This window comes from Schistocerca americana, chromosome 1, assembly GCF_021461395.2.
Source record: "Schistocerca americana isolate TAMUIC-IGC-003095 chromosome 1, iqSchAmer2.1, whole genome shotgun sequence".
In the NCBI taxonomy this organism is placed as follows: Eukaryota; Metazoa; Arthropoda; class Insecta; order Orthoptera; family Acrididae; genus Schistocerca; species Schistocerca americana.
In genome coordinates this window covers 597145003-597721718 of record NC_060119.1, presented here as the reverse complement: position 1 = coordinate 597721718, position 576716 = coordinate 597145003, and the positions used below count along the sequence as shown (strand labels likewise).

The window sequence follows — 576716 nt, the reverse complement described above, 5'->3', positions numbered from 1 at the left end:
ACCCGTGGCTCTACCCTTCATTCGATGCCTGCGAAACGCTACATGTTGCAGGTCCTGTACGGGCCTTTCTGGATAGAGAAAATGTTCGACTGCTGCCCTGGCCAGCACATTCTCCAGATCTCTCACCAATTGAAAACGTCTGGTCAATGGTGGCCGAGGAACTGGCTCGTCACAATACGCCAGTCACTACTCTTGATGAACTGTGGTATCGTGTTGAAGCTTCATGGGCAGCTGTACCTGTACACGCCATCCAAGCTATGTTTGACTCAATGCCCAGGCCTATCAAGGCCATTACTACTGCCAGAGGTGGTTGTTCTGGGTACTGATTTCTCAGAATCTATGCACCCAAATTGCGTGAAAATGTAATCACATGTCAGTTCTAGTATAATATATTTGTCCAATGAATACCCGTTTATCATCTGCATTTCTTCTTGGTGTTCAAATTGGTTCAACTGGCTCTGAACACTATGGGACTTAACTTCTAAGGTCATCAGGCCCCTAGAACTTAGAACTAATTAAACCTAACTAACCTAAGGACATCACACACATCCATATCCGAGGCAGGATTCGAACTTGTGACCGTAGCGGTCGCGTGGTTCCAGACTGTAGCGCCTAGAACCGCTCGGACACCCCGGCCGGCTCTTTTTGGTGTAGCAATTTTAATGGCCAGTAGTGTACAAGGTAAATGCAAAAGACAACGCACCATAAAACTGGTGTGGTCACATTGACATGGAGTTCAGGCGCATGTAGAGCACATTTTCAATGCAGAAATACATGTAGCAATCATTACAAAAGATACAGCCAGTCGACCAAAGTTGTCGAACTTTAATATAAAACTGAAATCTGTTGCTTACAAAACACTGTTTTATGATACACATATGCACTATGTGATCAAAAGTATCCTGACAGCTCCAAAAACATATGTTTTTCACATTAGGTGCATTGTGCTGCCACCTGCTACCAGGTACTCCATATCAGTGACCTCAGTAGTCGTTAGACATCGTGAGAGAACAGACTGGCGGGAGGGGGGGGGGGCCTCCGCAGAACTCACGGACTTCGACCGTCGTCAGGTAATTTGGATGTCACTTGTGTCATACGTCTCTACGCGAGATTTCCACACTCCTAAACATGCCTAGGTCCACTGTTTCCGATTGATAGTGAAGTGGAAACGTGAAGCGATACGTACAGTACAAAAACGCACAGGCCGATCTCCTTTGTTGACTGACAGAGACCGCCGAGGGTCGTCATGTGTAATAGGCAGACATCTATCCAGACCATCACACAGGAATTCCATACTGTCTCAGAATCCACTGCAAGCACTATGGCAGTTAGGCGGGAGGTGAGAAAATTTGGATTTCATGGTTGAGCGGCTGCTCATAAGCCACACATCACGCCGATAATGCCAAACGACGCCTCGCTTGGTGTAAGGAGCGTAAACATTGGACGACTGAACAGTGGAGAAACGTTGTGTGGAGTGATGAATTACGGTACACAATGTGGCGATCCGATGGCAGGGTGTGGGTATGGCGAGTGCCCGGTGAACGTCATGTATCAGCGTTTGTAGTGTCAACATTAAAATTCAGAGGCGGTGGTGTTATGGTGTGGTCGTGTTTTTCATGGAGGGGACTCGCAGCCCTCGTTGTTTTACGTGGCTCTATCACAGCACAGGCCTACATTGTTGTCTTAAGCACCTTCTTGCTTCCTACTGTTGAAAAGCAATTCGGGGTGGCGATTGCATCTTTCAATACGAAAGAGCACCTGCTCATAATGCACGGCCTGTGGTGGAGTGGTTACACGACAATAACATCCCTGTAATGGATTGGCCTGCACAGAATCCTGACCTGAATCCTATAGAACACCTCTGCGATGTTTTGGAACGCCGACTTCGTACCAGGCCTCACCGACCGACATCGATACCTCTCCTCAGTGCAGCACTCCGTGAAAAAAGGGCTGCCATTCCCCAAGAAAGCATCCAGCACCTGACTGAACGTATGCCTGCGAAAATGGAAGCTGTCATCAAGGCTAAGGCTGGGCGAATACCATACTGAATTCCAGCGTTACCAGTGGAGGGCCCCAAGACCTTGTAAGTCGTTTTCAGCCAGGTGTCCGAATACTTCTGCCGGAGTGTGTAGCGCCAACATAAAATTCAGTGGCGGTGGTGTTATGGTGTGGTCGTGTATTTCATGGAGGGGGCTCGCAGCCCTCGTTGTTTTACGTGGCACTATCACACAGTGTATATCTTGTGTGACGCTGGTTGTGAGTACTGTACCGATTTTTTGTCCTTTGTACTGTTTTTGTCAGCAATGATGACTCCCATCGTTGAAATTGATCTGAAGTAAAATTCAAATTGTTGGCGACTGATCACTTTTCTCCAACATAACTTACTCTTTTGTTCCGCCTTCAGTAACGGCATGTATCAGATTCTTCATTTTTTCGGGATGATGTTCACCGTTCTCCTTTAATCTCTGTGACTTTCTTACATTACTCCGTAACAAGATCCAACAGTCCGTTCGACTAGCCTGACTAGCATAAGTAGGCGGCAAAAAGGTTGTAAGAAAATTCTGAGCTCGGACTAAAGTGACTGGGTTCGATACAGTGCAGTTACGGGTGATCATTTAGAATTTTTATGGGACAAGGAGACACAAAAAGTGATGTCACTCAACCTACGTCTCTCGATCTGTCACATATTGAGAAAAATGCAGACTCGAGCCTAAGCACAAAGGTGCATAACTACATGCATGCCATGCAACTTACTCCCATGCAGGCTAAAAGGTTGGTAAGGAGTCCCTTTGGTGGGGCGTTCCATTCCTCCACCAACGCGGCTGACAGCTGCTGGATACTCGTTGGTGCACGTAGACGTGCGTAAATACGTCTCCCTAACACATCTCACACGTCGGAGGAACGGGCGATACTAGGGGCGCTAGAAAAGTCCATGCAAAGTTCGAGAGATGGCACCACCGGCACGTATTGAGGTCACGTTTAGTTAGTAGCATCTTTGGAAAGAACGCACACCAAGTTTCAGCCATATTAGTCTATTTCTTTGTGTTTGACTTTCTTGTGAATCAAGAAAGTCGAGTGATTGTTAAAAATGGACCAAGAAGAATTTCGTGATTAAACATTACTTTATGAAAGGCAAAACGCCTCACGAGACTAAAGAGAAGCTTGATAAACATTACGGTGGCTCTGCACCTTCGATTAGAACAGTTTATAAGTGGTTTCAAAATTGATGCTGAACATTCTGGATGCCCTGTGGAGGTTACGACTCCAGAATCATTGATAAAATCCATGATATCGTGTTGGATGACAGAAGAGTTAAGATATATGAGATTGTTAGTGGTGTGGGCATCTCGAATGAACGGGTACATAATATTTTGCATTAACATTTGGTCATGAGAAAGATATCCGCAAGATGGGTTCTGCGATTGCTCATGCTTTACCAAAAACGGAATCGTGTGAAGTGTTGCAAGGATGGTTTGCAGTTGTTCAGGAAGAATCCGCAGGACTTTAAGCGTCGTTTTGTCACTGTGGATGAAACATGGATACATTACTATACTCCTGAGACCAAACAACAATCTAAACAATAGGTTACCAAGGGAGAATCTGCACCAAAAAAGGCGAAGACCATTCCTTCGGCTGGAAAGGTTATGGTGACTGCCTCTTGGGATTCGCAAGAGATAATCCGCATCGACTATCTGGAAAACGGTAAAACTATTACAGGTGCATATTATTCATTGTTATTGGACCGCTTGAAAACCGAGCTGCCACAAAAACGCCGGCGATTGGACCGCAAAAAAGTCCTTTTCCATCACGACAATGCACCAGCATACACCTCAGCAGTTGTGGTCGCAAAATTAGTGGAAAATAGTATTCCAACTCGTTTCACATCCCCCCTATTCTACAGACTTGGCTCTCTCGGACTACTATTTGTTCCCCAATTTGAAGGAATGGCTGGCGGGACAAGATTTTATTCAAACGAGAGGGTGATTACAGCAACTAATAGCTACTTTGCAGACTTGGACAATTCCTACTATTCGGAAGGGATCAACAAATTGGAACAGCATTAGACGAAGTGTATAAGTCTAAAAGGAGACTAAGTCGAAAAATAAAAAGGTTTACCCCAAACATATAAGTAGTTTTTATTTTTGCATGGACTTTTCAAACGCCCCTCGTACATTCTCAGCATAAGCTCCCGTTTCAAGAGCTCCTCATCCTGCACTGTCGGATGCGGCCGCGCGTTGTCATCAGAAAAATGAAGTCAGGCCCGAGCGCAGCCGAGATAGACGCGCGTGGTGAAGCAGTATAGGCTCACAGTAATATTGACCGATGAGTTTATGGTGTTCAAAGGTGTGGAAATTAGTACGTCAATCCAGCATTACGAATAAAGTGTTATTTCTTTCGTTTCAATGTGTATTTCATTCAGCAACCTTTTGTATTACACTGCAGCAGCTCCTGCTATGAGTGGTCCAAGTTTCACGAAGCTATGTTACGTTGCATGACACACCACGTGAAAGTTACTTTCGTCCGTAAGTTTTGCACACTAGTGTACATCGTTTTAGATAAGACGGCTGATAACTGACACAAAAAACTAACTGCAATGGCTTTGGCTTCCAAAGAAACTAGATGAGACAGTTACTCTAAAACTGTTCATACCGCAACTCTAATCATTTATGGACGATTTGACATCACACAAAATTTCTTAATGTGTGTCACACTCGTTGCATCAACATCTTCAATGAAGGGTAGTTTTTCTGCTAATCGAAGTGCTGCTCTCGTGCCAACAAAGAAAACAGTTAATGGCTATGAGATGTACAGTCTTAGACATAAAAACTGGCCAGCCGCCACAGAGACTAAGTCTGAGTTGTCCACATTAGGTGGAGCCGGCCGGGGTGGCCGAGCGGTTCTAGGCGCTACAGTCTGGAACCGTGCGACCGCTACAGTCGCAGGTTCAAATCCTGCCTCGGGCATGGATGTGTGTGATGTCCTTAGGTTAGTTAGGTTTAAGTAGTTCTAAGTTCTAGGGGACTGATGACCTTAGAAGTTAAGTCCCATAGTGCTCAGACCCATTTGAATCATTTGAAGGTGGCCAATAAAACCGACCGCCCCTGACAACGCTAACTCCGGCCATCTGCACAATCTGGCAACACTGTAAAATGCGGAAGTGTCAGGAGGAAGTGTTCTCTACTTACGAAATGATCGCGGCCGGTGTAGGCCCGTGTGCTTGTGGTGATCGTCGTGTACTCTAAACTTATAATCGCGTGTTCGCGTCCAACCGTATTTTATTCTTTTTATGCACATTTCGGCCCTCGTCTAAAATTATGACTCTAATTCAACAAATTCTACCCACCAGTAATAACAAATACTCTTAGAAACAATTCCACAGGACAACTGGTGGCTGCGTAGCGATCAGAACAGCCGACACTCGAGCGTTTCCTCGCGCTCCAGCGGCCACCTACCGGCCACCGGACAGACGCCACCCGCCGTCTGAACGCGGGTTCTGCCCAGGTGAACGCGGCGCGACGCTATCAGTGCATGTACCAACTGTCATTTTCGAATTTGATGTTCTAGTTCATCTTACAGTTAAGCATTGGATTTTGCATGCTTGAAAATCACGAACTCTGTTCAAACGTATTAAAATTGGATCCAAGTGAAAAAAGGTGTAACATCTGCAACACAGTATTTACTTTTGGTGTAACAGCGGGGTGAATGCAGAGGAGGCAGCACGAAAGATTTGAACTATGTGTCGAACGCTTGCTTTTGGGGGAAATACTCCAGAAAACGATACTCTTGTTTCAACAAAGATCGTTCTGGCATGAATGATATTCCACATTAAGGAAGTCTGATATAAGTGATGGATTACCATTTAATCATCATGCGACATTTGCAATCAACAGGCAAGGTTCAGACGTCTGGTGTAGGAGTACTGCATGCTCTAATCCGAAACAACAAAAATCAACAGAGTGACTGTTATTGCAGTTTTGCTTGAACGTCATCATCTCGCTCACTGAGCATTCCGATGCAATACTGTTTCTGGTGGCGAGTTATGATGCCTTTATCGTTAACTTCCTAAGAAGAAATGTAAAGCTGAGCCCTAGCAATAGACGTAAACTCGAGCAAAGGGTAGTGTGAACATAATATTTTCCATCTGATGGCTCCAAAAGAGTGTTTTGCACTAAGAATTTTTCCCCAAGCGTGTGTCCATCACAGCTAGAATTTGTTGCCAAGAACTGAGGCAGCTTTCGGTAGCAGTGTAAGAAAATCGACCGACGAAACTACATCATGTGTGATATCTTGGATATTCGGGAATCCAGGCGGATGTTCGCGTCGTTCTCGCACGATATTTCAACAGCGTGCCTCGCTGAAGTCTCAGGTAGCGCCTGAAGAAGACAGCGAGGCACGCTGTTGAAATATCGTGCGAGAACGACGCGAACATCCGGCTGGATTCCCGAATATCCAAGATGTCAACAGATCGCCGGGAAAGCATGAAGAATTACATCATGTGTGCTATTGCATAATAACGCACCCTGTAGACTTGAGAAACAAAGCTATCCAGGAGCTTGATAGCGAAGGCGATAGGCAGTTGTATTGGTATGGAAGTCATCTCTGAAGTACTTGTCCCTCTGATCATATACTCGTAAAATTTTACCTTTCCCGGTCTTGATCGATCAATTGTTAAGGCAATTCATTTCTAGATGGAAATGCTCTTCGAACTACACTGGTTTAATGACATCGTCAGAACCAGTACGTTTCTACAGGCGTAGAATTTGTGAACTACTTTAGCATTATCAGATTGTTTTAGATATCGTGAAAGAATATACTGTTGCTGATTAATTCCTCTTTGATGATTACTGTTGTGTTCAATAAACTAATGGAAAACGCAACTAAAGCATTCATTGTATTAATACAAATTAAATTCAACTTAATACAGAAATATCACGACGGCAGTCTAGCTAAATATAGCGTTAAGTGTCTGTAAGACGATTGTGCCTATTTTAACACGAATTAGTATGATATTACCGACTTTCGACTCTCTGTATTTACGTTATGTCCTGTACCATACTCAAGTATTATGAAAATATGGCAGTTCACAGATAAAATTGTGTATTCACAAAAACAACAAATATGTCGGCAGAAAACAAAAGTGGCCTTATGAATTTTGCAGTACCATAATGTTTTCGCTCTGATACTAAAGGGTACTGAAAGTAGTAAAACGAATTTTGCTCGAGCGTTGTCTTACGATTCCTTTATTGAGTTTCTATCTGCCTGCTTATGGCTCGGCTACAAAAGTATTAAAAATCTGGCTTTCAGTGAGTCTCGAAGGGCGAACGAAAGCAGCTTGCACCTGGTAGACAAGCATGTTACCTCGGTGCTGCTTTTTTCCTAAAGTGGGTAGACATCATTTTGAGGTTTAATTGTTGGTAAATGTCAATCAGATGAGTGCCGTTGGTGTTAGTGGGGTTCAGTGTGCTGAATTTTTACCAATGGTTTTTCTATAAGTTTTTTCTGTCCCAAATTGAGCGTTGGAAGTATCCCATTAGGATTTTCACATCATCTTGGTGAATTTTGATCATGGTTTTTTCGAATGTGTTCTAGAATTTTTCGATATTTTCGTTTTTTTTAATTTTTGATGTTGGTCAGGGCATGTGCATTGATGAGTGTATATTTTTTATAGGGACCTTGAATGCGTATAGTCGTAAGTCGACTGTTAATGGGTGTGATTTCTTTGACAGAGTTGATGATGGATCTGTGTGCGAGAAATGTCATGCCGAAGATTGGTGTGCCTTCGCTACTTTTTGTTGTATTTTGCTCTTGAAGATGCGATGGTTTCCGTAATGCAAGGTTTCATTGTCAGTTAGTCATGTTTCTTGAAGAGGAAGGATGAGAATTTTTTGTTGGTTGATTTCTTATATCAGATTATTTAGTTTTCCTGTTTGGATCAATATATTTGTATTTAGTGTTCCAATGAACGCTTTCTGCTTGTAGAGAAGTTGACCAGAGATATCCGCTATTCTCTGCCGTGCTAGTCTGGACTCCCCAGAATCCGAAAGTCCAGTTGCCATCTGTCGACGGGCGGGTTGTGCACCACCTGGGGTAAAGTTGAATTTACTTGCACAGTTCATGTTTTCTTGTGTTTCATTCGTCTGTGCTACATGATACAAGGACCGGGTAGGACCAGAGGTTGTTGAAGCCTTTGGAACCAAATATCTTCAGCCGAGCTCATTGAGCTAACAGACGATGACCAGAGTAACGATGATTTTCACTCAGACGTCTGGGTTCAACAGGTTGAATAGCCGTTGAGGATTGTGATAGTATTTGGTCCACCCCAAGTATTTGATTTCCTTGGTACCACCCATATCTGGGAGGCTTCTTCCATCCGCCACCTGGGGAGACACCCGATGAAGGATCGAACCATCTCACACGGGAGTATTATTATTACGTCATAAGCATATCCGATATAGTGTATCTTCCCACCAGTGAAATAGATGTGTATTGCTCCATTCAATATTTGCATCACATAAATAAAAGTTATAGTTACGTTACATTGTTGCTAGTAGAAATGTTCCTCACTTTTTCTTTGACAGTTACCACCTCTTACTCCATCAAAGGAATTTATGTATGCAGCATTGTTTCAATACAGACGTTCAAATTATCCGATTTTTGTAATTTCAGTTCGATACCAGATCTTTCTATCGGATTCAGCCAGTCAGTCTTAATGTGGATTTCCGACTAAGACTCTCACCACATTATAGACTTGGTAAACCACATTCCTAACCGAACTGTTGAATCTAGATCACGTATATATGACAGGGCCTGAATTCGTAAACACTATGGAAAATACTAATACAATGTGCTTATTACAAATACGTTATTTAAATATAAATATATAGAGTAACGAGATAACAATCTATTTACAGGAGCACAGCCGCATCCATCAGAGCAGAGCGGTGAAAGATTGGTTTCATGGCCAAGAGAGTAAAAAACTGTTGCCGTTTGTTCCACGATCACCGGACCTCATTCCGATAGAGAATATCTAGGCAGAGGTAACGGGGCCATGTGGCCCTACAAATGTAAGTGACATTTGGACGAATTTAGAAAACGTATAGTGGGAAGTAAACCACACGCAGCAGTCGTCATTCTCACTAGAATCGATGACTGTGTGTGTGTGTATGGCGGGAGGGGGGCGGGGGGGGGGGGAGGAGGTTCGTGTTCACGCACAATCTGAATCAATACTATTAACATTAGAGAGACAAGTAGCAATAAATATTGCATCAAATATAACTGTAAGTTATTTTAATGCTATGGAAAGTTACAAACTGAATTTTTACCCAACCCATGTTCTGCGTGTTACGTTAACTAAGTAAAATGTATGAACTCCATAATATCGTTAGCAGAGACAGTGCGCTCTTGTTGTCGCGGCTCGCGACAGCGCAACGATTAGCTCTGCCCAATGCCGCCGCAAGTTGTTTACGCTGACTGAGTGTGGACACTGCAGCAGACGCTTCGCCATAAGCAGAAATCAATCATCTCGGCTCTGACTGCAGTGAATGGACAACACTGCTTGCATTTTCAGCGTGAGACTCTACTCACACGTGCCATGGAGCATTTGCAAAGGGTATCATGTCATTAGTCATCAGAATGATGAAATGTCCATTCTATTTGAATCCCAAGAAAATAAGAACCTTCTCACAAAGTAATGTGAGATGATATCAAAATCTATTCAACACACAAAAATTAACTGTAGAGCTTTCATGCACGCAGTAGTAGCACACATGGAAATATTATGTCTTGGAAGCGTATATTTCATTTCCTCCTCCCTTGTTTTAGTATGAAGTGAGAAAATAAACACAAAAAACTAAAGTTTCTGAGAAGCATATAAGTCATTCCCTCTTCTCATATCATAGTTTTTGTTTTAGTATGAAGTAAAGAAAAACAGTTTATGGTTCTGAAGCATGAAATGACACTATATGCTTATCGCAGGCCCTATCGGAAACGAAAAAAGCAAGGAGCTCTCCATTCTTTTGTCCAACAGTCTGTTTCCTTTCATGCATTACTACCGCTTGCAGATTCTTATTTAAGGGATTACGTTCTTCAGCAAAATGAGCCTTATGTTATTGTGCTAATTATGATATGGAAAAAATGCGACAAAGACGAGTTCCCCTTGAGCAGTGAAGATATTTGCACATTTCTGTATTCAGCAATGACTGCCAGCTGCCAGAACTTTTTAAAGAATTCAGGCGGCAGGCAACACAACTGTGAGTGCACTTCAGACTTCATTCAGTAAGTCAGGGCTTCCCAACGTGTGGTCCGCGGACCCCTTAGGGGTCCGCCGGCTCTTTCTAGGGGGTCTGCGGCCACCCTTCACCAAATCGTGTAAAATAATGAGTAAAATTATTGAATAAAAATGTAAAAATCAAATTCATCACTATTTTTTTTCGTGTGAAAAAAAAATGTGTACTTTTACTTCAGGTCGTATCCCCAAGCAGCCTTTGCGGTTCCTAAGTGAGAAAGCATACGCAGTTTAGTGCCGGAGAATGCAGCTTCTCTGATCGACTGCTTCGCTACAATACGGGGGTCGTTTGTGCACCGTCTCACGGCGGTAGATGCGCTGAAACCTTTTACGCATGCGCGGAGCGGGCTTTGTCGACCAATCACAGCGCTCGCTGGCACGTATGCGGCCCCAGGCATCACTAAATGTTAAACTTGCTTTGTCAGTGCACTACCTATTTCATAAGTCGATTTTTGACCTTCAAGTTGTTTTCATTCATCTCTAAACCAAAGACTATTGATACTTCGGAGGGGGGGGGGGGGGGGGGGGGTCATTGGGAACAAACTAGGGGTCCGCCATGGATTTTCGACTGAAGAAGGGGTCCACCAGCTGAAAAGGTTAGGAAGCCCTGCAATAAGTCGTCAGGAGACGGACGACAACGTCAAATTAACGTCGCTTTCCGTGTCATGTTCAATACAAAATGAGATGTTATTAAAATAGTTGGGCGTTCTAGCAATTAAACTTTGATAATTCCCGTATGAGTATTCCAATAGCCAAAACAACCCGTTGGTGCGAAACTATCGGGAATTACATTAATATGAAACTGCAAGAACTCGAGGCAATACGTGGATTCTCCCCTTTGCTGGTTAATCTCTTACTGTTACTTAGGATTCTCTCTGCCCTAAGGGTATTGCAAATGGAATTTCACATTCATGAGGCGCTTTCCGCTGTTCTTGACAAACATCAGCACTGCGAGTAACAACCGTTGCGGCGGGACGAGTCGTACCTTCTGTCGTTCTTCTTACTCTCTCTCTCTCTCTCTCTCTCTCTCTCTCTCTCTCTGTCACTTTCATCGAACGGTTCACCTTTCCTCCTTCACTCTGCAGTAGTAAATACACGCTAGGCAGTATAAAGCAGCAATTATGAAACCACTACGTAATACTTACCACACAAAGGCCGCGCAACTCAATTTGCAAATCAGTTCCTGTAAGTTCATTTTCACACATTTCGGGCGGTAGGAGAAGGCAGTTTAATTGCAGTAAGCATTTGAAAATTCTGTTAACTTCTTTTTATTCATAAAGAAGCACATGAAATGGCTACCAAGTCTGTATTTAATAAGGCTATCGCTCTATCATTCCGAGTTCACCGTCTATACAACATATTTCTCACGAAAACGCAGCCAGAATTTCTGCAAGTCCGACCCGATTAATTTTGCGATCTAACAGTCACTGACCCATCACTATTAGCGAGTTGAACACTCGGTCGTTTCAGTGGTCTTCTATGTCAGAAGAGTCCGCCAAAGTATTCGATAAAGAACACGGAATAAGCCTCCCGGAATTGTCTTTATGATCAAAAGATCCCACGCTTATAAAACTTCAACTAATTTATTCAGAACCATCAAACTTTCTTCAAAATGTTCGTAACATAAGCCGCCTTAGTCACGACACATTTTAAACGCAATAAACTCACTAGTTCTTCATTTTACATATTATTTTCGCGGGGACATCGAACATGGTGTTACTCGGAAGTAGGTTAGCGAGCGACTCTCTCAATGGTCCTCTCCCCTCTGCCTATCTGATTATCTGCGCGCGGGAACAGCTTAATTCTGATTGGCTGTTGATCTGAATGACCAATCAGAATGGTCCTTCCAGATCATTCTCGCGGAAAAACTTGCCTTAGCCAACCACTGATCAGATAGTCATTGACGTCATTACAGTTTCAATTTCTAATAAATTGTTTAATAAAATAAAACGAAATGCAAAATAATCTTTAAATTAATACTGAAACTTATTCCGCTTCAGACTTTTATTCTGGCTGCTCTCTTATAAGAGCAAGCACACATCGACACACGCCATCTACATCGTGGTTGCAAATTTTTCCACGGTTCAATTTTATAAGGTTTTACATAAAATGATATTAAATTTTAATGTATGTCCCACATACACCCTCTCATTCATTCCATTTAAGTGATTTTATATACTGTGAGCTCTGTTATGAATTCTCTTGATAATAAGACATTTGGTTATTGTTCCTAACTGAGTTTTAAATATGTCCCACATACACCCCCTCATTCCTTCCAGTTAAGTAATTTTATATACTGTGAGCTTTGGTATGACGTCAGATGATAATAAAAGACATTTGGCTATTGTTCCTAACTGAGTTTTAAAATATAAGTGTCGGTTGTAGGACATTTAGGTGATTTTCTCAATCTCCGTAACTATAATAGATAAAAATCTGAAATTTTAACAGGATCCTTTCCTTAATAACAAAATATTGTGTACCAAGTTTGAGCTAAATCGGATGATAATTACTATGGTTTATTTAGATTCGTAGGGGTATGAATTTACGTACCGACTGAATATTACTTGAGACCTTTCACACGGCCTGTAGCGTCAGCTGCGCTGTGAGTCAGAGCGAAGAAAAAACGTAGCCATCCTGAAGACACCGTGCTACACGGCTGCGTGCCTTACTGCAACGAATGTTATCTCGTAATAACTTGCTACGTTACACTGTGTGATGATAATGGTAGAGGTTGTCAGTGGATGTAGTGGTGTTATGTTGTCAGACTGCTTACAGTAAAGTTACATAATCCAGCGCTGACTACCTACGTAAGTAAACATAGTGTGGTGGTGTCGTTGCTTCTCTTTATTTTGCATCAGCTTGACTAATCTAATTTCATGAACATAGTTCTCCATTCACGAGCTGCAAATGATACGGTATGACTACAGAGATCATCGTGCGGGTATTACATTAATTCTGAAGTGAATTGCTTGACAAATATTACTCACTACACAGGTACTCTATGTTGCACTTGGTTAAGTGATCCGCTCGCTGCAATCCTGCTTCTACTGTTCGTAAATACTTGTTTACTGACCATCGTTATTTGACTAAATAGCCGGCACGGTAGCTCAGCGTGTTCGGTCAGAGGGTTACGTGCCCTCTGTAATAAAAAAACTGAGTCAATCGATCAACAACGAACATAAATGGATGTCTTACGACGTCCGCCCCGAGCAGATGCAACGAACAAAAGTGAACAAAAATGAGATTTAAAAAAAACTAAATATGCGCTACAATATGATTCGCATGTATATGACATGGGTTAGCGCAATCACAAAGCAATGACTACGGAATGGATGCCGCTGAAGTCACGTTGCATTGATGGCAAGACAAATGTACGCAAATCACCTGTATTGCCTCAAAAACAATTTCATCTTAAATATCGAAGGACAGACGTTCTTATTGTCACAGGGCTTTGAAATACGGCAACGACGGCAATTAAAAATTTGTGACCAACCGAAGCCCGAACCAGGACTTCCTTCTTATGAGGAATAAGCGCTAACCATTGCACTATCAGGACACAATAGCCGACTTGCCTATAGGACCTTTCTACACACGCTTTTCGTCAGACGCAAATTCCCATCTTTGCCGCATACCACATACCCCGTCCATTATTCCACTTGCTCGCAGCCACACTGTATTCCCGCGAGGGTTCGGACGATGACGTGCGTCTAGCACTGAAAACTTTCGATGGCCCGTCTAGACTTGAAGAAGTATACAGAATGTTTCAGGAGGAATAGTAAGTATTGTACGTAACCCAGGGTTTGGTGTGGTGGGGCGGCGGAAGGGTGAAGTGGACTGCGGTAGTCGTCGTGGGGTTGTGGACCACTGCGGCTACGGCGGCGACAGAGCCTCTCCGTCGTTTCTAGGTCTCCGGTTAACATACATGCAACAAATATTGTAGGAGCTGGTAGTACAGACAGATTGCAAAAAAAATGCCATATAACATGTGTCCAATTTTTATTGAGTACATGCCGCTGGGTTCAATGAATTTTCGTTTCGTTTGTTGGACCTTACAGGACCCCGTTATCTACACTTCCTTGTAAATGAGCTACCAGCATTATTGGAAGATGTTCCTTTGGCTACAAGAATACCTATGTTCTTCCAGCATGACTGGGCTCCTGCGCATCCTAGTCGTCAGGTGACACATCACCCAAACCTAACATTTCCCGGAAGATTGGTCATTAGATATGGGCACTTTTCTTGGTCACCAAGGTACGCAGACCTTATCTCTTTTGATTTTTGCCTTCGGGGATGGTTGTAATGCAAAATCTATAAAGATAAAGTAAACCCAAGAGCCGATTTGATCGTTCGGATTATGAATAGTGCAGCCCTCATAAAAGAACGCAAAGATGACCTCAGAAGAGATACACGTGGTGTTATCAATAGAAGTCAAAAGTGCATTGAAGTTGGTGGGGGAATTTTTGAAAATCAACTTTGAACGTCCTCATTTGCCTTTGCTTTGAGTTTGTTAGGGTTCCGTACTAACAGCTGTATCTCTGTGCCCGCATCTCGTGGTCGTGCGGTAGCGTTCTCGCTTCCCACGCCCGGGTTCCCGGGTTCGATTCCCGGCGGGGTCAGGGATTTTCTCTACCTCGTGATGGCTGGGTGTTGTGCGTTGTGTGCTGTCCGTAGGTTAGTTAGGTTTAAGTAGTTCTAAGTTCTAGGGGACTTATGACCACAGCAGTTGAGTCCCATAGGGCTCAGAGCCATTTGAACCATTTTTTTTGTATCTCTGTACTCAATAAAAAGTGGACACATTTATACGAATCTTTTTATGCAATTCGTCCATACTTCCACCTGCTAGAATATCTACTGTTCCTCCTGAAACAATCTGTATATGCGTATATGTATGGTGTATGTTCTTTCGGACATGTCCGAAAGAAAAGTCATCACGAATCCGGGTTCGAACCAGGTCGGGCACAAATTTTCATCTGCCGCCGTAGCTGTATTTTAACGCCCTGTGACATCCTGGACACACTTCGATATTTAATTTATTAACAAGTGTGTGTTCTTTCGGACATGTCTTAAAGAATACACACACACACACACTCACAACACACACACATACACATACACACATATATTTCTGTCTTACGTGCTATTTGGAATATGTTTGGCAACTCAGTGATAGTGACGAACTGGAGCTACATTGACCTACTAATTTCACTAGATATAGTTGTAATTTTCTGAACAATTCCTGTGTAATAAGTGACAGCAACAGTGTCTCTCATCGTTTACTTTGTGGGAAAGTCGTTTTTTTCTGCTCTAGCCTATACTACAGCAATGAGAGAATGCTCACATTCTTGATAACTCACTGGATGTGCTACTGTAACTGTAGCCATAGATTCAAATCCCGCTGGGAAAGCATATTTCAAATCAAAGTGTTTTGCTGCTCCTCTACTGTCACTGAAAACGATCACAAAGAAATTAATAAAGGGATCCTACGAAACCCTTGAGTTCATATTGCGGTGCTGTGCGGATGGAAAAAGTAGTTTTTCACAATTATCAGATGACAGATGGAGTTTATCAGATTCCAATAATTATGACTGCAGTATTGATTGTTGGTTGACAGGCGCTTTTTTGTCGCATATTGTATCTGTTTTTTGAATGTTAGAGCTGGAAGAATAGAAACATCAGATTTTCGCCTTATGGAATATTCGAATTCACCGTAAGTCTTCACATTACGAGCAATGGCAGAATATCAGTCAGAAAAGCTGACAACAAGAAGCCAGGTCATGCCTGTCTTTTGGCGGGTGTGCCAATGTCAATATTGATAGCAAAGATACGTTGCCAACTCAACCACTGGAGAAGCTTCAAAATTGTGAATCGCGTCTGCAGAATACACTTTCAAGGTTTCGCTCCGATTAAGACAGTAAAACACAAATAATTGTCGCAGTTATTAATTTATGACGTTTCGTTTGCACTCAGTGCTTCGACGTATTACAAGTAATAACACTCTAGCCCCTAAACCCAGTAACAGAAATGCGAAAGAACTCATTGACATATAATGAGGATATTCCGGCCCTTGCCACCTGCAACTTTGAGACGAAGCTATAGTCACTTTTGAGGTCACTCACAGAACACATCAGCTGGTATCCTTCCTGACAGTATAATTGAAACTTGGTAACAACGCAGAAGATGTTTGGCAACTCTGTGACCGACGAGTTACTTCCTTGATGGTACAGAACTATCCTGCTAAATTCACTTGATATTATCATGTCATTTCAATTGAATAATGTGAGTGATTTTCTCTTGATATGTGTTATAAGCATATCAGTTAATGCTTTTGAGTGCACGAAAGTTGTTTCACACCAGAAATACAACTAATTACCTCTCTTATGTTGTGATTTACCTGTCATAGCGGCTACTGATCAATAAGTTAAGTTACAGACGCCGCACCTCCTTGCTAGCTCCGATACCGAGCAAGGTGGTTCAGTGGCTAGCACACTGGACGGTTCAATCCCGCGTCGGACCATTCTGATTCGGGTTTTCCGTGATTTTCCTAAATCGCTCCAGGCAAATGCCGGGATGGTTCCTTTGAAAGTGCGCAGCCGACTTCCTTCCCTGTCCTTCCCTAATCCAATGAGACCGAGGACCTCGCTGGCTTGTCACCTCCCACAAACAACCCAACCCTATCCCAACTCCCACGACTGATACCTGCAACACATCGAACCAAGGGATATTCAGTTTCTGCCATTAGCGAGAGGCATTGCGCTCACCATCGGCGCAGTCCGCCTTGTGAATCTGTACGCCCTGTCTGGTACTGCGAAGCGTCGAGAGCGAACACTCTATTGCTCCACTGAGGTAGCCCCATTGCTTCAAGGCGCTACAGAGCACCTGGTGGTGGGTGGGGACTTTTAACAGCGTCTAACGCACTGAGGATCAGATCCATCACCATGTCCCATGTCCAGCCCTTCATGCTATGGTCAGAGATCTCGCTTTGCATGATACATGGACACTAATCCACGGTGACTGACGCGGATATACACACTTCACCAGCCACTCGGCCAGCAGATTGGACAGGATTTATGTCTCCTGGGGTCTTCGGGCAGCACCTGTCGATGCTAAGCTGTGGCCCACTGCATTCACCGACCATCAGGCCATCTACGCCGTGACTCTGCCACGACAACAGACGAGCCGTAGTAGAGGACCTTGGACTCTTAACGTTAACATTCTCTGGGAAGAGGCTTGCCGTGTACCCGTCACTGATACCTGGCACAAATGTCAGCGGTGGCGTCATACCTATAGCACCACGACACGATGGTGGACATACTGCGCCAAACCGGTTCTTCACCGCACGTTCATGGCGTATGGATGAAACAGGGCGCTTTGGCTCTGATCCATCTCTGAGTATTACTACACGGTCTTGCGGGAACTAGCGTCTCAACCACCTTCGCCAGAGCGCCAGAGTGCCTTCACAGATTATTACCGCACTCTCTATCTCGCAGATCAACGGCTTGACAATGAAATTGAGGATCTCCTGCACAACCTGCCACCTTCGGGTAGGGCGCGACGCCACATTCTTGGAGCCCGTCACGTGGGAAGAAATGCGCATGGCCCTGTCGCGGGGCTCGAGAAACAAATCACCTGGACCTGATGGTCTGTCTTCCTCCTGAATTTTATAGCGCCTTTTCTGACCTGATGGGGAAGTTTGGCGGCAGAAGTGCTTCAAACTCCTGTATCCGGACTTCCGCCCCCCCCCCCCCCCCTGAAGTTTTGGATGGCATGATCATCCCTGTGCCAAAACCAAACTGGGGGTGGAGACCGCAAGACTTCCAGCCGTTGACGTTATTGAATTCGGATTACAAGCTGTTCACCCGAATTCTTCATGCTCGCCTTCTCGCTATTGCCAAAGATGCCATTCATGCCGACCAAACATGTCTGTTAGGTGGTAGTAATATACACATGGCATTAAGCTCTTATAGATATGTGGCGGTGCTCATGTCGGCTTGCCGCTTAGAAGGCGGCCTCGTGGGAGTTGACCTAGACCACGCATTTGACCGAGCTGAGCACCATTTCTTGCAGGCTGTCTTAGAGAAGATGTGACTGTCCTCAATATCGGCAGGTGTGGTTCTCCGTCTCATCAATGGAGCCCCTTCCACAGCTCTGGTCAATGGTTACAACTCGCCACCGTTCACTATTGAGCGCTCAGTGCGACAAGAATGTCCCCTGTCGGCCTTTCTCTTCGCCGTCGCCCTCGAGTCTGCACTTCATGATGTGCATTTTAAATGCTGTGCCTATGCGGACGATGTAGTATTCTTGGCGATGTCGGCAGAAGATGTATGTACGGTGATCTCGTGGCTTCAGCGACACTAAGAGGTGGCCGGGAACCGTATCAACCTGCGAAAGTCGCACTACTTGGATACTACATGGATGTCAGCAGAGGATTTCATATGAGTACGCCAGTGTCCATTACCAAAGTCCCGGCGATGATATGTTTGGGAGTGACCTTCCATGGGAACGTGCAGGGTACATCACCAGATACGTATAGGAGACTACTTAATGCTATCTGCTCGCAAGTTCATCTCCGTAACTTTCGAACACTTGACTTAATCATGCCAGTACATTTTGTCAACGTCTACCTCACTCCGAAACTTAATCATTACACACACGTCCTCCCGATGGCCGCTACGGTAGCTGCCAAGTTCCAGGTGGCCTTCGGCCATTTCGTCAGCGAGGGTAGGGTGTTCAAGAACCGTTACGAGACGCTAACGTTGGCTCCACGTGGAGGCGGCATTGGAATGATCAAGGTCCACAACAGGGCGTGCGCTCTCTTCCTGCGGACGATGCATCGCCTACGTACTTCGGATAAGGAAACCTTCCCTGGTAAACTGATTCAGGAGGTAGTGTATCAATCCCTCCATCCTCCGATTCCGGTTGGACATATCACACCAGCACTGTGTCTCATTCGCACCTCTCTGGTCGACATGAGTTATCTGTTGGATGTCTTGCCGACCACGTGAGATCCTAGAACCAAGGACTTCTACCACTACTTTCAACGGTCGCTGTCTGCTAATGTGGTTGAACGCCGACATCCGGCAGTTGGCTGAAGGCGGGTGCGGAGTAACATACACTTGCCTTGTCTTCCCACCAAGGTCAGGGAGCTGTGGTGTGTGATAACGACTGAAACATTCCCCATCCGACAACGCTTACACATGATCCATCTTGCCGAGGATCCTCTCTGCCCCAGATGCGCCGCTGTTGACACCGACATGCACCGTTTCATTTGTGGTACGGCTGCTGACCGCTGGCTCCACACACGGCGCATGTTGACATTGTCGCTGTGACGGACGCCTCAGTCCGTGGAGCCCACCGATCTGATCCATCCCGACGTCACTTAACTTCCTGCTACTCGTCAGAAAGCCACAGTGTGGCATTGTCATATTTTTTAATGAGAGCGTTGCACGGTTGTTAGATTTCTGGCATTATTTAATGATTTTATGGCGCAAACCGTCCTATGGTACGCTCTTTGCGAATTATTTGGGGTCGTTGTTTACGCTCCCTGGGGCCATAGGAGTGTACCGGTTGTGAGAAGAGACTGAGATATTGCACATGATGGACTGATGAGAGACATCAACGGTAATTATAGGATGTTTCACCCTCACTGAACGAAAAGACGACCAGGACATCTCGCCGTTTGGCTGCTGTGGACACCCCCGAGAAAAAAAGGCGGAAGAAACAAGAATTACAAATAAAAACATAAGATCAAACTGAACAACAAATAAAATATAATAAAGTATTGTACCCTTTCCTCCATCCTTTACTTTTTTTAATAATATTTTCAGAGACATATTTAATTTTTGTTCGTGGGCGGAGACTGAAGTGGTGGCAAACGATCATCCTAATTAGCTTTAGGGTAAAAGTGGTGCTGGCGTTAGCTTTGTTTTTAAAAAAAGAAAAAAAGTTGGATGAAAAAAGGAAAAAGAGGAAACGTTTTTGCCTACCAGGAACAAGTTGCTTTCGTTCGTCTTTCGAGGCTCGCTGAAAGTCAGATTTTTAATTCATTTGTAGCTGAGCTACAAGCAGGCAGATAGAAACTCAATAATGGAATCGTAAGACAACACTCGAGCAAAATTCCTCTTGCTACTTTCAGTACTCCTTAATGTCAGAGCGAAACCATTATGGTCCTGCATAACATGACTCAACCTGTGACTTCTGAAATTTCAGTTAGGAAAGTACTTATCAAAAACAATTACAGACTCTAATATGAAAATCCGTTTAATCTAATACTTTACTTTCTTTACTTTTTCGTGTCCGGAGATTTGTTTCAAAGCCTTTCAGCCCAATGTCGGGTCAACTCCAATGTTTCTCTCTTCTCAAGCCATAGTTCGTCAAGGGTACGCCTTGTGGGGCAGATGGAACACTGTAGAAGGCGTTCCATATCCTGAACTTCACCACAGTCGCATTTGTTGTCTCCTTCGTCCTTGAAGCCCCATTTGACTAGGTTTGCTTTAACTGGTGCTACGCCTGTTCTGATGCGGTTCAGTGTTCTCCAAATCTTCCAGCTTGATGTACTGCCGCTGGGTATTTCTCGTGAGCAGGGTAGTCCTTCGGAGGCTCGTTCAATTCACTAGTGAGAAATCTCTTGCGGGATTTAAGTCTGCTACGTCCACATGAAGAACCATGCAGCGGGTGGCGCTCGTCGAAAATCTGTTTAAATTTTTCTGTATGTTCGTGCGCAATTCTTCGGGATTCAGGAAATGAGAATCCAGCTGCTTTGTATATTTTCCCAAGTAGAGTGGGTTTCATGCATCCTGTTCTTAGCCTGCATGTTTCATTAAGGATTGTAGTGACTTTTTTGGCATGTGTGGATCGGGACGATACAGGACATGCATATTCTGCCGTGGAGAAGCAAAGTGCTTGAGCAGTTGTTCGTAATACAGTCGGACTGGCTCCCCATTTACTATTCGTCAGTTTTCTTAAAATGTTCCTGGCAGCAACTTTTTGGCAGGTTTTTTCACAGTGATATCTGTACGTCAGTGATCTATCCAGCACGGCACCAAGGTATGTTGGTTTGTCCGTATGGTCCAGTTTGTTGCCATTCCAGGTGACGTTCAGCTTCCTGTTTGCCTGTTTTGTGCGGAGGTGGAAAGCGCTAACCTGTGTCTTAGATGGATTTGGTTTGAGGGAGTTCTCTTTATATTCTCTTTATAGTTCTCTTACGTGTAGCGAGCTTTCTAATTTCCCTTCTACTTCCTCGAAGGTATTTCCTTGCGCTGTAATGGCCAGATCATCGGCATACAAGAAATGGGTAGTACGTTCCGGTGTTGGTTGATCATTGGTACATAGGTTAAATAGTAGGTTCAAAAATGGTTCAAATGGCTCTGAGCACTATGGGACTCAACTGCTGCGGTCATTAGTCCCCTAGAACTTAGAACTAGTTAAACCTAACTAACCTAAGGACATCACAAACATCCATGCCCGAGGCAGGATTCGAACCTGCGACCGTAGCGGTCTTGCGGTTCCAGACTGCAGCGCCTTTAACCGCACGGCCACTTCGGCCGGCTAAATAGTAGGAGGGGCAGCACACTGCCCTGGGCGAGACCGTTCTTTTGTCGACGCCATCGGCTTTTTTTTCCATCCAGCATTACATAGAACTGTCTGTTTTGCAGGAGAGATACAATGATTTTTGTGAACTGATGATCCTTAAATGCACAGTACAGTTTTCCCATGAGCTTTCTGTGGTTGACGGTGTCGTATGCAGAAATTAAGTCCACCAATGCTACACCTGTTATTTGTTTGTTTTCAATCCCTTCCTCTATGTGTTCTGTGAGTGCTAGGATTTGACTGGTGCATGATTTCCCGGGTCTGAATCCAGCCTGTTGGGGAATGAGCTTTTGGTCTGTGATATTTGCTATGCGGTTTAGGATTATTCGTTCGTACAGTTTGTACAGATGGCACAGGAGTGCTATTGGGCGGTAGTTCTTCGGTTGATCTGCGTCTTACGCAGGTTTTAGTAGCGCCACTACCTTTGATTTCCTCCACATCTTTGGGATCTTACACGTTTTTAAGCAATGATTAAAGAGATGCAGAATCCATTGCTTGGCACTAGGTCCGAGCTGTTTGACCTGTTCCACGCATATATCTTCGACTCCCGCTGCTTTCCCGTTTTTCATTGAGTTCATTCCATGATTAAGGTCTTTCATGGTAAATGGTATTTCGAACATGCTTGACTCTTGACTCTGAATTCTGCTGTTTTTTATTTTCTGACATTTCTTGTTGGGTTTTCCATTTAGTAGGAGTTGATGGGCAATTTGATTGGGTGTTACTGAAGAGCATTGTTTAGCTGTCCCAAAGTCACGATTAAGTTTTTTTTATTAGGTTCCAAGCGACTTTGCTACTGTGGGCCATATCCATTCTTTCCAGAGTTTCGACCCATTTCCCTTGTCTTGATTCACTAATAATTTCCAGTAGTGTTTCTCCACATTGGACTACTTCTTCACTAAAGGGGTCCTGTTCGTAAAGCATTTCGTACTCCCTCAGGATGTTCTTTGATTCGTCAGAGAGACCTGGGATGAAATGCTCTCTGCAGCCTCGGGGTATGTGTCTTCGAGAATCTTTTGGAGGGTCTCTACGAAAGTTTGATAATTTTCTGGAATTGAGTGTAGATTTTTTATTTCTGCATCCAGTTCCACAGCATATTCTGTCCATTTAGCTTTTTTAAAGTTGAAGCGTCTGCGGAATGGTATTTTCGTTGTTCTCAAAGCAGCGTATATTTGGATTCCGATAGGTCGGTGTTGTGTTTTAGGAAGAGGTGCGTATGCAGTTTTTAAACATCGGTCTTCCACGCTGCTCAGGGTTGTATTCGGGCTTCCAGATTTTGCTGCTGAACGAGCATGGTAGCTTGGGATCATGGATCATGGATAAGTTATTTATTTCCACCCACTGCTCTAATTTATGTCCGTTGTCGTCTGTATGTTTGTAGCCCCATGATGTGCTGTGGCAGTTGAAGTCTCCTAAGATGAACTGTGTTTTCTGGTTGTTGAAGTTTGGCGGCAAAGTCAAGTTGAACTTCTCTCCGGGCGGCTTGTATACTGACGTTACGGTGAAGGTGCTACACTCGACAGTCAGTAATTCTATGTTATTGTGTGTAGTTCTGTTAGTTGATATTATGGCCATCTCAGGTTTTGTGAAGACAGCGCTGCCATGTTTAGGATGTGGATTTTCTATGGCTAATTTCATTCCTTCTATTTCTGGTCTTATTGCCCCTTCTTTCTTGTGTGTTTCTTGTATACACAGTACATCGCATTTGTGCGTGCGGCAAAGTTGTGATATGATTTGTTGTTTGTTTTTGGTGATACCCTCTACATTTAGGCTTGCAATCGTCAGAGTTGGCTCTGAGAAGGGCCCATTCTTTTTGCTTTTCTGGTGTTGGAAGGATTGGCCGTTGTCTTTTATTGCAACGTTTCCGGGGGACGCCGGCATTATCTGACAGATGATTCTCGGTCTCTTATCTCAGATAGCACACGCGTGGAGGCACCTTCTTTGTCCCCCTTAATCTAATAATTTCCACGGTACAGTAAATTAACTCAGAAGATCAGTCAATGGAAGAATGATCAAAAATTCGACTGGACGAGGGTATAGTAGACCAATAATACACATCTACAAAAAAAACACTTTATCTCATTAAATAATACCTCGTTCTTCATTTCAATGCCTTTTTTATATCCATATGCTATCTAACCATTGTTCTGTATCGTCAATCTTCCTCCTGACTCTCAAAGATTCTGCGACCCCACAGTGCTGCCAGAGCAGACGCAGATACTGTTGCCTAACAACTGTTTCTCTGACAACATTTCTTCAAATATATCTTTTTCCTATAAAAATATTAACACATTCAGTAACATCATCAAAAAATAGCCGTTTTACAGCTCTTTCTTCAAAAGACAGCGAAGAGGCATGGAGAATAAATAAGAAAGTCCGTAATTAAGGAAGTACTTCTTTGTCAACCCATATTTCCACCCAATGCTTAAAATCTTGTTTTCCATTCGTAAAAAAAACGTTTCGTCTCCAAATGAGAGAGGAAATATGCTTTAGTGGTCTCTGTACTCCTCTGAAATGGAGGGTTCACGTTAAAAAGTAAGTTGATAACTGGCTGCGTTCCTCCCCTACTTTGCGAAGAGGATCGCAAAAGTTGATTGCCTTGAGCACAAAGTTGCGGATACCCTCCTGGAATGCGTGGAAAACACAAAGATTCTGTCTTTTTTTAGTTATTTCCCATTCATTTGGAGCAGTGAGAGGAGTGGTTCGCATCGCGAATATTAATTTCGCATCTCTGGCCTGTGTGGAGTAGAGCAGCAACTGCGGCTGTGCGAAATGGCCGCAATTAAGGCAGCCGGAGAGGCCTCGCTCGCAGAGCGTCCGCAGCGGGCAGCCGCCCGCAGACTCCACCCATTCCTCACGGCGACGCAGTTTCACCGTGCGTTAACGTCTGCAAAGTCAGCAGTGTAACGCTCACGTCATTCGAAAGTATCCCTGTGTGGCCACAAGTTAGGACTACTTTCTTTAGTGCTAGGTTGAGTGCGAGATCACCAAGTCAATCTCTACTAAGTCTCATTTGAAAGTGTTGCATTAACAAGTATGACAGAAAAAATATTTGCTGCTGATGACTCACTATGTCCATCATGGCCACGACAGGAAATGAGGCTGGCTGCGGTGGCCGTGTGGTTCTAGGCGCTTCAGTCCGGAACCCCAGGACTGCTACGGTCGCAGGTTCGAATCCTGCCTCGGGCATGGATGTGTGTGATTTCCTTAGGTTAGTTAGGTTTAAGTAGTTATAAGTTCTAGGGGACTGATGACCTAAGATGTTAAGTCCCATAGTGCTCAGAGCCATTTGAACCAGGAAATGAGTGTCCGGGGGGTACAGAGATCGACCTTCTAAGGGTTGTACGTATTACCCTTCACAAGATAGAGGTCGCCGACATTCAGGAAATATTCAAAACAAACCCTTAACTTCCACCATAAACACCGAATGAAAAACGGCGCGCCACAGTGATTACAAAGTTTCGCACCATCAAGATCTAACGTTCAAATGGCTCTGAGCACTATGGGACTTAACATCTGAGGTCATCAGTCCCCTAGAACTTAGAACTACTTAAACCTAACTAACCTAAGGACATCACACACATCCATGCCCGAGGCAGGATTCGAACCTGCAACCGTAGCGGTCGCGCGGTTTCAGACTGAAGCGCCTAGAGCCGCTCGGTCACAGAGGCCGGCCAAAATCGAAGGCGAACACCTTGGAAGCTACAAACCAGGCACGACGTTCAGCTACGTATCCATTTTTAAAGAATGTAAAAAATTGTTCAAATGGCTCTGAGCACTATGGGACCAACTGCTGTGGTCATAAGTCCCCTAGAACTTAGAACTACTTAAACCTAACTAACCTAAAGACATCACACACATCCATGCCCGAGGCAGGATTGGAACCTGCGACCGTAGCGGTCGCGCGGTTTCTAGACTGTAGCGCCCAGAACCGCTCGGCCATAAAGAATGCATGTCGAATCATATTCGTGTAACGGGGTGATGATAAGTGATGAAGTGTGATTGGATGAAACCTAATGCAGAACAGTCTATCATTGATTTTATTGTGAAACTGGCTACCCTTTAAGACCTAACTGTAGATAGTGCGATAATGTGTTCCATAGGTACGAAGAAACCAGCATCCAGAGGCTGAATTTGCCCAGTGGTTCCAGGTGGTATGAAATGCAATGTCACACAACTTTCAGGAGGAATAGTTAGCTCTAAGGCAGTATGATTTTTATACGTAGTTATTTTGACGAGCTATAGGCCAGAAGCAAGGCTCATACCATAATTGTAGTTTACTCTCGTTTTCCCACTCTTGCTTGCTGTGACATAAATATTCCCTACCGCCCTTGCAAGATCGCGCACACGAGAAAGAATCATGGGGGCAGAGCACCTTCAACTTCTAGCAGCACAATAAATAAATTTTCAGCCAATTTACCATCCAGATTAACAGTCGGCATAACTGTATACGAATACGTTAAGGCATTAATATTAGCTGATCTTGATACAACTCTCTTGGTACCTCTTAATTTCCTCAGTTGCTTTCATGTGCATTTTCTATTCAAATCCCGACTTGTCGGACCTGAAAACAAATTCATTACTGGACGGCGGGATAATTTTGTTTATGTTATCTACAAATTTTCGGGCCGATTTCGCAGTTTCCTGTGCACAGTCAACTTGAAATTTCCAATTCTGTAGCACTGTTTGAAATTATGCAACCATCCACTGCTTACTCTGAAACAACTGTACTCTATGTCGCGCGCAATTTGATGCACGTAACGTAGCAGATCACTATCAAGTACATCCTGCAAATTGTATCAAGCATCCTTGAAATGCACAAGCACCAGTTTTTGTAACAAGTGCGCCTTGTCCTCCATTGAATATTCGTAGTTTTCCTTATTCACTATTGCTGCGGACTTATTCGGAAGCTGTTCAGAATAGATTTTTTACCACGCTGCGGATGATCTTACACGTACTAATTATATTTAGTACCTGTTCCTTGGACAGTGATTATCCTTCAGTACGTTTCGCTGGAGACGGGATTTGTGGCTTCCTTTCCGACAAGGATGATGAGCGACATCGCCCGACACCTGTTTCAATACCACTTTCGCTTATTAAACACGTATCGTCATCATTGTACTCCTCATGTAAGTCCTCTGTACACTCGAGCGTATACGACACCTCACATTCCACTGACTCATCTTGCAGAAACGCTAATATCTCATCTGTCACTTCTTTTTCACTTAGCGAAATCCTTGGGTTTCTTTCTGATGAAATGACAACATCGACATTTGTTGTTGGAGAAATAATCCAATGTGTGCTTTCTTTACCCTTGCCATTTCTCCACTTTGTATCAACACCACTAGCACTGTAGTGCTGTTGTGAGATACTCGTCGGCTAAGCAGCTCAACAACGCTCCGTAGTCTCGTGCTGCGTGCACCAGTGAATACCATCAAACCCACCCCCTGCTGCCATTAGCAGCCAATATTGTGGTTGCATGACAGACAATATGTGGGGCGTCGAATGCAATAAACATAACTGGCCTTTTGCGACCTCGCACTCAAGGGTTTTTTCGTGAGCGAGTGTTTCTAATCATAAAAAGGGTAAAAACTAGCAGATAAGAAGCATCAGCTGTGTCTACTAATCCCCTAAATGGTTTATACCTGGATAGATTTTTTTATCATAGTTTTTATTGGCTTAAAATGTTCCTTAGAGAGTCTGTTTTTAAAATTCATTCGTATAAAGTGTGCCATAAATGTTGAAATATGTGGAAAACTGCAATTTACTGCTTGGGAGTCTGGCACATCCGAGCGTTAGAATGCAATCGGTGTAATACTACAATAGTTACTGACGGAATAGGGATCGTGTTAGTTTCGTATAGTATTACAGAGGGCACTAGTAGCAACTAAAACACTGTTCTCAATAAGATTTGTCCTAGTAACATGAGTCGCTTACGGTAAACAGTCTGAAAGCACTTGCTTATCTCGCGCATGTTTAACTAGTCGCCTGCCGGAGTGGCCGTGCGGTTCTAGGCGCTACAGTCTGGAGCCGAGCAACCGCTACGGTCGCAGGTTCGAATCCTGCCTCGGGCATGGATGTGTGTGATGTCCTGAGTTTAGTTAGGTTTAATTAGTTCTAAGTTCTAGGCGACTGATGACCTCAGAAGTTAAGTCGCATAGTGCTCAGAGCCATTTGAACCATTTTTTAACTTGTCATTTCTCTTGTTTTTCATACGAAGCAAAACGTGAGAGCTTGAAAATGACAAACAAACGCATTCATACGGATAGAATAAGTACGAAAAGTAATCCCAATCGAACAAAAAAAATTCTTCGACTGGTGAGCGCAAGCTGGTTCATCTATAATGAGTGTGTTTCGACACTGACGAAAAATAATGCCAACTGTTCGGTGCTGACACTGTCGATTAAAGATTTGTTACCTTCAGTATTCAGGAAGGCAAGTTGAAACTTTAAACTCTTGTTTTGTCAAAACAACATTTTTGAGTTGGCGGGAGCTATAGCTCATGAAATACACACACAATCGCATTACACCTTTTTGTAACTTGCGAGTCGGCGTTCTTTCTAACGTAGTAAGTAGGATCTCGGCAACATATTTTAATTTCGATTTTTGGTCCACATTTTTATAACTTCTTTTTTCGAAAAAACATCCTTGTACTTCAGAATGCCAAAATTTTCTTAAAAACCATTTCTTTGAATATCCCTACTTGCTATGTTAGGTAATATCATCAGTTTCAAAGCAGTTTTAGGAATTTTCTTCGAGATTGAAAGTTGCCGCGAGGCCTTCCGTCGATGTCGTGTAGCGTCCTCTGGGTGCCAGTTTTTTGCTAAAATAAAATACATAACACAACCTAAAGAGCGTGCAATAAAGTTAGTTTTGCAACGTGTTTATTATTTTATTGGAAAAAATTATGAATACCAATATCAAAATCGATTGTCAACCTGGTCTACCCCCTTTAACCTGGTGTTTTCTTTCGTAACAATTTTCAACACAACTAGAGGCGCGGCAGAGCGCAAGATTCAAGATGATTCTAACTTCTGTGAATACATACTAAACACTGCGTATCTCGCAGGTTTCAAAAAGCCTGGGAGGTTGAGGATTTCTGGGGGTGTCGCACACCCCTATAACTGCGCCTGAAACTGGAACGCAAATCCAAGTAACGGCGTAACATAAACTTCACTCGAGTTGTACAGTGTGCACCCGAGCTCCACCAACATTACTGCGCAGGTTATTCAGGAATAATTCCTGAGTATTTTCATACAGGGCAGTTTCGTATAGGGCGTTGACTCGTGCCCAGTTGCTCATTACTGAGTAATGACTTAATTATGATTAATTCGGTTTTTTATAAAAATTACATTTCTTTCTGTAAAAATACCTTCACAGAAGGGGAAAAAGCCTGTAATATGCACTCTCCATAGCATGGGAGGCTCCTGTTTCTCGTAGACCCGTACGTACAAATGCAGAAGTACTCTGGTGTGGTCTGTCGTCGCTGCGGGACCATCTCCGCATAACGGTGTTGTGCCGCGCTTCCATTGCTTTCATCGAACCAATACACCACGTGCACATCATCAGTAAAACTATCCGTATCACTGAGTATCAATTTACTTACGACCAAGACTGCCAGAAAAAGAAATCATAGACAGAAACGAGCAGTACTGAATGTAAGTTCGAGGATTAAGTGGACATTACGACAAACGAGGATACGAAATACAATGAAATGTAGTTACCTAGTAGCAAGCGACTTGAGACTATAGGTGCCATATCCCAAAATACTCAGAAAATATCTCTGAAAAATCTCTGAAATTTTGTCAGTGGAATTATAAAAACAATACAGGACCCTAAACCATGGGTACTGAGATGAGTAATAAATAGTAGGAAATGAATATTTCAGGCGATACTACTGCCAGATTGGACAACAGGCACCATCCTAATTAATTAGAACAAACTTACCGTGGTGGATAGGAACTTATGAGAAACTGGTTTGTTCTAGCAACAGAGAGCAGAAAATGGGTCTTTCGTACTTGGCATACTAGTGTCTGAGAAAACTGTGTTGGATCGTGCGCGAGAAGATTTATCAACAAAAACCCGTCAACTTGCTCGTGAAATCAACAGTGCGGAGAGTATTGCTAAAGCAGTGATTGCGTTCCCGTCAGAAGCAATGTGAACAAGCAACGCAGCCAAATAATGTTTGAAGCTAAGCTCAGTTCTGTCGATGGATTATCTGCAGTAATGGTTCAAGTGGCTCTGAGCACTATGGGACTTAACATCTGAGGTCATCAGTCCACTAGACTTAGAACTACTTAAACCTAACTAACCTAAGGACATCACACACATCCATGCCCGAGGCAGGATTCGAACTTGCGACCGTAGCAGCAGCACGGTTCCAGACTGAAGTGCCTAGAACCGCTCGGTCACAGCGGACGGCTCTGCAGTAATATTGCAACGTCTAACTCCTTACAATTGTTACTGTTCGCAGATGACATCTGTTTCAACAATAATGGTGTTCCTAGTTGGCGCAGTAGCAATGCTTAGAGCAATAAAAATTCATGCCTGGCGCACGTTGCAGATCGACCTACTTTAGAGCTGGAATTGTCTCAGATGAACTAATAGTACCTTATCTAAGTCTGCACGCTTTCGTGGCCGTTGTCTTTAATGATAAAATATGCTAAGGCATTAGGCCGCTCTACATTCCTCTTCAAACTTCTTGAGGATTCTCGAGACACCAGTTGAGTTCTGAGATCTCAGCAGAGGGATCGAAACGTCGATCATTGAAGAAGTATCAAGAGGAAACGACGCGGTCTAAAAACTGAGACTGTTTTCTCACCAATTAATAGAACCTTATGCGCTTCCATGCTGATTAGTTGGTGTATGGTGTCTGGTGTTCATTCGAAACGTGCCGTCATAGCTGTACGAGACTGCAGCTACTCGTTGTCAGCGAGAGCTTGTAGTCTCAACACGACCGTGGAACATCCCACTTCGATGATGATGTCCACGAGCACCTGAAACACACTGCTTCATTCACGCTGTCAGTCGTCATTCTGCGTGTTGCGGTGAGTTTAAGTTGCTCCTGTAAAATATAAGCTGCTTACGTCATTTCCGATCACCAGTTTCTTATCGTGAAGAACCTAAAAGTTTTGGAACAGCCTGTGTAGTGTGTAGGTACATGGTGAAAAACACCCCGGATATGGTAAAGTTAAAATTTATTAAAAACAAGAAATGAAACAGCGATCGATCATAAGCGTCGGCAAAGACATTAATTATGAACGCACGGTAAGGGGCGGACAAATGAAAAAAAAATCATCATTCATTTTACTTTGTACATAATTGTGTTTCACCCTCTCTCGTATGTAGAAGGACGATAAAAGTGTACGGCTTAAATATGAAGTATTAGGAGTGACTAGCGATGTCAAAAATGGCGTTCCTGTCTAAGAGAAGTCTAATATTATCAAATATCGGCCTTAATTTTAGGAAGAAAATTCTGAGAATGTACGTCTGGAGACAGTATTGTACGGTAGTGAAACGTGGACTGTGGGAAAACCGGAACAGAAGAGAATCGAAGCATTTGAGATGTGGTGCTACAGACGTGTGTTGAAAATCAGGTGGAGTAATAAGGTAAGGAATGAGGAGGTTCTGCGCAGTATCGGAAAGCAAAGGAATATGTGGGAAACACTGATAAGAAGAAGGGACAGAATGATAGGACATCTGTTAAGAAATGAGGGAATGACTTTCATGGTACTAGAGGAAGCTGTAGAGGGCAAGAACTGTGGAGGAAGACAGAGATTGGAATATATCCAGCAAATAATTGAGGACGTAGGTTGCAAGTGCTACTCCGAGATGAAGAGGAATTCGTGACGGGCCGCATCATACCAGTCAGAGGACTGATGACCAGGGAAACAAAAAAATTCCATTTCTCCAGGTTTTGTAGAGTGACCTTCCCCGTTTCTCATCGATCATCGATGTTGTCTCCTCTAGGAGAGTTGGGTTCCCTTCGCCTAGGAGCCCCTGCTGCCCCTACCCCCTCCCCCTCTCTAAGTTTTTGACTGCTCTTCGTGTGACTCCTGCCCAAGAGACCTGTCTGGCTTGGATGGCCCTTCTTGGAGTTTAACCTACCGCCAGCATAGCTCTCTGGGCCATACCACAGTACACAAATCTCGTCGCCAACAGCAAAGCAGCAGACTCTGATGAGGTCTGGGAAGTGCAATATGGTTTAATTTTGAACTGTGAAGCATTTTCGCTAGAAACCGCGGTTTTCTAGTAATTCAAGAAAATCATGAAAAGGCGACATTTAAACGCAGCCCCCCCCCCCCCCCCCCCCCGTCCCTGCACCCACCACGCTCACAACCCACGGTCAGAATTTCTCGTATCCTGTTCATGGCCTTCCCTTTTTGCTACTACACAACTTTTTCCCCTAGTTTTTCTTCGTTGACTGGACTAAAGAATCATATACTCATTGTAAGCTAATCATTGTTATTATGGATCAGCTGAAGCAGTTATATAGGGCGCACTTTGCCGGCTGGGGTAGCCGAGCGGTTCTAGGCGCTTCAGTCTGGAACCGAGCTACCGCTAAGGTCGCAGGTTCGAATCCTGCCTCGGGCATGGAAGTGTGTGATGTCCTTAGGTTAGTTAGGTTTAAGTAGTTCTAAGTTCTAGGCACTGATGATCTCAGAAGTTAAGTCCCGTAGTGCTCAGAGCCATTTGAACCATGGGGGGCACTTTGGCATATGAGGTTGAAGCTGACATGAATGATGAAGTTAGCTCCATATTTCACGATGGATGACACATGCAAATAAAGTATCTCGTTCCAAGAAAAGAAACTGTTACCTATTGCAGAATACAGTTATACTACATTACTAAAATTATCATAAGTTACCAGAAAGTGGCCCAGACTGATGATCAGTACTCGAGAATCTCTCGAAGAAGTGTTTTGTAAGTAATTTCTTGCAGTGTTGAATTATACATTTCCTTGATTTTCTTCCATTAGCATAAGCAGCTACTAAAGAAAGAACAAATAAAGCCAGTGCAAGTGAAATGGAGTACCTAGATCATAGCCGTCGTAGGTATTATGACACAGTGGAGCTATTAGCCAATCATTCCAATGACTACTTCCTCACAGTGGCTGCATATTTTGCATCTGCTTGTAAATAATCACATAAAGACTCTTTAGACGTACTTCGGGAGGCACCACAAAGTGACATTTGTATCAAAAAACACGAACTCCAAGGAGACCATAAAAGTCGTTATGTTCCTAAGAAGTATAACTATTCTGGCTGTGAAAGAGGTTTTAGCAGAGTGTTCAAATCCTATGCTAACGGGATAGTACCACCCCTGACTGAATACCTTCGTAATCAGTTTATAAGTTAAATGATATTTCCTGACGGACTAAAAACGCAGAAGCGAAATTCATTGATAAAAACCAGTTTACGTAAATCAACTCTCATTGCAAACTCGTTTCACTCCTTGTACTCTTTTCAATATACACTGAGCAACGAAATTAAAAGATCACTTTTCGAAAATTCTTAATTGCCTCCTATTCCGACACATAAGTTTGAAATTTTGCTCAAAGACGCCTGCAGTCCTCCTCTGTAATGGTGCAAAAGCGTGGCGCCCTGCAGCTTCACCCTTTGGCTCGGCGACGTTTCCAACAGTAAGGTGTCGACAAATGCAAAAAAAAAAAAAAAAAAGACCGCAGATCGGAAGTTCATGTGAGCTGTAAGATGGGTTAACGATGTCACGTTGGCATCAAATTTAATCAAAATTATCCCCAACGCCACCATCCACGTATCACACGAACGGAGGGTCCTCAAGCCCCTCTTACATTTCACCCCTTCTTTTGACGCCTCAAGGAAGGAGTCAGAATCGCGACAACCAGCGTTGATACCACTCGATGTTCTTAAGGGTGGCCAAGAAAATCATTTCAAGCACACCGTCACTCAGAATCGCCGCAAAAAGGCCACAGGGGGTGGTATAGAGTGAGTCAATGAAGCCACATCTTCGTGTGGGGCGTTGATTAAAACACACTTCTCGGTCGCAAACGACAGTTCGCAGTGCGGCGAGCAACAGGAAGATATTCTTCAACAACGCTCGACACTGCTGCTATTTAGTGGGCATTTCAACCCTTCTTTCATGGCGTCGTGGGGCTGTAACCTCACTGAACGGTGGTCAAACGCCTCTGAAATGTAGCACAGCCGCAATTTTTGCTCTGCTGTAAAGCTTGGAATCACTAAGGAATGTTAAAAACCATTCGACGAAATCTGAAGGTGGTCCGAAGCAGTAACGGCCTCGTATGCGTTTTCATCCCTTCTTTCTCGCTCCCTGCTATGTTGTCCTGACCGGGGGGGGGGGGGGGGGGGGGGATGCAATTTTAAGATATGTGCGTGAATTAACTGAATGCAGACAAACACCGCCTGAGAGATGTCGAAGGGGTTGTCTACGCCTCAGGCGGTAGACCAGCCACAAGGCTGAATGTGTGCCGAAGTTCCTGTCAGGTACATTCGTAACGTACTCAACTAAGCTGCGTGGGTGGCACCGACGGTGTTGACGAACTGCAGAGTCCTATAGGGAACCTTCGCCGTTTTATTCACGCACATTTTGATGTACCAACCCTCTCTCACGGTGATTACGGCGTTGAAGGCGCGAAAAAGGAGGGATAAAAAAAGCATATGAACCCTTTGCTGCTTCGGATCACCTTCAGATTTCGTCGAATGGTTTTTAATAGTTCCTAGGGATTCCAAGCTGTACAGCAGAACAAACTTGCGGCGCACCACACTCCAAAGGGGTCGGATCATTTTCACTGAGGTTTCAGCCCCACATTGTCCTTGTAGAAGGGTAGTAAATGGAGAGTGGCAACAGTGTCGAACTAATCATCGCAGTGCGAACTGTGTGGGAAATGTGTGAGATCAACACCCCAAGCGAAGAGATGGTTTCATTGGCACCCTTTGTGCCGCTCCCTGAGCTCTTTTCACGTTTATCCTGAGTGGCGGAGTGTCTGAAAAGTTTTCCTCGGTCTCACGTAAGAAAATCGCGTGATCTAGATGCTGGTTGTCGCTGTTCTGACCTCCTTCGTTGAGGCGTCAAAAGAAGCGGTAATATGGGAATAAGAGGGACTGTAACGGCCTTCCCATCGTGTGACATGTGCTTTTTGGCGTTGGGCATAATTTTGGTGAAATTTGGTGCCAATGTGCCGTCATTAACCTACCTTTCACTCGCATGAACTTCTGAGTTGTGGTCTTTCTTTCCATTTTTTCTCCTGTGTCGACACCCTGCTGTTTGAAGTATCACCGAGCCCGAGGGTAACATTGCTGGGCGCCACACTTTTGCACCGTTACAGAGGAAGACTGCAGGCATCTTTGAGCAAAAGAAAGTCCTGGTAGATGTAATCAACATAAATAATCCTGCCAACATATTCTGTCGCCATTCCCAAGTGTTTGCGTGCACTGTGGTAGTGGTAAGATCCATTAGTTCTGATATGTAAACATAAATGTAGATAGCGTTGAGAGACTAAGCGGTGACTAATAGGAGAACATATCATATCATGACACCGGCAACAGTAACGGCGAAACATCCAGGATGAAGCGAAGCCGGAAGAAGATGACGGAGACAGTCGTGGCTGCATCTTTCACTGCCTTCAGAGCAGGAAGCTGTAGAACGTTGTTTTGCAGCCAAATGTGTTGTCGCTTGTTTTCTACCTGCCTGGCAAGGCTGCAAGCTGTTACCGCACAGACGTCTCGGAGCCCTCAACTACCTCCGCTTTCCGATGAGATGGCGATGCTTGATATCGTCATTTTCAATAATTCAAAAATTTTTACTCGTGTCTCTGCAGCTCGTAGACGTTACAGTCCACTCTACTGAAATACCCGACAGGCTACAAACGTAGGCTGTATAAGTTCATTCACGTTAAGTGCACTTGTACAAAGTTCGCAGTCGCCGATTTTATTATTCATCGCTGCAAGTTTAGGGATAAAAAAGCAACGCAGTCATGGATATAAGCCATTGCCCTCACATAGATATTCTACAGTGTGTTACAAATATTATCAACGTTTATTGACAGCAAATCGTACTCGGTAAGTGTAACCTTAAATTAACAGCTCAGCTCCACTGATTCACTTAGTCAGGGCCCATAGTATCACACAGCATTTAAACTTATTTATTTCTTGATACTTTCGTTCATAGCTTATGAACATTTTCTTCATTTACTTTCTATATCATGATTATTCAGCCACATATCGTTCAGGTCTGTAACATGTACTGTATATCTGTTCGACATAATGATACACAGTTCAACACTTTTCTCTCAGAAATAGACCCACCACGGGAAATAAAGAAAATCGTTATGACAATATCGAGAACGCAGTCTGGACGAGAAATAACATTTTGGATATCACAATGTAGTGTCGACCTTTTCCTCCAACTTAACGTTATGGGACTGATTATCAACCATGTAGACAATAACTGAAGAAATTAACCATAAAGGTACAGGTTGTTTCACCGACGGCCTACAAGAGGATGTAGATGGTGTCTAGAGGAACAACATGAGGACAGCAACCTGTGTCCGGAAACGTCATCCAACGGCGCTACAGTGCATCGAAGTTACAGGAGCCGCCGCCTGTGTATGCATGAATATGCTAGGCGATTACGTGATGATTTTACAAATTTTCAGGGACGATGGACAAGGATAAATGTATCAATAGGAGCTAAAGGATTGTGGTCCGGAAACCAACGATTCGAAAAAAGCGAAAACTGTTCTGATACCACTGACACTAGAATGCAAGTACCGGTAGTGTTGCTGGTAAGAATGTCGGGTAGGCAACATTCAGAAGTGGTAGTATGGACCAAAAAAGAGAAAAATGTCCAGCAAACACGGGATCTTAAATGACTATCTGAGGCGTTTTGAGCACTTGTTGAGTAGAAGAGATGTGTTTCACAGTGGTGAAGATAAACGAGTCCTCATAGTTCCTCAAGTACGAATTTTAGAGCCCCTGTTTACTGGACATTTTTTCCTTGTTTTGGTCCATACTATCACCTCTGAAAGTTGTCCCACGCCACGCGGGGTAACCGCGCTGTCTCAGGCGTATTGTCACTGTCCGGGTCCGGACGGCTCCCCCCCCCTCCCACCCCCCCCCCCCCACCCCCCCGTCGGAGTTTAGAGTCCTCCCTCGGGCATGGGTGCATGTGTTGTCCTTAGCGTAAGTTAGTTTAAGTTAGATTGAGTGGTGTGTAAGCTTAGGGACCGATGACCTCAGCAGTTTCGTCCCATAAGACCTTACCACAAATTTCCAGATTTGTCTACCCTCTTAATGTTCCCAACAACAGTACCAAAGCATGTATTACTGTCAAGGGTATCAGAATGGTTTTCGATTATCACTTTCGACTCGTTGGTTTCCTGGCCGGTGTCCCTTACCTCAAATTGATACACTAATCCTTCTGCGTCGTCTCTGAACGTTTGTAGCATCGTAACGTAAACAACCTGGGTATACATGCATGTACAAGCGCCGGCGCTTCTAACTTCGACGCCCTGTAGCGTCACTGGATGACATTCCCGGACGCAGATTCCCATCCTCATTTTTTTCCTGAAGCACGTTCTACGTTCCCTCGCAGTTTGTCTAATTTTGAAACACGCTGCATATACATTTAATTCCCGCAGGGCATTGTGATTATGGATACATTATTGGCCCAAAAATTGCAGTAACAGTCTGTACCCAAACATTTATGCTTGGGACATCAATGCGTGCTCCTGAGTCTGAGGCGCCATCTTCTTGTAATTATTGAGGAACAAATGCACAAAATATGTACACAATTTTCAAACCCCAGAAAAGAGCCATAAGAATAATAACCAAAAATAGGAGTAAAGATTTGTTCAAAACAACGGGGCTTTTAACTGCTCCGTGTGATTACAGTTACCAGTCAGTTGTACTCATCAGAAATAACATTAGTAATTACTGCACAAACAGCTCTGTCCATGACCATGGAACAAGAGCTAGACTACTCAACTTATATTTACCAAGAAAAAATAAACATAAAACTCAAAACAGCATTTCTTCCAAGGAATAAAACTGTACAAATAAATTACCAAAAGAGATCAAAGAAATTACAAAAATACACTTATTTAAAAAGGCAGCTAAAAATTACCTGCATGCAATACATTTGAAGGATTACTTAGATAAAACAGAGTAGGGGTTTGTTAAAAAATGTTATACAAATAAATAGTAATAATGATTATAAAACATCCAACATTCCGCATAACACCTTCACACTGTTTTTTTTTTCCTTCTTTTTTCCTTTTCTAGAAAAACTTACCCCAAGCTATGCATAGCACAGTACTAACACCTCTTCCTCTTTCTGAACTCAACATCTGACTCATTACAGAGGTATGCTGACTCAGTTTTTCAGGATAGCAAATGGGAAGTTGCGATACAGAAAATGGCCCAGAGATCAGCAGTGTGTGTGTGTTTGTGTGTGTAGTGAGTGAAGTGTTATGAAGCAATGCGTGTATAGTGTGTGCAGTGACTGATAGTGAGATATGAGCGAACAGTGTGGCATTACATTATTTAATAAGTTATGTCTAAAAAAAGTATTGTATACCAGGAATAAATCTAATGATTGTCTCTAACTAGAAGTCTGTAAATGTATGTTATACGAATTAACTTATTTCAGATTGGTCTAAACTTGTAAATACTTTGACATGCCCTGTATCCCTGTAAAAAGAAATCTATGGATGTATAAAGCTACTACTACTGCTACTACTACTACTACTACTACTACTACTACTACCGTTATCTTTTCCGGTCGCAACTCTCCCACCTGTTGCATCTAGCAGTCAGGTTTACTAGATGTGTGGCCTGCCAAGCGAGTGCTTTTAATGTTTGTGCATCGGAAATGTTGATATGACTTATCGAAGCCACTGCGACTGTACAATGGTAGCAAAGCCCTATCACCCAACTGTTTTGCTATAATTTTTTCTTTGTAATTATCTCAACGCAACGAAATTAAATGCATCTGACTAATAAATTTTAAATATGACACTGTCGGTAAACATTTCTGTTGGATTCACTCCACCTTGGCGAGACCACATTCCCATTCCATTGCATTCATTTTAATCACAGCTTGGCTATTCTAGTAATAGGGAGCTTACGTGAAAAATGTCTGAGCAAAATGGCTATCCTCTACTGAATGATCATGACCACCATTGTGTTTATACCTCCTCTTTTATTTTCTGATATTCTACTCCTACAATGATGCAAAATTTCCTCCAATACATTTAAACATAAAAGAAAACAAGAAATTCTGTGCCCAGTGGGTATGATATTACGTACACATTTCAATACCCTATGGCCCCTTAAGTTTTTCCTTATTACTATAGTGCACTTTCTGCATTGGTACGGATATCCACTACTTTTCTCTCTCTCTCTCTCTCTCTCTCTCTCTCTCTCTCACACACACACACACACACACACACACACACATACACACACTCATAAACTCATTCATTAATAACCTTGAGAACTTACTAGCGGTCAGGCTATTGAAAGAAAATTCTTGCTTTTTGGTACAGTACTTGTAACTAAGTCGCCACATTCAAATTACACAGATTAAACATGTAAAATAAAACAGAACAACCGACTTTAGCCAGTGCGTATCAAATCTTCTCCACAACAAAATTTCAACCCAGATTAACAATTCACAGACTTTCGGATTAAATTTCACACGTAACGTTTCCTACGGACCTACGACATATTCTGGAGGACTTAATCTCCTCTTCCACTGCAATGTAACTCTCATTGTGTTGCTGAGCAGATGGCTAACCCGCCTTTCTCTCTCTGAGTAACGAATCTTTTAACTTGCTTCACACGAATGTAATTAATAACGGTAATTTTGGTATCATGATTACTTAATTATCTCACACACGGATCCTCAACTGAAAGTTTGCACGAACAGATCTGTTTTCCATTGTCTCTTGGTCAGATTTTACATGGAAGTGCTTGTTCCTAATTCAAATCTGCACACGCAATTCTTAAATATTCTCAACTTAAATTTACACACGCAAGAATATCAGCTTAAAATTAGCACACGCAAGTATCTCAGCTTAAAATTACCACACAGTGTTTCGTTGTCACCGTTGGTCACTGCCAAAGAATCCTAAGTTCCCCTTGAGTTTTGCCTGCCTTCCTTTACATGAATCTCCCACCAAAAAGTTTTGTTCTCGTCGATATTCTGAAAAGGGAAATCATTACTTCTAGCTACTCTTAAATATTCCACATACATAACATTCACGTATTCTTTAGTTTTACGGAGCACACTGAAAATAGGTGTTTCAACTTCAGGAACCAGAGACAGAGTGTCGGGAACATGGCCGTTCACCAGGCCACCCCACGATTCGTCAGAAGTGGGGGAGGATCCTGTTACCGTATTGGTCAGCCACACTCCAGGCCCTCTAGTGCTCTGGAATGCTTCCTTTCTGTGATTCTGCCAAAGGTGACGAGAGGACTGTCTCAAAGATAATTACAGATTCTACATCCACTATCTGTGGTCATCAGACAACAAACCATTCACTCATTTCGCAAACATCACAAAAGTGGGTATGAGGATCTATTTTTGACTATTAATTATACAAACTGACCTTCTCTTCTACATCAGTATCCGGTTTCAGTGTATTGAATAAAATTGTGTCACCATAAAACCGCTGTTCTGACAAGAACAACTAAGTATGTTGTTATACATCAGGAATTACTGTACCCAAGGAGGCAAATCTTTTCTATGTCGGATAGCACTGTACCCTTTCATTATATCGTGCGATTTAATTCAAAAACAGTAGTTTCAGTAATATTAAATCAGAGAATTTGGCATCACATAAATATAATTAAGAAGGAATTTCTAACAAACAATTTACCAACAGTAGTACATACGTATTCAGCCTTTGGCTGGTCTAGTTCCTCCCAAAACTCGCCCTCTTTTGCACAAAACCGCGAATGCTGCAGTTAATATTCCGCGGCTTCAAAGAAACAGTCGTCCGATGAATGCTATCCATTCGCATGCAGCTTTATTGTGGGATATACATCTGTACTGATAGAAAGACGCATTTCCTCCAAAAAGGAGATTCAGGACGCGGAATTACACCCGCGGGCCGCGCTCACGTGCCGGAAATTATTCCTCGAGTTACACTGCAGATGAAACGAATTTCAGGAAGGAATATAATCAAATGACGAAACAGTATATTCGTATATAATTTGTAAGTTGAAATAAATAAAATTTAGAATTCATGATGGACGACTATCCTATTTGCTTGCAACGACAGGTGCTCACGCTAAACCTGTATAATGTTAAAATACAGTAATTTCGTATACTGAAACGAAACCACAAACTAATGTGACTGGTGCTCACAAACATGTTCACCGTGTAATGCCACAAATAACCAAAAACATTCAGTTAAGATTTTGGTATTATTAGTGTACAAATCAACCCTTTGGCTGGTTTGCCATAAAAATTCCTAAGAATTAAAAGCGCTTCAGGTATTTGTGCTTTTGGTGCTACTCCAACAGATGCAGCATGAAAAGACTTGTTGGAAAAGGCTGCGACAGCCTTCAAACTTACCTCAGATAGAGCTGAGCGAACGTCAAGACCTTCTTTGAGAGGTGAGCGAAAGCTGTGAATGGTCGCTGTTAACATTTGCTTCCCACCAAAAAGAACTAGGTACGTCATTTTTAACGGGGAAGCCCGCAGCTCGTGGTCGTGCGGTAGCGTTCTCGCTTCCCACGCCCGGGTTCCCGGGTTCAAAAAAATTGTTCAAATGGCTCTGAGCAACTATGGGACTTAACATCTTAGGTCATCAGTCCCCTAGAACTTAGAACTACTTAAACCTAACTAACCTAAGCACATCACACACATCCATGCCCGAGGCAGGATTCGAACCTGCGACCGTAGCAGTCACGCCGTTCCGGACTGAAGGGCCTAGAACCGCACGGCCACCACGGCCGGCGTACCCGGGTTCGATTCCCGGCGGGGTCAGGGATTTTCTCTGCCTCGTGATGACTGGGTGTTGTGTGATGTCCTTAGGTTAGTTAGGTTTAAGTAGTTCTAAGTTCTAGGGGACTGATGATCATAGATGTTAAGTCCCATAGTGCTCAGAGCCATTTGAACCATTTTTAACGGGGAAACATTGTACAAAGTGAAATCAGCGTCCGAAAAACACCGAGAAAGTACGGTATTGTATTGCACTGTATGTTAACCAGGGGCCTAGAAACGACGGAGAGACTCCGTCGCCACCGCAGGAGCAGTGGTCCACAACCCCACGACGGCTACCGCAGTCCACTTCACCCCTCCGCCGCCCCACACCGAACCCAGGGTTATTGTGCGGTTCGGCCCCCGATGTACCCCCCCCAGGGAACGTCTGACACCAGACGAGTGGAACCCCTATGTTTGCGTGGTAGAGTAATGGTGGTGTACGCGTACGTGGAGAACTTGTTTGCGCAGCAATCGCCGACATAGTGTAGCTGAGGCAGAATAAGGGGAACCAGCCCGCATTCGCCGTGGCAGATGGAAAACCGCCTAAAAACCATCCACAGACTGGCCCGCTCACCAGACCTTGACACAAGTCCGCCGGGCGGATTCGTGCCGGGGACCAGGCGCTACTTTCTGCCCGGAAATCCGTGCGTTGGACCGCACGACCTACCGGACGGGCTAAGTACGGTACCATTGTAACTGTTCTTTCCACGATTTATCCTGTTCGTTCCGTACAGCTGTATGCAGTCATGTTCCTCATCTATGTCTCCTGATAATGTCTACAGATAATGTCAAACGTCTTTTCGAGTTAAGAGTCCACACAACATGCGGTTGGTGCATGTGTAGTCGGCAGGACACACTTGATAGTGGTTGTGGTTGGGGGCAGACCCTGCAAAGGGCAATGTCGAGCGCTGGAGGGGGAGGGGGAAGCCTACGCTCACATTTTTTGTGAGTATTAAGTAGAGCCTCTCCAAGCCCACACTTGCATGGTAGCCATTCAAAAAGATCTACTGTCACCTCTGCTTTGATTAATTTCCAGAAATAATTCCGCTGAAAATGTAACATAAGCAGTAATTTATTTTCTCCTGGATTTTTAACCATTTTTAAGTTTTAGAGAAGTCTCATAAGCGGCGAATTTTGAGTAAAACCTTCATTTCTCTTGTTGCTTCTTTTGTCAGAACAAAACAGATTTTACACAATGTCACCTTCCTAAGATGTTGTGCAGACGCAATTGCGAGGACACTCTGAAACTGTGGTTTATTAAGTTTATGCAGCGAGGCACTGAAGAGTAGTAAGAGCAATAGCTTACGAAAAAGCACATCTTCGGTACAAAAATAAACGTGGGATGTCTTCACTTACGCTATTCTAAAACCTACAGCATTTCTCGTTTCACTGCTATCGATGGCCCTTTTTCTTCGAAAAAGTCTGTAGTTAGTGGAATAATACAAAAGATAACGAAGTTTTGCGTAATAACTATATGGCAAAATACTCTCCTCTTTGCGTGCTATTCTCATTTCGATATCTTAAACCTTTATGAAATACGAGGAACGTTGTGGATGTTTCAATCGGGCTTCATCACTGGCGCGCGTGATCGCCAATGAGTGTGCTACACCGAATCAATTTTTTCGAGATTGGTGACAGATGGACATCCACCCAAGTGTAAAGAGAAATTCAGTATCTTAGATAAATTTCACACACGCCAACATATTGCGTAATATACACTAAACGCAAAAACATTGGGACCTCTACTTTTCATTGCAAACTTTTTCAAATTTCATACAGTGTATTATTTAAATGTAGGTATCACAATAACTTACGACCATTTACAAAATGATGTGACCGTCGTCATGAAGCTCTAAGTCAATATAAAGCTGAAAGTTATTAAAAAATGATTTCTTTACCGAATAGTTTCTGTCAAGTTGTTCGAGAAAGATTGCACGGCGTCGCCGACTGGCTGAAAGGGGGCAGCAACAATGTCGTCCTTCGCTTCAAAACAAACGAATGAACTCGCCCAGCGCTTTGAACGACAAATGGTCTCAGCGCATCGGCCACCGCATCCTGCGCAGACTTTGCTTGGAATCTGGTGATGCACTTCCCTCAGTCTATGGAGACGGAAATTCGTATTTTTGTCTTAACCTGAGTAGTACCGACAAGCAGGGTAGAAAGAAGTATCGGCAGATATGTAGACACTCGAGATTAAGCAAGCAGAGATTCATGGACCTCTGTAGAAATAGACATACGTGAGCTTTAGCATTGATAGTGACGAATGTCAAAGCGTCTTATGACCTACCTTGGTACAGATAATTACTATTAATACTAAACATTATTTTTTAATTTGTATTTACGTTTTGTGCATGAGCATTAAGAAATTAATTTAAGTCCTGTTTGTGTAAAAAATACTGTAAATGTAATATTTGCTTACTGGTGCGGAACTCAAGGTAATTACTGATTTGTATTGTCTCAACATGGAATCAAACAGCCCACCGGTTGCACATAAAAGGGAGGTAGATTGACAGGTTTTGACACCTACTAAGGGTGTCTTCATCAGATACAAAGGCAATCAGGTATGACAAAAAACACATTAACCAAGACGACAATTTTTATGACACACAAAGGTTTCTTACGTAAGATTACACAGCTAAAAAGCAATAGTCAGAATTTGGAGCACTATGCTCAAGTCAAAAGTAAAATATAACGCTCTGGCATTTGCCATGTGTGCCCATCTGGAAGCAACATCACTCTGGGCACATGCGACAAATGCCAGAACGTTACATTTTACTTTTGACTTGAGCAAAGCTGATCCAAATTCTGACTATTGCTTTTTGGCAATGTAATTTTACGTAAGTAACCTTTGTGCGTCATGAAAATTGCCATTTGGGTTAATATGTTTTTTGCCATACCTGATTTTGTATGTGCTATTTTAGCCGGCCTAAGTGGCCGTGCGGTTCTAGGCGCTACAGTCTGGAGCCGGGCGACCGCTATGGTCGCAGATTCGAATCCTGCCTCGGGCATGGATGTGTGTGATGTCCTTAAGTTAGTTCGGTTTAATTAGTTCTAAGTTCTAGGCGACTGATGACCTCAGAAGTTAAGTCGCATAGTGCTCAGAGCCATTTGTATGTGCTATTTTATAGGATTTAGCAACATTTCATTCTGATGAAGACACCCCTGGCAGGTGTCGAAACCTAGGGTATTGTACCTACCATTTCTGTGCAAGCAGTACACTGTTTAACCCTATGCTGAAGCTAGTATACGGTTGCTGAATAACAGCCATGTTCAGAACTGTAAGATTTCTATTGTTGCTGTAGTAGTAGGAAAGCTAGAGCCTAGGATAGATGATGTAGTTGGCGATCTAAAGAGAATGATTGACGGTTGTGGTACGATTGAGTGATAACGACTATTCCAATGAGATGTTGACGACGCGGAGATGTTTTATTTGGAATATGGACGAAAGGGACTGTCGTATTTATGCAGGACTACGAATTGAAGGTTTCGTCTACTGTTTTTATGCCGCTCTCACAACTTCAGAATTGAGTCATAGGCTGTGATGGCAGTCAGTAACGGTACAAACAATGAAGTGGAAAGAACGTTTGTACCCACTTGCATTAAACTAATTCCAGTGTGCTAATTATCTTCATTGTTTATGAGACTGGACAACCGAAGAATACACTTTCATTATCTTGGTCGCAATACAAATGTGTGAAGTTTTATGTGAAAGACTATCCCCACAGGTGATTCATTTGGTAATTCAAAATAGACAGTTACAATTATTCTGGAATTCTCTGAACATTTGAGTGTATCGCCTGAATTTGCTTTCTGTCGCCAAAATCTATGACAACATCCATTTCCTATTTACGGCACATGGCATTCATTATCTCTGAGCAATCCATCAGCTGAAAATCAACTCGTAGGTACAGCAACAATTTTTTTTTACGTCCCAGTGACGTATAACCACGTTTACTTCGCCAACAAGTGATGTTTCTAGAAAACAGGGAAATGAAGAACCACGTTTCAATGTGTAGAGAGTAATGCAGCGGAAACTACATGCAGTTTTGTGGACACAACATACTTCTATGTCAGTTTTACATTTTTAATTATTTTGAGGAAATTTTATTTCACTTCCAACCTCTGATCGGTCCTGAAATTTAAACCACAGTGAAAATCTGTTGAAGCTTTGTGCACTGTCTCTATAGTATCCCTGCCCGTAGCGTCAAGTCGCACCTTTCGGCTCAGAGCACACACTGAGTGCGTAACGACGTCTAGAACAAGTGTGATCTACAGATGAGGTGTTTCTCCTGATTTCATGCAGCCCACTTAACCTAACTGTCATTCCTTTCCTTCTTCACGACAACTCTCGACCACATACTGCGGGTGCAACGAAGTCACTGCTGTAGCGTTTTCGGTGGGAAGTGTTTTACCATCCACCATACAGCGCGGAGTTTTCTCCCTCTGATTTTCGTCTCTTCGCTCACGTGAACCGCTGGCTATGAGGACAGCATTTTGGCACAGACAAAGAGCTGCAGACCAGCATAGAGAATTGATGGAAAGCACAGGCAGCCGCTTTCTATGATGGGGATACTGTAAAGTTGCTACCCTACTACGACAGACGTCTAAGTTGGAGCAGCGACAATGTCGAGTAGTAGCTGGATGGTGTAGTTAAAAGTTGCAAACATTTTTTTTATTTTCACCGTGGCTTCCATTTTACAATCAATTGGATGTATACCCCTCGTACATTGATATTTTTTATGCAGTGCTTCTTAACAGGCTGACAGTCGTTACACGAAGACGCCCTTCTATCATTTTTATGCTATTTTATAGTGACGTATTTCACTGTATTGATTATGAGGACGATTTTAGCTCTCATTTTCGTTACGTGACAAAGCTAACTATTAAAATCCTACAGTTATTCTTTAATGAATGACAACCAGAACATTTTCTTTGACTTCTAACTTAACTGGTCACGGTAACCGTAACTATTTATTACATGTAGTCGTACTACATCATTAAAACGCTAATCATGAATGAGGTGACAAATTCTCCAACACTTCTGTGGGAGAGATTTGTAACCCCGCAGCTGTTTTTGTGGTCTTCAGTCCAGAGACTGGTTTGATGCAGCTCTCCATGCTACTCTATCCTGCGCAAGCTTCTTCATCTCTCAGTACCTACTGCAACCCACATTCTTCTGAATCTGTTTAGTGTATTAATCTCTTGGTCGCCCTCTACAATTTTTACCCTCCACGCTGCCCTCCAATAGACTCTTGATGCCTCAGAATATGTCCTACCAACCGATCCCTTCTTCTAGTCAAGTTGTGCCACAAATTTCTCTTCTCCCCAATTCTACACCTCCTCGTTAGTTATTTGATCTACCCATCTAATCTTCAGCATTCTTCTGTAGCACTACATTTCGAAAGCTTCTATTATCTTCTTGTCTAAACTATTTATCGTCCACGTTTCACTTCCATACATGGCTACACTCCATACAAATACTTTCAGAAACGACTTCCTGACACTTAAATCTAAACTCGATGTTAAAAAATTTCTCTTCTTCAGAAACGCTTTCCTTGCCTTTGCCAACCCCCCAGGTGAGAAATAATTTGTAACCCCAATTGAGATTAGAGCTTTAATGAAACCCGCAGGAGAAGAAGTAGTAAAAACTCAACAGCACCTGCTACCCATTAGTCTGACTGCATCTCCGTTTCATTTCCGTTACGGTTATAATAAGATCTTCCGCTTTAGTCTGTTCCCTGACCCATTTATTTGCTGTCGTATCTGTGTTGATAATCCCCAACTGCCATCTACCCATAGCCTGCTGAACTACCCTGAGATGTTAACGGGCTTCGTATTAAAATTCCACGTCGCGCCGACGTGAGTGAAGCGTGCTAATACAAACTGTCTGCAGCCTCCAAAGGAGTGTGTTACACCCTCCTGCATTACATCATTATTCCAGTCCTTCTATCCTGGACGAATTGATGCCCGATGAATCCTATCTTTCTATCGTCTTGGCAACTGCATCATAGGCCCACTAAGTTCTTTGACGTGAGTCGTATTTTGGAATTGTGAAGTGTTAGCCGCTGCGCTTCCAGCCTTTAGAGATCTGGGTATTGAGGCGGGCGGGAATCCGTTCTGGAATGAGCAGCACTCATCATGCAGAGCCGGAAGTATCACACAGAAAGCTGCTTCCAGTCAGTCATACTGAAAATTATTTTTTTATTTTATCTCCTACTAAAATTCATTAAACCAAACAATCAGCCGTTACAAGTATATTGACTAGGGAAGGATCAGGGGGCCACATAGTCTAAGGTTGGTTTGCAAAGTATTCACATCCAGACGCGGTAATCTATAATTAGCGCGTTGCTGGTACACGAGAGAAGTTAGCTTTTACTGCAACTAATGACAGTTTGTGTTTTCTTAGACCTGTTGTTGGCGGGTACGTTAATCCAAATTCTGAACTTGAGAGAGTCTGAGAAGTCCCTGTGCAGGTGAAAACCAATACACTGTCGTAACGGCTAATGGAAACACTGCAGAAAAGAGTGAGGCCACGCCAATTTCTGTCATCAGATTGCTTCTAAAGGTGGCAGTTTCACTTGTCGGAAGACGCTTCTGCGACCGTCAGTCGTGGCCGAGTGGTTAAGGCGTCTGACTTGAAATCAGATTCCCTCTGGGAGCGTAGGTTCGTGTTTTCTTAGACCTGTTGTTGGCGGGTACGTTAATCCAAATTCTGGACTTCAGAGAGTCTGAGCAATCACCTCGCTAACGTTACGGGTACACAGCAACTCCCGCCGCATTTCAACTTTGGAGTGTGCATGGTACTGGTCTGAAGGTGTCTGTACAGCACTGTGTTCGAAAGACCGCCCATCTGTCTTCAAGCGGATACATGTCTGGTTCGCCCTCGAAGTCCGGGCTGTTGTCCTCCTCTGCGAGAGGCTTTCCAGCATACCTAGGATTGAAGAGCAGATTCTCTCGCGTGCCATATACCAGGGATACAGTGTTTTAACATATTTTAAATTCTTTAACATTAATCGTGCATCCTTTGTGGACTCTCATTTTAATGAGCGTAATGGAAGTTTTTTTCTAAGAATTCGTGTTGCTTTTGTTTAGCTTTGTTTTTTTATCTCAATCTTGTGGATGAATTTTGCAGATGCACCTGATGGGACATATGTCCTGAAATTTGGTAGTGCTTTCCTTTTTAGAAATAATAATTTTTATAAACGTAGTCGATTTCATCATGGACGATGAATAAGAATTACGGATGTCCTGTCAAAATAAGCGTGTGTCAAATGGCGACTACCAAGGACATGGGGACCTACTGTGTATATTTTAATTTTCATAGCAAATTAATGAATGCTTCTGCAGGTATTAACTTTGATAAAAGGTATGAAGTAATACCGAAGTACATTTCTGCTATGTTTAGACGAGGCAGTGAGCATCTGCCTGTGTATATGAATAACATTAAACAAATGTACATTCGTAAAAAGATTAGGAAATTGTGTAGAAAGAAGAATGACATAAATAGGAGATTATACGTAGCACATCTTGCATTAGCGGCTGCAGTAAGCGTAGAAATTTTTGATGTTATATATAGGCATATTGTTAGCAATATGATGCTGTTTCAGGAAGAACTAGAGGCTAAGAGTTAACCTAAATTTCGGGGACTGGTGGTTAGTACGGCTATACTCCATCAGGGTAGGACAATAAGGGTTCCACAAGTAGTAGTAATTGACGGAAAGTCATCGAGTAAAACGGAAGTGATGTCTGGCGTTCCCCAGGGTAGTGTTATAGGCCCTTTGCTTTTCCTTATCTATATAAACGATTTAGGAGACAATGTGAGCAGCCGCCTTGTTTGCAGATGATGCTGTCTGCTGTCATTTATTGACTAGTAAAGTCATCAGGAGATGAAAGCAAATTTCAAAACGATTTAAAAAAAGATATCTATATGGTGCGAAAATTGGCAGTTGACCCTAAATAACGAAAACTGAGAGGTCATCTACACGAGTACTAAAAGTAATCCGTTAAACTTCGGCTGCACGATAAATCAGTCAAATCTAAAGGCCGTAAATTCTCTTAAATACCTAGGAATTACAATTACGAACAACTTGAATTGGAAGGAACACACACAAAATGTTGTGGGAAGGCAAACCGAAGACTGCGCTTTATTGGCAGGACACTTAGAAAAAGTAACAGATTTACTAAAGAGACTGCCTACACTACGCTTGTCCGTCCTCTTTAACAATACTGCTGCGCGGTGTGGGATCCTTGCCAGATGGCATTGACGGAGTACATCAAGAAAGTTCAAAGAAGGGCAGCACGTGTTGTGTTATCGCGTAATAGGGGAGAGAGTGTCACTGAAATGAAACTGGAGTTGGGATGGACATCATTAAAACAAAGGCGTTTTTCGTTGCGGCGGAAACTCCTCAAGAAATTTCAATCACCAACTTTCTCCTACGAATGCGAAAATGTTTTGTTGACGCTGACCGACATAGGGAGAAACGATCATCGTAACAAAATAAGGGAAATCTGAGCTCGCACAGAAAGAAAAAGGTGTTCGTTTTTTCCCGCGCGCTGTATGAGATTAGAATAATAGAGAAGGTGAAAGTGGTTCGATGAACCCTCTTCCAGGCCCTTAAATGTGACTTGCAGAGTATCCACGTAGATGAAGATGTAGTTACGCTGATCAATGGATAACTGTAAATATAAATGCGACACTCGCTGAGAATGATGCCCTTGCTATTCGCGCAGATAAGAAAAGAGTTACGGCGATTTTGTCTCAGGCTCAGTATAAAAGAGTTTATTGTGGGTAATTACGTAGAACGGGCTGAATTTGATATTTCTTACAAGTAGACGGCAGAAATTAAGAAAATCTTAGAACATATCAAATTGATTTTAGACCTGTATCAGACCAAAGAGACTCTTTCCCATGAACTCAATATTCCCCATCTTAAAGGGCACTCTTAGGATATATATTTTGCTCTCGTAAGGCCGATTATTGATGCCTTTGGTAGTATGGGAAATCAGTTGGTTAGGTATCTTAACAACATCCTTACCCAGTATTACTTCTTTCCTGAATAGAAGATCGTTAAAAATTGGATGCAAGTTATTGAGCACTTGCAGGCATTGAATATTCCAGACGGAACGATATGTTATTTTTTTGACGTGGAAAATATTTATTCCAACATCCCCATTCATGACGTTCTGGGCATCATAGAGGGAAACCCTCGGACATTCAATAATGTTGAGTCTACATGCATTACTGAATTCATGAAACTTTTGTCGATGGTCCTGAAGTATAATTTGTTGAACATGTGTACAAACAAAATACTGGGCTGGCAATGGGCTCCAACATTGACATGGCGCATTCCGAAGAAAAATTCTGTAATGAACATCCGCAGTTTAGCGTCAGGGTCGTAGCTTATAGGCAGTATATCTACGATATCATTGTAATTTTTGCTGCCAGTAATGTCCGGCTAGATGAAATGTTTGAAGCGCTTAATAGCCAACATCCTGACATTGCATTTACCTTTGAATTCGCGCGGAGAAGTACGTTGCCTTATTTGGATTTGAACCTACCCCTTAAGCTGCTTTCGATATGTATCGCAAATTTACTACAACGGATAGGTTGATTCCTAATGCTTCTGCACATCCCAGTACACACACACAAGCTGCCTCCGCTGAGTAAGTAAATGGAAATGAGAGTATTTGGTTATCATTGGATATCTCACTCGTGTGAATGGTTATACAGTTAAGATGCTTAGCGACGAAAATAGAAGACACGCACAGGGTAGTACTAAAAATGGGGTAGAGGGTAGCACGGCTTTTCAAACAGAATGAGGGTGGTAAGAAGGGAATATTTTGTAGGTTACCCTATTACTGTTTAATCTTCGATAAGGTAAGCAGGTGGTTGAGAGCATTTTTTTCATTACCAAAAACAATGGACAACGGCAGGTTAGGCCCTACGATAGTAAAGGGATATACGAGATTAAGTTCCAGCTGTGTGAGGGCAGATACATGGGTCAAATCCCGTTAGTAAACAAACAATAACGACTATGATTCAAAATAGGATTTGATTGATAGAGTAAAATTGAATACCTTTAACATCAAAGTCAGCCCTGGCTTTTCATCTAGCGCTCAGCAACCTTAATTTACGTTATGTTAGGGAAGATCTAGATATTCTGCATCTACAGCCTAAAGGCCCGACAGTTAACGTCTTAGAAGAAATTGGGATTATGAACTGTAAAATTAATTATCCTGAGAAGGCACTTAATGAACAAGCCGCGTTAAAGAGCGTGGGCATAACAACTACATCCAATGCTTTAAGGGTATTACAGATCGGTAAAAATTAATCTCCGTGTTCCAACAAATATAGGGGGGGGGGATGCTTTTTACGACTTCTGTTTATAGTTATATCTTGTAATTTTTTTCGTCTTGTTTATGACAAACTTTTTCGTCCTTGAATCTTACATTGCGACTCTTTACGACGTGGCTCTCTGTTGGTGCGACACGGGTTTACTCTTGTCTAATGCTGACATGATGGTTACATTGTGTTCTACTGTTAATGGTTCTTATGAGGGGGGCTGGGGTTGCAGCCTTGGCACCGCAGCACGTATACGTTCTTCCTTACTGAAGGTTACTATGTGTTTTATGACTTTGATTGTTATTAGTGATTTATATTAGTTTGGTTTTATTTTGGATTTTAGGAACGCAGTCAGTACTGCTGTGATCAGTGTTCCTTAAAACATTTTTCATTCCGATTTTTATTGTATGGTTATTCTTAATGTGATCAATAGTGCTCTAACTTAGTTGCCTCTGCTGTAATTGCTGGTAGGCTATAACAGCTTTATACATTTCCTTCCATTTTTATTAGTTGTCCCAGAACATTTTACATGTACAAATTAGTGGCAGTTTGAGAGTATGTTCTCTAAGAGTGTTGTATGAATTCTTGAGTAACTTTGCAGGAATTACGTCAGTTTACTTTGGTGTGACCCTATCGGTTGAAATATACTCACGTGCAGAAGCGGTAATCTGCAATTAATGCCTTGCTGGTACTTGACATAAGTTAGCTTTCACTGCAGCGGATGACTGTTTGTGTTTTCTTAGCCCAGTTGTTGACGGGTACATTAAACTAAATTTTGATTGTCATAGGGCGTGAGCAGGCAGCTTGCTAACGTTACAGGTACACAGCCGTTCCCGCCGTATTTCAAATTTGGGATGTGCTTCGTATTGGTCTGATAGATGTCCATGTAGCACTGTGTTCAGAAGACCACCCATATGTCTTTAGGCCCATCCGTGTGTGGTGCGCCCCTCAAAGTATGGACTGTTGTCCTGCTCTGCTAGAGGCTTTCCAGCAGACCTAGGATTGGAAACGAGCTTCTCTTGCATGCCATGTACCAGGGATACTTTAATTTAACAAATATTAACCTATTTTAATCTTAGTCGTGCATCCTATGTGTATTCATTTTTTTTCTAAAAAATTATGTTGGTTTTGTTTAGCTTTGATTATCTTAATCTTGTGTGCATTTAAAATTTTGCAAAAGCACCTGAAGATGTGACACATGTCCTGAATCCGGGTAACACTTTCCTGTTTAGAAGTAAATAATTTTTACAATTGTAGCGGATTTTATCATTCACAATGAATAGCAGTTGTAGATGTCCCTTCAAGAGAAACCTTCTGCCTGTCTCTACAATTTTACAGAAAAAGATAGAGTGTATAATGCATAACAAAGATACAAAATATACTTGTCACGGATTGCGCTGCCCCTCCAGCTGTAGGTTCGAGTCCTCCCTTGGGCATGGGTGTGTGTGTGTGTGTGTGTCCTTAGCATAAGTTAGCGTAAGTTGATTTAAGTAGTGCGTAAGTCTATGGACCGATGACCTCAGCAGTTTGGTCCCTTATCAGTTCACATACACACGATATATACTGTCGAAGAGTGAATTGTAATGAATGACCTCGTTACATACAATCAGGTAACAAGGTTATTTTGTTAAAAGGATGCTCTTCCAACAAAAATGGCTAAAGGTGATCGAACAGATAGACGGAGACGAAATATTTTGGATGTGGTAGTGGAATATATTCGCTGCAAACGGGGAGAGAAAGCTATCACTCTGTTCTGGGTGCATTCCCACGCTGACATCCGCTATAATGAGGAAGCTGATGTCTTAGCGAAGCAAACTGCATCTACGAGAAGTTCTTGGTTTGACATTACCATCTGCAGACTGCCTTACGTGAAGTCAAGAGCCACGGAAAACAGCAATGGTAAAAGATGTGGAGTGAGTCCCAACAAACGAAAAGAGGATATTACGTGGCATTACAACCTCAGATTCCCACAAGGCAGTGGTTTACGAGAACGCATCTGGACCGATATACGATTTCCACGATCATTCGACTTCGCTTTAACCATGCCTCGTTTCCTGTAACTGTGTAGAGAATAAACATTTTCGATTCCCGGTGCACATGAGTGACATTAAGAGTCTGAAGATGACGTAAGCCACACCTCATGAACCAAATTTAACAAGGAACAATCGGAATTTTTGAAGACTTTGATGGGTATGGCTTACATCCTCCCTCAATTAGTGCCTTCGCTTTTGATTTTTAAGGACATTCGCCTGTATAAACTGATTGTCAATTTTCTTAAGAGTATAGGGAAAACTCTGTAGGAGACTGTAATATTAGTGGACTTTCCGTCGTATGAAAGCTTTGAATACCCTTGGAAAAGCATTCACCTAGCTATGTATTAAATGATCAACTTACGAGATGAGACCTATTCTTTGAAATACATTTGTTTTATGTAATTTATGTAACTATAAAGATGCGCAGTTCTAGACGCTACAGTCTGGAACCGCCTGACCGCTACGGTCGCAGGTTCGAATCCTGCCGCGGTCATGGATGTGTGTGATGTCCTTAGGTTAGTTAGGTTTAAGTAGTTCTAAGTTCTAGGGAACTGATGACCTCAGAAGTTAAGTCCCATAGTGCTCAGAGCCACTTGAACCATTTTTGAAAGATGCGCATCTTGCGCGAACGCTAATACATCGATTGCGCAGCCAAAGAAACATTTTAACGGAAGCTGAACTGAGCGTTCCGCTTCGATCTAAATAAAAAATATGATGGTAAAAACCTGTGTAGATTTTCAGATTATATTGTACTTCTTCTTGTAATGTGAAAGCGTAAAGAAGGTCGTCTTTAAACCATAAAAGTGAGCGGTCTTGCCAGCGAGCAGACAACAGTTATTAATTAATAAAATTCAAGTAATTTATGCTCGATACTGTAAATCGGCAAGTTATTGTTATGAAGGTGTTGAACGGCGAAAGTATTGTCTCGAAGGAAGGAGAAAAATAACAACTGTAATTTGTGACAAAAAGTGAATCAAGAAGAGGACAGGCTGAAATCTGATCGCACCATACAGTCAGAAAATTACTTATGTAAGTTATACTGTTTATAAATAAGCCCTATTTCAAGTGAGAATTATTTGAATGTATTTAGTGTTTACCAGATTTCTTATTCTATTCTTTTCTTTTGTTTTTTTACCTCCATGTCATACTATTTTTATAAATGCCGAACAGCCTTTACTTCAGCAGAGAATACTGCGGCATCCTGGTCGTAGATAGAAGGCCACTCCTTGTTTTCTATACAACTCATAGCCGCCCCATTTATTAATGATTTCATTTGCAAATGCACTTTTTTATTGTTCATTGTTAAAGATCACTTAGGTAATTATAAAATTACTGATTACGTAAAGGAATCGGGGTTGTTCTTTTCCAAATAATAGAAGCCTTTGTGTAATTAAAAACTAGCCTTGTAACCTCCCCACACGATATTTAATATGAAACCAAGAACCATGAACCAAGTGTAACCTCCACACAAAAAAAATATTAATTAAATGATGAACCATGAAAACTCCCACAAAACTAATAATTAAATGATTTTTTTTATGGTAACCTCTGAACAAATTTAATTTTTAATGTAACCTCTGAACAAAATTGGCTCCCATTTATGATCTCTATGCTGAAATGCATTCACATTTAATGTAACCACAAAATTCAATTCCTAAATCCGGAAATAATAAAAAAATTCAGTAACCTGGTAAATTTTATGACGACAGCAGCGCTGCGCCTCGGCCCTGTATTCTGAATATAAAAAAAAGGAAAAATTCTTACCTCAATAAAAACTGCGAATATATATCTGCTCTTACGTAGAAATTTTTTTGGCACAGCTTCGTGCAATGCTGGCGTATATTTTTTTTTTTTTTTTTTTGATTCTTGGAAGGAATGATCATGCATTGGAAATATTCTTTAAATTGAAATTAATGCTTTTCTTAAAAAAATTACTTTATATTATAAAAATTATTATTGGGGGCATTTTTTTAAAAGAAATTAATGACAGTTAATATACATTACTAGATATGCGCAAGGCTGCTTCTTTACCTTCTACAATAATACTCATCCTCCAGAGTCCCGATCAGAGCAGACTGCCGACACGCGCAGGCACGCACCGACTACCGCCGACTCACGCAGACAACTCAAGACTACTGCTTACTAGCACGGACTGAAGACTAATGCCGACTGACGCCGACTCGCGACAAGCAACAACTAACTACGTACCACTCTCTGGTCAGAGACTCTGCCATGGCTCGCCCATCGCCGGCAACACATACGTCTTACATAACCCTCCACTGGGGGGGGGGGGGCAAAAATTTGGCAGCGATGGTGAGCAATTGGACTTGCCATGAGCAACAAATTTTTCTTAATTAACTAAGTTTACAATCACAAAATATATACATATATATAAGTGCAGAACATGAAATAAAATATAGTGCACATGCACTGAGTACAGAACATATCAAGCAAAGACAGAATGTATACACAATGAGTACAAATCATATTAACAGATGACAAAAGTGCACACGCACTGTAGTACAGAACATATCATCAAATCACAAAATGTATACGGAATGAGTACAAATCATATAAACAAATGACATAAAGTGCACACGCACTGTAGTACTGAACATATCAGGAAATCACAAATGTATAGGCAATGAGTACAAATCATATTAACAAATGACAAAAGTGCACACGCACTGTAGTTCAGAACATATCAGCAAATCACAAAATGTATATGCAATGAATACAAATCATGTTAATAAAATGACAAAAGTGCACTCGCACTGTATATACATTTTTTTACTATTTTACAAGAACTAGGATAGGAAAGGAAGGATTGCATCATGGTTGTAGCACTTTAGGTTGCACGCGGCTGCACTGAAAGTCCATATCTTTCTACAGAAGCACAACACCAAGTGAGACAATCTGAAGTTCTTTTCCTTGAAGTATTAATCAGTGTAGCCAAGACACTGAAATGTCGTAGTAATATTGCATGTTATCATTTTGGTAGTACATTAGGTACACCAAACAGTGGGACCATAATAACATCTCCATCGCTCAAGGTGTTGGATAGCATGTCGTGTCAACACCAAGTTCTTGTAAGGTACACCAACGTGGAATTGGTGCAAAAACCAAATATAGTGCTCCATGATCATGAGGATAGACAGGACAAACGGATATTGCAGTAATTTCTGGTAATTAGATCAGAAGGTGAAGGACATTAAGTCACATACTAGTCTTCATTGAGAATTACACTAGTCTAACAACTGATTTGAGTAATTGGTGGCACTCATCGCCCAGTTACTGAACATTTCTGTGCCATGTATGAAGTATTACAGAATAATGTTCATAAATCATCTGATTACAGTGAACATTGGCACTCATTGGCCAGTTACAAACCATCAGAAGTCATCATTCAAAACAGGAGCTAATGAATGGCATAGTAATAATATAATTCACTTAGTTATAGTAATCATTGGCACTCATTGGCCAGTTACAAAACATATAGCAAGTATTGAATAGTACAAAACATTTTTCATCATTCAAGTGACATACAACATATTTTAAAAAATTATTGACACTCATTGGCCAGTTACTAAGTATTCTTATATTTTTATAAAACCTTATTCAGTATTATTCAGAAGTTATCATTCAAAATGAGAGTCAATTATCGGCATAGCATTTATAGAGTATAACAAAAATATTATTTACAGAAATTATTTGCATAGCATGTATGCATTATTACAAAATATCATTCACTATTACTCAGAACTCATCATTCAAGTGACATAGGACATATTGAAAACGTAACATACTGTAACTATTATTCAAGGTCTGTGACTAGAAAACATTATTCAGTATTACTCAGAACTCTCTTAAACTGGTAGCATTATTTGGGACTGGTAATACATTTTTTTATGCTAGCAATGCATTGCGTTGGGATCGATAATTAATTACTGTGGCATAACAATATTTGCTTTGAGTTATTGCTGCAAATGAAGATGTGTAACGTCATTCGTCATGAGTCAGCTGTAGCAAAGTTATGAAACAAATAGAGTATATGTGATCACATTCATGAATGACACAGGTTTAATGGCCAACTGCTTATAGCACATTAATTTCATGAATAATTTCACCTGCAAAAAATACAAAATGGATTATTAAACTGAAAGAAGAAACGCATATTATGCTGAAAAGTAGTGAACATCGAATTAACAGGTAGTCAAATGTGTATTAAATATATATGTTAGTATATTCTTGTTAATGCTTGTTAGTTCTGATCGATTTACTCTTCGTGACGAGGTATTGCATCTTCTTTCGCTCATTCCGAAGGTGAAATTCCCATTTCATAGTAATCCACTGTGGTTTGTTTCATTTATTTCTTTTATACGTTATTGCTTTCTGAAAATGATGAACAATGATTAATGTCTTGCATTTAAATCATATACCCATTAAATAAAAACTAGTTTCTAGTGATATAATTGAGCATACAGCATAGCATGACAGAAAACGTAATATGTGAAAAACATAGACAGTGTTCAGATGCAAAAATGTACACAAAGTATCACAATGTAGCAGAAAAAAAAGAGTAAAGTAGTCACGATGTTGAGATATCATAAGGCAAAATGTCAAAGTCAACTGGTGTTTGTTATATCTTAAATATTTCATAGTGCATACAAACAAAACAGTAAAACAATCATACATACATGAAAAATGAAAAATATGCACGGTCTGATATATAACGACAAGAAGAGCGACCTGCTAACCTTACCTTGCCGGGCACTTGCCAAGAAAAAATACGATAATCCACAGTAAGTAGTCACATAAATATAATTGCATAAGTGGTCATAAAATGTGTAAGTTCATCTGGAAAAATATGCACGGTCTGATGTGTAACGACAAGAAAAGCGACCTGCTAACCTTACCTTGCTGGGCACTTGCCAAGAAAAAATACAATAATCATCAGTAAGTGTTCATGTGAATATAATTGCATAAGTGGTCATAAAAAAATTAGGAAATAGCATTACAGTGTGATAAATCATAAAGTATGCTCATTCAATGAAGGGTTTGATGTTGGAGACATGGTGATTGCCCTTGCTTTTTCTGGTTCTCAAGGTTTCGACGTGTACTACATTGGGGTGAGGAATGCTGCGAATTCGACATGGACCTGCGTATAGAAGCTCAAATTTACTGCATCTACTCTTTCGTCTGTTGGATAAATAGTGTGTACGTACTAATATCTTCTGTCCAATGTGAAAGTCACGGCGTGTACAAACCTGTTTTTGCTGTCTTCTCCGGCGCTCTGCGGCACTTTTGATGTTGTTCAGCGCAATGCCAATTATTTCATGGTGTCGTAGTCGACGAGATGTAGGAAAGGTTACTAATTCTTTAATTTTGTTAGGTGGTTCAACATTTTTCAGTATAACAGACGGAGATAGCATATTAGATTCATTTGGTATGGAATTAATTGCATCCTGGAATGAGAGTATGTATGTGTCCCAATCAATATGTTTTTTATATCAGTATATTCTACACAGTTTACCAATTTCTTTCATTAATCGTTCACAAGGGTTCGAAGAAGCATGGTACCTGGATATATAGATCGGAGAAATGTTTCTAGCTCGTAACATACGTGTCCATATAGCAGATCGAAACTGTGGTCCATTGTCGGAAATTACTTTCAACACATGCCCTACATGAAATAGAAAATGTTTTACAAATGCTTTCGAAACAGTTTTAGCAGTAGCTTTGCGCAACGGGGTGAAGGTAACAAATTTTGAAGTGAGTTCAACAGCGACAAAGATGTAGCAAAAACCTCTATTAGTTCTGGGAATCGGACCAAAAATGTCTACAGCGGCCATGTGTCTCAATTTAACAGGTACAGTGGGACGTAATGTCTGATTTAGCTCTCTGGCAGATTTTACATGACGCTAAAACTCGTCGAATACGTTTCTCCATGTTGGTAAAATAACAGTTCTGTCTCAGTATAAGAAAACATTTTCTGGCTCCGTCATGTGCGTAACTTAAATGAGTATACCAGATTAATTTGTTAACAAGTTCGTCAGGAATGCATAATAACCAATTGTTGCTGTCAGGGTGAGAGCGGCGAAACAGAATATTATTGCGTACAGTGTAATGGTTTCTAATAGTAACATTATTCCTATCTTGCCAACGGTGTTTAATTTCTTTCCACACGTTGTCTTTACTCTGCTCTTGTGCTATGTCTTGTAATGACGACGAAATGAAATTTTCAAATGCAACTTGTTGAATGTACATGACGCTGAAATTTGCTTTGCAGAAGTTGGTTGCGATGTCTTGCTGATTGTTGCTAAGAGAACGGGATAGTGCGTCTGCTACAATGTTTTGTGTACCGGGAATGTGAACAATTCTAAAATTAAATTCTTGTAAATAAAGTTTCCATCTACTTAATCTGTCGTGTGTAAATTTAGCCGAAAGTAAAAACTGTATAGCTCTATGGTCCGTGTAAACGGTGGTATGTCTTCCATAAAGAAAATGCCGTAATCTCGCAAATGCCCATACAACACATAATGTTTCAAGTTCTGTAACAGAATAATTGCGTTCAGCAGGTGACAGAATGCGACTCGCAAAGGCTATGTTTTCAATTACTGTACAACCATCTTCTTCAATTTCCTGAAAAATATGTACGCCTAAAGCGGTGTTAGAACTGTCGGTGGCAATGGAAAAATTTCTATTAACATCTGCGTATGATAAAAGATGTGCATTCAACAAGGCATGTTTCAAGTAACATTTTCGTAAACAAGATTCTGTGTATCTGAAGTATTGCTTACGTTACTGGAAGATGCAACCTGTACTATATCTAGTCAAATTCTATCTGATGTGCCATTATTTTCAGGAGGATGCTGTAGCATTTCAACTATTTGCACTGTTCTGTTATTACTTCCTGACGTATTACGTTCGGGATGATATCTACTGTCTGGTTCATTCATGATAATATGTTGTAGCGGATGATTTTGCTGCTGGTAAGACCGACTGTTATTAAACGTACGCTGAAAATTGTGCCCATTACTTTTACGTCTGTCATGATAATCATTTCTATACGGCGCATTGCGATAGGAATTGAAATGGTGTGTTTTCTGTACATACTGATTCCCTTGTTGCTGTGCGTTACTATTTGGTGGAGCCGACGCTATACGTGTAGGCGGCGAAACATTAAAGCTTGGTTGACCGTGTAGACTGCATTGGTTCAAATGGTTCAAATGGCTCTGAGCACTATGGGACTTAACATCTGTAGACTGCATTGTTGGTTAGGTATGCTCACCGGTTGGTTTTGTTGCTATTGCGGCGAAAAACCTCTGTTGTTACCAAAATGTGGTCGCTGATAATTTTGACGATTGCTAAAAATGTTGTACATACTGATGATTACAATTTCATCCGTTATTAAAATTACGGCGGTAGTTGTCATTTCGGGAGTGTCTAAAGAGAACTGTCAGTTTCGGTAAAATTTGTCTTATCGGGTTTTCTTTACTCATTCTTAATTATAGATAGATCGATAGTTGAAGAGCTGTTTTAATAGATATAAAGGATAGTAGAAGAGAAGGCAGCAGTGCAGAAAACTAAAGATGAAGCAGCACTACTACGGCTCGGGGCCCTGTGCACGCTACGGCACATATTCGTTAAAGCGTAATGAATCCCCTGAGGTCAATTACGCGCTACAAATAAATTTTAGTTTATGCTTTACAGGTAATGCCGGTGAAAATTCAAAAGCAAGTTGTTGTATCAAATCCAATTCTAGTTTCTGCATTATAGGCAATGCTGATGAAAATACAAAAGCAAATTGTCATATCCAATCCAAAGCGTGACTCTGTGTTCTGTCATTATTAAATACCTTAGATTTTTTTACGGATAAAAATTGCTCGTAATCAACGATATCGTCTCTGAATGTGTGAACAGGTTCAGGATTGCATAAAAATCTGTTTGTCTGTGTCACTTCGTATTCTAAGTGACGTGGTCTCTGTAAATTACTTAAGTTATACTGGCTGTGTGAGTGTGACAAATGTTCGGAACGTGGCGTATCCTGTGACGTGTTAGTGACTGAAACATTTTTCATTTCTGTCACTTTAATACGTTCGTCAATGTGGCTAATCTGTTGTTCGAATTTCTTACCGACTCCCGCATCCAGAGTGTGTGAAACTTCTGCTTACATTAAATTAAACTCGTCGCGTAACTGTGTCGCATTTTCAGAACATTGTTCAGTGACTGCACTACTTTCATCTCTAACTGATTCTGTTGTCGCTGCATGTGTATTATTCAATTCTTGTCCAACAGATCTAATTTCTTCACTACTGTTACTAGCACTAGCCTTAATTTCGTCACGTAATTGTTCTTTAGTATCATGACGTTGCACGGTAACGGCTGTAATCTGTTCACTAAGTTGTTTCTTCTGTTCATTAAGGTTGTCGTGTTTTTCGTTCGGCTGTTTAAAACTTTCATTAAATTGTTTGCACGATTCGTTAAGTTGTTTGAAATGGTTGTCGAAACTTTCATTAAGTCGTTTGAAATGGTTGTCGAAACTTTCATTAAGTTGTTTGTAATAGTTATCTATCATTTCATCCGCTATAGCAATACTGCCATAATTTGATCCAAGGCAATATTACCTACTCTATTCTCTGTGCTGTTTGATGGCGTATCTGCTTTTGCCGCGTTTTCTGTAACCATTTGGTTATTCTGTGATTCTCGAAAAGGTTTGCCAATCGGATGTGCACTGTTAGTCACTACACCGGAATTTAATAAATTTAACGTATTCTGATTACACTGTTCATTTTCGTTAGAAAAATTCATCTGTTCACAATTCAAATTTTGCAAATCGGGCGTGTCGAACTGGGCACCGTTCATTGTAACAGAACGTCCCGCGTCATCTATTGTCGTTAAATTAACAGAGGACACAATTGAATTTGTTTGCTCATCATTAGCATTAAAATCATTACTAGTGATCAATACGCACTGATTATCTATAAATGGAGGACTATCATTATTACACAAACTGTCGCTAGTATGATCGGTCAAATTATTCGAATCGGCTGTTTCATTCATTACACATCGCGATGTACTGTCAACAGTTTTTCGCGGCATTTTTTACAAATCAAAAATTAAGCACAAATGAAACAAGGACAATGCAAAAATGCAACAAACACAATTACAACAAAGAGCAACAAATTGCCGATGATCTGTGAAAGAAAGAGTGACAAATTAGTAAATGCGTTGCGCCAGATGCAAACTACATTTAAGTAAATAAGAGCAGATATATGACTACTTAACAGAAGATTCACAAAGAAATACGATCCTGGCCGGATGTCGCCAAGTGTAACCTCCCCACACGATATTTAATATGAAACCAAGAACCATGAACCAAGTGTAACCTCCGCACAAAAAAAATATTAATTAAATGATGAACCATGAAAACTCCCACAAAACTAATAATTAAATGATTTTTTTTTATTGTAACCTCTGAACAAATTTAATTTTTAATGTAACCTCTGAACAAAATTGGCTCCCATTTATGATCTCTATGCAGAAATGCATTCACATTTAATGTAACCACAAAATTCAATTCCTAAATCCGGAAATAATAAAAAAAATTCAGTAACCTGGTAAATTTTATGACGACAGCAGCGCTGCGCCTCGGCCCTGTATTCTGAATTTAAAAAAAAAGGAAAAATTCTTACCTCAATAAAAACTGCGAATATATATCTGCTCTTTCGTAGAAATTTTTTTGGCACAGCTTCGTGCAATGCTGGCGTATATTTTTTTTTTTTTTTTTTTTTTTTATTCTTGGAAGGAATGATCATGCATTGGAAATATTCTTTAAATTGAAATGAATGCTTTTCTTAAATAAATTACTTTATTTTATAAAAATTATTATTGGGGGCATTTTTTAAAGAAAATAATGACAGTTAATATACATTACTAGATATGCGCAAGGCTGCTTCTTTACCTTCTACAATAATACTCATCCTCCAGAGTCCCGATCAGAGCAGACTGCCGACACGCGCAGGCACGCACCGACTACTGCCGACTCACGCAGACAACTCAAGACTACTGCTTACTAGCACGGACTGAAGACTAATGCCGACTGACGCCGACTCACGACAAGCAACAACTAACTACATACTACTCTCTGGTCAGAGACTCTTCCATGGCTCGCCCATCGCCGGCAACGCATGCGTCTTACAGCCTCCTTCTGACAACGATCAGGAGCCGATCAGAAGATGGACGTCTTCGACCTCTTTCGTGTTTCCTGTAGCAAAGCTGTGCCAACCTGGGAACACAACATTCTAGTATGAAACACAATACTTATATAATTGTCAGATTAAAATTGAAAAAATTGAAATACATTTAATTTAATTTTTTTTTTCTTTTATCTTACTAGAACTCGTATTTTCATTTATCTGTGTCACTTATTGTTTAATTTAAGAAGTAGAGTGAATAAATAACATAAATATGTCTATTTTACTTATCAGTCTATGAATTAAACATTTGTTGTGAAAAAAATAGAAGGCTTGAGCTTTCAGTTCTGTAAATGCGCACGCATCTCGTGGTCGTGCGGCAGCGTTCTCGCTTCCCACGCCCAGGTTCCCGGGTTCGATTCCCGGCGGGGTCAGGAATTTTCTCTGCCTCGTGATGGCTGGGTGTTGTGTGCTGTCCTTAGGTTAGTTAGGTTTAAGTAGTTCTAAGTTCTAAGGGGCTTATGACCACAGCAGTTGAGTCCCATAGTGCTCAGAGCCATTTGAACCAGCCATCTGTAAATGCACATTTATTTTCTCTGTACAATTATCTATTCTGTGTAAACATGTATTATCGATGGTTAAATAGAGTACAAACTGTGCTGCCATAAGCTGTCGCCAGCACACCTGTCGGCAAAGACGAAGCGAAGGTCGATGAGGAGGTGCTGGATCAAGTGTGCCTATCACGAGAGAGGCCAGAGACACACCGACAAGCAACACGCCACCAACGTCCTCCTGACAGCAAGTACTTACCCAGAGGCCGCCACCACTGACCGGAGGGCCACACTTATGCGCTCATGTACGCAAGCTTCCCGTCTGTCATTCACTCGCAGAGCGAATTAGTTCATAACAGGCTATGACAGCACATAGCGACCAGGTTAGTGACTATAACGAGACTTGTACTTTACCAGCAGCGAGACTAAAGTTAGTAATAGCAAGATTACCGATGGACTATACATCACTCTGCAAGAGGACTATTACTGAGGAGCATGCACCACGACACATGGACTCCATTCAAGTTAATGATTCAAATGGCTCTGAGCACTATGGGACTTAACATCTGAGGTCATCAGTCCCCTAGAACTTAGAACTACTTAAACCGAACTAACCTAAGGACATCACACACACATCCATGCGCGAGGCAGGATTCGAACCTGCGACCACAGCGGTTGCGCGGTCCCAGACTGAAGTGCCTAGAACCGCTCGGCCACAACGGACGGCATTCAAGTTAAGTTTCCAGTTCATGTAAATAAAGAACCATATCAATCCAAGTGTGCATTTTTGTTGTAGAAAGAGGATACTGGCCACACGTGCTTCCTTGCATCCTTGCGGTACAAGACTCTACGCAAACTCAGGACGCCAAGTAACGAAAACAAACAAGAGAAGAAAGCGAAATAATAAAAACGTGGTAAAAATAGTAACAGGGAGACCCATATGCTACAATGCCTTTAAGTAGAAAGTGGTGCTTCAATTGAAGAAGTCGAAACAATTATAATACGTAAAGTAGTTATATAATGTAGTTAAATAATGTTTCACGAAGTTGAGAGCACTTTAGAGTATTTCATTCAAAAATAGATACAAGGGTAAGCTCTCGGCCTGGCACAGACATGACGTTTCGTATCAACGATATTTATTGTTATTTTGATGCGTGTTGCAACCATAACGTAAAACAAGAGGTAATTTGATCTGCGAGGTAATGTTGTTTATACAGTTTTTTAAGTAGTCATTGCGTATACGTTCCATTAAAATGGACAGGCTCAATTCCTTCAGCGTCACGAAATTCACTGAATTGAGCGGTTTATTGTCAAATGTAATTCATCTAGTTTCCAACGATTAACGACATGGGAAGCGTAATTCAGTTTGATTGTATGTCTCTGAAAGATGGTCCACGCGAAGGACGTTTCAAAACTCCAGCCATACGTAGAAACATCCAGAAGTTGTACAGTGTGACTTTGACGATCGACGATTAAAAGTTGATGAAGCACCTGCCGGCACAAGCTTATCGGAAGAAAAAGTATCCTTTCTTTTACTTGAACGCTTAACTGTAGGAACCAAAGTAGTTGCTTGAAAGCATGCACCTGTACCAAATAAGGCGAAGTCGATTACATCTGCTGGAAAGGTAATGCACAGTGTTTTATGGCATGCAAAAGGAATTTTGCTTATTGATTACCCTGTGAAGGGTAAATTAACATGAGACTCAAACTATGTAAGTCTTCTAAAATAAATGGATATAAAAATAAGAGAGACAACGTCTGGTTTGAAAACAAGAAAATTATTTTGAATAAAATAATTTTGGTATTAGACAGCGTCATTATAAAACACTAAGACTTTAGTGTTTTACAGTGATGAGGCCTAATACCCAAAAGTATTTCATTCAATATGGCACTGGCCGTGGAAGACTACGAACTTATACGAAAAATATTTCTCCTCTGGGAAAACTCGTCAGTCTACAAAGGTATTTCTGTAGGGAGAATCTGAAGTACGAATAGTTGGAGTAAGAAGTACATTCATCACATTTGACCCTAGTTTCTTCCAAGTAGTCCCAACTGTTAAAGAAATTTGAAGCTGTTAACCGACCTGAGTTAAATACAGAGCTTGTGGTAACGGCATATCGATATTTGGCAGACCCTTTAAAGGATGGAGTCTATTCAGTGGAAAAAGTTGGACAAAATTCATTGGTCTTGTAAAGTTTAACAAAGCTCTCGCACTTTGGAGAATTAAAATCAAAGTTGGTAAAAACATTTTTTTTTAAATAGAAGTTGTGAGAAACGTTTTTACAATACTATGCTAGTCTCGGTAAAATGACTGCCACACGGTTTCGCTGAGCTGGTGTTCCCATGTTACTGCATAGTACGGGTACACTGCACAGCCGCCCCGGGCCAGACAGGAGACAGTGCGTGAAGCAGCCACAAAGGGAACATAATTACGCCGCCCGCGTTGCTTTCGCACACGGAATAGTTACGGCGATGTGTAATTTTCTCTGTTGGCCTTTGAGCCATTTCATCCGCCACTGCAGTAGCGTTTCCGCATGTATCTACTGCGCTTCCTTAACACACACAATTCAAACCTCTCTTGTGCACCTGTTGAAACAATGATGTTCACTCCCACGAAACGCATTTGTAATTGCCAGCTTCAACACAGCAAATGCGTAGATGCATGTGTGTGTGGAAAATGTACCGCCGTATAGCTTGACTGGACTCTGAAGAGCTGTAATACGTTTCACACTACATATTAATGTACGAGGGGCGTTCAGCAAGTAACTAACACTTTTGTTCTGAAAGCACGTTGCTTTTAGTCATGATTTCAATACGCCACGTTATTCCTCAATCTTTTGGCTACAAAACCCGATTTCCATACAATGCGACGGTCTTACGTCACCTTACTGGAAGGAGCTGTATACCTGATGGCACCAGTCTACTGGTCGAAATCGGAGCCAACGTCTTGCTGCTTCGGTAGGATTGTCACGATCAGCCTCGAAACGCGGCAGCAGTTCCGCACACACAGTCCTTCGTTGCTCTTTATAGTTTTCTACTACTCGGCGAGGAACGCAGGCAGCGGGCGCTCACCTTTCAGTGCCGCAACTGTCGAAGACTCTGTCAGCAGTCGCAACAGAAACGTCGAGTTATGCAGAGAGATGTTTGATTGAAATCCGTCGATCTCCTCTAATTAACGTGTCCACACGTTCCAATATTGCAGGACTCACAGCTACACTATGTGATCAAAATATCCCTACACCCCCTAAAACATACGTTTTTCATATTAGGTGCATTGTGCTGCCACACACTGCCAGGTACTCCATGACAGCGACCTAAGTAGCCATTAGACATCGTGAGAGAGCAGAATGGGGCGCACCGCGGAACTCACGGACTTCGAACGTGGTCAGGTGATTGGGTGTCACTTCTGTAACACATCTGTAAGCGAGATTTCCACACTCCGAAACATCCCTAGGTCCACTGTTTCCGATGTGATAGTCAAACGGAAACGTGAGGGTACACGTACAGGCGTACAGGCCGACCTCGTCTGTTGACTGACAGAGACCGCCGACAGTTGAAATTCAAATGGCTCTAAGCACTATGGAACTTAACAGCTGAGGTCATCAGTCTCCTAGACTTACAACTACTTAAACCTAACTAACCTAAGGACATCACACGCATTCATGCCCGAGGCAGGATTCGAACCTGTGACCGTAGCAGCGGTGCGGTTCCGGATTGAAGCCCCAACAGTTGAAGACGGTCGTAATGTGTGATAGGCAGACATCTATCCAGACCATCACACAGGAATTCCAAACTGCATCAGGATCCACTGCAAGTACTATGACAGGTAGGCGGGAGGTGAGAAAACAGTAAAATCCGGAGGCGGGGTATTACGGTGTGGTCGTGTTTTCATGGAGGGGGCTCTTACCCCTTGTTGTTTTGATTGGCACTACCACAGCACAGGCCTACATTTATGTTTTAAGCACCTCCTTGCTTCCCACTGTTGAAGAGCAATTCGGGGATGGCGATTGCATCTTTCAACACGATCGAGCATCTATTCACAATGCACGGCCTGTGGCGGAGTGGCTACACGACAATAACATCCTTGTAATGAACTGGTCTGCACAAAGTCCTACCTGAATCCTATAGAACACTTTGGGATGTTTTGGAACGTCAGCTTCCTCCCAGGCCTCACCGACCGACATCGATACCTCTCCTCGGTGCAGCATTCCGCGAAGAATGGGCTGCCATTCCCCAAGAAACCTTCCAGCACCTGGTTGAACGTATGCCTGCGAGAATGGAAGCTGTCGTCAAGGCTAAGGGTGCGCCAACGCCATATAGAATTCCATAATTACCGACGGAGGGCGACACGAACTTATAAGCCATTTTCAGCCAGGTGCCCCGATACTTTTGATCACATAGTGTATGTGCGGTCTGCCGGCATGCAGGAGATAGGACAGGTCTGCGCGACCTTGTTGCGATAATGACTGACCACTCATCCAATGACTCACCGTGCTTTTATTCACTGCCATGTCTCCGTAGACATTCTGCAAGGGCCTATGAATAACTGCGAAGCTCTAGTTTTCCGCCAAAAGTAACTCAAAGACAGCTCCCTGCTTGGAACGCACCTCAGTTTACAGACACCATATTGATGGTCATGTACAGCGCCGCCACCTATCAGAACATGTAATTATAGGAGCTGAAGCAGGAATATTCCACGATATCCCACAACAAATCCTGCATTTTTCAACCGAAACTGGTCGAGAAGAAAAAGTGTTGCCCCTTGCACTTATATGCAAGCCGCTCTACAGTGCCTGGAGGAGGACACATCATAGTAATATTATCGATTTTGTGTCCTAATCGATTTCCATACTGAAGGAAGAACTACTTTCTGATAGGGATAGTTATCTGTCAGAAAAAGGCTCTGAGCACTATGGGACTTAACATCTGAGGTCATCAGTCCCCTAGAACTTAGAACTACTTAAACCTAACTAACCTAAGAACATCACACACATACATGCCCGAGGCAGGATTCGAACCTGCGACCGTAGCAGTAGCGCGGTTCCGGACTGAAGCGCCTAGAACCGCTCGGCCACCGTGGCCGGCAGTCATCTGATCATGAAAGACAGTGCACGATACAAATATATTCCAAAAAGCATCGCACAAAAATATGATATTTCAGGAGGCCGTAACTCTTCTATTGATCACAGAGATAAGGGCTCAAGAGTTTTGAATAGGCCTTGGCCTAGCGACAATTTGTCTACCTGTCGGAAGAAAGAGCATACTATAGCTATCCTATACTACAGGGTCAAAACTTAAAACATCCACTCTTACTCCAGCCCAGGGAAATTGAGCAAGTCGGTCGGTTCTTTTACATTTGATGTGGTCTAGGATAGACATTAGGTGACTTACAAACGTACCATTCCTACATGGGTGCCTCATGAGAAAACCCTGGAAACCCATAATTTTTGGGTACAAAAAGTATCAATTGAGGGGATAGTCACTTCTGTAACTTCTATTCATGGCAGATAGTCGAAATTTTTACCACGTGTTCTCAAGATGATATTCTCCGGTAACTGCGAAACTTTTTTCGATAACAGTCCCCGTCACCATACTGACGAAGAAAACCGTCCAAACCGGTTTGTAGCCAGTTTTGCACAGTCTCTCACAACAATTTAAATAACAAAGCGAAGCAACCGGTTCCAATTTTAACTGTACATTCCGCAGACATTCATCTAGAAACGACATTTTCCCGATTTCGAGAAAACTGTATCCGTTACCAAGATACACTCAAAAATTGTGAGAATGGCTACTTTTATAATTTAGCAGCGTTTACCTATCTTGCATGCGCGTATCGAAACTCCAAAATGCGTCCACGCATAGTGAATATTTTTCTTTCAGTCTTCTGACGGATCTGATGTGGCCCGCCACGAATTCCTCTCCTGCGTCCAGCTTTTCATCTCACAGTAACAGTTGCAAACTACGTCCTCAATTATTTGCTGGATGTATTCCAATCTCTCCCTTCTTCTACAGTTTTTACTCTCCATAGCTCCCTCTAGAACGATGGAAGTTATTCCCTGATGCCTTAACAGATGTCCTATCATCCTGTGCCTTCGTCTTGTCAGTGTTTTCCATATTTCCTATCTTCGGCGATTCTGCGGAGAACCTCCTCACTCCTTGCCTTATCAGTCCATCTAATTTTCAAAATTCTTCTGTAGAACCACATCTCAAACGCTTCGATACTTCTGTGCCCCAGTTTTCCCACAGTCCATGTTTCATTTACCATGAATCCCCTATTTGCCAATGCTAGTCTGCTTCTGATGTCCTCCTTGCTTCGTCCGTTATTTTTGGGTTATTTTTGCTTCCAAGGTAGCAGAATTCCTTAACATCGTCTATTTCGTGATCCCCTTTCTCGTTGTACTCATTTCTGCTACTTATCATTAACTTTCACCTTCCCTCGATTTACTCTCAATCCATATTCTGTACACATTAGACTGATCATTACATTCAACAGATCATGTAATTCTTCTTCACTTTCACTCAGGATAGCATTGTCATCAGCGAATCTCATCATTCATATCCTTTGACCTTGAATTTTAATTAGGATTGAAACTTTCTTTTATTTCCGCCATTGCTTCTTCAATATATAGATTCGACAGTAAGGTCGAAAGACTACATCTCTATTTTACACCCTTTCTAATCTGAGCGCTTCGTTGCTGGTCTGCCACACTTAATTTCCATTCTTGGATCTTGAATATATTGTACGTTACCCGTCTTTCCCTACAGCTTACCCCTTTTTTGCCCAGAATTTTGAACATCTTTTGCCATTTTATATTGTCAAAAGCTTTTTCTAGGTCGACAAATCTTGTAAACGTGTCTAGATTTTTCTTCAGTCTAGCGTTGTCAACCGTAACTTCAGAACTGCCTCTGTAATGTTTTTACCTTACCTCTCTAAATCCAAAGTGATCGTCACCTAACAGACCCTCAGTTTTATTTTCCATTCCGTAAATTATTATTGTCAGCAGCTTGGGTGCATGAGCTGTTATGCTGACAACGCTATAATTGTCACACTCATCGGCTCTTGCTATTTTCGGAATTGCATGGATGATGATTTTCCAGAAGTCTGCTGGTGTATCGCCAGTCTCTCACATTCTACACTCCGACGTGAATAGTCGTTTGTTGCCATAGTCCCCAACGAATTTAGAAATTTCGATGGAATTTTTATATCCCTTCTGCCTTATTTGATCTTAATCTTCCAAAGTTTTTTTAAATACTGATTCTAAAAGTGGATTCCCTATCTGTTCCCTGTGGACTCCAATTCTTCTTCTGTCACGTCGTCAGACAAGGCGTCCCCCTCATAGAGGCCTTCAACGTACTCTTTTCACCTATTCGCTCTCTCTCTCTTTGTCAGTGGAATTCCTACTGCACTCTTAATGTTACGGCCCTTGATTTTAATTTCACCGAAGGTAGTTTTGACTTATTTGTATGCTGACTCAGTCCTTGGGACATTCATTTCTTCTTCGATTTCTTTTCATTTTTGATGTAGCCATTTCGCCTCAGTTTCTCTGCACTTCATATTTACTTCGTTCCTAAGTGACTCCTATTTCGATATTCCTGAATTTCCCTGAACATTTTTATACTTCCGTCTTTCGTTGATCAGCTGAAATATTGCTTCTGTTACCCGTAATTGCCTCACAATCACGTTCTTTGTACCTATGTTTTTCTTTCCAACTTCTGTGATTGCTCTTTTACGAGATGTCCATTCCTATTCAACTTAACTGCCTACTGAGCTATTCATAATCTCAGTAACTGTAGCTCAGACAGCTTCAATGTACCTCTTCATTCCTTATCTGCTCCTTGGTACGCCCTACAATCCAATATCTGATTTCGGAATCTCTGCCTGACCATGATGTAATCTAACTAAAACCTTTCCTTACCGTCCGGCCGTTTCCAAGTGTACCTCCTCCTCTTGTGATTCTTGAACAGAGTATTCGCTATTACTAGTTATAATTTATTGCAGAACTCAATTTTCTCCTCTTTTATTCTTACTACCAACCATATTCTTCCGCAACACTTCCTTCTACTTCTTCTCCTACAATAGCATTCCAGTCCCGCAAGAGTATTAGATTATTTTCGTCTCCCTTCACGTCCTGAATTACCCGTTAGTATGCTAATAAACTTTCCCTATCTCTTCATCTTCATCTCGTAGCGTCGGCTTGAGTACGTGAACTACTGTTATTGGTGTTGATTTGCTATCGATTCTAATGAGAACAACCCTATCACTGAACTGTCCACAGTAACTCACTCTCTGTCCTACCTCCCTATTCACAACGAATCCAACTCCCGCGATATCATTTTCTGCTGCTGTTAATATCACCGTATACTCGTCTGGCCAAAACCCTTGTCTGCCTTCCATTTCACTCCACTGACACCCACTATATCTGGACTGAGCCTTAGCATTTCCCTTTACAAATTTTCTAGCTTCTTTACCACATTCGAACTTCTGACATTCCACTGGCTCGTAGAACTTTATCCTCTCGTTGGTTACTCATTCTTTTTCTCATAGTCACCTCCCCATAGACAGTCCCCTCCAGGTTATCCGAATGAGGAACTAGCCCGGAATCTTTTGCCAGTGGAGAGATCATCATGACACTTTTCCAATACCAGATCACATGTCCTGTGGATACACATTATGTATCTTTAAGGCAGTGGTTTCCATTGCCTTCTGCATCCTCATGCCGTTGATGATTGGTGATCCTTTGGCATTTTAGGGGCAGTTTCCCTTCCCAAGGGCAAGAGAGTGCCCTGAACCTCTGTCCACTCCTCCGCCTTCCTTCACAAGGCCGTTGGCAGAATGAGGATGACTTCTTAAGCCATAAGTCTTCAGCGCCCATTGCTGATGATGGCCGAGCTCTAAAGTAGGGCCGAGGTTGTTTTAATTACTAATCAAAGATGCTATCTCTAGATCACGGTGCTACTATTCTATTCTATTTTATTCTATTCATGGTAAATCTTCGAAATTCTGACAATATGTTCTTAAGATGATGTTCTCGGCGAATATTGAAAATGTTTTCGGTATCATCACCCATCATTACCGAGATCGAGAGGTTCAAAGTTAACGTAAAATATACACGTAACATCCGGTCTGAAGCGTAGATGTTTTTCAAGTAACAAGTGAATACATGTAAAGGATTCTAGCACCATCGCGAGTTTCCTGAGGTCACAAAACTATGTTGCATTTCATAAAACATCATGACGTGCTGTCTCTGTATACTGGTCACTTCACACCTATACAAATATGCCCAAAGTGATACTGCACTGACAAACAATGGGTTAATAATGCTCTTAACGTGCATGTAAAGAACTAAATAACTCAAAAATATACTGTAGTTGTATACTATAAATACTGCAAATTCAGTAAAATATTTCTAATAATATTTTTACCTTTTTAAGATACAAATCATATGCCGTGAATTTGCGATGAATGAGCAAATCGTCCAGAAGAAATGTAAAGAAAATGTTTTTGTGATACTCGTACTTATCTGTTGTTTATGTCTCTAAGTGTGTAAATGTGACGAAGTATGTAAATAAACTGTCAAAACTTCACCGACCTATAGAATTAGTTTTACATAAGCAGCACACCCTACTGTATCGGAGAAAAGAAGGGAACCACCCAAAAAAATGCTCCTGCTGAAGCATAAAAAAGGCAAATATGTTCTTCAAAATACTCTGATAGAAAAGCGGAAAACCAGCTGCCTAAGTCCTCATTCCACCTTCCTTTCCAAAAATTTTGGCGTGTAAACATATTCCCTCTTTTTATTCTGAAAGACAATAACGGAGAGACAACGATGGTGGAAGAGAAAGGAGACAGTGCATCCCAGTGAGAGAGAAAGAGAGAGGAAACAGTGATGGCGGGAGAGAGAAAGTTACAGTGAAAGAGAAGGAAGATGTATGAAGACAACAGCAGGGGGAGCCAAGGAGAAAGGAGGTAGTGATGGTCAATGAAAGACAATGCCAGTAAAAGGAAAAGAGACATGGATGATGATAGAAGTAGTGGAAGCAAGAGGGAATGGAGACAGCGGAAATGAAAAAATACTCATGTATGGAGACCATAGACAAACTTTGGAGGTGGGGTGGGGGGGGGGGAGATGTAGATAGAGAGGAAAGCACATTTGAGCCAAAATATTAAACACATGGGTCTAGAGGAATAAACAAGTTGGATCCCCTAGAATTTTTGAGCTGCCGAGGTATGGTGGAGACAATGGCAGTGGGATCTACTGTAAATCAATAGTAGAAAAAGAAGGCAGTGTGAGAGAGACACGTATAGACAGTGGCAGTCGGAGAAGGTGCTTATGAAGGCTTAACCACAAAGAGCGACTGGCTAAAAAGGGTTTAGAGTGTTCTGTGTTCCAAGGATCATGAATATGTTTGCATACCAAAATTTTTGGTGAGGAAGGCATAATGAGAATTTAGGCAGCTGGTTCCCCACTTTTCTGTCAGAGTATTTTAAAGAAGAACATATTCGCCTTTTTTGTGCTCCGATAGTAGCATATTGCGCTGGTAAAGTTTTAATGATGAACTTGAAAAAATAAAATTATGTAATTAATTTTGTTTGTTTGCAGGTCCTGTACTACTGTTACAGATTGAAATCCCCCTGCCATAGTATCGTAATACGCCTCTAGAGCATCCAAAACAAAACAACACAACCCATTGATATACAAGGGGTGGACAAAAATGTGGAAGGTCCAAAAACACAACACAATACCCTGCCCAGTACAGTGTAGGAAAGCAGTTGGCATTCAAAACAACTTCGTCATTTTGGAACAGGTATATAGTTATTTATAAACAATGTCGCAAAACAATATTAGTGAATTATTTCAAAGACATGAATTTAAAGTTTTCAGAATAACGAATAGAGAGATATAACAATTATGATAATGATAATTTGTTTCGCTACTTATTTGTTTCCAGTAGTTATTTCTTCTTCTGCTAAGATCAACTATAAATGGTAAAATAGTGAACTATCTACTTTCCATATACTGTCAATGTCTGTTAAAAGTATGCCCAGAAACTCAAAGAATTACTCTTTTGCGTATAAAATTTATTGATTTATTATGTACACAATTTATGGTTAACTCTAAATGACGTTAAATGATGGTTCTGCTCTGATCACAAACCATATTTTAAACAAAGAAAAACATTGTATCCTCTTTCATCTAAAATTATTGTGGTTGTCTGATTCAGTGATTCAAATTACGACCCATTGCATATTATAATTACTCAAAAGACGTTATCGTGTGAACAGATTATCTCAACTCTAAAATCTCCAGAATATTAACCATAAATGCATCAGACAGGCAATCTCTGTTAGAGGAATTTTACTTCACCTGGTAGTTATATCTCAACAAAGTATTGCAGAATATAAGTACCTGGGTCCACTCATGCTAGTTAATTCTAATGACGGTAACATGAATACAGAAGAGATTGCTGAATTTAACTAGAACATTTATTTCAAATAATCTTCGCCAAAAAACAGGGAGATTCACATGTAATTCCTAACAATACAGACAACTGTACATGTCTGTAAATGGAGTTGGTTTATTCGAACTGCTCTATGATAAAATGGCCGACTATCACACAACCGTTATTTAATTGTTGTTTTGATTAGTGACTGAACATATTATATCAAAGATATACATTCTCTCTTAACATATCACGTTGGTGTGCAGGAACTTCCCATATTACTAAATTATAACAAAGCTGCATCACTTGCCGTGACGTTATGCCTGCAAGATGCTGAAACTGCTCCGTCTCCGCCACTTACGAGTGCTGTCAAAACCAGTGAGACGCTGCCGATTGTAATGTGCTCATTCGCACTACGGACTTGCGTGCCTGCTTTCGAGTAAGCGTTCACGATCGCACCCCAGACTCCACATTCCTACCTTGTGTGTGCATATTATGACACAACACCATTGGCTTTCACACTCACTATCAATTACACACACAATATGTAACTTCCCTCACTATATTTGTTTCGGTATGAAATTTAGCACAACTTTACCTCCCACTCTATAAAAATCTACTTCTTACCAAAACCACTGTATGTATACACAAATTGTTACGAAACTTACACTCGTACGCTAACTTTTGACTAAACATAAACTAATTTGAACTGAACTGTGACTGATCTAAATGTAACCTGTCTTTATATTAAATGTCTAACGAAAGTAAAACAATTATCTGGCCCTAATGAAAATTTCTACTCACCTCGCGTCTTGGCAGCTTTGTTGCAGATTTCAGGAATGCATAACAGCAAGCAAAAGCAGGCAGCGGTTATAAAATATTTCTATTTCTATACAAATATTCAAACTGTTACATACCACATGGTACAATGTGGTAACACGTAATGATAAACAGTGGGATGGGGAGATTAACTATTCCTATGAAATGTTATTTAGAGACAACGATTTTAGAATGATGTATGTATTCAAAAAGACTAAGTAAAACTTCGCGTGATCTTCACACTTAACAATGGTTGATCAATATTATACGGTACTTAACAAAATGAATAATGATTTAAAAAGGGTACAGCGTTAACAGAGAATTTCTACATAATCAAACATCTTAAGCAGTTGATATGTTAATGCGTGAGTCTTTCTTTCAGCTCCCGGGTTCGATTCCAGGCTGGGTTGGGGAATTTCTCTGCCCAGGGACTGGGTGTTTGTGTTGTCCTCATCATTTCACTATCATCATCATCATTCATGATAGTGGCGACATCAGACTGTGAAAAAATTGCACCGTGTAAAAATTGGGACTTTGTAGAGGCGCTGATGACCGCGCAGTCGAGCGCCCAACGACCTAAACATCATCAATCATCATCTGAGCAAGTGAACAAAGTTAACCAGCTGCCAATAATCATTTACTCAAATTAGACTCGCAGTGTTACAGCTTTACCTCAAACGTCTTCCCTTGAAAAAAAAACTACATTATTCAAAATTTATATTCTCTTCGCTTTCCAGTACACATCTTATCCGTCCTTGCTATCCTTTACAATAAATCTTTCTCCATCTTAGATACGATCACAAGTCAATACATCACTACTAAATATGTCCATCACCTACCACACTTCAACTATGAAATAAGAATGTATCAGAAGGCGCAAAGTAAAAAAGACTGTGTCAAGACAAGACCAAAGATTGTTAACAGTAACGTAGCTCGCTCTCTCTCTCTGACGTTCACATCGATAACATACAAAAATCTAAACATGTCCACCTTATATATCCTCCACCTTGCCTGAATAGAAATTTTTACGACGGTCATTTCAGATAGGAATGGTATAAGGACAAAATTCTAAACATAAAAAACATGTTGCAAATACATAGAGAAAAGTAGCTTGAGAAGAACATGAGTTCAAGAACTGTAATTAAAAAATATTTATAAAATTTGAGAATATGCATGGTGAAAGCCGCCCGATTCTTGTCAAAAGTTTCCTGCCGCGCGGCGGGAGTCGCTCAGGCATGGGGTGCAATAGCATTGTTTATCGCTAACTGTTGCTGTGCGCCATAATGCAAGAAACATTGTAGAAACAGATGACATGTAGTTCTATCATATGGCTACAACTTAAGTAAATAGAATTATTCTGTATATTATTTGATATGCGAAATGTGATGAAGTCTCTTGCTCTTGTGTGTCGGATAGTTTCAATTTCCACAACATTGTCATGTACAATTCTACGAATGCGTATAACGTCCTTACACACAAGCAAGAATTTGTGACTAAGATACTTATTTTTACAAGATAGAAAATGAGATTTAACCAGAATTTTCAGTACAACCTGTAGTTTTCTTTATGTTTAGCTGTCCTCATTGAGATTTCTTTCTGTAGGCTTTGTGATGTTGTTAGAGCTACATCTACTACTTTCTTTTGACGTAATTTTTTCGAAGCTGGATATGGTATTAACTCCCTGATACGATCTAGTAGTTGTTCATTTTTGAGTATTAGTAACGGAGAAAATGATGTAGAATCGAGTGGTAACTCATTCAGAAGCTCTTCGAATGTGTGAACGCGTTTGTTCCTAGTCTGGTGTTGACGATAGCCACACATTCTGCACAGCTTGTTAATGTCTTGCGCAATGTGTTCTGAGGATTGGATTGAGGCCAATAGAATGAAATAAAAACAGGTCTAATTCTGTGACGTTGTAAAGAGCATAACTAAATATTTGACCGAAATTGTGGACAGTTGTCCGAAATGACTTTATCAATTTGACCAACTTCTCGTAGAAAATTATTGACAAAACCTTTGGATACTGTTTTGACAGTAGCTTTACGTAAAGGATTGAATAAAACGAATTTTGAAGTCAATTCAACAGCAACAAAAATGTATGAGAATCCACTGAATGATCTGACAAGAGGTCCTAACAGGTCTACTGCAGCCAACTCCTTTAGTTTAGAAGGAATTACAAAGTGTAATGGTAGATGGTTTGACCAACGTCTCGTAGAAAATTATTGACAAATCCTTTGGATACTGTTTTGACAGTAGCTTTACGTAAAGGATTGAATAAAACGAATTTTGAAGTCAATTCAACAGCAACAAAAATGTATGAGAATCCACTGAATGATCTGACAAGAGGTCCTAACAGGTCTACTGTAGCCAACTCCTTTAGTTTAGAAGGAATTACAAAGTGTAATGGTAGATGGTTTGGCTTTCTGACAAATTTGCGTTTTTGCTACAGCTTTTCTAACATTCTGCGTGGTGTCTGTTTGTTCTAAGTCGTGTCTCCCTACCACTTCCGCGCAACGACGCTCTGAACGTGTTTTTTAGGGAATTGACTGGTTTGAACCTGGGACCTGTTGCTGGTAAGGAGACGCCAGACCACACATGACATGTAGAGTTCAGAAGTGTTCAGTGAGACTAGCGATGATATAATCAAATGCTTAATGATTTCAGCGTCAGCTCCACTGCACTCCCTGTAAAAGAATCTTAATACTAACTAAATTTAGTGGAAGGGGTTCAAGGCTTTCCTATTTTTAGTTAGCTGGTAAAATAACGTCGAAAAATCAGTTAAGTTTACCATTGGAAATTTTATTCTACTCACAAAACATTGTTTATAAATTGCACTGTTGATAGAAGGAAATATTTTAATACAGGATGATAAAAACCAACTGCGTTCAACAAAAATGTGAACGAACATTCCCTGAATGGGTTTCCAAGTTCTACAATGGATCGAAGGATGACCTATGCCATATCACATCTATAAATTAGATTTAAGTTAAGTTTCATAAAAGAGAAAACTATCAAAATGGTCTACAGTGACCCTCAATTATCTTTAATTACTTATCTAACTTGTCGTAAATTACAGTGGCTGATGTGGCTTCTCAATAATTATATAACAGAAAAATCTTTGCGTTTCAGATTTTTACTTCAAGTAGCAAATGTGAACACCATGAGATTTAATTGACGATAGACACTAGCATTACGTAAAAAGGGGATGTAACAGATGAGACTTCTGCAGTTCTGAGTGAAGCGTTATGCGCTGTTATGCGGCATCACGTGCGTTCATTACCTTGTCAGTGTTCGTCAGGGGGCGGCGGACAGTACAGCTCCACACAGCTCGCAGTCTCGGAAGCAACTCTCTCCTCACTTCTCCTTACTACAATTTACCGAAATTGGTTTAAAAAAACTATCTGGCTGTGTTTTCATCTGACCAATCAGGGTCTCAATGTTAACCTTAAGCTCCGCCTACAAAAATTCTGTCTATCCAATGAGAAACGTTATACTTTTCGTGGTGGAGCAATGTTTTTAATGTTTGCTACGTAACAGAGACGCGAAAAAGTCTCATGCTAAAACTTGCAGCTGCTGTTGCCCTTTTAGTGTTATCGTAAGATCTATACTGTTCTCCTGGAGGGCTCTACCTTTTAACATGGACTGGGGGTGGTCTTGGCGGTTGACTGGCGACGTGGATGTCCGTGTCCGCCTTCTAGCTTAACACGGTTCTGCTCTCGGCTTCTGTTCTCATTTCTCCCCTCGGAACTGCGTCTGTTTCACGGTGGGAAGGTATGACATGCATTTAGGCGTTCTTGTGTTGGTCTGTGGTATTCCATTTGCTCACTCGTTGATCGTATTACTTTGGTTAATTTAATGTCAGGATTTATTCGGAGCTATGTGACATACTGTCGGATTTGCTATCATGTCAGGGTTTTCATGGAAGGTGTTGGATTTGCCTGACACCTTACACTTTCTGTATTCTTTTCTGCATGTTATTAGAGTAAAAAGTTGTACAAAGTTTCTGAAAGCATTTTCTCGAGTCAAAGTGAGCTAGCTGAGATGTGTATACCAAATAAGCTTATTTACAAAATCATTGGCCATGCACACAACCCAAAGAAAGTCATTGACTGTACGTCTTTTGAACAGAATGTCTTATGTACCAACTAAAATTATCGTATTGCAGTGTTTGTTTTGTGATACCATTTACTTTTTACATCTTTCCAGATAGGATCCTTATCCTGCTCACGCCCTATGTCTTGTAAAGAAGAAGAGATAAATTTTTCAAAGGCTATCTTTCGTATATACAACAAACGAAGTTTTCTTCAATTCATTTTCAAAAGTGTTCTTGACAAACCAAGAGTAACTGGATACATTATCCACTACAACGTTCTGAGTACCAGGAATGTGAACGACAGTGAAGTTAAACTCTTGTAAATACAAAGCCCATCGTTTCAAACTATCATGGTTTAGTTTAGACGACATTAAATATTGGAGCGCTCGATGATTAGTATACCCCTTAGTATGTTTCCAACTAAGAAGAACCGGAGTTTAGAAAATGCCCAAATAATTGCCAAAGCTTCCAACTCGGTTAAGGAATAATTTCTTTCAGATTCAGACGAGACACCACTGGCAAAGGCTATACTTTTCCGCACAGTTACGCCATTCTCTTCAAATTCTTTGAAGAGATGAGCCCAAAGCCTAATTTTTGACGAGTCATTTGATAAGTAAAAGTCTCTTGATAAATGAGGACGAGCAAGTATTGAAGCATTAAGAAGCGCACCTTTCATATTTTGAAACTGTAATTCTGCTCGGCCATCCCAGAGCCATATGGTGTTTTGTTCAGTAAGTGAACACAATTTAGGAGTGGCAATAACTTTCATATTTAAAAAACAGTGGTAAAAATTTGTGACACCAAGGAAACTTCGAACCTGACATTTTGTGGAAAGAGGAAGGAGTACCACAATTGCTTCAAGTTTCTCTGGGTCTGCTTCAACGCCTCCTGGTGGAATTATACGAACAAGAAATTTTACTCTGTTTTCCCAATTCCTGAATTTTATAAGTTGACAGTGATTCTCGAATCCTCGAAAATGCGCAATAAGCTTTTCAAAATACAATTATGCTGTGACCAAGACTTTTCTGCTGAAAGTATATCGTCAATATAGGATATTATGTGCCTTTTCAAGCTGTCAGGTAAAATAACGTTCAAATCTCGAATAAAGGTAGCTGTCGAGATGTTGAGACGAAAAGATAATTTACGAAACTGGTATCACACACTAAAACATAAGAAAGCAGTATATTTTCTACAATCCAGGTTTTTAATCTACTTACCAAAGACATAAGCGTATCCACAGAGGATAAAATTTTTACACAATATTAATTTTGAAAAAGTTTGTAACCTATCTGCTTCTGTTGAAATAACGGTGTTAATCTGTCTAGAATATAACACAAGTCCAATCGAGCCACCTTTTTTCTTTACAATATGAGCTCTTATATAAACTCACTGCAGAGTCTGTGATTCCCTGTTCAAGCATGGACTGAATTTCTGCTTCACCTTTCCTCCTTTCTTCTTTACAATATGAGCTGTTATATAAACTGACTGCAGAGTCTGTGATTCCCTATTCAAGCATGGACTGAATTTCTGCTTCACCTTTCCTCTGTTGCAAGCAGGAACGATGTACTGTAACACAAAACTTACTGTGCCTTTTGACCTAGAATTTGTATCGAAAATCCTTAATAGTTCCTGCACGATGTGTAAAAACAATGGAATGTGTGCGCAAAATGCCAAGAAGGTCCTTCCTGTCAGTTTCTGTAGATTGCTCTACTCTATCTACATTTTCTTGAATGAGACTCTGTACATCGATTTCCTGATCCATTTCATCGTAAAAGTTATATGCACAACTTGTATCATTACGAAAGTACTCTGATGGAATTTGCGAATCATTATCAGTCAAAATACGTCAACAGTTTATTTTTTTTCTTTTTGTTTCGAGGTTCGGTCTTGAAATGTTAATGAAACTGACTTACCCTCCACTTCCATTCCTACTTCAGCGTCATTGAAAGCCCAACCAGTTTTATCTTTGTTTAGAAAATTTACTCCTAATATTATTTCAGTGAACAACATAGAAAGAGTCAAAGAATTCATCGAAAATTTATAGCCTTGACACAAAAAGTCTAAACAGGTTTGATGCTCCACGTCAACACTTCTTCCAGAAATCAGTCCTTGTATTTTAATCTTACCTAAAGGTAAAGTCAGACACACTGTTGTTGTCGCATATTTGTGGAATACAGTGTCCCTAACCACAGAAACAGGAGAGCGGAAAGAGTAGTGTTACCTACTATTTGTTGTTGGATGTACTATGTCTTTAATGTCTTCGAAACATACAAATTCAAAGTTTCTACGGTGCGTGATTTGTGTGATCCTCACTATCGTTTGGCCCCGGAGTCGCGAGTCATTGTCTTGTATTCTTTCCCCATCGGTGATTATATCTCGGATTTGGTGACCTGACTTCAATCATTTTTATCTGTCATGCTGGGCTTTCCCTTCCAGAATTTTGGCTCTATAAATTATGATGTTGGTTACTGTCACTGTGTAGGTTGTTATTTGCTTAATCATTGTTGTGTCATGTATTTTGCCAATTTGATCTACTTGAATTGTGCCCAGGAAACTTTGCATCTAAGTTAAAGAATTGTCTGTGATTACTTTGATTATTATGGTAATTGTGATTACGCCTATTTCTGTTAGCGTAATTCCTGAGATGTCTGTCATTTTGTTCATAGTCAAAGCTCTGAAAATTATTTGTATCACAATATACATTATTCAGTTGTGAGAACTGTGCGTCATACGGACGATGTCGGTTTTCCCAAATGTAATTTTTTCTGCGGTTCTGTTTGCGGTTTTTGTTGTCATGCGGTACAAAAGCATCTTGTGTTTCTCTTGTAACTGTTATTGCGTCTTTTCGTTAAACCGTTGTCACTGTCTAATTCCAAGTCCTGAAATAATGTTTGAAATGCTTCTAAACCATCTTTACATCTGCCAACCAAAATTACAGGTCTCAATGTGTAGGTAACTTTCTTAAACAAATGCGAATTAGCTCAGATCGACTGTATTGGTTTGATAACTACGTATTTCTACGTACCATGTCTTCAAAGTAGTTTGATAAAGAACTTCCTAGTTTTAAGTACAAATTTAATGAGGAAATTAATGAAAAATTATACAATGATATATATATCATGAAAGAGAATTTCTTCGAGTTTTGTTTAATGTTAGTAGATTTCAACGTGGGATCCACTTGTTGCCCTGCACACGTCGAGACGTTTCTCGCCACATATTCGCCAACATTTCAGGTGTAGCTGTCCCAACCGCAGCGACGATTCTTTTCCGTAAATGTTCGAGCTTCAATTTCGTCCTGCATGGAGCCCAGGCTGCCAGAATCTTCCGATTTGAAAGGTGTTGGACTCCAACCAACAAGATGCATATGAAAGCAATAAAGGCTGTATAAAAAGGTATCTTGTACGAAACAACCACTCGTTAGGCGAAGTCCAGACTAATCTTAAAAGTTCTGCTTAACGCCTATCAAATACGCTTGAGGAGTATTTTTCAGAGTAAAACAAAATTTTCCTCAGAAATAGTAAACGAACAAATAGATTTCACCAAGAATTGGTTTTTCAGTCAATTTACGGAGCACGTACAGTTCTGCCGCCATCCTGGGGCCTCAGTAGAGGACGACACCCTATAGTTCGCTGCAACACAGTATTCTTTTTGCGATAAATGGCGTGCCATTCTGTATTTTGCCCCCAAGACCATACACCCTTCTGTGGCTTCTTCTCGTGCTTTGTTTCGTGCACAAGATGAGTAAAAGTTTAACTATCTACTGAATATTTAGTGTCATACGCTCGGATTCGTCATAGGCGGACAGAGTATTCATAAGCGATTGCTCAGCTCTTCACGCTGCATGGCACTCGTTGAAAACCGCGGACGATAGCGCTTCTATAACGCATTTACGTTTTTTTTTTTTACTTAAAGTTGTCATTTTATAACCATTTGTAGTCGCAGTATTATTAACAGTTTTATAGGATTTTTTATATGCTAAGATTAATATTGTGTAGCCCTTCCCCAAGTTTTTAATTTGCGTCATGCCGTTCTACAATGCTTGTTACTCACAGAAAAATAGTTTTATGGTCATACAATTAGAGAAGACCATATACGTTATCGTAAGTCTGTCGCTAGGGTATTCATATGCGGCTGCATGGCACAAGCTGAAAATTACTGACAACAGCGCTGCTATAGTTGTTTCACAACGCTTTCGTGTCGTTTTATTTAAGTTGTCATTTTATAAACATTTGTAGTCACAGTATTAGAAACTCTTTTTTAGGATTCTTTAACAGGCTAACATTAATACTGTATACCCCTCAACCCGTCCCCCCTTCCCTTAATTGCGACTTAGCGATCTACAATGTTTGTTATTCACAGAAAATAATTTTATGGTGACACAACTACAAAAGATCTTATGTACAGTATCTTAAGTGTGCCAACTTTAATCAATGCCCTTACAACACACTAGTATTCTATATAATTAAGTTTTATTAAATATTTATGATCTTTTACTGATGGTAGTAATTTATGTGCCGTAAGTTGTAAATAAAACAAAAGACTTCTTTGTTAACAGACAGCTGGCCCCACCGGCAATCAGCGCGTTCTTCCAATGTATTAGAAAAAAATTGTAACACATTGTTTTGTAAAGTAATATCTTTTATAAAACATTGTAAGTCCCATATTGACTGATGAAATTATTTCATACGTTGTAACGAAGAAAATTGTGACTGTAAATAGAAACAAATTGCAGCATTTACCACGTGCCCAGCGCCGCCTGGTATTCTAGTCCACTTGGCTTCCAAGGTTTTCACTTGGTAGCAGTTTGCACTTGTCTCGTACTCGAGAATGTTGACGTCATACAATGTACCTAATGTTTCTATATGATTGACGTAGGTAGCAACGGTAAACTAGGAAGCCACGATCTAGTCGTTGTAATAGGTCTCTTATCAATGGTGAAATGTATCATATTTTCCTATCGTCTGCTATCAGTTTTATGTTGTATTTTTGTAGCCTTTGAATTTTTGTAGCCTTTGAAAATGACGGGAAGTTAATGAAAAATAAAAGCGTGTTTAAGACATAAGTAAAGTAATTAAAAGTATTTTAGATTAGTTTCCGCATATTTTGCACCGTGCAGAAAAAAAATTCAACCTGTTCAAGAAACCTCCCAGTGCATATTTTCTTCTGTAATACACAAATTTTGGACTAAAATTATTCAAATAATTTTTCTCTCTGTCGCAGTTCTAATAGTTTAACAACTCGTAATGCTTAACACATCATGGAACGTTAAGTAATTCCTCATTTATTATTAAGAACGAATGTTTTCAGATGGTAATTGAACCCCTTCCTGGTACAAGCTGTCACATTTCGCCTTTGATGAGAAAACATAAGACGTTTGGAAAATAGCTGTTTATTAACACTCTTGCGTATCATGTAGGTTGAACAGGTTGCATTTTTTCTGCAGCTAACCTAAAATACTGAATCACTGTGATAAAAGCCCTTATTTACTCTACCACCATTGACAGGTTTAATGCAACGAAGAGAGAAAGAACTTAATATAAACTGTATTCATTAAAATAGCGAGCTACTTTTAAGGAACTTACAAAATGTAATAAATAATTAAACAACACTTTAATTTCATTCTCAAAGGAAATACATCACGCCCCTAAGATCATCATTCTCAAACAATATCAGCCTGTTCTGACAGTTTTAAACTTCTCATTTTTTAGTTTTATATCCATGACTTAATTCCTAATTTCCGTATGCTCTTTTGACTCAATTAAAATATTGGGGTGAGGTGTTTCCTCATACCCACACCCATGCTCAGTAGAAATAAATTTATATATACCTTCGTAGGTGCCTCTGTGTATTTTATTTCCAATTCTGGTAATTCTTTCTCCTTTTCAGTCTTGTTGAGTGGTACTTAAGTAAATAAATTAGTGAAATCAAAGTGAAGTAGAAATTAGAATATAAATGAAAAACTTAGTTTAGTTTAGAAGAATTACACACTGGCAAACAGGGGCAGAACAGCAGAGCAGAAGATTCAATGACCATGAAGTCAGCAAGTTCCACATAAGCGGACGCTGTCGATTCAGCCGTCAGGGCATCGCACGACCGGCTCACGTGTTTCTCAGTTGTCACATGTGAGCAAAGGCCCTCGCTTACATTCCAAGAGCCAATGACCGACGTTAAGAAGACTCTTCGAGAAGCTTTTCAACGTGACAGAAGAGGCAATGACCGGCTCACGTGTTTCTCAGTCGTCACATGTGATCAAAGGCCCTCGCCTACATTCCAAGAGCCAATGACTGACGTTAAGAAGATTCTTCGAGAAGCTTTTCAACGTGACAGAAGAGGCAATGACCGTGAAGTCGTTCACCTCCAGTAAACTGAAGTGAATAAATACGCGAGATGCAGTGGGCCCGAAGACGAAGGAAGAAAGAGAGGAGAGTAGCAGTAGTTTTCAGTCAGTTTCGATGCTGAAGACCGTCATGCAAGAAGAGACTACATCATGCACAGACGCACCAAGTCCGCTGCTGTAATGGAATAGCAAGCAGCAGCCTCGGCGCCAGAAGACAGAAGTTAAAAGGTATTTGAAGTCTGATTTTTACGTACCCGGGTTACTCGTGAGGATGGGAAGGAGACGGCCTCACATCAGCAGTCACCTGTGAGCTGGGATGAAGATCTGACAGCCGAAGACTGGCAAGCGGGAGTCCGTTGTTCGAGTCCGGGACACTGGCCTTCTCCTGCCGTGCCGCTCCGCTGGCCGACGCACAACACAACACACGCGGCCGCTTAGAGAAGAGAAACACTGGGACGCCACATCCAAGGTATCACCATCCGATGCACGACTTCGCTCGCAATAATTAAACGGGCCACCTCGCGCTGCGCGTCTCCAGTCAACAGGGCGAGACGGCAACACGAGATACACACTGCCATGCGTAATCAGACGCCGCCGTTGCCACAGCAGAAGGCTTCGCAAACGACACAGCTGCCGCTCTCTGAGCCAGAACATCGAGTAAGGAAACAGTTGTACAAATCTTCAATAAAAGTTATCTTATGTAAGAATGCTGTTTCATTCTACCTCATACCCGAGCCAAGGAAGAACCCACCCTGCCCACATGTTGTTAAGAGAGAAAAGTTAATTTATTTAGTATTTTCACCCTGACTAGAATCAAATGCCCTTTGCAGTAATGCTCATCCTGACAACTGACTAGCATCAAAAGAGAGAACCCAGTTACATTTAGTATCACAACTGTTACAATCTGTCATTTCTTTCTTTTTCTTCCGAGCAGGAGATACATCTCGTCCTCAACGCTCATTCGCCTTCCTCTTACGTAAATTTGTGCCATTGGGATCAAGACCTTTTTATATCTGCATGGAAGTTGAATCTCCATCTGAAACAGTTAATGAAGCTTGTGTCTCTCTCTCATCTCAGGCTCTCCCACGTTAAATGGTGTGGATGCAACTTCTGTATAGCCTCTAGATTCAGTCACAATGTTTGAAACAACACTGCCAGTCTTTTCTTCCGACTGAAAGAGTCACATATTGGAGATAGATCTACACCAAAATATTTCCTGTTTTAGTTGGTCAAATATATCAATACACTGCTTGCTGAATGTTTAGGTACACATCTAAATTTCGTTGAATCTACCTATCTCACATAAGTTTCAATATTTGTGTCAATGTTTTATATGATGTTATTAGAGATCTGAATTATGTGTCTATAGCTACAATTTCAGTGCTCTAGTTCTAATACTTTTGGAGATTTAATGTGTTTCCCTTTTGTAAACACAGCTAAAAAACCTATTTTCCATTTAAAGTGATTTATTTCTCTAAAATTGCTAGTTCTACTAGCATTAAATTTTAAACGCAGCTTCATTACACCATAGCAATCACTAGAAAAATTTCCTACTGATTGGGTTACCTCTCCAACGAGATTATTTTTAAATTAGGCTATGGGAAATACTGTCACTAGCCACAAGTTTTCTTGAAATGATTTTATTATACCATTACAAGTCTTGGGCCTGATCTCATCGTCAGGTCCGAAACTGGTAATGGTATAATAAAATGTGACTTCGTAGGCTTTCCCGGCGTAATAAATCTTGAAAGTCTCTTCAGATTTGCTGCCAGGCCCTAAAATCAACTCGATTCAATATTTTGGCGTTCCAATTGTTCACCATCTTTAGGAGCACGCTGCTTCTGCTAATGAGTCCCACTGAGAAATGATGCCAGTTTTTTTTCCCTTTATTGTGATTTCATTCCCCTGCCCCATATGGGCCGTGGAGGGCTGGCAGTGGCACAATCCGCCGCTCTTCAGCCGAGTGATACATTTAGTAAAAAAATGAAAGCAATATATATAAAAGGAGATAAAAAGGACATAAGAACATAAGAGAGGGAGACAGTGTGGGTTAAAATATACACTTACATTGAGATGTTCATGTGGGACACTTAAAAAAAGTCCACATAAAGATAAAAAAATATAGTTGGCGATTTGTGGAGCTTGTAAAATACACTGAAGTCTCACGCACAGGTTAAAAGCTGGCCACAGTATTAAAACACACCAGCATGTCAACACTTTGAAATCACTGCACGAGACAGAGCACATAAGATGAAGAGTAAAAACTACCGGGAGGGACCTGCTGATGGGGGGGTGGGGGGGGGGGGGAGACCTGAGAGGAGAGAAAAAGAAGAGATAGGAGGGGGCAATGGAGGAGATGGGGCTGGAGAGGGGGGGGGGAGGAAAAGAAAGGAGGTCAGAGGCACACCAAGGGGCAGGAAACGGGTGGCGATGGAGAGGGAGAGGGGAGGTAAATCCGAAGGGAGTGCAGAGACATGGAAGAGGTGCACTAGAAAGGGAGGGGGTGTAGGAGGGAGGAAAAAACCGCTCAGGAGAAGGGAAAAGGAGGGGAGAGGGAGCCCTGAGGAGGGAGGGAAGGTCGGGTTAGAGTTGGTAGGAGGGATAGATAGGTGAAGCTCATCATGTGGGAATGTTAGGTACTGGAAGTTGTGTTGGGAGAGGAGGTGGAGGGTGTGGAGATGGAGAGGGGGCGGGATACAACAGTGAAGGCACAGCAGCAGGCTGGGGTAGAGAGGGTAGAATACCCAAGGGGGTTGAGGCGATCGAGTCTGTGAATGGTGTACAGGTTGCAGATGTGTTCAAGGAAAAGCAGAAAATGTGGAAAGGGGATGAGGTATTAGAGCACCCATGTGGGGATGGGAGGTGGGTATGGAAGGCGAGGTGGAGTGTATGGCGTTCAAGGATTTGGGTCTTTACAGAATCTGGGTGGGGCTGAAATCCAGGCAACACTATCACAACCAAGGATGGGGTGGATCAAGGATTTGTAGGTATGAAGGATGGTGGATCGGACAGGGGTTACAGTAGGTGGAGTCTATTGTGGGCTTTGTGTTGCATCATACGGAGATGAGGAGTCTAGGTGAGGTGACGATCGAGAGTGAGACCAAGGTATTTCATGGTAGGAGTGAGATGGATATGACGACCATAAATGGTGAGGCAAAAATCGTGAAGCTGGAAGGAGCATGTGGAACGACCTATGATGATTGCCTGGTTCTTGGAAGGTTTGATGTGAAAGGCCACTGGTTGCACCAGGTGGTGAACTGGTCGAGGTGGGTTTGAAGGGTACATTGGGACTATTGAAGGGTAGGATAAAGGGCTAGGAAGGCAGTGTCATCAGCAAATTGGAGGAGGTGAATTTCTCCACTCGTAGACTGGGTGTTGTGTTGTCCTCATCATCATTTCATCCTCATCACTGGCACGTAAGTCGCCCAATGTGGTGTCAACTGTAATAAGACTCGCGCATTCGGCAGCCGAACTTCCCAAGACGGGTATTCTGGCCAGCCATACCGTACGATCATTTATTTTATTTATTTTTTTAAGTAATTTGTGCCACATTGAATACACTTCTCCATCCTGCGAAACCAGTCCCCAAACCAGTTCTCCCAAGTTTCTGTAGGGAGTAAGGCACACTCGTTGTCCCAAGCTCTCAGGAGGTCCTCATCACTTGAAAACTGCACTCATTTCAGCTTCATTTTAACATGCAGGGACAGTACAAAGTCACAAGGAGCAAGGTCTAGACTGTAAGGAGGGCGCTCAAGAAGCTTCAGCCCTGTACCCCCAAATATTCGGTGCATGCTTTGGCGCAGTGAGCTGAAGTGTTGACGTGATGGAAGAACCAAGTGTCCGTTCTTGACTTTGGTCGCAAGTTGTTCGAATATTGGATGACTTCGGGCAGGCATCGCCCAGTGTACCACTTAGCTGTGACTGTCTTCTGTGTGTCCAAAGCAATATGCTACACAATTACATTGGATCTGAAAAAAATAGCCATCATTTTCTTCTTTACTGATCGGGATTTTCTGACAGCTTTGGGTGTATCGTCACCTTCAAAGACCTAAACTTTGTTTTGAGTCTTAGTCGGCAGTCATAACAGTACAGCCAAGTCTTGCCACCTGTCACACTGTTATTCACATACTGAGATTGCCCCTTAGAAAACTTTTCTAATATCTCCCAGCACCAAGTTACGCGTCCTGTCATCTGCTTTTCCGTCAGTCTATATGACACCCAGAGACAACAAAGACTCTTTACTTGCAAATTATCATGCAGAATCTAACGAATTGATGATTCGTTTAGCCCTAAGGTATCGTCTATCTGCTTATAGATCACTCGCCTCTCTTCGTCTAGCATTTTCCTCGCTGCATCAATGTTTTCCTCCTTAACTGATGATCGTGGCCTTCCCGTCCTCTCAGCGTCCTCCAGAATGCAATTTTATCTTTGAAATTCTCTGTACCATCTTATCGTGGTTGTACGATGTGGACACACATCACCGAGTGCAAGAGTCATTTCTTCAAAAGCACTAGTCTATGTTTAAACCACGTGCAAATTTGTACCGCAAAACTACCCGAATCTCACTTCCTGACCACGATGCCATAGCAAGTACTTCGAACTAACCGTGCTAGTGAACGACTGCGCTCACAGACTTAGCACAGCGGCTACAATGCAAGAATGAAATATTCTCAGAACACAGCAACAATAAGCCTCCTGCGACTTATTGTAGCGTCATATTGCAAAACTTTCCTAGTATCCTTGGTATATGGGAAACGAGCATATTTTAAATCAGGGGGCGAGAAATGCATTAGCACAAATGTTACAGGATGAAAGTTTATTAAAGTACAGACAATTCCGAGTCTTCATCCCTGAAAAGAGAACAGTCCATTCAATTGTTTTTCTCAAAGCTTTTGGAAACGCTTTTCCCTGTACGTGGACAGATGGGCAAAAGATATGTTATGTCATCGGATGTTATGTCATGGTTAAATGATGATGGCGTCCTCTTGGGTAAAATATTCCGGAGGTAAAATAGTCCCCCAATCGAATCTCCGGGCGGGGACTACTCAAGAGGATGTCGTTATCAGGAGAAAGAAAACTGGCGTTCTACGGATCGGAGCGTGGAATGTCAGATCCCTTAATCGGGCAGGTAGGCTAGAAAATTTAAAAAGGGAAATGGATAGGTGAAAGTTAGATATAGTGGGAATTAGTGAAGTTCGGTGGCAGGAGGAACAAGACTTCTGGTCAGGTGACTACAGGGTTATAAACACAAAATCAAATAGGGGTAATGCAGGAGTAGGTTTAATAATGAATAGAAAAATAGGAATGCGGGTAAGCTACTACAAACAGCATAGTGAACGCATTATTGTGGCCAAGATAGATTCGAACCCCACGCCTACTACAGTAGTACAAGTTTATATGCCAACTAGCTCTGCAGATGACGAAGAAATTGAAGAAATGTATGATGAAATAAAAGAAATTATTCAGGTAGTGAAGGGAGACGAAAATTTAATAGTCATGGGTGACTGGAATTCGACAGTAGGAAAAGGGAGAGAAGGAAACATAGTAGGTGAATATGGATTGCGGCTAAGAAATGAAAGAGGAAGCCGTCTGGTAGAATTTTGCACAGAGCATAACTTAATCATAGCTAAGACTTCGTTTAAGAATCATGAAAGAAGGTTGTATACATGGAAGAAGCCTGGAGATACTGATAGGTTTCAGATAGATTATGTAATTGTATGACAGAGATTTAGGAACCAGGTTTTAAATTGTAGGACATTTCCAGGGGCAGATGTGGATTCTGACCACAATCTATTGGTTATGACCTGTAGCATAAAATTGAAGAAACTGCAAAAAGGTGGGAATTTAAGGAGATGGGACCTGGATAAACTGACTAAACCAGAGGTTGTACAGATTTTCAGGGAGAGCATAAGGGAACAATTGACAGGAATGGGGGAAATAAATGCAGTAGAAGACGAATGGGTAGCTTTGAGGGATGAAGCAGTAAAGGCAGCAGAGGATCAAGTAGGTAAAAAGACGAGGGCTAGTAGAAATCCTTGGGTAACAGAAGAAATATTGAATTTAATTGATGAAAGAAGAAAATATAAAAATGCAGTAAATGAAGTTGGCAAGAAGGAATACAAACGTCTCAAAAATGACATCGACAGAAAGTGCAAAATGGCTAAGCAGGGATGGCTAGAGGACAAATGTAAGGATGTAGAGGCTTATCTCACTAGGGGTAAGATAGATACAGCCTACAGGAAAATTAAAGAGACCTTTCGAGAAAAGAGAACCACTTGTATGAATATCAAAAGCTCAGATGAAAACCCAGTTCTAAGCAAAGAAGGGAAATCAGAAAGGTGGAAGGAGTATATAGAGGGTCTATACAAGGGCGATGTACTTGAGGACAATATTATGGAAATGGAAGAGAATGTAGATGAAGATGAAATGGGAGATACGATACTGCTTGAAGAGTTTGACAGAGCACTGAAAGACCTGAGTCGAAAAAAGGCCCCGGGAGTAGACAACATTCCATTAAAACTACTGACAGCCTTGGGAGAGCCAGTCCTGACGAAACTCTACCATCTGGTGAGCAAGATGTATGAGACAGGCGAAATACCCTCAGACTTCAAGAAGAATATAATAATTCCAATCGCAAAGAAAGCAGGTGCTGACAAATGTGAAAATTACCGAATTATCAGTTTAATAAGTCACGGCTTCAAAATACTAACGCGAATTATTTACAGACCAATGGAAAAACTGGTAGAAGCCGACCTTAGGGAAGATCAGTTTGGATTCCGCAGAAATATTGGAACACGTGAGGCAATACTGACCTTACGACTTATCTTAGAAGGAAGATTAAGGAAAAGCAAACCTATGTTTCTAGCATTTGTAGACTTAGAGAAAGCTTTTGACAATGTTGACTGGAATACGCTCTTTCAAATTCTGAATGTGGCAGAGGTAAAATACAGGGAGCGAAAGGCTATTTACAATTTGTACAGAAACCAGATGGCAGTTATAAGAGTCGATGGACATGAAAGGGAAGCAGTGGTTGGGATGGGAGTGAGACAGGGTTGTAGTCTCTCCCCGATGTTATTCAATCTGTATATTGAGCAAGCAGTGAAGGAAACAAAAGAAAATTCGCAGTAGGTATTAAAATCCAGGGAGAAGAAATAAAAACTTGGAGGTTCGCCGATGACATTGTAATTCTGTCAGAGACAGCAAAGGACTTGGAAGAGCAGTTGAATGGAATGGATAGTGTCTTGAAAGGAGGGTATAAGATGAACATCAACAAAAGCAAAACGAGGATAATGGAATTAGTCGAATTAAGTCGGGTGATGCTGTGGGAATTAGATTAGGAAATGAGACACTTAAAGTAGTAAAGGAGTTTTGCTATTTGGGGAGCAAAATAACTGACGATGGTCGAAGTAGAGAGGATATAAAATGTAGACTGGCAATGGCAAGGAAAGCGTTTCTGAAGAAGAGAAGTTTGTTAACATCGAGTATAGATTTAAGTGTCAGGAAGTCATATCTGAATGTATTTGTATGGAGTGTAGCCATGCATGGAAGTGAAACATGGACGATAAATAGTTTGGACAAGAAGAGAATAGAAGCTTTTGAAATGTGGTGCTACAGAAGAATGCTGAAGATTAGATGGGTGGATCACGTAACTAATGAGGAAGTATTGAATAGGATTGGGGAGAAGTTTGTGGCACAACTTGACTAGAAGAAGGGATCGGTTGGTAGGACATGTGTTGAGGCATCATAGGATTTAGGAGAAGTTTGTGGCACAACTTGACTAGAAGAAGGGATCGGTTGGTAGGACATGTGTTGAGGCATCAAGGGATCACCAATTTAGTATTGGAGGGCAGTGTGGAGGGTAAAAATCGTAGAGGGAGACCAAGAGATGAATACACAAAGCAAATTCAGAAGGATGTAGGTTGCAGTAGGTACTGGGAGATGAAGAAGCTTGCACAGGACAGAGTAGCATGGAGAGCTGCATCAAACCAGTCTCAGGACTGAAGACCACAACAACAACAACATGTCATCGGATTCATACAAAGTGAAGTAACCATATGGGCATCTAATGTTTTCATGGTTGTACAAATTATGAACAGTTCGAGCGAACTTTTCTGAACAAATCCTGGTCACCCTCGTTTTAGGAGAGGCTTTGGAAAATGGTGTTCGAACCAGAACTGTTCAATTCACGGCAAGGTAATCTTCGTTGATACCTTGAAAAGTATATGAACATGACACACTACTGGGATGATCCCATGTCTTCGCGAGACGTAATCCGTGTATTTAAAACACGACTACCATTCCGTATAACGGAAATGTTAATACAGGTACCAAAAATAATGATGTAGAACAGTTTCTTTCAATCTTAGATTTGACTATTATCATTAATGAAGACATGCGGATTGCACCGAACTACAGTTACGGATGGCCTCAGTCAGAAATGCGCACAGCTCACGTTAGCCAACATAAACCACACGCACAAAATTATGTCAACAACATGGCACAACAAAACATGCAACCATATCTGAATACGTAAAATAATAACAATGGCACGCTTTCAAATGGAGGCAATCCAAACAAAAAACGAAAAGCCGGTATCTATAACAACACCTATCGACGTGGAAATAATCATAATTACAGTCAACAAAACACATAAAACTCACCGTGTCAAAATAATCCGCAACCACAACATTACAGGAACAATAAGGGACATGGTGGTTTTTCACACTTTAATAACCAGCAAAGTCACTGGCAACCGCCACTACGTGTTACGCAGCTAAACAGTAATTTAATGAATCGTGGTAAACCAAGCAACAATAGAATGACAAACCAAAATACGACACCACATACAACAATACAACAAAATAGTGGCTGGAGCAGACAATATCCGAGGGTAAATATTATGGAGGTGGCGAGTGAAGTCACTCCAACAACCACACATTCGACAAACTAAATTAGGTCACAACTCACCCACAGGTGGTGACCGAGGAATGCGTGGGCGACGATGATGCAATAACAGACATGTTTAACGCATCGAATGAAAAACAGTACACAAGCGGAAGAATAACTAGCGATGTAAACAAGCCACACGTACTTCTGTGGTACAATCACGATGTAAATTTAACAGACGAGAGCTACGTGAGGATCATACTCAGCACCGATCACCAGTAAAAGAGGTTGTTTTAGCAACTACTAAAGGTATTGCAGGTGGTATGCCGAAGGGTATTTATCACTGATAGTGGAGCTAGGGGAGCGGCAGTTAGCGCCGTATCTCACAATTATTATAAACAAATGGTTGAATTAGGATCTATACCTCAATTCCCGATTCAAAGATGCCGAATCTTGACTGCGATTGGATTCAAATCAAATAGGGTAAGTTAGCCAATATCTTTGACTATGGATGTAGGGAATGGTACAATAGAATCTCCGTTCCTTGTCGTAGAAAACCTGGTCATAAATTGCCTGATTGGTGCAGGTTTATTAAGGGAGAAGGACAGTGTGTCAGGTCTGTTGGTCGATTTTGGAATAACCGTGCTGAGAGGCAGCCAACAGCTAACGCAAAGAGCATGAATCGGCATGAAATTTACATAATGCGAGATGATTACTACTTGCAATATTAATTTATCTCTAATTTTCTGTGGTTGCCGATTATACAGTCCATCCACTAAATCTTGGTGATTAGCACACACACATTTTAAGAGGTCTTGCAGCTTGGAAGAAATTAGGCCTACTGTCTCTTCTTATGACTGCAGGCAAAAGTTATGTTTGTGAACGACTATTGGCGTAATAAGAATATTCTTGCATCTATGATAACTCTTAATACATATATAGCCGCGTGGGATTAGCCAGCGGTCTAAGGCGCTGCAGTCATGGACTGTGCGGCTGGTCCCGGCGGAGCTTCGAGTCCTCCCTCGGGCATGTGTGTGTGTGTGTGTTGTCCTTAGGATAATTTAGGTTAAGTAGTGTGTAAGCTTAAGGACTGATGACCTTAGCAGTTAAGTCCCATAAGATTTCACACACATTTGAATATATTTTTTTAACAATACATATATATATTTTCTTGCCTCACACATTGCATTTACTACACACATTGTTGACACACGAGTAAAAATTACATGTCCTTTTTGTGTGAGATCTAAAACATAAATACTCTCAAGCTAGACTGAAACGAAAGTTGTTAAAAAATTGAATATTCCCCGGCATTGCTTTTCGTTACAAAGATAATTTTAAAAGCCTATCCTTGACATCTTTTGTGACAATGTACAAATTTCTTATTATTAATGTGGAAAAGAAGACATTCACCGAAATCAATAACGAGAAAAAATAAAAGGTATGAGAGCTAGTTGTTTGGTATTACACAGTTGCCCCCACTGTACGCTGACATTGTATGGAGTTGTATAGTGTTATGCAGTATCATACGATTAATTGGTTGCTATCCATTGACGATGTGTTGGGGGGGGGGGGGGGGGGGCAAAGCCCTTTATTTCTCCGTCTTTTAGGTAGACTTACGTTAAGAGGAGATGTCAGCTTTACCCTATTATATCTGCAAATACTAATACAAATAATTAAGAGGAAATGAAGCTAAAAAAAAAGAGGTACAAATATCAAATACTGTGCATATTCAAAAAAGGTTAACGCGAGCGTTGCAAGTAATTGACGGCCTGGCACTGGGACTTTAACGGTTGTGTCCTCGCCGAATACCTTTAAGTCGTGTGTATCCATTTCACGCGGAGTGAAAAAGCGAAGTCGTCGTGTGTTGCACCGTGGATTCCTCCACAAATATTTGTTCATTTCTTGGAAACAGTGTGCTTGCTTGTGGTAATTTCGATGCTGTGACAGAAGACCTCCGTTTTTATGGCCCGGGTCCCATTGTTTACACGTCGTAACGCGCGTATGCAGCGGAGAGTGAATCCGTTGATCAGCACCCGCCGATAAAGTTAAGTTCCTTATGAAACAATTCTCCATTTACTCAGAATTAAGAGTAGTTTAGTAAAATTTTTGTGGCTTTACACACGCTTACTAAGCGTCAATACACTTCACTTTTGAAAAAAATAACTTTTATACAGGTTCGTTGCCTAATTGCCGTCCAACTCTATTAATCACTTATTTTGCATAAAGTGTCTGCTTTCTTATGCTGTTATTCTTTAAACAAACTGTTATTTACAAAGTTACAATGTTAATACATTCGTATGTTACGTATTATTGCTGACATTCTACTCACACTTACTTCATAAATAGTCATGTAAGTTTAGTTTGTAAATAAAAGATTCATTTACATTCTTATCATAGAAAAAATATTCATAACCTCAGTTACATCGATCACCCTTTTATTCATATATACACTCCTGGAAATTGAAATAAGAACACCGTGAATTCATTGTCCCAGGAAGGGGAAATTTTATTGACACATTCCTGGGGTCAGATACATCACATGATCACACTGACAGAACCACAGGCACATAGACACAGGCAACAGAGCATGCACAATGTCGGCACTAGTACAGTGTATATCCACATTTCGCAGCAATGCAGGCTGCTATTCTCCCATGGAGACGATCGTAGAGATGCTGGATGTAGTCCTGCGGAACGGCTTGCCATGCCATTTCCACCTGGCGCCTCAGTTGGACCAGCGTTCGTGCTGGACGTGCAGTCCCAAACATGCTCAACGGGGGACAGATCCGGAGATCTTGCTGGTCAGGGTAGTTGACTTACACCTTCTAGAGCACGTTGGGTGGCACGGGATACATGCGGACGTGCATTAGCCTGTTGGAACAGCAAGTTCCCTTGCCGGTCTAGGAATGGTAGAACGATGGGTTCGATGACGGTTTGGATGTACCGTGCACTATTCAGTGTCCCCTCGACGATCACCAGTGGTGTACGGCCAGTGTAGGAGATCGCTCCCCACACCATGATGCCGGGTGTTGGCCCTGTGTGCCTCGGTCGTATGCAGTCCTGATTGTGGCGCTCACCTGCACGGCGCCAAACACGCATACGACCATCATTGGCACCAAGGCAGAAGCGACTCTCATCGCTGAAGACGACACGTCTCCATTCGTCCCTCCATTCACGCCTGTCGCGACACCACTGGAGGCGGGCTGCACGATGTTGGGGCGTGAGCGGAAGACGGCCTAACGGTGTGCGGGACCGTAGCCCATCTTCATGGAGACGGTTGCGAATGGTCCTCGCCGATACCCCAGGAGCAACAGTGTCCCTAATTTGCTGGGAAGTGGCGGTGCGGTCCCCTACGGCACTGCGTAGGATCCTACGGTCTTGGCGTGCATCCGTGCGTCGCTGCGGTCCGGTCCCAGGTCGACAGGCACGTGCACCTTCCGCCGACCACTGGCGACAACATCGATGTACTGTGGAGACCTCACGCCCCACGTGTTGAGCAATTCGGCGGTACGTCCACCCGGCCTCCCGCATGCCCACTATACGCCCTCGCTCAAAGTCCGTCAACTGCACATACGGTTCACGTCCACGCTGTCGCGGCATGCTACTAGTGTTAAAGACTGCGATGGAGCTCCGTATGCCACGGCAAACTGGCTGACACTGACGTCGGCGGTGCACAAATGCTGCGCAGCTAGCGCCATTCGACGGCCAACACCGCGGTTCCTGGTGTGTCCGCTGTGCCGTGCGTGTGATCATTGCTTGTACAGCCCTCTCGCAGTGTCCGGAGCAAGTATGGTGGGTCTGACACACCGGTGTCAATGTGTTCTTTTTTCCATTTCCAGGAGTGTACATCCGTATGTTTGGATATCACAAATCTTTACATAAGAAACATTATACATAATTCCTTTCACATCATTCGTGGGAGCTTGTTCTTTACTTATGAAGCCGGTGGGAAAGCATCAACATTTATTTCAAATGCGCTATGCGCTGCCTGTCTAGCTACGCTTAGCATCGTCTCTAGGAATGAAGGAAGGAATCTGTTTGACTACAGGCCCATCGGATTACCAAGGGAAGGATGTATAACTCATATATTATATTACAAGGAGGCTCGTCAATCAACATTGTTTATGGTAGATTCTTGTTATGTTCCTACTACATGAAATATACATTGTTTACTTCAGACGAAGTGTAACTTAAGTATTCATGACATGTGTTTATCTGCCATAAATGTTGTTGTCATTCAACATGTAGAAATAATAATCCTGTTTATAGTGATCACATACATATTCATATACCAGATATTATAAAGAGAAAAATGTGTTTTGGGAATTTCTAAAGCAGTGACTGTACCCTTTGTGTAGGTCGGTCCCTTACATGTCCAGTAGCATCAGACCTATATCATTAAGAGGTCACTTACCGGACTGCTACTGAATATACTTTGAATCGTTCACATCACTTGTATATATAAAATTTCTTACAACTAAATTTTATGCGCTTGAGGTGCGGCCCGTTAAACATGTATAGTACCATACCACTCTTGAAGCTTTATCATCTCTTCTTTCACGCCGTGTCGACGCACTGGTCGCTGAAAAGAAAAACAAACTGAAAATTAACTTAAAACTAAATGTGTAGTATCTCAATGGTCACTGATTCAGTCATTCTTGTGCGTCAGTATGCAGCCGTTTTATTCGCTTGTTCTGCCCAGTGCATCACCAGTTTCACTTACCTTTACCCTGTAAGGAAAAGTATCTACAAATTTCTGTAAAGGGTGAGATACTTGTGCTCCTCATCTCTGTATTCTGCTTTCATCTTAGCTGTTATCGTTTCTGTAGTTTCTTATACATTTCCTTAGTTCCACATTGCATATATATATATATATATATATATATATATATATATATATATATAGTATACTTTAAGTGTCTAGTCATAATATAGTTATTCCTTCTTTCTTCCTATTTGTATATAATTCTTACAAATATGTGTGGGTGAGTTGCGTTTAATTGCGTTAGCTGGCGGTCGTTTATCAGGTCACCTGTCTAATATTTAAACCTCCTCCGACAGTGTTTACATACGCATGCGCAACCTCCTCCGGCAGTATTTACATACGCATGCGCGCGATTTGTTGCTTTCATCTCGTCTGCTGGCGTAGCTCACCGTTGCGATTACACCACAGTGTGCGTCGCAGGTTCTGCCCTCCTTCGCCGCCCTTTGCGTCAAGCGAAGCGCAGTATCGTTTAATATCCTTCGCAATTTCACTTACCTGCAACTTTATATGTCAAAATACAAGTAAAATCTCTTATACCTAAACATGTTTCCTTAAAAGCAGTATTCAAAAGAAAACAGAAATTAAATTACTGTTATGTACATATCTACAGTCATTTTCAGTAAAACAGTAAAAATACTTGTCCCAGAAATGTTTATACCACAAATGCCTTTAAATCCTTGTGAGGTTAGATACCTTTGTCTCGACCAGTCCTCTCGTAAATCAGTCTATAAGCTCCAGGATATTTTTGTTGACTTAGAATGGGCTCGTAACAGAACTCGTTGGCCTTCACTAAACTGTGTAAAATGCTTCAATTTCCAATCATAGATTTTCTTCCTGTATCCAGTCCTGTTTTCCAGTGTTATTACTGCCTGTTCCATTTTCTCCTCCAATGTCATTTCCACCTCTGGTATTTTTGGCAGGGGTGACTCCTACTCGTCCTTTTATCTGGTATAAAACATTAATTAATTTGGTGTAAAACCAGTGGAAGAATCTGTAAGTTTGTAATGACCTGCATGAAAGGTGTGACATGTTCTACCCATTTTGTGAGTGTGCAGTGTGTATGTTCTTATAAACCGATTAAATTCCTAGAGTACTCTTTCTACGATCGATGGCTTGGGGTGGAATCTTTATACTAAGATGTGTTTTATACCCTGTGATGTCATAAATTGCTTCCATTTCTGTCCTATAAAATATGAGGCATTATCAGTAAGTATTACTCGTGGATTTCCTATCCTCCTTAAGCTAATCTTCTTCGATCCTTTTCCTGATGGAGGTCGCTGTTGCACTACGTACAGTGTACATCTTAATATGCTTTGTAAAAATATCATACAGTGTACGTGTCTTGCTCCATCCTTGCCTCTGGGATAGGGGCCAGCCACATCCAGAGATACTAAATCTAGAGGTTTCTTAGTTAAAACCGGGTGAAGCTCGATATGTTTAGAAGAGTTAGAATTTTTTGCCTTCTGACATACTATACATTTTCGTATTACTTGAAGTACTCGTCGTCTCAAATTTGGAAAGTAGCAACGTTTACGTATCTTCTGCGTACATTTACATACCCCATGGTGTCCCTCAATGTACTTCTCAGGAAGACAAACGCACCATTGTTCTGAGTCAGGATGCTTGCGATGGAATAAAACACCTTTTTATTCCCTGTACCACGTTTTTACCTGTTCGTTGCCTTCCTGTGTTAGTTTTTGTTTGACCTTGCTCCACCTTAGGTCCTGCTGTTGCACGGTTTTCATTTATTTCCAGAAATTACTGTAGTCAGATTTCGGTATTTTACATTGCATAAGAAGAGTTCTTTTCTCAGAATTCTGTTACAAATTTCACTAAATTCATCTAGACCTTGAGTTGACCTTGATAGAGCGTCGGCAATGATGTTATGACTGCCCTTGATATAAATAATTTTGAAGTTAATTTCTTGCAGATATAGACACCACCTTGCCAATCTCCTGTACAGTAATCTGCATGTCAACAAAAATGAGAGGGACAGGTGATCACAATTTACTTTTGTACTCTTATCCCCATAAAAAGTAATCAGATTTTGTGAATGCCCAGACTACTGCTAAACTTTCTAATTCTGATACAGAGCATGATCTTTCTGCCTCAGTTAATGTGCAGCTAACAATACTAATTACCTTTGGCAATATCTTATCGTCTTCCTCTCTCATTTGGAACAGACATGCCCCCAGACCTGCGAGGAGGTGTCTATGTAGAGACAGAAGTCCTTCTCCATATCTGGGTAACCACGTATATTTGCATTCACTAAGGCCTATTTAATATTAATGAAATCCTCTTGGCACTTGTCACCCCACAGCCATGGTTTTTTGCATAATAAATTAAGCAGGGCGTCACTGTTCATCAGTTGTCTGGGTCTGAACTTACGGAAGAATGTTACTAATCCTAAATAAGCTTTAAGTTGTTTCTTGTTCCTAAGTGCAGAACAATTGCGTTTGGGATCGAGTTTCTTAGAATCAGGGAGGATACCTTGCTTGGAGATAATGTGACCAAGAAATTTTACCTTCTCCCTGCCAAAATCAAACTTTTTTAAATTTGCTGGCACCCCGTATTCTGAAAAACGTTGTAAAACTTTCTCAATCAGCTGAATGTGTTCTGACCAAGTGGGGGTGGTGATTAACAAGTCGTCAACATAGACCGTAACTTTGCTAAGTAGCTCTGGTCCTAATACTTTATCTAATGCAGTGATGAATACACCTGCACTTATATTCAGGCCAAATGGCAGGATGGAGAATTCAAAGCATACAAAAGCTGTGTACTTTCTACTTTCTGGGTGGAGTTTGATTTGCCAGTAGGACACTGAGAGGTCCAATATGGTATAAAACTGGGTATTATGGGACTTCAAGAGTTGTTTGTCCAGGTTGTCAGGCCTGACTCAAACTGGTACTATGATCTTATTAATACCTCGAGCATCCAGAACCAATCTTACAGACCCATCTGTTTTACTTACAGGCAATATGGGGCTACAATAAGGTAAAAGGAATGTTGAATGACCCCTCCATTTAACCATTTGATTTATTTCTTCTCGTACTGCCTCTCTTTCCATTCAAGGAATGGGATATGATGATACACAAAAAGTTTAATGTGGGTAAACATCCACTTTGTACTGATAATCCTTGTTAACTCCGGAATGTTTTCCAAATACATATGTATACTTAAATAACAGATCTGTAAGTTCCTGTTGCTCCTGTTCATTTAAGGTGCTGGACTCACTTACCTTTTGCTCTACCATTTCATAGTTTACATCTGATTCTAGCACTTGTTCATTATAGTGAGTGTTTACAAATAATACAGTAGAAAATGGAGATTGAAATGTCACACCAGACTACTCCTTCTACTTGACCTTCTTGTCTGGCCTCTTTATTAAACCGACAGAAAACACTCGTTCGTTTATACTGAAGTAGCATTTACCACTCCCTATGTCAATTTGCATCTTATAAGTTCTAAATGTGTCCTCACCAATCAAACAATTTATTATTAATTTGTCAATGATAAGAAAATTACATTTGACGATAAAGTGTCCTATTTGAAATGGAATAAGTGCTTGTAACTTCATTAATTTTTATTTGCTTCTAGTGGTCGTCTGTATTCTATAGTTCTTCACTGGGAACATGGTAATTTTACCTCTTTCCTTTAACTCTTAGAAAAATTAAGTTGACATTAAGTTAGACCTGTGTCTAGAACTAAGTGTACTTCCACGTCAAATATCATTGGCTTTATAACCGCCTGTACCTGCCCTTTGTACAAGTTTTCCTGATCTTCCTCGCCATTTCGGTATAAATCATCATTCGTGTCACCTTGTTCTTCGTTTCCCACAAAAGATGTGTCTATAAATCTATTGCCCCACTGCCTACCTGTTCAACAGTGTAGAACCTTACTGTGACCAGTTGGAGTTTTCCGCCGGTCCAGAAGCATTGACTTTGGTAACTGGAGTAATTTCAACAAGCTGTAGAGTGTGTGTTGTGTTACACCAATTCGCATCATTGGCTGTGCATGACCCATCTTCGCGCGAATTCATGCTGGTAGTTGCGAAATTATAGCTCACGCTATTATATTGTCCAAAGATAGGCTGCAGCATAGCACTCAGCATTTGATTGATGCCAACTGCTTGCAACTGCATCGACCGGCTGTTACCACTTAAGGGTGGCGAATAGCCTTGCACTGGCAGACCACAGTTCGGTTGTCTGTTGTAATTCTGAGAGACTGTAGGGCACTCTCACTACTGATACTGTGTCATGCTGCTTAATGTTCATAGGGAAGGTGACAATTATTACTTGGTTTCTACATTTCATACGATCTGTCTTCATTCATATGATGAAATGGTTGGCAGTAGTTAACACTCTTCTAGAGAGGGCATAGCGGTAGGCTTTACCTGTGTTTGAAGGAAGAGGGTGCTGAATTAATTGACAGCAGTAAAAGCGTACGGCGGCTGAGAGCCGACTGGAACTTTTTTCTGCGGAACGGACGAGCATACCTGGGTGAAAAAGTTTGCCGACAGCCAAATCTCTGAATCTCATTGTGCAGACACAGAGGGTGGCGCCGGTCAGTCGGTGGCCATGTCCAGGTAGGCTGACTAGGGCTGAGGAGTCGCTGCAGCTTTGACCTGCACATTGTATGATCCGATGGCCGGAAACAAAGCAGAGTATGGGCCCTTGTTAGGTAGAAAGCGGACGAGACGGCTGAGAGTCTTGCGAATTCCGTGGGACAGGGCAGTGGCGCCCAGGCATCCAGACTCTGCTACAAAACGTATTTTTGAAGGCACAAGACTTTTAGCGACTTTATGGCCGTTCTTTAAAAAGTTTGAAATGGACGCAACAGGGGAGATGGCGATCTTTTTATGGAGTGCTATGGTTCCATCCAAGTCATGCTTTTAGCAGAGACACACTGTAAATGCGTGGGAAAGAACTGGGTGTTGTGTGATGTCCTTAGGTTAGTTAGGTTTACGTAGTTCTAAGTTCTAGGGGACTGATGACCATAGATGTTAAGTCCCATAGTGCTCAGAGCCATTTGAACCTTTTTTTTTTTTTTTTTTTTTTTTTTTTTTTTTTTTTTTTTTGTGGAAAAGATGGCACAAAGCTGAATCTTTTTTCCTTTTTCTCCCAATTAATTTTTACAGTCGCTGGTTGGTCAAATCTGTGTATGTAGAGCAGGAGGACAGTCTCCCAGCTTCGAATGCCGAGCTCTAGCTCGTGATTGGCTTGATATAATGTGGGTGTGGTCTAAGCATGCAAATGTGCTATGCTACCGAGCTGCAGAGGAAAGCTGTAGAAAAGAGAGAAGAACTCTCTAGTATTGGCACTTCTCTAGTAGAGAAAGGCAGGTCTTTACCTAGACGGTGAGACTTATATCCCTTGTTGGTGTGTCTGTCACATATGAACTGCATAACGCACACAACGAGTTGTGAGTGGGTGAATTCATTTGTTTTGAGTCGGCCATCTAATCGTTTGACATATTCCATCACGCATAGTCGTGTCATGGATTGAAACTGGTTTGGCAGACCAGCAAATGAGTCCACCTACACACTTCAATCCACCGGTGTTTCAGGAGCTCTTAGGGAAGTATCTGCGCTCTGAATGAGCCGAATGCGAGACTGCGCACTTGCATATTTCCGGGTGCGTTTCGTTAATAACCGATTGCCGCTGTCAGCGACTGCTCTCGGCGAGCGCGTCGTGCTGTGCTGCCCTTATCTGCAGAAGAGTAAAATATTCACTGCTGTGGCGTAAGGCTCCAATATACGCTTCTCAGCAGCCTGTTCTTTCGAACCATAATTTTTCTCTGTGCAATAGGTGAGTATAGATCCTTGACAGTAGCGTAGTTTTTGGGCCATACCGCAGATTGACATTTATGAAGTCAGATAAAGCGATTAGTTCTGGTTAGTGTGGATGCATTGATACCCAGCTGATCATTTTCTTAACCATAGACCGCGTATTATTGAAAGCTATTGTCAGATAAAATGTTTGTGCGGCATTTCTTTAGCCCTCAGTTGTCACTTGGTATTAAGAAAGAATAAATCGGTTGTTATTTAGACCACAACTCCTCCCAGTGTTCTGATTTACATTACCTTTGCCATTTTATTAAAGTCATGGTTTTGTCAAAAATCAAGGTTCAATCACAATGAAATTGAATATACTCATTAACACTATTTTGATATTTCACTAATATGCAAGAGTATTATTTTTATTCAAGGTATTAATTTTCCGTGCAGCTGGCAACTGTTGACGAAAACAAGCACCATCTTACAATTGGCAACCACTGATTGAATCTTACAATTGGCAACCACTGCCAGAATCTTGCAAATGGTAAACTCCAGAATCTAGCAACTGTTCATGTTGTTCTGATAATCTCGTTTAAATCTTTTGCTTGTCCCATTTCCATTGCCATGTATGTACTGGTCCGGATATGGTTGCCATGCTTGTTGTGTAGTAAAATTATTATTTACATGTTGGTTTACAAAAGACAGGTTGAGGTGTTTGTCTACCTGCTGCTTTATGTTGCCATACTACCTCTTCATGAATCAAGTTAGTGGAATCCAAAACTGACAAAAAGTACCCCGTGTCATGTTCTGATGTGGGTACTAATTTTTCATTTATGTGTGGAAGAAGGCAGCTCTTTAATATCTTCAATAATTCACCTGTGATATGAAATTGGTCCAATATCTGGTCTTATTTAAATACTTTTCGAAATTACCCCGCAAGCTTCCTTGCTTGCTATTAATAATAATGAGCGTATGGCATTGGTGGCCGGGAGATCCCTCGCGGGGCGGTTCGGCCGCCGCTCCACAAGTTCTTTAACGCCACTACGGCGACTTGCGAGTGAATGAGGATGAAATGATGATGAAACACACGCAACACCCAGTCATCTCGAGGCAGAGAAAATCCCTTACCCCGCCAGGAATCGAATCCGGGACCCCGAGCGCGGGAAGCGAGAACGCTACCGTAAGACCACGAGATGCAGACCTTGCTATTAAACGGAGCCAGGTTAGACTTCACGTCTTAATCTCTTTTGAATGGCTTCCAACCATTACTTCTCTAAGAAAGCATGTTCAAATTGCTCGTAACTGTGACAACGTTCTACCATTTCGGTGGCCTACAAAAGAACGTCACCTTGGGTGTAACCAACAACAAATCTTGTCTTTTGAGTCCCTGTCCAATTACGCGGAAATACGTTGCAGAACGCACTGATAAAAACTAGCGGCTTCTTTCGCTTTCCATCTGTTGAATACATGGGGGCTTCTTCCGCTTTCCATCTGCTGGGTACATGGGAAGCTGCCTATGGTCAAGCAACCCTTCATCAGCGAAGATAAACGTTATACATGCGGCATTATCAGACATCTGTGTGTTGTTACAAGTGTGCAGGGCACTGTGTGGCAATTGCGAATGTGTTGTAGGTACTGCTGCAGGTAAATTACGAATTTTACAACCTTACTTAGGCTCGCTATCGGGCCTGTGACAAGATGTGGATAACTATTACACACATCCGCCTTGGGCATAGATAGTTGAATATTAGCAACCTGACATGCTTCATTTGATGATTCTGTTTCCCTTTTCTTCATGGCCTCTTCTTCCACATCTAAACATACTTTGCATTCAAATAATTCCTTCTTCACTAATGTTCTGCTTCTGTTCTTTTGATTATATCGTTCAATTTTTTTCTTATTTGAGTTCTTTCTCTTTTTGCACATTCAGACTCTAATTCCTAGCTTTCTACTCTTAATGTTAGCTCCTCTAAGACCAATGGTATACCGTTGTAGTCCTCGTGTAGCTTGTTGACAGTGGTGGTCACTTTCTTTGAAGTTCTTGTATTACACATTTGGTTTTGATTTGCTCTTGTACTATCCTCCGCGTCCGTGAATTTCTTTGATTTACTTTCTAGGTGTTCTTGATTGTCACTAATTGAACTTACCTTTTCGTTCAAAACATCAATACTTTCTTTAACATCAGAAATAACCTCCCGTTTTAATTGTTTTCTCATTTCTTTTGAATTTTCAGACATCTCTGAGTGTAGATTTTCTGTCAGATCATTGAATTTGTGTATGACACTGTTTTGGAAAACTTCGACACTTGTTTTTGTTCTGTTCTGAAATCTGAAAAACCTTGTGACAAATCGCTACATTTTGTATTCAGTTTACTAAGTTGTTGTGTAACTGCATTGAATTTCGCGGTCATAGTTGTCAGTAATTGCTGTAACAGCGCATTGGTGGTACTATTATTGTAGCTATCAGTTGTACTTTGCATGTCAGTATTCGGATTACCGATAATCGGTGTCTGTACTATGTTATAAAAATACATTGCTGTTTCACGTTCCTCTGTTTCGTTCAGCTACAATATATCGCTTCAGAAGATGCGTGAAACAGTCTCCTCGATAATCATCATGGAATTGCCATAGTTTGTCTGTGTATCTGTGATGTCATTTGTTATATCTGTGATATTTATCTCTGATTTATGTCGGCTTTCTCCTAGCTGCGCGATTGGCGCTTCGTTTTCATTTATCAGTTTGTGCGAATCACCGCCATATTGGCCGATTGCACCTTCTGTATTACGATCAACAATGGGTAATTTTTGGTCAGCCATTTTGACTGCGCTAGCAGTTACCAAAAAAATTAATAAAAATCAGTACAACAAATTATATACAAATAAATCGTGCACCTGAAATTTCCTGTGAAATCGCTTTTCGATAAATTCCTGTCAATTTGTGAAAAGTATTACGACGTAAATGATTGGAATTTTCGTAATAATTTACACTATACTGATGAGTCAAAGTTTGGTATGGCTTTTGAATCCTTTCGATTAATAAATTTTCTACTAGGGAAACGGTGAGGAAAAAGGAAAGTAAGCTAAATACGACAAGAGAGGTGCTACTAAGCAAAATCATGCAAGCTATTGCACAAATTTCCTACCTTCTCTGCGTAGTCAAGCAGCCTACTCACATCTGCTGTTAAAGTATAAATTGGTAATTTTAATTCTCTGCTACTTTTTTTTTATATAATATGGCTTTCGTTGCACTCATATCCATTCAATAAGAAAATAGACAAAAGTTAGTTTTTCTTTTACACAATAATGGCAAAATTTTTGCGTACGTATGTTCATTTAACATTTCGCTAGAAAAAGTTTGTTCATGTTTAGCTATACCTTCGTCCTGGAAAATCGGTCACCAATTACGTTAGGTCTGTTGGTCGATTTTGGAATGACCGTACTGGGAGGCAGCCCAACAGCTAACACAAAGAGTATGAATCGGCATGAAATTTACATAATGAGAGATAATTACTACTTGCAGTACTGGGATTAAAGCATGAATTCTTGTTGAAACTAAACTGGTGCCATGAACAGTTTTATTTTTTATTTTATTTACGCGTCAAGTTCTGTAGGACCAAATTGTGGAGCAAATCTCCAAGGTCATGGAATGTGTCAGTACAAGAAATTACAACATAAAAGTAATAACAGAAAAAATTAAATGTTTATGAACCCAAAAAAGTCAATCCATGAGTTTAAGTAAACGCAATCAACAATACAATAAGAATCAGTTTAATTTTTCAAGGAACTCATTGACAGAATAAGAAGAGTGACCCATGAGGAAACTCTTCAGTTTTGATTTGAAAGCGCTTGGATTACTGCTAAGATTTTTTAATTCGAGTGGTAGCTTATTGAAAATGGATGCAGCAGTATACTGCACACCTTTCTGCACAAGAGTTAAGGAGCTCCGATCCAAATGCTGGTCTGATTTCTGCTGAGTATTAACTGAGTGAAAGCTGCTTACTCTTGGGAATAATCTAATATTGTTAACAAGAAATGACAGTAAGGAATATATACAGGGTGTACATAAAGTCTGGGAACACTCAATTATTTATTGCACAAGCACCAAACATTGTCAGATGTCATACATATTGCATTTTGAAGAGAAACTTTGAAGGTTTTTTTTTGTTTTTTTTTTGTTTTTTTTTTTTTTTTACAAACATTCGATACGCAAACCATGAGTGACCTGGTAGACGTCCAATACGGTAATCGAATTCTTGCCATATCCGTCCCAGCATGGCATCGTCGACTGTAGCAGATCTTTAATGTGTTCCCACAGAAAAAAAGTCATACTGAGTGAGAGCTGGTGATTGGGGAGGCCATTTCATGAAACAGCTGTCCCCTTCCGTAGGACGGCCAATTCACCGATGCGGCACCTCCGTGTTCAGGTACCCATGAACTTCATGATGAAAATGGGGTCGAGCCCCATCCTGCTGAAAGATGAACGGAGAGTCCGATTGCATTTGAGGCATCAGCCATTGCTGCAACATGTCCAAGAAGGAATATCCAGTGACGTGTTCTCGGCAAATAAGAATGGCCCGCACAGTTTTCGAAGTGACAAGGCACAAAAAACATTTACCTTTGAGGAATCATGCTCAAATTCAGTGCATTTGTGGGTATGCTTTGTACCCTAGATTCGACAATTATGCCTGTTCACTTTCCCATTAGTGTGAAAAGTCGCTCCATCATTAAAAATTAAGCTATCAACAATGCCATCCCCATCCTCATTCAATTGTTGTAACCGCAAACAAAACTCTTGTCTTTGTTGTCGTCATTGAGCTTCTGCACTAGCTCCAATTTGAATGGTTTCATAAACAGCTTCTGTCATTGGAACCATTTCGAGTTCACAGGATGCACGACACACCGATTTCTTTGGACTCGTTTTGAAATTCTCTCGTACATGCTCCACATTCACTTCACTCACACTGGGACGTCCGCTTCTCTTTGCAGGGCACAAGCAACCCATCGTAACGAATTTGTTGTGGCAGTGGTAAATGGCCTTCCTTGTTAGTGGCATCTTGCCGTACTTGGTTCTAAACATCCGTTGAACAGCTGTAGCACACTTGTTTTTGTTGAACTCCAACACACAGAAAGCTCGCTCAGCACATGAACTCGCCATGTTTGCGCCTAGCGTTGACTATCGGAAAATTACTAAACTATGCTGTGGCGGTATACATGAAAAAAAAAAAAACTTTCAGGGTTTCTCTTCAAAATGCAATATGTGTATCTGTACAATATTTGGTTATTGTGCAATAAATAATTGAAAGTGTTCCTGGACATTATGTATACCCTGTATATTGATAGGCCGATGTCAAAATAACCAGACCCGTGAACAGGTGTCGACAAGAGGTTTGTGAACTTACACCACTTATTGCCCGAACCACCCATTTCTGAGCCAAAAATATCCTTTTAGAATGGGAAGAGTTACCCCAAAATATAATAACATACGACATAATCGAATGAAAATAAGCAAAGTAGACTAATTCTCGTGTCCCAACGTAAGAAAAATAGAATGCAATGTACAAATACTTAAATCACACAAACCGTATTTCGCAGCAAACTTAGTGCTTAACAAAAAGTCAATTGTTCGATTATAAGACATATACACATTTAATAGAAGTCACTATTAAGTTACGCTGACATCATTAATTTACCTCTAATTTTCTGTGGTTGCCGATCATACAGTCCATCCGCTATATCTTGATGATTAGCACATATATATTTTAAGATGTCTTGTAGGATGGAAGAAATTGTTACTGCCTCTTCTTATGATCGCAGGCAAAAGTCATGCTTGTGAACAAATATTGGCGTGATGAATAAAAATATTCTCACAACTGTATATATAAAGCGAGATTGAACGAAAGATGTTCAATCTCGCTTGAGAGTACTTTTATTTTAGATATCACACAAAAATAACGTGTAATTTTACACGTTATTTTTGTGTGAGATCTAAAACGTGTAATTTTACACGTTATTGAACAAAAGTTGTTAAAAAATTGAATATCCCCCAGTCATTGCTCCTTGCCATCTTACTACTAAGGTAGGAGTTTTAATCTGCCAGGAAGTTTCAACCTATATCATTTGTACTGCAGTCTCTTTCTACACAAGAGGTCCGAACTAACAAAACCAGAAAATCTCGAAGAACAGTTGCATTAATTTTTAGCGGTAAGGTCCTTATCGACTGTGGACTTAGAAAATTCGTTTTGGCAAGTACCTTTAAGCAACGAGTCAATAATGTATACTGCACTTATTTTCAGTGGTCGCAGTTACCAATTTTGCGTACTATCATTCGGAGTCGATGTAAGTTTGGATGTTTCATTACTGCTCTAGACACAGAATTACTGGAAACGGTAATAATGTAGGTTGACGATATCCTCGTAGCCACACAGACATGGAAAGATCACATATAAATTTTAGAAAAGATATTATGTAAATTCACACAAGCTCGTTTTACAGCAAATCTACAGAAATCAAAGTTTGCTCGAAATGAGATTAAGTACTTGGGACACATAATCAGTTGTCAAGGCATTAGGCCAGATTCAAGCAAATTGGATGCAGTGCAGAATTTTCCTTACCCACGTACTAGAAAACATTTAAAATCTTTCCTGGGTTTAGCGTCAATTTTAGCCATTTCGTGCCGAATCAATTACTCAACAACAAACACTTTCTGGCACTTTTAAACAAGAATTTTAACAGAAAAAAGGAAGCATCGGTAAACTCAAATATTTTGAGTCATCCTGATCTTAATTAAGATTACTGTATTTCAAGTGATGCTTCATGCACACAGCTTGGACCATGTCTTTTTCAGGTATTAGGAACTGGGGACATCCGGCAGGTAAAAATTATTTGTTTTGCTTGTCGAATTCTTAAGTGAGTGTGAATGAACTTATTTAACCATAGAGTTGGAAGCCCTGTGAATTATATGGACTTTTAATAAATTTAACTATTGTGTTTTTGGAAGACATGTGAGGGTATACACTCACCACCAGGCGTTAACCTTTTTAATGACATGCAAACTCGTACATCCACGATTATCGGGATAGGCAATGACCTTGCAGAACTACTCGTTCTAAATAGTATACATTAAGGGTAAAGACAACATAATTGCAGACACGTTGTCACGCCTATCTCAGGGATTATCTTATGACATAGATGATCTCGAACATATGAAGGATCATTACATCATGTTGATGCAGGACAAACACTACCATCAATATTATCTAGACTTGTGTAGAAATATTTCAACACTGCAGAAGGTTGACAGTAGACGGAGCAAAGTAAGATTGATAATAGAAACCAACCCTGACCATCCTATTAGAAAGCATTATAAACTATATTAGGATGTCTTATTCTACCATTGACATTCAGACAGTAATAAATGGTACATCTGTATTCCACAAGAATCAGAAGCAAATGTAATCTGGCATACCCATTTTACCTGGGGACACTACAGTACAAATAAATGTATGCAGAAACTAAACACTTACTGTTATTTCACACTCATGCAGAGCAAAAATTCACAAACTTATCAAAAGGCAATGCTTGAGAACCTGGGTTGTAAAGTAGAATTGCATCCGATTATTCCCAGTAAACATAAAGAAATTATAGCGAAAGACATAAGTGAACCGTATCCTAGAAGTAGATGTCAAGTATCTACTCGCTCTGTATGACTTTTTCTCAAAATATGTGAAACTATATGCCACAAAATGCGCGACAGCCAACACAATCATTAAACTGGTAAGTAGAGATTATACACTTTTTAGCGCTGGCAAACCTGTCGCTATCCTTTCAGACAACGCATCACATTTCACAGGTTATAAGTGGAGGAAGTTTTTGAAAGATAATATCATCAAAATTATTCTTATCACAACATTTAACCATCAGTCTAATCTGTGTGAAAGGGTATTCAAGGAACTAAACAGTTTTATGCGAATGTACATATCAGGGAATCATTCCAAGCAGGTGAACTATTTGTCTCTTTCGAGTACGTTTACAATAATATGCCAATATATGACTCTAATTATACATCAATAGAAATTATGTACGATGTAAAGGAAAGTAACGAACGGTGTGATCCCCTTTCGAAGATTTCTGGACAACCGGAATCCTACAACAAGAAGATAGGAGATGTATTCATTACCCTAACAAATAACACCAGAATCGGGTAACACGAATTTGACAAAACTATAAAACGAACTCAGAAATTTACAGTGGGCATGCAGTACTTCTGCGTACTCACCTAAAATCTTGTTCATTGAAGCCACGTAATCCTAAGTGGTCGCTTCTTTATGAAGGTCCATACATCACTGTCCACATTCCACGTGCTGGTTCGTGTTTGTCACAGAATCCTAGAGCAAACTGTATAGTTGGATTATACCATCATAGAGATTTAAGTAAGATTTATATAAAAGCATAAAGTCACTAAGAGACAAGCACATAAGTGAATCACAAGCCATGAATGTAAAGCACAATGCCATGTCTACAGCTTACAAATATACAAAATCGTCTAAGATATTTTATATCAGGTCAGCAGCTAAGAAGAAAGACGAGATGACGTGGAAGAAAACTTTATTATGATTTAAATGATCTCTATGTGATTAATGATTTATTTAATTCATTATGCTGCATAATGAAGGTTATGCCAGTCACTCAGGAATTTTCTTTGTAATAGTAATTACAGAAGACTAATTACATATTAACCTGACACAAACAGAAATCATTCCTAGAAACTAACTACGTTTCAAAACACAGAATGGAACCACATACTTTCAGAAGATAACGGAAAATGTCAAAGGAAGCAGACAAATGAAGTAAATGAACGAATCATTACACAACATAGGGAAACAGATTGGGGGTCACAAACACATCAAGTGCTGTATCTTGTAGCAAGATTTAGAGCAATTTTGAATCTTACTTCAACTGTAGTATTTGGTTCATAAATTTGCGCTCGACCTCATGTGTTGTTGCGCGGCTTGTGCTGGGCCTAATCTTTTCTTTCAGGTTTCAGTATTAATTAAAGAATTCCTATGGTGACATGAAAGAAACCTAGAATTGCCGCATAAATAACTGTAGAGTAGAATGTTTAGAATGATAGGAAAAGTTAGACAGGAAACTTTTAAAAGAACGAACGAGATGGTATAAATGATAACAGGAATGCTATAAGGCACCGTAAACTGTGCATAGTGTACAGTGAAACATCTGTTAGGGTACGGCAAGTAGCAAAAACAAATATAAACGAGTGAATACTACGGGTGTGAGAAGTAGTGTGGAATTTGATGGGCGAAATGTTTTCGGAAATGCGACGACAACCAACCTGCCAACTACAGTATCTGAAACAGGGGTCCACGCGTAAGTTCTATCACTCTACCGCGCGGTTCCGCAAAGAACGAGTGTGTCATGGCACATACATTGTGTGTCAAGCATGGAATCGACATGGATAGTGAGAAAAAGTTTGTTTTAAAAACGATGTCGGATAAACAGTTAACTTCAGAAAAACTAATCTTAGAGCTATTTTAAGTTTGTCTGTCCACTTAGCAAACACTGTCGATGATGGACAGTCTGTAAAGACATTAAAAATCATGAAGTTGATGATATCAGTATATATTTTGTAAATATAAGCAACATTTATTTTGTGTGTAAAAAGCGAATTGTATTTATTGTACTATGTATTATATATTTATCTTGTTATTTCTATTTTAAATTGTATGATTTCCTCTTCTATTTATGATCTTGATGTAAGAAGCCAAATATTTAACCAAATGTGACGAAGTATCAAACGGATGCACACGGTACTGTGGAAAGACTGGCATACGACGAGCTTCTGTGCATATCAGAGACTATTGAAATGTGATCGTCCCATGACATAATCTGTTCACACTGAGACTATAATAATGGGCGAAGAAGCGCGCCACGAGAATTTAAATTTGACTACTGTAAATAAACTTAAAAGAGAACTGATATAGGCATGTTTTTCAATAATATTGTAAACAAACCTTAGAAGTAAATAGTTCGACTGTAGTTTGACACTCAGCCTTACTATTTTAGGGGTAGTATAACTTTCCAAGTTCATATGCAGATCCTTCCACACTAATGAGACATAATTCAATTATACGTTTCTGTATGAAATAAATACGCCGAGTAGTGGCAAGGAATTGATTTATATACATGTGATAATTTTTCAATAATATTGTAAACAAACCTTAGAAGTAAATACTTCGACTGTAGTTTGACACTCAGCCTCACTATTTTAGGGGTAGTATAACTTTCAAGTTCATATGCAGATCCTTCCACACTAATGAGACATAATTCAATTATACGTTTCTGTATGAAATAAATACGCCGAGTAGTGGCAAGGAATTGATTTATATACATGTGATAGGCATAAGAGATAATACCTCAGGTTATTTTTATTTGTTGAACAAAAGACAAAAACTTTCAGTTATTGTTATTCTTTTGTTTTGTCTGTTAGGGTTTTGAGAGGAACACCTTAGCGTAATCTACCAGACGCTGTACAGTTATTTTGTTGATAAAGTAAACCTTCAAAAGTATGGGTGTTTTACTTAAAATGACAGTATACCGAACCTAATTGCTTCTATTATAAACAATTGATATTTGTATAGTAACATTTCGCAGGAATCAGTGTGAAGATAATTGATGAAGCACAGTGGCCATTAAGTATCATTTTAATAGTGGTCTCGTATCATAATATGTGTCCTTTCAGACCAGCAATCTCTGTCATGTCTGATGTTTCCTTGTCCGGCGACCGTAGAAATTATGTTTGAGAAACCGCAGCTGCAACCTGTAATAGTATTTATGTCATTTTGTGAATAAATCAACCTTTACTCTCTGCACAAGTCCTGGCAGTGTACTGTGTTATTGAGAATGACCTCCAGTGATCAAGTCACACCCATTTCCATTTAACTCATGCTTTCTACAGCACTTGAGCTGCTTCCTACTTCTGCAGTCGCTCACCTAATGCCCAACCTCACCACATTCAAAGCACTGTGGCTGACGACATTGCTTCTTCACGTGACCCGCTCATCCATATCTGTAACATTTGACGTCAGAGGAGAAGACACCATGATCACTTCGTTTCTGAGACGCAATTTCAATCTCCTCCAGCAGTGTGGCAATTCTGATAGCTAAGGACAAATCACTAGGATTTTCCAACCTCATCTGTTGTGACATATCCACAGAAATACCCTTTACACATACGTCTAAGGCCCTAGTCTCAGCTTCCTGCAAGAAGACTCTATCCACTTTTGCACTCTCCCTCATTTAGTAAGCCTGTGGGTTTAGATTACGAATTCTGTTGGAGAATGCCTCTACTGAGTCATTTCTGTGCAATCCCACGAACTTTTCTCTGCAAAATCTGGCGTACTTTTGCTTGGTATTTCCTTCTGCCAGATGATTAAATGTCTGTATTTTTACCAAGGGTTTCATGGTATGTGACACATTTTAGCATCACCTGCTAACTGTAATTTAGCCATACACAGATATGTCACGTTGGATCAATTCCTTCATTGACCTGCTTCCTTCTCATCACCCAAAAATACTGATACTTCCTCAGATCCTTTCCCTGGAAAAGGAATAATGAGTCTAGCTGCAATAGGATCAATGGATGGAGCAGATAAGTTTACTATGGCCTTGGTGTCCCCTCCCTGCAATTGCATCAACCCAGTCATGGCTCGTAATGTTTCTGTAGCTCTCTGCATTTCTGCAGCAGCCAAGCTTCGTTGTATTTTATCCTGGAGTAACGCGGCTACCAGACGTTTCGAAACTCCAACGGTTTCAGTCAAAGTTATTGCATGTATTCCTCATCTTTGTTTTACCTCCATTTCGACTTATAATAAACAACAAGTGGGAACCTAATATTCCGACACACTATCGATAATAAAAGAACTGTATTAACCTTTTCTACATATCAGATCCCAGTGACACTCCCTGCACTGCTGTGATTCATGATTCTACAACTTTCACACATTATTGATACTGCCTCAGCACACAGTAATTCATGCCCTGATAAATTATAATACTGGAACTAGTTGGCTTTAAGTCTTCAACACTACAGTTACCCCAGAACTGTGAAAGATCTATAGGTTCTTGTAGACTATACAAGACACTTTCAAGTTCATATGCAGATCCTTCCACACTAATGAGACATAATTCAATTACAGAAATTTATCAGTAAATGTTTTATATTCACTCTGTTTTCTCCTTTGCTACCTAAAAGCAGCCATTGCACGAAGGAATAGGGTAGCACACCAGCACCCAGCAAGAAATTCACAGGTGCAGGTCTTGTCAGAGGTCAGTACTGCAGTCCCCCTATAGGAGAGTCTGGTGGCCGGAGTGTCGCCACAGCCCAGTGTGACTGTGGACATCTGCCAGAGCCTCAGCACTTTCGTTTAGTGAAACTGAACTTAGACTAAGCCCCAGAAATCTGCATGCCCCTGTTGTCACTTGTCAATGTCCCATATAGGCAGAAAACACAGTAGCATCACAGAGGACAGCCTGAGAGGCAGTCCCAGCATACAACCGGTAAGGTGGTACTTGTACTGCAGCACAGATGCCCTGCTCCCAAGTTGAGCACCTCTCAGACAAGCAGATCCATTCTTCATTCACAGAAGACTGGCTTGGCTCTCATCTTAAGTCAGACACCCTTGTGACCGGAAGGAGTGCAGCTTGCAATGTTGAAGTTCCCTCCACAGCCAGATGGCTGCAGCCTTGTAGCAGTGACCTCCAAGGTGGCAGCGGCAATGAACACCTCACTGTATTCACAAGAGCATCCTGCAACTAGTGTAGCTGACCATCCATGGGGTCCATGAAGCAGATGGAATGGCCTAACTCTGATACTGAGTGGAAGGAAGGTGACGGTTTTATAGCAATCAGTTATGTGATTCCCCCTGTACAAGTGATTGAATGTTCTCCCATTTTCTGAGCGTGTCAGCGGTCTTGGCTGTCCTATTTGTAACTTCAGTGCTCCACAGCACTACTTTATCAAGTTCTGGTGTCATCCCTAGGTGGAGTTACTACATGTAGCCTCTTTACTGAAGAGAATCGTGTCTGCTTTGCACCATTGTCTAAGTGCTGAATCAGGGGTTCTGTCATCCTCTCTCTCCAAGTGTTGATGCCGGTAATGCCACCGTCGCATACCCAGAGGACTTTTATTTCTACATTTAATGGGTGGGCAAGAGACAGGTGCTATTCATTGGTGGCTCTTGGTGGTTAGTGGGTTTAGACCATAACTGCCAAGGTTCTAGGTTTGATAGCTGTTTGGTCCTGAGACAACTTACACACACTTAAAGTGAATTTCTGTTCAGGAAGCAACTTGTGTGTCTCACAAATGCCAAGCTGTTTTTATATTCCAAGTCTAACTATGCTGATAGCCATTACAACTGCAGCATGTAACAAATGTTGAACTGACATGAAGTGCACTACATGCTTGAACATGCAAATAGTTAGCATTTCAGAACAACTAAACGTAGCAGATAGGAACATCATTCTGGTATCCCAGCCTGATGGAAACCAAGCTCTGACTCAGGTATTGATATTGACACAGCATAATCACTGTCATGCATGTGGCCCAAGCTGGGAGGCAATCACTCTACACTGCAGCTTGTAGGAGGAGGTGTTTGCTACATGTCAAGTGTTGCCCTCAACTACAGCCAGTGTACGAGGACTGGTATCAACCGTGCAAGCAGACTTCAGATCATCAGATTATGTTGTTGTTGTTGTTGTGGTCTTCAGTCCAAAGACTGGTTTGATGCAGCTCTCCATGCTACTCTATCCTGTGCAAGCTTCTTCATCTCCCAGTACCTACTGCAACCTACATCCTTCTGGATCTGTTTAGAGTATTCATCTCTTGGTCTCCCTCTACGATTTTTACCCTCCATGCTGCCCTCCAATACTAAATTGGTGATCCCTTGATGCCTCAGCATATGCCCCACCAACCAATCCCTTCTTCTAGTCAAGTTGTGCCACAAATTTCTCTTCTCTCTAATTCTCATCAATACCTCCTCATTAGTTATGTGATCTACCCATCTAATCTTTAGCATTCTTCTGTAGCACCACATTTTGAAAGCTTCTATTCTCTTCTGGTCTAAACTATTTATCGTCCATGTTTCACTTCCATACATGGCTACACTCCATACAAATACTTCCAGAAACGACTTCCTGACACTTAAATCTATACTTGATGTTAACAAATTTCTCTTCTTCAAGAACACTTTCCTTGCCATTGCCAGTCTACATTTTATATCCTCTCTACTTCAACCATGATTAGTTATTTTGCTCCCCAAATAGCAAAACTCATTTACTACTTTAAGCGTCTCGTTTCCTAATCTAATTCCTGCAGCATCACCCGATTTAATTCGACTACATTCCAGTATCCTCATTTTGCTTTTGTTGATGTTCATCTTATATCCTCGTTTCAAGACACTGTCCATACCGTTCAGCTGCTCTTCCAGGTCCTTTGCTGTCACCATTATATCAACTGAACTGACTCCCTGGATGTTGTGGTTAAACTATATTGTTTTATTTTGGGCTCTAGTGGATTTTGACTTGGCATAGACAGGTTACAAACTGTTTCACTTGTTGCACTATGTCAAGTAAATCAGTATGCCCATCAGCTTCAGTGTCAAATATTTCAGTGACAGTGAGGACTCTTGGTTAGTGCATCAACTGCACTCAAATGTTGCAGTACACCTGCAGCAGTCAGTGCCACCATCAACACAGGATTCTTGGAACTGAGCAGCTGCAGCAGCAGGCTCAGCAACTGAAGCTATGGGCTGAACAACATGCACAGGAGCAAGACACATGACAAGCAGTCTTTGAGGATCTACCACAGTGGAATGTCCCTATGGTGCAACACCCACCTACCATTCCAGCCTTCAGACCTGAGGAAGAAACTAGGGCAGCTTCCACCACAGACTTCTCCTGTACTTTCAGGAATATGACATCACCAATGGTGTCACTAAATGCAGTTGTCTTTTAGCAAACAGTCCCAAGTTTCTGTCTATCCTTCATAAAATACGCCCTCTTGTTGAACCTGAAATGTTAGCTTTTGCAGACATTCACAACATTTTGTCTTCCTACTTTAAGCAAAAGCATATCATGGACACTACTAGACTCGAATTTTTTGTACATCACAAGAAATCCGTACAAACTTCTGTTGGCAAGTCTGGTGGCACAGTCTGGTGGCAAATTTAAAAGGCCTCTCTGGTTCACCACAAATGTGAAAACTCTGCCCTTAAAGCAGGAAATTTAATGTAAGATATCATAATTCATTACACTCCTGATCAGGAACTAGCCTTACAAGCCTTGAAATAATGAAACCCATGCTTGACAAAGTCCTTTTGCTAAAATTTATGAAGTCTCAGTGTCAGCTCACTGATTGTTCAATGAACACACTGTGTCCTCAGTGTCTAAACCTTACTATTCCTGTAAAACAGATCGGGATCAGATATCAACATATCAGGCTTCAAGTCTTCACATGGCAGGTACTCTAGATAATGGATACTGATGTAGCACAGTATTCTGTTAATACAAACTCCCATGCCCACAGAATGCATACTTTGTAAGGTGATTCAGTTTCCACACAATGAGCAGCATACATTGTTCTACACTGCTGTTACTGTTCCATTTAGCATTCTTAATGCCCAGTGTCCTTACTGGAATACGAAATGGGATCACTATGTCAAAATCAGACACACTGCTGATGTTTTTCATCACATGTCTCAGTAGTCAGTATACCCCAGTCACCACAGTTGCTGCCAGACCACACTCTGCAGGAACTGCTGTGAACACCACAGCAAAAACATGTCAACGAGTTGTTTGCACAGTTCCACTCATTCAGGAGAAGACCTATGCACATGCTCCTCCAGTTTGTCATTAATGGGACTCTTCTTCACTTTCAGCTCAATGCTCAGGATGCCACTGTTTCATTTATCAACACACTTACTTATGAGAAACTGGGTGCACCTGCCAGCACAGCTACTACTGCACAGTGGCACCACTGTTACAGAAGCAAAATATTCCAATGCAGAATGTTCATAGATTACATGCGATTCACAAAAAGTCATGCCATCTCTTCTTCTTGGTTGTTGCTTCTGCCCAAGCACACAACACTTTTGGTGTAGAAGCCTTTCAGGCTTTCAGCTTTAAGATCAATGCCAAAGTCCATAAAATGTCACTGTGCATTCCCTTTGACACTTAAATGGCACTATATGATGAATATTCCTCTCTCTGTTATGCTGGCCTGGATCGTGCAAAAGAGGGTATATGTCAGAACTCATGCTCAAATTCACAGTGACATCCCAGTTGTATTGTGATCATCCTACTCCTGTAAATCTCTGTGATTTCCTCCAATAAGCACCTATTGTCTCGAGTGGCAGCAAATCTTGACTTTGCCTCTTCAGATCATAGTCTGCACCCAGTCTGTGGTGGATTTATATGTTGTACCTCACCCACAACACCATCTGATCAAACTTGCATAAGGCAACATCTTCTATGATATTGCTCCACATGATGCGTATCCCCTTTGACAAATAGTCCCACTCGCTTAGGATCATAAGCGCACCATTTGGTTTGTATCACTACAGTCACTCATCTTTTGGTCCTGCTAGTGCTACAGCTATTTCTCAATGCTACATCGTACAACTTATCAATTATAACCCCAGTTGTGGCAGTTACTTCAATAATGTAATTCTCATGTGCTGTACAAAAGCTGAACACCTCCACAGTCTGCATCTGCTCTTTGCAAAACTCCAGCAAACTAATCTAAAGTGCAGTTTAGATCAATGTGAATTTTTCAAACCTCAAATGGAATACCTATGACATAGCCTTAGAAATAGATGCTTAGAACCAACATGAAAATAAGTGGATATCATTACTCATCTGCCTATCCCAAAGGAACTACAAGTGTCCAAAGAAAAAGTAAATTATTACTCCAAATACGTACCATATGCATGGGAGAGTGCTAACTCTTTCAGCAAAAATGCCACACAATTTGTTTGAACAGTGGCCTGTGGATCTCTTAAGTGCTTTATGAAGATTTAGGTGTTTCTGGCAGTTTGTAAAGTGACAGTATGATTAGCTTATTCATTTTCTCATCTATTATTGTGGCATAGCAATCGAAGAGCTTTCCAGCACAATATTAATCAGTCTGATGAGACTGCAGCTTAACTCCACCCTTTACATGTATAACCCTTATGCTTTCCTCTTATCAGTTCTATGGTAGCACAATATCAACTTTATCCTTCAAAATGACTCTGTTCAATTTCAGTGATATCTATACGATATTCTGATTGGCAGTGTACATCTGTTGATATTCTTTCCGCCCTTTCACTTTCCTGTATGGAGGTTAGACGTTCATCCTTTTCAGTAACAAGGCTTATGATGTTTTCATGGAAGATGCAAAATGTATGTTCTGTAACATCCATAGCTTTATCCAAGCAGCAGTATTTTGTTTTGTTAGTTGCTGTTTCAAGTGTAGCTACAGAGTGATTATAGTTAAAGTTAAACTTTCAAACCGCTGTAAAATAACACCACTGGTCAGAATGACGTCAAATTGCAGCAGAATGTTATCGGAGATGGGGGAAAATGTACGGCAGAAGAAAAATAAATAGTTGCAAAATGTAGCAATAGATGACGCTGTAAGCATCATAATTTTATAGTGGTCAACTACAAATGACAAATGAATCATACAACAATGCCTAAGGTGTATGTTTGACGTTAAAAAAACTGTACTACTCAGTGAGCATGGGTGTATAGGTGTGATACTGTTCGTTACATAAGCCCAACCACCATGGCAAGTTCATATCACATCGAATGGGAGAAATTGGTTTTTAATTGTCCTGAGGCCAAAAACCACATAAAAAGCATCAATCACAACAGTTTTAAATTGTCCTGAGGTGAAAAACTGCATAAAAAGAATCAATCAGAATCAAATTGGATTATTAATTTCCATGTGATTGGCGCAAAACATGTTCAATTTGCTGTCCACCATTTTCTGCAACAAGTTGAAATTGAGAAACAGCATGTTCCACAACTGACTGATGTGTTTCCAAGGTCACGTTCAAAATGTGTTGCGCATTGCGTGCCTTCAGTGCAGCTAAGTTTGCAATCAGGATACTGAACACAGCATCTTTCAGATTGCCCTACAGCCAGAAGTCACACGGATTAACATCAGGTGATCAGGACAGCCACGCTGTAGGGAAATGGTGACTGATAATTCTAAAATTTCTGAAATGGCGCTTCACCAGCTGCTTAACTGGATTTTCAATGTGTGGAGGTGCGCCATCTTGCATAAAAATAATCCCATCCACACATCCACGCTGTTGGAGAGCAAAAAACACTCATAGTGCTTACCAGTGACAATACAAGTAGCAGGACTGGAAGCACCTGTCTCTTTGAAAAAATATGGCCCTATGACAAATGATGGCATACAGTGACCTTCTGAGGATGAAGTGGTACTGGTTGATTTGTGTGTGGATTTTCCATTACCCATATTCGACAATTCTGTGTATTGACATATCCTTTCAGATGGAAGTGGGCTTCATCTGCCCACAAAATCTTCCACAGCTAGGTATCGTCCACTTCCATGCGAGCAAGAAATTCTAAAGCAAAGGTCTCTCTTGCTGGTAGGTCAACAGGAAGCAGTGTGTGCACATGGCTAATTTTGAATGTATATCTAAGAAGGATGTTTCCTATGATTTTACGCACCATGCTCACAGATACTACCAAAGTTTGGGCAATTCTCCGTGCACTACATGTTTGTACACCACTACTTGTCTCCTCCTGCACTGCTGTGGGCACTGCTTCCATTGACGTTGAATCAATTCGTTTCCTCTCTCTACCAGGTTGCACACCAAAAGAACCCTTCTTTTCAAATTTCTGAATCATTTTCTCCAGACCCATGGCATTTATCAGTCCAACGCCTTTTTTCAAACCATTCAGTGTCCAGAAGTACTGCAGAGTGATGTGTGCACAGTCATCGTTCTTGTAATAAAGCTTTACAAGCAGAGAGCGATCCTGCACTGAGACAGTCATGGAGAACATTGCAGACACGTATTTTTATTTATGTATTCTGACACATACATTGCCATCTATTGACCAATTTCCACACCATTTTTTTTCTTCTGCCATATGTTTTCCCCCTTCTCTGATAAAATTCTGTTGCAATATGACGTCATTCTGAGCAGTGGTGTTATTTCTACACTGTTTTTAAAGTTTAACTTTAATTATAATCACCTTGTATATCTGTTCTGCAGGTCTGCATTTACCATCTTTAGAAAAAAAAGAAGAAAAATCCTATGTAAGACACTACAAATCACTGGCATGGGTAGGATACTGCTTTTGTCAGACTGGGTACATCTGGTGATTATCCTTGCAAGTTCATCCTCATCTTTTCTATCAAAACATAAGAAGATTGTTCAATAAGAAAAAGAGCTCTAATTCTAATACAAGACCCTGAAAAGTCTAAAGGTATATCTACAGATGTGCTATGTGGAACAGAACATTATCTGAAACTCACAGAGATTGAACAGATACATCTAGCTGGATACAAGTTAACATCACATTATTGTAGACTTTTTATTTATTTATACATGTATGAACTACATCATAAAACATATAGCAACTGAAAAAAGCCAAGTACATAATTTAAAATGCAAAATGTGTATGTTTATATAAAAACAATCTAGTCAAATACAGAAATACATAACAAAAAAAAAGATATATCATGTTTCGCTCATCCAAAATTTTGTGTAAGCTGCAGCTGTCTTGGTATAATTCAGAATGTCCTCTTGAGTGCATTATCTGGGTGCATCCACTAATGGGCATTTTAGAAAATGATCCATAGTTTGTGTTTCATCACACTCACACTTCTCAGTATCTGTGTAGCTCCATATTTTCATAAGTTGTTTTAATCACCCTTAACTATGTGAAGTCAGTTCAGTGTTTTCCAGTGTTGCCAGTCTAGGTGGGAGCCCTAGGGTAGAGCTTCCTCTGTGAAAAGGGCTCCTAGATATTCTTCTTGCCATAATGATTTTATGGAAGTTTTGGTTGGCTGTACTGAACATATGAAGCTTCGTTTAAACTTACACCTTTTGGGCATGGATTGATAACTGTGTAGCAAGTGACCCTGATCATTCATCTGTTTGTACCTTACTTTCAAGCTCAGGAATGGTTTTTTGGGCATTTGGTGGGGTAATACCTTGTGGTGTTGACAAGTACGAACAACATATCTCTGCCATCACAAGATAAAAAATATATCGAGTCTTGTGTGTTTTCCTTGGGCTACAACCCAACCGAATTCCCACAACCCAATAATGAATATAAATGGTTTACTCTAGTAGGTCTCAGGCAGCCAGTTATCTTCTTGTAGGTATCATTTGTGACCACATCTACGCACATCAAAAAAAGTTTTACATCACCCCAGTTCCCAGAACTCCTGAAGATAGACGTTGACTGTGGATATTGTATCACAGACACAGTCCCTTTGACTGTTCAGAGATGTCACTAAACCTGCCCAAAGATGTAAGCAACCATGCATGAGCAGTGCCTATTAGATGGAGGGGGTCCGACAGCCGATCAGTTCCAGTCAATCCACCAAGAAGGAGGTACACAGCTCGTGTTGTTTGTAGTTCAACCATGCCTAGGCAGTCAATACCATGGTTTGATCATGTCCACATTGTTACTTTGTGCCAGGGAGAGCTCTCAACAAGTGTCCAGACGTCCCGGAGTGAACCATAGCGATGTTGTTCAGACATGGAGGAGATACAGGAAGACAGGAAATGTTGATGACATGCCTCGCCCAGGCCACCCAAGGGCTACTACTGTAGTAGATGACTGCTACCTACATATAATGGCGTGGAGGAACCGTGACAGAAATGCCACCATGTAAGATGATGCTTTTTGTGCAGCCACAGGCCGTCATGTCATGACTCAAACTGTGCGCAACTTCACTTCTGATGTCCATAGCAAGGTCCATCTTTGCAATCACAACACCATCCAGCATGGTACAGATTGGCCCGACAACATGATGAAAGGACCACTCAGGATTGGCACCATGTTCTCTTAATTGTCGGAGATGTGTTTGAAAGCAACCCGATCAGGCTGAATGCCTTAGACACACTGTCCAGTGAGTGCGGCAAGGTGCAGGCTCCCTGAAGTTTTGAGGTGGCATTATGTGGGGCCAACGTACGCCACTGGTGGTCGTGGAAGGCGCCGTAATGGCTATATGATACATGAATGCCATCTCTCTACTGACAGTGCAACCATATCGGCAGCATATTGGCAAGGCATTCATCTTCATGGACGACAATTCGTACCTCATCATGCACGTCTTGTGAATGATTTCCTTCAGGATAACGGCATCACTCGACTAGAGTGACCGGCATGTTCTCCAGACATGAACGCTATCGAACATGCCTGGGATAGATTGAAAAAGGCTGTTTAAGGATGGTGTGACCCACCAGCCACTCTGAGGGATCTATGCCGAATGGCTGTTGAGGAGTGGGACAATCTGGACCAACAGTGCCTTGATGAACTTGTGGATAGTATGCCATGATGAATATGGGCGTGCATCAATGCAAAAGGATGTGCTACTGGGTATTAGTGGTAGTGGTGTGTACAGCAATCTGGACCTTCACCTCTGAAGGTCTCGCTGTATGGTAGTACAACATGCAACGTGTGGTTTTCATAAGCAATAAAAAGGGCAGAAATGGTGTTTAGTTGATCTCTATTCCAGTATTCTGTACAGGTTTCAGAACTCTTGGAACCGAGGTGATGCAAAACTTTTTTTGATGTGTGTATTTTTCTAGTGTGATGAGATCTTTCGCAAACAGAGCCATATTCAGTAACCAAAAAGCATGTGGCGACTGCTGTGAAATGCAGTGTGTTCGCTTTATTGTGGGTGAAATAGGAGGAAAGAGGGAGTGGCTACACACACTTAAGTGGAATAAATTCACATGTCATAGATATCAGTGAATACTGCAGTAAACAGTGTGTTGAGTGCTGTACTTCAGTTATAGACTTGGAAACATACAAAATAGCATTTCTGACATTCTACAGGCCTCCAGCATGAAATGTTTAAAATTAATTAAGCAATTAGCAGGGCTATTATTAAAACTTAATAGAAATAACTGGCAAGTTATTTGTATGAGATTTCATTATAGATTTCACCTTGAATAGTTCTGTTTGAGGGCAGCTAGCATTGATCTCCATCATTGGTTTGACCCCCTCTCTACCACTGCCAACAAGAAGAGGACATAGTGCAACAGCAATTGATAATTTATTTCTAAAGCCATTTGTCTTCCATGAAATAGGTGGGAACTTCTTAATAAGTGGTTTATCTGTTCATGATGGTCAAATGGCACCAATAAAATGTCTCCAGCACTCAGGTTCAACTAAGAAAGGAAAAGCAAAATTTTGCAGGATCATAAATACTGACTCAGCTACACTTCTCAGGTGTCAGCAACATTTATAGTGGAAATCAAGAAAAAGGATAGCAAACTTTTGCACTCAAAGTATCGTGTTCTAGGAACAGAGAGCTTTATTTCATATAAAGACTTAAAAGCAGTGCTGCAAAATTCTTCAACATGTCAACAAAGAGGCAAAAGCCATGTACTACACACAAAAATTCAAAATTCTACAAATTCCACAAACAAGGCAGGACATTTGCAGCATTATTAGACATGGAACAAATAAACTCAGCATGGCAAGTAATGCTAAACTTCCAGATGGCAGTGCAAGTGAGAAAAGTCATTGGCTATGAAGTCAATGAATTCTTCTTAACAGTGGCTGAAAACAAGCAGATACAAAATTGTCAACTGAAAGCAGATCCAATAAACGTGCTTCGACAGTTAATGCATAATCCACTACCAGACACCAGTTTTGGAAGCTTATCTGTTAGAGATGTCACAAAAATCATTAGGTCAATAAAAAGTATTAACTTTATTGAACACCTGCATTTTGGTTTAAATGGACTTGTAATTACAGTGCAAAGAATGACATTCTGAGTAGCCTGGTCAGACTTTCCAGTCACATGAATGATTATTGGGGAACTCCTGAATATTGGTGTAAATGTGTTAAAGAATTCCAGTGAGGAACACTTAAAATAGAGCATTTAAGAGAATTAAGGTATTTCCAGTTCAGAATGTTGAAAGGGCATTGAACATGTTCTGGTATGCAGTTCAGAGTGGCCAGATGCTTAGCAGTTCAAGCAGGTACATGAACAGAGAAGCTAGGCCCAGTCCAAAGGGCTTAGCTTCAAGGCACTGATGCCTTTTCACTGGCGAAAAATGAAGCTCTTGTCACAAACAACTCAGGTCGATATTTCACCATAAACATTTAACGCACACATCACAGCATGCAGAAGTAGTTCACGTTCTTTCGAAACATGTACATTCTTACTTGATATTAAAAATGTGCAGATTCCATATGTCTTAGATTAACAGGGTTATCAACAGAATATACATGTAAAAGTAATGTTTATGAAAAGCAATCCACTTTAAAAATACAGTGTTCGATATCCTTTTGATCCAAATTGAGAGTGATTTATTGTGAAAGTTGTTTTATTTATGTTGGTTGACTGGTTCAAAATTTGTATTGTGGAACTGTAACATATAGTACACACCACTAGTATGAAGTGGCACTGTAGGGAAGAAGTAGCAAGAGCAACCTAAAAGACATAATGAGGGGAAAAGAACAGTAAGCTGGTTTTGGGTGTCACAACTCAGTGTATTTTTTATTTTTTTAAACTCAAAAGAGTGAGGAGCTCTGGCTTCAGGATGCAAGTTTGTAATTTGATTTCATTTTTTCCAGTTCACAAGGCAACTTACAATTTTCCCACCCATGCTTTGTTACGGGGCAGCCACCGACCCGCAAACTCTGGCAACCCCACTCATTGACACTGAAAATTTGCACTCAGTGGTCTCACCCCAGGTCCACCTGAAGTACTCGCTGGCATGCAGGGTTGGCTCTCAGTGCCCATTTAGGAAACAGGAGCCAGCAGCATCCGTGTCTGCCACAGGAGTGGGATGAGCAGATGATGGATAGTGTCCAGGTCATGCCAGCCTCCAGCAGACCTGCTGGGTGATCCCTCCACACCCAATCAGTGTGGCCTTGCAAGTTGGCAGTGCAGCCACCTCTCCCACTGGATAGCTGCAACTGATACAAGGGCTCTGACTACACACTGCCCCTTCGGCAATCAGCAGTCAACAATCAGTAATGAGATATGTTAAGAAGGGTGGGGTATTTAATGTTGGTACTTCCTATGCTCTCTGTGGTGGTAGGGATAGCTATGTAATCATGTGTCCTGGTTTTACCTCACTGTCAGCTCTCCTAGTAACTTCAGACTTTCACAACTTCACCTTTCAGAGGCTCTTTCTTGCGGGCTCAACACCTGAATCCTTAAAGTTGCAATGTACCCAGCATATCCTCTCAAACTCTGCTTTGTCACTAGTATGATGGTATCTGTCACCTTTCATGGTGTCATTATACTTCGCTCGCAGACTTTCCTTCGTGCCATGATAGCTTCCATATTCGCTGCAATTCGCTCAACATTTCCTCCATGCTGACAGTCTACTGGTCACTGAGACATGTGGTTTGTCTTCCAGTGACCTGCGAAGGCAGAATTTGGACAAATTTTAGTGTCCGCCAGAGATAGTATCCTGGAGCATAATATTAGAGACAATGATTTTTGTAAAATCTTAAACATGGCTGCAATTCAGCAACTGTATAAATCCGAAGAGGCTGAAAAAAATCAGCCAACCAGTTGTAAACTAAAAAGTTATTGATCCCTTTACCTAAGTTTTGATATTTATAAAATTATCTTCTTCGGAAGGAGGGGGATCTAAAAATGTGTATAAATGGTTACAAATATTTTTTACATATATAGCAAAATATTAATAATAGAAAAATATTTGTGATGCAAGTGTACTCTCTTGTTACATCGCGTGGTGGTAAATTACACTAGCTAAAGCTGAGTAGCTCTGGTTGTATATAAAAGTGACACAAAAACCAAAAACATCACATGCCATGGCTTAAGACAGCAGCCAGATTACACTCAATATACATCAGAATAAATGCACAATTGTATTTGCCCACTGGTAAAGGCTCATGTCTTTGTAAAATTATAACGGAAGTCCAAAGTACAAAATATTTGCATAAAACAAGTATTCAAATGGCTGAAGCAAAGGCCAACTGTACAAAGTTACAGGCTCAAGTAATAAGGAAGACTCAGGATGTAGAGAGTGCTAAACACATGCAAGTACGAATTACGCCTTGCTTGTGTTAAGTAACACATTTTACATTAAAGTAAGAATCAAAATTACTTCTACGAGGCTACTAATAATGCAATAAATTTACAGGTATACATTATGTTTAAAATCTCTAATACATTTGCTGACAGAATAATACTGTATGAATAATTCAGCATGCAGGTGCTAGAGTTCTATTTTGCAGGGACTGCTGTTACAACTACAGGGAGAAGGGAATGTAAATATGAGTTAAAACAATGTCACTAAAAAAAGAAAATTCAGCTTAACACTACAGAAGCTTAAGCGATAAGGAAAAATTGGAATGCAGTGGGCTCTATACACATGCATTTAAGCACTGCATCTTGCTGATGTTAAGTAATGTAATTTTACATTCATTAAAGCAAAATGACAATCTGTTATAGAAGATCAGTAATAAATGGAATGATTTTAGAGGTATACATTAACTGTAAAATTATCTGTAGAACATTTATGTGGCTGAATGATACTGCATATAAATTTAGCGTGCAGAAAATAACCATTCTATTACAAAAAATTACTTATATTACAAAAAGGTGAAAGGAAGAGTAAAATGGATAAAGTCACATCACAACCTAAAAAATAATAACTTTCTGCTTAACTCTACTGAGGCTTATGCAGGAAAAATGCAAACCATACTGCAAAATACCAGTTTTTGGAATACCAGCTGTAGGCCATGAAAAATGAACCCAGTGATATGAAATGTAAATTGCTCAACAATAAAGAGGAAGTTATAACATTCTTAGGGGTTGTTTTACTCATTGTATCAGGCAATCTGTCGCAGCGTAAGTTCTGGAGTCAGTTACTGTAAAAAAAATAACTATACAGTTATTTTTTAAATAATTAATCCTGTTTTTTGTTTCCACTGAACATTTATTATAATCTCAAATTAATTAAAAGCATCTTGACAAATCTGAAATAAGTTGTAACATACTTACAATAATAAAATAAATCAAGGTCAACAAGCTTCATGCTTTCTGTCTAAATACACTCAAAGTACTAACCTACACTGCCAACATGGCTGTAACTATTTATACTTTCTTAACAATCCCGAACAATCCTCGGCATTGTTTAAAATGAATATTTGATTAATTAACAATTAAAACTGATACAAAAAAATTGAACATGCATATCTGATTGTATATTTACTCCAGAACAGCTAGTACACTACGATATTAGTACATGTCTGTTATTTTATTCGAGAATAAATTCTCAAATAAGAAATTACAATAATACAATTACATTTTTTATTAATTACTAGAGGCTCCTTTCATGGAAATAGTTCCCTTCCCATCAAATTTTAAAATTCACAACAGTTCCCTTCATCTACAGGGCTTCTACACTTTGAAGTGAAAGAGATTAAACAGTTATTTTTTCAGTTATAATTTTTTCTAGATGAGTTACATATTTTCTTTACATGTGCGATCCTGAATTAGACTGGAAAATGTGCATTTTAAGTGGGTCTTAATGGGCTGTTACGATTCAAAGTATTTTGAGCAATCTAGCTTCTGAATGCTGAATTATACGTACAGTATTACTCTTTCAGCAAATGTATTGGAGATTTTATATGTAATTTTTACCTGTAAATTTTTTGCATTATTAGTAGCATTGTAGAAGAAATTTTCATTCTTACTTTTTTTTTACTTGATTGGCCACTTTGGACCACTTGAGTCATTCCATGTTCACTTGCTCTTTGAAGATTGGACTACTTGCTTCTTGCGCTCAGCCCAGTACTTTTCCATTCATTCCAAATGCAATTTTCTTAACTTGTCTGAAATCTCTACCAGTCTTCTCTGCGTCATTTCTGCTGAAAATTTATCATTCATAAGGACAGTGTTAATTTTGTTTTTGTTCTCTGCATCAGTAATTCTAAGTCCAACTGCATCAATATCTTGCTGAATTTCTTTGACCCACTGTCCTGTCTTCTTTCTGAGATTTCTCATCACCAGTTGTTTTAAAATCTTGTTGTCAGGCAGTTGTAAGTCATGAAAGAAATATGAGATTCTTTTCTTCTTCATTGTGCTGGTGATTGGGTCAATCTCACAATAGAAAGTCTTGAGGAGTTGATTGGTTCTTCTTTCATTTTTAATTTGGAACAGAGTTTCACAAGCATAAGTTGCTTCTGAGAGTTACAGTTTTGTAATGTTGAATCTTAATGTCTATTGACAGACATTTCTTATTATGTGTTGACCTGGTTAGAAATTGTGCTTTTTTTTCATTTTGTTGGTTCTATTTATCCACGTTGCTTTCTCACTCAAGTTGTGCAAAGTAATTTCTCCAAGTTATTTAAATTGTAGATCTATGTTAATTGCTTGATCATTTATGAATATTTTATCTATGCAAAGAGGTTGCATGGGCATGATTTCAGTTGTCTCAAAGGAAATTTGTAATCCTGTTTTTGAAGCAATTTTCTGGAGACTTGTGATCTGAGCATGAACGTCTTCCAAGTCGAGGGCTAAGAGAGCTAAATCATCAGAAACCCCAAGGCAGTTTGCTCTTATTGCTTGTCCCTCCAGTTTTGATTTTACATGGATTTTATTTTTGATAGATTCTCATGATGTAATCGAGGGCCACATTGAAAAGCAAAAGGGACAATCCATCATCTGAGTCCTGTTTTTATTGTGAAAGCTTTTGACATTTCTCCTCTAAACTTGACCTTTGAATTTGTGTTACTTAAAGTTAGCTGAATGAGTCTTACCAGTTTGGGATGGAGGCCATATGCTCTAAGGATTTTTAGAAGTGTGGGTCTATGAACACAATGATATGCTTTTTTTTTAATCTATGAATGAGATGAATAACTGTTTGTTTCTATACTTGTAATATTCCATTATTAGCTTCAGGCTAAGAACTGGGTCTGAGCAGCTTCTGTATGATTGGAATCCTCCTAGATATTCTCCTAGTTGTGGTCCCGGCATGTTTTTGATCCTATTGTAAATTATGTGGGAGAAAATTTTGTATGTGCAGTCCAGAAGGGTTATTCCTCTGTAATTATCTGGGTTGGATCAATCTCCTTTTTTAAATAATGGATGGATTATTCCTGAGGTCCAGTGCTCTAGAATTTTCTCTGTGATCCATATTTCAATTAGATGTTGGTGGAGATTTATAACCGCAGGTTTTCCAGCATTTTTCCAGATTTCTGCAAGTACATGGTCTTACCACATGCCTTGTAATTTTTTTAGTTCCTGAATTGCGACCTCTACCTCATTGATAGTTAGAGGATCTATTAGGTCTGGAGTGGTTAAAAGACGTGCTTCAGTGTCTACTTGAAATTTTTCCAGTGGGTCATCACAATTTAAAAGTTTGTTGAAAGTCTCTGTAAGGATCTCTGCATTTTCTTGATTACTATGCGCCAAATTTCCTGACTTATCTCTCAGCATCAATGTTGAGGACTCATACTTTTAAAGATATCGCCCAAAGATTTTGTAATAATCTCTTGATTGTTTCTTCTGGAAGGTCTCTTCTATCTTTTAGAGGGTATTTTTAAAGTGTTTGTGTTTTGTCTGTCTGATGATTTTATGGGTTGACTTTCTTTGCTTAACTAGTTCTAGATGTGATAGTTCTTGAGACTTTTGGGCTTGATGCTTTATCCAAGCTTGGTGTCTTCTTTCTAATGCCTGGTCACATTCTTCATTCCACCACTCATGTTTCTTCCTGGGATTTTTTGGAGCCAACTCTTCTGCTAAGGATTTTAATTTGGTGGTTAATTCTTCTAGTGTATTATAGTTGATAGATCCTTCACCTGATTTCCTAGTGTATTCCTCATTTTTTGTTAAGATGGTTGGGTCAAATTTTCTTCTAGTTTTTTTTTCTGAGATCTTTTCTGTACCATTGGTGTTAATTTTATTTTAATCTTCACCTGATTCTGAGTCTTCATCACTTAAAACTCTGAAGTTGCAGATTTCATGATGGTGAAATTTATCCATACATACATGGTCCTGTTGCCATTTGCCCTTTTGGAAATCAAGGTGTTTCCAGGTTTTTTAATTTGTGAGATTTCCTTTTAAAACACATTGATTTTGAGACCAAGTTATGGTTTCTACAAGTTTCAATTAACCTTTTACCAGTTTTGTTGGTCCATTTATGTGCTGTCCATTTTCCAATGATATCTTTGTATCTTCTTTCTTGCCCCAGTTGAGCACTGAAGTCGCCAAGGAGAATTTTTATGTTTGATGGAGGAATGCTGATTAAGACTTGATCCAGGAGATCCCAAAATTTCTGTGTTTCTTTTTTGCCCCTCAGAGTATTATTTTTCTGATTGGTGAGTACATGTGCATTGATAATTGTGTATGTCTTATTTGCAGATTTCAAAGTTAGAGTTGCAAGTCTGGGGACTGAGATTTGAATTCTATGATAGAGTCGATAACTTTGAGATCTATAAGAAATCCATTGCCAAATTGTGGACAGTTTTTCATGACTCTTTTTCCAGGAATTACTTTATGAAGTTGGTATCCCTGCAATTCCACAGAGTCTTGTTCACTGTTTCTGATTTCTTGAAGAGCCATGATTACAATTTTGTGTTTCTTCATGATTTCAGTGACAATTTTTAATTTTCCAGCTTGGCACAAGGAGTTAACATTGTGTGTTGAGAAGAATGAGGTTTGTTTAGGTTTAATCCTTTGATGTTTTTCGGTTTGTACCAACTGTTGAGTTTCTGCATGCTCCAATACATCATTATCTTCTGAATGACAGCCCACGGAATCCAAATGCTGTCTTTCCTGCAATTTATGGTTGCAGTCAGTGGAATTATTCTTCAAAAGACTGTTCATGGTCGACTGTCTAAGGTGTCACCCAGGTGTGAGGATGAATCCACGAATTACAATTCTGAATGTTATTCCGAAAGGTGATGATGAAGGATGAAAGATGACAACATGAAATTGTGAAGGCAGAAAAAATAGAATGGAATAAGATTTTCACTCTGCAGTGGAGTGTGCACTGATATGAAACTTCCTGGCAGATTAAAACTGTGTGCAGGACCGAGACTCGAACTCGGGACCTTTGCCTTTCACGGGAAATATCCCCAGGCTGTGGCTAAGCCATGTCTCTGCAATATCCTTTCTTCCAGGAGTGCTAGTTCTGCAAGGTTCACAGGAGAGCTTCTGTGAAGTTTAGAAGGTGAGAGACAAGGTACTGGCAGATGTAAAGCTGTGAGGACGGGGTGTGAGTCATGCTTGGGTAGTTTAGTTGATAGAGCACTTGCCCGTGAAAGGCAAAGGTCCTGAGTTCAAGTCTTGGTCCAGCACACAGTTTTAATCCGCCAGGAAGTTTCAAAATACAAGGGGTGCGACACTTCAATAATTGAAGAAATTGGCCAAAGAAATACAAGGACCATTAAAGGGCATTAAAATGAAAGACACCCTAGGCCTCCATATGTAATACAATCAGGGTCAGAAAAGAACAAGAATTGACCAAGAGAAGTCAGATAGCATAGATGAAAGTGAGGGGCATGGCACAAGTAAGTGGAAGCAATGCCAGACCCAACTTGGACACCCATGCTCACCATGCACATCACGCAAAATGCATACCTCTGAGCACGTACTTTAATGTAAAATGGTGTTACTTAACACAAGCAAGATATAGTCCTTACGTGCATGTATTTAGCACCCTCTACATCCTGATTCTTCCTTATTGCTTGAACCTGTACCTTTGAACAGTTGGCCTTTGCCTCAACCACGGTGAATACTTATGTAATGCAAATATTTTATTCTTTGGACTACTGTTATAATTTTACATAGACAATAGCCTTTACCACTGGGCAAATACAATTGTGCATTTACTCTGATGTATGTTGAGTGTAATCTGGCTGCTTCTTAAGTCATGGGATGTGATGTTTCTGGTTTTTGTATCACTTTTATATATGACAAGAGCTGCTCAGCTTCAGCTGGTGTAATTTACCACCATGTGATTTAACAAGTGAGTACACTTACCCCACAAATATTTTTCCTTTATTAATATTTTGTTATAATGACAAAAAATTGTTTGTAACTGTTTACACACATTATTTAGGGCCCACACCTGAAGAAGATATTTTTATAAATATCGTAACCTAGGTCAACTGCAGTTTCACCTGAGTACTAAGAACATTTGTAATTCAGCCACCTGCTGATTGTAGTTTTGTGAAGAAAGACTGCTGCCAGCAACTGTCTAATTCTCCATCATTGTACATCATGTGACTGTAAAGAAGATATTAAACGTATCTGTGGGACTGAGCTATGTGGTATGATGTGTGGCCCTGAAACTCGCTGGTAAAATTATTGGCTCCCAGCATGTCACCCCTTCTCTTCCTCACCCCAGTCCCTGATAGTAGTAGGGGTATCTTAATCCCACAGTATTTTTATAAATATAAGAAGTCATTTACATTCTAAGACAAAAAAACAATGCACCATGAAGGAATTACCGAAGTCAGACAGAAGTCGGTAGATGATATGTACATATACAGACAAGCAAACAATAACAATTTCAGAAAAAAATGATGATTTATTCAAGAGAAAGAGCTTCCCGAACTGAACAAGTAAATAATGCATTGTCCCACCTCTGGCCCTTATGCAAGCAGTTGACTGACAGAGTTTTTGGATGTCTTCCTGAGGGATATCATGCCAAATTCCAATTGGCGCATCAGATCTTCAAAACCCTAAGCTGATTGGAAAGTCCTGCCGATAATGCTCCAAATGTTCTTAATTGGGGAGAGATCAGTGACCTTGCAGGACAAGGTATGGTTTGGCAAGCATGAATACAAGCAGTAGAAACTAATGCTGTATGCGGGCAGGTACTGTCTTTCTGAAATGTAAGCCAAGGATGGCTTGCCATGAAGGGCAACAAAATGTGGCATAGAACATTGTTGACATCCCACTGTGCTGTAAGGGTGCTGCAGGTAACAAGCAAAGAGCAAAGAGGTCATACTATGAAATGAAATGATACCCCAGGCCATCACTCCTGACTGTCGAGCCATATGGTGGATGACAGTCAGGTTGGTATTCCACCACTGTCCAGGTCATCTCCTGACAAATCTTCACTGGTCACTTGGGAAAGCACTACTTGTCACTGAAGACAATTCTTCTCCAGTCAATGAGATTCCAGGCCAAATGTGCCTAACACCACTGCTAACAGGCTTGTTGGTGTAGAGAGGTCAGTGGTGCCACAAGTTGAACCCCTTTTCTGTGAGCCACCTATTAATGGTTCTTGTGGTCACTGAAGTACTAGTTGCATGTTGGATTGATGATAATGATTATACTGTGGCTCTAAGTGTGTCTCTGACAATTGCTCAGTCATCACCCTCTGTCATCTCTCTAGGTTGACCTTTTCCCGTGTGAGGCTGTGTTTGGCTATGGTTCATCCATTTCTGCTAACATCATTGAATAGTGACATTACTCCTGTTCAAATATTGAGCGATCCACTGATTATTCCAATCAGCTTCTTTGAGACCAATTACAGATCCTCCTTCAAATGCTAACACCTGTATATTTTTCGCACACCTCTCTGTGAGGCATAGTTACTGTCTATTTGAGTATGTGGAATGGAACTGGCAAAGACTTTATGGCCTGGTATCAGCATATCACCTTTTTATTGTCCTTGCCAGTTGTGCAGTTAAATTGCACTGCAGTGTCACACTTTCATCCATCGACAGCCGAAGTTTATAGTTTTGCATTTTCTGTCATACCCATATGAATATAAATTTGTAATAAATTTTCATAACTCCTTCTTAGAGTGTATATTCCACATTTGGTTCAACTTATTCCAGGCATTCCTAAGTTATGCTTTTATAACATCTGTTTTCATGCCAAAACCTCAGCCATACGGGTCCACCGCTTCTTGCCTGTTTCAGAACAAATAGACTGCAAGGGCTTTGTTATGAAGTTCTGAGTCATATTCAAAAGACTGTACCCAAACATACAGGTAAAATTCATATCAGACCTGTCACAGCATCTGAAATTAAAAGAACAATCATCTTTCTCAAGAATACATATTCCAGTGGGGTAGATAAAATCTCCAATAACTTACTAAAATAGGGCTGTGCTTCTATCAGTAGCATACTTAGCCACATTTTCAATGCATCCTTACAACAAGGAACTGTGCATGACAAACTCAGATATGCTGTTGTATTAGTCCTTTTCAAGAAAGGTGGCAAAACCAAAGTCACAAATTACAGGCCAGTTTCCCTTCTAACTGCTTTTTCAGAGATTCTGGAAAAGCTTAGGTATACAACAAATGTGTAACATCTAGATAAGTATAACATTCTCAGCAAAAGTCAGATTGGTTTCCGAAAAGGTCTGTCAACTGAACAAGCAATCTATGCTTTCACAAATAAAGTTTCAGACTAAATTAATGACAAAATGGTAACAACAGGCTTATTTTGTGACTTGTCAAAAGCCTTTGACACTGTGAACCACCAAATCCTGTTACAGAAAGCAGACCTATTAGGAATAAGTGGCGTAGCAAATAAGTGGTGTAGCAAATAAGTGGTTAGAATCATACCTCAAAGATAGAAAGCAGAAAGTAGAAGTAGATAGTACTGATGAGGTGCATAGTGGCCTGGTTTCATCTAATTGGAGAACCATTAAATGTGGAATGCCCCAAGGATCCATTCTTGGCCCCTTACTGCTCCTCATATTTATAAATGACCTATCTCAATGTACAAAGCTACAGTGATTTTTTACCATTTTTGGGGATGACACCAACATTATGATTGATGGTCATATATGTGGTGATTTTCAAGGATCTGTTAAGAATATTCTTATTGATTTAATGAAATGGTTTAGTATCATTGGACTAGTTCACTGCAACTGCTAAAACTGAGGATGAGACAACTGTGAAGTGTGGCACAAACACAATGGAAATAGTTGAAACAACAAAGTTTTTAGGTATTCTAATCGACTCCAGAGTAAACTGGGCTTGTCACACAATAAATCTTTGAAAGAGACTCAGCTCGTCACTTTTTGCCCTACATGTTGTCTCCAAGAGCAGAAATATAGACACAATGAATGTAGCGTACTGTGGATATTTCCGTTCTCTTATAACATATTGTATTACATTTTGGGGAAACCAAACACTTGCAAAGAAAATACTCTTGGCCTAAGAATGTGTTGTAAGAATAATGAGCAGCGTAGACTCTAGATGTAGTTGTGCAAACCTGTTTTGGAAACTAAAAATACTTATTGTTACTTCCCAAAACATGTTTTCTCTTATGAATTACGTCAGCAAAAATACTGAGTTTTATAAAAGGAATAGTGAATACCATGGATATGATAATAGGAGAAAGCACAATTTCCACAATGATTGCAGAAACCAGACTATTGTGCAAATGGGTGTGCAGTCCTCTGGTACAAAAGCTTTTAATGCCCTGTCTCCAAACATTAAAAGCAAAGTTGATAACCATTCCTCTTTTGGCGAGCATCTGAAGCAATTTCTCCTGGAAAGGATATTTTATAGTTTGGAAGAGTTTATTAGCCTCAATGAGAAAAACCTAACAGATCTGTGGATCACAAATTTTGAGTGCAATATACCATAGTGTAAGTTTGAGCAGTGATGTAGGTACCATACTCATGTAATATTGAACTGTGCAATTAAGTGAACTGAGGTGGCAGGATGAGAACAGGACATTTGGTCAGCTCAACACAGGGCTTTCAACACAAAATCAAAAAAGGGTAATATACAGGATGTTACAAAAAGGTATGGCCAAACTTTCAGAAAACATTCCTCACACACAAATAAAGAAAAGATGTTATGTGGACATGTGTCCGGAAATGCTTAATTTCCATGTTAGAGCTCATTTTAGTTTCGTCAGTATGTACGCTCAATGGAGCATGTTATCATGATTTCATATGGGATACTCTACCTCCGTTGCTGGAACATGTGCCTTTACAAGTACGATACAACATGTGGTTCACGCACGATGGAGCTCCTGCACATTTCAGTCGAAGTGGTTGTACGCTTCTCAGCAACAGATTCGGTGACTGATGGATTGGTAGAGGTGGACCAATACCATGGCCTCCACGCTCTCCTGACCTCAACCCTCTTGACTTTCATTTACGGGGGCATTTGAAAGCTCTTGTCTACGCAACCCCGGTACCAAATGTAGAGACTCTTCATGCTCGTATTGTGGACGGCTGTGATACAATACGCCATTCTCCAGGGCTGCATCAGCGCATCAGGGATTCCATGTGACGGAGGGTGGATGCATGTATCCTCGCTAACGGAGGACATTTTGAACATTTCCTGTAACAAAGTGTTTGAAGTCACGCTGGTATGTTCTGTTGCTGTGTGTTTCCATTCCATGATTAATGTGATTTGAAGAGAAGTAATAAAATGAGCTCTAACAGGGAAAGTAAGTGCTTCCAGACACATGTCCACATAACATATTTTCTTTCTTTGTGTGTGAGGAATGTTTCCTGAAAGTTTGGCCGTACCTTTTTGTAATATCCTGTATAATAAGAAAAAGGGTACACATGTTTGTCCCATGTCGTAGAGAATCATTATATTTCATCATATCAGAAATAGAAGAATTATGCATAAACATTTAAGGGGCAGTGATGTTTGGCATTTGAATATTTTAGAATATTTGTTGTAACTAGTCTTAACAATAGTGAATTTGGTTTGTACAATACGGCTGACATCGTGTCAAAAGAGCACAAAACAGCGTACTGTTTCTTTATTGTTTGAGCTAATTAATGTCATCCTTCCAGAATCTTCATGCTCAGCAATATTGTCATATGTGTCATAATATTAAATTCCCCCCCCCCCCCCCCCCCCCATCCATGAACCATGGACCTTGCCGTTGGTGGGGAGGCTTGCGTGCCTCAGTGATATAGATAGCCGTACTGCAGGTGCAACCACAACGGAGGGGTATCTGTTGAGAGGCCAGACAAACGTGTGGTTCCTGAAGAGGGGCAGCAGCCTTTTCAGTAGTTGTAGGGGCAACAGTCTGGATGATTGATTGGTCTGGCCTTGTAACACTAACCAAAACAGCCTTGCTGTTGTGGTACTGCGAACGGCTGAAAGCAAGGGGAAATTACAGCTGTAATTTTTCCCGAGGGCATGCAGCTTTACTGTATGGTTAAATGATTATGGCGTCCTCTTAGGTAAAATATTCTGGAGGTTAAATAGTCCCCCATTCGGATCTCCAGGCGGGGACTACTCAGGAGGACGTCGTTATCAGGAGAAAGAAAACTGGCATTCTACGGATTGGAATGTGGAATGTGAGATCCCTTAATCGGGCAGGTAGGTTAGAAATTTTTAAAAAGTAAATGGATAGGTTAAAGTTAGATATAGTGGGAATTAGTGAAGTTCGGTGGCAGGAGGAACAAGACTTCTGGTCAGGTGAATACAGGGTTATAAATACAAAATCAAATAGGGGTAATGCAGGAGTAGGTTTAATAATGAATAAAAAAATAGGAGTGCGGTTACGCTATTACAAACAGCATAGTGAATGCATTATTGTGTCCAAGATAGACACAAAGCCCATGCCTACTACAGTAGTACAAGTTTATATGCCAACTAGCTCTGCAGATGATGAAGAAATTGAAGAAATCTATGATGAAATAAAAGAAATTATTCAGGTAGTGAAGGGAGACGAAAATTTAATAGTCATGGGTGACTGGAATTCAGCAGTAGGAAAAGGGAGAGAAGGAAACATAGTAGGTGAAGATGTATTGGGGCTAAGAAATGAAAGAGGAAGCCGTCTGGTAGAGTTTTGCACAGAGCATAACTTAATCATAGCTAACACTTGGTTCAAGAATCTTAACTGAAGGTTGTATACATGGAAGAATCCTGGAGATACTAAAAGGTATCAGATAGATTATATAATGGTAAGACAGAGATTTAGGAACCAGGTTTTAAATTGTAGGACATTTCCAGGGGCAGATGTGGACTCTGACCACAATTTATTGATTATGAACTGTAGATTAAAACTGAAGAAATTGCAAAAAGGTGGGAATTTAAGGAGATGGGACCTGGATAAACTTACTAAACCAGAGTTTGTACGGAGTTTCAGGGAGAGCATAAGGGAACAATTGACAGGAATGGGGGAAAGAAATACAGTAGAAGACGAATGGGTAGCTCTGAGGGATGAAGTAGTGAAGGCAGCAGAGGATCAAGTAGGTAAAAAGACGAGGGCTAGTAGAAATCCTTGGGTAACAGAAGAAATATTGAATTTAATTGATGAAAGGAGAAAATATAAAAATGCAGTAAATGAAGCAGGCAAAAAGGAATACAAACGTCTCAAAAATGTTATCGACAGGAAGTGCAAAATGGCTAAGCAGCGATGGCTAGAGGACAAATGTAAGAATGTAGAGGCTTGTCTCACTAGGGGTAAGATAGATACAGCCTACAGGAAAATTAAAGAGACCTTTGGAGAAAAGAGAGCCATTTGTATGAATATCAAGAGCTCAGATGGAAACCCAGTTCTAAGCAAAGACGGGAAAGCAGAAAGGTGGAAGGAGTATATAGAGGGTCTATACAAGGGCGATGTACTTGAGGAGAATATTATGGAAATGGAAGAGAATGTAGATGAAGATGAAATGGGAGATACGATACTGCATGAAGAGTTTGACAGAGCACTGAAAGACTTGAGTTGAAACAAGGCCCCAGGATTAGACAACATTCCATTAGAACTACTGATGGCCTTGGGAGAGCCAGTCCTGACAAAACTCTACCATCTGGTGAGCAAGATGTACGAGACAGGCAAAATACCCTCAGACTTCAAGAAGAATATAATAATTCCAATCCCAAAGAAAGCAGGTGTTGACAGATGTGAAAATTACTGAACTATCAGTTTAATAAGTCACAGCTGCAAAATCCTAATGCGAATTATTTACAGACAAATGGAGAAACTGGTAGAAGCCAACCTCGGGGAAGATCAGTTTGGATTCCGTAGAAATGTTGGAACACGTGAGGCAATACTGACCTTACGACTTATCTTAGAAGGATGATTAAGGAAAGACAAACCTATGTTTCTAGCATTTGTAGACTTAGAGAAAGCTTTTGACAATGTTGACTGGAATACTCTCTTTCAAATTCTAAAGGTGGCAGGGGTAAAATACGGGGAGCGAAAGGCTATTTACAATTTGTACAGAAACCAGATGGCAGTTATAAGAGTCGAGGGGCATGAAAGGGAAGCAGTGATTGGGAAGGGAGTAAGACAGGGTTGTAGCCTCTCCCTGATGTTATTCGATCTGTATATTGAGCAAGCAGTAAAGGAAACAAAAGAAAAATTCGGAGTAGGTATTAAAATCCAGGGAGAAGAAATAAAAACTTTGAGGTTCGCCGATGACATTGTAATTCTGTCAGAGACAGCAAAGGACTTGGAAGAGCAGTTGAACGGAATGGACAGTATCTTGAAAGGAGGATATAAGATGAACATCAACAAAAGCAAAACGAGGATAATGGAATGTAGTCGAATTAAGTCCGGTGATGCTGAGGGAATTAGATTAGGAAATGAGACACTTAAAGTAGTAAAGGAGTTTTGCTATTTGGGGAGCAAAATAACTGATGATGGCTGAAGTAGAGAGGTTATAAAATGTAGACTGGCAATGGCAAGGAAAGCGTTTCTGAAGAAGAGAAATTTGTTAACATCGAGTATAGATTTAAGTGTCAGGAAGTCGTTTCTGAAAGTATTTTTATGGAGTGTAGCCATGTATGGAAGTGAAATATGGACAATAAGTAGTTTGGACAAGAAGAGAATAGAAGCTTTCGAAATGTGGTGGTACAGAAGAATGTTGAAGATTAGGTGGGTAGATCACGTAACTAATGAGGAGGTATTGAATAGGATTGGGGAGAAGAGAAGTTTGTGGCACAACTTGACTAGAAGAAGGGATCGGTTGGTAGGACATGCCCTGAGGCATCAAGGGATCACAAATTTAGCATTGGAGGGCAGTGTGGAGGGTAAAAATCGTAGAGGGAGACCAAGAGATGAATACACTAAGCATATTCAGAAGGATGTAGGTTGCAGTAGGTACTGGGAGATGAAGGAGCTTGCACAGGATAGATTAGCATGGAGAGCTGCATCAAACCAGTCTCAAGACTGAAGACCACAACAACAACAATATTAAATTCAGATACATAATTTTACACATATGAATTCAGCTACATTTTATGTTATGGTAAAAATAAGGAAGTCTTAAAAAAGAAAACTGGAAAATAGACCAAGAGAGTACTGAATGACAGTGATAACAAATTTGCTGATGCATCAATTGAAAACATGAAAGCTTCAGCTTATGAAATTGGATCATGTACAGAAAGCAAAGTACAGGGTGTTTGAAAAAGAACATTTCAGGTGTAACTGCCCTAAGTGCCGCAACAATTGTTTCCCATAAATGATTGATGTCTCTGATCTGTTCACTGTACACAAAATTTTTTGATGTGGCCCCAAAAGAAGAAATCCAGTGTGGTTAAGTCTAGGCTTCGTGGTGGCCAAGGTATTGGGTCAGCTCTGCCCATCCACTGTGGGGGACCATCTTGTTGGAAAAACACAAGCCCCTTTTTCACCTCAATATTGTCCATCTGGGGAAAGACGTACTCTGTCAACATATCCCAGTACACATCCCTGTTTGTTCAGTGTTTTTTCTACAAAAATGAAAGATCCAATCACACAATCTTCCATCAAACTGCACCTGACATTAGCTTTGGGAGAGTCACTTTCATGCTGAATAACTTAATGTGGATGACTTGCCCCCCCAACTTCTCCAGTTATGATAATTGACTGTCCACTGACATGAAATGTAGCCTCATTGCTCTGCACGGCACTGCATGCACGCCTGGACTGAACCGAGGGAACAGAGGAAAAACAGAGCACTCGTACCGTTTAAAGGTCAAGCAGACCTGCCAACTGCAGGGGAGCCCAACTTGGAGAGTTGATGAATCAAACACCACAAACTAGAATAGTGTATGTCACTTTGTACAGATTCTAGGATACATTAAAACTAGGGAGCTCTTTTTCAAACACCCTGCATTTATTCCACTGGTTACTACCATGCAAGATCGATTTACTGCATCATATAGCATGTTAAAGAATGAAAATACAGGATGGAATGTAACAATATTATGAAAACAACAGTTGCTGCTCATCATATAGTGGAGATGCTAAGTCACAGATAGGCACAACAAAAAGACCATCAGAAAGTGGGCTTTCAGACAACTAGGCCTTCATAGGAAATAGAGAACATACACACACTTCCTGCAAATGCAGCCCATATGCATATGACCACAGTCCCTGGCTACTGAAACCAGATAGCAAGTAGCAGTACTTGATGGAAGAAGCAACCAGGTGGTGGAGGTAAGGAGGAGGTATGGGCAGCAACGGGGAGGCTGGAGAGATGCCAGGGTAGAGGAGGGAGACAGAAAAATGCTGCTTGTGGGAATGTACAAGGACAAGGTGAAGAGAGAGTAGGGCAGCTAGATGCAGATGGGAGTTTAGATGGAAGCAGAGGTAGCAGAAAAGGACTGAAGTAAAAAGAATGTGGGCATGCTGATGAGATAGAGGGATGGGTACTGCTAGAACGGGAATGGGGGAGAGGCTACATGGGTAAGGACAATTGCTAACGATGGGAGTTTAGATGGAAGGCAGAGGTAGCAGAAAAGGACAGAAGTAAAAAGAATATGGACATGCTGATGAGATAGAGGGATGGGTACTGCTAGAATGGGAATGGGGTAGAGGCTACATGGGTAAGGACAATGACTAACAAAAGTTGAGGTTAGGAGGGTTACGCAAACATAGGATATATTGCAGGGAGAGTTACCACCTGTGCAATTCAGAAGAGCTAATGTTGATGGGAAGTATCTGAATGGCACAGTCTGTGAAGCAGCCATTGAAATAAAGCATGTCATGTTGGATGGCATGCTCAGCAATAGGGTGGTTCAGCTGTTTCTTGGGCACAGTTTGTCAGTGGCCATTCATGCCAACAGACAGTTAGTTGTTGGTCATGCCTATGTAGAATGAAGTGCAGTGGTTGCAGCTTAGCTCATAGATTCCATGACTGTTTTCACAGATAGCCCTGCCTCTGATGGGACAGGTGATGTTTGTGACCAGACTGGAGTAGATGATTGTGGGAGGATGTGTGGGACAGGCCTCACATCTAGGTCTATTACAGGTATATGAGCCATGAGGAAATAGGTTGTGAGCAGGAGTTGTTTATGGATGGATTAGAATATTATGCAGCTTCGGTGAGTGGAACATAGCAGTTGGTGGGGGGGGGGGGGGGGGGGGGCTTTATGACATTCCTCACTTCAGTGCACAATGAGATGTAGTCAAACCCTGGTGGAGAATGTGATTCGGGTGCTAAGGGTCTGGATGCCACTGAGTCATAGGGGAATGCTCCTCTGTGGCTGGACAGTGGTACTTTGGGACTTTTGGAGCTGGTGGATGACTGGAGAGATAAGCATGGGAAGTCTGTTTTTCTACAAGATTAGGAGGGTAATTAAGGTCTGTGAAGGCATCAGTGAGACCCGTGGTATATTTCAAGAGGGACCGCTCATCACTACAGGTGTGACAGCCACATGTGGTTAGGCTTTATGTAAGGGAGCTGTCAGGGTGGAGGTATTGTTGATGGTGGGTATGTTTGATATGGATGGAGGTACTGATGAAGTCATTTTTGTGGTGGATGTCAACATCAAGGAAGGTGGTTTGTTGGGTTGAGTAGCACCAAGTGAAGCCAATGGGAAAGAAGGTGTTGAGGTTCTGGAGGATTGTGGATAAGGTGTCCTCACCCTTGATCTAGGTCATGCAAATGTCATCAGGGAATCTGAACCAGGTAAGGGGTTTGGGATTCTGGGTGTTTAGTAAGGACTCCTCTAGATGGCCCTTCGATAAGTTGGCATAGTATGGTGACATACAGGTGCCCACAGGCATACCTCAGATTTATTTGTAGGTAATTCCTTCAAAGGAGAAGTAATTGTGGGTGAGGATATAGTTGATCATTCAACCACGATCCATCCCCACTGCCCCCCAAGTCACCACCAGTTAACTTTCCAGGATTTCTTAACCTTGAATCTTGCCTCACCATCATTCCCCAGTTGCTTCAAGATGCAAACTAACCTTACATCCACAGAAAGAATCCCAATCCACCACCTAAAAAAACATCACAGTCTTATAATCCTGCCTGCTGACAAAGGCTCCAGCACTGTTGTTTTTAACCACAAGAATTACCTGGCAGAAGGATTCTGCCAGCTGTTAGATTCTTTCACCTACAAACCCTGCCACAGTGACCCCATTCCAGAAATCCAGCAGGATCTCCAGTCTCTTCTCAAATCTTGACCTGTGCCAGAACCTCTTCCCAGAATCCATCTGTCTCCTCACATATATCACTCCCCACACTCCTACCTTTTATATGGTTTTTTTTTTTTGCCCCCCCCCCCCCCCCTACTGACAGAATCGCTGCTCTTGTAGACCAACACCTTCAGCCTATTACCCACAACCTACCTTCTCCCTATATCAATGGTACCAATGATTACCAATGATTCCCTCCACCAACTCTCCATAGTTCCTGCTCCTTTACCACATGGTACCCTGCTTGTCACTATTGATGCCATCTTCCTTGACACTAACATCCCTAATGCTCATGGTCTTACCACTATTGAGGACTATCTTTCCCAATGCCCAATGGGTTCTAGACCTACAACATCCATTGTACACACCATGACCAACTACATCCTCACCCACAATTACTTCTCCTTTCAAGGCTTTAGCTACAAACAAATCTGAGATATGCCTATAGGCACCTGTATGCCACCATGCTACGCCAACCTATTCATGGGCCATTTAAGGGAATCCTTACTAAACACCCAGAATCCCAAACACCTTACCTGGTTCAAATTCATTAATGACCTTTCTGTGACCTGGGTCAAGGGTGAGGACACCCTATCCACAATCCGCCAGAACCTCAACACCTTCTTCCCCATTGGCTTCACTTGGTGCTACTCAACCCAACAAACCACCTTCCTCAATGTTGGCATCCACCACAAAGATGGCTATATCAGTACCTCCGTCCATATCAAACCCACCAACCATCAACAATACATCCACTCTGACAGTCTCTACCTATTCCATACCAACAAGCCCCTTCCATAAAGCCTATGGCTCACACACCTATAGTGACAAGCAATCCCTCTTGAAATATACCACTGATGCCTTCACAGATCGTATTTACCCTCCTAATATTATACAAAAATACGTCTCCCATGCTTATCTCTTCAGTCACCCACCACCTCTCAAAGTACTACAGTCCAGCCACAGAGGAGCATTCCCCTATGACTCAGTGGCACCCAGATTAGCAACTGATTCACACTCTCCACCAGGGTTTTGACTACATCTCATTGTCATCTACTCCAGTCTGGTCACAAGCATCACCTGTCCCATCAGAGGCAGGGCTATCCGTGAAAACAGTCATGCGATCTATGAGCTAAGCTGCAACCACTGCACTTCATTCTATATAGGCATGACCACCAACTAGCTGTCTATTGGCATGAATGGCCACTGACAAACTGTGCCCAAGAAACAGCTGAACCACCCTATTGCTGAGCATGCCATCCAACATAACATGCTTTATTTCAATGACTGCTTCACATTTTGTTCCATTTGGATCCTTCCCATCAACATTAGCTTTTCTGAATTGCACAGGTGGGAACTCTCCCTGCAATATATCCTCTGTTCACGTAACCCTCCTGGTCTCAACCTTCATTCGCCATTGTACTTATCCATCTAGCCCATTCCCTATTCCCATTCCAGCACTACCCATCCCTCTAACCCACCAGCACACCCACATTCTTTTAACTTTGGTCCTTTTCCGCTTCCTCTGCCTTCCATCTAAACTCCTGACTGCATCTAGCTGTCGTGCCTTCTCTTCACCCTGTCCCTGTACATCCCATAAGCAGCATTTTTCTGTCTCGCTCCTCTACCCTGGTGTCCCTCCAGCCTCCCCTTCCCTGCCCATGCTTCCTCCTTACCCCCACTACCTGTTTGCTTCTCCCATCGGGTGCTTCTGCTTACTATCTGGCTTCAGTAGCCAGGGACTGTGGTTGTGTGTATGTAGGCTGCACTTGTGTGGAAGTGTGTGTATGTTCTCTGTTTCTCACAAAGGCCTAGTTGTCTGAAAGCACACTTTCTGATAGTCTTTGTTGTGCCTATCTGTATCTTAGCATATCCACTATATGGTGAGTAGGACCTATCCTTTTCATAACATAACAAGTTATTTGTTATGGCATCCAGACAAGATGAACTGTCTGCTATGCAAAATGATATAACCTCTAAACTGCCAAACTTAACAACCAACATATCAAATTTAACATTACAACAAAATAAAATGTTTAGTAAACAAAATGTTTTGTCAACTTATATAACAAATTTAGTGTTACAACAAAATGACATGTTGTCTAAATTGACAAATTTTTTGGCACAGCAGGATGCCTTGACAAATGAAATTACAGCAATGATAACTGCATCAACTTATATAACAAATTTAATGCTACAACAAACTAACATGTGGTCTGAATTGACAAATTTGTTATCACAGCAGGATGCCTTGACAAATGAAACTACAGCATTGAAAACTGCATATCAAAGTTCTCAGTTCTCTGAGACTGCAGACATGTGTGCAACAAGTTGTGTTTGCATGTGTGTGTGTGTGTGTGTGTGTGTGTGTGTGTGTGTGTGTGTGTCTACTGCTGACAAAGACCTTTATGGCCAAAAGCTATAATTGTGTGAATCTTTTCATTGTGCCCATTGCGACTCACCATCTCCACTACACCTGATGCAATATAATAATTATATGTTGGACAGCCACAAGTAAAAGAGTCTTTTTCATAACCTAGATATAAAATAGATCATTTTACTGCCAGGTGAGAGACTGAGATAAAAATTCAATTTGATACATAAAGAGAAAATTTTTCCAAAATTTTTCTGAGTTGATTTCAAGTAATGAAACAAGTATAAATGAAAGCTAAGATGCAGAATTATTGTCTGTTATTCAGCTTGCAGTTACTGAAGTGTTATCTTGGGGAGGCCCTTGGGGGGAAGTAATTAATATGGAATTACGCTGAATTTGAACTGCACTAAGCAAAGGTTTACCATAGTGTGAGATAGAGTCACATCACAAATCAGCAGTATATAACAGAAACTGTCAGTGGTTAAGCAGAAAGTGAGTGACACACTGTCCTCTGTTGTTGGGATAGGCAATGAAAATATTAGTCCTGTGTCATATGAGGGAAGGTAGAGTAATGATGTAAATCACACAGGTGTGTCATCTAACGATGTATCGCACAGGATGGGCGCAACACCTCCATTGTCATCTGTTTTATTAGATGAGAGTTAATTAAAGCACAGACAGTTCAAGTCTTACCCCTCACAAAACAGGTACTCATCTTGTTGTTATTATCAAGCCATTTAAGTTGTGTTTCCAAGGTCTGGGTTATTCAGGGAGAAGCAGCCCTTTGGATAGTGGAGACTGTCAAACTTACAAACAGTTCAAAAATGAATTCTTATCAAAATACTGGTCCAGTTGTGCACAAAGAAGAATTCATAAGGAGGTATTTAACCCTGAACCATTTAACAATATGCAAGGAAGTCTACACAAGTATATCAAAAAGTTTTTGAATAAGATACAGTATTGGTTCAAGCCAATATAGCACAGGGACATTTTACGGATATTAAAAGTAAAATTCCTGCTTGATTTAATGGGAAAATTAGTCCATGTTCTGCAAACCCATTTTGACCACATCATGTGTAAGCTAGATTCATTTCATCTGATATGTGAAGATTCAAAATTGACCAATAACAATAACAGTGCGGCTCAGTCCTCTCCACTGTGCATGCAATCTTACAATCATGGGAGGGTGAGAGACAACTTTATGATGAAGCTGGCATCACCCTTACTGTGTAACACACAGCTGGTTGATTGCAGTTCAGCTAATTTTAACAGGAAGAGAAAAAATGTTAACAGGTACCACCCTGGTTGCTATGGTAATGGACAGGGCACTGGCAGAACAACAACAATCCCCAAATGGAAACTGCAGCCAACCAAACATGAGCAATGCTAACATGCAAGAAATTCCAGTAAAAAATTGTCCCATTGATACCAATTGGCAGACATAAAATCCAACAGAAAACATTACTGAGGTGGCGGAAGAGTGATACCCCACAACCTTGATGCCCCACAATGACAGCTACAACAAATTAAATTGACCTACATTATGCCCTCAAATTTTGATCATGGAGTAGTGTCATGGCAATATATGCAGCTCAGTAAATCTATTATGTTACAACAAAGACATGAACACTAGGAAAGAATTAACAAGTGACCACTAGAAATGCCATAATCATAATAAAGAAATTGTTCAAGCTACTGTGCATGTTGTTATAGGTAACATACCAACTACAATTATCTGGATATGGGTGCTACGGTGAATGTTATGTCAACCGGTTTATTTAGTAGTATTCATAAGTCACAAGAGTACCCATGTTCCCTGTGCAGAATGGAAAAATTATAGGAGGTATTAGTTTTAAGATTGCCAAATGTCAAAATGCAAATGCAGATGGAAGTAGTAGTAGAAAATGGAGTTACAAACCACCCACTTGTAATTGTAAGTGGGTTAATTATAGAACACATTTTTGTCATTGAATTCCTAAGGGAGAGGGATGCAGTGGTCAAATTCTCCTCAGGCAAATGCTTTCTAAACATCGATTGTAAAAATATTGTAGCTGACTTGGTAATAACAAAGACAGAGGAGGGCAAATATTGCCAAGGCTTAAAGGTAAATTTCATTAAGACAAAGACTACATACACTGGCAGCATACCTGCACACTATAGCCTGATTGAGAATAGTGAAAGTCAAATAAAGGATAAGGTTATAGAGTTTACAACCATTGACTCCTTGCAACAGGCAGAATTAAAGAAGTTGCTTTTTAAGTAAGTAAATTATTTGAGAAAAAAACAGGTATTATTAACATGTATCAGTATCAAACTGGGGTAGCCTCCATGAAATATACTGTCAGAATATCTACTCCATCCCACAGGGCAAGAGAGCAGTGGTCACTAAAGAAATATGGTAAACGCTCAAGTGGGGAATTATAGGAGCCTCAATGTCACACTGTTGCAGCCCTCTATTAACTGTGGCAAAGACCAGTAAAAAAGTGCACCTAATTTTATTTGCAAGAACGTCTACAAAATTATTTTACCTGTATGATCTAGACTATAGAATTTAGATGAAGAGTAGCAAAAATTTCATGGCGTTAAGTACCTTAACAGCATCATTTTGAGATATTCGTACTATCTGATAAGCCTATCAAAGGAATCCAGAAAATATACTGCTTTCATATTTGGAGTAAGGAGTTATCAATTTTGTGTAAATGTAAATTCAGTTGCATTCATTACTGCCTTGGACACAGTCTTAGGTCTTGACTCCCTAGATAAAGTAGCTTTAAATATTTATTGTCTATTATGCCATCCCTGCATGGTTGGAGCATGTAAATTTCTTGGAAAGAACACTGTGTAAATTTTCAGAAACAGGAGTTAAAGCAAACCTACATAAGTCAAAATTTATAGTGGACAAGGTTAAATTTCTGTCATATAATCACTTCCACAGGAATAACAACAGATCCAGACAAAATCAATACTACATAAAATGTTCCTTATCCACAAACTGAAAAATAGATTAAGTCATTTTTTGGCCTATGGCTCATTTTTATGATGTTTTATACCTAATCAACTTCTGAATAGCACAGCTTTATTACTCTTATTAAAGAAAAATGCACCACAGGTGTAGACAAGTAACTGCCTGAAAGATTTTGAGTCAATAAAACATGCTTTAGTTAAGTCTGATGTGTTATGTTATCCAGGTATACCCAAGGATTTCTGTGTTGTTACTAATACCTCACTCACTGGCTTGGGAACATGTTTATTTCAAGTTAATGAAGAGCATGGTAAGCAAAAGATGTGTTATAAGTTTTGCCAGCCACACACTATCAGAAAGTAGCTGTAGTTTGAATGTTTAAGAAGTTCAGTTACTATATTTATTGAAAAAACATCAAAGACTTCTCTAATTGTCGAGCATTAAGGTTTATTATGTCCTGTAAACTACTCCATGCATGCTTGGCATGTTGGCCACTATTTTCACTAGAGTATAGTTTTTAAATTGCATATACTTCTGGAAAAGATAATACAGTGGCAGTGCTCTATCGCTTCTTACCTGAGTACAGAAACCATTGATTATTGAATATTGCTAATGAAAGACAGTAACTACATACAGTGTTATTTAGATAAGTGCAAAATGTTGACCAGTACTGGCATAAATTTAAAATAGTACTTTAAGCAAATCCTACTGAAAAATTAAAACATTTCAAAATATACAATGAGGTACTATTCTATAGATGTGATATGTGGTGTGTTTGCCTTCTAGCCGCATGTGAGGATGCATCAATTCTGTACATGCATTGTACATGGGGCATTAAAGCATAACTAGATGTGCAAGAAAGATCAATTTGTATTGCTATTTTCCTGAGGCGAGGAAATGAATACAGCAGCCACTCAAAACGTGTCTCATATGTCAAAAAATAACACCAGTGAACAAAAGTTGTTGCACGGAATTGCCTCCTGCCATACCAACAAAACCCCTACAAATCATTTCAATTGATATTGCAGGACCTTTGTCAAATGAAAGAGGCAGGGTTCAATACGTAGTAGTTCTTTGTGATATTTTTCACAAAGTATGCTAAGTTATATGCTGCAAAATGTAAAGCAATCTTTAACAGAATTGTGAACAATTACATACCTACAGGTGGCAAGCCTGCTGCCTCGCTGTCACACAGTACATCAAAGTACATCAAAGTATGGAGAACACTTATACCTGAATACCAGATTAAATAAATACTAAGACCAAGATTTCACCTAGAACGTAACCCCCATGGTAAGAACATTTTATGGAATGCATATGTTTATACAGTCAACAGACATGTCGGGTAGAATATCTAGAGTTACTCAAACAGATCATAAATAATTTTCCTCTGTACATAATACAATACACTCCAGCTGAACTGTAAAAATGTAAATGTTGTGTGACTAGGGCCTCCCGTCGGGTAGGCCGTTTACCGGGCGCAAGTCTTTCGATTTGACACCACTTCAGCAACTTGCATGTCAATGGGGATGAAATGATGATGATTAGGACAACACAACATCCAGTCCCTGAGCAGAGAAAATCTCCGTCCCACCCAGGAATCAAACCCGGACCCTGAGGATTGACATTCTGTCGCGCTGACCACTCAGCTTCCTGTGGGCAGACTCCAGCTGAACTATTATGCAAGACAAAAAGAGAAGAATGATTGGATCTGTTACCACATCTTCAGAGAGAAGAATTTTGCTGGGAAGAGAAGGTAAGATAAATCTTAGCCACATTCAGCAAACAGGTACACTTGAGAAAAGCCTACTATGACAAGAAATTATGACAAAGGCACAGGTCTTATCCTAAAACCAAACCAGTTAAGGGATTGTACTCCCAGAAGACCTTAAAAATATCTAACAGTATTATGAAAAGGGAAGTCGCTTTTTACCACATGGCTGAGTTGCAGATAGGCACAACAAAAAGACTGTCACAAGTAGCTCTCGGATAACAAGACTTTTGAATTTCTTAAATGCACGAGTCATGTGACTCTGCTGCTGACAACATGATTCGTGCATATGCTGTTATTTATATATATTTGACAATGCTGGTGCTGATTTTGCATTTGACATTTGATGATGTCGCTATGACTGTAGGACATTGTTTTCATATAACAGATCTGAAGATGGTTATTATAGACCAAAACCGGTAATCTGTCAACAAAAAATTTCATGACCATAGACGTAAAGTAAAGGAAATTTATTCTATATACGGGTCGCTGTTTTATTCGCGACAATGTCGCAGCTTGTGAAACAAGGCTTTTGTCAAAATACCTACAGGGATGGTTGATGTTATTCATATATTAAATTAAGTACTTCTGTACCCACGAATTAATAAATGTGTTTTAGCAATTAACTTAGTAACTGATGTTTAGAGAAGGTTATTGAGCCACATGCAGGCGCAGTATGCTTGTGGATTAAAAACAGAGTTTGTAGTTAGCACTATTGGTACTAAAACATTTGTTACCAAGGGAAAACTGTGACTGTTCATATTTACTTTTATCAAACTCTCCTACACTTGTGTATTCAAATGAACTGTTTACCAAGCTCTACACTGCCTGTGTTAATCAAACATTAGTTGAAAGCATATGTAAATAGTAGTTGTTTGAAATGCAAGGCCAAAAGACATTTTAGTGTAGTATATATATTGCATGGACAGTGCACTATGATAAACTGAAGCTACAAGTTGTGATACTATCCTACTTGAGATAAGCATGTTAGCGGTCGGTAAAGAATAGAAAGACGTTCGTACCTATATATGGCTAGACTCCTTACTGTGAAAATGGTATATTATGTTGTCTGAAATGTAAGTATTTTGCTCTAAGTAATATTTCTTTATATATTGGTGACACAAATGAATTGAAGATTAGCACAAGAAAGGGCATGCCCTGTTAACCATTATTTGTAAATGAACAGAAACTCATGTTACTATAAGTTAAAATTGAAAGTTAATTTAGTATAACCCTTCAGCGGGCAATCTATGTGTGAATAAAGTGTGCCAACCACAATATGACATTGTCTTGTAGCATTTCATTTTTGTATTATAGTTGTGAGCCCATACATATTCCTTCATTATTCCCTCAGCTAACACAGTGATAAGTTGCATTGTCATATGTCAAAGCAAGTAGCAGAAATGCCCCAGATTTCAAGCTAGCAGCAAAATCCCACAATGAGGCAGTTGCTACAAGATAATTAGTAATCGAATAAGCATTTGCCTGGAATCTGACTCAACTGTGCTGGGTGGGTCATTATTGTGGGGTAGCACCTGTACACAACAGAGTGATGTAATGAAAGATTATTTTATTATTGTTTAATTAAACAGTGACTTAGCTATATAACATAAGTTCATTTTATCAACATTTAATTATACTAACATTAAATTATTGATTTAAGTTTAAACTGTGATTTTGTTCATATATGTTTACTTTTGTAACATAAAGACAGCTGTTCTTTACATGTGTGCAAAGTATGCCACAAGCCCCTTCATGTTATGAAAACTGGCAAGCCCGTTCAAGGGTTAACAGTATTCAAAGCCATGTAAATAGTGACCAACTAACTAACCAACCTTAGCAATGTAAGTGAGCTTTCAATGGTTACATTTGTCTTAGAATCACATGAGTTCTAAGTAAGTGTTGTGCCCAGATTTGAGCAAGTTGTTTGTTCTTTCTCTATATTTGCCAATTTGGTTTTGACTTCCAGAATGAGATTTTCACTCTGCAGTGGAGTGTGCGCTGATATGAAACTTCCTTGCAGATTAAAACTGTGTGACAGACTGACACTTGAACTCGGGAGGTTCGCATGAGAGCTTCTGTAAAGTTTGGAAGGTAGGAGACAAGTAAAGCTGTGAGGACGGGGTGTGAGTTGTGCTTGGGTAGCTCAGTTGGCGGAGCACTTACCTGCGAAAGGCATAGGTCCCGAGTTCAAGTCTCGGTCCGGCACACAGTTTTAATCTGCCCGGAAGTTTTGTTTGGTTTTGACTTGATACAAATACACAAAGGTTAATTTTGTACTACGAATGAATGACGTTGTCCTAGCCTACACAAATGTTGCTTCATTGAGAACACAAAGGTTTTACAAAATGAGGCAGGAATCAAAAAAGAATACTAGTTTATTGATTTCAAATTTATTTCTGTAATGGTATATGGATGTAATTTCTATATAATGATGTATGCTCTTAATTCTATAAAAATATTATACCTGTATTTTACTTTACTGAAAAAGTTGAGATCTAAGTGACACAAATATAATAATATGTACTGATAAACTGTGATTCAGTGAATTCAGTTTCTGAAAGGTTATTATGTGAGTCAGTATGCAATGAAGATATGGGACAGTGATAAGCACACATCGTGAAAAGTTAAGGCACACTCAAACTAGCACTGTGTTAGGACATGTTGAAATGGACAACAAAAAACTAAAATGCTTATGGAAGCTCCATGAATAATCATGCACTTCTGTGAGATGAACTTTGCAGTATGCTCTCCTCTTGTAGCACTGTGCAAGATGATGAAGTTTTCTTTGTCAGTTGTGGGCCTATTTTATGCACACTTTTACATGTGTGAAGGAACTCAGATGCTCGATGAACAAACATCACAGTGACATTCTGGCCTGGCTAACCATTCTGCATGTCACGCGTCTAACCTGGTTCTCGTGAAATTCTGGGTGTGCCATCACTTTTTATTTGAAGTGTACATTCAGAATAATGAAAAACTGCCCTACAGAGACATTTATGCTGTTCATGTTGTGGATTTAATTGCAAAACTGGTTTCAGCTCTGTGAGCTCATTCATCACAAACCTTGGTGGTTTAAACCACCATGTGCTGGACACTGAGTGATACCCTGTAGATGAAATATATAAAAGATCGCCCATGCTAGCATGGATCCACTTCATGTATTTCATTTATCCTTAGTAATTTCTGTTTTTATGAAAATTTCACTTGTGTGTTAACAAAGAATTTCCTTTTAGTACAATTACATTACATAGTAGTAATTCTATTGTAAGACTGTTGCATGTAATCTGATAAAAATGGAACATCTTATGGCACTGTAAGGTACAACCCAAGATATGATGATGTGCCCTTCCTGCTGTCCAGCATCAACCTCTGTCAGTATCCTGACTACAGAGATGGATGCCCAAGATGACTGACAACATGGCCTACACTATGACCTTGGATTCAACATACCAAGTCATCTCCAGCATAAACATTCAACCATCACCACCATCAGCATCTCCTGACTTTTGACACTCACTGTTATAAAACACAATCTGTAAATGTTATTTCACTGCGCTTATCCTACATATTATATGCTGTTCATACAATTCTGTCTGTGAGAAACAATGGAAAAGATATAATAATAATGACATTAGCTAATAGTTTGTATACATATATTTGTTAATTACATCAAATAAAAATTTTTTGACAAATTTGAGAGGTGCAAACCAGAACTGTAAAATGCATACTGAATGATAATTTTGCTGAGCACTACATTATGATAAATTGTTGTTTTGAGACCCATATTCAATGACAGAATTTGCACCTGTAATATATTCTGTGCTGTTCACATTGTTAAATGTGCATTACATCTCTAATTCCGTGAAGTGTTAACATCTGAAGGTCCCATCCCAGTTTCTCAGGTTTTCTGTTGACTACCCCAAATGGGAGAGCTGCAAATATTCACCTAAATAGTTCTGAGCATAAGTCCAGACTTTGCTCATGGTTTACCTGAATCAACTGTAACTGCTACCTTGAATCATTCTTTATCTAAACAAACCAGTTATCTAGCAAAGCTACAATTGCTAATATTGTTACATTATGCCAAACACTGAGCCCCTAAATGCTGTACCACTTCTAAAATGTGTAACAGACATTGTCTTCAACATTCAAGGGGGCTAGGGAGCAGTGTAGAAAATCACTATATTTTGCTGTTTCAGATACAAACCAGTATGCTTGAAATAGAATTTACCTCTGTATATTGAATTAATACCTTTTACCGATTTTCAGTTGTATTTTTTTAAAGCAGATTGTCCTTCTTGGTGCTAAGCCTTTTTGGGTGATTGCCATGCTGTAAGATCGTATTCCTTTTTTGTTCTGTAATCTTACTTGAGTAATAACAGATATGAGCTTAACTATGTTTTTGTTTACCAATAATGTGAATGATCCTTTTTACTAATAATGTATAAAGCTTGTGTTAATGTTTCAGCACAGCATTAAATTCTTTGAAAGTGGCTGGTCTGGTGATGTAATGATCGCACACCATCAGTGTGCTATTGTTTATGCATTTTCATTTCTACAGGTTAAGTCAACAATCTAATGTTCATTATGAAATCAGATTATCACAGTTATTATCATGTGAATCATTCTGCTGCATTGAAACTAAAATTAACACTGTTGTGCCAGCAGACTTTTCCAGTCTCTGAGTCAACTTCTGAGCCTGCAGAGTAATTTACAAAATGATAACAAGTATTTAATCAATTGAAGGGATTAGACGTAACAGGAGAACTTGATTCTAGTCCAACAAATGTAAAAGGTAAGTTCTCATGACTTTAGCATTATCTTGCTGTCATCTGTGTGATGCAGTCTTGTCTCGTGAACATTTTACTTCCAATAAAAAAAAGTCCAAACACTGCCTCACTGTTCAAGCTGTCTGCTATGCATCCACTTCCTTGCTCAGCAATTTGTGCTGTCTTTACTGTGATAAAATGCAACAGAAAAAGGACACACTAATGTGCCTATTGGTAAAACTGTATATACATAACAAAGTAACAATGGAATTTTGTTCACAAATTTCAGAATAATATCAGCGTTACAATTCTGATTTTCTTCTGTAATTTCTGCAGGGATAAGGCTGGCAACATCATTTTGTTATCTGGCAATTTTGAGCTACATATTTCATAACCCAGCATTTCAGAGACTATGCCCAAAATTGGGAAATACTTAATGGAACACAAAAGACAATTGTTTTCACAACTTTATTAAAAAATGCTGTATGTTAATAACCACAGATCAATAAGTGCGAGAATCTCATAGGCTGCAGAATCTAATACAATACAGGCCAGGCTGTTTTTTTTTCTAAATTTGTATTTTTTTGTATATTTAATGTCCTTCATATTAATTTCTAGTGGTTTGCTGAGGAGCTCCAAGTATACATCTTTTTCAGTTGGTCTGATGTCAGGCTATTTTACTGTTGTGTTATTAAGCTGCTAAAGCATGAATATTAGTCAACAGTTTTTACATCACTTTTCCTAAATTTATAGGCTGCTGCCTCCAATTTTCCCTCTTTGAAACTTACATTATTCTTTTCAGTAATACGACTGGCAACTTTTATCCCTTTATTTTTACTTTCCATCAAGACAAGCCCATACTTGAAACTCTGGGCTTTTTTTGTTTTTGTTTATCTTTAGTAGCAGATTTCCACCACTTCTCTTTGTAATCATCTATAAATTTCAGCATGCTATCTTTGGACTCAACTGACATTGTTATACGCAAATCACCTTAAAGCATAAACAGAAGACAGTACACAAACAAACTCACATGAGCACCAGCCACGTGTCATCAGATAAATAGCACATGATATTCTCACAAAAAAAGAGGCAGCAATGCACTATGAAGCAGGCCCTCCTATTCAAACAAATTATGCATGCACAACTATACTTGTGTACTTGAGTTGTTGCAAATGTAAATGCATGCTCTAAGCTCTACAGAAGAAAGACATTACGCGAATGCATCTCTACTTCTTCTTTACAATGTATCTCTACTTCTTCTTTACAATGTTAAAAACGAAGATCAGAAACAGAATTGTGTAAAATGAATAACATGAGGCTACCCAACCACTGTAATACTTAACCTTTTCCACCATAATGGCAAGTGGTATTTGACATTGCAAATTTTGTTTCCCATTCCAATCACAAGCCTCATTAGAGACAATTTTCTGTAGTGCTCACAAGCTCAATTCTTGAACTGACTGAACTAGGCATCAATGCTGCACAAACTACCAGCCTGGGAAGCTTGTGTTAACCTGGTGCTGAACTGTAGCACTTGTTTTGAGGGAAAGGTTCCAATTACAGTGAAGCCCCTATTTTATATTTTTATGTGGTCCAGACACTAAAAAAGACAAAACTGAGGAGAATGCAGAACCAAGGAAAATGTTAAAACCCCCCAAAACATGAGCAAAAACACATGTAATTGGCATAAATGATTAAAAATCGCACTCCTCTCCAAATCTGTGTAAGTGAAGGAAATTAAATGTACAATACAATATTTATACAGTAATTTGTGGTAATGAATTCCATTTGATTTTTAAAAAATAGCAGCTGTATAATAGCAAGTAAAAATTCATTAAAAAAAATTGAAATTGATATCTGGGTACAAGGTAATCGAGCTGTTTTCTGACATGCTATAAACACAAATTATACTTTCAAATTGTGTGTTTTTGAGAAATCATCCTTTTTGCTCACCCAGAAAAAAAGCAAAAATTGATGAACATGTTGAATTAAACCGAAAACATCATGGCAGCTATAAGCATAAACAAGGAGATCTGCTTAACGACACATTTTCTCACCATTGTCATTATTGTTTAATGCTTTGCTTATGAGCCGCACTTCACATACTCACCACTGTTAAAGTGTTATTTTAGGCTTGATGATAGAAGCAGGGAAGTGAAAAAAATAAGTTTACTTCCCCAATTGACATTACAAGCTTATTACGAGCCAGCTCAGTGAATTTCTATACATTGTGCAAAATGTAAATTTGGAAGAAAGCTCAGGTGCTACAATTTCACTTCATGCCCTCTATCACAGCTGCCAATCTTTATGATCTACGATGCATGGTGTGTGCAGTGCAAAGTATATACACAAGTAGCATATGTAGTCGTTGCAACTGTATCATGTCAGATTTGAACATGAAAGTCTTTAAAATGTGCTATCACAAAACTCTTGTTCTATTTCCGTGTGAAATTGCTGTCATAGCACATCATTTGCATGAATAGTATATTTTCAGCACTTCACAAAATGCTTTCACCCATACTTTCCACTGGTGGGCTGCTCCCCTCTCCACCAATCTATAAGGGGAGCTCATTTTATGTGTGTTAGTGTGCTGTGGTGGCAGCACTGGCTATTGAGTGACTTCAGTCACCAGCCAATAATCATTCAGTAGTCGGAAATGAGTGATGTTTCTTTCAGAGGAATGTCTTAGTGAAAATAAGACTGACAATGATTTTGATGATGGTGATTCATTTGTAAGGAATTTGAGTGAAATGGCACTGTAAACAACCCACCTGGAAGAATTTTAAAAAAAAAATGTTACTCAAAGTTTTACATGTAATGCTTGTGTAAATATATTTGAATGGAAGTGCACTTTTTGTTTTAATGTCTACCTTAATTGTTGGTCAGTGGCCTCACTGTTTCCACAAAGAAATTCACGCATTCTCTGTGGCGTGTTTGCTACCCAGGCAGTAGCAATTTAAATGTGAGGGCATGGAGATGTCCTGAGTCTGCATTAAAGAGTGCAAAGCGTTAATGTGGCACGAATCATATAAGAAATGGAAAAAATTTTAAATAACAATAAATTATATTTCAACAATAAAAGATTTATACAAAACTTTACATAAAACTATAAACAAAACCATTCATATTCCATATAATATTTACAAATATATTGGGTTACACTCTAACACATACTTTGATGCTGAATACATCTCCCATAAACAATCAATAAATAGGACAAAGTTTAACAGACATTTACAACGTACACATTCGAAGTCTCAAAATTTTAAAAAAGAGGCTTTGAATAAAAACAATGGAGAAATTATGTGGGAGGTTGTACAAGATATTTATAATACACTAAGTAAAAACACTATTACTGTACAGTAACAATATGAACCGGCATCATTACATGAAAGCAACAATATTTCGAAATATGGTATCACCACAATATATATATATTTTAAATACCCTAACTCCCATAAAAATAACGTGGCATTCACTTAATAACAGTCACATAGATAAAATAAATACTGCTTATCATTTGTAGTAACTTCCATCAACAACTGGAGTTTCTATTCTCAAAATGAGAAGTTAAGGAGTTCAATTATGCGAACAATGGATTCCACTGACATTGTACAGTATTATAAGGTATACAAAACTACAATCATAATGCAAAAAATGCTTTTGTTATGTGCTCTGGACACTGTTACAGAAATGAGAATAAACTGCAATGATAACTATAAACAAGACAGTTATTATTGTTTTGGTAATATAGTTCTACAAAACCCCAATTTTTAACTATCGAATGTACATTAGCACTGAAAAAATATAGTGCGTGGTTCATTTTGTATGTGCAATAATTATACAAAGCTGCAATACTCTGGCAGTAAAGGAGAATAACAAGTTTCTCCATATCACTCGGGCAATTATAATATCAGGTATTTACATATATTTTATATAACTTAAGACTAAGTTTCTGGAATATTTTAGGGGGAGTGTAGTCTCCATACATCACAGGAATGCTTGTGCTTCTTTTGGTCTAGCAGAAAACAATGCTCAGCTGATCTTGTTGTCAAATTGCAGAAGGCAGCCAACAGCACCAAAATAACCCTAAAAAAGACAAAAAGGTAATAAAATAATTACATACAAAGTTATACAGTGCAACTTTTTTGTTCACAACACAAATGAGCATTAGGCAATGTTGGACTGAAATAGAGAAAAGGAATATGACTGAAAATGAACTGGTAGCTTCGAAAGGTGAAATAGTGGAGGCAGCAAAGGATTAACAGGCAGAACGACAGTATAGCAGAAATCGTTGGATAGGTCACAAGAATTTAAATGATGAAGCGAGAAAATATAAAAATGCAGAAAATGACACAAGTGAAAGAGACTGCAGGCATCTAAAAAAATGAGATTGACAGAAAGTGCAAATTGGCTAAGAAGGAATGACTAGGGGGCAAATGCAAGGTCACAGAAGCACGCATAACTAAGGGAAAGATAGATGGTGCCTATAGGAAGATTAAAGGGACCTTTTGAGAAAAGATAAACAACTGTATGAGTATCAAGAGCTCTGATGGCAAGCCAGTACTAAGAAATGAAGGAAATCTGAAAGACGGAAGGAGTATGTAGAGGGTCAACATATGGAGAACAAACTTGAGAAACTTGAAAGAGACAACACAGAAAGTGAAGATGAAACAAGAGGCATGATAATGGCAGAAGAATTTGACAGAACACTAAAGACATAGGTGGAAACAATGCCCAGGGTGTAGACAGCATTCCCTCAGAATTATCAAGATCCTTGAGAGAGACAGTTATGACAAAAATTATTCCACCTAGTGAGCAAGATATGTTGTTGTTGTTGTTGTGGTCTTCAGTCCTGAGACTGGTTGGCTGCAGCTCTCCATGCTAATCTATCCTGTGCAAGCTTCTTCATCTCCCAGTACCTACTGCAACCTACATCCTTCTGAATCTGCTTAGTGTATTCATCTCTTGGTCTCCCTCTACGATTTTTACCCTCCACGGTGCCCTCCAATGCTAAATTTGTGATCCCTTGATGCCTCAAAACATGTCCTACCAACCGATCCCTTCTTCTAGTCAAGTTGTGCCACAAACTTCTCTTCTCCCAAATCCTGTTCAATACCTCCTCATTAGTTACGTGATCTACCCACCTTATCTTCAGCATTCTTCTGTAGCACCACATTTCGAAAGCTTCTATTCTCTTCTTGTCCAAACTAGTTATCGTCCATGTTTCACTTCCATACATGGCTACACTCCATACAAATACTTTCAGAAACAACTTCCTGAAACTTAAATCTATACTCGATGTTAACAAATTTCTCTTCTTCAGAAACGCTTTCCTTGCCATTGCCAGTCTACATTTTATATCCTCTCTACTTCGACCATCATCAGTTATTTTACTCCATAAATAGCAAAACTCCTTTACTACTTTAAGTGTCTCATTTCCTAATCTAATTCCCTCAGCATCACCCGACTTAATTTGACTACATTCCATTATCCTCGCTTTGCTTTTGTTGATGTTCATCTTATATCCTCCTTTCAAGACACTGTCCATTCCGTTCGACTGCTCTTCCAAGTCCTTTGCTGTCTCTGACAGAATTACAATGTCATCGGCGAACCTCAAAGTTTTTACTTCTTCTCCATGAATTTTAATACCTACTCCCAATTTTTCTTTTGTTTCCTTTACTGCTTGCTCAATATACAGATTGAATAACATCGGGGAGAGGCTACAACCCTGTCTCACTCCTTTCCCAACCACTGCTTCCCTTTCATGCCCCTCGACTCTTATAACTGCCATCTGGTTTCCGTACAAATTGTAAATAGCCTTTCGCTCCCTGTATTTTACCCCTGCCACCTTCAGAATTTGAAACAGAGTATTCCAGTTAACATTGTCAAAAGCTTTCTCTAAGTCAAGAAATGCTAGAAACGTAGGTTTGCCTTTTCTTAATCTTTCTTCTAAGATAAGTCGTAAGGTCAGTATTGCCTCACGTGTTCCCACATTTCTACGGAATCCAAACTGATCTTCCCCGAGGTCGACTTCTACCAGTTTTTCCATTTGTCTGTAAAGAATTCGCGTTAGTATTTTGCAGCTGTGACTTATTAAACTGATAGTTCGGTAATTTTCACATCTGTCAACACCTGCTTTCTTTGGGATTGGAATTATTATATTCTTCTTGAAGTCTGAGGGTATTTCGCCTGTCTCATACATCGTGCTCACCAGATGGTAGAGTTTTGTCATGACTGGCTCTCCCGAGGCCATCAGTAGTTCTAAAGGAATGTTGTCTACTCCCGGGGCCTTGTTTCGACTCAGGTCTTTCAGTGCTCTGTCAAACTCTTCACGCAGTATCTTATCTCCCCTTTTGTCTTCATCTACATCCTCTTCCATTTCCATAATATTGTCCTCAAGTACATCGCCCTTGTATAGACCCTCTATATACTCCTTCCACCTTTCTGCTTTCCCTTCTTTGCTTAGAACTGGGTTGCCATCTGAGCTCCTGATATTCATACAAGTGGTTCTCTTCCCTCCAAAGGTCTCTTTAATTTTCCTGTAGGCAGTATCTATCTTACCCCTAGTGAGACAAGCCTCTACATCCTTACATTTGTCCTCTAGCCATCGCTGCTTAGCCATTTTGCACTTCCTGTCGATAACATTTTTGAGACGTTTGTATTCCTTTTTGCCTGCTTCATTTACTGCATTTTTATATTTTCTCCTTTCATCAATTAAATTCAATATTTCTTCTGTTACCCAAGGATTTCTATTAGCCCTCGTCTTTTTACCTACTTGATCGTCTGCTGCCTTCACTACTTCATCCCTCAGAGCTACCCATTCTTCTTCTACTGTATTTCTTTCCCCCATTCCTGCCAATTGTTCCCTTATGCTCTCCCTGAAACTCTGTACAACCTCTGGTTCTTTCAGTTTATCCAGGTCCCATCTCCTTAAATTCCCACCTTTTTGCAGTTTCTTCAGTTTCAATCTGCAATTCATAACCAATAGATTGTGGTCAGAATCCACATCTGCCCCAGGAAATGTCTTACAATTTAAAACCTGGTTCCTAAATCTCTGTCTTACCATTATATAATCTATCTGATACCTTTTAGTATCTCCAGGATTCTTCCAGGTATACAACCTTCTTTTATGATTCTTGAACCAAGTGTTAGCTATGATTAAGTTATGCTCTGTGCAAAATTCTACAAGGCGGCTTCCTCTTTCATTCCTTCCCCCCAATCCATATTCACCTACTATGTTTCCTTCTCTCCCTTTTCCTACTGACGAATTCCAGTCACCCATGACTATTAAATTTTCGTCTCCCTTCACTACCTGAATAATTTCTTTTATCTCGTCATACATTTCATCTATTTCTTCATTATCTGCAGAGCTAGTTGGAATATAAACTTGTACTACTGTAGTAGGCATGGGCTTTGTGTCTATCTTGGCCACAATAATGCGTTCACTATGCTGTTTGTAGTAGCTAACCCGCACTCCTATTTTTTTATTCATTAGCACCCTCAGACTTTAGGAAGAATGTAATAATTCAAATTCCAAAAAAGGTAAGTGCTGACAAGTGTAAGCCTACCAAACCATTTGTTTAATAAGTCATAGTTACAAAATGTTGACAAGAACTATTTAGAGAAAAATTGCAAGATTGGTAGATAAAGACTTTGGGAAAGATCTGTTTGGGTTCCGGAAAAATGTACAAATATACGAGGCAATAGCAATAATGATCCTGCGATTTATCTTAAAGGCAGGTTGAAGAAAGGCGAACCTAAATTTATAGAATTTGTAGACTTAGAAAAAAAGCTTTTGGCAATATTGACTGGACTACACTCTTTGAAATTTTGAAGGTGGCAGGAAAAAAATTTGGGGAGCAAAAAGTTATTTACAACTTGTACAAAAGCCAGACAGCAGTTATAAGTCGAAGGACTTGAAAGGTAAGGAGTGGCTGAGAAAGGAGTGAGGAATGAAAAATACACTGCCCAGGAGGAGGGGTGGGGAGGGGAGGGGAGGGGGATGCCACACCCTCAAGACTGTGTTCAGTGTCACCAGGCATAATATGTACATACTGAGGGGTTGCAAAAGGTGTACAATTTTGTTTCCGCCGTTTGCCGATATGTGGTGACAGCAGTAAGTAGTGGTCAAAAGAAACAGATCGCAGACGTCAGGCAGTTAGCTTGGACCTCGGTCAACATAACCTCATTCAGACATTAGTCGATTTGTGTCTGCGTCATAAAGTTGTTCTTGATTGAAAATGTCAGTTTACGAGCCTAATTCTTGTCATTTGCAAAAGGTGTCACTTTTTTGTTTCAATATGAAGAAAACAGCAGCTGAGTCTCATTGAATGCTCTCAAGTATGTATGGTAAGGATGCTATTAGAGAAAGAACATGTCGTGAGTGGTTTCAGTGCTTCAAGAAAGGTGATTTTAACATCGTAGACTGGCATAGTGGTGGAAGAGAGAATGTTTTCGAAGATGCAGAATTGGAGACACTGCTGAGTGAAGAGTCGCGTCTAACTCAAGAAGAATTGGCACAATTAGTGGGAGTGACACAGCAAGCCATTTCAAAATGTCTTTGAGACTATGAGCATGATTCAGAAAGAAGGAACTTGGGTCCCACGTGAGCTGAAATCAAGAGACGTTGAATGGTGTTTGTGTGTTTGTGAACAGTTGCTTCAGAGGCAAAACGGAAGGGATTTCTGCATCGCATTGTGACCAGGGACGAAAAATGGTTTCATTACAATAACCCTAAACGCAAAAAATTGTGGGGTTATCCCAGCCATGCTTCCACGTCGACGGCCAAACTGAATATTCACGGCTCCAAGATCATGCTCTGCATTTGGTGGGACCAGATCAGCGTTGTGTACTATGAGGTGTTAAAACAAGTGAAGCAATCACAGGTGCTCATTATCAAACGCAATTAATGCATTTGAGCAGAGCATTAAAAGACAAATGGCCGGAATACACCAAGAGGCACGATAAAGTGATTTTGCAGCACGACAACGCTGCAAAAGAGGTCAAAATGTACTTCGAAATATTAAAATGAGAAGTCCTACCCCACCCGTCGTATTCTCCAGACATTGCTCCCTCTGACTATCACCTGTTTAGATCAATGGCGCATGGCCTGGCTGACCAACAATTCCAATCTCATGAAGAAGCCACAAATTGGATCGATTCATAAGATGAACAATGTACTTGAGACGGGATTTGTACACTGCCCAAAAGATGGGAGAAAGTACTGGCCAGCGATGGAAAATACTTTGAATGATACATGTGTAACCAATTTGTTTCATTAAAGTATCAAATGTTGGGGAAAAAATGGCAGAAGCAAAGTTGTACACCTCATAGTATTAGGGATTTATTTGTCACAGCCATCTGTGCACCCTCTATTTTGACTCTGCAGGCAGTAACTGTGGTGAGTTTAGAGGTGAACTATGTTGCAACATTCGTTCTAGGGTACAACCATGCTGCAGAAAAGAGTACATACTCCTACTGAACAGCTTCAGCCATTCGAATAGGGTCGCATTGTAGGCCTGTGGGAAGCTGGAATGTCATATCAACAGATTGCTGCACATGCTGGGCATAATGTGTCAGTGGTGTGTCACTGTGTAAATCCCCAAAAGCTCTGGATGTCAACATATCAAGACCATAGCACTGTGTGCGCAGTGATGGCTGACTGATAATTCAGAGACAAAATCCAGGCACATGTTGCACCTGCTGTGCCATCAGGGACCACTGGATACCGCCTGCTTAAAGCAGGATTAATATCACATCTGCCTCTGGCCAGGACACCACTAATACCACGACACCACCAAGCATGGCTGCTCTGGTGTTGTTAAAGAGTCTGCAGAGTGTAAGAGTACTCTTTTGTCTTCAGTGATGAGAGTAGATTTTGTCTGTATATGAGTTATGGACACAAACATTATAGCATACACCAGGTGAGCTGCCTATTCCAGAGTGCATTTGTACATGACACCAAAGCGCCATCCCAGTTCTTCATGGTGTGGAGAGGGAGGGGCATCAGTTACAACTCGCAGTTACATTTGTGTTTCTACAGGGTTAAGTTACCAGTGCCCGCTACACTGACCAAGCTGTTATTCCCATGCTATTGCCATTTCTTCAACAGGAAGGTGATGTACTTTTTACGGCACATTCATATATTGCTGCTGTGATACAACATGCTCTTTGTGATGTACAGTAACTGCCTTGGCCAACAAGATCACCAGATCGTTTGCCAATAGAACATGCATGGGACACGATAAAGCGGGAACTTAATTGTTCTCCAGGGCATGTAAGAATCATTGCTAAATTGCAACAAAAGGCTGAGATGCTTAGGACAATCTATCAGAAGATATTCTTTAGCACTTTTATGATCATTTGCATTTGAGGATACATACCTGTGTTGCTGCCAGTGAACAGTACACTGTGTATCAATGCGACTGGGCACCCTTTACTGTGACATGTGTTTCATTTGGTATTAATTTGTTATCATATACTCTCAGAATGAAGCACTATTTATCATCTCAATTGTCAATAAAATGACCTTGTTCTTGAGAGTGCCGCATTTTTGTTGTTGTTTGCTGATTACACTGTAATTCCGTCAGAGATGGCTAAGAACTCAAAAGAGCAGTTGAATGGGGGATATGTTCTCGACAAGAGATAATAAGATGAACATCGACAACAGTAAAATAGGGATAATGGAATGCAATTAAAGCAAATCAGGCGATTGAGAGGGAATTGGATTAGGAAATGAGACACTGCAAGTAGTAGATGAGTTTTCTTATTTGGACAGCAATGTAACTGATGATGGCCAAAGTAGGGAAGGTAAAATGAAAACTGGCAACAGCAAGAAATACATTTCTGAAACAAGAGGAATTTGTTAATGTCTACTATAAACTTAAATGTTTTGCAGTCTCTTCCAAATGTATTTTCTGGAGTGCAGCCTTGTATGGCAATGAAATTTTGCACTAGCATGGAGAGCTACATCAAACCAATATTAAAACTGATGATCAGAACAACAACAAAATACAACACAATATTATGTCATTTTTTAATTACTACCATTTAATTAAAAGCACATAAAGTACACTAAAGAAAACAAAAAAATATAATGATTTCATCAATCCTCAGGACTTGTGTACCAGCTGCTTTCACTTTACACTTCCTCCTATTCACACAATGTGATATTTCTTTTCTTTTCTCCCCCCCCCCCCCCCCCCCCCCACCAGTCTTCTGACTGCTTTTTACGTGGCCTGTCATGATTTCTTCTCTTATACCAACATTTTCATCCAAGAGTAGCCTTAAACCAATGCCCTCAATTATTTGTTGGAATAATGCTCTCAGTGAATTTTTCACAGTATCTCACTCTTTTCCCTACTTTTCTACTCCGAATGAAACCTACTTCCATCACCCCATTTTCTGCTGCTGTTTATATTATCCTATATTCATCTGATCAGAAATCCTTGTCTTTTTTCCATTTCCCTTCACTGAACCATCTATATCTAGACTGAGCCTTTGCATTTTCCCAACTACAACCAGACTTCTGACATTCCTCGCTACGACTCTTTCATTGGTTATTCCATCTTTTTCACATGGTTACCCTCTCCCAACTCACTCCCATTTGCCATTAGGATTGGTCACAATGACGCTTTTTCAGTTACCGGCCACATCCTCATGATGTTGAACACTGCTGATTCTTTCACCTTTCAGGGGCAGTTTCCCATCTCAAGGGCAAGAGGGTGCCCTGAATCTCTGCCCACTTCTCCACTCCCCTAAATCAGGCCACTGGAAGAACAAAGGGGAATCCTCAGACCAGAAGTTTCTGGCTGCATTGCTGAAGCCTTTTGCTCAAAATTTAAGCAGTGGCTGGAATTGAGCCTGGGACCCACTAAAATTTGATTATCAACACAGTGACCATTTGTGGTGTTTTTGTTACATTATTTTAACCACATACGGACTATTAGGAGAAGGTATGGTGGGAAAGTGGCACCACACAAAAAACCAGCATATTTCAACAGTGAGATTCAGTCATTCATATTATTGTACTTATATTTACAGAAATGTCCTACAGCGAAAATGGCTGACTGAGTAAATCCCACAAACAACAATGTCTATGTATAACCATTTTACATAAATACTTTTTCACTGTATATGGCAAATCATCCACTTAAATTAAATAAAGTGTATTCTTTATAATTTGTCTAAAGCTAGTCTGCATGCTGCTCAACTTCATTAGTGTCCTATTTCACAAAAAGAATGGTATAATAGTGTCTCAATCAATCAATCAATGAAGGAAATAGCAAACATCTTAATATAATATCTTTTGTAGCAGTAAAGAAAAACTAAAACTGAGCAGAAAATGATCAAGGTAAATACTGTAATAAGAATACCTCATGCTCCAGAAAGAGTGCTTTTAGAGTCCCATTTGACCAGTAATCCATAGCATGTGCTAGCAATTTCATAGATATAGGGTTTACCCTCAAGAAATTACCAACAAAGACTACCTGGAAAAAAGAAATTAAAAAATTCAATATATATGATCTCCATCATTAGTTTGTTCTGTCTGATTTACATAATGTACAAGTCCAATATCATTACCTTATCTATCTTCTCATTAACTGCACACATACGAGCAATGGAGCCAATATTATTTGTTATTGTTACCAGAGTAGCTCGAGCTAGATCCTGTTTGGACACATTAGCACGCCTCTCTTTGGAGTTCATATGACCGAAACTGTGAAGAAAACATAAATTACATCATTTACATGTAGCTGTATCTTTGGCAGAAAACCCAGTGGGTTTACGCAGATAACAAACATTTACTCTAGAACTAAAATCTAGAATCATATATGTTTTGTGAGGGAAGAAAAGATGTAATTAGTTGAGAACTTGTGATTCACTGAGCATATTTCAATAATTTATTCAAATATATTGTATAAAAACCTGAAACACAAAAAATTCTACTGGAAAATATCCATGTTTCTTGGTCGTTACTAGAGATCAGAAACAGAGGTGAGTATGAGCCTGATGATGTGGCTTACAAATCAGTATATAAAATCTGTAGTGGGGAAGGCAAATGGAAGACTTCGTTTGTTGGGATGCTTTGGTGTAAGTGTGGTGAACTCATTGGAACAAGCATATACAAAACTTAGTACAATATGTTCTGAAGTACTATTCCATTGCTTGGATCCCGTATCAAGTACACCTGATAGCAGGCAACAACGTCACATTGTTACTGCTCTTACAAAAGTGTAGCAGAAATGCTCAAACAACTCTAATAAGAATCTTATGAAGGATGTCAATATTATCCCTCTAGAGATGCAGTACTTACACTGCAACAATTCAGTTGCTTCCATCAAATATATCATGTAGGTATCACGAGAATGAGATAGAAGTTAGAGTGCCTGCAGAGTCATTTATTCCTCACTCCAAAGATCAAAGGAAAGAGGGAGATATATGTCAATGTAGAAACTGTGGTTACTCTATTCTCCAGCATATCTTTTCCCTCGAGAGAGTTTATTAATAAAAATTCTTTGAATATTCAGCAACTACAAGCGAAGTACTGGCATATCAAAGATTTGAGTTAGGCCATGAGGCATACTCAGGTAAGTCAGTCAGTGAAGCACAGCCTATAAAACACAAACTCTCATGTTAATCTTTGTACTTTCAACAGCATTAATTTGACTGGATTTACACAAGAGAAATTTAAAAAAATGTAAAACAAGGGAATTTAAGATTTACTTTAAAATGCATGATCATTTTTAAAGCAATAAAACAACAGCAATACAGTAACTACAGCTGTGACATTAATATCACAGGCAATTACATAGAAACAAAGGGATCATATATTCACATGTGTGACAGTCAGCATTTCCACAAAAGATTGAAAGACAAATACCTGCAAGGTCCCCAATGAAATTTAAAAAAAAAAAAAAAATAGTTGTCAAAACATTTTACCCAGCAGATTTTTGTGAACTCATGTGCTATCTGAATTTTTTTGAAAAAGGAAAGAAATTGCTCAATTATGCTTCAGTTGAAATCACCTGCTAGCAACAAGGTCTCCAGGGAGTCCAAACCTGTCATAATCTCCACCATAAATATCTCTCACAAGTTTATCCACTTGTGTGTTGTCTCCACCAGTTGCAAGTTCAATGGCTTCCTCAAAAGAATTACAGCCTGTCAGTAAGCAGCAAAGTCCCAGGAATGTACCACCACCTAAGCTGAAACATTTGTATTTCTTTGGTTTTGTCAAAACTATTAACATTTGTTTATTAAAAAACAAAAAAGTTTTTAACATAGAAATTGAAAATCATTCACCCATAAAATAATTCAAAAAACTTTCACATTTTCTAAAATTATCAGTATTGAATGCTCTTTTTTCTGACACTAAAGCAGACAAACTCAAGAAGAATAATGCACACTCTTGAAAGGGAGATTATAAATGAGACAATGATGACAAGTTATTGTTTGGCATGGAATCATATACGGTGCTGGTTTGTACATGGCAAAGAGGGTGTCCTAGCTGTAACCAGTTATCTCATTGGAAGTAGCAGTTCAAGACTCACAAGAAAAAACTTGCAATGACAGAAGTGAAGTTTAATTGAGCACAGCCCACCAACTAATAAGAGTATAGAAATGTGGCTGTGGGATAAATCCAATTGTAGGATGTTAACATATAGAAGTTAGTACCTGGGTAAACATTAATTAATGTTCACACTGTACCTCTTTAAATGCTTAAAAGCCCCAACAAGTCATAAAGGGAGTGTAAAAAGTATACAACAATGAATAGTTTCTAGAGAATATACAAAAGGTTGAGAATGCTATAGACACCATGGCTTTGAACTTTTTTCATGAGTCAATCACAAAAAAACTAAACTTCTATTGTTGTAACAGGCATTAACTGCTCTCTATTTTCAGTGCTTTAGTAACTGACACCTATTACACCCACATGTAAGCCACTGGATTAATCATCTTGAATGATTAAATCTGTGCTACAATCAACTATTTTCATATTGTTTTACTAACACAAAGGTATCAAATGAATTGCAAGAACACATGAAGAAATATATAAGACCAAAAGAGATTATTGGGGTGCACAAAAATGAAAACATAGAATATGATATCATAGAATGGGATATCACAGATTGTCTGTAGTTCATATTTCATTACAAGCAATAAAATACACTGAAAACAACAATCTGCAACAGAGAGTGTCTCAGTGGGTAGAGACCAAAAAAAGCACTGGTGTGCAAAACTTAAGAACAAAAGTAGCTTTCACATGATGTGTCACTGCCTAGTAACATAGCTTGTTGAAACTTCGATCATATATAGAAAAGACTGCTGTCGTATAGCACAGAAGGTAAGTGAAAGAAATATACAAATGAACAGAAATGAAAGTTTATTCGAAGAAAATAATTAGAAGTCACAACATTACAAATAGCAGGACATGGTTCTTAATAGAGTGTGTGATCATCACAGACAGCAATACATGCTCTGCAGTGTGCTGCCATGTTGGCCACAAGGTTGGTAAGAAGTTCTTGTGGCAGGGTGTTCCATTTTTCGACCGTGTTTGACAATGTGCCTGAGTGCATTATGTATTCCCACCTCATGCAATAAATGAATATGTCCAGCATTGTCGAACATGATCATTTTGGTGGTCCAAGTATTGTGGCATGGGGAGGCATATATTGCATTGGCATACTGACTCCAAATCTTTGATTGTGGTACACTCACTGGTCAAAGTTATTGTGACACTGTACTCCTTCTCCATGTGCATCGTTTCAGGTGTGCATTTGACCACGACTTCCTTTTTATAGATGACAATGTGTGGCCGCAACCACTGTCCTCACTAAAATCTGTTCAAGCATGTGTGGGATGTGTTGGATAGACATATTGCAGCACATTCACATGCAACAAGGACCGTTCAGGTGCAATCAACCACACTGGTGGAGGAATGGAAGATTTTGTCACAAGAACTCCTTACTAATCTTGCAGCCAGCATGGCCGCACACTGCAGAGCATGCACTGCAGTCCATGGTGATCACACACCCTGTTAAAAACCACGTCCCATCCAGGGGACCATCACGAATCGATCTCAGTGTAATTATTGTCTTTGAATAAAATGTAATTTCTGTTCATCTCATTGCCTATTTCTTTCAGTTGCCTTCTTTACTAACTGTAGGAGATCTTTCTGCATATTGCCCAAGTTTTACTGAGCTATGTGACTTGGTAGTGACACACCACGCGAAAGTTACTTTCGTCCTTAAGTTTTGCACATTAGTGTACCTGGCTCACAAACTAACACTTCCATTTGTTTGAGAATAAATGAAATGAGGGATGTACAAAGGTTGTTCAATAAGTAATCCCCCACATTTTTTTACAAAGCCATTAATATATGTAGACAAATGTCCTTGTTGGTGCTTCACATTTGATGTTTGTTCTGTGCGCCAGTGAAGTTTCGAACCGTTCTGGCAGATGGCAGAGCCATAGTACAGAATCAAAATGGCGTCTACATACCACTCATATTACAAGCGGTGTGCTGTTATTTAATTCTTGTGTGCAAAAAAAGAAACCGTTGTGAACATCCATAATCAATTGTGTGCAGTGCATGGTGATGCTGCAGTTGATAGGAGTACAGCTGGGTGATGAGTAAAGAAACTTACAGCCTAAGGAAATGCAGAAACAGAGCTCCATGATCAGCCACACTCGGAACGTCCTGTCACAGCCACTGCTCTGGACTTGCTGAATCGTGCAGATGCCATTATTCGTGCCGACCGGCGCATCACAACTCGACAAATGTCTCTACAGTTGTCTGTCAGCATTGGAATTGCATCTGCAATGATTGAGACTTTCAGATATTCAAAGAGGTGCTCACGATGGGTTCCAAGAATGCACACAGTGGACCACAAGATTCAAAGAAAGGCCATTTCATCTGAATGGTTGGAGCATTTTGAGACCAACAGAGAGTCCTTTCTGTCATAGATCATTACGGGGGACGAAAGCTGGGTGCACCATTTTGCACCGGGAACAAAAAGGCAGTCCATGGAGTGGCATCATCCCCATTCACACATAAAAGAAGAAATTCGAGACAACTCCCTCTGCTGGAAAAGTCAAGGTGACAGTTTTCTGGGATTGTGATGGCATAATTCTCGTTGATGTGACACCAAGAGGGTCAATCATCACTTCAGAGGCATATGTGAAGACTCTGAATAAACTTGAGAACTGTTTTGATGTGTTCAATAGGACAAGAATCCAGCAGAAATCTTGCTCCAAAACGTCTGAGAACTCGGGAACACATCGCCAAATTGGGCTGAACATCACTGCCTCATCCACCCTACAGTCCAGACCTGGCATTCTCGGATTTCCATCTCTTTGGGCCACTTAAAGATTTTCTATGAGGAACACTCTTTGAAGATGACGAGAGTGTCAGTCGTGCAGTGAAAACACGGCTAAGCCTACAGGACAAGAGCTTTTACACAGCAGGGAATACATGCTCTTCCACAACATTGGTGTACAGCCATAGAATGTGATGGAAACTACGTAGAAAAATAGGACATGGACAACACATGTTAATGTACACAGTCACCAAATTCTGACTCCTACCAATAAAAAAGTTCTGAGGAAAAAAAGTGGGACATTACTTATTGAACGACCCTGGTATGTGGGGCATGATGAATCATTAATTAGCAGGAATTTTTTAGCTCATTAGAGTGTACTTCAATCAACCAGACTGAGTGAGATGGCATAGTGGTTAGCACACTGGACTCGCATTCAGGAGGATGATGGTTCAAACCCCTCATCTGGGCATCCTGATTTAGGTTTTCCGTGATTCCCTTAAATAGCTTCAGGCAAATGCTGGAATGGTTACGTTGAAAGGGCACAGCTGACTTCCTTCCCCATCCTTCCCTAATCTGATGGGACCTATGACTAAGCTGTTCGGTGTGTGTGTGTGTGTGTTGGGGTTTATGGGCGCTCAACATCGAGGTCATCAGCGCCCTGACACACAGTAAAAGGAACGAATGTGGAGAGACCTAATAAAACTGAAAAACACACTCAAAGCAGGAAAAGAGGGAAAATACGACCTGAGAAGGTAAAACCTAAGGTAAGGGATAACATAGCGACAAGAATGACATAGGAAACCGTCAGTGTCTGGCCACTTACATAAAATATGGGCGAGCTTGTCACACAGGAAACAAGTTAAAATCCCCTCCCTAAAATCTTTGTAAAAACATTCGACATGGCACAGAACTTTAAAACTTTAACCACATTCGTCCGAGTGTTGCCTAAGAGAGTTGGCAGGTCCGCTGGCAAGGCAGCCTCGGCCCGCTGGTCAGAAAATAAAACGCAATCCAATAAAACGTGGCGCACAGTGACCTGGACGCCGCAAGCACCACACAGTGGAGGGTCCTCCCGCCGGAGCAGGAAGCCATGCGTCATAGGGCTGTGGCCTATTCGAAGCCGAGTGAGGAGAACCTCGTCCCGTCGATGGGGCTGAAAGGAAGTACACCACACACGCGTTGTGGGCTTGACTAGACGGAGCTTATTGTCAGTCACGTCCAGCCACTCGTCCTCCCACCGACACATGACTCGGGAGCACAACAGCGAGGTGAGTGCGTGCAAGGGGATAGCACACTGAGATACGTGTGGATCAAGACACGCTTCCTTGGCTGCGAGATCTGCCCCTTCATTCCCAGCAATGCCAACATGCCCCGGAACCCAGCAGAAAGCTACAACCTTCCCCAGTCGCTGTAGTCGGAGGAGGGCATCCTGGATGGTCTGGACTACTGTAACTGCCGGATACAAATGGTGCAATGATTGAAGGGCACTGAGGGAATCGGAACAGACAAGAAATTTAGGAGAGGAAGAACGTCTCATCTCCTCCAGCGCCCGCAAGATCGCAGACAATTCTGCATCAAAGACCGTGAAAGGCGGAGGCAGTCGGACCTTAAGGACACGATCCGGAAAAACAACGGAGCAGCCAACGGAATCCCCTTGTTTCGACCCATCCGTAAAAACCGCTACATAGTCGTGGTGCTCAGATAAAACAGCAGAAAATGCTGCATGAAAAACGGTGGCAGGAGTGCAATCCCTCTTGTACTGCAATAAATCTAAAATCACTCTGGGCCTCTTCAGTAACCAGGGTGGCAGGTGGTTAAAACCCTGGATTTGGGGTTGTACAGACTCCACACCGAGCGACTCTAGAACACGTTGCACACGGATCCCAAATGGCAACGTAGCCCGGGGACGGTGGGAAAAAAGGCGGTCCAGAGGTGGATGGGCAACAAGGCGGTGAGCAGGCGAGCTGGGAGCCGCAAGAAACTTACAAGCCTGGCGCACCAGAAGGAGCTGCCGCCGGATGGTAAGTGGCGGTTCGCCAGCCTCAGCACAGAGACTTGGTATGGGACTGGTCCGATAAGCACCCGTGGCCAGTCGAATCCCAGCATGGTGGACAGCGTCAAGGATCCGCAAATAAGACGGCCTCGCTGACCCATATACTGTGCACCCATAGTCCAGCCGCGAACGCACAAAAGCCCGATAAAACTGAAGGAGACGCGCCCTGTCCGCGCCCCAAGACCTGTGGCTGAGGCACTTGAGGATGTTGAGTGCCTTCAGGGATCTGGCTTTCAAGTCACGTAGGTGTGGCAGCCATGACAACCTGGAGTCAAAAATTAGTCCCAGAAACCGCACTGCGTCTCTAAAATGTAGGACAGCATCCCCCATATGCAAGGCAGGCAAAGTAAAAAGACGACGAGAACGATTAAAAGGAACACAAACACACTTATCGGCAGAAAACCGAAAACCTGTCTTTGCAGCCCACTCCTCTAACCGCCGCACTGTTAGCTGCAACTGACGGCTCACGGTTGCAACACTGGAGGAGGAACAGAAAACAGCAAAGTCGTCCACAAACAAGGAGCACTGTACTGGACTCCTCACTGTAGACGTTATACTGTTTATGGCTATGGCAAAGAGGGTAACGCTTAAAACACTGCCCTGGGGGACACCGTTCTCCTGCTCAAAGCGATCAGACAGTGTGTTACCAACGCGGGTCCGAAAAAACCGCTGAGACAGGAAAGACCGAATGAAAATGGGGAGGCGGCCACGAAAGCCCCATTGATGCAGTTGTGCAAGAATACAGTGTCTCCAAGTAGTATCATATGCCTTGCTGATATCAAAGAAGATACCGATACAGTGATGCTGACGGAGGAAAGCCTGCTGAATAGCCGCCTCGAGGAGTGTCAGGTTGTCGACTGTGGACCGAAATTTTCGGAATCCACACTGAAAGCGGCTAAGGAGCTGCCTGGTCTCTAGCAGCCAGACCAGACGACGGTTAACCATTCGTTCCAGGGTCTTTCCGACACAGCTTGTCAAGGCAATACTACGATAACTACTGGGACATGTGCGGTCCTTGCCTGGTTTGAGGAGAGGGATGAGGATTGCCTCCCTCCACGAGGTGGGGAAAACTCCCGTCCGCCATATGAGATTAAAACATTCGAGGAGGATTTCCTTTGACGCCGCTGGCAGATGGCGAAGCATGGAGTACCGGATGCGGTCGTAACCTGGTGCGGTGTCAGAAGCCGCAGTAAGTGCCGATTCAAGTTCCCACATGGAGAAAGGGGAGTTGTAGGCCTCAGAATTGTTCGACTGAAAGTCCAGCTTCGCTCGTTCGACAGTCGCACGGTAGCGACGAAATGCTGGATCCTGGGTTGCAGTGGCAGTACTTTGTGCAAAATGCTCTGCCAGCGTCTGAGCAATGGCTCTGGGTGTTGTTTGGAGGCATCCCTGGTTCAGGACTGCAGCTATTGGTAGACGGCTGCGTTTACCGGAAATCCTCCGGATGGCTTCCCATACTTTTGTGGAACAAGTGGAACGGTTGATGGAGTCCAGGAACTCCTGCCATGACCTTTTCTTGCTCTCTTTAATGACACGGCGTGCCCTGGCTCTCGCGATGCGAAAGGCGGTAAGATTGACTGCTGTTGGGCGGCATTTAAATCGGCGAAGAGCCGCACGCCTGTCCCGGATGGCTGAACGGCACTCATCCGTCCACCAAGGCACAAGGCGCCGCTTAGGAGGGCCAGAAGACTGTGGCATGGACAGGTCAGCAGCATGATGGATCACAAGTGTGATGTGATCCACCCATTCCTGTACGCTGTTGTGGCGTTCAAAGACAGCCAATCGAGTGAACAGAGGCCAGTTAGCCCTGCCAACCATCCACGATGGCGGCCTCTGCTCCAGCAATACACCATCCAGGAGATGAATGAGGATGGGGAAGTGATCGCTGGAATGAAGGTCGTCAATGACCTCCCAGTGAACAGAGTCGGTGAGGGTTGGAGAGCAGAAAGATAGGTCAATGGCTGAGAATGACCCTGTAGCAGTAGAGAAATGAGTCGGAGTACCTGTGTTGAGGATGCACAACACTTGAGATGTGAGGAGGTTCTCCAAAATTCGACCTCGAGCGCAAAGAGAAGTGGAGCCCCACAGGACATGATGGGCATTGAAGTCTCCCAGGAGGAGAAAGGGGCGCGGGAGTTGGTCGATAAGATCTGTGAGAGCGTCTAAGGTCATTGCATCCAGAGGGGGTAAATAAAGGGAGCAAACAGTAAGCCTTCGACGGGAATGAATTGCAACTGCAACTGCTTGCAGGTCCGTATCCAGGGGGAGAGCAGAGGAGTGGTGGTCATTAGTGACAAACACGGCGACTCCGCCTTTGGCTCTGTCTCCAGTCAGGTCATCTTTGCGATACAACGTATAGCCCCTGAGTACAGGAGCATCAGAGGGTTTTAGATGTGTTTCCTGTAAACACAAGCACAGGGGGCGTTGCCGTGCTAGGAGGTGCAGTTCCTCCACATGTGCCCGGAATCCATTCATGTTCCACTGTATAATGGGAGCCATCGATCAGGGTGGGAGGACCTTCAGTCGCACTTTCTGTCGGGGAGGAGAGGCCACAACAGGTGGAGGCTCAGTTTTGGGGCGAGATGATTGCCCCAGTCTGACATCAACCTCCATCGCCTCTGAAGAGGAGTCGAGAGAGACGTCAGAAAGAACGACATCAACATCAGCAGACTGTAGAACTTCAGTCTCCTTTAGCGGTCGAGTCTTCACCTTTGGTTTGGGCTTCGATTTTCTGGCCAGAGGTGGCAGTGGAGCCAAAACCTCAGAAGCAGTAGGGGGTGTAGCAGCGCTGGGCATTGCACAAGACTGGACCTGGGAAGGGGCAGGAGGTTCCATGACGTCAGCGACCACGGCCTGGTCAGAAGGCCGGGGAGGAGCAGCAGGCTTCACAGGAACAGCAGCAGCACACGTACATTGACAAACGCAGGTGCTAGTGCTGACAGTAGCAACCTCCGTTTGTGTAGCGGCATCAGTTTTCAAGACTGGCTGTTTCAGAACGGAAGAAAAGGAAGCAGCGAACGTGGGCGGCTGCAGGGACTTGTAAATTTTCTTTGCCTCACCGTACGGGATGCGTTTGGTGGTTTTAAGTTCCTGGATCTTCCGTTCCTCAAGGAAAACTCTACATTCCCTACTCCACACAGGGTGATCCCCAGAGCAGTTGACACACTTGGGAGGAGAGGAGCAACCAACTCCCTCATGGGTGGCTTTACCACACTTCCCGCAAGTGGCTTCCCCTTTACAGCCGAGAGTAGTGTGTCCAAAGCGTTGGCACTTAAAACACCGCATGGGGTTGGGGTAATAAGGCCGTACACTGAGACGTAGGAAACCTGCCTTCACATACTCGGGCAATTTGGTGCTGTTAAACGTAAGGATGAACGAGTCAGATTTCAGGAGAGCACCATCCACCCGTTTCATAACGTGTTGCACGTCGACAATTCCTTCCCGGGACCATTCAGCCTTCAGTTCGTCTAGGGGAATATCAACGAGATCTCGGCAAGTCACAACACCCTTGCTGTAGTTCAAGGTGTTGTGAAATTCAGTCTCAATCGCAAACTCCCCAAGAAATTGTGCCTTCTGAAGGTTCTGGACTTGCTGGAAGCTAGATGTTTCAACCAACAAGGTGCCATTTCGCAAGCGCTTTACAGATTTTAATGTACCAGCAATACCTTCTAAGCCTTTCTGGATGTAAAATGGCGAAACTTTGTCGAAACTCCCATCTTTTCTTTTAATTATAAGAAACACATTCTGCGAAGCAGCATGCGTTCTGTTACTACTACTACCTGAATCAGGAGGACTGGCTACACGAGCCCTCTTGTGAGATTGGGTGTTAGAACCTACCAGCGGCCCACCCTTTCCGCTGGGGGGAGAAGAAGAAAAGTTCGAGGGTTCCATCTCGGTCCCACGAGCAGCTAGGGAACTAGGAGTCCACCTAGACAGAGCCCCGCATGCCTAGGTAAGCCTTATACAACTGAGGTGCGGCAGACTCCCCAGAGGTCGCCCGCTAACGACTGTTCCACCTCAACAGCCATGCATCTCATCGGCGCGCAGCACACCTTGAGATTGAGGGGTTTTTTATAGAGGTGTATTCCATCCTCGCGACCCGGGCGGTCAAGCCAAGATCCCCATTCCCTGAGACACACAACATTCCACCGCCGCGCCGCACGGTGGTCGTTGAAGTGTGCTTAGAGGTTACGGTGACAGGGGACTGGCGGCGCTTACCAGTCCCCAGCTCAGGAACCCCGGGGTCGCCAAGCCCGTACCCAGCAAACGAATGCTGAGCCCCTGGGGGCAAGCTGTTCGGTCCCTTCCCCCGAATCAACCAACCAACCATATCAGACCATAACAGAAAAGTAATGGTAGGAGTAATGGCAATCATTCGAAGCATTTTTGAGAAGTATTTTTGCTAGTTATCTCTGAAGAATAGCATTGACTGGAAGCTCAGCAGTGCTTTCAATTTTGTGCATGTGCCTTGTGCCAGCTCAACTCCTCAACTCTGTCTTGAGTAGTTATGTCTACATATATGAAAAAATACTGTTAGAGTGTTATAGTTCCATACTACTGAGTATATATAAATTTACCACAATGATTTACCAACACAATGTTCAAAACCAACTGGGCATGAAATACTACTACTACTACTACTACTACTACTACCTGCAAAACTATGTGTAAGCATTATATAAATTGTATTTGACAAATTCCATGGCCGTGTGTAAAAGCCCTAAACTGTTCAACAGAGCTAAAGCTAAACTATATTAAATATACAAAACTTCATAGCACCTATTCATTCACACACACTCTCTCTAACTTGTTGCTGCATACGAATTACTATTTTTTTTCTTATTTATGCATTGTATGTCACTTCACAACATATGTTCCTTTTGGATGGAGCCTTAACCCTAGACAGTGTGTATCCAGGTGATGGATTGGGGATTTCTTAAAATACCTCCCATGGACTTAACAAGCCAGAGAGAAAATTCCATAAAAGTTGCAGCTACAACAGAACCAGTAAGACAGCAGTTAATAAAATTTATGCTTACAAATATGGAACAAGCCTTGGAAAAGATGGAGATAATCAAAGATAACTCCACTATTCCCAAGGGCTAAGATGTGGTGCAATGAGGAAGGTGGAGGATATGGCAGACTACATGAGTAACAACAGACTGGATATTTTAGGATTGTCAGATGCAAGGTGAAAAAGTAAAGGAAGTAGGGAACTGAGGAATGCATATAGGCTGTACTGGAGTGGGAATGGCAAAGTAAGGAGACATGGAGTCATAGTAGTTACGAGAGGAAGTGAAAGGAATAAGTTACAGCATAATGAAGGTCAGAGTGAAAGTTGGATGTTATGCTTAAGGGAAAGAAGACTTGGAAGAGCAAATGTAGATACAACTAATTGGACAGAAGATTATGATAATGGGAAACTTAAGTCAACATGTAGGCAAGGAAAGAGAAGGGTAGGGGAGGGTATGAGAAAGTATTGGAAGAGGAAGGGTGAGAACAAGAAATGAATAAAAACAAAAATTGTTAGACTTTTGTAAAAGGACTGGACCAACCATAGGCAACATCTAATTTAAGGCAAAAGAAAGTCATAAGGCTACATGGTACGGCCCTTATTTTTCAAGTGAATCTGTGGCAGAGTACATAATATGTGACCAGAACACAAAGAGAGAGTCACCCATGCAATGTAATACCTTCTGAAGCCCCAGATTGTGATCACTATCTTTTAGTAGTGATGGTTAGACGGATTACAGAGAAAAAGGGGGCAGAAGGGCAAGATATCAAGTACGGAAGTTTAAAGAAGAGAAAATTCAAAAAAGAAGGAAATAGTAAAGAGCTATGTACCAAGGAATGAAATGCAGTCAGCAAGGTAGTAATTGAGAAGGTTCAAAACAACAATGTTGGAAGCAGAAGAAAAAAACATGCAAAAGAACATTGGTAAGAAAAGATGAAAATAGACACACTGGTAGAATGAAAATCAAAGCATTTTCAAGGAGAAAACAGAGGATGCAAGAAAGGAATAAATTGAGGAGAAGGTGGCTAAGAGACTGGTAGCCAGATAGAAGCCAAAATGGATGGGAGCATAGAGTAAGAAGTTCCTTTATGTAATGGTTAAGGCTAAGTAGTGAGGCGTGATCAGTAATGTCAGGATGATCAATAAAGAATGCAAGAAAGTTGAGAATTGCACAGGAAATAAAGGAGATATGGAAAGACTATTTTGAAAAATTACTAAACCGCCAATGGATACAACACAAAAGAGGATAACGAGGAACCAGGGAATGTAAAAGATATCACGATGGATCTAACCTGGACAGAAGCAGAGGATGTGATCAAGATCGCAAAAGAAGGAAAAGCACCTGGAGTGGATGAAGTAAGTATGGAGATGGTCAGGGCAACTGTCACTGGTATAGTGTAGTGGCTCCTCCGGGACATGACAGCAGTATGAAAAGAAAGAAGGAAACATGAAGACTGCAAAATGGAATCACAATGTAATTTTTTTTTATGAAGAGTTGCAGGAAACTACATTAGAATTACAGGGGAGTTACTTTGATGTGTCACAATGTCAAGGTATTTGAGAAGATTCAAGGAAACAGAACAGGGAAGACAGTAGAAAGAGGAACAATATGGGTTTAGAACAGGAATGTTGACATTTGATCTAATTTTTAGCACAAGGAAGCTCCAAGAGAGATACTAAAAATATGGTAATAATCTAGGAATGGTGTTGCTGGACACTGAGAATGTGTACTATAGTGTGAAAAGAAGCAAGTTCTGAGAAAACCTTCAGAAAGAGGAACTGGAGGAGGAGGGGGGGGGGGGGGGGGGAGGGTTTACAAGAAAGGTTAGATGTATGGAAGGAAGTGATGGGACAGTATGGTTGAAATTAATTGCAAAGAAGTGAAAAGTGATGGTGACAACAAGAAAGAAGAGGAGGGTAGCCACAGATGTAAACTTTAGAGAGCAAGTACTAAAAAAAGTAGAAATTTCAATTACCTGGGTAGCATAACAGAAGACAGTGGGAGGAAAGATAGGGGGATTAGTGAAAGGGGAAGACAAGTCCATGGTTTCTGCAGAATGTAATAAGCCAGGTCTGGAGCAAGTATGTAGCTCCAGGAAGCAAGCAAGTGTTATACTGACCATATTATGCTCCATTACTCACGTATGCATCAGAAATGTGGTAATGAAGAGGAGGCAGGTGAGTGGGAATCAAGATTGCAGGATGAAATTTCAAAGAAGCAGAATAAGACTGACTGGAATGGATAGAGTAAGATAGGAGACAGTGAGAGAAATAATGAAAGAGAAGTTTCTGCAAGAGACCACTGATAAGACAAGATTAAGGTGGTATGGGCATGTTATAAGAATGGGAGTTTGCAGGATTCTAAGACAGGCCCGCAAAATGACACTATGAGGCAAGAGACATAGAGGAAGAATGAGAGACAGATGGATTGTTGGAATGATGAAATGTGTGATGAAAAGTGAAGACTAGGACAGAGGGGAGAGAGAAATGTGGCAGAAGGACAGGAGAAAATGGAGTGGCTTATGTTCTAAACAGCCCAGCCAGGGGTTGGAAACTGTAGAAGATGATAATGATTTTTCTTTTGGGAAGGACGCCTAGACTCAAAACCCAAATACTTATTACAGCAATGGCATCATATTAAACAATACTGAATTTTCACGGATCTGAATAATAGCTGTAACCGAGTTTCGCAGCTTGGGGCAAACTGTTTACGTACATATTTTATGCCCTTTTGACTTCTTACGTACATATTTTATGCCCTTTTGACTTCTTACTCATTTCATAACAACATTTTTCATGATTATTCTATAGGCATGGTTATTCCAAAGCTTCCTAACCATGGACAGCATATATATATATATAAACAAAGATGAGGTGACTTACTGAACAAAAACGCTGGCAGGTCGATAGACACACAAACAAACACAAACATACACACAAAATTCAAGCTTGCGCAACAAATTGTTGCCTCATCAGGAAAGAGGGAAGGAGAGGGGAAGACGAAAGGAAGTAGGTTTTAAAGGAGAGGGTAAGGAGTCATTCCAATCCCGGGAGCGGAAAGACTTACCTTGGGGAAAAAAGGACAGGTAAGTCTTTCCGCTCCCGGGATTGGAATGACTCCTTACCCTCTCCTTTAAAACCCACTTCCTTTCGTCTTCCCCTCTCCTTCCCTCTTTCCTGATGAGGCAACAATTTGTTGCGAAAGCTTGAATTTTGTGTGTATGTTTGTGTTTGTTTGTATGTCTATCGACCTGCCAGCATCCCGCAACTACCCTCCCGACCTGGTACAGAAGCAAATAACCAGAGCAACTTCCTCATCCTCTCAAACCCAGAACCTCCCACAGAAGAACCACAAAAGTGCCCCACTTGTGACAGGATACTTTCCGGGACTGGATCAGATTCTGAATGTGGCTCTCCAGCAGGGATACGACTTCCTAAAATCCTGCCCAGAAATGAGATCCATCCTTCATGAAATCCTCCCCACTCCACCAAGAGTGTCTTTCCGCCGTCCACCTAACCTTCGTAACCTCTTAGTTCATCCCTATGAAATCCCCAAACCACCTTCCCTACCCTCTGGCTCCTACCCTTGTAACCGCCCCCGGTGTAAAACCTGTCCCATGCACCCTCCCACCACCACCTACTCCAGTCCTGTAACCCGGAAGGTGTACACGATCAAAGGCAGAGCCACGTGTGAAAGCACCCACGTGATCTACCAACTGACCTGCCTACACTGTGACGCATTCTATGTGGGAATGACCAGCAACAAACTGTCCATTCGCATGAATGGACACAGGCAGACAGTGTTTGTTGGTAATGAGGATCACCCTGTGGCTAAACATGCCTTGGTGCACGGCCAGCACATCTTGGCACAGTGGTACACCGTCCGGGTTATCTGGATACTTCCCACCAACACCAACCTATCCGAACTCCGGAGATGGGAACTTGCCCTTCAGTATATCCTCTCTTCTCGTCATCCGCCAGGCCTCAATCTCCGCTAATTTCAAGTTGCCGCCACTCATACCTCACCTGTCTTTCAACAACTTCTTTGCCTCTACACTTCTGCCTCGACTGACATCTCTGCCCAAACTCTTTGTCTTTAAATATGTCTGCTTGTGTCTGTATGTGTGGATGGATATGTGCGTGTGTGCGAGTGTATACCTGTCCTTTTTTCCCCCTAAGGTAAGTCTTTCCGCTCCCGGGATTGGAATGACTCCTTACCCTCTCCTCTAAAACCCACTTCCTTTCGTCTTCCCCTCTCCTTCCCTCTTTCCTGATGAGGCAACAGTTTGTTGCGAAAGCTTGAATTTTTTGTGTGTATGTTTGTGTTTGTTTGTGTGTCTGTCGACCTGCCAGCACTTTCATTTGGTAAGTCACATCATCTTTGTTTTTAGATATATATTTCCTACGTGGAATGTTTCCCTCTATTATAACCATATATATATATATATATATATATATATATATATATATATAAGACCTTTAAATATGTCTGCTTGTGTCTATATATATATATATAAGACCTTTAAATATGTCTGCTTGTGTCTGTATATGTGCGGATGGATATGTGTGTGTGTGTGTGTGTGTGTGTGTGCGAGTGTATACCCGTCCTTTTTTCCCCCTAAGGTAAGTCTTTCCGCTCCCGGGATTGGAATGACTCCTTACCCTCTCCCTTAAAACCCACTTCCTTTCGTCTTTCCCTCTCCTTCCCTCTTTCCTGATGAGGCAACAGTTGGTTGTGAAAGCTTGAATTTTGTGTGTATGTATGTGTCTGTTTGTGTTTCTATCAACCTGCCAGCGCTTTCGTATGGTAAGTCACATCATAAACATTCCACGTGGGAAAAATTATATATAAAAACAAAGATGAGGTGACTTACCGAACGAAAGCGCTGACAGGTCGATAGACACACAAACAAACACAAACATACACACAAAATTCAAGCTTTCGCAACAAACTGTTGCCTCATCAGGAAAGAGGGAAGGAGAGGGAAAGACGAAAGGATGTGAGTTTTAAGGGAGAGGGTAAGGAGTCATTCCAATCCCGGGAGCGGAAAGACTTACCGTAGGGGGAAAAAAGGACGGGTATACACTCGCACACACACACACATGATATGTGTGGATGGATATGTGTGTGTATGCGAGTGTATACCCCTCCTTTTTTCCCCCTAAGGTAAGTCTTTCCGCTCCCGGGATTGGAATGACTCCTTACCCTCTCCCTTAAAACCCAAATCCTTTCGTTCTTCCCTCTCCTTCCCTCTTTCCTGACGAAGCAACCGTTGGTTGCGAAAGCTAGTATTTTGTGTGTATGTTTGTGTGTCTATCGACGTGCCAGTGCTTTCGTTTGGTAAGTCACATCATCTTTGTTTTTAGATATATATATATATCTTTTTTTAACTAAGGTTGTGGATAGCTTGTAGCATTACCTTTGTCACAGTGCTCATACAGCTGTTTTAGTATAAAAACAATGGAAAATCCAGGACAGAATAATGACTATATTATGAAAAGGATAGATTACTACTCACCATATAGTGCAGATGAGTCGCAGACAGGCAAAACAAAAAGATTTTTAAACAAGTAAGCTTTTGGCCAAAAGACTTTTACTTGTGTTGTCTATTTCAAAAGATGGCCTTTTCATTGAAAACTTACTTGTTTAGCAATCTTTTTATTATGCCTGTCTGCGACTCAACATCTCTGCTGTATGGTGAGTAGCAATCTACTGTTTTCATAACATTGTCATTTAGTCAAAAATTATATCAATGTCTTTCTTATCCTCTTTTTTCTTTCAAAGAGTTTGCACAAATACAAATTAAAAGTAAATCTGGAGTGACACACTGAGGTTTGACATTAAGGGTACCATATATAAAACTGAAATAAAATGTGTAGCAAAACAATCGTACTGCCTACATTATAAGGCAAAACAGTAATGGTATATCATCCTCACTGCATTTATGTCCCACCCACTGTATTTAATATATTTTCAAAGTATCAAAATACTACATCTCTGCAACAACATTGGTATAATATTGGTATCTTCTCTCTTCAGACAACAACCTGAACTTTTTAATTATGACCAGCATTCTAGTTTCTGCTCTCACTTGCTTGCCTATTTCAGAAGCTATACTTTACTTCTTTTGCTTGAGTGCATATTGTCTGCTATCTATACAAAATCATTGTGTGTTATACTATACATTTTATCAGGGAATAAGATTTCAAAATAACAGTGGTTTAAGTCAGGTTATTTTTTTCCCATGCTTTCAGGTGAGACACAACACAAAATTAAATTAAGTTCCTAAATCAAAACTGGTTTGGTCTTTAGTTAAACAGCTTCTCACAGGTGAATTAACTTTCATTATAGCTTATACTTCTTTTATTTTAGTCAGTGTAAAGAGCTAAACATTATAAAGGGCCATGCACATAATGAGCTTGTTCATGCTATCATGCATCTTTATGTTGGAGGCAACAACTGGACGACGATATGTGGCAGCTGTCAACTAGATATGTCTTTATGCTGCTTACATAAAAATTAATGGCAGTTTATGGTCAGCCTTTCCTTCACATTCTGCTTCTTTCGCGTACAGACATTTCTATTATTGATACACATGTCATATATGCACCTTTCTTGAAATGTTATGAATGACTTTATCCAAAATACCAATCTTCGTTGTGGACACAAAGTTATACGATTTTTTTTTCTGCTTTTGCTGCTTACAGGTGTTTCCTTTACAGACATACAAGAAAGCCCTCATCTTCGATTTTCTAAAGAATCAAACTCACATATGTAAAACAGCTTCAAATGTTTCATTACTTTACAAATGGGTTAATGAGTTAAATATCTGACATGAAGCATGTAGAACCTTCACAGCCAAAGACATTTCATTAGGTTTGGATTATTCAGTCAAAGACTAATGTAAAAGTTAAGACCAATACTGGTAATTTGTGCTCCATTTTAAGAAAAGCTAGTTTTTCAGGCATATCAATGTTCATGACATTACACCTCCTGGACTGTGTGTAATACAACGAAACAATTTGACAGGTATGTACAGCGGTATATGTGGACACTGTCTCCAAAATAAAGTTGCAAATAAAGTTATTAGTAAGGAGGAAATAAATTAAAATGTCATGCCTGATGCAAAAACGCAATAAGCAACAAACTTTTTTCCCTTTTATTATATTGTGGGGGTGCTTTCAAGAACAAGTTTCAAAAGGGTTTGAAACTATGTGCATAATTTGTTGGAAGTCGCTAATTGCTCTCATTCTCAAACACTGGACATATATAGTCTGGGTAATTGGGGCACAGTGTGTTATGCTGCCTCAAAACATATACACTTTCAAACTTTAATATTAGACTAATCCTGTTAAATCTGTAACAAATGATTATATCTCTTAAAGTGTAGATTATGACAGTTTTTTAAATTTGGTCATTAATTATATGAAATACTGAAAATCAAATCTTTGTTACCCCTGGAAGCCATTAGATAGAAAGAAATTAACTGGGATGGGATGACTGCTTTAGCCATTTAGTACTATAGAAACAATTTTGCAGTACCTGTGTTGAAATATTATTGATGCTTTTGTCTCAAAGTGAAACCTTAGTTGCAGTGACAGACTGATATATAGTGAAGCCCATGGTCTATGTTAGCTTAGAAGCTTATAGTTTCATTTCTCATGATTTTCTGTTTACTTGCATCTAGAGTCCTGTACTATATCAATAACAGAAACATAGGACATGACAAAAGCAGCAAATGAAAACTCAGTGTTAAATTATTTATTATGCGTTTTTGTCCATCTCCCCCTGCAAACAAACATTTTTTCCTCCAAAAAATTCAGTTTAACCACACTCTGATACCTCATGTGATAAGTTGGTTGTCACATTAAATAATTAATATTTCTCCCATGATCAAAGTGAAAACACAATTATGTCACTTGTGAACAAGTCAGCTATTCCACTATTGTAAATTCCCATGACTGTTCCCGACAGGCGTTCTCAACATACGCTTCACAGCTAGAGCACAAATGGTGGGGCCCTACATGCACAAGATTCATATGAAGGTCTGAAAATGGCTGTGATGTGAGAGGGAGAGTGTGACTGCACTTTGCATGGCTTAGCAGAAGTTGCCCAAAGATCACTGATGCTGCCTCATCTAACAACACAGCCGAGTAAGTGCTGTACATAGCCCCAAAAATGCCATGTGCTCACACTCACTAGCACATTGGCTCCAAATTTGCAATATGCACATCATTAGCACTACATCTTGTATCTCCTCCCTTCTTGCAGTCAGTACAGTTAACGTTATCACCTTCAATGACTCCTATTAGTTCGTTTGCTCAATTTGCTCACAAGAGACTAATGTATAGCTGGATTAAGTTCTTTTTGTTAGTTACAAAAGTTGACAATTATAATCAGTTGTCACAGTCCTCAAAATAAATCTTTTTCATTTGTTCTGTCCAAAATATGTCTGTCAGTGTAATTTCAACTACATATTAAATGATAGCATTATTTCATCAGCTACTCATTTACCACAGATTTATAGTTCTACAGCTAAAGCAATGATCTCAACAACATTCAGTATTCAATTATTCACATTAATTTTCATTATACATAATTATACTCAGTTGCTGTGGTAATATTTGGTGAATCTCATATATACAGCATACACTTTCTCCATTGAAAGCATGGAAAAGTGACAACTAAAAAGGAATTCTGATTCTAAGTGCATTCAGACACTTGACAGGCCCATTAGTGCAACCATGTTGTGACAAAACTTGTCCATGTTTCCTTGGCTACATGGGAGGGCCACTCGCCTGTTGTTTCACACTCAGTGAGTGCATGTCTGCATGATGGCAAGTGAGGAAACAGCCATCTGCATGCTTCCACACTGCATGCTAGTTATGGGAAATAAACATCATTCAAGCCAGTTCACCACATGGATGCACTGCTCTAGCATGTGGCCCCTTGTTATGTTTTATCATCTATAGATAGTACACATGTGCACACTGCAGAAAAGTACATGAGGGGTTAAGCTGATGATCACAAATGTAAAGCTCAAATCAGAACTCCAGTTGGACAACAAAAAGTAGTTTACACAACAAACATTCTATCACATCAAACTAATCACTAGACTCAATGCAATAATCCTCAATGTGGGTACCTTGCTCCCACTCTGGAGAACAAGAAAACGTATGAATTGTATGCCGAATACTGCCAATTTAACAACTTAGACCATATGAAGGGAGAAATAAACAGGAATATTTTCCAAAAACAGAACTTAACACTTTCATACATCCAACGGAGAAATTTTCCAAAAGATGACTCCTGCAAGATAAAATATGAAACACAATTGAGTTACAACAAAAACATCAGAAAATGCATCTGGGGAAGGCTGAATAGTTGTGCTCCATAACAAAAAGTGATACACATTAGGAGAAAGACAATGAGTGTTCTTTTTTCTCATTTGACTTCCAAAATGCACTGTCATTTCCAATGTTTACAGCTACCATACATACATATCACAAATGTCATTTATACTATTACAATCTGCAGTGCCATGATTTTTCCATTCCATATCGTTCACATATGTATGAAATGAAAGCCTAGTATCCACATGACAGAGATAGTGTTTTGTCTGACAAAACATACGGGGGTTGCATGCAGCCTACAGAAAATGCATGACTGCTTTCAGTAATTCACACCCATCTACTTACAATTCATAAGATCCTCAAAGAAATTCTGCTAATATTACACAAATTTTGTGTGTGTGTGTGTGTGTGTGTGTGTGTGTGTGTGTGTGTGTTGGGTGCGCACCCATGCATTTGTACTCACTCACATGTGTATGCATGCGCTATTCAAATGTTGCAGTTTCAACTAAGAATACATGCCCATGGTGGTTAGTTGGGAACTCTGAATGTATGTTCATGGATGTCTATATAAAGAACCAATTCAAAATGTCTATCACATAAGAAATCACCAATTCAAAATGTCTATCACATAAGAAATCACTAGCATCAATGCATCCCTGTATTGCCAAGATGTTCCATTACTGAATTAATCCTGTTGTAAGTTATCTTTTTTGGGTCTCTTGAGCTCATAACCAACAATTACATTAGTATCAAAGTAAACACTGAATACCATCTTTGGAACTACATTTATTCATTTGTCAAAGAGAAACAAATCACCGTTACACTTTCTTCACTTTTCATTCTCCGTTGCCACCTAAAAACTGATTAATTGAAATTTGTTTGGACACTAGTCTTACTCAGTACCAAATCACATGATGCATATGGGAAGTAACCACTCGAGTATTCCGAACAAAAGCATGGACAATGTAGACCAAGGTGGCCAACCCAGTAGTTACTTTGATTCCTTATAATTAATTGTTCATTTTCTTAAATGTTAAGATTGCTCTTTTAACATCCCAATTATCACTGGAACATCTCCTCTGACTCCAGAACTTTACTTTGAAAGTTTCTTATATTTCATAATCTGCAGCTATACCTCAGTATTTCTCCAGATACTTCAATTCTCCAATACTGTGTTGCATATCACTTTTACATTAACAATACATTTTCATAAACATGTAACTGCACTTTTACCTGCTCTGCCACATAATTTGTAATGTTTGCACCTGGCCCACAAGCCTCAATGCAGAAGTACGTTCACTAAAGTTATTGCTTAAATTTTTATGTAACTCCAACATTCTGTTGGTATCAGCATCAACAACTCAATATATTTGTAATTTGTTGAGTAAGGTTTCCATCAAAGTTGCAATTAATGTTTTTGTTAGTGACTAGTTTCAAACATACCTACATTAGAAGGTAGTGTTATTAACGAAACATGAAATACAACATTTTCAAACATTTTGTGTACAAAGATTGCAGCAGTGAAATAAATCTTTTATGATGTATTTGAATTTGTAATATTTCACTGTATATATCTGTTTTTACATCATATCAATATAACAAATGTTGTTTTACTGTACTACAATTGTATCGGTACATTCAAAATTCGACATGTGTCTTTACCTGTTTACAAACAAAAATTTGAGAGGGGCCTTCAGTTGTCTATTATGAGCTAATGTGCTCTGTCTCTCAGAGATCATAACATTACAACTAAATACATAGATACTCTATTGATAAAAGCTTCAGACATTATTGCACTGCTTTATAATTTAATGATAATTATGCTTTACCAAATCACAAATGATGGCTAAAAGCAGTCTTGTAGTTTGGGATGATATGTTCCTTGTATCCAGTTACAAAATTCCAAATAGTGTGGCCTGTATAAAAACAATAACATGTTCCACAATTCAATCCATGCACACCAAATGCATAATACTTTTTTTCATTTTTCACAATTTTATGTCATAGTTTAAACCTTAATTGACCTGCTGTTAGGAATGCTATTTTGTACTGTTTAGGGAAAACTATCTTCTGCATCAAACGTGTCTTGATCTCTACATTATTGATAGATGTGTCTGCTAATAACCCAGAGAGGCAATTTCCCATTGCCAAACCATGCTTCTGCTGATAGACTTTCTCACCAAATTCAAAGTACGTAATTAAAACTGAGGCTAAATTCAAACAGTTCAAGAAATTTTATTAGTTTGCCCTTTCTCATGGTGCTGCTGCTTATTAAATTTCTTCTTATCATTTTTAAAGTTCTTATCATTTTTAAAGTTTCATCTATTGGTGCATTAGTGCATAGGTTTATTAACTAGTAGCATGTTGTCAGAGATCAGCAGATCTTTAGCTCTGAAGAAAACCTTTATTTATAAATTACTTCAATTTTTGTCACCTTTTGTATTCCTGACTGATGTATGCCATTTTTCGGTTTAAATGACGACTCTACATTTGAAAAGCGTAATATGTGACATGTTTACTGGTGCCTATGGCCACTACAGTTTAAAAATAAGTTGAATGGCTGTGCTTAACAAGAAAAACCAATGGTCTTAGGCTATTTAATTACTGTGGAAAATTAAACTAAGAACTACTACTACTTGTTATACCTACTTTGGTAGCAATGTTCATAAACATTCCTGTTGCATAATTTGAAATGAAAAGTACAGGTCAAATTACACCTCCAACAAATTCATTTGAAGAAGCTCCTGCCAACAAAAGGTGGCATATCCTATCATTCATTTCACAATCAATAAAATCTTACAAATTCTTGCTTAACATTTAAAACTGTTGGATACATGCTTTTATTTTATACTAAAAAGTATACTTTAAGTATGTTATTTAGAAAGAAAATTTTAATTTAAATATTAAAAAATGGTGAGCCATATAATATGGAAATAACGTGGAATGAGTGTAGTAAACTCAGACAGACACATAGCTACACTCAGTCTCGTACTCAGTGGAGTACGAGGGCTATTCGGAAAGCAACGTCTGATCACTTGCAAAATAGAAACAAATGTGAGAATCAAAACTGTGTTATAAGCAATAGTTAACTACACTTTCCAGTTACTTCTCTATACAGTTGCCACTCTGACTTTAGACATCTGTCACAGCGTTGTACCAACTTTCCAATACCCTCGTCACAGAAGGCAGCCACCTGTGCTTTCTGTCAATTCTCTATGCTGCTCTCCAGCTCGTTGTCTGTGTTAAAATGTTGTCTTCATAGCCAACAGTCCATGTCGGCAAAGATGAAGCTCAGGGGGAGCCAATTAAGGGCTGTATTGTGGGTGATCAAACACTTTCCACTGAAAACACTGCAAGAGCATCTTTGTTCCCCTGCAGACTGTGGCTGAAAAATGTCATGAAGAAGGAAACATGTGACAGTTATGTTATGTGGGTTGCATGACATCTGGCGAAATCTCTCACCAGGCCCTCATACTTGGCAGGAGGCGCTATTAATCTGAGCATTTTTACAAGCTCACTGTGCACTCTGAACTGAAAAGAGTGACATGACATGATCGACGGGCATTCTGGAGACATTGCCCAATACATCTGTCCAAAACTTCATCAGATTTTTGCTATGGTTTCCATTCTGTGCCAGATCAGATCTTACTTTCTGAATAGACCTTGTTTATTACAAATACCTTCCCGTTCTTACAAAACATACTCTGAAAGACTATCACCCTTATGTTATGATGCTAATTGGAGAAGAACATCAATAAATATTGCAAAAAATTAAGAACCCTTAATTTTAAAAAAATTTAAAAATAAGCAAAAGTCCCCCCCACCTGCCCCACCACACCCCTCCAAGTTTCAGAACTTTTTTTTAGTGTAAAACTTTTTGTTTTGTACACTGCTCTTTTCTTGCCATCTCTAAGAAAAGAATATCTTAATGTTTGCATTCCAAGTGTCTTCTCTCTTTCTGTTACGTTTCTCACATCTCACTTTTCATTGCTATTTTTGTAATTATTTGCATATCCGTATTTTTCTGGTAAGTATAATGAATTTGTAATTCCACATATGAACAGGAGAACCCATTTTTAAAAGATCCTTGAGATCACTAAAAATGTAACACATGAAAATCTTACCATGGACATATAAAATTCAAGTTTTCTTTTTTATCACTTTATGTGTAAATATAATGTTGCTTTATGTTAACAACTTAAATTAGTATGACATTATTTATGAAAAGTGTGAAGATTTCCAATGTAAAAGAAAAGTCACAGCTTCAAAATTATAAAGACAGCATCACTTTTTATTTTAAAGCATGGTCAGAACAGAAAGTAAAAAAATTCTGGTTTAGTACCTTGTTCCTGATACTCTCTTGTAATTATCTGGCCCATAAACTGCCAGAACACTCACTCCAGATCCAATATTTACTATCTGCGAAAAACCAAGGAATTATTTTACATTCCATTCATCAAGCATTTACCATACATGCATCATGTTACAGTTCCAAGACAACAATAGAAAATACTGATAGGAAATATCTAAAATACTCCATAAGGGAATTACCTTTTCAAGGAAAAAAAATCTGACTCAGCCACAAAGGAAAAAACAACACTACTACATAGAGAAAACATTTCACAAGAATTGAAAAGTAGAGATAACTGCATGCTTAGTTATACCTCCAAATTCTTGTTCTCTCTCTCTCTCTCTCTCTCTCTCTCTCTCTCTGTGTGTGTGTGTGTGTGTGTGTGTGTGTGTGTGTGTGTGTAAGCAAGCATGCACATTTGCAGTTACCCTTAAAAGACTTCAAAAGCCTAAGCAAGGTGTCATTTACATTATTATGTGCTTTTCTCCAATTTAGTTCCTCATAACGGTATGTGTCACAATCCTTCGCAACAAGAATGATAATACTAACGCCACATCAGAAGATCAAGCTTGTCCCTCCGGTCTCCTGTCAGTTTGTTTTAACTTATAATTCTTGTAATCCAGCCAGTTGTATTGATGGATCAATTGATAAAATCATGCATATGTCCAGCAGGGTTGCAAGTCGCACCGCTGAAGGATAAATCCACCACTTATTTATGCATACAGCTGACAAGGTCACAGTCTCTCCACTGAAGGATATGTCCACAGGTACCAGGTCACATGGCAAAACACCTATGGCAGATTTAACAATTGCCACAGATCGCCATGGCCTCACTTGTTGCAGTTCGCCACGGCCTCACTTGTACCAACTCGCCATGGCCTCAAATGCTGCAACCAGCCAATGTATACCATAAACTCTCTGGTGCACCTATTGACAATGACCCTGCGCTATGTGATTTTCTCCTGGAATGTGATTTGGAGTTAGTGGTACATACTGTTAACATTTGAGTAACACACAAAATTGCCTGTCTGCCTAAGGCAGCACTGTCTTCGCTCACCATTCAACTGACAGTTGAGTTTCCATTGAAGAAACCTAGGGCACTGGGGGCACTGAGAGTGTGGTCTGTAGTCTGGTGCTTCCCTATCAAACCTACAAATAGTGGACTAATGTGAGAGTTATTCAACAAACTTCCAGAATAATGTCTCTTCATTTAGTGTATTTCCAGAACAATCAGGAACAATTACTTTCTGTGATTCATTTGTAAATAGTTTGTGCTTAATAAAACCCATGTTATTGACGAAGCAGGTTTACTGCAGTATTGATGTGGCTTTTGTAAAACAGATCCGTATTAAGTATTGCAAGGAAATGTCTCACAGTGGTGAAAAGCTTGGCCAATGAATTACTTTTAATAGTAATAGTTTCTACAACATGCTACTGCAACACAAGTGTGGCATCTATCATCACCCAATCAAATGGAAACTAAAAGCTATGAAAAAGCAGCACCTACAAAACACAACACATGGTAAAAATTAATCTGGGGTCGAGATATGGCTTTTGCATCCCCAAATTCACTTGAAATGTATATGATCTACAGATAGAGTCAGTGATACATAATTATTTTGCATGTCAGCAAGTATAAGATTGTTATTTTGGCTGACAGCAGTTTCTGCTTATGACTGGATCAAACTGTAACATCCATGAAGACACTATCCGTCAAACTATGTTAAATATCTTTTAACTCCAAATATATTCTGTCTTGCCCTTTGTTTCTGCAAAGCTATGACTTCTCTCTTACCGTGTCTACATTACAAAGAAAAGTGTGACAGTGTTCTCTGCCATTACTGCATTAAGTCTGTCCACATAGTGCGCACAAGATCACAGAATGAAACAGCTTTTCTTAACAGTTTCGCACTAGAAAAAGCTACAGAAAAATTACAAAATACTAGAAGAGTCTTTTTCCTTGATAAACTGTCACAATTATTTAGCAACAGAAGAAAATAGCATGCCTGTGATCACACAAGGCACATGGAATCTGCTGTCAATCAGAAGAAAGCTATAACAACTTTATTAACGAATGTTATAAAGGATTGAGAGCTCATGACCATTCTCAATGAGAAGAAGAATGATATATGAGAAATGAGGATCTTACTGAAGCATCACAGAACCTGGATACCAGTGATATGAAATGAAATACTGAAAATTATGTCTTAGATTATCTCTATTTTTTCCTAATTACAGCAGATTCAATAATGGACGAGGCTGACTCGAAGCAGACCTTCAGGGTGCAAACACTAGCAACTACCATTAAAGACATTTCTGCAACACTCTTGGTAGGAATGGAATTTTTATAAAAAAAAAGCCATTTATTAAATGGTGCAGCTAAAATGTCTGGGTGGAACAAGGGCTTCAAGAAAACTCTCCTGTGAGGCCAGCCTAAGTGCTGTTGCAACCACTGCAATAATCATTGTGCGGATCTTGCTCAGCAGGAAATTTCAAGAAGCTGTTATCCATTGTGTGAAGTCTTAATAGCTGAGAAAAATGTTTCACATATAATTCTGGAATCCTCCAAAAGGAAAAATTTGTACAAAGATGATATGTTACCATCTACTGTCAATGAGATGAATACAAATTCAAAAGTTTGGAGGGTAATACCACGTGTCTAATTCAAAGCACTGTAAGAGTAAAATCTCTAAAATGTTTGAAAGAAAACTTCGATCAATTCCATAATACAGTGACTGAAGTATTGAAGGCACAAAACTCAAATAAAGAGAAATACAGTCAGTCCTGCAGGGCTATGCAACACGGCTTACAGAGTTTGAGACTATTGTTTGTACGACAGTAGCTATTGAAGTGTTTCGACTATGCAAAGAACTGGCCAAATCTCTACAGAATCCAAATATTGATGTAGTCAGATTGAAACACTCTGCAGACATGCTAAAAGTAGCTCTTGTGAATCTTAGGACTGCAGAAGAATTTGCTATGCAGTTAGAGAAAGCAAAAAATTATTATAAGAACCTAAAACTAAAAGACCCAAAATCTTATGGCCAATAAAAATACCCAAGAGACAAGTACACATGGGAACACTGTTTATTTCTGAAGAACTGACTCATGAACAAAAAGATAAGAAAAATGTGTTTGAAATTCTTGATCTTTTTCTGTATAAAATTGACTGAAGGTTCAACCAAGGTTCTAAGGTGGCTACTCCATCTTGAAGAGATACTTGTTACGCTCTCCCAAACAAATCTTCCATGTGTACACAAAGCTTTGTAGAGTTACTTGGAGTACACGAAGCAGACTTTAACAGGAACACGCTTCATGCACAGCTCAATATGCTGCAAATGATTACAACTGGTATACAACACTGTGATGTACCCTTTATTGGAAGACAACTTCGAGGAGATACAGGCAGGTTGCATACCCAATTTCCCAGAAACAGAAACTTCGTTCAGTGGAAGAGGATTCAAAATAAATGAACACGTGTTTTGGCTTATATGTAGATACTCTACCACTTCTGAGAAAACAATCATAAAAATTTTTGACATAATTTAGATGTCTTTCAGCAACCGATAAGCTCATCCCAACTGGTGGCCCAGTAACTAGCATCATGGCTTCTCACTTCTGTGTGCCATGTTTAAAACCTGATTATTGGTGTGTTTTGTAACATACTCATGTCCATAGAATATTACTACATGAATGTTTCTTATCAAGTTAGGGGATGTAAGTGTGTTATATTAATTGTAAAATTACAACTGGGTTTCACAATAAGTGCCATACATTTATTATTTAATATATTTGTGTGTATGATATTTTCAGGGGTTACAATTGTTTTAAATTCTCCTTCCAGGACAAAGTTGAAAACAGTAATCTTACGAATGTCATGAAAGAACTGTTTGTAATGAAAACAACAACAACAACAACAATAATAGTAATCATATTAAGAGGTTAATCTGTGATTGTCTGATATTGCAATCTACTCTAAGCCTGAACTTCTGTCCCTATAGCAAAGGAGACCTAATGTCTTACCAGATATATGATATCCTTTCAGAATTGAAAGAACGATTTTCTTATATCAATTGTTAATTCTTATACTTAATATTCTTGTGTTTATTAGTCCGAAGATTTTATGCTTTCCCCTGTATTACACTGATTGTAGAAACATTCAAAACATAGAAATTCGAAACACCATGGGCATCGCATGAATGCAGGTTTACCACAGCAACATTTCTTCATATAAATCTCACTTGTGAAAGAAACTTCGTTAACACTACAGAAGATTTCACAGCAAACCATGCATAACAGAACAATTTTCCAAAAACTGGAAACTCCTTACTGGAAGATGAAAAAGCTTGCACAGGATAGAGTAGCATGGAGAGCTGCATCAAACCAGTTTCTGGACTGAAGACCACAACAACAACAACAATAACAACAACAGTGCAAGAGCTCTCTCTATATAGTCTTACATTTACTCAGTCAAGTCACTTCAGTCATCACATTATCTTTCAAAATGTCGTTTTAGTCATCACATCACCTTTCAAAATCTACTCCTGCCACAAATTTTTAAATCCCAGATTTGTTGGTTAACACTCTGTTAAAAAGGAAAAGCCTTTATAGACTGACACCAGTGTTAGATAAAAGCTAGCATTCACAAGAAAAATATCTCAGCATGGATCATCTTCAATTTAAATTAGCACATCACATAAAAGCTCACACAAAAATATTCCATGTGGTGCATAGAAAAAAGTTAAAAAGAAAGAAAGAAGGAGAAGAATCCACAGAGGAAAAAAGTCATTATGCCTCACGTATCATACTTAAATACAAAATCAGTAGTACTTCCATTTACTCTCTCACCAAGCTTGTAAAAAGACAAATTAAATTATTCAATACATCTCATAACTTACCATGAATGGATATGGGTTACTGAAATCAAATAAGCGTTTCTGACATTTTTCATCATCAGTTGGGTTTGCCCAATAGTAACATTCATTAGGATTATTTGCTTCTATGTAAAGCATGCCTTTAATAAGTGAATCCAACTCATCAAATTTTGCCAGTTTCATGTTCAGCTCCTGTCAAAAAAATAAATAAAAATAAAGTAATTTTCTATTTAAGAAAATTATGGGCTCTTATGAGTGTACTTCAAAGCAACATTTGAATATTTCGTCAGTGTATGACACTGCGAAAGACACACATAATGGATAAAATGAGCAAAGATAAACAGTTATTCTACATTCAAATTGTGTGTGGAGAGTAGAGTTATGGCATGGTAACCTCCTTTGATGAAAAATTTCACCTCCTCCAAATTTTCAGGATCTAGTTTCTAAGCACTCACAACAGTCAGTCCCTCAAATGAATTGTTACGCAACAAAGCATTGCCTGTCATTAAAAATCATACTACGTAGTGGACCTACTCCTCAGCATTCATGTGAAAAATATTCTGTCTGAAAGCAGCTATTTAACTCTCTTACCATGAGCAGTTTTCCAATCTTTCCATAAAAAATCATGGGATGTTATTATTCAATAATTAGACTTGTTTTAAGGTAGAATTACAGGAACATAAAAAGAAAACCATAAACTTACTTTAGCACTGATTTTAACTGACTTTTAACATAAATAATGTGGGGAAACACACGAATCACATTCAACATTATAACAGCAGAATAAACCCACTGATAAATTTTCTGAGTGTTGTATATCTTACAGCAAAGTTCCATACACAAGCTCAGGAATATGGATACAAAACTGCTGCCATGAGAAGGTATATCTGTATGTGAGTGAGACTGGAGAACTTCAAAAATGCATATCCTGATATTTCTTCTACTACTACTACTACTCCTTGGCACTACAGCCCTCGTAGGGCCTTGGCCTCCCGGACAATCTACGCCCACTCTTCTCTGCTGGCTGCCTTGGCTCTCCATCTTCCTAATTCCCATCCTTCTCAAGTCCTCCTCCATGTTGTCTAGCCATATGGTCCTTGGTCTGCCCCTTATATGACATCTACCGGGTTTCCCTTTGAAAACTTTCTTGACTGTGCTGTTCTCCACCATTCTTTCTACATGACCCAACCAAAGTAGTCTGTTACTCTTTATTTTTGTCACAATATCTGGTTTGTTGTACAACTCTCCGATTTCCTTATTATTTCTGATTCTCCAAAAAAAACCATCATTCACTGGGCCATAGATTTTCCTAAGTAACTTCCTTCCCATCTCAGCAACAACTCATTTTGTACCATAGTACGGGTCTCCAAAATATACATCACCACAGGTCTAACTAATGTGTGATACACAGTCAGCTTCAGGTTCCTACTGAGGCTCCTTGCTTTCAACACATTAACCAGTGCAAAGTAGCTCCTGTTACCAGCTGCAATCCTTGGCATGTATTTCTTCTCTCATATCATTAGTCTCAGTTACCAGTGACCCAAGATATTAAAAGCTCTCACAGCGTTCATATTCTTTTCCATTCAAAGTCATGCTTCTTTCTCCTTCACTATATCTTTTCCTAGGTGTTAACATACGAGGTGTGGCTAGAAAAAAACTGGACTAGTACTGGTGAAACAATAAAACGAATGCAATAAGGCTGAAAGTCGCGTGGCCTGTCACGTGACTCTCGCTCCGCCTACTGCTCGAGTTTCATTTGCCTCCTGCACTCAGTCTGCCCGTGGCATCTGTTTTAAGTAGTTGACGTTTTGTCTGTGCGTCGGAAAATGTTGAGTGTACAGAAAGAACAGCGTGTTAACATCAAATTTTGTTTCAAACTAGGAAAATCTGCAAGTGAAACGTTTGTAATGTTACAACAAGTGTACGGCGATGATTGTTTATCGCGAACACAAGTGTTTCAGTGGTTTAAACGATTTAAAGATGGCCGCGAAGACACCGGTGATGACACTCGCACTGGCAGACCATTGTCAGCAAAAACTGATGCAAACATTGAAAAAATCGGTAAACTTGTTCGACAAGATCGCCGTTTAACAATCAGAGCAGTGTCTGAGTTAACAGGAGTTGACAAGGAAAGTGTTAGGCAGATTCTTCATGAAAGTTTCAACATGAACAAAGTGTGTTCAAAAATGGTTCCAAAGTGTCTCACAATTGAACAGAAGGAACGCCGAAGAAGGATTTGTTTTGACATCCTGGAAAACATTGAAAGTGATCCCACCTTCTTACAAAATGTTATTACTTGCGATGAATCGTGGTTTTTTACTTACGATCCCGAAACTAAACGCCAATCGATGCATTGGAAAACTCCTGGTTCTCCACGACAAAAAAAAGCACGAATGTCAAAATCGAAATTCAAGGCAATGATGATTGTTTTTTTTTGACATCAAAGGGATTGTGCACATTGATTGGGTACCAGAGGGACAAACAGTGAATCAGCATTAATACATTAGCGTCCTGGCTACCCTACGTGAGCGAGTACGGAGAAAATGGAACGATTTGTGGAGAAAAAAGTCATGGATCCTTCACCAAGACAATGCCCCAGCTCACAGTGCGTTGTCAGTGAAGACATTTTTGGCAAAACACAACATTCCCATCTTAGATCATCCACCCTACTCACCTGATTTGGCCCCCTGTGACTTTTTTCTTTTCCCTAAAGTCAAGTCAGTTTTGAAAGGAACTAGATTTGAGACTGTTGAAGCAGTAAAAGAAAAAGCGACGGAAGTAATGTATGGATTTATCGAAAATGATCTGCAGCATTGCTATGACCAGTGGAAAATTCGTATGGAGCGGTGTAGAGACCGAGGAGGAGAGTACATTGAAGAAGATAACATGAAACTGTAAATAATTGTAAATAAATGTTTTTTCCAGAATCAGTCCGGCTTTTTTCTAGCCGCACCTCGTATACTTGGTCTTTGATTGATTAATGGTCAGCCCCATCTCCGCATCATGTCTTTCTACTTTTTCAAGCTTTTCTTCCAGGTCCTGTTTCCTCCTTGATAACAAATCAATTATCATCCGCACGTGCCAGCTCCTGAGTCACTCTTTTAAACAGTGTTCCCCCAGGGTTGTTGCATGGCCTTTTGCATTACACTCTCTGAGACAACATTAAACAGATTAGTGGAGAGCATATCACCTGCTACAGTCCTTGGTTAACTTCAAATGCCTTTGATAAAGTGCCCTCAATCTTTACTTTGCATATTGTTCTTTTCAAAGTCATTTGAACCAATCTTATCAGTTTGTTAGGGACTCCTATCTCTTGCTTTGCCTTCCAAAGTCGATCCCTTTTCATACTATCATAAGCTTGTTTGAAATCAATGAACAGCTGGTGGACATCGATGTTGTAACACTTTTCAAGGATCTGTCTGATAGTGAAAATCTGATATGTAGTGGATCTAATAGTTCTGAAACCACACTGGTAGTCTCCTAGATACTCTTCTATGCCCAGCCATGATCTTTGCTAATACTCTATATACTATATAGAGCAGTGCAATTCCTCTATAATTCCCACTGTCAGCTTTGTCATATTTCTTATGAATAGGGAAAAGTATTGCTGTACTCCACTGTTTCGGCATGTTTTCTTTCTGCCATATTTCCACTATAATCTCATGCGAAATCCTGATATTTCAGATGGCAAAATAATGACCTCAGATGTCCAGAACAATAGGAAAAGATTTAGGAGGAAAATAGCAGCCCACAATGTGCCAGAGCAACAGAGAAGTATTCAACAGGAAAATTGCAACTTCCAAAGTGCAAACAAAGCAGACATTATGTCTGATGCAATACTTGTGGGCCGTGCGAAATGGTCCAGAAGAAGATGTATGAACATATCTATGTCATCCACGGTTGGAACGTTAATGAGACTATGATACAACTCATCAATTTTTAAAAAACTGCTATGATGCTGATGAGACAGTACTGATGAAACTGCATAAAATTACAGTTGTTTCTATAACTTCTCTGACAGGCTATACTTTCCTTAAATAAACCTATCCACAAAACAGAGTTATTATAGGTGTGCCTTCAATGTCCACATTACAATAATGTTAGAGACTGTCGGTATCAGGCTACTCTCTGAGATATTATTATTTTTATTAATGCATAATGTTCAACAATCATCTTCACACTGTTTTCCAGTCTTATTATATTTGCTTGAGTTTATGAGGAACAAACCTGATGGAAATTATTTTCAAATTTGTATGCACCACCACCAGTGGCGCAAACTGTTGTAACTAAGGTTGCCATGCCTTTTGCCTTTGCTAGGGCAAGGAAATTGCCCATTTCACTGGTTGGAAATCTGATGAAATGTAAGGTTCCTTTCCTCCTCCTGATGATAACATTATCCATCTGTGGATAGAAAATAATGTGTTAAGTACAATACATATGCACATTTCTGAAACTTTTCAGAAAACAGACATTTACTAATCACTCTGGAACAAATTTAAAGTGATTCAATGAAACCATAGAGGGTAATTGAAGTGCTATTTGAAATCTGCACATTAATTTTCATACATCATCATATTAAAAGTTCTGCTGATACAAACTGAATTCATTACCACTTTACTCCATACTGATTAATATTCCTTTTGCAATTTTAACACTCCAGGTTTACATATGAGCTCACTGAGTAGCAAGTTTTGTGAGTGGAAAATCATAAAAATGTTTGTATATGGTTTTCCTTATTACCTAAGCACACACACTAAATGAATGAATCTTTTTCAATCTCTAACAGAATGTGCACGAACACAAATGTTTCATAGCAGTTTAAAATTATGACACACATAATTATACGTCTATTTACATCAATCTACTGTAGGATTATGTAATGTGTCTTAAGCTTGCTCATTAAGTTTGGAGAGCAAAAATCTCCTATACAAGAATCAACAGGAATTCTGCAACCACAGATCATATGGAAACTCAGCTTAGTCTGTTACCCATGAGATTCCAGAGAACCTTAGATACCAGCACTCAGACTGACACAGTAGTCCTCTGTTTCCACAAGACACTCAATGTACAGTTCTGCTCAGTGAAAAAAATATGATGTTACAGAATATCAGAGTAGTTATGTATTCAGAATTTCCTAGCCAACAGAACTCATGTTGTATATTACCTTGTAGTCTCAAAGTTATTTAAATATGTTATATCAGTAAGATAGGCTGAGTGCATTATAGGACTGAGGACTTCTTGACAGGCAGCCTACCACTTGTGCCTCTCTGGCAAGTGAGCTGTAGGTACCTGTAACGCCCTCACCTATGGAAAAGAGTTTGAACAGTCCATGCCAATAACAAAATCTGAATATTTAAAATTATGAAAAGGATAAAGATGACATACTGAATTACAGACAGGTACAACGAAAAGATTGTTAATGCACTAAGGTTTTGTCCAAAGCCTTCTTCAGAAAAGAAAGGAAAAAAACACATGCACTCACAGAAGAAGGCACACCTCATGCATACACAACTTCTATATCTGACCACTCTGGCTAGACTGCAATCTTGCGTTGAATGGCAGCAGCAGACAGGAGTGGGGCAGGCAGGTGTAGGGATAGCTGAGTACACCTAGGGTGGAGAGACGATCACTGTTCGGTCGAGCGTGCAGGAACTTAAGGCAGCAGGAAGAGGCCGTCACGGGCAGCGTTGGGAGGCTGATGAGAGGGGGGAGGGAGGAGGGGAGGTGGGGAGCGCAAAGGGAGCAGAGATGGGAAAAGGCTGGCGGGGGCACTGGCAGAGAGCAGTGCACAATGAAGATGAGGGGATGTGAATTGGGAGGAGGTTATAGAACAGAGGGGCCAGAAACTGTTTGGTGGAGAGTGTGGAGACAGTATGTTATCATAGGTTGAGACTGGGATAATTTCAGGAATGGAAAATGTGCTGTAAGGATAACTCCCTTCTGTGCGGTTCAGAAAAGTTGGTGTTTAAGGGAGGATCCAGATGGCCTGGGGTATGAAGCAGCCATTAAAATGTTGAGCTGTCTGTTGTGCCACAGAGTAGTCCACTTTGCTCTGGGCCATAGTTCGGTGGTGGCAATTCATCCTGGCGGAGAGATGGTTGGAAGTCATACCTATACAAAAAGCTGTGCAATGATCGCAGCCTGGCTGGTGTATGACACAGCTGCTTTCATAGGTGGCACAGCCTCTGATGGGGTAGGGTAAGCCTGTGACAGAACAGGAACAGGAAATGATGGGTAGGTGTATTGGGCCAGGGCTTGCGCCTGGGTCTGCAACAGGGATATGATCCCTGTGGTAAGCGGCTGAGGTTGGCGTTGGGTGCGGCACACGGTGGACTAGGATGCTGCGGAAGTTGGGTGGATGACGGAACACTATTTCACGAGGAGTGGGAAGGACCTTGCATAGAATGTCCCTCATTTCAGGCTCGAAATTGGTGGCCCCATATTGGATTTTATAATTTTTAATTGAAGCTCATATTTGGTGGGTTTTATATAATAACTTATGTCCTACGAATAAACGCCATTTCAAAACACCAAAACAGTGAAGATCTCTCAAAACCACATTGATATTGGTACAATTTGTTGTAATAAGATGATGAAAAATGTTATGTGGGTGATTAAAGAATTCTTGTATTTGACTGTTTTCATATTATAACTTGAGTATTCTGAAAGTACTATGCTCCAAGGAACAATGCATTGGAGACATATCAAAACCACCATTCTTGATCTGATTCGTTGTAATTTAATGTTACATAATGACATATTGGCAATTAAAGTTTTCATAAGATCTAAAGTATAGGACACAGTAAAAAGTTTCACAAGTTTGCTATGGTGTAGGAGTTACAAGCAGGTAGTTACAAAGAGCAAAATAACTGGTTTGCGTCCTGGACACACAAACAAACACAAACGCACACACACAAAATTCAAGCTTTAGCAAGCCCACGGTTGCTTCACCAGAAAAGAGGGAAGGAGAGGGAAAGATGAAAGAATGTGGATTTTAAGGGAGAGGGTAAGGAGTCATTCCAATCCCGGGAGTGGAAAGGCTTACCTTAGGGGGCAAAAAGGATAGGTATACACACGCGCGCACACACACACACACACACACATATCCATCTGCACATATACAGACACAAGCAGACATATGTAAAGGCAAAGAGTTTGGGCAGAGATGTCAGTCGAGGCGGAAGTACAGAGGCAAAGATGTTGTTGAATGACAGGTGAGGTATGAGCGGCGGCAACTTGAAATTAGCGGAGGTTGAGGCCTGGTGGGTAATGGAAAGAGAGGATATATTGAAGGGCAAGTTCCCATCTCCGGAGTTCTGATAGGTTGGTGTTAGTGGGAAGTATCCAGATAACCCGGATGGTGTAACACTGTGCTAAGATGTGCTGGCCGTGCACCAAGGCATGTTTAGCCACAGGGTGATCCTCATTACCAGCAAACACTGTCTGCCTGTGTCCATTCATGTGAATGGACAGTTTGTTGCTGGTCCCACATAGAAAGCTTCACAGTGTAGGCAGGTCAGTTGGTAAATCACGTGGGTGCTTTCACACGTGGCTCTGCCTTTGATCGTGTACACCTTCCGGGTTACAGGACTGGAGTAGGTGGTGGTGGTGGTTGGAGGGTGCATGGGACAGGTTTTACACCGGGGGCAGTTACAAGGGTAGGAGCCAGAGGGTAGGGAAGATGGTTTGGGGATTTCATAGGGATGAACCAAGAGGTTACGAAGGTTAGGTGGACTGCGGAAAGACACTCTTGGTGGAGTGGGGAGGATTTAATGAAGGATGGTTCTCATTTCAGGGCAGGATTTGAGGAAGTCGTATCCCTGCTGGAGAGCCACATTCAGAGTCTGATCCAGTCCCGGAAAGTATCCTGTCACAAGTGGGATGCTTTTGGGGTTCTTCTGTGGGAGGTTCTGGGTTTGAGGGGATGAGGAAGTGGCTCTGGTTATTTGCTTCTGTACCAGGTCGGGAGGGTAGTTGCGGGATGCGAAAGCTGTTTTCAGGTTGTTGGTGTAATGGTTCAGGGATTCAGGACTGGAGCAGATTCGTTTGCCACAAAGACCTAGGCTGTAGGGAAGGGACTGTTTGATATGGAATGGGTGGCAGCTGTCATAATGGACGTACTGTTGCTTGTTGCTGGGTTTGATGTGGACAGATGTGTGAATCTGGCCACTGGACAGATGGAGGTCAACGTCAAGGAAAGTGGCATGGGATTTGGAGTTGGACCAGGTGAATCTGATGGAACCAAAGGAGTTGAGGTTTTGTCCGCTCCCGGGATTGGAATGACTCCTTACCCTCTCCCTTAAAACCCACATCCTTTCGTCTTTCCCTCTTCTTCCCTCTTTCCTGATGAAGCAACCGTGGGTTGCGAAAGCTTGAATTTTGTGTGTGTGTTTGTGTGTCTATCGACATACCAACGCTTTCGTTTGGTAAGTTACATCATCTTTGTTTTTAGATATATTTTTCCCACGTGGAATGTTTCCCTCTATTATATTCATATCATTAATTTGAACCTAACAATTACGTTTGTTATTGTCAATGTTGCATTTCGAAATCTTTTCTGTCATCTTACTTTCTCTTTCTGTTTGAGCAAGTAGTTTCACTTTGTATTCACCTTCTCTTTTTTACTGTAATCTACCATACAATTTTATCCTGCCTATATATACTCAATAATATGTAACCCACTTCCAAACCATAACCAAAAAATTTTTTTCCGCTTTCAACACTACCGCTGCTATAAAATCCACCGTTCCCAGTTCACAAACAGTTCCTTTCACCTATTAAACAACCATTTCAGCTAGTTCTAACAACTTTCGCTTTATTTCCATTTCTGTTTTTCCCACATCACTGATCATTTTTAGCCGCTTCCCACAGGTTTTAACATCATTATTTCTTCGTCAGACAATTGTTAGCCTCATTTTCATAATCTGCCACCACAAAACCACTCCTTTTAATACATTTACATGTAGTTTTTTCGAAATTTTCCCAAATTTCTCCACCCTTTAACATGTTTTGGCGGCAACACAACCACCTAACCTTTGTGCACATTGCTGTTTACCAACCCAAGTTCACCACAGGATCAACATTGCTCAGTTTTAAGCAACACTTTTTTGACTTTTTTCACACCAGATCTCCAGTTGCTTTCTAGTTCACCTTTATCTCTCCTCATATATTTTTATTTTCATTTTCATTTTCATTTCAGCCTCATGTTACACTTTCCACCTTCTAATACCACGTCACCCTCACAACATCCCCACGACACCATTAAGTTTTATTTACATTCCCTCCGCAAACATGCGTTCGCCCTAGCCAGATTACACTCCCATATTTTATTTACTCAGGCTTGTCTGACATTTGGCATTACCCCAAAGGCCTCACACTTAAAGTGAGCCTCTGGCTGTAACCCTTCTTTCCATCAGTCCCTATACCAGTTACAAACTGAACAATCCATAGCCCTCACCCACCTAATCCTTCACCTACACATCATCTCAGCCAATGAACACACCCGTCAACTACTATACTTAATATAAATCCTCAATCTTTCCTCTGCCACATCCACACCGGCTGTTCAGAGCATCCTCCTACAGGCCAACTGCAAATTAGAACAGCATCCCACCCTCTACCTCAAAAAACTATCCAATCTCCTGGTTTCCCACCTCCGGAAAGGCAACTCACTCAGCCTCCACAACCTTTCCAGCAAACCTCAACCTCCTCTCACTGCACACAGATCCAGTCTCTCCCATCTACTCAGTCTCCCACTTCCAGCTCCACTCCCCCCAAAACCTCAAAATTCTAATCAACACAATCTGGAACCACAACACCCTAATTCAGTAGTTAACCTTTCCTCCAAACCTCTCTCCCAATCCAAAACCTCTGTCCTATCCAAAGGCCTCACCTTCAGCCCCACTCCCAGATTCAACCAAACAGCCCTTGTCAAAGATTTACTGTCCTACACTCGTACTCTCTGCTGGAAATATCACTTTGCCACGAAGAAAAATAATCCTAATCCTACTCCTAATGATCCAACTCCCCAAGACACTATCCAAATTGAACCCTACCTGGAACAGTTCCATCCTCCGTCACAGTGGGACCCAACCTCCTTTTCCTCGAAATCACCCTCTCCAAACCTTCCAGGAATTTCTCACTTCCAGCCTTGCCTCTCAATCCTTCCTGAAAAACCTTAATCCTACTCCCAACATCACCACTGCTGAAGCCCAGGCTATCCGTGATCTGAAGTCTGACCGATCCATCGTCATTCTTCCGGCGGACAAGGGTTCCACGACCGTAGTACTTGATCGTTGGGAGTATGTGGCTGAGGGACTGCGTCAGCTTTCAGACAACACTACATACAAAGTTTGCCAAGGTAATCTCATTCCTGATGTCCAGGCAAGGCTTCAAGGAATCCTCAGAACCTTAGGCCCCCTACAAAACCTTTCACCTGACTCCATCAACCTCCTGACCCCACAGACAAAAAAATGGTTCAAATGGCTCTGAGCACTATAAATGGCTCTGAGCACTATGGGACTCAACATCTTAGGTCATAAGTCCCCTAGAACTTAGAACTACTTAAACCTAACTAACCTAAGGACATCACACACACCCATGCCCGAGGCAGGATTCGAACCTGCGACCATAGCAGTCCCACGGTTCCGGACTGCAGCGCCAGAACCGCTAGACCACCGCGGCCGGCCCCCCACCGACACCCCGCACCCCTACCTACTACCTACTTCCTAAAATTCACAAATCCAATCATCTCAGCCGTCCCATTGTAGCTGGTTACCAAGCCCTACGTAGATCAACACCTTCAACCCATTACATGCAGTCTCCCATCCTTCATCAAAGACACCAACTACTTTCTCGAACGCCTGGAATCCTTACCCAATCTGTTAACCCCAGAAACCATCCTTGTAACCATTGATGCCACTTCCTTATACACAAATATTCCGCACGTCGCTACAATGGAGCACTTCCTTTCACACCGATCACCTGCCACCCTACCTAAAACCTCTTTCCTCATTACCTTAGCCAGCTTCATCCTGACTCACAACTTCTTCACTTTTGAAGGCCAGATATACCAAAAATTAAAGGGAACAGCCATGGGTACCAGGATGGCCCCCTCGTATGCCAACCTATTTATGGGTCGCTTAAAGGACGCCTTCTTGGTTACCCAGGCCTGCCAACCCAAAGTTTGGTACAGATTTATTGATGACATCTTCATGATCTGGACTCACAGTGAAGAAGAACTCCAGAATTTCCTCTCCAACCTCAACTCCTTTGGTTCCATCAGATTCACCTGGTCCTACTCCAAATCTCATGCCACTTTCCTTTACACTGACACCCATCTGTCCAATGGCCAGCTTCACACATCCGTCCACATCAAACCCACCAACAAGCAACAGTACCTCCATTATGACAGCTGCCACACATTCCATATCAAACAGTCCCTTCCCTACAGCCTAGGTCTTTGTGGCAAATGAATCTGCTCCAGTCCTGCCCTGAAATGAGATCCATCCTTCATTAAATCCTCCCCACTCCACCAAGAGTGTCTCCGCCGTCCACGTAACCTTCGTAACCTCTTGGTTCATCCCTATGAAATCCCCAAACCACCTTCCCTACCCTCTGGCTCCTACCCTTGCAACTGCCCTCGGTATAAAACCTGTCCCATGCACCCCATAACCCGGAAGGTGTACACGATCAAAGGCAGAGCCACGTGTGAAAGCACCCACGTGATTTACCAACTGACCTGCCAACACTGTGAAGCTTTTTATGTGGGAATGACCAGCAACAAACTGTCCATTCTCATGAATGGACACAGGCAGACAGTGTTTGTTGGTAATGAGGATCACCCTGTGGCTAAACATGCCTTGGTGCACAGCCAGCACATCTTGGCACAGTGTTACACCGAGTTATCTGGATACTTCCCACTAACACCAACCTATCAGAACTCCGGAGATGGGAACTTGCCCTTCAATATATCCTCTCTTCCCGTTACCCACCAGGCCTCAACCTCTGCTAATTTCAAGTTGCCACCGCTCATACCTCACCTGTCATTCAACAACATCTTTGCCTCTGTACTTCCGCCTCGACTGACATCTCTGCCCAAACTCTTTGCCTTTACATATGTCTGCTTGTGTCTGTATATGTGCGGATGGATATGTGTGTGTGCGCGCGCGCGCGAGTGTATACTCGTCCTTTTTTCCCCCTAAGGTAAGCCTTTCCGCTCCCGGGATTGGAATGACTCCGTACCCTCTCCCCTATAACCCACATCCTTTCGTCTTTCCCTCTCCTTCCCTCTTTTCTGATGAAGCAACCGTGGGTTGCGAAAGCTTGAAATTTGTGTGTGTGTTTGTGTTTGTTATTGTTTCTATCAACGTACGAACGCTTTCATTTGGTAAGTTACAGAATCTTTGTTTTTAGATACATTTTTCCCACGTGGAATGTTTCCCTCTATTATATATATCCTCTCAGGAGCGAGTTGTCATTGCATTGTCATTAACTTACAAATTAAGCATGAAACACATAAATGCAAGTAAAACACGTTATTCACCCAGTAAAACAAACAACCACTCCGTTGTAGCTTAACAATTACGTACAGTTTTTTGGCAAAGTTGACGGTGATGGTGGCCTCAAGAAGGCACTACAGCTGACAGATCTACACTGCCACATCATTCATCAAGTGACATCACATTACATGAAGACCCAATGATCAAGTAGCCTCTCATCTCAGCTGGCAGCAGTGAATTACACAGACTGTGTGTGTCCTTTTGTTTTATATGATCACTCCACTTAAGGTCACTCTGGATAGATACAGCTAGATATTTTACAGCACACTCTGTCTCCAGCTGTTTTTCATCAATAGTGTAGCTATACAGTAGTGGATTTCTTTCCCTATGTATGCACAATATCTTACATTTATTTACATTCGGGGTCAATTGCCAGAGCCTGCACCATTCATCAATTCCCTGCAGGTCATTCTGCAAATTCTTACTATCTTCTGGCATTGCTACTTTGGTACAGACAACTGCATCATCTGCATCTACAGCGAGTGCACAGTGAGTTCACGGTACGACCAGTCCACGGTTGGAGTCCACTCAACGAAGCCAGAGAGCTAACATCGAAAACAGTTATCAGACAGTGGTACCACTGCCAGTGCAATGGACCTCACAAGTGAACCTCCAGGAAGTTATCTTGGTATATAACTTGGCAGATACAGACTTGCAAGAAGAACTATCAGATTTCTACTTCATCAAGTTGCAGGCTTAGTTATTGGTAATTAGCTGTTCCAGGAGGTGTAATCAGTCTTCAGTTGGATCACAGTCCTATACTTTGTTTGAGTATTCTAATAAACCTGTTTACTGTACTTATCTGTGCAGTTGTCTCAGACACTATACTAGTTCAGTTGTATTGTGGTGATGTGCCACTTCACAACACAGAACAAAATGCATAGAAATACTGGTACATTAGCAAAACAATTAAAAGATAACTTAATCTCACTTGTCTACAAATCATAAAAGAAAATGTACAAACTAGTTATTATACTACACTTCTTTTTCAAACAAGATGTCTGTGATTAATGTACATCTTTAAGCACCAATATGCCATTTTCATCATTTTATTATGACAAATTTTACCAATAATGATGCATTTTTGAGAGATTCTTGATGTGCTTGTGTTCCGAAACCGCATTTGTTCATACGACATAAGATAAATGTGCTGCTGCTTAATTTGTCTGCTAGTAAGGTTTTGTTAGTCCCATCAATTTGTGAATATGGCTACCTGCTGTGTGCATTTCTATACATATTTAATCATACTGATGAGTGTTAGTAATTCCTACCTACAACATTTTACTCATTAAAATAATAATAATTCTTCTATGGAATATCAGGAGTTGTCAAGATGAAACTTTTTCAATTTGTTTTCAAATTTTGCTTTACTGTCTGTCAGACATTTTATATTACTGGATATGTGAACAAAAATTTTTATTGCAGCATTATGCACCCCTTTTGTACTAAAAACAACATTAATGTGGAGTAATAATTGTCATTTTTCCTTCTGGTATTGTAATTATGTACATCATTGATCCTTTCGAACTGTAGTGAACTATTTTCAACAGAGTTCAAGAGGGAATAAATATACCATGCAGCAGCAGTCAGAATACCTACATGTCTACAAGATTACCATGGGTGAGCACCATATATTATGCTTACAGCACATCTTTCTTAAAGATGAGTTACCCAGAACATTATTAAATGCAACATATGACAACTTATTATTCTGTCTCTCCCCAAGATTTGCAATAATTCGAAGTGCAAAAATGTGGCTGAACTACATTATTTTAGAAGTTCCAGTTTAAATTTTCTCACAATTTATTTTTTGCTCCTCACCATATGTTACACTTATCATTAGTGTATTATCTAGATGTACAGAACTGAATATGTTGTGTCGTTTTGTAATTAAGAGTGAGACCATTCGCAGAAAACCAGTCAGTGACACTTAGGGGTACTAGTTTCCATTTCTTCTGTTGCTGTACGTATGCTAGGATTGATTACAGAGCAAGCATCACCCACAAAAAGAACTAACTCTGCTTGTTGCACACACAGACACACACACACACACACACACACACACACACAAAACCACAGTCCCTGGCAGCTGGAGCCAGACTGCGAGCAGCAGTGCATTATGGGAAGCAACCGGGTGGGGGTAAGAAGTAGGCTGGGGCGGGCAGGGGGAGCGATAGCAGGGTGGGGTTGGGGAACAGTAAAGTGCTGTTGGGAGCATGCGGGGATGAGGTGGAAAGTAGGGCAACTATGTGCAGTTGGGAGATTACAGGGAGGGCAGGGGAGAAAAGGGGGTAGCGTTGGTTGAATAGAGGGCTGTGTAGTGCTGAAGCAGGAACAGGGAAAGAGCTAGATGAGTAAGGACAATGACTAACAAAGGTTGAGGCCAGGAGGGTTATGAGAACGTAGGATACACTGCAGGGCGAGTTTCCACCTGCACAATTAAAAAACGCTGGTGTTAGTGAGAAGGATCCAGATGGCACGCTCTCAGCAGTACTTTACTGTCTCCCACCTCTACTCTGCTATCCCTCCCCCTCCCCATGCCAGCCTCCTCCTTACTCCCACCCAGTTGCCTTTGCCATAATGCACTGCTGCTCATAGCCTAGCTCCAGCTGCCAGAGACTGTGATTGTGTGTGTGTGTGTGTGTGTGTGTGTGTGTATTTTTGAGAAAGGCCTTGTTGGCCAAAAGCTAACTTAACGACTGTCTTTTCGTTGTGCCTCTCTGTGACTCATTATCTCCGCTATACAGTGAGTAGCAATTATCCTTTTCATAGTAATTTTTGGAGTTTTTAAATATGAACATATGTTGTTTAAATACATTAATAAACCCTGTTAAATACAAACATTATCAGATTCAATGCTGGCTGTCTTCAACTTATTTTCTGCATATAAATCAACAAGACATCGCACTTTCAAGATTGATGAATGCATTTTAGGAAAAACTGTTAGGTCAACATTTTCATTAAGTTTTGGAATTTATTCTCACAAACACTTTAATTGCTCCCTTATCCACTGCCCAGGCCACATGAATGCAGAACTTTACACATTTATGAACAACATAACTTCGAATTATGTACCTTGCTGTAAAGAAAACATGTAACTTCCAGTTCTCTCTAATTGAGGCGAATGTCACTGTCGTGAATGTCCAACCTCCTGATCATGAAAGCTGATATACAGCTCTTGCTATCTTTGAAACGGCATGCAACATCAAAATCACATAAAGTTTGCCTCAGGTGGTGTGAATTTAGTGTGACATCCAAATCACCTCTATCCAATATGGCAGCCATAAAATCACAGATCCAATACAATTAATGAAATGAAAACATATCAAAAATTTAATTATAATAACTACAAGAACATCACGCGAACAGGATGCCTGCAGCAAAGAGAAGGTTCTGAGCAGGGAGAAGCAAAATGAAAGATATTCCAAACCTAAAATAGGCATTCAAATAAAAATATACACAAAAATCAACAACGCCAATATTACATAAAGGTCATGAAAAAACCACACAATTTGGTATTGTCACCTTCAATAAACCTATTTTGGTAAACTGAAGCTATACGATACCAATGAACGAGTAAATCTGTAAAAAATAGTGCTGAAAAATCCACTAACCGAACCTTGCTGCAAATTCTGGTATCTGAAACTTCTACTATCCTACTTAGCAAGAAGGTAGTTCTTGAGACCAAAAGACCAAAACTCACTGCACAAATTGGTACTGAAAACACCACCTGACGTACATAGCTAGAGGAAATTTCGAGACAGCCACCAAATATAAGTAAATATTGTTATCTACCAACTAAAGAAAACAACCCACAAAGTCCTACATAGTTTCATTAACATTCATTTTCACATACAAGTAAATAACAAGCCACTACACCAAAAAAGATATATGACTTACTTCTCAAAACAAACAAAAAATTATAAATGTGGTTACCAAACAAAACCCGCAGTCACACAAAAAAATCTGCACTAGAAAAAGATACAAATCCAGATGAAACTTGAGAATACAGCTACAGCCAATGACATATGAAGGTTACTAAAATGTATTTAAGAAGTAATTCAACTAAAATAAATTATAAATATTGCCATATAGTGTGACAAAAATTATATACTATGAGAAACACATGAAATGTGGGATAGTAGTTGGCGACAGGAGATGCTGACTGATTACACAATATGCCAGAACCATTGTGTAATCAATCAGAAAATGTGTTTGATAAATGTCATCATGATGAGTGAATGAAAATATGCAGCAGAATAACAAAATATTGTTGTGCAGAATACTGCAATATAAAACAGACAGTTCCGTTAAAATTTAAGCTGTATTCTTAAATTTCTGCCTAACCACCAACTAGAAAATCTGAACATTCTGAATATATCACACCAAGTTTCAGAGATATTCATTTTAAAAGTGATGGCAGTGAGTGAACAACCAAATGGTCTCATCCTAACCTAAATTAGATGTTCAGCTACGCCACAGATCAGTCCAGCATGAGAGCCAGATTTCTTCCATTCACATTCACAACCCAGTTAACATTCCAATCTAAAGCAGACCTTTGACTACACTACAGATGAGCCAGTCACCACTCTTTTCTTTCATTCTAGTTTACACTTTTACCAAAAGAGGTGCTACTTCCATCAGTCTATGCCACTAGTTCATATATAATCTGCAAGATGTGTCACTACAGCACTGTCAACTTTCCTTCAGACCAAGCCAATACTTAAGTTTAGACAAAAAGTCACTATTCCTCAACTAAAAAATAGAACATCTATCCCTAAACCACAACAGTCCCACCACAACCCACTCACTCACCAACTAATGCTTGTCATCAACACAAAATAAAAATAAATTAAACACAAATTAAATCACACACTCCTTCAAAATAAACAAGAATAAAACAAAACAAACAGCAACTTCAGTCAACTTCTTGGCACATAAGTGGCACTAAACAAATTAAGCCAGCAAGCCATAAAGTTGCAAAAACTTAATGTGCTGGACTTACTATTGCCCTTAGTGACATTCAACGAACAGTTGTTGAATTTCTTTGTAATATTCATGACAACTACTAACAATTCCAAGATGCAGAACAAACCACTTATCATTATCTACCTTCAACTGCAACCACTCGTTCTTGACAACACAACAAGCAAGTTTCGAAATTCAGACTAAAGAGCACCACTGCACACTTTCAATCACTCTCCTCAAACATGCTGCCCAGCCATGTCCTCACAACATTTATTAATTTAAATTTGTTAAAGTTAATTTAATGTTTTGTACCACTTGTATCCCAGTTTATCAAAATTTAACATTCTTATGTTAAAGCTGAGGCCTGGTACCGTACAGTCTAGTTAGCTTCATGTGTCTTTTACTATGAATGGTACAATATTCAGAATGTCAGAAGATATATGATGAAGAAACCAGTGCAGAATAATGTAAGTGAACAGCATATTAGTGTTGGTACTGTCCACAGCACAGCACAACACAACACAATACAACAAATACAAGGGAGTCAGATGACCTGTAGTTTACAGAAATATGTCATTAAAGGTTACCACTGTGATGCCACAAAGGAAAATGATGAATGAAGTTCATGCTTACACGACTATTCACTGCTAAATGTGTCTACAATATGGCCATTGGTTGTCTAGACTAATCCTCTGGTATCCAGCTCTGCAGAAGTTGAATGCCCGCTGTAGGTAATGGACCTAGATGGCCATTAGAGGGCACAGTCTCTCTGCAGTGCTGTGCTCAATGCATGAGCCTGCCACTTGTCTCGCCACGTGAATACAACAGACAATAATGTTCCTCAGGGCCAATATAAATAAGGCCATCGGTTTTGTATTCGTTTTAGATAAAAAAAACTCACTTAGCAATTGATCTTTCTCTCTCGTTGTGATTTGGATTCCATCTCTCTTTGCTCTTAGTCTGTTGACATCGTTGTGGTAAACGTTTCTGCTTTGCACTTCATAGTTTATGTAGGTAGCTTTAGTCTTGTCCTTGTCTGTCTCCTGTCCACTGTGTTTAGCTCGGTTACTGCTTGGTCTCATGTTCTCTTCCGCAGGTGGCTACAGGTGCTTCTCTCCTAGGTTCTGACATGTGCGCTGATATCTCGCTACTCGCAGGTATAATAAGTTCTATTGTTGTAATGCAATATTTCAATTGTTCACATTAAGAAACTTCTCTCTTTTTGACCAAAATCAAAGTCATTCTTGAAATATGTTCCTTTCAATATACACAACTTCGCTTGTGAATATGTAGGCAGTGGATAGCACTGCAAATGACATTTGTCTTCAATGGGTCAAACAGTTTGTCATTAACATTTCCCCTCATTTTTGGGACAAAATAAATTTGTATTTTGAGGTTCTTTGAACCTAACAGCTGTTGTCTGGATGGCTTCTAATCTGTTATTACTTAGTAAATATGATCTTCTTTAGTTGAGTAAGAGTAAATACAATAAATGAAAAATTATGATGGTTACCTAACGTTGCCAGCTGTATTGGAGGTGATCTCAGAATCTAAACACAATTGTTGTTCTTATTACAGAAGTTTATTCACCCAGATCACACAAAAATACACTATGATTACTAGTTTCAGCACATTTAAATTGCCACCTTGAGATCACTGGTATAGAATAAAAATTTACATGGCCAATCCATTGTGTTGACTGTTCACATTATTTGGATACAACAGAAATGTATATAAAGATACAATTATGGAAAATTCTAACATCAAGCTAACATGAAATGCATACAAATTTACAGTAAACATAACTTACAGAGGTGACGTTCCATAGTACTGCCTCTCATCGTACAGTAAGAGAACAGCTGTGCAAACAGTGCAAAATATTTACTAATAAAATACACGATACGTGTATAAAATGTTTTCATGTTGTGACCTTGTTGACATCTGACAGGAAACAGTTATGAGGCAATCAACAGAATAAATCATGTTTTGAGGTCACACACACACACACACACACACACACACACACACACACACACACACACACACAAGGTAGATCCCAGAAGTTACCGGCCTGACTACATTTTTAAAGTTGTAAAAATAAAACAATGATGTTAGGAGATCTGTCTTCAGTGTGGAGAAGAGATAGTAGTCATTTGGGGGCTAGATCTGCACTAGAGGGTGGTTAGTCAATCTCCTGGAAGCCACATTCTTTTACTGCAGCCTTCATAACTGCCACCGTGTGCACTGGTGCATTGTTGTGGATGGACACCATCTGACAACCTTCCTCACCTCTTTAGTTTGATGGAGTCGCGTAATTTGTGCATAAGTGAAGTATAGTTTCATGCGTTCACATTGGCATTCCTTCCTTTGAAATCAAATAAGAGAATTCCTCTGGAATCCCAGAAAATTGTAACCGTGACGTCTGTTGACTGAATGACCTTCATCTTTCACGGTGGAGCTTTACCTGGTTTATGCCATTGAAGAGATTCTCATTTGGACAGATGATCATTGTAGAACCACAGTAACAACGGATTGCAGTACTTTCCTGGTTGCCACGGCACAGCTCCAAAAAACTTGGTGCAACAAGTCACATGCTGCTCGTTCTGTACTGCAGAGAGAAGTCTGGGCACCCATCTTGCACTGACCTTTTTCATGTGTAAATGATCATGCATGATCCGGAAAATGATTGTTTTAGATAACACTAACCTTGCTGCAATTTCGTTGAATTTCAACTGCCTGTCATTCAGCACTTCACGTCCAATAATAGTGACGGTTTCTTCAGCCGCTACCTCAACAGGTCAATCAACATGTGGATCATCATCAGAAATGCTCTCTCTGCTTAGACAAAACTGTTTAGACCATTCTTTCACTGTGGAGTGTGAAGGGGAAGCAAAACCACAAACACCATCCAAACAGAATTTGATTTCAGCTGGTGCAAGCCCTTCTTTTGTCAGGAACTTTACTGCTGCACAATACTTGATTTTATCCATTGTAGCACCACAGCAAACAATATCTTACTGAAACAAGTGTCATCATCTGACTGAGGCCAGTAGCAGGCTGCCAGTTCATGTGTACATCTACTGACAGATGTCACTAGCTTCCCTCCAAGGCATTCAAGGCAATGATGCTCATATTCAAGATCAGCCCAGAAACTTGTGGAACCTACTTCATAAAATACAATTTTTGTAATACTTTTTTTTATGTATATGTTTGGAAAACCAGGTATATAATAGTTTCATATATAACATACATGTCAAAATTTTTTTAAAATAATATTACTGTTGCTTATATCAGTGTAATGGTCATTATTACCAGATACATAAAGTGGGAAACTATTAACATTACAATAATAAAAAATAAAACACAGCCGCTGTGTATGTGCAGTTGGATATGGGTGTGTGTGCGAGTGTATACCTGTCCTTTTTTCCCCCTAAGGTAAGTCTTTCCGCTCCCGGGATTGGAATGACTCCTTACCCTCTCCCTTAAAACCCACATCCTTTCGTCTTTCCCTCTCCTTCTCTCTTTCCTGATGAAACAACCGTTGGTTGCGAAAGCTTGAATTTTGTGCGTACGTTTGTGTTTGTTTGTGTGTCTATCGACCTGCCAGTGCTTTTGTTTGGTAAGTCACATCATCTTTGTTTGTGATTTAATTTCCCTAAACTAGTAAATATTGTGTATTTTGTGTGATCTGGTCAAATAACCTTCTGCACTAAGAATAACAACCATTTTTAAATAAAAAACTAAGTCCCCAGAAACTGTAACAGGCATGCTGCAAAAGCGAATAAATAGTTTACATCTCCAGCTTACTAATACTTGTTGTGTATTACGTACAAAGATTTTAGAGCCTGACATTAACAAAATATTACTCAAGGAAAGAAATCTTAAAAGCCATTAAAGAGGCAACTGAAACAGTATCTATTCCCCAACTAGTTTCAATCTACTGGTGGCTGCTGCATAGGCCTACATACAAGTAACTTATGTAGTTACAGGGTGGTATACAATAATCAAACAAGGCTCAGCCATGTGATTACCTCATTCTAAAACATGTTAATTTTGTTTGCATATGATACAAACACTGCAACAAATAGCAAATCAAGTACAGATTTCGAAATGGCTGCTAATCAAATTTTCATTACCGAGCGAGGTGGCGCAGTGGTTAGCACACTGGACTCGCATTCGGGAGGACGACGGTTCAATCCCGTCTCCGGCCATCCTGATTTAGGTTTTCCGTGATTTCCCTAAATCGCTTCAGGCAAATGCCGGGATGGTTCCTTTGAAAGGGCACGGCCGATTTCCTTCCCCATCCTTCCCTCATCCAAGCTTGCGCTCCGTCTCTAATGACCTCGTTGTCGACGGGACGTTAAACACTAATCTCCTCCTCCTCCTCCTCAAATTTTCATTGATATTAATAAATGGTTTAAAGCTAATTCAGTGGCATTAAACTCTGAAAAGACCCACTATATGCAGTTCACAACCTGTAAAATATTTCCTTCCAGCATGTGTATAACATATGAAGACATGCAGATCGAAAAAGTTGGCATGTTAAATTTCTGAGGTTACAATTCCATAAAAAATTCAATTGGGAAGGGCATACCATACAACTGCTGAAGCGCTTAAACAAGTCTGTAATTGCAATGCTAATGACGTCAGATGTAGGAGACAAAAATATTTAAAAAACTTGCATACTTTGCTTACTTTCATTCTACTATGTCATATGGGATCATATTATGGAGTAACTCATCAAACTAAGCAAAAGTTTTTAGAGTGCAAAAGCATATAATAAGACTCATTGTGTGTAAATTCAAAAACATCATGTAGAAACCTGCTCAAGGAATTGGCTCTTTTTCAGGATAAATTTCAGTCATCAGTTGTAAATCAATTTAATTATCTTTACCGGGAGGGGGGTCAATGGAAGCGTCCGATTCCACCCGTAAGGCATGGAATTTTTGAGTACGTTGATGTTGTGCTGTTGTATTTAATCGTGCCCTCTGGTAGTGGACGTGGATATTCTGAGATGTTGTGCTGTTGTATTTGATCGTGCCCTCTGGTAGTGGGCGAGGATATTCTGAGTTTAAAGTGCGGTACTGGGTCTCATTTGAGTTTTGGTTGTCATCGTGCTAACTTGGTTTCAAGTTTTGGTAGTTGGTGTGGTAACATTGGTTATGGAAGTGTTTTCAGTGAGTTATTGAGGGTTTTTTTTTTTTTGTTAGGTTTGATTAGTTTGGTGTTTGTTGTGCAGCAAAAAGTCTATTTTTCTATTTTTTTAAAATTGTTTTCTTGTTAGGTATGGCTACGACAGTGAAGTTCATGAGTGTATCATTACATTCAGAGATGAGTGATGATAAGGCATCCGATATACAATTTCTGGAGATGTTCCATCTTATTGCCGAGTATGTTAGGTGTCACGTTTGTGGCAACAACATGGACATGTATATGTAGCATTGCTGGCATGTGTGAATATGTGTGTGTGTGTGTGTGTGTGTGTGTGTGTGTGTGTGTGTGTGTGGGTGGGTGGGTGGTGGACAACTTATGTGGTATTGCCACAGGTTTCTGTTGGTAAGTAACTTTTGTTTTGGTTTTATTCTATGGTAATTGTAATGTTTCATTTGTTGTATGCTTATGGTAGGTCACTTGTGTTTTAATTGATCTAGTGGACGTGGGGTTTTTGGTTTTTGAGTTGTTGGGATTTTCATGGTATTTGGGATTTTCAGTTGTTGGGGATTTGGTTCCACTTTTCGGAGTTGAAGGTGCTGGTTTTTTGGTACTGATAGCTGCGGCTGAGCTATATAGCTCAAAGGAAATGTCTGCTTCATGTGGTTTTGTTGGTGTAGCAGAATGTTGTAATTTAATTTCTTTGTTTATATTATTTTTTGGGATGGTGTGGTGTTTTTTTATTGTTGTCTATTTAGCTTGTCCCCGTCCTAAACCCCCAATTTTCCGCAGCTGTCCTGTTAGTTTCATTTTATTTTAGGAGTGAGACATTATTGTGTCATTTTTTTTTTTGTTAGCACGTGTATGTAGTGATTTCATTGTTTTCATGTTGTATACACTAGAAGTAGCCACTCCCGCCCACCATTTCGCCATTTTCATAATGTCATGGGTCAAAGGAAACGGGTGAAATCTGATGCTTCTGCAATGCCCTTTACCAGTTTCACAAATTAATTTGTCATCTTCAGAAGCTTAGTTTAGCAGCCAGTCAATATCTTCTTCACAGAAAGATAATGCCATGGTACGTTCAGAACTTTAAATATTGTAGGTGATTAATTTTAAACATTCTGACAATTTACATTAACTGAATCACATCTATGTGTCTATTGTGCTACCAGCAGTGGGTGTTCTAATCGATGCATCTCAGTACATTTATTCCTTAATGAAATTTGTTGTGAGTAATGTGTGTCCAAACAATAGCTCAATACATAGGATCAATACTAGCAATAATTTTTTTTTTTTTTTTTTTTTTTTTTTTTTTTTTTTTTTTTTTTTTTTGTGGGTTTAGGGCGCACAACTTCAATGGTCATTAGCGCCCTGACTACTCTAAGAATGCACCGCGAGGCACAAGTTGACCACAACAACTAAAAGGGAAAACACGATAAAAGACAGACTGACAGGCATAGGATTAAAAAACAGCATCATCAAATGTCCTTAGCGAGGTGTGTCAAATTGATAAAACGAAGAACACGAGCAGCTGCTCGTGGGTCATCCGCTAAAATGGCATCGAAAGTATTTGGCAGGTTAAGATCGAGGCGCAGTGTGTTAAGATCTGGACAGGACATTAAAATGTGTCTAACCGTCAGCAAGTGCCCACATGGGCAGAACGGCGCCGGCGCAGCCGTCAGCAGATGGCGATGGCTGAACCGGCAGTGTCCAATTCTTAACCGGGCTAAAACGACCTCCTCCCGCCGAGAAGGGCGTGAGGAGGACGTCCAAGCCACGGGAAGAGGTTTTAAGGCCCGAAGCTTGTTGTCGGTAAGTGCAGCCCAATCGGATGTGCCACAGAGATAAGATGCGCCGACAAATCACCCTGCTAAAATCGGACGAAGGGACGCAACAAGAAGCTGTTCGAGGCTGGAGGACCGCAGCCTTGGCCGCGGCATCTGCAGCTTCGTTCCCAGGGATACCGACATGGCCCGGAACCCACATAAAGCTAACTGGAGAACCGACGTCCACCAGCTGCTGAAGAGAGCGTTGGATCCGGTGTACGAAAGGGTGAACCGGGTACGGATCACTGAGGCTCTGGATGGCGCTCAGGGAATCTGAGCAGATGACATAAGCAGAATGTCGGTGGCGGCAGATGTAAAGAACAGCCTGGTAGAGGGCAAAGAGCTCAGCTGTGAAGACCGAACAATGGCCATGGAGCCGGTATTTGAAACTTTGTGCCTCGACAATAAAGGAACACCCGACCCCGTCATTGGTCTTAGAGCCATCTGTATAAATGAAAGTCATGTCGATGAACTTCGAACGAAGTTCCAAAAAACGGGAGTGGTAGACCGAACCGGGGGTGACCTCTTTTGGGAGCGAGCTGAGGTCAAGGTGAACGCGGACCTGAGCCTGGAGCCAAGGTGGCGTGCGGCTCTCGCCCACTCGAAAGGTTGCAGGGAGGGAAAAAGTAAGGTGTTGAAGGAGGCGACGAAAGCGAACGCCAGGGGGTAGCAGGGCAGAGACATACAACCCGTATTGACGGTCAAGAGAGTCGTCAAAAAAGGAACGATAAGACGGATGGTCGGGCATTGACAGTAGCCGACAGGCATACCGACAAAGCAGTATATCGCGCCGGTAGGTGAGTGGCAATTCGCCAGCGTCAGCATGAAGACTCTCTACGGGACTGGTATAAAATGCTCCGATCGCAAGTCGTAAACCCCGATGTTGTATGGAGTTGAGGCGGCGTAAGATGGATGGCCGTGCAGAGGAGTATACGAAGCTCCCATAATCCAGCTTGGAGCGGACGATCGACCGATATAGACGAAGTAGGACGGTTCGATCCGCTCCCCACGACAGACCACTGAGAACACGGAGGACATTTAAAGAACGGGTACAACGGGCGGCCAAATATGACACATGTGGAGACCAGCTAAGTTTCCTGTCAAATGTAAGGCCTAAAAATTTGGTTGTCTCCACGATTGGGAGAGCAACGGGACCGAGTCTTAAGGACGGTGGGAGAAACTCTTTGTATCGCCAGAAGTTAATACAGACCGTCTTCTCGGCAGAAAAACGGAAGCCATTGGCGACACTCCAGGAGTAAAGACGGTCAAGAGAACGCTGAAGACAGCGCTCCAGGACACGTGTACACTGCGCGCTGCAATAGATGGTAAAATCGTCCACGAAAAGGGAGCCTGATACATCAGCTGGGAGGCAATCCATTATTGGATTGATCGCGATGGCGAAGAGAGCGACGCTCAAAACTGAGCCCTGTGGCACCCCATTCTCCTGGCGAAAGGTGTCGGACAGGACAGAACCCACACGTACCCTGAACTGTCGATCCATTAAAAAGGAACGAATAAAAAGAGGGAGGCGACCGCGAAGGCCCCATGTATGCATGGTGCGGAGGATGCCCGCCTTCCAACAGGTGTCGTAAGCCTTCTCCAAATCAAAGAACACAGCCGCGGTCGGGCGCTTCCGCAAGAAGTTATTCATAATGAAGGTCGACAAGGTAACCAGATGGTCAACAGCAGAGCGGCGCCTGCGAAATCCACATTGTACATTGGTAAGTAGGCGTCGAGACTCGAGCAGCCAAACCAATCGAGAGTTAACCATTCGCTCCATCACTTTACAGACACAGCTGGTAAGCGAGATAGGTCGATAACTGGAAGGCAAGTGCTTGTCCTTCCCCGGCTTAGGAATCGGGACAACAATAGACTCGCGCCAGCATGCGGGAACATGTCCCTCAATCCAGATGCGATTGTATGTACGAAGAAGAAAACCTTTACCCGCAGGAGAAAGGTTCTTCAGCATCTGAATATGAATAGAATCTGGCCCTGGAGCAGAGGACCGTGATCGGCCAAGTGCGTTTTCGAGTTCCCGCATGGTGAATGGGGCATTATAACTTTCACAATTCGAGGAGCGGAAGTTAGGTGGCCTAGCCTCCTCTGCCTGTTTGCGGGGGAGGAAGGCAGGGTGGTAATGAGCGGAGCTCGAAACCTCTGCGAAAAAGCGGCCGAAGGCATTGGAGACAGCCTCAGGGGCCACAAGGACGTCATTCGCGACCTTCAAGCCAGAAACTGGTGAGTGGACCTTAGTGCCAGATAGCCGGCGCAGGCTACCCCAGACAACAGAAGAAGGAGTAAAACTGTTGAAGGTGCTTGTGAAAGCAGCCCAGCTGGCTTTCTTGCTTTCTTTGATAATACGACGACACTGAGCACGTAATCGTTTATAATTGATACAATTCGCCACTGTAGGGTGGCGTTTAAAAGTGCGTAAAGCACGTCGACGAGCACGTAAAGCGTCTCTACATGCTGCGGTCCACCAGGGGACCGGTACGCGACGTGGAGAAGAAGGAGGGTGAGGGATGGAATATTCAGCAGCAGCGAGAATGACTTCCGTGAGGTGTGCGACCTGACGATCGCAGCTTGTAAAGGTTTGATCCTGAAAGGTCGCCCTGGAAGAGAAGAGCCCCCAGTCTGCCTTGGAGATGGTCCAATTAGAGAAGCACGGAGAGGGGGTATGCTGCAGGAGATGGATAACACACGGGAAGTGGTCGCTCGAATATGTATCAGAAAGTGCATACCACTCAAACCGGCGTGCAAGTTGGGGAGTACATATAGAGAGGTCTAAATGGGAATAGGTGTGAGATGTGTCCGAAAGAAAAGTAGGGGCGCCAGTATTGAGGCAGACAAGATCGAGCTGGTTGAAAAGGTCTGCTAACAAGGAGCCCCTCGGGCAGGATGCTGGAGAGCCCCAAAGGGGATGGTGGGCATTGAAGTCTCCAGTTAACAAAAATGGTGCAGGTAGCTGAGCAATAAGTTGCATCACGTCTGCCCTGGTAACGGCAGATGACGATGGAGTGTAAACGGTACAAAAGGAAAACGTAAAAGTGGGGAGAGTAATGCGGATGGCAACTGCCTGCAGGCCGGTGTGCAACGTGATGGGATCGTAGTAAATATCATCCCGGACCAGCAACATAACCCCTCCATGAGCTGGGATACCTACCACAGGGGGTAGGTCAAAACGCACAGAGGTGTAGTGTGCCAAGGCAATTTGATCGCATGGGCGTAGCTTCGTTTCCTGGAGGGCTACGACAAGCGGACGGTGCAAGCGGAGCAGCAACTTCAAGTCCTCTCGGTTGGAGCGAATGCTGCGAATATTCCAGTGAATAAGTGCCATCGTAAGAAAGGAAAGATGAGAGAAGTGGTCACCTCGAAGGCCGCTTAGGGCCTGGCTTCGAGCGAGCACTGCCGCCGCTATCAGTAGGCGGACAGTCATCGTCCATTGGGTCTATAGGGTCATCGGCCATCTCGGGAGGATGGCCGGGAGGGGGAGCTTCCTCCGCCAGTGAACGGCCAGATGTACGGCGACCAGCGGTGCGGCCAGGCGAAACGGATGACGGCCTGGGGCGGCAGCCGCTGGGTGGCGCAAGAGAAGAAATGCGCCGTGGCGGGGAAGGAGAACTGTGCTTCCTATGCGCCTTTTTGGAAGGACGTGTAGTGGAAGTACCGGCCGAAGGCTGGGAGGTCGAGGTACGGAGGAAGTCTGCACGGGATGGTTCCTTCTTGAAGGCCCGTGCATCTGACTTCGGTGTCTTCGTCTTAGCAGAAGCTGAGGAAGGTGCTCGTGTCTGTGGGGTGATGGGAGGAAGAGGAGACGTCGACCGCGCGATCTTAGCACTGGCCGAACGGACGACCGTGGTGCTGAAGGTCAGATCGCATGTCTGGGTTGCTACCTCCCGGGTAGTCCGAGGAGAGGCGAGGACAGTACTGTATTTCCCCGCTGGGAGCAGCGTGGGCTTCCTACTAGCCAATAGCTTGCGAGCAGCCGAGGTGGACACTTTCTCTTTGACCCGAATTTCCTGGATACAGCGTTCTTCCTTATAGACAGGACAGTCGCGGGAGGATGCGGCATGGTCACCCTGACAGTTCACACAACGAGGAGACGGAGGTGGACAGTCACCCTCATGGGCATCCCTGCCACAGGTGACACATTTAGCCGCATTGGAACAAGACTGTCGAGTGTGATTGAAACGCTGACACTGGTAGCAGCGCGTAGGTGTCGGGATATAGGGGCGAACAGAAATAACCTCGTAGCCCGCCTTGATGCGCGATGGCAGCTTAACACTATCGAAGGTCAAGAAAATTGTCCGGGTCGGTACAAGGTCATTGTTGACCTTTTTCATGACCCTATGGACAGCCGTCACGCCCTGCTCAGCGAGGAATGATTGAAGCTCCTCGTCAGTCAATCCGTCGAGGGAGCCAGTATAGACCACACCACGAGACGAATTCAAAGTTCGGTGGGCCTCCACCCGGACAGGGAACGTGTACAGGAGGGTGGCCCGAAGCAGTTTTTGTGCCTGAAAGGCATTCTCAGTTTCTAGTAATAAGGTGCCGTTACGCAACCTGGTACAGGATTTGACAGATCCGGCTATGGCATCTACGCCCTTCTGAATAACGAAAGGGTTGACAGAGGAAAAATCCTTTCCGTCCTCAGATCGAGAAACTACGAGGAACTGTGGGGCAGGCGGTAGTACTTTTGTCACTGTTGGCTGGTCACGTTTCCGTTTTTGGGTCGAAGTCGAAAGAGATGGAGTAGAATCCATTGCGGAGGAATCCCCCATGATTGCCAGCGTCTCCGATGGCGCGCTCCTTCCTTGTGGGGACCCTCTCAGAGGGCACTCCCGCCTTAGGTGAATGTTTACACCTCAGGTCACACCTCCCGAGAAACAGACGGAGGGACCAATCGGCATGGTCAGAAGGTATCAGCTCAGGCAATCACCCCTCCCCGGGCCTGGCCTTTACCAGGGGGTACGCGCGTGCCTTACATGTCTACCCAGGGCGGGGACTTACGCGTTACCCCGTCACCGGCTACGCGTGCGAACGCGTGGGTCGGCCTTCAGGCACGCACAGGGAGGAAGGAAGAAGAGGAAAAAGAAGAGAGAGAGGGAGAAAGAGGACAGACTGTCTCAAACGCCGAGGCGGAGACCAGAGAAGGCAAGGAGAAGAAGGCAATGAGAAAGCAAGGGGAAGAAGGCAATGAGAAGGCAAGGAGAAGAAGGCAATGAGAAGGCAAGGAGAAGAAGGCAATGAGAAGGCAAGGAGAAAAAGGCAATGAGAAGGCAAGGAGAAAAAGGCAATGAGAAGGCAAGGAGAAGGCAAGGGAAAGAGTAAGGAAGCCAGTGAGGTGGAGAAGAGCAAAGAAAGGAACCAACAAAAGGAAGGAAGAAACGAGAAGTGAAAAAACCAAAAGGACCACGATGATAGGTCGTGGAACCGTCCGTCTCCGGACGCAGGCGCGAACTACCCCCGTGAGGGGGATGGACTCCTTTTAGTCGCCTCTTACGACAGGCAGGAATACCGCGGGCCTATTCTAATCCCCGGACCCGCAGGGGGGAATACTAGCAATAAGAAACATAAAACCACCTACCTTGGTCCAAAAAGGGATCAAATGTTCAGGAAGACACAGTTTCAATAAATTGCCAGCAACCATTAAAAACTTTATTTTAGATAATGCACAGTTTAAACAGAGTTTGAAAGAATTTTTGGTAGGCAACTCCTCCTACTCTATAGACGAATATCTTAACAAGGACGGTTAGACCAGCTGAAGTAAAAACGTCTTTTAAGACTTCTGTTCTGACAGCACTTGGTCACATTGGTCAAGTCAGATTAGGTATTTTGTTAATGATAAATTTATTAAAAGTGCATGACTACATTTCATTCTGACAATGTATTAATTCTGACAATGTATTAATTCTGTCATATTATACACACGTTTTGACAATCTCCTGACAAATGATCAGGGAAGTGAGTATTATATTGAAATATGCAATGGTTTCATGTTATACTTTCTGACATGTTCTACACCCACAAGAATCATTCCAGTTTTGGATCAACAGCACGAAAATTGGATCTCATCTAATCTAAACTTACTTCTAGTTGAGCCACTGAAAGAATGTCCTATACAGCTGGTTGCAATGTTTTCAATGCTGCTATGTGGCTATTTGTTGTTGTTCTGTGTCAGACAACCATCGGACAAACATGCACGGCCTCAAGCTGTAAAGGTGACAACATGGGACGATCACCATGGCAATGTTTATGCAATCCACACCTCAGATTGGCACCAAAGTGTCCTCTCCACACGATGCACTTCACGTGTGTAATGTGTCAGGGGCGTTGTTCCAATGGCCTGACTATACATAACTTGTCAACTTGTGTTAAGTCATACAGAAATTCCTATGACCAACAAGAACTGTGCTGTGTATGGTAGTCATCACATCCATCCAGGGATAACATATTACAAGAACAAACGGAAATACATAATAAATACTATATACAATCAAATACTACAACTTTGAGAACCGGTGCTGGCATTCCTTGAATAAACAATGTACACTTGTCTATATAGTGTACTGGGAGGTGACATAACACAAATGGTGGCATAATCGAAAATACAACATGCTGTTGGAAAGACGTCCGACTGTCATACAAGCTGCAGTTGCTATTTTAGGAATTTCTCTGCATCTTACGTAGGATGACATCTGATGTAAGTGACATTTTGATAATGATATGATATTTGATGACAGTATCCAGGCATGCTGTATGTGTCATTTGGCATGTGTATGAAGTTATCACCAAAGCATGATCAGAAGACAGACAATCGAGTTCTGGAATAAATGATAACATTTATATTGCATCTTCAATGAATTTGGAGATTTCTTTCCTTTAACATATTAATGCACAGGAGCTCAACACGGAAAAAAGAAGATCAAAGCAGTACTTACTTGCAAATGGGTATCTCTGTGCCCAGTCTTCCCATAAGCAGAATTCTTAGTGAGATATCTTCGGATATTCTTTAATGCTTCAACTTCTGCATCAGCTTCATCAGGTGTGATATCCTTTGGCTCAAAATATACTAACTTTGAAAGTGTCCCACCAATGTCCATCCCAAACCACGGCATAGCTTAAATAAAAGAAGTGCAGGACATGTAATGAGTGTCTGTCCAATCAACACATATTTACATTTAAAAAAACATTCGCATACAATATGCAACATAATCAAAAACAAAACAATAATTGCTGAACAAGAACGTAAAGTGAATAGTCGACATAACTGTCAATGAAACGTAAAATGAAACTGCAAATTCTAACTACTATTTTCATCTGAAAAAATAAGCAAGAGCCATTCTGAAACTTCTACAGAACAGCAACAGGGCATGTGGAAATAAGATTTACCAGAGTGTACTGTCTACGATAAGTGGCTTCACGGACATCTGTATACTCAGAAGTGACTAACTTTTAAGATTTCTATTAATTTTTATCACTGCAATTATAAAGTAAATTACTGTTAGGATTTTAAAAAAGCATCTGAAATGCTTCTCACAAGGAAACATTGGTTAATGAAAATAACTTAACCTCATAATGATCTTGTAACAGAAATTCATTAAATAATACAGGTTGGCCAAAGTAAAAGTGGCGACAAGATGCTGCAAATGGCCATAACTGATGTCAATCCTGTGTTCAATTTATCAAACTGTGAGAGATGTGTAGCAGCTCTGCCTGAGGATATTAGCAACAGCATTTTCAATGTTCTGCTGTAGCTCTTTCAGTGTGCAAGGCTTATTTGGGTACACCTGACTCTTCAATTTGCCTCACACATAAAAATTACAGGGAGAGATCTCAGGCAGTCGAGGTGGCCAGAAGATTGCAGTGCTTCTGCTGTTTGTACTCAACTCACTGAACACCCCATGTACTTGTGATAAGGTTGTCAAGGTGATGTTTACTGTTGCTCGGTCTTGCTGAAAATATCCATACTGCCATTCATCTTAAATGAGTTGATCCCCAAACGGATTCAACGATTTCTGCACACAGCAGTTGCCATTAATAGGTTGGTGAAAGAATCATGTTACAATGCGGATGACAGACATCGCACATCAAACACCAATCTTGAGATTATGCAAAGGCTCTTCAAAGTACATATGGGGATTTTCTGATGCACAATGGTGCATGTTCTGTGAGTTCAAATACCCCAAAAGGCTGAACCAGGCCTATTCTGAAGAAATATAAAAATGATTCCATTTCACTCGGGAACTACCAGTAGAGCTCAACACTCAAAAATTTAACAAAACACTTTAACTTGTGTACAACAAGAAAATTGTAAGAATACAGATGCAGATCCTTCCTGATAATGTTTTGATATGACCATCTCTTAATTCACCACTTTAAAAAATAAACAGTGCTGAGATTCAAACTGTGTTCCTGGTTTTCTTCACTTGAGCAATGTTTTCTGGTGTTTGAACTCTCTTCAGATAATTATGATTTTTATTGGGTTCAGAATGCATTTCATGCCATTTTACCACTAAGTTTTGCACTGCAAGCTTTGCTGGTTGATTTACCAAAACACTTGCATTTTTAAGCTCTTGCACAAACAATTCCACACTTGTTTTTCACCAACTGTACTTTGTATAACACTCAACAAACACACACTGTTTTGTCACTAAATATAATTTTGTATTGCTTTGATCTGGTCAGTAAACACATCTGCTCCTCTCACACACTCAAATGTAATGGCGCAACGAAGAACTCAGGACAGAGCCTGAAGGAGATGCACATGTGTAGACACGAGACAGCAAGCGTTTAGTGCATCAAAGTCGCGGTTCCCAGCATTTTATTTGATGGGCGGTTCTCCTGTTCATTAAAAAAGGTCGGTTCCACATCAGTCTCACAAATATTTTCTGGGCCAGTTTTATTTTGCACACCCTGTACATTACCAAAACAACTGTTTGCATTCAGTCGTATTAATCTGCAAGGATCCAAGTCCGTGTACTCAAGAACTGGCAAATGTCATGAACTGTGGTCATTCTGCCATCATGCAACATTTTCATGCAATGGAGAAGATTCAAAAACTTGATGTATGGATACTGCATGCTCTAAGCCAAAATCACAAAAATTAGCAGGTGGCCACTTTGCGGCTCTGCTTGCTCACCATTAATTGGCTTGTGAACATTACCGATCTCCTGTATCATTACTAGTGATGAGAAATGAAGTCTTTATGCTAACGTAAGGAAAACAATGGACAGGTTGAGCCCAAACAAAGCAACATCTCTCCATACAAAGACCTGCCTGCATCCACGAAAGATAATATTATGCATCTGGTGGAACAGCTGTGGTGCAGTGTACTATGAATTTCTTGCAGATGTAATATAACAATAACGAGCAGGAAGACTGCAAGAAGTAATATTACTATGCAATAATGCCCGCCACACATTCTGCTAAACTGACGAAAAACACTATATAGGAGTTGAGTTGGGAAGCTATTCCACACCAACCTTATTCACCTGATCTTGTGACCTCAGATCTTCACCTTTTAAACTCTATTGAATAACCTTCAAGGAACTTCTTTTGCAGATGAAAATGTGCTGTGAATGTGTCTCGACAAGTTCTTCACTCAAAACAATGTGATTTCTACAATCACAGAATCGAAAAGTTATTCCAGTGTTGGCAGACTGTTATAAATAATGAACAAGAATACATTATTGATGACTAAAGTCTCTGTTATGTGTGTCTGCTAAGAATATGCTACAAACTTATGCACCAATCCAAAACAAAAATTCAAACATGTACAGAGAGATATTGACATTTCCTTCCCAGTACCACTTTTGAATGGAACAGGAGATGGGTTCAGTAACGAACAAAAAAGTAAAGGGGCATCAAAGAAAAATATCTGGAGATTATTAGCTTCCTGAACTTACACAAAGAAAAAAAGAAAACTCAAGGGGCAGCTGGGTTCATTTACAATAAATTAACGTGATTATCCCTCATCACTGTCCTGGCATTATGGTGGAGTTTCTTACAAATGAATCTCATGATGTAAGATACTAACTCAGCATAATGTCAAATAATTGTCTTGAATTAACAGTAAGTGCAGTACTGTTTTATCCTTGCTTAGGGGGACAAATACAATGTTCAAACTGCATCAAGACCCTACAAACTTTTTATGCATTTGACTCACACCATTTCTCTTAATCTTTTCAATAATAAGTAACTAATGCTCATGAAATGACTAGGCAAATTTTGTTTTCCCCAGAAGCACACAGTAAATGGAAGACATCACTTTGAGCAATAAATATCACACAAGTGAAGTTAAGAGGACAGAAACAATCCTTACATTTCTGGGATTTCTTTCTTACGGAACTCGCAAAACAGAATTTGACCAAATATGGCAAATAAAGATAGTAGATTTCATCTCACCAAGACACGGGACCATATATTTTGTCTACTGACGCTGAAAAGTAATGTAGATTCTGAATTCAATGATGATTGCAAATGAGATCACTGATATGGATTAAACGCGCACTACACTTGAATAGTTCACTATTCATCAGCAGTTACCAACATCTTATTGTCACAAATCCATGCAGAATTAATTACTTATCCCAAAAGAACACTTAAAGAGAATTAAGATCAACATTTTTACTGTCTTCTTTTCTTGGACTTAATTTTGTATCTTCACAGAATCAGTATGTTAATTTTTACATTTGGCGGTCTTAGTGTAGAGCTGATATTTCCTTCATGGGGGACCACAGTCACGTGAACTTTTTAAAAGAAATTTCCACCATTTGACTATAAATTACTATTCATTTATTTTACACAATCATGATTCAGCTTTATAGCCTTTCTCTAGTGTAAGTGGAAACGTTATTAGAGTCCGACAGGCTTAAATGACATGTCATCATTGAAATAACGTATACCTGGTCTTATAAACCAGTCGTCATATCACAGTGTAAGACTAAATATCAAAGATACATAATAAGGCTGAAATGGTATCTTTGATATGCACTCATATCCCGTAATATGACAACTGCTTTATATGCCCAGTCACATGTTATTTCAAAAATGACTTTTCATGTTGAACTTCAGAACAGCTGTAAAGCTGAAATCATGCCTGCGCGAAATAAATGAATAGTAATTTACAGTCAAACAGCACAAAATTCTTTCAAAACGTTAGTGATACAGGATGGCAGGATGCACTTTCTGTTGCCAAACGCAGCTATCCAGGCGGATCAAAATTCACGTTACTATCGTTACCAAACTATTGGCGTCATGTTTTCACAAGAGACTTATCAATCTCATTTTCACACAAAATTCACAGCAAAAGCGATTAAAAAATTTCATCTGAACAGATGTCAATTTTCGTATTAAGCTGTCATCACCAGGTATCCAAAATCAAACACTGGTTTGAGGACAAAATGACATGGTGGACCAACAAAAGCATGTATCAGTACACCTCATGAAGTTCAGTGTATACCCCTTTCCAGTTGCAGTAGGAGATGTCAAACACTGGGAATGACATGCAGTAGTGACTAAGAAATGAGTCATCTAACACTGACAATTAGGTACAGTAACAAAAGTTCTTTAGTATTTATTTATTTACTTATTTCAGAAAAGTTACTGAACTGTTAAGTGTTAAGAGCTGAGGGGCTACACTGACAAAAAAAAAAAGGGCACAAATAAATAAAAGGAAGATGCTATGGTAGATGATGTTTTGGCAACTGGACTACAGAAGAAAACAAAATATACAATATCAATAACAAACTAATGCAGCCCTCTGAATCCACCCTCCCCCCTCACTTGTTGAGTCTACAGTGAGCCACCTGCCTCAAAAGCGATACATTCATCTGAAAAAACTCATTTATATTCAGAATATCAAGAGAAATAACTGACACAGAAGATATTATTAACTGCATTGAATGGCAACTCGATCTGGGATTATATTACACTAGAAATGGAGAGGAGAGAGAGGTTTGCCATTCACTCTGAAAAATATTCATGAATGATCAATGGTAAGCCCAAGTCACAGTAAATCATATACACTGCCGGAAGAAAAATTAGTACCCTCTTTTACAGGTTTCCAATTGACTCAATATTTAATGTTGCAACAGTTTGTACAGAGTACATTAAATGATTACATTTACAGGTCAACAGCACAAGCAGTTCTAATGCACGAAATATTGACCTATTCTGAAACACCCATATTCGTACATGGTGCAGCTTCCACGGGCGGCAATGCAGGCAATGGCTCCATCATCCTGTAGATCATACCAATGGTGAACACTGTCCTCAGATGTGTTACTCCACGTCAGCTTGACCTGTTCACATAGTTCTGTCAGAGTTCTTAATTGGCAAGTCACCCGAGTCACTCCTTGCCGCCTCATATCCCACATGTGCTCAATTGTAGACTATTTGGAGATTGTGCTGCCCATAGGGAAGTTGCTGCATGTCTTTTAGAGCATGTTGAGTTTTACAGGCAGCGTGTGGGCAAGCATTATCCTGCTGGAAGAACACATTACCTTCCTGTTGCAAGAAAGTTGTACCTTATTGCACCCCATACCATAAGGCCTGGGGTAGGGCCAAAGCCAGAGTGTCTTGTATGAATGCACTCTAAGAGACAGTGCGCACCAGGTCTATGCTGTATGCAGAGACGACCATCACCTGCATGCTGGCAGAATCTGATTTCATCACTAAAGACCATGGCACACTATTCCATTTTACCAGTGATCCTCTGACGGCATCAGCTGAGCTGTGCACATTGATGCTGTGGCATAAGTGGAAGACAGGCTAGAGGTGTGAGTGCTCTTAGTCCCACTATTAACAACTGGTTTGCAAAGTTCATGTTGGCATGTCTGGGCTCGCAAGGGCTCTTATCTGTGCCATGGTAGTTGTAAGATCTGCCACTGCTGCCCTTACTATATGATGTTCTTGGCATGTATCTGTGCTGTGCAGAACACTGATACCAATGTTGTTGCACAACTGACACAGCATGTCCAAATTGTGTGGGAATTCTTTGAAAGGACCATCCCGCTACTTGAGAAGCCGCAATTTGGCCCTTTTCAAACTTGCTCAGTTGGTTGCATGAGTGCACCTTTGTGGCAAGGTTGTCTCCTTGTTTCACATGTTCGTGCCACACTGAGCCTTCTGGCTGTGAGCATTCCCTATTAATGGGCAGCCTCTGGTAGCTATGCCACTATGCTGTCTGTTGGTGGACAATGCAGAAACCATTCAGTACATATACTATCCCACAGATGGCATACGCCATCATCGGAACAAAATCAGTGTGCACTCCCCAACCCAGCAGTGTAGTTACAATAATAAAAACAGTTATCTGCTAAAACTAGTTTTAAAGGAACCAGCATATGTCTTCCTCAATAGCATCATACTTTATTGACAAATATTTATGTAACATGAAGCTTCACTGAAAGGTTTTATTCATCAGTCACAATTTATCTTTAAAGTTAACAATGGTAATTTTTTAATTAAAATAATATTCCCATCATAGGTTTCCCCAAAGAAAACTTCCATTAAGCTGAAGTGATGGAAATTCTATGTGAATAGTGTCTGAATCACTGTAACTGATCATTCTGATATGGCAATCCATTCTTAGAAATACATCAGATAAATAATTTACACTAAACCACCAATGAAATTTGGGAGTCAAGTTGCCTGAAGCCCTTAGGCATCTTTTGCATACTGATACGAATAAACTATAGCAGCTTTTCATAATAGCACAATCATCAATGAAGAAGTTATACTAAAAATGTCTATAGTAAATCAAAAGACTCGACTTACAAGGTATTCCATCAATATCCTCAAATCCATTCTGTGTTACATCATTAGATACTCCATTTTCTACAAATTTGCTTTTGTTTGTATCAGCCATAATACGGCCACGCAGGCAGTTCTTACAGCTGTGTGGTCCCATGTAACCAGCAGATTTTTTTGATTAAGGACACAACACTGGGAAAGAACTCTGTCTGGATTACAGGTGTGTCTGAAACATTCACATGCAAATTTTGGTACATCCAGCATGCAAAACAGGACTTTTTTTTTCTTTTTGAAAACAACACATACGAAATGAACTCAGATAGTGTGTCCTATGAAATGAACATTAGGTATGGTAATGATCTAGAACAGGGACAACACCATTACTTACGTGTTTTGAGAATCAATGTTGGTAGCACTTGCGATGAGCTGCAATGAGGAAACAAAGGGGTGGGTCATCTGTTGGATATAAGCATCCAATAGGAGGGCAGAAAGGAGACGACATGTTTGATAGCGATGAGATGAAGCAATTGTGTGAAATTCTGACATGAATATAACCACAAAAATCTGAAAAACATTGTAAACATAATCCCAAAAGTTCACAGGATATTCGCCATAACAAATAAAATTACTTAGTGGACAAAATTACAATACAAATAATACAAAGTATTCATTGTCTTTGCCAGCTCACAATCAACCTATGACCTTAGAAGCTAACCCAGATTTCAGACTACACCACTGATAAGCTTGTCACAAAAACCATCCACCCAAAATATAGTTTGTCACATTGCATTCATTAGCTTCACAAATTAACAATCACAGTATCATATTCCAAACTACCCTAAACCTCAGGCAACATACAGGTCAGCTGGCTATTGCACAACTTTAATTCCAATACAGTAGGAAACAAAAATGTTGAAGCTCTCTGGTGGCAATTTAAGACAACCGCCCATAATATAATGTACCCACAAATAATTAACATCCAATGGTTACAAATTCAGTACCAAAATACAATGTCCAGTCACATTAATGTCATCACCTTGAAAAAGTCTTTTGCAACACAAGATGTGCAGAAAGAGTGCCAATGAGGTTCTGCAAGGTATCGACTGGGATGTGGAGCCATGTTGACTCAAGTGCTGTACCCAGCTGCGCTAGGTACCTCAGTTGAAAATCCAGTCAAGATGGTCCCACACATTTTAGATTGGGTTTAAATTCAGGAAGTCTGGGGCCAGGTGAGTATAGTAAACCCACCCTGGAGCTCTTCAAGTCATGCACGTACTTTGTAAGCTGTGAGCCTCATCGCACTGCTGGTAGATGCCATCACGCTGAAGGAATACAGAGTGTGTATGAGTTGACATGCTGGCCCCTCGCCCCCCAAGGGATAGATGCATACTTTGTTGTTCCGTTGTGCCTTCCAGAAAGATGAAATCACCCAGGGAATGCCGCAAAAACATTCCCCAGACCATAACACTCCCTCCTGGCTGCAGAGCGTTTGGTTTCATGCCATACACATCAACAGCTATCTGTCTGATGTAGCATAAAATGTGATGCATCTGAAAAGGCCACCTATCACCACTCAGTGGAGGTCCATAGAAACAGACGCTGAACCACCATTGAGGAGGTCGTTTGCTCAAAAATAGTTGCACATCTTCACATGTACACATCTCCGCAGCTGTCATTCACCTCTGTCAGCTTTGGCCTGTGGTGCACTATGACGGCCTTGGTGCTGGTTTCGGATAGCGTCATTTTGTCCTGCGCAGTATGCTTTAACCACAGTGGCATGCAGACAGTTTACAAACTTAGCTGTTTCGGAAAGGTTTCCACCATTGGCCCAAAACCCAATGACTTTCCTCGTCTGGGCTTCAGGTACATCACTGCATTTCTGCATTATGGCAATGACTGCACTGTTTTCTGCATCCATGTGACACAGTTTATATACCCTCCACAGCTAGTGCCGTCACCTGCCATCTGTGAGTGGTTATCGCACGCTGATGTCAATCATAGGTGGTTGCCATATTTATGCGACTGGATTGTGTACACTGTCTCTTTCCTTGGTCCCTCACTGGATACTAAAAATTATTCTTGCACTTCTAATGGGTAAACAATAATGTCAACCCATGTACAGTAGAGAAGAAGTGTCCTTATTCTTGACGTTAGCCTCAGAATTTCAGAAGTTGAACCAGCTAGAATCAGTACACTTGCATAAACTACAACAGTCTAAGAACACAAGTATTTGTTTCACTCCATGACTGGTTTCAAACATAATGATCATCTTCAGATTGATCTAAAAGGAATGTGCATATTTATGACTGCTAGCATTATGACAAGTTATACCCATAAAAAGTAGTGGTGAGCCTATTGTGACTGTGGCTTTTTTCATGTTCTGAGAAACTGCTTTCAATTTACTTTAATGTGTACTGCATATGTTGCACACACCTATTTGAGAGCTAGCATTTATAATTTGAACTAACATTTCACTGTGCATCCATTTTTAAGATCTAGCTCTTTTTTAATGGCATTTTTACTTATCCAATTTTGGTTCATGCATAATGTTAAAGATCACATTCCTGAGTCTGTAGCATTCACTGTATGCAGTGCTTATTGTTAACTCTGGATTGCTGTTATCTTCAAAGTGACTGTGTCACCTCTCATCAATATAACTGTTAATAAATATCAGTTAGGCCTATGTCTCAAAGAAAATTTGTAGCTTTCATTTGGGGCACACCTGAAGTTACTTCCAAATCTGTCAATGACTCACCAGCCAAGGTAATATACAGCACCCTCCCTACCTAGAACACCTCAATCCATTCACAAATTTCATTTGATACCCAATATGGTTGCACTTTTATTAACGTCGCTAGTGTGGAACTGAGACAACTGCTTACTGGGGATCAATAAATGCTGTATCTACCCAACTGCCTTGATCCATGGTGTACAGGACATCTTGTGTGGTAAGTGCAAACCGAGTTTCGAATGAACATTGTTTTCGGTATCACATCACATCTGAGTTAAGAGTATGTTCTATGATTCTGGAACAGACAAATGTTAATAACATTGGATTATAGTTTTGTGGTTCACTTCTGTTGCCCTTATTGTAGTTAGCTATGATATGCATTTTCTTCTACTAGCCACAGCTGACACCCCACATCCTTTTTTTATCAAAAAATAATAATGTCTATGGTATATTATGTGACTCGTGTGCACAGAAATGGAAAACAAACTGTCCTAAGCTGGCACGACATCAATTTACTGGGTTCCTCAAATTACTCCCAAAGTATCTCAGTCTTAAAATGAGAATACTGTTAAAATTAATCGCCGTTGGATTAGAATTTGGCCTTAAATTTCATCGCGAAGAGTGCATGAAAAATTACATTTAATATTAACAGCTTTGGTTCAAATGCACTATCCTGATGAATAACAAATTTCAGTGGGAGGAAAACTTCACACCATAACAACATACTTGTTAGTCCAGACTGCATACTTTCATCAGACTGCATAAATGACAGAAACTGAACACATGCAATGCATCTGAGACACATTTGCTTCTTTTCCAAACAATCAACCCTATCAACTTCAAGCCAAAGAAAAACCTATAGAGACTTGGCCATCCTTCACAGTGACCAGAGACTACTATCAACACTGAAATAGGCTGCAGTCTTCAGGTGACATACTATGGAAGCAAGTCTGTAGTGTCAAAATCCAAAAACTGTATTACAAGAAACTTGTTTAATAATCTTATCTAGCATTAGATGTCAGCTAGCACATAAAGGTGTGGGATGAATGAGATTCCCAAAAGTAAGTAAAGGTATAGGATAATCATAAAGCTGAACCTTCCTGGTATATTAAAATTGTGTGTAGGGCCAAGACTTGAAAATACTGTAACCATTCCACTTGTCAGTAATTGGCAAAGGTCTCATGTTCAAGTTCCTGTTGGGCATGCATTTCTAATTTTTCAAGAAGTTTCAAATCAGTGCACAATCTGTTGCAGAGTGGAAGATCATTCTTGAACCATAAAACTGTGAAGTGGTAAGAAACATGTTTACTTAGCTATTCTTTATTTCCCCTACTTTTGTGTCTCCCATTTTAGAGTGGGTAGGGGTTTGGGAGAGGGGGGGAGTGGGGGTTGAAGAGGAATATGATGGGTAGACAGGGTTTTGGACACTGACTGGGTATGGTTCAAAAGGCTCTGAGCACTATGGGACTTAACATCTATGGTCATCAGTCCCATAGAACTTAGAACTACTTAAACCTAACTAACCTAAGGACATCACACAACACCCAGTCACCACGAGGCAGAGAAAATCCCTGACCCCGCCGGGAATCGAACCCGGGCATGGGAAGCGAGAACGCTACCGCACGACCACGAGCTGCGGACGACTGGGTATGGATACCCATCAATGGCAAGAGGCAGTTTAGTTAGGAACTGACAGCATCTGGAACTAGAGTGGAGAGGAAAAATGAGCTCCCATATACACACACGAACTTGGCAGTTTGTGCAGGCATGAAGAAAGAGAATGAATATTTTGGAACCATAAAGATGTGCAATGGTAAGGAACACATTTATTTAGCCATATTTGCCCCCCCCCCCCTCTTTTGTATATGCCATGTAAGGGTGAGACTGGGGTTGGGGAAGGAGGAGGAGTGTGATGCGCAAACAAAGAGTTTTGGACACTGAGTGGATAGCAGCAGTGCTTGATTTGTGATGGTCCGCATCACTGATTTCGAGATGTGAAATGACAGTAATTTTGCTGTGGTTGAAGTAATGTAAAGCAAATGCATTCATACTTTTAAAATGCATATAAAAGTGCTAAAATAACATTTTAATAAGTCCAAATTTAAAAAAAACACCCCCTGGAAGGTCACAGTACCAGAAGCTCTTCTTTTTTTACAAATCAAGTACTGTGTAGAGGTACGCATTAATGGCGGGAGGCAGTTTGATTAGGAATTGATTGTAACTGGATTGGGAGTGGAGAGGAAAGACTGAACTTCAATGTACGCACCGTAACTTGGCACTCTGTGCAAGTGTGAGTGGAAGTCTGGAGGAATATGTAGGCCTAGACTCCATTTTGTTTGCTCCCTACAAAACGAATTTGAAAGTGTACCAATGAACAGGAAAACTCTACATTCAGTCAAGAATGGAGTTTCCACTCAATTCTTTATCATGCACATATCATTGGGTAGTTAATTATGAAATTAAATTTGTTACACATTGATAAGTTGACCAAACAATAGAAACAAGTGTATACATCAAAATGTTCATAACCATTGATTAATATACGTTTTGCATTCCCTAACAAATCCACTAACTACATATCTTTGAATATAAAGTTGACTGGCACCACAAAATGGCATGAAAAACCCGCCCGTCTCAATCAGTATCGTGAAAAGTGGTTCTCAATCTTCCTATTACCCACCAATGACACAGACCCCATAACTTTGATTTTACTAATGCTTGTAAATACTGGAACCTTCAAACGTGTCAAATTAATTACGCCGACAGAAGAAACCAAACGAATGACAACTGCCAAAAAATTAGTACATGAAGTAATCTGAGTCAGAATTCTATCTGCAATGCCGAGAAATTCGTAGGATATAAAAGATTTATTTTACAGATTCGTTAGAGCATCGTGTCTCAAAAATGTAAGGCATAAACCATAACTGAAATTCCACGCTCACCAATTCCGAAGACAAGTTTTATCACCTCGCGTTCATCTGTAGGCCAACTGGAATTACGAATGTCCGGCAAAAGACCGATAAATTTAACAGACTGCATCCCGCCTCAGAATGATTAGCAACAACTATAGATTTATGTAATATATCTGCCTTGACCCTTGCCCACCCATACATTGCACATACATGTTAGGTGCAAGGGGCAATATTCCTTTCCAAAACAAATGATGAAACATGCGCGTTCAGATGCATTACGTTTCATTACGTAAGAAATTTTTGTTAACAAGACTGTTGAACAGTCACGTACCTATTTTATCGCCTTTCATCTCTGTGATACAGCACATAAACAAACTATCTGAAGACAAGATTACGACACACGCCATTGCTCTTTTGTCATTCTCCCTCCAACCCATCAGGCGCTCGCCATTAATGCCCCTTTGCGACACAATAGCGAAGTCAAAACATGCGGTGATTGTTACCACGAACAACAAGCTGCAGACTTCAAAATATAATATACTGAAAGTCAAGTTAAAGATGGTGTTGATATTAGATTATGTAGAGTAAGGCAATTATCTTTTCTACTTGTGTCCGCAAAAACCTATAATGACTATTGATGTCAAAATTTATCATCCTGTGCCATTTCTGAATCTGTGGCTAGAATTTATTATTTAGAACTTCCTGTACATCAATGTTTTGACTGGGTAGAATTGTTTGTCAACTATCAACGCTCTATCGACTGGGATGTAATTTGAGATCAGCTCTGACACAACGAAAATTGATTTTATGGATACATGATGAATTTCGCAAAACTTCAGAATTTATAAAGTACAGTCATAGGAAACGTTACTGCATCATTATATAGGTTTCGTATTTTTATTTGGAACAACTTTATTGATCTTCGAGTCATTTATGTCGTATAATCTAAACAACATATTGATAATACAGTAGGATATATTCGGGACTAAGGTCATCGCGTCCTGTGCTCCCAGATTCTATTTTCCAATCTGTCTCGCCAACAGCGCTCTGGCACAAAATCGTGTATACACAGAATCCATGTGCCGAAATTTAGCGCGCATGCGCAAATTCTGCGGGTCTGCCATATTGAAACTGTGTTAACAGCTGAGTCTGAAGTCAAAGGTGAATAGATACGGATTACACATTAGATTAAAGCCCGGTCCACACGCAACGATCTGTCTGCACAGACATCGGCGCAGGTGTCTGTACATGCAAAAGATCGCTGCAAGTGTGGTGTCAGGTGTGTTCACACGACACAAACCCCAATCTACTACTCGCCCGCCATCTGTCGGTGTAGAAAAGAAATATCAGTGCCAAGCGACTACGCTCCCCGTAAACGTGAAAAATTTATTTCAGTTATTTTGAAATATAGAAATGGAGGAAGTTCTGTTGTGGTCTGTGTTCGCAACTTGTGTTGCAAAAAACATTCAGACCAACCGCAGGAAACAGAGAAAGCGGTCAAAATGGTGTAGACAGTGGCTGCGAAAGCAGTTTTCTCACGTAATTTTACTGCGAGAGTTGCAGGGCGAATTTAACGACTGGCGAAATTATTTGCTGATGGATGTCGATACTTATAATTATCTCTTAAAGCTTGTAACCTCTCATATTATGAGAAAAAATGCTTGTATGAGAAGGGCAATTTATCCTCTTGAACGGCTGGCGGTAACATTAATATTCCTAGCAACAGGAAGGAGCTACACGGATTTGGAATTTTCAACTGCAATATCGAAACAAGCGTTGAGTGAAATAATACCCAACACATGTGAAGCTAATTACGCTGTCCTGAAGGATGAGTTCATGAAGGCAAGTCAAGTAAATTAAGTCTGTAAAGTTACAGATAATATTTTTGGTGTTGTAGACGTGTTTGAAACACAGTAGGCCTATATTATTAGAGATTATATACCTACATGGCCAATGAGCTATGGTTTACTTTGTTTCTGAGTAGGCATTTTCAGTTCGCTACTGTGTAGAAGCAACCTGTTACAAACTTTTGTTCCAGGCTACAAACCAGTTCGCAACGAATTTACTTTTTTATTACTGTTTCTTTGTTTGCCGAGGCGTCAACTGCCCGCAATTTTTCAATTACAGCGTTGTATGCTGCTGTCTTTTTGTCTCGGTCACTATATTCTTTACTTTCAATCTTCCACAAACATGGGTGGTTTCTATATATTTCAATGAATTCACTTACAAACTCTCGAGAACACTGAGAGTATCAGCCATTTTAATGCCCTGTGCGCACAAACACTAGACTGAGCAAACAGCTGTTTCGCGCCAGATTTGCGGCGATCTCCTGTCCACACGCTCCAACTTGTCTGCGCAGATGTGGTTTGAACCCACAGATTTGAGAGGTTTCGCTCAAACCTCCAACTCCAACTTCCAGGTTTGCACACACCTCAGGTTGGTGCAAATCTTCTGTCCACACGCAACGATCTGTCTGCGCAGAAGTGTTGTGCGCAGACATTTGCGCAGACAGATCGTTGCGTGTGGACGGGCCTTAATACTTGGTCCATAGATCATGATTATGACACTTCATAATGACGTAGAACGTGTCAGTTTAACAACAGGGTCTTGGCATGCCATAATTCAAGATTTTTTAATAAGTTGCAAGATGACTGATTTGAATCTAAAAATTCATCTATTGGGTAGAAGGAGTTGCTATTCGGAAATTATTTTAATTTGTTTTTAAATGTTCGTTAGTTATCTGTCAGACTTTGCTGCTATTTGATTAGTGACCAAACATTTTTGTGGCAGCATAATTCGCCTCTTTCTGTGCAATAGTAAGATTTAACCCAAAATACTTACAATCAGACTTTCACCTCGTGTTGCATATGGCTATTGCTTTTCAATTGGGATGGGTTATTAACAACAAATTTCATAACTGAATATATATATATATATATATATATATATATATATATATATATATATATATATATATAAACCTACTGTGAATATCCCTAGTTCCTTAAATAAATGTCTGCAAGAGCTCAAGCTATTATTCTGATTACATACTTTTGTGCAATGAATACTTTTTTCTTAATAATGAATTACCCCAAAATGTCGTACAAAAGCAGAGAATGAAAATAAGCATTGTAACCTAATTTGCTTACATGTTTATCACCAAAATTTGCAACAATCCTAGTAGCATAAATAGCAGGACTCAAAGATTTCAACAAATCATCAATCCGTTTCTTCCAGTTCAATCTCTCAGAAATGGTTAAACCCAAAAAGTTGGAATATGCTGCCTCAGTTACGGACTTCTGTTCACTCTGTATTTACCATTTGTGTTGTGCTATTTATTGTACAGAACTGTATATATTGTGTTATACAAAAATTTGATGAGAGTCAATTTGCAGAGAACCACTTAATAAATTTCTGAAATATATTATTTTCAATTTCCTCAGATAATTCTTGTTTTTTGGCTGTGATTACATTACTTTTATTATTGGTAAAAGTAACTAGTTTTGCATCTTCATGAATATAGGGTGGCAATTCATTAATATATATTCAGAACAATTTGGGACCCAAGACTGAATCCTGTATGACATCATTCTTGATACCTCCCTAGTTAGAGCACTCTGCTGATTTTTGCAGACTTTCTGTACTGTTAATTTCAACCTTCTGCATGCTTCCAATTAAATATAATTAAATCATTCGGCACTGCCCCACTCATGCCACAATACCTAAACTTACCTAGAAAAATTCCATGATTCACACAATCAAAAGCCTTTCAGAAATCACAGGAAATCCCTACTGGTGTAGTTCGGTTATTCAGAGTATTTAATATTTTATCAGTGAAAGCATAAAATGCATTTTCTGTTGAAAATACTTTCTGAAAACCAAATTGGCATTCTAGTAGTACTTAATTTTTACAAATATGTGAATGCATTGCTTTTTCAATAATTTTTGGACAAAGCTGTGGCATTGGATGGTAGTTGTTGACATCAAACCTACCCCCCTCTTTATTATGGAATGATTTAACAATAGTACATTTCAATCTATCAGGAAAAATACCCTGTTTCAGTGAGCTATTACATATGTCTCTGTGAATCCTACATATCTGTTGGGAACAAGGTTTTATTACTTTGTTGGAGATGCCATCAGTTCAATTCATTCTTTTACTATTGAGTGAGTTTATTATTTTCCTAACTTCAGAAAGAGAGGTGGTAGAATTTCAGTTTTATCAAATTGCAGGGATTCGCCTCTTCCATATATAGATTTGACTTTTGCAATGAGCACCTGGATCCTATTTTCTCTACAACACTTAAAAAATGATTATTAAAAATATTTTCAACATCTGTTAATAAAATTTTCATTCAGTTTGATGGTAATACAGTCTTCCTGCGCTCTTTGATGCTCTGTTTCCCTTTCAACAATATTCACAATTGTCTTAATTTTATTATCAGGATTGCTAACCTCAGATGTAAAAACGTACTCCTGGATTTTTTAATAACTTTTCCTAATATAATACAGTAGTTTTTATAATATTTGGCTGTTTCTGTGTCATTGCTCTTTCTTGCTGTTAGATGCATTTCATTTTCTGATAGCTAGACATTTTTATCTCTTTAGTAATAGTACAGTAGTTTTTATAATATTTGACTGTTTCTTTGTCATCACTCTTTTTTACTGTTAGATATCATTTTCTGGTTGCAAGATATTTATTCCTTTAGCAAGCCATGGTTTTTACATGGTTTCTTACAATTACATTTCACTGTTTTCTTAAAAAATTATTTACAAATATACTCATATAAGTATCATGTAATAATATAATATTTTAATTATGTAAGGTAACTGCTGCAATCTACATTTGCAATCGTTAAATCATTACTTGAACCCTCCCCTTTGGAGCAATGTTTTGCATTACTGTGTGGAGCCATGTCATGTACTGTAATTAGCAGTGCATCATGGTCAGAAAGTCCATTCTTAACAGTGCTACTGTGTATTTGATTAAATTTATCTTGGACTATGAAAATATTTTCTATTGGTGTGCTACTTTCCTGTATTACCTGAGTATGAAAATCAATAACTGATGTCAAATTGAAAGGATTTACTAATACTCCAAGCTCATTCTTCCTATCAGACTATACACTGAAATCCCCACAAATTATAATTTGTTTCCCTCTGTCTGAAACAGTTTGGAATTTCCCCAAGGGCACGGATACATAATTACAAGTATAAAATTACCAGTATGTAGTTTAAGCTTTCATGCTTCTATGTGTTTCTCTACCAATTTTTTTTAAATTTTTCACACTATGATAACTTTTAATATACATGGCAACTCTCCTTTCTCCATTTTGTCTCTGCTTACATGTGCTGAAAGCTCACACCCACTTATATTTACCTTTTCCATATCTGTGACTATATGATGTTCAGACAGACATTGTACACCTAGTGCATTCTCTGTTTCTTATCTCCTAAACAAACAAGAAATTCATCTATTTGTTTTTTAATCACTTAATATGCTGATGCAATACACTAATATTATTTTTCATTGTACTTTTGTAAGACTCTTCTGATATTTTAAGATCTTTAATACCTTCCAGTTTGAGCTTCTCATTGTGCTTGATTCTTTTCGCTGTTGTATGACTGGAAAAAATAATGAGTTTTTTATTTTGTTTATTTTATTAACTGCACATTTCTACTACTGGGCTTAACTAAAAGTAAACTACTGTTCAATGTACTGTCAAAGTTAGAAATACATAATGAGCAGTAGTAAGAGAAAAGACCACACAGGAAAGTAATGAGCAGTTCCCATGAAGCAGCTCATAATAGTACATGAGAAAAATGAGCTTTATGATTTTCTTGCTGTAAACAATAAAAGATCACTAAACTGTAAAAAAAAAAAAAAATACTGTATGTCAATGAAGCAAAGCTACATCACCCCCTAGAATTTGTTTTTCTTCAGAGGTTATCCTTTTCCCTTAAGAAATTGAAAATGACTTGCTACACATTTGTGAATTTCTTTGCTAATGTATATAATACCTCTCATTCGACTCTAAGTAAATAAAATGGAGCAAAAAATTGTATTCCTTTGCATCTTACAGTTCCATATCACAGCTCGACCAAGAACTGTTTGTCTTCTCGATATTGGTCTCAGTTACTGTGATACTTAATGTCCTAGTCCTCTGCAGCATAAAATTACAAGGGTCTGCAGTGAAAAATGTAATGCCCAGCTACTTTACATTTAGGTCATTTAAGCCAATACATTGCTGTGTACTAAATGTCGTTAATATATCCAAATGCTTTTTGAAGTTAGGAAGAAAACCACATCTCACTACAGTATGGAGAAAATAGAAGTTAAATTGTTTTATTTGTACACACTGTCTCATGGTGCCACATGCAATCAGGCGTGCAGCTAAGATGCTGATAGTTTGTGCACGTAGATGCTCGTTTCTCAAATTTGTGATGCAGTGTATATTTGTATTTACTGTTGGTAGAAAATAATGAAGAAGACATCCACTGAAGATGCTTCATAAGTAAAAGAAGCAAAACATAAATGGCAATAAACAAACTGCCTTCAATTAGTTGCCTAGACAGAACATACCTTTGTGAGTTTTGAAGCAACTAAGGAACGACAGAGTAGATAAAAATGCTAAAATATTTGTATAAATTAAATTTTAATGCAGCCCACTCTCTTAATTTAAAGTAATACCTATGTTAATTCTAAATAAATTCACTGAATGTGAATATCTTGGCGCCAGCTTTGTTAATTATAGATATACTACCTATTAGTGACATAAAAATCTGTGACAGACAGAGACTCAAAGCCAGAGTTCCCTCTTGTCAAAGCAGTTGCCCTAACCACTTTAAATATCCATACTCGACAATTTATTCTGAATTAACTTCAGGTGGCTGTCAATAACCATTAATGACTGTTCATTCAAACAAAAATGTAAATAATACCTATGTGTTACTTTCAGGCTGAAAACATTAATGAAAATTCCGGCACTGATATGAACACCAAAACTCCTGCAGTGTGCCCCATAACAGCTGTTTCTGTTAAAAGTGCAGTTGGTTTATCAGCTCAAAGTATCAAAAAAGGAAATTGAGAGGTAATTAAAGTAAGTAAGAATTAAATTTCTGCAAGGAAAGAACCAATATTTAAAAACAAACTAGCATTATTGTCATCTGAAGCTAAAAGCAGTGGCAGTTCACAGCTTTCACATGTGAACAGTAATGAATTTAAAACCTTATGTGACTTGTTTTTAAGTAGGTGTTTATCACAGCTTCTTTCGTTAGCGTTTCATTTTGTAAAAGTTGTCATTTCATCAGATTAGTTCTGTTTTGTAAGATTTCCATTTTGAGCCATAGTAGTCAGCAGTTATCATTTCACATTTACTCAATTTCAGTATGCCGTCAAGCATAATGGTTTACTTCATACAAGTCAAAGGAGCTGCCTTCTGCTTTTCTTTCTGTACTACATCTGTTCTGTGGCTATGACATGTCACTTAACAACTACAGTGTCAGCTCGGGAAAACAGAAGGTGATCAAACACACTGAGATTTACCACTACATCACTGAGCTCAATATACTTATCAAGCACTTCTCGAACAGTGAACTAATGCAACATGAGTGTAAGTGATATGCAAGACGCTGTAAAAGCCCATCCACTTGCAACAATCTACGAAAATCTATAGAGCAAAAAAATGCAGCCTTTTCAGAGCTGTCCGCAGATCGTGGTCGTATGGTAGCATTCTCGCTTACCGCGCCTGGGTTCACGGGTTCGACTCCCCGCAGGGTCAGGGATTTTCTCTGCCTCATGATGACTGGGTGTTGTGTGATGTCCTTAGGTTAGTTAGGTTTAAGTAGTTCTAAGTTCTAGGGGACTGATGACCATAGATGTTAAGTCCCATAGTGCTCAGAGCCATTTGAACTTTTTTTTTTTGTTGACAGCTGAAACTATGCTGGCACTCCAATCAGCTAGCATGTAGTAATAGTATGACATCAACTGTGAAATTGTGGTTTTTATGCTGTTACTTCCATATTTCCCAGCGCAGTAGAAACAACAGGTAAACCTGCTCCAGGAAAAGCATGATGATCTTTTTCCTTGACTACAAGCGCCTCTGCTCATTGAGTTTCTGAAAAACAGCACCACAATTAATACAGAGCTCTAGGTGGGCACATGGCAAAAATTAAAGTGAACCAACAAGTCGAACACTTAGGAATGTTGACAGTTATCTCGATCTGTTGCAGGATAATGCCTACCCACTTGTTGCCAAGGTTGTTTCGCCTGCGCTGCAGAATTTTCGCCAGGACCGCTTACACATCCTCCATACAGTGAAGATCTCTTCCAGTGCGATTTCCATATTTTTGGAGAGCTGAAGGAAGACATTCATGGCTATCAATTTATTTGGGCAAAGGGGTGAACACCTGGTTAAAATTGTGGTTCCATAGCAAACCACAAACATTTTTCCATAAAGATAATGACCATCTGCTCTCAAAGTGCGATAAATATATTAACAGTTATGGTGATTACTTTTGAAATAGTAAGCAGTTTAATCACTGTCTTCCATCTGCCTCGTTTTCATTTAACTGTCTCTTATATTTGTTATTTTCCAACATTAAAAATATAAATACAGTTAACTGAAGCCTTCGATTCTGTTTTGGCGACTTACAAACAGTCACCTCCCAGTGCAAACTAGGCTTTGGGGTACGCTACAGATCAGTATGCCATCTCAATTAGGTTTTCATTTTCACATTCACTGACTTCCTAACACACAACTAACTTGTTTTTTGATCAGACGGAAATCGTAAAATCAAAGAAACTTATTCCTGACAGAGGACACTCTTATATATAAATAACATCGAATATTGCAGAACAAACATGTATTACGTTAGTAAGGAAGTCCAAGAATTTGTTACAAATGAGGAGATGAAAAAAATCTAGTAGCATGTACTGTCATGATCAGTCTCTAAAAGCCTGTCCACATGCAAAGATCTGTCTGCACAAATATTTGCACACATCACTTCTCTGCAGACAGATCGTTGCATGCGAACAGGAGATTTGTGCAGATACGAAATGTGTCCAATCCTGGGAGTTGGAGTTAGAGGTTTGAGCAAAATTGCTCAAAGCTGTGGGCACCAACCACATCTGCACAGCAAACTGTAGTGTACAAATAGGATACCGCCGTAAATCCGGATCGCAAAATGAGTTTTAGCCAGCTGTTTCATCTGTATAGTGTTTCACGTCTGCAGGTGCATAGTGCATTTTAAAATGGGGGTATAATCTATCTGCAAGCTCATGTGTGAGCGAAAAAGTCCCCTCTCTGCCTTCTATTGGTTGTTTCACAAAGTTGTACCTGCCCTCCCATGGTACATGGGCTTTAAATCAGTGGCAACGAAGTGTACAGATACACATACATTTGAGGAACATCTCCTTTTATATAAAGTGCACCACACAGAATATAAAAGATGATTACATGCTTTTGAAACACAATGTTAGAGAGTAAATTATATTGATATAAGTAGGAAGTCAGGATGTATATATCTACAACAAATAGAGAACTAAATGCCAGTTCACTAGAATGCATTTTTACCTAGTATTTCCTAAAACAGTGGTTATATTCCAACAGAATTTTGAAAACCGTATAGTTAAACTATTTTGTTGAATTTAAAGCTTATTCTTGCTACTAAGAGGTAGAAGTTTTCTTTGAATGACTTCACTGAGATGCAACAATTCTTGCTAAACAAAGAATGTTTAAAAACTAAGGAGGAATTTGTAATTTTGCGTGTTGTACTAGTCCGATTCACACCACTTTTTTGTCATGGTGTTAACCACACCTGAAAAGTATCTGTATACCTTTAGATATATAGGTTATTTAGTAAGTTATCAGCTGTCAAAAAGGTTACAGGTGTTTTGGAAGTATCAGGGATTATTTATTTTATATAAAAATGGCTTAGAGACTTTCTGTTATAGGAATGGGATAAAGACATCAGAAATTTATAAGTGTTGAACATTGCTTTTGGTGAGCCTGCTATGAGTAAAATAAGGCTTTACAAGTAGTATAAGCGTTTCAAAGATGGCTGTGAGGACACTGAAGAAGCCAAGGGTCCTGATTCCCCAGCACATCAATTGACCGAAAAAGCGAAACAAATGACTGTGAACGATAGCCAAATCGCAAGCAGAGATGTCAGTGATGAGGGTGGCATATCAGTTGGCACATGCAATGGAATTGTTTCAGGTAAATCTGTTACAAAGTTGTTGAATTGAATAAAAATAGTGGCGAATGCATATTGCTTGGGATTATTTGATGAAGTTTATAGCGATAAAGAACTATTGAAGGGAATCATAATATGTGACGAAACATAAGTTGCGGGTATAACATTGAATCTGAGGCTCAGTCGTCCCAGAGGAAGGACGAGGAGGAAGTTCGACATCTTGTGCACAAAACCATCTGTTAAGAAAAGTCTGGATATGTGGCGGAGAAATTCGTGGTTCTTGCACCATAATATTGCATTTATCACATTTCGTTGCATATTCGTGAATTTTTCCCCAAAGACAATATTGTAATGATGCCCTAGCTCCCATATTCGGACCAAGCAGGGTAACACAGTGATGAGGACACTGGACTTGCACTCGAGACGACGACGGTTCAAATCCGCATCCGATCATCCCGATTTAGGTTTTCTGTGATTTCCCTAAATCGCTTAAGGCAAATGCCGGGATGGTTCCTTCGGAAGGGCACGGTCGCTTTTCTTCGCCATCCTTACCTAATCTGAGCCTCTGCTGTGTCACTAATGACCTCATTATCGATGGAATGTTAAAACACTAATCTCTTCCTTGAATATTCGGTTTATGTCACTTTTATTTGTTCCCAAAAATAAAAAAAACTGTAAATGGCAGTCTTTTACAGCATAAAGAGATTAAATGCACATCATTGAGAGGACTAAAGCTGTCCCAACAACTGAGTTCCAGAAGTGTTACAGTATTTGGTAAAAGCTCTGGCATAAGTGAATGGTGAATATTTTGAAGGGAATAACATTGATGCAGACTAATGAATAAAGCCAGCATTAGATTGAATATTCACTACGATAATCCTATTGCTTCCATTAACACTGTCCACGATATCATCAATGCCAGGAGCCAAACAACATAATATTGTTATCCATCCAAGCTTCGTCGATATAAAAGAAGTTTCTGCTCTTTTAATTTCCTTACTTATATCAGGTATCTGAATAGCCAGTCAATTACATCAGTTATTTCTACCAGAATCTTTCTTTTAGTTGCACATTTCTTTGTGAGAAATCCCATTTTACACAGTGTCTTGTGCGAAACAACTTTCTACCATGGAAAATGGATTTTTTGTTTTATTGGAATAAGTAATTTGTGTAATGTTGGCGCTATTAATTTACTTATTTATTTGACTGATATAAAAGCCCTCCATCGTTTCCCGAATTACGGATATTTTATAGCTGCCTTTAACGATGGGCTTCCTCTTAAAAGTGTTAGTGCTCATTCCAGGCGATTCGAGTAAACCATGTGGTTTATTTTCATCTTCTTTCTGATACATCCTTTCGTGACTTTTGTATAAAATTCAGGCCTTTGGTTGGGACTCGCAACGTTAACCAACACCTCTTTTTGATTCAATTCTTCAATACATGCTGTAATTACATTGACGAATGAATGCTCTCTACTTCGAAAATACCTCTATTTGTATTATGCACAGTTTCTCGCTATCTAGTGTGCATATCCATCGCTTCTGAATAACTAAGAGTATCACAAAATATTCAAACTGAACTGGCTTACTCTATTAACTAAAATTGCACAAATCAACGTAAATTACTGCAAGCTGAACAACACTTTCAGACAGGAAACAGGCAACTGATTTTGGGTATGCCATTAGTGCAGGAGGAGGGTCCCTCCTGGTAGCGCCACTTCCCTACCAAAACCGCTATTTACTCATGAGTTTGCTGACAAACTATTCTGAGGAATTCCAATGACGATGGATGATCTGAAACACAGCTTTAGATTTATCTTATAGTTAATACTAACTATTGGTTGTCTTTTGAAACTGTGTTCGCTTATCTGTAAGATAAAAAGCATATACATAATAATTGAGGGAAATGGCTGCAGATATTGACTCAAAGTTTTACTCAAGCCCTCTTGTGTATGTTACCGATAGAAAACATTTCATCAAACTAATGTGTCATTAGTACATGGATGACTGAACCGAAATTCTAGTTCTGCTTGCTTTGTAGTTAGCAATCTGTCTCATTATGTTAACCCAGTAAAGGGATTGATAGAGTATTTTCACTCACCTCTGTCCTACAGCATAATTGTACATGACAGTGTAGCAAACAAAAGGAGGCCCTATTTATTATAAAGAAAAGTGCATCCAGAATCTTGTGTTAAGCTGATAATGAAAGATCTTGCAGAATTGTTTTTGGGGATATAGGTATTCTACACTTGCTTTATTTCCTAAAATAATATATGTTCATTACAAGAGTGATTTAGATGTGAACTACAAAATTCAGTACCACAATACTAGAAGTAAAACTTTCGAGATAGACTATGAGTTCCTGTCTCTCATACGATCAGAATGTAGATTTATATTCTGGTTGAATGTCTACAATAGGTTGTTGGTAGACTTCAGACAGTGAATTAAAATCCCGACACAGAAATGAACTAAACTGTTTTTACTTACATCTTCTAAGAACAGATTAGATTGCAAACAGGTCTAAAACTGTTAAGATATTATCTATAATTTGTCAGAATTGGTATACTACAGAATTGAGATACCAGTACTTTATTCATCATTATTAAATCTTGCTTCAGGACATTGTAAATAACATCCCATGTTGTTTCAAAACTGTAATAGAGAATTCTAGCTTCTTGTAGCATCCTCCTTTTACCAGTAATATTAACATCAGCATCAGCTGCTCATGGGCAGTAATTGCTCTCCTCATACAAGTATTTTTCCATATTATACAAGGGGTTATGACCGTTAAAATATAGTTGAATTTTTCCATACACATCCACAAATAATTACGCAACAGCTTAGTCACTTTCCACTGAAATGTCTTTTCTAGACCGACAGGTGGCTGTCAGCAGACACATGGAGTTTGTAACATGTGAACCCACCACATTTGCAGTGATTTATTCCATGTCCCACCATTTGGGCAGATGTCTGTCAGGCAGATCGATGTGTGTGGTCCAGCCTTAACCCTTTCAGGATGCAAGGTCCGTATACATGGCCTGATGCGGCAGTCGCTATGGGACACAAGGCCGTATATGTGGCCTGATTGTTGTGTCACACCCCCAGCACTGTATCTAGGGACTGGCTTGGATGATCTACGCAGGACAGGGCGCATCCTGACAAAAGGGTAATTGTTCTGACTAATTTCAGACGGGGGTCGTCACCACTTTCTTGTTATATGTCATAATAGCAAAGAAAAGAGGAGAGACACCAAAGAGTCATTTGCAGTTTCGGAAGAGTCTCGTGAAGGTGCTCTTGGGCGACGTTAGGGCTCAATTAACCCGTCAAGGAAGAGGCCACATTCTGAGCATGGTGACCAAACAGGATGGACAGCCTATACCATGCTATCACGAGAATAGCCATCTGAAAACATGGTGACTGTGTCGTTTGCAGTGATCGCTCCAACCAAGGAGGACGAAAACGATCCCCCTTGTTTTGCAAAACTTGTCCGTCCAACCATTCCCTTCGTGTGCCTGAGTGCTTCAACAGGTATCACAAACTAGAAAAATACCAAAAGGACTTGTAAAATCGATATGCCAAAGTTGTAAAGTTTGTTTTAAGCCAATTTTATGAAATTTTATAGTTTATTGACATAAATTAAATTTTTCATCCTTCAAAATTGACTTTTTATTTTTCTTCCCATGCACGTCCCATAAGAGAAAAAATTGTATTTCATAAGTCATTTTAAAGATAAAACTTTTAAGAATAAGATACACCTAATTTTAATATGGCAAATTCAATGTTGCACCTCTCAACTGAAAAAGTAACAAAAAATCGTTTTTTTTCATTTTTCTATTTTAACACCACCGCCAAGTCAAAAAGTGCGCGATATGGAATAATGAAATTATTACTGGCAAGTAAATAGCGTGTTTTAAGCTTCATTACAAAAAAATTACACCAATAAGTCAAAAACTGTACATTTTGTAAGCGATGAAAGAAATCTAAGGGATATGGAACCCGCACAGTGCCGCCGAATTGCTCCGCTTTGGGGAAACGCACTCCATCCCGAAAGTGTTAACCACAATACCACAGAAAAGACATGCAACTCTCAGCGATGTTGTGATTCAACTTAGGGTCTCCTGAAGGCTTTTATCCACTGATACATAATTAACTGACATTTAATTATAGGAAATCATACTAAGGGTGATGTGTTTATGATGAATCTCCAATATGCCATGGTCTTAAAATGGCATATTGTCATAATATGCAAGTTATGATATGAAAACAACGAAATACGACGAAATCAGTTGGGTTCACCAAGGTTGTCATTTCTGAGTAAGCTGAGCATGTCATGAATGTGATCTTTCTAAATCTACATCTACATCCATACTCCGCAAGCCACCTGACGATGTGTGGCGGAGGGTACCTTGAGTTCCTCTATCAGTTCTCCCTTCTATTCCAGTCTCGTATTGTTCGTGGAAAGAAGGATTGTCGGTATGCCTCTGTGTGGGCTCTAATCTCTCTGATTTTACCCTCATGGTCTCTTCGCGAGATATATGTAGGAGGGTGCAATATACTGCTTGACTCCTCGGTGAAGGTATGTTCTCTAAACTTCAACAAAAGCCCTTACCGAGGTACTGAGCGTCTCTCCTGCAGAGTCTTCCACTGGAGTTTATCTACCATCTCCATAATGCTTTTGCGGTTACTAAATGATCCTATAATGAAGTGCGCTGCTCTACGTTGGATTTTCTCTATCTCTTCTATCAACCCTATCTGGTACGGATCCCACACTGCTGAGCAGTATTCAAGAAGTGGGTGAACAAGTGTACTGTAACCTACTTCCTTTGTTTTCGGATTGCATTTCCTTAGGATTCTTCCAATGAATCTCAGTCTGGCATCTGCTTTACCGACAATCAACTTTATATGATCATTCTATTTTAAATCACTCCTAATGCATACTCCCATATAATTTATGGAATTAACTGCTTCCAGTTGCTGACCTGCTATACTGTAGTTAAATGTTAAGGGATCTTTCTTTCTATGTATTTGTCTCTTTCAAGAGACAGCTGCATTCCAAAAAGAAGTAGTGACCCATATTGGCTGGAATGGCTAACAAATCAGCGTCCATATTTGAGCACTACCTAACATTAGGAGATAGTACTGCAAGCGACTACACTCTCATAGCCTTGAAGATGAATTCATTTACTCAGAAACAGGTAATGAAGTGAGTTTGCAACACATATTGCTAAAAATGCAAACAAAATTGAAGAAAGAGAAAGATTGATCAAAATGGTCTAGACAGTTAGGACAAGGCAGTTTTTTACACATATATTTGTCGCACAACACACCTGACAACAGGTGTATTTCTTAGAGGATCTACTTGAAAACATATACATAATTATCCTTTATAATACACTCCTGGAAATGGAAAAAAGAACACATTGACACCGGTGTGTCAGACCCACCATACTTGCTCCGGACACTGCGAGAGGGCTGTACAAGCAATGATCACACGCACGGCACAGCGGACACACCAGGAACTGCGGTGTTGGCCGTCGAATGGCGCTAGCTGCGCGGCATTTGTGCACCGCCGCCGTCAGTGTCAGCCAGTTTGCCGTGGCATACAGAGCTCCATCGCAGTCTTTAACACTGGTAGCATGCCGCGACAGCGTGAACGTGAACCGTATGTGCAGTTGACGGACTTTGAGCGAGGGCGTATAGTGGGCATGCGGGAGGCCGGGTGGACGTACCGCCGAATTGCTCAACACGTGGGGCGTGAGGTCTCCACAGGACATCGATGTTGTCGCTAGTGGTCAGCGGAAGGTGCATGTGCCCGTCGACCTGGGACCGGACCGCAGCGACGCACGGATGCACGCCAAGACCGTAGATTCCTACGCAGTGCCGTAGGGGACCGCACCGCCACTTCCCAGCAAATTAGGGACACTGTTGCTCCTGGGGTATCGGCGAGGACCATTCGCAACCGTCTCCATGAAGCTGGGCTACGGTCCCGCACACCGTCAGGCCGTCTTCCGCTCACGCCCCAACATCGTGCAGCCCGCCTCCAGTGGTGTCGCGACAGGCGTGAATGGAGGGACGAATGGAGACGTGTCGTCTTCAGCGATGAGAGTCGCTTCTGCCTTGGTGCCAATGATGGTCGTATGCGTGTTTGGCGCCGTGCAGGTGAGCGCCACAATCAGGACTGCATACGACCGAGGCACACAGGGCCAACACCCGGCATCATGGTGTGGGGAGCGATCTCCTACACTGGCCGTACACCACTGGTGATCGTCGAGGGGACACTGAATAGTGCACGGTACATCCAAACCGTCATCGAACCCATCATTCTACCATTCCTAGACCGGCAAGGGAACTTGCTGTTCCAACAGGACAATGCACGTCCGCATGTATCCCGTGCCACCCAACATGCTCTAGAAGGTGTAAGTCAACTACCCGGGCCAGCAAGATCTCCGGATCTGTCCCCCATTGAGCATGTTTGGGACTGGATGAAGCGTCGTCTCACGCGGTCTGCACGTCCAGCACGAACGCTGGTCCAACTGAGGCGCCAGGTGGAAATGGCATGGCAAGCCGTTCCACAGGACTACATCCAGCATCTCTACGATCGTCTCCATGGGAGAATAGCAGCCTGCATTGCTGCGAAAGGTGGATATACACTGTACTAGTGCCGACATTGAGCATGCTCTGTTGCCTGTGTCTATGTGCCTGTGGTTCTGTCAGTGTGATCATGTGATGTATCTGACCCCAGGAATGTGTCAATAAAGTTTCCCCTTCCTGGGACAATGAATTCACGGTGTTCTTATTTCAATTTCCAGGAGTGTACAAAAACAAAAATACACTGCTAGAAAAAATATTAGTACACCCTTTTATCGATTTCCAATTCACTTTAGTCTGATTGTTGCAACATTGCATATGGATTAATTCATAGATCAATAGCACAAGCAGTTCTGAGATACTAAATATCAACCCATGCTGCAACACCCATACTAGTACATGATGAAGCCTCCACAGGCAGTCATGCAGTCGCTGGCTCTGGCATCTATTCGCTTGTAGAGATGGTGTATACTGTCCTCCAATACGTTATTCCATACCTGCTCGACCTGTTCACATAGTTGACAGTTGTTGGTAGACGAGCCACATAAGTCGCTTCTCGACCCATCGTACCTCACAACTCCAGAGAACATGCTGGCCAGGGAAGTTGCTGTACATCTTGTAGGACATGTTGAGTGGCACGGACAGTATGTGCGTGAGCATTATTATGTTGGAACATTTCATCATCTTACGATTGCAAAACCGGCCAAAGGATTGATCTAAAACACTCTGCATGTACTGAGCACTGGTTAGCTTCCCCTATAGAAACACCAAAGTGGAAGAAAGGTTCTAGTTTATCATAGCACAGACAGTAGGCCTGGATTGGGACCAGTGTGTCTTGGATAAATGCACTCTACGAGACAGCACTCATCAGGTCTACGTCATTCATGCAAATGACCATTACTTGCATGCAGACAGAATCTGCTTTCATTGTTGAAGACCGCAGCGTGCCATTCCATCTTCCCCGTGATCCTCAGACAACACCAGTGGTGCTGAGGTGGGAGTGGAAGAAGCGCTAGAGGTGTGCATACCTATAGTCCCACTGCTAATGAGCAGTTCGCAACAGTTCATGTTGACACACTTGGGCTTTCAAGGCCTCTTATCTGTACAATCTACCACTGCTGCCCTTACAATACGACGATATTGGCGGGCGTCTGTGCTGCATGGACGTCCAGAACCTCATCTATGCGTACGAGAATGTTTACATCACCTTTGACGTCGGCACTGTTTTACCACTGACGCAGCACATCCAAGTTGTATAGCAGTTCTGCGAAAGGACTGCCTCGCCACGTGGAATACCAGAATTTGATTCCTTTCATACCCTCCCAGTTGGCTTTTGGAAGCACAAGTGTGTCTCTGTTGCATGGTTGTCTGCTTGCTTTGCCCATTTGCACCACACTGTGCCTTTTGGCTGTGAGTGTTCCCCATTACAAGGTAGACACAGATGGCGCACTGGTTGCTATGCTTCTAGGCTATCTGTTGGTTGATGATGTAGAAACCATTATAAGTACACCTACTATCCCACAGATGGCATATGGTGTCATGAGATCAAAATCGATGTGTTCTATTTTTTCCAGCGCTGTATATGTAATTATCGTTTGATGCTCGAAACTCGTCTGGTAATATGGTAAAGTACTTCTGTTAGTAAAGCAATTTCTCCACGTACATGGCTGGAAACAACGTCATGATTCCTGGCAACAGGAAGAAGCTACAAGGATCTAGAAATTTCTGCTGCAGTTTCGAAACAAGTATTGACTGAATTCACACTTAATACATGCTAAGCTATTAAGGCTGCCATTAAAGAGGATTTCATGAACGCAAGTAAAAGAGCGCAGTTTTGTAATATACCAGTTCTGATTAGTTAGCGACTATACTTTTACAGTTTTATATGTGTTTGAAACTCTGTATATTCTTAGAAATTGTAGGCATGGCCAATGAGCTGTAGTTTAGTTTGTTTCAAAGTTGGGACTTTTAATTCCCTACCTGAAGTCTACCAGCAATATCTTACAGACTTTTGCACTAGAATATAAAACTTCATTCTTAACTCCAGATTTTGATTCATAATCCATTTCGAAAGTTCTAATTCGAATACTGTGGCAGTGAATTCTACAGTGCATTTTTAATTCACTCTTGTTGTGAACCATACATTACTTTAGGAAATAAATAAAGCGTAAGAATACCTATGTCCCTGCAATATCTTCCATTATCGGCTTAACACAAGATTCTGAGTGCACTTTTCTTTAGAATAAATAGGGTTACTTTTTTTGCTACAGAGTTGTGTGGGTTTATGGTGTAGGACAATACTGAGTGAACGTATGCTTGGAGTGCATTTACCAGATCAACATAGTGGGACATATTTATAACTGAAAAACAGGCAGAGCTAGAATTTTGGTTCAGTTATCCACAAGCTAATGATATCTCAGTTTGATGAAATGGTTTATATCAGTAGCAACTACAATAGGGATTGAGTAAAAGCTCTGTGGCAATATCTGTAGGCATCTCCCTCAGTTATTACCTGTATGCTTTTTGTCTCACACATAATTGAATACAGTTGCAAGTGACAAGCAATAGTTACTGTTATCTACAAGTTAAACCTTAAACTATGTTTCATATGATCAATCTTTGTTGGAATCATTCAGAAAGCAGAGAAGGTTAGAAGGCCACAAAGTTGGCTTATATATTTCGACGTCCCGAGTGCCAGATCGAATAGATTTCGCTACTTTGCTCATCTGTTTGTGGTAAACAGTCTGCAGCGAATTTATTTTCTGTTGTCATTTTCCTGTTTGCCATACGTTCCACCACTTGTAAGTTCTCTATCTATGCTTGTAGCCAACTTCCCTCTTAGCTCAAATCCTGTATTCCTCGGTCTTAATTTTCGAAAAACATGTGTGACTGCTATATATTTAAATAAATTCAGCAATATATTTTTTTCAGCACTGATGTGTATCTGCCTTTTTAAAATTGACCATGTGCACACAGACGAGAAACACAAGACTGAACTAACAGCTGACACCAACATATTTCAAACATCAGATTTGTGGTGATGTCCTGACCACACATCACACATGTCTACACAGATGTCGTTGATGTTCACATCTTTGAGGGATTTTTTTCACACATACAATTCCAACTTCCATGTTTGTGCACATTTCACATCTGCACAACTCTCCTGACCACACGCAACAATCTGTCTATGTAGACGTGATGTAAACAGACTTTTGTACAGGCACAGGCACCAACAAGCTACTCCTATATCAAATAACTGCATTGGAACTTCAGATGTAGTATGTAAACAACACTGTCCTTAATTCGGTTGTACTTTGCTTTTACAGCATTATAGCTACATCTTTTTAATGTAGAAATATATGATTTATAATAATAAATTCCATATCCAGTGTAAATGAAACAGCATAGTTCCATCAAGGATATATATTCTAAGAAACAAAATAGAATTTTATTACATGCACGGTGGAATACCACAGAAATTAATTTTTTGCAAACAAGTTTTAGATAAAATCAAATGGAATTGTATGTCTCAAAATAATGTGTTAGAAAGACTTGGCCAATATGTTACATGTGAGAAAAGCTGAAAAAGATATAAATATTTCTGGAAAACAGTGTGGTAACCAAACAAATTCATAACATGGTATCGAGTCTCTTAGGCGATTATTACAAATGAATGCTCTTTTAGCCTACAGTCTCTTACATTTTATTCTTTATGTAAATATATCTGTTGACATACAGAGACAATATATCTTTGTACATAGCAGATACTTCCATTTAAGATGTAGAAAATCATGTAAAAGAACAGTAGTTGAGGCTCTTAACAAGTGGGTGAGTGGTAATAAATATACCTGATTTCCAGTAATATGTTGTACAATGTTACTCATACTGATAAAGTAATATATGGCATTAATATCAGGGTAGTTGAATAAACTCTACTTAATCTTTTTGTATCTTTATAAATGCTATTGTAAAGGATGGCACAGCATTACACTTTCATAAAAATAAAGCACTAATAACATATTGTTGAATCAGAGGAGATGTGGAACAATAATATATTATGAGTAAAGTGATATGGGATTATTTACCCATATGGTTCTTACCTGTTGTGTTGGGCACTGCTGTGAATTTGTATGTGGCAGGTCCAGTATAGATGAACACAGACGCAGTTAGATGTATTGACACAATTCCTTCAAGACCATTCTGCAAATACAAATTAAATTAACTTATTTATCATAAACCTCGGTATCAAAATAAGCATTAGATATGGGCAAAAAAGTAAACTGTGTGTCTTTTTTCCAGCTGCACATGAGAATGAGACAAAAATAGTCGAAGATTTTCGCAGTGATAAAAGAGCTGAACTGTGTGATTACTCGCTAATTTCTTATACCACCTGCAGAATCTTGAAGGCTTATCTGAGTAAAAAAATCGATTGAAAGTTTCTACCAAGATTTTATTGCCTTTATAGTAAAGATTGCAGAATCCCTTCATGATGATATCAGACAGTACTAGCAGTACGTAAGTTATTTAGCCACAGATACTGCTTATTCCAAGATATCTTGCTTTGTTCGATTTTTGACATATTCAGAGTACTATGAATTATTAGAATAAATTTATTTACCAACAATATATCCTGTAATGATATGTATAAACTTTATTGTAGTAGCAGCTACCATCGAATACAGAACGATAAATTTAATATCATTATATGCTATAATATGGACAATAACCAAGCAACTATCATCATACGCAGCAATTCATATTATCTTAGAGCCACACTGATTACAAATGTTACATTTTTATTTAATCCATCTGGCAACAGGGCATGACTTATGAAACTGACCAATAGTGCTTTCAACAGAAGCTCTGTTCAACCAACTGACTCTAATACCACTGTAGTAAGCAACTCTGACACAAAGAAACCCAGTGACTGTACTTTAATAAAGAATGTGAGTGGCTGGCAAGGATGTGGTCAATAGTGTACACAAACAGTTATGAGTTACCATCTGTGGTACAAAATGTCTGAATATAGGGTTGTTTGGGGGAGGAGAGCAGACAGCGAGGTCATCGGTCTCATTGGATTAGGGAAGGACGGAGAAGGAAGTCTTCCATGCCCTTTCAAAGGAACCATTATGGCATTTGCCTGGAGCAATTTAGGGAAATCACGGAAAACCTAAATCAGGATGGCCAGACGCAGGATTGAACTGACGTCTTAGCGAATGCGAGTCCAGTGTGCTAGCCACTGCGCCACCTTGCTCGGTGTCTGAATGTAGTATTAGAATTAAGTAACTGGCAATCATGAAATTTATTGATGTCAAAGCAAAAGTCATAAAGGATGTTATTTATAAAGTAAAGTACTGAGAAGTAAAAAAGGTAAGTTTCATGTGAACATTTCAAAATGAACTTCTGTGTGTGCAGTTTGGGTTCAAGCCACGGGTTTTTTACGATCATATCAGAATAAAATCATAACAAGCGTTTCGTGTTACACTGTAATTTAAGTATCAATCTCTTTAACATAATTTTTACACAAAGTAGCATAATAGATAGTCTGGCCTTTCCTGGCTGCTGTACGACAGACAGATCACCTACATAGTTGCTTTGTGCCGTTTGTTCATTTCCTTTTTGATACTTCTGTTCCTCTCACATTCGCTGAGCACTGAACTTTTTAGTTTTGTTGGATTATTTTCGATGCGAGCTTTTCTCAGACAGTTATTTTTTCTATAACTGGACATCCCCCCCCATGAACCATGGACCTTGCCGTTGGTGGGGAGGCTTGCGTGCCTCAGTGATGCAGATAGCCGTACCATAGGTGCAACTACAAGGGAGGGGTATCTGTTGAGAGGCCAGACAAACATGTGGTTCCTGAAGAGGGGCAGCGGCCTTTTCAGTTGTTGCAGGGGCAACAGTCTGGATGATTGACTCATCTGGCCTTGTAACACTAACCAAATGGCCTTGCTGTGCTGGTACTGCAAACGGCTAAAAGCAAGGGGAAACTACAGCTGTAATTTTTCCTGAGGGCATGCAGCTTTACTGTATGGTTAAATGATGATGGCGTCCTCTTGGGTAAGATATTCCAGAGGTAAAATAGTCGCCAATTTGGATCTCCGGGTGGGGACTACTCAGGAGGACGTTGTTATCAGGAGAAAGAAAACTGGCGTTCTATGGATCGGAGCATGGAATGTCAGATCCCTTAATCAGGCAGGTAGGTTAGAAAATTTAAAAAGGGAAATGGATAGATTAAAGTTACATCTAGTGGGAATTAGTGAAGTTCGGTGGCAGGAGGAACAAGACTTCTGGTCAGATGAATACAGGATTATAAATGCAAAATCAAATAGGGGTAATGAAGGAGTAGGTTTAATAATGAGTAGGAAAATAGGAATGTGGGTAAGCTAATACAAACAGCATAGTGGACGCATTATTGTGGCCAAGATAGATACAAAGCCCACACCTATGCCAATTACCTCACAAGATGACAAAGAGATTGATGAAAAGTCTCATGAGATAAAATAAATTATTCAGATAGTGAAGGGAGACGAAAATTTAATAGTCATGGTTGACTGGAACTCGATAGTAGGCAAAGGAAGAGAAGAAAACATAGTAGGTGAATATGAAATGGGAGGATGGAATGAAAGAGGAAGCTGCCTGGTAGAATTTTGCACAGAGCATAACTTAATCATAGCTAGCACTTGGTTCAAGAATCATAAAAGGAAGTTGTATACATGGAAGAAGCCTGGCGGTACTGGAAGGTCTCAGATAGATTATATAATGGTAAGATAGAGATTCAGGAACCAGGTTTTAAATTGTAAGACGTTTCCAGGGGCAGATGTGGACTCTGACCACAATCTATTGGTTATGAACTGTAGATTAAAACTGAAGAAACTGCAAAAAGGTATGAATTTGAGGAGATGGGACCTGGATAAACTGAAAGAACCAGAGGTTGTAGAGAGCTTCAGGGAGAGCATTAGGGAGCGACTGACATTTGAGAGATGAAATAATGAAGGTAGCAGAAGATCAAGTAGGTAAAAAGATGAGGGCTAATAGAAATCTTTGGGTAACAGAAGAGATATTGAATTTAATTGATGGAAGGAGAAAATACAAAAATGCAATAAATGAAGTGGGCAAATAGGAATACAAACGTCTCAAAAATGAGATCGAGAGGAAGTCTAAAATAGCTAAGCAGGGATGGCTAGAGGACAAATGTAAGGATATAGAGGCTTATCTCACTAGGGGTAAGATAGAAACTGCCTATAGGAAAATTAAAGAGACCTTTGGAGAAAAGAGAACCACTTGTGTGAGTATCAAGAGCTCAGATAGAAACCGAATTCTAAGCAAAGAAGGGAAAGCAGTAAGGTGGAAAGAGTATATAGAGTGTCTATACAAGGGTGATGTACTTGAGGACAATATTATAGAAATGGAAGTGAATGTAGATGAAGATGAAGTAGGAGATATGATACTGTGTGAAGAGTTTGACAGAGCACTGAAAGACCTGAGTCGAAACAAAGCTCCAGGAGTAGACAACATTCCATTAGAACTACTGACGGCCTTGGAGAGCCAGTCCTGACAAAACTCTACCATCTGGTGAGCAAGATGTATGAGACAGGCGAAATACCCTCAGACTTCAAGAAGAATATAATAATTCCAATCCCAAAGAAAGCAGGTGTTGACAGATGTGAAAATTGCCGAACTATCAGTTTAATAAGTCACAGCTGCAAAATACTAACGAGAATTCTTTACAGACAAATGGAAAAACTGGTAGAAGCCGACCTCAGGGAAGATCAGTCTGGATATCATAGAAATGTTGGAACTTGTCTTAGAAAATAGATTAAGGAAAGGCAAACCTACGTTTCTCGCATTTGTAGACATAGAGAAAGCTATTGACAGTGTTGACTGGAATACTCTCTTTTAAATTCTGAAGGTGGTAGGGGTAAAATATAGGGAGCGAAAGGCTATTTACAATTTGTACAGAAACCAGATGGCAGTTATAAGAGTCGAGGGACATGAAAGGGAAGCAGTGGTTGGGAAGGGAGTGGGACAGGGTTGTAGCCTATCCCCGATGTTATTCAATCTGTATGTTGGGGAAACAGTAAAGGAAACAAAAGATAAATTCGGTGTAGGTATTAAAATCCATGGAGAAGAAATAAAAACTTCAAGGTTTGCCAATGACATTGTAATTCTGTCAGAGACAGCAAAGGACCTGGTAGAGCAGCTGAGCGGAATGGACAGTGACTTGAAAGGAGGATATAAGATGAACATCGACAAAAGCAAAACGAGGATAATGAAATGTAGTCGAATTAAATAGGGTGATGCTGCAGGAATTGGATTTGGAAATGAGAGGCTTAAAGTATTAAATGAGTTTTGGTATTTGGGGAGCAAAATAACTGATGGTGGTCGAAGTAGAGAGGATTTAAAATGTAGACTGGCAATGGCAAGGAAAGCGCTTCTGAAGAAGAGAAATTTGTTAACATCGAGTATAGACTTAAGTGTCAGGAAGTCGTTTCTGAAAGTATTTGTATGGAATGTAGCCATGTATGGAAGTGAAACGCGGACGATAAATAATTTAGGCAAGAGGAGAATAGAAGCTTTCGAAATGTGGTGCTACAGAAGAATGCTGAAGATTAGATGGGTAGATCACATAACTAATAAGGAGGTATTGAAGAGAATTGGAGAGAAGAGAAATTTGTGGCGCATCTTGACTAGAAGAAGAGATCGGTTGGTAGGGCATATTCTGAGGCATCAAGGGATCACCAATTTAGTATTGGAGGGCAGTGTGGAGGGTAAAAGTCGTAGAGGGAGACCAAGAGATGAATACACTAAACAGATTCAGAAGGATGTATGTTGCAGTAAGTACTGGGAGATGAAGAAGCTTGTACAGGATAGCTTGGAGAGCTGCATCAAACCAGTCTCTGGACTGAAGACCACAACAACAGCAACTGGACATATTTACAATTCATAAGAGAGGGCATATCTCATTATTTTGTATTTATCAACTTAATACGAATTTACAGCTACATTCTGGCGAATATCGTTTTTTATGCATTATTCATCTCATAGTTCTTAAGAGATTGAAATCTGATAGCATTTTATCTCACAAGAAAGTTCGACGATTTGCAGATAGTTGCAGATAGTTGTTTTCACATCAGGAATGATATTTACTTGCTAGTGAAAATATACACATATTATATGTGAGACAACAGCACTATTGATGACAGGGACGAAAAAGTTGCAGCTCTGAGGTGGGATACCTGTGGGGCTGCAGATCAATGGCAGTCTTGGTTCGACTTTTGTATTGCATAGATGTCTTGTAAGTGTTATCTTGTAATAAAGTGTTATCTATTCATAAATATATCAACTGACTTACTGATACATCCTCTCATATCCATAGCGGAAATCTAGCACATTGGTGACCCTCGACTAATGCAGCAATCACGCCAGTCAGCAATTCGCTCATTTCTTTCTAGTGTGCACTATCAATGCCGCCATTTCCTGCTGTCCTGTTCACATCAAATGCTTCATCAGAAGACTCTGTATGGATCAAGCCTCGATGTGAGTCTCATTAGTGCAGTGATTGCTTTAATGGATAAACAGTGATTCCACCAGGACTGTGTTTGTGTGTGCAAATGACACAGCCTTAAGCTATTGCAACCGTCTCGCCACAACAAAGGCCGCCATTGTCCACCTTATTATTAGACTTTCAACATGATCCATCTTCACGCATGTTACAGATGGGGCTTGATGCTTCATCTTCAAATATTTTGACCAATTCTGAGGAGATCGTGACAACAGTGTAACCATGCAGCATCTTTCAGCTGCAAACACAGCCATAATTGGGATTGTACTACACCAGTGTTTCAATTACTGGATGCCATTACATGTTCCACATCCTCGCTGTGAGTGTTTTGTACAATCATTCAGTCTTACATTTCTCATGGTCTTTCACAAACTCAATAACTGCCCTTCAAAGACTTTCTCATTGACCTAAACTGCCTCAATTCCACACCAAGTAACCAGGCCTGTAGTTTGCTTCAGTAGAGTCTGTTTGCATCACTTGGAATACTGAATGACAATTCTAAATACGTCACATTGATCTGCGCCCCTCTGAACATGCTGACATCATTAGCGACGTCATCCTTGCGTTACCTGTGCATGAAATACGTCATAGCAAAATAGGCTTTACTACAATGACTGGCATGTACCCAAGGACAACAGTTACAACAGACCATATATAACAAGCAGTTGCAAGAAAAAACTCCATCACAGTTGTGACGCTGACTGCAAACTCTACTAGACACATATCTCATGCAAGACAATATGCTTTGGTCGCTCTGGACTGTGAAACTCTTTCAGCAACTTCAACTCATCCTGATTCCACATAAAATTCAGCTGATAGAAAACTTGCCCTATTGGACAGATTATACAGGGCTATTACAAATGATTGAAGCGATTTCATAAATTCACTGTAGCTCCATTCATTGACATATGATCACGACACACTACAGATACGTAGAAAAACTCATAAAGTTTTTTCTGCCGCCAGAGCGCTCAAGAGCGCAGTGAGACAAAATGGCGACAGGAGCCGAGATAGCGTATGTCGTGCTTGAAATGCACTCAAATCGGTCAGTCATAACAGTGCAACGATACTTCAGGACGAAGTTCAACAAAAATCCACCAACTGCTAACTCCATTCGGCGATAGTATGCGCAGTTTAAAGCTTCTGGATGCCTCTGTAAGGGGAAATCAACGGGTCGGCCTGCAGTGAGCGAAGAAACGGTTGAACGCGTGCGGGCAAGTTTCACGCGTAGCCCACGGAAGTCGACGAATAAAGCAAGCAGGGAGCTAAACGTACCACAGCCGACGGTTTGGAAAATCTTGCGGAAAAGGCTAAAGCAGAAGCCTTACCGTTTACAATTGCTACAAGCCCTGACACCCGATGACAAAGTCAAACGCTTTGAATTTTCGGCGTGGTTGCAGCAGCTCATATAAGAGGATGCGTTCAGTGCGAAACTTGTTTTCAGTGATGAAGCAACATTTTTTCTTAATGGTGAAGTGAACAGACACAATGTGCGAATCTGGGCGGTAGAGAATCCTCACGCATTCGTGCAGCAAATTCGCAATTCACCAAAAGTTAACGTGTTTTGTGCAATCTCACGGTTTAAAGTTTACGGCCCCTTTTTCTTCTGCGAAAAAAACTTTACAGGACACGTGTATCTGGACATGCTGGAAAATTGGCTCATGCCACAACTGGAGACTGACAGCGCCGACGTCATCTTTCAACAGGATGGTGCTCCACCGCACTTCCATCATGATGTTCGGCATTTCTTAAACAGGAGATTGGAAAACCGATGGATCGGTCGTGGTGTAGATCATGATCAGCAATTCATGTCATGGCCTCCACGCTCTCCCGACTTAAGCCCATGCGATTTCTTTCTGTGGGGTTATGTGAAAGATTCAGTGTTTAAACCTCCTCTACCAAGAAATGTGCCAGAACTGCGAGCTCGCATCAACGATGCTTTCGAACTCATTGATGGGGACATGCTGCGCCGAGTGTGGGAGGAACTTGATTAACGGCTTGATGTCTGCCGAATCACTAAAGGGGCACATATCGAACATTTGTGAATGCCTAAAAAAACTTTTTGAGTGTGCAAAGCATTGTGAAAATATCTCAAATAATAAAGTTATTGTAGAGCTGTGAAATCGCTTCAATCATTTGTAATAACCCTGTATATGTTCCTATAAGATCAGCAATGTATGAAATTTGAAGACATTGTACCACCACAGCACATTAGAATGCTGAAACCCATGACACTCCCCGAGCCACCCTAAATGAACCCAAGAACGGTTGACAGTGATGTAACTCCTAAAACCCTCAGAATATCCTGGCCAGCTGTACAGGGCAGCTCACAATACTGCGATGCTAAACCCCATTGTCACTACTCTACATAGATGTGCTGGTATCACATGTAATTCAACGACCTGGCACACAACTATCAGCTTCCATGCTCACACCCAGACACCAAGTGTGGATTGAGGTAAGTACGTTGGGCTGCACACGGATGATAAGCCAGCTTCGCATTTATTGAGCTGGATATGCATCGTCAGTGATGGATAAACCATCATATGGTTGACTGAAAATTCCTGATCATGACTCAGGCACAACTTACTTTTTGATGCTGGTTCAGATGTTAGTACAGTTCCCATGGACAAGTCTAATGACTCACCACACCAAACTGCCAACAAGTCTGTGATCTCAGTGCATGCAGTGGTCGATCTAGTGTTCCAGTGTATGAAAATCTTCACTGCCCATGGACCTTCCGCACCACCAACATAAACAAAACCATATTAGGCATGGACTTTCTTCCACTTTTCCACCTTTCATCTGAACTCGAATGAGTAACTCCTATACACTCAGCACCTCATCACCGAGCTTTTTGCCTCAGTGTTGCCTCTGCCAGCGCACCCTCTTGGGAGGTGCTTGTTCAACTAACAACATCTATCACAAATGCTCGGCTATCATGGTGACTGATGTGATCACAACGACACAGCAACAATACCTTGACACACATCAACAAGCAGAGATTGAACACGGATGTAATGAAGACCAATGCCTTCATCTTCACAATGTTTCACGAGCTCTCACAAGTGCACACACCCTAGAACAACATAAAATGCTCATGGCTGCCCACTCACATGATGGCCCAATCCCACCAGATCATCACCAAGCAGATGTGCTGCCGATGTAACACAATTCACCACTGTAAACACAGATTAGTCTGGCGCTTTTGGTCTCTCCTTCCAGTTCACCGATCCTGCATTCCACCTTCTTCATGATACGCAAGAGCGCCCGTCAATGCGCCATTCAAGAAACACAATGAATCACATCGTCGGTATGCATGCCCCACAAGGGCACCAACAGGTACACCAGTTAGCTCATGTTCTCCTGCCAGCAGTCAAGATGGCGATCAGTCAGGGATAGTTCACCCCTCTGGCAGCTCTTGTCCGTTGCCCATTAAAATCGTCCCAAGAACGGTACTCTCTGACTTTGTAGTGATAAGAGACTGCTCAGTTCTCTAACTGCAAATGATAGGTACCCCAACCCAACATACAGAATTTCACACTCGCACTCGCAGGTTCGGCAGTCTTCAGTGTGACAGACTGCAAAATGGCATACCTGCAAATACCAATGCATCCAGAAGACTTTGATAAAATGGTGATTTCTGCCCCAGTATCGCCTCTCCCAATGTAGTCCCTCTTGAGATCCATTGGTTTGACTAACAATGTTAACAATGAATGCTCAGCTACTGTTCAAGAGATTCATTGACAGTATCCTCTTTAAATTAGACTGTTTTTATGCATATCTCGATGACATCTTAATTCTCTCCTACAATGATGAAACCCACAAGCGCGATATCGAACTAATTCTCACTGCCCTCTGAAAGGCTGGAGTCATCATAAACGAGGAAAAATTGCAATTGTGAGAATCAGAGATAACATTCCTCACACACACACCTAATTGCTAGCAGTATTAAATCCACTCTGGAATGAATTGAATTCATCTGTCAGCTACAGCTTCCGCAAATGTATCATAATTTATGATGATTGCTTGAAATTCTCGATTTTTACTGTCACCCCTGTCACATGCAGTGGAAATTCAAGCCCCACACACTACCAGTCTCGCTAGACCAAACACACATTGCAAGAAGAAAATGGTACGAACACCACAAATGCAAACCGCATTCGACTGAGCCAAAGCCGACCTCGCCAAAGCAGCGGCACTTACCCACCTCCTGCCAGATGCACCCCTCTAGATCACGAAGGAATCAAGTAAGACAGATATCAGTCTAGTCCTTCAGCAAGTAGTAGACGGCAGGGCACACCCATAGAATAAATGTAAAACCTCAGAGCCGAAATGGTTCCATTTGAATAGGGACTCTATGGCATGTACAAAGCAGTACATATTTCTGTGACAAGAATGAAGGAAGATAAGTAGTGATATTCAAGGACCATAAACCAGTTGCAGGTGCAATACACAACCCATTCAAGGACGTCAGCACTTGTCACTTCTGTCACCAGGACTTGATCTCTCAATACATTAATGATGTTCAATATTTGTGAGGAGCTGATAATATTGTTGCAAACTGCTTGTCATGCTTTAACACCATTTTGTTCCAAAATACACTAAACAATCCTCACTCATGACCAAGTGTGCGGCCCATTGATCACAGACCTCATCAACAACAATACCTCAAGATTACATATCCATCAGTGTACTATGCCAGGTACTGACATTTCCTTAGTGTGCGACCACTCACACAGCAGAGTGAGGTCCCTCATACAAGCCTCCATGTGCTGCACACTTTTTGGCGAAATTTACAACCTGTTCTGTCAAATGGGAACCGAAGTTTATATACTGTGTAGCTTTTTATTCTGTTCGAGATATTCCAAAACGTAAATATTTTGGCCTATCCTGGATAAATAAGCGTGAAGCTAGTATAACACGAGCGAGCGAGGTTAAAATAGGTTTATTTCCATTTTAGGAGAAGATGACACCATTCTTCCCATCAATTACAACATCAAAACCATCCCACAAAACTTTGGCAACTACATCCCATCCCATCACATTGCACTGTTGGCCTATCTGAATGCATGCATTTGGTATGTACCTGTATTGTAGAATGATTTGATGTTCCATACCATTCTGTCAAGTGCGAATCAATCTTCAAGTCAAGTCTTGAAAATCATGGACAAAACTGTCAGCAACACACAACCAGTCTTTTGATAGGTGTCTCTCAAATAGATCACAGACAAATCGTAGCGTGCGAGTCGGTTAACCCATCAGCCAATGCCGCCTAAAGAAAAAGTGCCACCACAGTCTAACATAACAGTTGCGACACTCACTTCTGTAAAAGTTGTTACTGTTCGACAGTTAGAGCGACACTAGCGCTCCAAGCGACGAGAAAGGAGAACTTCAGATGCATTATAAGCACAGTGTTTGTTTTTCATCCCTTTCCTACGTGATTTACGAAATATTTGAATTACTTTTTTGCCTCCAAGAATTTTTGTGTTATCAGAAGATATAGATGTTTCTGAAAATGATTCTAAAATAAGCACAAGTGGCGATAATACTCATGAATCCAGTGACAAGTTACAATACATTCCTGAAGACTCACTTGTGATGTTGGATAGAACTGCAGCTTACCACATTGATATCAACGGAAAATCAACACATAGATTCACACATAAGAAGCACAGACATGTACCTCTACATGCAAAAGTGATCATCACTCCATATGTCATTCCATAGGCATACTATGTTTTAGTCATTGCCACCTTTCGGCACAAGTACGACCTTCATCTTTATATTATTCTAAGTGGGACAAGCAACCACCATATATTGAGATAAATATATGGTGAGTGTAAACCACAAGTCCTCAACGCCAATAACACTGTCAGAACTGCTGTCATATGTTAAAATCGCCATTAGAGGCTTTTCATCCAATGACATATGTACTAGTTTATGAGTATCAGAGCAATGCTGTACCTTCTGCTTTAAAAGGGGGAACATATTGTTACTTATCCCACATTTTATTTGTATTTCTTCCACATACCTCTGCAATGTATTGTCTGATGGAAAAAGAAAACGTTCTGGCTAAACCTGTACGCATGAGTGCTGTAATATAATGACTTTAGAGCATACAGCTTATTTTTGTCTTTCCATCATGCAGATGGCATGCTAATCTGGTTTAACAACAAGCCAAGTGCACCTTGGGATCCTATAGTCTTCAAAATTTGTTTGTCCTTCTTCACTTGATCCTTCTGATACAGTTTCTGTTGCTGCCTGTACATAAAACGATAGGCACTTTCCTTGTCCCATAACAGTTTTGCACGAAGTCTAGCGATCTGCACATTCTGATATTCCACACGCTTTTCCTAAACACAAATAACTGAACTTAACTTTACCACTTCATCGTCAAATCAGGTCTGTGCTGACAATTCAGTTGAATGTGGCACTCATATATTGAGAGTTGAACTGGCTGCTTCTGTGCCATAGAAGTGTTTTACAGCTTTAGCCGGATTGTTGAACCTTTGTGGAGTCTCCTCTTCATCGTCAGTTGAGGTGGCGTATTTGGAATGTCAAACAATGTGATAAACTGAATTCCACATCCGTTTATTATTCTCTGCATTCATGAACTGATTTTTTTCAACCTTTAGCGGAAAAAACATTATTTTAAAGGGAAACATGGTCTTTTTTATAAGATCTTCTCTTCTGCTATTCACTAGCCATTTTCTACTCCTAAAACGAAACATTAATCATCAATATACATGTAATTTGCAAGCGAATCGTGACGATACAGTTTAGTTACATGGTGGTATGAACCTTTGAAGGTCCTTAGGAAACCTAAAAAAGACAGTTGTGTTATCTTCTTGTTGTTGTTGTTGCTGCATTTGTAAAAAACATTGTACAAGCCAAAATAAACAACTATTATTCGTTTTCGCTTTCACAATCGCGCTGAACTCAACAGTTTAACTTACTGGCCGCTTGGCGCGCTGCTGACGCAGTAAACAACGAAATCGAGGCGAAGTGTCGTGACTGTTTTGTTAAGCCTAGTTTACACGACGACACTAGGTTGCAGGCAAATTCGCTACCGGCCACTGCGCATGGGCACCCGCGTTTGTGCAACTTGTCGGTGAAACTAAACAGTTTCGGCGTTTTTCAACTTTGGTGACACTAGTTGCATGGGTTTTGAGGTTATGTTTGTTCGTAGGACGTAGACAAACTGAAATATGAAGTTCGGAAAGGAGAATAATGTACGCTTTTTGGATATATATGCTTTGCATAGGTGTTTGTCGATTTTCAGTGATGCTGATTACAAAAATAAGCAAGATATTGCTGCTCCTGAGACCTTCATGTGCGATCAGAACATAGTTTGACAATATCTGAGCTGCAAGGAAAAATTTATTGAATTAGTAGCACATATACAACTGAATTTAGAAAAATACAAGCAAATGCAATTCTAGCTGTAGAAATTCTCTTGTCTACAAGACTAAAATCACATCGTTCGAGTTGACTCACTTTTTTTAATTTTTTTTATGTAATATTGTTGACAGGAGGGAAGGCTGCGAAAAACAAGAAGCTATATTCTTTATTCAATATTCATCTCTTTAAAATGTCGCAGCAGTGCTCCCCATTCAAATATGTTTGAATTTTGAAATAATGCCACTCTACAGATCTATCAAGAGAGAAGTTTGCAAAACATTCTCTTCCTAATGCGCCTACTTCGAATAATTTCTGCTGTCAGTGATAATAATCATTAATGTTAATGTTAATAATTATCGGTGTTAGTGAAAAAGCGTCATCACCAACTGAATCCTCATCTTATAGCATGCACGCAATATGATATGTAATTTCTATTCTGGCGACAGTGCTTAATGCATTACAATATCTTTATTCCTTATCGCATAATTAACTCTATTTAGAAGAAACATTAACAGTTCTGGTGACATTCTAAGATAATTAAAAGAAGTTTTTGGGTCTTCCATTACAAATTATTTCAGGAAGAATGCTAACGTCTTTTCTTCACCCAGTCGCGAATCGAAACACGTTTCTTTTTTTTTTTTTCTTATGCAGCGATTCCACGCAACAAGCTTTAACTCCAACACAACTCTTTCGATGTTCAGCTGCGAAAACATTCATTCCAGACACGGCTCAGAAAGCCACAAAACATCGAAACTGTAAAGTATACTGGCTTCGCCGTGTCTACAGTCAAATATGAAACCATTTGCGTACAACACATTCCACGCAACTCAATGTCGTTGCTGTGCCACTGAATCAGCATTGCAAAGCCATTCTGTGGCGAGGCGTTTCCCGCCATAATCGCCTGTATAGCAGTCCGATCGTCGCAGAGACATCTATCGCAGTGCCCGGTAAGTCCTGATGCCGCTAGAAGGAAATCTGTGAACACGCCATAGATAGTGATATCACAGTCTAATGGCATATGGTCTAACAGATGAAGGTAAAAATTTTTTTATTCCGATTGTCTAATACATTATCAATTGTGTTCGACTGAGGTTATATTTATATGAAGATCGCTGGCCAAAGATTACTGTGCTCTCACTAAGACCATAGGTGATGTAAGATATCAGCTGTCAATTGTTTTTGGATACTAGAATATGCGTACTCTGAGCTTACCAAAGAGATTGTTGTTGTTGTTTGCTGCAGTGTTTGTTTAGTTCGTGAGCGGTAGAGTCGAAAGTCATTGAACCGCTTGAAGATTGCACACTAGTGTTGTCAGCTGATTGCGGTGTTACGTTAAAATGGTCTTGGAAACCGAACCTCCTTTGCCGCCTGATAAGTTACCAAAATGTTGGAATGACAATGTGAGAATTACTGCTTTGTACTCAAGTATTCGCCCTAAAGATGTCAATCCGTTGGATCGGATAGATAAAATTTCATTTTGGAAACCTGTTGTTGATACTTGGTGTTCCCATCATCATCGTCACACGTTTACACTGGACGAATTGAACAGAGCATTTCTCAGAAACGGCATAAGCCCAGCCTGTTTTGATGCGGTAATAGAAGAGATGATGAGGTAATTGGAAAGTTATATTGTTATTATGGGGGATACCGTGGCGTTCTCTCACGTTTTTATTTCATTGTCAATTATGATATAACAGCTGATTTCCTTTGATGATGCCCTAATAACAGAGGGGTTGTACGTTCACATAATAATATCTTATCCTTAATCTCCTGCTCTCATCTACTAGTAGCTGTGTATGCATACCATTAGTATGACATCTTATGCAGCAGGCTAAATGTTGTAATTCACTGCTTTCAGTAAACAATGTGTAGTACTCTAAACTACTTTTCACTAAAGAAAATACTTCTGTTATAATGACAGTTGGTTAAATGAAAGATATGCAAGTCTTGACTATGGTTTAAATCAATCTACTTTGGTATGTTACTGTTAGGGCAGATAACTGCATAAAGGCTCTCCAAAATTCTGTAGTTACAACAGTATGTAAGATGTTTAATTTTAAAGAAAATATTTATACTGTTGCTTCCAGTTTTGTACCTGAGTAATGTAAAACTGGATTTCTGTCATTCAGTTTATATGCAACGTGAGTGTGTATTCACAGATGCAACAAGGCTAGAGGCTACAGAAAGTTTGATAGCTCAGGTATTTTATTTTGAAAAATGCCATTGATTAGATTTTGTCATATAGAGCAAATCAAAATACATAGAGATTTAATGACAGCAGGTTAATCTGATAATAGATAATAGTAGTGACTGTATAGTGAAACCCACATGGTTTTTCACTGTCATTTTTTGTTATCTGTTAAATTTGGAAATGTACCCCAAGGAACTTTTTGTTGCTGAAATTTGCCTGTAGTCCCTTTTTGGTTGTATTACATGCAGTTTCCTCTACTCTCATTTATCTTTTTTTAATGCAGGCACAAGCAACTAATGTTATACACAGATTTCACATATGTTCCAAGTGATTCGTGGACAATGTGGGCTGCTGATGTACTTCTAAAGAGACCTTTGGAAAAGACATTGAAAGCTGTTAAAGAGTCTGTGTGGCCTTCTTTCTTTAAGGAGGAAGTTTATGTTCATGTTGCCTCAACAAAGGTAAAGTCTGTTTTCATTTCAGTTTCCATCAAAAGTGTGGGAAAGATATCTAAATTTTATTTTAAATTTTTTATTCTAGGTTTTTACTAATTTTGAGCAACACTCTATAGAACTAAAATAGCCCAGTGTAAAACTACCCAACGGAATCATAGTCTACTGTGTTGAGAAAGTGCCAAGAAAATTTTCTGATATTTGACATAGGCCTAATACACAATAATATGCACTTAAAAAAACACTTCAGTTTATAGTAGATTCTATTTAAGGACAATAGATTACAGAAATGTAGCATATAAAGTAGGTTTTTGGACCTGGAAGAGAAGTTAAATAGGATCAAATGAAATACAGTAGGGTTATCAGAAATTTCAGGACATGTGAAAAAAGGCAGGAAGGAAATCCAGATGTAGGTTTTTTTGTAAAATTAAAAGCATCTTGACAGATATACTGAATGAATCCTTGATAGAATGGCAGGACTTGTTTAACAATAAACTAAAGATGTTCCATGGAACTCATTCACATCAATTTGCCCCCATGCTCACAGTCTAATTGAAACGTAGGCCTCTATGAAGGACATATAATCCACAATGGCTTTCTTCCAGAGTGCCAGTCCCAATAGTTATACAAGAGAGCTTCTGTGAAGTTCAGAAAGTAGGAGAGAGAGGTAGTGGTGGAAATAAAGTTGTGAGGGTAAGTAGCTGGATAGCTCAGTTGGTGGAACATGTGCCCATGAATAGCAGAGGTTCTGTTTTAGACTCCTAAGCTAGCATACAGTTTTAATTTGCCATGAAGTTTCAAATTTGTGCACACTCCACTGCATAGTGAAAAATTCATTCCGGAAACCTTTGTGAAGAGTTACAGAAATTTCTGTATTATAGGGAATCTGGTTAAAGGTTTATAGGTAGAGCGTATTAGTGTAAAAGTAGGATAAAATAAAAGCTCATTTCTTCAGTGGAAGATTTTTGAATAAGATGCCAGAAATGAGAGGTCATGTGTTTGTGGAATGTACTAACAATGCCAGCATGTCTGCTTTAACACTTTCTTTCTAAAGAAAACAAATAGAAAATTGAGTTGATGTTGAACAAATTGAACAGACTATCTTTTTTACCAAACATAAAGGAATTGTACAGGCTGTGACTACATTAGAATACCAAGTGATCCTAGATTTTTGAGAGCAGAGTAAAATTTGATACAGTCCTGGAAATAAATGGTCATCCGGGAACAGCTCTGAAATGTAAATTATGACAGTTGGTTTTGGGGGGGGGGGTGCCATGGCATAACAAATGAGGCTAAGCAAAAAGTTCAGCATTATAGTACACAAAGTATATACATACGAAGACAAAAGCGACAATTTTTTAATAAAAGCACATAAGTAATCAGCAAAAGGTGATGTGGGCGACAAAGACATCCTGGAAGTAATTCTTGGTGTGGTGTGTAAAACCTCTTGAAGTATGAAGAAAGGAAAGATGATTGTAGATGTTTCTGCAAAATTATTCACATAATGTCTGTAAAGCAATATGGTTCATCAGAAGGGGAGTGATGCTGCAGTATTGTACTTTACATTATAAAAGACAGACAAAATAAAACATTTTCCGGATCTGTCAGCCTTTTCCTCATTAAGTACAAGATAATTTTAGTGAATATCACCAACCACACAGCAAAAACATTGACTCTTAACCAAACTAGTGAACAAGATCACTGTATAAGTGGTTGTTGCATCATCAGCTACTTGCTATTTGTGAATGGAGTTACAGAATCAAACAGTGAACGACATTTACCAATTTGGATGGGATCCATAGATTTTGCCAAAGCTTATGACCCAATTTAAATGAAATCTGGGGAAAAGGCACTAAATAAACCTGTGTTAGTAAACTTAAGAACATTTGACATTCTTACAGCTTGCATTACAGTGCTTCAAGTAGTGGAAAATTTTAAAATTAAAACAGGGATCTGTACGGAAATTCTGTGCTCAGCAGCCCTAGAGGAAATTTTTAAATCATTGAACAGAAGAAATGAAGAAGCAGTAGGTTAACAGTTAATGAGGAACCAACGGATAAGTTGGAAAGTATGCATGAAAATTAATTTCAGCACTATTTTTGTAAGATGGTCAATGGAGAAAGTGCTTATGTAAGTTGAGTTTGATGCTAGCAGAAAAGTTGAGAACAGTGTTATCCTTCATGATTCAGTTGCTTCTTTTGTGTGTGTTAGTATATTGCTCCATGTGAGTTTGTTTTTTCCACAGCATTGTTTATACATTTCTATATAGCATTAATGTACTGCTGCAATACCATAAAGTATATATACCCAATAACATATTCACGAGACTATGACATTCAGTTTATTGGGATTGCACCCTCTACATCAACTAGTAAAAATACAGAGCAAGATTTTCATCTTTGTTTTGTCTGGTGCTGCAGCATGAAAGATTAACTGAGGAGAAAGATTTTGATGCATTCTAGAAATATGTACTGTTTATAAGGAGTATACATCAGTTAATGTATCAGTGGGCTGTCCTCTTTCTCTCATTGTGATATTTATTGATCATGTGTTTTATGACAAAAAATTGACAGATTTCATGATGAAATGAAATTATTTTACAGGCCTATGCCGAATTTGTGTGGTCATCTATAACAGATAGTCAGAAAGGAATGTTACTGGAGTTGAAAGAAGTTGCTTGCATTTGTCAATTTACTGGGCATTTGAAGGATTTGGAAGTAGCAATTCATTGGCTGCGCCAGCAGGGCAAAGTTGCTGTGACATTTTCTCGGAAAAATGGTGAAATGTTGGTAAAATTTGGTGGTACACTGGAAAAGAAAGTGACTGTGACTGAAATGGACATGAGTGTGTATTCTTTGAAGTACAGTGAAAAGGTGCTTATGAATTTACTTGAGGATCTTGAGAAAGAAAAAAAATTGGCCATTGTACAGGCTCGAACTTATGTGCAGAAGGACATGAAGCACATGGTAAGTTTGTCATATCTTTGATTTATATTTTTGCATGTTTTGTCTGCAAGCAATCTTAGTAGGCATTAAACTTTGTTGCAAGTGTTAATTCTTTAACGAAGGTTTCTAATTGAGCATACTATATTTTTATCATACCGATTTTCTCAATATTATGAGGAGGAAAGTTGCTACTCACCATATAGCGGAGACACCGAGTTGCAGATAGGCACAACAAAAAGACACTCACAATTATAGCTTTTGACCATTAAGGCATTTGTCAAACATATGTATGTAACTCACACACGTCTGCAGTCTCAGGCAGCTGAGCCAATAGCTATAATTGTGACAGCCTTTTGGTTGAGCCTATCTGCGACTCAGCATCTCCGCTATATGGTGAGTAGCAACTTTCCTTCTCATAATATTGTTACATTCCATCCTGGATTTTCCATTGTTGGAGTTTGTCAATGGTATATTGTTCTTTGTTAGAAGCTAGGAGAAGCAACTGACTTTGGATTAAAGTACATGAAAGGTTATGATTTGTTACTGGTACTGAGACCAGTTTGAAATATTTCATTGTCCGCAGCTCGTGGTCGTGCGGTAGTGTTCTCACTTCCCATGCCCGGGTTCCCGGGTTCGATTCCCGGCGGGGTCAGGGATTTTCTCTGCCTCGTGATGACTGGGTGTTGTGTGCTGTCCTTAGGTTAGTTAGGTTTAAGTAGTTCTAAGTTCTAGGGGACTGATGACCATAGACGTTAAGTCCCATAGTGCTCAGGGCCATTTGAAATATTTCATTCCTAAGCCTGCAGCACTTTGCTACACAGTTTTCAGTTATTAACAAGTATGTTGGGCTCTTGAACACGAGAAGTATTAGCTACTGTAATATCAGCTCTTCTTGTCATGGAAGTTCTGTGTACTTTCTGTTACTGCTATATGAGACAAATATGACTAAATATCTATGAATAACAGATAGGGACTAGCTAATGTGGAATGTTTGTATAAAAGACATTGTAAGGGAGGTAAATGAAAGACTGCATTTCATGGGAAAAACTTGGCTGATGCAACAAATCCAGTAAAGAAAACATCTACATTATAACTATTCACACTCTTCTAGGGTAGTAATGCTGTGTAGTGGGGATTCCTAGACACAGATTTGACAGAAGATGTAATAATGTTCAAAGAAGAATGATTCGTTTAGTGTTTCACTGAGACAGAGGAGTGGTTGTTGAGGGGTCTAATAAAAATAATTATTTATTTAGTACCATGCAAAGGAAACTACGATGAATGCAACATTTATTTTTTTAGTATCAGTTGCAGTGGAAATGTTAACAACTGAAAACAAAAGACCAATTACTCCTATGTGTATATCAATATTTTTTCAATGTTTACATTTCACTGTGACCATTACAACCACATATTATTCCCTCTCCAGTGGTAATGTCACATTTCTTTGGGAAGTGCACTGTTTGTCCCGAACACATGATTTTGCCCACAGCTTTCATCTTTTGCAATGAATGCCAAATGAAGCATTGTTGGCTCTAGTTCACTGTACATTTGATGCCAGAGAGAACTAGATCATTAGTGCACGGAAGACTTGTTGGTGGTAGGACGGAGGAACATGTGACCCTAGTTTGTTTGTAGAATTATCACAAATTATCTGCGATAAACACTAAGGAACAGGTGCCTGAATCCTTCACTTTGGGCAATTCTGGGTTGCTGCTTTGTGCCTGTGCAGTAGCTTCCATGAAATGCTGGCTAACAATGTGACATCTGCAACTCTGGAACATGCATGAGCCGTATTATTCTGTCTTCCAGGATTATATTGAATATTTGGTGTGATTAACTGAGAAATTCCAGATAGTGTAATTGTCTGGATATTGCTTTTTCTGGACACTGTTTAAGGGCAAATGTTAATGGATTGTGGTCTAGAGACGTGGAGAAAAATGCAAGTGGCTCAGGTGCTCCTTTTCACAATTGGTGGAAAGAAACACCTATAGCCTAATCCAAATCATCAAAATTAGGGAAACATCTGGTGAGGGATGAGCAAACTGAGTTGCATTAGCTGGTTCTTCTTTTAACTTATACCAGTTCATCTACTTCTTTGGTTCATGTGACAGGGTGATTATCTTTGCTTTGGTGCTCTTGTACAAGTTAAACAAATACATTCATATAAATTCGCCATCCCTAAAAACCAGCACAGTCCTGCTACTGTTTTGAGAGGAAGGAATCTTCGATTATTTTAACTTTTTCTTCTAAAGGTCAAATCCTGTGATGGGAGACACAATAATCCACTCTCTCTAAAATTGCATTTTCTCACTTTAATGTTATGGTGATATTTGTCCAACCATTCAAGAGGCTGTTGCAGATGCATTATGTTCTTCATTTCCTGCTGAAGCAATGAGAACATCATCTGTATAAGAATACAGAAAAGGCAAACTGTTCAAAATGCTATGAATAAATCACTGGAATGTTTGTGCTGTATTGCACAGATCAAAGGGCATCTTCAAATATTCTTAAAGTCCAGATAGTGTGATAACAACACATCAACTACCACAACAGGAATATGGTGATAAGCTTGAATGAGGTCAGTTTTAGAGACTATCTTTTTGTTGGAAAGTTGGTAGTTGAACTCGTGGAAATGAGGTACGGGATAGCAGTTTGACACTGTCACAGCATTTAAATCTTTACAATCTCCAAAGGGACAACGGGTTTTATCCATCTTTAGAATAAGATGGAGAGGACCGGACCAGCAGCTTTTAGGAGGAAAACATATGTCAAGCATGATATTAAAGTTTTTCTCATGCTGATTTTTCTGGTGACAAGTGTCTGGCTCAAGCAGGCTCAGGATGGCCTGTTGTTGTGGTTGTGTATTGTTCTTTCATTTCAGAAAAATCCAAATTAGGTTTCTCTGTGAGAATGTTTGACTATCTCTTTAGCAAGCCTCAATATTTGTGCTTTGGGTCAGCTGCAAACACTAAACTGGGGATGTCTGTACAAGTGATGAAAGTGTTTTGTTCAAGAGATTTTTTGACTTAACATCAAGCAGTGGACCATAATGGCTCAAGCAATCCATGGAAATTTTCTTGAAAGGTCCATTTCAAGGTTCAGTAGTTATTTACCATGCGCGCGCATACGGGTGTGTGTCTGAAAGTTTTCTTGATCTAATACTGTTACTGGCAATGCAGAAATGTCTGCTCCGGAACCAACCAGAAATCAAAGATGGGAGTTGTGATCTGTAATGGACAGGTGGCAAGATGATGGAGCCTCCTCAATGTGCTCTGTCTCAAGTTGGTAGCATACTAGTTTCCCATTTGAGTGTCACTGGACTGTTTAGAAATAAATGAACATCATGGTGCTCATTCTTCAAGGTTCTGGACTTCCAGAAGGCTTTTGACACTGTACCTCACAAGCAGCTTGCAGTTAAATTGCGTGCATGTGGAATATTGTCTCAGTTGTATGACTGGATTCGTGATTTCCTGTCAGAGGGGTCACAGTTTGTAGTAACTGACGGAAAGTTATCGAGGAAAACGAAGTAATTTCTTTCATTCCCCAAGTATTAAGGCAATGTTATAGGCCATCTGCTGTTTCTTATCTATATAAATGATTTAGGAGACAATCTGAGCAGCCATCTTAGTTGTTTGCAGATGATGTTGTCATTTATTGTAAAGTAAAGTCATCAGAAGCTCAAAACAAATTGCGAAATGATTTAGAAAAGATATCTGTATCGGGCAAATATTGGCAATTGACACTAAATAATGAAGAGTGTGAGGTCATCCACGTGTGTGTTAAAGGGAATGCATTAAACTTTGGTTAGGCGATTAATCAGTAAAATCTAAAGGCCATAAGTTCAACTAAATACCTAAGAATTACAATTATGAACAACTTAAATTGGAGAAACACACAAAATGTTGTTGGGAAGGTGAATCAAAGACTGCATTTTATTGATAGAACACATAGAAGATGCAACAGATCTACTAAAGAGACTGCCTGCATTACACTTGTCTGTCCTCTTTTGGATTGCTGCTGCGTGGTATAGGGTCCTTATCAGATAGGATTAACGGAGTACATTGAGAAAGTTCAGAGAAGAGCAGCACATTTTGTATTATCTAGAAATAGGGGAGAGTGTGTCACTGTCATGTTACAGGTTTTGGGGTGAACATAATTAAAACAAAGATGTTTTTCACCATGGCGGAATCTTCTCATGAAATTTCAATCACCGGCTTTCTTCTCCAAACATGAAAATATTTTATTGATGCCGACCTATATAGGGAGAAATGATCATAATAAAGTAAGGGAAATCAGAGCTCACAAGGGAAGATAGGGGTATTCGTTTTTTCCTCACGCTGTTAGAGATTGAACCACCTTTACAATAATTCTCTATTATTTCAATGTACCCTCTGCTAGGCATCTAAATGTGATTTGCATAGTATCCATTTACAGTTTCTGTTTGAATTTGTAATGATACCAGCACATGGGGTGTTTTTGTGCATGCTGCGGTAATCTCAAAATGCTTCTCGGTCGTGTACTAGTTTATAATTTCTGAATCTGGATCGTTAGCTCTGAAAGCCATCTGTCATCTTGAGACAGGGACGAAGCAGTTTCAGCACTGCATACAAACTGACTGGGTGTCATACGGTTTTGTCAACCATAGAAATCAGTGCATCAAGACTTACATCTTGACTAGCTGCTAGTACAGAATGCACATTGATTGGCAGTCACTGAAGACATATACCGTTAAAAAATCAGTGGTTACTTGCTTTCTGGTCGTAGCATGCATCTCTCTGAGCAAAATAGATGGCATGTTGTCCCCTAGTTTTACTTCAGTTGGCAGTTTTCTAATGTTACACGACTCTGATTTTTCAAACTGTAAAATAAGGTATGTTTTAAGTCTGTACACAGGGAAGTGGGTAACAGTTTGAACATGAGATCTGACATTAGCTTAGCAACCTCACTATCAAGCAAAGACATTTCCATACTGGTGTTGCTAGATGTTGAATTTACCATGAAAACAAGTTTTAAATTGCCACAGTAAAATTGGAATAATCATTGGAGTGATTCTTATGTACTCACAATTGTGCTGGCATCTCCGATTGTGGGTTCTAGTAAAAACGACTACTTATTTAGCACCACACAAAGGAAATTACCAGGAATGTGTACATATACTTTTTAATATTAGTTGCAGTGGAAACATTAAACAACTAGAAGCAAAAGATCAACTATTCCAGTTGATGTAAATAAAAATGTAAACACTTGTTTGTTCAAAATCATTTATTTCTGAAAGTTCATGACCGATTGCTTTCAAATTTTGACACAATGTTGCATTCTAATACTGGCACATATTTAGGTACCTGTTTCTTTATATATTCCCTATTATTAAAGTTATAAAAGCTATTAAAATATGCTTGTATTCCAATGCAACATTGTTTCAAAATTCGATAAAAAAACTTTCGGTGATATGTGATCATGAGCATTTACAGTTTCTGAATAAGTCCCAACGTAGATGTATGTTTCTTCAAAATATCAATTCTCTGAAAGTTCTCCACGGTTTGCTTTAAATGTTGCTTTTGATCACTCAAGTGTTTTTATATACCTTGTGGAATGCCATCTTGTATATACGTAACAAATAATGGGAAAACATTGCTATCAAATATCTCAACGTATACTGTTGCAGATTATTTCAGGTTTTAACACGTTGCTATAATAAATGTTTAGACACATATAGACGACATACTTTTAAATGTATGTATAAAGGTACAGTAGTGAAACATTGTTTGCAAACAGAAAAGTTGTATTTATCACTACTAAAGAATCTGAATTTGCGGTAACAACAACGAAGACTTACGTTCAGAAAGAGGGGGGGAAGAGGAGACTATTTGGACAGAAGGAGGTGGCAAGAGGAGATGGAGAGAGGTGGGGGAGGAGAACATGGACAGAGAGAGGAGGAAGAGGTAATAGAGAGAGAGAGAGAGAGAGAGAGAGAGAAGGAGAAGGAGGTGGACAGAGACAGGGGAGAGAAGGCTGTTAGGGATATATATCCAATTCCCTTATATATTATAAAACATGTGCTTCGCTTTCTTTTCCATTTAACCAGATGGAGCCACGGCAAAATGTTACCACGTACAGATAGTCAACAACTTTCCCTTTATATTCCAAAATATTATGTTACCTCTCACTTAGAGAGACATGCCCATTGCCGTAAAATAAAAGAAATCAGATCTTGTACAGGAAGCTTTAGGTATTCATCTTCTCAGTGTGGTGGTATGGAGTGAAATGGTAATGCTATAGTTAAGTTATTTAGAAGGAACATATTGCTTTATTTTTTCTTTGGTTTCCTTAAAAACCACACCAGAACCAGTTTCCTTCCACGTTCTTGACCAGTCTGAAATAAGTTCCAGCTTCAATAGTTTTGGCATTGACATTAAAATCTAGTCTGCCTTCCTACAATATCAGTTATGGTTTACATCACAGGATATTGAGGTACTGAATGCTTGTGGTATCTCGTTGTCTAAATCCTCCAAAGAGATCCTTGCAGCAACAGGTATCCAAGTCATAAACAGTAGAACTGTTGTGACAAATATTCTTTAGTGTGTCACATTTTACAACTGGATGGGCGCATTCACAGCAAGACATTGTTGCAAAGGTTCCATATACACACACTAGAGTCCGTGCAGAATAAGGTGCCCAGTAGATTGCAATTGGCAGGGCACGTGTGGGGAGAGTGATAGAGGTGGGGGTGGCAGCAGGTGTTGTAGAGTAAATGCCGAGTGCTTGAGGGGAAGTGCTGATCTAAACTGAAGTCTAAACTCACATTTTTTGTAAGTATTATGTAGAGCACCTCCATACCAACACTTGCATAGTGATCATTCAAAAAAAGATGTCACCTCTGCTTTGGTTAGTTAACAAAAGCTGCAATTTATTTTTGTCTGGTTTGTTATTGATTCATAGCTTTCTTCACCAGCTGTCCATGGCCATTAAAAATTACATTATTTTATCGAAAAAAGTCTGATGTTAGTGGAATAGCATGGTAGAAATGAAATTATGCATATTACCATATGGCAAAATACTCTTTGCATGCTATCATTTGTCCAAAATCTCATTTCAGTATCTCAATCCGTTAATGAAATATGAGGAATGTCGTGGATATTTCACTCTGACTTTATCACTGCTGCTAGCATTCGCAAATGAGTGTGGTATGTCAGATCAATTTTCTCAAGATTGATGACAGATAAAGACATCCACCCAAATCTAAAGAAAAAGTCAATATATTAGCTAAATTTCATACACAGCAACGTATTACGTAATATGCAGCAAACACAAAATTGTAGTGATCCCTATTTTTTCATTGCAAACTTTTTCAGATTTCGCTTAATGTCTTACTTCCGTGCAGATATCACAACAGCTATGATTATTAACAAAATTATGGCACATCATCATGGAGATCACATATAAAGCTACAAGTATTGCAGAAATGAAATTCTTTTACCGAATATTTTCTGCAAAGTTGTTTGAGAAAGATTGTGGGGTTTCACCAACTTGCTGAGAGGAGCCAAGCACTTGTCAGCCTTTCCTTCTGAACTAACAAGTGAATTTGCTGAGTGCTTTGGACAAAAGTTGGTCACTGCAGATTGGCCGCTGTATCCTGTGCGGACTCTACCTAACTCTCACGTATTTTGCTCATGAAGTCAGTAGAGCAAAAATCATGAGATTGCAAAGTTATGTAGGTATTATATTCTGGAGATAACAAGACAGAAAAAGGTAAAGTTTTAAGGACAACAATAAGAAATACATCACCATACATATGCTACAGCACTTACATGATGCCCTCGTTTTGTGTGCGTTTTCAGGTGATACCACCCAGTACTTACGCCTTGTGCATGGGGTGTACCTTCAGTGTGTAGGGTATTAAGTTTTGGATAGTGTGTGTTAACTGGTTCTCATGAAAGGCAGTGGCATCCATAAATTTTGTGTACAGTTTAGATTTCTGTTTGCTGTACACATATAGTAAGCTGTTGGAAGTTCAGTACATCTCTCTCATATACAACTCTCACATACAAAAACATCACGTGGCACCCAGAAATTAGTGTTGAATTCTTTTGCAAATTAGTCTTTTCATCTGCTTAGCTTTTGTTATTAAGGACTATGGTCAAACTGTGTACCACGTGACAATATAATCCAAAATGTTTAAGGAGTAAAAGTCTAGACGAGGGCCACTGGTGTACTTATTTGTCTTGTCCAGCAATGTTTTCGGTGCTCGTCTTGAGGTATGATGAGAAGTAGAGAGTGTGTGTGTTACTGGTTCTACACTGCCAGTGAGAGAACAGTGGACAGATGATGTGTGTTGAAGGAATAATGCCACATTCTCATGTCGGTATATGGCAGTCTCCAAAACTGTAACACGTTTGGAAGAAACAGGCAAATATTTTGACAGCAAAGATCTTTAACTTAATTTAAGCTGAACTTAACCACAACTTCATAATTCGTGACATATTCGAAAGAAACAAATGTATGTGTCACAAAGATTACTTATTTATTTTTTGCAAGTAGAACTGTCGTATTACAACCTAACCTAGGCCTCAGGCTAAGCTATAGATAAGTCGATCACCACAACCAGGTATTTTAGCTGTTCTGTACATTGGCTTAACCAACTCACAACCAAACTGTCACGTTCCAAAGTAACCATAACTTCGTAATTCACGACATACCCAAAAAAAAGTAAACTATTTGGACAATGAATAATATAAATTTAATTGCTGCTCAGTTCACTTGCAAAAATTTAAGCTGTGCTGTTACGTCCCAACCCAGTCACAAAATCATAATTCATGATGTATTCAGAAGAAAGGTTAAATGTCTGTGACAGCAGTAAAGAAGGGAATGGTTTCTGATTCAACACTAGAAATTCATTGCCTCTTTTCCTGCCTCTCATTGTTTACGGGAAAGTATCATTCCACTGGCTGTGTGAAGCAGATGATTTGCCAGCCTATGAGCGCAGAGAAATGCTGCCCGAACTGATGCTGGCCCTGATGTAGACTTTGGTCATTTAAGGATAAAACTTCATCCACAGCTTGTATTATCTGGGGCTGCCTTTCTCACATGTAGGGTCTCTAAAGGACATTATACCCAGTGCCTATTAAGTCATATAATGCTCTTCATTTAGTGTCAGTAAGTTGCATGGTTTCTTAGAGCTATGAAACAAAGTTTGGCAATGTGAAATTACTTGCGTTTAAAACAATGGTGACGTGATTCAGAGATACAGATAGAAAGTACACTGGATAACTGACTTTGGGCAGTGGGTCTTCCTCAACACGTGTAGTACCCCGCAGTACTGTCACATACAGCTTGTATGTGGGGTGAAATGTATTTGCATGGCAACACAGGATACAGTGACTTATTTCTCTACTTCCCACTGCTGAATTGGTGTCTCCTGGAGGTCATGTCCATGTTTTGGGGCGACTTTGCTGTTTGTGGAAGCCCAGGTTCTTTTTTCTTCACATTGCCAGTTTCCCTGAATTTTGTTTAGCCATGAAACTATTGACTGCCAGCCAGGAACACAACTGTGGGGCACAATATTGAAATGGGTATGGAATGCGTGTTTGGCAGTTATTGAGCGACCGTGAGAAAAGTATGTGATGAGAGTGAATGCGCGTGCTCCACCTTCATTCATTCCGTAACGCAACTAAACAAAGTGAAGCTACAACTTTATGCCCCACCCTCTCAATTGTGCCTACTGCCTACCCCCACCCTCCTCCAAGCTACCGTATCTTCAGGATGCCAGATTGAAACAAGCAAATCCTAATCCCCTACCTTCCCTGGGCCAACCATCACTTCAGGCTGCCAGATTCAAATGAGCAAGTTATTGTGCCCCACTGTAATATATAAACTCTTGGACGTGGGTATACAAGCCTGCCCAATTTACCTTCACAGATTGTTCACCAATATTTTACAGCTGTGCCACATGCAAAGCGTGCCATGTCATCGTCTACCAGCAACTTTCTTCTTTGCATGCTCACACATGCTACAAGATGCCACTGTTTGGATAAGCTATCCTCTGCCTCTATGACTCATTTTCCTTACCATCTGAGAATATGAAGTGATTGTAAAGAAACGCACATCAGCCGATACTGTATCTGTGCCGCCTGTGGAATTTCATATGCGATTATTGCCATCTGAGTAATCACAGTGAAACACAAATCTGAATGAAAGGCTCTTAAAGGACATTCATGTCAACATCTTCAATCAAAGTGCTCCTTTTCTGGCTTGTATTGCGTCTTTTTATCATATTCATATTACTGGTGAATTATTGACTTCATAAATTCTGCTACGTGTAGGCTGACACAAGCACATGCGAAATTACTGCAAGACCAAATAATAATTTTCTAATTTTTTGTAGCTGTCCTTTCTAATTTTTTGTAGCTGTTCTTGGACGGCTCAGAAATTTATCTGGAGGGGGGAAGGGGCAGGGTTCAAAAATTCCCATTTTGTTATGTAAAGGAGTTGCCGAGCTTTGAAATATTCTATGCCACAAGAACCAAAATTTGTATGTAACACAAAAAGCTTGCTGCATCCCAGAGAACTGGTGGTCATGCATAGTATATGAAATTTCTATAATGAATTAAAATCTCTGTACTCTAAATCCCAGAGGAAAGGGGATTTGCACACTCTTTCTCCAATCTCTCTCTCTCTCTCTCTCTCTCTCTCCCCCCCCCCCCCCCCCCCCCCCAATTATGTCTTATTCATGTCATCTGATTTCGCTGTCGCATAGCTTTTGTGTAAATTTTTCATTCGTGTTTTCTTTTCTTGCAGTCAGTTCTGTTTTCAACGTGGAGGAATAAAACGGTTTAATCACTTCTTAAAAGCACCTGCGAGTACGTTAATTTCACATCTAATTAGTGCCGTCCGTACCGTTCTCCGTTGAGAACTTGGACATGAGCCTTCGTTGTAGCGGTCACCCTCAACGACCTGCAGACGTATTCTTTCTTGTAGTTGACGGCTTTCTCCTGGCATCGACAGTGACGCTGTCCCTGCGCAACGTGTTTACTGAGCACACGGCCCTCCGCGTGTTCAGTCCCTGTGATATCTGCCGAGGCGTCCAAGTATCCGTATCGCACGCGTGATAAATGGCGCTGAAGGCACGCTCCTGCTGCCGTGCCTGCGTACTCGTAATATTAGTTTAACCCTCAACCGACGATGTGTGGTCTCTCAGACAGCGCGAAAATTATCGAACTCGCTCTCCAAGGCCAGTTGTGGTGGAACGCTTCTATGCTCCCCCTACCCTCCTTAAATTGCCAAGCCTACGATGTTTTGTTGTTGGTTGCGTCATCGCCTTCTGTGTTTATTGTTGACACATGTTATTGATAGGTGTTGGAGTCTCCTAGACCGCGCCTGTGTAACTGTATAGCTCAAAATTTGTTGGCACGAATGTGTCATTTTTAAATTTCCCGAGTTTGATGACATTGTTAGTCGGTCTATGAAGGAAGGTGTCAGTGATATAGATCAAGAAATAAACGAAAAGGACGACGATTTTACATTAACCAGTAATCACAGTTCTGCTTTCCAACAAGAGTATCATTCAGAGGAAACACTTCGGTAAAGTTGTGATGGGAATTTGTCTGTTTCTTCAATGAAATACTTATAACAATGTGTTAAAATCGAATGTGTTCTGAGTGATTAGAAGAGTGTAGTTCCCAGCAATGAATGTCAACTTGACAGACTTTCTTTTTGTACCTATACGGGGGAATTTTTACGCGCAAATTTAAACCCTGGAATTTAGTTTTATTTGGAAATTTATTTGCTACAGAGATCATATAATTTTTCAGAATGTAAAATTCAGTACTCTAACAATCTATTTTTGTGTACTATTTAGAAGAACCATCCAAAATTATGTGCATTTGTGTGATAAATAGTAAAATGCTGCAGGCTTTGTTTAGTGCAATAAAAGAAACTAGAAACATTTAAGCAACACTTAAATAATTGTGAAAATAAATGTTATATAGCATAAATTAAAAATTTCAAATTATTTTTGCCTTAAATCTCGGTTTAAACATAGGGGTCTCAGAGACCCCACCTCGTGGTATGCGTTACAGGAAAGTCACCTCGCCAGTTAAAGGTTAAATGCCGCCGTTCAATGCGGTATCGGTTGCTCCTGATACAGTGTTTCAGGAGGAAACAGTGTCAGTCAGGGTTGGTATAAAACCGCGCAGGGCTCATAGCACTGGTGTACTGCGACGCCTCTAGGGTTTAGGCTTGTTCTGCGTGCCTACGTCACGCATACTCGGACAGCCAGTGAGCGTTCAGTAGTGTTCTAAGTGCTCTGCTCTGAATGCTGTTAACTAATGTGAGCATTAAACGTTACTTAGCGAGTTTTTAGTGAACTATTACTCCATTTGTTGCGAGTTATCGTAGCTGAATTTGGTGGTATGTGATAAAAGTCCGCTTAAGCAAGGGAGAGACTAAATTTGTAGGATGTTTGCTTTCTTCAAGCGGAAAGCACGCGTATGCGGGTACGGCAATTGTCGCTTGGAATCGTCAACAACGTAAACTTCATCCGTGCCTCGACATGCGCCAACCGCCATCGTTCATGTATCGAACTAGTATAGTTTTGAAATACAGCTTTATTTATTTAATGTTTTCGAAGTAGATTCCGCCACATTGAATACATTTCTCCATCCTCCGAAACCAATTCCTATACCAGTTCTCCCGAGTTTCGGTAGGAAGCACACTCGTTGTCTCAAGCCCTACTTGAAAACTGCACTCCTTTCTGCTTCATTTTCACGTTCCGGAACAGTACAAAGTCACAAGGAACAAGTTGTGGACTGTAAGGAGGGTGCTCAAGAAGTTTGTCATGTACCACGCATATACTCAGTGCGTGCTTTGGCGCGGTGAGCGTTGTGTGATGGAGGAACCAACTATCCATTATTGACTTCGGTCTCAGGTTCTTCAAAGATTGGATGACTTTGGGCAGGCACTGCTCAGTGTACCACTTAGCTGTAACTGTCTCCTGCGTTTCCAAAACAACACGCTCCACAGTGTCGCTCGATTTGGGAAAAAAAAGCTATCATTTTCTTCTTTACTGATCGGGATTTTCTGACAGCTACGGGTGTGTCGTCATCTTCAAAGACCCAAACTTTGTTTTGAGTCTTAGTCGGCACTTCATAACAGTACAGTCAAGTCTCGTCACATTTCCCTTAGAAAACTTCTTAAACATCTGTCTTGTCATCTGCTCTTCCGTTAGTCTAAGCGGCACCCAGAAAAAACAAAGATTCTTTACTTGCAAATGATCACGCAGAATAGAAAGAATTGCTGTTGCATTTAGCCCTAAGGTGCCCTCTATCTGCTTATGGATCACTCGACTGTCTTCGTCTAGCTATTTGCTCCTAGCATAAATGTTTTCCTCCGTAACTCATTATCGTGGCCTTCCCGTCACCTAAAATTTCCTCTTTGGAATTCTCTGTACCACCTGAATGTGGTGGTACGATGTGGACACACATCACCGAGTGCAAGTCATTTCTTCAAAGCACTGGTCTATGTCTAAACCACGTGCGGAGTTGTGCCGCAGAACTACCCGAATCTCACTTTGTGACCACGATGCCACAGCAGACACTTCAAACTAAAGCTGCTAGCACGTCTGTGTCTATAGACTTGGCGCAGCGGCTACACTGCAAGTGTGAAGGATTCTCAGAACACAGCAACCATCAGACTCCTGCGACTTACTGTTGCGTCGTATTGCAAAACTTTCCTAGTACCCTTTGTATTGTAAAGGCACAAACTGTGGCTGAACAACAGTGATTCACTCGAGGTTTCAGACTTTTGTTGGAGTATCCAGGTTGCCTCGTTCGCTGAGCGACGTACGTCATTTGATGCGAGGATACATCAACAAACTATTTTTAGCGTAGCTTCATTAACAGTGCAAACTTAATAACCTCTATCGACAATTGTAGAATTTTGGAATACGTATTATGTTAGAGTATAATGACTTTTCTGGAGACTAGAGCTCTACTCTCTAGGAATCGGCATGGGTTTCGAAAAAGACGATCGCGTGAAACCCAGCTCGCGCTGTTCGTCCACGAAACTCAGAGGGCCATAGACACGCGTTCCCAGGGTAGATGCCGTGTTTCTTGACTTCCGCAAGGCGTTTGATACAGTTCCCCACAGTCGTTTAATGAACAAAGTAAGAGCATATGGACTATCAGACCAATTGTGTGATTGGATTGAAGAGTTCCTAGATAACAGAATGCAGTATGTCATTCTCAACGGAGAGAAGTCTTCCGAAGTAAGAGTCATTTCAGGTGTGCCACAGGGGAGTGTCGTAGGACCGTTGCTGTTCACATTATATATAAATGACCTTGGGGATAACATCGGAAGTTCACTGAGGCTTTTTACGGTTGAGGCTGTGGTACATCGAGAGATTGTAACAATGGAAAATTGTACTGTAATGCAGGAGGATCTACAACGAATTGACGCATGGTGCAGGGAATGGCAATGGATTCTCAGCGTAGACAAGTGTAATGTGCTGCGAATACATAGAAAGAAAGATCCTTTATCATTTAGCTACAATATAGCAGATCAGCAACTGGAACAGTTAATTCCATAAATTATCTGGGAGTAGGCATTATGAGTGATTTAAAATGGAATGACCATATAAAATTAAAAAAAAACGGCAAAGCAGATGCCAGAGATTCATTGGAAGAATCCTAAGGAAATGCAGTCCGAAAACAAAGCAAGTATGTTAATGGTACACTTGTTCGCCCACTGCTTGAATACTGCTCACCGGTGTGAGATCCGTACCAGATAGGGTTGATAGGAGAGAGAGAGAGAGAGAGAGAGAGAGAGAGAGAGAGAGAGAGCAGCGCGCTTCGTTACAGGATCATTTAGTAATAGCGAGACCATGAGGATAAAATCAGAGATTAGAGCCAACACAGAGGCAAATCGACAATCTTTCTTTCCACGAACAATACGAGACTGGAATAGAAGGGAGAACCGATAGAGGTACTCAAGGTACCCTCCGCCACACACGTCAGGTGGCTTGCGGAGTGTGTATGTAGATGTAGACAATACACGTCCCGGATAAAGGCGTCTACACAGATAACTGCATGCTCGGCAAGAATGTATGGGCAAACGTGCTAAATCCGAGCATGCTAGAGCGCTTGTAGGATAAATTTGCGCAGTCATCAGGATTGTACAAACAGCTTGATGCTGCATCGAACTTCGATTATGCCTGAGCTTGGGCAACAAGAATGGGGAGGCTTGTGCCAGCATTAATAATGATTTTATGTTTGGTCCTGTTCAGTTACATTCTGTAGAAAGGTTGTACTGTAACGATGTTAAACGGAGGAAAAGAGAAGAAAAGTAGCAGTACCGTGAGACAGTTTCCGGAGTGTGTCTACCGCGAGCAGTTTATATGGGGATAATATTTTCGCATCTTTAACTACGCTTTACTCACATATTACGTTTCCTCCTTTTTTCTCTTTTTTCGTAAAAGGAAAAGCCAAAGACAGCACCGTCTAAGCTGGACATTTTATGGTAACGAACTACTGCGTGTAGAAGCGTGCTTGAGTAGTGTGGAGGCACGACGAATTTGTCGGTGCTTGGGCAAGCACGCTTGCGCATGCGTGCATGTCAAGCATGCAGCTGCTTGTGTAACCGCATTAGTGCACAGCATCCATCAGTGTGAAAGAACGTATAAATAAAAGAATTCCTCTGCTGTGCCAGCCCTTTCATCTCAGAGTAGCAATAGCAAACTACTTCCTGAATTGTTTGCTGGCTGTATTCCAGTCTCTGTGTTCCTCTACAGTGTTTACTATCTACCAGCTTTTTTCTGGTACCAAGGAAGCTATTCCCTGTATTCTTAACAGATGTCCTACCATCCTGGTCCTCACCCTCGTCAGTGTTTACCATATATTACTTTCCTCGCCGAGTCTGCGGAGAATCTCCTCTTTCGTTACCCTGTCAGTCCATCTAATTTTCAACATTCGTCTGTAGCACCACATCTCAGATACTTCGATTCTCTAAATGTTCTGGTTTTGTCCTAGTCCGTTTCACTACCATGCAGTGTAGTGTCCCAAACGTACATTCTCAGGAATTTCGTCCTCAATTTAAGGCAATTCTTTGATACTAGTAGATTTCCCTTGGCCAGGAATGCCTTTTTTGTGCTTTTTATGCCCTCGCTGCTCCGCCCATCATGCTTTATTTTGCTGCACATGTAGCAGAATTGCCTGACTTCGTCATCCACAATTCTGATGTTAAGTTTCGCGCTGTTCTCATTTCTGCGACTTTCGTCTTTCTTCGAATTACTCTCAATCGATACTCTGTGCTCATTAGATTTCTTTATTCTATTTAACAGATCCTATAATTCTTCTTTACGTTCACTGAGAATAGTAACGTCATCAGCGAATATTATCATCTATATCCTTTCACCTTGAATTTTAATCCCACTCCTGAATCTTTCTTTCATTTCTGTCATTGCTTCTTCGATGTATAAATTGAACAGGCAGGTGCGAAAAACTGCATCCCGGCATTAACCATTTTCAATCCGAGCACTTCGTTCTTGGTCATCCAGTCTTATTATTCCCGCTAGGTGCTTGTACACATTGTGTATTACCCGTCTTTCCCAATACCTTACCCCTGTTTTCTCCGAAGTTGGAACATCTTGCACCATTTTTACATTGTTAAAGCTTTTTCCATGTCGACAAAACCTATAAACATGTCTTAATTTTTCTTGTTTTGCTCCCATTATCAATCACAATTTTAGTACTGCCTCTCTGGTGCCCTGACTTATTCTAAAACCAAACTGATCGCCCTGTGTTAGATCCTCAATTTTCTTTCCCGTTCTTCTGTATATTATTCTTGCCAGCAAGTTCGATGCATGAGCTGTTAAGCTGATTGTGCGATAATTCTCGCACTTGTCGGCTCTTGCTATCTTCTGAATTTTGTGGATGATGTATTTCCGAAAGTTTATGGTACATCGACAGTCTCATACATTCTACACACCAACGGGAGCAGTTCTGTTGGAATGTTATCTATCTCTTATGCTTTGATTGATCTCAAATCGCCCAAAGCTCTTTTAAATTCTGATTCTTATACTGGATCTCCTACCCCTTCACTGTCGTCTTCTGTTTCTTCTTCAGTCACGTCATCAGACAAGTCGTTCCACTCGTATAGGCCCTCGTGTACTCTTCCCACTTATCCCCTTTCTCCTCCGCATTTAACTGTGGTATTGCCATTGCACTCTTAATGTTCCCACCCTTGGTAACACCGAAGGCTGTTTCAGCTCTTCACGCTGAGTCAGTCCTTCCGACAGTCATTACTTTTTTTCGATTTCTTCACATTTTTCATGCAGCCATTTCGTTTTAGCTTCCCTGCTCTTCCTGTTTCGTCCGTAAGTGACTTGTACTTCTGCATCCCTGAATTTCTGCGAACGTTTTTGTTCTTCCTTCCTTCTTTAGTCTGTCAACTGAACTACTTCTTCTGTTTTCCATGGTTTCTTCGCAGTTACCTTCCTTGTATCTACGTTTTTCTTTCCAACTTCTGTGGTTGTCCTTGTTAGTGACGTCGATTCCTTTTCAAGCGAAGTGCCTTCCGTGCTATTCATTATCGCAGTATCTGTAGCCTCAGAGAACTTCAAGCATATGTCTTCTTCCCTTACTACCTACATATTCCACTTCTTCGTGCATTGATTCTTTCTGACTAGTCTCTTAAACTTCAGCCAACTCTTCATCATTACTAACTGTTGTCTGACAATGTGTCTATATCTGCTCCTGGGTACGCGTTACATTCCAATATGTGATTTCGGACACACTGCCGAACCATGTCGGAATGTAACTGGAATCTTCCCGTATCTCCCGACTTTTTAAACTATACCTGCTCCTCTTGTGATTCTTGAACAGAGTATTCGCCATTACTAAATGAAATTTTTCATTAGTTCTAAGTTCTAGGCGACTGATGATCTCAGAAGTTAAGTCGTATAGTGCTCAGAGCCATTTGAACCTCCCCCCGACACCCCCCCCCCCCCCCCGACACCCCTCCCCCTCCAAGTCCTCTGCTTGCGACGTCGATATACCTGAATTATTGTTGTCGGTGCTGGTTCTGATGAGAGTAATCCTATCACTGAACACTTCACATCTCTCTCTGCCCTATCTTCGTATCCATATCGAATTCGACTCCCGTTACACCATTTTCTGCTGCTGTTGATGTTATCTGATACTTGTCTGATCTGAAATCCTTGTCGTCTTTCTATTTCACTTCACCCATCCCCACTATATCTAAATTGAGCCTTAGCATTTTCCTTTTCAGATTTTCTACCTTTCCTACCACGTTCAAACTTATGACTTTCCACTCCCCGACTCGTAGAACGTTATCCTTTCGTTGGTTTTTAAATCTTTTTCTCGTAGTCACTTCCCGCTTGGCAGTTCTCTTCCGGAGGTCCGAATGGGGTTCATGCCCAGAATCTTTTACCAGTGGAGAGATCATCATGACACTTTTTCAGTTACAGGGCACATGTCCTGCGGATACACATTATGTACCTTTAATTAAATGGTTTCCATTGCTTATTCTTGCTCCTTTTACTAGCAGTTTCCGACCACAAGGGCAAGAGAATGCCCCAGAACTTCCGTCCGCTCCTCCGTCTAAATCATTGGCAGAACGAGGGTGGCTTCCTATGCCGGAAGGCTTTGGCCGCCGAAGCTGATGAGTTCAAATGGCTCTGAGCACTATGGGACTCAACTGCTGTGGTCATTAGTCCCCTAGAACTTAGAACTACTTAAACCTAACTAACCTAAGGACATCACACACATCCATGCCCGATGCAGGATTCGAACCTGCGACCGTAGCAGTCGCACGGTTCCGGACTGCGCGCCTAGAACCGCGAGACCACCGCGGCCGGCGCTGATGAGTTTACTCAAAATTTAAGCAGTGGCAACTTTCGAACGCGGGATCCGAGACATTGTGATTATTAATCAAAGACTAACCGTAGACGATGTGTAACTTCTGTACGAATTTGCAATAGGTAAAATGTGGTTTGTTAAAGTAGAATAGCACTGCATGCATTCCTCAGATCTTTTATAAAATGCACAGTTTTATGTCAGTTCAGATTCGCTGACGACATTGCTATTCTCCGTGAAAGTGATGAATTAGAGGATCTGTTATATGGAATGAACAGTGTGATAAATATAGAATGTGGATTAAGAGTAATTCGAAGAAAGACGAAAGTAATGAGAAGTAGCAGAAATAAAACCAGCGAGAAACTTATCAGAAGTTAAGGAATTTTTCTACCTAGACAGCGAAATAACTCACAATAAATAAATAAAAAAATAAATAAAAAGCAAACTAGCACTGGCAAAAAGAGCATTCCTGGCCAGTGGATATCTACTAGTATAAGAGCCTTAATTTGAGGGAGAAATTTCTGAGAATGTAAGGTTGGAGCTAGGCATAGTATAGTAGTCAAACATGGACTATGGCAAAACCGAAACAGAGGAGACTCGAAGCAATTGAGATGTGGTGCTACAGAAGAATGTTGAAAATTACGTGGACTGATAACGTAAATGCGAGGAGAGAAATACATGGAAAACACTGAGGAGGAGGAGGGACCGGATGATACGATATCTGTTAAGAAATCAGGGAATATCTTCCATGGTACTAGAGAAAGCCGGTAGAGGGTAAACACTGTAGAGGAAGACAGAGATTGGACTAAAGCCAGCAAATAATTCAGGAAGTAGTTTGCAGTTGCTACCCTGAGATCCGCATCAAACCATAAACGTTCCTATAAACAGAGACTGAGAAGCGTATAATTTGTAAGTGTGGTGGTGGTAGTGACCTTTGTAATGTTGGTGGGGAAATGTGTGGGACTGGTAAACGTAGAACCTTGCTGCTATCTGTCTTTGAAAGTGTATCTTACTGCTGGTGGAGTATTGATAAGTTGCTGCTCTTCTCTGGCCGTTAATTCTGTTACTGGTAGACTGTATAAAGTTCTTCATTCAGGAATTGCTGGCACATGTAGAGTTGGATGCGCTGAGTGGAGCTAATGTCAACGGTCGTGTCGAGGCGGACGCACCGGTTCCCCTCAGATCACCGAAGTTACGCATCCTCTGGCGTGGCCAGAACGTTCATGTGAGACCACTCGGGTAAGCACACACATTTGGTGTTCTTCCCTCATCATTGTGACCTTGTGGAACAGGCGCGGTTGCGCATTGTGGACAATCTTAGCTTTATGATATGGAACGTTCAGCAAAATCTCGTTGCTATATAGTTCCCAGAAATTGCAATGGATCATTGACGATTAGACTGGTGTCATTGCTCATTTGGGTTGTTGAGTTGTGAGCAAGAACCGTCCCCCACAAATAAGCTCAGCGGAGGTCGCGTTACGAGCAAAAGCTGAAGGAAATACAGGGTATTTAAAATGAATGTATCGGTTTTAAGGCTTTGTAGCATTTATTAAATTAAATTTACAATTATAAATAATACCTCAAATCAAAGATAAAATGAAACGTTTTTGTTTGTATACCTTTTTGCAGTGGAAATAGTATGCAGCGACCAAGAGTGACTGAATAACGTGTTGAACGAGTGAGTGTCACGCGTAGCCCCAAGAAATTAATTCGGAACGCTAGCTGTGAATTAGCCAGTCCATTCACGATTGTGTGGAGACTTTTAAGGGACGCTTGCGACTTTTGGAGTTGTTATAAGCTCTAAAGCGTACAGACTACGTTTTACGTGTCGACTTTGCAAACAAAATGTTGCTGTATGATGACGAAGATTTTCTGGCTCTTGTCGTCTTCAGTGATGATTAGACATGTCCCCTATGTGCAGATGGGAACATACATAATGTGCGCTTCTAGGGGTCAGAAAATCCCCACGAGATGATACAGTTGCAGCGAGACTCCATCAGTTGAATGTCTTCTGTGCCATATCCCGGCGGAAAGTTTTGGGCTTTTCCTTTTCGGCGGAGCAACTGTAACTGGTATTTCTTATCTTGATGCGCAAGAACTATGGCTCTTTCTCAATTGGAAGAAGCTGACCACAGAACTATAATTGACAACAAGATGGTATTCCGCCGCACTGGCAACTCAGCACACTATTGGTTAAACGATGTACCCGACTGCTGAATTGGCCTCAAAGGATCGGATGACAAAGCTTGTTTTGCATGACCTCGTTCTCTCACGATATGTGACGCCGTGCGACTTTGACTTTAGTGGTTCACAAAGGAAGATGTTCCTACGCTACTACCTGACCTACCCGTCTTTACAAAGAGCATTGTGTCAACAATTAGTGATCAAAATTTGGGAAGAACTCACCTATCGACTCAATGAGTGACGAATGGTGCTCACTTTGAACGCTTGCAAGAAAAACTGAAGTGTTCTTACATTTGATGTGTTATTTGCAATTGTTAAGTAGGATGTAATAAATGCTAAAAGCCTTAAAACCCATATATTCTCATCGATTATATTAAACTGTATTCGGGCAACTGAAGATTATAAAAATATATATGTAGTGATACTTGTGTGTTTTGTCGCTCTTCCTCTTTATATCGATGTATATATTTTATGGAATATCCGGATAACTGTCCTTTGAGACCATGGCGCAGAGGTTGAGGCAACGAACTCGCTTTGGGTTGGAGCAGGTCCACCCACAGTTAGGTTTTCCGTCGTTTCCTTAAATTACTAAATGGGAATGCGGAGATCTTTCCTTTGATTAGGGCACGACCGAATTTCTGCTATGTGTTTGTCCAGTCCGAGATTGAGCACAGTCTCCAGTGATGTAATAGTTAGTGAGAGATGGTAACTCCAATGTTTTTTCCCATCTACTCATTTACTGGCTACATGCAGATGATTCGTGTGCGCAAGTGTATTTACTGTACCTATAAATTTTAATGAAGTGAAAAGCGAGAAAGAAGATGGAGCTACAAATTGGCTTCATAAGGTGTCCGTACATTTAACACGTTAGGTATTTATAGGGGAAGTGTACTATAATCCCTCCGTTTGCGATGCTCCAAATGTTGTCATGTATGCAGAGAAAATTATAGTACTAGATTCCACCCATTTTTGTAAAACACCAATTCATTTTACGTTATTTTTCCTGCCCGAACATGTTACGCACATATGTGCCATCATCAGAGTCCTTGTTTTACTGAGAATCTAAAATGCAAGAAAATACAATAGCTGTGTCGAAAGATATGACCTAAATATTTTATTTTGCGTATTGCGATTTTTCTGTACCTTAATTACTAATCTGTCGGTTACCTGGTCGGATAATTGGTCATCCGCAATTGTTTTTGTAAAACTAACGGAAATCATTTTTGAGTACTTACAAGTTGTTAGTCTTACCTCTGTTAATCACTTGAAGATGGAGGCACAAAAGAAGGCAACATACAGCTGTTCGTAATCACGCAGCAAATATTACTGGGTGACAGATTACAGTGCAAAAAGAGTTATCTGTTTTCAGCTTCATAAAAACATAATATTGGAGGGGACAAGATATTCAACCAGATAACAAAGGTCGTACAAAATTTAACCGAATAATATTTTTTGTCAGAAACGCTGTTTTTATTAGCAACTGTTGTCGTAAGACCTCTTGTATTTTTAGATTTTCAGTGAAATAAGCATTACTGACGGTGGATATAGATGCATAAAAACATGCGTGGACAAGAAAACTAGCGAAATAATGTTTAACTTTTTTTCGGCGTATTTTCACAACGCCAGGAAGTTCTAATCATATATGTGTACTTATACTCGGCAACCAGGACGGTATATACACTACTGGCCATTAAAATTGCAACACCAAGAAGAAATGCAGTTGATAAACGGGTATACATTGGACAAATATATTATACTACAACTGGTATTTGATTACATTTTCACGCAATTTGGGTGCATAGATCCTGAGAAATCAGTACGCAGAACAACCACCTCTGGCCGTAATAACGGCATTGATACGCCTGGGCATTGAGTTAAACAGAGCTTGCATGACATGTACAGGTACAGCTGCCCATGCAGCGTCAGCACGATATCACAGTTCATCAAGAGTAGTGACTAGCGTATTGTGACGAACCAGTTGCTCTGTCACCATTGACCGGACGAACAATTGGTGATAGATCTGGAGAATGGGCTGGCTGAGGCAGCAGTCAAACATTTTCTATATCCAGAAAGGCCCGTACAGGACGTGCAACATGCGGTCGTGCATTATCCTGCTGAAATGTAGGGTTTCGCAGGGATTGAATGTAGGGTAGAGCCACGGCTCGTAACACATCTGAAATGTAACGTCCACTGTTGAAAGTGCCGTCAATGCGAACAAGAGGTGACCGAGTCGTGTAACCAATGTCACCCCAGACCATCACGCCGGGTGATACGCCAGTATGGCGATGACGAATACACGCTTACAATGTGCGTTCACCGCGATGTCCCCAAACACGGATTCGACCATCATGATGCTGTAAACAGAACCTGGATTCATCCGAAAAAATGATGTTCTGCCATTCGTGCACCCAGGTTCGTCGTTGAGTACACCATCGGAGGCGCTCCTGTCTGTGATGCAGCGTCAAGGCTAAACCGCAGCCATGGTCTCCGATTTGATAGTCCATGCTGCTGCAAACGTCGTCGAACTGTTCGAGCAGATGGTTGTTGTCTTGCAAACGTCCCCATCTGTTGACTCAGGGATCGAGACGTGGCTGCACGATCCGTTACAGCCATGCGGATAAGATGCCTGTCATCTCGACTGCTAGTGATACGAGGTCGTTGGAATCCAGCACGGCGTTCCGTATTACCCTGCTGAACCCACCGATTCCATATTTTGCTAACAGTCATTGGATCTCGACCAACGCGAGCAGCAATGTCGCGATACGATAAACCGCAATCGCGATAGACTACAATCCGACCTTTATCAAAGTCGGAAACGTGATTGTACGCATTTCTCCTCCTTACACGGGGCATCACAACAACGTTTCATCAGGCAACGCCGGTCAACTGCTGTTTGTGTATGAGAAGTCGGTTGGAAACTTTCCTCATGTCAGCACGTTGTAGGTGTCGCCACAGGCGCCAACCTTGAGTGAATGCTCTGAAAAGCAAATCATTTGCATATCACAGCACCTTCTTCCTGTTGGTTAAATTTCGCGTCTGTAGCACGTCATCTTCGTGGTGTAGCAATTTTAATGGCCAGTAGTGTATCATTATTAGCCCTCTCCCCTCTTTTTCTGTCCCATTAGTGGACTCTGCGCGGAAAAAAAACATAGGCGATACCATTTGCATGATCTCGAATTTCTAGGATTCACGTACACTCATATGTTAGCGGAAGGAAATCTAAATCATTCGAGTAATAAAACAAATCGGAACTTACATTTTACTGTATGTATAATTAGTTACCAAATTATCAGGGATTTGCCCGACAACATTTCAATGAATTCGTAATGTGGTGTCATTTTGTTGCAGTTTAGACACACGACAAGAGGCACGGTACAGTACCACTGCTTAACCGAAACGAAGTGTGAGAAAATGTCAAGGTAGACACTGATCTTATTTCCATACAGTAGGCTGTGCGCTTTGGGCCCATCCAATTGTACGAGTACCTCATTCCTGGTGGTGTGATGCAGCTTTTGTATGCTGTAGGACTGTTTACGATTTGATTGGAATGATGTGGAACTGAAACTTGTCCCTCATCAGCGTTTTGCTATGGTATCGCACTCTTTGCATTCGGTGATTTTCTACAGCACTCTGATAATTGACGACAAGAGAAATTTTTATTTTCCTTGGGTCATGTCACTCAGGAACTGTTCCGAAGTAGTCTTCCATGTATCTTAATTATAACTGTCGAGTCGACATTATGCTCCCTAATTATCTTCAGTGGGACATCTGCCCGATCACCGGCTCTTTGGTCGTTTTTGTAGGCAAGAACATGAACAGTGTCAACGAGGCTATACAGCACGCTCAATAGAATATACAGAAGTCAGAGAGAATTACAAACATTTTAGTTATAGTGAAATATCAGGAATAAATGTGAACTTGAAGTTATGGCTCTCAATACCTGAAGAGGACAGCTGAGTTGGTCATCGAAATTTTATGCTAAAAGGGAAACACAAATTCCACTGAATGCCCAGAAGTACACTATTAATTAATCACTTCGAGAAAAAATGAGAAATCACGTGGGTCTTTGATTGCTGTTTTTCTAGTGTCAAGTGGTGCACCAACACGTCATTTGCAGTAACAAATCGTGCACGAAACCGCTTGCAGTCTTTTGAAAACGTTTTATTTACTACAGTCTGACACCACAGCCTCAATAAACTGCAAGAAAGAAGTGATGTTCGTAGAGCTACCCAGTTGAAATAAATGTTTTAATTTTATTATCCCTAATTCTAAATGAGTAGTCTTCTTGGAAATGCTGATGTGATAGTTGGGAGACCAGTGTTCAGCAAATGCGGCACCTATTTTGCAAAAATCTTTGTAGTAGGTATTTCCTCAGATGGAATATATCGTATTTATAGGTATCCTTCTGACGTCTTCTTTGTCATTTGCCTTCTTTTTCATTTACCCGTCCAGTGTCATACAGTGCGCTATTCCGAAAGTTTTCGTTAGTGGTAAGACCAGATTACGGAAGGAGAAATGTCCACAAACATTCGTTGACCTTGTGTCGTTTAAATCTCAGAAACCTATTTTCTTACCTTGGATATTAAGATATACGTGTTGTGTTGTTTGAATGCGAGTGTTGGTAAATTGAGGGAACCGAAGAACAGTATCGGTGTTTCGTCGTCGTAACACTTGAAAACTAGCCGTTTCCTCTGAGCGAAGCGGAGGGCACATTGGCCGGATGGTGACTGAGATAACTATTGACCAGCCATCTCCAAGCTCTTCGTTTTTACTTGCCTTTGGACTTGGACCTGTGACAGTACATTCAGCCATACAGAGCGTGGCGTCGCCGATGTTGCTAAAGAATGTTGTCCTTCATCTCGATGGCGTACCGTCATACGTGACACAAACAATCCCAACGCGACGTGGTTTCCCGACATTGTTTATCGCACACTACTCGGGTTTTTCCCGGCTGTTTGACAACTTTTTCCGACCGAGTAATCAGGCAAGTCCCTTACTTCCCGATAACTCGTACTACTACTACTACTACTACTCCTCTACTCCTACTGCTGCTGCAACAGTCCTGTGTGGGAGCGTGTAAAGTGGCACCGTTCCACTGTTTTGCAGCCTTGTAGTCTCAGCGAACAGGGCAGTGCTCTTGACATTGACGTCAGTGCGAAGGAAGCGTTTCTGTGAGCTGTGCCAAAGTTCACGGTCACATCCGCCCACGAGCTCCGTTAAGAGGAGGAGCCGGTGCTTGAATTGGGCAGAGGACAGTTCTGAAACGTGTGCTACTGTCCATGTCTTTATCTTAGTTTGGTACGTTTTCAATGTGGCAAAGGAATCTTGGCTGTGATAGTGTGTAACAGCTCCTGATGCGGTCAACAATGACGTCAGCGAGGTCAAAAAATTCTCGCCGTGGTCGATAGACGGAAACTATTCTGTGAAGGCCTTCTTTGTATGTTTCAAGAACCAACGTTAAGTGAAGAATCAAGGAGTGCACTACAACCTCTTACGTATCGTTCCCTAAGGGATCGCAAAGACAAAATTAGACCAATTACAGTGTGCACAAAGTCGTTGCAGCAATCTTTCTTCTCATCCTACTCATGCGTGAATGAAACAGGGAAAAAGCGCGAATAACGGGTACAGTGGGAAGTGCCGTCTGCCATGCACCTCACTGTTGTTTGCAGATTATGGATGCAGATGTAGAAGTGTTACGTCAAGTGTTATCATGATCTGTAGAACTGTTTTGTTTATACATCTTCTGAAGCTAGTCGTGTAGTCGCGTTCGTTTCGTGCAAATGGATGAAATAGAATATGTAAATGGATGAATTAGCGTCATAAGACTTGTTGTTTTGGACGATTTGTTCCTATCTAAATCCATTCAAAGTTGAAGAGTACGTACTATGAAGAGTGTGCTTCTTTTTCAGCATTTGAGAAGCAGGCGACTCAAATGAAGTGTGCCCCGATTTTGTTAAAGACGATCACGTCGCTGCAGCCACAGATGGAAACATTGAGAGAGTGCACATTGCACGTAGAATAGTGCATTAAAGTTTTTCATTATCACCTCGAACAACAGTTATACAATAAAATTTTAGTTTTTTTGCGTATACATGTCCTCAGTGAAACCCTTGTAGCACAAAACCATAGCATGCCTCTGGAGGAGCCGAAAGAAATCGCCGTTTTTGCCTCATAGTTTTGGACGATCAGCGATTAAAGGTGTCTTAACATAGAGAACAAAAAAATTGGAAGATGTTTAGAGACCATGAAGAGTTTATAACAGCTATTGATGGCTCCTTTGGAAACCAGAAATCGTGCGTCCTGAATTGAATATTCTTAAAATATATTAACTAAAACACGTTGACCTAAAATAATATTACGTCGAAAAATGTACATTGTTTGCCTAAGAACAGTGTTTCGCAACCAGGACGGGATCTTACCACTTTGCTCCCATTATTATGCTTTGCGTTTCATTTAGATTGTAGTGAAAACCAGCGTTCATCTGCATCTGTATTATTATTTCATAATGTGTTTGGAATAAAATGGAAACTGAATTTGCAGTCTTGCGCCTTTTGAAAGTGCGTTTGTGATTTTTTACATCTCAGAGTGTAGTCCAATTGCCCCCTCTTACATAAAGTTACTCGTTGCTTATACTATTTTCAACAATGAGTAATAGGTCGTCCCATCTGACTCGGTGTGTGCCCGGATAACTTTTTCCTGTTCGCTTGATAAGCAGCAGAAACAGGATCTCTTTCTGATCGGCGAGGTACATGATTCCTCTTATGAAGGATGGCGATCGTCTACAACAACGGTGGTCAACCTTTCTTACCTGCCGTCCACATCTGTGTCTCTTTTAGTAGTAAAATTTTCTAACCGCCCACCGGTTCCACTTTAATGGTAATTTATAAAGTAGGGAAGTAACTTTACTGTATAACTTTTATAAAGATGAGTTGCAGCAAGGTAAAGCACATAACAGCAACTACTTACCAAATAATTTGTCAAAATTTTATGAAAACCTAAAGAAAATGTTTTCAAAATCCCTATTGCCTGCCGTCCTCCATGAAAACTGGAACACCCACTAATGAACGGTAGGGACTTGGTTGAGTACCATTAGTCTACAGGCTTGTGTTCTCAGTTCAATCAAGTAGCTATCAAGGTTGCTTTTATTGGGGATGATACTTTGGAAGCCTTCCTCCGATATAAGGACTGTCTGATCTAGCCAGTCATGGGGGCACCTACTGTGTAGGGTAAAATATAAACAGTGTTGAAACCTTTTTTTACCCATATAGAAAGGCCACGTGATTTGACGTTAAAGAGCGGAAAAACTACTACATTTCTGTATTTCAGTTTTTGTAGTCGAACATGTAAAACGCCCAGCCACACCTCTTAGTTGTTTTACCGTAAACGGAAGACAAATACCATTCGGGACATCATACCGTCAGTGAACGCACTTAGCATTGGCGGGAAAACTCAGTATAGAAGAAAGCATTATTATATTATTTATTTGTGCCGAGTGTGAATTGTTTCTTGTCGATCTAATGTTAATTATTGTGAGTTATGAAGTTTTAAACTTGTAAATAACGTGTCGTACTTCATCTAAGATATATCATGAGATATGAAAAAAAAAAAAATGAACATGACAATTCAACTGACGAAGTACGTATTTGAAAACTTGATTACCGTGCACGTAAAGTAGCTACAAGATTCAGGGTTCTGAGATATAAGACCAGTTTGTATCAGATGAGCAGATGCTCGGATGTCTGCGCTTGTAAACGGGAAACCACTTTGAAATTTTGGTCGGTATAATTTGAAATATGGACTCCCGGGACAGAGGAAGACCAGAAGGTAAATTCTTTTGAAATGTGGTGCTATAGACGCATGCTTAAAATAAAATGTATCGACACGGTCACAAACGAAGTGGTTCTGGAAAGAGCAGGTGAGAAGAGAAGCTTCTGGAGTTTCATTGTTAAAAGAAGAGTGCAATTTACAGGCCATCTATTAAGAAATAAAGGACTGCTGAACACAATCATAGAGGGATATGTCGAGGGAAAAAGACCAAGAGGAAGACCACGGCTGAGGTACATGGATCAAATCGTGAAAGATGTGGGATGTAACACCTATAAAGAAATGAAAAGCTGAAAGACGTACAGAATGGAGACAAGCTGCCGTTGTAGCTGTCGCAAACCAATCCTTGGATTGACCACTACACACACACACACACACACACACACACACACACACACACACACAGACAGAGAGAGAGAGAGAGAGAGAGAGAGAGAGAGAGAGAGAGAGAGAGAGAGAATTTGAAATTGTAAATTATAAGTTTGTAGGAAAGCTTTCTAATTCAGTGACAGCATAGTCGGAACATAGTCATCTAATCGTATGCAACATCTAGGCACACAACAAAATATAAAAGAACAATGACCATTATATAATTCACATTTATACTTCAATATTACAAATATTGATAACTTAGTTAGTCTATTGTGTCGTACTTAAATGAACATCTTCGATATCTTTCTCAGGACAAATCCAAGAGACCTGGGTATTATTCTTCTAATGTAGTGTAAATTAATATTATGAACAGCGTTTTCGGAAACGTATATCTGATAAGTAGGAGGTCTTGTTCAGGGCTGCCCCTGTTGTCTCAATAAAACGAGTGCCTATGAACGCTCTCAGCACGTAGCGTAATGTGGGTGTCAACACTTCCGGTCGTCTGCTTTCGACTAGCGCTATTGTATGTGAATGTCGCCTCACTGCCAGACATTGGCGACACGTGTGCCCGGGTTACTGAACGCTCGCACGCAATCATCCCGTGTTATAGCTTAGCAAGATATTTAACACTAGTTTCCGTTAATCAAATGAAATACCGAAAACCTGTTCTGGACGTATCGAATATGTTGAAACGTACGCAAAGTCTGAAAAATATGACGTGTAATAAACAGTCGTTTTTCCTTCGCGCGATCCGCGAGTGGAACAGAGGGGGGAAAATATGACTTTGGCGCGAATTGTGCCCTCCGCCACACACCGCTTGGTGGCTAGCGGAGTATATATGTACATGTAGAAAAATCATGGTTAAAAAATATACATTTTTGTTGGAAATTAAAAGATTTGTGGAACGTACAAAATCGATGGGTGAACTACGTGCAGTACCAGTAACGTTAGTGCGGTGTAGGTTTGCCATGGGCAGCAGTACAGCAAGTGCGGTGAGGTTTAGTGCTATTAATTATGGAGCCTGAAGGAAACCAAGAAGAAATCTGGACCTAGAATTGAAGTTCAGTGAGTAAAAATATAAACTTTGAGGTCTGCCAATTATATTGTAATTCAGTCACAGCATTTGAACGGAATGGATAGTGTCATGAAAAAACTTGTAAGATGAGTATCAACAAAACTGAAAGAATCATAACGTTATGTAGTCGAATTAAAGCAGGCGATGCTAAGGGAAGTAGATTAGGAAAGGAGACGCTAAAAGCAGATGAGTCGTTTCGTTATTTGGGCAGCAAAATAAGTGACAATTGCCGAAGTAGCGAGATATACAATGTAGACTGGCAGTAGCAAAGAAAACATTTCTGAAAAAGAACTTTCTTAATATGGAATATAAATTTACGTAATTGTCTTTTCAGGAGTGTAGCGTTGTGTGGAAGTAAAACGTGGGCCATAGACGGTTCAGACACGAATAGGGTAAAGAATACTGAAGATTTGATAGGTCGATTGGATAACTAATGTGGTGGTACTAAATCGAATTGAGGAGAAAATACATTTATGACACAGCTCGATTAAAGGAGGGACAAATGGTTCAAATGGCTCTGAGCACTATGGGACTCAACTGCTGAGGTCATTAGTCCCCTAGAACTTAGAACTAGTTAAACCTAACTAACCTAAGGACATCACACACATCCATGCCCGAGGCAGGATTCGAACCTGCGACCGTAGCGGTCTCGCGGTTCCAGACTGCAGCGCCTAGAACCGGACGGCCACTTCGGCCGGCAAAGGAGGGACGTATCCGGAGACATCAACAAATCGTCAATATGTTTGGTGGGGGGGGGGGGGGGGGGTAAAACGGAGAGGTAGACAGAGGCTTTGACTATAATAACCACTTTCAAATGGATATATGTTGCAGTCATAGGCATCCGCAAATGGAGGGGGAGGGGTGGGGGAAGCAATAAGAGGCATAAGGTATTTTCCCCATTCTGGAATCTGGGTACAGCTTGTTATTCATTACACAATTTTCACACATTTATATCAGCGACTCTTCTGAATTCCAGGTTTAATACCGCTGGACCCGGTGGGATATACTGCGACCTTTTTAAATCGTTATATATCATGGATTGTTTTGGTTGTCATAGTGTTCATGCGAAATTATCCTGATTCCTGTTTGTGGCGGTTATTTCGGCGCTGTTCTGTAGTCAAGATGAACGCGAACCTTTACAGTACTTCCGAAATAATGTCCTCAATTTTTTTTCTCTATTGCTTCTTCATACAGCCCTGATCGAACTACAGATTGCGCAACGGAATCACGACAGTAATTCACCGTTTTTTGTGGACAAAGCAGACCCGTGATAATTTGTTTAATATACATCGAGTTTCACATACTGCAGCGCTATGCTATGTTGTCGCGGTCATGCTGTGCTGTGGGTGTGTACATTTGTATTCAATTTTGAGATCTAAATACATCAGTCGAAAAACGATAATTTTTATCCCATAGAAGAGAGGGAAAAAAGTGTGAAATTTCAAGGTAGAAAAGAAGTCCTCTCAAACCCTAGAGGTGCAACACACAATCGTGACTGCACAGTAATGTGACAAACTGAAGAGACGAGGGCTGCCTTGCTTCAGTCCTAGGTTCTTAAAAGTCGGTTGTAGCAGCCAATTTGAGGACGGTTTTGAGAGATTTCCCAGATTCGTCCAGTCGAATGCTGTCCTTGGGTCACACTTTTTCCAACGAACCCAAAAAATGTAGCTTTCGAAACACATTTTATTCAACTTTAGTTATGCCAGAAAACATTAAAAATAGAAGGCATGGGAGTAAAGCAATAAATGCCAACGTGTTCAGATGTGAAGCTTCGTAAGCAAACTGTATTATGAACGTGATCAAACTTGAATAAGTGTTTTCAAAGTTTATTTATTGTTTCTCCGCTTCATGAAACATTAAAGTGTCGTTCTTTGTTTATAATCCATCAGGATTTTCTCAGTGGTTGACAATTTTTATATTTCAAATTTTTAATTTCAGTGTTATCCAGTGTGGAATGCAGTAAATTTTCTGTGAATATTTTCTGCCTATATTTCATAACTCATTGGTTACTTTTGAAGTAATTATATCATAATATAACTTCAGATTCTTGAATGAAAATAGTAGTATTCATATTCGTATTAATAATATCAGAAAATTGAATACGGTATTGAAACATGCATACCGTTTAAATATCGAAGTAATACACCTTAGAAGTAGTGAGTGGTTAACCATCAGTCACTCGAGATATAGTTAGCTTTGTATATTTTCTATCAAAATTAGTCCATGGGGCACAACACGTTCTCAAACTCACCGAATCATCTATATAAAAAATGTTCATTTTAGAATTTTTCACGCTCTTGAATAAACTTCTGGGGACGCCTATGGGTACAGTAGTTATTCAGAGATGAAGAGGGTTGCACAGGATAGATTAGCGTGAAATCAGATCGGACTGAAAACAATGAGCTGAAGAGTATTACGTGAATGCCGTTGTGTATTCTAAGCTGCTCTTAGCGGGAGGAAGACTGCCAACGGTAGGGGGAGAGTTGAGTGCACTCTTTGTGGGGGTGCAGATCGGGATATCGAAATGATGAATTGACGCACGGAATGTCTCTCTTTTCGCAGATGTTCCCAAAACTCGAGTCCTGTGTGTTCGAGCACTCTCTCTTCTAGGATGAAATATCACTACACCTCCGGTATAGGAACTTATACGGGGTGTAAAAAAACTACGTATTCAAAATTTTAGTGTTTCGACGAGATATATAGAACACTTTTTTTCGACAAAAACTTAACAGGTTTCGCCGCTAGGAGTCAAAGGAAGATTTAACGCCAGTGGTGTTCAGACGGTACTAAAACTTTGGTGTGGTGAATATTGCGTTAGAGTGTTGCTGAAAATGGTGTCCGTTTTCATTAATGCACAAATGGCATCTGCAAAGCAGCGGTCATCAAACTTTTTTTCTCTAAGTGCCAATACTGACGTTGTGGGGTGGCATCTCGGGCCGCATATTCTACATAAATAGTACTGTATTATATTGTCCACAGTGGGTTAGCTGTAGTTGGGCGCGATAAATTGGCCGCATTCCAAGTACTGATCGTTAAAAGTTGTCAACATTCAAAGCAATTCGTATCGATGTTACCTGTGTTAGATTGCTGCTACCCTCAGCGACCCCACATTTCTGGAACTGTAATTACATGACTAATTTTAAGCCGTGGCGTGTTCTCTATGTGAATACATGATTAATAACAGTAACAGTATTACAATAGTCTTAATGTCGTATTCCTTGCTTCAAGTACGTATCACATTTGAAGATTTGTGATCTACAGGGTGTTTCAGAACTGATGGTCAATATTCAAGAATATGACAGGAATAATCATTCGAAACAAAACAGTCAAGTAAACATGGGATCTAAAACGCATACCCTAAGAGCTATGAGCAATTCTTGATCTTCGATACTGTGAAACAAATGTCTTCCACTGCAAGCTCTTTGATTTCAATATTTTGGGAAGTGGTAGTACGGGCTAAAACAAGAAAAAAGTCCGATAAACATGAGCCCTAAAACACGTAACTTAAGAGCTGTGAGCACTTGCTCATCTTCGCTATTTTGAAACACAACTGTTCTAATGAACAAGTGCTCATAACTTTTAAGGTATGCATTTTCGAGCACATGTTTATGAGCATTTTTTATTGTTTTAGTCCATACTATCACTTGCCAAAATATGGAAAGCAAAGCGCTTGCAGTAGAAAAGATTTGTTTCACAGTATCGAAGATCAAGAATTGCTCATAGCTCTTAGGGTATGCGTTTTAGACCCCATATTTACTTTACTTTTTTGTTTCGAATGATCATTATCATGTGTTACTTACGTGACAAAATGTTTACCAACAGTACGACCGCCCAAGACTTATAAGTTGTCGCTACTGGAAGACAACCAAGAAAACATTCCCCCCGTCACATCTTCTAACCCTGCAGTGGCCGTGCTACGTATCCCTTTGCCCTTGAAGTAGGCGACAAACTTCTCACGGCCGAATTCACCATCGTCAATTGTAATTAAGGACATCTTAAAACATTGCTGTCTCTGTTAGTGTTTTTGTTTGTTATTGGGCAGGAAAACTACAGTCTTAAGAGTGTTAGTTGACATTTTAGATTCGACTGTTAGTTGCTAGATGCATATTATTATAAAATAGGCTGAGAACTGCGGCCACACGATTTTGATTCGGGCCGCAATTTGACGACCACTGACATGAAGTGTTACTTTTTCTCTCCTACAAACACTAAAATATTGTATAGTTATTTTACACCCTATGTAAGCATGCAATGTCCCTTCTCCTAGGCCTGCGAAATAACAGTTGTGCATGGAAAGACATGGAAACTGATTTGTATATCCAACGTCGCGTAAATGTATGACAGTTTACGTACGGCTTCAAAACGTTTTTGCTGTCGCTATGCAAGCTTCATATCCGCGAGGAGAACATTTCCTTATCGACGTGCGACCCAGTAAAAATTTTGGCATACGTGCAACCGTACACCTGTAAATAGTCGCTTTGTATAGCGCGTCATATTCGCTTGTGGATGCCACACATGTGAATTTTTTGATATAATCAAAGACTGAAATGTAACCATTGCGACCAGATTGTCAAGTGATCATTCGTCTCAGTTTATATGAGGCCAGGACGCCGTCGTACAAAATTCGCTGCCCTAGCCATCTTCTCTCACTTTGTGCAGTCATAATCTCTAGCCCACAGTTGCGTGATAAATACAACTGATGGCCGTGGGTTGGCAGTGTTCTGGGTTTGCGTGCGTTTCTTGTGAGCTGCGTCCGCCTCCGCATCTGAGTGATCAGAGCGGCTGACAGCCGTACGGGGAACCCTGCTTCGATTCCCTATACTGCCAGGGATTATTCCTTGGTCTCGTGAGGCCAACTGAGGAAGTACTTGACCGAGTAGCAGCGGCACCAAGATCAAGAAACCCCACAACGACTGATAGAGCTGTATGCTGACCACATGCCCTATACCGCATCAAATGATGCCATTGTCAGAGGATGACACGGCGGTCGGTTGGGCTCGATTGAACTGGAGAGCCAGAAGGCGAAGCCTTGTGAGCTGCATAACACACTCAACATTGGAATATTGCTTCGTTTTCCGAGATTGGTGGTATTTTGTTGCCAATGGAAGTTAGTGTACTTTTAAAATATGTGGGTTCCTTAGATTGACAAATGAAGTTTAGTTTACTGCAAACATCGCTTTACTTCTGAGACAGTCCCGACCTCTCTACTCATATTTTTTCATCAATTTTGAAGTCCAGTGTATTAAATGTAGAAGTCTGTCACACATACCAGAAAATATTAACGCAATTAACGTGTGCTTTCTCTTTGTCAGATACTAGTCGCATATTTCTTAGGTCTTAAAACTGTTGAGAATGTTCAGAACGAGGAAGAATGTCGTACAGCATTCCTTCAGTTTTTTCTAGACCCGTATTATCGTGTTGTATAATGACAATGCCTCAAGAGCACAGGGTAGCATTCACTGGACTCGTATAAAGCATACTCACATAACGGTCAGATGTTCAGTTACGCCAGGCCACCATATTCTAGCGGTGCACGGAGAGATGCTTTCTCATTGCATTACCATAGAATGCATCTCGCCAACTCCTACTAGAAGTCTGCGGTCGTAAACATACTTTGCCACTTTTGCTAATGCGTTTTATGATGCTCGTCACGCATCCGTTTTCTCCTTTTCGATATCTCTAAAGATGATTTTGAACCATAATTTAACTGTTTTTTTAGCAATCGTTGCACTCTTGTTAGTTACTACACTGCCTCCTTGGTGTTTTAGTTGCCATTGGCAGCTAGTTGACGCTGTCGTACCAGATTCGATATCAGCTGACCGCTTTAAATTTTCGCTAGTGGGCAATATGTGTCAGTAATTATCTGGTCTGGATGTTGGAGGATCTTTCGCTATTATTGTCACATCTTCGTGGAAACAATCGCGAAAGTAGAATATACCTCCAAGGAGCGAAAGTAGAATATACCTCCAAGGAAGGTTCGCAAATGAAACAAAAGTTTGTACGCGCTAGATAGTTGGCATATCTTGATCCTAAACTAAACCAGTGAGCATGGCGCATCATGTGCGGCCGATAGGTCGGTATGTAGACGATGGTATAAGTATTGAATGAAAGCAGGTTCACAACACCAACGGAAAGGGTCTTGAGTTGCATCTGAAATCAACGGGAGGATTAGTCAAGAGTCATGGAATGTGCTATCGTCCAAGATTTCTCACAGTCAACAAACAATGTGACCCGCAGCGAATCGTATAGTATTTAGCAGCTTCCTCGTCGAGATGATCTCGATGATAAATTTGGCCCTCGCCGGGCTTCCCAACAGCCCTTCACAGCCAACTGAGACTACAGTGGTGCCATTTCAGGAAATCGTGGAGGTGATGACGAAGGAAGAGTGTCAATATTCCAAGCTAACGCGCGGTATTCTGTGTGTTCCCCGTGTTGTAGCCTTTGCTGATGACCTGAAGAGATTTTGTGTTCAGTTTCTTCTAGTACGTTCAGTCTTACTGGCGAACTGAGTGAAGTATAATTTTACTTGGAAATACGGAATACTGACCGTGTGATGTGCGTCACTAGTCATGCTGACGTCCGTGGGTGATATGCTTTGTTAAAAGCCGAGGTCATTGTTATCTTCTTTTACAGTTTATTTATGGGACAGGTACATTTACATTTTACCCGGTTCTTTGGCAGCTTACCGGATGTCACTGAGTAAAATGCACGAAAGCTTCTGCTAGTGCGACAGAAAATTATTAGTATCTAATATTGACCTAGCACATCAGCTATTAGCTTTGTCGAATACAACGTCGGTGTCGATTACATTTCAATTTTTCCGATGCATATGACGACTTTAGTTCGTTATTTCTTTGTTTATGAAGATTTGGTGTTGTTAGATATGTCTTGCGTATAAGCTAAGGATGGTGCTCCGAATCACGTGGTGCATTGCATCGTTCTAGCAAGTACTGCTTGTACATATCTTGCCAGAACCTCTTTTAGGTGTCACTAAACGTGAAAATAAAATCCACCAAATTTTTCGCAGAGTACAAAACACAAACATAAACTTCCGTACTGGAAGGACGACGAAGAGAGTAATTATCGATACTACTATTTCAGAAAGGTAAGAAATTTTACATATGTATATTAAAGATTCAGCTAATTAAAACTGCAGGACATAACTGACATGAAATTTGACTTTGTGATCTCGCCACAATGCAGGTTTCTACCAATGTCAGCATAAAAATGAGTGCTCTAATATTACTGCGAGGTAATCGAATGTTAGAGTCAAATGTCGACGACAATAAGCAAAATAATTAAGAGGTCAGTCAGTATATACTGATACAATATGGGAATTGTTTTCAGTTGTAGCCAGCTCTAAGTACAACTATCTAGTTCAGGAACAGGAAGAGACTAAACAACTGAGTTAGCCCTGTGACAGGCTAGATGGTTGTACGGCTGAAGTGCCGGAGCTCGAGGAGGCCTTGGTGTCTGGAGCTAATCGCCCATATGCAGTAAGCGTAGTATAGCTCGGCACCATGAATTAACAGAATCCGTGGCCGAACGTGCCGTTGGTGGAACGGAAGCGGCTCCATCGTATCATGAGGTGACCATTGCCAACAGTTTCAACGCTGAGCTTCACGACTGCGGACACTCTTTCAAAGACCCAGAAGGTATTCGAAGATTAGGGCAAGAATACTCACGATCGAGAACATTCAGAGATGCTCACAACGTATCGGGATAGGCAGCTGAACACGTCTGCGATTCGCTTACAAGATGCAGGGAGCAAGGCCAGTAGCTTCCAGATTGGTTCTAGAACTAAAGCTTGCTCTTGTTGTGCAAAGGGAGAACTCGTCTTCAGATATTCGTCGGCAATCTTTTGAATACATCGCAATGATGCGTTCAGTCTTTGCCGTTTGCAGTGACCACACATTGTATTTGAGTGTCAGCATTAACGATTACTGTGCCTATTTCTAAGCTACTCCAGTGGAACAAATGTTGTTATATGATGCCCTGAATCATATAGGTAATTAAAGATGGTCTACATTAGTTATTCCAGTATACAGTAGTGTGCTTAAAAGTATGTTCCTTTATGTATGGTATCAACCCGAACTATCATCGTGTTATAATCGGCATGCGTAGGGAGGAAGTAAAGCGAAAGAGTCTAAGTATTGACTTGTTGGCGGGAGAGCAATACGAATGAGCTTTAGAATGTGATATTGACATCTACTATTTCCCATACGCAGTTAGTGCTGTTGAGAGTATCTTTGGTTCCTGGCAGCTGAGGTCGCCGAAAACCGGACGGCTAGGGTTTAAAGATACGTCGACGATGAGGTCATTATGGGCGGAGGACAAGCTGGATTTTGATAAGAATGAGGAAGGAAATCGGCCGTGCCAGTTTCAAAGGAACCATCTCACCGTTAGCCTTTATGTTGTAGGGAGACCACAGAGCAGAAAAAATTGGATGACCATATTCCTTTCATTACGTTAATATGTGCCGTTGTCGAATGTACCCAATCCTGCTCTTAATCGCAATGCTCGCTCTTCCTTGGGGACAACGATCCACAAAGATGCTGCATTTTGGTGCCGAGCCGTCAATGGCTCCCGATAAAGTACTAGTGTTAGCATTCACTACAATATAAAAAGTGGCATATCTTCGCGGTTTAACACAAATCTTGATTTGGAACGTATGATTATTGCAAAGGTAGCAGATGACAGTTTAGTCACAGCCTAGTTTAGTCATATACAGGCTTGTTTACAATATAATCTTTGTACAGTTAGCCATCCATGAGTAGCCAAGAGTTGTGAATTTGTGTAAAATAATCTCTCAGTCGAAATCAGAAAGACATTCACAGTTTCTCATCACTATCAACATCGCTTAAGTGAAGCAGCTAAAGAGAATAACTTTTGGTAGACTAGTACTTTATTTATTGTAGCTCAAACGTGCCAACAATTATTAAAGCAAGAGCGTTAGTTAATTTCCTAGTTAAGGAACCAAGTAAACGATGGACTTATAACAATCAGATTTTATCGTCGTACATAAATTGGCAAAGTATCTAAATAACAACGAAGGTCGCAGACTCCTACTCTATTGTGTAACAGCTGTTAATTTTCTCACTGAACATATACTACTGTTACCAACGTCGACGTGAAGCTGCGATAATTTCTTATATCACCATTCTCCTCTTTACGACTGAAACTTCACGAGGAAGTTAGTAGCTTGTGGGAGATGATCTGCATATCCGAGTGCAGTCAGCATTGAATTGTAACACATGGGTACAAGTAAGGAAGGAAAACGTGAGATACTCTCCCGGTGTACTTTGCCGCCAAATGACATATTTTCGCTACCAGGGATACTATTCAAAGTGTGACACACAAGAATGAATCCTTCACTGCAGGAAAGAACTCCATTGTCAGTCTGGGCAACCTGTTTTTCATCAACGGGCCCACTGTGATTGGCGCACTTTGCTTAGCAAAGACCAGGGATGATAAGCATCCATAACTGTCGCCACCTGAGACTCCTCAGTGACGATTTGATATAGTATCAAATTCCCGTGAAAGCGAAGTAAAGTTTTTTTTGTAAGACCTGCAACATTCACGTTGCAAAGAAATGTTGCTGTACCTGAAAGCAATCAATTCGGGACTTGATTATTGAACTGTATCCCTTTGAAATGTTATTTAATATTTTCTGTCGTGTTGCCTATTTTGCGTCACACCGCAGTGCTGGGTCCGCCACTATTTATATCTGCTGTTTGTCGTGTTGATTCTTCCTGACGATACACAAGAGGCGGCAATTGACTCACAAGGATGCGAGGCAAAAATATCTCCAGCATGTTGTTCAGAACGAGTAGCTCGTGCTTGTTTTTTTGCCGCTTATTTACCATGACTGGTGGTATGTCTCGGATGAATGTATCTCGACTTATGTAATGGCACCCATGGTAAGTATAATCTGTTTGTGTTCCAGCTGATGGTACTTAACGCGTATTATAATTTCTGCCAGTCAAGTCTCTGCCAAAATTGAAGAATTAAAGAAAGGTACTGTCTCACATTTATCTACAATTTTGCCTATTGAATAGAGGAGCTTTAAATTTTTATCTTAAATATTCGGGATTCGATCCTCCATTGGTATTAATACTTTTTCCTGGACTCAATTTCTTTCAGTTTTTTGTTTATGTGAAATCACTCAGTTGGGAGGAGAGGGGGAAACCGTGTTGAAATCTCCTTTTGGGCATTCAGATCTAGGTTCTTCGTGATTTCCATGAATCGCGTAAACGAATGTCAAGATAACTACTTTGAAAAAGACATGACTGATTTTCCTCCAAATCCACGTGCGGCACGCACTTACGTTCCGTTTCGCAGGCATTCATCGTCGAAGGGATATAAAACCCGAATCCTCCTTGTTTGTATCAGATATATGAAGGTATGCCGTGGTTGGCTTCCAGCTGGTGCACCGAGTGGACGAATTCATTTGCGTACCATCCCGAGTAACACTATGTCTAGTGAAGCATTGAGGTCCCATACCCAAAAGTTGTATTAATAATTACTTCAAGTTTGTTACAAATGAAATTTATGATATAGATGGGAAATTCGCGGGGGTAGAAAGAGATAATAAATTATCGGATACTGTCATTGCACGCCGTACCAGGCGTACATCTGGCCAATAAGAAATTATGCGCGCAAGAATTCGGTGGTTTAATGCACAAGCAAGGAGTTGTATAAAGTGACGGATCAGCTGCAATGATGATTTCCAGTTCCCGTAGTTTCTGTGAATATTACTTTCTTAGATTTGTCGTTGCGGGGTGGACGACATGCAACCAACGCAGAAGTAAACAGAAAGGACAAATCAGTTGTCGGCGTGTTGCTTCTGCTACCCTCATGTGTGAGCTGCAAGACGGCTGTAAATTGTGTTGAGATTACGGCGAAAGATTGTCTTGAGCTCACGGATTCAATAGTTGAAAAATTAAACACACATCCGCGTTTATCGTCTGCACTGCGCAGCCGTCAACCGCGAATATCACACTGTCATAAAAAAGAGGAATAGTTGTTAATTATAATAGTATTCCAGTCGTTATGTTGAGCACCGCTGGCAGATACTGTTCTTCCTACTTAACCAGCTAATCTCGCATGTGTTTTGTCGCTTTGCATGGTTCCCAGATAGGGCACCGACACCAGTCAATTCCATCCGCTGTGTTTAGAAATAGAAAAATCTGAATTTCTAGCAAGGGTGAGTCAGTCAGTGATCGGAGTTCATTCGCGTGTAGTTCTGAACTTTAACAACATACAACGCGTGTCGAAAAAATGAGAAAAAAATTGCTAATGTGCCTTAACAATTTGATTTTCCTCTCCATCTCCTTGTTGTTTGCACTGAAACTCAATTGATTTTGTGCAGAGTGAGGATAAAGCACTGCAAAGGCTTGGGCAGACGAAGCTCATTCGTAGTTTGCAATCAACACAAGCAATTTCTCGCTCGATAGCCGTGTTGCTTTTTGCGAGTCCCTGTGTTGGTGAGTTTGGATCAAGGCGAGGCAGCGGTAAAGTGGCCAGCTCTTAATAGTGGACCCCACCAAACTTAACAAAACTGAGGTAGCCAAATGCTGTCACTAATGTCGCAGAGATGTTAAGCGTTAGCAAGAAAGAGATAGGCTTACTGACTCAATAACGAATTTTATGACCTGCTTATACATCTACATCTATACTCCGCAAGCCACCCAACGGTGTGTGGCGGAGGGCACTTTACGTGCCACTGTCATTACCTCCCTTTCCTGTTCCAGTCGCGTATGGTTCGCGGGAAGAACGACTGTCTGAAAGCCTCCGTGCGCGCTCTAATCTCTCTAATTTTACATTCGTGATCTCCTCGGGAGGATAAGTAGGGGGAAGCAATATATTCGATACCTCATCCAGAAACGCACCCTCTCGAAACCTGGCGAGCAAGCTACACCGCGATGCAGAGCGCCTCTCTTGCAGAGTCTGCCACTTGAGTTTGTTAAACATCTCCGTAACGCTGTCACGGTTTCCAAATAACCCTGTGACGAAACGCGCCGCTCTTCTTTGGATCTTCTCTATCTCCTCCGTCAACCCGATCTGGTACGGATCCCACACTGATGAGCAATACTCAAGTATAGGTCGAACGAGTGTTTTGTAAGCCACCTCCTTTGTTGATGGACTACATTTTCTAAGGACTCTCCCAATGAATCTCAACCTGGTACCCGCCTTACCAACAATCAATTTTATATGATCGTTCCACTTCAAATCGTTCCGCACGCATACTCCCAGATATTTTACAGAAGTAACTGCTACCAATGTTTGTTCCGCTATCATATAATCATACAATAAAGGATCCTTCTTTCTATGTATCCGCAATACATTACATTTGTCTATGTTAAGGGTCAGTTGCCACTCCCTGCACCGAGTGCCTATCCGCTGCAGATCTTCCTGCATTTCGCTACAATTTTCTAATGCTGCAACTTCTCTGTATACTACAGCATCATCCGCGAAAAGCCGCATGGAACTTCCGACACTATCTACTAAGTCATTTATATATATTGTGAAAAGCAATGGTCCCATAACACTCCCCTGTGGCACGCCAGAGGTTACTTTAACGTCTGTAGACGTCTCTCCATTGATAACAACATGCTGTGTTCTGTTTGCTAAAAACTCTTCAATCCAGCCACACAGCTGGTCTGATATTCCGTAGGCTCTTACTTTGTTTATCAGGCGACAGTGCGGAACTGTATCGAACGCCTTCCGGAAGTCAAGGAAAATAGCATGTACCTGGGAGCCTGTATCTAATATTTTCTGGGTCTCATGAACAAATAAAGCGAGTTGGGTCTCACACGATCGCTGTTTCCGGAATCCATGTTGATTCCTACATAGTAGATTCTGGGTTTCCAAAAACGACATGATACTCGAGCAAAAAACATGTTCTAAAATTCTACAACAGATCGACGTCAGAGATATAGGTCTATAGTTTTGCGCATCTGCTCGACGATCCTTCTTGAAGACTGGGACTACCTGTGCTTTTTTCCAATCATTTGGAACCTTCCGTTCCTTTAGAGACTTGCGGTACACGGCTGTTAGAATGGGGGCAAGTCCTTTCGCGTACTCTGTGTAGAATCGTATTGGTATCCCGTCAGGTCCAGTGGACTTTCCTCTGTTAAGTGATTCCAGTTGCTTTTCTATTCCTTGGACACTTATTTCGATGTCAGCCATTTTTTCGTTTGTGCGAGGATTTAGAGAAGGAACTACAGTGCGATCTTCCTCTGTGAAACAGCTTTGGAAAAAGGTGTTTAGTATTTCAGCTTTACGCGTGTCATCCTCTGTTTCAATGCCATCATCATCCCGGAGTGTCTGGATATGCTGTTTCGAGCCACTTACTGATTTAAAGTAAGACCAGAACTTCCTAGGATTTTCTGTCAAGTCGGTACATAGCATTTTACTTTCGAATTCACTGAACGCTTCACGCATAGCCCTCCTTACGCTGACTTTGACATCGTTTAGCTTCTGTTTGTCTGAGAGGTTTTGGCTGCGTTTAAACTTAGAGTGATGCTCTCTTTGCTTTCGCAGTAGTTTCCTAACTTTGTTGTTGTACCACGGTGGGTTTTTCCCGTCCCTCACAGTTTTACTCGGCACGTACCTGTCTAAAACGCATTTTGCGATTGCCTCTAACTTTTTCCATAAGCACTCAACATTTTCAGTGTCGGAATAGAAATTTTCGTTTTGATCTGTTAGGTAGTCTGAAATTTGCCTTCTATTACTCTTGCTAAACAGATAAACCTTCCTCCCTTTTTTTTTATATTCCTACTAACTTCCATATTCAGGGATGCTGCGACGGCCTTATGATCACTGATTCCCTGTTCTGTACATACAGAGTCGAAAAGTTCGGGTCTGTTTGTTATCAGTAGGTCCAAGATGTTATATCCACGAGTCGGTTCTCTGTTTGATTGCTCGAGGTAATTTTCGAATAGTGCACTCAGTATAATGTCACTCGATGCTCTGTCTCTACCACCCGTCCTAAACATCTGAGTGTCCCAGTCTATGTCTGGTAAATTGAAATCTCCACCTAAGACTATAACATGCTGAGAAAATTTATGTGAAATGTATTCCAAATTTTCTCTCAGTTGTTCTGCCACTAATGCTGCTGAGTCGGGAGGTCGGTAAAAGGAGCCAATTATTAACCTAGCTCGGTTGTTGAGTGTAACCTCCACCCATAATAATTCACAGGAACTATCCACTTCTATTTCACTACAGGATAAACTACTACTAACAGCGACGAACACTCCACCACCGGTTGCATGCAATCTATCCTTTCTAAACACCGTCTGTACCTTTGTAAAAATTTCGGCAGAATTTATCTCTGGCTTCAACCAGCTTTCTGTACCTATAACGATTTCGGCCTCAGTGCTTTCTATCAGCGCTTGAAGTTCCGGTACTTTACCAACGCAGCTTTTACAGTTTACAATTACAATACCGATTGCTGCTTGGTCTCCGCATGTCCTGACTTTGCCCTGCACCCGTTGTGGCTGTTGCCCTTTCTGTACTTGCCCAAGGCCATCTAACCTAAAAAAACCGCCTTATGGCGCAAGTCGAGGAATCTGCAGCCCACACGGTCGGAGAACCGTCTCAGCCTCTGATTCAGACCCTCCACTCGGCTTTGTACCAAAGGTCCGCAGTCAGTCCTGTCGACGATGCTGCAGATGGTGAGCTCTGCTGTCATCCCGCTAGCGAGACTGGCAGTCTTCACCAAATCAGATAGCCGCCAGAAGCCAGAGAGGATTTCCTCGGATCCATAGCGACACACATCATTGGTGCCGACATGAGCGACCACCTGCAGATGGGTGCACCCTGTACCCTTCATGGCATCCGGAAGGACCCTTTCCACATCTGGAATGACTCCCCCCGGTATGCACACGGAGTGCACATTGGTTTTCTTCCCCTGTCTTGCTGCCATATCCCTAAGGGGCCCCATTACGCGCCTGACGTTGGAGCTCCCAACTACCAGTAAGCCCACCCTCTGTCGCTAGTAGCATACAACTGAGCGAACGTCGCATGTATACGCCCTTTGATTACGGTGGTAACTGCATTGTACCTGCGTGAATATCCATAAGGAGAAAAGCTGCTTTATGCCGTTGAAGGAACAGTATTGTTTGCTCGGCTCGCGTTTTCTCACCGAACAGGTGCTGTGGTAACTGTTTACTTAGACTGTTTTATCGACGCAGATAGGAGACACGGGCGAGCTGCTTTTGTAGTAGCTACGTACTTTTCTGTCGTTCACTGTTATGTACTTTATTGCTCGCGGGTCTGTTACCACCATCTCTTTCTTTTCGAATGATATCTGGAGTCCTGATTTATTTATTTTTTATTTATGTCTGTTTTGCTGATTATTTGATTTCAGGATTTTTGTATTTTGTTAGCTAGTAACGTTAAGGTTGTTTGACCTTTCTTGGTTCGAATTTGTATTTTGTTGCGATTTTTCTAGTACCATTCTCTCAACAAGTATTGCAGAGCACAGTTGAAGAGTAGTGGTGATAGACCATCATCCTGTCTTATTCATGTTTTAATTATAAATGCCGGCCGGTGTGGCCGTGCGGTTCTAGGCGCTTCAGTCTGGAACCGCGTGACCGCTACGGTCGCAGGTTCGAATCCTGCCTCGGGCATGGATGTGTGTGATGTGCTTAGGTTGGTTAGGTTTAAGTAGTACTAAGTTCTTGGGGACTGATGACCACAGATGTTAAGTACCATAGTACTCAGAGCCATTTGAACCATTTTTAATTATAAACGGCTATGTATAAATTCTTTCTTTTTCCTTGCCTGAAATTTTAATTTTACAGACTCCTTTTTGTATGCTCCTGACTCGAATAAATACATGTAATTTTATAAAAAAATTCGTCAGTAATAATCCAACAAATTTAGAGAAGGATGTTCACAGCTTCAGCACTAGAAGGTACTCATTAGTTTTATCAAGTTTCTGAGAAGTGTTAAGTACACAGTCACGAAAATAATTGACCATTTTTTCAATAACACGGTGTCTGACAAGCAACTAAGATGGTTTTAAGTCTAATTTCAGATCGTTTCTACTGGACCGCTCGTAGTCCGTGGACGAATTTTCAGTTAAAAAAACTAGTAGCATGCGTCATAGATAAGACAAAGCTGTTTTCAGCAGGGTCAAAACTATTATGTTCACATTCATTAAATAATGCGACTTTGCTAATTAGTGTTCTGGATATTGCATATATTCCAACATGCAAACAATGCATTTAAACGTAGCCAGTGTACTGATTCATTCTACATCATTTCCTAGGAATTGTGTATATGACCTATAAATATGAAATGATATCATGACTATACTAGAATATGTCTTGTGTAACAAAAGAACTTAGTTTTTTTTGTTTATAGAGCATTAAACACACTTATTTTCTTTGAAACAGATAATACGGAATTTCTTGTCATGAGAAATTCCGGATTGTAAACGAAAATTTGTTCTGTGTTGGTGAATACTCTTAATGAGTCTGTTATTTCATATTCACTAGTTGAGTAGTTGGGCTGCACATTTAAGCGTGCCGTTCAGCTCTTGAAGACGACGCGAAAGACGCATGAAAACTGCGAAACTGTACAACGTTGGAGCACATCCTTGAAAAAAAGTGCGGTATATTCCATATGAAGAAATAAGTATTAGAAATTTTGTTTCGCAATTTGTTAAAGAACATCACCTTAACGTCTGAAATGGTGTTTAGAAGGTACCCTTGTGCAAGATTTTTTTGCTTTTATGCATGATAGATGCCGCATTTGTTCAATACTAATCAGAAACGAATGTGAAGAAGTTATCATGTGGTGTGTTTGGATCGAATTGTTGGAAGATACAGCAATCTGGCGCTCTCTGCTATTCGACGCCGAAAACAGTTTGTGACTGTGGACATTTTTGAGTCCAGTAGATGTGCATATTGCTGATCTGCCAGTACACTTCAGGCCCACAGTCATTTTGCTAGTAAATTTACGATACAGTGCATTGACCTGTAATGGGCCGACATCGGAACATGAGTTAATTTGTTGACCTTAAACGTCGTCTTTCATTATCAGATTCAGAAATCCATGTCCGTCGTATAAGTCTCAAAAAGAGCATAGTCAACAAGAAATGCTTGTTACAACTATTCAGTGAAAATCCTTCAGAAAAAAAATGTGGAGGTATTCTCCTGTCGGACGTCATCTCTATTAAAGTCGCTGTTTATGTACGGCTGGAGTTTAGTTTCGGCAATAGCGATTTAAGTTGCCGCTCCTGGCGCGAGAGGCCACGTGGAAATCTGTGAGGCGTCGTCAGCTGTCATGAGGAGAGCAGCGAGCCGCTTACGTCACTAAACGCTGATGACGCTCTGGGCGACAACTCACAGTCCTTTCGCTCTCCGGGCTCAGGCTCTCGTGTTATCGTGCATAACGTGTTTGTGAAGTCTGCTGGACCGATATATTGCGCTCCGATATCAGCTATGAGATTAGCGTTCTGTGACTCCATAGCGCCCATAACCATGGAGAATGAAAAAAGTACGAGCTATGTGCCATAGAAGAAATATATTAATTGCTACTTCACAATCTGGCTTTAATTTGATAATTATCTTTATCTGACAGTTGTCGTTATGACTGTTGTCCTGAATTACCCTAAAGACTTTGTCGTTTACCCCAGGAACTTTTATCGTGTGCCAACGAATCTTAGGGTTTCACGAAGGCTCCTCCACAGAATTGCGGTTAGACTTAGACAAAATTTCCAGTTGGTGTGATGAATGGCAGCTAGCCCTAAATGTGGAAAAATGTAAGTTAATGTGGATGAGTAGGGAGATCAAACCTGCAACATTCGGATACAGTATTAGTGTCCTGCTTGACACAGTCAAGTCATTTAAGTATCTGGGCCTAACGCTGCAAAGCTATGTAAGGTGGAACGAGCATGTGACAACTGTGATAGGGAAGGCGAATGGTTGACTTCGGTTTATTGGAAGAATTTTAGGAAAGAATGGTTCACCTGTAAAGGAGACCATATATAGGACTCTGGTGCGACCTATTCTTGGGTACTGCTCGAGTGTTTGGGATCCGTACAGGGTCGGATTGAAGGAAGACGTCGAAGCAATTCGGATTTGTTACCGGTAGGTTCGAAAAACACACAAGTTCTGCGCAGATGCTTCGGGAATGCAAATGGGAATCCATGAAGGGAAGACAACATTCTTTCCGAGAAACGTCATTGAGAAAATTTAGAGAATTGACATTTGATGCTGACTGCCGAACGATTCCACTGCAGCCAACGTACATTGCGCATAAGGACCACGAAGATACTAGAAGGCATATAGATAGTCGTTTTTCCCTCGCTCTGTTTACGAGTGGAAAAGGAAAGGAAATAACTAGTAGTGGTACAGAGTATCCTCTGCCACGCATCGTACGGTGGCTTGCGGAGTATCTATGTGGATGTAGAATTGGAGACCAGATAAGAAAATGGATATTGAACTATCGGGTACCGAAAAGAATCAGTCATCCAACGGCTAACGGCGACAACACGGCAACATGATACAGATGCATTACTTTTCCACAATTAGAAAAGTACCTCCTAATTAAGGTTCTATTACTCACGAGCAAATTCTTTACGTTCGTTGACAGAAAAAGCTATGAACCGCTCGTCAAGACCCAGCACAACTTGAAGATTCGAACAATATACTAATGCTAAATCGCAGCTTGTCAAATAAAAATCCGTCATTGTTTAATTAGTTGATTGGGTTTTCTTGTGCTGTGTAAGTAAAGAATGATTTGGTTAATGAAACCATTAGTTGCCATTCGCCTTCTTTGTTGAGGAGAAATGGACACTTGGCGAAATATCTCGAAGCTGACCTCGTGTCACAACCAGGTTCTTCATATCACGTGCCAGTTACAGAAAACCGGTTCTTTTAGTTGCAAGAAGGAGCCTGAAAATTGTGTAGTTTAGTACTTGGTTGTGACATTTTCTCAACTGTACAAAAACAGATTGATGGAGTGTCGTTGCAGAGAAATACTGTTATGTATCTTTACTGCATTTTTGTGTGTGTAGGAGGAGGACGTTAAGATGAGTGAAGGGAGCAGAGAAGGAATGGGCAATTAATCTCCCGTATTTGGCTGGACTAATATGTGGAAACCACTGGATACTGCAATAAAGAAGCCTGGGCTGGGCATAGGATCGAAACCAAACCACTGTGTAAAGTTTTGACAGTCTTACGGCTTAGTAGGTTATCGGTGCTACGATGAGACAGCAACAATTAACGAAAACTCTGTTGCGCAACTTGTAATTAGAAGTTCATCAAGTTGTAGAGGATACGAGATGTCAGATCAGAGATAAGAATGAAGTAATTGAAAGGACAAGAACGATCAGACTGCGTCGCCCACCTTAATGTTTTAATGTCAGCAGCACTGGATTGTACTTTGTGTTTCTAATCACCTCAACCTTGATGGCACGAGAAACTTTAACCTTACTTTCTTCCGTGTTTCTTATAATCTGCATGTAATTGCAGCTGTAATACATTCGCCATTGTCTTTGTCTCTATAGTCCAGGAAGATCGTGTACATTCGCTGTACACTGGAAACTGTACTGGACGGTAGCGCTGTTCAAACGAAAGAATAAACCCGTAACTAAAATTGCTTTCTGCAAATATAGCCTGTCTTCATTAACGCATTCTTACGATAACTACGAGCCATGCTGCTTTACATGTTGTGCGTTGTGTAACTTCATGGCGTTGGTTGACAGTTGTTGGACAAGAAGTGGTCTTTAGCTCACATTATCGAGTAATGATCATTTTGCAAAGCTTTACCTTTTAAATAGCAAGCGCCATGCCGTTGCAAACAAAACAGGAGGCGGCCCAATGTTGGTGTTAATCGCTTTCGTGTAGCTTTTGACTACATAACTGTTAGTTTCAGTCAGAAGTGACGGCGATGTTTGGTATCGATGAGCCCATAGACTTCGCTTGTATTCTAGCAGATTGAATTCAGTGTGCCTAATGGAATGACTCAAACACCAACAAATACTTTTCATTTTTAAGGGATACCTATTTTCACGAGGCAGTATTTTCGTACACAATGTTTTTCTCATTGTTTGATCATTCTTCTTTCTTATGTTCCAACTTTCGACAGTCTTTTCATTTCTCTTATATAATTATTGTTGCAGCCAACGATGACAATTATCAGGTTTTTTTTTTCTTCTGCGCTTACGGCTTTGCCTGCAATTGTATACAGTGATATCCTTCATTACCAGGTTAACTAATCTTAGTAGACCTGAAATATAATCTTGACATATAAATTTTGAAGAATGGTAGAGTAACGCTCAGTACGCAGGAAGCTGGTATCCGACTTCACGTTTGACCTGACGTACAGTTCGACTTGTTACTAAGGCGTGAATACTTTAAGTTGGTACAAAAGTATGTAAGTTGCTGTAGTCGTTGAGAGATAAAAACGCTTTCAGTGAATAAACTAGCCGGTAGAGGTTCAGCAAACCAGTCTTCGGACTGAAATCATCATCATCATTTAAAGCTTTTAAAATAAAACACACTTAAACATTCTAGATATTTATGCTTCGCGTCCACATATTTGTTTCGCAACGCGGTCACCCCCACGAACACATTTCTCCCAACGAGAGAGCAGTTTGTTGATACCGTTACTGTAAAATGTTTGACTTTGTTGTCGGAGCCACAACCTCACCTCAGTTTTCACCGCTTCATCACTATCAAAGTGAAGTCGTCGAAGATGTTCTTTAAGTTTTGGATACAGATGAAATGGGATGGGATCAACTCGTTTATGTAGACTGATCGATGATATTGAAGCCAAGGTGTGGGACTGTTGCAGATGTCGCAGCGCCTGTGTGTGTAATGTGGCATTGTCACGCTGAAGGAGAGGGTGTTTCATGTGTGGACGAACTGTTCGAATTCTAAAATCGATTACAGCACACTGTTTCTCAATCACCAACATAGTTATGTTACACCCCGCCGAGTTACACGTTACAATTCGGAGCCCCCTAGCTGCAAAGGGCTGCCGAAATATAGATATGAAGAATAAAGATGTAGAATTATAATAACGTTTGTTTTATTTAAAAAGCTTTAAGAGTTTCGTCATAAAAAATTCGAAGGCATTACTTTGCAGCACGCCCTGTCCCGAATTAATGCAGTATTTGCCAAGGCAGCGTCTGATGCATAACTATTTCGACAGCTGTAAATGTACTGGTGCTTCCTATCAACTACACGTTTACGCGAAGTGATGTTACTTTAGCGCTCGTTCCTTCTTTGTCACATGTGAAGAAACATCAGCGAAGATTGCCCTCCCCTGACTGGCAACACCCATTCGATCATAGCTTAATGACACGCACACATTTCAGCCTATTCCCTTCACATGGGCAGAGTAAAGTATTTATTTCACGCCATTGGCTCCTCCGCCTCTATCTGAAGTACGAGGAAAAATCAAATGCAAATGAAAATGCCGTGTTCCGTAGGATTTTAATTTTAGTGATGTGTGTGTAATACAGTAGTGCAGCGATACTACTTGCCCTGGTGCAGAGAACACGGGTTTTTATCGGTGTCCTTCCTGTTATCAGTCTCTCTGTTAATGGCTGCTCAGAAACTCAAGCGTCGCTTTCCAACAGAATGTCGAAATGCTGTGTTACAAAGTAAACATGGGCAGCCAGCGGCCTGCGTGAAGCGCATCGCCGCGCTTGGCCTGCTTCGGCAACAGTGTTCCACTTACCCAGTAGTGTCCACTGGTAAACAGCTACGCACTGCCTGATAGGCGGACACACTACTGAGCTTCAGATCGGCCGCTAACGCGTTTTATGAGAGGTTGTGCGACGTGCGCGCCTCTAGTGGCAGTAAGTGTAAGCTGGACGTTTGCGCTGTACCGAGAAACTGTCGCACCACATTCGCGGGGAATCCTCTTTCAGTGACTGCGGCAGCAGCATGCTTTCGAAACATTTACTCACTCAAGTGGTCTGCAATATTCCTCGTACTTCTCCCGACGCTCTGTTTGCACATACTCACGAACACTGTCTTGTACCCACATGAACTACTGGAACTCATCACAGAACAGTGATTTTCCTAAATCACTCCAGGCATATTCCGGGACGGTTCCAGTGAAACAGCACGGCCAATTTCCTACCCATCCTTGAAACATTATAAGCATGTGCTCCGTCTCTTATAACTTCATGTCGAGAGGACGTTAAACCCTAATCTTCCTTCTATCCTTTCTAGTTCAGAATACAGAACGTGACAAAGTACCCCCCCCCCCCCCCCCCCCCATATACCGGCCGCCGCCACCACCACCACCACCACCACCACCACCACCACCAGTTTCCTGCAGTTCCTTCTGTTATGTTCAATTCCACTCATTGTACTCGTTGGCAACATCGCTAGCCTGTAAATAATTACAAATAAAGAATAATAATAAAATGCTGACCACAGAAGACAGCCGATGAGATAATAGCAATGCCTTTAAAGCCACCAGCCGATAAAGCAACGGGCAGATGATTCTTTCATCATATGATTTGAATTCTGAAAGTTGTTGACAATATCCAGTTTTCCATTTCTGTTATTTTTCGTGACACGTTAAACGAGAAATCTCTCTTCTCCCAGCTGACAATTGAGGGAGAATTTGATGGCAGAGGAAACTGGGAAGAAAGATGTCTTGGCTGCGAATCATTGGGTAACACCACTCCAGCCACTGATACATACTCATCAAGCAACTGTGGAACTTGTGTTCGCAGTCATCAATTAGTGGATATGCATTGAGGGAAGAAGATTGTGGCCGGCCGCGGTGGCCGAGCGGTTTTGGGCGCTTGAGTCCGGAACCACGCGGCTGCTATGGTCGCAGGTTCGAATCCTGCCTCGGGCATGGATGTGTGTGATGTCCTTAGGTTAGTTAGGTTTAAGTAGTTCTAAGTCTAGGGGACTGATGACCTCAGACCTAAGTCCCATAGTGCTTAGAGCTATTCGAACCATTTGAAGAAGACTGTTGTTATCGGAATGAAACAATGCTGTTGTGGCCTGCTAATCTTCTTCCGTTGGATCTAAATTTATAGTTTATTTCCTATATTAGAATATATTGTTTCCCAGGACATTGCAAAAATACACGTTACCTTTCAAAATAGTCACTCCAATAGCTTTGACATACATTTAATTGTATGTATATAATTGAAGAAATGTCTTGTGACTCTTCAAGAAATGTCTTACACATAAATACGAGTATTCTACCTGGAAGTGCAAGCAGCAACCTGCTCCACATGAATGAAATCGAGGGCCAACACACACACACACACACACACACACACACACACACACGGAGCTATATAAAGACAAAGGAGTATACCTCGTCATTGGTAATGGATCACAATGACCAGATTTGATCTTAGACTAGACACATAGTTAACTGAAGTTTGTACCAGTAATGGAAGTGATCAATTTTTTTCCAAATTCGTAAATTAGTACGCGGTTATTGAAAGGACAAAGAAGGGAATGATGTGGTTTAATATCCATAGGCGGCGTGGTCATAAACATCGAATTGGCTGATACAGGGGTGAAATTCTTACGAAGATTGCAATTCTGTTCCTTACATTTGCAAGTCCAGTGTATTTGTTGATATATAAATAGCTGTGCTTCACAGTTTTAAGTTTTCTAAGCACTTCAAATAACTAGTTACACGTATTGTTACTTGGCCACAAAGAGCACAAGTTTCGTTATATGCAATGGTGAGGCGGATTTTGCTATTCGATATTATTGCAGCTATCTAATTTTACCTCTCCTAAAAATTGCCCATCGTCCTAAAATTCACACCATACTTTAAAGACTAGTAGAACTCGTGCTTCCTTACAGTTAACGACTAAAATTGAATTCCGAATTCCGTAATAGGAAGAACTGCAATTCGAATAACGGTTCTGACATTGCCATTTAAGTTTTCTACTGTACAGTTGCATGTTAGACGAAAACTTGCTCCATCTTGGCTTAGAGAAGGGCCGTGGACTGTATGTACGAGAGATTGCAGGTAGAAAAGAGGCAGTTGAATGTCTATTAAATTAACTCTTCGCTTAAAAGTAAATAAATAATTTAGTAAAATAAGCGTGTCATTTCTTTGTACTTTTAAAGTTTTTGTAGAAAAATATTCTCTGGAATTTTGAAGTATTTGGTGGAATAAACAATTTTTTACGGCTTGGTTTCAAATTTAGCTGTTGCTGTCTTGCAATCGTGTATCATTAAGTAAATGAGTAAAGGTTATCGCACCAGTACTCTTCACGCCTTTCTGAATAAATGCCAATTTTAATAAAGAGCAATGAAACTTAATTTCTGTAGTACTTTAACTATGTTCATCAGTGTTCCTTCTGTACAGTAATAGATTATTTAAACAGATTTCATGAGTGGATATATACATCGTGTTGCTGTACTTAAAATACATAACTCCTTAAACATTAATATTAGCAGAAGGATAGAGTGCTACTTATCTTAAAGATGAACGCTGTGTTGCAAACAGTTCAGCGAAAAGACTGTTACACATTTAGCACTAATCTCTTTACAGTCCTTCAGTATAGTCTCCCCGCTTCTCTGTGACTGAGTTACGTCTCAGAAGCTCTCCTTGTTCCATCGAGGACACCACTTCTGTTCATCTGTCGAATGGCTCTGGCAACAGTGATGGATAGCTCTTCCAGAGAAAGATAACGACGTCCGCGCACAGGCTTTTTCAACTTCGGGAACGAGTCGGTCTGGTGGAGTCATGCCCAGGTTAAAGGGAGGAAACGGCAAAACTTCCCATCCGTATTCGCGTAGGTTTTGGGCTACAACATTGCCGATACACGGCCGAGCACTGTCGTGGAGAGTGAGTGGTGCAGTCTAGAACAACTGAGGTCAGGTTTTGTGCGTTTTTGTGCACAGGTTTTGCATGAAATTAAGATATTACACTGCCGTGATACTTGTTCCGCATGGGATTCTAACAGCCATGATGATTCCTTGGTGATCATAAGCAAAAATCGTCATTTGCTTGAGCTTTGGTTGAGCGCGTCAAAATTTGTTTGGGCGTAGAGAATATGAAACTCTCCATTCATTGGACTGTGATTTCAACTCTGGTTCTAAGACTCTAATCCATGTTTCATCAACAGCAACAACTCGACTCAAGAATCCTTGACCTTCACCGTCGAATCTTTGTTTGAGCAAGGTTACAGTATCCAGGTATTTCTGCGTCTCTTCAGCAAACAGTGTGATACCCATCTCGCAAAAATTTTTCTCCTCTTCGAATCATTTGTCAGAATATGGAATGCTGGTGGTGGAGGAATTCCCGTGGCTTCAGAATGTTCCTCACAAGTCACACTGCGATTTTCTTCGAGAGCAACTGTCAAAAGTTTCACACATCGTCACCTGTTGATGTGTTTGGGGTTCTGGGTCTTGGATTATCATCTGTGGTCGCACGACCACCATGAAAACGATTAACCCAACGTGAAACTGTACTACGGTGCACTGTAAACTCACCACAAACTTTACTTAGCGCACTGTGAATTTCTGTCGAGTTTTTGCCGCATGAAGTTTCGGTCTTGATGTACGACCTCTGGTCTTCAATTACCACAGTACTAGAGATCCTTGCAGCGTCCATTTCTACCCATCGCCAATTTTATGTTAGACAACACTGCGAAAAAAGCAAAAACACACAGTCTTCCTCAAGTTCCAAACTGGATCTGACGCTACTTTCATAGTTGCATCAGACAATCCACAGTAATATGAACCTGTGCATTATTTACGAAATATCCCTCGTAACAGTCTTCTCTTTGTGTCTATCTGCAACTCAACGTGTCATCTTTACAGTGAGTAACAATCTAGCCTTTTCTTCATAATGTTCATAATCTAACCTGGAGTTTCAATTGTTTAACTCCTTAAGCAGTTGTTTACATGCATTTTTTTTGGGACACAATTTTGTGCAAATGAATCTAAATGTCGCGAAGGCGATCCAACCCAGAATATAATTCCTAGAAATACTTGGATGAAAATAAGAAAAAGGTAAAATACTAATATGTTTCTCTGAACGTCTTGCAATTACGCTAAGTCAAGGGTGGCTGGACTGGATTGTTTAAAAAGTTTGATGTTCTTTTTCCTAGTTCAAGATTAATACTAGGTGAAAACCGTCCTCCAAAATTTTGAAGAATCTTTTTTATTAACTCTAACTTCTGCATTAAATATTTGGTTGCATTGATTTGCAAAAAGTGTAACTACCAGTGTGCAGAGGGTCTACTTGAGGCCGGTAGTGGTTCTGTGATGTTTGTGTGATTGTTTTTCGTACTTCGTTCACGTTACCGTGAACATGGACCAGGATGTTAATTTTCACCATTCTCGGCCACCAGCTATCAAGTTTTCGTGTATTTCTTTATGTGACGACTGGAGAGTTCACAGAACTGCCTGCATGCATACGTTCCTGGTTTTACGAGCAATCAGGCATCCTATCGCACCTCGCCTGGCTGCTAAATTATTCGATTATTCAACCGTAATCCAATAGAATATGTCTGGGACTATTTGGAACCACGGGTGAAATGTAGCAATAAACATCCCCGCGATTTGCTTGCAGTGTGGAATCTAATCATCAATGAATGGCTTCAGCTGGATAGGGCATACCTGTAGAAACTAGAGGACTATCTAGGCCGGTTGTTCCCAACTTGTGATAATTACTCTCTGAGGGATAAAATGTAATTTTTTGAGGGATAATAACCAGGGCGTTCAATTGTGTTGCTGTCATGAAATTAAATTATTTATAGTAAGACTTTAATACTGAGTACATAAGTTACCAATAATTACATCATTTTTTTCCAGATACTAGCATTAACACGTGACATAATGCATTAACACGTGACATAACGTGATGGAGATTACAGCTTGTGAAAAGAATGTATGAACATTATTTTCCTCACACAGTCCGCACACTGCACACAAAGCTGCTTTGTACTGTGTACCATGCATCGAAGACAGTAGAATTGAAACATACACATCACTTATGCTTAAATACCTCATGAAAACGCCTTCTACGCATTGTCGGTAGTTCCGGCAATAGATCATAAATTGTTCCATTAATCACTTTGCAACAGAAAACGAAATAATTGAACAGTGCAAAACAACAGTAACTGTGTAATGGCTACTACTCTGTATTATATTTATTATTGGCCGCGACCAGACCCAAAGCGTGGACAGCCTGAAGTCTTCAGGTGTCTGCCAGTTCAGAAGTTAAGTCAGGCGCTAATGTTGATAATGGTGGGGTAAAGACGTATGGCGTAGGTGGGGAGCGAACTAGCTACAGTATGTGATCAAAAGTATCCAGACACGCTCAAAACATACGTTTTTCATATTAGGAGCATTGTGCTGCCACCTACTGCAAAGTACTCCATATCAGCGACCTCAGTAGTCATTACACATCGTGAGAGAGCAGAATGGGGTGCTCCGCGGAACTACGGACTTCGAAAGTGGTCAGGTGATTGGGTGTCACTTGTGTCATATACGTCTCTACGCGAGATTTCCACACACTTGAACACCCCTAGGTCCACTGTTTCCGCTGTGATAGTCAAGTGGAAGCGTGAAGGGACACGTACAGCACAAAAGCGTACAGGCCGACCTCGTCTGTTGACTGACAGAGACCGCCAACGGTTGAAGAGGTTCGTAATGTATAATAGGCAGACATCTATCCAGACTACCACACAGGAATTACAAACTGCATCAGGATCCATTGCAAGTACTATGACAGATAGGCGGAAGGTGAGAAAACTTGGATTTCGTGGTCGAGCGGCTGCTCAATAAGCCACCCATCACGCCGGTAAATGCCAAACGACGCCTCGCTCGGTATAAGGAGCGTAAACATTGGACGACTGAACAGTGGAGAAACGTTGTGTGGAGTGACGGATCACGGTACACAACGTGGCGATCCGGTGGCAGGGTGTAGGTATGGCGAAAGCCCGGTGAACGTCATCTGTCAGCGAGTGTGGTGCCAACAGTAAAATTCGGAGGTGGTGGTGTTATGGTGTGGTCGTCTTTATCATGGAGGGGGTTTGCACCCCTTGTTATTTTGCGCGGCACTATCACAGCACAGGCCTACACTGATGTTTTAAGCACCTTCTTGCTTCCCACTGTTGAAGAGCAATTCGGGGATGGCGATGCATTTTTTAACACATTTGAGCACCTGTTCATAGCTGTGGCCGGCCGCGGTGGTCTAGCGGTTCTAGGCGCGCAGTCCGGAACCGCGCGACTGCTACGGTCGCAGGTTCGAATCCTGCCTCGGGCATGGATGTGTGTAATGTCCTTAGGTTAGTTAGGTTTAAGTAGTTCTAAGTTCTAGGGGACTGATGACCACAGTAGTTAAGTCCCATCGTGCTCAGAGCCATTTGAACCATAGCTGTGGCGAAGTGGTTTACACGACAACAACATCCCTGTAATGAACTGGCCTGGATAGAGTCCTGACCTGAATCCTAGCGAACACCTTTAGGATGTTTCGGAACGCTGACTTCGTGCCAGGCCTCACCGACCGACATCGATACCTCTCTCCTCAGTGCAGCACTCCGTGAAGAATGGGCTGCCATTCTCCAAGAAACCTTCGAGCACCTGACTGAACGTATGCCTGCGAAAGTGGAAGCTGTCATGAAGGCTAAGGGTGGGCCAACACCATATTGAATTCCAGCATTAGCGATGGAGGGCCTCACGAACTTGTAAGTCATTTTACAGCCAGGTGTCCGGATACTTTTGAACACAGAGTGTAATATTTAACCGCGCGCAGGGGTGATGAAGTTATTTACAAACATTAGGCCTAAGTTACGCTTTGCGTAACGTTGCAAAGCGATATGGAATGGAACGAGCATATGTGGTCTGTGATAGGGAAGGCGAATGGCGGACTTCGGTCTGTTGGGAGAATTTTGGGGAAGCGTGGTTCATCTGTAAAGAAGACGGCAATAGGAGCTACTGCGACGCATTCTTGAGTACTGCTCAAGTGTTTGTTATCCGCACCAGGTCAGATTAAACGAAGATATCGAAGCAATTCAGATGAAGGCTGCTAGATTTATTACCGGTAGTTTCGAACAACACGCAAGTACCACGGAGAAGTTTCGGGGATGCAAATGGAAATTTAGAGGACCTGTATTTGAAGTTGGCTACAGAATGATCCTACTGCCACCAGCATACGACCACGAAAATAACATACGAAAAACTGGTCTCATACGGAGGCATATAGATAGTAGATTTTTCCTCGATCTATTTGCGAGTGGAACAGGGAAGGGAATGACTAGTAGTGCTACCCTCCGCCTCGCATCTTACTGTGGCTTGTGGTGTAGATGTAGTGTGCACATTTTAATTTAGTTGGTTTTAAATAGCGGTGAAAGGCGTGAGTGAAGCAGATGCCGCTAGGGAGAGGAGTTGTGCAGAGGAAGCGTGTTTTGTAACAAGTGGATAATTACCTTTCTTTTCTGAAGAAGAGATGTAGGTAACGCTAGCAACGCACGGAAATTGCTTTATCATTCTATATAAAAAAAAGGTTGTTAAAATGATTACCTTTCGTCTCATTGACTCATTAATCAATGGTGTAATAAAACACTCACGAAAAACTAAATATCATTTATCCTTCGTCATTTTTAAATGAATATGTTCAAAGAAAATTCTTTCTGTTTTAAAGTTTATTTACGTACATCTACATGATTACTCTGCAATTCACAATTTAGTGCTAGACAGAGGGTTTATCGAACCACCTTCAAGCTATTTCCACTCTCGAACAACGCGTGGGAAAAACGGACACTTCAGTCTTTCTGTGCGAGGTCTGATTCCTCCTACTTTACTCTGACGATCATTCCTCCCTAAGTAGATTAACGCCATCAAAATATTTTCACTTTGTGAGGAAAACGTTGATAGAAATTTGACGAGAAGATCCTGCCGCAACGAAAAAGTACTTTATTTTAATGATTGCCACTCCAACTCACCTATCATATCCGTTTCGCTCTCTCCCATATTCCGCAATGGTAAAAAATGAGCTGCTCTTGTTTGAACGTTTCCGATGTGCTCCGTCGATCATATCTGATGGGAATCCCACACCGCAAAGCAATACTCCAGGAGAGGACGTACAAGCGTAGTGTGGGCAGTCTCTTTCGTAGGCCAGTTGCATTTTCTGTGTTCTGCCAATAAATCGTAGTCTTTGGTTTTCTTTACTCACAACGAACTTTTTTAAAAGCAAATAAGGGAGATATTTATATACTTGGCAAAAAATGGGGGAGATTAAAAGCACGGCAAAATTTCACCAAAACTTGAAGCAGTGTCTGTAAAAGATCACTATTTAAATACACATCGCAAATACTTACACATATTGTGCAACAGATTTTGCCTCTGTCAGAAGTCTTAAATCATATTTAGCAAATTCAAAGAATTCACTGCATCAGTCAAGAAAATACATGGCAATTTCCAGTTCAGATTTGATTAGGTTTGTACTACTACATCTGTCCACTTATTATTCATAAGAGAAAATACTCTATCTTTGTAAGCATATCTTCCTGGTATACTCATAACATACCCTACCAGCTTACCCAAGCTTTCAAAATTCATATTATTTGATTTCAAATATCCATTTCTCGCTAACGCTACCCTCTAAAGAGACAGTACACTTAATTCCATAATTAGAACTACAGAGTTCCTCATATAATTAATCTTCATTCACCCAATCCTGCTTGGTAGATTCCACAACTTCATGCATGTTATTGACTGTTAATTCCCTTTCTAGATATACTAAGATCAGAATTCTCCAAATACTTTGCTTTTTGAATGAAAACATTTCCAGTATTCACAAAGAAATTAATATAAGCTTGAACAATTGTCTACTTCAGTATTTTCATTTCAAAAATACTTTTTCAAAATTTAGGACTATATGAATCATCTATGCTTTTAAAATAGCTGTTTATAGGCTCCCACTTTCTTAAAAGCCTTTCTATAGCAAGTGTAAGAGATAACCATCTAGCATTTACATGCCGCAGGATTTCAGCCCAGTCAGCATTAGCAAATTCAAAAAAGTATTTTAACGTTTCCCTTCATTTGGCAGAACAGGTAAAGTGACTATATAGTTTCAGTTCTAACACTTCAACATATGCATATTGTGTACAATTGCATGCATGTTGCATGACGTTATGAAGCACATGGTTAAAACAACTAGCTTTGAGGATGTTTTTATTTTCATTAGTTTATAGTTTCATTACTTAACAGTTTCCTGACTCTGCGGTGCTTTCCATAAATTATATTGCCTCTGTCAGTACAGTATGGTGATATATTAGTGACATTCAAATTATGTGACTTCAGTGAGTTTTTTAACAACCTATGGACACTCATTGGAGTTTCATCTGCCTGTTCTGTGAAATCCAACAATTTATTTTCAGTTCCACTAAAGGGGTCAAAATATCGTATTGCAGCTGGAAACATTTTTCTCTTTAGGTGATTGGAGGCATCAGTTGCTAAAGAAAAGAACATGCTACACTTTTTGTGGTCATTCAAAGCTTCCAAAAAATCGTTCACACTTCTTAGGGCCAATATGTTCATTATGATCATTTCGGCTTTAGTTCGCCCGCAAGATATTTTTTGGACATATTAGATTCACTGAACACGTTTATTGAAACCTTGACCGTACAGTACAAGCTCCTATAGCTTAGATTGTGTTGTACTGTGTGGTAGACTAATGACAGTTTACCAGCAATGGTTTTCACATCGTCGTTTGTTAGGCCTTTGCTCAGGTGGGGAGAGCTGAAGAAAGTAGTTACCTGGGATGATGTAGTGACCTCATTTGCTTTGTTTTTGTAACCTACAAGCAAATACAAAAAGTTAACTCAGAAAATTGCCAATTACTAATTATTACGCGCTGAACAGTGAGAGATATATATTTTCGAATACATAGTAATAACTTATTACCTGAATTATTCATGAGCTGTACACAATCGTTCTTGTCGCCATGTACGATGCTAAACTCACATTTGCAGACTGAGCAGTTTGCTGCATAAGCTGGTCCAATTCAGGAATATAAAGCTTCCTACTTCGTAAGATATGTACACATATATTTTGTTTTCTTTTTTGGTAGCGTTTTAGCATCGTCCTCGTTGCTCACCATAAAATCTTGAACAACCGTTCACACACAGTGAGCACGGGCGTTGAAACGAAGTCACGTGTAACCACCAAGTGTCGGTTGACCCTTTCTAAGGTAATCGATAGCCATAATGTCGATATATTTCAGCGGATTGTGATCGAGCGCGCAAAATTTAAATGCTTGAAAAATATTTTGTACATTTCGTAAAAAAAGTTAAAAACTGGAGAAGGACGTCTAATGAGCCTGAGAATGCGGGAGCCGGGAGGCTACGAAAAAATATGTTCAAATACGGGACATCCCGGGAAATACGGGAAAGTTGGTCGCTCTACCTGCGTGATCGTTCCAACAAAAGTTATTCGTAACAGTAATCCCTAAGTGTTTTGCTGAATTTACAGCCTTTAGATTTGTGTAACTTATCGTGTAACCGAAATGTTGCGGATTCCTTGTCGTACTCTTGTGGATCACTTAGACGCTAATGTTCATAATAGTGAGAGTAAAGTTGTGGGTGGAGGGGGGGGGGCTAGCTAATATCTAATTGCGACAGGGGCAATGGTGAGTGGATGGATGGGAGCCACTGATATAGGCTAAGGGTGGTGTTATAGGGTAGTGCTAGTTTTTTGTGCTTGTACAGTGTGTCTTGCGCATTGAAGTACCGAAATCGCTCACAATGAATATGCAGTCTGTGCGTAATATCAATCCACTGGTAAGCCCTTGTAGAACAGTATTTGGCTAGAATGGAATATCAGTGATACAGTTTTGACATCATGAAGAATGAGATCGAAGAATGCTACGTATATGGTAAGTTTGAGATTTCGACTAAACTGCCTGTATAGGGAACGTGTGCACGAAGATTTTCCTAATGTTAGTTACCGGTTGCTTGTCAGAAGTGACAGTGTCAAGCCGAGAAGAGGCCTGAGAGTGCCAACACTTTCGGAAGATGTCATTGGCCGACACCGCTACCGACGATCACGCGTCTAGACGACAAATGATCGACAACTCTGGTACTGAATCTCGATTACAAGTCGCTAAAGTGACGATTTGTTGTGTCAGCCCTTTCGTCTCGCACGAAAATGAGATATTCGTATAGTTATCAGCGTGAGTGGCTAGCAGCAGTGCACGCCGTGAGCAGGCGGCCGCTGCGCTGTCCGCGACCTTGCGTCGCTCTGCCCCACCTTTCCACGTTCCACAACTCTCTCACACACGTCGCCTCGCCGAGCTCCCTCACACACTTCGTGACAGCGGCATTTCGGCTTCCATGCTTATATCTTCCGCTGCGGGCATTAAATTATTTTACATTTCGCGTCATTTTCTAGCTGTTATCTGTAGTGTTCACTACTGGCTCAGAGCGCCAACGTTCCCGCACTGATATATTCGCCAATAAAGTTAAATGAATATTTCCGAAAAACTTCTTACTTTTATTGTGACTTCGTGCGCAGCTTTTGTTTTTTCTGCGCCCAACACAGCAACTTCTCCTGTTAAACACCAAGTGACTGTTCTTCATATTCTTGTCATTATCATTTTTTAAATTATAGTTGCTATTAGTTATTGGCACACTCATTTTTATATGGTACTGATGTAATGATAACGGTTTTACATAAAAAGTAGTCACTATGTTCTTGAAAAACTCGCCGAACTATTTTTCAGGTGTCGAGTACAATTACCTTCTGCGTTTCGCAACAGTTACGACTAAAATAAGTCTCGAAACTTTTTGGACGTGCGTTCTTCCACGGAGTATTTAGACTTCCATTCTTCCGAGTCACGCTTAGTGTCTAAAAAGCTTTTTAGATACCTATAATCCTGAAAAAATTGACGCCTGAAATCTACAAAATTTTTAGTCATGTATATAATACTGTTTACAATCATCACCCAATCTGGGGTTTCAGATTGCGTCATCCAGTCAAATTCTTGATATCTTCCCCCTGCGGGTCTGGGGGTTAGAATAGGCCCGTGGTATTCCTGCCTGTCGTAAGAGGCGACTAAAAGGAGTCTCACAGTTTTCGGCCTATGAGTTCAGGTCCCATTCTATGGTTTGACCTGCCACATTCATAATTCTACAGAAGTGCGGGCCATATGGGGAAGGACGCCTTACGTGGTGCACGAGTGCCCTTAGATTCGTTCTTCTGAATCTCTTGTCATGGCTTTGCATCTCCACCTGCATTCAACTATTTGAGCGAGGACACTTTCCGGGGTATGTCATCTTCTTCCATTGTCTCCTGTCCTCTTTCGCCCCCATGACAATATTGGATTTCTCTGCACCCAATATCCAGCATGGTAGCCAGTCCGTTGTGGTGGGGCCGTCATGTACTCATTTGATGTAGCCCCGTGACAACACAGGGATCGCACTGCTGATGCCTGAACTGTAAACTCCACGCATATGCCAAGGAGTAGATGCCTGTCTTCCTGGGGCATCAGGACTCCCGGAAACGGCCATCATGCCAGTTGGTCTTTGCTGTGGCTGGATGGCGCCCGTGGGGAGAGCCCCTGATCAGAGTGGGTGGCATCAGGGCGGATGACCCGTAGTGAAGCGGACTAAGTCATCTCTTACTGGTGACCATACAGCACCAGCAGTCTCCAAGAAGGGCAAGATAGAATACAATTCCGACAGTTATGACTCTAAATGTTTACCTCCATCGCTACACCATGGGAGGAATGTAGAGCTACAGAACGGAGAGAGCCATATTCGCCTCTGTTTTTAGTCTGTAGCAGAATTGATGCGGACTCTTTTCTACCTACGAAGCCTCAGTTTTCCGTTGAACATCTTGAGGATAAGTTTGGAGAAGTGACAGCGAGGTCCAAGATCCGAAACGGCGCGGTCTTGATTCAGACAGCATCCCCAGCTCAATCCTGAGCGTTACTCGCCTGTGACAAGCTAGGTTATATTCCTGTTTCCGTCAATCCCCATAAAAGCCTCATCAAGGTCCAGGGGATTATTTTCCATAGTGATCTCCTCTTGCAGTCTGACGACGAGATCCGCGCCAATTCAGTGTGGCACAAGGCACATACTCAGCCATTGATCTCTCGGTTTGCAGTCCTGGCCTTCTCCCATCTATCCACTGGAGAGCACATGACGACTCGTGTGGTAGTGACCACTTCCTCATCTTCCTGTCGCTGCTCCCGCGTCAGGCCCACGGACGCTTACCTAGATAGACTTTAAACAAGGCATACTGGGAAGCCTTCACCTTTTCACCTTTTCTGTCGTCGTCCCCCCGCCCCCCACATGGTAACATCATCAATGTGGTGGTTGAGCAGGTAGCTACAACGATCGTTTCTGCGGCGGAAAAGGCGATCCCTCGTTCTTTAGGGTGCCCCCGGTGAAAGGCAGTCCCTTGTTGGTTGCTGTAAGTCGCTGAGGCAATTTAGGAGCGTCGGCGAGCTCTACAGCGGCATAAGCGGCACCCTTCCGTGGAGCACCTCATAGCCTTTAAACAGCTCCGTGCCCACGTTCGCCAGCTTACCAAAAAGCAGAAACAGGAGTGTTGGAGAGGTACGTGTCGACCATTAGGTGCCATACGTCACCTTCCCAAGTCTGGGCAAAGATCAAACGAGTTTTTGGGTACCAGACCCCAACACGTGTACCCGCTGTTAACATAAATGGCATGTTATCTACCGACGCAAACGCGATTGCTGAGCACTATGCTGGAGCCTCTGCATTGGAGAATTACCCCCCAGCCTTTCACACTCTCAAACGGGGGCTGGAAGTAAAAGCCCTCTCGTTCACTACACCCCACAGTGAATCCTATAACGCCCTATTTACAGAGTGGGAGCTCCTCAGTGCCCCAGCACATTGCCCAGACACAGCTCCTGGGCCCGATCAGATTCACAGTCAGATGATTAAACATCTCTCGTCTGACTACAAGCGACATCCCCTCGTCATCTTCAAACGGATCTGGTGCGATGGCGTCTTTCCATCGCACTAGCGGGAGAGCACCATCATACCAGTGGTCAAACCCGGCAAAGACCCGCTTGATGTCGATAGCTACCGGCCCATCAGCCTCAGTTCTTTGTAAGTTGCTGGAACGTATGGTGTGTCGGCAGTTGGGTTGGATCCTGGTGTCACGTGCCTACTGGCTCCGTGCCAGGGTGGGTTTCACCTGGGTCGCTCTACCACTGATAATCTTGTGTCTGTCAAGTCTGCCATCCGAGCAGCCTTTTCGAGACGCCAATACCTTGTTGCCATCTCTTTTGATTTATGAAAAGTGTATGACACCACCTGGCGACAATATATCCTTGGCACATTATACGAGTGGAGTGTCCGAGGCCTGCTCCCCATTTTTATCCAGAATTTCCTGACGCTTTGTTTTTCTGTGTCGAAGTTGGTGCCTCCCATAGTTCCCCCCTTATCCAGGAGAATGGGGTCCTGCAGGGCTCTGTATTGAATGTCTATTTTTAGTAGCGGTTTACACTCTAGCAGCAGCTATAGGGCCATCCGTCTCACCCCCTCTGTATGCAGACGACTTCTGCATTTCGTACTGCTCCACCAGTACTGGTGTTGCTGAGTGGCGCCTACAGGGAGCCATCAACAAGGCGCAGTCAAGGGCTCTAGCCCACGACTTTCAGTTTTCGGCCGCAACGTCGTGTTTTATGCACTTCTGTCGGCGTCGTACCGTTCATCGGGAACCAGAACTTTATGTTACTGATGATCCCCTCACTGTAGTGACTGGTTTTCGGTGCTCGATTTACTTGGCTTCCTCACCTTCGGCAGCTTAAAGTGCTGGCAGCATCTCAGTGCCGTCTGCTGCCTTAGCAACACCAATAGCGGTGCAGATCGCTCTAAGCTGCTGCAGCTATACAGAGACCTTGTTCAATCCCGCCTTGACTAAGGGAGTCTGGTTTATGGTTCGGCGGCGTCCTCAGCGTTGCGTTTAGTCGACCCAGTACACCAATGTGGCGTTCGACTAGCGACGGGAGCTTTTAGGACGAGTCCGGTGACCAGCGACCTTGCAGAGGCTGAAGTCCCTCCATTGCAGGTCAGGCGTGCACAACTGCTCGCCAGTTACATGCACACGTTCGTAGTTCTCCTGCTCATCCGAATTACCGTCTCCTTTTCCCACCCATGGCGGTTCATTTCCCGCATCGGCGGCCCAGGTCAGGGCTTACAATTACAATTCGCGTCCGATCCTTCCGATCTGAACTGGAGTCCTTGCCTTTACCACCTATACTCTAAGTCCAATCGCGTACACCTCCACGGTGTACACCTAGGCCGCGGCTTCGCCTGGACTTTTCACACGGCGCAAAGGAGTCAGTTCATGCCGCGGCTCTCCACTGTCACTTCATCTCGCTTCTTGACGTGTACCGAGGCCATGAAGTGGTTTACACCTACGGCTCGATGGCTGATAGTCACGTTGGCTTCGCATATGCCCATAGAGGACATATTGAACAGCATTCATTGCCCTATGGCTGCAGTGGTTTCACTGATGCGCTGGTGGCTGTATCTCGTACTCTTGAGCACATCCGTTCATGCTCTGGGGGGTTTCTTCTGTGTACTGACTCCTTGAGCAGCCTACAAGCTATCGACCAGTGCTATCCTCGTCATCCTTTGGTGACGACCATCCAGGAGTCAATCTTTTCCCTGGAATAGTCCAATCGTTCAGTGGTGTTTGTCTGGACCCCAGGACACGTCGGAATCCCAGGGAACCAACTTGCTGACAGACTGGCCAAACAGGCTACACGGAAACCGCTTATGGAGATTGACATTCCAATAACTGACCTGCGTTCGTTTTTACGTCGCCAGGTTTTTCGGCTTTGGGAGACGGAATGGCGTAGTCTCAGTATGCACAACAAACTGGGTGCCATTAAGGAGGCTACGAATGTGTGACAGTCCTCCATGCGGGCCTCTTGCAGGGACACTGGTTTTCTGCCGGCTCCGCATTGGCGACGCTTGGGCGATCCACGGCGACCTCCTGCGCCGTGAAGACCCGCCTCAGTGTCGATGCGGCGCTCGGTTGACAGTGGCCCATATATTCTGGTGCACTGTTCCACTTTGACTGCCCTGCGCCGAAATCTTCGGTTACCGGTTTATCTGATAACGCCTCATCGGCTGATTTAGTTTTACGATTTATTCGTGTGGGTGGTTTTTTATCATTTGATCTCTTTGTCCCTCTGTGTCCTCCATCCTAGTGGTTTTAGGATGGAGGTTTTAATGTGTTGCAGAGTGGCTGGCTTCTCCTTTTTATTCTCTCGGTCAGCCAGCCATGGTAATCTGTTTTGTCATGTCCGCAGCTCGTGGTCGTGCGGTAGCGTTCTCGCTTCCCACGCCCGGCTTCCCGGGTTCGATTTCCGGCGGGGTCAAGGATTTTCTATGCCTCGTGATGACTGGGTGTTGTGTGCTGTCCTTAGGTTAGTTAGGTTTGAGTAGTTCTAAGTTCTAGGGGACTGATGACCATAAATGTTAAGTCCCATAGTGCTCAGAGCCATTTTTTGTTTTGTCATTTTAATCTCTTTCTTGCGTTTCTGTGGTTTTCTTCTCCCCTTTTTTCCATTAAGTGTTTGCGTCACTTCCGTCGTTCTTGTGGTTTTTCCTTTCCATTCTGTGTTATAAGTCTTGCTTGTTTTATTCTCACCCTTGTGGCATTGTTTTATTCGGAACAAGGGACGGATGACCTAGCAGTTTGGTCCCCCCCCCTCCCCCCCCATTTAAACCAACCAACCAACCAATCTTGATATCTATTAAAAGAAATAGCTCATTACTAAAACTAATCAAATGCTATGGTGTAGAAGGCCATTGTCTCTTCCTCATATTTCGAAATCAAATTAATTTTTTCTTGGTTAGGGTTCTCATTCTTTAATTTGTTCAAATTAATTTTCGTTTGCAAATCAGCTGGCGGCAGTCTTCCTTTCCTTCAGACATGTTTGCGTGTCTATTAATATATTTCTTATTTCAGTTATCGAGACTTTATTCTTCTCCATGCTTTTTATATATTTTTTTCGAACAGAGCCAAGTTTGACTGCAGAAACGTGAAGTAAATTTCACAGATCGGGCTACTGAAAAAAAATCTGAAATTATTTTAGGTGGCCTGTCTTTGGCGTCAAAAAATTGTTGTAATGCAATCCAAAGCTTAAAAATTCACTCTACTGCGGGCATCTAACGACAGCCATCTTGTTTTTCAATGAGGTAGAAGAGCCTGATGATTGACATCAACGTATAAGTGGAATTCTTTCAATATGTCGACAGTTAAAACTGCAGTAATGCTTGATATAGTATTGTGGAGAATATGGGCAGGGCATCAAATCCCTTGTACATTTTTTCCTAGTTCTTCTTAATTTGGTGAAACTGTTGTGTCTAGACAAGACAGCCTAGACACAATGAGAGGAAGCCGAAAGGCACGCGCTTAAGCTCACGCAGGCTGGCGTGAGGTCTGAAACAGGATACGTAATGAATGCTATAAAGAAAAGTACGTAGCTTCTGGAATACTTAACTTTAATCCACAATTGTAGACATCGCTCTTGATGATACATGCTTCATAATATTAATTATCAATTGAATACGGCGCCTTGCCAGGTCGTAGCAAATGTAGCTGAAGGCAATGCTAACTACCGTCTCGGCAACTGAGAGTGTATTTGTCAGTGAACCTTTCCTTGCAAAGTCGGCTGTACAACTGGGGCGAGTGCCAGTACGTCTCTCTAGACCTGCCGTGTGGTGGCGCTCGGTCTGCTATCACTGACAGTGGCGATACGCGGGTCCGGCGTATACTAATGGACCGCGACCGATTTAAAGGCTACCACCTAGCAAGTGTGGTGTCTGGCGGTGACACCACAGAAACATATTCCGCTGGCCGCGTCGATGAAAGCCTCCGATGGTGTTTGGTTTGTGGGGCACTCAACTGCTCCCGTACGAAGTCCCAATTTTTATGCAATCCAGTTTAGGCACTGCCACGAATAATGATAACACAAACACCCAGTCTTGGGGCAGAGAAAAATCCCCAACCTAGCCAGGAATCGATCCCAGGACCCCGAGATCCAGAGGCAGCAACGCTAGCAACTAGACCACGAGCTACGGACAAAGGCCTATAAGGTTGGCATTGGTATTGTCTCCTCAAAATTCCGTTAATTTATCTAAAGGAATTTGTAGTTGTCTGAAAGTGTCTAGATGAGACTTTGCAATTGTCTCCGATGTTTCGTTATTCAGCGAATCAAACTTAAACTGCTTCTGTTGGACTCAGTCAGTTTCAGGAAAGTATTCAACATTTAACGGAAAAATGTTTTCAGCCTTGCTGTTATAGCCACGGCGTCGTGTTTATGTGGTCACGGTGTTGAACTGCGAAGAGGGAAATCCGTGTTCAATGTCCCTCGTGCACTGTATTTATTTCACAAAATTATGAACTGTTCATCCAGTCATTGACGTGTCTGTTGGCTGTATTCAAATTTGTGTCTGTGTCGTAGTGTAACGTCCGTTTGCAACAGTGAGGAGTAAAGTAAGGAATCTCGAGACGTACGTACCTCCCATCTGTTCTACACATGTACCACATGTTGACACTTGTGTTCCATTTTATAAGTGTTGGCCTTTGAAATCTTTCTTATAACATAGTTCACACCAGTTTATTTGTTGATTTCTCTTCTGTGAGAGGCCGGTGTGGCATCTCGCTTGCTTTCAGTATTCATCAGTGACAATTACTTGCGATCGCAATATATTCTTGCCACATGACTCATATTCCTTAACAAGTGTATAATGTGACAATAGCCATGACTATAGAAGGAGAACAGGCTTGTTAATGACCGGTCAGACAGGCATAATTTTGTGGAAAAAAAAAAAAAAACATGGGCACCAGGGAGATTTTAAACACAGATCTCGGTCTATGCGGTCCAAGACCGTGACCACATAACCACGACACCGTGGCTATTCAAATTCGCTCGATGTTGCACATCTTGAGCTTGGACCGTTCACTGTTTCGATTTTGCTTCTTTTTTCACAGTTCAGTACACCTTCTTCCTGTTTTCGTGCTTCATCTGTGTTCAGTTTTTGACGGACTGTCCACTGGCTCGCTTTACCACTAAATCTGAGGAGGGTGCGACGTGGAGTTTCCCTTGTCAGGGAGCAAGGGCTCTCGTATTCCAAAGATCATGTACTCCAGGAGATTTTGCTCTCTTAAAAGAGAGAAGAACGGCAAGCATGGGAAGAAGAAGGTGAAACACGTTGCTACTGTTTGTTTCGTAACGTTCATAGGGGTATAAGGAAATTGTATGAACATACACATAACTACACATTGTTAACCTGCTGGCTCTCATCTTCAAATCGAACAGTGCGATATCCTGTGATATTGAAAGGTGACTCGGGTAACCCAGAAATAATCCGCCCGCCATAATTAATTCGCAAAGCTAACATCTAGAGCTTCCTGGGGGCTGCCCCTTCGCGAGGTTTGGACCCCGTGAGGCTTTTTCACTGGCTCCAAGACAGCCCTAACGAACATTTTGACTACAGTGACATCCCAGACATATTCCTTGGGCAACACAAAGACAAACTTTTGGGGTGGGAACACGGAAGCAGTGATACCAGTCACTCCCCGGAGGAGGATTGTAAATTCCTCCCCAAATGTTGCCGGGCTTCTACATCTAAAATATGACACGTTCTTTTCCTGAAACAGCTACACAACCATTGGCTCTAAAATGAAGTGAAGGAACATTAGAGTTTAAAATCACGTGAAGAACAATTTTGACCCGAAACGACTATGAGGTACTGGTTGCCTTGCAGATTGTTCCCAGTACTATGGACTGCTGTATCCACAATCAACGATGTCCGCCTGTTACGATCTCATCAATGCAGTCTGCCAGATTGCGATAATCGAGATAAGTGAGGGGCCTACGAGAAATGGGACCTCGCGACGAGCTTGTGACGTCACACTAGGCGGCTTGACTGCCACACTTCGCGAACGCTCGGCTTAATGCAGGGCATACAGGAAATCAGTATTTAAATGAAAAGGTACCCACTAAAGCTCTTAACTTTGTCTTGTGTTATCTAGAGCTTACATGCATTTAAACTGAAATAGTCTGAATTAGCTACTCGCTCCCAGCCAGAAACGCTGTTGGCACTCGTAAGACCTGCAGTATCACATACTGTGAAGTACACGCCACGGCCTGGCTTCCTATTGGGCGGTCATCTCACAACAACACGGTTTGAAATGGATCTCGTCGGAAACAGTACAGTTTACTATTGTGTGTCATCGCTCGCCTTCACGTGGCTACAACAGTGATGTGCTTCCGAGTACAACATAACGGGCACTCCACGCTGTGACACATTGCATGCTCTAGTAACAGCTCATTTCAATGTAGTACTCTTACCTCTCCACTAGTTCTGTGTATTCATCAGTCGTCGCAGCAGGTCCTGTACGAACCGAAATTTTGTGGTATGTCAAACTCGTTTCGCAGACACTGATCCTTCTGTCCCTTCCCAACTCACTTGCTAATTATTGCTCTCGTGGCATCGACGAGGCATACACGCACTTTCTTTAATGTTTCCATTTCGTTTGACGGCTGTTCACTCGTAACTTGACAGAAGCGGGTGTTACGATCTCTGAGCCTTATTATACGTTTATGTTCAACATTTTTTTTGCAAAAAAATCTTTTCACTCGAATCTTTATCAACAAATAAAAGTACATACACTATGTGATCAAAAGTATCCGGACACCTAGCTGAAAATGACTTAATTGCTCATGGGGCCCTCCATCGCTAATGCTGGAATTCAATATGGTGTTGGCCCACCCTTAGCCTTCATGACAGCTTCCACTTTCGCAGGCATACGTTCAGTCAGGTGCTCGAAGGTTTCTTGGAGAATGGCAGCCCATTCTTCATGGAGTGCTGCACTGAGGAGAGATATCGATTTCGGTCGGTGAGGCCTGGCACGAAGTCAGCGTTCCGAAACATCCTAAAGGTGTTCGCTAGGATTCAGGTCAGGACTCAATGCAGGCCAGTCCATTACAGGGATGTTATTTTCGTGTAACCACTCCGCCACAGCTATGAGCAGGTGCTCGATCGTGTTGAAAAATGCAGTCGCCATCCCCGAGTTGCTCTTCAACAGTGGGAAGCAAGAAGGTGCTTAAAACATCAATGTATTCCTGTGCTGCGATAGTGCCACGCAAAACAACAAGGGGTGCAAACCCCCTCCATGAAAAACACGACCGCACCATAACACCACCACCTCCGAATTTTACTGTTGGCACTACACTCGCTGACAGATGACGTTCACCGGGCTTTCGCCATACCTACACCTTGCCACCGGATCGCCACATTGTGTACCGTGATTCGTCACTCCACACAACGCTTTTCCACCGTCCAATGTTTACGCTCCTTACACCAAGCAGCCCGCATCTCGTGGTCGTGCGGTAGCGTTCTCGCTTCCCACGCCCGGGTTCCCGGGTTCGATTCCCGGCGGGGTCAGGGATTTTCTCTGCCTCGTGATGGCTGGGTGTTGTGTGATGTCCTTAGGTTAGTTAGGTTTAAGTAGTTCTAAGTTCTAGGGGACTGATGACCTAAGATGTTAAGTCCCATAGTGCCCAGAGCCATTTGAACCATTTTTTACACCAAGCGAGGCGCCGTTTGGCATTTACCGGCGTGATGTGTTGCTTATTGAGCAGCCGCTCGACCATGAAATCCTAGTTTTGTCACCTCCCGCCACTCTGTCATAGTACTTGCAGTGGATCCTGATGCAGTTTGGAATTCCTGTGTGGTAGTCTGGATAGATGTCTGCCTATTATACATTACGACCCTCTTCAACTGCCGGCGGTCTCTCTCAGTCAACAGACGAAGTCGCCCTGCGCGCTTTCGTGCTGTACGTGCCTTTCACGTTTCCACTTCACTATCACATCGGAAACAGTGGACCTAGGGACGTTAAGGAGTGTGGAAATCTCGCGTACAGACGTGTACGGCGCAAGTGACACCCAATCACCTGACCACGTTCGAAGTCCGTGAGTTTCGCGGAGCGCCCCATTCTGCTCTCACGATGTCTAATGACTACAGAGGTCGCTGTTATGGATTACCTGGCAGTAGGTGCCAGCACGATCCACATAATATGAAAAACACATGTTTTTGAGGGTGTCCGGATACTTTTGATCACAAGGTGTTTCTTAAATACCATGTAAGTAATTCTTGGTCGGTAAATTGATGAGCCTATGCAGCACAAAACGGCCGCCAAAATACCTCTGCGTAGATTGCTCAACTAATCGATTGGCACCATAGAGGGTAAAGAGGAGGTCTGCAATCAAAATTAAACATATGTACATTATCATAATTAAATTCTCCATGGCGTGAACTTCGAAAATCAAGTTTCCTGCTGTTCATTTCAAAATTGTGGCCGGTTGAAAACGTAGGTACTGAAAATCAACCTGTTTTGTTGCCTTTAAATGTGGCTAAGAACATTGTCTCGAGAAATATGCATTTAAAGTTTTGCGATCGATTCTTGTGTGTATGACTCTACAATTTTTCAACTTAACATTAAGCTCTTGTTCCTGCGCCATACAATAAACCTTTCTTTTCTTCGAAGATCTCATTTTCTGAAGCACGAGTATTTCTAGCTTCGATGCTGCACTCGAACGAATGCCCCTTTTCTTTGCGAATGACAGGCGTGGGGCCGATAACGGCTCCCATGACTTTCGTCTTATGCATAATATCCTTAAATTCGCCGTTCAAAATGACGCGCGCCCAATTGTTAGCAATTTAAACGACTTTTATGCATATGTTTTGGAGCATATGTTCAAATCAATGAATTCAGAGCTTCAGTGTTGGTCCGTGTGTAGGCTCCAAAGCATCTCACCATCAGATTGTCGTCAGTCAGATGTTTGTACATATCGGTAATAGCTTTACTGACTTCACTCCTGAATGGTGGCTTATGACCAAAAGTATCCAATGTCCCGTTCATCTCAGCTTGCTTCCATTTTCACCAACTTACAGAACAGTAGCCATGCTGCAGATTGTTATTCGTTGAACGCCTTTGGTATTGTCGCGATAACCAGTTTTTTCATCTCACTTTTATCGAAATATATGTGAGACACCTGGTGGGCCAGTAAAACACAACACCTATATCTACAGTTTTTGCGACCCAGACTATGGGCGATTCCATTGAAACGTGATTTTCAGGTATAACGACTAATTTCCCGGCAAAATCCTTTTTGATCACCTGTTCTACAGGTCAGCGGAATTTGGAGTCGTCGGGACAATTCTTTCTCGTCGTTGCGATATTAACAAACACCAATGGTTACACGATGTAATCGAAATCTGTTCCATATGTTTACAAGAAATGAAAGAGAGAGACTGAGACGGATCCTTTTTCTATAATAGTTACTACACTGCATTGCAAAATATTTTTCAGTTCATTTGCGTCCCACGCATACGGCATATCCGCCAATCTTCAAAAACACAACGCTATTCGTTATTAGTTCTGGGATAAAACACGTTTCTTGAACAATAATAGAGTTCTGTAATGGAACTTTCGTGACCTTTACCTTTATAGAATTAGAAAAAATAAGAGGGTGCGAGCTCACACCTATTAGACGACAGTAGTACACAGTTTATACTGGACTGTGGGAGGTAATCCACAATTCGATTCCTGACGTGCGGTCGTCAAGAGTTCCCATCGTAAAGTCGCTGCAAAACTTGCACAACTTTCTCTTCGATATGCTTTGTTAATGTCGCATTTATTACGTACTAACGGCAGCATGAGTAGGAATTTCACACTGCAAATCACTCTAAATGGAATAATTACGGGTTTTTTGGGAATCTGAATGTTTCCTAAGTTGGCCAGCTAGCATTGACCACAGTCGGTTTATTTGGTTTTCGTCATGTTCCCAAAAAATGGCTCTGAGTACTATGGGACTCAACTGCTGTGGTCATAAGTCCCCTAGAACTTAGAACTACTTAAACCTAACTAACCTAAGGACAGCACACAACACCCAGCCATCACGAGGCAGAGAAAATCTCTGACCCCGCCGGGAATCGAACCCGGGAACCCGGGCGTGGGAAGCGAGAACGCTACCGCACGACCACGAGATGCGGGCATGTTCCCAATAATGCATTCATGATTCATCGCTGGTACTAACTGATTTGATAAAAGCACCCATTTACCATCAATTGACGTGGACAGTAGTACCACTGCCTTTGTATATATTGGGTAAAACTGAGTTTTCTTTGTTTTTCAAATAAGCCATGAACAGATAAGAAATTTTCTAGGAATCCGTAGGGAGAAATCAGCGTTAGTCTTTCCCCGTTAACCGCCGTTCGATAAAATTAATTTGAAACAGATTTGATTACGTTTTCACCATATCTATAGTTAAGATGATGATCTTTGGAATACGAGCGTTGCTCATTATAAGGATAGCGCCTCGCAGCTTGTACATTACTAGAGAAAGTGTAGGAGCAGGTCTTGTTTGGATTATTTGTTTATACTGTCTATAGTCAAGTTTCTGGTGTTTCAAGAGGAAGTCGTTGATTTCAGTATCTCATCGCCATGCATTAAGTTGTAAATCCTTGCGTGATGCTGATGGGCTTTAAGGGAAACATGCAGACAATTGATCTCAAATTTCCCTTAATTATATTACAAGGACAGTAACGCATTGTGCGTTACGAGCGAAAGCAAATAAGTGCTTCCGGCAAGCTCTCCGTTCGTTAACTCGTCTGCCTGCAGTTAATGTGGCTGCCCGAAAACTGGCTGACAGTCCTTGGTTGAGACTGGAATATTCCATACAACTGGTTTCTAAACATGTAACGTCGAATGTTGCAAGTGCGCTTGGAGAGACTAGATGATACGAGAGACACGTCGGTTAAAACTTGTTCTACACGTTGAGCAAGCGAACTGGCAGTTCTCACGGATGTTTGGTACTATATACCGTAAGTGCCTAATAAACATGCAGTCCCCATTGACTCACAGCCAGAGTCAGTCGACTCACACAAATGGGGGAGGGCTGCTATCGCTGGGCCACCTAAGAAAAATGTGTGTTAAAAGCCACAGATATTGTAATAAACATCTTATTTTCAGAGCAACTTGAACATTATCTTTTGCGTTTCACTATAGTAGACACAGAAGCCATAAATATTCACTATACCGAAATATTGGGAAAATAAAAACAAGTGTCATCGGCGCAATCAACGAGCTTTCATTGAGCCAGGCATTTCCGTGAGCGGTCTGTAGAGCAATAGGTCCTAAATTTTACAAACGTGTAAGTAAGTGTCGATAAATGTCTTATTTTTAATTGGCATATTTTTGTTGCCATCTGAAACCCAATAACACGCATTCGAAACCATGGAGACTAAAAGTAAAAATGTCGTCCTCGAAGGTGGTGAAAAAAAAATTTGATAGATTATCAAAACACTCACAGATTATTAGTAAACAAATAACGAAAACCGTTACTAAAATTTTATTTATAGTGGCTACTTAGGCCTAAGAATAGACAAACTTTGAGATGGCTCATTGAAGGTAACTCGCACTTCGTTGCTTAACAACACGTAGTCTCCACCAAGAACGCGTGACTTTATATTGTGCATATGACAAAATAGTGCGAACTGCTCTTACTCTCCAATCATGGTTGCAGAAATTTAATCACTGTTACCATATCAGTACGACGCTTCAATCATTAATAATATTAGATTACAAGAATATAGTGCAAATGGTTTTTCACTGTTGATTTGTGTCTTCATCGAACAACTCACCACTAAGATGGCGAATCTTTGGCAACACAGGGTACACTGAATGACCACAAGCATGTACGTATTGAAATGGAGCCAGCTTATGGATAGCAACCTTCCCCTACCTGGATGTAACACTTCTGCAGCTATGAAATTGAGTGAGCAAATGGGCTGGGTCGTAGGTGAAGCAGATGACAGACATCGGTTCATTGGTTGGACACTGGAAAAATGCAGTTAGTTTACTAAGGAGATAGCTTGCGAAACACCCATGTGACCTTTACTAAAATATTGCTCAAGTAAATGAGACCCATGCCAAATAAGATAAGAAATGCTGAAAATACACAAAGGACAACAGCGCGAGTGATAACAAAGCGCTTAACCGAAATTCTGAAAACCTGAACTGGCATACTTTTGAAGGTACACGCCAACTATTTGCGGAATCGTAATTTCAAAGTTTCACGAACTATTATTAAGTGAGGAAGCTTGGAATATACAACAGACTTCTACTTATCACTCCGTGAGGATCGTGAAGAAAATATTAGACTAATCACAGCGTGTACAGGGGCGTTGAAGTATACAGTCTTCCGAAGTTCCATACGCGAATTCGACGAGGTCGACATAGTGGGAAATGGCCATCTGCCACGCATTCCACAGTGGTTTGCAGAGTATGGCTGTAAATGTAGAACAGTCTACGTTCTTACTGGTGAGTTTTCGCGCCACATGTAGTACTCAGCTGCGATGGCTGGCCCCGGGGGCGAACAACACCTGTGACAAATGAAATTCCACAGTTCAAAACTTTACAAATTCGACTTGAGTAAATTTGTTACCCATCAATCCAAAGTCAGAATTGCAAAGAAACAGACGGCATGCCTATAAGGTTTGATACTTGAGTTTAAAATACATAATTAAGCTCGCATAGACGTTTAAAGTTTGCACAGAAAGGGAAATAAACAGAAAAGACATTGAAGAATGTATAAAATCTTTCACCACGAATCTGGATTCACATACTCTGATGAGACACTATGACTGTCTACTTAATAATTTGTCAGTCCCCCTCCCCCCTGTGTGAAACGTAATGCAGCAGGTTTCTAGTGATATGTGGCACTAGATGTCTACGCACAGGTCATGCAGTTCCCGTAAATTACAGGCTACACAAGTATAGTTGATGGCTTTTGGGCTCGGAGCTGACGCCGGATAACATCCGAGATGTGTTCCATTTGGTTCGAATCTGGTCGCCAAGAAAACTTGAAATTCACTGTCATTCTCTTCAAACCACGTCTTGCTCTTTAAACTGCTGTAGCAAGATTCTACGCTTGTGACTCGGAAGGTTATTCTGGTGGAAGATGCCATCGCCATTGAGGAAGAGATGAAGCAGGGAAGGGATGTAGGTGTTCCGCAATAATGTTCGCGTAGTCCGCAGCTGTCGTAGTGTCTTAGATTAGTGCAACAGGTTCCATGTAAGCCCAGCATAGTTCCGTTCCCTCCATCGGCCTTCGTCCGCGACTCTGTGCCTGTTTCTAGCAGCCGTTGGCCCAGATGACGGCGCATCCGGACACGACCATGGAGCTGGTGTAACAAGAAAAACAATTCTTCCGACCAGGCAACACGTTTTCACTGATCTAGAGTGCAGTCTCGATGATCCTGTGCCCACTGCAATCCTAATTGTTTTGTATGTCCATCCTCCTGATTTAAGGTTTGAGGACTTCGGCCGTTCACTTACGTAGTAAAATGGAACAACCGCAGCCGTCCTTTCGGTTTTGTTTATTATGTAGCTACCAGTTTCGGTGATTTCATAGTTGGTAGTTGCTGACACGACATCGCTATTTCAATCTACAGAAACCAGTTCATAGAAGTTGGACACTGGTGGGATGGTGTATACGATTGCAGTTCGCCACCTCACCGTCAGTTAAGGCCTGGAGAAGATAAACTGAATCACCGAAACTGGCTGCTAAATAATAAACAACAGCAAAAGGACGGCTGCAGGTGTTCCATTTTACTACAGTCATAACTGAGGATGTCGAGTCAACGTAGGAACATATTAACAGAATCTTCCGTCGGTTCTTGGTAGAACAACATTATAATAATAAATGAAAAGCACCAGTTTGCTTTTGTTCTACAATATTATTTTTATTGCTAACCGGTTTTCGGCTTACAAGGCCATCTTCAGGCATTTACTGAGTATTATCACCAAAGAAGTTAAATGTTAGCAGACAACACTGGAAGAGAAGTAACACATCTAGAGTGAAGTAGAAACATACAGTGAGTAACATCTTTGCAATGAAATAGTAAAAACTGAACAGTACATAAATAACAATTTAGTTGACAGGAAAACCTTTAGCACAATATAAGAATAGCATGCCTACATAACAGTATCTATTGATAAACAAAACTATTGAAATAAGATAAACTTAGTACTAGGCAAGGCTGCATCAAGAGGTATGAAACATGGAGAGTGATACACAACCAATTAAAAAGAGAAGAGACAGTTGTCAATGTAAATACAGAATACACGAAGAACTTAAGCTACATCAATATGATAAACAGAAATTAATAAATGCAGGAAAATTGAGGTGTTTGAGGGAACCTACAGTTTGAGAGTGTGGTGGTACTGCATTTTAACATTAACTTTATAATCAAAGCAGTGGCTGTATACCAGTTTACATTAAATAAATGAGCAAAGTAAAATATGAACAGTATTTGATGAGACAACTACAAGGGGAGTTAAACATGGACAGTAATACAAGTACAAGTTAAAAGCAAACCCTTAACTATTGAGACTACAGCATATGTGGAATACAAAGACAATTGCAACAAATAAAACAACTTAATGACTATAGGAAAATGGGAATATGTAGGAAGAGAGGGTATGGGAAGTAATGAAGAACAAAGATGATTATATGAAGTTTAGGAGAGGGGAAGTGTTGAGTTGTGTCTGGTCATTTAGGATGAGATCTGGACTGTGAGCAAGATGTTTGTTAATTTCCAGGGCTTCCAGCAGGTTGAGTTTATGGCCTTTGTTTGCTAAGTGAAGTACATGGGACACTGGCTGGTAGTTGTGACCCTCACTCAGTACATGCTCAGCAAATGCAGAGTCTGAATTCTGCAACCTCCAGCTGCGTTCATGTTCAGCCAGCCTAGTTGATATGTCTCTGCCTGACTGACCAATGTAAAATTTGTCACAATCAGAACAGGTGATTTTGTATACACCACTGTTGGCTAATAACTGGATCTTGTCTTTGCTATTAAAAACACACTGGGCTGTAGTGTTCCCGACATAGTAGGAAACCCTATACTTGCAGGATTTCAGTGCTTTGGCTATAGTCTGTGATACCTTACCTAGAAATGGTAGAGTACACCATTTCTTGCAGACAGTGGATGGGGAAGCAGGTGGGGCATAGAGGAGGGGTATAATTTTCCGTTTTTGTTTCCTGTGCAAGATGTGGTCAATAAGAACTGGATTGTAGCCATTGGCTGAGGCAATAAATTTTATTGTATCTAACTCTGCTTTAAAATCATCTCTGGACATGGGGATGGATATGAGACGGTGTACCACTGAGTGGAAAGCTGCATGTTTGTGAGCTATGGGGTGTTGTGAGCAAGAAGGTATTACTGTGTCTGTAGTTGTTGTTTTTCTGTAAATTTTGAAACAATGTGTGTGTGTGTACTGATGTCAATGGTGAGATCTAAGAAGTTTATGGATTTGTTGCCAATTTCCATAGTGAACTGGATATTTTTATGTTGACCGTTCAGGTTTTTCAAGAATGTGTTGAGTTGTCTTGTAGTACCAGTCCACATACACAGGACATCATCTACATATCTAAACCAGTATTTGATGTTTGCACTCAAAGGTTCTGTTTTTAGAAAATTTTGTTCAAAATGGTCCATAAATATTTCAGCCAACAGTGGACTAAGAGGGGAACCCATAGCTAAGCCATCTAATTGTTTATAAAGAGTGCCTTGGAACTGGAAATAGTTCTGTGCAAGGCAGGTCTGTATGGCAAGTCTCAAGTCATTCAATTCCACAGGATTGACATTAGACTTGTGCATCAGCTCTGTCAGAATGTCTATACATTCTACTACTGGTATGTTAGAAAACAAACTGCTGACATCAAAGGATACTTATTTATCACTGTGTGAGACAGATATACCTTTTAACTTGTTTACTAGGTCCACAGAGTTTGGAATACCATGCTTTGGTTTAAATTTAGTCTTGCTCTTAATTAGGACATCAAGTTTACTGGCTAGTTTGTAAGATGGAGCAGTGAATGATGATACAACTGGACGAATAGGAATATCTTGTTTATGCAGTTTAGGAAGGCCGTACATTCTAGGAGGCATTGGGTTCATATTAGTTAACAGTTTTACTTCAAATTCAGAGAATATGCTTTTGCATGAAATGATTGCATATTTAACATCCTCTTTGAACAATTTAGTAGGGTCTTTAGGACAGACTTGGAAGCCTGTGGTATTCAGAAAATCATTAACTTTATCCACATAATCACATTTGTTCAAAAGCACAATGCTGTTGCCTTTATCAGATTTTGTGGCAACGATACCTTGGTGTTGTAATTTCTGTTTTAAGGACAAGAGGGTGTGAAAGTCAATAGACCGTGGGATGTTACACACGAATTTGGCTTCGTTCTTTAGTGCATTGGCAACTATATATTTTGCAGTGGTGTCTTTCGTTAAGGCATATTCAATATCAACTTTCATAACATCCAGTTGTTTTTCTGATGGAGGGTGGGGAGGAGCATATTTAAAACCTTTTTCAAGCACTTTTTGTTCCTTTGGGGACAGAACCAAGTTCGATAAGTTAATTACACGTTGCGAAAAATTTTGTTTACAGTAAATGCCTGAAGATGGCCTTGTAAGCCGAAAACCGGTTAGCAATAAAAATAATATTGTAGAACAAAAGCAAACTGGTGCTTTTCATTTATTATTATAATGTTGTTCTACCAAGAACCGACGGAAGATTCTGTTAATATGATAAAATGTGCCACAACAGCACAATTATCCGTCTTTTATAGTAGATTACTGAGACAAAAAGCTAAATCAACACAACACATTTGGTTTAACAAACAGTGTTTGCAACGCAAAATCACGCCAAAATACGTCTCCATAAAGTCAAGAGGAACATCCGCCGCAGCAAACAAAGCCGTTGACGTCGCAAGATACACGTGGATAAAGGAAGAAATGAAGAAATGGTATCGCGTTCGTGACAACGTGTGTACACATCTAAAAGTGGTACATATGGCAATCACATCTAAGTTACACCCGTGTGAGTTCGATGTTTTCGATCGAGAAGTTCGTCAAAGTGTAAGTGATCTTATTCACGACGTATTTTTGCGTCAGAACAAGAAATTATCTATGATTAGGAAGGTGAGTGAACCTCTAACCTCAAACTGTAAACAAAATTTTTCGCAACGTGTAATTAACTTATCGAACTTGGTTCTGTCCCCAAAGGAACAAAAAGTGCTTGAAAAAGGTTTTAAATATGCTCCTCCCCACCCTCCATCAGAAAAACAACTGGATGTTATGAAAGTTGATATTGAATATGCCTTAACGAAAGACACCACTGCAAAATATATAGTTGCCAATGCACTAAAGAACGAAGCCAAATTCGTGTGTAACATCCCACGGTCTATTGACTTTCACACCCTCTTGTCCTTAAAACAGAAATTACAACACCAAGGTATCGTTGCCACAAAATCTGATAAAGGCAACAGCATTGTGCTTTTGAACAAATGTGATTATGTGGATAAAGTTAATGATTTTCTGAATACCACAGGCTTCCAAGTCTGTCCTAAAGACCCTACTAAATTGTTCAAAGAGGATGTTAAATATGCAATCATTTCATGCAAAAGCATATTCTCTGAATTTGAAGTAAAACTGTTAACTAATATGAACCCAATGCCTCCTAGAATGTACGGCCTTCCTAAACTGCATAAACAAGATATTCCTATTCGTCCAGTTGTATCATCATTCACTGCTCCATCTTACAAACTAGCCAGTAAACTTGATGTCCTAATTAAGAGCAAGACTAAATTTAAACCAAAGCATGGTATTCCAAACTCTGTGGACCTAGTAAACAAGTTAAAAGGTATATCTGTCTCACACAGTGATAAATAAGTATCCTTTGATGTCAGCAGTTTGTTTTCTAACATACCAGTAGTAGAATGTATAGACATTCTGACAGAGCTGATGCACAAGTCTAATGTCAATCCTGTGGAATTGAATGACTTGAGACTTGCCATACAGACCTGCCTTGCACAGAACTATTTCCAGTTCCAAGGCACTCTTTATAAACAATTAGATGGCTTAGCTATGGGTTCCCCTCTTAGTCCACTGTTGGCTGAAATATTTATGGACCATTTTGAACAAAATTTTCTAAAAACAGAACCTTTGAGTGCAAACATCAAATACTGGTTTAGATATGTAGATGATGTCCTGTGTATGTGGACTGGTACTACAAGACAACTCAACACATTCTTGAAAAACCTGAACGGTCAACATAAAAATATCCAGTTCACTATGGAAATTGGCAACAAATCCATAAACTTCTTAGATCTCACCATTGACATCAGTACACACACACACATTGTTTCAAAATTTACAGAAAAACAACAACTACAGACACAGTAATACCTTCTTGCTCACAACACCCCATAGCTCACAAACATGCAGCTTTCCACTCAGTGGTACACCGTCTCATATCCATCCCCATGTCCAGAGATGATTTTAAAGCAGAGTTAGATACAATAAAATTTATTGCCTCAGCCAATGGCTACAATCCAGTTCTTATTGACCACATCTTGCACAGGAAACAAAAACGGAAAATTATACCCCTCCTCTATGCCCCACCTGCTTCCCCATCCACTGTCTGCAAGAAATGGTGTACTCTACCATTTCTAGGTAAGGTATCACAGACTATAGCCAAAGCACTGAAATCCTGCAAGTATAGGGTTTCCTACTATGTCGGGAACACTACAGCCCAGTGTGTTTTTAATAGCAAAGACAAGATCCAGTTATTAGCCAACAGTGGTGTATACAAAATCACCTGTTCTGATTGTGACAAATTTTACATTGGTCAGTCAGGCAGAGACATATCAACTAGGCTGGCTGAACATGAACGCAGCTGGAGGTTGCAGAATTCAGACTCTGCATTTGCTGAGCATGTACTGAGTGAGGGTCACAACTACCAGCCAGTGTCCCATGTACTTCACTTAGCAAACAAAGGCCATAAACTCAACCTGCTGGAAGCCCTGGAAATTAACAAACATCTTGCTCACAGTCCAGATCTCATCCTAAATGACCAGACACAACTCAACACTTCCCCTCTCCTAAACTTCATATAATCATCTTTGTTCTTCATTACTTCCCATACCCTCTCTTCCTACATATTCCCATTTTCCTATAGTCATTAAGTTGTTTTATTTGTTGCAATTGTCTTTGTATTCCACATATGCTGTAGTCTCAATAGTTAAGGGTTTGCTTTTAACTTGTACTTGTATTACTGTCCATGTTTAACTCCCCTTGTAGTTGTCTCATCAAATACTGTTCATATTTTACTTTGCTCATTTATTTAATGTAAACTGGTATACAGCCACTGCTTTGATTATAAAGTTAATGTTAAAATGCAGTACCACCACACTCTCAAACTGTAGGTTCCCTCAAACACCTCAATTTTCCTGCATTTATTAATTTCTGTTTATCATATTGATGTAGCTTAAGTTCTTCGTGTATTCTGTATTTACATTGACAACTGTCTCTTCTCTTTTTAATTGGTTGTGTATCACTCTCCATGTTTCATACCTCTTGATGCAGCCTTGCCTAGTACTAAGTTTATCTTATTTCAATAGTTTTGTTTATCAATAGATACTGTTATGTAGGCATGCTATTCTTATATTGTGCTAAAGGTTTTCCTGTCAACTAAATTGTTATTTATGTACTGTTCAGTTTTTACTATTTCATTGCAAAGATGTTACCTCACTGTATGTTTCTACTTCACTCTAGATGTGTTACTTCTCTTCCAGTGTTGTCTGCTAACATTTAACTTCTTTGGTGATAATACTCAGTAAATGCCTGAAGATGGCCTTGTAAGCCGAAAACCGGTTAGCAATAAAAATAATATTGTAGAACAAAAGCAAACTGGTGCTTTTCATTTATTTATTATCAACGTAGGAAAATGAAAAGCCCCGTGTTCAACAGTGAGCGCTAAACGTTGAGCTCCGAAACACCTGTGACTGCATCAGCTTTCGTCAGATATCTCCACTTGCCCTGCTTTACTGACTGGTACATCCTCCGATGAAGCGTCGACGCCCAACACCATGTCGCCTACTCCTGGTTTCTTTGTTCTTCTGGCACATTCCATTGATGATCATGGTAATAGCACGCAAACAGCTTATCGGTTTCGCCGTTTCAGAGATTCTCGTTTTCAGGCACCGGGACATAAGTCTGCTCTTTGTCAATGTCTCTTATATCAGAGGATTTCCTTATTTACAGCTCTTACCGACCTTTGTATGAACAGCTTCTGTAACCTACATAAGGCATACGACAGAGCTTTACGCATCACATTTAAGTTACCCTCTATGACTGGAGCTTCCATGACCCCCTTCCGATTTATCTCATCGGCCCTTCTGGGTTCACTTCACTCAGCGCCCCTCAGATTCAGGAGAACGGTATCTCACAGGGTTCTGTGTTAAGTGTCACACTCTTCCTCGTAGCCATCAACGGGCTTGTAACATGTCAGGCCTGTGGTCACCCCGGCATTGTACGGTGATGATTTTTGCATCTGGTGCAACTCCCACTCGGTAGCACCTGCTGAGTGCCGACCCCAAGGCGCCATCCGACAGGCCTTTGTACTGGTCATCTCCCATGGCTTCCAGTTTTCTCCCTCCAATTTTTGCATTTTTGTCGTTGATCCACAGTTCACCCCGATCCAGAACTTTATTTAGGCGACCAGCTCCTCGATGTTGTAGCACAGCCACGTTTTATGGGCCTTACTTTTGATAAAAAGCTGATGTGGCTGCCCCATATTCGCCACCTAAAGACTACGTACATGAGGAAGCTTAATGCTCGCCACTTCCTGGTTCACACATCTTGGGGTGCAGCTGTGCCACTCTTCTCCATCATTACCACACTCTGGTCTTGTCAGACTGAATTATGGTAGTCAGGTTTGTGGCTCAGCGGCTCCTTCCACTCTGCAAATACTTGACCGTGTTCGCCATTGTGGGGTGCGTCTGGCTATTGGTGCCTTTCGCACTAGTCCCGTTCACAGTCTCCTCGCAGAAGTGGGGATGCCCCCTCTACAAATACGATGAAGCAAACACTTGGTTTCTTACGCAATCGCCGTTCGCCAATTCCCTGAACATCCCTTGTACTCTGTCGCTTTGCAAATGAGGGGATGTGTCCCTCCTGGTAACCACCCGTAGATGAGATTGCCAGTTGGAATGCGTCTCACTTCCCTCTGCTGGGATCCCCATCTCCACTCACTGGAATGTATCCCGTGTATTTCCTCCCACACCCTCCCTTGGACAGTGCCAAGACCACGGACTAGGGCGGACCTATTCCGGGGTCCTAAGGTCTCTGGCGTCTTGTATGTGCCATCCTTGTAGAGCTCCAGGGTGCCACCATCTTCTAGACAGATGGTTCTAAGACAATAGATAAGGCGCGATTTGCTTTCGCGTCTCTTACAGGCTTAGAACACCATTTATTGCCGGGATCATGTAGTGTGTTCACAGCATAGCCTATAGCGATTCACAGACCCCTACATTTTCTTTCTCAGGCCCTCCACAGTGTTTTAATTTGTACGGACTCAATGAGCAGCCTGCAGGCTATCGACTGGTGCTACTTTCGTCACTCTTTGGTCTCTGCTGTCTATGACCTTCTCGCTGCCCTTGGCCATGTCGCCTGCTCAGTTGTCTTTGTCTGGGTCCCAAGTCATGTGGGCATCCCAGGGAATGAACTGGCAGACAGTTTGGCAAGAGAAGCAGATACTTACCCTCCCCCCCCCCCCCTCCATTCCCTTTCATAATTCCAGCTGCGGATATGTCAAGCCTCTCTTTGTCATAAAGTGGAATACCATCTAGTGCCCTACTGCTTACAGTAATAAACTCCGCACAATCAATGAGTCTACTGCAGTTTGGCGCTCTTCCTTCCATTCCTCGCGGAAGGAGTCTTATGCTGTCTATGCATTGGTCACACCAGGCTCACTCATGTTTCCCCTTGCGTAATGAACCACCCCAACAATGTGATTGTGGAGCCAGACTGACGGTATCCCATATATTGGTGGAATTTCGCCTTCTTTTGGCCCTTCATCCCAAGAAGCCTTAAATTTAATATTGGCAGACGGTTCACAGATGGTTGAACTGGTCCTCAGTTTCCTCTGTGAAAGTGGTTTTTATTTTTAGATATAAGGTTTCGCTTTACTCCTGGAACAGGGACGGGGTGCAGGACCACTCCCCCCTTTGCAAATGACCGCTCTTTTGTCCCTCTGTTTTCCGAGTTTTTAGATTTGGACTACCCTTTTATACCTTCTACTCTGTGTTTTTTAACTTTCTCGTTTTATAGTTTGACTCCTCTCCACTTTTAGTGGACCCTCTCTGTTCCAGGTGTAACTTTAGAATCCTGGGACTGATGACCTCACTGTTTAGTACCATACCCGCTTCAGTGAATCAATCAGTCAATTATAATGATTACTCATTCGGTTCAGCTCTGCTTATACAGGGTGCTCTAAAATTCCCCTCACGTATTTCTAGGACTTGTGGAGGGGACTGAGTAGACAATATTTTGAATTGGATCTCATGTTCTTAAACGGATGCAACAGGGTAGTTATGGTGGGGGAGGGGGGCAATGCCTAAGCCGGTTCGGCGGATTTCATTTGATGACCATCCTACCTCTCTGACGTGGTTCGAACCTCACTTGCATGTTTGTGAATGTTGGAGCATCCGCTCACTTTTCATGTCATGTTCGGGAATATTTGAAACAACGATTCGGACACACATGGCTAAGCCGAGGTGATCCAATTATATGGCCTTCACGATCACCAGATTTGATTCCATTGGGCTTGTACCTCTGGGACCGAATGAAGAGTTTTGTTTGCGCGACTCTGTAAAGGTAGAAGAACATCTGGTGGCACGACTTGCGGTCGCTGCACGACAGATTGCAGACACACTGGGTGTGATGGCGCATGTGTACCACGCTATCATTCGTTAGTTGAATGTGTGCGCTGAACTTGGTGGTCGCTATATCGAACCATACTTACAGTGATCAGAGTGCCAAAGAAAAAGACAAAACTGTGTAAGCTGAACTGTAACAAATATTGTTTGTGAAAACTGATTTAAGTTTCCTCGGTTATTAACGAATGGAATTGTAAAACAGATGATGTGCTGGGTCACACCTAATAAATTGCTTGTACAGGTGGTCGCGTTACCAACATGTTTTCGAATGAGATTTTCACTTTGCAGCGGAGTATGCGCTGATATGAAACTTCTTGGCAGATTAAAACTGTGTGCCCGTCAGAGAGTCGAACATGGGATCTTTGCCTCGGTGCGAGACTCGGAGATGGGCAGACTTGAAGCTGTGAAGACGGATCGCGAGTCGTGCTGGGGTAGCTCAGATGGTAGAGCACTTGCCTGCAAAAGGCAAAGGACCCCAGTTCGAGTCTCGGTCCAGCACACAGTTTTAATCTTCCAGGAAGTTTCATGTTTTCGAATGGTTACAGCACGGAAACAATAAGTTTCCGGACATGGGTTCCAATTCAGAATTTATCTACACATTCCCCCGTACAAATCGTCCAAGTTTGCGAGGGGAATTTAAGAGCACCCTGTATACTTTCCTTACGTCGTCAGGTGCCCGCGACGCCAAAAAGCGACATTCAGTCTAGCAACGGCCAATGATATTTTCTCCGATATACAGTTCATATTAACTTCATTACATTAGCGTTCACCAGCAGTATGCAGTAATAAAATGCGCCATTTGCATCGGCAATAACTGGTGACAGCCATTTCATCAAATTATAATGTCTTCCTTCAGAAAAATGGTTGCAATCCCTCTGTTTTCATGTTAGGAAGCATGTGCAGACAGTATGTGGGTAATCCGCCAGCGTTCGCTATTTCTGTAACACACTGTGCGCGGAATGTACAATCACGTCACTTGACGAGGTGGAGTGAATATAACAAGATGTGAATTAAGCAAATCACAACAAAGTAGCCCTTCTACCCTACTGTCTGATAAGAGATGAAGATAGTTCCTATATGGCTACATATTGTAAATATATTAATATATGAATCATACTGCCATATGGCAGTGTACATACTTCCCGAACGGTAGGAACAAGGAAAGATTAGTCACAGAAATAACGAGAACCAACCACAACTAATAGTTAGCCCATTTGTTTTATTTCAGATGTACTGAAGTGATTTCTGTTTTTCTACCTAAAATAGTGATCGCTGAAGTTAGTAGACGCTAATCTTAGAAAAAAAAATTCCCATTGTGTCTTCATCCTCGAATCGACTGTTTTCATCAGATTTTACTGGATGACAGATCTTATAAGAAACACAAAGATTAAGCATAAAAAGTTGCTCATATTCCGTATACACATAAACGGCGTTTCAAACTGAATAAACCTTTTCAACTCTTGCTCGGGCCATGCTGTTGTTTGTAGGAAGGGCTTCTTGTTGGAAGCTGTAAAGGAATTAAGAACGATTACCTCAGGAAAAGAGGTTGTGAGAGTAACAGTTATAAACAAGAGGAGCGGAGTTTAGTCGAATTACGTCAGGTGGCGTGAGAGAATGGTATTTGAAAATGACACACAGTTTGGCAGAAAAATAAGTGACGAAGGCACATGTGAAGAGGATGTCAAACTTAAGAGTGGCAACAGCGAGAGAAGGTTTCTGAAAATGAGCAGTATAATACAGACGAACATAAGATTTTCTTGGGAAGCCCTTTATGGACGTATTTGTCTGGACAATTGTCATAGATCAACACTGTCCAGCTATATTGCGATCACGTGTCTAAAACCCTAAATAACTACGTTTTGCAGCACAGACCACTGTGAGACGTACAGGAAGAGACAGTGAGGTTCTGGAAGGTGCCGACCAAAAAACCAGCACCTACAACTTCGAAAAGTGGGACCAAAACCCCAACAACTCAAAAACTCAAGTACCCCAATGTCCGCTACATCAATTAAAACACAACCGAACTACCATAAACGTACAACACACATCATCACAGTTACACATCACAACGCCACATATACATGTCCCTGGTGCGAACCACTGAAACTCTCGTCATCCCCATTTTGTTGGCACAAACATGACACCGTAACATATTCAGCAATAAGACCGAACACCTGCAGAAACTGTATGTCAGACAACATATCAAACCCATCTCAGAACGTAATGATACGCTCGTGAACTTCACTGACATATCCGTAGCTAACAAAAAAGCAGTAAAAAATGTTAGACTTCTTTCCTCACAACAAACACCAAACTAATCAAACCTAACGAAATCGCCAAACACACAAACAAAAAAAGCTGTAATAACTCATTAAAACACTTCGACAACCCACGTTATCGCACCCACTACCTACACTCAAAACCACGTTAGCACGACGACAACCAAAGGTCAAATGAACCCAATACCACACGTTAAATTCAGCGTGTTCATATCCACCACCAGAGGTTCAAATGGCTCTGAGCACTATGGGACTCAACTGCTGAGGTCATTAGTCCCCTAGAACTTAGAACTAGTTAAACCTAACTAACCTAAGGACATCACAAACATCCATGCCCGAGGCAGGATTCGGACCTGCGACCGTAGCGGTCTTGCGGTCCCAGACTGCAGCGCCTTTAACCGCACGGCCACTTCGGCCGGCTCCACCACCGGAGGGCACGACCATATACACGACATCTACAAACAAAACCAACTCAAAAACTCTATCCCGTAGTGACGTCACACACTCCACCATTACGTCAAGGGTCAAACAAGACAGATGAAATCAGACGCTTCCGTTGACCCCAAAATTATTACTTGAGTATTAATTGTTACATTGGATTGCCTCTACTTTACGAAATATGACACTATTTAGTATTATTTGAACTGGACGTAAAAAAAAAGTATTAGGATGACTAACTTTTGAAGAGTTATTGTACTCTTGCATAAAAAATACCGAATGTTCCCGTTAACTTTAAAAACGATAAAGACATGGTAATAACTGAAAAGTACGTTAATAAACCAAGCTTCCCAGCAACACAGAGACTCTCGCTAATTCGATGGGAAGTGGTTCGGGTGGATAAATATAGAGAGGCCGGCATGGGTCGATTCAATTTAGAAAAGAGGGAAACAACCCAGGTTTGTTACACACTCTTATGTGTGTTTAGGATGCCCGTGTTGATGTGCTGCGGGATGGTAAATAGTCTGGGGCCGGCAGCGAGGCGTAGGTTACATCATAGTAATGTCCTACTCTAGAGAGAAACGTCGGAGTTCGTACTTGGTACTGTGCGTAGCAACTGTGTAATAATTCTCTTTTGATGGCTCCATCCAGTTAATCGGAGCATGCTCACTCGCAATGCAAAGCCTATCGTGTTTGCAGAAATAGCGGACTATAGGTATTCGCCGGGACGTCGACTTCTGTAAGCTCTCATTACAGCAAGCGTACACTGGTCAACCAAAACATCCTGACCACCTGCTTATTAGCATGTTGGTCAATCTTTGAAACGCAGTACAACAGCGATTCTGCGTGACATGGACCCGACAAGTCTTTTGTTGCTTACCGGGGATACGTTGCACATCTCTCTGTTCCCGTAAATACCAGGCTGGTGGTTTGTGGGCGCCGAGCTGGCGCTTAGTAGCGTCCCGTATGCATTCCACAGCTGGCATAGTACCGAAGCCCCGCAGAAGTTCAGGTGAATGTTCTTAATAGCATTCTTGCCGCAGTGCATGTTTCTGGTAGCCGTTGCCCTGGAATGTCGGCGTAACCAGACGCGACCATCGACCTGATGTAATAGACGTCGTGGCTCATCCGACTCTGATCCACGGTCGAATCTCGATGCCCACTGCAGCCGTACTTGATGCTGGCCGGCCGTGGTGGACGCGGTTCTAGGCGCTACAGTCTGGAACCGCACGACCGCTACGGTCGCAGGTTCGAATCCTGCCTCGGGCATGGATGTGTGTGATGTCCTTAGGTTGGTTAGGTTTAAGTAGTTCTAAGTTCTAGACGACTGATGACCTCAAAAGTTAAGTCCCATAGTGCTCACAGCCATTTGAACCATTTTTTTGAGAATGCTGCTGGGTCAGCACGATCAACGGTGTGAACTGAACGCTGTGCTCCTAAACAGTTGTGTCTGCACTAGAATTTTACTCTGTCGTCATATCTGCTACACTAGGCGGCCTGTCTTCTGCTTTTACAGAGCGAGATGCCAAGCTGAGTTGAGCCGTAATAATCTGCCCTTTGTCAAAGTAGCGAGTTGTTGTTTTCAGTCGAAAGTTGGTTTCATGCAGCTCTCCATGCTAATCTGTCCTGTACAAGTCTGTAATAATTACTGCTACCTACTATAAAGGCATTTGAAAGTGTTACTGTATTCATGAGTCTTCTTTTTTTTTTAATTCCCCATGCACTTCCCTCCTCCGTAGGTCTGTAAAGTGAAGAGCGAGAGCGAGCAAGCGACTCCGCATTCTCTGTACCGTACCGCGTCTCAGTAAGCGACTAAGGGGCCTTCCACAAAATAACAATCCTTGCGCAGCCTGTCTTATGAATCATTGGCGATGCAGTACATATATTTTGTCCCGGAGGGTAGTTTATCTTCCGCAAACTATCTTAACATTACATTGAATATGGATATGAGAGGCTAATAACACAAACGCAAGAAACTCATATGGCCAAATCTGCGTAAATCTCTGCGCGCTGTTCTGCTTTGCTATAGGAAATATTGATTCTTAGTCATCCTGTACGCCAGTTGCAAGGTTCTTCTGGAAACGTGACTTCCTCCACAACGAGCGCTGCTCACTTTTGAGAATACAGACCGACTATATCTCCCCAGAATTTCCTGTCCATTTCTCTTATGTAACTAGACAAAATAACCTTGTTGAGCTCGTGGAGTTGTTGTCAGTTTGTTGGGTGAGAACTTCTTTGCATTTGTTAAGCGAGCTTAAATATTTCCTGCAAACAGTGGTTAGGAAGTGCTTAATTCGTGAGTGTGATGTGTGCAGTGATGTTTGCGGTGTTCGTGGGGAAGGGATTGGATTTATAAATGTGGCATCTTTTTGCTGTCATTGACAGCATATTGTAAAGCTGTGTAATTGCTTTGTAGTCACTAATAAATCATCAGAAAGTTACTATACTTCTCTCACCATTAACTGTGTTACTGGCAAATAGTATAAACATGTTCCATTCAGAAATTTCTAACACTTGAGAGTGGGCTGCACTGAGTGGAGCCAGTTACCACAAATCCACAATATATCGTTCTAGATGGGTGTCAATATATGTGATGGAACAGGACTGATCCTGTTCTAATCTAAAACAGTAATCTGCTGTAATGTGGGTTCAAATATCTACTCGTGTTGCCGAAGGAGACAGTTTAAGCTTCTGGGTCTTTTCAGATTTTGGGGGAACTGAGGCTTTGGTGATCCATTTGATACCCCCTCATACTGTGAAAAGTATTCCAGCTTGTGATAGTGGAGGTAACGAAATCGCTGTATTGACAGAACTTTACGCTTGGAACAGGCTATTCAGTGTAGTATACAGTTGACGGCTCCGGCGATTGAGTTTTTTTACGTAATAGTTCGTGTAACAATTGCTAACGAGGACCCACATAATAAGCTGAAAATAACTCCACTATCAAATAAACACGAGCTGACTGAAATTATTCTGTCCATTCACATGAGATAACTGGACGGTAGATGCTGAGGAGCTGTGGTCTCTAAACTGAAGAGCGAGCAGCACTCGTGGTGGTGGAGGTTGCCTTCCCGGAAGAAAGCTACAGCAGTCGCATTGTATGACTAAGAATCAATTTTCCCAGTTGTAGTGTAGAACAATCTGCAGAGATTTGCCTAGAAATTGTCCATATGAGTTTCTTGCATTGGTATTATTACACCTCTTATCTGTATTCAGCGTAGTGATAACACGCTTTGTAGAAAGTAACCCCCACTTCCCCGACCCAGACCCCCTAGCACAACGTCGCCAGTGGTGATTAGTAAAGCGAGCCGTGGGAGGATCGGTATAACTTTGTGAAATACCCGTAATCGCGTATTGGGACGTAGTGCATTAGAGAGAATTAGTTGTTGCCTGGTCGCTCTTCATAATGCAGGTCCGCGATTGAGAGACCCATGGAAATCGAGCGACCTATTTCCCTCAAACTTCCAACTTGTATCCCCGTATTTCCGTCCTATTACAGAACACAGTTTATCACTTAATACTGCACTTGCGATGTCGTACAAACATGTAATATTCGTTGTCAACGCACATTATTTAACAGTATACATGAATTTTATGGCATAAAACTACTATTTATAATGTGATTCTTGAGTTTCTCCCGGCGTATTTGATAATCAAAATATCCACGGGTGTACTGCCGGTCTACAGTGTCCAACGGGCACAATATTTCGGCGATCATACATGTCGCCATCATCAGGTGAACTGACGTACTGAGCTCCTGTGAACGTGCCGGCACGGAGATCCGTAAGCTATGGCTGTTCAGAGGGAACTGGGTTCGGTCGCGGCGGCGGCCGGTTTAATTACCCTCCGCCCGCGGCGCGCTCCCTCCGCTGTCCGCGCCCCGCACCACGGTCGCGCGGTGGAACAGATTGCGACGGCGTCTGAGATGACGTCGGAGTGATGGCTCTGTCCGCCGTGGTCGTCACAACTATACGTTTGCTCGATTTACTCTTGATTAACCCAATCGCTGGTTCCCAAGCCTGGCTAAGATTATAGCCACAGTCACGGTTTATGAGGTCGTCATTGGTGCGAATTTCGATGGCCTCTCTAACAACGCTGTCCCAGTATCTCTACGTCTGTACCAGAATCCTCGTGCGTTCATACTCCATAGCGTGATTTTCCGACAAACAATGTTCAGTGACCGCCGACTTGCTCGGATACATTAGTCGAGTGTGCCTCTGGTGTTCACGGCATCGATCCTCGACAGTACGCATCGTCTGACCAATATACGACTTGCCACATTGACACGGAATCTGGTACACACCGGCCTTCCTCAAACCGAGGTCATCTTTGGCGCTCCCCACCGGTGCACGAGTTTTATTCGGAGGTCAAAACACAGCTCCGACCCGGTGTTTCTTCAAAATGCGGGCGATTTTCCCCGAGAGTGCGCCTGAATGGAAACCTACTTGCTTTTTCCGTTACGTGGACGACACGTTCGTCATCTGGCCACATTGTATGGATAAACTCCTTGACTTCCTTACACATCTGAACTCCATACACTCAAACATCAAATTCACTATGGAGACTGAAACGGAGGGTAAATTACCTTTCCTTGACGTCTTGGTCAAGAGAAGGGCTGACGGCACCCTAGGTCATGGGGTGTATCGGAAGACAACGCACACTGATCTGTATTTGCACGCAGACAGCTGCCGCCACCGCCCTTCACAGAGGAATGGGGTACTTAAAACTCTAGTACATAGGGCGCGCACTATCTCTGACGCAGAGAGTCTACCCCAGGAATTGGAACACCTGAGAACTGTATTTCGAAAAAATGGGTACTCAGAGTGGCAGATTCAACGTGCTCTCCGCCCACCCACTACAGCACAACCTGTGGAGATGGATGAAATCACGAGGGAGGAGGTATGCACTGCGTTTATTCGATATACAGGCGCACTCTCGAGGAAAATCGCCCGCATTTTGAAGAAACACCGGGTCGGAACTGTGTTTTGACCTCCGAATAAAACTCGTGCACTGGTGGGGAGCGCCAAAGATGACCTCGGTTTGAGGAAGGCCGGCATGTACCAGATTCCGTGTCAATGTGGCAAGTCGTATATTGGTCAGACGATGCGTACTGTCGAGGATCGATGCCGTGAACACCAGAGGCACACTCGACTGATGTATCCGAGCAAGTCGGCGGTCGCTGAACGTTGTCGGAAAATCACGCTATGGAGTATGAACGCACGATGATTCTGGTACAGACATCGAGATACTGGGACAGCGTTGTTAAAGAGGCCATCGAAATTCGCACCAATGACGACCTCATAAACCGTGACTGTGGCTATAATCTTAGCAAGGCTTGGGAACCAGCGATTGGGTTAATCAAGAGTAAATCGAGCAAACGTATAGTTGTGACGACCACAGCGGACAGAGCCATCACTCTGACGTCATCTCAGACGCCGTCGCAATCTGTTCCACCGCGCGACCGTGGCGCGGGGCGCGGACAGCGGAGGGAGCGCGCCGCGGGCGGACGGTATTTACATCGGCCGCCGCCGAGACCGAACCCAGTTCCCTCTGAGCAGCTATAGCGTACGGATCTCCGTGCCGGCACGTTCACAGGAGCTCAGTCCGCCAGTTCACCTGATGATGGCGACATGTATGGTCGCCGAAATATTGTGCCCGTTGGACACTGTAGACTGGCAATACACCCGTGGATATTTTGATTACTATTTATAATAATCTGTGATGTATCTATCGCCTGCAACGCGGAAACTATTTATCTTCATTCTCTCCCTTCATGAGTTAGGTTATTTCACTTGTACCTGTCGACAAGGTCTAGCCATCTCTTCCGTTGTCTTCCACTCTGTACTGTCACTTGTGGTTTTTAGTCAAGAATTAGCTTTGGAAGTCTGCTTTCAGGCATTTTATCTACGTGTTCCCACCATCTGTTTCCATTTAGATCTGTTTTCTTGTGTATTCAATCAACTTTAAGTTCATTCCTAATGTCTTCATTTCTGAAAGGACCTTCTCTGGTGTACCCTTAAACACTATGGAGAAATCTCATTTCCGTAGCCAGGACCTGCTCATATCATTTCGTGTGGTAACCTAAGTTTTATATCCATAGAGCGTAGTAGGTACTGCTGAGACATTGTAAAACTTCATCTGTCTCTCTTTCTTGGCGTCTTTGTGCGGCGTTATCCTGATTGCCTTAAATTTTTGGATCTTGTTATCAGTTTCATTGTCGAAGTTTCTATGTTACAGCCGAGATACTGGATTTACCTGTTCCAGTACTACATAACTTATTACAATTTTAGATCTCATAGGTAATTTTCCATTGATTAGATTAGATTAATACAAGTTCCATGGATCATGAGTACGATATTTCGTAATGATGTGGAACGAGTCAATTAATTTTTTTATAATTTTTGTTTGGTTTTTTTCTTAATTTATATCTAAAAATTCCTCTATGGAGTAGGAGGAGTTGTCATTCAGAAATTCTTTTAATTTCTTCTTAAATACTTGTTGGTTATCTGTCAGACTTTTGATACTTTTTGGTAAGTGACCAAAGACTTTCGTGGCAGTATAATTCACCCCCTTTCTGTGCCAAAGTTAGATTTAATCTTGAATAGTGACGATCATCCTTTCTCCTAGTATTGTAGTTATGAACACTTCTATTACTTCTGAATTGGGTTTAGTTGTTAATAACAAATTTCATAAGAGAGTATATATACTGAGAAGCTACTGCGAATATCCCTAGATACTTAAATAAATGTCTGCAGGATGATCTTGGGTGAACTCCAGCTATTATTCTGATTACACGCTTTTGTGCAATAAATACTTTATTCCTCAGTGATGAATTACCCCAAAATATGATGCCATATGCAAGCAATGAGTGAAAATAGGCGTAGTAAGCTAATTTACTAAGATGTTTATCACCAAAATTTGCAGTGACCCTTATTGCATAAGTAGCTGAACTCAAACGTTTCAGCAGATCATCAGTGTGTTTCTTCCAATTTAATCTCTCATCAATGGACACACCTAAAAATTTTGAATATTCTACCTTAGCTATATGCTTCTGATTAAGGTCTATAATTATTAATGGCGTCATACCATTTACTGCACATAACTGTATGTACTGTGTCTTATCCAAATTCAGTGAGAGTCCGTTTACAAGGAACCACTTAGTAATTTTCTGAAAGACATTATTGACAATTTCATCAGTTAACTCTTGTTTGTCAGGTGTGATTACTATACTTGTATCATCAGCAAAGAGAACTAACTTTACCTCTTCATGAATATAAAATGGCAAGTCATTAATATATATTAAGAACAACAAAGGATCCAAGACCGACCCTTGTGGAACCCCATTCTTGATAGTTCCCCAGTTTGAGGTATGTGGTGATCTTTGCATATTATGAGAACTGCTTATTGTCCACAGCTCGTGGTCTTGCGGTAGCGTTCTCGCTTCCCACACCCGGGTTCGATTCCCGGCGGGGTCAGGGATTTTCTCTGCCTTGTGATGACTGGGTGTTGTGTGATGTCCTTAGGTTAGTTAGGTTTAAGTAGTTCTAAGTTCTAGGGGACTGATGACCACCGATGTTAAGTTCCATAGTGCTCAGAGCCATTTGAACCATTTTTTTTTTTTTTGACTGCTTATTTCAACTTTTTGCACACTTCCAGTTAGGTACAAATTAAACCATTTGTGCACTGTCCCACTCATGCCACAATACTTGAGCTTGTCTAGCAGAATTTCATGATTTACACAGTCAAAAGCCTTTGAGAGATCACAAAAAAACCAAATAGGCGGTTTTCGGTTATTCAGCTCATTCAAAATTTGATTGGTGAAAGCATATATGGCATTTTCTGTTGAAAAACCTTTCTGGAGACCAAACTGACATTTTGTTAGTACTTCATTTATACAGATATGTAAAGCTACTCTTGAATACATTACTTTCTCAAAAATTTTGGATAAAGCTGTTAATAGGGAGTTTGGACGGTAATTGTTGACATCAGATCTATTCCCTTTTTTATGCAAAGGTATAACAATAGCATATTTCAGTCTATCAGGGAAAATGCCCTGTTCCAGATAGCTATTACACAGGTGGCTGAGAATATTACTTATCTGTTGAGAACAAGCTTTTAGTATTTTGCTGGAAATGCCATCAATTCCATGTGAGTTTTTGCTTTTAAGCAAGTTTATTATTTTCCTAATTCAGAGGGAGAAGTGGGTGAGATTTCAATTGTATCAAATTGCATAGGCATGGCCTCTTCCATTAACAGCCTAGCATCTTCTAATGAACACCTGGATCCTACTATATCCACAACATTTAGAAAATGATTATTAAAAATATTTTCAACTTCTGACTTTTTGTTCGTAAAGTTTTCATTCAATTTGATGGTAATACTGTCTTCCTGTGCTCTTGGTTGACCTGTTTCTCTTTTAATAATATTCCAAATTGTTTTAATTTTATTATCAGAGTTGCTGATTTCAGACATGATACACATACTTCTGGATTTTTAATAACTTTTCTTAATATAGCACAGTAGTTTTTATAATGTTTGATAGTTTCTGGGTCACTACTCTTTCTTGCTGTCAGATACATTTCTCTTTTCTGGTTACAATATATTTTTATACCCTTAGTAAGCCATGGTTTGTTACATGTTTTCTTACGAGTATATTTAACTATTTTCTTGTGGAAGCAGTTTTCAAATGCATTTACAAAAGTGTCATGAAATAAATTATATTTTAAATTGGCATCAGGTTTACGGTACACCTCATCCCAGTCTAACTGCTGTAGGCTTTCCCTGAAATTTGCAATTGTTAAATCGTTGACTGAACGTACTACTTCGAAGGACTGTTTAGTACTGCTGAATGGAGCTATGTCATATATTGTAACTAGCTGTGCGCCATGATCAGAAAGACCATTCTCAACAGGTTGAACATTTATCTGGTTAAACTTATCTTGGTCTGTAAAGAAGTTATCTATCAGTGAGGTGCTATCCTTTACCACCCGAGTAGGAAAATCAGTAATCGGTGTCAAATTGAAAGAACCGAGTAATACTTCAAGGTCATTGTTCCTATTACCCTCTTTCAGAGAATCTACATTGAAGTCCCCACAGATAATAATTTGCTTCCCCCTTTCTGACAGATAGCACAACAAGGAGTCCAAGTTTTTCAGAAATAGATGAAAATTTCCCGATGGGGACCTATATACAGTTACAATTATAAATGTGCCTTTATTTAATTTAAGCTCACAGGCACATGCTTCTATATGTTTCTCTACACAAAACTTTTTTGTTTCTACACTTTTTGCACAATGATAACTTTTGACATATATGGCAACTCCTCCTTTCTCCATATTTTCTCTAATTACATGTGCAGAGAGCTTATATCCACTTACATTTACCTTATCCATATCAGTAACAGTGTGATGCTCAGACAGGCACAGTATATCTATTTCATCCTCAGCTTCTAAATCTTCTAAACAAACCAGAAGCTCATCTATTTTATTCTTTAAACTCCCAATATTTTGATGAAATAACTTACATTATTTTTAATTATACTTTTATAAGAACCTTTCCTTATTCTTACATTTGCAGTACTCTCCTGTCTGAGTTTCTCATTGTGCTTAGGCCTTGTTCCTATACCAGTGGTCACATGGTGTTCAGAGAGGCAGATTATGTCAACTGGGTTGGGTGACTTTAATTCATCAATGCAATTAGCTAGGACTGAGATACAACTTGGTGGAGATAAACTTTCTGGTGATTGGTGAAAATTTATAGTTTACAGCTGTGATTGGTGATCCAATGTGCTAGAATAGTGCTGTTTGATTTCTTTCCTAAACTGAAGATTTGTTTCAATCCTGACCTCTCGTAGAACTTGACATCTTTCTGTCTTACCTATCCTAAAAAAGGTGCTGCTCCAACACCTGTAACCACTGGTATTTTACCTTTCATGGTAGTGCCTCCCCCCCCCCCCCCCTTAAATTTCCTGCTATTACCCCAGCCAGTTTACCCTTCCCTTTCCTGTTGAGATGTAGGCCGTGCCTGGTATAGTCCCACCTACTGAGAGAATCAACAGGAACCACACCAATATGTGCCCCGCACCCGACATTGAATGTCATAACTTTTCTTTTATTAATGGAGATTTTCATGTCATGTAGACTTCCATATGTTCGTGGAAACTATAAGTCATAGAAAAAAATGAATAGGACGTTATTTTTTAGGAAGTTTAATGTAGTTTAATTTTGAGCTGGGAAACGTTTTCGCTAGAAGCCGCGATTTTCGAGATAGTCAAGAAAAACATAAGACCTTTAAACGGCCCCGCCCACATGCCCAGACCCCATCAGTCAGGATTTTTGGTATGTTATTCACTTCATACAACCTTACTACTGTACAAAAATGTGAGTTTCACATTTGTCCCCTAGACTTCCCGCTTAGTCATGCACAGGGTATCCCACTCGAAAGAGGCCCCCACAAACATACATTTGCTTAAATTACACTTAAAGACTTTGAATGAAAATCAGAAAATGAAATGAAAGGACCATGTCGCACCTTGTTCATGGGAAAATAAAGGTGAATCACAGAAGGTGCTGGATGTGACTGCTCTCGATTGTAAACACAGTTGAACACGATGCTGCAAATTCGAGAATGTTGTTGCCAGAACTTCTGATGTCACTGCCTGGATTTCACGGATGATGTTCTCTCATAAATCGTCCAAGTTGTGTTGTTTCCTCCTGTAGACCTTGCCTTTTAGGTGACCCCAGAAGAAAATTCAAGTGGTGTTAAATCAGGCGACCTTGCGGGCCACAGTCCTTTCGAAGTCACTCTGCTGGGGAAAAATGATTCGACCTCAGCCATGGTCACTCGAGACGTGTAGGATGTGGCGCCATCTTGTTGGTACCAGCTGAGAGTAAGTTCTTAATCGTCCACTGGTTCACAAATTCCCGAAACATTTGGATGTAAACTGCGCTTGTCGCAGTAGACTCGAAAAAAGTTGGTCCAATAATGCGACGCTGAGATATTGCTCAGAACACTCCAATCTTGTGTGAATGCAGGGGTTGCTCGACCGGTGCACGTGGACTTTCATTACACCACAAACGTGTACTCTGAGAGTTGACATAGCCAGGGGGGGGGGGGGGTGGAATCACCCTCATCACTGAAACACTTGTATTGCATTATTCGTGGCCTTTGAGCAATATATTGCTGAAACGAACAGCAAAATGTGTTTGTCATTGACATTCAGTTCCTGTACAACTGTAAACTTACATGGATACATTCCGGATTTCATCTGTGTCATGTGCTTAGTTGCATTCCACATTCCTGACGTAAACATGGAAAAGTCAACAGTCGTTGTTTCACGCCAGTCACTTTTTCTTCCGATAATGGCGATCGTCCTCCGACTTGAAGGTCCAACACCGTTCCACTGCTCTCTATCTTGTTCACTAACTTTCGTATGCAGTATTTGGACGGTATATGCTGATCACCAAACCGTTGAATAAACATTCGTCGACATGTCTTCCAATGTAATCCAATATTCCAGAATGAGATTTTCACTCTGCAGCGGAGTTTGGAAGGTAGGAGACGAGGTACTGGCAGAAGTAAAGCTGTGAGTACCGGGCGTGAGTCGTGCTTCGGTAGCTCAGTTGGTAGAGCACTTGCCCGCGAAAGGCAAAGGTCCCGAGTTCGAGTCTCGGTCGGGCACACAGTTTTAATCTGCCAGGAAGTAATCCAATATTGTTTCATCAGAAACACGCGCTCTTCGACAGAAAGGCGACACATTGTCACTGAACACTGGACACTGAGCTCCAGCCACAGCGACGCGCGGAAACATTGTTGTGTCAAACGATGTTGCAGAGTGCAGTGCTTGCAGTGCTGCCACGTCAAACGTCATAAATTACACGGTACAATTTGAGCCCAATTATTACACATGTTTGTGGGACCTCTTTCGATTGGGACATCCTGCAGAATTTTCTATGTTATCGGAGGATATCTACTACGCCTTGTCTTTTTACTGTTTTAATCATTTGTCGCTTGCACTATTTTATCACTTAAAACTATCCAAACGTCTACTGTTGTATTCCTTTTCCTTGTTTCTGTGAAAAGTTGTCTTCTGCAGTTCTGAGCGATCACTGGTTCCTTCAAGTTATCCAGTGTCCATAACTTCTTACCATTTTGCAATTTCTTAAGTTTTAATTCCAGTTCATAACTAATAATTTGCCCTTGGAAATGTCTTAACCTTACTGTACAGTACGGGTCTACATGACCCGAAATGGTTATAAATTTCGTTTCTTATTATTTAAATATCAAAATAACTTTATGAAATTTGCTGACCGTCTGAAAATGCAAAGGCAAGTTAAAAAGAATTTAAAATATTGTAAGTCATCTGGTCGTAGACCATAATAGTTCTGGTCAATGTGACCTGACATTAATGTGACTACTCTAAACTCAAATACTTTCCGGTTCTCTCATATTTTGTAGTAGTAAGGACTTTCATTGTTCATACGTACTCTCAGCATTCTACAAGTCAACAGTGGACTTGCCAACTGTTTGAATTAACCATTGCTACTACTTAGTGTTCTGTATCGTTTGTGATCAATCTGAATTGTGACATCAAGGTGATTACATCATTGACTGACGCTGAGTTTGAAGAATTAGAAAATAGCTCAACAGATGAAGGATTACTTTCCGAGTTCGAAGATGATATTAGTAATACATCTGAAAGCGAGTGTTCTGATGACAGTGACGACAGTTCACGGCCTGTTGAAAGTAGTGTACAGACTTCTATTTCTAAAAACGGGAACATAAAATGGCAGTTGAAACTACCCGCGCAACATGACCGCCTTACCTGCTTCGAACGTCATCAGGAGTACCCCGTTAGTTATCAGGAATGAAAGCAGCAGAATAGATGTAAAAAGTTCATTTGAAGTATTATGTTCTGCAGCACTTCAGAATGAAATAATATAGGTGTCAAATATTGAGGGGCAACGAGTTTATGGTAAACAGTGGACAAACATTGATGATTCTCTTTTTCACGCATACCTAGGCCTCATATTCGTTGCGAATGTATTGAGCGGAAAATATTTCGAGTAACGCTGTCCCTAAAAACATTCTGTAAAATATCGCGCGTCTTGCGATTTTGTAAGAAATCCGCACGAGAGGAAAGACGACGTACTGATGAACTCGCCATAATTAGCAATATCGGAGAGAAGTGGTTAGAAGTCCTTCCTAAACTGTATAATCCAGGGGGAAATGTGTCCGTTTATGAGCAGCTGGTAACAATTAGAAGCCGCTGTCCATTAAAGCAGTACATCCCAAGCAAACCGGCAAAATAAGGTCTCTGTGTGACAGCAGATCTTCATGTGTACTGGAGCCTAAATTTATACAGGAAAGGATAGTGTAGCGGCACCAGAAAAATAATCATGGAATGAGAGAAGTTGCTAATCTTAGCCCCTGATTTGCTAGCTCAGAACGTAGTATGTGACAATTTTTTACGTCATACAATTTGGGACAGCTGCTCCTGAAAAGGAAACTGACATTGTTAGGAACCACACGTAAAAATAAGTCACAGCTTCCACAAAATATGATCAACGAGGAGGCTCATAGCTCTTCATTTTACTTTACAAATGACACTACGGTGGTTAGTCATATTCCTAAGAGAAATAAGGATATTGCAGTAATGAGCACTCTCCACCATGGTGGCGAAGTAAGTGACAGCACTGATAAGCCAAAAATGATTTTAGATTATAATTCAATCAAAGGGGCTGTAGACACACTCGACCGGCTAACGGGTACATAATATACATGCAAACGAAAAACCAGTTGATGGCCCATGATAGTTATCTATAATATTCTTGATATAAACAAATATGTTGTGTGGAAGGTGTAATAAACATGTATGCAAAACACACGCCGCCGGCCGGAGTGGCCGAGCGGTTAAAGGCGCTACAGTCTGGAACCGCACGACCGCTACGGTCGCAGGTTCGAATCCTGCCTCGGGCATGGATGTGTGTGATGTCCTTAGGTTAGTTAGGTTTAAGTAGTTCTAAGTTCTAGGGGACTTATGACCACAGCAGTTGAGTCCCATAGTGCTCAGAGCCATTTGAACCATTTTGAACCTGCTTGTGACCAAATTGCAGTGAGTAAGAAGGAAAGTAAGTGGTATGGACAGACGGACAGATGGTTGTTGAGAATGACTTTTTGGTGGAAACCTCAGTTGTAATATTCTCTGTATGCATATTAAAATATTTTCTTTAATGAAGTTCTGTGTACTACTACTACTACTACTACTACTACTACTACCACCACCACCACCACCACCACTATTAATATTATTATTATTATCATCATCAATATGATCATTAACTGTATACTCTAATATAACAATGTCTATGGCTTACAACTGTACAAAAAATAGTAGAGTAGAAGTTTTTTTCAGCATTTTATTGTCGGTCATATTGACCCGAACATTACATTTGTATAGTAAAAGCGAACAGAGCAGCAGGATTAAAGTTTAAAATCTTGTTTCGAAATCTCTACCCTACCATTACATAATCAACCATATTGGTATTGCGAACTGAGGCAAAAACCGAGCAGTATTCATGATGTGTTCTACCTACTACCTTCAGTTACTTGCTTGTAGCATCCAGATGGATCACGGTGAAACGAAGTTCTTCTCCAAGTACACGTAATAAACAACGGATTCCTCTGAGAAAAATACAGAGATATTTACTAATGTACCTGTACGTTCTTGTGTAATTCGTGAAAGGTATTGGAGCACCCTGTCTTATTAATAGAATTGCAACGGACAAAAAAAAAGTATAAGTGCAACTAAAACGCGTTTTTTATCCCGTAGAACTGCAACCGAGCAAAAAGTAATATAAATGTCCTTGAAAACACTATTTTATCATACCATCTTGACAGAGATGACAAGAACTCTAGGACACAAACAGTCGATCGTGCCCATTATGTAGGTCGATTGCTCCTTGTATGAGACGATTTTCCTGTCAGGTTAGCTTCATTCAACTGCTTAGCGATACAACATACCTTATCTATCAAATTGATTCTCGCACCGTTCGCCTATCCATTCAGCCTCTTCATTTTCATATTGTTCGTTTACGTAGTCCCGATGCAAACAGAGCCAGTTGCCGGACCGATATCCACAATCATTTATACGAGCCTATAGAGAACAGCATTTTTTATTACGACTTTTCTTCTTATAAACTTGCTTTCAATAATGGTTACTGTCTCATCTTCTGGCAGAGCAATTCTTCTTTGAAATACTCTGTCCACCTGCCCACAGTGCTCTCCACATGTGTACTTTGCAGGATTTTTTTTATAGTAAGCTAATCGTACACTGAGGGAAATGGAAAGTCTCACGCTACGAAACGCATACGCCAGTATTTCCACGCCTGTGGGATACGTTGATTAAAATTTCGGTCTTATGCAAGTTTATATTTAGTACTGGTACAGAGAAAACTCATTTCTACAGATTGTAATAGCTCTTTATTTACGTGCTCCAGCGTGATTATTAATCGTCTCAATAATTTAGAAATAAAGAAAACTACTAGCTATAGTACTAGCAATGAAATAATACAACCTACGATTACATAGGCCACAGATCATTTGTGGCATCCTCTTCTTATGTCTTCTCTTTCCGAAGACGGAGACAATGAACGAAGAACGTTATAACACACCATTGAAACCTATTCGTCCGCCGTTAGCAGTAATTTAATGAATGACAGCTGTAAACTGCCATTACATACAAACGTATGGATACAGTGGTATGCGCAAATGTCACTGTTTGGAAGAAATAATTTTTTGCCTACCGTCACATACGTGCAAGGAAAGATAAATAAGGTAATATTTAAAATCTATTCGGTGCCTTCTGTACATTATTAATTCATATCAAGATGTTTGTTCCTAGCCGGCCGCGGTGGTCTCGCGGTTAAGGCGCTCAGTCCGGAACCGCGCGACTGCTACGGTCGCAAGTTCGAATCCTGCCTCGGGCATGGATGTGTGTGATGTCCTTAGGTTAGTTAGGTTTAAGTAGTTCTACGTTCTAGGGGACTGATGACCACAGATGTTAAGTCCCATAGTGCTCAGAGACATTTGAACCATTTTTGTCTAATCATTGGTATAGGGAACGTACCGGAAGATCGCGGGATGTTCGACTGGCTCTGACGAATGGCAACGGCTTAAATTCGTGTAGAAGTTACTGGCAGAGTGGAGCTGCCGAGTAGCAGTCTGTCGTTTATCGCTGATACCGCAGACAATATCGACGCCAACATATCCGCAAACTACATGGTGGAAGGTCACAGCATGCAGCTGTTCTTGGGATACACGTATCTCCAGCACTTGGAATCACAGTATGGGAGAGCTGCTGGACATGACAACAGGACTGATCTTGTAACTGTTGAAGGGAAACCGAATGCTCTCCAGTATGTGGCAAGGATTGTAAACCCTGTTTTCATACCTTTATGACCAGGGTTCCAAACAGCATATTCCAGCACGATAATGCAAGACCCCACACTGCAGATTACTCCACAAATGCCTTGAGTAATGTTCGGATCCTTCCTCTGATTTGTCAACCATAGAGTACGTCTGGGATGCGACGGGAGTACGACTGCGTACTTTCATACCATATGCAGCACTCTTCATGAACTGAAACGAAATGTGTTTCACACACGGCAAGAAATTCCTCAGGATGATATTCGAGCCTGGTTACTTCCATGCCACAACCAAGACAAGTGCGTATTCGTGTCCGGGCCAGTCACACCTAATACTGATGTTGAGGATAGACATCAGTTTCGAACAGAATGAAAGTTTAATCATTCAACATCCGTTATATGATGAATATCTCTACAAAGTTTCAAAAATTTCCGGCTTGTGCTTCCTGGTGTAACAGTTTACATTTTCATTAATGCCCATCCATACAATATAGCTTTATTTATCTCTCGAGTTCCTTCGATACTCGAGGACAGGCAGTTCGATGACAGAGCGCGTTCGTTTCCAACACACAGTCGCGGACGGTCCTATATGACACTAGGTACAATATTGCCCCTTATTTATGCTTCGGCCACCTAGTGAACATCACTTGTTGCTTATGTAATTCGGACAAATGTTTACAGGGTGTCCAAAATAAAATTGTCGCGAAGGGTATTTTCCCCATTTCATAACAAACTAAACAGGGTAACTATTCGAAACGACTGCAGACACCAGAAAACATTTCTCAGGTAAAGAGTGGCCGCGGAAATGTTTCACAGCGCTGCTTGGTCGATCGTGTGGGAAATATCGTCGTGTACGTTATCGAAAAGTACCTGTCTTTATCATTAGAAAATTTATGTTGTGGATGATCTGAAGCTCGTAGAGAAACTTGTGCTTATTGTGCCGGTGGTTTCTAAATAAAGTGATTTGGATCCTCGTTTTTCATTTCTTTAGATAACGACTGGCGCAGCATGTCCATAATTTCCGGTCTCTATGGACCATTGTTAAAAACAATGATGAACAACCGCCACCCCCACGTCGGTTGATTTTGAGCGATTCTTCAGAGAACTGTCCGACCTCTCACAAACCCCCAGCTCGGCATCACGGAAATTCTTTTAATTTTACGAATTGTTCTTATCGGCTTTGTACTTCTATAATAATGATGTTTTCTCACCCAGTAGGAGGCTCGAGACAATAGAGCAGTTTTTCAGCGTAGCAAATGCCACGGTGACCTTGGCGTTTTATATGTTGCCGGTGTTGTAATCTACGTAAGTGATAAACATCAGGCAGGTATGTTGTTCCTCCCCGAAATCTGAAGGCGCTTTGACTAGTTTGTCTTCACTGTCTTGCAACCATTTATGCTTCTACGTCACGAGGTATTCGTTTTTGATTTTGAAGTAATATAGATCCACCATTTAAGATGCTTGAGACCATTCTTCATCCTTTTTTGTGATCGATCTTCCTTCCTTCCTTCCTTCTTTCTTTCCTTGTTTTGGTTTGTGAATTACTATGTAGTTCTTTTAATTCTATCCTTAAAAGCTTTTATTCTTTTATGGCCATGTTTCTGTTATTTTGGGGAGCTTAATATTATAAACAAATTTAGATCTTCGAGGATAGAAACCATGTCTATTACAGTTGTCACTTTACGGGTGTATATATTGATGCGTAACGCTTACAGATATGCCAGCTTTCAAAAGTGAAAAAACAGGAGAATTTTAGCGGTGTACTATTGTGTATTACAACACATCCCTGACGATTAAAGTTGCAATAATTCAATACCTGTAACAACTCAATTACATTTGCTTTATTATTTACACGTAGGTACTAAATAATGGACATACCTGAGCCTTCGGACTGTATAATTTATCATTCAACATTCTGAACAACACGAATGATGAGCTCTGCAGGCTGCTTTGGATTCACACACATTCAAGTGAAGCACTCTCGAGAGAACTACAGTTCTAAATTACGATCCGAGAAAACAAATCAACGTCTATTAGATTTCTGTTTTGACATTAGCACACTTTTGCGTGAATAAATCACTGTTAAATGATCACACGTTTTCATTTCATAATGCTACCTATATTTGCGTCGCATCTTATATCCGTAAGACATCTTTCCCAAATTTAAATCAATTTTATGCAGGATGTACCTGTTAGGCTTAGCAAATAATGTGAATAGTTTATAAGTCTGAATTTGTCTGATTGCAGTAGTTACTTATTCAGCACACCTGTAGCTGACTTACCCTGCTTCAAAAACCCTGAACTAAATTTCTGCTCAAAGCACTTGCCTTTTTGATTTAAAAAATGAAAATTTCTCCAAAGACGTTTCTGGAAGCATGGACCTGAACCGAGTTTTGCTCATTGTAACTGTGTTAAAAATTCTCACACATTCCGCATTACTATGTGGAATTGACAAAATAGCCAGCATCACCTTTGCAAGTTTATTATATTGAAGAACCTCGTCAGCCGATTTCATATGACCTACCAACGCCCACTGAACATCAGTTCTCTCTGATGCCAAGTTGGTTTCTTCCAGCTGAAAGTTACAGAACTGAGAGTGGAGAATATCAACTTCTGTATCTAAGTGTCCACTTTCGCTAATCAGAATATTAGTTAACATAGTCAAGTAGCAGCCATACCTTGTCATCCACCAATATATCGAAGGCGCAGGATTTTCAAATGGTAAGGAAAGTATTATAACTGCTCTGAAAATCTGGAGATCGGTCTTCACGGTCGGGAGATCGAGAGGAAGAAGGAAAAATCGAGAGTCTCCCGCTTAAATCGGGAGAGTTGGCACTTCTGCGCTTATCTAAAGTGCCTCACATATCTAAGACTATATTCATAACAAACGAACTGTATTTCACTCATTCTACGCTTTTATGCACCATAGCGACGTACGCGGCATAGGTGTGCAGTATTGCCCCATTTCTCGGTTATCCCACGTGTGCGACTGTTAACGCTCCTTTCCAATAATTTTACCAGTGCTTCCTCTGCTGAAGAAGTCAGGTGGCAAATTCGTAGCTCCGTTATGTACCAGTTTCTCTGCGCGTTCAGCGCACTTCATTGCCAATGCTTTGTGCGTTGCAGCTGTTTGCCAGGACGCTACTCTGATCGCTGTCGACGGTTAGATCGAGTGGTAATCACGTGGACGACGGGCGACCTCCGTTGCGCTGTCACCACGTGATGGAGAGGCACGCCGCCATGCCCCTGTCCGGTGCACATCCCGCTTATTCTTGGCTGCCCCGCATGCTGTGCGGTAATAGGCTGACAAGGCGCTCACCGACACATCGCCCTGCCTTCTTAGAAATGCCGTTTTCTTTCGCTCTCGTTTGGTTCTTTCCCCTTGACCTGCATGTCCACAGACATTTCGTCACTGCATCCCCCCTCTCCCTACTCCCTTCCCTGACCCCCCACCACGTTTCCAGCCATGCGGATGAGGAAGGCTCATGCTGTCGGCCGTGAACGGCACTGTTTGATGCAACTCGTTTATCGCTTATCGCTTATCATGTGCACACAATTTCGTGTGTCGCGTGGCTTTTATTTCCAATATTCCATGAACTCCAAAATATTCACGGAATTTCTTTAATCTATTCTGTCTTAGAGATCATACGTTTCACTGGAAGTGGGAGGATTGCTTCAGCCTGTCTCCGATGTCGTTCATGCAATATAGACTGTGGACACACATCTCTTCGAGTGATCGCCGGACGCATATTTGAGGACGCTGTAAGCCTCCCATCTAAGATTGCATTCGTAACAAACGAACAGTATTTCACTTATTCTGCGCTTTCATGCACCATAGCGGCGTACACGGCATAGGGGATGCAGCATTGCGCCTTTTCTCGGTTATCCTTTCACGTGTGCGACAGTTATTGCTCCTTTCCAATAATTTTGCCAGTGCTTCCTCTGCGAAACTATCAGAAACTACACAGGGGCCATCGTCAGGCTGTCTAAACGGAGGCGAAGACTTGAGGTTTCCGTTGCGTTGTCAACATGATAGTGTGTTCAAAAGGTTCAGCGGAAACCTTATGCCCCTACAGTAAACATTTGCGTTGAGATAGCACGATGAAAACCGGATGGTCGAAACCAGTAACTATATTTTGCTATAACTTTTTTTTTCATGACCATCATCCGCAGCAAGGACAGAAATATTTGTTTTCTTCCAGAAGCGTTCCGCCTTTTACTTTAAGGTGTCTTCAGTGGGATCTAGAATAATATAGTTGTGTGTTGATATCCGATATATGTAAAAAACGACGTGAACTGTTTTATAATCTGCAAATATCGCGTATCAAAACAAAACTGTATCGTTTTGGATTTCTCTGAGGATGCCTTAAAGTAAAAGGCGAAACACCTCTAGAAGAAATAAAATACATTGCAGCGAAAAAAGGCGGTTTTTATGTACAAAACGAACATTGTGCCATGTCTGGGCTTATTGTCGGAAGAAAATAAAAGATGATTCTGAGTCAACCACTTATTCTCAGTTGTCACTGTCATTCTCCTTAATTTCTTCGACAGTAGTTATTGTTGCAGTTGTGACTGATTACTGTTCATAAAATATATGGGAAAGAACATCAGTCCTTAGTTTCAGACGTGGTTTTCATTTAAAACACATTCCATTCAGAGCCATTAGTTAGCTAGACGCACTTGACATAGTAATACGTCATTATTCATACATCGCAGTTCGCACTGATCTTATTAAATAAATATAAGGGGAGATCAAAAAGTTTCCGTTTGAGGACTTTGCTGCAGCGTAAATGCAACGTAGTGCGACTCCATTGCCGGTATATAAGCACCGATATGTAGGCAAGGGATTAGTATTCGTGTCTTTCCGGAGTATGTTCAGTAAATGAGGAAACGTGAACTATAGTGACGAAATGCGAAGGAGGGGAGGGTTGCAGGAGGTTATTCAGATGGACAATTATCCCCAGGGGTTATAAATCAACCCCTGTGGGTTGTAAACCACTTAGCATAACAATACGTTAAGGGATAGGGGTGGGGGTCATAAATCAATCAAATCATTCCCAGAATGTATGTTTGCCCCTGCATTTATGCAACCCACACTAGCCAATTGTCTCAGCACACCGACAACTGCCCCACTGCTGAGAGGCAATGTTTCAGTTGTTCAAACAAATTTCGGGCTTGCAGCCGGTCGTCGTTCAATACTTCGCACGATATTTCAACTGGGCACCTGCCCGTCATCTTGAGGTGAACCGTCGCAGACTGGCGAAAACGTCCTACGTTCCGCAATATATAGCGTACTGTAAGTATATATATTGCGGAACGGAGGACGTTTTCGCCAATCTGCGACGGCTCACCTGAAGATGACTGGCAGGTGCCCAGTTGAAATATCGTGCGAAGTATTGAACGACGACCGACTGCAAGCCCGAAATTTGTTTGAACAGTCAATTCGCCGGGAAAATTTTAAAATTCACAATGTTTTAGTTGGCTGTGGGTTTCAGGACTGTCCGTTCCATTAATCTGCAGCTGTTTCCACTTATGTTCGTAAAGAATGTGCCTTGCCACCCTCTCAAAGGAGCAACAAAACACTTATATGGATCACTTTGAAATAATCTAAAACCGATTACCTACAATCTGCTGTCCTCTTGCTGAAATCTCTGCTTTTTTCGGAAACCTGAAGAGAAATCGAGCTAAAACCTGCGTTAGGTTAATTAAAAGTTTTTGGGTGATATAAGATTTATCATTCACACATTAATAAATGTATTTTGAATCAAAACGTTCTGTGTGCAAAGAAACTCTTAGAAAATGAAACCTCTAAGAGCGCCTTGTACCTTTTTGAATTAAAAGGCTATGAATCTTCCTTATTTCAACACAACGAATCGAAAACCATTGGCCAGCAAGTTCAGTGATACTGTAGATGTATCTGGGCACAGTCAGTCATTGGAATTCCTCTCTGAAGTTTACCACAAACCCAGATAATGCCTATAAACTGCCTCTAGTTCCTAATTTAATCGTTCGTAACTTTTCCATTTGAGATTTTACTAAAACAGCATATTTCATTATCTCTGATAGAGAGCCGTTTCCTGGTAATATTGGTGGGGACCGATGACCTCGCTTTTGGTCCCTTCCCCCTAACCAACCTAGCAATGTTGGAATAATGTCATCCCTGTGCTTCAGTAAATATTGTTACTATACACTAAAATTTAATAGACACTGTTACAAAACTTGACACAACTCTCATAAAGTTCTTAATTGAAAACGGTGCTGAAATTTCTCAGTTCGTTTACAAACCTACAGATTAATGGTGTTCTTTGGGCATACAGCCGAGTTGCTGTTTCCATTTTATGCACACTGTTTCAACGACCGAACCAGCCATCATCTAGAGTTGCTGCAAGCTGCATTATTGTGTGTATTCTCATTGCAGTCCAGGCAGCGAGTGCACTTAACAACACAGTCTCTGAAGAAGATGAATGGACCAGCCGTCCAAATATTGTGTACAAGATGGACTCAAGAACTCGGCTGTATTCCCAAAGAAACTATTAATCAGTCACGCCAAGAAAATCTGTAGTAGAAAATCACATTTTTCCCAATAGCCTGGTAAATAACGAAAATATTCTGAAAATGCCTTTACGGCAATATATTCATATTTGCTTTGCAAATTTAAAGTTTGTTGCTGTTGTTTGCAGCGGCTTTAAAACTTACAGGACAAGTGAATATCTCAAAAGTACTTTAAGCAATGAAGTCAACCCTGATATTGATCACTTTCACACACATCTACGTTCAATGTCATAAAAATGTGTATGGTTCAAGCATCAGTTATTCTGTGGCGTGTAATTACATAGTTTCTACCACCTAGCAATATGCCACACTACGCCTAGTTCGGTCACCCAATATTTCTAAGTAGCCACACAAACAAAAGTCATCTGTACCGTGGTACTGGTATCTCATGCTTGGCTTTGCTTACAGTAATAATGCTGCGTTATGTCTGACTTCTATTGTTGGTCTTTTATAAATCTCACGATATCAGAGTTGTATTTTCAATACTTGTGTGGGGATACAACAAGGTTTTAAAATTCTTTGTTTTTTAGTAGATTTTCGCCACCCTCGTCTGTATTTATTTCAAGCAAGGGCGCTGATGACCTGGCCTATTAGCACCACAAACCACCACCACCGCTCCTAGCACCTGCTACTGCTTGATAATCCAGTGAACCATAGCGCACTCGATGCTCATTAGCACGTACATCGTATGTAGGAAGTACTTACTTCGCCCACAACGTCCATATTTGTGAATGCCATCGTATGTAGGAAGTACTTACTTCGCCCACAACGTCCATATTTGTGAATGCAGCCTCGTTGTCAGACCTGAGCAGTGAAAGTGCCCAATAACCAACAGCATAATATATAGGGGCATTCCTATAAAAATGCCAGTTTTGTCAATTATTATCCGCAAAGTAATTATAAAATTTTATTGTAATAAAATAGGAAACTTACAAGAACAGCATTTTTCGACATAGTCTCCTTGCGTTTCAATTCACTTGGTCCATCGTTGTACAAGCTTCTTGATGCTCTCATAGAAGAAGGTTCTCGGTTCAGCTGCGAGCGAGAAATGCACCGCTTCTTTCACTGCTTCGTCCGAGGCAAATAGACGGCCCCTTAATGCCTGTTTGGGTGGACCAGATAAGTGATATTCAGAAGGGGCAAGATCGGTGCTATATGGAGGATGATCCAGTATTTCAAATTTGAGTTTCTGGATCGTTTCAGCAATGTGGGCAGCAGTAATCGGACATGCATTGTCGTGCAACACAACACATTTTGACAGCATTCCTCGGCGTTTGGTTCAAATTGCAGGCTTTAGCCTGGCAGTAACCATCCCACTGTAACGTACACTGTTTATTGTTGTGCCCCTTTCCCGATGATGTGCCAGTACTGGACCTTGTGCGTCCCAAAAAACCGTAAGCGCCAGTTTTCCTGCGGACGGTTGGATCTTTGAACTTTTTCTTGCATGGCGAATTTGGATGTTTTCATTCCATACTCTGCCGTTTACTCTCCGGCTCGTCATGATGGATCCATGTTTCGTCACCAGTAATGATCCTAAGTAGTTGTCCCCTTTGTTATCATAGCGATCCAAATGTTTTTTGCAGATGTCCAAGCGCGTTTGTTTATGCAATTGTGCGAGTTGTTTTGGGGTCCATCTTGCACAAACTTTATGAAACCAAAGTCTTTTGTGCATGATTTCGTAGGCAGAACCGCGACTAATTTGCAGACGATGTGCCACTTCGTCAATAGTTAATCGTCTAAGAGGATCATTTCACGTGAACGCTCAATGGTTTCTTCATTTGTGGCATTAAATGGTCGTCCGGCTCTTTCATCGTGCATAACACTTGTGCGACCATTTCGGAATTTTTCAATCCATTCGTAGACATTCTGTTGTGGCAAAACACTGTTCATGTACTGTACCGAAAGTCTTCGATGAATTTCGGCCCCTGATTCGCCTTCCGAAAGAAAAAAAAAAAAAACGAATCGCTGAACGTTGCTCTTCTTTGGTGCAAATAGACAGCGGAGCAACCTTGATTAACAGCACTGCAGCCATAACGAAACTAACCTAGCAGCTTGAAAATTGCAAAGATATAACAACAAATAAACAAATCATGCATGTAACTAAATTGCGGATAATAATTGACTTACCGTTGTATAATATCTTCGGTATTTTGTTTAAAAATACCATAAAATCTCTCTGGATGAGTTTATAGAGGCAAATATAGCCCATTATGCAGAAAAGGAAGTAGAACTAATGGAGTAAATACACTTTTAGAAATACGAAATGTGCAGCATTGTTTATTAGTGTTGGGAGCAAGATGAAGTTCTAGATCACTGTTGAAAAACGAAAATCCTCTACATTCTCAAAAGTTATAAGAAACATTAGTACAGATTATCAGGGCGTAAATGTTCTTGAAATGTCATAGAATATGCAATCTGAAAAAATCATCTGAGTGATAATCATTGATGAGGACTGGATGGGAATCGGATGTGGACGTTTTATAGTCAACTGTATTTTAGTGTCAGAACTGACAATCGAAAAGAAAACACACTTCACCCTCGAATATTGTGTAACTCTTTATTTTATAATAAGGTGCAAAGGAACTTAATTAAAACGACACGCCTCTGATGTTTCTCCATCTGTCTTTCTCAACGAGAGCATGTCTTAAATACGCGATCAAAAGCTTGTTTGTTGGTTAGAGGTCAGTATGTACTAGTGATACCGAAGATCAAAGTCGACGGAAGAATAATTACTGTCGACGGATCACAGAGGTCTGAGAGAAACGGCCCATATAATCCACAATACACTGATAAGTCGATCGAGAACCACTTACGCACATAACTCACGTGAGATGTGTTAATTATGATAACATTTACTCATGACTAAGGTTGCAAAATAACTTTGATATTTAACCCAGACAGGTAGTTCGTATCCAGTTGGTAGATCGCCGAAAAGGCATTTAGATTCATTATTCTCTGATGATTTACTTCCTTGTCGGAAACAGATGTCTGTCAGCTGTCCGCTAGTAGAAAGTTTTTAAGTTTTTAAAATGTTGTGCTAGTGGAATCTTTTAATCAGAGCGCAATCAGAAGAAAAAACTAGCGTAACGTAGTTCAAACAGTGAAGGGAGGTCATCCAGCTACCCTCTACCACTAACATTGCCAAATCCAGGTTAACATGTCGATCTCGCGAAAATACGATATAGGGCCAGGAAAAAAAGATTGTATTACAGTGTTTGTCAAAACCGCATAAGTGCGAGAAAAACTCTACATCTACATCATACTTCGCAAGCCACCTAATGGTGTGTGGCGGAGGATACTTTCGGTACCACTATCTGACCCCTCCATCCTGTCCACTCGCGAATAGTGCTTGGGAGAATGATTGTCGGTAAGCCTTGAATTTTCTCGCAATACGCGAGATGTATGTATGTGGGGTGGGGATGGGGGGGGGGGGGAAGTAATATGTTGTCCGACTCCTCCTGAAAAGAGCTGTCCCGAAATTTCAATAGTAAATCTCTCCGTGATGCACAACGTCTCTCTTGTAACGTTTGGCAGGGGAGTTTGTTTAGCATCTCCACAACGCTCTGTCGGCAGCGAAACAATCCCGTGACGAAATGTGCCGCTCTTCGTTGGATCTTCTCTCTCCCCTCTATCAGTCCTAACTGATAGGGATCCCAGAAAGATGAGCAATACTCAAGAATCAGGCAAACAAGCGCCTTCTAAGCCACTTCTTTCGTGGATGAGTGACATTTCCTTAAGATTCTTCTGATGAATCTGAGTCTGGTGTCTGCTTTTCCCACTGTCTGTTTTATATAGTCATTCCACTTAAGGTTGGTCTGTATAGTTACGCCTAAATATTTTACGGCAGACATTGTCTCCAACTGTTAGTCATCAATAGTGTAGCTGTACAGTACCCTCGCCCACCGATGTTTGCGTACGAACTTAATTATGTATACAGACTGTTCATCCATCCCAAGAATCGAGAATTTTGGGGCTATTTGCCTGTTATCGATTTCTACACTGGCGAGGTATCAAAATATGTGCGTAAATGGCAGTATCTTTTGACTCCATTGACGTAGAAGCTTAAATATTTTACATCGGCAAGGGGCCGTAAACCTTAGCACGTGACATAAATTCCAACTCAATATGCCCACCCGTTCCTGAGAAAAAGGGGTATTAACAGACGGACAGACAGTCTAATAACAAATGACAGATTTCTGTTTTCGTGTGACATAATTACAAATTTACAGTTGTCGGACTTTTTCCATCACTTGTACTATGGGACCTTGCTTCCCGCCAAATTCCATGATTCTAGGTCAACGTGAAGTACGCTACTGGTTTTGATGAGTGGGTTTTTCTAGGATTTAAATATCTAACTTAAATGGCCGAGAAACAAGGTTTAATTTTTTACATTACCAATGGTCATAGACGTTAGTATGTGACATAAATTTCGTCTTGATACGTCCACACGTTCCTGAAAAAAAGGGTTCGTAACAGTCGGACAGATAGACGGACAACAAAGTGATCGTGTGAGGGATCCGTTTTTACCGATTGAGGTACGGAACCTAATAAACTGAATTTAAATTGGTTAACACACTGGAGGACGACGGTTCAAACACTTGGGCGGCCATCCTGATTCGGATTTTCCATGATATTCCTAAATCGCTTGAGGCAAATGGTTTCTTTGAATGGGCATGGCCGACTTCCTTCCCCCATCCTTCCCAAACTCCGTGGGACCGATGACCGCGCTGTTTGGTCCCCCCCCCCCCCCCAAAATCAACCAGCCTTTAATTTCAACTCCTTGTGTGAAGATACTCTTCAGTTGAGTGAGGTGTTGTGCAACAGTGTTATTCGCGGTTAAACAGTTATTTACAAACAAATGTTAATGCCGAAACTCACTATCTACGCGTATGCGCTATAACTAAAATTCTCTCTTGGAGCTATAGTGGTGCGAGCCACTTGCGGCCCAACAAACCGCGTGATATCGAAAAGCAACAACAAATTTTGAGACGATGGAGAAGCTGACATATGGACGATAGAGAAGCTGACCGATGTCGCTCACAGCTTACTCGTTTACGTAAGGGGAAAAAAGAAAATCTGTAGCGGAGTAGCGAATTACAAAATTTATCAGGAAAAGGAGTAAATAATTTGAAGACTTCGACATGCGTAGCACGGAAAAGATCATAATCGCCTTACTATGTGTGGAGAGCCAGAAATCTACTGTAATGCGTGTCTGTAAACAACTTTTCGAAATACCTTGTTCTCCTCGTATATTTAGAGATTTCTGGTCTCGATACACGTGAGCAGCCAATGTAGAGCTCTCCGTGCCCAGATGAATACCTGCCACTTCCAACATTTGTCCTTCGCTCTTATTTATAGTGATCGAGAAGACCACCTTCAAAAGAGAATTACAGGAGTTTCAGTTGGAAAGGCAAGTTTTTTGAGATGATAGGAATTCGTGGTATCGGTGCCGTCTCTCCTTTCGCTCCGCTGGTGTTGATGGTGGCCAGCATGATATGCGGATCTTCAACCGTCTCAGAAGCTGTGAGACACATCTGACGCTCAGCGGCTAAAATGCAACGGGCTTGCATGGAAGTATGAATTAAACACTTTTCGGGTTATATAAGCGTTTTATCCATTACGTTGAACCGTATTATGTAGTACATATTAAACAATAAAAACATGTTCGCAAATACTATACAGTTCAAAAGTCAAAGAGTAAACAGCTTTTTATAAGGGTGATTATTGTTACACATTCCCTGTTATACTCTTCAAATCAATGGTCGTGTGCTACGCAGTTTTAAAAGTACCTGTACTATTAATTCAGGATATAACCAAATTCCATTTCAAATTTCTTCCAAATCCGTCTAAATCCGTCTAGCAGGTTCAGCGCCAAGGAGTATCAAACATTGTATTGTATTCTATGGAACTGGGGACCTAAAAACGACGGAGAGGCTTCGTCCCCACCGTATCCGCCCCCTGCAGGTCCGGGGGTTAGAATAGGCCCAAGGTATTCCTGTCTGTCGTAAGATGCGACTAAAAGGAGTCTCACGTTTCAGCCTTTATGTGATGGTCCCCTGACGGGTTTGACCTCCATCTTTCTAAATTTTTCCCGAAGAGCGAGCCAATTGGTGCATCGTGTCCATAGTGCATTGAGATCTTTAGCCCACTTTCTCGTCGTCGCATTGCAGTTCCGCTCATTCTCCATCTACTGGGCGAGAACACCTTTCTAGGTGCGTCTTCCACCATGAAATATTCAGTGTCGCTTTCTGCGCAGACAATGGCCATGGACTTCTTAGCACCTCATATCCAGCACAGTAGCCAGTCCGTTGTGGTGGGTCCGCCATGTGCCCTGTTGGTTGTAGCCCCCTTACAACACAGGTATCGCTCTACTGATGCCTGTGCCGTTAACTCTCCACGTACGCCATGGAGTAGATGCCCATCTCCCTGGGGCGTCGAGACTCCCGGCAATGACCATTCTGCCAGGTGGCCCTTGCTGAGGCTGGATGGCGCCCATGGGCAGGGCCCCTGGTCGGAGTGGGTGGCATCAGGGTGGATGACACGCCATGAAGCGTAGTACGTCATCTCTTGCTGGTGGTGCGCCGCCAGCAGTCTCTAAGCGGGCAAAGCCTAATTGCAATGCTAAGAAATATGACCCCAAATCGTTCCTCTGCCAGGCCACACCGTGGGAGGATCGACACGCTAAGGTTGGCAGTGAAGCTTATTTGCCCCGGTACCTCGTATGTATGAGAATTGATGGGGAATCTTTCATGTCCATGAAGCCTCAGTTTTTAGTGGAGCGTTTGGAGACAAGTTTGAGGAGGTGGAGGGCTTGTCCAAAATGCGATCTGAGTCAGTGTTGATCAAAACAGCATCCTCTGCCCAGTCACAGGTATTACTCGCTTGTGACAAGTTGAAGGAAATTTCTGTTACCATCACGCCCCATAAGAGCTTAAATATATTCCAGGGTATTGTATTCCACAGGGACCTACTTTGCAGTCTGACGATGAGCTGCGCGCCAACTTAGAGCGACAAGGAGTTCATTTCGTTTGGCACGTCCATCAGGGTCCGAGGGATAATCAGGTTGCCACCAGTGCCTTCATCTTGGCCTTCGAGGGTGACACATTGCCCGGGAAGGTCAAGGTGATATTCTACCACTATGACGTCAAGCCATATATCCCTCCCCCAATGAGGTGCTTTAAGTGCTGAAAGTGTGGCCTCACGTCTTCCCGCTGTACTTCCAGCACCACATGTCAAGATTGTGGATGTCCATCACATCCCAGTACTCCATGTGCTGCACCTCCCATCTGTGCCAAATGTGGATAGAATCATTCACCTTGCACGCCAGACTGCAGAATTTTACAGAAAGAAAGGAAAATCATGGAATATAAGACCCTGGACCGACTGACGTACACTGAGGCTAAGAGGAAATTTGAGCACCTACATCTTGTGGCTATGACCTCCTCTTACGCTGCCTCTACAAGAAAAGTTGTTGCCCCATCAGTTCCTCGCATTCCTATCGCCTCTCAGAACCAGAAGACTACACCTTCCCCCTTGATGGGGGGGGGGGGGGGGGGAGAAACCAATCTTCCCTCCCTGTTGCTCCTGCACCACCTACTTTGGGAGCCACACACCACCCTCCTCCCAACCATCGGGGACATCAGTCCCCACATCCGAGCCAGAGAAGCATAAGTCTTCTTCGGCTCCTCTCGCTAGGAAGGGTCCCTTGGGTCACTCCCTTTCTGCTGGTGGTAAGGAAGACACCCGCCAGTGGCTGAAGAGCTGGAGACCTCCCCAGCCCGGGAAACCCACGGAGCAGCGGGAGAAATCAAATAAAAATTGTCCCCAAGACCAAGGGAATTGCGGTGGCACCCACACCATCGCTACCTACAAGCTCTGTGTCTGCGGATCAGGTGGAGACTACGGCGTCCACTGAGGACCTAGATCTCGCTGGACCTTCAGACACAATGGATATAGACTGCCCAGGCAAAAAGTCAGTGGCAGCAGGTGACCCTGAGGAGTAAACTGCCTCATTGAATGCTCCATGCCTTCCCAGTCTCACGATGACGCCATCCTCCAGTGAAATTGCGGCGGTTTTTTCCACCGCCTGGCTGAGCTACGGCAACTGTTAAGCTTTACACCTGTTATATGCATTGCCCTCCAGGACACGTGGTTCCCGTCGACTATAATCGAGTATCAGGTGGAGTTTGCGTTTAAGTACAAAACTCAGTTTGCAGTGAAACTGTGCCCCTTCAAACCCCTCTTGAAATTGTGGCTGTCAGAATAATGACGACCCAGGAAATAACTGTCTGCAATGTATATCTTTCTCCAGATGGTGCAGTATCCCTGAATGTATTAACTCCATTGATTGACCAACTCCTTAAACCTTTCTTACTTTTGGGAGATTTTAACGCCCATAACACCTTGTGGGGTGGTACCACGCTTACTGGCCGAGGCAGAGATGTCGAAAATTTACTATCACAACTCGACCTCTGCCTTTTAAATACTGGGGCCGCCACACATTTCAGAGTGGCTCATGGTAGTTACTCGCCCATTGATTTATCATTTTGCAGCCCAGGATTTCTCCCATCTATCCACTGGAGAGCACATGACGACCTGTGTGGTAATGACCGCTTCCCCATCTTCCTGTCACTGCCCCGGCGTCAGGCCCACAGACACCTGCCTAGATGAGCTTTTAAACAAGGCGGAATGGGAAACATTCACCACTGCTGTCATCGTTGAGTCTCCCCCACACAGTAACATCGATGTAATGGTTGAGCAGGTGACTACAACAATCGCTTCTGTTGCAGAAACACGATCCCTCGCTCTTTAGGGTGCCCCCGGCAAAAGGCAGTCCCTTGGTGGTCGCCGGAAGTCGCTGAAGCAGTTAAGGAGCGTCGGCGTGCTCTACAGCGGCATAAGCGGCACCATTTCCTGGAGCACATCATAGGCTTTAAACGCCTCCGTGTATGCATTCGGAAGCAAGAGTGTTAGGAGATAAATGTCTCGACCATTGGGTGCCATACGTCACCTTCCCAAGTCTAGACAAAGATCAATCGTGTTTTCGGGTACCAGACCCCAACAGGTGTTTCTGGTGTTAACATAAATGGCGTGTTATCTACGGACGCAAACGCGATTGCCGAGCACTTTGCTGAGCACTATGCTCGAGCCTCTGCGTCGGAGAATTACCCCCCAGCCTTTCACACTCTGAAACGGCGGCTGGAAGTGAAAGCCCTCTCGTTCACTACACGCAACAGTGAATCCTATAACGCCCCATTTACAGAGTGGGATCATTGCACATTGCCTCGACACAGCTCCTGGGCCAGATCAGATCCATAGTCAGATGATTGAACATCTCTCATCTTACTACAAACGACATCTCCTCGTCATCTTCAACCGGATATGGTGCGATGACGTCTTTCCATCGCAATGGCGGGAGAGCACCATCATTCCTGTGGTCAAACCCGGTTAAAACCCGCTTGATGTGGACAGCTATCGGCCCATCAGCCTCACCAACGTTCTTTGTAAGCTGTTGGAACATATGGTGTGTCGGCGGTTGGGTTAGGTCTTGGAGTCATGTGGCCTACTGGCTCCATGTCTTGGCTTCTTCCAAGGCCGCTCTGCCACTGATTATCTTGTATCCTTCAAGTCTGCCATCCGAACAGCCCTTTCCAGAAGTCAATATCTTGGTGCCATCTTTTTTGATTTATGAACAGTGTACGACACCACCTGGCGATATCATATCCTTGGCACAATATATGAGTGGGGTACCGAGGCCCGACGTTTATCCACAATTTCCTGTCGCTTCGTTTTTCTGTGTCCAAGTTGGTGCCTGCCATAGTCCCCCCCCCCCCCCCCCCCCACATCCAGGAGAATGGGGTCCCGCAGGGCTCTCTATTGGCTGTATCTCTATTTTGAGTGGCCATTAATGGTCTAGCAGCGGCTTTAGGGCCGTCCGTCTCACCCTCTCTGTATGGAGACGACTTCTGCATTTCGTACGACTTCTGCATTTCGTACTGCTCCTTTAAGTTTTCGGCCGCAAAGTCGTGTGTTATGCACTTCTGTCGGCGTCGTACCGTTCATCCAGAACTTTAACGGTCCACTCTCTGTAGTGGAGACATATCGATTCTTAGGACTGGTTTTTGATGCCCGATTGACTTGGTTTACTCACGTTCGCCAGCTTAAGCGGAATTGCTGGCAGCACCTCACTGCCCTCCGCTGCCTGAGCAACACCAACTGGGGTGCAGATCGCTCTACGCTGCTGCAGCTCTACAGACCCCTTGTTCAATTCCGCCTTGACTATGGGAATCTGGTTTATAGTTCAGCGGCGCCCTCAGCGTTGCGTTTACTCGACCCAGTGCACCACTGTGGCGTTCGCCTAGCGACAGGAGCTTTTAGGACGAGTCCGGTGACCAATGTCCTTGGGGAGGCCGGAGTCCCTCCATAGCAGGTTAGGCGTGCACAGTTGCTCGCCAGTTACGGTGCACACGTTAGTAGTTCTCTTGCACATCCGAATCACCGTCTTATTTTCCCACCCACAGCGGATCATCTCCCGCATCGGCGGCCCAGGTCAGGGCTTCCAATTGCAGTTTGTGTCCGATCCCTTCTTTCCGAACTGGAGTCCTTGCCTTTACCACCTATACTTGAGGTCCATTCACGTACACCTCGATGATGTACACCTACGCAGCGGTTACACCTAGACCTTTCACATGGCCCTAAGGACTCAGTTAACCCCACGGCTCTCCGCTACCACTTCCTCTCGTTTCTTGACAGCTACTGAGGCCACGAAGTGGTTTACACCGACGTCTCGATGGCTGACGGTCACGTCGGCTTCGCGTATGTCCATGGAGGACATATTGAACTGCATTCCTTACCCGATGGCTGCAGTGTTTTCACTGCCGAGCTGGTGCCTACATCTCGTGCTCTTGACGACATCCGTTCATGCCCTCGGGAGTCGTTTCTTCTGTGTACTGACTCCTTGAGCAGCCTACAAGCTATCGACCAGTGCTACCCTCGTCATCCTACGGTAGCAATTATCGAGGAGTCCATCTATTCCCTGGAACGATCCGGTCGTTCAGTGGTGTTTGTCTGGCTCCCAGGTCACGTCGGAATCCCAGGCAACGAACTTGCCGACCGGCTGGCCAAACAAGCTATGCGGAAACCGCTTATGGAGATCGGCGTCTGTGCAACTGACCTGCGTTCAGTACTATGCCGCAAGGTTTTCCGGCTTTGGGAGACGAAATGGCATAACCTCAGCACGCACAACAAACTGCGTGCCAATGAGGAGACTACGAATGTGTGGCAGTCCTCGATGCGGGCCTCTCGCAGGGACTCTGTGGTTCTCTTCCGGCTCCGCATTGGCCATGCTTGGGTGGCACACGGCTACCTGCTGCGCCGTGATGACCCACCTCAGTGTCGGTGCGGCGCCCGGCTGACAGTGGCCCATATCTTGGTGTGCTGTCCTTCTTTGGCTGCCCTCCGATGGACTGTTCAGTAACCGGATTCGTTGCCATTAATTTTAGCTGACAACGCCTCATCGGCTAATTTAGTTTTACGTTTTGTACGTGACGGTGGGTTTTATCATTCTATATATTTTAGCGCATGTCCTTTGTCCCTTTGTGTTCTCCACTCTTATGCTTTTAGGATGGATGTTTTCATGTGTCGCAGAGTGACTGGCTTTTCCCTTTTATTCTCGTGGTCGGCCAGCTGGCCACGATCATCTGCTCCCTCGTTTGTACCCCTTCTACCTGTTTCTTGCTTCTCTCTCTGGTTTTCTTTTCCTGGTTTGTCTATAGTAGTGTTGGTTGTCCTCCTGTCGTTCTATTGGTTCTTCCTTTCTCCTGTTATTGTGCTGTACGTCTCCTTTCTTTTCTTCTTTCCCTTGTGTTATTATTTTACTGGGAACAAGGGACCGCGCATCTTGCAAAGCAGAGATGGTCCAAGCAAGCCACCAGGCGACACAGCATCTCTGATAACACTGCTTGATTGTAATTTCGAACAGTACACAGGCGCTTAGGCGTTCATGACATCTAAATATTAGACAAATGCCCTTGAAATTATCTACAGTCCCCTATCAGCATCTCTGCCAGATTTTTCCGGAATTAACTCCAGATGTAATTCATATAACATGCATGTATCTTCTGAAAATATTATACCCGTATGTTTCAGCAAAAAATAATTCCGTAACTCATTAGTGAATATATATTCACAGAATAAAAGTGTTTCCTTATTTGTAAGTATTAAATGCGTTCTACAAATGTGACAGTGTTAGTGTAATTGCATTTTAACAGTAGCTACATTATGAATAGAGTAACCGTTGTGTGTCCAATAGTGACCGTATATGAGGAGGAGTGAGTGTCCTCGTAATAAAACTTTATGGTATGAATTGCTATGTTCAAATATTTTCACCAGTGTGCATCGTGGAATGTTTTAGTGCAGGCACTGATAACCTCCATTGTAAGAGATCTGAAGTACCACCATCACCACCACCACGACCGCCAGACAGACAGTATGACTCTGAAGCTTACATGGCATAGTTTTTATCGAAGTATTCTGTACGCAGCGAATTTAGCTTTGATGTGGACATGGCGTTATTTAGGTTCAGTCCTTGGTGCCGAAGCGTGAGTGCTGGTTACCTTGCAGCAAAGCTACGAGTTTTTTTTAGTACCTTTTTAATGTGGGATGGGTGCTGTGTGTTCAAATCCCTGCGCTTGGAGAGAGAACCTATTTGGTGATAGGGTGATAAAGCAATTCATAAACATATTAAAAACAGACGCGCGCGCGCACACTCTCTCTCTCTCTCTCTCTCTCTCTCTCTCTCTCTCTCTCTCTCTCTCTCACACACACACACACACACACACACACACACACACACACACACACACACACACCACTCGTATTTTCTTAACTGTTACGTTATTAGAACAATTAAACAAAAATGCGAACGGTGTATGAAGATTCTCTGGCTGTTCGCGTGGTGTAAATTTATGTTTTGATGGTATACTTCCTTACGTACAGCCAAGTTGTTGTTCCCATTTTATGCACAATATTTCCACGACTGATCCAGTCACCGTCTTCAGGTGCTTCTAGTTCTGCTCTTATGTGTACTCGCTGCCTTGTTGGAGGCCAAAATGCGAGTACGCATTAGAGCAGGACCAATATGACACAGTGGTTAGGCAACGCAGATGCCTCCCTTGTGATCAGACAATTTTGAATGACAGAGAACGAAGTGTCAGGCTATCTCTCTGTAAAGAACCGAAAATTGCCAGAGAAGTGAAAGCCATGATTTTCGAAAACCGACGTTTCACGAGGGAGGCGCTGGTGGAAAAGTGAAAATCAGTCATGGATTAGTTTTCAACATCTTGCACGACGTTTTGCGTCTGCTCACACCCATTCGAAACGTCCACCTAAAGGAAGCCGTAGCGGAAGTGCTGATCCTCTCTCAGACCAACCCATATGACTCCTTCACCTGTGTAATCACGATGAACAAGTGATGGGTGTGTTGCTGTGACCCTAAGACAGTGGAACAAAGCAATATCCTATCATCATCTGAGAAACTGATGCTGAGTGTTGTTTTTGATTGCGTGTGGCGTGGTACTGTGCTGTGCTGTGCTAACAGGTTATGTCCATAGGGGGCAAACCGTCTCTGTCTCAACCGAAATATGACGACACCTAGCAACTTTTTCCTCTTTCCTCGAGTGAAGAAATCATTGCGTGGCAGGCATTTGCACGGTGACGACGAGATGATTTCCGAGATAGCACGTTTCCTTAACAGTCAAAATGTAGACTTCTTCAACCAAGGCTCTACCAAGCAATCCGGGCGAATATGTAGAAAAGGACCGACACTATTACGAAGTTGCATGGTCACGATTTGATTTTTCGATTAACTGGCAGTCCTTTCTTATCGGTTTCGATTTTGCAGGGCTCTGACTTGGAGAGTGTTAAACTTCCACACACTCTTCATATGCGGGAGAATTTTGTCGGCGACGTCAGAGGAGATGACGAAGAATGCCTTTTGAAGTTTACTGTAGTGATTTAGTTTGCAGGGACAGAACATCGTCTAAAGTTTAAGAACTGGTGCAGACCATTCAGCAAGACACCAACAAATAAAAATACTAAATTTTCGAGTAACTTCACCTGATGGCAATTTTCCTTATTAACATACTGTTGTTTTTTTGTGTATTACGTGTAAAGTGGCAGTTACTGAATTAAGTAATGTTTATTTTTAATTCTTAAATAACCATTTCTGTATTTTTTTTCAGTCAGGTCATTGTGTTCATACACTTCATCGTTTAACAAGAGTAGCAGCAAGTTTTACAGCGTTCGATATCGTTCCTGGCGAATGGAACCCATTGTAGTGAACATTCAGTAGATTACTCTTCATTTTTTGCCCACGAATTGAATACCTGTTTATTTGTAGCTTTCTCTAGGATATTGCTTATTTACAGGGAGCGCGCACTATAATATCTTTTCATCAGATATTCACATGTATCTGTTCCAAAGCGTACGTGCTTTTCGTAACCGTCAGCACGGGACTTAATCTCAACCGCAATCGACGCCTTGCAGTGGACGGTAATAGCGGATACGTTGGCGTTTGAAGCAGTTGACGAACCCCTTATGATAAAATTCCATACTCTGGAGATAATAGTGCGTAGAAATGCGGGACTTGGGCAACTGCGGCTTCCAATATGCGTCCGCCTTTGTGTGTGTGTGTGTGTGTGTGTGTGTGTGTGTGTGTGTGCGCGCGCGCGCGCGCGTGTGATTGTGCTACGCTTTCTTAGTCCCAGGAATTTTTCCCTCCCACTTCCCTTACTGTCTGAGCAAGTGTTCATGTATGTGATAAGTAATCTTAATATAAAATCACATGTAAGATGTTACTGTAGGTAGGAACCCATAGATTAAATTACTTGCTATTCACTTCTCGTTATTCTGTAAATGATGAACACTTCGATATTCACTTCAGTTACCTTATCATTGGTGTCTTTCATGGTTGTTAAATTTGGCATATAACATTTGAGTAAACTGCAAAATGATCCCGGACCTGATGACTGAAATAATAATCGCGCCTTAAAATTTTGTTGTTGGTCGGATTCCTTGCAGACGAATTCCTGCTTATTCGATGTGCTCTTCCACTTTTTTCGAAATCGCACTTCGTATCTTAACTAGACTGATTCCCTTTAGCTTTAAATGTAACATGTTCTACATTCTTTGCTCTTAGTTGAGATCTTCGTTTGCTGAAAACTCAGACTAGAAACAAACGGCACCGAATGTGCTTTACTAACTGGGAGATTATTTGCATGCTTTTGAATGATGTGAGACCTGTGAAAGACCAGTGTCTCTCAGTTTTAGCACTACTAATATGCAAAACTGTTACTTTTAGAGTTCCTCCTTTCGCAGTTTTGACATCATTGTCAATACATCCGTTTTTCTTCTTGTCTGTTTTTGGTTATGATCAAGCGCTCTCTCTCTCTCTCTCTCTCTCACACACACACACACACACACACACACACACACAACCTGGATATGTCTACCAACTGAATCCGTAAAATGAATACTATTACGGCAGTACAGAACCAAAGACCATTAATGCGACAGCGCAGATGGAGTGCGACACTAATACGCTTGTCAACTGCGGTCCAAACCACTACGACACCATCGTACAAGGTGTCCACATTCGCATAACGTTAATGTTGCATCGCGGAGTGACGTATGGCGTCAGAATCTACTTTTGTTCACGCCAAGTTGACATCGACGTCAAGCATTGAATTAAAAAAATGGTCCAAATGGCCCTGAGCACTATGGGACTTTACATCTGATGTCATCAGTCCCCTAAAACATAAAACTACTTAAACCTAACTAACCTAAGAACATCACACACATCCATGCCTGAGACAGGATTCGAACCTGCGACTGTAGCGGTCGCGCGGTTCCAGACTGAAGCGCCTAGAACCGCTCGGCCACCCCGGCCGGCCTTGATTTAAAGAAACGCGGATGATGTGATCATCCTTTACTCTAAATCTTGGCGTTTTCTACAGTTTCATTTCTCTTTTCTGCGGTTTCATTTCTCAGATGTGTTCTGCCCATGGGTATCTGCTTCTTTGGGAAGTCTCACATGGTGTTTGTGGACAAATACTGGCCTGAGGTCTACACCTCCGTAAGATGATATCTGTAAGTAACTGCACTGTATGATGACCAGGAGCTGTAGGGTACTACCGCTCCTTACTAAGCAACCTAATCCCAGAGAGGCACCAAGTGATGTGGTGCAGTAGTTCGCTCACTAGACCCAGATTCTGGAGGAATAAAACCTCCTCCGCCCTGTCCAGCTGTAGGTTTTGTATTCTCTCTGTAGATAAAGGCAGACACCCTAACGATTCCTCTGGAAACAAGATCACAACAAATTTCCGCGCCCAGCTTTTTTCCCATTTGAGCGTGTGCTTCATATCAAATGAACGAATATTAATCTCTCCTTCTCTTTCCTCCCGTCGTTAATTCCTACCGTTAGCAAATTTTCTTGCTACTGTAGTTCAAATTACTTTATATAATGGGTTTCTACGACGATTTAACGTTCCAGAGCGCTTTTAAAATTATTGAATCGTTATGACTAGTATGGCAACGATTCTTCTATTAAAAACACTGATACGTATAAAGATTTATAGTGAAGGGAGCACAGGGAAACTTTCTCTGGTAATAATTCCTGTCAGTTGGGAGATTTCACAGTGGTAAAGACACGAGACACGCGGGTCAGATCCCAGGCCGGTGGTCCAGATAAAGCTTTTCTGTGGTTCTCGTAAATCGCTTAAGGGGAATTCCCGGGAAGTTCTTCTCAAAAGGAAGTTCCTTCCTTGTTCTTCCCCAGACCCATGATGTGCTCCATTTCTAATGAATTCGTTGTTGACAGGACGTCAAACCTTAATCATTATTTGCTTATTTGGAAATACATAATACGTGAATGGAAACTGTGGGTAGGAAGACGTGTAAAATTAAGCGCAGTAACATATTTGCGTCAGCTAAGAATCAAGAACAGCAAAAAAATTTAAAGTAGAATGCAGGCTTTCGCGACCAGCCATTACGTTATTGCTGATGTTTTTGTGAGACTGTAAACTGAGTCGTTAAAGCTTCAGATGATGTCTCCAGTGTTGGAAGACGAAACGCTAGGCAGAGAATTATGTCTTGGATCACGACATAATTAATGCCCATAAAACAGATATCAGCATTATGTGGATAGAGTACGAACTACGTTGTTAGCAGAAATACCCTGAGCGCCTAATAACTGTATTTGACGTGCTGAGAGAGTTTCCCGTAATTTTGAGCACCGTAATGGTTTAGCAAGCATTTAGAGCTGTAAGCACCGCATCGTCCAACATAATTTTGTTACACGAGTTAATTTCAGCGTGCTCCTGCTGTTAAGTGTGGAAGGCAGGTCGACCTTTATGAAGAATACGATATTTCAGTGCCAGTGTTGTTCAGAAGTACGATACAAAGTTCCTTCGGAAATGCAAGGAACTTCGCATCGTACTTCTGGACAACACAGGCTCTGCAGTATTGTATTTATCCGCCGACACATGACAAGCGCCTTGCAATTCAAATTTCTCCCCTCTGTGGCAATATATGCAATGAATGTACGAGTGCAGATTGTAGACATCATTTGACAACATAATGTTTGGGTCTGGCCGTGAGTCGTGCTCGGATAGCCTGAAGGTAAGGCGGGCGCTCCCGATTAGCGAGAAATCCGGGTTCGGGTCCCGGTCCCGCTCCGGCACAAATTTACATTGGCATTCCATTATACAGCTGTTGGATGTCCATATTTGCAAATGCGAATTCATTTAATGTATTATGAAGAATCGTCAGTTGAGCATCAGTGTTGGAGCCACTCGTTCGAACGGGAGTGGCGTACAGATTCGTGCTTGAGTCTTTTTCATCAGGAGATGAGTCATTGCTAGTCATAAAGAGAACCAAGTTGCTCTCACAGCCTCAGTTCGCACCATTGGGAACCATTTATAGAGAGATGGTCTACGGGCGATAGCTGTGTTCGTCAAACCACCTCCCACAATGCAGTTCTCACTAATGGTCTAGCGAAAGGGGTAAATCGCACGAAGTTCTGTTTAGTGATACGAGATTATGGTTGTTTGGGAGCGCGGCATCGCTCAGGAACGCGCGAACTAGCAGACAGCATCAGACAGCGATGTACAGAACGCACTCCGGGCGTTATGGTGTGGGGGGGTCATAGTCTGCATCGACCGTATCTTTCGGCTTCATTCAGGTAAACTGGACGGTGCAGGATACATCTTGAAGATCATCCAAGCCGTTTGTCATCGCCTCTGCAACTACATATACTTAAGCTTATCCTGGAGGCCAGTGCCTGCGCACAAGTTTTTCGCCTCGCACGATGCCTATCAGCTCCCCTGAACGTCCACATCTTGGAATGTGAAGAGACGACTTCCAATTCTTAGCCCATTTGTGATAACTGTTGGAAGTATCGTGGAACACTGTCTTCTAAGCTGACATCCGACACCTTTGCGGTTACAAATATCCACAATTGGGGGACTGCATTGTAACTAGACTACAAAATTCTGAAATTGTTTTCCCCAGACATATAACCCTCTTTGGTCATGTGCGGTGAAAGACCAGGGTATAAATATTTATTTTCAGTCAGTGCTTCCGTGTTCTTATTTTCTATTTTTGCTATTCACAATATACATAATGACCTTGTGGATAACATCGAAAGTTCACTGAGGCTTTTTGCGGATGATGCTGTGGTATATCGAGAGCTTGTAACAATGGAAAATTGTACTGAAATGCAGGAGGATCTGCATCGAATTGACGCATGGTGCAGGGAATGACAATTGAATCTCAATGTAGGCAAGTGTAATGTGCTGCGAATACATAGAAAGAAAGATCCCTTATCATTTAGCTACAATATAGCAGGTCAGCAACTGGAAGCAGTTAATTCCATAAATTATCTGGGGGTAGGCATTAGGAGTGATTTAAAATGGAATGATCATATAAATTTGATCGTCGGTAAAGCAGATGGCAGACTGAGATTCATTGGAAGAATCCTAAGGAAATGTAATGCGAAAACAAAGGAAGTAGGTTACAGTACACTTGTTCGGCTACTGCTTGAATATTGCTCACCATTGTGGGATCCGTACCAGATAGGGTTGATAGAAGAGATAGAGAAGATCCAACGGAGAGCAGCGAGGTTCGTTACAGGATCATTTAGTAATCGCGGAAGCGTTACGAAGATGATAGAAAACTCCAGTGGAAGACTCTGCAGGAGACACTCTCAGTAGCTCGGTACGGGCTTTTGTTGAAGTTTCGAGAACATACCTTCACCGAGGATTCAAGCAGTATATTGCTCCCTCCTACGTATATCTCGCGAAGAGACCATGAGGATAAAATCAGAGAGATTAGAGCCCACATAGAGGCATACCGACAATCTTTCTTTCCACTAACAATACGAGACTGGAATAGAAGGGAGAACCGATAGAGGTACTCAAAGTACCCTCCGCCACACAGCGTAAGGTGGCTTGCGGAGTATGGATATACATTTAGATGTTTACGACGTTTGCGGGGAGTTAGAGGCAAGAGTTACACAAACTGGAAATATCGTCGTTTGGGATACAGCAGGGTCTGCAATAAGCTCTTAGTATAAACTCGACAAAAGCAACAGAAATGAACTAGCGAGAGCTAATGCAAACGTTACACTGGTATTTGATAATGACTTTCGACCTGCCGAACCCTAGATAAACGAAAACACATGGAAAAAGAATCATTTCACTAAAAATACTGCTTTCTGGATAGGTTGTGTGTGCGAAGCCTTCTAACACACAGTGTTGCGTAGTTGTACTGTCGTGCAAGTCTCAGAAGGCGATTTTCGCAGCGTGTTGCTGGAAAGCCTCCTGATGAAGCGTCTCTATTTTTTACCAAAGCTAACCACCTGAAAAGCCATGTTGACAGAGATAAGGACTGCAGTAACTCGACATCTCGGATGTTGACCATCTGTAAAGGCGCCTGTCTTATCAGCAGTGCTCGTACAGATAAAGAGTATGTTGCCAGCTAATAACACGCTTATCGCCCAATATCTGCGGTTAAACTCCAAATATCTCTTATTTTTGCAGTGCATTTATCGTCATTCTGATGCTAATAGCGATTGATCTCCATCTCAGTCCCCACACAGAAAGCCGCGCAACAAACTTGTCGATATTGATCTTGTACCTGGTCGATAATAAGCACAGCTTTTCAGTAGACTTGCGTGCGGCCTTAACAGGCAAGTTCAATCTTCCCCGTGAGGAAAATAACCGCTACAGGATGTGACGTGTATCGCATACTCGTAGGTGTGATCGCGAGTTTTCCTGTTTGGCGTGCTAACCATTGTGACACCAAGTGGCCTTCTGTCAAAGGATATCCGAAGTTCTCTTCCGTGCGCCTTGTCCCATTAATTGCAGTTGAAAAAATGAACATAAGCGTTGAGCATATGTTTGAGTTGGGCTATCGCCTCACACGGGAAGTACATGAGTAGGACAAAATAATAGAAACTGCCTAACATGGCGTAGGGCATCATTTGGTCCCCAAAACAGCTTGAATTGTTCTGTAGATAGCCATATTTAGCTCATGTATAGTGGTCAGTAGCATTTTTTACCATCCCTTGGAAAAGAAGTCTGACCTGAGGTGTACTACACGAGGGTAACAGCTGTCTTTCTAGGACGTAATTAAGCAACAGTTGGTATAACAGTGGTCTGTGTACAATAAGTGCGATCGATTTTGTACAATGTCTTCGTTAAACAAACGCTACGCGGAGTTCTTGCTGCGTCAGATTTCTCAGCCTCTAGCTTTCGACGACTACCTCCGTCGTCACCGTCTGGAAATATTTCAATAGCCATTAGGTAATCAAGTTGACCGAATTATGTCATGGAGACGTCACCGAGTCACGGAGCTTCCATATTGTACGAGGGATTACATGAAGGATTTATACCAGAATGTCGCCGCCTAAAACGCTACAACTATGTCCGCATAACTCTTCTCGTTGTTGGGATTGCTAAATGCAGCAGTTGGCTAGCGCTTTGCCATTTTTTGTCAATTATGTGCGATTTTTTCACAAATGTTTTCATATGGTCTTCACCCACACTTCGCTTCTTAGCGCGTCTGCTTGCTTATAACAAAAGCATCCACTTTGGCGAAACTACCTCCTGACTGATGTGGGAGGAGGAGCTTGACTTCCATATTGCCATCCAAATGGTCTTCTTATCTCAGATAACAGTTGCTTCACTCACGCGTGTTTAGCCAGAGACGGTCGGTAACAGTGCCGTGTTGTACAAGAACAACGAAACAGCTCATTTACTTTTGTTTCTCGCTATATGGCATATTCAAAGCTGCCACCTGTCCTCCTGCTCCCGATATTTTAAGGTGGCGATAAAGTGATGTATTCATGCTCAGTCTTAGTGATATTAGAGCTTGATGAATTGTCCAGTAATTCATAAACACTTCATTCATGTCTTAAGCAGCCTCTAGCTTTCACTACTACCTCCGTCGGCATCGTCTGAAAATATTTCATCAGTCTTCAGGTAATCAGGTTGACCGAATTATGTCATAGAAACGTCACCGAGTCACGGAACTTCCATGTTATACGAGGGATTACATACGTAGGGTATGAGTGGAAAAAAAGACAGCGTTTTTTTGTATGTTTGCAGAGTCCCTTTGGTGATGTAACCGGAAGCGTTAAATAACTTTCAGTTGCGCAGCATACAAGATTGTAAGCTCCTCCTCATTCAAAGTAATCCAGCGTAATTAAATCCGCCAGGTCAGGAGTGGACTACAAAGTTAAAGACATCTGCAGTTGTGTGCTTGATGCAGAAGTTTAATGCAAAATGTGTATACGTGTTATACATGATACCATTGGCCAACTCATTGTACATTCTACCACCGACGGTACACTGCCTGTGTTATGTTTCAGTCAGTGCGTAGCGTCGATGGCAGGAAGCGGGAATAATGAAATGCGTACTGATTACGCCACTCCATACACTCACGTGTTCTTAATGTTAACTACGACCCTGGGAGATGTCTTGAACATTCATCAGATATTCATTGAGTTCATACCGTTAGAAACCTGTTGTAAGTAGTCGTCAAGCCCCATAACCTATAAAGCAGAGCATCCTAATTATCTATTAATTGGAACTGTTTTGCACACACTGCTTGTCGAATGCGCCGTTAGCGAGATAATTCAAGGATATTCCGCATTTCTCATCTGTAGAACAGAACGAAGTAGCTTTACAAATTAAAAGTGGCAACTATATGAAAATCGAGGCCGAACGATCGCTAGTATCGAAACTCTTGTGTCGTGTCAGGAGACTATGCTGAAAGGTTACAGCCTTGGAATTGCCAAGCAGAGGTCACAGTGTTGCTCGCGCAGCGATCATTGTGATGTAGTGCTAGCTAGGAGACAGCAAGAAGCGCTCAAGAGCAGCTTTCTTGTTGGTATGTTTGACTTAAGCATCTCAATACACATTGTTGTTCTTTATAAATTCGCGAGTCCTGCAGACCAAACTAACAACATACACTATCCTCTTATACTGCAGTTATAGCGTTTACTTTTCAGGAAAGGCTTTCCACTAGGTTAAGACTCAACAAAGGCGGATATTCCTTCCATTCTTCCTGAAGCAGGTTAATGGTGGATTTTTAAGCTGTCGACACTCCTTAATTCACGCCATCGATATTTGTAGGCGTTCATAACGGATTTTGAGGTGGTCAGTCAATTAATTTTTCTCACTTTCTTCGAACAGTGATGCAGTCATCTTTGTTTGTGGGATGACATTATAATAATGGTAGAGAAGGGATCAGATTGCAAACGGTTGCCCCCGTGTGAGGAACATGATAGCTGAAATTTGATCATACACTCTTGCGCTCCTGTGGTTATTATCCGAACCTACTGGTCCGAGCCCAAAAAAGAAAAAATAAGAGAAAAAGCGCAACACACACTTGCAGCAACAAAAACGGGTAAATGCCATTCGACAGCATTTGCCAAGTCCACAGATCCCTATTTCACTGTCACAAAGTACCGCAATCCACTAAAGTCCGCACACGAGCTGCAAAGCAAATCCTCTTCAGTAATTGACAACTCTGTCTGACGATGGGTTCTTAAAGTACCGAAGTCTCATAACTGTGAATCTCTGAGGCCTGTCACGTTTCCTAGTCGCAATAACATCGCTTAAATTGGACACACGCAATTCTTGTGAAATCTTCTTGACATACAATCGAACTTAACAGTCATCCATTTCTCACTCATTTCTGTTTTTGTCTCATTACCGAAAACAGGTATATGGTGTTACCCATTACGAGACCACCCGTATAGCCGCACGGTCTGGGGTGCCTTGCATTGTCCGCGCGGCTGCCCCCGTCGGAGGTTAGAGTCCTCCCTCGGGCATGTGTGTGTGTGTGTGTGTGTGTGTGTGTGTGTGTGTTGTCCTTAGCGTAAGTTAGTGTAAGTTGGATCAAGTAGTGCGTAAGCTTAGAGACCGATGACCGCAGCAGTTTGGTCCCATAAGACCTTATCACAAATTTCCAAGAACCACCTATATTTCACCGTACGCAATTCCTGACTTCTTCCATCGAGTTCAGAGGTGTGTTCAGAAACTTTTAGCCTTTATGGTGTGTAGGATCACCACTTGTACAAGCTGTTACTCTGAGGGATGGAAAAAAAGTTGCTTCCTCCTCGGTTGTACTAGGTAGCCGCTGGTTATCTGTTATTTGTGATTAATATATGCATTGGCTACCATGCCGGTTTTTAAATAAAATATTTATCTGCATCTGTAAGTACTTAGCCCTATTTACGGTGCGTTGTTACGTGTCATTAAGTTTTACAACGAACGCTTATATTTGCCATGTAAAGAACAGAAATTTTAAATTCTTTGATCCAGAATATCAGATTATTTGTGGAGGGAGTGGTTGGTAAGGTTTTTGGTGGGGTAAACTTTGCAACTGAGTACTAACCCTGTACGAGAGGGCACAATCTATGTGACATTTATTGTTGCATTGTGATTGTGTTCATGACAATTGAGCTGAAAAGGGTTTTGACTGTCGGCAACAGAAACCATTAAACAGTAAATATATTGGGAAGTGAATATAAGAATCCATTATGCTTTAAAAAGCTTTATCAAAATGTACAGTTATCTACTTTACACAATATTCCCACTGCTCACTTGTGACTAATAAACACTTAATTTACTTTAGGTGCGGCACCGCTCGGAAAAATAATTCCAGAAGCCAACAAGAAGTGAAAATGTGCAAATTAAAGCAACACTGTTGCCTTAGGTCAACGCAGTGAGAGATCTTTCTAAGGGCAAAACACGCTGAACTGAGCTTCCTGACTAGTTTTTCAATCTGTTCACTCCATTTAACTTGTCCGACTGGATTCTGATGGATTTTACACGGGGTGTTTCGTTTAGTGTATGAGCTTAATAACCACTTCTGGTACGTGCAGGTCAGTTTTGCTTCTTTGGAATCGCGTAAATTTAGTCTTAGTGAAATTAAAACTTAAGCTGTTATCTGCGAACCATGTATGTATGTGATCAGATATCATATGAGCTGTATGTAGTAAAGTAGTGTTCAGATCCCTCACCGATACGCCTGTGTCGTCAGCAAACCTCACACTTTATGAATTACCCTTCAAAATTACTGGAAGATCATTTACGCAGATTAAGAACAAGAAATGAAATGATCGTACGGCATTTTTGGCCGGAAGACCCCATGCGGGGTTGTTCGGCCGCCGAAATTGCAAGTCCTTTGCTGACGCCACTTCGGCGACTTGCGAGTCAATGATGATGAAAGTCACACAACACCCATTCATCTCGAGGCAGAGAAAATCCCTGACCCCGCCGGAAATCGAACCCGGGACCCGGTGCACGGGAAGCGAGAACGCTACCGCAAGACCACCAGCTAAGAACAAGAGTGGGCCCAGTATAGATTCTTATGGGACCCCGCGTGATGTGTGACAATCTGTCAATGGGACTCTCTCCTTTCTCATATGAAGGAAAGAAACAATCCTTACAAGAAGAATGCTGTTCCTGCCGTCACACTTTTGTTTACCAAGTAGCATTTTGTGGTTCACATTGTGAGGTAACGGGCGAGTTGTGGCGTCCTGAAAATATTCTAAGCTCGGAGTTGGCGTGGCCTTGCGGGGGCCTCTCGGCGGGCCGCGGCTCGCCGGTGGCCGCGGGGTGCGGGCATCGGCCGCAGCAAGAGGGGCAGCCCCAGCGCGTGGTCCAGGCCGACCGCGTGGCTGGGAATTCCATGTTGCGCTGTCGAGAACTGTGCTTTGTGTCGATGAAGGAGATGTGTACGTCGGGAGTGCCAAAGATGGCGGACTTTGTGAAACCATAATAGCAGACATTTCACAGCTCGCGCAGAAATTAATAATAGCCAGAGGACTAATGATATCTTAAAAAGAAACATGTACGTTACCATTATTTGCACTACGATTCTGATGGTGTAATAAGATTTTCAATATCTTTATTAGTTTAAAGTTTAGTATCTGACTGTAAATTATACAAGTAACTCCCAGCAACGAATTTCCAAAATCTAAACGGTTCATCCGATCTTTAGAAAGCTAGTAGTGTAAACCTAAATTGGTATGAATTACAAGCATGTAACTTGAATAGTACATGAGTTATTGGAGGTCAAAGTGGCCGATTACTATTGATTGCGTCAGGCCATAAGTACTCCACACTTACACGAAAAAACGGTGGCAGCATGCTTATAAATATATTTATTCGTCTATGTCTTTGTTTATATCCAATATATGCTATTCATGAAGAAATTGGTTAAATATTTACTGTGTTTTAGGAAGCACAGACACATTAGGCTACTGGCCTACCTTTTGTTTCTATTCCTTAGATATATGTTTATTTGATTTGTTTATGTCTTTAATAGTGTGTGTTAGAGTGTGTTTATGGTCCAGGCGTAGGAATATTTATTTAATTTCAAGTTATTTAAATGTAAATCCTGTATTTCGTATGTGTTTCAATACGTCTGTGAGTTTGCGTTGGCTTGAAGACGTGGTGGCAGCGTTCTAGCCAATCACAGCGCTCCTTAATGGGGAGACTGGGTGGAAGTGCTGGACGGTGGGGTGCTGGACGGGAGGCAGCGAGGGGCAGTCGCGCAGGGAAAGACTTGGAGAGTAGATCAGTTTGCGTGTGGTCGCGGGAGATAGAAATATTTCGTAGTGCCGACTTGTGCACTTGCGAGACTTCCGTGGCTTCTACGGTGAAGACGTAGTATGCGTTCAGAAGTGAATATCTCGCGAGCTATGTTGTTATTCGTAACTAATTACGTGAGGTAGGAATCTATTGTTTCCCTGTTATTCAACATATATTTTACTTAATTTATGGACCATCGACACCAGTAAATGCTTGCAGTAGTAAACGGCATTCTTAAATGTACTTCTGCTATCGTACTCATCATTTAAAGTCGTTAAAATAGTACCTGCAGGTTTTATTTAATTGCAATCTTTCATTTATAAATCTCTCTGTCACATTCAAAATTTGCAATTGCCGAGTGATAGAAATGTTTGACCATTCGATTCATGTGTATATGGATATTTTATAGTGTAGACTCAGCAGTATTTGGCTTGGAGTGCAGCAACTACGTATCCTAGCCCCTAGACAACGAAACCAGCCAAAACTTTTAATACAGGGTGATTCAAAAAGAATACCACAACTTTAGGAATTTAAAACTCTGCAACGACAAAAGGCAGAGCTAAGCACTATCTGTCGGCGAATTAAGGGAGCTATAAAGTTTCATTTGTTCGCTTGAGGCGCTGTTGACTAGGCGTCAGCTTCAGTTGATGCTAAGATGGCGACCGCTCAACAGAAAGCTTTTTGTGTTATTGAGTACGGCAGAAGTGAATCGACGACAGTTGTTCAGCGTGCATTTCGAACGAAGTATGGTGTTAAAGCTCCTGATAGGTGGTGTATTAAACATTGGTATTAACAGTTTACAGAGAATGGGTGTTTGTGCAAAGGGAAAAGTTCTGGACGGCCGAGAACGAGTGATGAAAATGTAGCACGCATCCTGCACGCATTTGTTCGCAGCCCAGGAAAATCGACTCGCAGAGCTAGCAGAGAGCTGCAAATTCCACAATCAACTGTATGGAAAGTCCTACGAAAAAGGTTAGTTATGAAACCTAATCGTCTGAAATTGGTTCAAGCACTGTCTGCAGCTGATAAGATTAAATGAATCGATTTCTGTGATTTTATCCTTGCTCAAATGGAAACAGATGAATCTTTCGTTTCAAAGATTGTATTTTGTGATGAAGCAACTTTCCACACTAACGGGAAAGTCAACCGTCACAATGTCTGTATATGGGGCACTGAGAATCCGCGGGAAACAACTCAGTATGAACGTGACTCGCCTAAGGTGAACGTTTTCTGTGCCATTTCAGCCAATAAAGTTTTTGGTCCCTTTTTCTTCGAAGGTGCTACTGTAACTAGACTACAGTATCTGGAGATGTTAGAGAATTGGCTGTTCCCTCAGCTCGAACAAGAAGCACAACAATTCATATTTCAGCAGCATGGAGCGCCACCACATTGGCACTTATCTGTCCGTAACTACCTGAACGTCAACTACCCGAGGCGATGGATCGGCCGCCAGGCAGCCCGTGACAGAGCACTTCATCACTGGCCTCCAAGAAGCCCTAATCTTACCCCCTGCGATTTTTTCTTAAGGGGGTATGTTAAGGATATGGTGTTTCGGCCACCTCTCCCAGCCACCATTGATGATTTGAAACGAGAAATAACAGCACCTATCCAAACTGTTACGCCTGATATGCTGCAGAGAGTGTGGAACGAGTTGGAGTGTCGGGTTGATATTGCTCGTGTGTCTGGAGGGGGCCATATTGAACATCTCTGAATTTGTTTTTGAGTGGAAAAAACCTTTTTAAATACTCTTTGTAATGATGTATAACAGAAGGTTATATTATGTTTCTTTCATTAAATACACATTTTTAAAGTTGTGGTATTCTTTTTGAATCACCCTGTATTTCAACTCTGAGTCTGAGGGTACGTAGTTGAGGGCCACCACACCACATCATTTTATGTGAGAGCCCGCAACATAATAGGTGCTTTGCCGAGATCGTAAAATCACCAGCCTAATTTTTCTTGTTTAGCGATGGTAGAACATCATTTATGATATCTTGTATTACTTTCTCTATAAAAAAAATCATGTAAGAAAGTCAGGCTGAGAGCTGGAAGTGCTTGAAAAAGACCAAAGGTTGAAACTGGCCAATCGCATAGATAATAAAAAGAATACAGCTTACGTGGACCGTGTTTTCATTCTCAAAACACGTGAAGCTTGTGGGCCTCACAAATAAAATTTTCAAACTGAGAGGCATTTAGCAAGTTCTGCTCAATTAAATGAGTCAGCATCCTATAAGGCATAAAGGCCAATTTCTCCATCACTTTTGGAAATACTTGAAGTAAAATACGTCCATAATACGAAGTGGTTTTGCATGTATCCAGTTTCATAGATAGGTGTTACTACAACACATTTAAGTCAGTCGGGAAATATGTCCCAAGTCATTGCTTGATTACAAAATTAGCCCAAGGATAATCACATCAAGCTGGTATAATATTTTAATATTCTGCTAGAAACACCACCATAGCCAGTAATCTCCCTAGAGGTTGTATTTTTGAAACTGTGTTGGCGGGACAAGCAGTGTGTGCACAGGTAAATCTAATCCACCTGTATTTGGTTGTTTATTAGTGGGTGCAATTTTTGCTCCCACTCTGAGGAAGTGACTATTGAATTTGGTGATCAGTGATTTAAAAGTGTCAAAATTTCTGTAAGTTATATTCAGACGGCTTTGCCTTGTTAGGATCGCTGTTTTTGTTTAATAATGTTACAATTTGTTTCTGTTTTATTTGCAGAGTTTGCTGTTCCACGGACTCATGCGAAAATAGGACAGTTCAAAATTGTGGATCCTTTGTTCAGTATGAGCATTTTTAAATAAATTTCTCAGCGATGCAATGAAATAGAACATTTGTCTCATAACTAGGCAAAACGTTGCTACAAGTGTGTGATGAATTGTAAGGGATAGAAGATTGATTTCTGCCTTTGAGATACGGAGTTAGAGAAAGCTTAATTTGCTATTGACTCATATTATTGTGATCACCTCCTTAATGCGACGTCTACAGTGCTTACCTCACGACGTATGTCTTGCGATGTATACGGGGAGGTAACTCCGTATAAGAGAACTAACAGCATCTATATGCGTTTCTCGCAACTGAGGTAAGAAGCTTATCGAAGTTGAGAATTTGGATGGACATCGACCATCAGGAGCTATTTTTGAATCTGCTAAAAAGTGTAGAAAGTGGAGTGCCACTGATTGGCGGTAGGTAGCTTGTTCCAGTGCGGCGTAGTTCCTGTTTCATAGAGCGTCTGTTCGTCGAGAAACGGAAGTGGAAAAACACAATGCTGTAGTCTGAAATATGTTGTAATAGCTGTTTGTAAAATCAGTAATCCACGTTGAAGGGGCTCTGCAGCGATTTTGTTACTAATTCATACTCGGTAATAACCAGGAGATATCTTCACAACTGCGTAGGAACAACCAACACTTGCTAAAGAACAACTGCAAATTGTTATGGAACTACTGACAATTGCTACGGAACACCCGACCAGTGACAGTAAAAGGACATATAGAGGGCAGAACGTGTTAACTGTAGCGAAGCTTGTGCATGAGCGCCCTGTGCGCATTCGACGGTTCATGGAGTACAGTTTTTGACGAGGGTGGTTGTGGAACCGATTAGTGTGAAATTCCGTGTGGTACGGCAACATGTCTGCAAGACATCATTTGAGTGCTTAAGATCGTGGACGATCAGTTGGACGGCTCGAAGCCGAAGCCGGTCAAAGTGTCACAACAATAGGTATGTACAAAAGTGTCAACGCGTGTGAAAAAAAAAAGAAAAAAAGAGGGGGGGGGGGGCGCTGAAGATGGTAAAGCCATGCGAAAGCGTGCGTGGTCGTAGCACTAGTGGCGAAAAGGAACATCTCCGACCTAGGCAGATCACTGCAGGCTTTGCAACCGCTACCGGTACATGTGTCTCTGCCAGAACCATTTCACGGCAGTTAAATCAGTCTGGTTTGTACGCTCTGAAGTTTGTTAAATGCATCCCGCTTCAATCACACCGTCGTCGAGATCTCATGTGCAGGGAGTATGCTGGTCGAGGTCAGCAACTGTGGTCAATAGTGATGTCCTCTGCTTCACTGTGGCAAGAAATTCATGCCACCAGCTAGTGTGGTGAGAGGGAGGGGGCGAACACGTTACACACCACAAAATGGTCTTGGACGCCATCGGCATGGCCTATGCATCATGATATGGGCAGGAATTGTGCACAATGGCCGAACACCACTGCATATCTTTGCGCGAAGTGCCGTTACAGCACAGCGCTGTTGCAGGGAAATTATTCTGGGTCATGTCCGCCTGTTTAAGGGTGCTGCACTTCCCAGCTTTGTGCTCATGGACGACACTGCCAGACCACACAGGACGGCTTAGGTGTCGGACACACTGGAAAGTGAAGATGTTGAACGAATGGATGTGCTTGCGTACTGAGCGTGCCTGAGATGCTCTAAACGAACATTCCTCCCCGAACCGTGCAAGAACTGAAAACCGTCTTGAGAGAGGGTGAGACAATATCCTCTAAGGACTTCTCAACAGTTTCGTAGCTAGCACAAATAAGAGGTGCAAAATGTGCGTTGGTGCCCGAGGGGGGCTCATGTTCCTTACGGAGAGTACGATATCGACCTCATTGTTGGAAGCCTGACCTGTGCCAAACATGAACGTTATTTATATGTTATCCTGCTTTCCAGTGTGGTGAAATCTACACATTTTTTTCGTTATAAATATACCACTCCATATCTATTACGTATGTACTGTTTCATGTCGTCCATTATTGCTGTGGTGTCACCACCAGACACCACACTTGCTAGGTGGTAGTTTTAAATCGGCCGCGGTCCATTAGTACATGTCGGACCCGCGTGTCGCCACTGTGTGATCGCAGACCGAGCGCCACCATAAGGCAGGTCTCGAGATACGGAATAGCACTCGCCCCAGTTGTACGGACGACGTAGCTAGCGATGCACACTGTCGAAGCCTCGCTCATTTGCAGAGCAGATAGTTAGAATAGCCTTCAGCTAAGTCAATGGCTACGACCTAGCAAGGCGCCAGTAGCAGTATATTGTCTGAAACTATAGAGTCTCACTTGTATCGTCAATAGCGATGTACCAAGGATGGATTAAAGTTAAGTATTCCAGAAGCTACGTACTTTTCTTTATAGCATTCATTACGTATCCTGTTTCAGACCTCACGCCCATCTGCGTGAGCTTAGCGCGTGCCTTTCGGCTTCCTCTCATTGTGTCTAGGCTGTCTTGTCTAGACACAACAATTGCCTGCAGTTATTCCTGTCCAATAACATCCCTATTCCGTAACAGCTGTCAAGCAGTGTATATAGTTGTATACCCATGAATGGGAGGAATCGTGCCGCAAGCTATTATACTTTGTCACACAGTTATATGTGAGGACAATGGCTACAAGGTCCGAATAAAGATTTCAGTGTACTCCATTAATGTCTCGAATTGTCCTTGATCTTAACCAACTAACCAATGGTAAAAGCAGATCGGTTGTAATATTTGATATACGACTAATTCGTCGTGCACTGTTAATCAAGTGATAGAACCACTGCAGACAGCATGTCGCCAGAAACAAGCGGAGACCCATCAGAACTTTGCAGCTCATCCAGTTGTTGCGTTTGTTGCAAACAGCGGTTATTCTGGATAGTCTGTACGGCCACTGGAGATTGTGGTAATTAAAGCGAGATTCGCGCGGCTGCCTTCACCAATCAGGGAACACGGTTTTGTGTATTTTTCTCTAACAACGCCTCGGTGATGCCGCGAGTTTAGACGTAACGGTTTTCAGCAGTACTTTGCCGTTGAAAACTGCCAAAAGCGCTGCAGCTTCAGGTGCCCGTATTGAGTGACGTGTGGGCTATAAATGGACAGATTATTCAGAACGCCTGCTAATATCAAGGGTGTCATTGTAACAGAAACATCAAATATTTTACCTTGAGGAAACTTTATGTCGGTCAGAGTTTCAATTTCTGCAAAATGTTTTTCTTCATTTTTTCATTACTTAATATTCAAATAACGTCTGTATTACTTGTATGTTCCATTGTCCTTACCGTGCATTTAGTTGCACGTTTTCGTCCGCGCCCAACAAAGAAATGTATTTTGGAAGTCCAACATTTATTTCTCATTTTTTAATAAGCGTGCCTATGCCTTGTCATGTGCGCCGATGAAACAGCTCTTGTCATCCTATTGAATTGCTGCAGCATCTGTCTTCCTGTGCGTGCTTATTGTGAATAGAAAAACGCAAACCCGTACTCTTTTGCACGGGTAGTTTCCGGCTGTGCAGCTAATGTAACCTGCAGACTTGAACACGCATCCCGACGGAAGCTCTCTGACGCACGGCATCGAGTTCAGCCAGTCTGTGTCACGCAGATCACACGTAGAGTGTTTCCTTGAGACCCAATCGAACAGTACTTCCAGCTGCCCTGCCTTATTACGATTAACGACGCAATCACAAGTTTTTATTATTCATCCAAAATAAATATTTAATATAATAAACGTTGCGTGCACTCTGTTGTCACATGACCATTGCATGCTTTTTGTAATGCAGATATGAGTAACAGAACAGATCACAGAAGAATTCCGAGCTACGTCTGTAGAGAACTGAAACACTGCACCTGAAATAAAGACTTGAGTGAATAGATGAGCTCCATTATGACTTGAAGATTTAAGTACTGTTGTTCTAGACAACAGCTAAGTTAAAGTACGTCGATCAGTTAATCCAACAACTTGTTCACGGTGCAAAATCTGATTGCTGGCGTTTTCACCAAGCGTTCTATTCTGTGTCATTGACATTGAAAAACGTAAAAGTGACTACTTTCTTTACATTTCACTGTGTAATATTTAGTAAATGTGAACTCGTTCCAGAGAAACTGCAGCAGAGAATACGCAGGGGGGGGAGACAAATGTAAAAGTTCTATTTCTTTTTTTCAGCACACTGGCAAGTATTCGTGTAATCACTTATTTAGTGGCCAGGTAGCTTAGGCTCATATGGTCCCACAAAATCTGAAGAAAAAAGAAACAAAAGAACAAAATAAATGTACAGTGGCCGTAAAACAATAATTGCGTTTTCTGCAACTATACCGAGCTGGTCAGATTGCAACTTTAATGAAGTCCCAGTGTGATCAGAAACGTGGCGAAAATTGTTTTTCGTGAAATAACATTTCAGAGGACTATATCGGCAGTAACCGCAATCAATAAATTCTGTTTAGTCACATTAGGATCAGCCACATTCTTAACAGTTGCGTAACACGAAGCGATCAAATGTGACCAAATTAGCAACCAGTTCCAAAACCAGCATTGATACAACCACTGCCAACAAACGTTTCGTGGACATATCGATTGTGTTGTGACCGGCTTTTCTCGAAATCTTGTATAAGGTAAATAACGGACGAGTTTAGCAATTACATCGCAATACGTGCTGTCGCTTTAGGGGCGGTTCATTGACTCCATTTCTGGTATGTCTTCTTAAGCAATTTACACAATTGCGTCCGTATTGTTGCTCGGTGGCTCCTGTGCGTGCGTTCATCGCCGCTCTTTATAAACGTTATGTATTTCGGTTGGAATGGCATCCTCTTAGGTTTGTCATGCTACACGCTATCTAATCGTACTCGTTGCATTAAAGGTCCCCGATATCTAATCAGACCTATTGCCTTGAAATTTGTTTTGTCTCCACATATGTAGCCATTCCGAAACTTCGTCCTGTCTTTTCACATAAACACATTCGCGCAAAGTTGAACGAAGTAACATGTTAATATGTCGACCTATTGTATGAAAGGCGTCAGTGATCAGATTACGTTCCAGCAAATTGCTATTTACAGAAACCAATTATTGTAATTGCAACATAAGGCAATAGCTGCTTCGCTCTCCCAAGTATTGACTGAATCAGACTTTTCTCGAAAAGCTGCAGATACGCTTCCAAAAGAAATCAATATTAAAGTTTCATAGAGTTAGCTGGGACATTATACGAACATCGTGTAGAAATATATTGCGATGGGCGCCATACACACTTAAAAGAATCACACCACCAAGAAATCGGAATGGGACGGATGTAGAAAGATGTAATGTGCATGTACAGAAAAACAAATGAAAAATAGGATGATTTATTCCAGAGAATGAGCGTCACAAATCACGCAAGTTAGTAAGGCATCGGTCCACCTCCGGGTCTTACGCAAGCACGTATTCTGGTTGGCACTTATCAATAAGAGTTGTCGCATTCCCCCGAGATACCCTGCGAATCAGGTGTAACTTCGCAGTTTTGAGATTGGCAGAAGTGACGGACATGATAAGTGACAGAAATATTCTAAGACCGAATAGAAGTCCAACTGCAGATATCTGGATTTGTAGTTTGGCACTTAAACTCTTAAGCCATCCATGTGTTTCCCATATCACATTCGCGAGGTGGGTGGGTTCTCGTGGGCTAGTCGTTTCACGGCTACAAATATTCAGTCATAGAGTGCTCTAACTTCAATCAACGCGTGGATACTTACAACGAGGATTCGTCTTGAATAACAAACGGCACGTCACGTGCTCGAAAATTTGGCCGTCACTAATGCACTCATTTTTGCCAATATTTCAATGGCGTATCATCACGTTCTTCGGCCTGAAATCTCATAGACTGGAGCATAATTGCCTCCAGTGATAAATCGCATTTCGAATTGAGCTCCAGTGGCCAGCGAGGGAGACGACCAGGACATCGGTGGGATACCAACCTGACTGCCGTCCGCCATAGGATCCGACCATCAGGTCTGGGTGTAATTTCTGTTCACAGCAGGACCCCTTTGGTTGTCATCCGCAGCACCTTTACATCACAGCCGTACGTCGACGATATTCTACGTCCCGTTTTGTTGCGCTTCATGACAAGATAGATAATGTCCTCACGCACTCGGCGAGTCTCTCTACTGCTTGGCTTAGTGCTTGCCGAACTCCACCTTGGCCAGCTAGGTCGCCGTACCTCTCCCCAACTGAGAACGTTTGGAGCATTATGGGCAGGACCCTCCAATTATCACTGGATTTTGATGATATAACTTGCCAGTTGGAGAGAGTTTTGCATGATGTTTCTCAGGAGGACATCCAACAACTTTAACAATCAATGCCGACAATGCCAAGCCAAATACCTGCTTGCATAGGGCCAGAGTTGGACCAAAGCGTCGTTGACTTGCTCAGGTTCTGAAGCTTTTTCACCTGAAGAACTAGGGACCGATGACCTCGTAGTTTGGTCCCTTTCCCCCTCTTTTAAACCAACCAACCAACCAACCAACCTGAATAACTAATCCAACTCTTGAGATTACAATCATTTCTTCGTCTGTACATGTATACCGATTTTCGTCCCCATCGTATAATTCCTTCGTGGTGCTCATTTTATTTATTTTTTATTAAAAAATGTGTATTTACAATTCGTGTAAACTACTCATGTAGACTGCACAATGTCCTGTTTTTATTTCACCTTTTATTCAAAATGTTTCACATGTTAAAAATTTCCTTTCCAGCCGACGACACTAACATTTATGCAGCAGTTGAAGTGTTCGACAGGGAATTACATGAACACAAGGTTAACCATTTATGTTTAATAAAGTATACACTATGAGATCAAAAGTATCCGGACACCTGGCTGAAAATGACTTAAAAGTTCGTGGCGCGCTCCTTCGGTAATGTTGGAATTCAATAAGGTGTTGACCCACCCTTAGCTTTGATAACAGCTTCCACTCTCGCAGGCATACGTTCAATCAGATACTGGAAGGTTTCTAGGGAATTGGCAGCTCAATCTTCTCGGAGTGCTGCACTGAGGAGAGTTAACGATGTCGGTCGGTGAGGCCTGGCACGAAGTCAGCGTACCAAAACATCTCAAAGGTGTCCTATAGGATTCAGGTCAGGACTCTATGCAGGCCAGTCCATTACAGAGATATTATTGTCGTATAACCACTCCGCCACAGGCCGTACATTATTAACATGTGCTCGATCGTGTTGAAAGATGCATTCGCCATCCCCGAATTGCTCTTCATCAGTGGGAAGCAAGAAGGTACGTAGCACTTTTTGCCGTCCGCACGTCTCGTACAAATTTATTCGCTTGGCGCCGGCAGCGCTAATTCGGATTATTTGGATTGTCGCCGGCCGTTCTTGACATCATCTGGAGATTATAAATTGTTACGTTTTACTAATCTCATTGTTAGTTCTCATAAGTCCGCAATCCTTCGTTTTTCGTTTCGGAAATACGTAGGCCTATTAGTTGGTGTTACTGTATGTGACCGGAAAGTCTGTCGACCGGATCATGATGAGACGTATGGTCTCTTTTGTCTGCTTTGATGAAAGGGCACATGAACTTATAAAAACAAAAAAACTTGGTGACGTGTGTAACTTATTGCTACCTAAACAAAACAACAACAGAATGCAAAAGATACGAATATGCTGTCGCCGGCCACTGTGTACTACGCTCATGACACCACTGTGGTGTCGCCGGCTGTTGACCGCTATTTCACGCGCGACACCACTGTAGTGTCGCAGGACGACAGAGTGTTAAAACATCAATGTAGGCCTGTGCTGTGATAGTGCCACGCAAAACAACGAGGGGTGCAAGTCCCCTCCATGAAAAATACGACCACACCATAACACCACCGCCTCCGAATTTTATTGTTGGCACTAAACACGCTGACAGATGACGTTTACCGGGCATTCGCCCGTACCCACACCCTGCCATCAGATCGCCACATTGTGTACCGTGATTCGTCACTCCACACAACGTTTTTCCGCCGTCCAATCGTCCAATGTTTACGCTCCTTACACCAAGCGATGCGTCGGTTGGCATTTACCGGCGTGATGTGTTGCTTATTGAGCATCTGCTTGACAATGAACTCCACCTCCCGCCTATCTGTCATAGTACTTGCAGTGGATCCTGATGCAGTTTGGAATTCCTGTGTGGTACTCTGGATGGAAGTATGCCTATTACACATTACGCCCCTCTTCAACTGTCGGCGGTCTCTGTCAGTCAACAGACGAGATCGGCCTGTACGCTTTCGTGCTGTACATGTCCCTTCACGTTTTCACTTCACTATCACATCGTAACCAGTGGACCTAGGGATGTTCAGGAGTGTGGAAATCTCGCGTACAGACGTGTAAGACGCAAGTGACACCCAATCACCTGACCACGTTCGAAGTTCGTGAGTTCCGCGGAGCGCCACATTCTGCTCTCTCACGATGTCTAATCACTACTATAGTCGCTGATATGGAGTACCTGGCAGTAGGTGGCAGCACAGCGCTCCTAATATGAAAAACATATGTTTTTGAGGGTGTCTGGATACTTTTGATCACATACTGTATCTCAAATTAGGGTGTTTCTTAACATTTAAGTACTTTTGAGTACTTCTTGTGTAATATAAGCAATGTAAACTGCAGTTTGCAGTTTAGTTGATCATTTCAAGTTTGTTTTCCCCGTTTCTCTGTGAATCACCCAACAATTATTACCCATTTTTAAATAACTTCATTTTTGCTTTTAGCTGTAGCTGTGTATTGCGTTATTGCGATTTCGACCGTTCTGTCATTTTCAACCAAAAGATTTATTATTATATTATGCCACAGTGCAATAAAGAAGTTACAGCTAAAAGCGAACAGGAACCATTTTAAAATATTTATAAGAACTGTACAGCAGTATTACAAGAAGTTAACAAGAATTACTCTGACATCTTCAGATACTTTTATGCAAACTATATTTCTAATTTTACTCCTTCTAGCCCGAATGCCAGCGTCCGAAGGCTTTGTGTTTGAGTTGCTTTCCTAATGGCCTTTCAGAGACCACAGAAATCGAACCACTATTCCTTTGTACAGTGCCTACCTTTGTCGGCAAAATGGCACGGGAAAAACGTTTGCCAGCTTCACGTGTTCACAAGCAGCTGCCACATTCCACGGTGCGTCGGCCAGCGGTCATGTTTGAAGTGTAAAAGTTGACATTCAGTGGTTTTCTTGCAACTCTGTTGTGGGGAAGGCACAAAATGAAAAATTTGTTTCGTAGGTGATGTCTGTGAGTAGTTTTCTCCTCCAGCATTTTATTTATTTATTTTTTAATATCCTGGAAACATAATTGTACTGAACTTTACAAACAAACTTGAATTTTCCCACAAGCTTCATGAGAAGAATGGCGCAAAAATTTCTCGAAGCTGATTGATGAGATTTTTTGTTGGTAGTAGAATAGGAATAGCCGAAGATCCGTTAATTTGCTTACTATAACGTTATTGTTCTTTGAAATATATGGTGCAATGTGCTCTAGGTTGTGGGGAAGAAGTTTAGACTCCTCATCACGCAGTAAACTGCGAAAACGTCATCAAACATCGTCACAGAGGCGGTGGCCGTAGTGACAGATATTGGGTTAAGTGACGTGGAATTGAAAATCAGCAAAAATATCAAATCAGAGGAAAGTCGACTAGATACAGATGACATATCCAAGCTAACTGCAACTTAAGTCTTTCGTGGTAGTTGAGAGGATAACGAATTCGTTCGGCTCAAGCTTATTGACGCCGCTTGGGCAGTTTGTATACTAGTTTTCGTAAGTGTAACTGCCCTGTGTAGGTGGCGTATATATATATATATATATATATATATATATATATATATATATATATATATATATATATATATATAGTGTGTGTGTGTGTGTGTGTGTGTGTGTGTGTGTCTTGATGATGTGATGATGAGGAGGAAACCCGAAACCGGGACATAGACTATCAAGGGGGCCGCCGAACTTCGTCCTCATTCGACTAACAGACGATCAACAAGTGTGTGACTTGCCCTAACCCCATAGTCACTGCTGCTGGATTTGAAATTCAGGCCAGGACTTTGGAGTAGATTATTGTGATCAGTAACTGTTCCCCACCACGTCTCCTCTCCTTACCTTGCCTGCCAAATTGTGGCAATGAAAATCTTTCAACCACTATAATTAAAACACGCCGTCTCTGAGTCACGCGCCACTGCAGAAACGTGTGGTAGCCACATCGCCGACCGATGCCGGTAGTGGTTCGTACAATATGTTTCAGATTTATGTATCCCTATCACAGTTTTTGCGTGGATTTTTATAAATTCGCCCTCCCTCCCCATTCCAATTGGCTTAATATGTCACCTTTTTTTCAATCTTGTGGCATACACTGTTGCCTATTGGGCAAACATTCGAAGATCGATTTGGCTAAGTGCGGATCATTTCACGTACTTTGTGAATAAAGCCGCAGTGTTGCCACTACCACCCAGTATGTCCTAAAGCTCAGACCGCCGGAAGGTAGATGCTAAGCGTGAGAACCTCTCATATACAGACAATATGAAATTTTCGTCAGCTAAAACATCGACGCTTGTGGGGAAGGCTGGCCATTATCAGCTGCATCTCAGTACCGACTGTCGCTTAGACTATAGATAATATAGCCAGATCGAAAACTCGTTGAATGACGAAGGTTTTGTGATTGCAGAGTGTTAATGTTTAACTTCCTGCAGGAGTTTTATCTGTAATCAACGTTTTCTAATATGTTAAGCTTCCTGTCTTGATATTGTTTTAGTGTATGTGTTCGATTAAGCAAAATTCATAAAACGACTCGGACATTACATGGAACGGTATAATAGCGCTTTCCAGGAATTATTGTAAATACATGACTGCTACGAGAGTAGTTGTAATAGTACTTTAATTTCGAGTTTTAATATTCAGTACGATAAGAGCTCCCGTCTTATCTGCAGGCTTTCAGCATTGGATAAACTTTCTGTTTATTGTTGGCGTTAAACTGAATAATTTGAATCTTTAAAATCGACACGTGCAGCAGATTCCTAGAACAACGAAATATAAAACAGCCTGAATATCGACTCTGAAAGTCTAGTCCCCTTTCGCCAGATAATATTACGAAACTCAGCACTTTATATTTTAAGTTAATCACCTTTATTTCAATCATAATTGCTTTTCTTTCGGAAGCAGTCCAGTGATAAGAAGTAAATAATTTACTTGTAGTTAATATAGTGGCCGTCACGCAAGTAGGTACCTCAAGGTCATCTCAGATGTTAGTAAAAATTCCGAACGAAGTACTAGACATATCCATTTTTCGTGTAGAATATCATGGAGTACTTTTCAAAGGGAAATTCTTGCCAGCCGCTAGCAAAAAAAGTTACAACAGATTTTGAAAAAAATATTTTTTTTTACTTCAGCCTGTCGAAAAAATAGAACCATTCACATATTTGGGCTGAAAATAATATATGGACCTTCTCAAATTTTATAGATGAATGTAATATATATTTTGTCTTGAAACCATATAAAAGTATTCAGAGATTAAAAAATAAGATCCGTAAGAGGTGTGAAACTGTTCCGCCTGTGCAACGAAACACGTAGTCGCTGATGAATTTGCGATCTGTTGAACTTCCAGCGAGAAACTTGTGAAGAAAATTACGAAATTAACTCTGGCGACATATGAGACTAATTATTGTTCCGTGTCATGTGTGAACGCATTTTATTTACCAGAGACTGCGCGGCAGCGCGCGAGAGCTTCTACGCCGCCGCCAGGCTCATTTATTCCCTACTGCCCGAAAATTTCTATGCAACCCTTTCTGACCCTCCGTCACTGTACCCATCACACAGATCGCCGGTATACGCTATACAAAAATAACTGTAGGCACTTCCAGGCCAGTATATCCATTGAAATCGAGCAAAATATATTTTTGCGTGTGGTTTTATGAAACCCAACTTTTATCGAAGCATACTACAGCACTATTGTCCTCAGCACACAGTAAGTGCACTTTACACAAAAATTCATTTTTGCTACTGCAATGTTTCTGCATTCCATTAAAAGTTTTGGTCCGTCATTATACTTCCTGAATCAAAAATCAGTTGTGCGGAGAAGACAAAGAACGGTCTCTGAGCCAGAGTAATTAATTTTTTCACGAAAATAACTCTATTTCTCTAGCCGTCGGATACTTTCCCGTGTCATAGTGTCGAAGTACAGTTCTGCGTGCTAACTTTTCGTTAAAATCGTCAAATTCCGTAATTTTGCTTTTCATTTACTGTACATTCCTTTCTTGGAGAATCAACATACGTGGTCACTTGAGATTCTGCCGATGTTACTGCACTGTTAATACGGAATACAGCCGATTCGGACATACCACAAGGTTTTGTTGTCGTTTTATGTACTTGCGCAAAATTTATGTTATTCCTGGCGTTTTCACTGTCGACCAGATAGTAAAAAATCTTCAGTAGATTCGATACACAATTTTAGACTATTTTCGAATGACTTTTCGCCCTTTGCGCACACCGATCGGAGTCGCACTACACGTAGGCCCTTGCTCCTGCTTTTCGCTCACTACCAAACACACCCCAATGCACCGCTCCACGGAAGCCTGCAACCACACGTGAACACACGATATCGCACAGTAATACAGAACACTCAGCTGTCACTAACGTTTTTCAGTGTTAACTGTGTACATGGGAAGACAAAGCTATGAGACGGGCGAATCACAGCCGGCGGACTGCAGGCAGCGGGTATGATATTGAGGTGTGTGTAATTTCGTGGCGACCACTTTTTTATCTATGGCTTTTATTTAGTGCAGAACTTTCATCGCCTTAGAATGCATTCCACATAGCTACATCGCAATAATAATGCTGAAGTAATGCCTAGCAAAATCCATCGCAGAAGTGAGAATCTTAAAGTTGCGGTGGTGCCGCTCATATTTTGTAATAGCGAGGAGAACGAAAATGGCTACAACGATACTAGAACTATGCACAAAAGTGTATCTAGAATCTAGCTCAACCGACTATTAAAGAGATTGAACTCATGGAAAAAAGTCTTGAAATGAAATATGTTATACTGGACACCACAATTAAATATTTCACACAAATTGTTGTGGAATCCTCAGAAAACTATTCCATGTGCCAAACTAATATTTTGCTTCTACTCCTGTGGAAGTGGTGAATTAAAAGATTCACTGCAACAGAAAGTTGCATGTAAGCAGAACTATCGATACAGTGTTTCAGTTTTCACGTGGCAAAACGTAAAGACGATAAGAATCGCAGTAATATTGGGTATTTCAGACAAAGACGGTTAACTAAATGGCTCTGAGCACTATGCAAGTTAACTTCTGAGGTTATCAGTCGCCTAGAACTTAGAACTAATTAAACCTAACTAACCCAAGGACATCACACACATCCATGCCCGAGGCAGGATTCGAACCTGCGACCGTAGCGGTCGCTCGGTTCCAGACTGTAGCGCCTAGAACCGCACGGTCACTCCGGCCTGCAAAGACGGTTAATTGTATTGCTACGTCTGTAGTAGTAATAAAACTAGCCATTCAGTTCTTAAAATCAATGCTTGATTTCTGCTATAAATGACAAAAAGTCTAATATTCAGCTGCAGTTTGCATAGCACGTAGTTATTGGTTTTTTTGCCCTCCGTTACGTCCACAACTATTAGCTATGGTCTAAGGATTGTCATATTTCATGTGCCTTTGAATTGTCGGTGTACATAGCATGTCTTTTTTTTATTTTTGGGTTTCGGATTGGTAAAAGGCTGGCCGCTGTGTCCAAATCAACGTGCAAGATATAGTTTTTTGATGTGCTTCGAATCATGTAGGCATTTGAACTGAAATGTCTTGTGTTGTTTCCTTGTAGTGTCATGTGTACGGTAAACTTGTAGCTCAATGCCACCTTTTCTAGACGAATGCCACGTGGTTTTCACTTGAGAGAAAGTGGCAGGCACTGTAATTAATTTATAAAATAATCAAGAGGAGTCAGTAGTCACACGTCAGATAAATATGAAATACGCAGCGTGTTTCATATTTAGTGTCCTCGGCTGTCTCTGAAACAATTTGTCCGCCTCAGCTGACAGCAATCTTCGTTGCTTCCAAAAGCGCACTTATCTTTTATAGTTTTCCGACGACTGCAATTTGCAGACCTTCCCCCTCGGCAGCCTCGCGGCATTGTCTTCAGAAATGGTTGGGCTCGATCTTGAAGTGTGTATGTCCACTAGCAAGTCACTTCAGCAAGTAACTGCTGCAAGAACTTGTGAAAGTCTTTGTTCTAATGTAAACACTTCAGCAAGTCTCTTGGGCAAGTTAATTTCAGGAACTTGCTGCAACTACTTGTAGAAGTGTTCTCACAAAGTCGCGTCATGTGATAGCAAACGGAAGTTGAGTGTCATGATTAGAACCAGAGCAGCCGCTCCTGTTGTCGCATTGTTATTATGAAAGAAAAATCATAATGAGAAACAAATTTAAAATAAGTCCTGAATGAATTTTCACTCTGGAGAGGAATGAGCGCTGATTTGAAACTTTCTGAGGGACCAAAACTGTGTGCCGGACCGGGACTCAAAACACAGGTTAGAGTCTTGGTCTGGCATACAGTTTTAATTTGCTAGGAAGTTTCAAAAAAAGAGATGTTTGAGTTCAGAGTTGCGTAGCCTACATATTTATCAAGAAACATAGTTGAACGAACTAAATCAGAGGACTTTGCTCAGATTAAAAACTTTCCAAGAATGTGGTACGCATGCTGGGAACACCTCTTGTTTATTGTGCAAAGCAGGATACAAAAATGCAGTAAGCTGTATCGTCAAGAGACAGCCTCTTGCAAACAATATTTATTACTTTTATTACAAATGTAAGTCATGTATATTGACTCTAACATTTAAGAAATCTTCTGAAATTAAGACTTCTGCACTGCCATTCTACGTCCCTTGGTGGTGAAACAAAGTAATCAGTAGATTCATTTTGCAGTTCCTTGGGTGACGGTGGCCATTTGCAGATACGGAACATATATTTCGGCCCATATGCCTTTGCACCATTCTCATTTTCGGCACTGCAATTTTCGTACCGTTAATGAACACACAAAACTTCTACATGTTTGAGAGAAATGTCTAGCAACTGCCAAGTTTGGCAGGTACTTGCAGCAAGATCTAAGAAATTGTATCCACTAACTTGCGAAGTTTACTTGTGCACTCCCCCTTTCCTAATTGGCAACTTTTCGCAGCATATTTATCTACCAGAAATAAGGACTCCAGTGTGAAGCTCGCAACTGACGAGTCAGATTAACCATTCAGCTCATTAAATTTTGTGTGACACGAATGCCTATTTGTGTTTTCTTGCAACCTACCTTCAACCCTTCTGTCATCAGGTTAGTATGTATATTGTTTATGCTCTCTCACTTTCGCCAGATTTGATGGTCACAAAACACTGATTATAGTGCAAAATCTCAGTACTGGCGTGAATATATGGCGTGTCACTTAAGACATAACACCCCTTGTATTTCGTGAACAGTCCCAGATATCGAAACAAGGTTTTCAGCAAACGAGAGTATGCTAAGGTGCATGTGCTTCTGTGTGTGATGAAGAGTCTTAACTTGTGTATCGATCGAGATACTGAAGCAAGTATGATGTTTAAAATAGAATGGTATACTTTTTAATGTTGAGGTTGAGACCTGAAATTCTCTGCAAAAGAATCAAAGAAATATTCTAAAATTGAAAGGCAAGTCAGTCGGAATCGGCTATTGTGTTGGAAACATTGTCGCACCAGGCTATGTCATCGTATCAGATCTTTCAACTGTTTACTTGCCGAGTGGCCGAGCAGTTCTAGGTGCTACAGTCTGGAACCGCGCGTCCGCTATGGTCTCAGATTCGAATCCTGCCTCGGGCATGGATGTGTGTGATGTCCTTAGGTTAGTTAGGTTTACGTAGTTCTAAGTTCTAGGGGACTGATGACCTCAGCAGTTAAGGCCCATAGTGCTCAGAGCCATTTGAACCAATTTGTTTACTGGCCTGCACTGCAGAACTACCAGGAACTCTGTAGTCCATCGGCAGGTCATTTCTGCTTCAAAATTCCTTGCACACAAACTGGTACAGCAACAAGGAGAAGTTAGACATGCTACTTTGATACAATGAATGGTGGCACGAGACATATTGTCAAGAAACATGGGATCAGCCAGAAGAGTGTCATTCATATCTTGCATCGACACAGATTCCGCCCTTATCATCAACAACTACATCAAACACTCAGAGGACGTGACTTCAAAAGCTGTGTTGAACTTTGTTGCTCTGCTCTGCGTTGTTTGGGAGTCGCCACTATGTTTGTTCCGACAAAGCAACGTTCACAAATGACGGTGATGTAAATTTACATAACATGCAGTACTGGGCAGCTGAAAATCCATGCTGGCTTCTTCAGGTACAATTACAGCAGCAGCAGCAGCAACAACAACAACAACAACAACCACAACCATAAAGCGTAAACCTATGATGCATTACGAACATTCTGTTTGGTTAATGTTGATTTTAGCTTATACTTTTAAATGTGTGGCTGTTTTCACTGGCTGGCTTGTTTCATAACCTTATTTATTCATCCTGTTTCATTAATGGGACAGCTGATATGAGAATTCCCCAATATGTGTTATGATAGGTTTTCAGAGGCAATCCAAAATGTTTGCTGTAATGACTCCATATTTTTGTAGAAGGCCTCTCTCTTAAACAACACAGATCTCTCCTTTATAAAACACTGACCTCTCCTCTATAAAACAGAATCTTATCGTTAGAACAGACAGCTCAGATATTGGATTGTAAAGCAGACCCATGAACAGGTATAGACTCAGATCGGTGATGACCACCAGTAAACTGAAATTTAAGAGAATCATAAAACAAGAATCATTGTGTAAAGAAATGGCTAGAGAAATGTGGAGGAATAATGATATGCTTTTGAAGTTCCCTGAAACTGTAAATAATGAATACCACAGTCAACAGTTCAATGGACGTCCCTAAAAAGGGCAGTCATAGAAATGAGAAGTTCCTTTATAGAATCAACAAGGAAGGAAATATTCAGAAAACATTGACTAGAAGAAGAGAGAGGATAATAGGACATGTGCTAAGGCAGCAGGGGATAACTTCCATTGTAGTAGAGGGAACTGTAAAGGGTAAATACTATAAGGGAAGACAGAGGCCAAAGAATATCCAAAAAATAATCACTGACTTTGAGTGTAAGTGGTTCATTGACATGAAGAGGTTGGTGCAGAAGAAGAAGAAGTCATGGTGTGCCATATAGCCAGTCTGAAAACCGAACACCCATCTGTCGATCACTTCTATTTGAACTGCTGACTGTGAAAATTCATCACAACAGCATCAAAGACTAGTCGCATTAAAAACAAGTGGTTCATTGTCTTTGAAGCACATTTATTGTCCACAAAGCATAAGGATCAGAGAAGCTTCTGAAAATGCATTGAACTCATAAAGTTTTAAACTTTGTCAATTCAGATTTAATCAAAACACAGGAAGACAGTTCATCAGTTTTCATACATAGTGAAAGCCTACAGAACCGCTCATTTTTATTCACATGTGTGTACTGCAGTACTCGTAGTTGCAGCTACTATCATGTGACTTGGTGTATTATGACCGTAGCCATATATGTGTAAAATGAATCTATATTTACACAGTGTAAAACGTGATGTACATAAGCTGATGTGGCGCATGTGTTTGGAAATGACACAGTATCAAAATTGGCTTCTACAGACTATGACTGATCACGTTTTCATTTCTAAATATTTAGAGACTGTGGACCCACACAGAAACAAATTTTTAATGATTAGATCGTCACAAATCTCGTGGGAGACTAAGAACTATGGAAGGCTACTAACAGTTACACGTATTAAAAACTGTCTCCACATTTGAGTTCATTGGCTGAAAACTGTCATCTCATACTTCCTTTATATCAAAATGTAGCTGGATCATAAAGTGCTTTTCTTTTTTGCCATGTGTGTGTGTGTGTGTGTGTGTGTGTGTTTTGCAAGAACTATATATATATTCACTATTACCATACACTCTGCATATATCTTTACTGATGCCATTGTTCTTGCAAAAAACTGATTGTGTGAGTTCCTTATGCATTACTACCAGGCCATTATCATTCAGTTACATTTCTCTCTGAGAAAGTCACTTGGCTATGAAAGCAAAACAGCCAAACTATAGATTTAAATTAATTTCCTGTTTACTGTGACGCCTTTCTTGTTGGTGGAAGATTTGTGACTAATACCAGCACTTTTTTATTTTATTTTACACCCATAATTGTTGATTAGTGTGTGGTGTGGTTGTTTAAACATATCCCTTGGGTATCTAGAGGAAGTTAAAGATTCATATTTAGCACACTACTCTGCACACTGATGTCTGACTAATTTCTGGTAACAGTTAAATAAAATTTTTGCAATCTCCTGCTTGAGAACAGTAGTAAAGAATGTAATTGTAAATTCCCAGTAAGACTAATAATGAAACATAAGACATGGTAAATGGCAGAAAATGTGATATTTACCACATTTTGAAGAATGTATTTCATCCTTCATAAATACATATCAGTTGTGTATGAAGTACATCCAAGCATTTTGTAATGTTTGTTTGGTAAACTATTGGGCTACACTGTTCCTTGTCCTTTTCCTTCAATGCCAACCATTTTGTATATCACAAGATTCAGAAGGATGTAGGTTGCAGTAGGTACTGGGAGATGAAGAAGCTTGCACAGGATAGAGTAGCATGGAGAGCTGCATCAAACCAGTCTCAGGACTGAAGACCACAACAACAACAACAAGTTTTCTTGAGGCCTTTCTTATTGCAAGTTGTTTCATTTGCTGTCAGATGTCATATAATCTTTTCAGCTATGTGAGATTAATTCTTAGTAAAGTGGTTAATGAAACATTCTGTTAAAACTGTGCATCATTTGAGAACAGTGTATGAATGCAGATAAATTGCTTAAGCTTAAGGTAATTAATAGAAGTATATTGTCTCCCAACATTTAACTTCAAGTCATTTACATAGTGTACAGGAGACTTGTCAAAACACACAAATTTGTTTATAGATTTTCTTAAAATATCATTGATATAATATATTGCCTGGATACACAATTGATGATCCTTAAAAAAATACTTTAATCCTAAGTATTGTTCTCTCCTGCTCAAATTTTCAGATCATCCTTCATGAACTCTTTAATTGAATAATAACATTGCAGTACCAGTTTGCCATATAATTTTGCTTTTACTGATTTTAAATTAATGTTGGGTAATTCTTATTGATTTACTATGATATAAATGTTCATACCCGGATAATGTGGTGTTTGAGTATATAGCTTTAAAGGACTAGTGGGCTACATCAAATTATTTTGATTCCTGTAGTGGTAATCATGTTGAAATTGATTTGCCACAAGTAAATCAGGATGACTGTTTACAAAGACAGTCGGTTCATAGATGTACAGTGAGGGGACACTTAAGATACTCCTATATTTGAGAAGTGGGCAAAATGAGTTTTCTTCAGTTTACATTGTGCATATTTCTAATCATGGTTTTTGGAAGTGTTAATATTTGAGACATGGGTTGAGCTACCCCAAAATATAATTTCATACTGTAATGCTAATTTGACATGGCTATGATATTCAAGATGGTAGCATTGTGTAATATCTTCATTGTGAATGCCCAGCTATGTAGTTATTTCTGAGATACTGTACGTTTGAAGCCCAAGATAAATTTTTAGCAACTTGTATTCCTATGAATTTTACACGACTAGCTTCCTGAAAGACTACATTTTTGTGATGGATCTGAACATCATTTAACTTACCTTTTTTGTTTTAAACTTTGTTAACTGGATTTAGTTAATTTTGTTTGGTTTGATCTAAACAGATTAAAATCAGTTATCTAATATTTGTAAGATATTTATGACAGCTTGAGGAATTTGGTCAGTAGTATTAGTTTTAATGGTTACAGATGTGTCATCAGGAAATGAAATTGAATGATAGTTAATATTAACCAGTAGATTGTGCATGTAAAACTGAAACAAAATGGGACCTAAGACTGCATACTTCAGAGTATCTGAAAAACAACCTTCTTCTGAGGCTTGACTATTGTAGTTAGTAGTTCCACAGTTATTTTAGGGAATGCTTTAACGACTTTTGTTGATATTCAATCCCTCTGTGCTAATGTTTTACTTCAAACCAGGTGGACCTGAAGAAAAAATAATTTGTTTCTTCACATTTAATGTTTTGATAAAATTGTGTAATAATGACCAGACTTAATATTTTACTGATTATTTTGCAGGCAAAAATGTGTTTGAGAAAGAAGCATCAACTGGAGACATCCATAACAAAAAACTCTGCAATTCTTGACAATGTCCAGCAATTATTATCACGTATAAGAGAAGCTGAATCCGATAGCAAGGTATGAACCATCTTTGTTATACCCATACTTTTGTAAAATCTTTTTAAAACTATTCCAAAGGAAACAGATCTCCTCAAGTTAGTTGCAGTAAGACCTCACTGTGGGGTGTTAATTTGTCTTAGATGTTTGGAGTGGCTAGCCCCTTCTCAAGAAAGGAAAAAATATTCCACGTCATGTAATGCCTGCCATAGAATAATGGACCAGTGTGAGTTGCTTATCTAGAGTAAGACACTGCATTATATAGATTGGACAGAATGGGCAATAATATGGACAAAATTCAAGAAAAACAAAGAGCTGAACCAATTACAGTGATTCCATAAAAGAAACAACTTGAGGATAATGTTAAAGAAATGAAGGGAACACTAAAGTCAGCACACTGATTGCCAGTAATAAATATATAAATTTAAAAAGAAATTAAATGGACTAGGCAGAGTTAGAAGCACTTCATTACTGTGTCTCTCAGTATTAGTGTCTGTCTTGTTTAGTCGCTGACAAATTTCTTCATACTCCAGTTTGATGAAATAACAACAGAGAATCCTCATCTGTACTCCGCAAATCACTGTAAAGTATGTAGTAGAGGGCACTTTCTGTTTGATACTTTAAAGTTTCTTTCCTTTCTAGTAATTTGGGGGGGGGGGGGGGGGGGGGGGGGAAGAGGAATGACTGTTTCTTAGATTCTGTGAAGTTATTATATTTACTAGTCTAATAGTCATCAAAGTCTGTTGGGGAGTATTATGTGTAGCATGAAGAATAGATGTAGATTCTGTCTGGAATACAAGCCCTTAAAAATTTTGAATACAAGCCCTTAAAATTTTCTCGGTTCACTTTTATGACATATTAGGTATATTTTTTAAAATGTTTGCCATTTCACATTATATATACTTTTTGCAACAAAAAAGTCTGTGATTTGTGTATAAGTTCATCATCATTGCCCATTGGTGAGTAATTTTATGTGTAATAAGGCATTGACTTCAGGTGAGGCATTAGCAGTTGAAACTGTTTGTAGGAAATATTTCAGATAAAATTTCACATTATTTTAGTTCTGGTGTTATTATGTGACAATATTTACCGCATGTAAGCCTTCAAAGTGTGTGAAATTTTTATGTGTGTATTTCAAAGGTCTGAGCAGTTGGTCTTTATATCTCAACAATTACCTCTTTTTGCCATATCAAAGCAGAATTCTGTTGTTCTGGTCACACTAAGAGTACCACGTGTGGACGTCATTACAAACTTTTTCAGAAAGAATGCTTTTACTGCTGTAGAATCTTCAACTATTTTGAGCACAATTTTATATTTGATTTAATTCACTGCATATACACAATGATGTACAGTGTACGTTATTCGGATCATGTTGCCTTCAGCTGACCATCATTATACCTCAGTACTCTATAGTAAAAACTGAAGATTTTAAGTTGAAGCAAACTTATCAAGCACTTTACTGTATTATTGTATCTTTGTTGTAGATATACTGTACTTGTTCCTAACTCTGTATCATTAATTATAAAGGTGTTGGAGTCATACAAGATAGGATTGACTGCTTTGAAAATGAGATTCAAGGAATCTGGTCTATCAGAAGACAATGTGGCGGACACAATGTCTGAGATTGAAGAGGTATGTATTGTGTATTGCTCAATTGGAGATGTTTTTCTTTTAATAATGTGAGTATAATATCTCTTCACTTTCATGGACTGGTCATGCTTTCAGATATAGCATTCATATATTTTGTGTTACTAAACTCTAAGTGAAATGATGACAGCAGATTGTGCAGTTTGATGACCTTCAAAAGTTAATAGGATTTGTAAATAGCAAATGAAAAAGAAAAAGATTTTTGGTAACCTTGTAGCAGAGTAGACTTTAATATACTTTCCTTCAGCTTTCTGAATGAAGTCCTTGGGTGGAGGAGGAGATGAATAATTCAAGACAAAAAAAGTAAATTTCGTAGGCATTCCTGATTGACTAGCTCCTAGTGATAGTTCAGTCAGACACCTGACTCTTTTCTTTACCTCTTCCTCCACTGCCCATGTACACTGTGACCTTTTCTTAACAAACAAGAAGTGTAGCTGTTCATTGTCGAGGTCTGTTAGGAGTACATGTAAAATGCAGTGCAGTGTTTGACTTGTTAATGGGAAGAATGTGAAAAAGGCGGGTTTACCTAATACAAGCAGAACTATTTCATCTTCTCCCCACTTAATATCCTTCTTGATATTTAAAACGCTTTAAGTTGACATATTTTTTCAATATTTCTTTTTGCTGTTGTAGAACTCAAATGCAAGTCCTTGCCCAGTCAGTGAAAGTAGATGAAAGCTGAGGATTATTTAAGAATATCTAGGTATATATAATAATACTCTTTAAATATTCTTCCCTAGAAATTTCCCAAGAGAAAGAAAATTATTATTGTAGCTTTGATATTGATTCATGGAGAAGGCCATTTTATTATTGCACATAGTACTGCTCTTGTCCTAATTGTGTGCTCCACTTTCATTCTTGGTGTTTAATTGTGTATCACTATGGTGTAGAACATCAACACTAGGACAAATACTGAATTCAGACAGACAGCATTAAAGAAAAGTCACCTAATAATAATAGAGAGGTGAAATCAGCTTCCTTGATCAAAATATTAGGGGAGTAAAAAATGAAGTAATTTGAGTTGTTGATTTGTTTTCAAGTTCACTGTGTTGGAAAGAAATTGATGTCATTTGTCCATCTGAATTATATAACTGCAATGATAGAAAGGCATGTTGTAAGTGAGCTGCATATTCATATAGAGCAAGTATGGACAAAAGAGGAGCCACCCATTCATAAAAAAGGGTGTGAATATAAAAATTTAGAAATAATTTCATTCTGTATAGATCTGTATGTCAGAGCACATGCTTGTGAATTTATATTGGGAAATGTAATATGTGTGATTTTGCAGTAAACACATCTCCATTGCATAAAGAGGAAATTTTCATGAAAAATTTTGATTAATTGTACTTTCTGTCAGAAGGAAGGGACTCTTAATTTCTAATGTAAATTAAGCTATTGAGAGGTGCTTTCATCCATTTATAATTTGATATCAGTCATTTCCCTACCTGATCTGCTTAAAAATCTGCTAATTCAACAAGCAGTAGTTAAAGAAACTACTACCTACCCAATGTTAAATGGGCTTTTGGCTGAATATGTAGTCATATTAGACACATTAGCTCTGCATACGGTTTGGAAAACTCTAATACAGTGAGGCTAATTAATGACAAAACTACCAAAGATTTTAAACAAAGATTAAGAAATATTGACTGGGCTGAAGTTTACAATAAACCGAATGCCGACTCTAAATTCAGCATATTTGTTAATGAATTCATATCCATTGTCAAAGTGATTTTCCTAAAAAGAGAATTAAATATAATAATGGCATGTCATTAAAGAAACCTTGGATACCCAGTGGATATCAGAGCCTCTTCAGAATGCAAAAGGATTTGTACAAAATAGTCAGAACACATAATGACCCAGAAATATGCTCTTATTGTAAACAGTACTTTAATATACTATGAAAAGCTGTAAAATATTCCAGGAGGGATGCACGTCTTGTCAGAAACTGGCAGCTCACATAATAAAATAAAATTGGTAAGGAATATTGAAAAAAGGAGAGACAGGGAAAGACACCATAGATGATGACACTATTACTATTAAAGAGAGTGTGGACATCATAAAAGACAGTTCATGTGTAGCAGATATTTTAATAATTAATTTAAAAAAATAGGAGGTGAGGAAATAGGTGCAAAGAGAAAGCAAAGTAGTACACAGAAGCAGCAATACAGAGAACATTAGGTAATAAAAATTAATGCTACATTCCCATCTAAAATAAAGGAGGTCATCATGACTCCAAAAAGTCAAAGTTCGTATAATGGGTGACTCTACAGATGTCAGTAATTACCATCCAAAGCCACTCCTTACACCGTGACTTAGCAAAACCATTTCCTTGTGTCAGTCACAATATTACATTAGTTAAGTTAAGTTTTTATTGAATACGCAGTTCAGCAAATTTCTGGTTTACTTTTTATTTTAGAAAATAGATGCAGGAAATAACCTTAGGCTGTTCAAATAATACAAAGAGGAACTGCACATTACTTATATGTTGAGAAATTACAGTGCGAGTCCCATAGGCTTCAATCATTGGCCAACTAATATTCTTGCTTTATATTAATGACGTGCCATTTCATTTAAATTATGAGACAGAATTAGTCATCTTTGCAGATTATACAAGCATTTTTGTGAAGACGAGCAATGAAGCATCAAGACAGAAAATAGTAAATGATGTTTTTATGAAAGTAACTGACTGGTTTTGCACAAATGGTATAGGTCTAAGCATAGAAATATTCAGTTTATCTACTTTTGCACCATAGAAAATATTCCTCTTCCTGTTAACCTAGTTCCTGGCTGCACTATGCCATGGCTGTGTGCGCACTTTTAATATCCATTTGTATTTTACTAGGCAGATCATTTGATTCGTTCTCCAAAGCAGTAATTTTATTACCCTCTATGTTAATTGTAGACATTAACTACTGTGCAAGTGCTTCTGCTTGTGATTTAATCACTGCCAACTCGGTAGTTGTAACCTCTAACTTTTAGTAGATACTTTCTTCCTTTCTTCTAACTTCTTAAGAGTAGCATCTCCTTGAGCCTTAATGGTAACTCCCAGTTCAGTTTTAAGAGCTTCCTGTGAGCATCTTAACATGTCTTATAATTTCTTGTTAAATGCTTTATTCTTCTCCTCAATAGCTTTACTGTTCTGTTCCACAAATGACTTAAAGCTTTCCAGTGCCTCAGCTGCTATTTTTCTAGCCCACAGAGGCATACACTACTAAATAAATTCCCAACTAATTAGCTAAACTAGATGTTCACTGAGTTTCTTCTCCCACATATGTTGGTAACTAATCCTGTAAGCTCTGGTACATACCACAATAGACTAAAAGAAAAGTGCTGAATCACAGCTCACCCTACGCTTAGAACAGCAAACTTGGGATGCTGCCGTCGACTGCACAGATGAAGCTAGTGTGTCATGTTGAGAAGTTGTGGCAGGCAGCTGCTGTGCTGGCTATGAGCAGCTGACGTGATGTGGTATAAAAACTTGCACCACCGTAGGCGGTGTTTCAAGTTGAACTGCAGTCGTGCAATCAACGTGTTGCTATCCCGTGCTACTCTTCCTCACCAGACCCACCACTAACTCGTCTGTGTTGTAACTGATACATACATGCGTGTCATTTGAATGATTCATAAATACTCACAACAGTTGTCTGGTTGTGAAAATTTCTTCTTATTATCTACAGTGTTACTAACTCGTTATTGGTAGATAGCTTTTTGGGACACTACACAGTGAGTGCTCCCTCATATAATTTCCAGTGTTGATTCTTGAGTTGCCTGGTAACAAAGTGTTTCTTCCAAATAATTCCAAAAAACTTTACCGAAACCCTTCTTTCCAGAACCACAGTTTTCTCATGCTTCAGTAAGGTGCCAAATTCTGTGTGTGTGTGTGTGTGTGTGTGTGTGTGTGTGTGTGTGTGTGTGTGTGTGTGTGGTTTTTTTTTTTACATCAATCAATAGATCCAACCATATCAAACTTTACTTATGATCTAAGATTTACATCTTCATTTATCTTGAGCATTTACATTGTAGTACGTCTGTTTTCTCTGAGGTGTTCTCCATACCTTCTACATCTACATCTACATCTACATTTATACTCCGCAAGCCACCCAACGGTGTGTGGCGGAGGGCACTTTACATGCCACTGTCATTACCTCCCTTTCCTGTTCCGGTCGCGTATGGTTCGCGGGAAGAACAACTGTCTGAAAGCCTCCGTGCGCGCTCTAATCTCTCTAATTTTACATTCGTGATCTCCTCGGGAGGTATAAGTAGGGGGAAGCAATATATTCGATACCTCATCCAGACACGCACCCTCTCGAAACCTGGCGAGCAAGCTACACCGCGATGCAGAGCGCGCGCCTCTCTTGCAGAGTCTGCCACTTGAGTTTATTAAACAACTCCGTAACGCTATCGCGGTTACCAAATAACCCTGTGACGAAACGCGCCGCTCTTCTTTGGATCTTCTCTATCTCCTCCGTCAACCCGATCTGGTACGGATCCCACACTGATGAGCAATACTCAAGTATAGGTCGAACGAGTGTTTTGTAAGCTACCTGCTTTGTTGATGGACTACATTTTCTAAGCACTCTCCCAATGAATCTCAACCTGGTACCCGCCTTACCAACAATTAATTTTATATGATCATTCCACTTCAAATCGTTCCGCACGCATACTCCCAGATATTTTACAGAAGTAACTGCTAGCAGTGTTTGTTCTGCTATCATATAATCATACAATAAAGGATCCTTCTTTCTATGTATTCGCAATACATTACATTAGTCTATGTTAAGGGACAGTTGCCACTCCCTGCACCAAGTGCCTATCCGCTGCAGATCTTCCTGCATTTCGCTACAATTTTCTAATGCTGCAACTTCTCTGTATACTACAGCATCATCCGCGAAAAGCCGCATGGAACTTCCGACACCATCTACTAGGTCATTTATATATATTGTGAAAAGCAATGGTTCCATAACACTCCCCTGTGGCACGCCATAGGTTACTTTAACCTTCAAGGGAAGAGCTTCCAAAAGGTCAGTTAATTCAGCCTTATAGGGTCATACAAACCTCCTCATGGAGTTCATGTTCTGCTGCTTACAATGAAGGAGAATCAGCAGAGTGGCTGAACCTTCACACTCAGATCCATGCCCCTATAACTCCTCTATGCACCATTAATTGATGTTTAATATTAATGTTGTAGTGTTGAGGTAAGTTTGTAAATGTCTTGCTACAATGCACTGCAATACGTAATGTGCCACCACTGAGTGAGGGTTTCACAAGGGCTTAGACGAAATAAGGTGCAAAACATTGTCACTTCTTTCAGTTGTTAACAAGTCCCTTGCTTGTTAGTGGTGTTTGCTTGATAAAGTGCATGTTATTTTTGTGAGTGTATTGCACCGAGTTCTTGTGAGTTTTCTTATCTTGTGAGTAGTAGCAGCATTTTCTGTAGTCTGGATACAGAACAATATGAATTAGGTGCGTAGTTTATTGGACAAAAATTTGAAACACAAGATTAGTTCCAAAGTGCAGATAGAACTGTCAAAAACACATACTTTGAGATATGGTTGAAGGGGACAAAAACAGTCATTAGGACTCCACATCAGTTGAAAATTTGACCATATTGGTAACAGGTTCATAACTTTCACCAGTATAGAAATCATGAGCTTTGTTAGCGTTGTTGTATGTTTGTCTCCGGCTGGTGTCCAGACTAGATGTAAAGAGCTGGAAATTTCCGCAGAGCTATAAGAACATAATATTTCTTCATTATATACTAATTTGGCAAAGTCTGCAAATTAACGCATTACTAAACTAACAGCAGTTCAGTTTTGTGAAAGATAGCAGTGATAGATTTAGGGAGAGTAGGAATTTGTTTTAGAAATTTGTGAACAGAGCTTCTTCTGTCTTCAGTGTATTAACTTGTGAATATATAGTGGCACTTCGCCACCATACAACTTGTCTTAATCTTCACAGTGGAAAGTGTTTCCAGTGTCAGACTGTAAGGGAGGAGAGATGGTGGTATACAGTCCAAACCACCAGACTGTGCACTAGTGTTCCACATCTTTCTACAGCATATAATGAACTGAAAAATTTACATTCTACTAATGCTGATTAATTTGTTGAATGGAGCATAAAACTCGTTGAATGGTGCAAAAATCTCAGATATCGGCTTGATACTTTTCAAGTGGAATAAGCTATGTTTTTGGTTACCTATCTCCTACTTTATAAATTCGACAATGATTTTAGTGCATCTCTAAGAGAAAAGACAGGAAGAAAAAGTACATAGTAATATCCTAAGAGTTGTTTCTACAATAACTCTACTATATCTCTTTTGCTGTGCTAAAACTCACTAAGAGATTCTTAGGAATGTGCTTGAGGAAAGTAAAGTTTCATTTCAAAATTTATTTCATTTTATTCACTACTTATATCAGAAATGCATTAGGTATTTTTTAGTGACTGAGCGAAAGTGATAAATTTATTAAAAATTATTTCAGATGCTAGATGTCCAGAAAGAAGTTGAAGCGGCGCTGGGACAAACTGTTGATGGTGGTGCTGAATCAGAAGATGAATTGGAAGCTGAACTTGCTCAGCTGCTGCAGTTAGACCAGTCAGGGTCAGAGCAGGCATCTCCTCCGCATGTCACAAAGGGGAACCTGAGTCTTTCATTTGAACCAGAAATCAGTGATGATGAAGATATTGAATCTAAAGACCACGAAAAACTGGAGTCAAGATTGAAGAACTTGACATTGTCTGGTATGTATAGACAGTTATTATTTTAATTGTTTTTAAATTTATTTGTAAGACTGTCAATGAACTTTCAGATTCTTCCTTCACTCAACATATAACGTTATAGCTTGTCAGAATTTCCCCTTAAAGCTGCCTTGACTCGGAACCCAATGCTCATGTTCTTGCAGCAGTTATCACTAGTCTGTAAACGCAGTAGTTATAAAAGTTTTTGTATATCCATTCCTTTGGCTGGAGGTCTTTGGAATGATGGCCATTTACTATTGTGAGAAAATAAAACGCCTGCAGCCATCCTTATGATTTTATTTATTTTGTTGCAACCAGTTTCTGCCCTTCAATATGCCATCTTCAGGCTGTAGTTGGCGTGAGAGTAGTTGATACAATCCCTATATACATTGCACCATTGGCCAGCGTAACGGGATACCCAGATAATCTGAAAACTTAGGTGTCAGCACTCTAACAGTCAACCATCAAGTACATTCTAAGTCCCACCATACATGGAGATTAAAAGTGAATGTAGCTGTACTAGTGAAACAATTGCCTCCGTGCTCTCTATTATTAGGGAAGCAAGCATGCCTGTTCCTAGGAGTATTGAATCATACTTTAGAACAACAGGCAATGCAATATCGTATTTATCCGCCAACACCCTGCAAGCGACTTGCAATTAAGATGTCTCCCCCTTGCGGGAATATACGTAATGAATATACAAGTACAGGTTGTAGACACTTGGTTGATGACATGTAGAAGTTTGAGTCTGGTCGTGGGTTATACTCAGAGAGCCTAATATAAGGTGACTGCTTGTGATAAGTGGGTAATCTTGGTTTGCGTCCCGGTCCAGCACAAATTTTAATTGTTGTCATTCCATTATACAACTGATGGTAGTCCATATTCGCAGCTGCAAATACATTTCATGAATTATCAGCAAATCATTTCTCTCTGTGTAGTCTAATCTCAGGCAATCAGCCATAAGCATATTCCCATTTGCTAAAAGCACATATAATAGCTATCAAAATTTGCCCATTGTAGATTATTTACATTCCAAATACATCTTTTCTTCCTGCACAGATCATATCAGTATAAGTTCCCTTCCTTCCTATGACAGGACATTTCAAGTAAAATAACATTTCTCTCCTTCCAATATGTAGCAAATCATCAATAGTGCATATTCCTTCTAGAATGATCTCAATCTCAGTCATACGGTATGTGTAAGTAAACAGGTTTCAAATAAAAATTCCCTCTGTTTGTACAATCACATAAGATGTCAAATATCAGTTTTATATACAAAATAAGTAATGTAAATCAGTAGTGTTCTAACAATTTGTGCTAGTGCACGTTTCAAATATAACTGATAAATTGGAATTCAACAATTGTCATACCTAAACCTAAGTAAAACTCCTGTTAGTACACAGTAATGTTGATGTGTACGTCATGTGTCTGGCAATGAACAGTCATTTCATAAATCTCAAATTCAAGCATGTACATATAAACAGAAGTAACTATTACCTCTTACATGTACATTTTTTGGTAATGATGCCTACTACTAACTGTGGTGATGTTGACTACATTGGTGATGTAGCTGCATGATTGTATAATCAATAAAAGCTCAAACTTCAAACTAAAACCATATGTAAACCTGTCCTTCTCTCCATTCGTCCAGAAACGTTTCAAAAGCATGAGTGAAAAACAAAGAGAGCCTACATTTGCTGTCTCTATGTTTCTGCGGCAACAAAATGCAGTGTTGAGTACAAAGTAGTGCAGTGATATGATTGGTCACTAATGTCTCTCCGAGTGCAGCAGACTACTTCACAGATCCATTATCATTATCTCTCCTGTGTGTTAATGCCATAAACAATAATTCATAACCTCAAAACCAAAATGTAAAATACTTTCAATACTTGTCATCATTCTTCATCTGTATGTGTATCTATTCATCAAGCATCTTACATGACAATACAAAAACTGGATGCAGTAGTGATCTGAACAAACAAATAGCAATATCTTCTCCTTATTATCAAAGTATCATAGCTTAGTGTAATGAACAATATCCATAATGTAATTCTTCATGTTTTCCCGGCGATCTGTTGACATCTTGGATATTTGGGAATCCAGCCGGATGTTTGCGTCGTTCTCGCACGATATTTCAACAGCGTGCCTCGCTGTCTTCTTCAGGTGCTACCTGAGACTGGTCCTTGGGTCGATCGAGTCCAGTATTTATGCCTGGGAGGAGCTGGGCGTTTCCTAATCGGTCTGCGCCGGGTCGAGTGTTCCATCTGTGGTCCGCACCCGCCATATTCAGCTTCAACGGACCCCTCCAATCGCAGATGTTCCAACTGCCGTCGGCGCCCGTTCTGGCAGTCCTCAACGGATGTGGTTATCATCTGCGGTGTGTCAAGACCCGGTCTGAGATGTTGGGTACTCTATCTCCTGAGTTACTATGATTTCCACTTCTGTTTCGTGCTGGGCACTCCCTAATCAGTCCACGCCACGTCGTGTGTTCCGTCTGAGGCCCGTGCCCACCAGACGCGGCTATATTGTCCCTCTCTGATCGCTGGTGTTCCCTCTGCCGTCCGCGCCCAGCCTGGCCGTCTTCTGAAGTCGAGTTCATGATCTTGGATATTCAGGAATCCAGATCTGGTCTCCAATGTCAGACACCTTGTCTCACGGCTGTTCTCTCGGTCTCCACATCTATGTCTTGTAGAATCCCGGAGTGTCCTGCGTTGAGTTTTCACAAGCTCAAGCGCTGGATTCCAGGCAGTGCTGATTTGGTATCCCGAGTCACGGTTGATTAGATTGTCTGTGACCTTAATCTCAATGGCTTCTTTAATGACAGTGTCCCAAAATCTTGAGGTCTGTGTCACAATCTTGGTGTCATTGTAATCCATTGAATGACCAAGTTCCAGACAATGCTCTGCTATGGCTGATTTAGTTGCCTACCCGAGTCTGGTATGTCTCTGGTGTTCTTTACACCTGGTGTTCACAGTTCTGGTGGTCTGGCCAATGTATAACATCCCACACTGGCATGGTATGTTGTAAATACCTGGCTTGCGTAGCCCCAGGTCATCTTTTACATTCCCCAGCATAGCCCCAATTTTGGTGGGTGGGCAAAATATGCTCTTGATGTCATATTTCTGGAGAATCCTGCTGATCTTGGCAGAGATAGGTCCGGCATATGGCAGGTATGCCATCTTCTTTGCGTCTTCTGGTTCTTCTTCTTGATCCTTTGGCCGGTTAGGAGGTTGAAGTGCCTTTTGGATATCTCTAGAGTAGTACCCATTCCTGCTGAACACTGATTGTAAGTGTTCTATTTCTGTGGCCAGACTATTAGGATCTGACAGAGTTTGTGCTCTGTGGACCAGTGTTTTGAGCACTCCATTCTTCTGTGCCGGATGGTGGCAACTGCTGGCTTGTAGGTATAAGTCAGTGTGCGTAGGTTTGCGGTACACACTGTGTCCAGGGAGTTGCTGTATCTTCACCTAACTATAGCAGCCTCCTTGACCACTCAGGACTGGGACCAGGTTGACGGTGCCTCCTGGTCTCTAGCGCGCCTCAACAACAAGGCGCAACAGACTGGGGATACATGCACGGTGGTCAATCTAAGTGACAAGCAGCTCGATGAGACCACCTTAAAAGTACTTAGCAAGGGCCTCAATTTCGCAGTGACCCCTGGAAACGTGCCTGTCACAGCCTTCATCAGTGCAGTTGAGCAAGTGGCCAACACGCTACCTTCTAGTGTGGCCAAAGAGATCCGAAGAGAGACCTGCAGGGCGCTCACCAAGACCAAGTCACCCAAATCCAACATTTCAGGTGATGAAAGTGTGGCACTGATGCGTCTCCGGGAGGATGACAGAATTGTGGTGTTGCCCACAGACAAGGGGAACTCCACAGTCATCCTAAAGAAAACAGAATATGACAGAAATGTGCAACAACTTCTGGAGGATCCTGCATACAGGTCAATAGCAAGCGACCCTACATAGAAAGTGGACAAAAAGACCAGGGCTCTGTTGAAGGAGACGGGCCTGCCTGAACAAGTCATCAAGAAGCTGCGTCCCAAAGCGCCAGCACCACCTAGACTTTATGGACTCTCCAAGGTTCATAAGGATGGGGTTCCACTGCGACCTATTGTCAGCAATATTGGCGCAGCAACTTACCCTACTGTGAAATACCTGAAGATGATGTTAACACCACATGTGGGTAAATGTGCACATCACATCCGGAACTCAGAGGATTTCCTGCAACGACTGGGCCAGCAACACATCACAGACACAGACATCATGGTTAGTTTTGATGTGGTGTCTCTCTTCACGCGGGTACCACTGAAGGAGTCACTTGAGCTTATTGGAGAGAAGTTTGATGGGGCTCTCCTTGATCAATTCAGGCATGTACTCACCTCGACGTACTTCCTATATGGGGCTATGGGCAGCCCTCTATCACCAGTGGTGGCCAACCTATTTATGGAAAGGTTTGAAGAGGAGCCACTCTCTTCAGCCACATATCAGCCCAAGTTCTTTTTTCGGTATGTGGATGATACCTTTGTCATCTGGCCCCATGGTAGAGAGAAGTTAGATGAGTTCCTGCTACATCTGAACTCTTGCCATCCGAACATTCAGTTCACAATGGAAATGCAGAAGGATGGACTACTTCCATTCTTGGATGTTCTGGTGAAGAGAAAGGCAGATGGCACATTTGGACACAGTGTGTACCGCAAACCTACGCACGTTGACTTATACCTACAAGCCAGCAGTTGCCACCATCCGGCACAGAAGAATGGAGTGCTCAAAACACTGGTCCACAGAGCACAAACTCTGTCAGATCCTGATAGTCTGGCCACAGAAATAGAACACTTACAATCAGTGTTCAGCAGGAATGGGCACTCCTCTAGAGATATCCAGGAGTCACTTCAACCTCCTAACCGGCCAAAGGATCAAGAAGAAGAACCAGAAGAGACAAAGAAGATGGCATACCTGCCATATGCCGGACCTATCTCTGCCAAGATCAGCAGGATTCTCCAGAAATATGACATCAAGAGCATATTTTGCCCACCCACCAAAATTGGGGCTATGCTGGGGAATGTAAAAGATGGCCTGGGGCTACGCAAGCCAGGTATTTACAACATACCATGCCAGTGTGGGATGTCATACATTGGCCAGACCACAAGAACTGTGAACATCAGGTGTAAAGAACACCAGAGACATACCAGACTCGGGTAGGCAACTAAATCAGCCATAGCAGAGCATTGTCTGGAACTTGGTCATTCAATGGATTACAATGACACCAAGATTGTGACACAGACCTCAAGATTTTGGGACAGTGTCATTAAAGAAGCCGTTGAGATTAAGGTCACAGACAATCTAATCAATCGTGACTCGGGATATCAAATCAGCACTGCCTGGAATCCAGCGCTTGAGCTTGTGAAAACTCAACGCAGGACACTCCGGGATTCTACAAGAAATAGAAGTGGAGACCGAGAGAACAGCCGTGAGACAAGGTGTCTGACATTGGAGACCAGATCTGATACACCCCAGATCATGAACTCGACTTCAGAAGACGGCCAGGCTGGGCGCGGACGGCAGAGGGAACACCAGCGACCAGAGAGGGACAATGTAGCCACGTCTGGCGGGCGTGGACCTCGGACGGAACACACGACGCGGCGTGGACTGATTAGGGAGTGCCCAGCACGAAACAGAAGTGGAAATCATAGTAACAGTCAGGAGATAGAGTACCCAACATGTCAGACCGGGTCTGACACACCTCAGATGATAACCACATCTGTTGAGGACTGCCAGAACGGGTGCCGACGGCAGTCGGAACATCTGCGACTGGAGGGGTCCATTGAAGCAGAGTCTGGCGGGCGCGGACCACAGATGGAACACTCGACCCGGCGCGGACCGATTAGGGAATGCCCAGCTCCTCTCAGGCATAAATACTGGACTCGATCGACCCAAGGACCAGTCTCAGGTAGCACCTGAAGAAGACAGCGAGGCACGCTGTTGAAATATCGTGCGAGAACGATGAGAACATCCGGCTGGATTCCCGAATATCCGAGATGTCAATATCCATAATCATCAGTGTATCACTGTGCTCAGCATACCTAAATAAATCTTCCACTCATAAGTAACTGTGTGTTCAAGGCGTGTATGTAAAATCCCCTCCATATATTGAACTTAAAGTTTTCTCAGTTGTAAATAACTAATTGTCTAGGTATGTGGACCAAAATATTTGAAAATACATGTCTTATCAAAACAAATGCAGTAAGACTCTCTTTCTGATTGCTGATCTAATACTGTGTAACATTGAAGTAAGAAGTGTTGAAGTCTCAAATGGTTGCACCAAGTAGTTTGCCACACACATGGCAGAGTACAGTTAGTCCATAAATCATAAACTTTCAGTAGACAAAAGATATAGGTATGTGTCCATGACATAGTATAAGCAAAACCTTCCCTTCGTAACATGGCATAATTATAGCCAGTATAAATATTATAAGAGCAGTATATGTGTAGGCCGGCCGGTCTGGCCGAGTGGTTCTAGGCACTTCAGTCTGGAACTGTGCGACCGCTATGGTTGCAGGTTCGAATCCTGCCTCGGGCATGGATGTGTGTGATGTCCTTGGGTTAGCTAGGTTTAAGTAGTTCAAAGTTCTAGGGGACTGATGACCTCAGATGTTGATTCCCATAGTGCTCAGAGCCATTTCAACCATTTTCAAGTATATGTGTAGGGAAAACCAAGTACATCTTCACAATGAAAGTTCCATTGTCTACCTAGTATATGCATATATCAAAGTGCACAAGCCAAATAGAGAAGTGTATTTATGTATATATTCATAGGTGTGCAAAAACTAAACAGTGGAAACTCCAGGTAGGAATGTTAACAACGTAGGAAAAGACAGATTGCTACTTATAATAAAGAAGACACATCACGTGGCAACCAGGCACAATCAAGAAACTCACATATAGCTTTCGGCCACAGCCTTCGTCAATAAAAACACACACACACACACACACACACACACACACACTGGAATGCAACGTCACGTGGGATGTAAGCAGCAGTCTGGAGGTGGTGGGGAAGGGGAAGGGGAAGAGGAAGGGATAGTTGTGTATGGGTGGGGAGAGAGACAAATACTGTCTAGTGGAGTTTGCAGGGACTAGACTGCCAAGAGATGCAGCATCAGGAAGCTGTGGAGCAGGGAGGTGGGGAAAAACGGTGCAAAAAAGGAGAGGAGGAGGGAAAGATGGGACAGATACAGTTGTCGTGAATCACAGTAGAGAGCGATTAGCAGTCTTAACAACACTTAACCTGCCGTCTCTTCCTGGTAGTACCTTTTCTATCATGGCCTTCTTCCACATATGTTGCGGTTGAAAGTCCTTTTGGATCAGCACGATGTCGCCAGGGCGAAAGGGGATGACTCGTCCCGATGGGCGTTTAACCTCATGGTAGTTCCGGAGTGCCAATAGGTATTCTTTAATCAAACAGGTCCAAAAACTGTCACAGAGTTGCTGTCTCAGTCGGAATTCCTTTGTTAAATTGGTGTTCGCTGACGGCTCTGGTCCCGTCGGAATAGTCGTAAGTTTTTCTCCCGTAAAAAAAATGGGAAGGTGTGAGTGCATCACAATCATCTCCTGGTGTGATGGGCCTGGAGTTCACTGCGGCTTCAATACTGATCAAGGTGGTGTTCAGTTGTTCCTCAGTGAGCTTCGCGAGTCCCAATACCTTCCGTAGGCAACGCTTTATTGTCCCACCATTCTCTCCCACCATCCTCCTCACCAAGCCGCCCGGGAGAGAATGAATTTCCAAGTAATACCATGGTGGGCAAGGAACTGATAAGTTTTTGTGGTGGTTAGTGCCTTCCAAAGTTGGGCTAGTTCCATATTTGTGGGGTGGAATGTTTTCGCGTTATCTGTATATATCGTGTGGGGTAGTCCGCTGGTTCGGACGGTACAGAACGAACGCCAAAATTATGTAGGCGGATGTGTGTCTCTTGAATAACCAGTAGTGTGAAGTGGTGAACCGTCAAGGAGTACAGGATATTTTTGTTCCCTATTTAGGCTAGTGCACTGCAGTCGACCTCCTAGACGTATCACTCCATCTTCTATGAAAGGATTGTATCGTGCGATTTTTGACTCTCTTGGCAGTGGTAAGTTATTCTGAAGTGCATTTAATTCGCTGGGGAAGGAATCTCTCTGGCCCACTCAAATCCAAACATTTTGGCTGCTGATAATTTGGTGGCTGTAAGTTCTCCTGAAGATTTATTCTTCTGACGAACATTGTGTAGGAAGCGGAGAGTCCATGCTGTGATACGAATGAGCTTCCAGAATGAGCTGAATTTAAGTAAGTTCAAAAGGCTGGTTGGCGTAGATATCGACAAGACTTGGCTCTGGGTTTTCTTCCTCTTTTCTTCGGGAGGAAGTCGTACCATCGTTGGAGTATCGTTTGGCCAGCATTCAGGAGGGCGTGTATGCCAAGGTGGCCCATGCCACCAAATATTCAGAAAATTCATTTGATAGCCAAGGAGTTCACGTGGGAGGTGGTCAGCAGGATTTTCTGGTCCTGAGCATTGTTTCCATTGCGTGGGAGTCGTGTGTGTTTGTATCTCAGTTACCCGATTACAAACGAAGGTCTTCCATCTGTTAGGATCACAGCGAATCCAACTTAGTGTTATTTTAGAATCCGTCCACAATATCGCATGGGCAATTTTAAAGTCTGTTGCGCGGCAAAAGTAACACAATAGTCTGGTCCCAACTACTGCCGCTAAAAGTTCGAGTCGAGGCAATGTCACCTTCTTAGTCTGTTCTTGCTACAGACTAAATGGGTTATGACGTCATCATCTAAGACGGTAGGAATGTACAAAGCTGCTCCATATGCCTTTTCCGAGGCGTCACAGAATACGTGCAGCTGAGTGTCTCTTCCATGAACTGTAGCTATGAATCTAGGGACACGTATATGTGACAATGAAGGTAAGCTAGATATCCAAGTGCGCCATCGTGCCCCTAAGTCCCATGGCATAAGTTCATCCCAGCCAATTCCTCGGCACCATGTGTCCTGGAATAGCAATTTCCCAACAAGAGAAACAGGGGAAAACAGTCCGAGTCGGTCATAGAATTTAGCCGTACATTGTAAAAGGAGTCGTTTGGTGGCTGGCTCTTCTGACCTTCTGATGATTTCGCTAGGATCGATACAGAAGTAGTCACTTACGGTGTTCCAGTCTATGCCAGAAACTTGAGTCTGGATGTGGAGTTCTTCCCTTCTGCCCTCCGGATAGTGTGGAGTTGTTCACAGTTGGTAGCCCATTTTGATAATGGGAAACTGATCAATTTCATTAGGGTTACAAGTTCATAGTATATAGTTATCACCAAATTATCACCTTCTACTTAGATCACAAAGTCGTTCATGCACGCAGTTTTGTTTATAAGTGGCGCTATGGTGGGAAATGCTGTCATACACTTGTCGACAAGTTCTCTTAGTGTTGCAGAAAGTAAAATTGGGCTGCACGTCAGGCCGAATGGGAGTCTGTTAAAATGGTATTCTGTTAGTTCGTCCATCGTTTGAAGATTTCCTGTTTGATCCTGGCTAATTTTGAACCAGAAGAATGTGGTCAAGTGTTTGTCCTTTTCGTTCAAGGTTAATTGAAGGAAAGCTTGTGTGATGTCCACGACAATAGCCGTAGAATGTAGTCTGAAATGCAGCAAAATTTCCAGAATCTCTGGTAATAGGTTCGGTCCTACTTCTAATACCTCATTCAGAGAAGGTACATTGTTTTCATGAGATGAGGCGTCAAAGACTATTCTCCTTTTAGTGGTTCCATATTTTTCCTTCCTCACTGCATGATGAGGGAGATAAAATAGCTCCTTCCCTGAGAGTGGGGTGGGAGCGACCTCTACTTGCCCCTTCGTAATGTAGTCTAGCATAAGATCGAAATACATTTGCTTAAAGGTCTCTTGACGTTGAAATCTTTCCCTAAGGTGCTTGAATCGTTTTTTCGCGATCGGTCTGTTACTCAAAAGCAATGTATGTTGTCCTTTGGGAAGTGTAACCACTGCTCGATGATCCTTTATAGAGAAAGATGCTCTAAACTCTTCAAGAAGTCTCGTATCCTTGTTGTTCACAGGTAGATCCTGATCGGCAGTAATCCCTATAGTTTCCAAGTCCCAAAAGCGTCTGAAATCATTGTCCGAGTGCAGAGGAGATCGGTCAGTCTGAGCAAAATTTACCACGGTTGCATGCACACAGGCTTGTGACTTGTTAGCCCTAAGTATCCAGCCAAACAGAGAAGGAACTAACACTAAGGTTTCAGAGATGCGTATGGGCGAATTGTGCTTCACTATCTTCCAATAAAAATCGCCTCCTACAAGAATCTTCATGGGAAGATCTTCTGTTGAATCGGTTTTTGGATCTGCTAGCGTAATCTTACGGGCATCCGGTAAACTCTTTATATGTTGTGGAACTGAAGGCTGGTGAGAAATAACGTGAGTACTTTCGAAGGCAGTAAGTGGCACTGAAGAATTCTGCGAAAGCCCTTTCATATTAAACTGAACAAGCCTGCGGTGGCGTGGGCGTGTAGGGTTTTATTCAAAGGAACAAACGGTTAGTTCTTGTCGGTCTACCGTTTGCAGTTTCAGATAATCAATCAGCGATTTTGCTATGAAGCTGGACTGACTATCTGCATCCAGTAGACATCGCGTTGTCCTGCTCAGTCCTGTAGGTCCTGAGATGCGTACTTGGGCTGTCTGAAGGTACGTGTATCCGTGGGGAGTGACAGATACCTTTCCCAAGGAAGTAACGTTTGTCTGACCTGCAGGACTCATAATATCCTTTCGTTCCTCACAAATGGACTTATGATGCAGTTTTTTACAGTTAACACACTGAGCCTATTCTTTCGTTTTGCAATTTGACACTTTGTGCCCACGTTGAAGACAAAGAAAGCATCTGTTTGCTAGTTTCAAATTATCTATTCGATCGTTAACGTGTACGATCTTCTTACAGTCTTGCACCCAATGAGCGCAAGATTCGCAAAAGATGCAGAGTGTTTTCTTTACGCTGGTATCCTTCAGAGTTGATCTCTTAGATTTCGCGTGTACGTGAAGTGTGGACGCTGTGGGAAGGTTACTAGAAGTGCTGGAAAATTCACCGCATATCTTCTGCATGGTAAGCACCCTGTCGGCTTCCTCGTTCAGAAACTCCTTCAGTTGCAAAATGTCCCCTTCGGAAATTCCCGTACGCTTGATGTGAATTATCCAGCGGCGGCATATGTCATCCGGAAAAGTGCGTAAAATTTTCGGCGCGAGGACTCGGCCGTATCTGTTCACGTCTTCCCCAAGTTTTCGGAGAGCTTGAATACGTCGCTGGCATTCAGTGACTGTTGAATTAAGTTCCTCTCTGGGGTGGACAGCTGAATTGGTTTTATGGGCTTGAATTATTCGATCCTTGTTGCCATAACGCGCTCGGAGAATCCTCTTCGTCTCTGCGTACGTCTCGGCCGTCACCGCAATACCGTCCACTAAATGCTTTGGCTCCCGAGAGATAGCCGCGAAGAAAGATGTGCTTATTAATTGTAGTTACCGTCGGATCATCGTCAACCGACTGCTCAAACTGCTCCCAGAATCGTGCCCATGTCTCGAGATCGCCTGAAAAAGGCTCAACCGAGCGTGGTGGCGCAGTGGCTAGACACTGGACTCCCATTCGGGAGGACGACGGTTCAATCCCATGTCCGGCCATCCTGATTTAGGTTTTCCGTGATTTCCCTAAATCGCTCCTGGTGAATTCCGGGGTGGTTCCTTTCAAAGGGCACGGCTGACTTCCTTCCCCGTCCTTTCCTAATCCGATGAGACCGATGACCTCCCTGTTTGGTCTCCTTCCCCAAAACCAACCAACCAACCAAAAAGGCTCAAGCTTTATCGGCGGAAGTTTTGCTGAAGCTGTGGGAACACTCATTTGTTACAGATTGTACCGGCGGATTGTTGGGAATCTTTATGTCTGCTACCGATTTCGCAAGCTGTTTCTCTATTTCGTGAGACAATCGAGAAATTGTGAGTTTCGCGGTGTCTATATAATCTTCGCATTTAAGAGCATCTTCTTTGTATTCGTCATCGTCTAACAACTCGTGAATATCCTCATCTAATTTAACGAGGCGGTTCAGAACACTTCCCAATCTGTCATTGTAATATTTATAATCCGCGATTTCCGATGTGTCTGACAACCTTGCAACTTCCACTACGAGTCGCGTAATGTTTGCTCTTTCTCTCATACGTTTTCTCTTTAGAGAGTGTAATTGTGCTTCTGGTTTGTGGTTCTGCATGTCCACTCCGTACGATTACTCGAAAGTTTAAAGCAGTGTCGGCTAGCGATCAGCTGGTCCTAGTAAGACGTTATCTTTGGATCGCTAGTCGAAGTAGTTCAATTGATGGTCGCTAGATGACAGCACTAGTAATAAACAACCAACAGGCGTAGCATAGGTTCTGATAATTCGTTAAAGCGCTAATCGAACAGCGACAATAGCAGTACACAGCGGCAATAATGCTGTCAGTTGCCTTTACAAATGGCACTACAAAACATGTTGCGTGATAATTCAATTGAACTTAACTGTGTATGCAGGTGGTTGTCGTCGAAGAGCTTGTTGCGTGGTGTGACAAATCGTTGCAGTAAGCCCCCTCGTAATATCGCCGCGTGACGTGCGTCCAGAATACGTGTTTCACAACGACAATCGTGGAAATTGCCTCCCGGGTTTCGGCACCAAATTCTTATGTCGTGAATCACAGTAGAGAGCGATTAGCAGTCTAACAACACTTTATTACATAGTCACAGAACATACAATACAACAAGTCAAAGATAAATTGTCCTAAGAGTAAACAAACAGTCTCTCACTTGCCCGAAGTACATCACTGTGTGACAACAGTGGCAGAGGGATGCAAATAAACAGAGTGGTAGATGAGAATGGGGAGGAGGTGGCAGGACAGAGGGGATAGAAACTGTTGGGTGGAGGGTGTGGAGACAGTATGTTGGCATGGGTTGAGACCAGGATAGTTCCAGGAGTGGAGACTGTTGTAAGGATAACTCCCATCCACACTGTTCAGAAAAACTGGTGGTGGAGTGAAGGATCCAGATTGCTTGGGTGGTGAAGCAGGCATTTAAATCAAGTGTGTTATGTTCAGGTGTGTGTTGTGCCACAGGGTGGTCTACTCTGCTCCTAGCCTCAGTTTATCTGTGGCCGTTCATCGTGGTGAGCAGCTGGTTGGTACATACCAATATAGAAAGCTGTGCAGTCATTACAGCAGAGCTGGCGAATGACATGGCTGCTTTCACTGGTGGCCCGGCTTCTGATAGGATAGGATGAACCAGTGACAGGACTGGAATAGGAAGTATGGGATGGGTGGATGGGCAGGTTTTGCACTTGGGTCTTCCACAGAGATATGATACTTCTGGCAAGGGGTTGGGATTGGGAGTGGCATAGGAATGGACTACGATGATGTGGAGAGTGGGTGGATGAAGGAACACCACTATAGGAGGGGTGGGAAGTATCTCAGGTAGGATGTCCCTCATTTCAGGGCGCGATGATAGGTAATCAAAGCCCTGGCGAAGGAGGTGGTTCAGCTGTTCCAGTCCAGGGTGTTACCAGGTGATGAAGGGGGCACTCCTTTGTGGCTGGTTCTTGGGGCTGGTGGGAGGATTGAGGGTGTTAGGGGAAATGGCATGGGAGATCTGTTTGCGACTAGGTCTGGGAGCTAGTGCCTGTCTGTGAAGACCTTGGTGAGACCCTCAGCATACGTGTACATAGGTGTACAAGTTAGAGATAAAGGATAGTCTAAGAAAATATGTGATACAGAAATTTGTCACTGCAGAAGCAAGTATCACATGGCTGGGGCCCGTTGTTTGCCACATACATGATGCACAACGAGTGCATCCCCCTGAAGCAGTGCAAAATGTAGCTTATCATGAAATTTCAAGTAAACAAAATAGTATGTACTAGTCATCAGTGAAGTTTGTTTGTCTCTATAATTTCAGTTGTTTTACATTCCTAAGCCCGTAAAGCTTCCTAAATTTTCAACAGATAAGTCTGTATGCATTTGGATGTGGATTTTCCAAATTTCAAATGGCCCAATGTATATGTCAAAAACTTTCTCAATCTCACTGTCTATAAACTTTGACATGGCATGGCTCTTAGTAAACATGAGGTCTCCAATCTTGAACTGTGTTGGTTTCTCTCTGTTTTCTTTTACTTTAGTATTGTTCCATGGTATTCTTAACTAAGTCTTATCTCTCAGCTGCAGAAATACTCTTACATGACAGAAATTCAACTAATTCATTGATAATGTAGGCAGATTTATCATATAAAATTTCATATGGGGAAAAACCAGTTGAGGTGTGTTGTAAACTCTTTATTACACATTCAAAGCAACCAATGTAGTCTATCCACTTTGAGCGCTCTTTGCTGCAGTAAGTTCGGCACAAACAGCGTATCTCCCTCATATGTCTCTTAGTAGGAATACAAGATTAGGAATAAATAGAAATAAGTATGTATTTTATGTAATTATCATCAGTAAAATGCTACCAGACTTCTGACTTAGATTGACTCCTATTATCAGAAAGAATAGTTTTGGAAATACCAACAGTGTGACAATAGCCTTGTGTAATTGTGGATATACTTTTTCTACCAGTAGCTTTCTTCAAAGGAAAATGTTAAATGAATTTAGAAAATAAGTCTACCATGACAAATATATAACAGTATCTTCCTTTTGTGTCTTGCAATTGACCATATATATCCATACCAACTAGGTCCATCTGTTTGTTAGGAATTCCACTTTGCAGATAACCTCTACATGTTTGGTTGTTAACTTCTATCTGTATCTGTAGAATAACATACCTATGTAAATTTGATAATAAGCAGGGATAGCTAGAGGACAAATGTAAGGATGTAGAGGCATATCTCACTAGGGGGTAAGATAGAAACTGCCTACAGGAAAATTAAAGAGACCTTTGGAGAAAAGAGAACCACTTGCATGAATATCAACAGCTCAGATGGAAACCCAGTTCTAAGCAAAGAAGGTAAAGAAGAAAGGTGGAAGTAGTACATAGAGGGTCTATACAAGGGCAATGGTCTTGAGGACAATATTATGGAAATGAAAGAGGATGTAGATGAAGATGAAATGGGAGATATAATACTGCGTGAAGAGTTTGACAGAGCACTGAAAGACCCAAGTCGAAACAAGGCCCCAGGAGTGGACAACATTCCATTAGAACTACTGACAGCCTTGGGAGAGCCAGCCCTGACAAAACCCTACCATCTGGTGAGCAAGATGTGTGATACAGGCGATATACCCTCAGACTTCAAGGAGAAATAATAATTCCAATCCCAAAGAAAGCAGATGTTGACAGATGTGAAAATTACCGAACTATCAGTTTAATAAGACACAGCTGCAAAATACTAACACGAATTCTTTACAGACTACTGAGTAGTCCATGTTCAAGATAGGCAACATCAAGGCTACTAGAGCTCAGTTTGTACATTTTGCTTATTTTTTCATAGTTCCACACAACTTCTTCCTGTTTTTTCGATTGATCTGTGTTCAGTTTTTCAAGGCGTATCCAGTGTGCCAACTTATATCTAAATCTGAGAGGGATGCGTTGGGGAGGTTCCCTTGTTAGAATATAGATTAAGGAAAGGCAAACCTATGTTTCTAGCATTTGTAGACTTAGAGAAAGCTTTTGACAATGTTGAGTGGAATACTCTCTTTCAAATTCTGAAGGTGGCAGGGGTCAAATACAGGGAGCGAAAGGCTATTTACAATTTGTACAGAAACCAGACGGCAGTTATAATAGTCGAGGGGCATGAAAGGGAAGCAGTGGTTGGGAAGGGAGTGAGACAGGGTTGTAGCCTATCACTGATGTTATTCAATCTGTATATTGAGCAAGCAGTAAAGGAAACAAAAGAAAAATTTGGAGTAGGAATTAAAATCCATTGAGAAGAAATAAAAACTTTGAGGTCTGCTGATGACATTGTAATTCTGTCAGAGACAGCAACGGATCTGGAAGAGCAGCTGAACATAATGGACAGTGTCTTGAAAGGAGGGTTTAAGATGAACATCAACAAAAGCAAAATGAGGATAATGGAATGCAGTCAAATTAAATTGGGTGATGCTGAGGAAATTAGATTAGGAAATGAGATGCTTAAAGTAGTAAATGATTTTTGATATTTGGGGAGCAAAATGACTGATGATGGTCGAAGGAGAGAGGATATAAAATGTAGACTGACAATGGCAAGGAAAGCATTTCTGAAGAAGAGAAATTTGTTAACATCGAGTATAGGTTTAAGTGTCAGGAAGTCGTTTCTGAAAGTATTTGTATGGAGTGTAGCTATGTATGGAAGTGAAACATGGATGATAAATAGTTTGGACAAGAAGAGAATAGAAGCTTTCAAAATGTGGTGCTACAGAAGAATAATGAAGATTAGATGGGTAGATCACATAACTAATGAGGAGGTATTGAATAGAATTGGGGAGAAGAGAGATTTGTGACACAACGTGACTAGGAGAATGGATCGCTTGGTAGGGCATATTCTGAGGCATCAAGGGATCACCAATTTAGTGTTGGAGGGTAGTGTGGAGGGCAAAAATCGTAGAGGGAGACCAAGAGATGAATACACAAAGCAGATTCAGAAGGATGTAGGTTGCAGTAGGTACTGGGAGATGAAGAAGCTTGCACAGGATAGAGTAGCATGGAGAGCTGCATCAAACCAGTGTCTGGACTGAAGAAGAAGAAGAAGACGACGACAACAACAACAACAACAACAACATTTGCACTTCCTCGTAACCTTTCTTCCCCAAGTAACTTTTAACTAATTTCCTATGATCTTTGTGATTTTGGTTTCTTCTCAATTGATTGCAAATGCTCCTACTATCTTTCACTCCCTTCACATACATAATTTTGAAATTTGTCTCTTGATTTCTATTTCTATGTTAAGCACCATCCTCCCCTGGTTACTTAGACGTAGGATCAGCAATAACATTCTCTTTTCCTTTAGTATACTCCACTGTGTAACCAAACTGTTTTAGGTAAACTGCCCACCTGTAGATATTGTGATTTTGGTTTGATATGATTTCATTTCATTTCATTTTGACACGAAAGCTAAAACAGCTTTGGTCTAACCTGCCACTGCCCACACCAAAACCAAGTTTATTGTGTGGTATCGCTCCCTTTACCCCTTTTTTTTCCCCCAATTTCTTCAGGTCTACTTGTCTCGAAGGTTCTGTATCTTTTGCTCTCCAGTGCCATGCATTCAAAGATTAGGTGTGATGTGGTTTCTTCACCCTCATCACAGGTCCTACATTTAGGGTCTTCTGTTATACCCATTGCGTGCAGATGTTTTTTGAAATTCCCGTGGCCGGTCATCAGTCCAGTCATGAGTTTGATCTCTTTCCTGTTCAATCCCAGGATTACAGAGCTTCTTTTAAATCATGGCTTGGGCATCATTACCTTACCATACTTTTGTTTATGGACCTTGGTCCAATATTCTACATGCTGTTACCTAAGCCAGTTCTGTAGTTCTAGTTTGATCATAGCCTTGGTGATTGTCAGGACAGGTTCCGGTCCAATGCTAGTTTGATCATAGCCTTGGTGATTGTCAGGACAGGTTCCGGTCCAATGAATGGAGTCGTTGCCCCCATCCTGGCCAGTCTTATCAGCTTGTTCATTGCCACAGATCCCTGAATGGCCAGGGACCCACATTAGTTTACTCTATTGCTTCTCCCTAGCTCCACCAGAGCCCTGTGGCATCTGCAACAGTCTTAGATCTTGTTGCAGGAGCTGCCAGTGATTTCAGGGCAGCCCAGCTGTCTGAATAGATGCAGATGCTACAGTCCTTTAGCACCTACACATTTTCTCCTCCACACATACCCTGATTGCAGTAATTTTGGCTTGGAATACGGAGGCCAGTTTTCCTAGAGAGATGATGCCCTCTAGTCTTGACTGAACCCCGTGCACCCCTGCCCCAATGCCTTGGTCTGATTTCAACCCATCGGTGAACCAAACAGTGTCTCCCAAATGGTGTCAAACTGTTTTTCCCCACTGCTCCCCGCTTCTAATTATTATATTGTAAGGCTTGTTGAAGCAGTTGGGAGTCACCCGGCATTTCCCCAGCCATTCCTATATTTACCTCACTCACTATCTTAGTGTGTGATTCTGGATATCCCACTAAGATCTAGTTTTTACCAGTTTTAAGTTTGTATGCCTCAGCTGCTGCCTCCATCTTGACCCAAAGGTTTAGTGGAAGCGTGTCCAGCACGGCTTCCATCGCAGCAGTTGGTGTGGTGCTAATTCCACCTATTATGGCTATGCAGGCCAGTCTCTGCACCTTAGCAAGCTCCTTAGCTGCAGCTTGCTGTTCTACCTTCTTCCACCACACTATGGCCCCGTAGGAAATCCTACGTCTAACCACTGTGGTGTATATCCAGTGCATACCTCTGGGGCTTAGGCCCCAGTTTTTACCACAAGCCCTTCTGGTACTCACTAGAGTACTTTTCGCCTTGGAGCAGATGCTCATAATGTGAGGGATCCATGTTAATTTTCCATCTAAAGTTACCCCTAGACATTTCACTGTCCTCTTCACAGGTAGAGTTTCATTGAAGAGCTTAAGATTCCAACTTGAGTGTTGGATATGCCTCTTCATGAATGGCACCACAAGAGTCTTCTTAGGATTAACCCTTAGATCCTGTTTAATGTACCAGTCTTGCACAATGTCCAATCCTCCTTGTGCCATATTCCTATCTTTGTCAGTAAATTTGCCAAGTATTATTATGACAAGGTCATCTGCGTATCCTTCGCAAGAAACATTGTCTGGAATTTAATTCCTCAGTGAGTTCGTTCACCACTAGATTCCACAGTAAAGGGGACAGAACTCCTCCTTGTGGGCAACCTCTAGTGGTGTTAATTACCATCTCTTCATTCATCATGGCAGTCTATACCTTCCTTCCACTAAGCGTGTCTCTGGTCCACGTACATATATTGGTCCCTAGGTCATGCACTGCTGCTGCCCTTACCATTGAATCAAAGGTCATGTTACTGAAGTCCCCCTTGATGTCCAGGAAGATACAGAGGGCTATTTCTTGGAAGTGAAGTGCTTTCTCCACCCTCCCGAAGAGTTGATGGAAAGCTGTCTCACATGATTTACCTGGTTGATATGCGTGTTGGTTTGAATTTAGAGGAGCTTCAATTAGCCTTCTCTCCCCAACACATGCATTAACCAGTCTTTCCAATTTTTTGAGAATGGATGAGGACAGACTGATTGGTCTCATATCCTGGGCCTTGATCAATTCTCCCTGTCTTTGGGATGAAGACAACCTTCACTGCACTCAAAGCATTGGGAATGATTCCCATTGCTAGGCTAACCCTGAATAACCTGCACAAGACTCTTCTGAGATTTTCTCCTGCCTGTTGCAGGAGAGCTGGAAAGATTCTGTCTGGGCCAGGTGACTTGAATGGTTGGAATGTTCCCACCACCCATTGGATTTAATTGAAGTCCGCACACTCCTTGACTGACTCTCAGTCCTCTCTTCGAGTGCCTGAGAACCATTGTCTCTCCAGGATCACATTCTGGTCTGTGTTGTCCAGCAGAGCATATTGAGGAAAGTGAGTTTTGAGGAGCAGTTCCAGTGTCTCATGTGCTATCTTTGTATATTCCCCATCCTCTCTCAAAATACCTCCTGGATTGGTTGGTACTCTAATGAGGATTCTGTGAAGTCTGGCTTGAGCAGCTGTGCTCTCCACTTCCGCACAGAGTGACTTCTAGGAACCCTCCTTTGCTTGTCTGATTGCAAGGTTGTAGTTGACAAGGGCCTCATGATATTTTGCCCATTGTCCTTTAGGTCTCGCAATATTAAACAGTCACCGTACCTGTTTCCTTGGCATTTCCAAGTCGTTATTCCACCAAGGCACACTCCTATTTGTGCATTTCTTGGTGATTGCCCACCTGTCCTGATGTGAAGTCACTATGGCAGAGGTAACAGCCTCTGCTACTTCCTCAAATTCCACAGGATTCCTTATTAAGGTTTTAATTTCAGATAAGCCTAAATCAGGGTCCCTCCTATATGTCTCCCAGTATGTTTTCCTGGGATTCCTATAGGTCATGGTCTGTCTGATTCCCATTTCAACCTTGAATTTAATGTTCATGTGGTTCGATGAGGATGGCTCTAACGCCACATGCCATTGTTTGACATTGCTGCCCATCATCATGGAATGAAAGGTTATGTCAGTTACTTCTTCCCTGCTGCTATTCCTGAATGTAGGTTCATTGCCCCTATTCAGGACCTCCAAGTTGTTAGCTAAAAGAAATTAAAGGAGGTACTCCCTTACTGTTGGTGTCCTTGCTGCCCCACACTAGATTGTGAGCGTTGGCATCACATCCCACAAACAGTTGGTCACCTTGCTGATGGCAAGCTTCTACCAGTCTCCTCACATCCAAAGGAGGAGGAGCGCTGTCTTCATAAGGAAGGTATGCTGAGGCCAAAACAATTTCCCTTGTGATACCTTCCTCACATTGCTGTATTCTAATGGTCACTAGGTCCCTGGAGCAGAAAGCCATCATTGGCATGAAAGAAATTCCATTTCATACGTAGATGCATGTTCTGGAGTTTCTTAGGTTTCTAGCATAAACCAGCTTATCTCCAGTGCCACTGAGGCCCAATATGCCCCCTTTATGTAAGTAGGGTTCTTGTATCATGGCCATGTCCACTTCCTGCCTCCCCAGGCAGTGGCTCAGGGCAGCAGAAGCCCTTTACTGTGCTGCAGATTAATCTACAGCACCTCCAGTCTCCGCCTTGCTGCCATAATTGCCTTCAAGGTCTTTGATACACCTGACGGTGACCTGCGAGAACCCTAAAAACAATTTTAGGTCCTGCTCTCACTTCGCCTTCAGGGACTTCTCTCCGACTTCCACAACCAGGTTTCGTCCTTCTGGCACAACCTTCTGGTTGATCACTCTCCAGTCTTCTCTCGAGGCTTTTGGGTTCTGGGCCCCTATTTTCTTGAACAGAGTCTTAGGGAAGACATCCTTAAGGATCTTTGGTACCCATATTGATATCTTTGCGGGCTTAGAAGCTCTGCTGCCATCTTGACTGGCAAGCTTCGCATCTTTCCACGGGGATATCATGGGCACCTTGCCCTTAAGCCATTCCACCATGTGCACCCCCTGACAGAAGAAAAATGAGGGCACCATGATCTAGCTACACCCTCCTGAAGTTGGGTCCTGGACCAGTGTCCCCCCCCCCCCCCCAACCCCCCAGTCCTTTCAAAGAGGGCCATCTGTACAAGTTCCTCCTACTGTGATGTGATTGCTACCAGTGGATAGCTGTCCTGGATAACTGCTATCTTAAAAACCAAGACTGCAGTACTATAGGTCTGTTTCCCTAATTCTTGCCTCGGTATTTTCGGGCTCGCTTATCCAGCGAGGAGGGAGTCCTAGATTCCTCCCTTATCCTCTTGCTGCCTGTCTTTAACATTGTGGGGGTCTGCGTATCCCTTTCAACCTGAGACAGGTTTTTCTTGGGAGGCTTAGGTTCAAGCCCCTTTAATTCCCTCCACTTGTCTGTAGGAAGCCATTCTTTCCCTTCCTTTTTTCTCTTCCCTGTGTAGTTTCCTCCTCTGGACCCCAGAAAAGGCTTTAAGCTTGATCTGGTCCAACTTCTCGGTTACAGTTCCCACTTCTGGGTCAGATCTAGACCCTGATTCAGTAGTGGGAACATCTTCCATCAGCCCCAACCCTGATGTTTGGGTGTCTGACGTTTCAGTTTACCCCTCAGTTTGTTTTAATTTATTTTCTTTAGTCATGTCCATATTGGTACCATGAGACTTGGGGATCTACACGGTCCACACCACAAATATCCCGCACATTGTAAAGGTACTTACTCAAGGAGGTCGCCCGGTATCCCTGAGGCTCTGTTTGCGACACATCTTCCCATGTGCCACGCAGCCCTCAGCACGGATCGCATCACACCTTGGATTGGGAAAGGGAATTGGGTAAGAACTAGGAGTGGATAGGGAAGATGGGACGTTGTGGAACACACTTAGTCTGATTCATCAGCTGAGGCCTTTCTGGCAGTAGGTCCTCTACCTTTGGCATAGCCCTCAGCTTCATTCAGATATGCAAGCCTCTCCACCTGTATGGACAGTGCTTCGTCAAGGTGGTGTCCCCCAGAGAGGTATTCTGATAATACAGCTTACATTCTTGAATATAACTTATGGCTTTATGATCTGAAAAACTGTAACTTTATGAGAAAGTAAATAATTCCTGAATTTCTTAAACCCCCATTCTATTACTATCCTTTTCTGTGATGATGTAATTCTTCTCATGTTTCTGTAATGTTCTGCTTGTGAATGCAACTGAATGATGACCTGTAACCCCATTTTCTACCTTTTCCTGAAACAAGTGGGCACCCAAGCCTGAATCACTGCTATCATCATTAAACAGAATGCCAAAGAAAGATCTGGTTTCTGTAGAATTTCATTCTTACCAAGTTGTTCTTTATCTTATCAAAGGCAATTGGCATTCCCCCTCTCTATTCCTACATATTATTCTTTTTCAACAGATTGTTTAAGCAAGGCGCATTTGAATCTTGAGTTATGATGTACTTTCTGTAGAATCCTACAAGACTGAAGAATGATTTTGGCTCCCCCTTACACTTAGGCTTAGGAAATTTTGCAGTGGCTCAAATTTTCTCATTGTCAGGCAAAATTCCCTTCTCTGTTATTCCCTGTCTCAGTTTCTCCCCAATTTTCCTTTAAGTTCTTGTATGATCATTCCAGGTGTGTAGGACGGTGGCCCTATTTTCAGCTGTTCTGTGCATCCCCCAACATTAACTTCTAGCAGCCAGTAAGATTCATTCTCTTTCCAAGTGGCTAGCTGCGAGTTACAAACTAGACCGTGAGAATATCTCTCCTTCATGCTGTACTGTTGCCGTATTTCATGACAGTGCAGTTTCTTTCACAGAGCGACTGAATTAATCATTTAGAAGTCGATGTTACTTTCTTGTAGCAGTATAGCTGTGAAATTGTGTCTGTAAACATTTAGTGTGATTTCCAAATGAATATATCAGGTGACGCAATAAACGTGAAGTTCGTCACAAGCAACTTTAATTAAATTTCGTGCCGATGGAGTATTGTTTTAGTTGTGCAACTGGATTCATGATTTCCTGTGAGGAAGGTCATAGTATGTAGTAATTGATGGAAAATCATCGAGTAAAACAGAAGTGATATCTGGCGCTTGCAAGGAAGTGTTATAGGCGCTCCTCTGTTCCAGATCTAATAAATGATCTTGGAGACAATCTGAGCAGCCCTCTTAGACTGTCTGCAGATGACGCTGTGATTTACGATCTTATAAAGTCATCAGATGATTAAAAGAAATTACAAAAAGACTTAGACAAGATGTCTGCATGGTGAGAAAAGTGGCAGACTCTAAAGAATGAAAAGAACCAATGAGTACTGCAAGGAATACACTAAATTTCAGTTTAAAGGATAAAACACTCAAACCTAAAGGCTGTAAATTCAACTAAATACTTAAGGATTACAATGACAAATGACTTAAATTGCAATGATCACTTGGGTAACACTTTGTGAGAAGCAAACCACGGACTGCAATTTATTTGTGGAACACTTAGAAAATGCAAGAGGTCTATTAAAGAGACTACTTACACCACACTTTTCCACCCTCTTCTGGATTATTGCTGCCAGTGTGGGATCCAAAACTGATAGGATTGATCAAAAAGGTTCAAAGAAGGGTAGCTGGTTTTGTATTATCATGAAATAGGGAAGAGACTGCCATTCATATGATACATGAATTGGGCTGGCAATCATAGAAAAAAAGTGTTTTTCTTTGTGGCAGGATCTTCTCCTGAAATTACAGTCGCCAAGTTTCCCCTCAGAGTGTGGAAATACTTTGTTGGGACCCACCTACATAGGGAGGAATGATCATCACAGTAAAATAGGAGAAATTAGAGCTTGCACGGAAGGGGTAAAGTGTTCCCCACTCACTGTTCAAGAGTGGAACAATAGAGAAATAGCTTGAAGCTGGTTCAATGAACACTCTGCCAGACACTTAATGGTGAATTGCAAAGGAATCGTGTAGAAGAAGATATCGATGCTTCACAAGCAGTTGAGGAGATTTATGTACTGCATTTATAACTTTTTCAACTGTGAATCTGAAAGCGATACTTCGATTTTTGACATTTTGAAGACTCGAGAACAAACTGCAGAAGCACATGTCGGCAAGAGAACTGTATAGATAGTAGCAAATAAGTGTTGGAGCTGTAGAAACCTCAGTAAAATTTGTTTTTGTGTTGCCTGAAAAGCATTGAAATCGCAAGAAACCTTTAATACAAATAGATGATTTAGATGATGATATTTTAAAGTGCTCCATTTTTGAAATGTATATAAGAAGGGAATACTCAGCACTACAAAAGCTTGTTGCAGTTATGCCTAAACAAAGTGGTTTCAAAGATAGTGCTTCATCAGTGCAAAGAATTTTAAAAAACATTGGTTTCAAATATATTAAGAAGAGAGTTTTTAATTGAAAGAAGTGATATAGCAGCAGCACAAACCACATCCCTTATGAAGATGCATGATACAAGAGGAGGAGGTAGTTCTATAGTATATTATATTGATGACGTGTGGGTGAATCAAAATCATTCCACAAATACCTGCTGGAAAATGAGTGATGGTACTGGCAGTTTTAAAGTTCCCATAGGAAAAGTTTCTCAGGTACTTGTTCTGCATACTGGGTCTTCTTCTGATTTTATTCCTGACAGTAAACTTGTATTTTCGTGTAAGAAAAACAGTAGTGACTATACTGACTACCATTTGGAAATAACCGCTGTCACTGTTAAGTAGTGGTTCACTCGACAATTCTTGCCATACCTTGCTTCCAAGTCAGTCATTGTAATTACCATGCCAGTTATCATTCAGCTGTTACAGAGAAATGACCAAATATGAGCACCAGGAAAGAGGGAATATTGTGCTCTTGCTGAAAAATAAAAATATTATGGACAATATAAGACAGACTAGTGCTGAACTCCAGCAGCTCTTTAATTTATAAAAGTCATGTGACAGAATGTACAAATTTTACTTTCTCGCATGAGAAGTGGTCACACAGTTTTGCGTTTACCCACATATCGCTATCAGCATAATCCAGTAGAATTAAATTGCACACAGGTTACAAGCTATGTGAGGGAAAAAAACAAAACTTTCAAGAAAACAGACACTGAAATGTTGCACATGAAGCAATAGACAGTGTCTCCTTCAGCCTGGGCACACTGTGTGCAGCACGCTGAAAAGTTTCAGAAATAAGACTTTGACAGGGGGGTGACATGTACTTGGATAGCAGATGGTATTACAAAGTAAAATAATGACCTTTCTTGGCTATTCACCAAAAACTCCAATATTTTGACATGTAAACCCCTTTCATTTTCAAGACATGGACTGGAAAATGCCATAAAATGAAAGCGAGGGTTACCTGTCGAGATATCGGTGGTTTTCGACATTATCGGTCAGCATTCCATTGAGCTATTCACAGAAAATGGTTAATTGTTAGCTCGTTCAATGGATCATAAATGCGTTCTCCCACTATATTATCGAATGAATTAGTTTACACTCATAATGTGTATTGACAGTGAGAAATATGATAATATACTGTCAATTTATATGATAGTCTTTTGCACTGGTCTTTGCCATCAGTAATTCTTTTTTAATGCATAGTGATTTACATTGAACTGCAGTGAAACACACTCTCATAGGTGCATTATACACGTTTTAAAAAAATTGTACAGATTAGAAACAGTTGCCAAACAAATCTAATGATTTTTGTTTGCCTGTGAAGTTTATTTTGTTATGTATTATATTTTTTATTTATAATATTGGCCAAATCACAATAAATGCCAATTAGTGCAACCTTTTTCAATGATCTTGTCAGTAGGCGCGTGTCGTTTTGAGAAAAATTGCACTCTAAGCGGCATCAGTTGTTCTTGCCTTCTGACGTCACTCAGACGATTGCCATGGAACAATGGACACAACCTCAACATGTGAAGTAAGATTGTTGCCCGCAGCAACATAGTTCAGCAACGCAGACTTTGTTTGCCCACTCTCTTCTGCCACACATGCACAAACCTCATCCCTTCCACATTTCCCTATCACTCCACCTCAATGCACGGAAGTGCCATCCTATGTGACTCGGGGTATAATAGATAATAGATAATAGAATGTCATCTACATTAATAGTTAATTTGGGTAACAATTACTTTTCCAAACCAAAATCCAACCCATAGTAAAATCAACTACAGAAACATTCAACCAAAATGGAATTGCACAATACTGGAAACATTTGCCATAATACAAAAATGCAGTATACTTTCTAGAGTCTAATTCAGTATGATGAAAGTCAAGACTAGTCATGTATTTTACATTCTCAAATTTGTTCAGTAACTCATCCACGTTTTCTGGGCGATCTCCCCCCCCCCCCCCCCTCCCCCCCTCTGTTCCCCCCATGCCGCTCGTAGCACTTGTTCCAATGCATCAAGTCCAGAACTAGCCTAATCCCGCCATCTCATTTAGAAACTACCACAAATGAGTTATCATATTATCTAAAACTTCTATCCACTACCCTCCACTTTCGCATTTTCCGTTAACTCCCTATCAGCAACCTTTCTCGTACATGTGGTTTCTACATAAGGCTTCATGAAACACGGTTCATGAGGTTTCAGCTTTAGTTTACATCGATGCTTCTTCACTTTACTGGTCTCTCATCAAAAATATCATTATATTCCCATAAAAAAAATATTTCTAGTTCATCTTTATCCTTTGTATTCAAAGCTTCAGCATTCCCTATTTTTTTGCTACAAGTTCAGTGTAAGAATCATTAGTTATTTCCCAGTCACAAAATTCTTCATCTTCCTTATGGTATCCTCTATCATCAAATTCCTCTAAAGACACCCCCACCCCACACCCTCCTTTCCCTGAGTTCATTGCTATTACTGTTATTTATCATCGTAATGTCTGACTCGCCAGAAATTCCTCTCTTAGGATCAGTAAATGACAATGTCACCTCATCCTGTTTAAAACCAACTTTAGCCATGACATCCAATTCATTCCCAGTATTAAACCTTCATTCAGAGTCTCATTCACTAAACATCTTTGCACAAAAGAAACATCATTTATCTTGAGAAAAATAACAGAACTTTTCTGGTAATCACTTAACTACTTTTTCCAGTGGCACTTTTAGCATCCCCCTCCCCCCCCCCCCCCCCCCCCCCCAATTATCATTTTGAACACAAATACGTGAACTCCCCTGTACATCACAATAATTAACGTTTCCATCTTCATATGACAAATCCTCTTCTTTCTCTCTGAAACCCAAACCTCTCTATTTCTCTACTGATCTTCCACTTTCCAGAGTCTGTAAGCTTTCCAACATAACTTTGCAATCTATTGGCTCTTCATTAGGCTCAGAATTCATCACCACCCCATTTTTGATACATCTCATGGCAAATTCCCTTCCAAACAGGCATTTCATTACCATTATCACTATCAACAACATCAAAATAATCACAAGTAACCTTCAGTATCTCATCACTAATCTGCTCACTTCACTTGCTGGCATCAGGACAAGTGGACGCCATTTCACTGATATTAACTGATATAAGCAGATCATTGTGTACTTCCATATTGTTCACTAAATTATCATCAAGACCTACAATTTTGCTTCTGTCATAATCTTTCATCAATATTTTCTCTATAATCTCAACATAAATCATCCCATCTGATTCTTTTCAAAGCACAACATCAACATCAGAAACATCAACAACAGCATTGTTACCTTAATAATAATAATAATAATAATAAAAGAAAAGAATAGGCCTCCGGTATGTTCTGCCAGTCGTAAAAGGTGACGAAAAGAACAAACCACTAATAGGGCTAACCCCCCTTTTAGTGTGATTAGTTGGTTCAGGACAGAACTAAAGAAGCCTCGGACAAGTGCCGTCATGGTCGGGGACGACGCTTGAACCCTATGCCCGCCCACAATGGTAACGACACTGCTAGCCAACTAGAAAATGATTTAAATCCAAATAGAGATGTTTTGCAGGATATGCTTCCTGCAACCACCCTAGAAGGAAAACAAAGACAGAGGATGAGATGGTCAGATGAAGTTAATCGACACCTCATGTTCTGTTATTACCAAGCAAGGAACCAACACAACTGGATACAGATCACAAGTATACACAGCATTTTTTACCAGATACCCAGAATTAAAATTTTTAACAGAACAACGACTAGCTGATCAGGCCCGTGTAATAATCAAAAATAACAGGATACCCCAGTCAGAATTAGAAAACATCAAACAACAAGTACAACAAATACTGGAACAAAATAATGTGCAATCAGAAGAAGAAGAAAATACAGTAATGGACTCAAACATCCCAAAGCAAACAAACAAAGAACAACACACATCAATTAAACAGTCAGAGGAAAACGAAATCTTAAGACAGCCACCAGAACAAGCACAAATAGAACACGAAGTGACACACATGTTAGATATAGAAGAAAAATTTCAGCTGACATATATAGAATACAAAGACATAAATACAGACATTAGACCATTCTTGCATAGACTGCCAAATAACCCACAAGTCAAAACAACAATAAAAACTATCAACACAATCATACACAATAAAATAAATGAAAACACAACTATGGAAGAGTTACAACTACCGGTTTATATAGGAGCACTCACTACACTAAATATACACACTAGGCAGAGATCAGAACCAACCAACACACAGAAGAAACCCACAAAACCAGCATGGCAACACAGGCTACAGATCAGAATAGAAAAGCTGAGAAAAGACATCGGACAGCTAACACAATTTATAAGAAATGAAATGTCAGAAAAAAAAACGAAAAAGGTTAGGTAAAATCTCACAACAAGAAGTGATAGAGCAATTAGATGAAAAGAAGCAGAAATTACACGCATTGGCCAAACGACTTAGAAGATACAAAAAAAAGTGAAAATAGAAGGAAACAAAACCAAACATTCAACACAAACCAAAAGAAATTTTACCAGACAATAGATAACACACACATTAAAATAGACAATCCACCAAACATAACAGACATGGAACACTTCTGGAGCAACATATGGTCAAACCCGGTACAACATAACAGGCATGCACGGTGGATACAAGCAGAAACAGATATGTACAAGATGATACCACAAATGCCTGAAGCGATAATTTTGCAACATGAAGTCACCCAAGCAATTAATTCTACTCACAATTGGAAAGCCCCTGGAAAAGATAAAATAGCAAATTTCTGGCTAAAGAAATTCACCTCTACACATTCACAGCTAACTAAATTATTTGACAGTTACATTGCAGACCCATACACATTCCCTGATACACTTACACATGGAATAACTTATCTGAAACCTAAAGATCAAGCAGACACAGCAAACCCAGCTAAATATCGCCCCATAACATGCCTACCAACAATATACAAAATATTAACTTCAGTCATTACACAGAAATTAATGACACATACAACACAGAACAAAATTATAAATGAAGAACAAAAAGGCTGTTGCAAAGGAGCACGAGGATGTAAAGAGCAACTGATAATAGATGCAGAGGTGTCATATCAAGCTAAAACTAAACAAAGGTCACTACACTATGCATACATCGATTAGCAAAAAGCTTTTGGTAGTGTACCCCACTCATGGTTACTACAAATATTGGAAATATACAAAGTAGATCCTAAATTGATACAGTTCCTAAACATAGTAATGAAAAATTGGAAAACCACACTTAATATCCAGACAAATTCAAATATCACATCACAGCCAATACAGATTAAGTCCTTTCTGGTTCTGCCTTGCTCTGAACCCACTATCCAACATGCTAAATAATACAAATTATGGATACAATATTACTGGAACATACCCACACAAAATCACACATTTGCTATACATGGATGATCTAAAACTACTGGCAGCAACAAATCAACAACTCAACCAATTACTAAAGATAATGGAAGTATTCAGCAATGATATAAATATGGCTTTTGGAACAGACAAATGTAAGAAAAATAGCATAGTCAAGGGAAAACACACTAAACAAGAAGATTACATATTGGATAACCACAGCGACTGCATAGAAGCGATGGAAAAAACAGATGCCTATAAATATCTAGGATACAGACAAAAAATAGGAATAGATAATACAAATATTAAAGAAGAACTAAAAGAAAAATATAGACAAAGACTAACAAAAATACTGAAAACAGAATTGACAGCAAGAAACAAGACAAAAGCTATAAATACTTATGCCATACCAATATTGACCTACTCATTTGGAGTAGTGAAATGGAGTAACACAGACCTAGAAGCACTCAATACACTTACACGATCACAATGCCACAAATATAGAATACATCACATACATTCAGCAACTGAAAGATTCACATTAAGCAGAAAGGAAGGAGATTTATTGACATAAAAAACCTACATTATGGACAGGTAGACAATTTAAGAAAATTCTTTATAGAATGAGCAGAAACTAGCAAAATACACAAAGCAATCACTCATATAAATACATCGGCTACACCACTGCAATTTCATAACCACTTCTACAACCCTTTAGATCACATAACATCAACAGATACGAAGAAAGTAAATTGGAAAAAGAAAACACTACATGGCAAGCACCCGTATCATCTAACACAGCCACACATTGATCAAGATGCATCCAACACATGGCTAAGAAAAGGCAATATATACAGTGAGACAGAAGGATTCATGATTGCAATACAGGATCAAACAATAAACACCAGATACTACAGCAAGCATATTATTAAAGATCCCAATACCACAACAGATAAATGCAGACTTTGCAAACAACAAATAGAAACAGTAAATCACATCACAAGTGGATGTACAATACTAGCAAATACAGAATACCCCAGAAGACATGACAATGTAGCAAAAATAATACATCAACAGCTTGCCTTACAACATAAACTTATAAAACAACATGTTCCCACATACAAGTATGCACCACAAAATGTACTGGAGAACGATGAATACAAATTATACTGGAACAGAACCATTATAACAGATAAAACAACACCACATAACAAACCTGACATCATACTCACCAATAGAAAGAAGAAATTAACACAACTAATCGAAATATCCATACCCAATACAACAAATATACAAAAGGAAACAGGAGAAAAAATTGAAAAATACATCCAACTGGCTGAGGAAGTCAAGGACATGTGGCATCAGGATAAAGTTGCCATTATACCAATTATACTATCAACTACAGGAGTCATACCACACAATATCCACCAGTACATCAATGCAATACGGCTACATCCAAACTTATATATACAACTACAGAAATCCGTAATTATTGACACTTGTTCAATTACCCGAAAGTTCCTAAATGCAATGTAACATGTACCGTACAGTTAAAAGGAAGTCACGCTTGATGAAGGTCCGTGTCACTTTCCAATTTTAACCAGACCTAAGGTCTGAGAAAGGAAAGAACATAATAATAATAATAATAATAATAATAATAATAATAATAATAATAATAATAATAATAATAATAATAATAATAATAATAATAATATTATTATTATTATTATTATTATTATTATTATTATTATTATTATTATTATTATTATTATTATTATTATTATTATTATTATACTTATACTTATACTTACTAACGGTCCTGTCCAGATTGTAAATTGTGCTCTGGTGTAATAATGAAATTTGGAAAATGCTCAAAAAGCAAAGGCTGGTGCACTTCCGGTTCAGAAGAGGACGCACAAGTGTAATAGGACTGTTGCTATTTTCTATATGCATACATGATCTGGCAGACAGGGTGGGCAGCAATCTGAGGATGTTCACTGATGATACTGTGGTGTACAGGAAGGTGTCGAAGATAAGTGATGGTACATTGATACAAGATGACCTAGACAAAATTTGTAGTTGATATGATGAATGGTAGCAAACCCATAATTGGGCTACAGCATTAGTAGTGTCCTTTGTGACACAATCATATTGTTTAAGTATTTGTGCTTAATGTTCCGAAGCAATACGAAATGGAATGAGCTTGCGAGGATTGTGATAGGGAAGGTGATTGGTTGACTTTGGTCTATTGAAAGAATTTTAGGAAAGTGTGGTTCATCTGTAAAGGAGACTGTGTGTAAGACACTAGTGCGACCTGTTCTTGAGTACAGCTGGAATGTTTGGGATCTACACCAGGCCAGATTGAAAGAAGACTTAGAAACAATTCAGAGGCGAGCTACTAGGTCTATTACCAGTAGGTTCGATAAGCATGCAAGTGCTATAGATAAGCTTCGGGAGCTCAAGTGGGAATCCCAGCAGGGAAGAAGACATTCATTTCAAGGAACACTACTGAGAAAGTTTAAAGAACCAGCATATGAGACTGACTGCAGAACGATTGTACTGCCACCAATGTATATTTCATGTAGGGACCACGAAGATAAGATATGAAAAATTAGGGATCATTTGGAGGTACATAGACAGTAGTTTTTCCCTCGCTCTATCTGTTAGTGGAACAGGAAAGGAAATGGCTAGGTGTGGTATAGGGTACCCTTTGCCGCACACTGTACGGTGGCTTGCAGAGTATGTATGTAGATGCAGATTGTAATATTTCTGGCTTTACAGCCATCATATTCAGCTTCAAGAAGCTCTACTTAGAGCAGTTGTGAAGGCAGCAATGGGAAGACGACATAACGTGGTGTGAGGTACTGATGACAGATGGTTTGTTTGGTAAGGGTATTGTGAGAAAGATAAGCTGAATTGTGGTCCTCCTTTGAGATTGGCTGCTGTGTTTGGAAATTGCATGGCAAAATGATAATCTTCTGTTATTAATGTTAGAGAAACGAAGTAGCTTATTTACACGTATTTATTGTTAAAGCATCTCTCAATAGCATGCTATCGTTCAATTATTTCACAGTTGTTAATTGTCAGCAAAATAGTGAACAGTTGGTAAATGAAAAGGCGGACAAAGCATTACGGAGCTCTTCGGATCAGGCCTAACTTAGATGGTGGGCGAAGCGGTTTGTCTGCAAGATCAGAGCTGGACTGGCAGTCTCGGAGGAGAGATGTGTTGTCTGCCGTCAGGTTTGGACTTTATTAGCAGCGTGTGGTTATATGGACATGTAATTGAGAACAATTTGATAGCAGTTACGCAGATATGCAGTTCATTGTTTTGTTTTTAAGAAAGTATGAAGATTGGATATTATTTGTGATTCATAAAGTGGAATATAATCGTGCAGTTTCACGTATTCTGTTTATAAAAGGCAAGTGGCATCCTGTGTACATAAACTAATTTGAAATTTAATTATTTATAAAATATCAGTGCCTTGTATAGAGTTTATTATATATAACCTCAAAAAAAAACAGATTCATGGCGTACATGCCATTTTCTGCGCAGGTGACAACGGCTACAGAAGAGTGCAGGTTGGTGGACATTAATTAGAACTTATGCATTCCACTGAAGGCAGTGGAAGCAAATAGGCACCTCACGCGTACTGCAATTGTAGTATGAATGAGATTAGTGACTGTCATCTGTGGCAACCCAGAGGAGATATGAAGGAGAGAAATTTTCAAGGGAAGGGGTTTACAATATGCACATATTGTACAGGGGTTAGGCAAAATAATGTGAACACTGTACTTACTTGGAAACATTTTATTAATAAGGGGTTGGATCCCCTTTTGCCCATAGTACAGCTGTGATTTCTCTTGGAATATTGGCAATAATGGTGGTATACTCTCCAGTAGAATGTTATGCCATCTTCAGTCAGAACCTCTTCTAACTCCAGCAGTGATGAGGGAGACAAAAATCTACTCTGGAGTCTGTGCTCTAATAATGCCTGTAAGGGTTCAATAATGTTCAAGTCTGGGGAAGGCGCTGCAGTTCAGTTGCATGCTCCTCATACCATGATTGTAATGTCCTGGCTGTGTGAAGGGTGCATTATCATTCTAAATATGACATCATTGTTGGGGAACAACATTTGAATCACAGGGTGCACCTGATCACCTAAAATATTCGCATAATTGTTGGCTGTAACACAGCCTTTGAGAGTAATGATAGAACCAACAGAATACCATGAAATGACTGCCCAAACCATGACACTTCCACCTGTATGCTTAACTGTTGGAATCAGTCAGTCAGGATTGTAGGCTTCTTTTGGCATTCTCCATATGTAAACCCAGCCTGATGTTGAAAATAACGAAAACGTTGACTCGTTGAACCACATGCCATGTTTCCACTGATCAGCCATCCAGGATGTTTTACACTTCTTTACATTGGAAGTCGTCACTAATGGTTTTGGTATAGCAGCTCATTCATGAGCATTCACTTTACGGAGTTCTTGGCGAACATTGTCAATAGATACTGTGTCTCAGAGATGGTTATTGAGCTCTGCAGTCATTTTAGCCGCCATAGTTTTGTGTTGTTTTGACACAATTTTTATTAGCATACAATGATCTCTGTCATTCAGTTTTGATTTGCTCTTACTATTACATTTGCACTATGATGTCTTTCCATGTTTTGTGTAGGCTGTCATGACTCTTGAAACAGTTGCTCTTGAAACATTCAGTAAGTTGGCTGTCCTGGTTACTGATACTCCAGCTAATCAGGCCACCACAAACTGCCCTCTTTGGAACTCTGTTAGGTCTTTTATTGAAAGTCAACTGTGGCCTCTGAATGCAAATATGAAGTGTGCACTACTCATAAACAACCTGCACTGATGCCTAGTCCATACTGAACACACACAGTCCCGCACAACACGTGCCTTACCTGTGTTGTTGACCGCCAAACACAACCATCCCATTACTACCATTGTTCACATTATTTTGCCTATCCCCAGTATATCTCCCTCTCTCTCTTACTCTCTTTTTTAACTTGCCATGAGATTTAGATATTTTCTCACCCCTCTGTCTCAACACATTCAACCTCACCACTGCCCTCTGTATCTCCATCACTCAATAACCTATCAAGACCTAACTCATAACAATTATCATCACTAATTTTGCTAATCAAAACTCTGTTGTAGTTACAAGCAAATAAGTTTGTCAACGTATCATCTTCACGATCAACTTCAGCCCTCTTCTTCCTATTTTCTACCTCTTTCATTTCCTTTGATACATCTCCCCAAAATTCCTGCAGCACTCTATCCTATTTACCTGGTGTGAACTACTGTAATCTCTACTGTATAACACCCTCTGAAAATTTCCCCTTCTCTCCTAAAATTATTAGCCTGATTCTGATATCTATTTTCTCTCACCCCAAACCGACAGGCGGTGCGGTTTAGTTTTCCCAATCCCTTTCTTCTATTTCCAAAATTCCTGTTATCTGTTTCCATCATTACATTCCCGTTGCCTACTTCTTTGCTCACGACCCCTTTCATCGTCCCTTTGTCTATCACTCTAACTATTATTTCTCCTGTCATCATCTATGCATCTGTCATTCCAATAGTTATCCATCCTATTACTGTTATATATAATTGTTCTTGATCTCTCTCCTTTTGTCTCTCTCTTGTTGATGATCATTGGGCCATCCCCCACCCTCTCCCATTCTGATACTATCCATGTTCCCTTTGCCTATCCCTCTGTCTCTTATTTCTTTCCCACTCCATGTCTACTTTTATGAACATATTTTAAAAATTGTTCACTAGAGTCATCTGGCCCTTATACTAACCCCCACTGCACAGCATGTGGCAAATGCCAAAGATGCATCTATTTGTGTTGCCTCATCTAACAGTTTATCTAAGTATACAGGTGTTTTAGTTGTTGTTCACAAAATCTTCCCTGCAGATGCTACCTTCTTGGAAACATAAGACATTAAAGAATTGTGAGTTAATAATAGCTTGTTTGATTTCAGACCAAAATTTGCTCAAAAAAAAAACTTTTTTGAATTTTGTGGAAGTCATATCTGTATGTATATTGTGATTAGCCCACGGCAGTGCTTCCCTATTTAAAAATTTCTTTAAAAATTTAATTTTAAAGTTGCCTGACATACACTGTTCGTAACATTATCCCTACATTGGTAAAAAAGAGTCCTGGGGTGGAGTTTGTTTTCTCCAGGAAAGTTCTTCATGTTTATACCAGTCCAAGTACTACTGTTGTTACTACAAAAATTCCTGGTTATATTTCATCTAACTTTGCCGTAACACTTGAAATATTATTAATGCATCATTAAATATTCTGTTTGATTCAATCAATTTGGGATTTATAATGTCACTCTTAATTTTTATCGTAGAATGTAAGAATTTTAGGTTCTTGTCATTGCTCTCTGTCTCATTCATCAGTTTGTTTTGTACCTTCTCAGTTTTAGCTTCTGCAGAACTAATATGAGCTTCAAACTTACTACACTCTGTGTTTACATACATTTTAAAATTATTTAAAGCCCTTCTAACCCCTCAGTTATCTCTACAGTTTTCTCTACCTGAACTTTGTCATCATCTAGACCTTTTCTGATACAATTTAGTGCTTGACACTGCCTCTCCTTTGTATTGAAACTATTTAATTTTTTGCATAATTTCTCACTGTTTTTCAATTTTTTCCCAATCTGGCTGTCTGTCTTCTGACTTTGGTTATCCAGTTTCTCCCCAGTTAGTTTCACAAGCTTATTAAAAAGGTTGCTACTATCGCCAACTGTTGTTGTTGTTGTCTTCAGTCCAGAGACTGGTTTGATGCAGCTCTCTATGCTACTCTATCCTGTGCAAGCTTCTTCATCTCCCAGTACTTACTGCAACCTACATCCTTCTGAATCTGCTTATAGTATTCATCTCTTGGTCTCCCTCTACGATTTTTACCCTCCATGCTGCCCTCCAGTACTGAATTGGTGATCCCTTGATGCCTCAGAACATGTTCTACCAACCGATCCCTTCTTCTAGTCAAGTTGTGTCACAAATTTCTTTTCTCCCCAATTCTATTCAGTACCTCCTCATTAGTTACATGACCTACCCATCTGATCTTCAGCATTCTTCTGCAGCACCACACATTTTGAAAGCTTCTATTTTCTTCTTGTCCGAACTATTTATCATCCATGTTTCACTTCCATACATAGCTACACTCCATACAAATACTTTCAGAAACGACATCCTGACACTTAAATCCATACTTGATGTTAACAAATTTCTGTTTTCTCAGAAATGCTTTCCTTGCCGTTGCCAGTCTACATTTTATAGCCTCTCTACTTCAACAATCATCAGTTACTTTGCTCCCCAAATAGCAAAACAAATCTACTACTTTAAGTGTGTCATTTCCTAACCTAATTCCCTCAGCATCACCTGATTTGATTCAACTACATTCCTTTATCCTCGTTTTGCTTTAGTTGATGTTCATCTTATATCCTCCTTTCAAGACACTGTCCATTATGTTCAGCTGCTCTTCCAGATCCGTTGCTGTCTCTGACAGAATTACAATGTCATCAGCAGACCTCAAAGTTTTTATTTCTTCTCAATGGATTTTAATTCCTACTCCAAATTTTTCTTTTGTTTCCTTTACTGCTTGCTCAATATACAGATTTGAATAACACCAGGGATAGGCTACAACCCTGTCTCACTCCCTTCCCAACCCCTACTTCCCTTTCATGCCATCTGGTTTCTGTACAAAACGTAAATAGCCTTTTGCTCCCCGTATTTTACCACTGCCACCTTCAGAATTTGAGAGTGGGTATTCCAGTCAACATTGTCAAAAGCTTTCTCTAAATCTACAAATGCTAGAAACATAGGTTTGCCTTTCCTTAATCTATATTATAAAATAAATCATAGGATTAGTATTGCCTCACGTGTTCCAACATTTCTACGGAATCCAAAATGATCTTCCCCGAGGTCAGCTTCTACCAGTTTTTCCATTCGTCTGTAAAGAATTTGCTTCAGTATTTTGCAGCTGTGACTTATTAAACTGATAGTTCAGTAATTTTCACATCTGTCAAATTTTCAGATCTGTCAACACCTGCTTTCTTTGGGATTGGAATTATTATATTCTTCTTGATGTCTGAGGGTATTTCGCCTGTCTCATACATCATGCTCACCAGATGGTAGTTTTGTCAGTAGTTCTAATGGAATGTTGTCTACTCCCGGGGCCTTGTTTCAGCTTAGGTCTTTCAGTGCTCTGTCAAAATCTTCACGCAGTAACGTATCTCACCGAGCGAGGTGGCGCAGTGGTTAGACACTGGACTCGCAATCGGAAGGACGACGGTTCAATCCCGCGTCCGGCCATCCTGATTTAGGTTTTCCGTGATTTCCCTAAATCACTCCAGGCAAATGCCGGGATGGCTCCTCTGAAAGGGCACGGCCGATTTCCTTCCCCATCCTTCCCTAATCCGATGAGACCGATGACCACGCTGTCTGGTCTCCTTCCCCAAACCAACCAACCAAGTAACGTATCTCCCATTTCATCTTCATCTACATTCTCTTCCATTTCCATAATACTGTACTGAAGTACATCACCCTTATATACTCTCTCTATATACTCCTTCCACCTTTCTGCTTTCCCTTGCTTAGAACTGGGTTTCCACCTGAGGTCTTGATATTCACACAAGTGGTTCTCTTTTCTCCAAAGGTCTCTTTAATTTTCCTGTAGGCAGTATCTATCATACACCTAAACTTGTACTACTGTGGTAGGCATGGGCTTCATGTCTATCTTGGCCACAGTAATGCATTCACTATGCTGTTTGTAGTGGCTTACCCACCCTACTATTGTTTTATTCATTATGAAACCTACTCCAGCATTACCCCTATTTGATTTTGTATTTATAACCCTGTATTCACCTGACCAGAAGTCTTGTTCCTCCTGCCACCGAACTTCACTAATTCCCACTATATCTAACTTTAACCTATCCATTTCCCTTTTTAAATTTTGTAGTGTACCTGCCCAATTAAGGGATCTGATGTTCCATGCTCCGTTCCGTAGAACGCCAGTTTTCTTTCTCCTGATAACAATGTCCTCCTGAGTAGTCCCCACCCGGAGATCCAAATGGGAGACTATTTTACCTCCAGAATATTTTACCAAAGAGGACGCCATCATCATTTAACCATACAGTAAAGCTGCATGCCCTCAAGAAAAATTACAGCTGTAGTTTCCCCTTGCTTTCAGCCATTCGCAGTACCAGCATAGCATGGTCGTTTTGGTTAGTGTTACAAGGCCAGATGAGTCAATCATCCAGACTGTTGCCCCTGCAACTACTGAAAAGGCTGCTGCCCCTCTTCAGGAACCACACATTTGTGTGGCATCTCAACAGATACCTGCCCATTGTTATTGCACCTACGGTACGGTTATCTGATTCACTGAGGAATGTAAGCCTACCCTCCAATGCCAAGTTCCATGGTTCATATTTCCAAGAGTACCAGAACCTGTACAGAAAATTGGAATAGAGATCAACATAAACATCATTCCCACCCTTTTTGTTGCTCATGAAAACCACACATTGCATGTTGTACCACCATACAGCGAGACCTTCAGAGATGGTGGTCCAGATTGCTGTAAACACAGGTACCTCTAATTCCCAGTAGCATGTCCTCTTGCATTGGTGTATGCCTGTATTCGTCATGGCATACTATCCACAAGTTCATCAAGGCACTGTTTGTGCAGATTATGCCACTCACCAGCGGCGATTTGGCATAGATCCCTCAGATTTGTTGGTGGGTCACGTCGTCCATAAACAGCCCTTTTCAAACTATCCCAGGCATGTTTGATAGGGTTCATGTCTGGAGAACATGCTGGCCACTCTAATTGAATGATGTTGTTATCCTGAAGGAAGTCATTCACAAGATGCACACGATTGGGGCGGAAATTGTCATCTATGAAGACGAATGCCTCGCCAATATGCTGCCTATATGGTTGCGCTGTTGGTCGGAGGATGGCATTCACGTATCATACAGCCGTTACGGCACCTTCCATAACCACCAGCAGCATATGTCGACCCTACATAATGCCACCCCAAAACAGCAGGGAACCTCCACCTTGCTGCACTCGCTGGACAGTGTGTCTAAGTCATTCAGCCTGGCCGGGTTGCCGTCAAACATGTCTCCGTAGACTGACTGATTGAAGAGAGATGCGACAATCATCGGTGAAGAGAACGTGCTGCCAATCCTGAGCAGTCCATTCGGCATGTTGTTGGGCCCATCTGTACCGTGCTGCATGGTGTCGAGGTTGCAAAGATGGACCTCACCATGGATGTCGGGAGTGAAGTTGTGCTTCGTGCAGCCTATTGTGCACAGTTTGAGTTGTAACACGACGTTCTGTGGCTGCACGAAAAGCATTATTCTACATGGTGGCATTCATGTCAGGGTTCCTCCGAGCAAGCCATAATGTAGCCCTTGAGCGAGGAATGTCATCGACAGCTCCTGTCTCTCTGTATCTCCTCTATGTCCAAACAACATCGCATTGGTTCACTCCGAGACACCTGGACACTTCCCTCATTGAGAGCCCTTCCTGACACAAAATAAAAATGCGGATGCGATTTATCTGTGGTATTGACAGTCTAGGGATGGTTGAACTACAGACAACATCTACATCTACATCTACATTTATACTCCGCAAGCCACCCAACGGTGTGTGGCGGAGGGCACTTTACGTGCCACTGTCATTACCTCCCTTTCCTGTTCCAGTCGCGTATGGTATGAGCTGTGTACCTCCTTCCTGGTAGAATGACTGGAACTGATCGGCTGCCGGACCCCCTCCATTTAATAGGCATTGCTCGTTCATGGTTGTTTACATCTTTGGGTGGGTTTAGTGAAATCTCTGAGCAGTCAAAGAGACTGTGTCTGTGATACAATATCCACAGTCTACATCTATGCTAACACAGTCTGGCTCTCCTGTATAGGACTAATGAAGTAAAATGTCATTAGCTTGTCTTGTCAGAAGCAGTAAAGATGAGAATGTGGTGCAAAAATACTTCTGCAAGTTCTTCACATCTCCTGTTAATTAGATGGATGAGTCTCCATAATGTTTGAGAAACATCCTTGAAGTAAGGTGGCACAATTCTTGCAGCACCATATTTTAGCCGGGAAAAGTCTTGCTTCCATGACTGTGATTTGCATGAGATGACTTTTTAATGGAGGAATGCTAATTATTGACTCTCCATAGTTTGTACCAATGTTAGCACAAATATTTAAAGCCTTGCAGAGTGAACCAAAACATGACCTCACTGTAATAACACTACTGGCAGGCTTCTCTCTACAGTTAATTATGTCCATAGTTTACTTTGTCGTACATAAAAGGTGTTCACGAAAACAGAAAATGGTAAGACGCCCGTGTCAACCTTGTCTCGACACTGTCCATCAGGTGTGCCTGTTGTGCATTTTCTTTCATAGAAAACATGTGTACAAAATAGAATGACAAGGGCAAAAGCTTGGCTCTCCTCTGGCCTAATGGCTTCCTCAGTTACTCAGCAGAATTTTATGTTTTTCATAGTAATTATTCCTCAAATTCTAAGGAAGACTTCTGACTTTACAAATTGATGTGTTTTATATTCTTAATTATACAACAATGAAATAAATGTGCAGTTCCTAAGCCAACTATACTTTTACAGTGGTTTATTCACATTTCTCTCTGTACAATCATTACATATGAATTAATCAATCAGTTCAGGTGTCAGCAGCACAGTGTGAATGTAAAGTAATGCTGTTCCATTGTAAGTAGATGAGGTGTCGGTGTCTGTCATAATCAAGACAGCTCTCCGGGTTGCAAGTTCCTTGGCATACATAGCCAACTTATCATTTAATGAAAGAGAGTTTCCAGAAAGGCTGAAAATCTTGATAGTGAAGCTATTATTCTAAAAAATGGCAAGTATAAGATGGAAAACCATCGGCCAATATCACTGCTTCCAGTATTCGCCAAAATTTTAGAAAAATTAATAAAGCATCACATCACTAAATAGGTAAATGGCTGTAAGTTACTAACCAGATCAGCGTGGCTTCCAGGCAGGTAGAAACACAGAAACAGCAATAAAATGTGCTACATTGAACATGTAATAAAAAAAAATCTAGAAAAAAAGCAATAGCGGAGTAATAGTAAATTTTGATCTCTCCAAGGCACTTGATACTGTCAATCATAACATCATTTCAGAACAATTGGAAGCATTAAGTATTCATGTGACATGAAAAAAGTGGTTTGAATCATACCTACAAAACAGAACACAGATTGTGGAACTGAAGTCAACTGACTCAATCAAAAAACCAGTTTAGTATCAGCGGCAAAAAAAGTTGAAGTAGGAGTAATACAAACAGTGTTCTAGGTCCCACATTATTCCTTGTTTATATAAATGGCATTCATATCTCAGATAGTGTAGCCATTGTCATGCTATTTGCAGATGATACTGGTGTAATAATAAATGTGCCAAAGCAATTGCTGCGTACATATGTCCACTCTTGATTCAGTGCAAACAGGTTGACATTAAATTAAGTAAAAGATATTAAATATAATTTGAGAAACTAAATCAAAATGTAAATCTAGGTTTGGTGGTGGTCTACAAAGCCATAGACATTTACAAAATCGTTAGGGATTCATGTTGATGGAGACAAAGGTTTTAATGGCCATGTAATAAAGCCTGTGCAGAAACTCAATTTAGCCTATTTTACTATTAGGCAGGATGGCATATTTTGACTGCTTTCAGTCTTGTGAAACATACTGAGTAATATTTTGGGGTTCTACCACTTGTCAGCTAAATCAATGTTTTTAGTTACAGAAGAGGGCTATCCGAATAACACACCATCCTTCACAGAGACAATTCTGTATAACAGATACAGGAGCACATTTTTACCTGATTTTTCTGCATAGCTGTAACTGCAGCTCTCACACTATCCCTGTCAGTCTAGACTAACCAATTTGTGTCCATACATCATCACTTGACCTGCTGCCCAGGGGAAAATAAGCATTGAAGGCTTGCTCTTGCCACATGTACTTGGAGGTGCTGTCCAATGCAAAAATGTATGATCTGTGATAGCTATAATTATTAGTCTGCAAATGACATATGTATCATGGCTCACCTTGCAGATTTTCAGACAAATGCTGACGTCTATAGTTATACATTGCTGAACCATGATACAAAAAACAGTGTGCACAGTGGTTCCTCAAATGCTCACTCCTGACCTGAAACAGAGATGATTGGACATCTGTCAACAATTTGTTTTGCGTTTTGAGTGAGAGTGTGATGGGTTCCTTAACAACATTGTGACATGTGATGAAAGCGGGTTTCATCATTTTGATCCAGAAAACAAGACATTATCAATGAAGTTCTACCACAAAGGATCACCGATGCAAAAAAACGTTCAAGACCGTGCCACCAGCAGGCAGTCGTGCTCACAGTCTTCTGAGATGTTCAACGTGTGGAGCTTCGGCCTGCAGAACCCTCAGAAAACTGAAAGCGCGAATTCGAAGAGTCTGTCCACATGACGCGACAATGCCAGACCACACAGAAGCACTGCCGCATCTGCAACAATTCAATGCCTTGGGTTCGCTGGTATCGATTATCTTCTTTACATTCCCGACTTGGTCCCATCTGATTTTCATCCATTTTGAAAACATAAAGAATGCCTTTGAGGACTTCACTTTGATAGTGATGAAGGAGTGCAAGTAGAAGTGAGGTTGTGGCTCTGTCAACAAAGTCAAACACTCTACAGTGACGGATAGTGTCAGAAAATTGGTCTCTCATTGTGATAATTGGGTTCGTCTCCAGGGTGACTGTTGAGGAAAAAGTCTGTAGACATGAGGAGTAAATATGTAGAATGTTAATAAAGTTATTTTTAAATAAAAAAAAAAAAAGATTTGAGGGCTTTCACATAAAAATTTAGAGGCATTACTTTTCAGCATGCAGCTGTAAAATCTTTCCTGAATCATTGTAGTGTATACAGGTTGTTCCAAAACTGTTAATTCAGATTAATACATCTGGTAGAGACCATCAAAACAGGTATATTTAGCTATGGTATATTTGGTCCTTGATGGCAATTTATGGTGCTAGAGACGCTTTACACAGAAGATAGTTTAGCATGCTAATTACGACAGTAGAATTAACAGGAACTGCTTGAATATGCAGCCGTTGGCCTGTATGTCCTCTGTACATCTTCACACCATTGACTGTCATGTCTGTGCAAAGATTCCTTGCATATCCACTGTGTTACCAACAGCAAAAACAGTTCTAGTGATGAGGTCTTCTTTTGTTTACACAACAGTTTCATACACAGCAGCTTCATAGGTCCCCAGAGGAAGAAATCCAGACACGTGAGGTTGGGTAACCTGAGTGGTCGGGCCATATGACCACCTCGACCGATCTATTGATTCGCAAAGGTGGCTCTTAGATGAGTCCTCACAGCATTGCTGAAATGGGCTGGCACCCAATTGCACTGGAAGTACATCCTTTGTCTGACATTCAGAGGTACATCCTCCAGCAGTTCTGGCAACACATGTTCCACAAAGATGCAATACCTACGACCACTTCCAAATGGAAGAACACATGGTCCAGTCAACCTATCGCTGAGAATGCCGTCCCACACATTAACACCTAATCGCTGTTGATGAGCACGAGGTCAAGTACCTCGTGGATTCACATGAGCCCAAACATGTGAATTATGAATATTGAAATAGCCTTCAAGAGTAAACAAAGATTTGTCAGTGTATAAAACCTCGGCCAGTAATGAGAGGTGCAGGACAGTCTGTTGTAAAAAACATTGTGCAAACTGCATGCATAGAGGAAAATCTCCAGTGCTAGTGCTACCGTGTGCTGAAGATGAAAGGATGTAGCCGTTGATTATGTCTGACACCAAGGATGTGTGCAGTATATTGTGTACTAGTATGTGGAGTGCCTTCAACATCTCACAGAATGTCAACCTACATTACAGAAGTTTGCACTGTTCGATTCCGGCCTGTATCACGCATACTTGCACGGAAAATTAGTTTGGAAAGCACTGTTGATACTCTCACATTGTAGCTCGTTCTTTTCCATCCACAGACCTGTATACCATACGCATGTCAGCCATTTATTAATGGAAATGCATTTAGAGCTGTGTGGAATCATCACGAGATGCTGCTTATGTTCTGGCATATTCTGACGTTAGTTTTCAGTCATTCCTGTTTCTGTTACTATAATATTCATAGCCCTTTTTTCTCCCCAAAGCAATTTAAAATGTAGTTTGAAGGTACTTGAATTTGTAGCTGAGAGAGTACACTTATTGAAAATATTTACATAAGGTTTCACAACTATTGCAGAGAGCATATGGGTGTTTTTGTATTTCATCTGAACCATTTTAATAAACCAGCAATACCTGACATTACGTACACCTTGGAACATATTGTAAATGTTATAAATGAAAATCTAGGAAATTTTACACACATGAAAAAGAGGAAACCATATCTTTCGAAAGAAGTGAAAATTTACGTATGCCTCCTAAAAGCACCTTATGGCATTCTTACTGAAATATTGATTTTAATTAGTCATTTTTTTTTTTTTTTTGCAGATAGCTCGAAAACAAACAAAGTAAGTACTAAAAGCAATTCACAAAATGTTTGTTTGTAAGAAACTGACAGAAACAAATGACCTCTGAATTGATAATCACAGGGAATCTTTGCAATAGTCTGTTGTATTGTATGTCTGTGACATCCTATTTCTGACTGCCCATCATTAATGTTAGAATAATGTTACTTCATATTGCTTCAAATGTCATGGGAATAAAGATGCACAACAATGTAGCTGTAAATATTCACAGCATGTGCAAGTTTGACCTGAAAATTTCAAATATCATTAAAAGCTGTTTTAAATTGGTGCGAAGAAATGCAGCAAAATAAAGATAAAACAAACAATAGAAAATCCAGGATAGACTGGTACAACTAACTACTCAGAGTTAAAGCTTTCAGCCATTAAGGCCTTTGTCAAATACACACGCACAACTGCAGTCTCAGGCAACTGAAACCACACTTTTTATGTTTTTGTTGTGCCTAACTGCAACTCAATTCAGCATCTCCGTTATATGTGAGTAGAAAATTAAAGATATTTTCACAATAAACACATAAATGACCAAAAACTGTTTACAGCTACTGAAGTTGAACCCACACTTTGAACCTCATTGTGCTTTAATTCGAGGGAAAGAGTAACTGAAAAGTTTTTATTCAGCACTGAATCATAAAAGTGCATTACTGAAGCTTTCTTTTTTTTATGTAAGACAGATTAAAGTTGGAAAAATAGTTTTTAACCTCCAGTTTTCCATGTAATAAATCTTTATTTATGTTTCACAGGTGGCCTTTCATCCAGCGTTTCAAGTACACCACATAAGCCTCGCCAAAGGTTAAGTGAACCAGCTCATTAAGAATGATGTTGGTGCCTTTTTGTTTTATTTAGAAGAACAATCTATATTTTTCAAAAACAAAACTGTTTTATATAAATCAATGTATGATTTGGGTTTCTTTGTCTGCTTGTAACTATTTTTTAACACTTGATACAGGAGTTCCTAATTGTGATGATGCGTTGGTTTATATTTCATGTAAATAACTTTTTTGTGAATTTTGTTTATTTATAATGATGGCAAATGATTTTATGTTAAGCTAATAAAGCATTCATATTTTTTTCTGTTTCATTTCCATACTACTTCTTAACTATTTATCCCATGTCTTAGTTTCCATCAGAGACTACATTATCAATTATTATTACCAAACCAATCTGGTACAGTATGTTATTTTTGTTTCTTAGACATTAATCTAAAAAAAAATCAATATATATTTCTGAGAAGACTCAATAAAATTAAAAGAAAAGTATTCCTAGCTTTCAGAATGGTTAGTTGCTTCAGCAGTGAGGAAGGAGGAATAGGTTTTGGAAGTTGCGGAAGCAAGAGTAGATATTCAGATCCCTGGGTGAGAGGGACCTACCTGATGTGTGGGTGAGGGGAAACAAAAATCTTGATCCTTTGCGAGGCTGTTAAAAAATGCATGTGGACTCTTACTGAAAGAACCCAGTGCTATTATTTATACAATTTGCCAAATCAGAAAACATCAGTACAGGTTTTTTTTTATGTACGTAGCATAAAATAAAACATTTGTCCTCTTGCAAAGTTGGCTATATTATTCCAACTTGTGTTAGATCTGTTACAAAAAAAATACTTTTTCCAGTTTCAGTCATTGCTACAGAGCACCACAACCAAAGAAATTTTCATCATTCAGAAACTGCCATCATAATATGGTTAGCACTATGTAAATGACAGCATACAAATGTGACCAACCATCTGAAGATGAACCTGTCATTTTTAATAAGTAGAATATGTAATAGTGGACAGTTGCTGCTTTTTATTTATGTCAAGAATCCACATGAATCTAATAAAAACAAAATCTTGTATAGTACAACACAGTGGCTAGTAGATCCTCCAGAACTTCTTTCACACAGTTATCAGGAACAATGCAGGGAAACAACTGCTAAAAATGTAAACCCTACAGGAAACATCCTTGAAAGTTCTCAGAGAGGAAATAAAGCAGTATTAAAGTACCTACAAGATATCGAACATATTGTGAAATATGTGTAAACATGTGTTTTCCTCATTTTTGTACCACTATTAAGCCATTGAAGATTTTGTAGAGGTCGCTTTTTGGTTCTAGTATATATATCCGTCTGTGCCCCCCCCCCCCCCCTCCCCAAACAGACTGTTAATTGTTAATGATATTAATGCATCAGGGTGTTTCAGCTGTCTGCTCTGCATGAAAGGAGGTAGATCAAGAAAATCTAAAGCTTCTGATTTGCTTCTAAAATATCTTTTCCCTACTTAGACACTCATTCTTCACTTTTTCTGTTGATGAAAATTACCCTATCAATTTACTGGGGTAGGTATTATGAAGATACAACACACCTGTTTAGTAGACCCTGCTAGTTCAGTGCATTATGAATTTCAAACAATGTAAGACAGTACAATTTCATCACAACAGTCTACTTCTTTTCCGAGCAACTAAACATCTTTTCATTACGACTAGGTATTAAAAAGCATGTCTGAACCAAGCAAAGCTCCAAAAGAAAATAATCATGATAAAAGGAAAAAAGAAAGAAAAAATATTTGAAATCTGTTTCAGCTTATGTACTCCAAGCTTTTTGCTGCAGAATGTTTAAAGAAATAAATAGATGTGAAACTGAATAAACTAAGAGAACAGCAGTGTCCGATTGGTTTACAAAATGTACAATCCAGTCTTGAACCATACCTAAAGCAGGTGCTCTAAGTGTTAACCTTCCATCTGTTTACAGACTTTGTAGTGCCGATTAATTGCCTTGTTAACTTTGTTGAAGGTACTGGCCAAAGAGCAGTTTAAGAGGCATTACAAGCTGCCTGTATTCATTCAATGAGAATGTCACAGTGTTCTACACGCATAAGCATACATTACTATTGATGTGATTTCACAAGAAGAAGTTGACTGGTAGGTTGTGAGACTGTTGGCTATGGCATATGGGTGCCTCTCCCAATCAGATTCACACAGAAGTGTGAGTGAGGTGCAGGCGTACACAATGGTTAAAATGCTGACGCACCATTAATTTGAAACCACATTTTCACTCATACATTCAGCTGAACACCTTCTGGCAGCTTGAGTAGGTCATTCGTCAGAAGGCTGTCAGGCATTCGGCTGTCTGGATGAGCTGGAAACTTAATAGGTCCAGTAATATGTTCGCCGATGATTCCTGTCCATGCATTTAGTGAAAAATGATATTAATGATGTGTGGTCACAACTGCATGTTGATTTTCTTCTGCCCACACATGGCTGTTGTCGGTATTTTCATAGCTGTCCCTTGCAAAACACGCTTTGTGTGTAAACGATACATGTGCTGCAAGCAATGGCTCAGCAATGTATTGCTGCATAAACTAGCATGAAAACCGCTTACGAATGTTGGGCCACGTGACACACACAAACACTGGACAGTTAACCTGTTTATGGAACCAAAGACAAGATAGCACAGGATACAATCAGGAAAGTGGCAGCCAAAGACAGTATCAATATCATAGCATGGTTCTTGACCAGTGCAGTGCTGCAGGTCCATAGTGTAATCAAAAATGAACTCCAACAGCACAGCATATCCAAATATTGGGTGGTGACACAGTATGAAATAGTTAACAGCATGATGAAGAATGAGTCTAGGAAGCTGACTTAGGCATAGATAAAGTCCATTGGTGGTTTACAGTGTAATAGGCACTAGAGTTAAATTGGCACATGCACCCAGTGTTATAGACTCGCACCAGTGGCGATTTTGGAGCCTCTGGTGTCAGCTCCAGCTCTGCAGCTAGCGAGTGTTGGCTCTGTCTCAGGAGTCACAATTTTGGTGTGCCAGGCCAATGATCTGCTTGGACAGCCACTGCAGCATACCTGTCTGAAAGTGCAGCGGATGGTGAATGGTACTGGTAAAAGTGGATGTATAACAACAGGACTCAGAGTCAGCTGATCCAAGGGTCTACACCTCTTGCAAGTGGAACCTATCTCTTGCAATCGCTCGTGTGATTGTAGACGAATTCACCTTAATTCTGTCTTGAAATTACAGTGCATGAACACATCCTGTGTTCATGCACTCCTGCTGTGGGAAAATCTCATACTTGCACAGCCTCTGGAACAGCGCACTATATGTCTGTAACCAGTTGGGGAAGCATTCCTGAGACACATGCACACTAAGTGTCCAGTGCCTCTAGCTCCAGCATATGGCAAATGCTTAGGTGCCGAGAAATAATAAGTTCATGACTAGTCTGGTAGATGATGTGCAGTCAACATCAGTATGCAACTGTTTAAACTTACAGCAGCAATGATGTAGCTGCATTGTGGGATACTAAGTAATGAAGTGCACATGCCTTCAGCTGCAGTAGTTGTGATACTACCTTTTGCAGCAGGGGCAGGGTTCCACCACAGGCAGATGACTGGATTATAGGCAATACATAGTGCATATGTATCTCTAATGTGCCAGTCTCTTGCTGCTTCTCAGGAGCATAACTGACAGTAAGAATATGCCTAGTATTACCAGACAATGTCAGTGAACACATTATCTGTAACAAAAGTTGTTCCTCATGGGGCAATGAAACACCTGTAGCCATCTGATGCAAAAACTTTGAAACACCATTTATATTGTGAAGTAGTTGTCAAAATAACAAGGATCTGATGGAAGAGTTCTCTGCAAGATTTCCTAGAAATGAAACCAGATATAATTCTTATCACTTGCTTCAAAAATACTTATTACTATAACTAAAACCACCTGAAGCCACGCAAAATTCAGATCTGCTCTCTCCGAGTAAAAACAGACAGGCAGAAAGAAAACTGAAATTTCAGTTTTCGGTGAACAACTGCTGTGTGATTATTGGTAACAAATTAATTGAACCAAACATCCTATGACCTCAACTGTCAGGAAAATTAACCAAAATTATTCGAATATGTTGAATTTCTACTAGACTGAATATGTGGTCCATGAGACTGGTTCTCGTGCTCATTGGAGCAGACAAGTAGACATAACATTAGCACTATATTTGCCAGTAATTTGATTGATTAAAGTGGATTCCCAGTATGCTCTCCAGATGTAAATCCAGAAAATTACTTTTTATGGGGATACTTAAAAAGTGTGATGATGTATGAAAAAGAAGTAGCATATGCAGCAAAGGATACATTATGCATCTTCATTAATTCCATCCCAGAGATTGCATCCATTTTTCATGAGGAGAGTGGAAGTCTTGTCTTCAGGCTGGGGGGAAACAGTTCTTGGTAAAGCTTACATTTTCAGAAGATTATTGCTTTAGTAGTTTACTTTCATGAGAGTACTTTTGTATCTCCTTGTCCAACATGGCAGATATTTTATGTTATATTGTGTATGTGATGATGTAAGAATATGAACAAGTTTTTGTTCTGTGAAACTGTTTAATTTTGTGTAATCAATTCGATGTCAGATTATACAAAAATGCATTATTTATTGCAATGGATAATAGTGTTTGTCTTCTTCTTCTTATTTTCATGCAAGCTACCAAAATATTTTGTGTAGTAAATGACTCCATATTTGTTTTTGTTTGATATAAAGTAGTAGCTGGTTTTGTCACATAGTGTTCTGTGGGCTTATGTAAATTTGTTACTGCTTGCAAACCCGAGTTTGAACTGCTCTGTTCAAATGCACTGACAGTATATTGCCTGTATTCTACTTTATTTTAGTTCACATCCAGTTTTCATACTTTTCTTGCATTTAATGGAAGACTCCACTTTAGCAGCTTTTAACAGAAGACCTGCTAGTGAATTTTATAGAACTGCATTTTACTACCACTGTAGTATACTACTCTTACAGTACAGTGGATGTACACAGTCCAACTACATTAATGTGACCACCACCTATGTTCACCGTCAACACTCAATAATCACTCCAATGGCAGGTGCGAGCACTGGCAATGTGTTGAGATATGCGGAAAACAGTGCAGTCATTGTCAATATACCGAAATGGAGTGATGTATCTAACATCCAAAAGGGCATGATCATTGGCTTTCAGGCCAAGGGTGGAAGCATTTCTGAAATGGTTAATTTTGTAAACTGTTTGTGTGGCACCATGGCTAAAGTATACTGAGTGTGACAAAATGACGCTATCCAAAACTGGCTCCAAAGCAACTGTGGTACACCATAAGCCATACATGACAGGGGTGATTGACGGCAGCGAAGAGGTGAATAGAATGCAACTTTGGGGCAATCGATTACCCAGATGAACCAATGGGATACCAACAGTCTCTCCACAATGACAATTCAGTGGTAGCCTTTTCAGACGAATCTCATTTTATGCCCCATCAGACAGCCATCAACATGTACAGTGTGGAATGTCTCAAAGCAAATACTCTGCAGCAATGTTATGGTGTGGAGAATGATTTTGTGCAACTCCCTGGTTGGTCTCATATGTTGGTGGCAGTAGAACTGTTATGCAGCCAGCCTCAGATGCTGGCTCTCTAAATTTCCATGCATCCATCATCTTGTCTGGTGTGAGTGGGTGTCCTGACAACAAGGCGAGGTGATTTTTACAAAAGTATTTCAAGTTGGTAATGGAGCAGTAAGCCATCATATTATTTTAGAGGTTGGGTAACCACAACCAAAATCCCACATGTTGAATAAAACCTTCTGCAATGGCTGTTTTGGAGCCCGTTGTCACATACATTGATAGACTCATCTTAATCGTACAGTGTTCAGTTTGAATATACTCCCCAGTAATTTGTGGGAGAATGTCTGACTGCATGTATGAACTGTGAAGATTAAATTGCATGCACATGCAGTTTTCAATGGTCCTGTTCAGATGCTACATAATATTGCTTTCGTGTGGGAGAATATCGAATAGTGGTTTATTCCATACTAGCTACTAAAATACATTTATTAAAAAGTCACTTTTGGTTTTGAATCAGTAGAGATACATCTTCAGGTGACAAGTTTTATAAACAGTCATCACCTCAAGATGTATCTCTACTAACATGGAACTGATAGTGACTTTGTAGTAAAAGTATTTTAACAGCCAGTGCATAAGATTTTATTCACTATGTGGAATTTTAGCTATGGTTACCTGACCTCTAAAATATTTTTCCTTCCTGTTCCACTACCTACTTGAAATACTTATTGTAAAAATTACCTCCGTAGTCGCCTTGTTGTCACGACACCCATTCATACTGGGGTGCTGCAATTGTTCCAGCACCTGTGTAACAGTCCTCCTAAATATCTACAATCATTAAAATATATTTGGACCCTTTATTCGATCGTATCGTCTGATATGTACGAGATCAGTCTCCCATAAACCATCCAAACCATGTATCATGACTTGTCTGCACTAGAATCTTTCGCGAGCAGTCCTGTGTAGTTCAAGAACCACAGTCCTTACTATTATTCATTGATGCGTCTGTCTTGAAGCTTCGAAATGATTGATATTATTTCATCTGTGAGAGCTGTATGCCATACTGTGTCAATGCTGTTAGTACTTATAGTCAGTCTATGACTTTGTTAGGATCATCATAGTGTTATAACTTCAAATTGAACAAATATATTTCAAGGAAGACGCAATACATGAAAGTCACAGATCAAGTAAACAGAGTAAGATGTGTGTACACTTTAACAGTCAAATTATAACTGGGGCCAAGTCTAGTGGCCGCTGGCTGGCTGGCCGCTTAGGTGGCGCTGCTGCTGCATGGCTGGCAGAGAGCGCCGCATGTAGAGGATGCGCGTAACTGCGCAGTGGCACTTTGAAAGACTGGTGAGTCACAACACTTTTCACCCCTTTGAATTTTTTGCACAGGTCTTGATGGAGGTGGCCTGTAGATTGCTAACGTCCATAGGTGTTGTTTGACTGGCCGTAAAGTCTTGAGGAGTAGGCTTCCGTACGGATGGAAGTGTCCCCAATGATAACAGGTCAAGATGACAGGAGACATGGGGGTTGAATCTGCTGGGGCCCCGTGCACCAATCTGCCCGTTGTGGCAAGTCCGGTTGTTATAACAGGAGACATGCGCGATGTATCCGCGTCCGTAGGAGAAGGAGGCGAGTGGAGTTGCTCCAACAGATGATGGTAATCTGGTTCCTGGTTAGGCATGTCTCCTGGTGGCGTCAATTCTTGTGCTGACACCGATATGATAGTGAGTGGACTGCGCTGTGGGTAATGAGAGATTCCAGTATCCCGAGCATCAGGTAGAGCCAAAGGTGGTGTAGCGGCATCCGGAACAGGCGTTGCCGGCACACAAGGCCGAAGCTGGTCCGAATGACGCACTGCAACACCCGTGTCCGTCTGGCTTTCATACAGGCTTTTGCCACGGTGTCATAAGATGTGGCCAGGACTCCATTTTGGCTGCCTGCCATCTCCCCGTACCCATACAAGGTCGGCGGCAGTGAACCAGCCAAGTGAAGGCACTCACGGCCATGAGGTGGAAGGCCGCAGAAGATGAAGTAGCGTGTGGGAGTTTCCTCATCTGAGCCTTAAATGTGCGGACCAGTCGTTCAGCCTCACTGTTTGACTGTGGATGGCCGGAGGGGCCGTGACATGCATGACGCCGTGACGGGCACAAAAATCCGCAAAATCGGAAGAGGCAAATTGCAGGCCATTATCAGTAACAAGAGTAGAGGGAAGGCCTTCCAAAGAGAAAATGTGAGCTAGAGCATTGGTGGTTGCCGCAGTGGTAGGCGACGTGTAACGCACAATGAAAGGAAAGTTAGAGTAGGCGCCAATAACGAGAAGCCAATAAGTACCTAAAAAAGGTCCCACGAAGTCAGCACGAATACGCTCCCAGGGCTTCTCCGGTGAAGGCCCCAGTCACAAAGATGACTTCGGGGCAGCGGCCTGTGATGCACAAGGGCCGCAGGCAGCGACCATATGTGCAATTTCGGAGTCGATGCCGGCCCAGTACACATGACAGTACGCCAGAGATTTTGTGCAAGAGGCACCCCAGTGCCCTTGGTGAAGGAGGCGTAAGACCGAAGCACGCAAAGATGCAGGTACCACAACACGCGGCAAAGCATTGTCAGTAGAAAGGAGGATAATACCATCCCTAGTCGTGAGGCGGTAACGCAAAGCGTAGTAGTTCCGCAATGGATCAGAAGTCTTAGTGGACGGACGATCTGGCCAACCCTTCTGAATACAGCGTAAAACCCGGGAGAGGGTAGGGTCAGAACCTGTTACAGCCGCCAGCCGGTCCCTGGTGATGGGGAACGCGTCCACAACCCGCTGCTCGGCAACATCCAGGTGGAAACACAAAAGTTCGTCCCTACCGAATGCCAGATCAGGACCCATGGGAAGGCGAGATAGTGCATCAGCAGTCACATGTTGAGCCGTCAGCCGGAAATGAATCTCATAATTGAAACGAGACAAGTAAAGAGCCCAACGCTGGAGGCGGTGCCTTGTCGGGAAGTGACGTTGATGGATGAAACAAGGAAACAAGTGGTTTGTGATCCGTAATGAGATGAAATTTGGATCCATAGAGAAAAACACCAAACTTATGAAGAGCACATAAATAATGGTTAAAGCTTCTTTTTCAATTTGAGAATACTTTTGTTGGGCATCTGTGAGCGTTTTGGAGGCATAAGCAATGAGTTGTTCAGAACAGCAATGAGTTGTTCAGAACCGTCAGAAAAAAGATGCACAAGGACTGCACCGACCTCGTATTGAGAGGCATCCGTGTCAAGAACAAGATATTGGCTAGGTCGATAAGTGGCCAGGCACGGGCCCTGTTTCAGCGTAGTCTTCAATTTATGGAAAGCCGCATCGCATGATGTGGACCAGTGAAAAGGCACGTTTTTATGCAACAGACGAAGCAACGGCTGAGCCACCGAAGCAGCAGATGGAAAAAACTTGTGATAGTGTGCTATTTTCCCCAAGAAGGCCTGCAGTTCCTTAACAGATGTAGGGCGAGGAAGGGCATCGATCGCAGTGACAGTTTGGTGAAGCGGACGAATACCATCCCGAGAGAGTTGAAACCCCAAGTACGTGATAGATGCCTGAAAAAAATTTTGATTTCTGAAGATTACACTTAAGACTGGCAGTCTGTAAGACATGAAAAAGTGTGCGGAGATTTTGAAGATGTTCGTCAGTGGTGGAGCCAGTGACAACAATGTCATCCTGGCAATTTATACACCCAGGGACAGTGAGCAATAATTGTTCCAGAATCACTGAAAAAGAGCAGGGGCGCTGGCAACCCCGAATGGGAATCATTGGTATTGATAGAGGCCGAAAGGTGTGTTAAGGACCAGAACAATTCTTCAGGTCGAGGCATAGGGTAAGTGTCGATAAGGCATTGAGCATTTACAGTGGCTTTGAAATCGCCACAGAGACAAATATCACCATTTGGCTTAGCAACGACAATGACAGGAGAGGACCACTCTCGGGAAGTGACAGGAAGCAAGACCCCTGAAGCAGTGAGACGATCCAACTGCCGTTTGACCTGATCACGAAGGGCCATAGAAATGGGCCGAGCTCGAAAAAACTTAGGCCGAGCAGTGGGTTTGAGCATGATATGAGCTTCAAAGTCGTTTACATGGCCTAACCCAGGAGAAAAAAGGGACGAAAATGTCGTTGACAAGGAATCCAATTGAGCATAAGGAATAGCATCAGAGACGATATTCACAGAGTCATCTATGGAGAACCCAAAACCGTGAAAGGCATCGAAACCAAAAAGATTCTCCGCGTTACTATGGTCGACCACAAATATGGGAACAGTGCGAACGACAGATTTGTAAGATACCTCAGCATCAAATTGTCTCGCAGCACCTTCAAATGGACGTGGTAACTTCTGTGAACTACGTCACTTCCCGTGTTTCACTGTCGCTAGAGTCTAGTTCCCAAGCACAGCCTCGGCCTAACCGTAAACAAACCTGTATAGGTTATAGGACTACCGATACAATACGACAACAATACAGACTTAGTGCGTTTGCTAATTCGATGTTTTTGAACAGGTTTCCTCTAAAGCACCCAGAGCTGCTAAAGAAGTGGATTACTTCCGTGAAGCGGAAAGATTTTAAACCTACGTCTTGCAGTTTTCTTTGCGGGAACCTTTTCCGGCAAGATGATTACGTAGTGAGGCCTGGAACGTGGAAGAAACGTCTCAGACCCGAAGCAGTGCCATCAATTTTTGACTTTCCGACACATTTGATGCCACCAAATAAACAGCCACGACGACATGTTAGGATTTTGAGTGACAACGATGTTTCTCCATTTGAGGTAGCTAATTAATTTCCTTGCTTTGCGTGTGGTTTTGACTTTTGTGAATTTATTTCGTACGGACACAAATGGGCTACATAGGTCTAAGCAGTGTTGTAATACAGTTCCATATTTTTGTTTTTAGCGTTCTGTCCTGGAATCCGTGCTTGATTTGCACTCTGCAGAAGCTACTGATTGCGTGGAGAATGTTGTCAATGAGAATTCTTCCGTGGAAAGCATGTCCCATTTATCCAATGCAGAAGCTGCGTATTGTGTCGAAATCGTTAGTATAAGGATGTTTTCACACCCACAAAGTTTTCTTATAATATTTTTTCATCAAGCCTTGAGTTATTTCAATCATATATAACGAAATTATTTCTTTATTTCAGAGTGCAGTTGGTTCTCAAGTAATTGATTATGGTATACAGTCGAAAGTAGAAATGGAAGACAAGGCGAACGAAACTTGCACCTTTTTCTCAGACACTGTGCACGAAGTAAAACGTACACTGAAGTGTGTCCGTGAAAAACTTCGAAGAAGAGAGAAGAAAGTGTTTTCCATGGATGACATCATAAGTTCATTGAAGGAGAAGGGGCATCTTCCTGAGAAGTTACATAACTTCCTCAATCATCAGAAAGGAACACAAGTTGAATTAGTGTGCAATTTAGTGGACAACTCTCTCTCGTCAAAGGGTAATAGATACACAACAAATGTGAAAATATTTGCGATGACTGTGTACTTTTATTCACCAGCAGCATATGAATACCTGCAAAAATTAATGCCTCTGACCCATAAATCATTGATTTCCAAATGGGTGGCAAGTGTCGACTGTGAAACTGGCTTCTTAAAAGATGTTTTTAAGTACGTTGATTCGAACCCAATTGTAAGGGACCAGTTCAGCGATTCATGTCTAATTGTAGACAGTGTGGCACTTAGGGAGCAAGTAGTTTGGGACCAAGGAACTAAGCAATACACAGGTTTTTTAGAGTTTGGTGGGGAAGTGCCTCAGTCAAAAGAAGTAATAGAGGTATCTGAGGCTCTGGTTTCCATGCTTGTCTCTATTAAAGGCAAATTTATATGCCCCATTGCATATTTCTTTATCAGCGGTGTACAGGCAAATAATCAGGCCACACTGATGAAATCCGCTTTAGAGAGGCTGCATAGTTCTGGCATTAGGGTTTGGTGTGTTACATGTGATGGCTGCAAGGTAAATATAAGCACTTTACGTACACTTGGCTGTACTTTAAATTTTTCCAAGGGTGATTTTAAGAGCTACAATGTTTATTGTATCTTGGACATGTCATATGATGAAGTTTGCCAGAAATGCTCTAGCGGAAGTATCTGCTATTGAGTCTCCAACTGGCATTATTAGATGGCATTTCATTGAGCAATTGAACAAGGTACAACAAGAAGAAGGTATGACATTTGCCAACAAACTATCAGGACAACATATAAGTTATGTAAATAGAAAAATGAACGTTTTATTAGCTCCACAGACTGAGTTCTAGTGTGGCAGATAATATAGAGTTTTTGAGGAGGGTTGGTGATCCAAATATTAAAGGAAGTGAAGCAACAGTAGAATTTTTGTATAATAGTGATAGGATTTTTGATATTCTGAACTCCAGAAATCCATTAGGTAAAGGGTATAAGAGCCCCCTGAGACTTGACAACAAATCTTATTGGCTTGATATTTAAAAAAAAATTAAATTTAAAAAAAATGGTTCAAATGGCTCTGAGCACTATGGAACTTAGCATCTATGGTCATCAGTCCCCTAGAATGTAGAACTACTTAAACCTAACTAACCTAAGGACATCACACAACACCCAGTCAACACGTTGGTATTTTCAGACACACTGAAAATTATATCAAAAGCTTAAAAATCATTGGTGTTCCATTGCTGCTCCATGCAAGAAATACTTTTGCTTTTTGGATAATTTTCAATATGCAATCAGTGAGGCACATAGCTCTGACAAGTATGCTTCATGTTGAATCTCCTTTGATGTATTTGCTAAAATATAAACTGTCACAAGACCACATAGAGCTTTTTTTCCCCTGCATTCGGTCCAGATGTGGTTGGAACAACAATCCAAATGCATACCAGTTCAAATGTGCCATGAGAAAGTTGCTCTTGGGTAACAGTGTCACTGCAATGAATGGGAATTGCTCAAATTTTAATGTGTGTTGTTTGCCACCTGTTTATGATTTTCATGCAAGAAAGCATGTAGTAGAAAGTGATGAAAGTGCTGCAGAAAATGAAGTAAAGGAGTGGTGTGCACTTCTTGATGATAAGATTAAGTTCTCATTTCACAAGTAGAACATACTCTATTATATTGCAGGGTATGTGTCATTGTGCCTTTCAAGGCAGATCACATGCAAAGACTGTCTTCACATACTGAAGCCACCAGTAGTTAAATCTGCATTAGAATGTGATTCTCTCTATGCTTTTCCCAATATGGCCAATAAAAATGCATTTGTAAATTTTGTTAACTGGGGAAAACTGGTTAAAACAAGTGACTGCGCGTACTCTGTTGTAGAATACTCAGAAACTGTTTCAGATGTTTGTGACTGCTGGGGATATGTGACAGAAATATATACAGGCCAAGATTTTGCATTGTGTTAAAAATAAATTTGTAGATTACCCATTTCCTGCTCTTGGTCACTTGGTCATGATTACTGTTATGAAATTAGGATTGAGGACTTACATCAGACTCAACTTGTTTGTAAGATTGCATCCCTATACTCCTGCATATGCTTAAAAACATGTGAAAAAAAAAGCCTGCTGAGAAAATTTTAAACAACAAATCAAGTATAAGGCAGAAGTTAAATAAACTCATATTGTTTAATCATGTATAGTGCTCAAATTGGAAAAATTATGTAATGGGACATTCCATGCAGGTGGGTGTAACATTTTGACAGATTTTTTAAAATTTTTTTGTCCATAGATTTGTTGTTGTGTAATGATGAACTTCAAAAGATGAATCACATTGTAGTAAAATTAAGTCTTTACATCCTGTGTAGATATTGTAACAAAATTATAATTGTTTATTATATAAGCTTATTTTAAGATGTTTGGTGTTACAAAATATGCACTTGCATTAAAAACGGGTGATTTGTGTGATATTAATGAGAAAAAAAATGTTCTGAGACTTATTTGACAGATGGCTTTCAGTGTGAGAAAATATGTCCCTCAATAACTATGTTAACTTGAATTTTTCACTTTAAGAAAACAGTTTAATCACAGGATGGGTGTGATCTAATGAAGTATGCAGTGGCCCTATGTTTCAAACAGTAATGTTTCTGGATACTCTGCAACATAAGAGCAATAAAATTGTTACTCTGTTAATTCTTGTTTTAATACTTCCTATAATGAACACAATGTTCCAGTTGATCATAAGCATTCTTATTACTTTATAACCATTCTAGAATAAGGGGACCTGAGTCAGGCAAAACCTAATTTTCTGAATTTTGTCTTTATTTTGCTAGGATGTCTTTCTGTTATATTTTCCTGTGTTGAGGGGGGGGGGGGGGGGGAGAAGAGAATGCAAATAATCATATAGAATTATCTTTCTAGAACTACAAAGTACAGAATACAGTGATTACAGGTACACGTGGAAATCTAGGAAATTTCAGTATTCATGTTACATGCCTAATTTTCATTAACATTTACCTTAATTATACGGTTACACTTTTTGCTGATTTGAACTGTGTACTACATGTTAAAAAGATTTTGTTTGGTCATAGTAATAAAAGCATTTCATTTTGTTAGTTCATATGCCCCATACGGAACTGAAATTATCGAATTGTGATGACAAAGGAAGGAAATAACATTAAGGAATCTTACTTCACAGAAATTATGTAACAATGGTTACACTTTTTGCTAGTTAACTTTAACATAAACCATTTAGTTTTCTATTAAGAGTGAAAGCAGTTGCACGAGTCACGTAAAGAACAAAGTTTCCCATAGGGAACTAAAGTATTTTACGTGACTTATTGCAGACCCAAAGTATTGTGATCTTCATATTTCTATTTAAAAAAGTTTGTAACTCAAATTCACAGACATTTTGGAATCTGTACATACATGTGTGTAGCACGGTACTTTTCATGTGCCATGTGGAACCTTTAATTTTCTGGTTTAAATATAATTTATTTCATGAATTACCTTTAATACCAGTACTGCCTGAATGCATTATTTACCATTTAGAAGAAGAAATATTAGTGTACAGAATAACAAACCTCATGAAAAATGCGAGAGATTGTTCTGTACAGAACTTGGAATGGCTCTTTATCAATAGCAGGTAAAAAAGAAGGCTTCTATTAAATGTTCAAAGAAACCAGTCAGTACCTCTTAATTCGCCATAGAGGTGATACAGTAATAAAACAATTTACTTTTTTCAGAATTTCTGCTAAGTATTAAAAGTGTGAAGACGTATTCAATTAGTATTTGCTTTACCAATAACCTGTAGTACAAGCACACGTATAAGCAGATAATTATGGGAGTCAAGAGTTATGTTAAAATTAAAGATACTGACTGTTATTACTTGCTCACAAAGCATTGTAGTTGCTGTACAGTTTATGCTGTATGTGGTGTACGCAACGTGATTCCTGGAGGACATAATATTCTGTTATCCTGTGGGAGTGCACTGGTACCACACCTATTGAAAGTATGTTTTATTGTGGAATAGTTGTATCAGATGTCTGTGCCAGAAAACAAATCTCCACTGTGACACCCTTATGTTCTTGGTATGCTATTAGCTATTATTACAGGAATACTCTTCACATGGAGGAGGAAGCATAGTGAGATTTTCTTTTTCATCATTTCCAACACTGTACACAACTTTCTTGCACTTTTATGTTATCACATTTTTTCCCTTGATAATCGAAAAGAGAGAGGGGGGAAAAAAATTTAAGCGAGCTTTCATAACTGAAAACTCTACTTGCGTCATTTGTTATTTTCAAAATGTTACTCTCTTTCCAAATACTGTCCTATTTCTTCAAACCAATTTTGAATTTCTCAGGTTATTACATATTATTTACTCTACATTGTCCACCAATACTTCTGTTATTACCAGATAGTTTGTAATGTGGCACTACCTTTGTGCCACTGGTATTGGCTAGCGTACTTTTGCAGATAAGAAAATCGACTGGACTAGATTGTCCTGTCAGTATAGGACAAATTCAGACAATATGGAACTTTTTACACTAAATTTGCAATATAATGTCACCCTTGTCTCACACAGATTGTAGCAGCCATTGGGGTGCCTGTCTGGCCAGCTTCTGCAGCACTTTCAGGTTTGTTTTTTGCTTCGGCCGTATACTGACAACCAGTCATTCCAGTGATTGACACCATGTCAAAGACTGGAACCAAGATTCACAGAAATAGAATTCTATGGTTGTAATTCAAAGTGTAATTAATTTTGCTCACTGACATGTTTTGAATTCAATTTTAAAATTGTTTGGGTGTCAGACTGGAAAATTACAGTTTTAAGACACCCCCAACCTTAAAATTAACAGCTGTGATCGAGGTTATTTTCAACAAGTTCCTTCACTTCCTACATCATCATGGATCAGTCCAATATAATATTATTACTAGACTTAACTTCCAAATGATACAAGTCACGAATTTAAGAGGAGCCTTAACGTTGGGCTTTGTGTTTATCTCATTTAAATGTATTTCTTGTCTCGTATCAAAGACTGAAGCACTGTTAAAAACTACTGCTTCTACCATATCACTCAGTTTAAATACACCGTGTCGTGTACAGGTGTTAATAAAATCATGGCATTTAAATTACTAATCAAAGAGAGAGCCAAATTCGTAAGTGCATGTTGCAATTACAGTGTCAGCATATATGCAGATCGGTAATGCATCACTTGAGATAAAGAAAAAAAATAACAATTTTTTCTGTTTATACGTAAGTAATACTTTAATGGTTCAGTTGTAATTTCTGTTGTCAGTAAAGATACCCCTAAGCAAACGATGTCAACTTTTTTTCAAGAGACGGCTTCACTGTTGTCCACACTTGATTTTCCGAATTATACCAGTAGTTAAAAGCTTCGGCAAGTAAGGTAATTTGTTGACCTCCATTGAATCTTAAACAGTGTTTTAAAACGGGCAAATAAGTAAAGCACTTATAAAATAGTAAACAATTTATAGGTCCGCTTGTCAAACTTTGTAAACACACTCGAATTTAGGAATTTCATAGCAGAACTGTCACTGTTTTTTCTCGCTAGATTAGAAACACTTCATTATCTTGATGTGTAGATATCTAGAACATCCAATATAAAATACTTATGAGGGCGCAGAACGAAAAACATTTTCATCCGTGTTTTGACACTTCGTTTTTTTTGCCAAATTCAGATATGGCGGACACTCAATGATTAATCTCTTGCCGGCACGCGCTAGAGCCATCTATCGGTAGGTCCGGTAGTTGAGCATCCCTCATTTCGCTAGCTTTAGACGCCTGTAAATTTCGTCTTCAAAGATAATACTCGCAGCACCTTCAAATGGAGGTGGTAACTTCCGTGAACTACGTCACTTCCTGTGTTTCGCTGTCGCTAGAGCGTCGCTTGGGAGTAGTGATGGGCTAAACTGCGATTTTCCGATATCAGTGATTTCTGTGAATGCTACTTTTCAGTATCTGTTATTCTTAACTGTGATTTGTCGCAGTTAAGAGTCGCAGTTAAGGAACCTAAGTCGCGTATCCCTCCGTCACTGCTATTTCTGCTACTTCCGCGATTTCTGCGACTTCTGCTGCTTCTGCGACTTCTGCTACTTCTGCGATTTCTGTGACTTCTGCTACTTCTGCGATTTCTGTGATTCCTGCGACGTACCACCGTATGAAAAAGTTACATCTGTCCACACAGAAAATTGCATCTCAACAAACCTGTCATTGGTAAGTATGTTTTACGTTTATTCTTCCGTTGGCTTTAATTTTGTATTAAAGAAACAACTGTGAAAATATTAATAGTGTAATTAATATGTAAGTAGCCGTACAGTACCGTAATAGTTCGTGTTTAGAAAATGAATTCTAACATATTGTTATGTTCATAGGTACCTGAACTACATTTCAGTCACTCAGTAAAGTGATAATTCAAAATATCATTGTCAACAGATCTGAAGAAATTGCCAGTCTTTAGACCGTTTTCGTCAGACGACAGATTAGTTTCTAAGCGTTTTGGTGGACTTAATTACTTCAGTGAGATCGTTCTTGCGAATGTGATATAGCAAATATTAGCAAATGTGATATAGCAAATATTAGCAATCTACTCTGTCAATAATATTGCTAGTAATTAGTGACAGCAAAATTGTTTAATAATCCTTGTGTTTTTGCAGACGCAGTTCTGACTGATTACTGGTTGCTGTACATATCTATCCACATCAAGGCTGTTGAGAGAGACTCGTGAAGATTCAAGACAGCTCTTAGAGGATTTGCAGTTTAAAAGTGAAATAATTATGAAATAAGTGTGTGACTGATTAAAGTGTTTTATTGAAGTTGTTGTGCGATTTTAAAGGAATAGTAAATGTTAAATACATTGAGTGAATAATAAAAATCTCATTTTCCACATGTTAAGCCGTCCTATACCCGTAATTTTCCGCCACTTATTTATTGGTAAACACTTGTTGGAGAGTGACATGCCCCCCCCCCCCCTTTTCTCCACAATCTTGGTGTGACACTGACCTGTAACATATCCCGAAGTCTACAATATGCATTTTGAGGCTGTTGATATGAAAGTGGGAAGTACAGATCTTCCAGTTAAATCAGGAATAGCTTAAGTGCATTACTTGAAAGTGACACAGGAAAAGCTTACTTATGTAGGTGGCAGTAGTGTCGGCAAAAAGTTCGTGTGTGTGTGAAGTTGCCATGTAGAACACCAGGTGTAAAACTTTTCTCCCGAGTCTTGAACTGTGTCGGAACAAAAGTTAGGCATTCATATGACTGTTTTCACTTCTCTACGCTTATACAGATGTCTGAGTTCTGCTGTGTTAACATTGCAAAGTTTTGTAGGCATGTGGAGTATTAACCAAAACTGTCATATTGGAAGCAGAATCAAACACATTTGTTACGTTACTTGATATTTTCAGGAGAAAAAGGCAATGTTGCTTCTTATTAATATAATACATTCAGAGTCAAAGCAGTATTTGACCAACCATAACTGATGCTGAATGTGCATGTCGTCATATAATATGAAGGGCTTATTTCAATAGTGGTACAAGTCCATTACCTACACTTTTCTGTCTATAATGCTTCTGAAATTAGTGATCCAAACAAACATAAATAAAGGTTCATCTCTAGCAAGAAGCCATATGCTTGAATATTTCTGCTATCTCAACTGCAGATTTTTCAGCACTCATTTAACTTTACGACTCTGTATCTCAAAATGAACAAAAATGGACTTGTACCACTATTGAAATAAGCCCTTCATATGCACGCACAGCACATCGATCTCGTGAGGCACAAGGCTTTCATAACGAAGTACATACGTCGGTCAACAGATGACACTAGGGAAAGTATGTTAACTGCGCTTTTTAGTTGCTACTTGCGACTCTTAGTTGCGATTTGTCACAGAAATCGCAGTTTGACTCGGTAGCGAATAGCGTAGTATGAACTTTGCTCAACAGATGGCAGTGCTAACTGCGCTTTTTAGTTGCTACTTGCGACTCTTACTTGCGACTTGTCACTGAAATCGCAGTTAGACTCCATTGCGTACCGCAGAGATGGACGTAGTACGAACTTTGACCCACAGATGGCACTGTTAACCGCGCTTTCTAGTTGCTACTTGCGACTCTTAGTTGCGACTTGTCACGGAAATCGCAGTTAGACTCCATAGCGTACCGCAGAGATGGACGTAGTACGAACTTCGGCCAACAGATGCCACTGTTAACCGCGCTTTTTAGTTGCTACTAGCGACTCTTAGTTGCGACTTGTCACTGAAATCGCAGAAAGCAGTGCTAAATTCGACCAATAGATGGCTCACGTCTTTCAATGTGAAATACTACTTGCGACTGCTAACTGTGACTGAAATCGCAGTTAGATTCTGTAAAGTTGCTACTGTGATATCTGTGACTTCTCAGTCACTGTGATTTCTAACAGATACGCGATTTCCTGCCCACCACTACTTGGGAGCGTACTGCGGCCACGTCGGCCGGCGGGGTCACGCCATACGTTTCGTCAACATCACACGGAGATTGTATTTCCCCGACGTCGCCCTATGCCTCTATTTGCGCTCCAGCGGCGCGAGACATTTCAAAAGGCTGAGCGATGGATATGACTTCATCTATAGTCAGATTTGTCAACTGAAGGGCACGTTGCTAACTTCTTTGTCGGGGCGCCGATTGGATAATAGCATCCCGTACCATGGAATCGGCGTAGGATTCTTTGTGAACTTCAGTAGCAAATTGACACTTTATACTGAGGCCGTGAAGTTCAGCAACCAAGCGCGATAGGATTGATTCGGTTGTTTTTGACAAGGATAAAAGGCAACACGAGAGGCTACCACATGCGTTTGCTTTTGAAAATAGACGGACAGAAGTGAGCACATTTCAGCAAAGGACAAAAATGCAGGATCTTTCAAAGGAGCCAATTGCGACAACAACCGATACATTTGAGGCGAAATCCATGAAAGGAACAGAGACTTACATGTTTGTTCGTCCGCGACATGAAATGCCAAGAAATGCTGTCGAAGATGTTTTTCGTAATCAGACCAGTCCTCCGCCTTCTCGTCGTAAGGGGGAAAAGTAGGTAGAGACAACGCATTTGATGCCGCGACGAAATCACGAATCGCATTTGTGAGAAGCGTTTGCTGTTCTATGAGAACTTGCAATAGTTGCTCTAAAGTAGCCATGGAAACATGTGGGTCCACGATGGAAAAGAAAAATCACTATCTCGTCGCCAATTGTTATAACTTCAAGTTGAACAAATATATTTCAAGGAAGACGCAATACATGAAAGTCACAGATCAAGTAAACAGAGTAAGACGTGTGTACACTTTAACAGTCAAATAATAACAGGGTCTCCAAGTCTAACGGCCACTGGCTGGATGGCCGCTTAGGTGGCGCTGCTGCTGCATGGCTGGCAGACAACGCCGCATGTAGAGGACGCACATAACTGCGCGGCGGCACAACACATAGTATAGCCTATATACTGTAGAAGTAATATGTTCAGCTATTTGTGTTGAATGTCAACGCCATGGCCTTCGCTCTGTTCACCATTTAGCAACGATCTCCCACTGTTAATGTTTTTCCTACTGTTTCGACTTTATGTCCTTTTTGAGTGTTGTCTCGTCTATTTGTGTTAATCATGTAATATTTCAGCAAATGATCTCTTCTGTTTCAGCAGATTCTTTTGAGGTTCGATGTTTTCAGGAATATTAGTGCCACTGAAACCGGCGTCTACTCAAGCTCCTTGTCTCCAATGTGATGGTGTTTTCATTATGTGTATATGTAGCTTTATAAACATATAAGGATGATCTCGACATGTTAGGTCATATGTAATTCTCTAGCACTGTGATACTTGATAAAATCGGTGTTCATGTATCCATCTTCACCCTCTTGTTGGTCTTCTATTCCTCTACGTGCATCCAATACCAGTTGGTTATCAAAGACATTTTGGCCTGAAATAACGATCTTATCGCATCTGGTGATAGGTTGCACCTCCAGTGTCATGTTAACCACTTGAGCTCCTTGTATTCAAGCTGTTCTCCAACGACCCTCCTGGGGACCAGCGGGAATTATTGTAAGTTATGCAGGGGAAACCTCCACACACCGTAGGCACTTATACAAGTTATTTATAGTGTTCATGTGCAATAAAACCGGCAGGAAACCCCACCCTATCTCTCTCAGCAAACGGGAGCACAATGAAATAGTGCAAAACTCCTGGACCAAATGAATCAAACTCTCCCTTCCTTTTATTAAATCATGAGTCCAGCTGTCTGAGGCCCCCCTCATCTGAGGTCTGATCATCATACTGATCAGATGATTAACTACCAGCAGCACCAGCAGGGATTAGCTAGTGCCCCCAGGTGCAAGAGGAATAAGACTGTCAGCTCTGAAAGTAAGTATCTAACAATATTAATATAATTGCTATAATTGTTAATATTGTTATTAACAAATATGTATATATTCAATTACACTTATGGTCTGTTATTGTTCCAGCAGCACAATGTGTGCCTGAACTGGTGGTAGCATAAAGGTTGAACGAAGACACCCACATACTACTGGCAGCGCTGCCGCAGCAGCTGGAGCCACCAGCTGGGCTTCCTGATTTATCACATCTTTTGAAGTTCAGCTATATTTTACCACTACCACAACAGCTGCAGCAGCAGATGTCACCATTGGAGGTGCCACAGCTTGCAGAACCAGAGGCAAGTCACCCATCAAGAATACTACTGTTCACCAACACATATAAAGTTACTGCACGTGGACTAAATGAGTAATGGTGGACCTGGAATCGAATAATGACTTTGTCATGGTTATAGAAGTTGAAAATGCACAACATGTTCATTCATAGTTTAATATTCATGGTATGAGTGGTAATATATGAGTAGTATAATATGTTATATATAGAGTAATATGATAGACGAGTATGATCCTTTATGTGCATCGATTGACATTCAAATGTTAGGCCATAAAGTCATCATAGTTGATATGTATAGTGAGGCCTTGTTAGAATTAAGTTCATGGGAACCGAATATATACTTAAACATTCAAGTGTTGGGGTATTGGATGATATGTGCTGTGTAGTCTCAATCATAACAGAACAGTTGTGCCATCGGCAGCCATATGTAAGAGCTGCTTACTTTGAGTTTGTAGAATATATTAACAAAAATACTTTTACAGTGAATTGAGTCAAGCAGTGTTCAGATTTCTGTACACCCCTTGTGGCAAAATGTGTAACTGTAGAAACCTGAAAAAATGCAGAGGGTGAGTTCACAGAGGGAATTCGTATGTGAGTGATGTCGCCTACTGGCTTGAATGCCGTACAGGCTGGGTTTAAGGCCTAAAGAAGGGAACTGTTTTCAAAAATTTGTGCTGCCACACTGCAATGAAACATGTATAACAAATTTGCAAAGCACTGTATGCTTTCCTAAAGAATTTCCAGAATGAAATTTTCACTCTGCAGCAGCGTGTGCACTGATATGAAACTTCCTGGGAGATTAAAACTGTGTGCCAGACTGAGACTCGAACTTGGGACCTTTGCCTTTCACGGGCAAGTGCTCTACTGTCAGGGCTACCCAAGCACAACTCACAACCTCTCCTCACAGCTTTAATTCAACCAGTACTTTGTCTCCTACCTTCCAAACTTAGCAGGAGCTCTCCTGCAGACCGTGTAGAACTAGCACTCCTGGAAGAAAGGATATTGCAGAGACATGGCTTAGCCACAGCCTGGGGGATGTTTGCAGAATGATATTTTCACCCTGCAGCAGCGTGTGCACTGATATGAAACTTCCTGTCAGATTAAAACTGTGTGCCAGACTGAGACTCAAATTCAGGACCTTTGCCTTTTGCGGGCAAGTGCTATACAATCAGATCTACCCAAGCACGACTCACAACCCGTCTTCACAGCTTGAATTCCGCCAGTACCTCGTCCCCTACCTTTCGAACTTCACAGAAACTCTACTGCAGACCTTGCAGAGCTAGCACCCCTGGAAGAAAGGATATTGTTGAGACATGGCTTAGCCACAGCGTGGGGGATGTTTCCAAAATGAAATTTTCACTCTGCAGCAGGGCGTGCGCTGACATGAAACTTCCTGGCAGATTGAAACTGTGTGCCGACCAAGACTTGAACTTGGGACCTTTGATGATAGAGCACTTACTTGCCCATGAAAGGCAAAGGTCCCGAGCTTGAGTGTCAGTCCGGCACACAGTTTTAATCTGCCAGGAAGTTTCTTAAAGAATTGTTTCATTCATGGATACCCACCCACTGATGTCCAGTCCAAGCACCTATTAATATATATAAATACACACACACACACACACACACACACACACACACACACACACACACACACACACACACACAGGCGCGCGCGCAGCCTCATACCTGGAGCCGCACCAAACCTACCACCTCCACTGCTGCCCCCTACTGTGCAGACCTTGTATTACCTACGGCACTACCTCGAAAGACGCGCTGCCTACTGCTCTCTGCTGCTGTCACTGAGTCAAACATTACTGAATGATTGTTTTATACAATTATGCTGACTGCCCATTGACAAACTAGCAGCTTATCAGGTGCATGATAACCGACTGTCACTCGCCTGTGGGATAGCTCATATATCAGTAATGAATGGACCAAGACCCAACTGATTCTCATTTAAATAACAGTTGTGGCTCACGTACTTGCCTAACTGCTGTGTCTACACCCTGCTATTAATTTTTACAAAAGTACGTTGAGTAGGAGAAAATCATTTATTATTTTCCATTTTACAATCACCACAATGCAGTTTAATAGGAGGATGGCCATCTGGCATCGACCATTAAGGCATAATGCTTATAAATAGGCCCATATGTAGGCAGAGGCACATTATTTTTAAACACTTGAGGCAGTAACTTAAATCTATATGAAATGTCACAAAGCAGATGTATAAGCTGTGTAGGAAACAGCAGTCTATAGCATTTAACATGGTACCACGCCGTAGCATAGCTCGGGCCACAATTTTGAGCTAAAAAGACCACGCCCGAGAATAGATTAGGCCACAATATTAGCGACGCCCGAGTTGCACTTGTTCACACAGAAAATTGCGTCTCAACAAAACTGTCATTAGTAAGTATGTTTTACATTTATATTAAAGAAACAACTGTGAAAATATTAATAGTGTAATTAATATGTAAGTAGCCATACAATACCGTAATAGTTCGTGTTAAGAAAACGAATTCTCGCGTATTGTTATGTTCACAGGTATCCGAACTACATTTGAGTCACTCAGTAAAGCGATAATTCAGAATATCATTGTCAACAGATCTGGAGCAATTGCCACTGCGTCTTTAGACTGTCTTCGTCAGACGAGAGGTTAGTTTCTAAGTGTTTCGATGATCTTAATTACTTAAATGAGATCGTCCTTGCAAATGTGAAACATTCCCCAATTGAGTGACTTTCATTACAGCAAATATTAGTAATACTACTCTGTCAATTACATTGCTTGTAATTAGTGACAGCAAAAATGTTTAATGATCCTTGTGATTTTACAGACGCAGTACCAACTATGATTGCTGGTTGCTGTTCGTATCTATCCACATGAAGGCTCTTGAGAGAGAATCGTGAAGATTCAAGACAGCTCTTAGAGGATTTGCAGTTTAAAAGTGCCACAATTATGAAATAAGTGTGCAGAATGAGTGATTGAACTGTGTTTAATTGAAATTGTTATGCGATTTTAAAGGAATGATAAATGTTAAATACAGTGAGTGAATAATGAAAATCTCATTCTTCACATGTTAAGCCGTCCTATACCCGTAAATTTGTCGCCATTTAATTATTGGTAAACACTTGTTGGGGAGTGACCTGCCGCCGCCCCCCCCCCCCCGCCTCCCCCCCCTCCGCCACCACCACAGTTTGGTGTGTCACTGACCTGTAACATAGCCCAAGGTGTAGAGTATGCATTTTGAGGCTGTTGATATGAAAGTGGGAAGTACAGATCTTCCAGTTAAATCAGGAATAGTTTAAGTGCAGTTACTTGAAGGTAACCAAGGAATAGCATACTTATGTAGGTGGTTGTAGTGTCAGCAAAAGGTTCTTGTGTGTGCAATTGCCATGTAGAACGCCAGGTGTAAAATTTTTCTCCAGAGTCTTGAACTGTGTCGGAACAGAAGTGAGTCATTCACATGACTTAATACTATTGTTTTCATTTCATCACACTTATACAGATGTCTGAGTTCTGCTGTGATAACACTGCAAAGTCCTGTAGGCACGTGGAGTATTAACCACAACTGTCATATTGGAAGGAGAATCAAACACATATTTTGGTAACTTGTCTCTAAATGATATTTTCAGGAAAAAAAATGCAATGTTACTTCTTATTGATATAATACATTCAGTGTCACATCTGTGTTTGGCCAACCATAACCGGTGCTGAATGTGAATGTCGTCATATAATATGCACAGACAGTACATTGATCTCGTGAAGCACAAGGTTCTTATAACGAAGTACGAACGTCGGTCAACAGATGGCACAAGGAAAAGAATAGTAACTTCTTGCGACTTCTAGTTGCAATTTGTCAAAGAAATTGCATTTGGAATCGATAGGTGTATCGCAGAGAAAGAGCGTAGTACAAACTTTGGCCAACAGATAGCACTTTTAAATGCGCTTTTTAGTTGCTACCATGGAAGTAAAAATAAGAGGAGTTGTCATGACGTCACAAACTTGAAGCCGACCCAACTGAAGGTCCGCCATGTTAGCTACCCCAAACATTAGCTTCTGGTCGTTTGATTCCGTGTAGTCGTGAAGTGTTTTGATAAAAAGAATGCCGGCTGCGTCGCTTACATGTGTACTAATCATTCTGATTGTAGTCTAAAGTGTAAACAAAACACATTTCATTCGTAATTGGACTTATTTAAGTGCTATTTTCTTATATATACTTGAAATTCTGATGCACTATAAAGTTTTATTGTATGGTTTTATTTCTGTGATTTGACTTTAGATTTCCTATCAATCCAACGCGAAGAGCTCTCTGGGTGAACGCCTGTTACAGTGATTGAATTATAACTACTTAAAGCTTTCAATATTTGTCAAAGCAAAGTTCCCTATCCAAGTCCAGGCTATTTAGATTATTGTATTAATCACTGTGCTGTTGTGTTACCCTGTAAATTGCTGTTATCTGCCACACTGAATGTCAATTGGTAGGTACAATTTAAAAACAAAGCACATGTGTAAACTACAATGGACCTGACAAGCTTAAATTCAGTTCTTTTCCTTCGTAATTACACTAATCTTTCACTTTGTTGACATGACAGCTAGCTTGTTTATATCAACCCTACATATATCTACGGGACACCAAAGGAAATAAGGTAAGTTTCTTGCACACTTGAACATTTAAAATTTGCATTTGACTTGAAAAAGCAACGAATACAAATAGGTGCCTCTAAACTATCAATCACTGATTTTGGAGTTCTGGCTTTATCAATTATATGGTGATAAAGTCGCAGGAGTCACAGAAATCGCAGAAGTAGCAGAAATCGCAGAAATAGCAGTGGTAGAGTGCGGATGGATACAATACCTGGTTTCCTTAACTATGACAAATCACAGTTAAGAATAACAGATGCTGAAAAGTAGCATTCACGGAAATCACTGATATCGGAAAATCGCAGTTTAGCCCATCACTAGTGGATTCATTTTGTAGGAGAACGGTGTAGGGACTTCTCTCTACCTGTACCTTGACTGGTGCTGCCTTTTGTTGTCAATTTCTACAACTATTTAGTAAGAAACATTAGCAAACCTAACAGCTGCTACTGCGATGGGCTGAGCCAAAATGATCGCATTGACGTATAATTTTCTGTGTGTACACGTTAGGTTTCGATGCTTGCTGTAATTCTATACGTCACGTTTGTTGATGGAATAAGGAACTTTTGCAGGTCAGGAGCAAGATTTCTCATATCTAATGTAGCACTTTTTTCTTGGGATATTAAGTATGCTTTCTGTCATCATTATTTCAAAATTGAAAAATAAATCTTGCAACTTGGTCCTTTTTGGTATATATTACTCTTGGAGATACATCAATTACATATGTGCCAATAATGCTTTAAATAACAGCATAAACGGCCGGTTTCCCATGCCATATTCTTCCAAGTAGGCAGCCTCCAAAGTGTTAAACTGTTATGTCCTTCAGAAACTTTCCTATAAATATCCAACAGTACTTTATAATTCTTTCGTCATTTCAGTCACTTGAACGTGGAATAGGCATTAGTAAGTCACTCGTCGTCATCCTGGAAGCTACAAATCATCAGCTGAATCATTATAACATATTCAAGAATATTCGGAACTTCTACATTATGTCGTTTTCTTGAATTTACCAGAGTCGTGAAGTCACAGTTCTCTTGAATGGCACACAAGCAGACTTCACTCCCAGTACAATATCACTGCCCTCACATAAGTAAAAGACAAGCACAGTCGGTCCCCAAGTGATCACTACCTTGTTCATCCCGATGACGAACTCCGGAGTAGTCGTCTTTTACACTTTGATTTTATGTTTTGAAAGTTACATGCACTGCTGCAAGTAATTTATACAAACAGTGATTGATGGATAGTTCACCCAGTCATGATCAAACTAGCAAAGGGCAATTCAGAGGTGCATGGCAGCAGCGGAGCTGAAGCAGCCACATTACATTTTATTTATGCTGTTTAACATTATCAACAGTTTAAACAACACAGACAGTAAACACATCAGCGTTGGTATGATATCCAACTGGGAGTTCCATTTGGTGGTTGTATTTGAAAAGTCCACGATTTTATGATGCTAAAGTTATATTATGTGACGGTCATTGTTATCGCCTATGTGATATGTCAATGCATATTTTTGTATTGTTCCACAGCAACATTCACTTGTAGTCAGTAATGCCGGGAGATCATACAGTCGCAGCAGAGCTCTAACCTTGCAACAATTAAAATATTTAACTGCAGAGAGTGTGCATATCTGCATGAAGAGAATTAAAGAATCTAATTTACACAAGTCATTAAGTATGATGTAGACTGTTGACCAAGGTGGTAATCGGATATCCAGCGATTCTACGAGACACTGTGAAGTAAACTGGTCGAATCTGCTCACGCACCCTCCGCGACCATTGGAAGAAAACGTCGCTCAGTTGCATGATTCATGATGTGCCAGCATGTTGCTAGAAATGAATGAGCCAAGTTTGCCAGACATAGGCACAGGATTACAATTGTACTTAAGTCTGTCCATATACTCTGCATTACATAAGTGTTTTAAAAGTTTAGGAGTTACATGTATGTTCTTTACAAAATACCCTGCTTCCTAGTGTGTGTGTGTTAAAAAAAATGTGTGTGAAATCTTATGGGACTTAACTGATAAGGTCATTAGTCCCTAAGCTTACACACTACTTAACCTAAATTATCCTAAGGACAAACACACACACCCATGCCTGAGGGAGGACTCGAACCTCCGCCGGGACCAGCCACACAGTCCATGACTGCAGCGCCCTCGACCGCTCGGCTAATCCCGTGCGGCGTGTGTGTGTGTGTGTGTGTGTGTAATAGTCGTCATGGCAGAATGGACGAAACACCCTTTCAGAAGAATCTTGTGGTAACTAACTGGTCCTGCAACGATGAACATGGAAGGTAGAGGAAGAAGAAGAATGGCTCATTAATTGCTGATAAAATCCGTCCTTTAATTATAGGATCTTCAGATTTAGGAGAACTAACCTTGTTCTAGTACCATAAAGTTATTCTGAGGGATCCGCTTCTAGCATATATATATATATATATATATATATATATATATATATATATATATATATATCCAAAATATCAGCTATTGCAGGAGAGTAGTATGGCATTAGGGAGCGGCGTATCCGATGTTCAGCGATTAAGTAAGTCACCTGAACAAGTAAAGCCAAGCAGGGTATTGATATTTGATGAACTCACAATGGAAAGCAAGGATGAGGTTAGGAAACGTTTTTGCTTTGTTGTCATTTACAAGTTGCGACGCTGAGGCAGAAAAAAATGTTTTATTTTTACAATGTTCTGTTCTTCTTGCTACCTGCTTAATGAAAAAGTAAATGACTATTGATGTTTTTAATGTCGCTTCAACAATTTTCGACTCGAGAGGTCTCATGTGTTTCAGCATGAATGAAAAATTAAATAAAAGAAGAAAGACACTATTCATAGAGCATGTGTAGTTGGATCTCAAAATATTGTCTTCGCCACGTCCAGGGGCCATCCAACGCATCCATCACATTTAACTGTAAAATGATGGAAGTCACAAGTTTATTAAAATTGCAGGCTGGAAGTGGAGGTGGAATAATGTTCATTTCTCACTTTTCAAGACTGCATTTAATCTATAAAAAACAAATATGCTTTCATACTACTCAAAACAGTTTATTGTTGGAATAATATCTGTCAGTGCGAGAACCTAAGTAGATCGTCCAGCATCACATTTTGGCCTAACCCTTAGCAAAGCCTAGAAAATTATTCGAAGTTATACAGCACACTTCTAAGATAAAGTTCTATTATTGCGTACTAACGATTTTTTTAAATTGCAGATCACCATCAAAGTTAACTGCAGAACAGTTCATAGATGTTTAGACAGAGTTGTCAGTACTATTCAGAGTCGAAACGCTGTACGATGTTTCGAACTCTTCTCCATCAATACTCGTGAAATATTTACAAGTCCCAACCATCCGTTCATATGACGTGAATTTCTTGTAAGTACGAACAAGCTAACATTATTTCAGAGTTCCTCGCAATCGTCACAGGCGAAACTTTGGACAGATGGAACACTTAGAAAATATTTCGGTTACACGCACGAGGCGGCTTCCAGCCACAATTAACAACCTGTCTCTACAATAGCTCGAATCCTACTGAGAGCCAAAATCCCAGTCTACTTGCACGAAAATTGCTCCCAAAACGTATAGGCTTGTACTGAACAAGAGTCAACTCAAGCATTTTCGACTCTCTAAAACGTGTATAAACTAGAAATTTAATGTTATGTAGACATATTATACATGAATTTGAAATTAGAATTCATCAGCTGTTGAATGCTGTGAGCTCTTAGTTTTTGTGAAATTTTAATGATGTTTTTGTTTATGTGAACGCTCGTTTGTGTCATTACAACACTTAGAAATATTAAAAAATTAAATTTTTTACAGTCGAACATCTCTAATTGTCTCTGTTTACTAATGCTGCCTGTACTTTTACTATTTGACAGAAAATTCACTTTTCCATACTCGGAATATACATTCTAGCCTGTAATTTGAAATGCGGAATATTCACAGAAAATCTATTAGAACAGTTCGAAAATACTCACTGAACCATATCCATTGACACTATGTCTGTCTGAATTGCTTAAAGTGTTAGTGAGGTATCAATTTTTAAGCATTATTTTACATGCGAAACATTTAACATTTAATAAATTTTAAAGTAAATCTCGTATGGAGGATGCGTCTTCACTCACAACTTGTCTACCATGTGACTGGTTTCTCTATCACTGATTTTGTCTTGCACCTTAGGAAGCAAGGAAGAGGATGTTATTATGGGTGGCTGGTATCCTATTTCTACAACATAAATGCACACATGGACTAACATGGTTCTTTATTTACATGAACAGATAGCTCCTACTTAACTTTATAGAGTCTATGCATTGTGGTACAAGCTCAGTAATAATAGTCCTCTTGCAGGCAATATAGGCAATTGTTCTATGGACACATATCTGGATGCTATGTACTGGCATAGCCTGTGCTGAACAATACCACTCTGCGAATGAATGACAGATGCCAACTTGGAGTAATGAGTCGAGTAAGTCTGTCAGTAGGTAGTGACTGAGACCCACCAGCCAGTGGCGTCAGCCTTAATACATGGGGTCGAGAGGGCATTGGTGGTGTGTTGCTTGTGAGTCTATCTCTGGCCTCTCTTGTGATAGGTGTGCTTGATCCAGTGCCTACTATAGATCCTCACGCTACATCTTTGCTGACCGGTGTGTTGGCGACACCTTACGCCAGCACAGGTTTAGTTTTTATTTGAAGTTTCCCGTATTTCATATTTTCTTTAGTCAGTCAGTTTGGCCTTGATGGCTACCCCCTGTAGTGGTGATATCCTCATCAAGTGTTCAGAGCATCTGGCTAGCTAACCTGCAGTCAGGACTTCTCATGCTTCAATCTCCATCAGTCATTGTGCGTAAAAGCTGTCATCACTTATTGACCAAGCTTCTAAGCTTGTCTGACCTGACATGACCCCACAACTGTCAAACCACGCTCTCCTGGCTATAACAACATATGCAGATTAGGCTGCCAGTGTTATAACAGGATACACATGCATGACCCTATTTGTTGTTAAAATTTTTCGTATTCATTTTCAGTATGTACTGTCTCAAAGTCGATACATTTTATTTCAGCCAGACATATTCAAGAATCCCAAAACAATTGGACCCAGATAATAAATGTAAATGTCGTGTGACTAGGGCCTACTGTTGGGTAGACCATTCGTTGGGTGCAAGTCTTTCGGTTTGACGCCACTTCGGCGACTTGCGCGTCGATGGGGATGAAATGATGATGATTAGGACAACACAACACCCAGTCCCTGAGAGGAGAAAATATCCGATCCAGTCGGGAACCGAACCCGGGCCCTTAGGATTGACATTCCGTCACAGTGACGACTTTTTTTTTAAATCTCATTTTGTTAGTTATAGTTCGTTTCAATTGTTCGAGGCCGATGTCCTTTGACGCCCGTTGAAGTTCGTTATTGATCCATTCACTCAGTTTTATCATTATTATTACAGAGAGCAGCTAACCCTCTGGCCGAAAACGCTGAGCTACCGTGCCGGCAAACCACTCAGCTACTGGGGGCTGACACCAGGATAATGTGAACCTTATTATAAGCTTTCCAGAAGGCAATCTGAATTTGAGGCATATTTAACAGTCTCATGTAGGAACTGACACATCATTCAATGAATTCGTCACCGTATATGAGGGTTGCTGGAATAACTCGCAGTATTCTGGTTATTGATAAGACTAAAAACTGAATGCAGGCCTATACAGACAAAACTTCAGTGAGTTTCTGCATAAAAGGCAGTGTACCAAAGCGTAACTATGTTAGTATATTGTGGGCTATGGACAAATTCGCGTGGATGGGATGAAGTAGAAGCCATACATACTCTTATAGATCGACAAATTAGCGAAATTGGATAGCACTACCAAGACAGGGGCTGGGAAATTTGAATCTCAGCCGAATTCACTGCAGAGGGTAACCATCGTGGCCAAACTAGCTGACTAAGGAAAATATAATATAAGAGAAACTTTAAGTAAAAGCTAAGCCAAACCAGTGATAGAATACCAGTCATATGGTTTTAAAGACAAAAATTAGCCGAGTTGTGAGTGAAGACACATCCTCCATACGAGACTTGCTTTAAAATTTATCAAATGTTAAATGTTTTGTATGTAAAATGATGCTTAAAAATTGGTAACTCACTAACGCTTTAAGCAATTCAGACAAACATAGTGTCAATGGATATTTGGTTAAAATTTATTAAATGTTGAATGTTTTGGATGTGACAGGCTGGATCATGAAATTCAGCGAAGTGAGCAAGCAGTCAACAGAAGGATAATGGAATTGGATAGCATTATCAAGACAGCAGGTACGAAAGGTAAGTCTGACTGAGTGACAAAATCCGGCGAGGTGAGCAAGCAATTGGCTCACGATTAACAGAGTTGTATATCATTCTCAAGTCTGGAGTTATGTAGGTTGAAGATTTGAATCATAAAATCCAATGATGTGATGCACATTAGAGGAAAGAACTGAAACTCAACTGAAGTGTCAATGCACGATTAACGGTACTAGACCGGGTTATCATGGAAACAGTTATGAAAAATGAATTGTATGTGTCCCTGAGGGAAACAGTAGAAAGAGTCTGCAGCGGGGCGGGGTCGGTAGTCTTCTTTCTCCCTCTCCATTATCGAAAATCCACCTACCTCGACATTCCTCCCTTCTGAGATCCCTTCACTGTGTAGTAGCAGATACGTGCTAGGCAGTGTAAAGCAGCGTTGATGAAACCACTACCTACTACACAGACGTCGCATAACTCAAGTTGAAAGTCAATACCCGAAAGTTCATATTTAAAACATCGGGCGTTGGGAGATGCAGTCTACTTGCAGAAAGCATTTAAAATTTAGATTGAATCTGCTTTTTTATTCATACGGAAACTCATGAAATGTCTATCAAGTCCATATTTAATATGGTGAACTTTATTCTTCAAAATTCACTGTCTGTACAACACCATTATAATCGAAAAGCAGCCAGAATTTTTGCAAGTCCGGCCCGACTAATTTTCAAGATCTAACAGTCACAGACCCACCACTCTTCGCGAGGTAAACATTCGGTCGTTTCAATGGTCTCTTAGTAAGAAGTGATCGTCAAAGTATTCTGCACAGAGCACGAAATATGCCACGGGGAATTGTTACTACGACCAGAAAGTTCATCCGCTCATAAATCTCCAACTATTTAATTTAGAAACACCAAACTTTCATTAAAATGTTCGTAACTCCAGTCACTTCAGTCCCGACACATTCTAGCCGAAATGAACTCACTAAAGTGCGCGTCATTTATGTTGGCGGCCGAGTTTAGGTTCGTTCTGCGCATCTGACGTCACAAAAAACAGTCAGCCAATGAACAGAGAACGACGTTGCCACATCTCGACTGCAGTGCAGAGCATGGACGAGTATCTTCAGTTTTAGAAACGTTCAGTCATAAATAAAGTAATAGAACAAAAGCAATGTCTTGATAGCAGACATTCTTTTATAGAAAGTTTGGAAAAAGCATTCTTTATACCAATTGCTTCATATTATATTAATTAATTAAACCAAGCAAGCAATAAGACTCCTAATTCAGGCGATAGCAAGGAAAGGTGTTTGTATCACTTTCACGAAACGCCTTTTTCGCAATAAAGAACAGCGGTAATTGTTTATTTCCTATTGTACTTCGACGAAGCGTGAATAATTCATAGCCATACCAACAGTGTTTGTCAGTATTTTGCGTGACGTGTTATAGTCCTCATGGCGTTATGTAGTCAGACGAGGTGCGTTAGCATAACAGTTAAGGTGTTGGGCTGCTATGCAAAAGATTTGAGCTCAAACCTTATGCGGTGCTTAATATTTTATTATTTAAAAACAATATCGAAGTGCCTTACTTCACGAATTATATTCGTTTGAATGCAATTTTTTGAAATTTCTAGTGCTTTGTCTCTTCATTAACCCTTTCGCTGCTGCAGACACGTGCTCCCCGCATTCCGTGCTGTGCGCGATTTTGTCATCACTGTACTGCTCGCCTGTGCAGACACATGGTGTCTGCTTTGACACACTTATCATTCGATTTCACAAAACTATTTGGCCCAAAAATTTGATTTTTACACGTCTTCTTGACTGATACCTTCCCCCCATAAATGACTTAATTTTGTTTCGATGTTCAACGCAGTTATTATGCAGCATTAAATGTAGTAAACCATTGCACGAAATTTTGAAGAGTTTGCAGAGGTAGAAGTCCATAGCGTTTACTTTCCGTATGGTCGATTTTAGTTGCCACAATAATGAGAATGAAATGTGGACAAGATACCTAAATTTCAATAAAATTTACTGTATAACAATATCTCATTTAATTTAAGTACGACATAGGTGTCGTATGTAATATTGAGAAATATTCCGTCTTTCGCGACTGTAATAAAAGTATTATTTAGACTGGACGCGTTTGGCTTTATTTTAAAGCACTTCAATCAAGGAAAGGTATGGCACACACACAATGGTACTCATGTTCTCTTTCTCGTTTTTGTTTCACAGTCCCAGTTTTACCAATGGTACTGAAATATATTCCTCTTCTGCAACTGTAATAAGGGACTTATTTAGACCAGACGCGTTTCTCTCTTTTGAAGCATCTTCAGTGGACAGTATTTTGTCTCCTCCATTGCCAAGTCACCTTTCGTAGTTTTGTGCTGCGGTAACACAATATTCAACGTTTGTGTTGGCAGATCAGTGTTTTAGCAAATAAATTATGTTCGTGTGTGCCACACACAAAAATTATATTTGACATACCTCAGAGCACTTCACTGATAGACGGTATATTCAAGTCCTAATGTTTTTGTAAGTCCACAGTTTTGTTTAATGTATTTTGTCCACTTCCTTTTGATTGATTGAAGTGCTTTAAAATAAAGCCAAACGTGCTCAGTGTAAACAAAACTTTTGTTACAGTCGCGAAAGACGGAATATTTCTCAATATTACATACGACACCTATGTGGTACTTAAATGAGATATTGTTATACAGTAAATTTTATATGAAATTTAGGTATCTTGTCCACATTTCATTTTCAATATTGTGGCAACTAAAATCGACCATACGGAAAGTATACTCTATGGACTTTTACCTCTGCAAACTCATCAAAATTTCGTGCAGTGGTTTACTATATTTAATGCTGCATAATAACTGCGTTGAACATCGAAACAAAATTAAGTCATTTATGGGGGGAAGGTGTCAGTCAAGAAGACGTGTAAAAATCTAATTTTTGGGCCAAATAGTTTTTGTGGGATCGATTGATAAGAGTGTCAAAGCAGTCGGAACACGATGTGTCTGCACAGGCGAGCAGTGCAGTGACAAAATCGCGCACAGCGCGGAATGCAGGGAGCACGTCTTTGTAGCAGCGAAAGGGTTAATGCGGTCGTGGTGGCTTTACTTCATGAACTGCGCGCTCCCCCCTACACGTAAGCTTGCGAACTATGCTATACTATGGCGCTGCTTCTATTGGCGCGTGCGTCGTGTGCAACTGGCAACGCAGCAATCTCCCGCGTCTGGGCGGGCATGCGCGAGCCGCCAAGATAAAAGAATTGAACTATAGTTCTTCATCTTACAGACTATTTTTACGGAGCTATCTAACATGGTGTTATCCGTTGGCCGGTTAGCAAGCAACTTTCTGCCCACCTCACTATATTCGCGCGGGAACAGCCTAATTCTAATTGGCTGTTGATCTAAACGACCAATCAGAATGTTCCTTCCAGATCATTCTCGCGGCAAAACTTGTCTTATCCAATCACTAATCTCACAGTAATTAGTGCCATTAAAATTTCAATTTCTAGTATATTGTTTAATCAAAATAAGCGAAGTGCAAAATACTCTCCAAATTGATAAATAAACTTATTACGCCTTCAACTTTCATTCCGGCTGCTTTTATAGAAAAGCAAGCTCACACCGACATACGTCATCTGATTCGTGGTTGTACCATAACTTTCCCTCAGTTCGTTTGTACAAGGTTTTACATAAATGACATATCAAGTTTTAATGTATGTCCGACACACACTCTCTCAATCATTCTCATGCACACACACAGCAAAATTATAAGCAAATAATAATTTTGAACGATTTTTGTTTTACGTAATGTAAAGAAACTAAACGTTTTGAAAGAAAATTCTAATTAATTGATTTTATGCACGGATGACTTTGTAATGGCTTCAAATGATAATGAAAGTCAATTTGTTATTGTTCCTAACTGGGTTTTAACACATAAGCGTCGGTTTTAGGACTTTAGGTAATTTTCATTATCTCCAGAACTATAATATATAAAAATCTGAAATTTTGACAGCATCATTCCATTAATGACAAAAGGCTGTGTACCAAATTTGAACGAAATCAAATAATAACTAATATGGATTATTTAGATTCGTAGAGGATATGAATTTTCGTAGCGACTGAATGTTACTCTATGCAGTTCTCACAGCAGGCAGCGTCAGCTGCGCTGTGAGCAAAGCGAAAAAAACGCAGTCATCCTGCAGCCAAGGTACCAAACGGCAGAGTGCCTTACTGCAACGAATGTCATCTCGTAATAACTTGCGACGTTACAAGTATATCTAGCTAAATCTGAGATGGAAGACTTCCGAATCATCACAAATATCCACTCCCAGAGTATATAATATGCATATTGTGACTTTTCAAACTTTCCCAGCGCATATTTTGTAAATAGTCTTCACATTTTTGTCGCCTGATGATGTTGTGCAAATTCCACAATGTTTCCTCGGAGCAACTATCCGACATTTTCAGGTGGTTCAGTCTTGCTGGTGGCTATGTGCGACTGAAGGTATCTGCACGTCGATACGCTGTATATAGAACACGCGCGCGAAGAATGCGCAGGCATGGAAATGACGCATGCGCTATGGTTTGCAAATAGATGGCGCCATACTAAAGCGCCCTCTGTCAAAAATCGCAGAGCGGCCCTCTCGAGCATGAGTTGTACGCTATATTTACTAACAATGCGGCCAGACATCACTCGCGGAAAACTATACTAGACTAATAATTCAGCCAGACGTCACTCACTTAAAACCATACTAGACCAATTTATGACGGGTCTGTTATCGAAAACAACTTAATTTTCTCTTCGTTATGTGATAGCAACTAATGCAAGGTTCCAGGCAGTGCTCAGTTGAAATCCAGCATCCCTGTTGATGAGATTGTCGGTTGTGCGGCTTCCTCAATGACGCAGTCCCAGAAAGATGATGCTGGGGATAAAACTTCCGTCTTTTCAAAATCATGCGATGTCCATTTATTTAGACAGTGTTCTGCAATTGCCGACTTTTCCGGTTGACGTAGGCGTGTATGACACTGACGTTTATCGCAGCGTTCTTGAACTGTGCGACATGTCTGGCCTAAATATGCTGCCCCACATTGACAAGGAATCTTGTACACATCTCGTTTCCTCAGGCTAAGATCATCCTTAACCGAACCCAACAGGTTCCTCGGTTTCGCAGACGCTCGAAAAACACACTTAATGTAATATCTTCCGAGAATTCTTCCGATTCTTAACGGCATGGTACCAAAATACAGCGTAAATGCCAAAGTGCCGGGTGTCTTCGTATCTTCAATCTGCTCTATAGGTTGAACTCGCTTGGGCCTGAATGCATTACGTATCTGCCTCTCAGAATAACTGTGTTGTCGGAACACTGTCTTCAGATGTTGCATTTCACTCGACAGGCTTTCAGGATCAGATACCAAATGGGCTCTATGAACAAACGTACGTAATTTCACTACTCCATTGTGCAGAATGATGGCAGCGTGTGGCCTGCAAATATAGATCTGTGTGCGTTTGCTTGCGGTAGACGCTGTGTCCGAAGGTTCCATCTGCCTTCCTTCGTACCAAAACATAAAAAAAGTAAAGTACCATCTTCTTCCACTTCTATTGTCAAGTTTATATTCGGATGGAGCGAATTTAAACGCTGAAGAAACGTAGGTAGAGTATCAAGTCCGTGTGGTCACATCACAAATGTATCATCGACATATCGCAGAAAACAAAATGGTTTGAGAGTGGCTGACTGTAGTGATTTTTCTTCCTAGTCCCCCAGAAAATAACTGGTCACCACAGGAGACAGAGGATTTTCCATGGCGACACTATTCACGTGTTCAAAACATTGGTCACGAAATAAGAAGTATGTTGAAGTAAGCACGTGTTTAAATAATGCCACTATGTCCTCCTCAAACATGTTGCTAATGAGTTGTAAAGAGTCCTGCAAGGGCATCTTTGTAAATAAAGACATAACATCAAAACTTAGTAAGAGAGCCGACGATTGCAATCTTAGAGTTTCCAGATGACTTATTAAATCTTCAGAGTTTCGAATATGACGGTCGCACTTGCCTACGAGAGGTCCCAATAGTGATTGTCAAATATTTGGCAACAAAATAAATTTGTGCTCCTATTTTACTTATAGTGGGACGGAAAAGCATGCAATTCTTATGGATCTTGGGTAGACCATAAAGACTAGGAGGCACTGCAGCCTGTTGACGCAAACGCTTAGTGAATTGTGCTGGAATCGAGCGCTTCCTGATGAGTTCCAAAGTCTTTCTCTGGATTCTACCCGTCAGATCATTTTTTTAATTTACTGTGTACAGGGTCGTCGAGCAGTTAATCTTGCTATTATTTTCTGCACGTGAGAGAAGCACAGAAGCAGTTTCTTTGTCATCAGGTAAGATGACGATGTCTTGGTCTCCTCTCAATTCTCTTAGAGCATTTCTTTAAGTTGAGGTGATGTTAAGTTGGACTTCTTAGAGGGAGCTCTCGAGTCAAGGTGCGCCACTTGTCACGCCTAATCTCTTCGGCAGCATCCTTAGAAGTTTCGAAGCAGCCTGTTCTATTCCACTAATCATCCCATCCAATATGCGACAGAATGTCAACAAACAGTATGGTCATAGAGGCATGGAAAGCTATTCGTCGCAAACTGCGACTCTTGAAACTTGGACAGCTGATCGTAAACAGTCCCTCTCTGAAATTTTTAGACCCATAACAGAAACTATTTAACAGTGATCACACACGGTGGCAGCATCAGATGGAGATAGAAAAGAAGAAGATGAAAGATATTCTATGCCTGACTTCATCAACTTCTACAGTGCTAGCGAATTACATCAGACATATGAGTTCATTCGAGGTTTGTCGTGCATGCTGGGAAAGCTACCTCCTATAACATTAAAAAAGGACACTATCGATGTTGGAGATAGGGAGTTTGAGCAAACATCTGATTTAGTGGAGTAATATTCCTAAAAACATCGACCCCTTAAAAGTTTTAGCCAAATGGGAAGAGATCATATGCCAAAATATTATGTATGACTGACGCGTATAGATGAGACAACACTTCAAAAGAAAAATTAAAAAGTCTAAACAGTAGGAAATACATCAACATTATGACAGAACTGTTAATTGTTAAGAGGTGAACATAGTGATATATATAGCACTCTTTTGAAGCTTCGAGAAAGACACATTATTAACCAATAACAAAGACAGTGTTCCACGAACTCCACAGGCTTGCTTCCAAATTGTTCCAGCGCAGACAGATGAGTCAGAGTACGTGGTTTAGATGATATATGGCAGGCCGATCTCATGGTCATGAGAACATACGATTGAGTAAATGGTTAAAATGTGTTTAATTGCTCATAGATACAGGTACATATTCCAAATTCGCCAGGGCACTTCCTGTGAAGGCAAAGACTAGGAGGGGCTATAGTGCAAGCGTTTGAAAAATTTTTGCAGGTTGGTATGAATCAGTGTCCTAACAACCTACAAGGCGACTGCAGGGGTGAATTTTACAACAAGTTTTTCAAGTCGGTAATGGGGAGATACGGAATAAACGACTCTTTAGCATTCTCCCACATGAGGGCAAGTATTGTGTAGCGTTTGAACACGACGATTAAAACCCATGTGTGGATGCAACCTTATCTTTGTGGTTCATACTGATGGCTAGACATTCTCCCACAAATTATTGTGGAGTACAATCGAACTGAACATCATACGATTAAGGTGAGGCCAATCGATGTATGTGACAATGGGCTTCTAAATATAGCATGAAGTGTTATTAACATAGTGCATCCACGTAAGGCGTGGCCTTGCGGTTCTAGGCGCTTCAGTCTGCAACCGCGTGACCTCTACAGGTTCGAATCCTGCCTCGGGCATGGATGTGTGTGATGTCCTTAGGTTAGTTGGGTTTAAGTAGTTCTATGCTCTAGGGGACTGATGACTACAGATGTTAAGTCCCATAGTGCTCAGAGCCATTTGAACCATTATCCACGTAAGCAAAAGTTCATTGTAGGTGGTTTTGTGCATATTTCGAATTACAAAACTGCATTTGAGAAGTTGTACCTTCCTAATAACTGGTCAACAGACATACTTATTGTGTCTCAAAGGCGGGGGGAGGGGTGGGGGACGCCCCGAGGACTTACATATCAAAGGGTAGTGATGTTGAACAAATCACAGGGAGTTTTTACGCAGAGAACTTACAGAAATGTTCGGAACTGGACGTGTTGCTTGTAGGGGATGTCAAAAGGCATTGTGGGAATAGCAGCTTAGTGAAGTGGCTGGCTTTCCAGCATCACAAAACAGTTGGGTGGATGCTCATGCTTTGTATTTAACAGGGCGAGCAAACGTCAGACCGTGCAGTAGCATACCATGAATGCTATGAAGGGCATCAGCAGAGGTTGTGGTGGTATTCTCGATAAACAGTTAGCTAAAGTTCGTTTTGTTGGATTCAATTTCTTTGGAGCTGCAACGAAACTAATAAAGGACCTGGTTCATGGTGTTAGGGGATTTATCTACTTGATGAGGTGTTAGAAGCATGATCCAGCGTCTGCTGAAAATCAAGGTTTGCAGAACGTCAAGCCAAAAATGGAATTTTAGTCGATAAAGCCAATCAAATACGTCGAAGAACGCACATTGGCTTAGGACAATGTATAGCAGCATTCACAGATGATAAAGGAATGCTTACCAAACGTTTATTGGGTGACAGAATAAATTACAAACAAATAACAAACAAGGCCTATCGCACACTACAGAAGAAGGAACTTACAGGGTGTTTAAAAATGTATGCAATCAGTGGTGGTAGTGGAAAAAAGCGTCTTGAAGAAGAAAAAAAGAAGAAGGTCGTAGTAAGATGTCATGTTAAAATGCCTAGGGTTCTGCCAATATCAAGTTTTCTTGTGGAATTATCCCTTTCGTAATTCCACCATTATCTGGGCTATTGGCCACTGAGTCATTGGCAGGTGGAACTACCATCATAGCCCAAACAATGAAGAATGTGCAAAACGATTAGGAGCAATTACAGGAACCTAAAAGGCACGATAGGGTGAGGTAGGCCGTCACTATCGGCGAAGAACTATATTTAAACCCTATAAAAAGCATTTGGGCTGTTTTACACCAAAAAAGTTCCCTATCTGGATTAACCGACAGACCACTTACCGATACTGATATGTTTAAATTCCCCAAGAAACTCAATATCCCAATATTTCATGTTGTGTTTATGTGGAATACTTTGCCGAAGAGAATAGGAAATGCTAGAAATGTGGGACCCTGGGTTTAGAAGTCAGAGGAGTCCTCTGAGTTGCGTATGTTAAAACAAAACAGAATAATGTGCTCTACTTTGACTGACATGGGTTATTTCCAACTGCCAAAAGAATGAAACCAAATAGCTGTGTTTTCTACTGTTGTCGACTCTACCAAGACGTTTATTCATATCTCTGCAGATATTTGTGTCTAACGTTACTTCCGACATATGCATAGAAACAAACAGCATGCGCATTACCACATCAGTTGAGCCACAGATACACGTTGTACACCCTGACTTAAAAAGCTCGTCTGTATTAAGTGCAGATTACTCCCGCCATAGAACTAAGCAATGATGAGCACAACATTGCCTAGACTGGTCTGAAAACTTATAACAGCGTTCCAGATATCTCTGGGGTGAACAATAAACTTCGCCTAGGAAGCGACAAGGTTGTGTAGATACCTTCTGGCTTTTAGAAAATTGATTATCTAAATGCAATTGTAGAACGATCTGTAAAAGGATCTAACTGATGTGCAAACGTTAATACATTAAAAACAGAGAAAAGAACGAGAAAACATGTGCTGGAAAGGAACCCCAGGATCAATACTCGGTTTCTCGAGGAATCGAGTTTTGACTTCTAATACTGAGAAAATTTACGAATCAGATCAACTAGTGGATATTCTACTCGTTAGTACGATCCATGTCGACTGTAAAATCGTACGAATTTTTACATCGACACCTGATTACTACAAGCCATCTATGGGTTCTTTCCTGTGCTGGCACCAGAACACAAACTCGTTGAGGTTCCCAGCAGTCCGCTATACCTCCAGCGACTATTGAGATATTAGATCGTCTCGAGTTCACCAACCCAGATGTCATGTCGCACACTCTGATTTTAAAAGAGTGGTCGTCTCTATTAAGTCCAAAGTTACGGTGAGTGGAGTGCTGCATAGATCGATCTGGAAACTTATAACTGCATTCCAAATATCACTGAGGCGAACAATAAACTTCACCTATGAAGTGCGAATGTTGTTCAAACTCTATCTGGCTTTTAGATCGTTGACACTCAAATGCAAAAGGATCTGACTTATATTCAGAAGTTAATACATTTAAAAAAAAATCTTGTTTTTCGAAATAAATACATCAAATCAGAAACTGCTAATTGGAGTAATCTATAAACCTCCAAACGTCGGTGCTATGTCCTCCTTTCAGTCTGCCTTGTCCTCGCTCGTGACACTGTATGAACACATAATCATCATGGGCGACACAAACATCGACTTACAGTTAAAATCTCCCTCTGCAGAGAAACTAAGGAGACTGTTCCACACCAATGATATGAGTTTAACACCGCTGGACCCAACTCATCACACGCCACACAGCCATACACTCATAGATATAATAGCAACAAAGCAACAAGATAAAATAATTCGCGCCTATCAGACATCCGCTCCGGGACTCTCTGCTCATGACGTGATATTCTTAAATTACTCAGTGCATACTACCAAAGAAAAACCTCACCTCGTAACCTACAGAAACCTAAAAAATGTTAACCATGACGCTCTTCAAAAGGATTGCTCAGACATCCCTTGGCATGATATAACGATGAACCGACTCTAGACGGAAAAATTCGGGAATTATTTCGCAAAATTATTGCACTGTATGATAAACATGCTCCTCAACGCACTGTCAAGCTCCCGCTCCGTGGCTCACCACTGCATTACGCCAGTTAATGAATAAACGTAATGCTGCACATAGGGCCTTCAAGCGTAACCCAACTCCCGAGACGTACGAAGCTTATAGGAAACTCCGAAATAGAACCAAGTAAAGCGTGAGGAATGCCAAAATTAGACATGCCCGCTCTGTCGTATGCGGCATATCAAAACCTGCTGCACTGTGGAAAAACCTGCGCAGTTTCGGTATAGGGAAGCGAAGATCTGACGTTGTTTATCAAGTGTCTGCAGAAGAATTAAATGATTTCTTCTCAACAGCTGTAAACTGCCACGCAGCGACAAATTACCAGCCCCAAGATATCAATCTCTCGAGAGACAAGTTTTTCCTAAAACATGTCACTACCGGCACAGTACACAAGGCAATTATGAGAATCTCTTCCGAGGCATTAGGAAATGATGGAGTGAGCATTGGCATGATTAAGAACGTCGTAGACATTGTTACTCAAGTTACCAAAGACATCTTAAACCTGTCTCTTGTCAGTAGTACATATCCTACTGAGTGGAAGCAAAGTTTAATTCAACCTATACCCAAGACTGACAACTCTAAGTCGTCAGGTGACTACAGGCCGTTCAGCATACTACCTGCAATATCTAAAGCCCTAGAATACATCGTCCATGAACAGCTGACGGATTACCTCAAAACTCATAACATCCACGACAAATATCAGTCAGGCTTTCGAAAGCACCATAGTACAGCAACTACATTAATCAAAGTAACTGATGACATTAAACATGCTATGGACAGACGTGAAGCTACCATCCTAACACGGCCTGACTTTAGCAAGGCTTTTGATACAGTTGACTTTGAGATATTACTAATTAAAATGAAGGAGCTGAATTTCTCAAACAGCGCAATACACTGGTTCGACAGCTACCTCAAAAACAGAAGTCAACAAGTCATTTGTGGGTCGGAAAAGTCATCATGGAAAAACGTGCGCTCTGGAGTTCCCCAAGGCTCCGTCCTTGGTCCATTACTCTTCTCACTGTACATTAATGATATTTCTTCAGTGATTCACTCCTGCAACTACCATCTATATGCCGACGACATCCAACTGTACATAAGTGCAGGCCCCAAGAACATTGCTGACGCAGTAGCGAGTATGAACGCAGATCTTTGCTCTGTTTCTCGATGGGCACAGAACCTTGGTCTGAAACTAAACCCCAAGAAATCCCAGGTCATACTTATATCTCATCCAAAGTTAATTAGTCGGTACTTTCGCGAAACAGTCCCTCAAATACTCCTCAATGGTACCCAACCACCATACCAAAAAACAGTAAAAGACCTTGGAATAATCTTGGATGAACACCTAAACTGGGAAGAACAAACAGTCACAGCTTGCTGGAAATCGCTCTCCTCCCTACATGCAATTCAAAAATTTAGAAAAATATTTCCAACCCATGTTAAACAAAAATTAGTCTTGCCTAATCTTTACTACTGTGATGTAGTTCAACACGCCACAAATAGTGAAAATTCGAGACGCCACGAGCTAGTGATGAATGCTTGCGTTAGATACGTGTGCAATATACAGTTGTATGATCATATCAGTCCTTCATACTCCCAGCTGGGTTGGATACGCCCACATAAGGCACGCGATCTCCACACGATGTGCTTACTTCATCGATTTCTTAGCCACTGGTGCCCCCAATACTTATCTTCTCACATTAAACACATATCATCATTCCGCAACCAGATCGGATACGTCTAGCATCTTGGCTGTACCTTTACATAACACAAAATCTTTCTCCGTGTCATTCTCCATCTCAGCCATACGACTATGGAACGCGTTCCCCTGTGATCTGCGTCTTATCCAGAACCACTCAACATTCAAGAGGGAACTCAAGACTTACATATAAGGGACGGTATAGCCACCATTGTTGTGCCCCTCTCATCTCTTTCTTTCTCCTCTCCATCATAGCTTCGAATTTTACCATTCTATTTCTCTTCCTCTAACCTATCCACCTCTTCTATATCTCTTTCAGCCCATTCTATCGTCTTACGTCTCTGCTTGATGAGAATAACTCACAAGCTGCAAGAATATATAACGAGAAAATTCCCAACTAGCAATAGGACTGACATTCATAAAAGAAAAATATGTTTACTTTCATATACATAGTCATTACTATTATTATTATTATTATTATTGATTGTTATAATTATTTTTTGATTTTTATAATTATCATTGTACTACTTTTATAATCTCTATTTTTTTTTCTTTAACATTAATACTGTATAACATGTTATATGCCCTTAACGTTCTGTAGAAACTGAAATTTGTTGAATCTGAGTATGCCTGGTTAGGTGTGAGAGAGGGCCTGAAGGCCCTAATCTTGCCAGGTAAAATAAATGCATAAATAAAATAAATAAATAAAACAGAGATAAAACCGCAAAACATACAACAGAATTTAGCTGGGATGGCACAATAGGATCAATACATGGTTTCTCGAGGAGTCAAGTTTTGGCTAATAATACTGAGAAAAATAACGAGTCTGATCAACCAGTGGATATTCTACATGTTAGTACGGTCTGTATCGAGTGTAATATCGTGACATATTGATACATCAGTGGCTGATTAATACATACCAGCTGCGGGTTCTTTCAAACACTAACACAGGGAACAGGAGTCCAGTACATCTCCCGGTGACTTTTCATATATTAGACAGTCTTGAGCTGAGCATCGTTGACCAGAACAGGAAAATGGTTGATTTTTATGGATAGGGAATCGTGATATGACTTTTTTTTGAAGCACCAGCAGCGCAACGGAAATAAAGTATAAAAATAGGGCACACACCAGTAGGAGCTGCAGAGGAAGGACAAGGGGATAAGACGTCAGAATTACAAGCTCTTCAGTTCAATAGGACTGAAATCTCGCAATGACGTCACTTGAAATGATAACACCAGTTCAATATGTTGAACGAATCACTCATCAACAATACATCAATCGCAAACCTTTTGCTGTGTTGATGTTCAGTAATAATGGTGAGATATGAATACTGAATCAGCATAGAGATGATTTATCAATCACTGGCAAAAGTTTCCTATACTTGGAAGGCACATTTGTGAAGAATGATGGAAATGTTCCAGTAGAAACTTCATGACTATCACTTAATGCGTCCGTATTTCAAGAAATACGATGTGATCTTAATGGCGTTAAAGTCGACTACACAAGAAACACTGGAATCACATCAACGGTCAGAACTTTCATATCTGCATCAATTTCGAACCTGAATGCTCTATTTGTGTTCAAAGATGTTGCATTCCATGCATTCGAAAACAGTGAACGAGTATTTACAACGTTCTCAAAAATCGTCGCTTCAGATAAATCGATTAGAACAGTACCGAGAGACAAACCCGCCAGACAGCAGCTTAGTTAACCCACAATCAACACACAAAGCACTGGGGTGAAGAAAGACCGCAGTTTGAAGAAATTGTGACATTGCTTTGAATCTAAAATGTCTTTGGACAACGTTGTTTACATCAAAGGTCATATAAAGGTCTTATGGCTTTGCGACTTTCCCAAAACCTGAAGATTACGAGCGTCCAGCTATTCAGAGATTCAGGAGAAAGTATAGAAACTTACGTGATTATATTTGTGCCTCAAAAATTGTACAAATACTTTAAAGTTGGATTATCAATAAATGAAATCGTCCGTTTTTAAAAACTGTTTTATTTATTTATTCACATCATCTTCCTTCTCTTCCTTGTACTCTTAGAGGGCTCAGGCAAATATTCATTATACGTTCCCTGTGCGGTTCACTGTGTACTGGAGCTATAATTCCTGAAGCTTCCTCAATACCTTTCTAGGAGCGCCACCTGTGCACATCCGCCTGCATCCAAGGGCCAACCCGAGCCTCTTCGTTCACAGTAAGTAGCCAATGATCTAATACGTTAACTGAGATACACACTTCTTCTGAAAATTGGATCTTCTTTCTAGGCATCACTGCGATGGCTGTGTCACGTGAGAGTGCATGGTGTCTCCGCCGCCTGAAGCGATTGGTCAGCACTAGCAGTTGGGTTTGCAATGGTTACCAGCGATATAGCAGTCATATGCGTAGTAGTCAGCAGATAGTAGCGAAATCTCAGGCAAGGCCAGTACAGCAGCAGCAGCGCCCAGAAAGGACTCAACAAGCCAATGATATCGCACTCACATGGGTAGAGTCTGCTGACTGCAGCGGTGGCAGTACCTTCATTGGTGGTTGCCGGCATGTGAGTACATGGCTGATAATGGGGAGACCTGTAAACTGCTGGTAGAAGATTATTCACCGCCGGATGCTCTGCTGCCCACGTACTACCTTGAATATGACGTATCGCACACTTGCACTGGAATACAATAACACCAGCATGATAGTGCTGCTGCAGAGTGACGGAAGGAATTACCATTCTTTTGGTCACAGGATGCTGCAGAGTGACAGCAGACAGCCACTGATTCACTAGTGCCTACTCACATAAGAATGAAGCTGACTAAGCAGTTATATTGTCTGAAATAGGTGGCTATCGCCTATATAAAGGGAACGCTTCGGCGCTAACGGTCATTCCAGTCTGATCGCAGATGGGAGTCACTTCGCTTCCTTCTGCTAGTAAGTAGATTGTTCAGAGTCACACTTTGGTGCTTCTCAGTAGCTATCCCAACATTCCTTTCACCCCCTCTTGAATAGACTGGCTGGCGCAACTCTCTAGTGCTTCTCAGTAGTAACCATCCCAGCATTCCCTCTCCTGTATCTCTGCTCTTCCTTCATACCTAGACTGATGTGTAACGACAGACTATTTCGACATTTATCGCCACTGTCAAGTACCTGCATACATAAGTGAGACTATGTACAAATGTGAGCGTCATTTATATAAAGTGACTATATTATACTCACTTCTAGAATGATGTAATGTCCACCTTACGTCGTTAGTGAACTGTCTTATAGCTGCCAGTGTTTTGTTTGGATGGAAAATGATTTAAATATATTGAAAATAACATATTAATTATGGCTTGGTGGTAGATTGACAGTTCTGCCCTTACAACATTACATATTTACAAAGATTATACAGATGAACAGCGATATTGTTTCACTAAGTTTTTTGTCATGATTATCTTTGGTTGTTGCATATGTCATCTCTGATTTATCCTTTTTATGTTCTATAAGTTCTATAAATTATTTGAATTAGTACTTGCATCTGAATTCCATATGTTCATTTCAAAAATGTTGTGGACATTTACTCGTATGTATATAGATTTCCAATACCAGTTTCTCTTCATCCCTCCCTCACTAAGTGTGTGAATAATAATGCAGTTATCTAACATTATGCTTTTTGTTTCCATCTGATGTTAAATATTCAGTGACATAGGTGGTATGAGGATGGATCGCCGGCCGCTGTGGCCGCGCAGTTCTAGGAGCTTCAGTCGAGAACTGCGCTGCTGCTATGGTTGCAGGTTATACTTAGGTTAGTTAGGTTTAAGTAGTTCTATGTCTACGGTACTGATGACCTCAGATGTTAAGTCTCATAGTGCTTAGAGCCGTTTGAACCATTTTTTGAGGATGGATCTGGTGCCCAGCTGAGCCCCATAACCAATCAAGCAACGCCAATGCAGTCTCCCATAGCAATTACCACTGATGATGATCAGGATGATGTGTAGGAGAGTGCTGTAGTAGTAGAGCCAACACTATTCTCTACAGTGATTTGAATGGCAATGACGCCAGTCATTGAGGAATGCATACATGAGTAGCAGTTCTTTTTATTCTTCTAACAATACTATCATTGAACACACATACCTGTCTGAATGCTTGCATTACTAATGTCACAGGTTTCTGCCTATTCGATGATGATGAATGCTGGGCAAATGTACTGACACATATTAGCAGCCCATTCTCCAGACAAATAGTTTCTGGGGATGTCGCCAGTCATCGTGGAGCAGATACTTGGGTAGCAGTAATTCTTTATAGTCGTCTTCTTCTCCTTCTCCTTCTTCTAACAATACTGAGACCCAATACACACAATTGTACACGGGGATTACTAATTTAATGTGTTCTTTCTTGTTTTAAGCTGCACTTTGTGATGTCAGTCATGTTTATAGGTTGTGCAATCTGTTATTTTTGACAGTTTACAATGATCAAGAGTGTGTGTAGAGCCTTATACAAGAGTTATGTAGGAGTAGTTTGCAGGTCAGTATGCTGTGGGGCATGTCAGAGGATGTGTTCTGTGATACATATACTCCATCCCTAAATAAATTGCCCCCAAATAAATAAAGTACACTCCTTTCTCTCTCAATCAGCCTAGTGTGGGCTGAGTCCTTTTACCACCCGCTCCTAGGAAGAGGTGGCGGTCTGGCGACTTACGTTAGTGGTGGTGGTGAGCTTCGTTTGCAGCAATTTTCTTATGTTGGTAGCGAAAACGCAAGTGAGCTTTGTTTACTGGCAGAATTGAAACTTGGCGCCGGTTCCTGGGAGGATGTGTCGGTCGGGTGGCTAGGTTTAGTACAAGTGTCCTTCTCTTCCACAGTTTTCTTAGGTTGGTAGGGAAAGCGCAAGTGACCTTCCATTACTGCCAGAATTCAAACTCGGTGCCGGTTCCTAGGAAGAGGTGGCGGTCTTAACCTTGAAAATTAGTTGAAATTAGGTAGTTGAACACCTTTTCATACCTATATGAAATTGTAAATTGAATTATTTAGTATGATTAAAACTGAAATGCAATTATGTACTTAGGTAATTGTTAGGTTATATGCGCGATGTGGGTGTTACATATTTACAGAAGAAGACTTACGTCTGGCGCGTGTAAGGAGGTGGCGGCCGAGGGTGTGTGACGTAAGCGGTCGGACGCCCACGGGCCGGCAGCACAGCGTGTGGCCGGTAAAAAGCGCGCGCGAGAGAGAGCAGACGATCATGTGTCACCACGCGACAGCACGGTAGGGTCCACTGGGGTTCACGATATGAACTAAGCCACTTGAGCTCTGTACCTCGTTGTGGTGGACACAGTGGATGCAGCCATCTTGAATAATGGTACATGCGTCATGTTCTGACGTAAAGGTGGCACCCTCTGCTGGCGAGAATATGAACTAAACCAGTTGGAGTCCGGACCTCATGGCGAACACACATGCTTGAAATTGGTTACATAATAAAGAGAAGTCTGTTTTTCCCGCTATTATCGCGCTGGAATTTGAACTTCACGCAATTTTTATTGGGAAGGGGGTTGGGATAGTGGAGGCATGCCAAGTGTACAATCTTACACCACGTGGTTGATACACTGGGTACAGCCATCTTGATTGACGTCATGGTCGCCATCTTGGATGATGTCACAGTGGCGTCCTCTAGCGATAGCGCTGTGTACTATGTCAGTTGGAGTCCAAACCCAGTGGAGAACACATCTGCTTGAAATTGATTAAGTAATAAAGACAAGTCCGTTTTTCCCGCCATTTTCATAGGTATGACGCATTATTATGTTGGAATTTGAACTTCCTGCCACTTCCTGGGGGGAGGGGTGTTAGATTAGTGGAGGTAGCGCATTTGACCTTCTTCCCATCAAAATCCGCCATCTTGGAAGACGCCATCGCCACTATCTTGGATAGCGGTACTTTGGGGTAGCATTCCCCTTGTTCCAATACTCAGGTTATCAATAGATATTAAACGACATATTTTTGGATGGTTCAGAAAGTATTTTATCTGCATTTTCGGTGTTACACACTCTCCCACAGATTAAATAAACCTGTGACCATTTGTGCAGCCCTTCTCTGTAAACGTTCAATATCCCCAGTTTGTCCCATTTGGTACGGCTCCCACACACTTGAGCAATATTCTAGAACCAGTTTCTATTCAGTCTCCTTTGTAGATTGATTGCACTTCTCCAACGTACTACCAATAAACCGAAATATACCACCTACTTTACCCGCAGCTGAGCCCATGTGGTCAATCCATTTTATATCTCTACTTTTTGGAAATCAAGAAATACTATGCTATCTTTCAGTATGTCGTGTGAGAAAAGTGTGAGTTGGGTTTCACATGATCGATGCATTCGAAATACATGCTGGTTGGCATTAAGGAGGTCATTCTGTTCAAGGCACCTCATTATGTTTGAGTTCAGAATATGTCGCAAGATTGTACAACAAATCGATGTAAAGAATATTGGTCTATAGTTATGTCGACCACTTCCACTACCCTTTGTGTAGATGGGTGTGATCTGTGCTCTTTTTCCTAGACCTGGGCATGGTTTTATGTTCGAGACAGATTATAGTTAAAAGAGGGGCTAACTCAGCTGCAAATTCAGTATAGAATCTGACATGGCTTCCATTGGACACTGTTGCTTTGTTCAATTTTGACAATTTCAGCTATTTCTCAACACTGCTCACACCAATATTTATTTCATTAATCTTTTCAGTGGTACAGGATTTACACTGTGGTAATTCTCCTAGATTTTCTTCGTTATGGAAAGTCGAAACGCAGTAAAGCGTTTCAGCTTTTGCTTTGCCACCCTCATCTGCCTGCTTAGCTGAGTGGTTACGAACTTGCCTCCCATGCACTGGGTCCGAGTTTGATTCCCGGCCGGGTCGGAGATTTTCTCCACTCAGGGACTGGGGGTTGCGTTGTCCCTATCATCATCGGCTACAAGTCGCCCAATGTGGCGCCGAATGAAATGAGACTTGCACTTGGTGACCGAACCCAAATGGGACATCCCAGCCAACAATGCCACATGATCATTTCATTTTTCCATCCTCAATTATAGTTTCTGTCTCTTTTGCTAGGGACTGGACACTAACTTTGGTGCCACTAATAGCTTTTACATATGACCAGAATTTCTTTGGATTCTGTGAAAGATCACTTGAATATATTCTGCTACAGCAGTCATTGAAGGCATCACGCATTACTCTCTTGACAGCCAAACGTGTTTCATTCAGTTATCTCTCTATACATAGTCTTGTGCTTTGTTATACACCTATTATGCAGTAATCTCTGTTTCTTTAGAATGACTGTATACCATGGAGGTCTCCTCCCACTATGAACTCTTCTACTGGGTGCATATCTGTCCAGTGCATGGTCAACTATTCTATTAAACGTGAGCCATAGTTCCTCTGCTTGCTCCTGTCCTGTGCTGAAAGTTTTAATTTCCTAATTGAGATAGGACACTACTAATTTTTATCTAGTTTGCTGAACACAGATAACTTTCTGCTTGTTTTAGTTGTCCTTTGTATTTTTGTAATAATTATTATAGCTAATTGTTTATGTATTACACAAAACATATGAGATTCATTAAAGTCATCCCCAATTACCAGGTCTTTGGAACCGTTAGATGCTGGATGTACACAATCGAATGGCAAAAATGAGGACTGCCTCACTCACACAATCTCATATGGCTACACGACAGAATTCATCCTAGAAATACCGACAAAATCATCCAAACTGGATTTTCCAATCAACAATATGATCCCAAAATGCATGACATAGTAGTGGAAACCATGATTCACGGACCATTCGGCCCATTAAACATCAATTCACTGTGTACTGGTGTCAGTGATGGAAAATGTGCAAAAAAATCATACTTGGACGACACAACAGCCATAGTTGATGGCTATCGCAAATACGGAACACGATGGATCAAAAATAGTGGCTTCACAGCAAAAATACGAATCCGAGGCAGCAACGAACTGGAAATTCATAATCAGTGGGTATTACCAAATAACACACTACTTTCTTAAATGTTCCAAGAACACAGAACACGTAAACGTAGAATGCTGCAGTTCAGTGAAACATCAAATATGTCTGTAAGTATGTGAAAAAAGGCAGTGGCAGGCAGTATCTGAAATAGCTGAAAACAGCGAACAAGAAAACAGAAACGACGAGATCCTCATGTACCGAATGATAAGATACGTCAACAGTAACGGAATGGCATGGCATTTCCGTTTTCCAATACATGAACGGAAACCAACTGTGCAACATGTTCAAAAATGTTCAAACGTTCCTAAGTGACCAAATTGCTGAGGTCATCGGTCCCTACTACTTAAACTAACTTATATTAAGAACAATAAATACACCCACGCCCAAGGGAGGACTCGAACCTCTGGCAGGAGGGACCGCGCAGTCCATGTCATGGAGCCTCAAACCACGCGGCCACTCCGCACGGCTGTGGAACATGTAGCAATACATTTGGAGAATAGACAGAGTTTACTTTACAATAACAGCGCCAGAAAAATTGTAAGCGAACCAGCTCAGTACATAACATTAGCAGTTATTTACCAGCAGTGGCAAACGGATCCATTCAAAAAACATTACAAAAGTCGACATCCCACCTATTATATACAGAACACAGCAAGAAAAAGCTGTCAACGATGAAAATAAGAAATTCCAGTGGAAAATCATCTAGGAATGATGAAAAGAATGTTTCTATCTCCAGATGTTGCTACGCGAAATACGGGGGACAACAAGTTTCACAGATCTCAAGATCGTTGATGGTTACCTATGTCAGATGTACAGAGAAGCGTGTCAACGCTTAGTACTACTGGAAAACGACAGCCATTGGGAATTAACACTACAAGAAACCTCACTCACAGCCTCAGCTGAACAGATGGCTACTTATTCACCATAATTCTAACAATATGTAGCCCATCGAATCCAACACAGCTATGGGACTGCTTCAAAGGGAGTATGATTGATGACATTCTGTACCACATACGACAAGCTCATCCTGAACTGACCAGCGAATTTAGTGATGACATCTTCAATGAAACACTCATTCTTCTAGAAGAGAAATCTTAAGTAATAAAAGCCAGATCGTAGTACAAGTTGGGATGCAAGCACCTTTAAATGATGCTATCAGTGTACCATCCTTGGAAATTTCAATGGAAAAAAAGCTACAACATCAACGGACCACTTGAATACATTGCTCACAACAAAACACTCCTCAGCGACAATCAAAAGGAAATTCACAACATTGTCATGAATCAGATCGACGACGGCAATGGCGGAATTATTTACTTGGATGCACCATGCAGCACTAAGGAGAACGTTTCTAATAAATCAACTGCTGGCGGAAGTACATGCTAAACAACACCTTGCACTTACACTAGCATCATCCGGTATTGGAGCCACACTTATGGAAGGAGGAAGAATTGCCCATTCTGTCTTACAACTACCATTTAGTATAACCGAAGAACAATTCCTGGTATGTAAGATCTCAATATCATCTAAACGGGGCGAACTTCTAAACCAAGCTAAAATTATCTACTGAGATGAATGCACAATGGCACATAAAAAACACTCTAATCCATGGACAGAAAATTACAAGACTTGTGAGGGAACCCTGAAGTGAGAGGAAGAACTCTACTCATACTCTCAGTAGATTTTCAGAAAACAATTCCCATTATCTCCAAGTCAACACCAGCAGATGAGATCAATGCATCCTTTTAAATAATCACATCTCTGGCCACACATACAGATAGGTATGAGAGCTGAACTACCGAAAGCCGAAGCAACAGCACATTTTGTTAAACGACTTTTACAAATAGGCGAAGACACGTATCCTAATGACCATACGGCCAGCCTCATTAAACTCAATAGTGATTTCTGCAACATAGCCATTGCTGAAAACAAACTCATCAACCAAATTTATCAAAACATTTTTCACAACTATACCAATCTTGATTGGCTGTCTGAAAAGACAATTATAGCAACTAAAAATAATGTTGTTGACGATACCAAATTTAATATTCAAAAGAAAATTACTAGTGTAGAGAGAATATACAAATCGACTTACATGATGGTAAACATTGAAGAAAATGTGAACTCCCCTACAGAATATCTGAACTCTTTGAAAGTATCAGGAACGCCATTACACTGCATTTGACTTAAAATTGGATCTCCAATCATACTAATCAACTAACCAAAACTATGTAATGGAACAAAGATGATCACCAAACAGCTTGAAATAGCATCATCAAAGCCAAACTTATGACTGGGCAGTACAAGGGACACACACTATTATCCCCAGAATACCACTGATATCTACTGAACAGCCATTCCAATTTAAAAGACTGCAATTTCCAAACAAATCAATCTACAGTTTTACAATTAACAAAGCGCTAGGAGAAACTTTTAAATATTGCAACATCAACCTCAAAGACTCCTGCTTCTCTCACGGTCAACTATAGTAGCTTGCTCTCGAGTAGGAAGTTTGAAAAATTTGTACATAGGTACCTTGGATAAAAAAAAGAAAACTGTTGTTTACAAACAAGTATTGAAAATAGTTACAATATGATTTCAATAATTTTTTACCTCTTATACCTTACAGTTTATCCTTTTATTCCGACTACCACACAATCTCATCCAGCTCCTTGAACGAAGCTGGGTACTACAGCTAGTTTACGATAAAGGGAGATAATATATAGGGCTGCTCCTCTTTAAGGAAAAACTGGGTATACTGCAATACGTTAGTAATGAAACCTGCTACAGTTACTAACTCACAAACGCCGATTTGCTATAAATTGCTTGTAATGTTACACAAAGAATTCTCAAAAACGCACGTTTATTTGCGCTTATGTACAATGAAGTTCAGCGTTGATATATTATCTGGCATAACCGTGAACCGCAAACGCTGATTTGCAACGAAATAAATTACGTATCCAAAACGCCCTTACCGGTAATTTACGGAACCATAGTTTTGTGGTGTCCGAAAATTCTCAAAATAACCTTTATCTCACGTATTTGCACAATGAAACTAGAGAACGATTGTTTTGAACGAGTACAGGCCTACTGTTCTCAAAAATTTTAAGAGAGCACTAGTAAGTTTAAGCCTACAGTTAACGATAACATTAAAAATTTATCGCGGCACTCGCGAATGTCCGAAATTTCACAAGACATCATAATACAAACTGGTATTGATGCAATCAGATAATAGATTACACACGAAAGACGCGAACAGTAAAATATGCGAATCTAGAACTTTAAATCGCGGTCTCACAGAAAGGAAAATTCATAGGACGGGTTTTATATGTAAATAAACGTGCGTATTGCACGGATTTTTCACTTAGCTGATTCTGTGCACACATCTACACTGGAGGGCCAAAAAATAACACTGCGGCGTAAGTTTATCTCGATTAAAATCACCAAAATGTGCAGCATCAAGAAAGCAAGTCATCTGCCAGTTTCAGCTCACAATGCTTCTAACAATATCGATTTGTTCACAACAATGACAACTATATCGACATAAGATGAACAATATGGACCTTGATGTGCATCGATATTTTCGTCCTGTATAATTCCGTGTGATGTGTATGTCGCCAGCAGTTCTTTCTTTCTATAGCCAGATAGCAATATCTCTTAAGAAAATTAACAAAGTCTCACAGGGAAGTGTTATACCAAATAAATTCAAATTGTGGAAGTACATGTACTGGAAAATACACAATCCATCTCGATATCATGGTTGTCCTTCTCTTTCGATAGAGAATCTGAGAATTCCCATAATTGCTTGATGTTCTGAGTGTGCACAGACTCTTGGGGAAACCCTTGTTTCTTCGAAGTATTGCACGATTTCCATCTGCCAAAGACGAAGTTCTTAATAACAGCCATTAAAGTTCGTTTAGTCCTGGAACGTATTTTAACAATGAAATATTTCCTAGATTTTCTTTCTGTACATCCAAATACCCAAATCTGTTCAGCTTCGTTCTTGAGAAGTCGTTCTTTTTCGATTTCCAAGTTGTTGTGTGGGATCATCTATTTCTGCAATCTTCTTGAGACCACCAATCGGTCACAAGTTTGTAACATATTTTTCGACATAAACTGTAATAATCAAAAACAGTATTAATTGGCAATCCAGTTTCTCATGCTGTGTTTTCTAATGTGTTATCTTTAATCCAGCAGGAAATCAGATGATGCTCTGCTGTATTGTCAGTTTACAAGTCTCAAACCAAGTGTTCTCTTTCATATTTGTTCTTTTCCATCATTTGCTGCACTATGTTTGTAATATGAAGCCAAAATCACTAGTTTTTTTAACCAAGTTTGACGCTGTTCTGCTCATTACAATCCACACAATTTCTAGTTATGATTCGATTTCGAATGTCACACAGTCTAGGAATCAAATCACACCATGTGAGAGTAATGCTACTCAAAAGTAGTATAGTAAGAAGAGAACGAGCCCAGCAAAGGATGTTGCCGCCTCATGCGATCATTGATGAGTCATGGGGTTTCCCCATCCCCCATCCCAGCCCCTTCTGACAAAGGCCAATTGCTCTGTGTTTAAAATGATGGGAAATACAAATATTGGGGAAAACTCAAATTTTGGTGTGACATTCAAAAAATAACCCAATTCTGCTATTGTGTTTCCTAAGGAAGCAAGGCTCTTATCCTTCTTTTTTTTTGATTCAACAGTCTTTTGGCTAGTTTGATGCGACCTGCCACGTATTCCTCTCCTGTGGTAATCTCTTCATCTCAAAGCAGCACTTGCAACCTACATTCTGAATTATTTACTGGATGTATTCCAATCTCTGTCTTCCTCTGTAGTTTTTGCCCTCTACAGCTTCCCTGATGTCTTAACAGATGTCCTATCATCCTGTCCCTTCTCCTTGTCAGTGTTTTCCACATACACTAGACTCTTGCTAATCCGGCCATTCCTTGTGCGTATTGGTGCCAGATTAGCGAAAGTGCCAGATTATGGAGAGTATTGAGAGAGCACAAGTTACTCTCTCACCTATTTTTTATATATGGAAAACTATTAAAGATTTTATTACAACCTTATGCGCCTTGAGCGAGACTCTAGAAAATTAACGGCCTGAGCAGATGTTGATGGGGCCTAGTAGGGCGCTGAAAGCATGAGGTATTTTTATGGTTCTTAGTTCGTAGAAATGGCATGTTGGAATTTGAAAGCATCCCTCAGTGAATCTTGCCGGACAGGCCCACAGCTGTACAGGGCAGACAGAGCAGCCCCTAGTTCAGATAGGTGTCTAGCAGGACAATGCCTCTATACCTGCATTGGCACCAGCTGAAGGCTGGGCTGGGGTCCATAGACTGAAGAGACGCATCTACACAGTGGAGTCATAGATCAGGCATTGTGTGCAGAGCCAAGTGTAACAAAAATTCACACGTTTTCGTGTTTTCCGATACTGAAGATATGCCTATGACTCACTTCCAATGGCTGCCTCGGTTGTATAAGAAACTCTGGTGTCTGAGAAACATTTATAAATAGAATCTTTATTACACCTTATAGCTAGGACTAACAAGCTCCAAGGCATGGGCGATTTAGATAAAGGTCTTTAAGATTGTATCTGTTCGCTTTTTGCTGAGGGAAGCAACACGACTTCAGAGAAAAACATCTTCTTCCTCTGGAAAAACTTAAAAAAACAGTAATTGGCGCTTTCTTTTTTTTCCAGAGACACATGTTTCTTAACTCTTGTGCTGGTTCGACATGAGTTTGTGCTGTCATGTAGCGCCTCTAAAGCCCTGTGATTGGTTCAAGACGGGGTGAAGGCGCTGTCATTCGTGCATTGTACAGAAAAAAGGAATTTTTTAACTGGTGAGGTGTGAGGCTCTTGTGTTCTGGACTTATGTCTGGAAGCATCTTCTGGTTGAAGCTCTGACATGTGTGGTTGGTGCTTGGGACCTGTCCTGAGACTGACTTCACTTGCAAGTAGTTAGACTGGAGAGCCTGTGGTGAAGTTCTTACTGTACTGACAGTGTGACTTCAAACGTCTCGGACTACTCATTTGCTGAAAGCACACTTATTCGTTTTTGGTTTACCAGTCTCAACGTTTGGTATCCTTGTGTGCTCTGTCATATAAGTGACCCAAATTGGTCGTTGGTACAACAACTGAACAGGTGTGTCACACACTGAAATCTACTGTGATTTCAGGGCTCTGGTAGAGAATGAATTGAGATCCGTCTGCCTGATCACTACACCGTGAGATTTCTGCATTTCTTTCTTGGCGGCGGTCGGTTCACAAGTGCTGGCTCCACGTCTCGCCACCACCGCACACTTCTTGCCAGCTTCAATTTACATCACCCCACAAAGCAATCAGGGTAATATACTGCTGCTCCAGCCTTGTCAGAGTGTACAGATCTCAATAGCCACTTGCTCTCATCTGCACCTATATAAACTTCAGTAGATTTGATCACTCAAAGTCTGCTCAGCGTCAGGTCAGTTCAGATTGCATTATCCACCTTTTAGGGCCAGAGTACTTCACTCACTTATGCCTCCCTGGATCCTTGTCCATTGTTCTCTTAACACAACCGTTTGTTGTTCACAGTATTCAATCAATAACTATAATTTTTGTCTGTTTTTATTTTAAAAAATAAATGTTGTTAATAAATTTTATTACATTCTCAATCATTACAAATAGTCTGCACGACAGGCTAACTTTCATTGTGGTATCCCATACCAGGATAACTTTCAGTGTCTTAAATTTAGTATAAACACATAGGGATGATATTTTATTAAACCCCATGGTACATTCATTTTCATGACAAACTTAGTCCTTGAATCAGTACATATACATTAGTATCACTCACTACAGAAGACTTCCCAAATTTTTAGTTTTCGAAATGACGATATGTGATGATACTATGTTGCATCACACAACAGCTTTAGAAGCATTATGTTGGTACTACTTGTTTATGATTGATGCATAATGTACTTCTGGAAGATGTCTGCAGCTTGAGCACCAGCAGTGTGAAATATCTTCATGTTCTCTCCTCCTTTGTACTCTTCTTCATCTCTTAACTTTCCTGTGCGCTTTTGATTATCTCTTCGCCTGTTAAAGTTTGATCATAAATTGATGCTCCTCAAGCATGTACCCTGTAGCAATGGCTTTCTTAGTTCAGCTTATGTCTAATTTCGAGTTTCTGCTTGAAATCTAGCATAAACTGTTTCCTTTTAGAAGCCATGATACCAAACTGTAAAGAAAGCCACAATTTCAAACACATATAGCATCGTTTAACATTATAGTTAACTAACTACATTTCTGCATGCGAGAATTCACTATTGTATGCGTCTTTGCTGCTTGAGCGACTAGAGGCTGAACATGGGCCGGATTACTGAGATGCCGTAGTACTGAGGGTTGGATTAGCAAGAGTTTAGTGTATTTCTTTCACCTCCGATTCTGAACAGAATCTACTCATTTGTTATCTTCTCAGTCCACCTAATTTTCAACATTCATCTGTAGCACCACATCTCAAATGCTTCGATTCTCTTCTGTTCTGATTTTCCTAAAGTCCGTGCTTTACTGCCATATAATGCTATGCTCCAAACGTACATTCTCAGAGATTTCTTCCTCAAATTAAGGCCTATGTTATATTCTAGTAGACTTCTCTTGGGCAGGAATGTCCTCTTTGCCAGTGCTATTTTGCTTTTGATGTCCTTCTCACTCCATCCATCGTTGGTTATTTTGCTGCCTAGGTAGTAGAATTCCTTAACTTCATCTACTTTGTGACAATCAATACTGATGTTAAGTTTCTCACTGTTCTCTTTGTCATCCTGAGTATACATTAACGGGAAATTCAAAGTGCTGCATTGTCATGAAGGCTGACTTGGAACAGTGGGACAGACTCTACGGCGTCAGAATCTGTGGCTTGGAATACGAGTGGCAGCCTAACTATGACATAAGAATCCAAGGTGGCTGACCTGGAATGTAGGACGCCGATCGAACATGCCGAGCAGCTCTATGGCATCACATTCCAGGTCAGACTTCTAATTACAACAGTGCAGAATTTCGGCATACGGTCCCAGACTTCAGATAGTGTGGCATACTGGCCCAAAGATGAAATACTGGCGCTTGCCCTTTGATGTCGTAATCCAGCTCAGAGCTGTTGGACTATTTATAGCAGTGCAGAATTCTGGTATACAGGTCCAGACTTGAGATACTGCGACAGGTTCTATGATGTCAGAATCCAGGTTCCGGAATACTGGCACTTCTATGCCTGAGACAAAGGCTGTTTTTGCAGATCTGGGTCCAGGTCTGGGTCTACATTTGTGTTTCAGCCTGCTATGGTGGTAGTATTTAAAAAACTTGTTCGCAAGTACTTCCAAGGTAACACTACAGACACCAAAACCAATACATTGGGCTGGTAGCTAAGAAATGTTACACTTGCGTTCATGGACGTTCTTAGGGCTCTGACGAACACAGTTCGTAAGAGTAAGAAATATAACAAACAAAATATAGCAAACTCTTAGAAACATGATCTTACCTCTTTCAGATGCAGTATAAAGCACTAGAAGAATTAATGCAGCACCTAAGACCTTGAGTCTGAGTATGGATGATGCAGCTATATTTGACTTTCTAGGAACAGTGCTGGATGGAAGACAAGAGTTGTTCCTATTGGCAATATCTTCATTAGAGACTTGTGTAGGGGAAGGTTGTGTGGATGTGTGGTGTTGTGTTTCGAGAATTTCGGCGTAAATTCTAGAACAACTCGGCCTTCTACCGTCTCGAACACACGATATTTTAGATCTGAGAGTGGGATGATAATAGCCTGCATTTGGCACGTCGTATGTTTGTGTGTGCAGGTTTGAAGTTTGTCGTGAGAAGACTGTAGGCACGACGGCCTAACGGCACCGACACGTACTTGTCGGTCGATCCGTGGAAGTCGTAGTGAAAGAGCAAGAAAGAACTATGGAACTTCTAAGTTATTCTGTGTTAACCGCATCAGTGATCATTGTTGTAAATAACACGAACATTTGAGATTCGGAATTCTGAAAAAACTCTTATCTTGGACTTGCTGGAGGCAAGACGTTTTTTACGATTTGTTTGTAATAGAGTTATGGTTGTTAAGCCAACTCTTTTCTAAAAAGTACTTAAATCTGTTTCTAATGTGAGACGATAAGAGTGACATACAAGAAGTCAAACGTTTATATGCGAAGGGTGAATTTTGTTCTCTATGGCCAGCTTGTGTGGCCGTGTGGTTCTAGGCGCTACAGTCTGGAACCGCGCAACCTCTACGGTAGCAGGTTCGAATCCTGCCTCGGGCATGGATGTGTGTGATGTCCTTAGGTTAGTTAGATTTAAGTAGTTCTAAGTTCTAGGGGACTGATGACCTCAGATGTTGAGTTTCATAGTGCTCAGAGCCATTTGAACCATTTGTTCTTTATGAAGCTCAGATATACCGATAGCTGTTGAAAAGTATTCTTCGAGTACCTAATTATTCCACAAGCAGAGAGAGAGAGAGAGTCTTAAAGGTTCCTGTAACAAGCGTCATTCTTTGGAGAAGAAGTTTATAGACATTCCAGAAACCGGCTATCCAGGGAAGAAGATCGGCTGTGTACACCAAGTAAGTCGACGTGTATAAGAGATGTGGCAAGTTTGCACATACACTTCACACACTCTTAGTCGTCCAAATCGTTAGAGTGGACGAGGATTTGCATCACTGTCCTCCTGAATACGATCGAATGTCATCACTATGACATATCAATCTCATTCTGTTAGAAATACGTAGGATCAAACGCACACATGACAAACTACTTGACAAAACCTTCAACATAACGTAAACTGAATAACAATCTCGTCAAAGTAGCGAAAAAGCGTTTGGGAGGAGAAAGTGTGACTTTATTCACAGTAAAATACCACGTTTTAAAGAATGGTGCATTTTATAAGCGCATACACAGCAGTTCAACCTTTTTTCATATTTACCACCTGTGACAAATGTCTTGAAAGTGAAGTACTTAAGGGGCTCCGGAACGCCCTATACTTGCAATGTTAAAATAACGCTTATAAATTACATCTTTCCTCACAAAGTATTTGAGGTAGGAAGTTGAACTTTTTACAGATTATTTATTGGAATATGGGCTACAACTTAACACAGGGATTTTACAAAATTTTAGTTCAGTTATTAAAGATGATTTTTTTTAATTGTAATGAAAATTCACAACATTTTTTTGCAATTTTTTATTTATATATTCAAAAATATACAGTTTTTTGGAAAAAGGCTGTGTTAAATTATGCATAAGGTACTGTGTAACATTTACTGAAAGTTTGAAACAAATATGTTTGGAAGATCATGTAATTAGTATGAGAAAATAAAAATTTTGGGAATCGAGCGACAAAGATTGGATTAACTTTTTAGTGCATTCCAGGTCCATAGGATGGATTATCTTCATCCTCTGCAAACTCCTCCTCCAGCTTCCTCTTGTTCCTTCTCCTGTTTACTCTTGCTTGTATTTCTAGACTCTTTACAGCCCTGTCTGCAGCCCGAAGGTGTTCCTTGTCTAAAGCAAGCATCGCTCGTTGTTGTGTTCGTAGATTTTGCTACCATTTTCTTCAGTTGCAGTTACTGCAACACTGTTCCAAAAGGTGGTCATGTATGAACACTTATCACATTTCAGTTGTATTTCACTAGCAAGTCCTACGTGCTTTATTATTGAGAGTTCCAGACCAACTTCACTACAATGAATACATCTTACACAGTTTGAAAAAATTCCTTTGAGAACCGACATACCAAATATTTCATTCACATCCGATTCGCCCATAAAACATTCATAGTTTTCACTCATTGAACCAAGCTTCTTCTGTGAAGTATTTTCTTTCCCACTTTGACTGCTATGGGCAGGTGTGCTTGAGAGGTTAGGTTCACTCACTTGGTTATCGTCTTTATTGTTTACAGTAATAGCACATACCTTTGGCTTTCCAACATTTCTCCTTTTCTTAAAAGCCTTCAGAGGATTTTTAATAACTTTACTTTTACTCATTATTATACTTCAACAAAACAGAGACTCAAGAAACAGAATTAATTACGAATATTTTCGAGATAACGACAGAGTAAATAAATATGAAACAATCGACAATCACACCAGCGATATATATTGAACCATCACAGGTTAGCCACAACACATACTTTATCTCACATCACTAAAATGTACCTGATGAACACGGACGTTAATAATAACACCATTTGACAGCAGTTTAACAGCGCCACAGTGGGTCACGCCCATGTAGAACACATTTCAAAAAAAATTTAAAAATAGTTTTAGTCTTCGGAATTGAATAAATTATATATCTATTAAAAGGTAATAGTCTGCAGATTCAGAAAACGCAAAAAAGTAAAAATTGAACTTTTCATGATTTTGAGCCTTTCCGGAGCCCCTTAAGTTATAAATACTTTTTAATAATGTCACTAAGACAGGATGTAATTAGATGAATGATGAACACTAACTTCACTTAACGAAGGTTTATTCAGCACTTGCACATACAAGAGTGCGGAGCGAACTGCCTACAGCCGGAACACATGCGGTATATATACAGTTATAGAACATTCCAGTACAATGATTCTTGATACTTGTGGATACTTCTAGAATGTTCTAGAACCGAATATAGAAATTGAAATTTTACAGTTTAGGTGAGCTTTGAACTCACGACCCTCCATACAACAGTCTAGTATCATAACTGCTACACCACAGTGACAGCGCTATTCTTGTTTTCCTGCGATATTGCACCCTCCTTAAGAGAACAGCGTCTCGGTGTTACGTCCTCCTAGTCTGGGAACGAGTCATAGGTCGTGCATACTCCGACTCCAGATGACTGATGTTCACCCTGGCGGTGATCTTTTTAGAATTTCTTTTGCCGCTATGCTCTTCATCACCTTTCCGCTTGTTGCCTGTCGCTGGAGCTTCGAATTTACCCTGGGTTACAGGATCCTTATAGGGCTTCATTCGAAGGACGTGGACCGTATCTCTGATCTTTCGTCGTCTTGTGTCGGGGTTGAAATCTTCAACTTCATAAGTAACATCAGACAACTGTCTTACAACCTTATAAGATACAAAGTAGCGCCTGAGGAGCTTCTCAGAGAGACCAATCTTCGGAACAGGAGTGAAGATCCAGACGAGGTCACCAGGCTGGTAGACACGGCGGTGGCTCGCGTCATACCTTCGGCGATCGTTTTCTTGAGCCTGCAGCGTGCGGAGTCGAGCTAACTGCCCAGCTTCCTCAGCTCTGCTTAACACCTGTCAGTCTTTTTACGTGTTCGTCAAATGTCTCTGAGAACACTATAATGTCATCTAAATAACAAAGACACATCGTCCACATCAGGTGACGTAGAAGATTATCCATCATCCGTTCAAAAGTTGCTGATGCATTACACAGACCAAACGGCATTACCTTAAACTCATACAGGCCCCCAGGGATGATGAATGCAGTTTTCTCACGATCAGCCTCAGCTACTTAGATTTGCCAGTATCCCGAGTACATGTCCATGGTTGAGAAAAACTTAGCCCCCTTCAAACAATCGAGTGTATCGTCAATTCGTGGAAGAGGGTAAACATCCTTTTTAGTTATCTTATTAAGCTTCCTGTAATCAACACAAAAGCGCCAACTGCCATCCTTCTCTGACCAGGGCCACTGGTGACGACCATGGGCTCTGTGAAGGCTGAATGATGTCATTCTCCATAATTTTCTCTACGTCGTCGCGATTTATTCGACCTTCTGTTGCTCACACACATTATGCTCTCTGGCTTATTGGTTGATGGTCCCCAGTGCTAATCTGGTGCTTCACCGTCGATTTGTCTAATTTGATCTTCACCTGTAGATTGAAGCATTCGGAGAACTCTTGAAGAATGGCAAGTAGCTTCTTCTGTTGTTCCCTAGTGAGATCTGGCGGTAGTCGAGATAGAAGATCTTGTCTCGTAGTGGTATGCTAATTTCGCCCACAGACTCGGCATGGGAGGTTTCTATGATCGTCAGCTGTTCTGCAATTAACGGCTCAGCATTTGCTACACACATGCGTCTTGGAACGATCTGCGCTTCTCGGAGACAGTTAACTATCCTCAATTCACCGAATTCGTTCTTAAACGGGATGACAGATGCTGGGATGACCAAGTTATTCTTCAGTGGTATGCTTCTCTTACATCCCACTACAAGATCCATGGGTTGCATGGTATGACACATGACAGTTATCTTCCTAGCGCTGACTGCAGGAATGACCACTTCATCCAGCACTCATAGTCTCCACACACTCGGATGCACATCTTCCTGTCCACAGTATCTCATCTTGTCTAGCATAATCTTCGAGCGACCACAATCTATAATTCCCTGAGAAGCTTTCAAAAAGTCCCATCCGAGAATGACGTCATGACTACACTCTTGTAAGACGACGAATTCTAAGGGCTGTGTATAGCCACTTATACCCACACAAATGACACATATTCCTGTGTGTTTTACATTTTTTCCATTAGCCACCTTCAGCAGAGATGTTTTGTTGTTGACAAATACGTTTTTCTGCAACTGGCGACGGTACTTCTCCGAAATGACTGAATATGATGCTCCAGAGTCCACAAGAGCTTGGGCTGGTCGACCATCCACGAGGATATCGACGTAGTTACCTATCTTTTTGTAGTGATCGACGACGGAGGATTTTTGTCTTCAGGGCCTCCCCCCCCCCCCCCCCCCTCCCCCAAGGAAGGTCGCACCTTTTAGTTTTCCAGGTTGTGGCGGCTAAGTAATGGGATGGAACTTCTAAACGGCGATGGAGAGCTTGATTGGCGTGTTGGGGAGCGTCCTCTCCAGCGGCTAGCTTGCGGCGACGGTGACCTACGTCGTCCTGCACCCACATCTTCTTGTTCATCTTCGTCGTCACGGAGCTGGCGTCGGCTAAGATTGGTCTGCTGTCTTCTGGCGCGAGCGTCATCAAATATCCGCCGCCTATATCGACAATAGCGCACCACATGTCCCGGTCGTCCACAGTGGAAACATACTGGTTGGTTATCCTGGGCCCTCTAGACATCAGTCTTCCTTGGTGCCCAAACAGGTTCCTCATGCGGCATTGTAGGAACGTAACTCTGCTTGGGTCTCGAATTTTTCACCGTTTTAAAGGAAAATGAAGGACGAGAGATTGGGTTCAATGTCTGTTTCACTTCCTCCTTTGTGACCTCTTGAAGCGTCTCGGTATTTTGCTCGCCGTGCAATCCAAGTGCCTTCTGAACTTCCTCTCTCACTATCTGACGAAGAACCTTGTGAAATCAGTTGCTTACTCCATCACCGACATCAATACTACGTTTGGAAGCCATCCAAACTTCTTGCGTGTACTTATTTTTTGATGCATTGTCTCGATATACCGGCACCATTTTATGAGCTCGTCTGCTGTCTAAACCTCCTTTTTTTCAGGAGTAGGGCTTGATACACGTCCTCAGCAGCACCCTTCATGAGATGTGCAACCTTATCTTCCTCCTCCATTCTAGGATCCTCTATTTTACACAGCTCCAAGACATCTTGAATGTAAAATGCTGTAGTTTCTTCTGGACGCTGTGCCCTGCACTTTAATTTATCTTCAGCCTTGCACTTCTTTTGTTGTGTGTCGCCGAAACACTTGTGCAGTCCGCGTGGAATACTTCCCAGTTTGTGAACTTCTCGTTGTTCTTATACCACTGCTTGGCAGTGCCCGCCAAGTAGAAAAATACGTTAGCCAAACCCATGGTGTCATCCCATTTGTTAAATTTGTCTATAGCTCATATACATTCAGCCGCTTGTTTGGATCTTAGCCATCTTCACCAGAGTACCCGGAAGGATGTCTCATGTGGAGGCACACAGCTGCTGTCATCGTAGCGTCCTGTTCTTTTCTGTCTCCGGTAGATTTCGATCTGTTAAATATGGCTCTAACTCGCGTTCTCGCCAATAAACGGCGGCTTTGTCGTGGCCTGATGGGAGCCACTGTGTCGTCTATAATGTGCGCATCTCAAGTTCCAATACCCAACGTCTCCACCAGAATAATGTCACGTAGAGAAGGTGTAATTAGATGAATGACGAACGCTAACTTCACTTAACGGACGTTTATTCAGCACTTGCACATACAAGAGCGCGGATCGAACTACCTCTGGCCAGACTACATACGGTATATATACAGTCACAGAACATTCCGTTACAATGATTCTGGATATTTGTGGATACTTCTAGAATGTCTTCGAACCAAATATAGAAGTTAAAATCTTACAGTTTGGCTGAGTTTTGAACTCACAACTCTCCATATAAGAGTCTAGTATCATAACCAATACACCAGAGTGGTTGTATGAGTGAGGGTTTTCTGCGACAATATGTTTGGTACCTTGTGGCCGCTGGAGGTCGCAGCAGGCGACTCTGCTGCGTCACTGGTGGCCTCATAGCAGTCAATGTGTCAAAAATTCTTACATTCTAGAAAAGTCATGTTTCTTTATGAAATTTGGCAGTACTAACAATAGGTGAGTGATGGCGTGAGTGGTCAAGGGCTTGTTTGACTGGCGGGAGGATAACATAAATGTTGAAAAATCTGAACTGACAGAACTTAAGGCAAGACGTCATACACCTCTCTATTTCTCTATAACATGCTTGGAAAACTCCAATATCCATCTATCAGCGTAGAAGCCAAGGATTTTCTTCAGCCCTCTATGTAACTGTTCCATAGAGATCGTTCAGAAGCAATTAGAGTTGCAGAGTGGCATTATTTAATCGCTGCATTCACGAATGTAACAGGAACTAACTTTTATGTATCATTCAGTAAAAAGTGTCCTTCTCCACACAATTAAAAATGATTTGTGGAGTAAAGAGGAAGATTTAGGTGTATCAGCTTATGAAGGAGCAGGAAATATAGATTTTTTTTAAATAACTGACTTTTTTACACATACAAGAAAGAGGAAAACCTCATGTAATTAATTTTTTAAAGGTTCAAATGGCTCTGAGCACTATGCGACTTAACTTCTGAGGTCATCAGTCGCCTAGAACTTAGAATTAATTAAACCTAACTAACTTAAGGACATCACACACATCCATGCCCGAGGCAGCATTCGAACCTGCGACCGTAGCGGTCGCTCGGCTCCAGACTGTAGTGCCTAGAACCGCACGGCCACTACGGTCGACCAATTAATTTTTCTGTTGTGGGTATTAGGCCATGGTCCACTGCATGTTTCTGTGATAACATTTCGTCTTCTAATGCTGGAGACACCATCAGAAGCTATAAGGAGTTTCAAAATTGAAGAAGCTCCACAAGACGAATTGTCTAAACTTGCAGAGCCACATCGACTTGTATTACGAAACTTAGAGAAGGGAATAGCTGGTGCCGTTTGCTTTATTTAGAGTGAAAGCCCACAGCGTGGGCCTACAAAACAACAGAAACAGTTTGTACTTAAAAGACACCTTTAACAGAAAATTGTCCTTCAAAAGCACAGAAACGACATTAACAGGAAAGGAGGACTGAAATGAGACAAGTTGTAGGAGTTACTGCAACAATGTCAACTTTTCTCCACTGCATGCTTCCTAAGACTTGTCGACACGACTCTGTGACCTTAGGTAGCGTTCTGATGACATCACGAGTCAATACATATAAATAATCAGGCTTGTTAAGTTTGTTGAAGTTTGAAACTGCTATCTCTAACGATATCTGCAGCAATAGGTGACGAAACATCAAGTACAGAAACACGTTTTTGATCACATCCTAATTCTCTTATAACTAGGGACAGAAAAAAGTCGTTAAATTTTTTGGACAAATTTGCTGTTACTTTTTCCCAATTTCGGTGTTATTTGTTGCCGACTTGGGTCATATTTTTTTCTATGTAGCTGCCAAATTCTTTTTGTCAATTTCTCCCTTTTTTGCATATTTGATGTTATTTTTTCCTTTGCTATGTTGTTTT

The 576716-nt window shown here is 41.0% G+C and overlaps 2 protein-coding genes across 8 annotated transcripts; one reads left to right on the top strand and one right to left on the bottom strand.

Moving 5' to 3' along the window:
• Positions 1-164607: 164607 nt before the first annotated feature.
• On the bottom strand, positions 164608-339864 carry LOC124606997 (pantothenate kinase 3). Of its 7 annotated transcripts, XM_047139145.1 has the most exons (11): positions 339815-339864; positions 269329-269428; positions 242823-243024; positions 235982-236160; positions 208760-208933; positions 204557-204724; positions 199650-199726; positions 175593-175769; positions 174148-174283; positions 173940-174053; positions 164608-165651 (listed from the first exon to the last, which is right to left on the bottom strand). In XM_047139145.1, the coding sequence occupies exons 3-11, from the start codon at positions 242953-242955 to the stop codon at positions 165598-165600; spliced, it is 1212 nt and encodes a 403-aa protein (XP_046995101.1). In that variant the 5' UTR covers positions 242956-243024; positions 269329-269428; positions 339815-339864; the 3' UTR covers positions 164608-165597. The 7 variants fall into 7 exon arrangements, with proteins under 7 accessions (XP_046995101.1, XP_046995152.1, XP_046995110.1 ...); XM_047139196.1 differs by lacking the exon at positions 242823-243024; XM_047139154.1 differs by lacking the exons at positions 269329-269428; positions 339815-339864 and adding an exon at positions 248773-248932.
• Positions 283385-506922, top strand: LOC124606989 (charged multivesicular body protein 7). Its single transcript, XM_047139132.1, has 7 exons — positions 283385-283809; positions 284672-284849; positions 287444-287806; positions 451828-451947; positions 453454-453558; positions 460053-460311; positions 506597-506922. Exons 1-7 carry the CDS (start codon positions 283535-283537, stop codon positions 506665-506667), a joined length of 1371 nt encoding a protein of 456 aa, XP_046995088.1. The 5' UTR covers positions 283385-283534; the 3' UTR covers positions 506668-506922.
• Positions 506923-576716: the final 69794 nt, after the last annotated feature.

Bases quoted from the DNA above. Each gene is read 5' to 3' on its own strand.
- LOC124606989 (XM_047139132.1), top strand. From the start codon at position 283,535: ATGGTCTTGGAAACCGAACCTCCTTTGCCGCCTGATAAGTTACCAAAA. The intron at 451,948-453,453 runs GTATGAACCATC...TTAATTATAAAG, and splicing joins AAGCTGAATCCGATAGCAAG to GTGTTGGAGTCATACAAGAT. The intron at 453,559-460,052 runs GTATGTATTGTG...AAATTATTTCAG, and splicing joins CAATGTCTGAGATTGAAGAG to ATGCTAGATGTCCAGAAAGA.
- LOC124606997 (XM_047139145.1), bottom strand. From the start codon at position 242,955: ATGGGACCACACAGCTGTAAGAACTGCCTGCGTGGCCGTATTATGGCT. The intron at 174,284-175,592 runs GTGATTTCAACT...TTTTCTTCACAG, and splicing joins GGAGACCTTGTTGCTAGCAG to TTTCGGTCATATGAACTCCA. The intron at 174,054-174,147 runs GTAATGATATTG...TCTTTTTTCCAG, and splicing joins TTAATGAGAAGATAGATAAG to GTAGTCTTTGTTGGTAATTT.